Raw genomic sequence first — 570,014 nt, forward strand, 5'->3', positions numbered from 1 at the left:
TGCACCCACATGGGAGGCCCGGAAGCAGCTCCTGATGGGCTCAGCTGTCTACTGAGGCCACTGGGGAGCGATCCAGCCCACAGAAAATCTTTCTCTGTATCTTCTTCTCCCTGTAAATGTACCTTTCCAATTAAAAAATAGATATTTTGGGCCCGGCGGCGTGGCCTAGCGGCTGAAGTCCTCGCCTTGAAAGCCCTGGGATCAGGCCCGGCGGCGTGGCCTAGCGGCTAAAGTCCTCGCCTTGAACGCCCTGGGATCCCATATGGACGCCGGTTCTAATCCCGGCAGCTCCACTTCCCATCCAGCTCCCTGCTTGTGGCCTGGGAAAGCAGTCGAGGACGGCCCAATGCATTGGGACACTGCACCCGCGTGAGAGACCCGGAAGAGGTTCCTGGTCCCGGCATCGGATTGGCGCGTACCAACCCGTTGCGGCTCACTTGGGGAGTGAATCATCGGATGGAAGATCTTCCTCTCTGTCTCTCCTCCTCTCTGTATATCTGGCTGTAATAAAATGAATAAATCTTTAAAAAAAAAAAAAAAAAGAAAGCCCTGGGATCCCATATGGGTGCCGGTTCTAATCCTGGCAGCTCCACTTCCCATCCAGCTCCCTGCTTGTGGCCTGGGAAAGCAGTTGAGGATGGCCCAATGCATTGGGACCCTGCACCCGCGTGGGAGACCTGGAAGAGGTTCCTGGTTCCCGGGTTCGGATCGGCGCGTACTGGCCCGTTGCGGCTCACTTGGGGAGTGAACCATCAGACAGAAGATCTTCCTCTCTGTCTCTCCTCCTCTCTGTGTATCTGACTTTCCAATAAAAATAAATCTTTAAAAATATATATATATTTTATATGTACATATATGTATATACGTATATATGTACATATACACACATGTGTGTATATGTGTATAGAGAATTGGCACTTTAAAATCATGCCTGTGGGAGCAGCATTGCGGCACAGGTTAAGCCAACATCCCATGTGGGTGCCAGTTCAAGTCCTGGCTGCTCTACTTCCAATTCAGCTGCCTGATTGGTGTGCCTGGGAAAGCAGCAGCACGTGGCCCAAGCATTTAGATTGCTGCCACCCTGAGGGGCAACTGGGTGGAGGCCTAACCATCTCATCTAGGGAGTCACTTGTTGGAACTGGAAGGGCTCTCTGCATGTCTCTGCTTTTTTCTCATTCTGCCTTCCAAATAAATCTTTTTTTTTTTTTTTAAGATTTATTTTTATTGGAAAGGCAGATTTAGAGAGGAGGAGAGACAGAGAGGAAGATCTTCCATCCAATGGTTCACTCCCCAAGTGGCTGCAATGTCTGGAGCTGAGCCAATCCGAAGCCAGGAGCCAGGAACTTCTTCCAGGTCTCCCACGCGGGTGCAGAGTCCCAAGGCTTTGGGCTGTCCTTGACTGCATTCCCAGGTCACAGGCAGGGAACTGAATGGGAAATGGGACCACCAAAATACGAACCAGTGCCCGTATGGGATCCCAACGTGTTCAAAGTGAGGACTTTAACCACTATGCTATCGCGCTGGGCCCCCAAATAAATAAAAAAAAAATCCAAAGCCTAGATTTGGGCCTTGTGGATCCTTCCAGAATTAGCATCTATCACATATTCACTTTATCCTTTTGGCAATCTCCACACACAGCGGCGGCGTGAAGGTCAAGGACAGCTGTCTAATTCAGCTCTGCATTGCCAAAGCATTGCACATAGTAGGTGTTGAAGAAATAATTCCATTGATGACTTTGGGTCAAGAGTCCAAGATATCAACAGGCTAAATTAAAGGCACGTGGTGATTTGGCGGCAAGGAAACAGTGACAGGGCAAGCACTTGGTCCCTGAGCCAGCAGAGGCAGCCCCGGCACTCCCAGACCTGCACGCACTTGGCTCAGGCCAGCCCAAAACTGGATGTCAGCAAGACTCCATTTCGGGGGCCTGCAGCCCACTGCTGTGACTGACGAGGGCTTTCACAATGACTGTTGTCAGTCTGCAAAAGCCGGCTTTCCTTCCCACAAACACAGGAGACAACACCATTCTAGAATCCAACCAGACTTTACTTAACAATACAATATGGTCGAAGGAACAACAAATTCAACACAGAAAAGACACAGTTCTATCTAATTTATAATTAAGTAACTAGAGGGCAAGTCATTAAATGAACAACAAAACAATTAAGCTTGATGGAAGAATTCTTTTTCTAGTGCCCATACCTGAAAGACAAAGTAGATCATTTTATTAATTCCACAGCAATTTCCTGTTTGAGATGATAAAACGTGCTTCTACCTATGAGCACCTGAGCGTGAACTCTGCAAAGAATGAGTGATTCCTCGTGTCTCCCAGCCTGGGCGGGACACTGCTCCTCCAGCTCTCCGCACTCTCTCCCCTAACCCTGCCGCAGCTGGGCCCTCCCCTGGCTCAGTCACAGCAGTGGCAGGGTGTCACCGGGAGTCTGTGAGCGAAGAAGTCACAGCTGGTTTGGGGAAAGGGGCTCCGCCTCCCAGCCTGCTGGAGCTTTGGGGTGTCCCTGGCCTGAGGTGTCTGGCAGGGGAGGCTTAAGGCAAGAAAGAAGGACAGTAGTTAGACAGCTAACAAGTTCAAAGTCCACTGTCAGTTCCAAGTAGAGCTGTGGCCGCGGGCAGTACTCCGGGAGTGTGGAGAATCGAGCCAGGAGTTTCACGGGTCCTGAGTCCCCCAGAAGCCAAGGCAGGTGTCACAGTAAACATGCCAGGCCCCGTTTTTTCCATGAGCAGTCCTCAACACAGCATCTCTCTTGCTCTGGCTCTTTCGGGGCAGGGAGCTGCTCATCAAGTGAACCTGACGTGGACGTGGACCTCTGGGTCCTGCCTCCATCATCTGGGAGGATCCTTGGAAGGCTTTTCACAGCAAAATCCCCTGCACATCATCTAAAAAGAGCTGCCCTGCCACTCCCCACACCAGCCAGCGCTGCGGGGGGTGTGAACGGAGCGCAGAGTGGGTCTGACACGGTCTTAGGGAGTGTGCTAGCAGGGCTGCAACTGTGGTGCAGTGCGTAAAGCCACAGTCTGACTGGATATCCCACACGGCTGCTGGCTCAAATCCTGGCTGTTCTACTCCTGTGATCCAGCTGATGGCCTGGGAGTGCAGCAGCAGACGGCCCTAGTACTTGGGACCTGCAGCCCCACGGGACACGGGGATGAGACTCCAGGCTTCGGCCTGGCCACACCCCAACTGCTGCAGCCACCTGGAGGGAACCAGTGGGTGGGAGATCCCTCTCTCTCTCTCAAATAAATAAATACAACTCGAAAACAAACAAAGAATTTCCTCATCCTTGGAGCAGTGTTAGCAGCAGCATCTCAGAACTATCAAAATAACATGAGCAGAACCCTCAGGAAAGGCTCCACAGCAGGGACCCTGGGATGCCAGCAGTGGCAGGCCGCCACCCGGGCAGTGCAGCTGTCTGGGAGGGTGGGCGTGGCTTGTCCTCTGGTATCCTCCTCTCCCCATATATGGGAAGAAGAAAAAGAAAACGAGTAAACAACGGCTCACCCACTGTCCGCTGATCCTCCACCCTTCCCACTCCAATCAACTATGCAAACATCATCAAAAATAAAATTAAAAACAAAAAACCAAAAGCAAATGAACAAAAAAACCAGAGTGCTTTAGATTTTATTCTTTCCCAGGGCAGCGGTGGCACTGCCTGGAAGGGCAGCGTTGAGGCTCACTGGTCTGAAGGGAACCCAAGGCAGGCTCTGGGACCGAAGCCTGCCATGAGCAAATGCTGCTGCCTGATGAGCAGTTCCGTCAGGCCTCAAGGACCGGGAAGCAGGGCCTGAGACATGTTTGCACCGTACGCAAGACTCAGCGCCCACCTCCACGAACGGAGCTCAGGGGTGCACGGCAGAGAGGCCCTGGCAAGTTGGAGAGACACACAGAGAGGTATCAGACATTGACTAGAATGCAATTTTTTTTTTAATCTAAAAAAAAGAAAAAATTCTCATCAACATCCTAATTAAAAATCACCAATAATGGGCACAATACACATGTACACAGAAACATGTAAAAGATTAAAAAAAAAAGTTGCCCAGTCGCTTGTGAAAACTTGCGCCCTGAGCCCCAGCTCTGGCCCCCAGGACAGCAGGGCTGCGGAGTGTGTGGCAGACCCCCGGCAGCGTCCCGAGTGCAGGCTCGTGAACTTCCCTGCGACAGACACACTCGCACATGCACACCACGACGCATGGACTCTTACGTCCATCCTGTACGCTGCTTAACACGGAAAACCAAAAACAGACGCCCATCAATGCAGACGGACTTAAAGTTACGGTAACTGTGGTACCTAAGGACATGCTCTGCCCCACCACAGAGGAGAGAGTCTGATGGCTATGCATATGGACTTTTCTAAAATGTATGCAATAGGAAAGCGAACAAACAAAAAACAGGATAAACTGTTATACACAAGAGACCACCCTAAATGGTTACCGGTTCAAGCCCCAGCTGCTCCACTTCCCTTCCAGCTCCCTACTAATGCACCCAGGGAAAGCAGCAGAGAACGGGCCCAGCACTCGAGTCCCTGCACCCACGTGGGAGATGTTCCTGGCTTTGGCCTGGCCCCGCCCTGGCTGTTTGGGCCACCTGGGGAATGAACTTTCTCTCTCTCTCCTCTTGTCACTTTTTCAGATAACTAAACCTTATTAAGATGTATATGTATACATATACCAGTACCATAAGGTCCTACATGCAAATTTACCTACGGAGACCGAGAAGCATGAAGCTGCTCCCACCAGCAACACTCCAGTGTGGGCCTAATGTGGCAGACTTAGTTTTTGTGGTAAATGCCCTTTCAACCATCTGAAATTTTAACTTTACCATGCCATGATTATGCACATAATACATCAGTCAGGACAGCCCCAAACGTCAGCCCTGTGAGACAGAGCAGTGGAACACGTGGCAGGCGGCTGGTCCGACCCCAAGCACAGGGGCTGCCGCGGTGCGGCCCAGGCCGTGGGAGTGCTCACACTCTGGTATTTCTGCCTCTGCAGCCCCCGGAGGTTGGGAAGCCCCGAGCTGCAGATTCCACACGTGCCGGCCCTTTGTTCCTCCTCCACAGAAATGGTCCTCCGAACATCTAACCACCAGCTCAGCTACGAACAAGGCCTACCCCACTTCTCTGTCCCCTAAGACTGCGCTCCCGTCAGCCCAAGGGGCCCCAAGAACGGCCCGCCTGACATCACCAAATAGCCCGAGACACCTACTTTTGGAACTCCCACTCTCTGTTGTCCAAGGGACACACCTGCCGTGTTTTGAGCCAGCGAGAGATGCAGTGGAAGTGAAAAGCGTGCTGGAAGAAAAGACACATTTGGTTAGCAGGAACTCATCACTGACACGCTTCACAGGAGGGAAGGTGGGGTCCACGTGGTGGGCGGGGAAGGACAGGGGACAACAAGGCAGGTTCAACATCGGAGCACCCTTGGGGTGATGAGGCTGTCTGCAATTAAACACTGGGTAGAAGTGCTGCTAACAGGGCTGGTGCTGTGGTATAGCACATTAAGCTGCCATTTGTGACACCGGCGTCTCACATGGACTTCGCTTCAAGTGCCAGCTGCTCCACTTCCTATCCTGCTCCCTGTTAATGTACCTGGGAAAGCAGAGGATGGCTCTAATCCTGGGGTCCCTGCCACCCACTTGGGACACCTACATGAAGCTCCTGGCTTCAGCTGAGCCCAACCCAGGCTACTGCCATAGTCTGGGGAGTGAACAAGTGGATGGAAGATCTCTGTCCAACTCTGCCTTTCAAATAAACAGATCAGTCTTAAGGAAAAAATGGTTCCACAAAAGGGAGAGATAATGGCGGCAGCACGGGCATGTGAGCCAGCGGAGAGCTCGCTCCGGCTCTCCTCAGAGGACCAGGCAGGCGTGGCTCCCGGGTCCACCTGCCCGTCAGCCTCCTGGTCACAGGCACACTTCCCACTTCCCTATGTGGGGACTGCCAGAGCTCAGGGCTCACAATCCTTAAAAGGGTGAGGCACTCGGTCTTTACAAGGAATGAGGATTTTAAGGCCAGGCTGACAGGAAGTGCTATGAGGGAAAGCCTTAGAGCAGCCGTCAACGAGCAGCCAGGGCTATGTCCACAGTCAGGACCAGGAAGGCACCGCGCTCTCAGATAACTGAGGTAACTGGGGCTGGGAGCCGGCGAGCGTCTGGGAGAGGGCCCTGTGTTCTTCTGGCGAGAGCCAAGCACACGCAGGGACTGAGCCACCTCCGAGGGGCACCCCCAGGTGCCAGGAGCCTGAAGCCCCACCGTGATTGGTGGCTGAGGCAGAGCTGGAAACGCGAAATGACACCCTAACAAATGATGTATGCTTTGTAGGCTTAACATATTCACAACTATGAAATCTGGGCAGGAAGCCAAGACACTTTTCTCTCCCATTGGGTGCTGGGGTCAGGGTCACCTGCGGTGCTTCAGGCCTCTGACCTCCCCATGCCTGTCAAGCACCTTGCAGTAGCAGTACAGGGTCTGTGTCCCCAGGCTCCCCAGGGCGGCCTGCAGCACGGGGCTCGGGGTCCCTGGCTCTCCTGCTCGTGTCCTAGGGTGTGCCTGTGGTTGTACATGGCAGCGCAGGGAGAACTTACACAAGAGACACTTCCAAGACTCAGCAGCTCACAGCAATGTTGACACTTACTACCTTATCTGAGCCTCGCAGCGAGCCGGCAAGCAAGCACAGCCGATACTACTATCTTCACTGTGCAGACAGGAAGCTGAAGCGCAGACAAGTGAGGTGACTTGCTAACTCCAGGAGCTGTGCTGCACAGGACTCAGCACTGGAACCAGGACTGGGCCTGAGGCCCAGGCCCAGGCACATTTAATGAAACTGTAACTACATGTTTCCCACTAGCCCATTCTACACGAGAGCAAGGAAGACGCGGACAGGGAATGGTGGGGATGCCGGATCCTCCTTGTTGTCAGTCATGCTGGGGGCTGCGGGTCCTGTCCCCTCGGCACACAGGAGGCCTGAGCAGGACAGGTCCAGCTCATGCTGACTGTGACCACGTGGCTCTACGGGTGAATTTTTAAACATGTGCTAGAAATAACACGTTTGATGTCTGCTGTCCTCCAAAGCTGTCATGGCCAGGGAAGGCCCTGTGTTCGGCCTCGGGAAGCTGCAGAAAACACTGCCACAAGTCAGGTTTTCAAACTCCCACCACTGTCCACTGGCCACACACAGACCTGAGCACTTTGCTTTCGCACCGGACACACGCCCTTCAAAGCCCGTTTCCATACTTGCAAGGTAAGATTGTGCATATCGATGGGGCCAAAGGAACTAAGGGCAGTTCCTGAAGGTGAAGCCCCAGGACTCTAACACAGGTGGGCTTGCTTATTTCTTCGCACACAGTGGTGCTCTTCGCACCACACAGTTCTATACTGTTACCGACTTTGTAAAGTCTTTTTCTTTTTTATCCATTATACACCTTTTGCGAGAAAGGTGGGCTCGTACTGTCCCCATTTTCAAGACGGGCAAAGCAGGGAGGGTGGCAGTCCGTCTCCCAGTCACGCAGACAGTAAAGGTGTGTCCTTACATTGCAGACGCCCCACGCCACGGTGCACTCTTCCGAGGTAGCAGACGCCTGGTTAGCTTGACACTCGATGCCTGTGGGAACAAGACAACAAGATCACGGGACCTGGGATCAACCAAAAGGGCACAGAAGATGGCACGTTTTCACTGGGTGCCTTCGGACACTTCCCCAAAGTCCCAGGGCCGGCGCGGTGTAGCACGCAGAGCCACCACTGGTGGTGCCAGCATCCCGTAGAGCTGCCAGCTGGTGTCCTGTCTGCTCCACTTCCCTTCCAGCTCCCTACTGATGGCCTGGGAAAAGCAGTGCAAGACATCCTAGTGCTTGGGCTCCTGCCATCCATGTGGGAGACCCAGAGGAAGGACCCAGATCTTGGCTTTGGCCTGGTCCTGGTCATTGTCACTATTTGTGGACTGAACCAGTGGGTGGAATATCTGTCTCTTCCGGGTCCGGCGGTGTGGCCTAGCGGCTAAAGTTCTCACATTGAACACACTGGGATCCCACTTGGGCGCTGGTTTGTGTCCCAGCAGCTCCACTTCCCATCCAGCTCCCTGCTTGTGGCCTGGGAAAGCAGTCGAGGACGGCCCAAAGATTTGGGACCCTGCACCCGCGTGGGAGACCCAGAAGAGGTTCCTGATTCCCGGCTTCGGATCGGGACAGCACCGGCCCGTTGCGGCTCACTTGGGGAGTGAATTATCGGACGGAAGCTCTTCCTCTCTGTCTCTCCTCCTCTCTGTATATCTAACTGTAATAAAAAATAAATAAATCTGTAAAAAAAAAATCTGTCTCTTCCTCTCTGTGACTCTTTCTTTCAAATAAATGAATCTTTAAAAAATGATTAGACTGGTGCTTTTAAAGACTGGGCGTAACCTGGCCTATCAAAATGGAAGTGATTTTCCCTTGGTGAATTTAAGTCTTAAAGTCACCTCCTCACCCTGACTGTTCTCAGAACTGGCATCTCTTTTCTATTCGTGGTCAGCGTTTCCTCTTAGTCCCCAATTGGTCCACAGGCGTGCCTTGCCGGCCAGCATGCTCCAACCCATAAAGGGCTCAGGTGGGAAACTGTGAACTGAGGCGGATAAAAAATAAGAATGAAGACCCCTGACTACGGACAAACCCCCGAACAGGCATCCAAACTCAACACTCTTCAGGACACCATCAAGCAAAGCACGGCCGGGCTGTTAGGGCGATGGTCAGACATCAGGGCTCAACACTGCTATACTCTCGCTCTGGGAAGCCAAGGCCATTATCCAACCACAGCCACCAGCAACTTCACCACAGAGCAAAGGAGGGAGCTTCGATAAAGATCTGCTGAGACTGGGACTGAAGGCAAAACCTCGAGCTAACTATTCAATGGTTAAGGATCATGAAGCAACAATCTGCTTTCTCCAAAGATGGTAACAGAATGGAGACCCTCATCTGAGGACTGGGTGTCAGCCGTAGCGTTAAGGGCGCCAGTTCCCACATACAGCACCAGGGAATCAGGTTCAAGTCCCAGCTCTGGCGCCTTACTCCAGCTTCCTGCTAAAGTGCATGCTGGGAGACGGTGCAACGGTTCAAGGAATCGGGTCCCTGTCATGCACACAGGGAGTCCTGCGCTGAGTTCCTAACCCTGGCCTTGGCCTGGCCTAGTGCTAGGTCTGCGAGAACTTGGGAGGTGAACCAGCAACAGTACAGGACTCTTGTTCTGTCTGTCTCAGATAAACTAATACAAAAAGTTTTCAACTACATAACAGGAAATAATTCAAATCACTGCATGTGGAAACAGTGCATGGGTAAGAAACAAAGATTTTAATAGGTACAGTGGGAGAACGGCATATACCACCCTAACAATAAAAGATTCAAAACCATAGGACTTGATTTTTTCCATTTATTTTTACTGGAAAGGCAGATTTATAGAAAGAAAGAGACAGAAAGATCTTCCATCATTCCCCAAATGGGTGGAAATGAGCCAATCCAAAGCCAGGAGCCAAGACCTTCTTCCAGGTCTTCCATGTGGATGCAGGGTCCCAAGGCTTTGGCCCATCCTCCACTGTTCTTAAGCCACAAATAGGCAGAAGATGGGAAGTTAAGTAGCTGGGCACCCATATCTGACGCTGGTGCTGCAGGCAGAGGATTAGCCTGTTGACCCTCCAAAACTTGATTTTGGCAACCATTTCCCCAATAAAACAGTGTAACTTATGTTTTAATCATCTGATTACAGTGGAGATTGTAGACCACAGCTTGCTGACTTCTGAAGCTGTGAACTCAGTATTCAGAATGGCAGAGAAGTAACAACTGGTAATCTTCAAGTGGGACCCTCGTCCTTAGACTAGGGCCGTGTGTGTGTGTGTGTTGTTTTTTTAAATGTATTTGTATTGGAAAGGCATATCTACAGAGGGAAGGAGACACAGAGGGAAAGCTCTTGTGTCCACTAGTTCACTCTCCCGATGGCCACAATGGCCAGAGCTGAGCCAATCTGAAGCCAGGAGCCGGGAGCCTCTTTCGGGTCTCCCACATGGGGGCAGGGTCTCATGGTTTTGGGCCATCCTCGACTGCTTTCCCAGGCCACAAGCAGGGAATTGGATGGGAAGTGGAGCAGTTAGGACACTAACAAGCACCCAACATGGAATCCTGGTGCATTCAAGGTGAGGATTTATCCACTAGGCTATTGTGTTAGGCCTCAAGGACCATATAGTAAAACCAAAAACTGTTTTGGGGCTGGTGTGATACGGTGGGTAAAGCAGCCACCTGAAATGCCAGGATCCCATATGGACACTACTTCATGTCCTGACTGTTACACTTCTGATCTAGCTAACAGCCTGTGAAAGCAGCAGAGGATGGCCTAAGTGCCTGGACCCTGCTTTGCCCTGGCTCGGCCCTGGCTTCCATGGCCACCTGAGGAGTGAACCAGCGGATCCAACAGAAGACCCATCTCTACTCTGTGACTTTCTGAATCTTTAAAAACAAACAACACAAAACTCCAAACTGTTCGAAGGTCCATCACATTTCAGTTTGTTCTGGATCTTTCTGGCTGTGGCCACGGCACTACTTTGGCTCCCTACACCATGAAGTCTCCACTTGGGCTTGCCTTGGCAGCACACGTACTCATACCAAAACTAGGAAGAAGCCTCGGCCTTGCTCCATGACTTGGCTCCACGCCAGAGCGAGTTCTCTCTCAGGTCCATCTCCCCCTCGGTAACAGCTTACATTCCCATGAGGGCTGAAGCTTCTCCTGACGCCCCACGGCAGTTCTCGCCCTTCCAACTTTCACAATGCATGCTGTAACACTGCCAGGTGACCCTGTGCTCCCTCTGGACACAGTCCCAGTCACAGCTCCAGCAGAGTAGGGACCCTATCTTTCTTTGCTTCTTTACTGCTTTTATTTTTTTAAGGCAGATTTACATGGAAAGACAATATTTTCCATCAGCTGACTCCCTTCCCAAATGGCCGCAATGGCTGGAGCTGAGCACATCAAAGCCAGGAACTTCTGAGTTTCACACGTGGGAACAGAAACCCAAGGACTAGAGCCATCCTCTACTGCTATCCCAGGCCACAAGCAGGGAGCTGCATCAGGGGTGCAGCAGCCAGGACTTGGACTGGTGTTCATATGCGATGCCAGCACTACAAAGGATCAGTGTGTTGAACCACTGTGCCAGCCCCTACCCCGTCTTTCTAAGTGCAGAGCTCAACACTTGAGAAAAGAAAATCGCTTCCATAAACAGAGAAAATAGGGGCCAGGTATATATGTATTCTTTGCCAGAAAAAAAATGTATAAAAGAACAAAAATGAGCATGACAGTTCGTCCTGCCCTTGAGAATGCCAGGTGAGAAGGGCCGTGGCTTGCAGCGCACTAGGAGAGTGCAGCAGGGACTCGCACCTACGCCTCCCAAGCTTCTGCTGCGCTGAGTGCAATGGTTGCCAAGCGAAACCGAGGCAGAAGGGCCTGACATAGTGCAGCGGCTCAAAAGCTAAACCTCCACCTGGGTGGCCAGTTCACGCTCTACTGCTTCCATTGCTGATCCTACTCTCTGCTTATGGCCTGGGAGAGCAGGAGAAGATGGCCCCGTACTTGGGCTCCTGAACCCATGTAACAAAACTGGTTTTAGATGGACTCAGCTCCAGCCACTGTGGCCATTTGGGGAATGAACCAGAGAACGGAAAATCTTTCTCTTTTTTTTTTTCTGTAAATCTGCCTTTCCAATAAAATTAATCTTAGAAAAAGCAGCTTCTCGTCAAATAAAAGATCAGCAAAATTATACTTCAACACAACAAATGGCTAAATACGAAAATGAAATAGACACGCGACAGCTGAATGGTACCTTATAGCCATTTTAAGGTATATAGCAGCCGGTCCTGTATATAAACTAAAATTGAAATGTCAATGAGCTAATCATAGGTTGTGGTTAAGAACTTGCTTTTTTTTTTTTTTTAACATACTGGTTACTCAAAACCATGTCAATTCCATAATGTTGCAAATTGCTGTTGATGTTATATTGGGACTTTTAATTGACTGGGATGATAGTCTACCAGCTCTAACTTCGGACCAGAAATGGTCTCCCCAAGAAACTGTTCAACCCATCTGGACAATAAGTAGCTGGACTCTATGCTTGGTATATGTTTGCAAGAAAAGAATCTTGATTGAATTTGAACTGTAATACTGCATCAAGGTGGAGGAATCCACCAGGGGGGAGGGGCGGGGGGATTCCCAGAGCCTATGAAACTGTCACATAATGCAAAATAATTAATAAAAAAAAAAAAGAAAAAAATTGAATAAAAAATAACAACAACAACAACCCATCTATGACACCAATAACCCATGTAAGTTCTGGTTCAAATCCTGGCTATTCCACTTTCAATTCAGCTGCCTGCTAATGAGCCTGGCAAACCAGAGAATGGCTTGGGTCCTTGGGACTCTTATTCACGAAGAAGACAGATAAAGCTCTAGGCTTCTGCCTTTGGTGTGGCCCAGTCCTAGACACTGCAATTATCTGCGGAGTGAAACAGCAGAAAAATGATAGCTCTTCTTCAATAACCCTACTGTCCAAAAAAAAATCTGAAAAACAAAACATGGGACTGTCACGATAGCATAGTGGTTAAACCCTCTCTTGCATATGCTGGGATCCCATATGGGCACCAGTTCTAATCCCAGCAGCCCCTCTTCCCATCCAGCTCCCTGCCTGTGGCTTGGGAAAGCAGTGGAGGACGGCCCAAAGCCTTGGGACCCTGCACCCAGGTGGGAGACCTGGAGGAAGTTCCTGGCTTCGGATAGGCTCAGTTCTGGCCGTTGTAGCCACTTTGGGACTGAACCAGCAGATGGTATATCCTCTCTGTATCTCCTTCTCTCTCTATATCTGCCTTTCCAATTAAAAAAAATCATTAAAAATAAAAGCAACAACAACAAAAAAAAACAATCTGAGGCAGGCACTCGTCACGGTCAGCCCCGAGCAGACGATAGCACAGCACATAAGATCTTCCACCCTGTGTCTCCTCCTCTCCATATATCTGGCTTGCAACAGAAATAAAAATTAAGAACACCCAGCACATTGTACATTTCAGGAATATTCTAAAACAATCAATAAATGGGAGCACGTAAGGTCAATACTAAGCCCCAGCAAGGGTGCTGGCATCATGGCACAGCGGGTTACGTGGTTACGTCACTGCCTGTGAGGCAGACAACCACATGAGCACCACACGTCCCTCCTACTCCTCTGCTAACACACGTGGCAAAGCAGTGGAAGATGGCTCGAATACTCTGGCCCTTGTCCCCCACATCAGAGTCCTGGATGGAGCTCGAGGTTCCTGGCTTCAGCCTGGCCCCCGCCTGGCCAAGCCCCAATGAAATAGCAGAACCATCTCACAACCTTTCTCTTCGTGACTTTATCTTTCAAATCAAAAAACAAAAAGCAAACAAAAAAATAGCGCAAATGTGGCAGATTCCAAAGGAGAAGTCCCAGACCAGGACTGTCTTGTAGGATCTGACCGGGGCAGCCCTGATCTTTGTGATTCGCCTATAGCTCTGATTGTTAATTATTCACTTAATGCCAGACTGGAGTTACTACAAAAATGGCTGCTGCCGAATCTAGTCATATTTTCACCTTTAACAATTAAAGTCTCTTAACAAACTTGTACATTCTTTTTGTTTTTTTACAGTTGTGACGCAATGGTTTACCACAGCCTGAGACTCTGACATCCCACACTGGCGGCCCACCTGGAATCCAAGCTGTTCTGCTCCCATCCAGCTCCCTGCCGACAGGCCTGGGGAAGCACCCACATGGGAGACCAGGATGAATCTCCTGGCTTTTGCCTTCAGCCTGGCCTAGGCCTGCCTGAGTAACCTTTGCGGAGTAGATGAACTGCTCTCTGCTTTTGCCTTTTACTCAAATATTCTTAATTTTTTGTTACAGGAGTTCTTCTTCATCTGCCATTTACAATATTTTTTAAAATGACATATAAATTGGGCCCGGCAGCGTGGCCTGGCGGCTAAAGTCCTCGCCTTGAAAGCCCCGGGATCCCATATGGGCGCCAGTTCTAATCCCGGCAGCCCCACTTCCCATCCAGCTCCCTGCTTGTGGCCTGGGAAAGCAGTCGAGGACAGCCCAATGCATTGGGACACTGCACCCAGGTGGGAGACCCGGAAGAGGTTCCTGGTCCCGGGTTCGGATTGGCGCGTACCGGCCCGTTGCGGCTCACTTGGGGAGTGAAACATCGGATGGAAGATCTTCCTCTCTATCTCTCCTCCTCTCTGTATATCCGGCTTTCCAATAATAAAAAAATCTTTTAAAAAAAGACATATAAATTGCACACGGGCGCACGCAGACACACACACACACACACACACACACACACAATCTTTCTCTGCTTGTCCGAACTCCACGGCAGGAAGCTGGATTGGAAGTGGAACAGTCAGAATACAAACCAGTATCCATGTGGGATGCCAGAATCATTAAGCAACAGCTTTACCATTATACTGCAACGTTAGCTCACTTAGAAGACATTAGACATTATCTGATAATACAGGTATCTAACCACAGTCGAACTGGATTCCTCAAGTGTTCAATTCTAAGAAAACACAGCATTTGTGTGTTGTAGTCCTTCCAAGAACTATACTCTCACATTAAGTACACAAATACTTAAATACAGAGGCAAAGAAAAGCATTATAAAAACGTATGAGCTACTTTCAGAAAAGAGCCTCTAGCTCCAGGCTGCGAAAAGGCAAGGCAAGCAGCTGGCAGTAGCACATAATCAAAGACCCCACCCAAACACACTGAAAACTGTGCGTGTGGTTTTCGGTGATGGATTCCTGCCGTCTTCAGTAAACACCATGTGAGCTGCTGATTGGATTGTAGTGTGAAAGGAAACGGGGGCCAGTGCTGTGGCGTAGCACATTAAGCCATTGGCTGCACTGCTGGCAATGGGAGTATGAGCACTGGTTCAAACCCTGGCTGCTCCACCCCCAATCCGGCTCCCTGCTAACGCACCTGGGACGGCAGGAGGATGGCCCGAGTGTTTGGGCCCCCAGCACCCACGTACAAGACCTGCATGAAGCTTCTGGCTCCTGGCTCTGGCAGGCCCAACACCAGCTACTGTGGCTGGTAAGTGAACCAGTGGATTGGAGACCTCTCATTCCCTACCTATCTCTCTCTATATATTTTTTAATTTTTCAAATTAAAAAAAATCTTTAAAGAATAAAAGGGAAGCAGCCAAAGTATAAACAAGGCCAGGGAGATTTACCACTGTCACATACTGATCACTCTCCAACACAAAAGATCTGATTTGTGCTTTCCAAGCTGCAATAACTATAGCATACTCTGGTATTTTGTATTTATATTATTCACTCAGCAAGTATCTAGTGAGAACTTTCCTCATGCTACACACCACGCTAACTCCTTGGTATACAGCATTAAATAACATACGACTGGAAGCTAACTCACCTAGATGACTAACACAGCTGCCATGGCCAGTTTATGTATGTGTATGATCCAAATCAACTTCTTTGAGCAAGTTCAATGTGAGATATGAAGATCAAGAATGGATTAGTCTTACACTGCTCAAAACATTAGTTATTCAACACGAGGCACCTGGGCACGTGAGATGTGCTAGCCTGAATGAAGACGCACTGCAAGTGTGCAATGCAGCTCAACTTTGATACAAAAAGAAAACAAAGCAAACATACTTTTTTTTTTACACTGATCACATGCTAAAATGAAAATATTTAACATACAGATTAAGTATCATATTAATTTCACTTCTTTATGCTGGCTTCATTAAGGTGGGCAGCTGATAGTTTAAGACTGTGTATGCGTTGGCATTTTTGGTTTGGACTGGAAAACGCTCGGATAGAAAAAAAGCAGGCCCAAGCCACTGCCCCCTCCTGCCGCACAGCTGTCCAACTGGCCAACCCTCCCCCAAATGCTGGCATCTCACACGGCACCAGTTCGTGTCCCAGATGCTCCACTTCCTGCCCAGCTCCCTGCTTACGGCTCAGGTCATTGGGACCCTGTGCGCATGGGTGACGCAGAAGCTCCTGGTTCCTGACCAGCTCAGCGCAGGCCAATGAGGCAGGAACCAGCAGATAAAAGATCTCTCTGTAAATCTGTTTTTTAAATGAAAGTAAGTAAATCTTAAAAACCAACAAGCCACAAGGCACAAGGGGACGAAGCGGAGAAGCTCTCAGAGGGCTCTGAAGGCGAGCCCAGGTCACAGATCCTTCAGGAATGGCAAGAAGGCCTAGGAGAGCAGCCCAGAAAAGGGCGGTTCACAATGCAACTGCAAAGGCAAGAGCCAGCTACAAAGTGAGAGCCTACAGTTCAAACGTTCAAAAACGCAACAATTTCGCTGCCGCATCCAATTTCAACAACCACTCATTTTAGTACCAGGATGAAACTAGAATCTCAACTTTTCCTGCAGTGGTCAACGTGTGTGTCCCACCCTTATCGGAACACAGCCAGTCCATCAACAGCCATGCTCATACCTACTGTGTGTAAAATGTCTTTTGTGCAGGTAACCGCCTACTAGGACAATGCTAACGTGCCCTCTCTATTGTTTGGTGTTAATATAAAAAAATGTTTTTAGGATTAATTTTTATTGAAAGCAAGATTTACAGAGGAGATACAGAAATATTTTCCATCCACTGGTTCACTCCCCAGGTGGCCACAACGGCCAGAGCTGAGCCAATCCGAAGCCAGGAGCTTCTTCCGGGTCTCCCAAGAAAAAGTCTTTTTCCTTAGGCTTTGCCTTACACAACTGTCCCTTGCCACCTGGGGAGATGTGTTTGCACAGCCCCTTTTCATTAAGCGCCATGGTCCTGGCATACAGCCCACACACATCCTTCCACACCCTTCCGTTCATCTGCAGGACTTGTAACACCCATTCCAACGGGAAGGCCACTAACAGCTGGTAGTATGGGTTAGGGCTTGATGACAAGGCAGAAGGACATATCTATTCAGTGCAAACCTAATTCCTGAAAACAAACAAAGAAACAAAATAAACTTTGGATCCACAGTTGTTTGAAGACACCAGGGATCAGCTGTAAATCCTGCCCAGGAAAAAATGAGAGCAAATACAATGTTTTAGGTCATAATTTACTCTTCATTCAGACTTCTGCCTTTAAGCTCGCATGGGAGACCCAGAGGCAGCACAAACAGCACCTGTGCTCCCAGCGTTCTCCACGTGTCCTTGGCCTCAAGCGGATCCACTCCGAGAGCTGGGCAGGTCGGCAGGGCAGCAGGAAAGATGGCTTGCTTTTGAACACATTAATGCACTAACCATCAGAAACCCGGGCGCCCTGTGTCTCCTCGTGGAGAAGGGAACTGTCACACCGCAATGGCCACGACCTGCCTCCCCTCTCAATGGCTCCTGCCCTGCTCCAGCTACTCACAGAGATCCATGATGTGGTTCCTGCAGATGGCACAGTTGTCCACCACAATATCCCAGGCCCACAGGGCCACTGCATTCCACTGCAAAGAGAAAGACAGGCGCCAATGCACTCTCCTCGCAGTCTCTTTTTCTCTTACACACACTTTGGGGCTCTTTGCTGCAACTGCTGTTGCTACCACCCGGGCCCCAGGGACCCCCAGTACCCCAAGGTTCAGCTGTGACATATTTTTACTCGTTACATTAGAGGACAATTGCGAGCTGTATGTATGCTCACCCACTCTGCAGAGGTTCAGCAGAATACAGAAATGAATGAGTCATCTTTATACTCCCTCCCCTAAAAGGTTTAAAATCACTTAGGCCTATCAATGCAGGCACGTGAGGAACGGTTTAAGTGCTTGTTTGGGGCTTAATAAGCACAAACGTGAATTCCTGTGAAGGGCTTTTCCGGCATCCGCAGGACCCCAGAGGTGCTCAGGGAGCAGTATGCAGGGGAAAGCTGGAACAGAATGAACCGAGACGACCGGATCAAGCAGGTGGGTAATCGCGGGATAAGCCGGATAACCAGCGACCCGGTGCGGGTTTCCGAACAAGGTCATCCCTCCAACCTCACACCGCTATGCCACGCCAATCCGTTCCTAAGAGCTTCCGTTCTTTGCATCAAACGGAGCTGCTCGGCTCTGGGACTGCTCACCCTCCACGGTTAAGACAAGGGGTGAAAAAAACTCCCCTTACACGCGCTAACGTGGCGCCACCGCCACCCCTTCCTCGCCTCCCAGGGCAGTTCTGGGGCTCGCGGAACTTGGTCGGCAGTTTGCCCGCGGCAGCTCCGTCTCTACCAGTGCGCAACATGGCTGCGGGCAGGAGCCACCTGCAGACGCCAAAACGCCCGAGCAGGGCCGGCGCTGTCCGCGGCGGGCCGGACCTCCCAGCACCAAGCTCCCCTGTCTCGTTTTCCAGACTCAGTTCCTCTCTTGGGGAAAGCTCAGACAGGGAGGAGGAAAACTCCCGCAAAGAGCGTCCTCGTTCTCCATGCGTCCTCCCCCACGCCCCCTGGACCGGTCACCCTAACTGGGACGCAGTCCCGCACAAATGCCACCAGATTTGGGGTGTTTTCTTGTAAGAAAAAATCTTTTTTGTTTTTAAATGTCTTTCCCAAGGGAAGATTCTGGATGTCGACAGATCACCACAGAACCGACCCAACGTCTCTCACGGGAGCCCTGCTGTCCACTTGGAGACTCTCTACGGGGTGGGCGTCAGGGACCTAGCGGGGTTTCCTGCTCCGAGCCGGGCTCCTGCGGGGCCCTCTCCGGTGCGGGAAACCCGCGGGCTCCCGGCTTCTCGCCACTCTCGCCCCGCTCCCCCCATCAGCCACTTCAGTGACAGCTCAGGCGCTAGGCTCCCGCAGCCCCGTCGCAGGAGCGCGCCTCTCAACAAGCCCCCGCGTGATTGGCCCGTGCGCCCGCCCGGCGCACCTCGGCCCTGCGCTCGGCATTGGGGCCGCCGGCACGTCCATCAACGCCGAGGCCGCCCCCTCCCCCACCCCCGGGCTTCCCTTCATGGTACCCGCTCCTAGGAACGCCCTGAAAGGAAGCGCCTTTCCTCCGCGCCTCGGTCACCCCAGGGCCTGCCAGCCTGATCCGTGCTTCTCTAAGCTTCCCCGAGGAAGGCGCTGGCGAGACCCAACCTTTTTCACTTCAAAGCGCTTCTTGCCCGCGCCGCTGTTGGTGCCGCTCGGGGTATCCACATCCATCGCTGCCGCCATTTTGGAAACACACGCTGTGTCGTCCGGCCAAGGCGCCTGCGCAGTAGCGCAGGTCTCGCTTCCCACCCGCCCCCGAGGCACGGGCGCCTCCTCCCCTGACTGGAGCGCGAGGGGCGGCTGGGGGCGGAGCATATGGCCACGCCCCTTAAAGGCGCTGGCGCAGGTCTCCCGCCCACCGCAGCCCACCTCCCGTCGGCGGCCGGAGGGGCCGGGGCGGGGCCGGGCGGGGCTGAGGCGACCGCGGCGTTCGCCCGGCTCGCTGTCGCCGCCTTTCCCCCGGGAAGCCCCCGGCCTCTCTTTCGGTTGGGCGGCGGCTGCTTCCTCCACCTCAGCTTGGGCGGCAGCGCTGTTCCTAAGGGCCGATGGCGGGGCGACATGGCGCCCCGCGGTGACCCTTAGCGGACCCTGATCCCACTTAGGGTAGTGACCCTGCGAGGCCCGAGACCGGAGTCTGGCAGGCCCCACACTGGCACTGCCTTGGTTTCCATGATTCCAGTTGAGTAAACGCACTGGGATTCGCGTGGAGATACACACCCCCCATGTCCTCCCCAATGGTGAACCATGTGGGCATCCATCCCAGCCCTACCTTCACCTGCCTAGGAACCTGGGAGATGCCACCTGCCGGCGGCCCTCAGCCGGGAGCCAGCGGTTGGTGAGGGGACGGGAATCCGAGGGCGTGGGTCTGAGGGCACAGGCCCCAGGCACCCTCGTTGCCGGTCCACGTAGGGTCCGGTCTCACTCGAGTCCCTCACTCCTGTGCCTGCGGAGTCTTTGTGAGGCGGCCGACATTGTCGCTGTCACCTGTCGGTGCCCCCCCACCCAAACTTGGCAGTGAGCTGGCTCCGCTGGACCCCTCTCTCGGAAAATCTCCGTTTTAAGAGTCTTAGGAAGATGGTAGGAGTGTGTTAACTCTGATGCTCAACCAGAAGAAAAATTGGAATGGTGTCTGTCTTCATCAAAAACGAATCGCGTGGTAAACACAACTTCAGCTTTGGCAAAGGAAAGCTTGTGAGAGATCTAGGCGTCTGGGAGCCCTCCTAGGGTTCTTAGCCCGAGTGTTGGCACTGATAATGTGTGCCTACAAGACCTCAGACGAGGACCTGAAACCCACAGCAAAACGATTGAGGCCGTGTTTTTTTTTTAAATACATTTTTTTAACTTCCATTTTTTATTATATTTTTGACAATCTTTACATAGTTAATTAGGGTAAAAAGGTCCAAGGGCTACAGGAAAGTGGGTAATACTATTATTTCCATACTGTTTCCTTCATGTACCTGAGGTAAAGGGGAATTTTAAGGGAGAAGCCCCACTCAGTTTCCCACCCATCCCAGGTCCCTGATGTGGGGCATGCTCCAAGGGTCTTGCTCAAGTGGTTTTGATAGTTCAACAGTTATGAATCTCTGCCAGTCTCGCCACTCCAAGCATGATGAGGTCTTTGAAGAATCCATTGATTGACATAGTCCATCATAGAGTCTCCATTTGCCCAGTAGTTCGCTGCCAACATATAGCTGAGGTGGTCGATTAACCTGTTCTGTCTTCTGTCTTTTCTTGGTTAGGGGTCTGAGTCCGGCAGTTTGATTGGGGAGATCCCCAAAGAGACTTTGTCTGAGGTATTCCCATTGTAAGACACATATCATTTGGCTCACCTATTTGTGTGGGTCTCGCATATGGGTGCAGGGTCCCAAGGCTTTGGGCTGTCCTCGACTGCTTTCCCAGACACAAGCAGGGAGCTGGGTGGGAAGCAGGGCCATTGGGATTAGAACCAGCGCCCATATGGGATCCTTGTGCATTCAAGGCAAGAACTTTACCACTAGGACACTGCGCTGAGCCCTAATATGATTATTTTTAAAATGACAGTAACAAATGATTTTCCCTTAGCAGGAAACAATAGCTCTATTTTCAGTGAATAAGTCCATAAAAAGTGACAGCATTTTGTCCCAACTGAATTTATATAAGTGCACAAAAGACATCCAAAGCACTAAGATGCTAACAAATGCTAACAAAGACGGAAGCATTTTTCATTTTTGTGGAGTTCTGTCGGATCAGAACCAGGCTGAGGCTCACTTCAAGGTCAAGGTGCCACGCATGAGGCAACACCAACCAGAAACCCCAGGTGGTTGGTGGCAACCGGATTCTGCTAGATTGCTAGGCTTCAATGATGTACTCACTACTCAAGCAACATGAAAACATTTCAGTTTAAAGAATGTTTGCCCAGGTTCAAAATGTACACTATCCACTTTAAGTTTCACTTCAGGAAAATGAAATTGAAAAGAAAAAAAGACACACCCTAAAAACTTCCTCCCAGCTGGGTCCCTTGTGCTGCCCCTCTACCCATGACCCACTTCCAGTTCGTACAGGTGGACACAAGCAAGCCAGTTACATCAGCAGCGCCTGCCTTGTGGAAGCTGCAGGCTGGGGTCCGGACTCAGGGATCCTGGAACTGTGTAGGACAAGCTCATTGTGTGTTGCTTGATGCCTTGAGGCAAACATAGCCTCAACCTCTGTGGCATTAAGAAACTTGAGGGTTACCCATGGTTCTGAAAAATTGTAACAAAGCTTGGTTTTTCTGTTGTGGTGGGGCCATGACGTGTTTATCTGGAGACTTGCTTGCTGAGTCTCAGTGTCAATGCAGAGCGAACATCTTCACAGGAAAGGTTCTCTGTTAAGCTTGTGGAAGAGGATGCGCGCAGATCACGTTGAAGCTGCCGCCAGAAGCTGCTCCTCAGCCGGGATACTAGCACCACCCAGGTTCCTGCTTATGACAGAGAAACAACAGTGCATCCTGCAATATCTAAGTGACACAGGCCACTCAGAGATGCTTCCTTCCCAAATGTAGGGGTGGAAAACCCCCACGCTAGCTGGGATGTCCTGTCCCAAAGCAGGTTTTCATGTCCGTGTGGTGGTGCAGGTCTTTGGGCTGAAAGACATCTGGGCCACAGCTGAGGCCATGGCGAAGAATGAGTGAAAGCTCACTGCCCTGGGCGTTCTGGTCTGCATGACCAGTTACAGAGGCTCACCGCATCACTGGACAGTTCTGACTCAAGCACTTAGCCGTGCTGGCGGGTCTGGGCCTTGGCTAGGTGAGGATCTGAGTATCTCCAGAACGCTACAGCGGTCACAGGTCACAAGCAACCGCCAGTGACAGCTGCACCAGAACTTGCTTGGGACCCCCTCACAATCTGGACCCTTCCGAGCAGGCTGCTTCACATCAAAGCCCCTGAGGCTTTTGGCGAGAAAGCTGGAGGCCTCTGAGTCAGAGGGAGAAGACAGAAACAACCCAAGGAAAGGGGCAGTGGGGCCCAGAGGCCTGAGGAGTGACAAGTCCGAGCTGCGGATTTCTTTTCCTCCTCTTCTTTTAGAAAGTAACGCAGGCCAGAGAAGTTGGCAGCAGGCGGCAGGGCAGGTGCAGCGCAGATCCTGCTGTGCAGCTGCAAAGTCTGGCAAATCCACGTGTGTGCAGGTGAGCGCTGTCGGAATGTGATGTCCAGCCCACTGGTTCTGATAGTGTGGCCACCGGGCTGCTTTTGGCCCTACGCTCTGCGTTTTCCTGATAGGATGAGCAAACATCTAACACTACAGAAATGTTAGTCCCTCAACTAGTGCCTAATGTCAACATGGAAAAAAACAAAACTAAAACCAAGTCCACCTCAAATATGTGCTCTACTAGTTAGCACATCTTCGGTATTTTGGGCCCATTTCCACGTACAAAGGAGGTGGACACATTGGTTTAGTGCTCCCCTTCACCACAGAGGCCTGGAGTTGGCCATCTGCAGTTATCCAGCCCTGTTTGCTGCAGAAACCTAGCTGTGTATGGCTTTTTATTGCTGCTCTTGTAACATCACGGAAAGATAAGTGATATGATGGGATGCTTACAAATACTTGGTGGTCTCCATATTTTGTTTCCTACCAGCAGTGAAGAGACCAAAGACTGATAAGAGGGGTCTCTGAAAACTGGGTGCCATGACTCTCTTAACAAGGTAAGTGAGGAACTGGACAGAGGCCAGGGCAGAAGCTTCAAGTGTGACCTACCAAAAATCAATGGGGAGGGTGGTATGATGGCTCTGTTGACTAATCCTTTGCCTGCAAGTGCCATCAACCCATATGGGTACTGCTTCATGTCCCGTCTGCTGCATTCCCATCCAGCTCCCAGCAAACACCCTGGGAAAGCAACAGAGGATGGTCTTGGGATCCTGGGCCCATGTGCCCATATGGGAAATTCCTGATCAGCTCTAGCTGTTGCAGCCATTTGGGGAGTGAACTAACCTGATGGAAGATCTCTCTGTCTCTCCTTCTCTCTGTAAATCTGCCTTTCCAATAAAAACACATTTTTTTTTAATAATCTGTAGGATGTCTGGGAAAGGAGCATCTTGAAATTAAAAGGTTTTGTTTGAGAGACAGAGAGGAGGAAAAGAGGAGAGAAAGCCCTCCACTGGTTTATTCCCCAAATGCTGCAACAGCTGGGTCAGGGCTGGGCTACAGCCAGCGGGCATTTCAGCTGGTGGCCGAAGGGACAGGCCCAGTGGCCCTTCAGAAACCATTGTGAAACTGACAAGCACAGACGGCTGCAAGCTGGGGACTGCAGCCGCCACACGAACCTTTCCACTCTTTTGTTTTCTTGCTGAGAATCTAAATGCTTCCTGGGTCTCCGGCAACCAAACAGCATGACAGGCTTGCCATTCCTCGCTTCAGCGCCCACGTCCCTGGAGTTGGGGCTGTGGCTGGACGGTGAGATGGCAGCCCAGCAGGGCCTGGGGGCTCCGGTGGCCGCAGAAGCCACCAGGATCTGCGGCATGTGGGCGGGGGTGGGAGCCTGCCTGCCCACAGCCACGGGCAGCTTAGTTCTGAATCTAACCTCATAGAGACGGCGTGTGACGCAGAGAGCCGGGGCAGCTGAGCAGAGCAGAGCCTTTTCTACATGTTTGTGTCACTGGAATGCATAAACACGTCACCAAGACCTTTTGTAACATTTCAAAACTAACACTCGCTTTGGTCCTTAATTCTACAGAATTAAAGTTACCAAAACCAGCAATGACATACCACTCAAAAATTCATTTTTCTTAAAAAAAAAAAAGCCAAGCAGGTGATGACAGCCACACACACTGCCACGCTCCCAGAGGGAGCACCTGTGCAGCGGTGCCCACACCCCCCCAAGGGGCACAGTGCTGGCAGCCCGCGTCCCCCCCGTGGCCCTGAGGTGCCCGTCATGAGGCCCTGCTGCAGATCTGTTCGATGTCTCTCAGCTCTTTGGGACAATCTGCAGAAAGGACGAGGGGCAAGTCTGGGGTCACCACGACATCATCTTCAATCCGTATGCCGAGGCCTCGGAACTTCTCCGGCGCATGGCGGTCGTCCTCCGGAATATAAATGCCTGAGAAGTAAAACGAGAACGCGCTGATCAGCAACAACAATTGAGTGACCAGGATGCGTGAGTTCACCTCTCCGTGTCAAAATGTCTTCACAGTCCCCGGTAGAGACAGCTGTGAGGGTCAAGCGAGAGACCACATGTCAGCGTGTCTGGTGCATAACAGCCAAGCAATGCTGGCTACAGTTCTTCCTGGTATTTTGTATATTAGACCACAGGCACCACACAAACACAATAGCTTCATTTTGAAAACTTATTTATTTGAAAGGGGGAGTTGAGAGAAGAGAGAGAGAGGAAGAGACAGAGAGATACCTTCCATCCTCTGGTACACCCCACAAGTGGCTCAGCAGCAGGCCCGTGCCCGGCTGCAGCTAGAAGCCAGAGCTCCTCCCACTTCTCCCACACTCGGCTAAGCTCTGCTGCTTTCCCAGGCTCCTCCGTGAGGGGATGGTCAGAGTGGAGTGGCCAGGACATGAGTCAGCACTCAGACGGGATGCTACTGCTGCAGGTGGCAGTCTACCCTGCCAGGACACAATGCCAGTCCCAGGGACAATGGCACTCCATTGAAATAAAGTGTATTTCAAGATATTTTAAATGTGTTAAACATTTACATATTCTCATCCTTAACAACCAGAAACTGCAGTCATTATGTTCTCCCCTCCCCCAAACAGTAAAATAAGAAACAGAAAGTTTTCATGCCCAAGCACGTTCTCTAACCATCAAGTTGTACATATACCAGGTATTATCCTTTAAAAGAAAGTGTGGGGCCCGGCGCGATGGCGTAGTGGTTAAGGTCCTCGCGTTGCACGCGCCGGGATCCCATATGGTCGCTGGTTCTAACCCCTGCAGCCCTGCTTCCCATCCAGCTCCCTGCTTGTGGCCTGGGAAAGCAGTCGAGGACGGCCCAAAGCCTTGGGACCCTGCACCTGCGTGGGAGATCCAGAAGAAGCTCCTGGCTTTGGATTGGCTCAGCTCCAGCCATTGCGGCCGCTTGGGGAGTGAACCATCGGACGGAAGATCTTCCTCTCTGTCTCTCCTCCTCTGTATATCCACCTTTCCAATAAAAATAAGTAAATCTTAAAAAAAAAAGTGTGAATTTCCCTTAGCATGCTCACGAACGGATTTTGTGATAGGAAGAAAGTGATCAGCAAAGAAAAACCTACTTAAGGTCCAACACAGCACTCCCCGCTGACAAGGCTGGGCTAAATGACATCCAAGCAGACAGTAGTGTATGCTTCCCAGAGCTCACAGGCCTATTCCCAGCCCCAGTTTGTAAAATCTACAGGTGAGAACATTGGAAGCCGCAGCGGCAGTCTGTTATGACGATGACGCAGCGTCAGTGCTGGAGAACCAAGCTCAGCAGCCCAGTCTTCACTCAGCTGTGGCCCCAACACAACGGCTATGGAGCTCATGAGAATGGAACACAGCGTCCAGGCCTGGGGCAGCACGGGGTGGTGCAGAGCAGGGTGGACACCGGGCAAACTGCGTCTGTGGCATGCGTGCCCTGGGCTCTGGGGCCCCTGAGCAGCCCCTACACCTAAGTGACTGGGAGACCAGGACAAAGTGGCCCTGGCAGAGGCGGGGGGAAAAAGATACATTTCTTAATATCTAATAATAGAAAGTATTCCCCATGTGCTGTTTATTGGAGGAGTCAAACAAATTGTGCGATGTTAAATAAGACAGCTCAAGATAAATCCAACATAAAGTGACTTTTTACACCCATGAGGCTGCTTTCCTGTTTCTTCAAATTTAATTACATTGCTTTCAGCGAAAACTGACCACGTTCCCCTGCCCTGTTGCTCCACGCTGCTTGGGACCAGGGACCAGGGACGGCCCAGGCCTCCCCTTACCGGGCTCCAGCGTAATCACCATCCCGGGCTGCAGAGGGAGGGATCGGGGCATGTCTGGAGTGTCGTGGACGTCCATGCCAAGGTAGTGGCCAACGTGATGAGGGCAGTATTTTTGAGCAGCCTGGAAATGATAAATGCCACAGAATTACTAGAGCAGTAACTTCGTCAGGTCAAAGATCTAGGAGACATGCGGATACGCCTTCCCCATTGCTCTGTCAGCTTAGTTTTTCAATTTTTATTTATTTGAAAGGGACTGAAAGCAGGCGAGCGAGCGAGAATCAAAGATCTTCCATTGACTCAATGCACATTCACTGCTGGCAGCTGCTGCAGCCCAACGGCAGAAGGCAGAACTCAACTCGGGACTCTGCTGGGGTGGCAGGGATCCAAGTTCATGGGCTGTCACCGGCTGCCTCCCTGCTGCTACAATCACAAGGGGAGCTGGAACTTGACCCCAAGTACTCTGATATGGGATATGGTGTCACCAAATGCCTGCCCCCTGCTGCTTGTGTTTAACCCATCCTTGGCCAAATGCTTAAGAGAGAAACTACTACCTCATCCGCAGTTATGCCGATGGCACTTCTGCTCTCCCTAGTAAGTGTACTGCACACAGCAATGTGTGGATCCCAACAGACTGCGGCGCATGGAGATCTCCTTCGGGAAGTGGGGACAGAGGTGTCTCCAGTGCCCACGGCTGCCCGGGAGGCCTGTTCTGGAGGCTCTCAGTAGCTCACAGCGCCTTGTGGAGAACTTGGCCACTGTGGATATTTTCTTTTTAAGGTTTATCTATTTATTGGACACGCAGAGTTACAGAGAGAACAAGAGCCAGACACAGAGAGAGATCTTCTGTCCATTGGTTCACTTCCCAAATAGTCACAGCAGCTGAAACTGGGCCAGGCCAACGCCAGGAGCCAGGGGCTTCTTCTGTGTGTCTCATGCGAGTGTGGGGACCCCAGCTTCTAAGTCACCTTGTGCTGCTTCCAGGAGCCTTAGCAGGGAGCTGGATGGACAATGCAGCAATTGGGTCTCAAACCGCCTCCATGTGGGATGGCAGCATTGCTGGGGGTAGCTGTACCTGCCATGCCACAACGCCAGCCATCAGCACGGTTATTATCTTTTGTTTTCTAGTTTGCAAAGCACAATTTATTTAGGAAAGGGAAAGAGAGAACTCATGTCATCGTGACAGGAAGGGGCTCCAAGGGAGCAAAGTCCCAGCAGTGTGGAGATGTCTATAAGTTAGCTAGGAGTTTGTTGGTCCAAGCAACAGAAGCGTGGAGCTTCTTGTCCACTGATAACAGAAGTGCCAGCAGCCTAAATCTGGAGGTGGAGGACTATTACTAGTACGCATGACTTAACACCTAGCATTTTAATTTTTATTTTAAAAAAATGTAAAAAACACATTTATTTTTATTTATTTGAAAGGCAAAATTATAGGGAGAAAAAAGGAGAGGGCAAGAGAGAGATATTGGGCCCGGCGGCATGGCCTAGCGACTAAAGTCCTCGCCTTGAACGCACCGGGATCCCATATGGGCGCCACTTCCCATCCAGCTCCCTGCTTGTGGCCTGGGAAAGCAGTCGAGAACAGCCCAAAGCTTTGGGACCCTGCACCCACGTGGGAGACCTGGAAGAGGTTCCAGGTTCCCGGCTTCAGATCGGCGCAGCCTCGGCCGTTGCGCTCACTTGGGGAGTGAAACATAGGATGGAAGATCTTCCTCTCTGTCTCTCCTCCTCTCTGTATATCTGACTTTGTAATAAAATAAATAAAGCTTAAAAAAAAAAAGAGAGAGAGAGATATCTTCATCTTCTGGTTCATTCCCTAGATGACTAATGTCTAGAGCTGGGGCAGACACCAGCCAGGAAACCAGGAGGTTCTTCTGGGTCTCCCACATGGGCACAGGGCCCAAGAACTTGGGTCATCTTCTACTGCTTTCCCAGGCACATTAGCAGGCACTGGGACTCAACCTGGCACCCGTATGGGATGCCAGAATCACAGGAAAAAGCTTTTACTTGCTACTCCTCAATGCTGTCTTCTGGTATTTCAATTCTAAAGGTCAATGTTTAAAGGCTTAAAGATTAATGTAAGATTCTACATTATTATGGAACACCCTCATAATTTGGGTATAGACAAAACTCATTAGAAGACATTGGCCCCTGGGCTCGGCGGCGTGGCCTAGTGGCTAAGTTCCTCGCCTTGATCCCATATGGCCGCTGGTTCTAATCCCGGCAGCTCCACTTCCTCTCTATCTCTCCTCCTCTCAGTATATCTGACTTTGTAATCAAAATAAAATAAATCTTTAAAAAAAAAAAAAAAAAGAAGACATTGGCCCCTGAACATATTGCTAAACTTTCTGTAATATGCAACAAACATTTGACCTTCATAACCTCCACAAAAGGACAGAGTTAAGTTCCAGGGGAGGGCACAGTAGCATAGCGGTAAGCTGGATACACACATCTTGTATCAGAGTTCTGGTTCAAGTCCTGGTTCTTCCACTTCGAAATCCATCCACCTGCTAACGCATCCTGGGAAGCCAGGCACTTGGGTCTCTGTCATCCACATGGGAGATGTGGATGGAGTTCCTGGCTCCTGGCTTCAGCTGGACCAGTGCTGACTGCTGCGGGCCTTTGGAGAGTGGAGGTAAGATCTCTGCTTTTCTTTCTTTCTCTGACACTCTTTCAAATAAATACATGAATAGTTTTTCTTAAAAAACATTTTAAAGAGCTAACTCTTCTTTCTTTTTTTGTTTTCAAATATAGTTTTAAGTCTGTTATTACATTTTATTTAAAGTCAGAGAGAGAGAGAGATGGACAGACAGAAAGGAGGGATTTCCTAGCCCCCGGTTCACTCTACAAATGCCTGTAACAGTCAGAGCTGTGCCAGGTTTAAACCTGGAACTAGGAATTCAATCCTGGTATCCCACAGGGGTGGCAGGGACCAAAGCATCTAAGTCATCACCACTGTCCCCCAGGGTAACCATCAGCAGGAAGCTAGAACTGGGAACAGAGTTGGGATTCGAACTCAGGCACTCTGACTGGGATTTGGTGCACGAACTGGTGGCTTAGCTGCTAGGCCAGAAACAAAACGGAACCCTCTTCCTTTTACTAGCCCCTTCCAGCCTGTCTCTTTCAAATACCAGGCTGGTCCTGCAGCTGGCAATGACTCAGAATGTGCTGCCATCTTCTGGGAGATATGGGAACTGAGTCTCTTTGTTTTAAGTGGAAGCCAAATCCTCACAGAGAAAGAACACCATGACCATTTCTGTCTGATGAGCTTTGTACAATGTGGAAACCAGGGAGCGTGTGAGGTGCTGAGAGCCGGGGCTGCAGCAGGGTACCCGGAAGGCACTGTTGTCCTGGAGGTTCTTCCCGATGCCCAGCTCCTCCAGCTTCTGGCCGGTCAGGGATAGCATCAGGCTGTAGATGTTCTCCAAGCTCGTCCCAGGAGAGCACAGGGCCAGACATTCCTTCTGGATCTCCAGAACAGCTTCGTAGAGTTCTGCCTGAGGTGCGGTGAACCTGAGGGGAGAGAACCGGCCACTGAACTCAGAGGCACCTATGCAAGTGCAGCAAGACAGCTGCTTCAGGCTCAACAGGAAACTCCAGCAGACAGCACACCCACATGCGGTGTCGGGGCTGCAGGTGGAGGACTAACCTACTGAGCCATCCTGTTGGTCCCTGTTCACTTTTTTAAATAGTCTTTCAGTACACAGAAAATTTTATTTTAATGGTCTAATTTATCAATTTCATTTTATGATTTACTCTGAGTTTTTAAACATTTTGAATACTCTCAGGTTTTAAAAATACTTTTTTTTTAATTTATGTATTTTTATTGGAAATGCTGATCAATTTACAGAGAGGAGAGACAGAGAAAGATCTTCCATCTGCTGGTTCACTGCCCAAGTAATCACAATGGCTAGAGGTGAACCAAACCAAAATGAGGAGCCAGAAGCTTCTTCTGGGTCTCCCACTTTGGGTGCAGGGTCCCAAGGCTTTGGGCCGTTCTTCACCGCTTTCCCAGGCCACAAGCAGGGAGCTGGATGGGAAGTGAGTGAAGCAGCCGAGATTAGAACTGGTGCCATTATGTATCCCGGCTAATGCAACACAGACTTTAACCAATAGGCTACTGTGCTGAGCCCAAAAATAAATAAATCTTAAGAGCTTGGCACAATGGCTTCATTGGCTAATCTTCCCCCTTCAAGTGCCAGGATCCCATATGGATGCCAGTTTATGTCCTGGCTGTTCAGCTTCCCATCCAGCTCCCTGCTTGTGACCTGGGAAAGCAGTTGAGGACAGCCCAAAGCCTTGGGACCCTGCACCCACATGGGAGATCCAGAAGAAGCTCCTGGCTTCAGATCAGCTCAGCTCTGGCCATTGCAGCAGCTTGGGGAGTGAATCAGCACACGGAAGATTTTTGTTTCCTGTGTCCTTCTCTCTGTAGATCTGCCTTTCCAGTGAGAATAAATAAATCTACAAATAAATAAATCTTAGAAGAAACAACAAAAGTCGTGAGATGAGATGCGCATTATTCAGTAGAAGCCCTACCTGCCACTGACGGGCCACGTACGGGTGATGTCACTCACATAACAGGAAGTCTCGCAGCCTCCATCCAGCAGCACCATCTCCCCATCCTGGAACAGAGTGAGACAGGCTGAAGCGAGCGGTTCATCAGCAGATGTTATTTCCTGCTCATTTAACCCGGACGTTTTAAACAGCTCTCATCTACAGGAAACTTGGCTCTGCTTCTTTCCCATAAGAAACATACCAGATAATTCTTTCCAATGAATTCAGATAAGTGCAATAAAGGTGGTATAATATACTGGTCAAATACTGCAACCAGGCTCTTTGATTTGAATTATTAGGTATAAATACCAGCATATCACAAAAACCATCATCATCATTCATTGCAAAATTCCTATTTAAGTTGGTACCTTGGTTCTTATATAAGCAAAAAGAACAGCTAACTTTTTTTTTTTTTTCACACTTTAAAGTGTTACAAAGAGAGACATATAGAAACTTCATCTGGGTCTTCCATGTGGTTGCAGGGGCCCAAGTACTCGGACCATCCTGCACTGTTTTCTTGACAGATTAGCAGAAAGTTGGAAGTGGAAAAGCCAGCACACAGACCTGCACCCATACGGGACGCTAGCGTTGTAGGCGGAGTGCCGGGCGTTACGTCACTGCCCGGATCTGTATCTGAGCATGAAGAAATGGATTTAAAGGGATACACATTCTTGTGCATAATCACGTGGGAGTAAAAGTATAAAAAAGTCTGTTTCCTCAGTGACGTTCTGCCTGAAACCAGGTTTCACCCACTGTTGTTGATGTAAGTGCTTAGAGCCATGTGATGGCTGGAAATGAACACACAAGAGGGCACACTTGGCTATGTGCACAGGGCTACTGTGAGGATCAAATGAGCTAATTTCTATAGTTACTTTATAAAAAAGAAAATGCTTTTCAAGTGGTACGCTGTCCTGCCAGGTTACGGCCTTCCCCAGGAGACCTGCCCGAGCGGCAGCAGCACTGTGGCGTGCCTCGTATACCTTGATGAGCTGGTTATTCTTCACGTAGTGCAATGTGTTGGACCGATTACCACCAGCAACCACGGGAGGGTAGGCTAAGATGTCGGCGCCCCGAGCCCGGCATTCAAATTCAAACTGTGGAAACAACACCAACAAGGGTATGACTCCAAGGGTTTCCTCAGGGCTACTCAGTCCAGGCTCTCCCCAACACTGAGCCTCTAGCTAGCGCTGACACCAAGTCACAACTTGAGCACTGGTCATGTCTCAGCAAACTTTCCATGCTGTCACAACAGTCCATTTCTTTTCTTCTTACCTCACCCACTATAATCTATGCTGTAGAGTCCTTTTATTTTTAAGATTTATTTATTTTTATTGCAATGTCACATATACAGAGAGGAGAGACAGAGAGGATGATCTTCTGTCTGATGATTCACTCCCCAAGTGACCACAATGGCTGGTACAAAGCCAGGAGCCAGGAGCCTCCTCTGGGTCTCCCACGCGGGTGCAGTGTCCCAATGCATTGGGCCGTCCTTGACTGCTTTCCCAGGCCACAAGCAGGGAGCTGGATGGGAAGCAGGGCCGCCGGGATTAGAACCGGCGCCCATATAGGATCCCAGCACTTTCAAGATGAGGACTTGGGCCACTAGGCCACGCGCCGGGCCCAAGTCTTTTATTAACCTCATTACTATTATTACTACTTTTAATGTTTATTATGTATTTTCATCTATTTGAAGGTCAGAGTGACTGTTGGGAGGATGGGCAGAGCGAGAAAGAGGGGAGAGACAGGAAAACAGTAAGAGAGAAAGGCAAAGATTGATTCATCTCACTGGCTCACTCGCCAAACATCTGTCAGTAGCTAGGGCTGGTCCAGCAGGAGCCAGAAGTGTGGAACCCTATTATGATTTTCCATGTGGGAGACGGAGCCCCGAGGCTTGGGCCATTCTCTATCGCCTCCCAGAATGCACAGCAGGAACATGGATTGGAAGCACAGGCTCTGGAGTAGAACTGGAACCTGTGGGATGATGGGTCCCAGCGGGCAGGTAAGTGACTGGCCAAACTCTCTCCCCTCATTACTTTTTTTTTTTAAAGATTTATTATTACTGGAAAGCCAGATATACAGAGAGGAGGAGAGACAGAGAGGAAGATCTTCCCTCCGACGATTCACTCCCCAAGTGAGCCGCAACGGGCCGGTGCGCGCTGATCCGAAGCCGGGAACCAGGAACCTCTTCCGGGTCTCCCACGCGGGTGCAGGGTCCCAAAGCTTTGGGCCGTCCTCGACTGCTTTCCCAGGCCATAAGCAGGGAGCTGGATGGGAAGTGGAGCTGCCGGGATTAGAACCGGCGCCCATATGGGATCCCGTGGCATTCAAGGCAAGGACTTTAGTCACTAGGCCATGCCGCCGGGCCCACCCCTCATTACTTTTAAATTTATTTATTTAATTTATTTGAAAGGCAGTGAGCGAGAGACAGAAAGAGAGAGAACAATCTTGTATTCTTTGGTCCACTCCCCAAATGGCCTCAATAGTCAGGATGGGGGCAGCCAAAGCTAGAATGCTGGAACTATTTTATGTTTCCCACATGGCTGGCAGGGACCCAATACTGAGGCCATCAACTGTGCCTGCCAGGTGCAAAGTAGTAGGAAGTTGGGTGGAAAGTGCAGAGAGCTGGGAGTTGAACCAAGCGCTCCATCATGAGATGTCAGTACCCCAAGCAGCACTTAACATGTTTTTAAATTCATTTGAAAGGCAGAGTCAGAGAAAGGAGTAGAGACAGAGACAGGTCTTCCATCTGCCGACTGTCTCCCCATATGGCAGCAATGGCTGGAGCCGGGCCGGGCCAAAGCCAGGAATTTCTTCCACGTCTCCCATGCGGATGCAGGAGCCTGGGTACTCTGGCCACCTTCTGCTGTTTTCCCAGGTGCGTTAGCAGGGAGCTGAAGTGGGGTAGCAGAGTCAAGAACCGGTGTCCATATGGGACACTGGTGACACAGGTAGAGGCTTGAGGGGCTATGGCACAATACTACTACACTCATCCCTCACCTCTAGGAGTAAATCTGCTCCTTTCTGAGTGCTCCCTAAACTTCCTACTATTTCCAAGTGAAGTCTAGAAGACAAGAGAAACTCCACAGACGCTGAGTCCACAGGTATAATCATGTCAGGTTATCACTTGCTTGTTCTTATTTAAACACAGCATAGCTTATATTTTAAACAACAGTGTTTAGTTTCTAAATAGCTACCAATCTAATTATCTGGAAAAGTGAAGGAAAAAAAAAAAAAAAGAAAATGCTGTCGCTCTTCCTGGTTTCATGGATCTAGGATGGAGCGAGCCTAGTGAGCATGCGCCCAGTGCTAGGCGCTGCTGCCCATGGTGCGCCGCCACACTCACCTGAGCAAGTCACCGGAGCTGCTTTGCCAGGGTCTTTACCTGTAGCACTGTAGGTTTTCTAATCATCTAATAAAGGCCCAAAGACCCCTGGGAACCTAATCCTGCCCACAGCACGCAGAGTCCACGGCAGGTTGCTGGCAAGTGTGTGACAGTGTGGCACCCTTGTCTCCACCCTGCCCGGGGCTCACCTTAGCATAGAGAAAGGCCTCATCCACGGGGGCTTTACTGGCGAACATGGTCTCTATGAAAGCCTGCAGAAAGAAAGGAGGATGCAATGAAAACAGCCTCATCCTTACAATGCTATACACCTAAACGTTCCGAACACATCAATAAAAAGCACTCCCCCTCGCCCGGTGCTATCAACCTGAAGCTGTGACCGTGGGTATAATAGCATAGTTTTCTTAGGGGAAAAATCACCACTTTGAGGATGGCTGTGCAGTTGTGTGAGGACACCAGGTAGTGCCTTCCAGGGCCACAGCGTTCCAGATGTAAGCCCGTTAGGTTCTTGATCCTGGACATCCCAGCCTCCAAAATTGGGAGGAAGCACACTCCTACTGTTGTTAAATGACTCGGGCTCAGGGATCCTGATACAGCGGCATAAACAGACCAAGCCAAACACATCAGTCACATCTAGGTAAGGAGATGCTGTGAGCTGTGAGCACAGGCAGATCAGGACCGCAACAGGGCTGTCCCAGCGTGAGCACTGCTGACCAGGGGCCGCACTGCTCTGCCGCAGGGGGCTGGCCTGCTCAGTGCAAGGTGTGAGGGGAACCACTGACCTGTGTCCACTAGGAGACAAAACTCCCCACCGAGAGCCACCTTCCCACAATACAAGTATTTTTATTAGTCTGTCACTGTCATGTCTTGTGTGTATCTTATCTTTTAAAGATTTATTTGCTTAAATATTTATTTTTTATCTGAAAGACAGATTTTACAGAGAGGAGACAGCACTCCCATCCGCTGGTTCAAAACCGGGCGCCAGGAGCTTCTTCCAGGTCTCCCACGTGGGTGCAGGGTTCCAAGCACTGGGGCCCTCCTCAGCTGCTTTCCCGGGCCATAAGCAGGGAGCTGGATGGGAAGTGGAGCAGCTGGGACTTGAACCAGCGCCCATATGGGATGCATAGGTGGAGGATCAGCTGGCTACGTCGCTGCACTGGACCACGGTATCCTATTTTTGTAAAAGTTCATAATTCCCTATGCTGCCCTGTTCTAAGAAAAGGGTTTTGATTAGTTTGCATGGATAATTAAGAATAGTTAAACAAAAGCAAGGCACAGCAAGCATAAAGCTCAACATGACAACGCACCCCTGGACCGTCCTCGCTAGGATGCCAGCATCGGCAGGCCACGGGCGCATCCCTTGGTTTCCTAGCAGCTAATTTGATAGGAAAACTTTGTCAGTGACACAATTCCCAGTGTCAGCAGGACAAAAACAAACCAGAGGTCACTGCGTGACTGAGACGGCTGAGACGGAGCACTGAGGTCTGAGTCCTGGTTCTACTGCCCGCTCCAGCTTCCTGCTAGCCGACCCTGGAAGGCAGCAGCTCATGGCTGGGTCTCGGTACTCCTTGGGACATCCGCACTGCCTCCCCGGCTCTTGGCTGCAGCCTGGTTCAGGCCTGACTCTCGCAGGCATCTGAAGGGATGAGCCAGCGATGGGAGTGCTCTGTCGCTGTCTCTCAAATAAGTTGACACAACAGAAAGAACAGTCTGGGGCAGACTCAGCTCCAGCCACTGCGGCTGTCTGGGGAGTGAACTGTGGGATGGAAGACCTTCTCTCTGTTGCTCCTTCTCTTCGAAAACCTGATTTGCCTTTCCAATAAATATAAATAAATTAAAAAAAAATACATAAAACAGAGGGAGCTACATTTATTTTGTAAGATTTGAGCATGTTAGGCCCGGCACGGTAGCCTAGTGGCTAAAGTCCTCGTCTCGCATGCGCTGGGATCCTATATGGACTCTGGTTCTAACCCCTGCAGCCCCACTTCCCATCCAGCTCCCTGCTTGTGGCCTGGGAAAGCAGTCGAGGACGGCCCAAAGCTTTGGGACCCTGCCCCCATGTGGGAGACTCGGAAGAGGCTCCTGGCTCCTGGCTTTGGATTGGCTCAGCTCTGGGCGTTACAGTTGCTTGGGGAGTGAATCTCAATGGAAGATCTTTCTTCTCTCCTCCTCTCTGTGTATCTGACTTTCCAATAAAAATAAATACATCTTAAAAAAAAAAAGAAAAAGAACTGAGCATGTCTCCAGGTCTGTTAATGAAACCTACAGCGGTAGAAACTGGGTGCTAATCTGCTTGTGAAGCTATCACTGCACTGGGGTCTAGGACCTCAGGGTGCCCACTGAACCCCAAAACTGCGTGACGTTCTTAATGCAGAGAAAAGCTTCCTCAGTAGGAGCCACACCTGTGAGGTCAGCTTCCCGGCGACCTGCATCCGCTCAATTTCTGCAGGAGATTTGACGAGCCGCAGGCGATGCACCAGCTGCCGGACGCGCTGCACCTTGTTCCTGCTCCTGGCCTTGGCCTCCGTCAGCCGCTGCATGTAGTCAGAATGCAGCTGTGCGTGAGAAGGCTTCAGCCAGTCATACCAGACTGTGCTGCTCTCAGCTTAGGGCGAGAAGCCACAAAAGAAGCTTACAAGAAAAGTAACAGCCCGAAGCAAGAGACATCATCGCTTGTAATTACTTCAACAAGAGTCACAAGTACAGCATAAAATCCACAGTGTGGGACTCTGAAGGTTACCCCAAACTTCCAAGTATTTGATGGGTTGATCATAAAAAAATACTGCCAGACCATTTTCTGAAAATGGCAAGATATTCTGGGACTGAATATATTCAATAGAATTTTTGGTCCTAAATTTCAGTATTCTTAATAAATACGATATAGAGAACTACAGTTTCATTTAAGGTTTGCTTTTGCTTATTCCTTGTTAAAGAACAAATATAGAACTAGAAGCACTGCTCCATAACTGTACACAGAAGGAAAACGTGCTGGGGTCACAAGCTATGGCTGAAGAGCCTCACGGCTTCACGGAAGACCTCGCTCCCGCCCGCTTTAGAGCGACCATTCACCGCTGGACAAACACGGCAGCTGATGACAGGCGCTCAGCCGCACTGCACACGCTCTGTCAGATCTGCTGTTGGCAACCGTGCCGGGAATACTCGCAGTTCACTATTTCGCAAAGGAAACGGTTTGCATTTCCTTGAGCTAAGTGGTGAGAAGGCTCGTCATAAAATGATTTGCACTTAACACCAGGCCTACTTTTGTACTTTTTCCTCCTAGTAGATTACGACCAGGATTCCTAACAACTGAAACACTGTGCAGTTCATGTGATTAAAACACCACTCTGAGGGCCCGGTGTGATAGCCTAGTGGCTAAATCCTCGCCTTGTAACTTGCAGGATCCCATACAGGCGAGGGTTCATATCGCGGCTGCTCCATTTCCCATGCAGCTCCCTGCTGGTGGTCTGGGAAAACAGAAGAGGATGGCCTAAGGCCTTGAGACCCTGTACCCTCTTGAGACCCGGAGGAAGCTCCTGGGTTCTGGCTTCAGATCAGCTCAGCTCTGGCCATTGCAGCCAGTTCAGGAGTAAATGAACAGACAGGGGATTTTTCTCTCTGTATCTCCTTGTCTCTGTAGATCTGCCTTCCCAATAAAAACAATAAAACTTTAAAAAAGAAAAAAAGAGCACTTTGAGATAGAAGTGAGAAAATCCAGAAAACTCTGGATGTACATTAGTAAAACTACATCCTAACCACTTAAAAATAAAAATGATTTTACATATATGTTAAACGAAAAGCACTTATTCTACTTATAACAGGTGAAATGTTATAATTAAAGAAAAAAAGTAAAAGAAACCTGTACTCTCAGGGAAGAAATCAAAAGTTAACTTTTTAGAGGCTGATGACGGCTGTCCCATTGTAATGAAACAAGTCAGCAGCTACAGACAGCAATGCTGCGCCCGTCTGTGTGCATGCTGCCCGAGACTGGCCCGTCCTTCTCCTCTGTTTTAACAGAAAGTCTCTCTGGGGTTCCACACTGGGCTATCAGTGGTCACTTGTAATTTGGTGAAGATCTAGCATACAATGAACGCAATCGCTCTAGTGGGTCCATCTCCTGGTGGCAACCTGTCCAGGATGTGGGGGGACATGCCGCCACGGTCACCCTGTCTACCAGGAGGGAAGGTTCCAGTACCAGGCAGGCCTGTGGTCTGCCTTGGGCTCCCACTTGTTACCTTGCAGCTTGGGGACCAGATGCTGAAATTCTTCCAGTGTATAGGCTTCGTCCACTCCGGTTAGGGCGACCGCTCCATCAGGGCCAGATCGGGGTCCGTCCCACAGTTCTCGGCTGGGGTCTCTCGGCGGTACAAACAGCATGGCTTTGTGTGATGGCAGCGGCTTGCCAGGCAGGTTCTGAAGGACCAGGATGCTGTCGGGCTCCTGGAATCCGCACAGGTACAGGAAGTTGTTGTCTTGGTGGAAAGGGTACGGGATGTCGTTGCTCATGTAGTAGGTGGGGTTGGAGAGCAGCACCACGGTCTGGTCTGTCCCACTTTGGCCTTGAATCTCCTTGTGGATCAGTGACATCAGCTTGTGCCTGCGGAGGGCGTACTCCACCTGAGACAGTCCTGGCGTCACCTCCCCTGGGAACGGCAAAGACAAGTTAGCCTTTGCGCTTCTTCAATGCCAGTCCTTAACCCAGCTTACAACTCAATGGACGGAAAAAAGTTCATCTTTCCAGTCTGTGCCAAACCTTCTAGCACATGGAGAAGGAAGCAGAAAAACCAAGTTTCAAATTTCAGCTTATTGCGAGAATTTGGAAAAATGAGTTAAGACGTGGTCCTCTGTGAACACAGGAACATGACCACTTGGAAGCTCTTCAGGTTCTCTCGTTTATTATTTCGCTTCTTCAGCCAAACATCTATTTAACACTATTACACAACAGCTATTGTTAGGCACATAATCAAAGTTACCCTAAAGGGCCAACCTATATGATAACAGACAGGTTACAATATCTGTGTATGACTTCCTTAAGAGATTGTGGGCTCCATGAGGACATAAATTTAAACTAGTTTATCAAATTGTTTTCATTTACTCATTTTAATTTTATTTGTAAGGCAGATGGATAGAAACCCAGAGAGACACGGAGCGAGTTTTTACTTGCTGCTCACTCTCTCAGTTGCTCCAAGGGCCAGGGTGGGGACAGGCTGGAGCCAGCAGCCCGGGACTCCGGAACTCCACCTAAGTCTTCCCTGGGTGATAGGTTCAGGGGCGTAAGGACTTGAGCTGTCTTTGACTGCTTTCACAGGTGCATTAGCCCAGAGGTGGATCGGAAGTGGATCGGGCAGGACTTGAATGGCACTGATATGAAGTGCCAGTATCACAGATGGTGGTGTAACCCGCTATGCCACAATGCCAGTTGCCAAGTACCTGGCAGACTGCCTGGAAGCTAGGACAGTGATTGAATGAGTGAGTGAATGTGTCCTTTATTAAACGGAAATTATGTCTGCGTTTACTTCAGGCTCTAACACGTACAAACACTAAGGCGGGCCTGGCACAGGGGCCTAGCGGCTTAAGTCCTCGCCTTGAACATGCCAGGATCCCGCATGGGCACCAGTTCTAATCCTGGTGCCTCGCTTCCCATCCAGCTCCCTGCTTGTGGCCTGGGAAAGCAGTTGAGGACAGCCCAAAGCCTTGGGACCCTGCACCCATGTGGGAGATCTGGAGGAAGTTCCTGGCTCCTGGCTTCAGATAGGTGCAGCACCGGCCACTGCAGTCACTTCAGGAGTGAATCATTTGATGGAAAATTTTCCTCTGTCTCTCCTCCTCTCTGTATATCTGACTTTCCACTAAAAATAAATACATCTTAATTAAAAACAACAACAACAAAACCTACTAAAGCCAGCATTCACCAAAGCCGAGTCCCCCATTTGGCCTACAACAAGCAGTAATAAAACAACATCGAACGCCGAGTGCTGACTGTGTCCTAGTTACTCCAGTTCTTTAGACACATCAGGTCCCTCCACCATCTTTTTTTTAAGATTTATTTTGTTTATTTATTTTAATTCCAAAGTCAGATATACAGAGAGGAGGAGAGACAGCGAGGAAGATCTTCCGTCTGCTGGTTCATTCCCCAAGTGGTCACATCAGCTGAGTGGAGCTGGTTTGTAGTCAGGAGCCAGGAGCTTCTTCTAGGTCTCCCACTTGTGTGCAGGGTCCCAATGTATTAGGCCGTCCTCGACTGCTTTCCCAGGCCACAAGCAGGGAGCTGGATGGGAAGTGGGGCTGCCATGATTAGAACTGGCGCCCATATGGGATCCCAGCAGATGCAAGGCGAGGAATTAACCACTAGGTTATCATGCTGGGTCCAAGAGATATATCACATGCATTAAAACCAAATAAAATATACATCCAACCTCATAAGGTTATCATCCCTGCAGTAACACCTTCTCTATACTTGTTAGCATTTCTTCAGAAATCAACGTTAAGCTGAGTCACCATATTGTTAATTTTAGAATGTTTTACCAATCCTAAAATCAACTGCAGGTCCAGAAACAGTCACTTTTAATTTCCTCTAGTTGCTGTGGCCCTTGGCCATCTGGTGTATCTTCTATACACGTGCATTTGTCAACTCAGAGACTCCTACAGATGAGGCCACGTATGCACGGTCTTTTATGACACAGCTTGTGTTTCTTCTTGTTATTCTACGGTTAATTCCTTCTTCTGCTTATAAGGTACTCCCTTCCTGAAATATCTCCTCCTTTCACACGGATTCCACTGTAACACCTTGCCTGTTCTCACGCCCCTTATGCTGAAGGCTTTCTACCTTAGCCGCTTTATTGCTGCTTCAGCCCTCCGAATTACGACTTTACTACAGGTGTGTGATAACACAGTGAGTTCTCTCCTTCCTTATTCGTATGGCCTCAGTCCGCTTCCCTCCTCTCAGCCATCTAAGTCCTTGTGCATGTCTGTCATCCAGTATGGATCATTTCCTATTCTCCTTCATACTCATAATCACAAGTACACGTGTTTTTTTAATCACCAGCATTAAAAAAAAAAGTGAAATAGTAACAATGTTAGAAAATTCCACATCATCTGATCAGTTTTGACTCACTTGAGTCTGGAACCCTTTCTGGGAGTGGATGTACTGTAACTTACTCAGTGCTAGCCAGCCTTGCACTCATCTCTTGGCACTTTGATGTCCAATGTACTAGAACTCTCATTTCTATGGCACAGTCCCAGGAGAGAACGTGCTGCGTCAAAGACCTTGGAGTTTTCTTAGTGGTCACGCTTAGTAGAAACAGGTAGCTCAGCTGCTTCAAGCTACCTGGTTATTTTCCCATGTACAGCTAACCTCTCCACTAAATCCTGAAGTCTGCAGTCCATTAACACAAATGTTAGTATTTATTGAATTTGTTACATATCTGCACCTCTGCTGAAGGTGGCAAGACACAAGAGATTGCTCACTGAGGGCCTTCCTGGCCAGTCTGGGTCTGCCAAGCAGCGGAGCGGGGTGAAGATCTCTGCTCACACTCTTCCTCCAGCGAGACTGAGCTTCTTGAGGAGTCTCGAGCAGCGCCCTGACCTTTGTATCAGTTAATGAACAGCTCCACTTGCGGCTAATTACTCATGCTGTGTCTGCCACTGTTGCCCAACACTGGAAATTTCCCAATCCATACAAGCAGTAAAAACTCGTATAAAAGCAGAGGTTGATTATAATTGGTGGGTTATCCAATCTTTCCTTTTTTCTCTTTCTACTCTCTTCTGTAACTGAGCTTTGCTTTATGTTGCAGGAATGAAGTCAGTCATTTTGTGGGGCTGATGTTGTGGTGAAACCGGTAAAGCTGCCTCCTGTAAGGTAAGGCTGGCATCCCACATGGGCACTATTCAAGAGCCCATCGCTCTACTTCCTATCCAGCTCCCTGTTAACGAGCCTGGGAAGGCAACAGAAGCTGGCCCTTGAGCCCCTGCACCCATGTGGGACACCCGGATGCAGCTTCCGGATCCGGCTCTGGCCTGGCCCAGCCCTGGCTGTGAGGACCATTTGCGGAGGGAAGCAGTAGATGGAAGAGTTCCCTAGCTCTCCCTTTCTCTGTAGCTCTGCCTTTTCAAATAAATAAATCTTAAAAAAATTTTGATATTTTAAAATCCCCACAGGAGGTAAAATAATGTATAACTTTTTGCATTGGCTCTCATTTTCACCAGTAAGAGTATACATTAACATATGTCAAGTGACAGCTGAAAAAAGATATTTGAAAATTAAAGAAAACAATCCTTTATGTTCTTCAAACATTTCTTGTTACTGAATCCAATGTCACACAAATGATTACGTGAAGAATTGTAAGAACACTTGGCAGTATTTTCTCCAGCCTAGTTGTAATGATCAACATTGCAAAGTGATCATTAACTAAAAGCTTTCAGACTTCCTGAAATCTTAAAGTAATAAAGAATTCTCCATCACGACAGAAACACTCCAGAGGGTGGCAGGGGCACCTCCTCTCCACTGGGAGGAGGAAAAAGAATGTATGATACAGCAGTGAACTTTGAACCCCGCAATCAGCCTGGCAGTTGTCCTGGCCCTTGATCAAAGACCTCAATCTGGCCTGAATTCCTTCTGCTAAAGCTCTACTTGGACACACGCACTGGCCACTCTGTCAGGCCGGAAAGTATTAGAAAAGCCAGCACTTTATCCTGTGGAACCAGCGGAGGGTGGAAGGCTGTTCTGACAAGTATTTTGGACCCATCAAAATCCTAGTTGTCAGATGGATTCTGCAAACAGCAGTCTCGCAATCGCTTCCCAGAGCTGCGGCCAGGAGACCCAGGTACTGAAGGCTGGGTCTCTCAGGAGAGTGAGGATGCTTTCCACACTACATCACGCAAGCAGAACACCAACAAAGTCTGAAAGTGGACAGAAAAGCGAAGATTTTGCTACAATTTAGGTATGTATGTATTTTAAACTTTAAAAATATTTGTATTTGAAAGGCAGAGGGAAAAACGGAGTGGGAGAGAGTGGTCCCACCCACTGGTTCACTGGCCAAATGCCCCAAGGAAGGCCAGGGCTGGGCTTGAGCATGCTGAGGAATTGGAAATGCTCCCTGGGTCTAAACCCTTGAGCCAGAAGCTAGAATCGGGGCCAGGGCCAGGCCGGAAACCCAGACAATCCAACTCAGGATGCCCGTGCCTCAGCCACGAGGCCAGCAGCTGCTGTTCTTTGTGGGTGCAGTTTAATGAGTTCATCAAACTAAGCAGATTAGCATATTCATATGCTATGATTTTTTAAAAAAGATTTATTCATTTTTTTTTTTTATTACAGCCAGATATACAGAGAGGAGGAGAGACAGAGAGGAAGATCTTCCGTCCGATGATTCACTCCCCAAGTGAGCCGCAAAAGGCCGATGCGTGCCGATCTGAAGCTGGGAACCTGGAACCTCGTCCGGATCTCCCACGTGGGTGCAGGGTCCCAAAGCTTTGGGCCGTCCTCGACTGCTTTCCCAGGCCACAAGCAGGGAGCTGGATGGGAAGTGGAGCTGCCGGGATTAGAACTGGCGCCCATATGGGGTCCTGGGGCGTTCAAGGCGAGGACTCTAGCCGCTAGGCCATCATGTTGGGCCCCATATGCTATGATTTTGAAGAGAATGTTTAAAAAGGTAGTTTTTACTATATATAAGTAAATCATCAACTAATCAGTTATTCTTTAATTGGAAAATGAAGAGAAAGGAAAAGCTAATATTTGCTTTATAATATATAATACAGACCTCCCTGAAAAAAACCAAATTAATAAACCCTATTCCAAATTGGTTTTATTTACAAACATTCGGCAAAACAAGCCAGACACAGAACATGCATACAGACGGCACGGTTCTCACAACTCCACTTGAATGAGAACAAGAACAGGGACACAACCTGCGTGCACAGTGAGCAGAGAACAAGAACAGGGACACAACCTGCGTGCACAGTGAGCAGAGAACAAGAACAGGGACACAACCTGTGTGCACAGTGAGCACAGAACAAGAACAGGGACACAACCTGCGTGCACAGTGAGCACAGAACAAGAACAGGGACACAACCTGTGTGCACAGTGAGCACAGAACAAGAACAGGGAAACAACCTGTGTGCACAGTGAGCACAGAACAAGAACAGGGAAACAACCTGCATGCACAGTGAGCAGAGAACAAGAACAGGGACACAACCTGTGTGCACAGTGAGCACAGAACAAGAACAGGGACACAACCTGTGTGCACAGTGAGCACAGAACAAGAACAGGGACACAACCTGCGTGCACAGTGAGCACAGAACAAGAACAGGGACACAACCTGTGTGCACAGTGAGCACAGAACAAGAACAGGGACACAACCTGCGTGCACAGTGAGCACAGAACAAGAACAGGGACACAACCTGTGTGCACAGTGAGCACAGAACAAGAACAGGGACACAACCTGTGTGCACAGTGAGCACAGAACAAGAACAGGGAAACAACCTGCATGCACAGTGAGCAGAGAACAAGAACAGGGACACAACCTGTGTGCACAGTGAGCACAGAACAAGAACAGGGACACAACCTGCGTGCACAGTGAGCAGAGAACAAGAACAGGGAAACAACCTGCGTGCACAGTGAGCACAGAACAAGAACAGGGAAACAACCTGCGTGCACAGTGAGCAGAGAACAAGAACAGGGACACAACCTGCGTGCACAGTGAGCACAGAACAAGAACAGGGACACAACCTGCGTGCACAGTGAGCACAGAACAAGAACAGGGACACAACCTGTGTGCACAGTGAGCAGAGAACAAGAACAGGGAAACAACCTGCGTGCACAGTGAGCACAGAACAAGAACAGGGAAACAACCTGCGTGCACAGTGAGCAGAGAACAAGAACAGGGAAACAACCTGCGTGCACAGTGAGCACAGAACAAGAACAGGGAAACAACCTGCATGCACAGTGAGCAGAGAACAAGAACAGGGAAACAACCTGCGTGCACAGTGAGCAGAGAACAAGAACAGGGACACAACCTGTGTGCACAGTGAGCAGAGAACAAGAACAGGGACACAACCTGTGTGCACAGTGAGCAGAGAACAAGAACAGGGACACAACCTGTGTGCACAGTGAGCAGAGAACAAGAACAGGGAAACAACCTGCGTGCACAGTGAGCACAGAACAAGAACAGGGACACAACCTGCGTGCACAGTGAGCACAGAACAAGAACAGGGACACAACCTGCGTGCACAGTGAGCAGAGAACAAGAACAGGGACACAACCTGCGTGCACAGTGAGCAGAGAACAAGAACAGGGACACAACCTGTGTGCACAGTGAGCAGAGAACAAGAACAGGGACACAACCTGTGTGCACAGTGAGCACAGAACAAGAACAGGGACACAACCTGCATGCACAGTGAGCACAGAACAAGAACAGGGACACAACCTGTGTGCACAGTGAGCACAGAACAAGAACAGGGACACAACCTGTGTGCACAGTGAGCACAGAACAAGAACAGGGACACAACCTGCGTGCACAGTGAGCAGAGAACAAGAACAGGGAAACAACCTGCGTGCACAGTGAGCACAGAACAAGAACAGGGACACAACCTGCGTGCACAGTGAGCACAGAACAAGAACAGGGACACAACCTGTGTGCACAGTGAGCAGAGAACAAGAACAGGGACACAACCTGTGTGCACAGTGAGCAGAGAACAAGAACAGGGAAACAACCTGCGTGCACAGTGAGCACAGAACAAGAACAGGGAAACAACCTGCGTGCACAGTGAGCAGAGAACAAGAACAGGGACACAACCTGCGTGCACAGTGAGCAGAGAACAAGAACAGGGACACAACCTGTGTGCACAGTGAGCACAGAACAAGAACAGGGACACAACCTGTGTGCACAGTGAGCAGAGAACAAGAACAGGGAAACAACCTGCGTGCACAGTGAGCACAGAACAAGAACAGGGAAACAACCTGCGTGCACAGTGAGCAGAGAACAAGAACAGGGAAACAACCTGTGTGCACAGTGAGCACAGAACAAGAACAGGGAAACAACCTGCATGCACAGTGAGCAGAGAACAAGAACAGGGAAACAACCTGTGTGCACAGTGAGCACAGAACAAGAACAGGGACACAACCTGTGTGCACAGTGAGCACAGAACAAGAACAGGGACACAACCTGCGTGCACAGTGAGCAGAGAACAAGAACAGGGAAACAACCTGTGTGCACAGTGAGCACAGAACAAGAACAGGGACACAACCTGCATGCACAGTGAGCACAGAACAAGAACAGGGACACAACCTGTGTGCACAGTGAGCACAGAACAAGAACAGGGACACAACCTGTGTGCACAGTGAGCACAGAACAAGAACAGGGACACAACCTGCGTGCACAGTGAGCACAGAACAAGAACAGGGACACAACCTGCGTGCACAGTGAGCAGAGAACAAGAACAGGGACACAACCTGTGTGCACAGTGAGCACAGAACAAGAACAGGGACACAACCTGTGTGCACAGTGAGCACAGAACAAGAACAGGGAAACAACCTGCGTGCACAGTGAGCACAGACGCAGTGGCTGTTGGCAGGTGCACCAGGGAACTTTCTGGGGCAAGGAAATATTCCAGTGTTGGCTGAACTGCAGGTTGTACTGGCACAAGTTTTTGTCAGACTCACTGATGTGCAGGTGAAGATCTGTGTGACTCACTGCATATCAATTTTATCTCATTTTAAGAGAGTATGCTACTTTCCAAACTTGAAAGAATTTTGATGCCAACATTTCTCCCATTTGTGTCTCTTCTTATTAATTATAGCAAAACTTAAAAAAATCCCCGGATGAGTCCTCTTTGGCAGGGGTATAAGGTACTGTTCTGTGGGGAGTCAGATTTTGTTGGGTTGTAATTCAGTCTCAGCAACTTACTGAGTGACCTGGAAAGCGTTACCAAGCTTTCTTCTGCCTCAGTTTCCTCATCCCCAGAACGCAGAGCACAGTAACACCTACTTCATGAGGAAGACATCATTTAAACTGGAAAGCAGTAAGACCAATAAAAGTATTTGCAACAATGACCCAGTTAAAGAATTTACTTGGCAAAGAGGTTGCCATCCTAGTCATCTAAAGCCAGGCAGGGCCCAGAAGAGCATGCCCCACATCCGGGACTTGGGGTGGGCGGGAAACTGGGTGGGGCTTCTCCCTCAATATCCCCCTTTACCTCAGATACAAGAAGGAAACAATATGGACATAATAGTCTTACCCACTTCCCTAACCCCTGAACCTTTTTACCATAATTAACTATGTAAAGATTGTCAACAACATAATTTAAAAAAATATATATATATAATTACAAAAAAAATACAATAACAAAAAAAAGCACTTTGTAACACTTCTTCATGTTTTATACATTGTGAATATGTCATAGCTTATATCCAAATGATTTCTATGGCAACTTTCTTTGCTAATGTTAACTATGGTCTCCATGTCATTCAAGTCTTGACAAAATGATTAATGAAATCCAGATTATTCTTTTGTCCCTACATGTTTTCTTCTTTAAAGTCCTTAACATGAAAAGGAAAAGTAATGGAGTTAGTTAAGAAATAAAATTCACTGAAAAACAGCTCAAAGAAAAAAAAAAAGGCAAAGAGATAAAGAAGTGGCTTTACACATGCTATAACATTAATTTTGCTGAGGAATGTAAAATGTGAGAAATACAGGTATTGAAACTAACACGTCATTTGGCAACCCATTGATTCTTCCTATTCATTTTCTGGTAAATTCTGGAGTTTCTTTGAGCTAACCACCTTGCTGTTTTGCTAATAACAACTTTCTCAAGTCAAAGTGTCAGGGAACAATGAAGTGAGTGCCTCTCTGGCACCCAGGAAATGTCACCTGTGGAGGGCTGGGTGTTTGGTCCAGCAGTCCTACCCTGCAGAGCCTGGGTCGGAAGTTTACTGCTAATGTGGATGTTCCAGGAAACAGCTGAGATACATTACACTTGCCATGCCTGCCACCGCATTAGAGACGGACCTGGGCTGAGTCCCTGCTCTCAGCTTTGGCTGGCATGGGCAGTGGATGGGAGCCAGCAGCGTTCTCCCCTCCCTGAGGTCTTCCCCAAACCTCCTGTCCGGTCTCTCAAATAAATTTTAGAAATCAAAAGAAAGTGAAAAGTAGAGTCAGAGTTTACAATTCTTACATTAACTCAGAATGATCATCACCTTGCCACAGGGAATAATTTCTAGGCTACGTAACAAGTGGAGGGCACAATAGCACCCAGGAAGACTGCCCAGTGTATTCTGTCTCCACACAGTTCCCAGCAGGGGGCGACACTGCCACACTGCCATAAGAAGTAGACATGGCATGTAGTGACCAGCTTTCTTTAGGGGCGTCCACAGATTCTGGAAATCATTAGCAGAACTTGGGAGAGCTGGCCTGCTTCCAGCCAAAGCCACAGCAGCTCAGCCAGAACAGGCCTTTCTCTCTGGGGTCATTCCTGCTGTGTATTCTGCAAGCTGTGCTTGCTTCAGGAAAACTGGCTAGATGTGACAAAAACCTAGGAGAAACAGCTCTCCAACAATCAGGAGGTGACCCAGTGATGTATTTTGAAGAATGTAGGTAAATAATTGAAAAACATACAAAGAATTGGGCCCGGCGGCGTGGCCTAGCGGCTAAAGTCCTCGCCTTGAATGCACCAGGATCCCATATGGACGCCGGTTCTAATCCCGGCAGCTCCACTTCCCATCCAGCTCCCTGCCTGTGGCCTGGGAAAGCAGTCAAGGACAGCCCAAAGTTTTGGGACCCTGCACCCATGTGGGAGACCCGGAGGAGGTTCCTGGTTCCCGGCTTCGGATCTGCGCAGCACCGGCCGTTGTGCTCACTTGGGGAGTGAATCATAGGACAGAAGATCTTCCTCTCTGTCTCTCCTCCTCTCTGTATATCTGACTTTGTAATAAAATAAATTTAAAAATCTTAAAAAAATATACAAAGAATGCATACATACCTCTATTGAAGAAGGGAGTCTATAAAGATACACACACCAAAACCTCTACAGTGATGTTCACTGAATGGTCAGATTATGGGAAGTTTTAGGGAAATCTATGCTTATCCGGGCTGGCAATGTAGCAAACTACGTTAAGCCTCTGCTTGCAGTGCTGGCAAACCATCTGGATGCTGGTACAAGTCCAAGCTGTTCCATTTCTGATCTCCCTGCTTATGGCCTAGCAAAGCAGCAGAGAATGGCTCAAATCCTTGGGGCCTCTGGACTGACTCATTTGGAAAGTGGACCAGTGGATGCAAGATCTCTCTGTGTCCACCTCTCCTTCTCTCTGTAAACCTGCTTCTCCAATTAAAAAAAATTGAATTTGGGCCATTCTCCACTGCTTTCTCAGGTCATGGACAGGAAGCTGGATCAGAAGTACGTCTGCTGGAACTTGAATTGGTACCCGTTTGGGATGCCTGTGCTGCAGATGGCAAATTTGCCTGCTAAGCCAACATGCCAGCCGCTCTCGCAAATAAATAAATCTGAAAAACAGATGAAAAAAGGTAGGATTTTATGCCCCAAGTTAGCAAACTGACTTTTTTTCTTAAAGTATTTTAACTTCACTCAGAACTTTGTTTTCCACCTTGCACACATTTTTAACACTTCTACGGGTTTTGCATCTCTGGATAGAGGAAGACACATGATTAACACTTTGGAAAATTTTTTCCTTGCGGAACTGCATACCTAATAGCATGCCTGACGGTTTCTATGAAATTTCAAACAGGGATAATTCTTCTTTTCTATCCTTTTCCACTCACTCTAACGTCCCATGTCCAGGGGCAGAGAAATGAGGACATGTATGTGTGGCTATTGAAACCAGTTAGCATAGTGCATGCAGCAAGCAGCCTGAGTATCAAGGCCATGGTCTGGACAAGACAATCACTAAGTTCAAGGCTGGAGAAACGCAGCTCACCCTGGAGAAAGTCTCTCACCACAAGAAATCAACCCGTTTCAAAGCTGGCAACAACACCAATTCACTTTGGTGGATTTTTTTTTTTTAAATCAAGGTTACAGGTTGGTCGGTTGACAGGATCAATACTTCAAACTAACTGGACTGCTACTAAGCTTACCTTAGAGCTTTGAAAAACTGATTTCTCGTGTGGTTCAGTGGTGAGCTGCCTTCCCAGCAGGAGTCCCACTCTGGTGAAGAACCAACCAAGGTGGCCCTCCCTGGGAGACGCGGAATGAGACAGCGACAGAGCCATGGGTTTCTACGGGTAACCGTCACGCAGCTTCGTCACCGACGTTCACACAGCACATCTTCGATGGAGTCCATCTTCCCGGGGCACAAGGACGACCCCTCTCCTTTGGGAGCCTGACAGCTCGTCTACCAAGCACTTAGCTTTGCCCCACCCAGCTCTCTGCAATGACGTGCATTCCCTAGGACTTCCCCCTTACCTGCCTTTCAAAACAAAACACCTTTAAGGCCTTACTGCGGGCAGGAGTGACAATGCATCCTTAAGCTGCAGCAATACTGAAATTTTACAGTAGGAAAAATGAGTGCCATAAATTTTTTTGTTTATATCAGCTTTATTAAACAAGACACCATTTCTCAAAGTAGTGGGACAAATATGGAAATCTTGCTTAATCTACATAGAAATATTTTTATTAAACAAAATTTTGAAGTGACCAAGTAGCATTTTCAAGAAAACACATTTTCTAAAATATTCTTAATGTAGCAGTCTACACAGAACCAAGGGTTAGAACACTGTTCTAGAAACCATGACCTGAGAGGGTGAGGGTGGCACCGGCCCAGCGATTAAGCCACTGCCGTGCTGGCCTCTCACTCTGGAGTCTAGGTCTGATCCCCGTTACTCGGCTTCCGGTCCAGCTCCCAGCAAATGCGCATCTTGGGAGGCAGTCGGTAGGCTCAGGCTTCTGCATCCCTGCCACCCACACAGGGGCCCAGGACTGAGTTCCTGGCTCTGGCTCTAGCCTGCCCCGCCCTGGCTGTTGTGGGCATTTGGGGAGTCAATGAGCTACTGGATGAGTTCTCCATTTCCCTCTGCCTTTCAGACAAAATGAAAATAAGAAAGAGTTTAAAAAAGCAAACTGTGGCCTAAGAGTACAGTGCAATCTTTCTTTAAAATTATCCTGAAACACAAACTTTTCATCAGTTCATTCAAGTTGCAAGTTTGATAGTGGCTACTGAAGTTTACTTTATTAAAGATGTATCTTATTTATTAGAAAGGCAGTCACGCATAGAGAGGAAGAACTATAACAGCAGAGAGAGAAAGAGAGAGAGAGAGAGAGAGGTATTCTTTCTCTTCATGGTTGCACAGCCAGGTCTTGGCCAGGCTGGGTGTCCCATGTGGGAGGTAGGCATCCTGTCACCTCCCAGCACACACGTGCGCAGGAAGCTGGAGGCAGGATTCAACCCCAGGCACCCCAAGCAGAGGTTTAATCAACTGCAGCACAACGCTCACTCCTGCTTTTAGGGCAGCGACATGTGCCCATGTCACGAGCGCAGCTCTAAGCACCTCCATCCCCGACGAGCACTGTTCCAGACACAGCATGATGAGTAGACAGATGTGAGGCTCCAGCAGCCTTACCTGGTCGGAGGAGATGTGGGTGTGTAAAGGGGCTGGGCTGGCCCAAGTATCGGTGTGGGATCCGCCTCTCTGGGACAGGCTGCAGGGAATACCTCCGCTGAGCACATGACAGGCAACCTGAAGGAAGAGTAAAGGAGGATGAAAGGCCGCAACGGAGACACAGTCTTCGTGGTGTGCAAACCGTTACCTAGCGCCAGCAGTTTGCAGGTGTTAGAAAAGTGCAAACCAACATTTCTTCCTGTCTTGTATATATGACAGATATATTTATATATATCCTAGAGCCCTAGATTAGTTGGCAGTCAACCACACACAGGAACAAGGAGCTTCTTCTGGATCTCCACAGCAGGTGCAGGGTCCCAAGGCTTTGGGCCATCCTCCACTGCTTTCCGAGGCCACAAGCAGGGAGCTGGATGGGAAGTACAGCTGCTGGGACACAAACTGGCGCCCATACGGGATCCTGATGTGTTCAAGGCGAGGACTTTACTAGGCTACTGCGCTGGGTCCAGAAGATCTTTCTATCCTTCTCTCTGTAAATCTGACTTTCCAATAAAAAATAAATTAGGGGGCCCGGCGGCATGGCCTAGCAGTGGCTAAAGTCCTCGCCTTGAAAGCCACGGTATCCCATATGGGTGCCGGTTCTAATCCCGGCAGCTCCACTTCCCATCCAGCTCCCTGCTTGTGGCCTGGGAAAGCAGTCAAGGACGGCCCAGTGCATTGGGACCCTGCACCCGCGTGGGAGACCCGGAAGAGGTTCCTGGTTCCCGGCTTCGGATCAGCGCGCACCGGCCCGTTGCGGCTCACTTGGGGAGTGAATCATCGGATGGAAGATCTTCCTCTCTGTCTCTCCTCCTCTGTGTATATCTGGCTGTAATAAAATGAATAAATCTTTTTAAAAAAATAAATAAAAAATAAATTAGGGCCCAGCATGGTGGCCTAGTGGCTAAAGTCCTCATCTTGAACGCACCAGGATCCCATATGGGTGCCGGTTCCAATCCTGACAGCACCACTTCCCATCCAGCTCCCTGCTTGTGGCCTGGGAAAGCAGTTGAGGATGGTCCATAGCCTTGGGACCCTGTACCCGCATGGGAGACTTGGAGGAAGTTCCAGGCTCCTGGCTTCGGATCGGCGCAGCATCAGTCTTTGTGGTCACTTGGGGAGTGAATCATCGGATGGAAAATCTTCCTCCTTGTATATCTGACTTCGCAATAAAAAAATAGATAAATATTCAAAAAAATAAATAAGGAAAAAGAAAGTGCAGTCAATGCATGGGTAGCCGAGCCGCAGACTCTCAAGCCGCCCACCTTGTGAGGTCTGCATTGCAGGAAGCTGGGGTCAGCAGCCGAGGCAGGAACTGAACCTGGGTCAACTGGCAAGCCGCGCGCACTGGCTGCAGGACTGCACATGCAATATGAGACAGAGACACACAGCAGGGCTGGGACACAGAGTGGGACGAGGATTTAAGCAGCAGGCTGTTTCTAGAACCACAACACTGTGCCGTCTGCATTTCCATTTCAGAAGTAAAATACTGAACACAGAAAAACGGAAGTAACTCCAGCATGTTCAAACCGTGTAGTCTCGGCCACCTCCAAGTTGAGGGGGGATTAAATCCCACAGATTACAATAAAATAAGCAAGGAAACAGGACCTTTTGCCCTAAGTCACGTAGCTGCCAGCCAGGCTGGCACGTCCAGTCCTGCCCTCAGTCACCTGACTGCCACAGCCTGTCCGCATCGCCGCGTTGCGACCCTGTCCCCTAGCCGCCCTTCTGCAGTTCATCCCGCACAGGTTATGCTGTTTCCGAAGAGGTCTCCTGCAGCCCTTCGCTTCGAATTCTTCAGAAACTTTTGTCAAATTGAGCTGAAATTCCAAGATCTGTCCTTAACTTTCAACTCACCTGTACTAATAACATAAATAAGCTCAATTTTCTAACTTTCAGAATAAGCTTTCAACTCTTGAGGTTAACACCACTCAAGATCTTGCATGATGTTCAAACAATCCTGCAGCCACACTCAACTCGTCACGCTACACTTTTACAAGCACATTCTACTGAGCACAATTTTCAAATTTTTCTCCGAATCTTCATTTCTTCCAGACACAAGCTGCTTTACTAGAATGCTGCCAATGAGACACTGCGTACAAATCACTTGGTACAGTGTGGTTCAGGGGGTACTTAAAGAATGTTCGACATTATTTTCTTTATCTTTAAAAAATTTTTACTTGAGGGCCCGGCGGCATGGCCTAGCGGCTAGAGTCCTCGCCTTGAATGCACCAGGATCCCATATGAGCGCCGGTTTTAATCCCGGCAGCTCCACTTCCCATCCAGCTCCCTGCTTGTGGCCTGGGAAAGCAGTCGAGGATGGCCCAATGCATTGGGACACTGCACCCGCGTGGGAGACCCGGAAGAGGTTCCTGGTTCCCGGCTTCGGATCAGTGCAGCACCGGCCTGTTGCGGCTCACTTGGGGAGAGAGTCATCGGACGGAAGATCTTCCTCTCTGTCTCTCCTCCTCTCTGTATATCTGGCTGTAATAAAATGAATAAATCTTTAAAAAAAAAAAATTTTACTTGAAAGAGTTAAAGGGAGATGATGAGGGTGGGGAGAGATCTTCGATCCACTGATTTTCTCCTCAAATGGCCAGAGCTGGGTTGATCTGAAACTGGGACCCAAAAGTTTCTTCCAAGTCTCCCACAAGGATGCAGGGGCCCAAGAACTTGGGCCACCCTTTGCTGTTTTCCCAAGCCACTAGCAGGCAGCTGAAACAAAAGTGGAGCTGCTTTCCCAGGCCACCAGCAGGGAGCCGAATGGGAAGTGGGGCTGCCGGGATTGTAACTGGCGCCCATATCGGATCCTGGTGCGTTCAAGGCGAGGGCTTTAGCCGCTAGGCCACGGCATCGGGCCCCCTTAAAATTATTTTCAGCTGCAGGCAAACACAATTGCAGGTATGCTACCCACAAATACATGGAAGCACATATGTTAGAATTTATTTTGTTTTAACCATTTCACAATATCTTTGGACACTTGTATATCAAAACAGAAATATTCAGACCTGGAAAATGATCTTGAAAACATTGTCTAGAAGCATATATTATAGTTCATTTCAGTAGAGTGCTATTTAATTGAGGGATTTATAAATAGAATGATATATATAATACACATACAAGACAAACAAGGACAGAGCCAGTGGGTTAAGTTGCCACTGCAATGCTGGCGTCCCATATGAGCAGATTTGAATTCTAGCTGCTCCACTTCTGATCCAGCTCCCTGCTAATGTGCCTAGGAAAGCTGCAAAGATGACCAAAGTATTTAGGCCTCTCTCACTCAAGTGGGAGACCTGGAGGGAGTTCTGGGCTCCTGGTGTTAGCCTTGCACAGCCCTGGCTGCTATGGGATAAACCACCGGATGTAAGATCTCCACCTATAGGGGCCAGCATCCCACACAGGCACTGGTGACAGTCCTGGCTGCTCCACTTGCAGATGATGGCTCAAGTCCTTGGACCCCTGCACCCACATGGGAGACCCAGGAGAAGATCCAGGCTCCGGCTTCACTGCTGTTGGCCATCTGTAGAGTGAACCACAATAGATCCATCTCTCCTTCTGATTGTAAAGTTACCTTTGAAATAAAAATAAATTTTTTGAAAGCTCTTTATTTCTCAGAAATTTCTTTCTTTTTCAAGTAAAAAAAAAAAAAAAAAAAGAGAAGTATTTAAAGAAAAAAAAATTGGCCTAAAGGAGGCTGTCATGGTATAGCAAGTTAAGCTTCCACGTGTGGCACTGGTATCCCCTATGGCTGCTAGTTCAAGTCCTGGCTGTTCCACTTCTGATACAGCTATCTGCCAATGTGTCTGGGGAAGCAGTGGAGAACAGTTCAAGTCCTTGGGCCCCTGCTCCCATATGGGAGAAGCAGAAGCACTTCCTGGCTTCAGACAGGCTCAGCGCTGGCTGGGGCAACCATTTGGGGAGTGAACCAGCAGATGGAAGAGCTCTTTGTGTATGTCTGTCACTCCTCTCTCTAGAAAATTTTCTTTTTTTTTAAAGGTTTATTTTTATTACAAAGTCAGATATACAGAGAGGAGGAGAGACAGAGAGGAAGATCTTCCGTCCGATGATTCACTCCCCAAGTGAGCGCAACAGCCAGTGCCACACCAATCCGAAGCTGGGAACCTGGAACCTCTTCCAGGTCTCCCACACGGGAGCAGGGTCCCAAAGCATTGGGCCGTCCTCGACTGCTTTCCCAGGCTACCAGCAGGGAGCTGGATGGGAAGTGGAGCTGCCGGGATGAGAACCTGCGCCCATATGGGATCCCGGGGCGTTCAAGGCGAGGACTTTAGCCACTGTTAGAGTCCAGGCCAAAGCCCCCGGATGTCAGGGTGAGAGCTAGTCAACCCCCAGAGAACGAAAGAGTCTCGCTGGTAATGCAAACAGCAGACAGAGTTCATTGCGCCAGCATGCTGGGGTCAGACCGCACTTGGGGCACACAGGCCAGCCAAGCAGGGCGGTAGGACCCCGAACAAGCCCAAGACAGAAGCTTATACAGGCCCTTTTGGGCTGGGAAATACATCAAAAGTAGCAACCTTAGACATATGGTCTTCAGGCACAGGCAGCCTGTTCCGTTCCCATACCCATTATCTGTATGGCTCATCCCATTCTCACACCCTGATCTTCCTCCTGGTTCCTGGGACCGGAGAACTGTGCCCTTGCCTTCACAATGTTGCAAGGCAGCAAAGAACGGATTTATCGCTAAAGCGGAATCCTCCCAATGTCCAGGCACCTCCTGGCCTAACAAAGTAGCAGTTTTTCAGTACAAAGGAATCTCACACTGCCCAACAATAACATTTTACCCACACTCTAACACTGCTAGGCCACACCTCTGGGCCCATAGAAAATTTTCAAGAACAATAATATGAGCCAGGGATAGAATGTTTTAAATTCAGGACTAGTTTGTTGATGATTTAAATTATCACAAAAGAATATCAGCATTGGTCTAATTTGCTTCTAAAAAAGTACTTTGTTCTATTTTCTCACATACAACTTATTATCCACCCACTAGCCACCATCCATTTAAAATTCAAACCAGATCAGTAAATTCTTATATCCTGTTCAGTGGCTTATCACTGTGCTTGAAATATACACTAGCTTTATTCACACAGCAGCACCAAACTGGTGAAGTGTCCATCAATACAGTTAGCAGCTACCGCACTAGGTCACTACGTGGCTAACTGTCATGAGTTCTCAACTCCAAGGTCATCTCAGAAGCCTTCTTAAACCTAGTTAAACAATACTTCTTTATTTCTTTTACTCGAGAGGTAGGTGGACAGTGCTCCCCAAACGCTCACAAGAGCCTGACTGAAGCCAGAAGCTCTGAAATCAGCCGGGGTGCCCTAGGTGGGTGGCAGGGGTCTAACCACTTGAGCCATCACCTGTGGTATACCAGCACCTCATTAGCAAGAAGCTGGACTGGAGAGCAGCTCCAGGCCTGGCTATGTGATGCAGGCATCCAAGTAGCAACTTCACCAAACACCTGATGCATGGTACCTGAAAAGTTCATGAGCAGTGACTGAAATCGTGCCTAACACCATCTGATAGCTACATGCACACTTTCCAAGATCTTTACAGTCATAAACCTCAGGTTGGAGGTTAGGGGACCAGCCAGTTGAGCTGCTTGCCCTACAGTCCTTATCAACTGATTTTTCCCCCACATAAACATTTATCTGAGTTACATAGACAGGACAAACAGAGAGCTGTCCATCTGCTGGTTCACTCTCGAACTGGCCCCAATAGCCAGAGCTTGGCCAGGCTAAAGCCAGGAGCCAGGAGCTTCATTCGTCTCCCACATGGGTGCCAAGGGGCCAAACACTTGGGCTGCCTTCTACTGCTTTCCCAGGTGTATTAGTAGGGAATGGAATAGGAAATGGAGCAGCTCAGAATAGAAACTGGTGTCTACAGGGGATGTTGATGTCACGGCGACCACAATACCTACCCCAATTCTTTACTTTTCTAAATCAACACATCAAAGAGTCAAGAAGTAATTAAGGCTCAAGGTCATATCATGTCAAAAGAATGAGGTGGCCATTAGAAATACATGTTGTTGGCCTGAGGTTCCCAAGGACACACAGGGGAACAGTGCAGGGGGCTCATGATGGGCTGGTGTGACTCTGGACTGGCTCCATTTGGAAGGTCCAGTTACCACCCCACCCTGCGATGACACAACAATGCAGCCACTTCTGACACAAGCTTGTAACTGCTTGCCACATAATCAGTATCCAAACACCTCTTCGCAGGGGCTCATGGTGCGAATACTGTCCGCAGTTTAAGATGTGCCTATTGGCAGCCACTGCGTCTACCATCGACACCAGCACCCTTATTTCCCATAACCTGTTCAAACATGGTGGATTACTATGAAGTTCTAGGAGTGCACAGAGATGCTTCACCTGAGGACATTAAGAAGGCTTACCACAAAGAAGCCCTTAAATGGCATCCAGATAAAAACCCGGAAAATAAAGAGGAAGCAGAGAAAAAATTCAAAGAAGTGGCGGAGGCCTATGAGGTATTATCGGATGCTGAAAAGCGGGACATTTATGATAAATTTGGCAAAGAAGGATTAAAAGATGAAGGCAGAGGGCAGTTTGACGGTGAATGTGAGCACAGTTTTCTATTTCGTAGGCCAGACGATGTCTTCAATGAAATATTTGGGCAAAGGGACCCGTTTTCATTTAATTTCTTTGAAGACTCACTAGAGGAACTCTTGCAGAACCCCAGAGGCTGCTGTGGGAGCAGGTGCCCGGGGGCCGGGTGCTTTGTCCCTGCCTGCAGTGAATACCCAGCCTGGGAGACATTTCCTTCCTATGACCCAGGATACACATCATTCGGGTCCCTGGGGCAGGAGGGCCTTTCTTCATTCTCCTCGCTGGCCTTCGAGCATGATGGCATGGGCAATCACATATTCCTTTCAGGCAAATTTGCCAATGACAGAAACATGGGTATCTATGCAAAAATTGTTGAGAATGATCTAGAGGGAGAAGCTGAAGATGAAGCGGAGTTGAAATTCTTCCTTGCGGATGGCGTGGTGGATATGGAAGGTTTTCAACAAGAAACCAGCTGGAGGAGCCCACCTTTCCACCACTGTTCACCCAACTCCTACAGCCCCACCCATGCGTGTCAATATGCTTTTATGGACAATGACGTGCAAGGTATACCTTGGGTCAGCAACCACTGGGAGCCCTCTATTTTCTCCACGGGGTTCAAAGAAGGGGGTAAAAGGAAAAAGAAGAAGTACAAAGAGGTGCAGAAGAAGAAGTCCACCAAAAGGAATCATTAAATTGACTCTTTAGACACATTATGTTCATGTAACACTTGAACGTGACTTTTTGTGTGCTTTGGTTCATCACGGGTCTGTGGCTAACATTCAGTACTACACTAAGAGTGTGGTTTGAACAGTTCTAGCAGGACTTTGATTCTATGGTCACCAGTTGCTTGGATGGGATAAGTCAGAGAAAAGAGGAGTTTGTGGGGACAGCTGGTGTCAAGAATTTTAAAACTGCCACTTTTACATTTTGGTTTTGAGTTGTCTGCCAATAGAACTTTTCCTCAGTAGAATTTATATGACCTACTGCATTCCTTTTATCTACTTAAAGCGACTATGTAAGTTTCTTAAATATGTATGGTACCAGAAAATAAAAAAAGCAGTAAGATTACTCATCCATACAATGAAACGCTACAACACGCATGGGCCTTGAGGACACTACATCAGGGAAAGCAGTTATTTAGAGATAAATAATCTATAATTCATGTATAACATCTAAAGCATTCAAATTCACAGAAACAAAAAATAGAATGCTGGTTTCCGGGGACCTGGGAATGGGAGGGAAGGAGGAAAAGTTTAATGGAAACAGAGTTTCAGATTTCAAAGATGAAATTCTAAGGATTGTTCCAATGTGTGTCTATCCAACACTCGTGGGCCTCTGAAAATGGTGAAGATGGCATACTTTAAGAAATGCGAACTCCCCCACCATCTTACAAAGAGGCAGCTTTAGCCAGGGCTTTAGTCTCAGGGCTTGCTGGCTACATCAGGTGTGGTCCACCCTCACTGAATCTTTCCAGACGGGAAGCTTCTGCTTTTGTCAATTGTACAAGAGCTACACACACAGTACTTTTCAGCTAAATGTCTGTATTACTTGTTCCTTTAACACAAATGTGCTATGCTTGTGACACAATGACTTCTCAGTTTGCTGCAATGATTTAATTTTCTGTATAAATGCAATCTCTTACTTTTATTCGTTCTGTCACTTGTTCAACAGTGTTCTTGCAGCACTTACTCTTTGTCAGGCAATGTTCTAGAACCTGAGGTACAGCAGTGAACCAACAAAAACACCAGATGTCACTGTTTACCAACTTGAAATATACATCAACAAATATCAAGTAACAAGTAACATGCAATCTGTTAGTCATAGGAGCTAAGAAAAAAGAAAAAAGAAGAAGGGACTAGAAGCTGTGGAGTGCAGACTGCAGGGAAAGTGGAGTGCGTCACAGGAAGACACCGAGGGGATGGCGGGTTGCATAAGCAGTGAGACAACTGAGCTCACACTGTACTCAGCTGTACATCTGAACTCTCCGGACAGAGTTTCTCAGCTCCTGACATCAGCCACTTCACTCCTCAAATGCCCAGGTCTCTAAGGGCATCGGGGCACACACCTCCCGGGGTAGGCATGAGCAGTGGATTGCAATGAGGAAACGCAACCAGGCATGAGTAGCTGACAGACTGGCTGTCCGGTATGATGGAGCCGGGGTGACAAGGTGGCATCACCAATCAGACCAAAGCAGCTCCTCCGAGAGCACTGCAGCTCTTGAGTTTTGGTAAGGCTGCATCTGAGGATCCTTGCACTGACTTGCATACTGAAAGTGTCTTTTCGTTCAATGCATGTATTCTTCAAACTCTTAGAAATGTGACTACAGGGTCTGATGCAGTAGCTTAGCAGCTAAAGTCCTCGCCTTGCATGCGCCAGGATCCCATATGGGCGCAGGTTCTAATCCTGGCAGCTCCACTTCCCATCCAGCTCCCTGCTTGTGGCCTGGGAAAGCAGTCGAGGATGGCCCAAAGCTTTGGGACCCTGCACCCGCGTGGGAGACCTGAACTGTGTTCCCTAGTGACTGTTTCTGCCTGGCAGGGTTGAACCACTGTAGGCATTCGGGGAATGGACTAGAGGCTCAGGCTTGTGCCTGTGGGGGCTCTTACTATCACTTGCTGAGTTTCTTAAAAAGAAGGGCAACCGAGAGCATCACCGGTACTCAGAGCCCTAGTCATGAGCACCTCGTACCCAAATTCCCACAACATAATCGTCGCACGACGCCTGGCTGTGCGCCTGTGTCACAGGTCCAGGTTTCTACTGTGACTGCTCCAAGATCAACTGTTGCTTGTTCAACTCCCTTGACTGGACTGTGAGCAACTCTTGGGAAGGGACAGTTCATCTCCACAAAGCCACCACAGGCATTCAAGGCTGCCTGCAGCGTTGGCAACCCTGTAATGGGTGCCACTTTATGTCCTAGCTGCTCTACTGCTCATCTAGATTCTGGATACTGGCCTGGGGAAGTAGCGGAGGATGACCCAAGTCCTTGGGCCCTGCACTCATGTTCCACACCTGAGGCAACGGCTGGCTGGCTCCCCACCGTGCCCATTCGGAGGGCTGAAAGAGAAGGTGGAAGATCTCTGTCTCTCCCTTTATCTCTCTGTAATCCTTTCAAGTAAAATAAATAAATCTTTCTTTTTAAAAGTTGCTGAATGAAACTGCATTTCTTCTGTTTCACACAGAGGGTTTCAGAACTCCGTGAAAGTGGGTAGGACCTAGTGGAGGGGCAACAGAACACGAAGCAGGAGCAGCCACGCAGCTGCAGTCCCCACTTGTTCCTTGTGACCCTGGGGTCAGCTCCTTGTAGTAAAGCAAGAGTCTCTGCCCTCACCGACTGGGCTTGTGAAGACTCATGCATCCACGGAGCCCAAAAAGTTGATCTATATCTGATGACCTAAGGGATTATCAAACTCGTCAATCCCACGGACGCCGACGGAATATATGCATTTCAAATACGTCGTTGTCTAGAACCAGTATCCAGTCCTAAGTTTCCAACGAATCAAGTGGTACGCCACGCCTCCTGGAACCCCACGGGGAGAAGCAGCAGACAGCTGCGGCCAGCAGTGGCCTCAGTGTGCGGGACGGAGCACCTGTCTTCCCGCAGGCATATCCGCCTGCAAGGTGGATGATGGCAGTTTTCACGTTAGAACCAAGCAGACTGCCCCTTCTTCCAGGGCTCCTCCGTCTCAACACATTAAGGATTTTCCAGACACATACACACGCCAGCCAGCCGTGGGAGAGACGGTTGTTGAGACACTGGATTTTATAGGGATTAGAGCTTGCGGTGCGTGGGCCGGGACATCCTTGTGAGCATAAGGAAAGCCACCTTTTCTACCCCACACACTTTAACCGGGAGAGGAAACCTATAGCCCACCCTCGCCCGGGCGCAGCCGGTACCCAGAGTTTGGGGTTTAGGAGCGGCAAGGCTCCTCGCACCAGGGTCCGCAGAACCGGGGTATCCCCCCAACAAAGACCTGAATCCCCATCTAAGGCATCTCGGGCGCAGGCGACAGCGAGGGAGGACAAGTCTGACCTGAGAGGCCGCGAGGGCCCGCCATGGCGGGAACCAGCCTGGGAGCTACAAGCAGCCAAGGCATGACGGCCTAGCTCACGCGTCAGGAATTGAAAAAAAGGAGAGATCGCACAGCTTCCAGCGCGGCCGCGTCGCCAGGAATCCAAACGCACCGGACCGTCCCCTTCCGGCGGCGCGGGCTGATGGCGTCACGAGGCCCGCCGGTTCCTTGGCAAAGTCTAAGTCTTATCCCGGGGGAGTTAATCCCTCCGATGCTAGAAGACCACATTCTGAATGTCTCCCTCCCTCCGCCCTCCTTGAAGGCCAGCTCCCAACCCGTAGGAAGTTGGCTGGTTGTGGGAATACTGGTTCGGAAGCGTGTGGGGAGTAGAGGCAGGTAGCGGCACGAACAGCCACCCTTCTAGAAAGTTCGACGCAGTGCGCAGGAGCAGAGGCGGAGCGGAGCCAAGGACCCGGGGTCACGCGACCGTCGGGTGGGCGGAGCCAGCGGCCGGGGAGGTTCTAGGCTGTTCGGCGTCGCGGCAGCCGCCCCCTTGTCCGCGGTCACGTTGAGCCACCGCCCGGGCCTGGAGTCGGTCGTCCAGCCGCCGCCCGCCGCCCGCCCACCATGGATCCCCGCAAAGTGAACGAGCTGCGGGCCTTCGTGAACTTGTGCAAGCAGGATCCGAACGTGCTGCACATGGAGGAAATGCGCTTCCTCAGGGAGTGGGTGGAGAGGTGAGGGCCGGCCGGGCCTGGCCGGGAGGGAGCCGTTGGCGGCGGGAAGAAGGGGGGAACGGGGCCGAGGAGGGGTTCTCCCTCACCGTGTAGGCACCTGAGGCCTCCGGGAGTCGCCAGGGGCGTGTCTTGGGGCGAGCGACGCGTGCAGGCGCTGGCGGCCCATGGACGCGGGTGGCCGGGGGCGGGTGGCCCGCGGCTCCTGGCTCGGCGCGCTCTGCGGAAAACATGGTTCCCCTGAGTCTCCAGCTCGGGAGCCGTGTGCTCGCCGTTGCCGGCCTCGCCGGCGTGGTGAGCTGCAGAAGGACTGCTTCCCGAGACCACCCCCACTGCCCGCTCCGCAGAGCACGTCGGGGGGCTTCTGTCCGGGCCAGGCAGGCAGTCCGCAGCAGCCACGCCGGTGCTCGGGTGCACGGGGAGTCGGAGGGGAGCACCTTCCCGCGGGTTGGAAGAAGCTAAAACAAGCTCCTCGGAAACATTCATCAGTTTCTTCCCACGGGGTTTTAAATAGGGGAAGATGAACTGGTAGTTACCCAGATAATTGGGAGAATTTAAATTTTTCTGTTTAATTTGAAAGCGTTATAGACAGCGAGATCTTTCATCCGCTGCCTCACTGCCCAACTGGCCCCAAGAGCAGCAACTGAGGCGACCCCGAGCCAGGCGCTTCTTGCGGGTCCCCCACGTGGCTGCAGGGGCCCGGGGCTTTGAGCCGATGGGAAGTGGAGCAGCCTGGGCTCAGCCATGCGGAGCCCATAGGCCTGGGCAAGGCTTAATAACTGCTCTGCCGTGGCACCAGCCCCCAAAGAGTATTTTCAACAACTTCGTTCTCTAACGGAGAAAGTTAACAACTCTCAGCGGTGTTTGCTGAAAAACTCTTAGGGTTTTGTGTTTTTTTGTTGCTGTTGTTAGGCTTTTCTCCCCATCAGTTTCCTGTGTACTATTGTGGCCGGGAGTTCGACCCGAAACACTGCCGCAACCTCGTTCTTTGTCTCACATGTGGACGACTCTAGGTTTATTGAGGAAAGGGAGGAAGAGGACTGCTCGCAGTGGCAGGAGGAGGGGGTTCTGGGGAAGGGAAAGTCCTGAGGTAACGTGGACATCGTGCTCCTGGGGGAGGCAGTCAAAGGACAGAAGGAGAAAGCCGTGTCCACGTGAGCGGCGCCGAGCCGAAGGACATCAGGAGAGTGGGCCCGTGACTGCTTCCTGCCATGCTGAGCGTGGCTGGGAACTCGGGCTCTGGGACAGTGACCCGAGATTAGAGTGTGCCGCGGCGCCTCGCTTGGGCAACTCCAGAGACGGGGCTTGATGTGTTGGTCCTCCTGCAAGGGGAGAAGCACGCTGTTAGGTTTCAAAAGGTAACTTCACCAGGGACCTGAAGCCCAGCCTGCCTGTTGCCCCTTTGTCACGGGAAGTGCTAATAGCCTTTGAAACTTACATGGTACTAAACAGCCTTGAGTCGGAATCCTGAACCCAGATCTCTGCCAATTGATGTAACATCACCAGGAATTCAGGGGAGGGTTTTAAACTTACAGTGACACCTTGAGGTAGAAACTTGGTCTCTGTTTCATTTTGGCATTGGTCTTAGCAGTTAAAATGCTCTTGTTCTATATTAGAGTGCTCGGGGTTCGTCTTCACTGCCTTGTCCCACCTTCCTGCTGATCAGATGGCCCCTGGGAGGCAGCCCCCTACATGGGGGGCCGAGCTCCTGAGCCTGTGGCAACCATGTAGGAACCCGAGGGTAGAAGTTCTGTCTCGTGTGTCCTCCCCCTTCCCCCAATCACTTTTTTGGAGATTTTTTTAAATTGGAAAAACATCTGCGGAGAGAAGGCGATACAGAGACAAAGCCTTTCTGTGCACCAGTTCACTCCCTGGTGGCCATGGGGGCCGGAGCTGAGCCGATCTGAAGCCAGGAGCCAGGAGCTTCCTCCAGGTCTCTTGTATGGGTGCAGGCTCCCAAGGCTTTGGGCCGTCCTCTGCTGCTTTCCCAGGCCACAGACGGGGAGATGAATGGGAAGTGGAGCAGCTGGGACATGAACCGTGCCCATACAGGATCCTGGCAAGGATTTAGCCATTAGGCTGTTGTGCCAGGCCCCAAATACAAGTTTAAGTGTATTAAATTTAAATTTTTGTTGACAGATTTTTATTAAGGTTGCCTCAGGATGTGTTTGCCTTTGCGTAACTGAAAACATTCGGAGGCTTCGGCTTCCTGGGTCACTGCAGCCCCCGAGGCCCAGCTGCAGTCCTGGGCTTGATTCCACTGTCGCGCTTGCTGGGGTTGAGACTATTTCAGTGTCTCTGCTTTTCGTATTACAGATATATAACATATTTAGTTAGTCAAATTCATGTGGGTTGCCAGCACTGCAGGTGGGGACTTTTAACCTGCTTAGATCACGGTGCTGGCTCCTTTAGTAGGATTGTTAAATGAAGTGAGCAGTACATTTCTGCCCACCGAAATGTGCGTTTTTGTACTTGCACATGTGTGTAAGTAATTAGCACAAAGCAGAATGAAGGTTTTAATTTTCTAAGAAAATTGGTGATGATGTCTTGAATGTGGGTTAAATGTGTCACAGCCCATGTGATTGTGTGAGAAGAGAGCCTACACTGACCAGTCGAAGTGACAGTTTTTGGATGGAAGCTGGCTTGCTCAGAATCTTATTTCTAAATGCACATTGATGTTTCCTTGCAGTAGTTAACTGAATTTGGAATGTTGAGAAAATCGTAATTTATGAATAAGCCCTCTTGTATCGACATTTTTGTAACTGAAAGAAAATTTTGAAGTGCTGAACAGAGGAGCTTTTCTTCCTCGGCTGCCCACAGGGGCCGCCCACCGCACTGTTTTCCTTAGAGCTTGCTGCAGCCGTCAGACTTGGGCGGCTCGGGTAGGTGACGGCAGGCTGTGTGTCCCTGAGCTACACACTGCGCCCGTTCCCCAGCAGCTCCCTTTACTGGAACAGTTCTTAAGCTGCCTCCAGTGAAGAGCTTGCCAAGTTGACTATTACAGGCTAGGTACATATTTTGTATTTTTCCCTCAACTTAGATGTAAGATAATCTGATTTTTTACAATTAGGTTTAGTGTTAATATATTTCTTTGCCGGAATGTCACTTCCCAAAGTCAGAATGCGGCGGTTCTGTTTGAATGTGACCCTAAGTGCATTCCTGACGATGCATTTTGAAGCAGAACAGTTTAAGAAGCCTTGTGTCTTCATTGATGTTTAACTGCAAAGAGCTAGTGCTTCTGGACTCTTCCCCACAGAGAAGGATTTTGTGGTGTTTATAGGACATGTTACTTTGTGGAATGGCATGTTGAGGTGTGTTGCGCCCATGTTAGGATTGTGCTCCTGTCCCAGAGGAGCCGTTCCGTATGAAGGGTTCTGAGTCCGTGCAGATGGCCTGGTGACTGGGGTGTGTGGTTTTCCTCAGCAAATGGCTTCTGTAAGAAATTGCAGATTTAGTATCTTTTTCCCCCCCTATTTTACTTATTTTTATTCCATTTGCTGCTTTGTATTTATGCACAGTGAAAACCGCAAGATTTGACGAGGTATTTTGAATCACATAAAATTGACACACCCACATACAGTGCCTGATAGAAAGCTGCGTGAAAGTTAGAACTTTACTGAAAGCTGGACAGTGAACATTTGGAAAGTGCTTCAGCTGAAGTGAGATGCTATCGACAGCTACCGACATGCACCTGTCAGCCAACAAGAGCTAAGCACTGGCACTGAGTTCTCACCCACTGCTGAGGAATGGAGCTGGGGAAGAACCACTTCACAAAATGGGAAGCCATTTCAGTTCAGTATAACCATACTGTGTCTGTAAACTGAACAGTTTTGATGAAGGTAAATGTTGTGGCAGCTTACGCTGAAAAAAAAAAATCCCAGCTATTAGAGTGACACTGCAAGCTAGTCTTCCTGTGCTGTGGTGCAGGCGTGTCATGGGTGCCAGTTTGAGTCCCAGCTGCCCTGGTTCTGATCCAGCTCCCTGCCATGTGTTTGGGAAGGGAGAAAGGATGGCCCAAGTCCTGGAGCCCCTGTTCCCGTGTCTTTGACCTGGAAGAAGCTCCCGGTTCCCAGCTGGGAATCCAGCTGGGTCTGGCCATGGCGGCCATTTGGGGAGCGAACCTATGGATGAAAAATCTCACTCTGTCTCCCCCCCCTTTCTGTGATTCTGACTTTCAGGGCATTTTGGAAGAGTCTCTTGTTTCTCAATCAGTGGCTCTTGTTTCACACAAGGGTTGTTGCCTGGGACTTGCAACTTCCGCCATTTTACAGTGTCTGTAAATTCATGATTTAGTTGCTAGATTAGATTTTACACAGCCTGTATGCTGCAAATTCTACACCAGATACAGTGTGTCATGCTAATTTTGTCTTTCTCTTTACTTTTTAGTTATTTGCATATAACTTATGCCATATCCCTGGATTGTATAGAAAGGATAGACTAGTGGGTACACTTCAGGAGGGAGGCAAGCAGTGTGAATAGAAGAAAGAATCCGTTAGATCAATACCAGATGAAACATTTTGACTTAAGATACATAATTATTTCATAAAACTGCTTGTCTGAATTCAATAGACTACTCTTGCTAATTGTTCTGTTTCAAATTTGGATTTGAATATACTAATTAAAATCTAATGATTTTGTAAAAACTTATTTTTATTTGAAAGAGTTAGTAAAAAGATTTCCCTTCTCCTGGCTCACTTCCCAAATGTTGATAATATCCGGAGCGGGCTGATCCTGAGCCAGCAGCTGCTGGATCTCCCGCTGGGGCCTTGGGGCGCAAGCCCTCGCCCTATCCTCTGCTGCCCTTCCAGCGTATGAGGAGCCGGACTGAAGTGGAGCAGCTGGTGCTTGAACTGGTGTCTGCATGGGATGCCGGTGCACAGACGCCTGCTTCGCCATGTGCTGGCCCTGAGAGCTAATGACTTTTATGAGTGGTTCTGTTATTTGTGTTTGGCCTGTGCTCATTTCTCTGGATGGATGGGAACATATCATATATATAATTAGGCTCATTGAGCTAGGTCAAAGGTTTGCTAAGTTTTTTAAAGGTAAGTGTCTCAGTGTCACGACTTTTTAAAGGGCATGAATATTGGTGCTTGGTTTAATGGATTTTAAATTTCTAGATAATTGTTGTTTTTTTCCTTAAGCATGGGCGGTAAAGTGCCACCTGCAACTCATAAAGCTAAATCAGAGGAAAATATCAAGGTAAGCTTTAATTTCATTTGTATATTTAATGATAAAATAGCATTTTAATTACTATTCTTAAGTTACACTCCAGATTTCTTCCAGATTACTTGGAAATAGGATGTTTTAGAGTTGCAGTAGATGGCTCTGTGTCTTATCCTCTGTGGATACTTTGTTAGTATTTTGAGATTGCCCCACCCCTCCCCCAAGGGTTGCTTTAAGCTATGATTCACAGTGATTTAGCATTTTGGAGAAAAGATGTAAAAGATCAGGAGCAGATTGCTAGTAGATGGAATTTAGAGAATGGGGAAAGCATATATATATTTTTAAAATTATTTTATTTTGATAATCTTTACATAGTTGATTAGGGCGCAAAGGGTCAAGGGCTACAGGAAAGTGGGTACAACCCAAAGGGTCAAGGGCTACAGGAAAGTGGGTACAACCCAAAGGGTCAAGGGCTACAGGAAAGTGGGTGTAACCATTGTTTCCACATTATTGCTTTTTTTTTCTGTGTCTGGGGTAAAGAGGGAGATAAAGGGAGAAGCCCCACTCAGCCTCCCACCCATCCCAGGTCCCCAATGTGGGGCATGCTCCGATGGTCCTGCTCAAGTGGTTTTCATAATTCAGCAGTTCTGAATTGCTGCCAGTCTTGCCACTGCAAGCACGATGACATCGCTGCAGGATCCACTGGCTGACACAGTCCACCTCAGAGTCTCTGCCCAGATTTTCACTGCCAGCACTTGGCTGGGGTAGTTGAAATGGGGGTGTGTTGATGATAGAGTAGGGCCATGATGCCTATTGAAGGTATTCCAAAACACGCTGTCTGGATGACAGTAGGTTCTAAAACATTGTTCTGCAAAGTGGTGAGGAAGGGAAAATTAACAATGGGAAGGTAATGTATTGACTGCTTTTGCATAGATTTGTCTGAAATATGACATATTCTGGATATTATTGAATATTGAAAACACTGTTTCATTTCCTTTGCTAGGAAGAAAAAGCAGATGGTAAGAAGGCGGAGGAAAACATCGAGGCGGACGAGCCGTCGAGTGAGGAGAGCGATCTAGGTGAGGAGCCGGTGCTCGGTGTTGGGTGATCCAGGAGCCGGTGCTCTGTGTTGGGTGATCCTGGACGGATCTTTATGAAGTGACTAGATCACTGTCTGATGTGAGCTCCAAATAAAACTTTGTTTTCTTTCTTTCTTTTTAAAGATTTGGTGATTTTTAAATTGGAAAGTTAGATATACACAGAGGAGAGAGACAAAAATCTTCATCTGCTGGTTCAATCCTCAAGTGGCTGCAATAGTCAGACTTGAGCCAATGTGAAGCCAGGAGCCAGGAACATCCTCCAGGTCTCCCAAATGGATGCAGGGTCCCAAGGCTTTGGGTCATCCTCAACTGCTTTCCCAGGCCTCAAGCAGGGAGCTGGATGGGAAGCGGGGCTGCAGGGAGTAGAACCAGCGCCCATATGGGATGCCAGTACTTGCAAGGGGAGGATTAGCCAATTGAGCCATTGCGCTGGACCCTTTCTTTTCTTTTTTTTTTTTTTTTTCCTTTAAAAAAAAATGATCATTTAGGGCCTTGATCGGGCCAGGGACTCAGTTGCACATCATTAATATTTATATTAAGGTTAACTGTTTCCTTAGTATTTTAAAAATGTAAATCATATTAAAGTTATTACTTCATTAAGATATTTTTAGGGCCTGGCATGGTAGGTAGCCTTGTAGCTAAAGTCCTAATCTTGTATGCATCAGGCAGGATTCCATATGGCCGCCAGTTTGTATCCCGGTTCCTCCACTTCCCATTCAGCTCCCTGCTTGTGACCTAGGAAAGCAGTGGAGGGTGGCGCAAAGCCTTGGAACCCTGTGCTTGCCTGGGAGACCCAGAAGAGGCTTCAGGCTCCTGGCTTCCAATTTTCTCAGCCTCAGCTGTTGCGGCCACTTGGGGAGTGAACTGGCTGATGGAGGAGCTTTGTCTCTCTTCTCTGTATATCTGACTTTCCAATAAAAATAAATATGAAGAGAGAATGTCTGAAAAGAAAAGGTTTTAAAAAGATTGTTTATTTGGAAGACAAAGTTATAAAGAGCAAGGAAGAGAGAAGGACATCTTAACTCGTTCACTCTCCAAATAGGCCAGGGTAAAGCGAGGAGCCGCGATCTTCCATGTGGGACAAGACGGCAAGGCCCCAGCTTGGGACCATCTCGCATTGTTTTCCCAGGAGCTGGATGCGTAGTGGGATGCAGGATGGCACGCATATGGGATGGTGACAGCCATGCTGTGGGCAATACCAGCCTTAGATGAAATATTTTATAAAACACATTGCAGTGTATTAGTGTGTAGAAGGTTCCTTAAGTCAAATGGTGGTTTTTACACTGAATCACCAGCTTGTGCTCTGGTAACCACTCTCCAGCGGCTGAGACAGTCTGGTGGTGCTCTGACTGTGATGTTCCAATTAAAAGGGAATGTCCTTATTAAAACAAAACTCTTTATTGGGGAACTACTTTATAATTAATCAGTATTTAAAGTTTTAGTAAGTATTAAGATTGTTAGTTAGCTGGCTGTAGTTCTTCAGTCTTTGCTTCAGGTGGCTGGCGGCTGCTGTCTTGCACAGCCCAGAATTTCCTCTATTTTCTCCTCATGGACAGAAATCGACAACGAAGGTGTGATTGAGCCAGACACTGATGCCCCTCAGGAAATGGGAGATGAAAATGCAGAGGTATTTGCATTTTTACTGATTCATTAAAACGCTTTTGTGTGGTTATTTTATTTACCTACCTAGAATACTTGGGAAAATATTCATGTGTTTAACTGTACTCCAACATTAATCTCCGAGATCCCTCTTGTGTGATGTTTTTTGTTCTTCTGTAAATTTGCATCTCATGTGACTGCTATTCAGTGTCCCCTAAAGTGGAATTGCCTCTAATGTTTTCGTGTTTACCAGGTAGGGAACTCTTTAATGCTTTTTAATACTGCGTTTTGACTCTCCTGTCTTCTATGTCGTCTGAGCCCTGTTTCGGTTTATGTTGGACTGTTTTCACTGTTGAGTTTTATTTCTGTTACTTTATGCTGAATTGTGTCTGATGTGTCCTGTTGATGCTTTAATTGCAAAGGGTTAAGTTTTCATTTCAACACTTTCAGTTTAATTTTTTTTAAAGATTTATTTGTTTTTATTGGAAAGGCAGATATAGAGAGAGGAGAGACCAAGAGGAAGATCTTCCGTCCGATGGTTCACTCCCCAAGTGGCTGCAATGGCTAATGCTGAGCCAGTCCGAAGCGAAGAGCCAGGAGCCTCCTCTGGGTCTCCCATGCGGGCGCAGGAGCCCAAGGCTTTGGGCCGTCCTCGACTGCTTTCCCAGGCCACAGGCAGGGAGCTGGTTGGGAAGAGGGGCTGCCAGAATTAGAATGGATGCCCATATGGGATCCTGGTGCGTTCAAGGCGAGGGCTTTAACCACTACACTCTCATGCCAGGCCCTCAGTTTAATTTTTTAAAAAAGCTATTTATTTGAAAGTCCTGGTATGTGATGCAAGTGCTAAGGTCCCATGTGAGCGCTGGTTTGTGTCCTGACTGATCTATTCACTACCCATCCAGCTCGCTGCTTATGGCCTGGGAATTGAGTGGAAGCTGGTCTAAAGCTTTGGAACCCTGCCTCTATGTGGGAAAGCTGGAGGAGGTCCTGGGTCTTGGCTCCTCTCTAGGGTCAGCTCAACTCCAGCCGTTCGGGGAGTGATCCAGTGGATAGAGGATCTTTCTATCTGTCTCTCCTCGCTGTAAATCTGGTATGCCTTTCCTATAAAAATAATTTTTTTTAAGTGTTGACCAGAAGGAAAGACAGAGAAAGGTATCTTCCATCTGCTGGTTCACTCCCCAGATATCCAGGGCTGGGGAAGGCTAAATCCAGGAGCAGGACCCAGGACTTGGACCAACTGTGTTCCTTTCTGAGGCACTTTAGCAGGGAGCTGGATCGGAAATGGAGCAGCCAGTGGCTCATGGGTTAGTGTATTGCAGGTGGAGGTTTAGCTCGTATACTGCAGCACCGACCTCCACTTCTGTTCTGAGAATTGGGTGTTCAAGCACACTGTGTTCCCTGTGTATTTCCTGGCTCCTGCTCGTTACATTGCCTACAAGCAGGAGCCTGCGCTGTACACGTGGTGTCTTAGCCACAAGTACTTCACCTATGGGGAGTGTTGCTGAGGCCTGACCCTTGTATGCGTTCTGACATCGAGGACTAAGTCTGTCCATCAAAGCTTTGGATTGACACCACCAACTCGAGTATTCAGGCTTAGATATACAGAGAGGAAGAGGGACAGAGAGGAAGCTCTTCCATATGCTGGTTCACTCCCCAAGTGGCCGCAATGGTTGGAGCTAAGCTAATGCAAAGCCAGGAGCCAGGAGCTTCTGGGTCTCTCACATGGGAGCAGGGTCCCAAGGCTTTGGGGCATCCACTACTGCTGTCCCAGGCCACAAGCAGGAAGCTGGATGGAAAGTGGAGCAGACGGGACATGAACTGGCACCCATATGGGATCCCGGCGCGTGCAAGGCGAGGACTATAGCCACTAAGCTACCGGGCCTGACCCTTGTTTTATTTTAACTTTACAATGTACAATTATAGAAGAAGGGCTGACTTGTGATTGAATTACCAGAAGATTTTTTCCACCTCTGTCCTTTGCTGTTCCTTCTGTGGTACAGACTTGTTTTGGGGTCACTGTTTCGCTTGCCTGTCATGGAGATTGGAGCTCCATGCTTGGAAGAGCATCTGATTAGACCACGTATATTCTCCCCGTCTGAGCCTATGTGGTTCTTGTGTGCATTTCCTTCCAAACCAGTGCTGGGCTTGACGCCTGCCACAGGGTGAACACATCCGATGCGCTGAATTCTAACCTTGGTTTACTCTTTGTGGATTTCTGCATTTTAGGGAATTTTAGACTTGTCTGGGGATATCATGTATACTCTCTTGCTCTAAACAGAAGCTATTTAAAACTTTTTTTAATTTAAGGAATTTATTTATTTATTGGAGAGGCAGACAGACATATGAATTCCTGCATGGTTCACTCTCCCAATGCTCACAATAGGCCCTATGCCTCCCCTGTGGTGGCTGGGAGCCAAGTCCCTGACCGGTCACCAGCTGGCCTCCCAGGATACACATGAGCAGGAAACTGGATGGCAGTGGAACTGGGACTAATCCTAGGCACTCTGTTCTGGAATATGGTGAATACGGTGTCTAGTTGACAGCCTGAAACCAAACATCCTGCTTCAATATTTTCGTTAAGAAAAATAGTTCGTTTTTATTTGAAAGACAGAGATGGATCTCACATTCTTTGGTGCAGTCCCCATGTACCTGCCACTGTTGGCCAGGCCAGATGAGGCCAGAAGTCCCCTGGTCAGTCCAGGTTTCCCAAGTTTCCAAGTACTTGAATTGTTGACTGCTGCCTCTCTGGGTGGCAGTTGGGCTGTGACCAAGCAGCACCAAGAGTTGGGCTAATCCAAAGCAGGGGTCATGGGTTTCTTCTGTGTGTCCCGCGTGGGTGCAGTGGCCCTAACATGAGCCATTATCCACTTCCTTCCAAAGTATATTTGCATGGAGTTGTAGTAGAAGTGGAACAGGTGAGACTGAACCAGTGCCCACATGGCGTGCTCGCGGCAGGTGGCAGTTTTACGTGCTACACCACAATGTTATGCAGTTTTTAACTTGGTAATTTTACGTAGCTTGGGAATGATGGAAATATTACAGTGGCCACTGGCAGAAGAAAGAAATCCCTCTATCAGAATTCAGAATGAGAAGAAATAATAGGATGTGAGGGCGATCTGGCTGCGACATCTGTCACCCCATTGATCGCCAGGGTTGAGAAGAAATAATACCTTTTTTGTGAGTCTGTTGGGTTAATTAATGTTTGTGTATAGTTATAAATGAGTTATAAATGAGTTATAAACACATCATTTGGGGTAGAGAGGAGCAAAGGTGTTGTCTGGGCTGTGGTAGTTTCAGGGAGGGAAATTTGTATGAAAGGTTTGAAAGTTCATTGTTTATAGCCTCTCCCTAGTTGGTTATAATGAGTGTTCTCCCTGCTTTCTGGAGATTAGAGATGAATGAATACGGGTTGTGACTGCCTTACCCTGCAAACGCCCTGGTGGCTTCCTCTGCCACCTCTAATTTAGTGCTCAATTTCTCTATGTTAGATAACCGAGGACATGATGGATCAGGCAAATGAGAAGAAGGGGGCTGCCATCGAAGCCCTGAATGATGGTGAGTCCCTGTTTATTTTCCCTTTGTTACGTTCTTGTAGCAGTTTGAATTCTCTCTACTGTAGAAACTATAAAATAGTGGAAAACAGTAGGAGAATTTGCATTCATGGAGTATCTTACACTGGAGAAAAGCGGTGTTCTCTTACTCAGCCATCATCTGTTAATAGAGGCCGAGAGTGTCCGTGGCCATCACGTTGCCTCCAGGCACGTACACACCCTGATCTGACTCAAAGTCTGCTGCCTTAACTCTGTCAAAGTGTGTAAAGTTGTTTTTACTCATATGAAGGCAAAGTGATGGAGGGAAGTGGGGGGTTTGAAAGTTCTACTGGTTCACTTCCTACTTGGCCACAATGGCTGGAGCTACTCTAGGCCAAAGTCGGAGCCCAGAGTTAAATGTCTCCCCGGTGGGTAGCTGGGCCCCAAGTTCTTCAGCTGTATCTTCCACTGTCTTCTCTAGCACCTTAGCCATTAGCAGGGCACCTGAGTGGAAGCAGAGCAGCTGGGACTTCAAACTGGGCCCTGAGATGCCAGTGCTGCTGGCGGCAGGACGGTTACCATGCCAGAATGCAAGTCCCCTGAGTGTGGAAGGAACTCCAGCATATAAGCGGCAATACCCTTGACAGACAATGATCGCAGGCATGGCCCTCTTCTAGTCCCTGCATGTTAGATCTTAATGTTAAGTGTATTTTTAATGTTGTTTGCATAGTTGAGGGTCACACACCCATGTGGGCCTCTGATTAGAATGGGGAGTGTCGAGGGAGGGAGGAGAGTTGAGGGACAGATGTCTCAGGTCTTGTTTTTTCCTTCTGTGTCCTCAGGAGGGGAAGGGTGAGGGGACCCTCCTTGGTTTTGGGGTTTGAGTTCAGTAGTCTTGTTGCATAGTCCCCCAAAAGCCTTGCCTGGGTGACCTTAGACCTGATCCCGTCCTGGCTCTGCGTTTGTCAGAGGATGCTGGGGCTTAGCAGGGGAGTTACTCCACTTGTCCTCCCAGGCCTGCATCTTACGCTCCCAGTGGGTGCTGCGGCCCTGCTTGGCATAGTGCACCCCAACCCCGGCTCCCATGAGTGTCGGTGTGATCTGGGGTCGAGCCTGGTTCAGCTTGTCACCACTCCCAGCTTTTGCACAAACCAATGTGTGCTATAGAATCTGCCCTTAGATCAGGTCTCTCATGTTCCTTCGGGTGCTGGGTCGCAGCCTAATAATGGCCAAACCCTTGCCCTGACACTGGGTGAGTACTGAAGGCTAGCAAAGCCAGGCATATCCCTCAGCCACAGCTTTTGTGATGCTACTCAGCCCAGCCCAGGTCTCCCACATTGGCCTGACACCGATAGGCCCTCCAGTTTCCCTCCTCTAAACCACTCTATATCAGCTCTCTTGTGGACCTGCCAGTGCAGTGAGCTGATCTGTGAAAGTCCCTAGAAGTTATGGCTCACCTTTCACACATCGCTCGGTAGATGGTGCTCAACCCAGCACATCCCCAGAGCCCTTCCCTGGACAGTCTGCATAGGTCTCCCACGCAGGGGCAGGATCCCAAGGCTCTGGGCTGTCCTGCTGCTTTCCCAGACTGCCGGAGTCCAGCTCCAGCTGAGTTCGGAACTCGAGAAGGGTGCATGGAGTAGGCGTAGGAAAGAAATGGACCACTGTGATTTCATGATCATAATGGACAATGCAAGAACGCTGTCCCGTTTATTTATACAGCAGCAGTCACAAGCTCTGGCATAGACTTTTATTTCACAAAAACTCAATAGAAGTTCATACTACAATTCTTATTCTACAGCTCAATCTTGAATTAGTTAAGGTATGAAATGTATCATAAAGAAAAGGCGAACCTAAAGATCAAGGAAAGAATGAAACCCTAAACATAGATCCCTTGATTAGCATAAGGTCCATGGGGACAGCTGAGACAGCAAGCTCACATTGATAGTAAAAAGCAGCAATCAATCCCTGAATGGATTAGGGAGGTCCGGTGTCCTTGCAAAGGAAGGTGGAGGTGCAGTCAGGTGGCTGTAGAGACATCCACCAGGCCCTGCCTTGCAGCGGGAAATTCCTTGCAGCCCTGCCTGCAATGGAACAATCCTCTTCACACCTTCGTGTACCCCATATCCACTGCTCGGACCCCAGCACTAGGCCGTAAGTGGGGAGCTGGATGGGAAGTGGAGCGGCTGGGACACAAACCAGCAGATGCAACGTGAGGATTTAACTACTAGGCTACCACTCTTGGCTCTAACCTAGTTCTAATTTTCGAATTTGTACAATTTTGTGTCCTTTGTAAGGGAGGGAATATTAATGTTTTAAATGAGGGATTATGAGCGTGTCCCACCCAAGGATGACAAAGGCACATCTGTCAGGAACACATTGAAACTGTGCTGGGAGTGTCTTGGTTTGAATCCCCAGACTGGTACTGAACTAGGGCTACATTCGCACCATCAGCATTATGGGTGGCTGTGATGGGTTAGTGTTCTGCAGAGTCCAGGATAATTACTGTGTGATCCTTTCTGAAAGCAAATGGTGTGATAATAGAGACCATTCAATTAGTGAAGGTAGAGTGGGAGTTTGGGTGGATTTTGTACATGATAGGTTTGAGCTGCTTGGTAGACGTTAAATTTAATTATTATAGGTCTCTGTGGTAGCAATTAGAAAGACCTAATATTTTTCTTTATTATTCTCATGAATTCAGATCAGTTTCCCCAAAACATCAAAGCCACTCAAGTAACACCCTTAGAACATTCTTCCTCACATAGATGTTTCTAAGACATCCTCGAATGACTGCTGCCTGTCGGGTGCTGATGTGGTTGGATAACAAGGAGCAGCCCACTCTCCTTCCCCTCTGGGAACAGGAGCATTTATCCCACCCATCTTAGTCCTTGCATTGACCTCTCCCACCCTGATCAAAGACACACATGGGCATACATGTTTCTCAACTATGTAAATGATATTAAAAATAAAATTAAAAACTGGATGTTTCTGTCGTGCCCACATCCTGTATCAGAAGAGTATCTGTCCTGGCTTGACTTATTAACTCCAGGCTCTTGGTAATGGGCACCCCGAGAAGTTAGCAGCACTGGCTCTGGTGTCTGCGTCTCTGCTGTCCATCTGGGAGACTTGGATTGTGTCCCGTACTCCTTGCTTTGGGACAGATCCAACTGCTGCATGAGTTGTTTGGGACATTTGAGGTGCAAGATAATTACATTTTTGTTCAAATAAAATGAAAACTATGAAGACAGAAAGAATGGCAGGCTTTGGGTAATGCTGGATTAAGTTGCTCCTAGGGATACCCACATTTCAGATTGGAGTGCTTGGGATGGGGCCCTGTCCCTGCTTCCAGTCCAGCATGCTCCTGTTTGCCAGGGAGGCAGAATGAGTTCTTTGTAAGGATCTGCTTTAAAGAGCTGACTTTGTATACTACATGAGCAGTTATTTGCTTTTATTTGCAAGGCAGAATTTACAGAGAGAGAATGAGATCTGGGCAAGATTTTCCATCCACTGGTTCAGTAACCACATGCCTCAACAGCCAGAGCTGAGCTGTTCCAAAGCTGAGATCCAGGAGCTTCCTTGGGGTCTCTCACATGGGTGCAGGGTCCCAAGGCTTTGGGCCGTCCTCTACTGCTTTCCCAGGCCATAGGCAGGAAGCTGGAAGGGAAGTGGAGCTGCTGCTGGGACATGAGCCGGTACCCATGTGGATGCTGGTGCCACGGGTTGGAGGATTAATTTGCAGTGCCACAGCACCAGCCTCCTATATATGTTAAGACACTAGTACTTTTTTTTTTCTTTTCACCGTACTGAAAGAATTTAAAAGACCTTAATTGCATAGAAAATAAAAATTTACATAGAGCGAAGGCAATATATAGAGATATTAAATCTACTGGTTCGTTTTCCTTTTAAAGGCCACAACGACCAGTGCTGAACTAGGTCAAAGTCTGAGTTGTGGGGTAGGGGCTAAACAATTGCCAGAAGTGGATGAGAAGTGGAACAGCCAGTAGGCCAACTGGTGCCCATATGGGATGCTGGTATTGCTGCCTTGGTGGCTTCAGCCACTGTGCTGCAAGGCTGGTTCGTGTTTTCCTCTGTGAGATATTGATCAATACTGTTTGTGTCTCTTCAGGGGAATTGCAGAAAGCTATTGATCTGTTCACGGATGCCATCAAGCTGAATCCTCGCTTGGCCATCCTGTATGCCAAGAGAGCAAGGTTAGAACGCCACAGACACACGTGTCTCATTTGTTTATCTAGAATTATTTCTGTGATGATCGCAATGTTACATTGTTTGAAATCAATATTTTTAATGTATTTCTTAGTGTCTTCGTCAAATTACAGAAGCCAAATGCTGCCATCCGAGACTGTGACAGAGCCATTGAAATCAACCCTGACTCGGCCCAGCCTTACAAGTGGCGCGGGAAAGCACACAGGTGAATCCTGGATTTGGTAACGTGGTGTACTGGGCTTTGTTAGACGGAAAATAAGAACCTTGTGTTTTCTTATTTCCTGACTTTTTAAACTTAACATTGAACAACCAATATATTTCAGAATGTGTCAGCTTTAAACTGCTTCAGTCCCTGCAAGTGTGAAAAATCAGGACAATGGGAAAATAAAATGGTGCATTTAAGCATTTAGTTGTTCCTGAAATCAACATGTGATATTTCACAAATGAGTCTAAGATTTGTTTAGTTTATTTAAAAGGCAGATTACCAAGAGAGGAAGTTAGACAGATCTTCCTTCAACTGTTTCACTTCCCAAATGGTTTGCAAATTGCCTCAACAGCCAGAGCCAGGCCAGTATGAAGCCAACAACCCAGGGCTGCTTCGTGGTCTCCCACATGGGTCGGGAGCCCAAGGACTTTGCCAAGACACATCAGCAAGGAGTTGGATCGGATCCGATGCATCCATATTGAATGTTGGCTCCACAGACGGAGGATTAACTTAACACAAATGAGCATTTTTATCTTGCAACTGTAATTCATGAATTTTATTTTATGTGGATTGAGAAAATATTACTGGGAAGGCAGTAGAGAATGGCCCAAAGCTTTGGGACCCTGCACCCATGTGGGAGACCCCCAAGAAGCTCCTGGCTTCAGATTGGCTCAGCTCTGGTCGTTGTGTCCACTTGGGGGGTGACCCAGTCAACAGAAGTTCCTTTTCTCTGTCTCTCCTTCTCTTTGTATATCTGCCTTTCCAATAAAAATAAGTCTTTGTTTTTTTAAGAATTAGGTGTGTATGACATCTGCTTTATTGGGTTAAGCTATGAATAGAATTAAAAAAAAAACAAGGAAATGGAACAGCCAAGACCTGACCTGGCACCTGTATTGGATCTCAGTGCTTGCAAGGCGAGGATTTTAGCCACTGAGCCAAAGCACTGGGCCCTAAAAATATGTTTTTCATTCAACAAAATGTATAATTGGGTTTAACATTAATTTTTTTCCCCCTCAATGTTTGTGTGTGTATATCTTATTTGAAAGGCAATGGACAGATGAATCTTCCCCCACCTGCTGGTTTGTTCCCCAAGCCAAAACTGGGGGCCTATAGCTCCCTTGGACTCTCCCAAGCACCAGGACCATCATCTGTTACTGTGTCAGTCTCATTAGCAGGGTGCTAGGCTGGAAGCAGAGCAGCTCAGAGGCTTCAGGGCAGTGGCTTAACTTGCTGAACCACAGTGCAAGCTTTTCTCGTCCCCCCTTTTTTTAAAAAATATTTATTTATTTATATTACAAAGTCAGATATACAGAGAGGAGAGACAGAGAGGAAGATTTTCCTTCCAATGATTCACTCCCCGAGTGAGCGCAACAGCTGGTTCTGTGCCGATCCGATGCCAGGAGCCAGGAACTTCTTCCAGGTCTTCCACGTGGGTACAGGATCCCAAAGCATTGGTCTGTCCTCAACTGCTTTCCCAGGCCACAAGCAGGGAGCTGGATGGGAAGCGGGACCACCAAGATTAGAACCGGTGCCGGTATGGGATCCCAGCGCGTTCAAGGCGATGACTTTAGCCATTAAGCCATGGTGCCGGGCCTTCCCCCTCTTTTTTGTTTTTAATGATTTCCTTAGGAATACATGTATATGATCGTGTATGCATGTATTTGACAAGCAGAGACAGAGAAATAAAGAGATCTTCCTTCCACTGGTTTAGTCTAACTACCCATAGCATCCAGGAGCCTCCGCTGGGTCTCCCACATGGGTGCAGGGTCCCAAGGCTTTGGACCATCCTGTGCTGCTTTCCCAGGCCACAAATGTATCTGGGTGGGAAGTGGAGCATCTGGGACACAAACCCACACCCATATAGGTTCCTGTTGATTGCAGAAGGAGAATCAGCCAGTGGAGTGGACTTAATGGGCTGCATGCTCATTTTCATTGCTGTCCTTTACCACATTCTTATTGTCCTTGCCAACGTGCAGCTTGTGCCTTTTGTCATCTTTTTGGGTTTGGAGAGGTTTGAAGGGACGGAGAGCTCTATCTACTGATTTTATTTTGTAAAATTCTGGCCCAGTCCTGAAGGTGGCAATGAGAAACTCAAGTGTTTGACCTGGGTGGCAGGAACCCAGTTACTTGAACCATCACCCACAACCCAGTTTCTCTTTAGCAGGAAGCTAGAGTGTGAAACAGAACTGAAAGTTGAATCTAGGCACTCTGAGACTTAGGTGTATTGTGTGTTAGTGTTTATGTTTGGGAGTCAGAGTGATGAAGGTAACTTGCATCTATTGGTTCTCTCCCAAAATGACCATAGTTGCTGTGGCTGCTCTTGTCTGAAACCTGGAGCCCTGAACTGCAGTCGGGGCTCCCACATGGCTGGCAGCCCACGTGCATGTGTTCCTGGAGCTCTGGGATCTCCTGAGAAACACCTACACTCTGTTATGAGAAAACCTTGCTTCCGAGAACACCAGGAGGAAAAACAGGAGATAGGAATGATCTTGGAGTTTTCAGAATTCCTGGAAAGTACAGTTACCTTTCAGGCATGCTGTTTACTGTCTACATTGAAGTGATAGGATTGGAATCCTGAACTTTTGCATTATAAATCTTTATTGAAATAATTGGATCAGAATTCTAAACATTGTGAATTTTTACCTGCTTTCTGCTCTATGTGACAAAATAACCCCTCATTATGTATTTACCCAGTATCATATAGCTATTGATTTTCTCATAGATAATTGCTGTAAAACCCTCCCATTTATTTTGTTCGTGGCAAGGGGTCGCCCTTGGACTGGAAAATAAAATCATTTCACTCTCTTTGGCATCTTGCTCAATTGCTTTAAACCCCAACAGCCCGAGTACTTGGACCATCATAGACACTTGGCATGAATTGGGTTGGAAGCAGAGCAGCTTACAGGTGAACCAGCAGTTTGGTTTGGTTTCGCACACGTTGCAACCTGCAGCTGAACTCCATGTGCCAAAATGCTGACTTCTAAAGTACTATGTTCTAAATACAGTCAAGAGTGTGTGTATGTGTATAAAAAGCTTATTGTATCTTGGAGGAAGTCTGAACGCCTTCAGGTTTTTATTGGGTTAGTTAATGTTGTAATAGTAATTGAGTTGGTTGATGGAAGTTCATACTTAATACTTTTTACTTGTCACAGTCTCTTTTTTATAAGGAAGCAGCACATCAAGCCACATAAATAAATATATTGTTATTTTCTCCAGAAAGTATTTATTGTCATTTTTAAATTCATTTCAGACTTCTGGGCCATTGGGAAGAAGCAGCCCATGATCTGGCCCTTGCCTGTAAACTGGATTATGACGAAGATGCTAGTGCGATGCTGAAAGAAGTTCAGCCAAGGGTATGTGCCAGCAGAGCTAGGGGTGATTGCCACTGCTGTAGCCCACAGTTGTGGCACTTAAACCTGGCAGCCAGAAATTACGTTAAAAAACGTAAAGAAATAGACAAGTTGTGAAGTGAGGTGCGTGTTCAGTCCTTGGAGTGTTTAGGTCTGCATGTTTTCTTACACCATATTGGAGCAGTTGCTGTTACTTTGTTTCTGAGACCACAGTGAAACTGTAACTGGAAAAAGGAGTATCAGGTTTATCAGAAGGAAAGAAAGAATAATGTATAAAATATAAAATGTAACCTCAGTTTGAGTGTGGTATGTCCTTATGTGTTGAAGCTGTATTCAGCTACTTTGGGAGTTAGGCTTCAGCCTTAGTAAAATCCTGAATGCAAAAATTAAAACATTTTGCTTTTTGAAAGCACTAGGCTTATTTATTTGAAAAGCGGAATTAACTGGGAGCAAGAGGGAGTAACAGAACTTGCACCCATTCATCACTCTTAGACGGCCGCCATGGCCAGTGCAAGGAGGACAGAGCTCTGCTCGGGTCTCCCGTGTTGCAGAGGCCCGAGCACGTGGGCCGTCTTCTGTTGCTTTCCCAGGCGTTGGCAGGGAGCTGGCTGACTCGTACAGATTGCCAGCATTGCTTGTGGTGGCTTTCCTGGTGACGCTGCTACGCTGGTCCATGTGTCAAGGTGTTTAAATAAATACGTTCATTTTCAGAATTGTGTGTTGAATGAAGTATGTCTCCTCAAAGAAAAGGAACTTTTAACAGAATTGTTGTCTGTTGACCTTGCGACTTTTGGAGCAGGCCTCACTTTGTGGCTCTTTCTGTCTAGGCCCAGAAAATTGCAGAACATCGGAGGAAGTATGAGCGAAAACGTGAAGAGCGAGAGATCAAAGAGAGAATGGAAAGAGTTAAGAAGGCTCGAGAAGAGCACGAGCGAGCGCAGAGGGTACGTGTGAGGGGGAACAGCGCAGAGGGTACGTGTGAGTGGGAACAGCGCGGGGGGCGAGTCTGCGCAGAGGGTACGTGTGAGTGGGAACAGCGCGGGGGGTTGTGAATAGTCCAGTATCGTGAGTGAAATCTACTAGCATGTCTTACTGCATGGGTGGCTTCAGGATGAACAGTGCGTTGTTGCTGTTGTGTAATTTGTTTTCTTTCTCCTTTTTTTCGTGTTATATGTTAAAGGAGGAAGAAGCCAGACGACAATCAGGAGCTCAGTATGGCTCTTTTCCAGGTATGGATTAAAGAAATCAGTACTGTTCTGCTGCAAATAATTAAGTTGGATTCTGATTTGGGGTTGGAGCGCAAGAAAGTTGAGATACTGATCTCTGTTAAATTTGAATGTATTGAATAATGTTAGTTCCTGGAACATTAATGAGACTTATTCCATTAGAATCTTATGTTAATGGGAATATTTAGTGTGTATTCTTCCCCCTCAACATTTGAATAGTATTACTAACGTTATTTGAGAGATTTTATATCTGGTTATTTATTCCACAAATGCCTACAAGAGCTGGGCAAGTTCAGAGCCATTCTCTGTGTTGTAAATGATAGAACCCTTGAGCCAGGGTTCTGCATTAGAAAGACTTGTAGGGTAGAAGCCTGAGATGGGCTTTCAGTCCACATGGTTGACATGGAATACGGGCTTCTTCCTCAGTCTTTGGATTTTATTTATTTGAAAGGCAGAGTTAAAAGAAGAAGACTTCTGTTCACTAACTCTCACTCTGCATGTGGCCCCAGTGGTAGGACCTTCCTGCGGGTCTTCCCCATGGGTGGCATGGCCTCAAGCATTGGGACATCTTCTGCTGTTTCCCGGGCACATTAGGAGAGAGCTAGTTCCTAAGTGGAACAAGCAGGACGTGAGCTGGCAAAGCAGCGTTGCTGGTAGCAAGTTACCATGTTACCCTCCAACGGCGGTCCACTTACCAGTCTTAACTGCTCGGGTAAATGTGTCTGTGCAGTATACATTTTACCATTTGTGGGAATTTGAACATTATACCTTATTGCAAATAAGTAACCTGTTGTGATTTTAAGTATTTCTGAATTGCTATAGTGGAATTTTGCTTTGTTCTACAGTAATATTCATGAAGTTTCTAGAAACGCTAGATGGAACCGGAATCCACATTTTAAAAATTTTTGTAAATTTAATTTGAGGAGCCAGCATCCAATATGGGTGCCAGTTTGAGACCCAGCTGCTTGGCTTTTGATCCAACTCCCTGCATATGACTTGGATAAGTAGGGGAGGACGGCCCAAGTCCTTGGGTCCCTGTACCTTCTGCAAGATTTATTTTTTTTTATTGCAAAGTCAGATATGCAGAGAGGAGGAAAGACAGAAAGATTTTCCATCCGATGATTCACTCCCCAAGGGAGCGCAGTGGCCAGTGCTGTGCCAATCCGACGCCAGGATCCAGGAACTTCTTCCAGGTCTCCCACGCGGGTGCAGGGTCACAAGGCTTTGGGCCATCCTCAACTGCTTTCCCAGGCCACCAGCAGGGAGCTGGATGGGAAGTGGAGCTGGCGGGATTAGAACCGGCGCCCATATGGGATCCCGGGGCTTTCAAGGCGAGGACTTTAGCCGCTAGGCCACGGCGCCAGGCCCAGTGTCAGTTTATTTTTAAGGGAAAAGCGGAAGCTAGAGCTGAGTGGCTCTTTGGTTCTTCCTGTGTGTGTACCCCCCCAGTGGAGAGTGTGTTGGATGTCTGAGCTGTACAGGTCTTTGATTTGCACTTCAGTTCTTCCTGTGTGTGTCTGAGTGATGTCTGTGCATTTCTGTGATTTGCCGTTACAGGTGGCTTTCCGGGGGGGATGCCTGGTAACTTTCCTGGAGGAATGCCTGGAATGGCAGGGGGTATGCCTGGAATGGCAGGCATGCCTGGACTCAATGAAATTCTTAGTGACCCTGAGGTTCTTGCAGCCATGCAGGTAAGACCTTTGACTTTTATATGATTAGGGCATTTCTTTAATAGTTCTAGATGAAGACAGATTATGCCCAGGCATTGTGTGTTCGGGTTTTTGTTTGTTTGAAGGAGTTACAGAGATCTTTCGTCCACTGCTTTTCCTCGGCCGTGAGCAGGTTGCTGGGAGCTCTTCAAATGCTCTACCACTGTGTCGGCCCGTCGCTGTTGGGTGTTGCTTTTTTTTTCCGTTTTTTCTTTTTTTCTTTTTTCTTTAATGTATTTATCTTGGTTTCCAGAAGGGTACTTTTTCATGTGCAACATTAATTTTAATTTTTTTCAGTTCATAAGTTTTTTTAAGAGATCTATTTTTATTGAAAAGTCAGATTTACAAAGGCAGAAAGATCTATAATTTTTATTGGAAAGTCAGATTTACAGACAGAAGGAGAGATAGAGTAAGATCTGACTGCTGGCTCACTCCCCAAGTGCCTGCAACAGCCTGTACTCAGCCAACCCAAAGCCAGGAGCATCCTCTGCTGCTGTCCCAGGCCACAAGCAGGGAGCTGGAAGAGGAGTGGAGCATCTGGGACATGAACTAGAGCCCATATGGGATCCCAGTGCATGCAAGCTAAGGATATTAGCCACTAGGCCATTGCACAGGGCCGTTACAGTAAGTTAAGTTTTAAAAATTGATTTATGGGAGAATCAAGATGGCGGAATAGGGTAAGGACATGTTTAAACGGACGGAAAAACATTTAATCAGGATGAAGCAGAGAGGACATATTCCAGGAAATGGGAAAGGACAGAACAACAGCAGAGGGATACCTGGAGACTGACAGACACAGGGAAACAGCGGGCACAGCAGTGTGATCTGAACTCCACCAGCAGCCAAAACTCCACCAGCAACCAGGTGGGAAGGGACTTTCACTGGGAGCTTGGGAGGTGAACCCAGACGAAGAACTGTTTGTTCTGCTGGTCCGTTTGATTTGACCAGGAGCAGAGACAGAGCAGCAGATCTCAGACGGGCAGTGCGAGAACAGAGTGGATTTCATAGCCCAGTCAGCCCCCTAGAGCTGAATTGGGCACCACTTTGCGTAAGGAGGAAAGGGCAGGGGAAAGGACTGAGCATGCGCTGAGCTAGGAGTGAGCTTATTTCTGACTCGGTGAACTGCAACGACGTGGCATTCTACGGGTTCCACCTGTGGCATTCTACGGGTTCCACCCGGGGATCCGGGTTCCGCCCTTGGATCTGACGGCCAGCAAATCAAGAACTGTAGTGGTGGTACGTCAGGCGCCATTTTGCGCACTGTGGCAATAGCTTTGGGACTGCAGGGGACAACAGTGAACTGCGCATGTGCTGAGCTCGCAAGAACTCGCTGAGGTCCGGGGTTGCACTGGTCCAGCAGGAAAATAATACCAACTGTTGCATCGTACCAGTCAAAATAGGTCCATGTGGCACCCAGACCTAACGTCCAACAGGTTCCGACAAGATCAGCGCCACCAACAACCTAGCTATATAGGACACCTGGTGTCTCCCTAATCCTGCGACCTGCTCCAACCGTAAGTGGGAGAAAGGTTGCAGAGACAACGATGCAGCCTCACCACAGTATCACAGGGGGTGGAGAGTGGTGAGCCAAGAGCTGGGGCTGTGGAGACCCAGGTGGAAATCTGACATAAGAACCCAAACCTGGAACTCGCTGGAGGTTGTGGCACAAGTGGCTACAAGCAAAAAGTTGTGTACCAACTGCAGTAAGTAAAATCGCATTGTAGACCTGTGGGTGACACAGCTTAGAAACCTGCCCCAAGGAGAAGACTCTGCTAACCAAAAGTGCAATGACGAAGAGCAAAAGAAGAGACAAAGGCACAATGAATAACACTGAAAACTCCCCTGCAAAGGAGCAAATGCCAGCCTCAGAGTTAACTGAGGAAGACATTGAGTAAATGGGGGACACAGAATCCATAAGACTCATTTTTTTTTTTAAAGATTTATTTTTATTACAAAGTCAGATATACAGAGGAGGAGAGACAGAGAGGAAGATCTTCCGTCCGATGATTCACTCCCAAGTGAGCCGCAACGGGCCGGTGCTGTGCTGATCCGAAGCCGGGAACCAGGAACCTCCTCCAGGTCTCCCATGTGGGTGCAGGGTCCCAATGCATTGGGCCGTCCTCGACTGCTTTCCCAGGCCACAAGCAGGGAGCTGGGTGGGAAGTGGAGCTGCCGGGATTAGAACCGGCGCCCATATGGGATCCTGGTGCATTCAAGGCGAGGCCTTTAGCCGCTAGGCCATGCCGCCGGGCCCCATAAGACTCATTTTAAAGATTCTGATCAACAATGAGAAGCTCATGCAAGAGTTCAAAGAATTTAAGGAAGCAATAAAGCAAATCAAGGCTGGTATATCAGAAATTAAGAACACAGTAGAGCAAATTAAAAGTACGGTGGAGAGTCTCCAAAATAGAATGAAGCAAGCAGAAGAAAGAATCTCATAATTGGAAGATATTTCCTGTCATCGGGGAAGCGAACAAAAAAGCTGAAAGCAGAGCTGGATCAGGCCAAAAAAAGTATTCAAGAATTGAAAGACACTATTAAGAGGCCAAATCTAAGAGTTATGGGAGTCCCAGAAGTTGCAGAAAGAGAAGCTGAGTTTGCAAATGTATTTAACGAAATAATAAAGGAAAATTTCCCTAATTTGGAGAAAGAATTGGGAAACAAGATCCAGGAGGGGCACAGAACTCCCAACAGGCTTGATCAAAAGTGATCTTCACCACGACCTGATAATCCAGCTCTCTTCAATTGAACATAAAGAAAAGATCCTTAAATGTGCACCTGAAAAAAAATTGACATGTAAAGAAATGCCAATTAAGCTCACAGGAGATCCATCACAGGAAACTGTACAGGCAAGAAGAGAATGGAGGGACATATTCCAGATTCTAAAAGAAAACGTCGGCCAAGGATAACATATCCAGAAAAACTTACTTTCGCCTTTGAAAATGAAATAAAATTCTTCCACAGTAAAGAAAAGCTAAAAGAAGTTGCCTCTTTCAAACCTCCGCTACAAATGAAAGTTCAAGATATTCTCTTGACAGAGAAGAGGAATAGCACCTACCAAAACCAAAGGCAAACGGGAAGAACATCCCAGTAAAATGACAACAGAAGACTAAACCAATGAACAACCCATTCCTAAAATGACAGGACCAACGTCACACCCATGTATATTAAACCCTGAATGTCAATGGCTTAAGCTCAATGAAACATCATAGATTAGTAGACTGGATTAAAAAACAAAACCCATCTGTTTATTGTCTGGAGGAGACACACTTCAACAAAGATCAGCAGAAACTATATCACATGGGTTTTGTTGTTTTCTGTTGGTTTCATCTCTTCAAAACACCTTTTGATTAAATCATTCAGTGACTGGTAGATCATGCAGTGGCATCATTTTCTTCAAGAAGGTTCTTGATTTTCATTTCTTCAGCTACAGATTAGTCATTTAATAGCATGTTATTTAACTTCTTAGTGTTGTTAATTTTTTTTTTCTCCCTGGTGTTGATTTTGTTTTTTGGCTCTTCATTTACTGTGATATCTAGTAACATGTCATTTAACATCATGGGATTGTAAATTTCTATGTTTCTTTGTATTGTTGATTTTGTATCATGACTTTTCATTTAAGGGGATATACAGTAGCTGTCAAATGGAGACTGACATCCAGATGTGATGATGTAGTGTGGTGTGCATTTCTGCTTCCAGACAAAGATGGACTTACAATGAAACTGTTTAGTTTATCTTGACAATAGGATTCTGGACTCTGCCATTGTCCATGCCCGCAGTGATGGACATATGACTGAGTATGAAGAACTATATGTTAGTAATGATACAGAGGAACTGGGTGGGGGGAAGGAATTGGGGAGGGGATAAAGGAATATGGAACTGTATCATAAAATGATAGGAATAATAATAAAAGGGGGAAAAAACTGAAAAAAAGTTGATTTATGGATAGTGCAGGAGTCACTGGTATTTGTAACCAAGTGTCCTTTTGTTTGTATCAAAATTGCATGTGCTGTTTTTCAATATCTAGTTCAAGGGACATAACTGAGCTTAAGCTTTTGAAGTGCACATTCATAATATTTGTATCTCAGGAACTGTTCTAAACCCTAGCTAACTTACCATGACAAAATATGGGCCTATTAGGCAGTTAGCAATAGGTTAATAAACTTATTCCCCCAACATGATAACTTTAAAAAGTCTAAAAGAACCAACTCCTCCTCTTTTTCAGGATCCAGAAGTTATGGTGGCTTTCCAAGATGTGGCCCAGAACCCAGCAAATATGTCAAAATATCAGAACAACCCTAAGGTTATGAATCTCATCAGTAAATTGTCAGCCAAATTTGGAGGTCAAGCATAATGCCCTTCCAACAAAGCCCTTCTGAAGGATAAGCAGCCTAGTCACCTAATGGATGTCGCAATAATACAAACCAGTGTACCTCCGACCTCGTGGCTGAGAGAGCTGGGTGCTGAGACGACGGCCCCACCCCTCTGCACCAAATGCAACAGAAATGTTTGACAGTGATTTGCCATTAGGGCATTCATCCAGATAATGTTTTACTACTAGGAATTATAAACTTTAAGTTTTTTAAACCTTATAAATATTTAAAACAAATTGAAAGGGTGTTAATTCCTCCATTTTTATTTGCTAATCATTTTGGGATTTTTTCCTTTGACTTACCGGGCAAGGAAAATACACAAGAACAAAAGATTGATTGCTCTAGTGTGAGTGGAATAAAGATTTATTAGTTGGCAGCATATATATCATTTAAATAGATGACAGTTTAGTTGGGTAAATGGTTACTGAAGCATTTTATCTTTTTAAATGCTTTTTTCTTCAAAAATGAAATGATTTATTTCAATAAAGCTATAGGGACCACAAGTGTATCAGTGGGACTTGGGTAGGGACTGGAAGTCCTTGGCAGGGCAGCAGCCTGTCACTGAGTGTTGTGCACCTACACCTCAGGCAGGGCACACTGGAGCCCACACTATGGGAAGGGGTACTGCAACTGCTGGGTTACTCAGCTCTGCTTGTCCAGTGTGTAAGGAAATTCTTTATATCATTTTCATGTAGAGGAGATAAAAGACTTTTTTATATAATTCTGTTTTCTGTTTGTCACATTTTCCCTTCATCTTCTTTTCTACTAGCAGCCTCACAAGTGTTCTCGTGTACAATAGAATTGTACAAGCATAGTTAATGCTGGTTTAATCTCATATATAGTACACGTGGTGATTCTAGGGAAATACCTGTGACAGCCGTGATTTCCTACTGGCACAAGGTTGCAGTTCTGACAACACATTGTTGCAGAAGACGGGAGGAGGGAACCTCCTTGAGTATTGGAAACACCTACTGCAGTTGAGTTCATTTTGTGCTGTTGACCTTCATATTTTTAATAGCATAAGATTTGAATGACTTCACATGTTGAAAGGAGTCTAATTCTTGATTCAATCTTAAATTGTAAAAAAAAAGTTATGAATGAGTTGTTGATACTCAGTGTATCTTCCTATTCATCGTTTCTTAAATAATGCAACCATATCACCACCTCTGCCTTTCTCCCTCCTTCCTCCAAAGATAAGGAAAATGAGGATAAATCCCAGGAAGTGTATTCCTACAATGGCACCCCTCTGAAATCTTCAGGCTCCTACCCTTGGCTCTTCAGAAGCAGACGGAAATGGCATCTGTTATATTAATGAGAAAAAGTGTATGCTAATAGAGCATGGTTTTTATAAATCCGTTAAAACACTAAACTTGCATTTGGGCTTGCCAGCATTCTTTTTGTTAATGTGTGTTCTTTCTCAAAATTTTCAGTGTGTGCTGTGCTTAACTCAAGAAGACCAGTTTAATCTGGATTCCTTACTTGATTTCATTATGTTACCTGAGTATATTCTAGTAATTCCATATTCGCTTAAACAGGCGAAAGTAAACTTGTTTTTCTGGAAATGTGTTCATGTACTTTCAGACTTTTAAATTGTCTTCATTTTCATAAAGATTTAGCATCACTTCTAATCAAACCAGAAACATTCTGTCCTTGTACTGATGCTGAGTCAGGAAGGTGGAGTTTGCTTCTGCTTAAAATTACTGGACATTTCTAGTTATGTCAAAATAAAACACAATTTCAAAACGTGCATGTTTACTTTGCTCCCCCCTTTTCCCACATTGTCTCTCCATGTCTACAGTGCTCAGGGTAGTTGCTAGGTACGGAGAGTAGGCTACAGCTGATTAATTGCTATTAGCAAGGGTGCCTAAAGATACACTAGCTTAAGTTAAAGGGTTTACTTTGTAGCAGGTCGCTGTGTAGAGGTGAACATGTTAGTCGTTCATAAGGTGACTTGAGTTCAAGTCCAAAAGCTGCTCTGGCCCTCTTTAAACCCAAGGGAGCAGGAAGAGATGGCCATCCTGGTAGAATCGGCATTGCTTTTCATTCTTTACTGGTTGCTAGTTCATGTACTGACGTCTTTCTTAGCTGTAGCGCTAAGTAAGTTGGAAAGTATACAGTGCATAGCTGTGTCCCTGTGTCGCCATCTGGAGGTCTGCTTTATCCATTAGTAGTGTGATGGAGTAAAGGTGAGACACCTTTACTGCTGACACCTAAGGTTACACAACACACGAGCGCACAGCCCGCTAGCAAATAAGTAGCAAAGATTCTTAGCCAGGTTTTGTTTGCGGTCTTGTTGAAGCTGTGTTAATGATAAGGTGAGTACCCTTACTGCCACACTCCATTTCACAAGTGAGAACCTTCAGTTGATTGGTACCATATCTGTAGATCTGGGGTTCTCCAGTAGCCAATCTTGTTTCAGAGTTCTAAACTAACGTGTTCTAAGATTGATTCTTGCTCAGCTGAGACCTGACATGCACATTTGAATGGAATGAGTTAGATAGATGTCCCATCCCAGCAACCAGGGGTTTTTGTTTTGTGAACTTTTTTTTTTCTTTTGAAAGGATGAGTGTGAAAAAGATCCACTCACTGACTCTTGAGTTGCAGTGTCCAGTACTGGGGCTGACTGAAGCCAGAATGTATGTGGGCCATCTTGTTGCCTACCCAGGCTCATTAGCGGAAGCTTGATGGAAAGCCAGAGGACCAGAACTCAAAAACGGCATTGCCCCAGGAATGCCAGCATGTTCAATACATGGAGTGTAAATCTGATTTTTCTACACCATTGTCTAGCAATAGGATTTTAATGTCAAGGAATCCTAATTTTGAAATTGGGGTCTTTAAAGAAGTGAAGAAATGAATAGAAATAACATAAGCAAATGCATGATGCTCTGAGGACCTGGGTGTCTGGTAAAAAGAGCCCAGTTTCCAGGACACGTTGAAAGGCAATGAATGCAGTGTAGGCTGACAGGCAACATAGCACAGAATGCCGGTACTAACTAGGCTTGTGTGAGTGCACTGTCAACATGAGTGTGTAGAATGGCCATGAATGTTCTGTACAGTGTCACAGAATTTGAGGCTTATATAATTCTGAGCTGCCTTAAGACACATAATTGTAATATGTGAGAAAGCAATTCTCCAATATCTCAGAAGTCAGAGGGTATTTATGTAGTTGAGATAGATGACTGCCCACGTGGACCACTTATTGGGATGGGGAAAAGTGGGTGAGACGATGGCTTCCAGTTTTTTCTTTTCCTGAAGAGAGGGTCCTTCTCATCAGCTTTTGAGTTCTACTGAACACCTGTACTCTGCAGGATGATTTTTTAGACTGGTTGATAGAGAAAGGTAGGGTGACAGGTGTTCAGCCTGCTAGCTCATTCTGCAAATGGCCACAACAACCCGGGCTGGGTCAGGCTGAGACCAGGAACCAGAAGTTTGATTCAGGCCTCCCTTGAGCCCTCAGCTGCTGGCATCAGAAGCAAAGCCAGGACTCCAACCCAGCACTCCTAGGATGCGAAGTCCCATGCAGCATCTTCACTGGCACCAATACCTCCTTCTAGAATGGTTCTAAGATATTTTCAGTTCAGCCTGTCTTTTCTTGGGCAGTAGTATCTTATAGAAGTTGAGATGGAAGTTAAAGTGTGCTGCTACTTTTTTTTTTTTTTTTTTGCATAATCCTGTGTGCTCTGATTGTACCCAGTTTAAGGGGCCTGTGAGAGGAGACTTCAACTTAAACTTTGCCACCGTCTGAATGACTTCCTGTCCTGTGTGGTCGTGATTTAGCTGCCTGCTGGAAGTGCTACTGAAAGCAAGCACAAGATGTTTTTGACTTCAGTGCAGCTGAGTCCTGACAGTTGTGGCCATTTAGGGAGTCACCCAGCGGGTGGAAATTCTATTTTCTCCGTTTTACTGCGTTTCAAATATATATATATCAATCAATCATTTTTTAAAAAGAGATACCAAACTAAGTATGTCTCGTCCTCTCATATGGCTTGTGCTCACTACAGCTCCAAGTTGTTAAATGCTGAGCGGGGGTCTGTGTGCAGAAATGACCGAGTTGCACATTGCTATTCAGGGTGATGCAAGGCGTTGAAGGACCGAGTGCGGCACGTGGTAAAGTGATCATTGCAAACAAGATGTTGTGAAGCGGCCTGTCTCACAAAGCCGACAGAGTGCAGGTTGGATGCGTTTTCTAGTTTCTCAGAGTGTTTCAGACAGGTCTACGTAAATGGGCTATTTAGTCCGCAAAGCAAGTGGAAGTGCCGATCTTAATGTCGCTGCACAGTGGAGGGAACCCGCGAGGAGAAACGTGGAGACCTGACGCTCCAGGGTCGCTCCGGAGGGAGCACTTCCCCCGGTCACAGTTTCCCTCTTCACCGAGAGAGGCCGCGGTGCCAGAGAACGTGAGGGAACGCCCGCCCCGTCAGGCGCTGCCCGCGCGGGCGGCAGAGGGCGCCCGGCGACCCGGAAGCGGTTGTCCAGGAGGAGGCGGCCCGGCCTGAGGGGGTGGGGCTGGCGGCGATTTGGCCCTGGGCGACGAGGTCTCTTCTCTTTCCCCGCGGGGCCGCACCGGCTGGGAAAGTTTGTCCTGCAGTGCAGGGGAGCCGCTCCGATGGCCTCGGTGCTGTCCTACGAAAGCCTGGTCCACGCCGTGGCCGGAGCCGTGGTGAGGCGGGGGTTTCGCGCCCCGGATCGCAGTGGGGTGCGGGGCCTTTTGGGGGCTCCCCCCAGCGAGAGCCGGGAAAAGGGCGGGGGATGGGCACGGGAGGGCGACCTCGCGGGTGGGGGGCGCCTCCCTGACTGGGTCGCTGAGGAAGGGGCCATGGGGGGAGGTTACCTCGGGGTAGGGCCCCCCTCTGGTGATGGGGTACACAGAGCCCCTCAGGCTGTCGGAGCGGTGACCGGTCCTCCCCATGTCGACCCTAGTGACAGCTCTGCCAATCCCGCCGATAACACCTGGGAAGGAGTCAGAGGGGTGATTTTTTTTTTTTTTTTTTTTAGATCGGGCTTTTTGTCTTTCTCTTGTTAAAATGAGATCAGGGTTGCAGTCCTTGTGAGGACGTGAGCTGTTGGTTCTTGGCCCGTCTGCCTAGGTACCATTTCAAGCCACTTTTCTCTGAAACTTTCCACCCACACTTGGCTTGAACAACTGCCCTCCTCTCCCTCGGTCTGCGCTTCCTGCCGACACGTGCACCTTGCGCCCAGGAACATCACTGTGAGCATAGTATTTGCTCATCTGAGCTGAACCCCAACTCCCTGCAAGCCTCACCCTTCCGCCCATTGGATGACACAATGTTTCACCCCAGTGCCTGATCCGCAAGTCCTGGTTCATTCCCACCAGCTGGCATAAAGGTGCTGGGACGGCCCTGGCACCACATTGCTTGCGGATGGGTCCGGAGCAGCAGACACTAGGGGCGATGGGTTCTCTCAAGTGGACCAAACGGGATCAGCCTCCACCTGAAGGGGAGAGTGTTGAGAGTAAAGGGTAATGGCGGTGACTTGGCCCAGCTTGGTGGCACTGGGGATTGGAGGGAGTCTACAACAGTGCGCTGTGCCAGATGCCTCAGGGAGAAGGGTGTGGGCCCGCTGCTCCAGGAAGGGGAGCACTGAGGGACAAGCCCTGGGTTCATCCTGTTGGTTCGTCCAGGAGGCTGGCTTCAGTAGAGAGATAGGGTGAATTGTCGGAGCACAATTCCCATAGAACGGGGAGAGTGAATTCCTCATGGTGAATGCCCTCCATTCACCACCCTTACTGAAAGAGAGACAGATCTGTCTGCTGGTACCCTGCCAAATGGCTAGAATCGCCAGAGCTGAGCTGAGCTGAAGCAGGGAGGCAAGCACTTCTGGGATTACCACGCGGGTGCCGGTCCCACAGCTTTGGGCCGTAAACAGGGAGCTGGATGAACAGTGGAGCAGCTGAACACAATCCAGTGCCATCATGGAATCCTGTCGCTTGCAAGATAGAGGATTAGCCATATAAGCTGTCATGCCGACCCCTAGGGTTTTTCTTTTTTCTAATGAGGCAGTCAGACGACCTGTGAGTAAGGAGAAACAAAGGCAAATTATTCTCGATAATGTCACAGAGGGTTGCCTAAGGGAGTAGATGGTCCATGCTTGAGCTGCAGACAGCAAGCAAGTGACTGGCTGCAGCTGGGTTGCAGTAAAACCCCATTTGCAGAAACAGGTAGTTGGTTGGGTTTGGGCCAGGACCACAGACAGCTGAGCTTGGTTAGAGAGTGACGCGGGCCAGTGAGGGATAGAGGACGAACAGGGTGTAAATAATGTATTTCTAGTTAATCTACAAAGACGATTCTGGGTTTTTTTGTTTTTCCTCCTCGCTACCTCCTAATTTTTTTTCTCCCCTAAACTATGTCAGGTTATCTAATATATGAACTTCTATAGAGTAGTTTTTTCTTTCTGCTCTCAAGATTTATTTATTTTTATTGCAAAGGAAGATACACAGAGAGAAAGAGAGGTAGAGAGATCTTCTGTCAACTGGTTCATTCCTCAAGTGCTGCAACAGCCAAAGTTGAGCTGATCTAAAGCCAGAAGCCAGGAGCCTCTTCCAATACTCCCACTCAGGTGGAGCAGCTGGGACATGAACCAGTGCCTGTTGTGATCCCAGTGCTTATAAGGCGAGGATTTATCCATTGAGCCATTGACTGGTCTCGACAGTACTGTACCTGGCACATAGCTGAATGAAAAGTTGCTGTGTGTTTTATTATTATTTTAAATTGTCACACTGAAGAGTGGGTCTCACAGGGTTTTTTTTTTTTTTGCACACATGTGTGTTAAGGTTAGTCCACACCACATGGCCCCCACTTTCTTCTTGTGGCTACCAAAATGATAAATTTCACCCCCTAAAACGTGGCAGTTGATAGATGGTTGTTAAGGGACGATTGCATTGGATGGTACAGAATTGTTTTTTTTTTTTTAAAGATTTATTCAGTTTATTACAAAGTCAGATATACAGAGAGGAGGAGAGACAGAGAGGAAGATCTTCTGTCCAATGATTCACTCCCCAAGTGAGCCGCAGCAGCCGGTGCACGCCGATCCGAAGCCAGGAACCTGGAACCTCTTCTGGGTCTCCCACACGGGTGCAGTGTCCCAATGCATTGGGCCGTCCTCAGCTGCTTTTCCAGGCCACAAGCAGGGAGCTGGATGGGAAGTGGAGCTACCGGATTAGAACCGGCGCCCATATGGGATCCCGGCGAGTTCAAGGCGAGGACCTTAACCGTTACGCTATTGTGCCGGGCCCTGGTGATGTCTTTACTGACAGCCTTTTTGAGTTGACATTTCGTGGGTGCTTATTCACTGCCTTCTGACCTTTCCTCTCACGTCAGGTGTAGTGTGAGGAATATATATAGGGGTCTTTTTAAAAAGACAAGAGTGGTGTTTAGCACTTGACATCACACCTTGAGATAACTATCGACAATTTGAGGTTGTCAGAAATGCATTACCTTATGTCAGGAAATGCTGTAGCTCTGTTGGGTGATGATCAGATGATAGAATCAGTGTCTTCAAATATTACTTCCAATTTGAGTTATAATTCTATGATTTTAGCTCTCACTAGATTGGTTTTGAAAGATAGATGTTTAATTCTAGAAGTGTACAATTGTAAATAGGAATGGTTTTCTATTGCCTCTCAGTCTTTTGGCTAAGATCAAGTGAAACGGTTCTTTTGGGCTGGAATTGAAAAACTGGATTGTTGGAATTGCTTAGGGTAGTTTTTACTCCCAAATGGACTTTGGAATTGTCATGTGAATAATTAATCAGTAACTTTCAAAGGACATCTCGTTTTTCCCCTTTTATATTTGCGTAATTCATACTTTAAAAGAATCATTGGATAAACAGTGACTCTTAAGAAATTCAAACGTACTTTGCTGGCATCCCATATCAGACTGCCAGTTTGAGGTCTGGTCTGCTGCTTTGTGTCCAGTTTTCTGCCCAGGAAGGCAGCAAAAGATGGCCTGGTCCAGGGGTCCCCATGTCCATTTGGAAGATCAGGTTGGAGTTTGTGCCTCCTGGTTTCTGCCTTGCCCAGACCTAGACAGTGAGTAGGTAGATATCTCTCTCTCTCTCTCTCTCTCTCTCTCTCTCTCTCTCTCTCTCTCTCTCTCACACACACCCTGCTTTACAAATAAGTAATTTTATTAAAAAACATCAGGGGTCTATTACTGTGGTATAGTAGGTGAAGCTTTCGCCTGCAGCACTGTCATCCTCTATGGATGGCAGTTTGAGTCCCAACTGCTCCACTTCCGATCCAGCTCCCTCTAATGTACCTGGGAAAGCAGCAGAAGATGCTCAAGTCCTTGGGATCCTGCAGCCACATGGGAGACTCAGAAGAAACTCCGGGCTCATGGCTTCAAATCATCCCAACTCTGGCCATTGCAACCATCTGGGGAGGAAGCCAGTGGCTGGTCTTTGTCTCTCCTCTCTCTGTAACTCTGCCTTTCAAACAAAAATAAATAAATCTTTAAAAAATGTTAGGGTCTGCGCAGTGGCTAAAGCCCTCACCTTGCACGCACTGGGATCCCATATAGTCACCGGTTCGTATTCTGGTGGTCCCATTTCCCATCCAGCTCCCTGCTTGTGGCCTGGGAAAGCAGTTGAGGACGACCCAAAGCCTTGGGACCTTGCACCCATGTGGGAGACCCTGAAGAGGCTCCTGGCTCCTGACTTTGTATCAGCTCAGCTCCAGCTGTTGTGACCACTTGAGGAGTGAATCATTGGATGGAAGATCTTCCTCTCTGTCTCTCCTCCTCTCTCTATATCAGACTTTGCGATAAAAATAAATATTTAAGGGGCTTGGCAGCGTGGCCTAGTGGCTAAGGTCCTCGCCTTGATCCCATATGGCCGCTGGTTCTAATCCCGGCAGCTCCACTTCCTCTCTATCTCTCTTCCTCTCAGTATATCTGACTTTGTAATTAAAATAAAATAAATTAAAAAATAAATAAATAAATAAATAAATATTTAAGAGTACATTTTTGGACCCTAAGATGACAGGAGAGTCCTCCTCTGTCCTGTGTTCCATGTGTCACTGCCCATGATCCTGGCAGTGCCCAAGCACACAAGTTTCTAGAACAAGGTAACCAGGTCTGCAGATCGCTTTTCTCCAGACAGTTTCAGAGAAGCAAATCCGGCCTGATTCTCTTGCTCTGAAGCTCATGCAGTTCACGTGTTCAGGACAATTTCCCATGCAGAAATCAAGTAAAAGGACTGGTTGGTTTGCTCTTCAAGGCCTTCTCAATAAAAAGGACAGAGAGCTCCTATCCTCAAAAACTACTCAGTGTGTGGCAGGGCATGAACAAGCCTCTGGTGGGTCCAAGCCAGAAGTGGGGAGCTGTACCCATGGAGATGGCAAGTTGTCAAGGCTCACGTGTTAGAGGAAGAGTGGGAGTTACTAAGCAAAGCTCAGGAGGGGGGACAGAACACCAAGCACCTTCAAGAGCCCTCCTGTCTGAATCCGCATCTGGGGAACGTCGCCTGGTTCAGCTTGACTGGAGTGAAAGGCGGTGCGTCAGTGGAAGGATGTGAAGTGTATGAAACTGTTACGAAAAGGAGTTTGCGCTCAAGTTGATCAGACACAGGGCTGGCGTTTGGCCTCGGTCGCCTGTATCCCGTATTGGAGTGACCAGGTCCCATTCCCAACTCTGCTGCTAATTCCAGCTTCCTGCTGGAACCCACGACCTGAAAGGCAGTGGTCAGTGGGTCAAGTACCCGGGGCCATCCTCATGTCAGACCCAGGTTCAGCGTCTTCTCTCTGTCGCTCGTCGAGTTTCAGATTAGAGACAAGATCCTGTGTTTCCAGATCCAGTTGACTCCTACTCTGATTTGTAAAATGGGATTGTCTACCAGGGTGGTTGTGAACAATAATCAAACCAAGCAGCTTTTCCATTGCCTGACACAAATCGGGGCCCCTGCATGGGAGCTGTTAATAGCTGTGTCCGCTGCTGTGTTGTCTAACTTCTTATGCTGCTTATTTGTGTTACTGTTGAGCTTAATGACACTTAGCACTTAGAATTCCTTAATTTCTCTGCACCTGTTAACATGTATTTTCACATCTCACAACTTCGGCGAGGCAGACAGTGTTAACAAATGACTAAGGGTTTGGACTCTGAAGCCAGACTTGCCTGAGTTCAAGTCCCAGCTTGCCACTACCCGCATGTGTGACTTTGAGCAAGTAACCAACCTGTCTCTGCCTGTTTCCTCAGCTGTAAAGCGAGGGCAGGCACAGCCCTGACCCTGTGAGATGGTCCCTGGGACTCTTGGACAAGAATTTGCATTCCCACCCAGAGAAGAACAGCGGAAAGAGGGACACTGAGTGGCTTGGCCAGGCTGGCCCATGGGCACTTTGGGCACATACCTGCAATGTCGGTGTGATGCACTCCCAAGGCACACAGCTTCTCGCTGTGGACCTGCTCACAAAACAGCCTGAGCCCCCGGAACTGAGACTGCAAGTGATTGCTGTTTACCTGCTTGCCGCTTTTATTTGTCTTCTAGCCCACAAATGTAGATTTTTAAAAGATTTAATTATTTACTTATTGAAAAGACAGATTTACAGACAGAAAGATCTGTCCGCTGCTTCACTCCCCAAGTGGCCGCATTGGCTGGAGCTGAGCTGATCCAAAGCCAGGAGCCAGGAGCCTCCTCCAGGTCTCCCATGCAGGTGCAGGGTCCCAAGGTTTTGGGCCATCCTCGACTGCTGTCCCAGGCCACAGGCAGGGAGCTGGATGGGAAGTGGGGCAGACGGGATGCAAACCAGCACCTATATGGGATCCTGGCACATACAAGGCAAGAATTTAGCCAATGAGTCATTGCACCAATCCCAAAATGTGAATCTTTTTATTCCTTCACTGCTGTGGCTGCTCCCTCAACGTGCTCCCTAACCACTAAATACAGCATGCTGCAGTGATTTCTTCGTGGTCGAATTTTTGTTAAGTATGTGCAATACCATTTCTATCCAGATGGGGGAGTAGCTAGTTCTGCGTCATCGGCTCACGCTGACTTGTGTTGAACGCGGAAGTCATTTCCGAAAGCTAGCTACCTCTGTGACTCTGCTTGTGTCGCTAATGGCTTAGCTTCTCGGCTCTCCCTTCGCCCTTGCTACTGTAGGTAGTGAATGTGCAGATCCTGTGGGTTTTCCTCATCCTTGCTAAAGCAGTGTTTGTGTCTCGCTTTGGTCTTTCAGGTTTAGGTGCTTGAGATTATTTGGATGGCCCCCTCCTAAAACTCTATTGGCCGGCCCTTTTATCAGATGCCTGAGTACGGGAGTGATTTCAGATTGTTCCCCACACCCCCACTTCTCTAATTTTGTCAGTTTCCTAATTGTCATATTCAGGGCAAAACAATAGCTCTTTTATGTTTGTTTTGATTGGCTTTTGTCTAGTACCATTTGCTACTCTACTAAAGCACTTAAAATAAAAGAAATTATTTAAATTTTCTTCCAAAGGTAAGGGAATTAAGTATGGAATTCATTGCTTGCTTATTAAAATCCAAGGAACTTAAAAGTATGGCAGTACTAGGTACAATGGAATAATAAATAAAAAATGTCGGTATGAGGGGGCTAAGCCTCCACCTTGACCCCGGCATCCCATGTGAGATGGTTCAAGTCCCAGCTGCTCTACTTCCTATCCAGCCCTATACTGATGTCGCTGGGAAAAGCAACAGATGTATTTGGGTCCCTGCCACTCATGCAGGAGACCAGATGGGACTCTGGGTTCCTGGCTTGGATCTGGGCTGTCTCCAGCCGTGGCAGGGAAGCAATGGATGCAAGAACTTTCGCTCTGTCCCTGTAACTCTGCCTTTCCAATAAGAATAATTTTTTAAAGTTTACTTAAGAAGATTTTTTTTCAATCTATAGATGATTTTTTTTTTGAAGCTCCCTTGTAGTGGTAGGACTGTGGTGCCTGGCTGCGCAGAGGCCTGGCTCCTCTCGCCTCTGCTCCGATCTGTCGCAGCCCCATGCACAGGTAGCCGCTGGACAGTGTCACTTGGCACTGTGAGAGGAGAATGGAAACAGCAGATCGTGGCTTACTGTTTCATAACTGATACAACAGTCATTTTGATTCTGGACCTCCAGGGGTCTCCAAATTTTACTTTAAAGCTTGCCAGGCTACATTATTCTCTTGTAGTCTGATGTCCTTTTTTTTTTTCCTGTAATTGCTTCTTTCCTCACATCAAAGCTAAAGCTAGTACATGGTGGTTATTTAAAAATCATAGAGGAGCACAGCAAAGGAAATGGAATTCACTTTTTATTTTCTCCCTCAACCTTGATATCACTGTTAAGAATTTCTTGTTTGGCTTTCCTGGAGTGTGTGTGCATGTGTGTGTGTGTGTGTGTGTGTGTGTGTGTGTTGTGTGTACTTTTTAAAGATTTTCTAAAAATTTATTTGAGGGCCCGGCGCTGTGGCCTAGCGGCTGAAGTCCTCGCCTTGAACGTACCAGGATCCCATATGGGCGCTGGTTCTAATCCCGGCAGCTCCACTTCCCATCCAGCTCCCTGCTTGTGGCCTGGGAAGGCAGTTGAGGACAGCCCAAGGCTTTGGGACCCTGCACCCGCGTGGGAGACCCAGAAGAGGTTCCTGGTTCCCGGCTTCGGATCAGCGCACCGGCCATTGCCGTCGCTTGGGGAGTGAAGCAGCGGACGGAAGATCTTCCTCTCTGTCTCTCCTCCTCTCTCTGTATATCCGACTTTGTAATGAAGATGGGTGAATCTTAAAAAAAAAAATTTACTTGAAAGGCAAAGTTACAGAGAGAGGAGAGACAGGGAGAGTTCTTCCTTCTGCTGATTGATTGCCCAGATGGTGGCCATGGCCGAAAGCCAGGAGCCAGGAGCTTCATCTGATCTCCCATGTGGTGGGTGCAGGGACCCAAACTACTTGGGCCATCTTTGTCTGTTTTCCCAGGTGCATCATTGGGGAGCTGGATGAGAAGTGGAGCAGCCATCAGTAGGACCAGCACCTGTACAGGATACTGGCACTGCAAGTCGAGGCTTAAGCTGGTGTGCCACAGTGCTGGCCCCGTGTACGCTTTTAGTAAGAGAAAGAGATGAATATGTAAAATCAAAAGTGATGTGGATAGTAACTGAAGGCGGCTAAGGACTAAGTGGGGTGAGGAGTCTGGTTCTCCCCCTCCGCGCTGACCTCTGATGACCCCACTGCCGGACGGGGCCCCAGAGCTGCCTGTGAGCCGTGGGGGGAGCAGCTTGTTCCCCTGCGCTGGGAGGGGAGCAGTCGGCTGTAACTGGAAGTGGTTTGGTAGATACAAAGGAAAAGTCTTTCTCTGGAAATGGATTCTTTTAAGGATTGTAACTGTTGTTAGCGATAGAATTCCCACTCAGACCGTTACAGAGCTGCGGGACTCAGAATAATAACATTGATTTTGTACCTATTTCGCGCAGTGTTGTCCACTGTGGTTATCTGATTTTGTGTAAGTGAATACAATCCTTAAGGGGGGAAAGAAAACCATGTTAGGATTTTTCTGAAAAATCATCTGCTTGTACAGCTTGGCATGAGCCTCAGTTATATAATAAATATTTTGCCTCAGGTAATAGCTGTGTAGAAAAACAATCATCCTTGTATTTGCTCGGTTAGGAGATAAATATAGCAAGTCACTGATGCACAGAACAGCTGCATTCCAGGTTTAATGCTGGCATTTGAAACGTGTCCCCTTGTAGCTAATCAGGTTAAATTGTAGGGGCACGCATTCAGACAGCCATGAATAAGGTCAGGGTGTGTGCTACGCCAGGCTGTGTGCCGGGTTTGCAGACTAAAGTTCACAAAAACATGTTTGCCATGTAAAATAGGTTTTATGTTAGTATTGAGAAAAGAAAAAACCCCCTAATCTTTATTTCTATGCAATTTAGAAATTTTGTGGAAACTTTGACTGCAGTTGAGATGAAGGGTGAGCTTGAAGCCAGGGTCCCTGTGTTCAGAGTCCAGTCCTGCCGCTTGACCCGGGCGTGCGCTTGATGCAGCCTCCTGGCCTGTGAAGCGGAGGGAAGGCCATCGCCTCCTTAGATTGGTGTGAAGTTTAATATGTCTGTTTTCTTTCTAGTTGAGGTATAGTTCATATAACATAAAGTCACTTTAAAGTGTTCAGTGCTGTAAATATACTTTTACTGGTCTACTTCCAAATAGCTGATTGTAATAAAGTGAATTCCACCTTCATTTTTACAAAAGCCCTCAGTCGCTCAAACTGGAATGAACAATACTAACCTAATCAAAATACAAGAACCTGTGGGTTTCTGCTCTTTTTTTTTTTCTGGCCACAGTGGATTTCCCTTACTTTCTTGAGAACTCAACTAAATATTTCATTGGTATTTGTTATGTTTTATTCAACATTTCTAGGTATTCCGTAGCACAGTATTTAGGCCACTCTAGTGCTAGAAACGGTAGTTCACATTTCAGCCTCCAGTTGGTGATGCTCTTACACATGCTTAGTCTTCTAACAGAGCCGAGAACAGCCCCACACGTGTGTCTCCTCTCCTGTAAGAGGGTGAGACTCTGCGGCTGCTACCCTCCTCCTGCCCCTACCTGTCTGGCCTGCTGCTGCCTGCAAGAGGACGGGCTGGGCCTCTGACCGAGGAGAAAAGCAGTTTCCTTTTGCAGCTGGGCCCTCCAGGTGCCCATTTCCTGGGTTGTTCCCTAGGACTTGGGCACCTCCGTCACGGACTGCAGCTGGTCTAACCTGGAGGTCAGGCCAGGGCTCCCTGTGCTTGCCAGTGTTGGTCCCTGCCACATGCAGCCACCCAGTGTGCTGGTTCCTGCTGCTGTGACACAGGAGCACAGGTGGGAGAGACATTCTCTGAGCCGCACTCTAGGCGCCGGCGGAAGTGCAGTGCCCTGTAGAAGCTGACGGACATCGCTTTCCTTGCCTCTCCCACCCAGAAGGCACACGTGATTCTTTTTTTTTTTTAAAGATTTATTCATTTTATTACAGCCAGATATACACATAGGAGGAGAGACAGAGAGGAAGATCTTCCCTCCGATGATTGACTCCCCAAGTGAGCTGCAACGGGCTGATGCGCGCCAATCCGAAGCCCGGAATCTGGAACCTCTTCTGGGTCTCCCACGTGGGTGCAGTGTCCCAATGCATTGGGCTGTCCTCAACTGCTTTCCCAGGCCACAAGCAGGGAGCTGAATGGGAAGTGGAGCCGCCGGGATTAGAACCTGCGCCCATATGGGATCCCGGTGCGTTCAAGGCGAGGAGTTTAGCCGCTAGGCCACGCCGCTGGGCCCGGCACACGTGATTCTTAGCTATGGCTTCTGCTCCATCTCCAAAGCCAACACTAGCGCTTGAGTCTTGCTCATGTGGCCGTCCATCAGAGGATGACTCTTGTCTCCCTCCGGTCCTTGTGAGGATCCTTAGGGGCCGCGCAGGCAATCGAGAACAGTCTGCCTCATTTGTAGGCAGCTGGTAAACAGCTTGCTCTGTGCTGTGACATGCTCTCCGGTGCAGGGACCAGAATGAGCACACGCGGGGCGCTGCTGTGCCACCGCTCCTGTCTTGTGTGGGTCCTTCTTTCAGAGTCCCCTCCTCTGCTGGCCTTTTAACTCCTCATCCACCTTTTTGTTCTTCTACGTAACGCTTTTATATATGAAACTGTGTTCTCATTGGTGAAGGCGAAGGGGCAATCATGATTTCCAAGTGATAGTCTTGATTCTCTTACTAATACATTAAAAAATATATTTGTTTGGAAGGCAGAGCAACAAAGAGAAAGAGATCTTCCATCCATTGATTCTCTCCCCAAATGACTGCAACAGCTGAGTCTGGGCCAGGTTAAAGCTAGCAGCCAGGAACCCCATCTGGGTCTCACGCCTGGCTGCCAGGGGTCCGACACTTTCAACTTTCCACAGCCTCCCCGGACGCATTAGCAAGAGCCTGGATTAGAAATGGAACAGTCGGCACTAAAACCAGCACTCTGACATGGATGCCAGCATCACAGCTGGTGGCTTAACTCACGGTGCCACAACCCAGGCTCCAGTCACTTACACATTTTAAATAACTAGTATTTCATTTTACTGCGTTTGAGTTTTTATATTGACATATCCTGAACAGGGAATAGACAAATGAGAACTGCAGGTACATTCTCTTAATCTTTGTGTTTCTACATAAGATTTCAAAGTAAGTACAGCATGAGTGTCAGAGCTATCAAATGTCTACTTGAAGCTGGCAGCAAAGAAGGATGGAGGCGATACAGTTATTTGAAAAAACCATTTCCGGGCTGGCCGTTTCTGGGGGAGGCAGCCTTGTCAGGACAGCGCCCTGCATGGACATGTAGTACCTTGTGAGTGGGAGGCGAACTACAGCCACAACAAGCAGAAGGAGTTTTCTAGAACTTACCAGACCCTACCTTCCTTAGGAATGCCTCCAAAGTGTGTTAAGATGCCGGGAGCATCAATTCAAAGGGCCTCTGCGAATCTAGTATTTCTGGAGACATTGAATAGCAGTAACTCCTAACTAGAAAACAAAATTGTGTTGGAATCATTAAAAAAAAAAGCCCCAAATAATTGGAAACTAGAGCAAATGGAACAGTATTTAATTGAGAAACTAGGATCTACAAAGATGTTCTTATCGAAGTTAGATCTCACTGGAGAAGTGCTGAGAGCGAGCAAGTGGCAGGGGACCCTGGAGAAATGAACAGCCGGTTCTAACCTGATGGGTGGAGCGGGGGAAGCGTCTAATCTGAGTTTTGAAGAATACTTGTGTTGTAGCACCATGTTCTTTGTCAAGCTGACCTACTTAAAGCAATAAGAGGCCTTGCAAATGTTTGTACTTATCTTTGAAGCTGACCCAGTTACAAGTTGTCAGGATGATTAAAACATTATATATAAGCATGATAGGTGAGGAGCCTGGAGCTCCGAGAGTACGCCTGAGAGTACACACCAGTGGGCTCGCCTCCGCGCCCTGAACCGCAAGCTGAACCCGGAGCTCCATGCTGATACTTTCCTCAAGATCTTGGGACTGGAAAGACTAGATGGTTTTGGTTTTGCTTCTCCCTCCCGCCCACCCCAATACATATTGTTTGAAAGGCAGAACGTCAGAGAGAGAGCAGAGCAACCTTGCATTTGATGGTTCACACCCCAGGTCTGGGCTAGCCTGGAGGCAGGAACTCTCAGTCTCCCCGTGGATCAAGCTTCCCGACACACCTTCTGTTGCCTTTCCCGGGAACACTAGCAGGGGACTGCACTGAAAGCAGAGCAGCCGGAACTTGAGCCAGTGTTCCAGTATAGGATGCCCATGTCACAAGCAGTTTAACCTATTGCATCTCAACTCCGGCCTCTTCCTTGATATTAGTATTGTTGTGTTACCTTGGGTGAATTTGTAGCATTTTTAGCAAAGAGATTGTCATTGTTTAACTTAAAACATCAGCATGCTTTTTAAAAAAGATTTATTTATTTTTAAGGGAAGGATAGAGAAGAGAGACAGAAAGATCTTCTGTCCACTCCGCTGGTTCACTCCCCAAATGTCCACAATAGCTGGAGCTGAGCCAGTTCAAAGCCAGGAGCTTCTTCCAGGTCTCCCATGTTGGTGTGGGATCCCAAGGCTTTGGGCCGTCCTCGACTGCTTTCCCAGGCCACAAGCAGGGAGCAGCATGGGAAGTGATGCAGCCGGGACACAAACTGGCGTTCATATGGGATGCTGGTGATTGCAAGGTGAGGATTTAGCCACCAAGCTATTGCGCCATCAATACCAGCAAACACTTAAATAACAATATACTTATATGGGCTTTCATGCTTTGCTGCATATTCAGATTAAGTACAGAGAAAAGGGGTGTGTGAGTAATTACTGGTGATTTTGTTTTCAAGGAGTACTGGAGGGCACTAGGAACAGTACATCCCTGTGGGAGGGCCAGACTCATTCACCTGCTGCCTCTGATGTGCAGGTTGCAGCTCATTAGTTTGTCATTTATAGTGACTTGCTACATTTTCTTTTCCAGTATCGGAGATGGGGAAATTTCTTCTAGAAAATTAAATTCTGCTGTTTAAGTATATAACTACAAAAGTTGGAACAACAGATTGAATGTCAATAGATTAAAATATTTCAAGTATTTGTTCACAGTTTTATTTGACCTGTTGTTAATAAATATACTTTTCTTTCATTTGAGAGTTGGGGTTTGGGTTAGGCATTGTAGCTTAATGGGTGAAACCACCACCTGTGACGTCAGCAACCCGTGCAGGTGCTGATTCATGTTCTAGCCGCTCTACTTCCGATCCAGCTACCTGCTAATGGCAGCAGAAGATGGGCTAACTATCCTGACCCCCACCACCCATGTATGCAAACTGAATGAAGCTCTTGGCTTCTGTCTTGCCCAGCCCTGGCCTTGGTGACTCTCTGGGGAGTGAACCAGCAGATGGTTCTGCAGTAGTCAGAGCTGGTCTGGTCCCAAACCAGGACTCAGGATCTTGTTCCAAGTTTCCCATGTGGTTGCAGGGTCATGTTCCAGTGCCCTCCCAGGCCATAAGCAGGACCTGGTTTTAACCTGGCCCAGCTTCTGACTGTTGTGAGCACTGGGGGAAGTAATCAGCAGATGGAAGAACCACCTCTGGCTGTCTTTTCTCTCTCTTTCATTCTCAGTGTCTCTCCCTCTCAAGTAAATACAAACAAAAAGAATAAAAGTTTGCCTGGTTGTGTTGGTGCTGCTGGGGTGACTAAAGCCTCCTCTGACTTTGCAGGGCAGCGTGACAGCAATGACAGTGTTTTTCCCCTTGGATACAGCTAGACTTCGGCTCCAGGGTGAGTATTTGTCGTTTCTTGTCATCTCATTCCTGTTTGCTTGCCATTGGGCAGCATGCAGACTTCCCTAGCAAGCTCCCCATGCCTGCTGGGGTTCTCTGTTCTGGCCCGTTGCCACCAACTTGAGTCTTTGGTCACCACTGCAGGTCACTCAGGGGTGGCCAGACACTTGGCTTTTAGAGAATCTCAGAAAGTCATTGCGACTCTTTCCAGTGAGCTTCAGAATGTCAGTGTTGAGGCGGAAGGTGGGTTTTTGCCCTTCTCTTTTCACTGTTCCCCTTGGGTTGTTGCCACTTTTTTTGGTTATTACAAACAATGATTTAAGAATAGCTCTTTCCATATGTCTCTGTTTGTGGAAGCCTGTGGGAGGCGGGCTACTGGCTCAGAGGACAAGTGTGGGTACTGTTGAGAGTCGCTGCCAACTGCCTTCCCTGGTGGTGAACTAATTGACCATCCCACGAGCTATCCTGATACCGATTTTAATTCTCAGGAAATTGGTTCATCTCCACTTTTCAGTGTTCTCAAGTTATTTTTAAGTCATGGGTAGGAAATTTGAAGTTAATTGAGATGAGGTTTTGTTTTCAGTGAGAATTTCAGCAGTTTCTTACACTTTTGAGACCTTTTATTTTTTTATTCCATGAGGAGATGGAGTGCAGGGATCAAACTTCAGAAACTTGAGGTTGAATCCCGACGGAGTGTCCTTCGCAGCTTGTGTAAACGCAGTCTCTTGTTCAAGGAAGATCGTATATTCTCTATCTTGATGTTGAGGGGCGGAAAAAATGAGACTATTTTAAAATGAGAATGCTGTATCGAATACAAGCATCCCCGCCCCATCTTTTACTTTGGAAATTTTGAACTGAATTAAAATGCTTGGTGGTTCACGAGTAACAAGTGAAACCCAGGGACCCCAGAGTGGGACACTAAACACGTGGTCATGTAACAGGAGCTGAGACAAAGTAGGAAGTGGGAAGAATAGGGTGAGAGATCACTCAGGTAAGGTTAAGTGGGACACTGGGTGGTGCTGGAGAGAGCAAGCCCAAGTTCAAACAGACACTCTTTGGTCTTGTAGTGGATGAGAAAAGGAAGTCCAAAACCACGCACATGGTGCTCCTGGAGATCATCAAGGAAGAAGGCCTGTGAGTACTCCCTCATTCCAGCTCAGTTTCTGCAGCCTGAGCAGTGTGTTGGGCTGCAGCAGCTCCAGCACCTGCACTCGCTTGCTGCTTTCTCCCCTCTCTTACAGCCTTGCAGGACTGTGAATCTGTAAGCTGCCTGGCTTGTTAGCACATAATTGTTTTCAGTTTCTTCAAGGTCCATGCCGATGTCTCAGACAAGAACGCAGGTCTGATTCTTGGCCACTCTGCTTCTGATCTAGCTAATGTTCCCTGGGAAGCAGCCAAAGGTGACTGGAGTATTTGGGCTCCTGCAGCCCTTGTGGGACACCACAAGGAAGCAAACTCCTGGCCCCAGCCTGGCCCAGCTTTGGCTGTTGTGGCCATTTAGGGAGTGAACCTGCAGATGAAAGATATCTCTCTCTCCCTTTCTGCCACTCTGTCTTTCAAAGAATAAACATAGTTTTAAAGACTCTATAGTTAGTGGTCTGCTTCTTGACAATGGGATCTTCCATGAAATCAGTGCTTTGTTTATGTCCAGCAGCCAGAGAAGATCCTAGTTGTTTGTTTTATTCCTTTCGGATGCAGACAGATTACCTGCTTTAAAAACTTTATTACTTGGGCTCAGCACGATGGTGTAGTTGTTAATCCTCACCTTGCATGTGCTGGGATCCCATTTGGGCGCTGGTGTGTGTTCCAGCTGCTCTGCTTCCCATCCACCTCCCGGCTTGTGGCCTGGCAAATTAGTGGAGGACAGCCTGGAGCCTCAGGACCCTGCACCCACGAGGGAAGCCTGGAGCCTCAGGACCCTGCACCCACGAGGGAAGCCTGGAGCCTCAGGACCCTGCACCCAAAAGGGAAGCCTGGAGACGTGGGACCTGCACACATGAGGGAGGCCTGGAGGAGGCTCCTGGCTCCTGGCTTTGGATTGGCTCAGTCTGGCCATTGTGGCATCTTGGGGAGTGAACCAGCAGACAGAAAGTCTTTGTCTCTTTCTCTCTGTAAATCTCCCTTTACAATAAAAATAAATAAATCTTAAAAATAAGAGCAAAAAACTACTATTTGTAAGTAATTTCAGAATTACAAAAAGTTGTGAAGCTCAAATTAGTACGAAGAACACCATTGTCTGCTTCACCTAGATTCACCTGTGAACGTTGTCCCCATTCTCTTACCGTTTGTGCTTTATCCTGTTCCTTCTCCACTCTTTTTTTTTTAAGATTTATTTATTTTTATTACAAAGTCAGATATACAGAGAGGAGGAGAGACAGAGAGGAAGATCTTCCGTCCGATGACTCTCTCCCCAAGTGAGCCGCAACAGGCCGGTGCTGCACTGATCCGAAGCCGGGAACCAGGAACCTCTTCCAGGTCTCCCACGCAGGTGCAGGGTCCCAATGCATTGGACCATCCTCGACTGCTTTCCCAGGCCACAAGCAGGGAGCTGGATGGGAAGTGGAGCTGCCGGGATTAGAACCGGCGCCCATATGGGACCCCGGGGCGTTGAAGGCGAGGACTTCAGCCGCTAGGCCCTCTCCACTCTTTTGTTTTTCATCCTCCACTCTTATCACACACACTCCCACGAAGATTTTTTTGGTAGTTTGAGAATAAATCACATACATCAGATCCTCTTACCCACAATATTTACACTTTCTTACTTATATTCATTTTCTCTGATAGGCAGAGAAAATGCCTGTCTTCCCCTCCACTAGTTCACATCCCAAGTGTCCACAGTGAGGGCTGGGCCAGGCCAAAGCCGGGAACTGTGTATTCCACCTGGGTCTCCCACATGGGTATCAAGGACCCAAGTACCTGCTGTCCCTCCCCAGAGCCCCCCACGGTCTGTGTTAGGAGGGAACTGGATCAGGAGCAGCATGGCCAGGCCTTGAGCCAGGCACTCCAGCATGAAATACTTGCACCCCAAGCAGCAACTCAGCCACTATGCCAAATGCCCTTTGCGGTATTGACTCTGAAAGAAAACAGCCCCCCATGCCCGCACTTATTTATTTATCTTTTGATTACCTGTGAAAGCTGTACATCTTTGTGGATGCTCTGTGATGTTTCGGTACGTGGGTACACAGTAGGGAAAGCATCTAGTCCGAGGAGGCACGGTGATTTCATTATTACCCCTTCCTTGTGCTGAAAACAAGGGAAGAAAGCAACTCCCTGGGCTCCTCACTTCTTGGATCGCCCCGTGTTCTTTCATGATTCAGTTGGGACTGAGGTTCTAGGTTCTTGACCGGAATCATGCATGGGTGATGCTGTCTCTGTGCCGCATCTGGAGTTGCATGTTACCCACTGCCCTGAACTGGCTAGTTGTGCCGTCTTGGGTTCGATGAGGTCACCGTGTAGCTTCCTGCTTCACAACTGTAAGCAAGGTATGTGGGAGACATGGTAACACAGTGCACGTGTCCTCCCTCTTGTCAGAATGTCTCCCCAAGTTGCTGACAGTGCTTTTGGCCCTCTCGGGTCGCACCTCTATTTGCCAATCTCAGCTTGCCTTTCCCGTAAGGAGGAGCCCTGCTCGCCCCTCCCTGCCATTAGCTCAGCTATCATCAATATGCACTTGAAAATTATTTCATTTATTATTTTTAGTGATTGACAGTTGATTGCTGTACTTCACTCTGTGGTCCTCAAATGATCCCAGGTGTAGGCAGCAGGGACCCCAGCAGTCTGGGTCTTGTGCCAGCAGGACGTGCCTTCGCCCATTAGCTCCTCTGAAATGTTCTTGTCCTGTGACAAAACATGGCTGATGCTACCTGTATCCTTATTTGTGACAGCACGGGGAGACTTCCATTACTTTCCTGGCATCCCAGATGCTAAAAAAGAGCTCTTGTGTCAGCGTCCTTCAGAGTGTGAGGAGTGGGTCCACTGCGGAGTCCACCACTGTAGGGATAAACCCTGAGACTTGGGAGTCGAGGGAGTGCGGGGGTGGGGAGTGCGGGGGGGGGGGGAGTGCGGGCGTGGTGGCAGTTCCCAGCGGCCTCTGTGCATGACCTTCACTTGCTTGTTGTGTTTTTCCCATAGCCTGGCTCCATATCGGGGGTTGTTTCCGGTTATTTCCAGTCTCTGCTGCTCCAATTTTGTCTATTTCTACACTTTCAATAGTCTGAAAGCTGTCTGGCTCAAAGGTCATCACTCTACTACTGGAAAAGATCTGGTAGTTGGATTTGTTGCAGGTAACAAGGTTTTCTGAATATAAAGTGTTTTTCTATTTTAATGTTTGTTTTGTGGTCCATGTATCTTCTAAGAGGTTACTCTGGTACGAAGTCACACTCATACAGAGTCCGTCTTCTGATTTGGTGGCTTTTGTTTGCTTTTACTGTGTTAAAAAAAAAAAACATATTTACCATCTTGACCATTTTAAGTGTACCTTTAATGGCTTTAAGTATATGTACATTGTTGTGAAACAGATCTTGTAAAACTGACTTCATACTCCTTAAAATGGTTACTTCCCTTCCCTTCTCGGACAATTTTGTCCCCGAGGATCTAATTGCTCTGATACCTTCTGTCCCCGTAAGTAGAATCGTGCAATATTTTCTCTATGACTGGCCCATGTCACTGAACATGGTATCTCCAGGGTTTATCCACGTGGTAGTGTGTGACACAGTTTTCTTATTTCATGACTGTATTAATATTCCATTGTTTGTGTATGCAAGTCCTTCAGAAGGTTTGTGGAAAGCAGAATTAAAAGAAGTTTAGGGCTTTGCGGTGTGGCCTGGTGGCTAAGGTCCTTGCCTTGATCCCATATGGCCGCTGGTTCTAGTCCCGGCAGCTCCACTTCCTCTCTGTCTCTCCTCCTCTCAGTATATCTGACTTTGTAATAAAAATAAAATAAATCTTTAAAAAAAAAAAAAAAGAAGTTTATTTTGGTCCAAAAAATAGTTGAAACCCTTGCATGAAAGGGTGTTCAAAAAGTGCATGGTAGAATATATTACGAGAAAGCTAAGCAAGGTTTTCTGTGTTTTTTTTTTTAATTCCAAAATACCCTTTATCTTTTAATTTCATTTATCTTTGAATCTTTTAAAGTCCCATTGTATGTTGTGTATCCATTCATCGGCTGATGAATCCTTGGGTTGTCTCCACCTCTTAGCTGTTGTGATCAGTACTGTGAGTGTGGCTCTGCAGCCACATCTTTGAGTACCTGCTTTCACAGCTTCTGGACATACAGGTCAAGTATTCCTTATTCAATAAGGAATAAGGCCCAATGCTTTGGGACCCTGCACCCATGTGGGAGACCAGGAAGAAGCTCCTGGCTTTGGAGTGGCTGAGCTCCGGCCATTGTGGCCACTTGGGGACAGTAGATCTCTTTGCCTCTCCTTTTCTCTGTAGATCTGCCTTGCTAATAAAGATTTTTAAAAAGTCTTTAATAACAGCAATGACCAAAAAAACACCTTAAAGTGAATAATCTGTCAGTGTTTGCATTAGATCAGCTAATACTGATTAAGACCTACAGAGAGCATCTGGCCCTGTCGGGGCCTTTTGTGCTGTCCTACTGACAGTGCTACTGGCATCTGCAGCTAGAGGTCAGGGGTGCTGCTGACCACCACCCACGCGGCACAGTTATCCAGCCCCGAGTGTTCAGAGGCCCTGGATTAAAGAATTAAAAATTAAAAATTTTTTTTTTTTTTAAAGATTTATTCATTTTTATTACAGCCAGATATACACAGAGGAGGAGAGACAGAGAGGAAGATCTTCCATCCGATGATTCACTCCCCAAGTGAGCCGCAACGGGCCGGTACGCGCCAATCCTAACCCGGGAACCAGGAACCTCTTCCGGGTCTCCCACGTGGGTGCAGGGTCCCAATGCATTGGGCCGTCCTCAACTGCTTTCCCAGGCCACCAGCAGGGAGCTGGATGGGAAGTGGAGCTGCCGGGATTAGAACCGGCGCCCATATGGGATCCCGGGGCTTTCAAGGCGAGGACTTTAGCCGCTAGGCCACGCCGCCGGGCCCAAATTAAAAATTTTTTTCTAATCAATTGTAATTCTAAGATTCTCTGATTATAGGTCTCTTCTATGACAGTAGAGAATTTCCTAGAAATTGCTTTTGTGAGTTTTAAACTTCTCAATAACATGTTTTTATACCCTAATACATACACATTCTTTTTTTTAAAAAGATTTTTATTTATTTATTTATTTTTACTTATTTTTATTACAAAGTCAGATATCCAGAGAGGAGGAGAGACAGAGAGGAAGATCTTCCGTCCGATGGTTCACTCCCCAAGTGAGCGCAACGGCTGGTGCTGTGCCGATCCGAAGCCGGGAACCTGGAACCTCTTCTGGGTCTCCCACACACGGGTGCAGGGTCCCAAAGCTTTGGGCCGTCCTCGACTGCTTTCCCAGGCCACAGGCAGGGAGCTGCTGGGATGAGAACCGGCACCCAATTGGGATCCTGGTGCGTTGAAGGCGAGGATCTTAGCCGCTAGGCCACGGCGCTGGGCCCATGTACATATTCTCACAGTAATTAGAGAAGCTCTTGTCATCATCACTGTAGAAATTAGTTTCCTTATCTCCAAGGAGAACAAACATTGTTGTTATTCAAAAAAATTATTTGTTTATATTTTCAACACAAAAGCAACCTATAAAGCTCCATGCCCTGGGGAAGAGTTGGAGAACAGTCTTGCATATAATTTATATGAAGAAGAGACATTGTTTTTTTATGCAGTTGAAAATTTTATCAATAATTCCTGTTGAGCAGTAATGGTATTATCTTTGTTGTGAGGTTTCAAAACGCATATCCCAGCCTTAGGGCTGAAGTTTGGCAGGTAAGTGTCTTCTTGTATGTCAAGGTGGGTTCCTTCCCAGGAAATCAAGTGGTTAGATTTATGACTTGGGTCTGCCGTTTGTTCTCAGTGATCATTAAACTTATTTCCCAGTAGTACACATCCGGTTGGCATTCTGTATTTCTGTATTCTCACTATAACAAAGCAAAATCACTACTGGCAAAACTGCTTGGAAGATTCTGGAAGTGCATTGCCATGTTCTGGTTGCTCCCTGTGCGCTGTTCCCCTTGCAGTTTATTGCAGTGGACTGACAGTATGAGAAGAGGCACCCAAGTTTGCAGAAGGGATTGCCTGCTAAACCAGTGCTGTTTGGGTACTAACACTTAGATAGGATAGAGGGAAGGAAATTTTGAGGGGGAGCAATTATTAGGGAGATCTGATAGCCAATAGGCCCAGAGGCCAGAAAGCTATATTTATTCTTGTTTTGTTTTTGAAGACTTGTTTGTTTGTTTAACAGTATGAGTTATAGAAAGAGGAGAAAGAGAAACAGAGATCTTTCATCCACTGACCACCCTCCCCCCGACCCCCCAGATGGCCGCAAGAGCCAGGCCAAAGCCAGAACCTGGAGCTTTTTCAGGATCTTCCACTGTGGGTGCAAGGTCCCAAGCACTTGAGCCATCCTCCACTGCTTTTCCCAGGCCATTAGCAAGGAATTAGATCAGAAGCAGAGCAGTGAGGGACATCAAATCAGTGTCTGTACCACTCACTACACCACAACGCTGGCTCGCAGCCAGTTGTTTGTAAATGAATGTCTGTGGAAGTGAAGTAGGCCCGGGAGACAGACATCCTTGGGATGGAATTGCACAGGTGCACCTGACTTCCTTCCTGCGAAACCCCAGCAGGGAGGAGACCAAAGGCAGCTTTCTTCCTCCTTGACAGGTCTGACTTTTAAGCAAATAAAGAAACCTTGGGGTAAAGCATTGTTTGGCATGCGTCATCTCCAGGGGCCTCTAATTTTTGTTTTTCTTAAAGGTTTCTTTTAATTTTATTTATTTATTTATTTATTTGTTTGTTTTTAAGTTGGAAATTTAGATACATAGAGAGGAAGAGATTCCATCCATTGATTCACTCCCCAAGCGGATGCACGGCTGGAGCTAAGCCGATCTGAAGCCAGGAGTCCAGAGCCTCTTCTGGGTCTCCCATGCAGGTGCAGGGTCTCACGGCTTTGGGCCGTCCTCCACTGCTTTCCCAGGCCACAAGCAGGGAGCTGGGTGGGAAGCAGGGCCACCGGGGCACGAACTGGCACCCACATGGAATCCTGGTGTGTGCAAGGCGAGGACTTGTAGCTGCTAGGCTACCACACTGGGCCTTAAAGGTTTACTTTTTAATTTAAAAGTCAGAGGGAGTGGCACAGAGAGATCTTCAGTCCACTGGATCACTCCCAGATGGCCACAATATTGTCACACTCAGGAGCTAAGAGCTGCTTCCAGGTCTCCCATGTGGGTGGCAAGGGTACAAGCACTTGGGCCATCTGCCGGTGTTATTCCCAGACCTTCAGCAGGGAGCTGGATTGGAAGTGGAGTAGTCAGGACAGGAACCAGTACCCATATGGGATGTTGGTGCTGCGGACAGTGTCTTCACCTGCTAGGCAACCTTGGGGGGCCTAGATCTTGAGCCCGTAAAGATCATGATTCTTGCAAAGCTGTTGGAGGTGTTCCATGGCATCTTATAACCACTGCCTGCCGCCTGCCTCTCCTAATTCTCTTAGCAAAGAGGAACTGTGAGCTTCTAGTCGCTCTCTGGCCCATTTCATTCCCACTCATGTTAGATAGTAGAGTGTATCTTCTCAGTACGGTCATACATTCAGCATGCTATCACTACGCCACATCCCCTTCCCTAAAGCTGTTAAAATCACCGAAAATGCTCCCTGAGTGCTACAGACAACGAGCAAACACTGGTCTGCTGCCTGCTGCTACACAGGTGAGGACGCACATCACTCTGGTCGTGTGAAGGGCTGCTACTGCTGGCTGTTGGGCTGTGGACAGGACTTCCCAGTTGCTTCTGATCATAGTGGCTTGTGTTGGACTCCAGCCCAGAGGGACACGCCACCTGACATCAGCAGCAAGAGCAGGAGTGGAGTGTCGTGTGTGCAAAGATGAAAGGTTTACATGCTGCTTTCCCTTTTTCTTTCTAAAGGTGTGGTGAATGTATTGCTAACAACTCCACTTTGGGTGGTGAACACCAGACTGAAGTTGCAAGGGGCAAAGTTTAGGAATGAAGACATTGTTCCCACCAACTACAAAGGCACTGCTGGTGAGCACCTCTTGGCCATGCTCCTCTTTGTACCTGGGATTTGATGTCCTGAAAAGCCACATAGCAGTGGCCTCAAACCTCAGCTCTTCAGTAAGCACTTTTTAAAAGAAATATTTATTTATTTCAGAGTCAGAATTACAGAGAGAGAGGGAGGATCTTCCATCTGCTAGTTCACACCCTGGATGAGTGCAATGGCCAGGTCAGGGCTGGTCCAAAGCCAGGAGCTTCATCCAGATCTGCCCCCTGGGGGCAGGGGCCGTCTGCTGCTGCTTTCCCAGGCACATTCATAAGGGGCTGGATCAGAAGCGGAGCAGCCAGGACTTGATCTGACATCCACTTGGGTGGGATGCCAACATGACAAGCGGTGGCTTTGCCTGCTATTCCTTAGGTGTCTGTGGATTGATACATTGTGAATTTGACTCATCTAGGCCAACCTGAGCCTGATGGTCCTGGCACCATGTGTAACAATAGCTTCTGTCCAGGACCGGCCTGATCATATGCTTGTCTTGGCACTGGCAGAGGTGCAAGAGGACACACCCAATTGTAGAAGCATATCTCAAGTGCCTGTTTGCATCTTGCCTGATGGCCAAAGCACATCACATGAGCAAGCCTAAGACAAGGGATTAGAAGAGTGTACTTCTCCCACAGAGTGTAGGTGGTACAGAGCGAATGATTTCAAAGAACGATCAACTTGCTTTTTTTATCCTCTGATGTCATCTTGGGATAAAGAGACCAGATTGGCATGGGATCTCTTTGGGCCTCTGGTTTTTAGCAGCACCACCTTCCCAGGTCTCACCGTCCCATGCCTCTGTTTCTGTAATGAGAACAGTGGTCAGATCCTGTGTGATGGCCCCCAGGAACCCGTCTCATCTTTTGCACTAGACTTCGTTGGGGAACAGTGTTTCGGTTCTATGTAGCACGAGTCCCTGGTGGTGCTTGTACCTGGGAAGTTTGATATTCGCAGTGATTGCGGTTGGTCTCTCAGTACCATGGGCACTGTCAGTGTCTGGTTATGATTGAAGCGTTTGCTGCTGCCCTTGCCCCGGAAATGTCACTGTGAGAACCTGGGACTGTTCCCATGGGGGGATTGTTGTCTTCAGGCTCGCATGCCCTTGGGGGATCGTTGTCACACTTTTCAGAAGTCCCTGGTTTCTTGCTTAGATGCTTTCCATCAGATCATTCGGGATGAAGGCATCTTGGCTCTGTGGAACGGTACATTTCCCTCCTTGCTGCTGGTCTTCAATCCCGCCATCCAGTTCATGTTCTATGAAGGTCTGAAACGGCAGCTTTTAAAGAAACGGACAAAGGTAATCCCCTGAGTGTGGAGGCAGCCGAGCGGTGACCCGTGGCGCTGTCCTGGTGTGGAGGCAGCCGAGCGGTGACCCGTGGCGCTGTCCTGGTGTGGAGGCAGCCGAGCGGTGACCCGTGGCGCTGTCCTGGTGTGGAGGCAGCCGAGCGGTGACCCGTGGCGCTGTCCTGGTGTGGAGGCAGCCGAGCGGTGACCCGTGGCGCTGTCCTGGTGTTGATGGACTTTCTTCCTCCTTTGCTCCCCAGCTTTCTTCCCTGGATGTGTTCATCATCGGCGCAGTAGCCAAAGCGATTGCCACCACACTCACCTACCCCTTGCAGACAGTGCAGTCGATCCTGAGGGTGAGTGCTGGGCCCCTCGCTTCCTGCTGCCGAGCAGCAGTCTGGCTTCTGTCTGAATTGGAGTTTAAAAAAAGAATCACGAGGCATTTCGGATGCCAGAGCACACCCCTTCTAGCACAGATCCGTGTGCTCGCTGTTCTGTGCCCCAGGCTGCCTTCCAATTGGTTTCCTGTTGGGCTTGGAATGACGTTTGTATTGGCAGTTTCCTAGGTAGATAGAAAAGCCCTATGAGAAGAAGGCTCTTTGTTTTTCTTTTTTTTTCTTCCTTTTTCTTTTTGATGTGCATCTCCCAGAGTTGATTTTATTGAACATTTCTACAGAGCTGATTTTTTTTATTATTTGGATTTATTTAATTTTTTGGAAAAGTTACAAAGAGATAGAGGGATCTTTCATACTTTGGTTCACTTCCTAGTGGCTGCAATGGCCAGGGCTGAGCTGGGCTGAAGCCAGGAGTCAGGAGCTTCTTTAGGTCTCCCGCGTGGGTGTCAGGGTCCCTGGTACTTGGGCCACCTTTTCTGAGACCATTAACAGGGAACTGGGTCAGAAGCGGACAGGCCTGGCGTGATGGCTCAATGGCTAAATCATCACCTTGCAAGAGCCGGGATCCCATATGGGTGCCGGTTCTAATCCCGGCAGCCCTGCTTCCCATCCAGCTCCCTGCCTGTGGCCTGGGAAAGCAGTCGAGGACGGCCCAAAGCCTTGGGACCCTGCACCCGCGTGGGAGACCTGGAAGAAGCTCCTGGCTCCTGGCTACCAATTGACTCAGCTCCAGCTGTTGTGATCATTTGGGGAGTGAACTGAAAGACAGAGATCTTTCTGTCTCTCTTTTCCATAAATCTGATCTGCCTTTCCAATAAAAATAAATTAATGTTAAAAAAAGAAGTATAGCAACCAAGACAGGTATTGGTGCATAGAAGGAATCTAGCTGTCAGCAGCTTTACCCACTCTGCCACGTCACGGCCCCAATGGAGGCTCTTCCATTACCTGCGGGAAGCGGGGTCTGCGTCCTCCTCTTCAGGCTGGTGCGCACGTGCCCCTGACACGGTCGCAGGTTGGTGCCTTCACTGCACGCAGGACGCATGGTGATTGCCTTTCCACAGCGCTTTCTTGTTTCTGTGTTTTCATTCGTTCAGTCCTTTGTCCATTCAGCTACTTACACTAAGCACCCACTCAGTGTGAAGAGCTGGGCGGGAGGCAGTCTCGGAGCTGGTGGGAAGCAGTGGGACCAGGTCGGTCAGAAGGAAGAGAGCTGCGGAGGCAGCATGGACAGCATGCCGTGAGAGCCGCGGAGCGTGCCTGGCCTTGTGGCTGTGGGTCCTCTGAGGAGTCTGCTCAAGTTCAGGATCAAAGGAGTGCCAGGACTCGGCCGTGACAGGCATGGTGGGCTAAGCCCCCACTTGTAAGCACCAGCATTCCATAGCATTCCATAGCATTCCATAGCGGAGGGCTAGCCCACATCCCAGCGCCTTTGCTTCCAGTCCAGTTTCCTGCTAATGCACCTGGGAAGACAGAGGAAGGTGACCCTCCCACTCTTCCTGTCTCTCCTGCCTTTCAAATAAATAAATCCAATTATATGAAAGACAGCAGGACAAAGAGATCTTTCATCTGCTGGTTTACTCCCAACAGTTGAAATAGCCACGGACAGGCCAGACTGAAACTCGGAACCCGGAACTTCACCCGAGTCTCCCACTTGGGTGCCATCTTCTGCCGCTTTGCTAGACACATTAGCAGGGAACTAGATCAGTAATGGAGCAGCCAAAACCCAAACCAGCACTCTGGGATACCAGCATTGCAAAGTGCAGCTTAACCCTCCATGCTACAGCACTGGCCCCAGTGAATACATGTCTCTAAAAAAATTCTAAATCAGCATGCTGGGCATTTTTTAACAGGTAAAATGTACCCCATAATTCTATGTAAAATCAAGATTCTCATGCTCACAACATTGAAAGCGTATGTTTTTATTTATTTCTGCCAAATATTTCATTATTTAGTTGAAAAATAGGGAATGATTCTGTGATATTAATTGGATTTTTAATTATATGCTGTAAATCAGTGTTCGTCTGACCTTATTTCCTCTTCAGATAGACTACAAGGAAGCAGTAATAACTGATCGCTCTTTTTATTCCTTCTTCATCAGTTTGGACGTCACAGGCTAAACCCTGACAACAGAATGCTGGGGAGCCTGCGGAACGTGCTCTGCCTGCTTCACCAGCGAGTGAGGTGAGCTCCGCGAGCACTCGGGCAGCGGGGGTGCCAGCCAGGGAGCAGTCCCGCACTGTCATCCTCGGGATGCGGTGCTGCATGGCGAGATGGTTTGGGGAGATGTGCGTGGACCCTGTTCTTAGGAGTGGATGGAGACAACTTCAGAAGGGGAATCTTCCCAAATCTGGTACAGAGACTGTTGTGCCTGAGGGATGCCTCCATGGACCTCCTGTGTCCTTTCTTAGGAAGATAAAATTTGCAGAGAGGAGTTCGTGGACAGGGATGGGGAGTGGGTGAAGTGGTGACAATTAGCCTGAGGGCAGGGAGAGGAGGAGCAGTAAGTGCTGTCCTGATGATGTTGATGGTGGCAGCGGAGGTGTTGCCTGAGCAGTCAACCCTGGGTGGTGTCATTTTTTTTAAAATTTTTTTTTTAAAAGATTTATTTATTATTATTGGAAAGCTGGATATGAAGAGAGGAGGAGAGACAGAGAGGAAGATCTTCCATCTGATGATTCACTCCCCAAGTGAGCCACAGCAGCCGGTGCTGTGCCGATCCGAAGCCGGGAACCTGGAACCTCTTCCAGGTCTCCCACGCGGGTGCAGGGTCTCAATGCATTGGGCCGTCCTCAACTGCTTTCCCAGGCCACAAGCAGGGAGCTGGATGGGAAGTGGAGCTGCCGGGATTAGAACCGGCGCCCATATAGGATCCTGGTGCGTTCAAGGTGAGGACTTTAGCCGCTAGGCCACGCCGCCAGGCCCTTTTTCATTTTTTTTTTTTGACAATCTTTACTTAGTTAATTAGGGCACAAAGGGTCAGGGGCTACAGGAAAGTGGGTAAGACTATCATTTCCACATCTTATTTACCCATATCTGGGGTCAAGGGGGAGGTAAAGGGAGAAGCCCCACCCAGTCTCTCCCACCCATCCCAGGTCTCCGATGTGGGGCATGCTCCGAGGGTCTTGCTCAAGTGGTTTTGATAGTTTGACAGTTGTGAATTGCTGCCAATCTCGCCATTCCAAGCATGGTGAGGTCACTGAGGAATCCTCTGATTAACATAGTCCATCTTAGAGTCTCCATTTGCCCTGTTTTTCACTGCCAACATATGGCTGGGATAGTTGATTGATTTGTTCTGTCCTCTGTCTTTTCATGGTTAGGGATCTGAGTCCAGCAGTTCGATTGGGGAGATCCCTAAAGAAACTTTGTCTGAGGTGATTCCAGACCAGGTTCTTGTGTGTACTTGCAAGTACGGGGCCCGGTACAGTCCATCGCCCCAATCAGCTGGTGGCTGCAATTGCTGGGTTGGTTCTCTGTTTCCAGCCCTGTCTTCCACTGGAACCAGTGGGTGTTGCAGTCCAGCCTGATTCTGTCTACCACACTCTTGGCCCTCACATAAACCAGTGGGAGCTGCAGCCTAGTTGGAGTGACCCGCAATAACCCCCACCAGGCCTTCCCCCTGCCCTGGTTCCCTTGCTTGCCAGTATGTGTAGCAGACTAGTCCAGTCTGACGCTTGGTGCGTCCAGTCCCAGGCCTGGGTGGTGTCCTCGATCGGCCGGCTCTGTGAGGTAGGCAGAGCCTCTGTGAACGCCCTCTTCCATGTCCAGGTACGGACACCTAGGCGAGTCAAGTAAGCCAGGGACTATCTTGGAAGCATTGGCTGCTGTGTATAACTTTATTCTGATATAGGGCACTTTGAAAATAAGTTTATTATACATATAGAACAAATGTGTGTGTTAGCTTTTCATGACTTCATCCAAAGGTGCTAGTTTGCAAATGAGCAAGTTTTTTTTTTAAAGATACATTTTATTATTATTGGAAAGCCGGATATACAGAGAGGAGGAGAGACAGAGAGGAAGATCTTCCGTCTGATGATTCACTCCCCAACTTAGCTGCAACGGCCGGTGCTGCGCCGATCTGAAGCCAAGAGAGCCAGGAACCTCTTCCAGGTCTCCCACACGGGTGCAGGGTCCCAAAGCTTTGGGCCATCCTCGACTGCTTTCCCAGGCCACAGGCAGGGAGCTGGATGGGAAATGGAGCTGCCGGGATTAGAACCGGAGCCCAGATCCCGGTGCGTTCAAGGCAAGGACTTAAGCCGCTAGGCCACGCCACGGGACCCGAGCAAGTTTTGTTTTCAGCTGATGATTTTAGATGTTCCTGGCCCAAGACAATCCCCGCTGGAGTTCCTGTTGTTTTAGGACTCTCATAGGGTGGCTGAAAGCTGCAGGGAGAATACGACTGGGAGATTTGGGGAGCTGAGCTGGCTGGGGAGCCTGCTCTCCTCTGCCCTCCACATGGGCTCACCCTGAGCAAGCTATTGACATTCAATCCCAGGGCCCTGCTCCCGGCAGCCTAATGCAGCCCGTAGGTGGAGCCCACCTGTAGATGCTTTCTCCCTAATCCATTAACCATCAAGCCATTAGCCCTTAACACAAAGACTTCGGGGTTTAAATGTCTGCATGAGTTTGGGGAGTTGAATCCTCTTCCAATTGTAGCAGCATGGGATAAAAAAAATAAAATCAGACAAAAAGTTTGTGTAAGATAAAAAGGAAACACTTACCATATCGACTGCTGGCAAGGCTGTGGGCTGCCAGACCTTTCCTGGGCTCCTGGTGGGAAGGTAAGCAGTACCACTGCTTTGGAAAGTGGCATTTTCCTTCAACAGAGAAGCAGCTCCTCCTGGGACGCAGCCATTCTGCTGGAGAATGCGATGGCTTTGTGTGTCCGGCGCTCCCGGTCACACTCTGCAGTGCTGTGCTTTTGGGAGCAGAGAGGGCCTACAAGGAGGCAGGAAACATGGCTCGGCTGTGCCCCACAGCCCAAACCTGTGCTAAGGAGGAAAATGCCTGGCAAAGTGGGATCCACTGGGCAGGGTCCAGCCTGGTGAGATGGGCACCTTTCTGTTCTGAAAAGGCTCCAGCACGCTCCCATGCAGTCACGCCTGCCAGTTCCACAGTGCCCACGGTGCGTGACATGCTGGGTTCTGCTCTGGTTCCTTCTGCACACAGGCAGCCATGTCCTAAAAAGCAGGAGCTTAATGAGTAGAAACACGCTAGAGGTTTTTCCAAGAATCAAAAACAGGACAACCCAAGTCTCCATCATTGGGTGGATAGACAGAGAAGTTGTATTATATTCATACAAATAGAAAACTATTCTTAAAAAAAAAAAGGAGGAATTACTTGGGGGGGGGGTGTCAGCACCATGGTGTAGAAGGTTAAGCTTCCGTCTGTGGTTCCAGCATCCCTTTTGGGCGTCAGTTTGGGTCCTGGCTGCTCCACTTCCCATCCAGCTCATTGCTGTGGCCTGGGAAAGCAGTGAAGGATGGCTCAAGTCCTTGGACTCCTGCACGCACGTGGGAGATCCGGAAGAAGCTCCAGGCTCCTACCTTCAGCGTGGCACAGCCATGACTGTTTCAGCCTTTTGTGGAGTGAACTGGCAGATGAAAAATCTGTCTCTCCTTCTCTCTGTAACTCTGCCTTTCAAATAAAAATTAAAAAAACAATTCTGATACATGCAACAGCATGGAAGGATCTCAGTAATTACACTGAGTGAAAGAAGTGAGACAAGCAGGAAGCCGGACGAGGTGATTGCTGTTGTGTAAAATTCCAGGAAATACAAACTAACCTTGAGGGTCAGAAAGCAGATTAGTGGTTCGCTGTGGCCAGGGTGGACGGCAAGGATGATCGTGGGGAGGAGTGAGGGCGCTCCTGCAGGTGCCAGCCGTGTCCCCTGGTCTGGAGGAGTGATCCATCGGCGCAGCGGTTGCACGTGTTTGTCGCATAATATGCCCGGATCCATTTGCCGCTGTACTTGCTGCTGGGTATTTATTTCCATGTTTCTGCCTTTGCAGACATTGCTGAATAAGCAGCCCATACATTTAGCTTTGCTCACCTGGGTGCTTACAGTAGAGAAGGTTCCTGTATGTGAAGTTACCTGGCCAAAGAGTCTGAACATGGCAAAGCTTGAAGTTTTATAACTTTAAAAATTAGGTGTTGCCAAATTGTGGCCCAAGAAAAGTGATACCAGTCTCTGTTTTTGCCAGCACTGAGAGAGCTTAGAAAGATGTAGTTGTCTGAAGGTTTAGAAAGTCGCATCAACTGTGAAGATATACAGTTCAGAGATGTGTTTGCGTGTCACTCAGTAGATACAGAAGAGGGGTGTGGTTCCCACTGTGCTGATCTCTGAACAGATTTAGAGAAAGAGAGGGGCTTGTCCAACATAGAGGCAGACCAGATGTTCAAACATTGCACAGCTGAAGAGCTTCTGTGCCGCCTGTTGGAATGTTCTGCAATGATGGACGTGTCTGTACTGTCCGGTAGGGTGGCCACTATCTGCATGCCGCTGTTAAACCTGTGAGCTATGCTGGGACTGGCATTGTGGCATATCTGGTAAAGCCACAATATGCACCACTGGCATTCCCTGGCAGTGATTCAAGCAGGTCCTCCACTTCCAATCCAGCGCCCCACTAGTGGCTCGGGCAAAGCAGTGGAAGTGTTTGGGCCCCTGTGCCCACGTGGGAGACTCAGGTGAGGGAAGCTGCAGGTTCCTGGCTTTGGCCTGGCCCAGCTCTGACCATGCACTCACCTCGGGAGTGAGTCAGCGGATGGCAGCTCTTCCTCTCTGCCTCTCCTCTTCTCTGTACATCTGGCTTTCCAATAAAAATAGGTAAATCTTAAAAACAAATGCAATTTCTTACTCCCCCTCTGAGGTGGGGCTCAGTGATCTACATTTCCACGCAAACCCCAGTGCTTCAGATGTGGGTGGACCTCACTGTGAGAAGCATTGAAGTGGAATTTCTTGGGTTAACCTAAACTCAAATTTGTCAGTGAATGGGAACTTCCTCTCCTAATCGGTTCTCAAATGCGTAGTGTGGTGCATAGCTTTAAAAGGAGCACCTGACTAATGCCCCAATCTGCAGGCTGTGTTTTGCTTAAACAAAAGGTTTATTTGTTTTTATTGGAAAGGCAGAGAAAAGGAGAGACAAAAAGAAAGATCTTCTATCCACTGGCTTACTTCCTAAATGGCTGCGACAGGCAAAGCTGAGTCGATCTGAAGCCAGGAGCCAGATGTTTCCTCTGGGTCTCCCACGTGGATGCAGGGGCCCAAGGGCTTGAGCCGTCCTTTACTGCTTTCCCAGGCCACAAGCAGGGAGCTGGATGGGAAGTGGCACAGCAGGACAGGAACCAGCACCCATATGTGATGCCAGTGCTTGCAGGTGGAGGGCTAGCCTATTGAGCCACTGCATCAGTCCTCTGCATGCTGCTTTATAAACCTGGAGCTGCTGACGGACTGAGATATGACATTAACTCTGAATAAGCAGCATTGGAGGGAGAGATCATTTCTTCGGAGCTTCAGTCTCACCCAAAGTATTCATCTCCCAGCACAGAGGAGTGGATACTCTAAGGGATGGTCCCCAAGCTGCCTCATCATCTTCATCACCTAGAAGATTTTTGCTAATGCAAATTCTTTTTTTTAAGATTTATTTATTTGAAAAGCAGAGTTAGATAAAGAAAAGGAGAAAGAGAGAAGGAGAGCTTCTATCTGCCACAAGGACCAGACAAAAGCCCACAGCCAGGAGTTTCTTCCAGATTCCCCCATGGGCAGCTCTTGGGTCAGCCTCCACTGCTTTCCTGGATGTGTAAGTGAGGAGCTGGAGCAGCATGGAGCAGCTGGGACCCAAACTGGCATTTAATGGAATGCTAGCACCGCAGGCCACACCAAGGCACCAGCCCCTGGAAATGCAAATTGTAGTTCTCATCCCAAACTTTGTGAGCCACAATCTCTGGGATTAGTCTTTTGAGTGGGATATTGTACTGAATTTAAAAAATCCAGGACTAGGGCCCGACAAGGTAGCCTAGTGGCTGAAGTCCTCGCCTAGAACGTGTCGGGATCCCATATGAGCACCAGTTCGTGTCCAGGCAGCCCCACTTCCCATCCAGCTCTCTGCTTGTAACCTGGGAAAGTAGTTGAGGACGGCCCAAAGCCTTGGGACCCTGTACCCACATGGGAGACCTGGAAGAGGCTCCTGGCTCCTGGCTTTGGATGGGCTCAGCTCCGGCCATTGTGGCCACTTGGGGAGTGAATCATTGGATGGAAGATCTTCCTCTTTGCAATAAAAATAAATAAATTGTAAAAAATAATAAGAAAAGAGAAAGCAATGCAGGGCTAGAGTGTCAAATGTCTGGAAAGCCGGTGCCTGTCCCGCGGGCCCTGCACCCACATAGGACATCCGGGAGAAGCTCCTGCTTCGCACCAGCTCTTTGAGGAGTGAGTCAGTGGGTGCAAGGGCTCTCTCTGGCTCTCTCCCTCTTGCTCTTCCTCCTCAGTAACTGATTTTCAAATAAAACTAGCTTTTTTTATTTAAGAAAAAAGTGTCAGAATCAGAAATCTTTCGTTTCTTTTCATAGTTGTGTGTGTGTGTGTGTGTGTGTTTTTAAGATGTATTTATTTGTTTGAATGGCAGAGTTACAGAGAGACAGAGGAGGAGACATTGTCCATGCAGTCGCTCACTCCGCAGATGGTAGCATCAGCCAGGGCTGGGCCAGGCTGCAGCCAGGAGCCTGGAGCTCCCTTCCCAGTCCCACGCGGGTGCAGAGACACAAGCGCTGGGCCCGTCATGTGTTGCTCTGCCAGCCACACTGGCAGGGAGCTGGATCAGAAGTGGAGCAGCTGGGGTTTGAACTGGTTTTCTCCTGGGGAAGCTGACATTGCAGGCAGCTTAACGCACCACGTCATGCCGGTACTTTTCCCAGGTTCTTCCAAGGTTAAAGATGATCAAATGCATTTGGCAGTTCTCTTACCACTGTTAAACTGAAATAACCAAATTGGGAAATCATTAAAGTTGAGAAGTTTTAATATCTCAGATTCTGGCACTAATATGTCCGTAGGAGAGTTCAGGGCCTGTGTCTTCTCAGTGGGATTTTGTCAACTTTCTGCTAATTCTTGGGGGATAAAAAGATAATGCAGATGACTCATGCCTAACTTTTATCAGTCCCCAAATACCTTTTAAAATAAATGCTCTGTATGTTGGAGTGTACAACCGCATTGCTTGCTTTGGGAAGTAGCCATCAGGGTCGGGTGTTTCGTGTTTGGACGCAGGAGCTGGCTTTCCTAGAGAAAAGCTTTAACCTTTACAATCCTGCCTGTCCTTCCAGGCGATTTGGGCTCTTCGGACTCTACAAAGGCCTGGAAGCCAAACTGCTACACACGGTCCTCACGGCTGCCCTCATGTTCCTGGTCTACGAGAAGCTGACGGCTGCCACCTTCGCCGTCATGGGACTCAAGGGTGTGCGCAGGTCCTGAGCCGCTGTCCAGCCAAGGGCAGCCAGGGCCTTGCGGGATGGCAGAGAGGTACCACCTCTTTCCCTTGGGCTGCTTCCACTGCGCGTCTTGCTGCGTTGGCTTGGAAAGCGTCCAGGACAGCAGGGAGCCCAGCCAGCTGGTCTGACTGCCAGCTCGGTTTTTATGATGTCTGGTTGGATCCTGGGGTGGAGGTTGGACTAATATGGAAAGAAGACTTTTTGAGAGCCTAAAAGTGAAAGTCTGTTGGGGTTTTCATTGGTTTTCTGCGTAAGTGATCTTCCCCATCTGAAGTTTTTCTGAAGTTTGCCAGCTCTTGTTTCTCCCTGAATTGTCTCCCAGATTCTAGGACCAACTTCATAACACATCATTCTTGTCTGATGCCTTTGTACGCCTTCATCGTGGCATTTTTCTCCCCTAAAAGAATATTGTGAGTGTGCCACGAGCTTAGCTTTATTTTTATTAGGCTTTTTCCCTCTCCTGCTTAGGGAGAGGTATCTTTCTTGGGACATGAAGTATTTATTTTCAGGGACGGCAATGAAAATTGCTAATCCCAAAGGATTCTCTTATAAACTCTTTTTAAACATGCTTATTCGTTAGTGTTTCACGTAATTTTTAAAGTATTTATTGAAATCCATTGTTTGATCACATTACAAAAGACTTGAGATTTATGCCCCAAATAAATTGTCAGCACAAAAGACAGTCCTGAAGATTGCTGTAATTGGTGTTAACGCTGGGGTTTGCAACCAAGTAATTAAAAAAAAAATCACAAAATAGGCCGGACGAGCAGAAGCCCTGTTCAGGCTCTGCAATGTTATCTCCTTTCAGAAGCTTTTGGTGGAGGCTGTTGGAGAGCGCCCATCTGTGTCAGATTATGTCTGTGAGTGTCCCTGAGGCCCCATTAGCAGCTGCCCTGAGGGCTGGGGGCCTGAGACAGCCCAGACCCTCTCAGACCTGTGGGCATTCTCACAAGATTGGAAGGTGATGCAGACTGGGCCAGGTTTTCCATACTTCCGAGAGCAGTGCCTGGGATTAAGTCCTGCCTCCACTCCCTTATCCAGCTCCCTGCTGGCCGCTGCCTTCCCTCAGGTAGACGCAGTAGAGTTCCTGGGCCCAGTCTTTGGCCTGGCCCCACCTCCTCCATCATGGACTTCTGGGAAGTAAACCAACAGCGGGAGGGTGTCTCTGTCTCTCTCTCTCTCCTCCCCCCTCCCGTGTGTGTGTTTTGGGTTGGGGGGAGCTCTGCCTTACAAATATAGAAAGAGACTTCAAGGCTCTTGAAACAACAGAAAATGTGTTTGACTTGTTATAGAAAAAAAAAAGTACACATTTTTCTCAAAGGCAGATAGACAAATGAATTAAAATCATCTATCAGAAATCCAAGTTGTATGTCATCATTTGCTTTCACCCCCAAGCTTGAAAGTGCAAGTGTATTTAAATACCTGGAGCCTCTCTCTGGATTCCTGTGATTCAGAAGTCTGTCATTGAATCAGAGGGAGTATTAATGAAGCTTTTTTTAGCTATTTATTTAAAAGATAGAGTTACAGAGAAACGGAGAGGGGAAAGAGTTCACTCCTCAGGGTCGCAGCAAGTAGTGCTGGGCAAGTCCAAAGTCAGGTGCCAAGCAGCCAGGTGCCAAGCAGCCAGGTCATCTTCCACTGCTTTCTCAGCCACATTGGCAGGGAGGTAGAATGCAAATAAAGCAGCCAGGATTCAAACGAGCAGTCGTGAGGGATCCCAGCATTGCAGGCGGCAGCTCTACATGCTGTACCACAATGCTGGCCTTGGGATATTTCAATTTTAATTTTTCTTTTTTTTTAATTTAGAGGCCCTGCACAGTGGCTCAGTGGCTAAATCCTCGCTTTGTACACAACAGATCCCATGTGGGCGCTGGTTCCTGTCCCATCCAGCTCCTTGCTTGTGGCCTGGGAAAGCAGTAGAGGATGGCCCAAAGCCTTGGGACCCTGCACCCGCGTGGGAGACCTGGAAGGAGCTCCTGGCTCCTGGTTTTGGATCGGCTTAGTTTTTTCCATTGCAGCCACTTGGGGAATGAACCAGTGGGCAGAAGATCCTTCTCTCTGTCTCTCTATAAATGTGCCTTTCCAATAAAAAGAAATAAATCTTTTAAAAATTCTTATTTATTTGAGAGATAGACATAGGCCCATTTGCTGACTTACTGCCTGTAAGGGTCAGGCATGGACCAGTGCTAAAGCTGCGATCTAGGAACTCAAGCTAGGTCTCCCACATGGATGGCGGGAACCTTGTTCTTGGGACCATTGCAGCTGCCGCCTAGGGTCTGCAGTAGCCAGAAGGTAGAGTCAGGACCAGAGCTAGACATGGAGCCCAGCTGTCCCGACGGGGATCGTGGACATCTAAAAAATAATAATAAATTTATTTTTAGTGATTTGTATGTAGTTGAGATGGATACATGCCCATGTGGACCATTAATTAGAGTGGGAAGGATTGAGGAATGGGGAAAGTGGATGAAACAATTGCTTTCAATTTATCTTTCTTCTTGTATCTGAGGGAAGTAGTTAGAGAAGGGGTGAGGACCACTCCCGGCAACCTAACCATGTCCGTACCCTGGGACGGGGACGAACACTCAGTCTCATTCCAGGGTCCCTGATGTGGAGCATGTTCCGAGGGTACTGATTAAGTGGTTTCAATACTTCTAAGATGCTATTGATTTTGTTGTTCCAAGGTTGAGGAAACCCTTCCAAGATCCATTGGCTGAGATAGCCCACCTAAGAATCTGTACTCACCCAGACGCTTGCTGTCAAAGCTTGGCCAGGAGAATTGGGCAATTTGTTCTGCCTTCTATCCTCTGCCATGGCATTGGATGTGCTCTGCAGGCCTCAATGATCTTGCATGTCCCCCATGTACATCTGGGCATGCTGTTCACTGCTTAGGCTTCAGCAACCACAGAGGCCCAGTTCTGACCCATGTACTCAATGGTCAGACCACAGATCCTGTGATTTTTCCCCATGGTTGGAGTTTTGAGCCCAGTGCGATAGCATAGTGGTTAAAGTCCTCTCCTTGCATGCACCAGGATCCCATATGGTCGCTGGTTCTAATCCCAGTGGCCCTGCTTCCCATCCAGCTCCCTGCTTGTGGCCTGGGACAGCAAGTCGAGGATGGCCCAAATCCTTGGGACCCTGCACCCGTGTGTGGGAGACCCAGAAGAAATTCCTGGCTCCTGGCTTCAGATTGGCTCAGTTCCAGCCGTAGCACTCACTTGGGGAGTGAACCATCGGATGGAAGATCTTCCTCTCTGTTCCTCCTCCTCTCTGTATATCTGACTTTGCAATAAAAATAAATAAATCTTACCAAAAAAAGAGAAACCTCCCTTGAGGTAAACCCAGACCTGACTCCTGTATGGTCAGCCAGTGCAAGGTCTGGCTCAATGCATCACCCACATCAGCCTACACACACATACACTGGTAGTTACAGTTGCTGGGTTAGTTTTGTCCCCAGCCACATCTCGTATGCAAACCATATGGATGCTGCAGCCCAGCCTAACCCTGCCCACCACACACTCGGCCCTCCGGCACACCAGTGGGAACAGCTGCCTAGTAAGGGCGAGCCCAATACCCCCCATCTCTGGTTCCTACATATGCGGTATGTGCCGCAGATGGGTCTGGTCTGTCCTGCATCCCACGCAGCTTTTTGTATACACCAGTGGGTACTGCAGCCTAACAGCCCAACCAAGCCCACCACCCAGCCCACAGTTACTCCAGTAGATGCTACCACCTGTCCAGCAAAGCCCACCCCTGTCCTGGTTCTCATGCTCACCTGTGGGAGCTGCAGCCCACCAGAGGGGTGCCTATAGTTTCCTTACCAGGCCCACTTTCAGCCCCAGGTCTTGCACTTTCCAGCTGGTACTGTAATCTAGCCTGAGAGGATTTGCCCATAGCCCTGGCACTTGCCAGTTGATGGTATCTTAACTAGCATTTTAACCACAGAGTGAACACCTGCCTCGATTTTGATTTTGAGGATAGAAATTTCATTTTTTTGTTTTCTCGCCTTAGTCCCTGTGGTAATTTCAATATATGTGATTATTGAACTAGTGATCATTGGAAGATCCTTATGTTGTTTTAGAAAACAAAAAATCAGAAGGAACTCCACAGAACACTCCTTGACCTCAGAGGACAGAAGGCAGACTTCAGCCCCATTGCTTTATGTTACCTTGAAGTTCGTGTGCGTCTGGAGCAGGTCTTGGGTAGTTCAAAACTGTTCCTATTTTCTGTTCAGGAGAGGAATGCTAGAAATCTACTACTTCTTTTATTGTTGCAATGTTACACTGTTCACCTTGGACTTGACTGTTGAGCTCAAGGTGTTGTGGCTGGTATAGCAGAATGGCGCCCAGAGCCACAAGAAACAGCTACATTAGGCACGTGCAATGCAAATGCGTTTAATGCTTTTTTCAGTCTCATGAAGGAACAGCTTGATGCTGCAGTTCTCTATTCCTTGTGGGTGCTTATAGACTCACTAATTGAAACTAATAGCTCATCCGGCTTTGTGACCATTAATTAATGATTAATTAATTAATCTCAGTTGATGGAAATGACTAAGCTGAAAACTAGAGAAATGGAATTTTTTTCTTCCTCCCCTCATCCCAGAAAGATTCATTTCTTTATTTAGACAGTGACACAGAGAGCGCGAAAGAGAGGTCTTTTGTTTGCTGATTTAGCCCTTGAACGCCTCAGCAACCGGCACTGAGGCGGGAGCCAAGAACTCCGTCGGGGTCTCCCACGTTGGGCAGAACCCAGAAACACGGGCTGTCGTCCGCTGCCCCCCGTGACACAGGAGCAGGAGCCTGGATTAGAGGTGGAGCTGGGCTTGACCTCAGCTGCTCCTGGACGGGATAGAAGAGTCCCAAGCGACAGGCCCAACCTGCCATGCTGTGACACCTACCCCGTGACATCATTCTCTGTGTTTCACAATGTTTTATCATACTTGAAAGAGAAATGTTCCACCTATTCATTCACTCTCCAAATACTGGTAGTTGCCAGGGCTGGCCCAAGCTGAAACCAGGAGCCAGGAGCGTCATCCAGGGACCCAAGCACTTCAGCTACCATCTGCTGCCTCTCCAGTAAATTAGTGAGGAGATGCATGCGAAGTGGAGCAGCTGGGACTTGAACCCACACACTGATGGGGGGTGTAGGCATCGCAGGCAATGTCTTAAGCCACTGCACCACAACCCCTGCCTTAACATTTTTAAAATTTTGATTCTTTGTAAAATTTCTCTAGAATACCACGATTAATAACCTAGCTATTACACTAGTGTCATTGTAGTAAAAAATGTCTCTTTAAAAATTTATTTTTACTGGAAAGTCAGATATACAGAGAGGAGAAGAGGGAGAAAGATCTTCCGTCCACTGATTCACTCCCCAAGCAGCTGCAGCCGCTGGAGCTGAGCCGATCTGAAGCCAAGAGTTTCATCCAGGTCTCCCACACAGGTGCAGGGTCCCAAAGTCCTGGGCCATCGTTGACTGCTTTCCCAGGCCACAAGCAGGAACTGGATGGGAATCAGGACGGCCGGGACACGAACTGGCGCCAATATGGGATTCTGGTGCATGCAAAGCAAGAACTTTAGCTGCTAGGCTACCATGCTGGGCCCAAAATGTGTCTCTTTTTAATCCTTTTTTCCCTTTATTTTTGACAATCTTTACATAGTTAATTAGGGCGCAAAGGGTCAAGGGCTACAGGAAAGTGGGTACGACCATTGTTTCCACATTATTGCCTTTTTTTCCTGTATCTGAGGTAAAGGGGGATATTAAGGGAGAAGCCCCACCCAGCCTCCCACCCATCCCAGGTCCCCGATGTGGGGCATGCTCCGATGGTCCTGCTCAAGTGGTTTTCATAATTCAGCAGTTCTGAATTGCTGCCAGTCTTGCCACTGCAAGCACAATGACATTGCTGCAGGATCCACTGGCTGACACAGTCCACCTCAGAGTCTCTGTTTGCCCAGATTTTCACTGCCAGCACTTGGCTGGGGTAGTTGATTGAATTGTTCTGTCTCTGTCCTCTGTTGTGGTACCAGGTGTCCTCTGCAGGTTCCGATGGACCGCCATACCCTCCATGTCCACCTGGCTATGCTGTCCACCGCTCCGTCTGAGCCTGTGAGAGGGCCCAGCTCTTACACTTGCACTCCATGGCAGACCATGGAACCTGCACTCCTCTTCATGGTTAGGTTTCTGAGTCTGGCAGTACAACTGGGGAGATCCCCAAAGAAACTTTGTCTGAGGCAATCCCAGACCAGGTTCTTGTGTGTACTTGCCAGTACAGGGCCAGTCTGTCCCACATCCCACTCGGCTCTTCCACATGTCAATGGGCGTTGAAGCCTAGTTCAACCCATCCGGGCCCACTATCCAGCCCACGTACATGCTGGAGAGTGCCTTTCTCTCCAGCCAGGTCTGCCCCAGTCTGCAGTGGGAGTGGTAGTCCAAGAAGGAGGGGCCCACTATTTCCCTCCTAGGTTACTCCTGGATTATGCACTCTCCAGGTTCTGCAGTTTAACTTGACAGAATTAGCCCCCAGCGCCAGCATCTGCCAGCTGATGCTATGGCAAAGCCCAACCAACCCTCATTCATTTTGATTTTTTTTTAAAGATTTTTTTAAAATTTTTATTGGAAAGGCAAATATACAGAGAGGAGGAGAGACAGAGAGGAAGATCTTCCGGCCAGTCGTTCACTTCCCAAGTGGCCGCAACGACTGGAGCTGAGCCAATCTGAAGCCAGGAGCTTCTTCCAGGTCTCCCACACAGGTACAGGGTCCCAAAGCTTTGGGCCATCCTCAACTGCTTTCCCAGGCCACAAGCAGGGAGCTGGATGGGAAGTGGAGCTGCCGGGATCAGAACCGGCGACCATATGGGATCCCGGGGCGTTCAGGGCGAGGACTTTTACTGCGATGGACCAGCTCGGCCGGGAGCAATCAGTCCGACGGGAACAGGACCCCGGGAACGGTGGGCAAGGATTCGGCGAGTGACAAACAGACATGACAACTCAAGGCAGTTGTATCTGAGTGCATTTTGCAAAAGCAAGGCATCAGCTTGTATACAATAGATTATTGCAAAATGACATTTTCTTTGTTTATTCATGTGGTTACATTTCTACAATTAATTATTCCAGGGAGGTAAGCGGGTCTGTCGAGAAAAGATTGTTCTCTAGTAGCCTGGTGACAGACTGCAGTTGCTATTTCTTGTGGACAGTTTGGCACCAGCTGCAGTTTTAATCATTAAGCGGTTAGCTCTCATTGTGTTTTGTGCCTTACATGGGTTTTAATATTAACTTGTCTATTTTTCTTAGTTTTTCTTCCTGTATGGCTTTTGAAGCTATAGATTTTTACTATAATCTTCTTTTTAGGAATTCTCAAAAATAGTCCTAGGTAGATTTATTAAAGCTAGTGACTTAATAGTTTTTATCCCATACTGCTTGCTATTCTTGTCCAGTCTCCTGTCAGAAGGCTTCATAGAACTATAAAGGAACATTGAGCCTTTGCCGCACATAAATAGCATAATTCCAGCCACAAAGATAAGAGTAAAGAGAGTACAGCCAGGAATGCCAAGACCACCAGAGATGCAGCCAAATCCAGGAGGCATCCTTCCTTGAAGCTTCCGCCTCGGCCTGGCGATTTCTCACGCAGGCTCCACTGGAGGTGGCGTGACATTTAACCACTATGCTATCGTGCCGGGCCCCACCCATTCTGATTTATGCTTGCACCAGGAGGGACAGTCAACCAAGCCTGGCTCTTACCTGATCTGGCTCACGTGAGGCCCATAGGTATTGTAGCCCTGCCCGATCTGGTCTGCCCCCATACCAACTCATGCTCTCCATTGGGCAAGGTGTTCCAGCAGGAGGCCCCTCCACATTCCCCCTCCCAGCTTTATCCCCTCCCTCCCTGGTTCCTACGTGTGCTGGTTGGGCACTGTGGTCCAGTCTGGCATGGCCTCACCTCTGCATTTGCCGGTGGGTGCTGTAACCTGGCCCAGCCCGGTCCACCCCCGATTCCAGCTGATGAGGGTTGCAGTCTAGCCCAGCCCAGCATGTACCCTATCCCAGCTCTAATGTGTGCTGGCATGTGCTGCGACCATACCTGGCTCGACCCACTGTTCTGGTGCTCAGATTCGTCGGCAGCGGCTGATGTGAACTGGTTCAGCCTGGTCCTCCCCTGACCTGTGCCAGTGTATACCAGTGGGTACCGTTCCCTGGCCTGGTCTGGGCTGCTCCTTATCGTGGTTCTTGTGTTCACCTGCAGGGACTGTGTCCTGCCAGAGGAGTTGCCCAGGCTCCTCCATCAGAACCTCTCCCAATGCCAGATCTCACGCATACCAGTGGCCCACGAACCAGCTCTACTTGGTCCACCTACGGTCTGTTCCAGCAGGAACAGTGGCCTTTCCTGACTGGCCTCCAACACATTCTGTTTCTTACTGTTGGATGTTTCAGCCCAGCCTAGGCTTAATCCATGCTTTGAAGCAGATACTGAACAAAGATGTTCTTAAAAATTTATAAAAATGGAATTAAAAGATAAATTCTATTTTTTGCAAAAAAAGAGATTTTTTGAATTCCATCAAGTTTTTCATAGTTCACATTTTTCATGAACTTACTGCAGACCACTGATGTGCCTGCAGTCAATTTGAGATGTGGAAAATATTTTTACCCTAGGAACGTAGGCAGTGGAAATGAAAAATTTGAGGTGTTATTCTCTTTATCACTAACCAGCAGATGACGCATTGATGCATGGTGAAGATGCCAGCCCCCTTGAGTGGGTGTCACCGGCTGATAACACCTGAGAGCCTTGGTGACCACAGGACAAGGAAGACCTTGAAACTTGGGACAGTGTCTACCTTTACTTAGCAATTTCCCTTCTTAAAGCTTGTGTGTGTCCTCACTGTAGAATCCCAGTGAATCACCTCAGAAGAGATGTCCCCATCTCTCGATAGGGACAGAGAAGCACATCCCAGCCAGCCAGGAAGGCCATGGAGACAGAGCCTCAGCTAGCGTGCCTGCTGAGAGCTGGGACCGGAGTTGCATTTCCTGCAGTCAAGAGCAGTGATTGGGAGAGTAGGTTGTTTGAGGCTGGTGCTATGGCTGCTGGTTCAAGTCCTGGCTGCTTCACTTCCCATCCTGCACCCTGAAAACACTCCTGGGAAAGCAGCAGAAGATGGTTCCAGTGCTTAGGCCCCTGCCATCCATGTGGGAGACCCACCTGTTGGAGCCTCGGGCAGAAGCCCCTGGCCTTCACCCAGCCCTGGGCGTTGCAGCCATCTGGGGAGTGAACCAGTGGATGGAAGATCTTTCTCTCCCTCTCATCATTATCTGCTTTTCAAATCACACAGTCTTTTCAAAACAGAGAGGATGGATTTTGGAATCGGATCAGACTGGCCCTGCTTCTCACCAGCTGTGAGAGACGAAGCAATGACCGAGAACTCGGATGTCACCGCTTGCTCAGCTGCGAGCGTCGGCACAGAGCCGCGGGAGGGTCCACGGAGGGCTCAGCCCGGTGCTTGCCCCGTGAGAGGAGCCAGGTCAGCGTTAGCAGGGCTCTGACTAGTGTCCCCTGACGCTTACTGGTGGCAGATGCCACCGTTTAACTGGCTGAACTGTGGTCTAGTCGAGGACACTCTGGATTTTGCTGCAGACCTTTTGTCGCTTAATCAATTAGAGCTGCAGACAAGTAGTTCTTCTGAGTGATCCTGCGTCCTCCTCCGCCAACCAGGACTCTAACGCTGCTCGGAGGATCAACCCAGGGTGTGCGCGTGCGCGAGGGCGTCCAGCATAGCATGTGGCTTATACCAGGGTCTTCAGAAGGTGTAAGGAATGTGCAATATGGGAAAACAAGGAATTTCCATGTTTTTTTTTTTTTTTTTCCGTCAGAATGAACTAATTCGCCTGCCCACGAACTCTGTGCAGACCTCTCGCGTCTGCTAATCAATGTTGATGGAACCGAAAAGGCCATTTGCTTTTACTTCAAGCAGCATTTCCTCTTTTCATTTGCTGGAATTCTGAACATTTATGTTCCCAGAGCCTTGCAGTGGATGTCTCAAACCAGAGATCAAATGCCCTAATTTTATGTTTTAGTCAGTGTTCAGTGAAATCCTCAAAGCACTTCCCGGTTGATCAGCGCAAATATGAATCACTTTGGTAACAAAAGGTCACTCGCCGACTGAGCCGGTGAGTCACAGTGGCTTTTTTGAAAAGCTGGAGAGCCGTGGCATCACAGAGCCAAGTGCCACGTGTCTGGGAGAGCCCTCTGTCTGAACAGGTGAATCGTTGCTGGTCGTCTTGAATGTCATCAGAATACCAAATACACAGGAAGACTCATTTGTTGGATATTTATGTACTCAGATAATGTAGCCGATGGGGACCCGGAGGGTTTTTCCACGTTCAGCACAGCATTCATGATGCTGCCTCAGACACCTGCACCCCACGTCCCTGCCTGGGCTCGGGCTCGGCTCCCTACCTGTGCTGCCGACTTCCGACTTCCGGTTAATGTATACCCAGGAGGCAGCAACGCTGAGTTACCTGCTTGGCACCTGGTGCCTGCCTGGGAGACCCTCCACCTTCTGACCTACTCTGCCTAGTCCTGGTTGTTGGGGACAATTAGGGCTTGAACCAGGAGAAGGGAGATTTTCTCAGCTGCTTGAGGAATGAGTCAGCAAACAGAAGATCTCCCCGTCTCTCCTCCTCTCGTATATCTGACTTTGCAATAAAAATAAATAAATACTTTTAAAAAAGAGAGAGAAGGAGAGACCGAGAGAGAATGTCTTCCATTTGCTCTTTTACTCCCCAAATGGCTGCAATGGCTGTGACTGAGCTGATCTGAAGCCAGGAACCAGGAGCTTCTTTCTGGTCTGCCATATGGGTGCAGGAACCCAAAAACTTAAGCCATCCTCCTCTGCTTTCCCAGGCCACAAGCAGGGAGCTGGACGGGAAGTGGAGCTGCCGGGACATGAACCCACACCCATGTGGGATCCCGGCGCGTGCAAGGCAAGAACTTCGGCCGCTGAGCTACTGCGCCCGGCCCACGAACTTACTTTTTCAATTAGACGGTGAAAAGGAAGGCAAAAGATGACATGAGGGTCGGGGGAAGGGAGGCCCGGGGTCCAGAAGCTTCTCATCCAGTACCTCGGGCTTGAACCAGCGTTCAAATGGAATTGGAAGAGCCTCAGGCTACTGCACTGTTGTGCCACTGGCCTGGCTGAGCTGCCCGAGTTAGACTTGCTTGGGTCTGAAGAAAGACGACGAGGGCCCTATATACCCAGAGTTTAAAATCTAAACATCAGCGGGCTGCTAGAGAGCAGGATTGCAACAGGTGTCATTGTGTTTTCAGCAAAGGTGCACCTGCGAGAGCTGTGTGGGCTCCTGTGGGGACCTGAGCGTGTGAGCACACACTTCAGCTTGGTCATTACAGAAAGGTGGAATCGGGGAGCGTTCAGTGCCTTGAAAGTTTCTCTCTGGGGTTTTGCTTTGTGTGTGTGTGTGTTAGTAAAATATATACCATCTTAGCTATTTTTTTGTGTGCAGTTCAGTGGTTATTAAATACCTTCATTTTTTTTGCAACCATTACTACTAGCCATATTGAAATGTGGCACCGCCGTTAAGTGGGAAGCCTGCCGGGTCCCGGCCACCACCCTTCTGCTTGCTTTCCAAGAGCTGCAAGTGTGGCACGATCTTTGTCTTTTTGTGATTGGCTGGTTTCACTCAGCGTAACGTCCTCAGGGGTAATCCCTGGTGGTCTGTGTCACAGTCACCTTCCTTTTTAGGTGCGAATAGCACGTCACCAGCTGAACGGGCCTGTCCGCTTGTTGACGCATAGTTAACTTTCTTCCACAGCTGTTGTGAATACAGAGGTGCAGGTATCTCGCAGACCCTGCTCTCAGTCGCTGTGGGCACACCTCCAGGAAGGGCAATGCTCCATCGCAGGAGGATTTATTTTTAGTTTTTGTTTTTTGTTTTTGTTTTTGTGGGAGCCACCGTTTTGTTTTCCAAGATGACTTTACCGTTTTAACTTTTCTACTGACAGCACAGGAGATCAGTTAATCCCTATTCTTGTCGTTGTTTGTTATGTGTTGGTTTTTGATAATGGCCATGGTAACGAGGATGCGGCAGGCTCTCACTGTCATTTTGACCTGCACTTCCCTAATGACGTGTGATGCTGAACATCTTGAGGTGCTTACTGGCAATGTGTGTGTCTTCCTTAGAACAATGAATGCAGGTAGCATTTTTTGTGGTTGAATTTTAGGAATTGTCTATATTCTAGATGTGAAGCCTTTATCAGGTATAGGATTTGCACATAACCTCCTCGTTCTGTAGATTGCCTCTTAAAATTTTTCTTGGGGCCCAGGATGGTAGCCTAGTAGCTGAAGTCCTCACCTTGAACATGCCAGGATTCCATAGGGGTGTCAGTTCACGTCCTGGTGGCCCCACTTCCCACCCAGCTCCCTGCCTGTGGTCTGGGAGAGCAATCAAGGACGGACCAAAGACCTTGGGACCCTGCACCCGTGTGTGGGAGACCCAGAAGAAGCTCCTGGCTCCTGGCTTCAGATCAGTTCAGCCTTGGCCATTGCAGCCACTTGGGGAGTGAATCAGCAGAGGGAAGATCTTCCTCTCTGTTTCTCCTCCTCTCTGAAAATCTGATTTTCCAATAGAAATAAATAAATCTTAAAAAAATTTTTTTTGAGGTAGGTCTCAGGATGGGGTGTCTCATGCCTGGATCCCAGATGCCAGCCACCATGTGCACGTGGTGAGCTGTCCCCGGGCGGCCAATGCACCATTTGGTGTCAGGCTCCGCCTGCTGGCCGCCCGGCCAGGCAGCTTGGGGTTTTGGTTCTTTGAATCGCTGCTGAGGTAGCTCCAGGTTGAACCCACTGCGCTTCTAGGATGTGAACCAATTGTAAGGACTCCCAGTGACAGTAACTCTTTCTTTGAAAAACTTGTAATCACTGAACAATGCTGACCGCCAAATACCAGTCCATGCAAAAGCTATGGCTCAGGGCTTGTCCAGCAGAATCATATCCCGTTACCTGACATGATGATGGATCAGGAGAAGGGTCACATTAAGCAGGGCCATTACATTAACTAGCACTCGAGAATCATATCTGGGGGTAGATTCTGTGAGTCCAAACCCTGTGGAATTTCTAGCCCCACTGGTTAGTTCGAGAGTTGAAGGGGTGATGGACTAAACTAGGTGTGACCAAGGAGCCTGCCATCAATCACAGGTAAAGGAACCAACAACAGTTTGGACTGCTCAAGGCAGCAGCACCCAAATGTGCATCTTGAATAGGGTGTGGGGTGGGCTGGGCTGCAACGTTCACCAGCTCATACAAGGTCAAATGGAAGGCCAGACTAAGCCGGACCCTGGCCTAAACCCAATGGCATGTATGAGAACTGGGTCTGGGAGTGGATTAAGTGGAGGATCTTGAGAAACTCCCTTGGCAAATCATCGCTCCCGCTGGTGAACATGTGGTCCAGACCTGGGGGTCGAACAAGCTGGGCAAAGTAGCTCCAATGGCTGGCAAATGTGTGGATTGGTAATGGAACGGGGTGGACCAGGCAGGACTGAGCAAACCTTAGCCCACAAACAAAATTAGAAATCAGGATGGAGCACAGGTCATGCCGAGCTAGGCTCTTGCACCAACTGGTCTGCGTGAGCCAGGAACGCTAAGCCACAGTGTCTAAGGCAGAGGTTGGGGCAGGTGAGGGGCTGAGCCAAGCTAGTCAGAGCAACCACTGGCATGCACAGGATCTATGGCTGGGAACAGGCCTGGCTGGGGAGCTAAGGGAACAACCCTAGCTGGGTTGAGGTTCCCACCAACAGGCATGTGGGCTGGAATGGGGCTGCATTCTGATCAGGAAACGGTTGTAGCCTCCTTTGGAACAAGTGTGAACTGGGATTGGTTGCACTGAACCGGGTCAGACTCCAACACCCTCTGGTGTCCTGGAGAACCAGGGTAGATGTGGGATGGACTAGGCTAGGTCTCAACCCCTACTGAGTCATGTGTGAGCCATATGTGGGTATAGACGAGCCGTGGCTGGGCTGAAACATCCAACAGCAAGGACCAGTTTGGGTTGAAGGCCAGTCAGGAAAAGCCACTGTTCCTGCTAGGACAGGAGGTGAACTGAGTAGGGCTGGCTCATGGACCCACTGGTATGCGTGAGATCTGGCATTGGGAGAGGTTCTGATGGAGGAGCCTGGGCAACTCCTCTGGCAGGACACAGACCCTGCACGTAAGCGCAAGAAGCATGATAGGAAACAGCCCAGATCAGGTCATGGAAAGTTACCCACTGGCATATATTTGGCATGGGTCGGGGGCAGACTAGGCTGAACCAGTTCACATCATCCACTGGCAAATCCAAGCACCAGAACAGTGTGGGTCGAGCCGGGTTCGGTCGCAACAAAAACTAGTGCACAATACGGAATGCCAAGGTGAGGTTGCCTGTACCGGATGTGACTGCAGCGCCCAACATCACGCGTGAGAACCAGGAAGGGAGAGGGCAGAGCCGGCAGGGGAATAAGGGGTGGTTCCCTTGCCGGACAGCTACTCCCACTGGAGAGCGTGAGCTGGGATGGGGGCAGACCAGACTAAGCAGGGCTACAACACCTGTGTGTCTCATGTGGACCAGGCTGGGCGGATTATTCCTACTGGTGCAAACAAAATTAGAGTGGGTGAGGGTTGGTTGGGCTTAGCCGCAGCATCAGCTGGCAGAAGCTGGCACTGGGGTCTAATTCTGTCAAGTCAAACCACAGAACTACCTGGAGAGTGCACAATCTGGGAGTGGGAGAGGCCTGGAGGGAAACAGTGGGCTCCTCCCTGTTGGGTTACCACCCCCACTGGAGGGCGTGAAAACTAGGACAGGGGCTGGGGTGGCTAGACAGAGAGGCACTCAGCAATATCCGTGAGGGCTTGATTGTTGAGCTGGTTAGATGGAATAAGCTTCAAAACCCATTGACAAGTACAAGAGCCAAATGGGATGTGGGACAGACTGGACTACTGCTGCACACACTGGCAAACCAGGGTAGGATGCGGGCCTGGTGGGGGTTATTGTGGGTCACTCCGACTAGGCTGCAGCTCTCACTGGTTTATGTGAGGGCCAAGTATGTGCTGGGCAGAACCAGGCTGGACTGCAACACCCATTGGTTCCAGTGGAAGTCGGGGTTGAAAACAGAACCAACCCAGCAATTGCAGCTACCAGCTGATCGGGGCGAAGGACTGAGCCAGGCCCTGTACTTGCTAATACATACAGATTCTGGCCCTGGAACACCTGAGACAAAGTTTCTTTGGAGATCTCCCCAAATGAAATGCTGGACTCAGAACCCTAACCAAGAAAAGACAGAGGACAGAACAGGTTAATCAAGCATCTCAGCTATATGTCGGCAGCGAAATACTGGGCAAATGGAGACTCTATGATGGACTATGTCAATCAGTGGATTCTTCAAAGACCTCATCAACCTTGGAGTGGCAAGATTGGTAGCGATTCATAATTGGTGGACCATCAAAACCACTTGAGCAAGAACCTCGGAGCATGCCCTACATCCGGGACCTGGGGAGGTTGAGAAATTGGGTGGGCCTTCTCCCTTAATACCCACCTTTAAACATGAAGGAAACAATATGGAAATAATAATCTTACCCAATTTCCTATAGCCCTTGAACCTTTTTTACCCTAATTAACTATGGAAAGATTGTTAAAAATATAAATAAAAAAAGTAAAAAAAAAATTTTGGAAGTCTGATTTGTCTATTTTTCATTGTGTGTGTCTTTAGTGTCATGCCAAGTTCAATGTCATAAAGCTTTTGCTCTATATTTTCTTCTAAAATTTTTATGGTTTTAGGTTTTAACATTTCAATCTGATTCATTTTTGAGTTAGTTTCGCATAGCGTGGTAGGGTAGGTCCCAACACTCTTTCGAATGTGGTACCGAATACCCTTTGTTGAAAACTAGTTTTTCTCTGGCTGCTTTTCTTGTGTTTGTTAGTGTATCAAAAATTAGTGTATCAATGAGGGAGAATTTTGCTTAAAATTTTTTTTTTTGATATTGTTTACATTGTTGACATGGGCTTGTGCTAAGGTGGGGAGGGCCGGATATGAAGGAAGCTGGGTGGGACATTCTTTCTCCTGCATCCGCAGTGGGAGCCGAGGAAGTGGCTGCTCTTTGCTGTGGGACTGCATCAGCATCCGGAGATAAGGAACATCACCTGACGGCCTCTTGGAGACCCCGGTGTGGGGAACAATGTTCCAAGGGTTTACTTGAAGGTCTTGATAGTTCTGAGACGTCGTCAGCTTTGTTGCAACAGGGTGGAGAAAATCCTTCCAAGGTCTGTTGGCTGAACAAGTCAACCTTAGAGCCTCCACAGACCGAAACATGTGGTAAAGTAGGGCCAGAGGAGTTATCAGACCTGTTCTGTGTCCATCCTCTACCGAGGCACTCGATGTCCTCTGCTAGTCCGGATGAGCTGCCTGTCATGTTATCCTTGTGCATTTGGGTATGCTGCCCACTGCACAGACATCAGCAGCTGAGGAGACCCAGTCCTGATGTACGCAAGGTTGGGCCACGTAGCTTTTGTTTTTAGGATTTGAGTCCAACAATCTAGCTGGGAAATCCTCCAAGAAACCTAGCCTGAGGTGACCCCAGACTTGACTCTTGTGTGTGCCAGCTAGTGTAAGGTCAGGTTCAGTCCATTACCTGTGCCAGCCAATGCACATATTAATGGATGCCGCAGCCTGGTCAGTTCTGCCTCTAGCCTCATCTCGCATGAACCAGCGGGTGCTACAGCCTAGCAGAGCCCAGCCCACCACACCACTGCTCCATTCTCACACACACCAGCAGGTGCCTTGGTCCAGGTGAGCAACCCCCAATAAACTCCACAAGGCCCGCTTCTAGCTCCAGTTTTTGTGCGTGCTGGCATGTGCTGTGTGACCTAGCTCAACCTGTCTCACATCCCAACCAGCTCTCAGGTATACCCATGGATGCTGTGACTTAGCTCACCACCCCTAGTCTACACATATGCCAGCGGGTACTACTGCTCTGTCCAGCCTGACCCACCCCCAGCCCTGACTCTCATGCTCACCCGTGGGACCTGCAGCCTAGCAGGGAGTACCCACAATTCCCCTACAAAGCCCATACCCATCACTGGATCTTGCACTTGCTAGGGGATACTGCAGTCCAGCCTGACATGATTTGCACTCGGTCCTGGCATTTGCCAGCTAGTGCTGTAGTCTAGCATGGCCCAGCCTGCCCCTCCCCTAGTTCAAACCCACATGCCAGCTGACAGGTGCTGCAGCCCTGCTTGGACCAGGCTGCTGCCAGTCCCAGTTTTCACACTTATCAGTGGAAGCAGGGCCCAGCAGGGGAGTCTCTGAAGTTCTCTTACAGGTCTGCTCCCAAACTTGGGTCTTGCATGTGTCGGCAGGTGCTGTGGCCTAGTCTGACACGGCCTGCCCCCATTTTTGGCATTTTGTGGCAGATGCACCAGCCTAGCCCAGCCTGGCCTATCCCCAGCCTCAACCCTCATGTGTTACAGCCCAAACCTGCTGTGACCTGCACCCTGTCCTGACTCTCACTCATGCCAGCATGTACTACAGAGTGGCCCAGCATGGCCTGCCCCCAGACCTAGTCCACACAGATGCTATAACCCTGCCTGATCTGGCCTGCCCCCATCCCCGACTCTTGTGTTCACTAGCTGGATCTGCAGCCTAGCGGGGAAGTTTCCCAAGTTCCCCTACAAGACCTGCTTCCAGGCCTGGATCTCACAGGTGCTGGCAGGTGCCACAGTCATGCTTGGCATAATCTGTGTTCAGTCCCAGCCTTTGCGTGTGCTGGCGGGTGCTGCAGCCTGGCCCAGCCCAGCCTTCTTCCAGCCCTGGGTCCCACCAATGTCACTCAGTTCCGTGGTCCATTCTGGCTTGGCCCATCACTACCCCAGCACTCCTTATAAACTAACAGGTGCTGCAGTCCAGCAGAGGCAAGCCCACAAATACCCTAAAGAATTTGCCCTCAGATCCAGTCCTCTCACATTCTGGTGGGTGCCCAGCCTGACGTGGCCCACCCCTGCTCTGACATTCAAAGGAGGGTACTGAGGTCTAGCCCAGCCAGGCATGTCCTCTAGCCCCAGACTCTATGTGCGCCATCAGCCCACTACTCAGCCCAGCCCAGATCTGTCATGTGGGCATGCGCTTTGACCTGACCCAGACATGCCCTGCAGGTCCCCACACACCTAAATCACTCCATCTTAGCTCCCTCACCCAGCTGTAAGTGCAGTCCATGGAAGCCCCAAAAGTTATTCCTCCCCTGTCAAACATGTCCTCAGAGGACGCCACTCCAACATGTCCCAGACCTCCTTTCCTGGGCCAATCTGCAGTTCTCCTAATCCTCACCCCTGCACCCCAGCCCCAACCCTGCAGCACAGCTTGGCCTGTCTAGGGACTGGGGTGGCGTATCTCTGCCTAGTACCTCCTGCTTTCTTATCTTTTTCTTAAAAAAAAATATATGTATATATATATATATATATATATATATATATATATATATATATATAGAGAGAGAGAGAGAGAGAGAGAGAGAGAGAGAGAGAGAGAAAGAGAGAGAGAGAGAGAATAGGCAACCATGCTGGCATACTGATATAGTTAACATGAGTTTGGCATGAAGCAGGCCCAGAATGCCCGCCAGCTCCTGGCTGCTTCTCTCCCAGCAGTTTAACACTTGCCTAGGTACAAGGCAACCTAGGCAGTTGCCTACAGCTGGGGTAAGAATTTTTAAATTGAGAAAAACCCTCTTTTTAAATTTGCAGATAGTTTATAGAAGTCACATTTACATATTTTTTTTTTTAATTTGGGGGATGTTCTCATTCTCTCTTGTGAAATTTATTTTAATTGCGTTTCTACACTTTAGGTGGGAGTTGAGACACAAGCCTGGCTCTTATCACACGGGGGAAGATTAGCAGTCTCGAAGAGGAGTCCAGACTTCCTGAGGTTACCCGACAATCTCGCACTGATTCATGCCTCTTGCAGATTAGTACTTTCTATTTTGGTTTCAGATTTTTGTTTTTGCTCTAGACTTTTTTTTTTCCCCTTGCAGACGTGATACATAGTTGTTACAAAAATGTGGAGAATGTAGAAAATGACGAAATTTCCCAAGTGGAATTACTACTAATATTTCCAGATATTTATTTTCAGTCTTATTTAAATGTATATTACACATGCAGGTACATTACTGATAAGAATTATCTTGTGAAAGATTTATTTTTATTGAAAAAGCAGATTACAGAGAGAGAGAGACCAAGAGAGAATGTCTTTCAGTTGTTGTTTCACTCCCCAAATGGTCGCAATGGCTGGAGCTGAGCCGGTCCAGAACCAGGAACCTCTTCCAGGTCTCCCACGCGGGTGCAGGGTCCCAAGGCTTTGGGCTGTCCTCAACTGCTTTCCCAGGCCACAGGCAGGGAGCTGGATGGGAAGTGGAGCTGCCGGGATTAGAACCAGTGCCCACATGGGACGCTGGTGCTTGAAGAAGATTAGTCGTTTGATCCATTGTGCCAATTATTTTTTTTCAGATGGTATCAAAACATGTCAAAATCCATAACTATCTCACCTCAGTAGCATTTATTGCCGACAAGAGCCTGTGGGATAGAGTTTGTTGCTGCATAAAATCATGTTGTACATATCTGTCCTTGTTTAGTTAGACATTCTTTTTTTGTTTTGTTTTTAAGATTTATTTATTTTTATTACAAAGTCAGATATACAGAGGGAGGAGAAACAGAGAGAAAGATCTCCCGTCCGATGATTCACTCCCCAAGTGAGCGCAACAGGCCGGTGCTGTGCCGATCCAAAGCCGGGAACCAGGAACTTCCTCTGGGTCTCTCACACGGGTGCAGGGTCCCAAAGTCCTGGGCTGTCCTCGACTGCTTTCCCAGGCTATAGGCAGGGAGCTGGATGCGAAATGGAGCTGCCAGGATTAAAACCAGTGCCCATATGGGATCCCAGTGAGTTCAAGGCAAGGACTTTAGCCGCTAGGCCACGGCGCCGGACCCTAGTTAGACATTCTTGATTGGCTGGTGGGCTAGGTCATTTTCAACTTTGGGATGTTATAAATAACAAGGCAACAAAAATCCTTTGTAGTCACATATGCACATTTTGACACTTTTTGGATTATTTCTCTAAGAAGGCCTTCCAGGAATTCAGCTCCTTAGCTGAAGGGTTTGCCTACCGTAACACGAGGTGACTACGTGGTGTGTCTTGGTCACATTCATTGTCACAGTGGACACATGTGTCTCTTCTGCATTCTGATGTGACAGGAAGAAAGGCAGTCCTTGCAGGCTTTGTCCTCTCCCCACCCTCCCACACTCTGTTCCCCTGTGAGGTGCAGGGCCCTGACGCAAACCCTCAGTACACAGGAAGCCAGTTCCCCATCCCCACAAGTAGCTAGGACCCCAGGGCATCCTCTGGGGAGCATGGTCTGTGTGCAGCTGGCATACCCACTTCCGAGCCTGCCCTTCCCACGGTTCTGTCCCCTCAGCGTCCTAGTTCTTGGGCCCTTATTGGGTTGCACTTTGCAACCAGAAGGCACTCCCTGGTGACCGTGACCCTAGCATGATCCCAGGCACACTGCCTCTGTAGAAACACCTTATGACAGTTGTGGAAATTAAACGACAATGTATCTTTGTAGACTGTCAAATTCAATAAACTCCTATTTGGTAGAAAATGGTTGCTTTTATTATTATTATTACTAAGATTTATTTATTTATTTGGAAGTTAGAGCGAGGAGAGACTGAGATCACCCATGTGCTGGTTGACTTTCCAGGTGGCTACACTGGCCAAGGCTGGGCCAGCCCAAACCCGACCACGTCTTCCACAGTGGGTGGCCGAGGCCTAAGCACTTGAGTCATTGGTTGCTGCCTTCCCCGGCGCATTAACAGCAAGCTGGATCCAAAGTGGACCTATGGGATATCAACCAGGATCCATAGGGCAATGCGGTGTGGCCGACAGTGGCTTATTCCTCTGCGACATGACACCCACCGGTGCTTTGTTTTTTATTTTGCAATTGCGGATTTGAGGAAATCTTTGAACCACAAGAGGGCATCGCGGCCAACCGTCCTGTCTCCTCTGCCTTATAAGTCGCTGTGGTCTGGGATGTTTCTTGAAACATGTTTCCAGTTAAACAACCTGGTGGACCGCTACCGAATGCACTCTATCCAAGAAAGCACAGCATGGAGGAGGCAGTGTGTTGCTGAAACTGTGTTCTTTCGCCTTTGCTTTCCTCAAGGAAATACCGAAACGTTGGCTTGTCTGTTGTAATATTTCTAGCGCAGAGAATAAAGCCAGCACCTCGTATAGGTCCAAAGACACACCTGTGGCAGGCTCACCCCGCAGCGCCATCTCCTTAGGGCCTTGCCAACCCCGCGGATCCGCAGCCTGCGAAGCTCCCGCCTGTCTGCCCCGTGGTGAAAGTGACAATAGGCAGAAAGCGACAGAGCAGGAAGGGAGAGAATCGCCACGAGGCGTTTGGACAGCCGCAAACTGAAAAATCAATTCTTCTTCCTAAACAAGTGCCGTCGCCGCGCACCATGGAATCTTGGCACGTCTTTTGGAAGGAATGTTTCACTGTGGAGGCTTCCAGACTGCGGCTGACCGCAGCGCTCATCGATCCGGATTCCTGAGACATCGGAGATGCCAATTTGTTTCAAAAACATCCTCTGAGGACGTCTGTGACCAGGGCTGGCTGAGCCCTGCCAGGCTGGGGGGATTATGGTGATTCATATGTCCTCTGTTGCTTGGCAGGTTGTGGAAGGCTCTGCTTTGCACTGTCTTTTCTGGCACCCACTTCAGACCTCTGAGAGGGACTCAGCCAGGGAAGATGGGTTCATTTACGACCACACCATCCTGTGTCAGGAAGTCTGTCAAGACCCAAAGGCTTTGCAGAGCTGTCAGACAGCATGGTGGGGCCCGGCAGGTGGCACAGCCGGAGAGGGCGAGGAATCCCTGAGCCCCCCCCATCCACCTTGTCGCCAGGCGTCCCTCCACGTGCTTGCTCACCTGCCTTTCTGTAATGGCCTTGAGACTCAGTGCACACAGGTATGTAGCACCTGCTCTGTGAGCTGGTCTAGTGCCCTGACTGAGCCCAAGGAGAAGGTCGTGGGAACCCGGACTGACAGCCCAATGATGCATTACATCCCATGCTTGCCTGGGCACTGGAAGGAGGGGCTGGCCTCGGGAGCTGAGCCCTCTGTCTGCAGGATTGGAGTTGAATTAGATGTCACTCAACTGGTGTCTACCCAAGAACCTGGTGTCAGGGTCCAGAATGGTAGCCCAGCAGCTAAAGTTCTCATCTTGCATGCACCGGGATCCCATAGGTACACTGGTTCTAATCCCAGCTGCCCCGCTTCCCATCCAGTTCCCTGCTTGTGGCCTGAAAAAGCAGTGGAAGATGGCCCAAAGCCTTGGGACCCTGCACCCACGTGGGAGACCCGGGACAGACTCCAGGCTCATGGTTTCATATCGGCATGGCTCCGGCCATTGTATTTGCTTGGGAAGTAAATTATCGGACAGCAGATCTTCTTCTCCGTCTCTCCTCTTTTCTGTATATCTGACTTTCAAATTTAAAAAAAAAAAAAAAAAAAAAAAAAAGAACCAGCCAGAGAACTGCTTGGTTGTTTGAGGGGCAAAATCTCCAGACACAAGTTGGTGACCAGAGTTAAAACATTCGTTTTAAGAGACAGTCTTGGGTTGCATAAAACAGGACCACCCTCTGCTTCCCCACCACTAGGACATTTTCTTTTCTTTTTAGGATGCATTTATTTACTTGAAAGGCAGAGTGACAGAGAAAGACGAAAGGGCAGAGACAAAGTTCTTCCATCTGCTGGTTCACTCCCAAAGTGGCTGCACCGATCAGAACTGAGCCAAGAGCCCAGAGCCATGTGCATATTTCCCACGTGGGCGGCAGAGGCTCTGGCACCTGGGCCATCCCCTGCTGCTTTCCCAGGCTGAGCAGCAGCGAGCTGGATTAGAAGTGAAGCAGCCTGCATTCAGATCAACACTCATATAGATGTTGGCAACACAGGTGGCAGTTTAACTAATTGTGCCAACAACCCCAGCCCCCAAGACAGATTTTCTCATTGCACATTTAGTGCATTCACAACAGCTCGCCATCACATATTGACCTGGAATTGGGCTCTTGAGGTCTCTGTCTTCTGGTCCCACTTCTGTCCATTGGAGCCACAGAAACATGTTACTTTTCCCTGGCAACGCTTTCAGTTATGTCGGTTCCATTTTAGTCTTATGGATCAATTTCACTTAATATTAGAGAGCTCTTTCATCTGCTGGTTTCAACCCCAAGCACCTGCAACCACCAGGGCTGGGCCAGGCCAAAGCCAGGGGCCAGGAACTCCATCCAAGTCTGCCACGTGGGTGGCAGAGACCCGAGTGGTTGAGCCATAACCTGCTGTCCCTCAGGGTGCACATTAGCAGGAAGTCGGAGCAGAGAGGAGAATGAAACCCAGCGATGCCCCTATGCAGCGGGCATTCCAGTGGGCACTCATGGTCCACCCCTCCTCCGATCCCTTAGAGACAGAGCAGCAAGCACAGCGAGGCTGTTGAAAATCTCACTGTGGCTCACTGTGGCGTGGGGAAGGGGTTACTCAGCTCTGGCCCCTCTGACAGCCAACCAGGCTACTTCTCTGCCAAGGAGACTTTGTCCTGTTCCCGGGAGGGTGTTTAACTGCACCTCACGTTCACCCCACTGCTTGGCAGGTGTACCCCAAGTGACAATCATAACTATCTCCATGTCAACTGCCAACCAGCATCTGGGGCTGGGCGGGGAAGAGGGGCTTGGAAACTGGGAGCTTAGTTCAGATCTCCCACAGGGGCAGTGGGAACCATTGCTACAACTCGTCACCCGGGCTTTGGAAGCCAGAATCAGGAAACTAAAGGGGGAATTGAATGTAGGCGCTTGGCTGAGGCATGCGGGCATGTCAACCCACATCCTACTGCAGACTAAATGCCCACCCCTCCACCAACTTTGCTATGTGTGTTTATATATTCCCTAACCATGCTTTCCTTCCAAGATCCACCTCATGCTGTAGGACCCACCCTAAGACAGAAACCTGTCCTTCATTCCTCCCAGGCTAAGGCTGGCCTAAATGACTTAAAACGGCACATTCTCCTGCTATCGATTTCTTCCCTAAGCAAAGCGTGAGGCAATGAGATACACGCTTGAATAACAGCAGGATCAGCACAAGTTCTTCTGTGTCTAGGATGCCGTTGTTGGTACTGAGCTTGCTGCTTAGCTGTTGGGGTGCAGCGGGGCGGGAACTGGAAGTCTTGGGCCAAGCTTCACCCAGAGGGAGAAGGGTCAAAGTCATCTATGGCGCCCCTGGCTGCGCAGGTCCTGCCTTGGCCCCACCGCTCCCTGTGCAGCCTCAGGCCAGCGGCTGGGCCGAGGGTTTGCCACCCATAAATTCCTCCCTGGCTTTCGAGCTAAGCTATATACCAAGCGTGAAGCCACACGCGCAAATCCAGGGCTTGGCAGCCTGGGAGTTTGCTTTGTGGCTTTCATTGTTATTAAACATGTGTGACACCCTTAGCTAGGCGTGCCCCTCCCCCACCCCAAGGCTTGGCGTAAGCCCTAAACTTTAATTCAGAAGGGAGAGATAATAGTCTTGGGTGGAGGGAGACCCCTTTCCTAAACTTGGCATGTGGGTAATTATTTTTATCCTCAGAGATGCCAGGAGCCCAATTCCCTTGGGATATCCGCACAGTTGGAGAGCTTTCCGGGGTGCTCTGGAGCACACTGAGCCCAACGGCGTCTGGCAAGAGCTTGCTGATCCTTCTTCCTGATCTTGGCTTACCTGGAAATCATTTTCTCTAAATTGCCCTCCCGAGAATTCTGACAGCAAAGAGAGCTCTTTTGTTAAGTTGTCCCTGGGTAGACGGCCAGGCAATCTGAGTCGTGTTCTAGAGGCTTCCTTGTTTCCTCTACCGATCAGGTCATGTTGCATCTTGGAAGCTTCATTTTTCTCTTCCAAAGAGCAGGTGCTTCAGGGCCCAACCCCAGCAAGCTGTTCAAGGATTAGATGAAATACAGCAAGAGAACGTCTAGAAGCAATAAAGATATTTGGTGCGGCTCCATGCCACTTCCAACTCTGTCACCCACAGGTCACATAAACCCATTGCCCCGATGCCCGGCATGCAGGGTGGTGGGTGTTTGGCTTTTTTGTTCTGCAGCATGCCTCCTCCGAGCTGGCAGCACGCCTTGTCCACCCGCGGACGAGCCATCACAATGATCAGATAATTGCAGGGTCAGGCCCCACGCTTGCCATTGGCTCCCGCAGCAGTTGGCTTGTTTACTTGGGTCTGACAGAAGCGGAGCCATTGTCTGCCTCGGGTCCTGCGCTGCCACATCCCCCCTGCGGCCTGAGGGAACAGACATCTCCGTCTCTGCAGAGATGGAACCTCTGATCTCTGCAGGGAGACGATGCCCACCGTGTGGCGCCTCTCCTGAGAGCAGAGTTTGTAGCTATGGAAACTGCAGCCTCAGCCAAGCGGGTGGCGGCAGGGAGAAGGCAGGGGCAGGGCCGCTTGCTGACCTGTGTAGCTCAGAGCCTCTGGGGCTATGGCTGGGGTCACGGGGCATGCCAACCTCCCTCTCCTACGCTGCAAACAATGTCTTTTGCCCTTTTAGGTGCAAAGCTAAGAAACTAGTCTGTGAAGTACGGTATGTCTTACTATCTCTAGTGATGCCAAAATGACCTGCAGAGTTTGCACGCAGTGGAAACAGAGGCGGAGAGTCTGCACCTCTGTCCATTGCTTCACTCCCTGCGTGTTCACAACAGCCCAGAGTGAGCCAGGCAGAAACCAGAAACACAATCTACGCCTCCCATTTGGGTGGCAGGCACGGCAGGCAGCAACGTAACTCAGTGTGCCACAATGCTAACCCAAGCCTCTGGCCTTTCGTATGTCACAAGAACTTCAGGAAACTGTACCCTGTCCTGACCCCAAGTCTTGGTTTTAGGGTGTTATCATTAATAAATATCCTTCCAGGGTCTGATTTTTTAAAAAACATAAAAACATCTTTCTGGTTCTAATCTGGAGAAAAACAGGGTCTGGTGCACTAGCCTAGTTGGTAAAGTCCGCACCTTGCATGTGCCAGGATCCCGTATGGTCGCCAGTTCTAGTCCTGGCAGCCCCACTTCCCATCCAGCTCCCTGCCTGTGGCCTGGGAAAGCAGTTGAGGACGGCCCAAAGCCTTGGGACCCTGTACCTGTGTGTGGGAGACCCGGAAGAGGCTCTGGGCTCCTGGCTTCAAATTGGCACAGTTCCAGCCATGGTGGCCACTTGGCGAGTGAATCAATGGATGAAAGTTCTTCCTCTCTATCTCTCCTCCTCTCTATATATCTGACTTTCCAATTAAAAATAAAATAAAATAAATCTTACAAAAAAAAAGAATGTTCGATGTGTGGGTGTTGTAGAAGTGGAGGGCTTAGGGCCCGGCGGCGTGGCCTAGCGGCTAAAGTCCTCGCCTTGAAAGCCCCGGGATCCCATATGGGCGCCGGTTCTAATCCTGGCAGCTCCATTTCCCATCCAGCTTCCTGCATGTGGCCTGGGAAAGCAGTTGAGGACGGCCCAAAGCCTTGGGACCCTGCACCCGCGTGGGAGACCCGGAAGAGGTTCCTGGTCCCGGCATCGGATCAGCGCGCACCGGCCCGTTGCGGCTCACTTGGGGAGTGAAACATCGGATGGAAGATCTTCCTCTCTGTCTCTCTTCCTCTCTGTATATCTGACTTTCCAATAATAATAAAATCTTAAAAAAAAAAAAAAAGAGGTGGAGGGCTTACCTAAGAACAGGCTCAGAAAGCAAAGGGCATTGTAAGTGCCAGATGTGACCTTGCTGTGCATGCTGAAGGACCCCTGTACGCTCCACATGCCATGCTGGCTTCCCCAAGTAACTGTGAGAGCCACCTTTCTCTTATTGTCAAAGTGTGTGAGCTTGTGGAACACCTCAGGCCCCCATGCTACCCAGCATGCACCTGCAAGGCTGGAGAGGGGGTGTGTGGCAGCCATGGGCCCTGAGGGCCACGGGCAGGACATCTCCTGTTGGCGGCTGTTACCATCTGAAACCCACTCGTGAGCAGCTGAATCCACGCTGCGTTTCGTTCCAGACCAGGTGTTTGCTAAGCACCTCTGTGCCCCAGACGGGCAGGAGGCGGTGGGAATAGGGAAATGAGTAAGATGAATTCCTAACCTCACAGAGCTCCCAGCCTCAAAGCATGAGGGGATGGCACACAGTCAGGAGGGTTTGGAGAAAGCTGCACTGCGGGGGGCCTGCACCTGGACACGCCCCCTTCCGGCTGGGATATGGCTGCCTGAATCTGGAGTCTGGGGCCTGGGGGGATTTGACTGGCAGGCTCCTGTTCTGTAATGCTAGCGTCCTAGCCTCCACCAAAGATAATGACCACTTACATCTCCATTGCTTACGCTTTGCAAAAACAATAGTACCACTTCTCTTAAAGATTGGTTTATTGGAAAGGGAAGAGTGTTAAACCCTTCCACTCACTGGTTCACTCTCCAGTCATATGACCACTATGCCCTGGATAAAAGCCAGGAATTTCATCTGGTTTTCCCATTTGGGTGGCAGGAATTCAAGCACTTGGGCCAGACTCCACTGCCTTCCCAGGCAAATTAGCTGGAAGCTGGGTCAGGGCAGCAGGACAGCCGGCTCTCGAACCCATACTCTGAAATGGGACACTGGCGTCGTGTGGTGGCTTAGCCCACTGCACCACAATGCCAGCCCCACAATATTGCTTTGTTTGTTTGTTGTTGTTTTTTAAACATAGACTGTAACAGGTCCACTAAGGCTGTCACCACAGGGAGAATGAATTTCTCAAAGCTTTCTTTCATTTGTATGTTTGTGTGTGTGTTTAACAAAGATGTCTATATTGATCATCTACAGTATAATTTTTTTGAAGTAGAACGAGCTAGATCAAGCTCATGGACGTGTGTGTTGCTTCCCACAGCTGTGACTGCGGACAGGAAGAAACTCAAAATCCATTCTCGCCACGTTTCTCCAAATCATCACCTTGCGATGATGAGGGACGGAGATGCTGTGCTGGCCAGGGAGAGGGTGAGGACATGAGGACCCAAGGCGGTGGGCCGAGGCAGGTATTTCCATGTTCCCTTGGCAGCCCTCAACTGCTTCCATGCAGCTCTCCCTGGAAGACCCAGCAAGCTGGCAAGGCCTTGGCACCTTCAGGCCAGCCAAGGCATTACTAAAGGAATGAGCCCGGAGCCCTCCCCTGGGAACCTACCCTCTCCCAACCAAAGCAGAGGCCGTCACCATGACAGGAGCCTTGTTGGGAAGAGAGAGCGAAGTTCTCCTTGGGGAGGTTGGGAAGAAGGACTCATCCCTCCCACCCTCCCCAGACCATTTGCACTTTAGAGAAAGGGCAGCCTAGAAGGAATTCAGCAAGGTGGACGCCAAGCCTGGTGGGCAGAACAGCACTGGTGGTCTCCCCGCAGGAGGCAGGCACCATCCCCAGCGTGTTTGAGAGCTTACTATGGACCAGATGCTATCTGTACAGTACCAGGAAAGGCAGGCTCTATCCTCGCCTTTCACATCCGAGCAGAGAAGAGTGGCGGGGGACATGTCACCGCAGGAGCCCCAGACCCAGGTGCCTCCTGTTCTGCTATCCCCCACCCCTGCCCCATCCCCCAGGCTGGCGCCCTACTTTCTCCAGCAGGTATGTACGAGTTTGGTTTGTGAGCGTTCATTAGGGCACTCTGACAGTTCAGTCCCTGAGAACCCGACCTCATTGTGTAGGCAGCAGAAAGGGCACCTGCTCATCCATCCACTCAGTTGGTGGGCAGTAACTGGACAGCTGTGCAGCGGCCAGCCCCTGGGCGATGCTCAACACCCAGCGGAGTAGGGCTCAACCAACTGCCCCTGCCTTGGAGGGCTCACAGTGGAGGGAAAGCTGATTTTTATTTCAGGATGAATTTATTTATTTATTTGGAAGACAGAGTTACAGAGAAAGAAAAATCTTTCATCTGCTGGGTCACTCTCCAAGTGAGAGTAACAGCCAGGGCTGGACCAGCCTGAAGCCTGGAGATTGGAGCTTCAGCCAAGTCTCCTTCACAGGTGGGAGGGAGCAAGTACTTGGGTCATTCTCTAGTGCTTTCCCAGGTGTACCAGCAGGAAGCTGGATTAGAAGTGGAGCAATGGGGATTTGGACTGGGATGCTTGTCACAGGTGGTGGCTTAGCTGGCTGTGCCACAACACCAGCACCTGGAGGGAATTGTTATCCTAAATGAAGATCACAAAGTGAGGCTGTCAAGTGAGAGAAACAGCCAGATGTTTGTTCAGGCAAGTTGGCACCCCTGTGCTCCTGCAAAGTAATCCTGCCTTCCCAGGATGTACTTGTCCCATCCAGGACCAGGGTACAAGCTAAGACCCCCTCCCAACCTATTTGCATATTAACTTGAGATACCACTCCCCCTATAAAAAAAGGTAGCAGGTGGGAGAGAGCTCTTGCCCCCACAGCCCTGTGTAGGTGTCCTGCTTTAATTTTCTCACCACCAGGAGGCGCACTGGGATGAGCCCCTTGTTGGCACAGCTTTCTGCCAAGGACTGGTGTTCGACTCTTGGATGAATCCTCTCAATTATAGGTGCCATTTTCCGTTTCTTTCTTTCCTGGGCCACATGTAGGTCCACTCATGCTGCATGCTGGCTGCTGGACAAGGCTGCTGGCAGAAGCACAGCTTCCACGTCACGGAACCTGGAGGGTTGGGCCCTGCTTCCTCCAGTAGGTGGGGATTTTGACCAACATCGTCTTCCTGGACCCGTGTCGCTGCAGAATGAGCACAGCTGTGGCCACCTGAGAGGGCCAGAGAAGGGACCAACTGGCCAGCCCCATTTGTACCTGCACGCCTGCTTCCTGGTTGGCTTTAGGCTAGCAGTCCTCCCCGCAGCCCCTACCCTTCAGGCTTCCCAGCTCCCTGGTTAGTCACAGGATCATGCCACTGAGCAGCTGAGCCAGGGATGGGCAAAGAAACGCGAGCCAAGGGATTCCGGGAAGGAACAGCTTCTCTTGTCCACGTGGACTTGAATGAGGGAACAAGGACACCCAGATCTGCTGGCCGACTGTTCAGGCCACGGCAGAAGAGCCGGCCTGGGAGTGGTGCCCTTGTACAGCGTGTCCTCATCGCGTTTCTGCCCTTGGATCAAGGATGGCCGGAAGTTGACCGCCCAGGACTGTTAAGCGGTCTTAGCTTATTATTACAGACAGTTCTAGATGAATGTTCTGGTTTTTTTCTTTTTCATTTCATTTTCAACTTTTTTTTTTTTTTTTTGAAAGGCAAAGTTACAGAGAAAGGGAGAGGAAGATCTTGCATATCCTGGTTAACTCCCCAGGTGACTGCAATGGCCAGAGCTGGGACCATCTGAAGGCAGGAGACAGGAGCTTCTTCCAGGTCGCCCATGTGGATGAACCAACTTCCAGTGCTTTCCCAGACACACTAGCAGGGAACTGGATCAGAAGTGGAGCAGCTGGGACTTGAATCAGCACCCATATGGGATGCTGGTACTACAGTGGTGGCTTAATCCAGTAACTCGCATTGTCCACCCATTTATTTGATTTTATAAGGTTTACTTATTTGAATGGGACAGTCACACACACACACACACACACACACACACAGAGGAATGGAGAAAATAAAAAAAGAGATCTTCCATCACTGGTTCAACTCTAAACGGCCACAACAGCAAGGGCTGGTTCAGGCTAAACTCAGAAGTTGCCAAACTCCATCCGGTCTCCCGTGTGGGAGGCAGGGCCCAAGTGCTGGCACACCCCTCTCTGTCGTTTTCCCAGCTCTGTGAGCAGGGAGCTGGATCGGAAGTGGAGCAGCCAGGACTTGAATTGATGCTCCGACGTGGCATGCCGGCTCCGCGAATGGCAGCAGTTGGCTGGCTGCAACGCTGGTCCCAGCCTCCCTCTCGTCTGCCTCTGCCTTACCCCGTTCCCGAGGGACTTCCACTCCTCCCCAGAGTGCTGCTTCTTTATGGTAATGAGCCCACTTCTGTTTCTATCTCGTTTTTCTTTTTTATCATTATGGCTTGTGATTCATCACTTCATTATGTGTTTGAGGTCATTAAAGTGGAAGAGAATGTCTCAGACTGGCATGAACACGCCGAACCCAGTGGGGTCTCCCTTGATGACCAAGGCTAATGATCAGAAAAGTCAAAAGTTCTGGCATAAGCCTACTAGGACGACCAAGAGCTTGATTGAGCTAATAAGCCGTTCAACCCCGCGGTTTCCAGCTGTACCCTCCAGAGATTCCTTTGAAATGCTCGTTTCAAAGAGCGTGAGTTTAGACCATGTTCGAAATCAGATACTTGTTTACAACAGGCGGGTGTGTGCTTGGTGTGTGGTGAGGATGTATCAGCTGGGAGAAGGAAGGATTCCTAGACTTAAGAGACCCTCCAACTATCTTATCTTTCAGACAGCTTTTGTTGGTTCTTCATTTGATTTTGTTTGAGGGCAGGCACACAGAGATCTTCTGTCTACTGGTTCACTCCGCAAACGCCCATCAATAGCTGGAGCTGGGTCAAGCTGAAACCAAAAGCCCAGAGAGCAAGTTGGGTCTCCCTTGCGGGCGACAGGGAGCTAGCCACTGCTGCCTCCCGGGCACGCATGAGCAGGAAGCTGGAACCCGAAGCAGAGCCGAGGCACAAACCCAGGCACTCCTACAGGGGTGTATAAGTTCCCTGCCCAGTCTTAATTGCTAAGCCAAATGCCCATCCCAGCTTTTTTTTTCTTATTATTTTATTACCTAAAGATCTCTCATCCATTGGTTCATTCCTCAAATGGCAGCAATGGCCAGAGCCAAGCTAATCTGAAGCCAGGGACCAGAAGCCTTTTCCAGGTCTCTACACGGGTGCAGGATTCCAAGAAGTTGGGCCATCCTCTACTGCATTCCCAGGCCACAAGTACAGAGCCATAAAGGAAGTGGAGCGGCTGGGACACGAACCAGTGTTCATATGAGGATGCCAGCTCTTGCAAGTGGTGCATTAGCCTGTTGAGCCATTGCTCCGGCCCCCAGCATTTTTTTTAAACGATCAAATGAAAAGCTGTTTAATTTCACTCATAGACAGATTTTAACAGTCACAAAATCATTAAAAGGATGCTAGCATATAAGTTAAATCAAGAGATTTAAAGTGAAGTTTGACAAAACACTATATTTGCAGCAAGATTGATATGGCTGTTAGATAAAAACCATACCAAAACAGCAGGACACCTGAGACCAGAATGATGCTAAATTCAGGTTTTACTGAGGTGTGCTCCCAGGTGCAGTTCCCTGGTCCACAAGGTAGTGGGCCAGGGAAGTCGCCCGGTTTTTCCTTTTAACAATCCCTATCTCCCTTTCTTCTAAGACATTTTTTAAAAATCTTATTTATTTGAAAGACAGAGTTAGAGAGATCTTCTTCCACATTGCTGTGTCTGGAAGGCCAGCTCCTCACGCACCTGACCGTCCTGCCGGTCTCTCAGGTCTTCCTCCCCGAAGCAGGGTAAGGTGGCCGTCCTCGGCTTCCCATGCACCTACAACATCAAGTGTCCAGGGCACGTCTTGGTGACCTGGGGTGGGGAGATCATGATTAACACACGTTAGCTGGTCGAGAGGGGGACCCATCTGTGGTCCTCTAAGACTAAGAGCTTCCTGGCAAATCTTGATACCAGCATGAATAAAAAGCCTGCTTCCACTGCGCACAGACAAAAAGAGGACAACCTTGTAGACAGGAACAAAGACCTAGTGGCAGGTGTGAGAGAGCAGATGCTGGAGGGAGGCCCAAATCCCGCAGCTGCTGGTGCCCGAGTCCACGCTCATGCCCAGCTCCCCCACGGCGTTGTGATATGCGGACTTGGCTGCTGCTTGCGATGCCAGTTTGGAGTTGTGCTGCGGTACACAGCCGGGAGGGTGCTTTCCCAAGAGGCCATGAGTGTTTAAAGCTCCCGTTTGGCATTTTTCTCCCTTGGGCTAAGAGTGACAGTAGATGCTGTGGGTGCTATGGCCAGCCAGACGGGTGCACACAGCTTCTCTCAAGAGAACGTCTATGTGGACTGCCCGGCTCCTCGCTGCCGGTCCCTGGCCTGCAGGCTGCGTGGTGCCTCGGGTGGAAGGAAAGAAGGAAGGCCGGGGGAAGCTGTATGTAGGAGAAACCCAACCACAGTGGTGTCAACGCAGGGGGAACTGAGTTCCTTCCGCAGCAGCTCCAGAGAAGGCGAGTCCCCTGCTGATCCCAGGCCCACCTGTCTTCTCACGGAGCTGCCTTAGCCCGAGCATCTGTCCACATGGTCCTGACTGGCTGGGTGAGGGCAGGCAGGTGCAAGAAACACATGGGCTGAGTCTCGCTCTTTTCCAAAAGGACTTTGGAATTGTCATGTGGCCATCTCAGGCCATCTCAGTCCTGGGCGGGACTGTGTCATTTAAGGCAGAGGAGGGGAGCTGGATGCAGACAGGCAGCTAGCTGGCAGCTGTGTGTGTCACTCAGGGATCCAGGGAGACACGGGCCGTAGCCATGGGAACAGACGCCTGTGTGCCAGTTCCTCTCCATTCTCAGCCACTTTATCTTCAAATGTGCCTGCCCCCGGTAGCAGGTCAACACTTGACCTCACACATGGCAGATTACTCCCTGAGGTTCCCACGCACCCCTTCCCTTGAGGAACACGCTGCACCAACCTTGCACCTGCCTCTATTCACCCATCGCCAATTCTATCCACAAGGCGATCTTTATTCTTAAAAGTTGTACTTTTCAAAAATTACCTGGCTATTATTTATTCAGTCAACTCTTGTTTTTAAATTATAGGACTGGGGCCGGGGTGGGGCCACCACGGTGGCATAGCAAGCTAATCCTCCACTTGAGGTCTGCCATCCCATATAGGCACTAATTTGAATCCCAGCTGTTCCACTTCTGATACAGCGCTCTGCATATGGCTCAAGTCCTTGGGCTCCTTTACCCACATTGGAGACCCGGAGGAAGCACCTGGCTCCTGGCTTCAGATTAGGCTCAACTCTGGCCATTGCAGCCATTTGGAGAGTGAGCCAGTGGATGGAAGATCCCTGTCTCTCTCCCCTCTGTAAATCTCTTTCAAATAAAAAATAAATTCTTAAAAAAATAATAAAATGTAGGGCTAGGGTCCAGTGTGTGACTCTGTGGATAATTGTACTATTTGGTGGCCAGGATGAGGATTCTGGCGGTGCCATTTTCTGGCTGTCATTTAATCTCCTGGTACCTCATTGTCCTCACACCTGCTCCAAGACGTTTATTTTAAACTTTGAAAATTCTTTGCTGTCAGGACAGGCACTGGTCTAGCAGCCAAGGCTGGACCTGGGTTCAATTCCCAGCCCTGACTCCTCTTCTAGCTTCCTGCTACCACAGGCCAAGGCAGGCAGTAGTGGTGGCCGATTGATACCTGGGTTCCTGCTGCCCATAGGGAAGCCCTGGGTTGAGTCCCCAGCTCCTGACCTCACGCCTAGCCCATGGCAGTTGCTGCTGTTTGGTGAGTTTTCTCTCTCTGCCTCAACTTCTTAGACAAATCTATGATCTTCCACGGGCCAAACAGGAACTCCTGATAGATGGGAACGGCATTTAGACCACCTGGTAAGGAGCTGATGAGATGCCACGGCAGAGAGGAAGGAGGAGAGGGAGTGAAAAGCAGACAGCCTGAGCGCCAGGAACATCCCTGCGGCTGCCGCCGGGCGGTCCCAGCACCCATCTGGCTGCCGCCGGGCGGTCCCAGCACCCATCTGGCTGCCGCCGGGCGGTCCCAGCACCCATCTGGCTGCCGCTGGGCGGTCCCAGCACCTATCTGTCCACTGCTGACTGCTGCCCTCCTGCTACAAGTGACCAAGCCCGGCTTTGTGGACTCCTTACTCCCCCTGGTGCTCCCCCACTTCTTTCCCACCTGAACCTTCTTGTTAGACCTCCCTACTGCAAGAGAGCAAACCCTGCCATGTACAGGCAGGACCCTGTCCACCCCGACAGGCCAAAGGGTCTCTGCCTGCCCTTCAGCAAAGGGAATTCACCCACTTGAGGGACAGGTGCAGCTGGCCCTTTGAGGTTCCTATTCCCAGACTCCAAATGCTGTTTGCTGCCCCAGTGGACCCACCCTGGATGCAGGGACTGCCCAGAGGTGGGTGTGTGCCAATCAAAGGAAGGTCACGCGCACCAAGGACCAATCAGGTCACGTGCTTTGCAGCCACAATTAAGATTTATTTAATGAAAGGCGGAATTACAGAGATGGAAGGAGAGAGAGAAAGAATGGGAGACCCTCCATCTTCTGGTTCACTCCCCCAAATCCACAGCAGTGGGGGGCTAGGAAGCCAGGAACCAGGGGCTCTGCTTTCCTGGGGGCATTAGGGTTTGCTTTCGGGGTTAGGCAGCCTCACCCCACCACCTCACTTGCAGATTCGTCATTTGCATGTGACGAGCTCCCTGGTGATTCACCTTGCACAGTGAGCCGCTCACACAGTCCAGCAGAGGCGGGGGTGGAAGAGCTCTCAGAGTTCAGGTTGTTCAGGAGCAGTTACTGTCGAGGGAGCTGGGAGCGGGCCAGGGAGGGCCGGGGACGCTGGGCAGGGACCTGGCAGAACGAGACGCCTGTGTTGCAGACCTGCTCCGTGGGCTCGGCCCTGTCTGGAAATGGTGGGAGTGTGGTCCTGCTAGCCCTACAGTGACAGCTGCAGTGGCTGGACCTGGTTTGGGGCCGCCCCCTAGCTAGCAGATGGAGGCAGTGGCTGAATTCTAATCCAGGAGGACGTGGTTGTGTGATGGGGGTGGGGGGTGGGGCGGGCAGAGCTGGAGTGACTGCCACCAGCCCCCATGTGACGGTGGAAGCTGGGAGCTTCAAACAAATGCTCTTCCTCACAGCTGGCCTCATGACCCATGCAACACCTTGATTTTGGCCTTCTGCCTCTGGAAGTGGGAGGCAAAAAAAAAAAAAAAAAAATTATAAAGATTGGCTTATGTATCATAGCAAGTTAAGCCACTGCCATGCTAGCCTTATATATCTTTTTTTTTTTTAAGATCTGTTTTATTTTTATTGGAAAGGAAGATATACAGAGAGCAGAAGAGACAGAGAGGAAGATCCTCCGGCCAATGGGTCACTCCCCAAGCGGCCGCAACAGCTGGAGCCGAGCCATTTCAAAGCCATGAGCCCAAAGCTTCTTCCAGGTCTCCCACGTGGGTGCAGGGTCCCAAAGCTTCGGGCCGTCTGGGCCGTCCGCAACTGCTTTCCTAAGCCACAATCGGGGAGCTGGATGGGAAGCGGGGCCGCCAGGATTAGAACCGGTGCCCGTATGGGATCCCGGTGCATGCAAGGCAAGGACTTAACTGCTACGCCATTGTGCCGGACCCCCACGTGGGTTTAAGTCCTGTTTACTTGTCTTCCAATCCAGCTCCCTGCTAGCATGCCTGGGAAAGAAGATGGCCGAGTGTTTGAGTCCCTGCACCCGCATAGGAGGCCTGGAAGATACTCCACACTCCTGGCTTCTAGCTGGCCCAGCCTCTGCCATTGGGAACCAGAAGACAGAAGATTTATTTGCTTTTGTGTTTGTTTTTAATTTGAACAGCAGAGTGACCACAGAAAAGGAAAGATACAGGGAGAAAGAGATCTTCCATCTTCTGGTCCATTCCACAAACTGTGTAACAGCCAGGAAGGGCGGGACGAGGCGGAGCCAGGAGCCTGGAACCACCTCTTCTCCCCTTGCCTTTCCAAATAAACAACATTAAAAACAAACAAACAAACAAACAAACAAATAAATAAAAGGAACATTTCAGGGCATCTGCTGCTGGCGAGGCCCTTACATCTCAAAAGGCCTCAGCAGGGATGAGGGCAGGAGACAAATGGGGAGATTTTTATTGTTTTTTTTTTTAATTATTATTATTTTTATCATGGTGAACTCTACACAGTATAAAATTTACCATTTTTGAACACAAGCTTCCTGAAAGCCCTTTTACACGGCGATTCCGCCATCACCTCCACCCGTCTCTCCGAACCACGTCCGCACGAAGCAGGCCTCTCCAGCAACCTCCTCCACCCAGCAGCCTCTCTGGACTGGACTGCCCTGAGCACCTGGGCAGGGCCAGTCACTCAATCCTGCTAGAACTGGTAGTGAGGTGACTGGATATGAGCAGAGTGCACTCTGCTGGCCTTTGTGACCTTGCCAGCCAATCTGTGTACTTTCTTTGGAACGCATCACTTCAAGTCTTTAGCCTAGTCTTTCGTTGGGTCGCCTCTTTCATCATTGTTGAGTTTTCATCATTATCTGGTTTGGGTTTTGACCCCTTACCAGATTTCCAGATATTTTCTTCCATCTCATGGGTTGCCTTTTGACTGTATTGATTATATTGGGTTTTTTTTTTCTTGGTTTTATCTATTTATTTGAAAGACAGAGATCATTCATCTACTGGTTCACTCCTCCAATGAGCTAGTCTAGGCAGAAGCCAGGAGCTCCATTCAGGTCTCCCAAGTAAGTGGCAGGGCCTTCTAGGACTTGGATCAACAAGCAATGAATGCTGATCAGCCATGGAGATCTGCTGGCTAGGGTCTCATCAGAGAGCACGCTGGGTCGATAGTTGTCACCAAACATGTCACCAGCTCCCATCCCCTGTGATAATGGACATGTGGTCATCAAGCTTGGCCGTAGACGGTCCATGTCCCACTGCGGTTGTTTGTATCATGTTACTTACACATTAATTATTCTGAATATGAAATACACTTCTGTGATGCACAGTACTCACGGGACAATGACTGCAGCCGAACATCAGCCTCTTGCTGCTGGCTCCCACCCCGACCCCGCTCGGTTTCTCATGATTTCATCTAGAAATGACCTAGAGTTTTCATGTGCTTAAGGACATAGATCCTTGCTTTCTGATTTGCCTAAATGGTTACAAGCTAGTGACATTGTTTGCCCTTGATTTTCTAACTTTTCTAGAAAATTCTACCAAGTGACAGCTGTATATTAGTCCACTTGTGCTTGGTGGGCGTTCCAGTGAATTTCAATTTCTCTATTACAAATGATGCAGAATGTGTGTTGCGATTATTCTTTTTAAATTTTTTGTTTTCTTATTGGCGAGGCAGAGAGAGAGGCCCCGTGTGCTGGTTCAGTCCCCCAATGTGCACAATGACTGGGACTAAGCCAGAGAGTAGTCATGAACTGGAACTCTGAGGGGTGTCAGGGGTTCTGCTTGGTCTAACACCTGCTTCCTTCCCATGGACCGCACTGGCTGGAGGTTGGGCATCAAATCCAAATACTGGAAATCAGCCTCTCGGCTGGTGTCTGAATTGCAGGGCCAACGGCCCACCCTTGGGGTTGTTCCAGAGTGGTTTTTGCAGCGCCACAGCCCACATGCAGGCACCTGCTGTTGAGGGGAACCACTGGTGCCCAGCTCCACAGCCTTGCACGGTCATCTTCAGATGGGCCCTGGAGGGGTTCCTCCCTTGCTTTCATGCCAGGGTAAGGCAGAGCTTCCCCCTAAAGCGATTCCTGTCCTCCATGGGTGCTCCCACTTTTCTTTGGCCGCTAGGCTCTCAGAGGCAAGTTTGTGGACCGCGTTGGCAGGGAAGGCTCACCTCACACTCTCTGCTCTGCGTCTTTCCTTCTCATTTCCCTCTCCTTTCAATGTTCCGTGGGATTTGCTTTGTTCCCGGACACTGCACTGCAAGCGCTCCATGTGGTAGTGAGTGTGAGCGAGCAGGCATGCGTGCACACACAAGGTGGCAATGCAAATGGAGTGCCCAGGGGCTGGTCAGCCTGCTCACCCTCATGCTGCCACAGGGGTCACTCAGTGCACTGAGGGTCTTGTAGGAGGCCCTGGCCCCTGCCCCAGGCCGCCCCTGGGGGCACTCCTGCTGGAATCCCTCCAGAGCCTCTTGCTTACAGCAAGGCCAGGAAGATTTCCCCACTCTGTAAGACCTCCCCCAGCCCCACCCAGGGGCAGAGATGGGACGGAAGGCGGGAGTTCTTTGGGACTGGAGGAAAGGATTCTTGCAGCCACACCTACCCCCCTTTGCCATCCCTCCCTCAGGAGTGGGGGTGGCCCTGGAGTCCTGTCCCTGTAGCCGCCCTCACATGCACAGTCATCACACAGTGTGTGCCCACGGGCTTCGTCCCACCCACCCGTGTTCCTTCGCCTCAGTGTTCGAGAAAGCAATTTGCATTCAGTCAGCAGGATGAAGTAAGGAAGATGGATAGCAGCAGCCGGCTCTCTCACGGCGCAAACCTTTCATCTCGCGGAAGCTGCTGGGCCGGAGGCGGCGGAGCGGTTTTGCGTTAAGTGTTGGCCTCTGCAGGCTGCGCGTCAGCCTTCAGGATGTGGGTGAGCGGACAGCTGGGAGTGCTGCAGTTTGACGATCAAGCACACTTGAACCCTGCCCCGCGTGCCCTCCAGCTGCTGCTGGGCTCTGCAGCAGATGGAGGGAGAGGCCGGTCAGTAGGTCTGTTTGCAGTCCTCTGGTGGGTAGGGGTCCCTCCCACCCAGGCCTTGGCCTGACCCATGCTGTGTAAATGGGATACTGAGCTCCCCACTGGGCGTCTCCCTGGGGAAGGAAAGCTATGGGGGTGGAAAAGCAGAGTGAGGTTCTTTTGCAAAGCTGAGTGAGACCTGGCCAATCCTTAGCATCTCAAATGAGCATGCAGCAGCGCTGGGTTCACGGAGTTGTTACAAAAACCCAGCAACAGGGGTTGGCGTTGTGGCACAGTGGATGAAGCTGCCAACTGTGACCCTGACATTCCAGATAAACACCGGATCAGGTCCTGGCTGCTCCGCTTCAGCACCCTGGTAATGCACCTGGGAAGGCAGTAGAATGTTGTCCAAGTGCGTGGACCCCTGCCACCACGTGGGAGACCTGATGGGGTTCCAGGTTCCTGGTTTCAGCCTAGCCTGGCCCTAGCCATTGCAACCATTTTAGGGGAGTGAACCAGAGGATGGAAGAACTCCATCTCTCTCAGATAGTAATAACCTGATTTTTCAGAGAAGACAGAAACTCCAGGAATATAGGTAAGGCTTGCTTGGCTGGTGAATAACGAAGCTGGGGCTTGAACCTCAGTCATCTGGTCCAAGTCTTTGTCCTGAAGCTTCAGGACAGGGGTCCAGCGTGCCTGACACTCAGAGGCCGAGGCTCAATGGCAGATCCTTATTTCTGCTGCCCAGGCCACTGACTCTGGCAGCCCCGGGGCTGATGCCTGGAGCACCTGGGCCTGAGTGCCCATGCTGCCACTTCCCCGTGGAGCTTGCCAGGCTCCTCCTTCCTGAAGACCTGGTTCTTGACATCAGACACGTTCTGGATGAGTGTTTTTCTTCTAGCCCAGAGCCACGCCGGAGGTACCCCTGGAAGGGGTGACACCCTGGCTAGGTGACCACTTCTCCAGGTGACCTGGGCTGGAGACAGCACTTTCTAGTCTCCTGTTTTCTGTTTCCTGTCTCAATTGCAATCTCTCAGAGTCCATTGATCTTCCATGAAGGTGTCAAGAACACACGACGGGGGGCAAGACAACCTCTTGGATAAATGGCGTGCGTGGGAGAAAGTGCCACCTTCAGAGAAATGAAATTGAATCTTTATCTTATACCACATACAAAATCCAACTCGAAGACTGCGGGGTAAGACCTGCAACAGCAGAACTCGCAGGGAAGAAACCAACAGCCTCCTTGTCCTTAGTCTGGCAATTGGATCAGACCCCAAGCGCACATGCGAACATAGACAAACAAGATTCCCATCAAACGGAAAAGCTCTGGCTAGCAAAGGAAACACAAAGCAGGCGGACGAGACAAGCTCGGGGACGGGAAACAGCAGTTGTGAATCGTCTGATCCGAGGTGAGTGCCTGAAACCTCTGGGACCCATACCTGCTGGAATGGCTGGCATCCAAGCCACAGGAGGTAGCAAGTGTGGGCGGAGGATGCAGAGAAAGGCATCTGTGCACCCTGTTAGTCGCAAGGCAACTTGGTATGAACAGACGGAAAAACAGTATGGAGTTTCCTCAAACACTCCATACTGTAAGTGTTGTGGTGCACTGGGTTAAGCAGCTGCTTGGGACACCTCCACCTGGGTTGGAGTGTCCAGTTTGAGTCCCAGCTATGTCCATCCTGGGAGGAGCAGAAAATGGCTCGAGGGCTTGGGCTTCTGCTGACCATGTGAGAGATCTGAATCAAGTTCCTGGCCTGACCCTGGCTGTTACAGGCATCTGTCTTTCCATTACGCTCTTTTAATGAGATGAAAATAGAAACCAGGTGGGTGCGGTGGCTCAATAGGCTAATCCTCTACCTGCAAGCCATCCCATATGGGCACCGATTTGTGTCCCAGCTGCTCCACTTCCCATCCAGCTCCCTTCTTGTGGCCTGGGAAAGTAGTTGAAGGCGGCTCAAAGCCTTGGGACCCTGCACCCGTGCGTGAGACCTGGAAGCAGTTCCTGGCTCCTGGCTTCGGATCAGCTCAGTTCCAGCTGTTGTGGCCAGTTAGAGAGTGAACCAATAGGTGGAAGATCTTTCTCTCTGTAAATCTGCCTTTCAAATAAAACAAACAAAAAATTATTCTTTTAAAATGGCAGAACTGTGACAATGTGAATAAACCTAGCAGGATTCTACTGAGTGAGGTGAGCCGTGCACAGGAAGACGGCGGGCTGATGTAGACACGCGGAGGAGGTCAGCACAGATGGCCGCCAGGGGGCTGGGGGAGGCCAGGTGGGAACTGCTGGTGAAAGGTGGGCCAGTTCTGCAGCTGAGGGGGTTCTGGGGCGCTCTGCGCAGTATGCATGCGAGAGGATCCCTGGAGTGTTTTCATACCTGCACGAGACAGCAGGAGGAGGGGGGGGTCTGGTGTCCTCATTTCAGAATACCACCTCATATCCTGAAAAAATACAAATCCCATTTTCATTTGTCAGTTACATCCCAATAAAAAGACGATGTCTCCATAATAGTTTTTCCCCCAGCATCAAAGCACATTACATTGTAAAATAAGGAATGGGAACAGGACAAAACATTGCAAACGAAGACCCTCATGAATCCTCTATTCTGAAGATGTTCTATGGACAAGCAGCTGGTACCTGTGCCCCGGTGGGCCAGGCAGAGGGTCAGTCCAGCCCCGAGCCCTGCTGGCCACGTTCCCCTGTTCCTGAAGTTGGCTTGAGGGAAGAACTGGCCTTGGCTCCCTAGCTGCTGAGAGACCCAGTGTCACCTGTTTTGCCTGTGTTTGAAGCCTCTTTTTACAAAAGAATCACTCTGTAATTACCTGAACTTTTCTAACCTTGTCTACACTTGTTGTCACTTAGCAGGAAGCTTATTAAAGAGGTCATTATCCAGGCTGCCCTCGCCTCCAGCTCGGTGCCTCCTCATTGTCCTGGGGGAGATCCCTGCCCGACCTTGGCCACCCCTCCTCTTCCTGTCCCATTCACTGGCTGCATCTGGCTGCTGTCCTTCCCACTGCAGGCTGAGCTCGTGTCCTGAGCCCCAGCTGCCTTGTCCGCTCTCTCCCCCTGGCTGACTCATGCCCATCTTGCAGGTCTCAGCTCAAACATCACTTCTCCAGATCTGAGTGGCGACATGAGCTGCCGGAAGGAATACACGCCGCTGCCCAGCAAGGTCCCGGCCCTCCAGGGTTCGTCTGGCCGGCCACGGTCATCGCTTGCTTCTTTGTCCAGAGCAGAATGAGAGCTCCGAGAGGCATGCTCCCTCCTGGCCCCTTGCCCTTGGGTGCCCAGCACTGACGAGTCTGGCGCCTGGACGCAGCAGGCTGACATGCAGTAATACCTCTGAATGAGCGCCTGCTTCCATATATCAGACGCATTCAGTTCATCTCCCTGTTTTACTGCCTTTTGTTGAAATCATAGAAATAATAGATGCTAATTATGTTTTCCAGAAAGCTCTTCAGAGGGAAATAAGATGAAAAGTAACCTCTCCTCCTCAGTTCCTTCCAACTACAAAAGTAACCATCGACAACAGCTTATTCAGTCTCCTTCCAAAACTAGCTAGCCCTTTAAAAACCCCGCAAATAAAATCATGCTATAAGAACTTTTTAAGGGTTCGTGTTGTGATACCATGAGTTAAGCCACAGCCTGAGCCATCAACATCCCTTTTCAAATATTTATTTTTTATTTGAAAGGCAGAGTGGCAGAGAGAAGGGCAGAGAGAAAAGTCTTCCACCTTCTGGTTCACTCCTCAAATGATCACAATGACTGAGCAGATCCGAAGCTGGGAGTCCAGAGCTTCTTTTGGGTCTCGCACATGGGTGTAGGAGCCCAAGGGCTAGAGCCATCCTCCACTGTTTTCCCAGGCCACAAGCACAGAGCTGTATCAGAAGTAGAGCAGCCTGGACTCGAACCAGCACCTATATAGGATGCCAGTGCTGCAAGGCAGAAGGTTAGCCAGCCCTAACATCAACATTCTACAATGGGTGTTGGTTTGAGACTTGGCTGCTCCACTCCTGCTGCAGCTGCCTACTAATGCTCCTGGGAAAGCACAGAAAGATGGTCCAAAGATGGTGGATGTGTCACCCACGTGGGAGACCTGGATGGAGTTCCAGACACCTGGCTTTGGCATGGCCCAATCCTGTCCATTGCAACCATTTGTGAAGGTCAAGCCGTGTATGGAAGGTCTGTCTCTTTCTCCTTCTCTCTCTCTCTCTGCCTTTCAAGTAAATAAGTAATTTAAAATGTTATTTATTATTTGGGAGACAAAGTGATGTGGAGAAAGACACACACACACACACACACACACACACACACACACACACAGAGTCTTCCACTTGATAGTCCACTCTCCAAATGCCTGCAATAGCTGAAGCCAGGAGCTTCTTCTGGCCTCCCACGTGGCTGGCAGGGACCCAGATGCTTGGGTCATCCTGGGCAGCCTCCCGGGATTAGCAGGGAGCTGGATGGGAAGCAGAGGCAGCAGCGGCTTGCGGGTATTCCTGTATGGGATGTGAGCATGGGTGTCCCAGACGATGACTCAACCTGCCGGGCCTCAATGCCCAGCCCAAAACTTCTCTCTCTCTTTTTTTTTTATTTTATTGTATTGTTGTTGACAATCTTTACATAGTTAATTGCGGTTAAAAAAAAAGGTTCAGGGGGATAGGGAAGTGGGTAATACTATTATGTCCATATTGTTTCCATCATGTATCTGAGGTAAAGGGGGATATTGAGGGAGAAGCCCCACCCAGTTTCCCGTCCACCCCAAGTCCCGGATGTGGGGCATGCTATGAGATATTTGCTCAAGTGGTTTTAATAGTTCTCCAGTTATGAATCGCTGCCAGTTTCGCTCGATGAGGTCGTCCACTGATTGATATGGTCCACCACAAAGACTCCGTTTGCCCCATATTTTGCTGCCAACATATAGCTGAGATGAATGATTGACCTGCTCTGTCTTCTGTCTTTTCTTGGTTAGAGTTCTGAGTCCAGCAGTTCGACTGGGGAGATCTTTAAAGAAACCTTGAGGTATTCCCAGACCAGATTCTTGTATGTTCTAGCAAGCACAGGGCCCGGCACAGTCCATCACCCCAATCAGCTGGTGGTTTCATTTGCTGGATTGGTTCTGTTCTCAGTCCCGAGTTGCACTGGAATCAATGGGTGTTGCAGTCCAGTCTGGTTCTGCCCAGCACATACTTGGTCCTTACATCAACCAGTGGGAGCTGCAGCCTAGTCGGGGTGACCCACAATAACCCCCATCAGGCCCACCCCCTACCCTGGTTTGCCAGTATGTGTAGCAGTAGACCAGTCTGTCCCCCATCCCATTTGGCTCTTGTACTTGTCAATGGGTATTAAAGCTTAGTTCCATCTAACCAACTCAACCATCCAGCCCTCACAGATGTTGTTCAGTGCCTCTCTGTCTAGCCACCCCAGCCCCCGTCCTAGTTTTCATGCCCTCCTGCAGGACTAGTGACCCAGGAAGGGGGAACCCACTATTTCCCTCCCAGGTCTCTCTCAGTCCCGGTTTATGCACTCTTTAGGTGGTTCTGTGATTTGACTTGACAGAATTAGTCCCCAGTGCCAGCTTCTCTTTTAATCCCATCTTTCCATGAATTTCTAGAAGCACGTCCTGCCGTGTAACACTTGCCATCAGTACCATGTTGAAGCCAAAGCTGAGTCACACACTGCCCACACTGATGCATTATCCGGAACCTTTCCATCGTGCAAAGCTGAAACTCCCTAAACGATGCCCCGTCTGTGTCCTCCCGCACATGGCAACTGCCCTTCCAGGTGACTTGAGCCACCTGCTTGGTCTGTTGTGACACTCCATGTCTCCCTATGTGCACGGGAGGGTCTGGCTCGCTTCCCCCTCAGCTGAGTGCCCCTCGGGCTGCGGCTGACGTGTGCACATCTGTCAGTGACACGAAGGTTGTTTTCCGGTTTGAGGAGACGGCACCCTGTGCTGCCCCAGCACACTGAAACGCCAAGAGCTGCAAGGTCACAGGGCATACACCTGCATTTGGCCAAACCGCTGCCACTGGAGGAGGTGGAACTGGCTGATGCCACCTGCTGAGGATTGGGGCTCTTCAGTCCCCCATGCCAGTGTAGACCAGCAATGTCAGGCCAGCCCAGGACCCAGCCTGGAAAGGAGAAGTCTGCAGTGACCTCCCCGAGGTGGGGAGAGACAGCTTGCAAAATGAGCTGGTGGGAGGTGCAGGGCACAGTGCAGGGGAGGGATCAGAGACACTGGCTGGGGGTGGGGGTGGGGTTGGGGGAGGGAGGCTGATTCCACAGCCCCACGGTGAGTGGACTTGGGAAGAATCTGGTTGCTCTGGCAACCCGGTTTCCCTAATGCCAAGAGCCTGTTCGTTCTTTCTTCTGCACCTGGCAGGAGCCGTTTTCTCTGCCTGTTACTTGAGGAAGAAAGGCAGGGCATGGCAGGCCTCTGTTCAGGTCAGGGCACAGGTGCCATCCTGGTCAACTCCCATCCGTGAGCCTCTGGCTCTCGGATGCCCTGGTCAGGTATGCTGTGGGCAGGGCCCCGTGCCTGCCACCGATGGCACACACTTGGGCAATCTGCACTGAAAAGCTGAGGTCCTGGGACCACACTGACCCTGTGACACCCAGAGGTGCCAAGCGGCCCGAATCTACAGGGTTTGCTTGTGGTAAAATCTGTTCCAGAATGTCAGAGGTCAGGGGCCTTGTTGACTTGCTGGAAAAGGCCCCTCAAACCACACCTCTACTTGTTCAATTTCCTGGGGGTTGATGCGCCCTGGACGTGCTGGTTGGAAAAAGGCGGGGGGCGGGGGGATGGGGAGGAACAACAGACACAATTTCATTTTCTAACCTGCTTGCTGCACCAGGCTTTGTTGGGCACACAATTAGGCTTTTCCTCCTAATCCTTTCAACAAACAGAGGGAGATGGAGAGAGAGGAGAGAGAGAGATCTTGCACACGCCATTTCATTCTCCAAATGCCTGTATAACCCAGGCCTGGCCAGGCAGAAGCCAGGACCCAGCCAGAACTGCATCTGGGTCTCCCATGTGGGTGCAGAGACCCAAGCACTGAAGCCACCACCTGCTGCCTCCCCAGGGTGCATCTTAGCAGGGAGCTGGACAGAAGTAGGAAGTAGGACTCACACCAGGCATTCCCAAATGACATCTGAATCTCTGGGATGGGGACTGTACCCCAATTCTCTGAGGATCCGCTCCACAGGCCAGAGTGATTTTGTTTGTTTGTTCCCAGAATCTCAGTCCCACCTGGGTCTCAAGGTCATGCCTTTCCACCAGTTAGAGGGGAGGTTCTCCCTTGTCCCAGACCCAATCTCAGCCCATCATTGAGCTTCTCTCCAAGCAAGAAGCACCCCTGAGCTGCTTCTCCCCTGGAACTCCCCCTCGCTCCCTCCCTTAATCAGGCCATAGGCCACAGACTCGGAGTTCAACTCCACCCCAGCTGTGGACTCCTGCACCTGTCTGAACTCTAGTCTCACAGCAGGACTCTGAAGACACCGTGCACCGTTATTGTGTTGTGGGAAGGCTGGTGGGGGTGTGGGTGGATTAGGTGGGTCCAGGAGAGTTCCATGACTTTTCTCTGAGACTCCAACAGTCCTGGTCTCCACCCAGCCACATGTGAGGCTTTTCCCCTCTTTGAACTCTCTGGCCAATCGGATCCAAGGGTCTAAATCCACACCAGCTCTCAAGAGCATTTCTAAAAGCAGATGGAAAATAGGATGGAAAGATTTGAATGCAAAGAAAGTGCTGAAATCCATCCAAAAAAGGCATCTTCAAAAAGTTGACCAAGAATGTCTATTTTGGGGAAAAAATATGCTTAGATTTCAAGAACAAACAGATTTACCTTTTCATGGCGTTTTGGGGGACAGGTATTTGGCACCATGGTTAGGACTGGCATCCTGTATCACAATGCCTGGTTTGAGTCCACTTCAGATCCAGCCTCCTACCAGTACACCCTGGGAGGCAGCAGGCAATGGCATGGAGACTTGGGTCCCTGCCGCCCATGGGGCAGATCTGGGTGGAGCTCCTGCGGCAGCCCTGGCTGCTGCAGACTGACAGTAAGCTGGAGTCAGGAGAGATCTAAACCTGCTGGGCAGATGGGCCTTCCAAGCTGTGACTTCACTGGCCCCCGATACTCGGTTTCCTCTTTGTCCCGCTGCCACTATGCATGGTGAGGATGGCCAGGTCTGCCACGTGGTCACCTGTGGGCCTTTTGGAGTGTCCCGTGGGCACCCATAGCTCTGTGTGTGTTCCTGACCCAGGCCTAGGTCTATGGTTCCCACATCCACTGGCCTCTGAGGGCCTCGATCCGCTGTCAGAAGTCAGGTGCATTTAGTCTGCTGAGGTGGAGGGAGCCAGACCCACTGCCAGCTTTGTTTCTCTCGTCCTTGCTCTACCCTGGGCTGGTCCCATGGGACTTCTTCTGGGGTTCCCAGTTGGAGAGAGGGCCAGTGTCCCAGACGCCCTGTGTAGCTGTCCCCTCAGTCTCTCTGCCCCACCCCTCCTCAGGTCCCTGGCTCACAGGAAGGTTTCCTGTGTCCCTGCCTCTGCCTTCCCCACGGCCATCCTGGGGCCACCTCCACAGCATTGTGTGCAGGTTTCTTTCCACTCCAGGCCCAATTGGCTCGGTTATGGGCGTGTGCACTTCCAATGATTCAGCATTGTTCTCTGTCAGTAGTGATTGGCTTTGGAGCACGCAGGGAAGCGTGCACTGATATGGACAGCTGAGCATCTTCCCACTGCCCTAGGCGCTCCCAGCCCTCCCCAACACACAGATGCTCTGGGAGGAGAGGAGGGTGGGGCACGCAGGGAGCAGAGTGAGCCGATAGCAGGTGTCTCAGAACAGAGACAGGTCCCCCAACCTGTGCCTGTGGCTGGTCCATGCCTGAGGCTGCGGCTTCCAGCCCCACATTCTCAATATGGCCGGCCCAAGAACATTTTTTATATTTTTGTTCTTAAAAAAAAGTCGGGGGAGGGCAGTACCACGAGTAGAAGTACCAGCACCCCATGTGGGCACCAGTCCCAGTCCTGACTTCCCATCCAGTTCCCTGCTAATGTGCCTGGGACGTCCGCAGAGGGTGGCTCAGGTCACTGAGCCCTGAACCTACGTGGAAGATACAAAGGACCTCCTGGCTCCAGACCTGGCTTGGAACTTTCTCAGCTCCAGCCTTCGTGGCCATTTGAGGAGTGAATCAATGAATGGAAGATCTTTATCTCTCCTTGTCTCTCTGTAAATCATCCTTTCAAATAAAAATAAAGCTTTATTTATTTATGTATTTATTTTTTGGAAAGCATTATTTACTTGAAAGCAGAGAAAGAGAGGGAGGGACGGAGCTAGCTTCCATCCATTGGTTTACCCATCAAATGACCACAATAGCCCAGGGCTGGGTCAGGCCGAAGGAGCCCAGAACTCCTGGGAGAGACCCGTGTGCCGGAGCCGTCCTCTGCTGCCTTTCTTGGCGCATGAGTAGAAAGCTGGATGGGAAGTAGAGCAGCCGCTGTTCAAACCAGTGCTCAGACATGGGATGTTGGGTTTTCAAGTTGGGGCCTAACCCACTTGCCACCCCCTTCTTTTATGCACTTATGAGACCCAAAACAACACAAATGCCAGGGAAAGAATTGCTATAGTTTGTTGCTTAGAAAAAAAAAAGAAAGAAAAACCCTGCAAAACTCAATACAGAAATAAGTTTGTTATCTGATACGTCTGCCATTGGCCGAATGCAGACGTGAGATGGAGAGCCAATATCATTTCTTCATCTGTGCTTTCCCGTGCCGGGTGTGATGGCTTACGTGCTTGGGTCCCTGCTATCCAGATGGGGGATGCGGATGGAGCTCCAAGCTGCTGGCTCTGGCCCGACCCATCCTGGCTGTTGAAGGCACTTGGGGAGTGAACCGATGGATGCGTGATCTCTGTCTCTTTACTTGTTGAATTAAAAACCCAGTGTAGTTTTGTCTGATGTGTCAGAGCTTGTCTGGCACTGATAAAGTTGCTGGCATTTGGCTCAAAGGTCTTTTTTGTTTTGTTTCATTTTATTTTTTTAGTGAGTTCCAGGAGAGACCAAGATGGAGAAGCTGTATAACCTCAATGTATCAAACTCGATGTTTGTTTCCACTCGCAAGGAGCGGGTTTGCCCCAGGCTGCTGTTGCAACTGTGTCGCTCTGTGTCATTGCCAGCCCAGTACAGTCTCGTTCTGTGCTGGGAGATGACCTCAGGGGTGGAGAGGAGATGGAGGGTATCCAACTGAGACGTCCCCTTGGTGTCCTCTTGGTTATTCTGCGTCCGGGCGCCCACCACCCTTTCCTTGAACCGCCCCCTACCCAAGCTCAGATGCATGTGTGCGGCCAGGAGGGTAAGCAGGTGCTTTGAGCTCTCCTCTGGGAAGTGCCCCCTCCCAATCCCTCAGATGCAATGCAATGGGGCAAGTGGATCCCTCTCTCACTGCTTCTCTCTCTCTTTCACTCTTATACACATACATCTCTCCTTAGAGCTAGCTCATTGGAACTGTGCACTTGTTTGTGGGGTGAGCTGGTAAAGGTTTTGCCCCTCCACCGAGAGCTGCGGGGTGGGGGGAGTCCTCTGTCAGACCACTGTCAGATCTCCAGGTCCCAAGTGAAGCGGCTCTGTGACCATGTCAGGGCATCTGGGAGGAAGCTACAAGCCTCCAACCCTGTTATTGTCATATTTTAAATTATTGAAATATGTATTTTTTTGAAAGGCAGAACAACAGAGGGAGAGAGAGAGATCTTCCAATTTGCTGCTCCATTCCCCATGCGAATACAGCAGTCAGGACTGGGCCAGGCCAAAGCCAGCGGCCCTGAGCATCGCCTGAGTGTCCCACACAGGGATCCAAGCACTTGGCCCACCTACCGCTACTTTCCCAGACAGGTTAGCAAGGATGAGTTTGGAAGGCTAGCAGCCTGGAGACTTCAGCCTGTGCTAGGCAGTGGGATGCTGGCGTGGCAGGCAGCAGCTTCATCAGCAATGCTACAATGTTGGCCTGTATTTGTTTATTTGTTGTATATAAAAAAATGTGGGGGCCCAGCGTGGTGGCCTAGCAGCTAAAGTCCTCACCTTGGACACGCCAGGATCCCATATGGACACTGATTCTAATCCCAGCTGCCCCGCTTCCCATCCAGCTCCCTGCTTGTGGCCTGGGAAAGCAGTCGAGGATGGACCAAAGCCTTGGGACCCTGCGCCCATGTGGGAGGCCTAGAGGAAGTTCCTGGCTCCTAGCTTTGGATCGGCATAGCTCTGGCCATTGAGGTCACTTGGGAGTGAATCATCAGACGGAAGATCTTCCTCTCTGTCTCTTCTCTTCTCTGTGTATCTGACTTTGCAATAAAAATAAATAAATCTTTTTTTTTTAAAAAAAACAATAGACTAAAAGAAAAAAGAAAAGAAATGTGCTTCTGGGGGCAAGGAGAGGCCGGAGTGTTGGTCAGTTCTTCCTGGGTTGAAGCCTCCATGGCGATCAGCACGCTCCCCTGTGTCTTCTGAATTCCCAGCTCTGCCTGTTTGCTTCTGGCCCACTTCCTGTTTCCTGCCTTCCCAGCTCTAGTTACGGAAATACCAGCTGGCAGGAGCTGGCATTCTCTCTGCTTTGGCAACATGAGTTTCCCTTTTAGGACCTACATGCCCCAGTTTGCCACCACCCCCTCTGCCACACACACACACACACACACACAGTAGGGCCACAGGTAAAATGGGTCTATTAAGTGCAGACATGCAACCTATGCCATTCAGAAAGAGAGTCTCTGCCCTGGTTCCCCGTTTCCGGTGGGTGGGGCTGGGGAGGTCTGTAACTAACTCAGGAACCCCGAGGCTTGGGCAGGGTCTCAGATGTTGGGGTGGGGAGAAGTGGCCAGGAGTTGGCAGGTGGCAAGCAGGAAGTCTTAACTGATTGCTGGAGCTGCTTGCCACCTGCCACGTGGGAGGACAGCCCCAGATGAAGGATGCCAGCAGAGAAAAATGGATACCAGGGACGGAGAGTTGGTGAGCGAGAAGGGCTGCCCTGGGGGAGGGCTGCAAGCCTTGGGGGAGCCAGGTACTACTGCACGCCAGACCTAGCCCAGAACTTTCTTACGTGATAAGCCAGTACACTCTTCCCTGCTCTTTTCTGTGGAACAAGAAGCTGGGCTGGGTTAGACCAAAGCCAGGAGGCAGGAAGTCCATCTGGGCAGCCGGAAGTCCTTCACCTGGGTGGCTAGAACCCAAGCTCATGGAGCCGTCACCTCCTAGGCTATGCATTGTTAGCAAGAAGCCGAGTCCTGAAGTCCAGCATGTTGATACAGGATGTGGACTGCCCAAGAAGCCTCTTCACGGCTGGGCCGCACACTCGCTCTCATCCCCCTTTTCTGTTCAAATCCTTTGAGTTGGATTCCTGGTGTTTGTGACACAAAAAAGAGCTCTTCCCAGTTGTCTCAGCTAGTTCTGGCTGCTGTCACAGAATCCCAGCTGCACATGAGCACTGTTTCCCTCCCAGCACCTTCTTGCCGTGTCCTCCCATGGCCTCCCCTAGGTGTGTGTGAGCGGGAAGGAAGAGAGAACAAGCTCTCAGCCACTTACAAGGACACAACCGAGGGCCACATCCTTGTGACTCTAAAGGCCTGCATCTCTGAATACCATCACGTTCGAGATGAGGGCTCCCGACATTGCCAACTTTATCTTTAAAATGTCTCTTTGGGGGGCTGATGCTGTGATATGGCAAATAAAGCCTCTATAATGCCAGTATCACATATTGGCACTAGTTCCAGCCCTGGCTGCTCCACTTCCAATCCAACTCTCTTTCTAATGTGCCTGAGAAAGCAGCGGAAGATGGCCCAAGTGCTTGGAATCCTGCACCCATATAGGAGACAAAAATGAAGCTCCTGGCTCCTGGTTTAGAGCTCTGGTTTTTGTAGCCATTTGGGGAGTGAACCAGTGGATTGAAGACCTCTTTCTGCTGCTTCCTGTCTGTCATTCTGCCTTCCAAACAAACATATCTATTTTTTAAAATGTCATTTAGGGATTGCTCACTGTAAATAATTGAACAACCAGACTGAATAGTTTTTTTAAGTAAAGGGAAATTATTGACTTCTTTTTTTAAAAAGATTTATATATTTTTATTGGAAAGTCAGGTTTACAGAGAGCAGGAGAGACAGAGAGGAAGCTCTTCTGTCTGATGATTCACTCCCCATGTGGCTGCAATAGACAGAGCTGAGCTAAGCTGAGGCCAGGAACTTCTTCTGGGTCTCTCTGCACGGGTGCAGAGTCCCACTGCTTTCCCAGGCCACAAGCAGGGAGCTGGATGGGAAGTGGAGCAGCCGGGATTAGAACTAATGCCATATGGGATCCAGGCGCATGCAAGGCAAGGACTTTAGGCACTAAGCTACCACGCTTCTATGGTAAATTAAACCAAGAGTAGCCCCAGTTTCAGGTAAACTTGATCAAGCCCCAAACTGTGTTTCCCAACTCTCTCCCTCTCTCTGCTCTGATTCTTCTCGGCTGGCCTTACTCAGGAAGACTTTACCCCAGAAATCCCAAAGTTACTGCCTGCAGTCCGAGGGGCTATGTGCTTCCTCAGGCAAGTCTTAAGGAAATGAGAAAGGCTCCTTGTGGACAAAAAGTAGACTTCCCTTTTCAGAAACCCCAGCTGGAACTTTTTAAAAGACTTATTTATTTGAAGAGAAGAGATACAGCGAGAGACAGAGGGGTCTTCCTTTCACTTAGTGGCCAGAGCTGGGCCAAACTGAAGACAGGAGCTTCACCTGGCTCTCCCCTGCAGGAGCAGGACCCCAGCACTTGGACTGTCTTCTGCCACTTCCCCAGGGAGGGAGAAGCCAGGAGGCAGGAAGCTGGATGGGAAGTGGAGCAGCCCGTCTGCAGTGCAGCATCGTTGGAGGTGCTCTAACGTGCAGGGCCATCACACCGGCCCCTAGGCTGAGATCTTAGATCCCCTTTGGTTACTGTCGCAACCCTGGATAAGCCTACACTGCCGGGAAGACGGGGCACCGGTTGGCTAAAGCCAGTCAGGGCTAGTCCCTATAGCAGATGATGGGAGCAGGGGTTTGGTCAAAACATCCAAACCACAAGGCCGGAAGTTCAGGATGGTGTCAGGAGGCGGTCACAGTGAAGACAGACAAAACTGCAGCCCTGTCACGCTGCTTGCTGTCATGTACTCCACCTTGGCGAGTGCGTCTTGCGGAGTAGCTAAAGGGAGAAGACACGCGCATACTGCTCTCCAGCCAAACACATTCAGGTACTTATTAGCTTCGCATCACTGAGGCGTGAAACAAACAGGGAAGAGGCCTGACCGGGTGGACTTTTTCTGCCAGGAGGACATCAGTGGGGCCCTTGGGGATGCACGCTGTTTGTCCATTCCTTAGGCGTCCAAGGCAGGGCATACAGCTCCAGACAACGCACCTGCGAGGACAAAGGAGGGAGAGCCCAGACAACACTGCCATGGTCCATGTGTCCCCCTGGACCCAGGGTTTGAGGCCCCAAAGTCCGTGTTGATGGGAGGAGAGAGCTGGAGACCCTCCCTGGGGCCTGGAGCCCCAGACAGACTGGGGCTTCCTCCAGCATCCCAGTTCTTTTGTGGAGCCCCACCCTCAGGCTTGCATTAGTGCTGGCTGCCTCGGGATGAAGCCACCTGCAGACCCAGCTTCATCAGGTCACAGGAGGACCTGCCTCTGACCACTCACAGAGATACTGAGAAAGTCTTGGTCTGTCCCAAGGCCCTCAGGAAGAGGCTTCTGCCAGCTCTTAAGGTGACCCAGGAATTTCATTCAGCCATCCCAACCACCACACCACATGGTTGTCATTACTCCCATTTTACAGATGGGTGAACAAGCTCCAGACAGGAAGTCACAGGCCAAGTTCATGGGGCTAGCAGGTTCAGGAGCCACATCTGAAGATTTGCCTGCTCTGCCCTCTGGGAGAGAGGGCAGGCGGTTGCAAAGAGAAGCCTTGCAGGATAGAGAGATGTCCCGCTGGCTTTGGCACGCCTCTGGGATGTGGGCATATGCCTGCTCCTGGCCAGTGTCTATGATTTGACCATGGCCTTGGGTGGTGCATTCATGAGGAGCTATGGTTCAATGCTGAAGGACCCTGAGAGAGGCCCAGGAGCCAAGCCAGTAAGACCAGCTCCTCCCTGAGTGGCGGGGAGGCCATGGGTGGAAACACTGGGGAATGGGGTGTCTGAACACGAGGCAGCCATGGGAACCAAGTGGAAGTGCTGGCTTCTACGATTTCTCCCTGCATGCTGGCAAACGCACGTGACATGGGCCCCGTAGGGGTCTCGGCTCCTCAGGGCTCCATGAGAGAGGAGCTGCAGTCTTTGCTGCCATCTGCGGAGTGACCCAGCGATGGAAGACCGAGAGTGAGCAAGTGACAGAAAGATGGCCGCAAGCCGCCAGGACTGTGCAAGGCCAAAGGCTGGAAACTGGAAGTCCACCAGGGTTTCCCCATGAGAGCAGCTCGGGCCCAACCACTTGGAGGCATCTTCCACAGCTTTCTTAGGTGCATTAGCAAGGAGTCAGATCGGAAGTGGAACAGCCAGGACTTGAACCAGTTCTGATATGGGATCCCAGCCTCACAGGCAGCAGCTTCACTGGCTGTTGCATTGCACCAGTCCCAAGCAAGAGCTGGAACCGAGCCATGTGACCGGTGGGTGGGCCGGTGCCGAATTTCTGAGGGTTAGGGCTGACTGAAAGGGCCGCAGTGGCATCTCTGTGTCAGGGTACAAATGAAGCTGTATGGGCCCGGGACTTGGTGCCTGCCATCTGGCGCTGAGATAATAACCCCCACTTGACACACACACATTGGAACTTCACTCCACCAGCATTGCCGGGGTTGGCAGAGTCCCGCTGTGGACTTGACCGCGCCCCGCAAGGGCGGATCTGCTGGCCTCTTGGACACTGCCCTAAGGGACAGCCGCACCGGGCTTGGCTTGTCACTGGTGATTCGTGTGCAAGGAATTTCCTTTGGTCTATTTTTTTTTCTCTATACGTTATATACCCCTTTTGCTTATTTTTGCTTTTTCTCCTGTTTTTATTGGAACAGACGATGAATCCTGGAACCCCCTTTGCCGTACCTGGCTTTGTCATTTGACTGAGGGATAAAAGCTCCTGTCTGCCTCTTGGAAGCATTGTTAAGTTTTTGAAGGATTGAAACAGTCGCTAGAGTCAGGAGCAGGCTAGCCTCCCTGGTCCAGGGGGATGGCTTTTCAAGCTCGGTTGGCCCTTTTGCTGGGGGGTTTGAGGAGTGGGAGTCGGAGAGGAGAGGTTTATGGGGAGCCACAAAGGAGGCGCTTGCTGGACTGGGGGGGTTCCCTGGAGGAGACCAGCTTATTAGACACAAGAAGATTAAAGATGAGGACACCTCTTCCCAGCCTTTCCTGGTGTCCCCTGCTCTTCCCAGCGGGCTCCCACAGCACCCCACAGCCTTGGCCTAGAAGGGGGTGGGGAAGGAATGTGCTACCCATCCCACAGACCCTCTCTCCTCCCTCATCCAACCAGCAACACACCTCAGGAGATTTCAAGAGACAAATCCCACAGCTCTCCCAGCCTCAGCCGCCTCCTCTTCCCTCCCCCAGGGCCTGACTTCTCCATCCAAGCCTTCTGTTGACATCACCACCCACTCCCTCTCCCTCTCACCTCACTTAGCCTTCCACCTTAGCTGAGAGCTCAAAGCAGGAGAGGCGCTCTCTTCCCTGGGAGCAGGTGGGGCCCCCAGTGGGCCTTGAACAGCCCAGCTACCCTTTTCCCCCTGCTCACAGGCGCTTGGCTTGGTCATTTGCATCCCAGGGAGAGTCCACCTCACCTCCTTCCTCTCCCAGATTGCAGCTGGGAGAGCTGGGAGGAGAGACAGACCAAGCAAGGAAGTGGAGGGAGACGCTCGGGGAGCCCCCTCCCCCTCCCCATAAGGCCAGGAAGAGGTGGGCTCCATTAGGGAGCAGCAGCTGCAACCACATGCACCCTGCACACTCCCAGCTCTCCCAGCCCGTGGCTGGCAGGGACGCAGAGCCACAGCAGCTGGCCTGCCTCTCAGTGACCCTAGCTCTCATCTTCTGTCGATGAAGCAGCAAGTGGGGACACAGGCTCAGGGTGCCCCAAGAGCAAGCTTTACAGTAGGTGACTCAACAACAGGGAGGTGGCACTGGGGGTGGAACTTAGGGCCTAAGGCGGCCAGTACCCATGACAGCCAAAGTCCCTGGGCTTCTGGTCAGAAGAGAGAAATCTGAGGCGGGAGAAACAGCCCAGCAGCTGGACTGCAATCTGATGAATTTTCAGTAATGCCATTTGTGTCACTGAATCCTCCTTGTGGGTTTAGGAAAACACACTCCCTTACTTGGAGCTGAGGTATGAATTCCACAGCCCAGGTTAACTCCTGCTTCTCCTTGTCTGCGACTCCTGGCCACCCCTGCGCCCAGGCTCCCGCAGTGACACCACAGGAGCTTCCAGCGAGACTTGGGTGCAGATTTTTCTTTTATTCATCTTTGTTTGGGAGGGGAACAGCTACAGCGGAGAGATGCTGCCGACAGAGTGGCCACATGCGCAGCACACAGGCAGCTGCTCCAGGTTACAGCAAGAACTCCAGGGAAGACAAGGGGCTGGCAGCTGCAGGGCCCCTCCCCCACAAATAGACATACACACACCCACCCCAGGTCGACCAATGGTGCATCTCCCAGCGAACTGAGGGCTAAGAGCCCCCCTTCCCCCAAAAATAAGCATGCACCCTCCCCCCTGAGATGAAGGATGCTGAAATGGAGCCACCACGCTGGAGATTAAGGCTTGCCTTCCCTCCCTCCAATCAGACACAGGGGAGAGCCTTGTGCTCCCCTGGGGCACCCCAGTTACTTTAAACAAGACCAATCCGGAGCCTTCTACATCTTCTGTTTGTGTGTGTGTGTGTGTGTGTGGAGGGGAACATTTGGAAACTAACAGGTGTAGGGTTCATCTGACACGCTTGCTCAGCTTCTGTTCCACTCACAGATCCCATCCTGTTACCTGCAGGAGATTCCTGGTGTCTGAGGTTGACCCTCACCCCACGCTGCAGTCCATCTGCACTCCCCAGGGTGGTCTCCCCACCCGCACCCACGCGTGCTGTCCCAGCTCGGAGGTGTCCGGGTGGCAGGAGGAAAGGGTCAGTTGCCTTTGCTCTCTGTCCTCTCATCCTCCCCAGTATGAGCATTGCTGACTGTGCGGAGCTGCCCCTGGGCCGCCGGCTTCACCGACAGCACCAGGCGCTTGCGGAATGTCTCACAGAGCACGATGTACACGAAGGGGTTAAGGCAGCTGTTGGCATAGCCCAAGCTGATGGCCGCATTGTACAGGTAGACAAAAGTGAGCGTCGGGCGGCTGATGGACAGCTGGGTCAGCTGCAGCACGTAGTAGGGCGCCCAGCACACGAAGAAGACCAGGCAGATGGCAATGGCCGTGCGGGTCACCCGCTTGGTCCGCAGCCGGATGCTGCGTTGAGAGGCGGGGGCCACTGAGGATGTCATGCGCTGCAGGATCCTCACGTAGGCCGCCGTGATGACCACGAAGGGCAGGGCGAAGGCCAAGAAGAACTGGTACAGGGTGAACCAGTAGAGGTCTGTGTCTGGGTTGGGCAGGCGGATGCCACAGCCCACAGCTCCGCCGGGGAACGGGATGAGCCTGGCATAGAGCCACACCGGGGTGATGCTGATGAGGGAGAGGATCCATAGCAGGCAGATCACCAGGGTGGCCACAGAGGGCTTGCGGAACTTGGTGGAGGAGATGGGGTGCACTGTGGCAAGGTAGCGGTCGATGGCCATGGCCGTGAGGATGTAGGTGCTGGTGAACTGGCTGTTGGCGTCCATGGCTGTGATAAGCGTGCACATGGTCTCGCCGAAGTGCCAGACGCCGTTGCCCATGAGCTGGTGGATCATGAAGGGCATGCCCAGGAGGAAGAGGAGGTCCACCACCGAGAGGTTGATGATGAAGATGTCAGGGACATTGCTGCACCAGTGCAGTTTGGACCGCTTCACCACCGCGAAGATGACCGTGGAGTTGCCCACGATGCCCAGCAGGCAGATGGTGCCGAACACTGAAGGCATGATGATGTTGATGTAGGCCACGCTCCCAGGACGCCGCGGCGAGCCTGGGGACAGAGCAGCCGCTACCTCCGAAGCCTGGGCCTCTTGCTTCCCTCCCACCCTCGCAGCTGCTTGCACACCTCACCATTCCCAGCCCTCCCCACCACTGGTGCTCAGTCCGTGTTCTTAGCCCTCCTCCCCTCAGGGTCTCCTGAGCACCTGTGGGGTGCGGGACCCCAACCTTGGCCTCCTGCATCCTTTCTGAAGGCAGGGGCTCAGGTGCCATGGTGGGTGGTCTCTGGGGATCCTTGGGCTTCCCCTGGAGCCCTCAAGAGGAAAGCACAGGTGTGTGTGTATGCACACACATGTGTATCAGTGTATACATACGTGACTGTGTGAGGCCTAAGTTCATTTTTGTATGTGTGTGTACATGCGTGTGAGTGTGCCTGAGTGTGCACGTGGGACCATCTGGGCGTGCGTGCGTTTGCGCGTGTTTTGTGACGTGTACCCGTGCATGCTGTGTTAGTGTGTGTTCTCCCACTGGCAAGCTCTGCTGGTTCCTTTCAGAAGCAGACGCTGGCCAGGGCCTCAGGGGTGGCTCTGCTGCGACTGCTGGGGGGGGGGGGGGGAGGGCCAAGCCCACCACAGCAGGGCGGGGGTGGGGGTGAGGGGAAGCCCAGCCGGGCCCTCTGCCTCCCTCTGCCCTCCGGACTGTGAGCCCGCCTAGCAGGGGTTTCCTGCTGGCCGTCTCTGGACGCTGGGATTCCAGTGTGCAGCAGAGACGGGGCTGTGCGTGGCAGCCCAGCAGCACGAACATTCCTGCCCACCAAACCTCTCTGTTCTTTGCCTCCCTTCTGTTTCTCTTGCAGAGCCGGAATCCCAGGGCACTGCAGGCAGCTTTGGAAAGATCGGGAAGCTTAATTCACCGGAAAAGTTAATCCCCTCTGGGCCGTGGAATCTCTGCTTCCCCTCATCCTCCCCCGACCTCCGGACCGGGTGTGAAGGAGCCTGGGCGGCGGTCACCGGCGTACCTTCGGAGGCCTCCTCCGCTCCCTCCCCAGCTCCGACACTCAGGGGAAAGCCTTCCTCTGCCACGTCTGACCGTCCCCCCTGCCCGGGCGCTGCCCCCTATTCCTCCAGCACCTCCTCCCTGCCCCCTTCCCCTCCGGGGAACAGCAGACTGCAGACCAGGTCCCCAAGAACTCAAATAAAGTTTCCCAAGCACTCGGACCGGCCAGCTCCGGGGATGAAATTCTCCTCCCACTTCCCACCCCCTGCCCGGTGGGATGGGAGGGCAGGCTCCCCTCCTCCCCGAGTACTCACCGACCAAGGTAAGGTTCTCCGGGCCCTCGGAGGCGTTACTGGCATTGGGTCCGGTGGACAGCCGCAGGGCTTGCAGGTCCATCCAGCCAGTGCAGGTGCCTGTCCCCGGTCGCCTGCGCCCCAGAGTTGCGCGCCCGTCCACCCACGCAGGGCTGCGGCAGCCTCTGGCGCCTGCCGGGCTGCCTTGTCCCGGACCCAAGCCCCGCAGTCAGGAAGGGGGTCCTGGTTCCTTGTCAGCCTGGGAGCCTCAGCCGCCTCCAAGCCCAACTGCTCGCCCCACTCCCTCCTTCCCGGCTCCCACTGACATCACCTAGACACATTAACATTCGGAGGCAGATGCACATTAACCTCTTCTATGCCGGCTGCTGCGGGCGCCCACTTGTGACAGCCTGCAGAGCCCAAGGGCTGGGCTGGGCTGGGGCAGCCCCAGATGGGTGGGGACTTCCTTCCCGTCACCGTTGGGGGCCCCTCTGGGTGCTCACGGGGCCTGCTGCTCACGTTCCTTGCTGTCTGGAAGGACAAAAGGGTGAGTCCTTGGGCTTGCCTTGCTTTGAAGTGGGGATGTGTGTGTGGGGAGGAGGGGAGGACGTTTCAGCCCCTGGTCGCTGGGGGCTTGCCCCACACACGCTAGAGGTGAAAGTCGTCCAGGGCTCCATTGCAGTGCACCTCTAGGTACTGGGCATTTCGCCAGCTGCACCACCAGGGACACCCTAGGAGGCCAGGGAATGGAGCCCAGGTGGGAGGGTAGGGTGTCTTGGGTCTCTCCCTGCTGCCCATGGCCAGGGCCTCAGGGAGCAGAAAGGGTTAAGCTCCCACCTGTACGGGATCAGCCTGCAGTGGGTGTGCAGAGGTCTGGGCTGTTGTACTCAATGATCTGAAGTCCCAGAAGGAGCAGACTAGGACCCGAGCAAACAGCCCGTGCCTCATCAGTCGCTCTGGGAGAGGCAAACGACTCCACCTTTGGGCTGCGGTCCACCTACCCACGGAGCCCAAAATAAAAACCAGACAGCGTTGGCTCACCTTCAGCCTCAGTGGACCTTTGCTGGTCTCCCTGTGTTATCGTGTGTATGCGTGCGTGTGCGCGCGTGCGCAGGACCTCCTGGAGCACCTGATCTGCCAGTGGGCTCCAGGCTTACATAATTAAACCCACTCCAGCATTCCTGCTTCCATGAGGCATCTGACCTCGTTCTCAGAACTTCGGCCAGAATGAGGGGCGAGGGCTAGAGAGACTGAGAAAATACTGTTAAATGGGTGCTGAATTTGTTTGGGATGATAGAAAAGTTCTACAAGTGGACCGTGGCATTCAGTTACACAGAACTACAAATGTCTCTTATTGTCATTGGAATTGGCACTTAAAGGTGCTATGGTGGCATGTCAGGCTAGTGCTTCTGCCTCGCATGTGCCAGCATCTCATATGGATGCCGGTTCATGTCCTGGATGTTTCATTTCTGATCCAGCTCCCTAATTCTGGCCTGGGAAGACAGAGGCGAACGGCTCAAGTCTATGGACCCTGCACCCATGTGGGAAACCCATAAGAAGCTCCTAGTTCCTGGCTTCAGATTGGCTCAGTTTTGGCTGTTGCAGCCACTTGGAGAATGAACCAGCAGATGGAAGATCTCTTCTTTCCTTTCCTTGTAGCTGTCCGGACTGGGCCCATCTCAAACCAAGAGCCAGGAGTTTCTTCCGGGTCTCCCACATGAACAACATGGGCCTAAGCACCTGGACCATGCTCCATTGCTTTCCCTAACACATAGCAGGGAGTTGGGTTGGAAGCAGAGCAGTCTGGGCACAAACTGGAGCCCATTTAAGAATGCCAGCCATTGCAGGCAGCAGCCACAATGCCGGCCCTACACTGGGGTGTGCGCGTGTGTATATGTGTGTGTGTGGCAGTTCTGCCACTCTTACAGTTAGATTTGGGGTCTCATCTGCAGCAAGTCTGCCCCAACACCAAGGTTATCTTGACCCAGTGCATGGGAAGCCTGCTGGCTCCCACGGTGTGTCCTGAGTTGGGTCTGCTCCCCCCAGGCTCTCCTAGCAGCTCACACACCCTCTAGCATTCTGAGTACCTGCACTGCAGGTGCCTGGGACTGGGAGAGATGCTACCTTTCCCACTTGTACCTTATGCCCACGGCCCCAGGAGAGGGGCCCCATCACTGCGATGCCTCCAGCGGGCATGCCAGGCCAGGCTGTGCAGTTTGTTTAACATTGGCATTGGGATCTTCATCTTGGCGGGGGAAAGTGGTATTTGCTTTCTGCCGTCCTTCCAGAGACTGATTTTGGTTTCCTTCTCCTCCAAAAACAGGCTGACACAAAGACGTACGCATGGGACTGCGTTTTAGGTGTGAGTCTAGGGAGCTGGAAAAGGGCAGCAGGTCAAGGAGGGGGTGAAAAGCAAAGACGTTACTGGGGTCAGTGCCATGGTGCAGTAGGTTAAGCCTCTGCCTAAAGTGCTGTATCCCATATGGGTGCAGGTTTGAGTCCTAGCTGCTCCATTTTTTTATCTGACTCCCTGTTTGCGGTCTGGGAAAGCAGTGGAAGATGGTCCAAGTCCTTGGGACCCTGATGCTCCCGCATGGGAGACAGAAGAAGATCCTGGCTCCTGGCTTGGACCAACTCAGCTGTGGCTGTTGTGGCCATCGGGGGAGCAAACCAGCAAATGAAAGATCTCTCTTTCTGTCTCTCCTCTCTTTGCAAATCTGCCTTTCAAATATACATAGTTTAAAAAGAAATAAATCTTTTAAGATGTATTACTGAGCTTGTTGCAACAGGAGTAGGGGCACAGTTTATCCAGGCCTTTCTAGAAAGTGTAAGGCTAACTGAATGCTGCTACTACCACTAGTAATGGCAGGGGCTGGCATTTGGTCCAGCAGTTAGGATTGCACTTGAGATTCTAAGACTTCTTCTCAGCGTGCCAGGGTTAGAGTCCTGCTCTGCTTCCAATCCCCACCGCCTGCCGGTGCCCTCCTGGGAGGCAGAAGCTGGCAAGTCAAGGACTTGCAACCACGCCACACATGAGGGAGATCTGCACAGAGTTCCAGGCCCCTGGCTTCAACCTGGCCCTGCCCTGGTTATTGTAGGTGTTTGCAGGGAGTAAACCACTGGATGGAAGATGACGCTTGTCTGTCTGCCCCTATGTTGTCTGTTTCTGCAAATCTGTCCTTGAAATAAATAAACAGATTTTTTTTTTTAAGATTTATTTTTATTACAAAGTCAGATATACAGAGAGAGGAGGAGAGACAGAGAGGAAGATCTTCCGTCCGATGTTTCACTCCCCAAGTGAGCCGCAACGGGCCGGTACACGCCGATCCGAAGCCGGGAACCAGGAACTTCCTCCAGGTCTCCCACGTGGGCCGTCCTCGACTGCTTTCCCAGGCCACAAGCAGGGAGCTGGATGGGAAGTGGAGCTGCCGGGATTAGAACCGGCACCCATATGGGATCCCGGTGCGTTGAAGGCGAGGACTTTTAGCCGCTAGGCCACGCCGCCGGGCCCAATAAACAGATATTTTTAAAAGACAAAGACACGTTTCAGAATTATGCATGTGGAGGACAGTTTTTGATCTACTGGCTCCTGTCCCTGTTGGCTGGAGCGTCTCCTCCTGACATGTACACCCGCGTTTCGGATCCCAACAGGTCAGTTCCAGTTTTGGAGATGTCCAGGGAGGAAACCAGAGAGACACAAGACAAGGCGAGTTCACAACTGTCTGCTGCAGCCTGGGTTGAAATCAGTGCTGGCCAAGGCCAATGGGATGTGGGTTCCGGAAGCTTCTGACAGGAAGGTCTACTACAAAAATCCAGATAAAAGATGGTGGGAGATGAGGACGGTGAGCTGGCGAGGAACAGTGGGTGTCGGCACATTCTGGAGAGCCCCGGGGATGCTTGGAGAGCTGGATGGAAAACACGAGAGTCAGAGGCACCAGGGATGACGCTTGGGTTCTTGGCACAAGTTCCTGCAGGAATGGCATTGTCCTTTACTTAAATAGGGACGTGGGTGGGAAGAGAAGATTTGGGGATTTGAAATTAAGAGTTCTGTTTTGCACACATTCCATCCGAGATGCCTAGTCACATCTGAGTGGGGGCGGGGGTGTAGCAGGGGTGGGGGTGGGATCCCTGAGGCAGCAGTTTCTAGGGGTTGGTCATGTCATTAAGTGGGGAGATGGGGTGTTTTTTTCCCTTGGAGTGAGTGTGAGCAGAGAGTGGTCAGGAGGTCTGGGCTTGGTCCCTGCAGCTCTTCTGACCATGGTCTTCCTCTCTGGCTGCTGCATCCGTGCTGAGCTGTCCCAGTGCCCCAGGCACTGTGTGAGGCCTTGTGGCTGCCATGAAGGAGAGAACCAAGCAAGTGTCTGGTACCAAAGGAGCTCAAAATAGAGAAAGACGGATGACGACAAGCGAGCTAATCAGTGAATCAGATGCTCTGTTCAGAGTTCAAGTCCATGTACCATCATTGCGGAGGGGTATAGGCGGTCACAAGATCCGGCTCTGGAATTATCCTCCACGGGGCCATCCACACAGGTTGATGACTGCGTGCCAGGTCGCCAACGATGTGAACAGGGTGAAGGCAGTGACAGGGAGGTGAAGGAGTCCTTTAGAGAGGGATCCTAGGGCATCTTCTTTGGCGAGGGGGTCAGGTCACATCCTCCACATGTGTTCCACAGCTGTGGTGGTCCCCGTGTACCCCTTCAGATGCCCTGGCCACACCCCAGTCACGTGCCTTCTGAGCTACCTGCTCGGAATGCTCCCAGACCAAGCACAGTTTGGCAAATGAAAGAGCTCTCTTTATTTCTCTCTGCCTTTCAGATCCATATAAATAAATACACTTAAAAAGAGATCTCGGGTCTGGTGTTGTGGCCTAGTGGAAAAGTTCCCACCTGCAGTGCCAACATCCTATATTGGCACCAGTTCAAGTCCTGGCTGTTCCATTTTTTTAAAGGCAGATTTACAGAGAGAAGGAGAGACAAAGAAAAAGATCTTCCATGTGCTGGTTCACTCCCCAAGTGGCTGCAATGACTGGACCTGAGCCAAGCTGAAGCCAGGAGCCAGGAACTTCTTCCAGGTCTCCCACATGGGTGCATGATCCCAAGACTTTGGACCATCCTCAACTGCTTTCCCAGGCCACAAGCCGGGAGTTGGGTGGGAAGTGGAGCAGCCACGAACCAATACCCACACAGAATCCTGGTACTTGCAAGGCACAGAATTTAACCACTGAACCATCACGCCAGGTCTATGACCGCTTGGCTTTTGGTCAAGCTCCCTGCTAATGGCCTGGGGAAAGCAGAAGAGGATGTTCCATGTACGTGGGTCCCTACCACCCAAGTGGGAGAACCAGAGGAAGGTCCTAAAGCCTGGCCCAGCGGACTGGCGGTTGTCACATCCAACTGGGCAATGAATCAGTGAATGAAACATCTATCCCCCCACTCTGTCATGCTACCCTTTGAATAAGCAAAGCAAGCTCCTCGGCGTGACTGCAGTCCTGTGGCGGGATGGTGAGAAGCGTGCTCACACAGCCGATGGACGAGAACAGGCTGCTCATTGTGTCTGCTTCTTGGAACACAGACACTGTCGCCAGCCCAGGGACTGCCTCTCAGGTGTCAGGGGCTATATTGATGTTCCCCAGCCATGAGACATTTAAAATAGCAGCTGCAAGTGGAGTCACCACATAATTAAGTTTATGGAAATCCACTGTCCTTCTCCAGGGCCCATCTGCCCATCCTTCCTGGCCAAACTGCAGAATAAAATAATAAACTAGGAAATGTGACAAAATCCCTTCCTGGATCCTCCAGCGCGTGGTGGTGCTGTTAATCTCTTTGGGGCCCCAGGGGGAAGTGACACTGCTTTTGCTATGTCACTTTGGTTAGATGGGAATTTCCTTTTGACATTTCCCATCACTACAGCGCTTGTTCCGTCCATCTGAGAGCCAGGACAGTGGCTGGGGATATCTTTTCCTGGTTTAGAAGTAGGGGTGTGGAAATGGACAGCCTCGAACATCCATAGGGCTTTTTGTGAGCTCATTCTAGTCCATTTGATTCATCTTTTTAAAAATCAACTTATTTGTTTGGAAGGGAGAAAGAGAGAGAAAGTGAGATTTTCCACCCGCTGAATGGCCATGATGGCCAGGGCTGGACTAGGCTGAAGCCAGAAGCCAGGAGCTTCCCCTGAGTCTCTCGCAAGATTGGCAGGAGCCCAAACACGTGGACCATCCTCCGCTGCTGTCCCAGCACATTAGCAAGGAGCTGGACCAGAAGTGGAGTAGCCAGGGAACTCAAATTGGTGCTCAGAAGGAGTGCCAACTTCACAAATGGCAGCCAGTCTGATCTCCTGTCACAATGGCAGCTCCCACTTGATTTCTTTCTCTCTGATTTATTTATGTAAAAAGCAGAGCCACAGACACAGAGGGGGATAGAAAGAGAGATCTTCCACCTGCTGTTTCCCTCCCCAAGTAGCCACAAGGGCCAGGGCTGAGCCAGGTCAAAGCAAGGAACTAGGATTGTCTTGCAGGTCTCCTAGGTGAGTGTGGGGGCCCAAGGTCCTGGGTCATGTTCTGCTGCTTTTCCCAAGTACCGTTACCAGCCACGCCACAACACCAGCCCATACTCACTGCCTCTTCATCTCCACTCTAACCAGTTGGCCCTGGAGGAGTTCTGAATTCCCAGGAATCACTATGGATCCGGAATCGTGGCTGGCTTATCACCAGCAGGGCTGATACTCGCCTTGTCTTGGTGAACGGTTACCCTGGGAGACGGTTTCAGATGCCCCTGGAGGAGGGGGGCAGAGGCACAGCACCAATGCCCTTTGAGATCTGCAGGGGCGGGAGGGGCTGACTCTAGCTTGGGAACTGGGTAAGCGGCTGTGGCTGAAGTCAGCTCTCTGTTGGCCAGACCAGAGGGCTCCTTCCACAGGCAGTTCAGGCAGCAGCACAAGTGAGCTGTTCACACACTAGAACTCTGGAGACCCCCAGCTCCCTGGGATGAATTAGCCTGCATGCCCTCCTTCTCCATCCTGCCCTCCACAGGCCCTGCCTATTGTAATAACCACACTCATTTCCTGGAGAAGCCCATGGAAAGAACGTGCCCTTCTTGATCAACCGCGACCATTCCCACCGGCAGTGCCCACTCCCTCCCTGACCCTGTCGCCAGGCTGCTTGGGTGCTGGTGCCACTCCCCCACACACCATGGGATTTCTCCGGACTTTGGTTTCCTAGGGGATCAACTTCTAGGCAACCGAGAGAAATGTCCACTGCATTCTGTGAGGGGTTAATTTTATTTTGAAAAGCCACCGGGAGAGGGACAGGATTTATCTTCTTATAAGACAGCAGCCAAGATGAGTCCTGGACAGCAACAGCAGGTGTAGCAGGGGGTCCCCGGGTGCAGGGGGTACGAGTGGCAGGCACATGGATCATGGGTGATGGGAAAGGGAGTTTTTTGCTGCCAGCCAGCTGGCTCTGCCTGGCATTACTGGACAGAACTGAGGATGGGGTCAGATGGTTTGGGAGGAGAGTGGGTCTGCAGTTTTGTTTTCAGCAGGAGTTCACAGGCGGAGGGGGCCTTGTCCAGCGGTTTGATGCTGTTGTCTAGGTCACTCGGAATCCACATACCTGCCCAATGGAATCGGCCTGGACAGCTGTTTTTCACCATCTCAACAAGCAGGGCCAAGGAGAATTCAAAGCCAGGGACAGTGACGGGGAGGAGGTTGCACACGGCTCCTGAAGGGTCCTTTGCAAAGCCAGGAACACGCTGTCACTTTGCGTCTTTGCACAACCACCCAAACCCTTGAGCTGTGTTATGAGTCCTTTGTGTAGGTGAAGAAGGTGGAACAGGAGCTGCCAGCCCCGACTCTGCCACACAATGGCAGGGATGGAGCTAAACGGCTAGAGTACTCCCGTGGCCCTCCAGGTGTGCACTGGCAGCCCACGTGGCCGTCTACTGGCACCCCTCCCTCTCCCATCCTCCACTCTGCTTCTGGCACGTTCCTGCTGCCTCCCAGCATCCCATCCAAGCCTTCCAGAAGAAGCGAGTGAGCCACTGTCTTTGGAGCTAAGCCAGATTTCAAGTAATTGATCTGTCACTGAGTGTTAGGGAACACCCTGTGGTTTCGCGGATTCATCATGACACCACATCAACCGAGATGCCTCCTTCTGTGTCCGTGACGGGTTTACCCTTTGTTCCTTCCAATCCGCTCTCCTGCCTGCTCTGTGCTGTGCAGGTGTATGCTTTGGGGAAACCTCCACAGGCTGAGATTCCAGAGAGGAAGGGGAATGTGGCTGGTAACTTGGCCCTGGGGTCCCTTCCAAGCCAGCTTGCTGCTGGCTGCCCTCCCCCCACTCCCCTGTTCTTTCTGGACTCTTTCTGGCACAGGCAGACTGGCAAAGACTCCTGGCTGCTGCTGCTGCTAGCGTCTGGGCCCTACTGCAGCCCCCTTACTGGCACCTCTGTACTTCAGCTCTCCCCACTGCCCCACTGACCCTGGGTACTCTGATCCCCAGCCAAGGAGGGCACCTACCCTTGCTGTGCTTGTTCATGGCACCCCTCCAGACGTCACAATGCTCAGGAGGGACCGCAGAGACCATCTCCCCCTCACTGCCTTCATAAGAGCTAAGTCATCTTTGCCAGACACCACCTACCCTAACTCCCCTCCCCTCCCCTGTTAACAGGAATGAGTCACATGGTGCCCTGGCTCAGATTTGCAGAAAACGGCAGGGGAGTGTGACCTTGGCTGTCAGGAATAGAGGAGCAAGGCAGAGTTGGGGCAATCGCACAAGGATTTCCAGCTGGTCACTCCTCCAAGGGGCCTGCACCTTACCCCACAAGACCACTGAGAAGCCATATGGAATGTGTCTCCCGTTTGTCCTGGGGGACCAAGAACAAAGCATCAGCCCAAAGCTTTTGCCTCACATCGGCCGATGCTGGCCCTAAGGAGGTAACTTCTGGATTGGTCACATCCTGAGTTCCGGGGATTCCTGTGTCGTGCCTTGTGGTAGCCACAGGAAAGACGTCTTCCAATGTAAAAGATACATCATTCCCCTTGAGGGGCAGTTGTAATCGCATCTAGATGCCCATAACAGTCATGGCTATGCCAGAACCAAGCCAGAAGCTGGAAACTACATCCGGGCTTTCCACATGGGTGGAAGGGACCCCGGTAATAGTTGGACCTTCATCTGCCACCTTCCTCAGTACATCAGCAGGAAGAAGCTGACTCAGAAGGGCTTAAGTGAGTGCTCTCCTACAGGACACAGGCGTCCCAAGTAGCAGAGGGCCCTGGGCACCACAACTCACACCCCCTCCATGCTGGACAGCTTTCAGACTTGACCACTCCATGGTTGCATAGGCAAATGCCTGTCCCACCAGATTGATGATACCATACTGTTGGAACCTAGAGCAGAGAAAGAACAGAAACCCTGGATGGAATAGAAATATCGTGACCACCCCAAGACCAGTAAAGGTTTGGGGGAGGGGGACATGATTTTTCCTCCTAAGGGAATCAACAGCCCCTCCCCTTACACCCTCCACCCAACAAGAGACATGATCCTGTGTGAGCCTCTTTGCATCTTAGAGTCACCACACACCTCTTTCAAGTCCATGGTACTAACCCTTTTCCTTGACTGATCTCCAGCTACCAGCTTAGAGTGGAGCCCTGAACTCGGCAGCTGAGCCATGTTGTTGTCCAAGCTGTGCCACTTGGCCCCCCACTTCCCTGTCCCAGGCCTGGCAGGTCCAACGAGGAGCTGGGTTTCTGTGGCAGAGATAGGCTACAGAAAACTGTAACAAATCTCACCCTAAGGGCGTCTAGGATCTGGAGCAGAGACATGCCTTCATCAACCAATTGCCTGCTTTCTCCTTTCCAGAAATTTCTACCTCATAGTAAACAGGTGGTCCAGCCATAGGGCAGCGTAAGATCCCATGCTCTGAGCCACTTGTCCCCACCTAACGCCCCACATCTCCTGGGGTGCTCGTCGTCCAGATGTGCTTGCTATGGGCTTAGTCCTGGGAAGTGCAGGTGTGTGAGCAGGCCACACCTCATCCTTGCAGTCCCTAATGGTCACTCGCATTCCTTTCTGGAGCCAGTGCCCAAAAGGGGCCCTGGCACTGCAGGCTGTGCCCAACTCACTATACCACAGCACTGGCCCCTCATAAACAATGTTAACAGTACAGTACATTCTGTACTGTCCAGGAAATAATGGTAAGGGGGAAGAGTCCATACAGGTGCAATTAAAAAATTTTAAGATAAAAATATTTTGGATCTGCAGAGCCCACTACAGAGCTGGCCACGCACTTAAGAGAAATGAAATTAAACATCTTACAACAACAACTGGTACCAAAAGATGTGTGGTGACATCCTTCGTAACAACCTGAAGATGGAAGCAATCTAAACATCCACCTGCTGAGGCCACAGAAAGATGCAGCACAGGGGCTGGCATTGTGGTATGGCAGGGAAAGCTGCTCCCACAAGGCCAGCATCCCATATGGACACCAGCTTGTGTCCTGGCTGCTCCACTTCTGATCCAGTTAATGGCCTGGGAAGGCAGCAGCAGAAGACAGTCCAGTGCTTGGGCTCTTGCTCGCACGTGAAAGCTCCTGGCTTCTGACCTCACCCTTGTCATTGCAGCCATCTGGGGAGTGAGCCAACGAATGCAAGATCTCTTGCACTCCGTCTCTCCTCCTCTCTAGATAACCCTTTCAAATAAATAAGTACATCTTTTCCAAAAAAAAAAAAAAAAAAAAAAGGATGTGGTGTATTTGTACAATGGAATAGTATTGAGCCGTTAAAAACAACGCAACACTGGTGCATGTTTTAGTACAGGTGAATCTTTTAGTTTTTATTCTGCAACAGTTACTCACAGGGGCCAGTGCTGTGCTATTGTAGGCTAAACTCCAGCTTCCCATATGGGTGCCAGTTCGAGTCCCAGCTGCTCCACTTCTGGTCCAGCTCCCTGCTTGTGTCCTGGGAAAGCAGCAGCAGGGACTGACTCAAGTCCTTGGCTCCCTGCGCTCACATAGGAGAGCCAAAGAAAGTGTCTCACTCTTGGCTTTGGATCAGCTCAGCTCTGGCAATTGTGACCATTTGGGGAGTGAGCCAGGACATGGAAGATCTCTCTCTGTTTTTCCTTCTCTCTATAATTCTTCCTTCCTAAGAAAAAAAAATATTTGAAAAAGAGCCGCAGAGTCCGACAGTAAATGAACGGACGCCAAGGGCTGGAGAGAGCGGTGGAGAAAGACAATGGCTGCTTTGGGCAAGATCTACTGGTGGTGGGCCTGTCACGGTGATGTTGTATCACTCTGTGAACACACTTTCAGGCCATTAACACATTGAAAGAATGCACTTTATCGCCTGTGAACTTCAGCTCAACCAATCTGCTTTTAAAAGGTGGGAGAAAGAAGGATGGGTGTGGTGGTGCAGGGTGTTAGGCCACCACACGGGGTGCCCGCATCGCACGTCAGAGTGCCTGGGAAGCTGCACAGAATGGCCCGGGCACTTGAGAGACCCAGACAGCATCACTGGCTCCTGGCTTTGGCCTTTTCCAACCCTGGCTATGACAGGCATTTGGGGAGTGAATCAGAGAATAAAGATCTCTCTCTCTCCCTCTTTCGCTGCCATTTTGCCTTTCATATAAATACTGAGATAAAACCAATGTAAATAAAGGACGATCGACAGAGCTGTGGATGGAGGCAGCACTTCAGTCCTCAGGGAAGGTGACCAACCTGGCCCTCAACCAGCTGCTCCGGGTCTCCCAGGTCACTGCCTCCTGGGAACCTCCTGTTGTGTCCTGCCAACCCCCGGGGGCTCTTGGGGCCATCTCTTGGGAAGCACCTCTGCTGGAATGCATGTCCCTGAAACCTGTGAGCTGACTGTGATGGGTTTCGCCGGTTCCCATGATACCCTGGGGAGACCTGCACTCTGTTGGTTTGTCAAGGGTAAGCTTGGGGGGAAAAGACAGCAGGTACAGCTAGCCAGTCTTTTACCTGTGTGCCCATCCTGCTTCTTGCAGGTTGGGGAAAAAAAGCAGAGTTGGAGGAAGGCCTGGAAAACAAAGGGAAGCATAATGGGTGTGGGAGACACACAGCAGGTGGGCACAGGGTGGCATCTCCGAGCACCCTGGGGTCTGGACAGCAGGAGTCCTCACAGCTTCCTCCCTGGCTGCTCCTGAAGGCTGCCTCGCTCTCACGGTACATCTTAACCTTGTAAATGCTCGGGTACCTTCCCAGTTTTCCATTCCTTCCCTCCCTCCCACTCACGGCCCCAGCCCACGTCACAGGAGGCATGACTCGCCTCACAAGCTTATTAACTTGCTCGGCAGCATCCAGCTCACGCAGGCGCTGAGTCAGCGCCATCCCAGCCGGCTGTCCAGGAGGGAGGCCCTGCGGCTGACTCCTGTGCACGTCTGGGACACAAGGGAGACCTCCAGCTTGCCAAGACAGCTGAGGGGTGGGGTAGGGCTCAGCCTCACCCCATGGGCGCGTGCCCTCTGCCTGACACCTGCTGAGGGCTTCTTGCTGGATCGCAGGGGTCAGAAGGAACAGGGTGGTGATCGGGTCTCCTCTCTTAGGTAGCCACTAAGGCCATCACAGAGCACCTCATTGTGGCCCCACTGTTACCCTCTGTACCTTAAAGCATTATTGATATAGGAATTGGGCATTAAGGAGTTGAGGATTAGGTTTTCAACCCCTGACATTGGAAGGGATAAGCAATCACACTCATAAGTTCATGGCCACACAGATTTGGCAATTGGTCCAGGACTTGGGTATGTGGCCGGAGTCAAAAAGAAGCATTGTGATTCAGGCTCAAAAGTCTGGGACAGACACACCCTTCTCACTGACCTTGAACTCTTGAAGGACATAAGGACCAGGGTTGCTTCTGACCAGCTCCAGTTTGCTGCCATGTGAAACCCAAGGCCAAAAAATGTCAGAGAACTGTGTCCTCATGGTACCCTGCAGTCCTGAGTCTAGCATGCCCAAAGCTGGACTAATACAGGGACTCAGGGGCATCCATGGCTCAGGGTACTTCTTTTATTTTAAAAAAGATTTATTTTGAAATTCAAAGTTACAGAGAAAGAGGGACAGACACAGAGAAAGGGATCTCACTCACCAGATGGCCACAGCGGCTAGCATCGGGTCAGTCCAAAGCTAGGAGCCAGGAGCTTCTTCCAGACCGTCCACGTGGGTGCCAGGTGCCCAAGCACTTGAGCCATCTTCTGCTGCTTCTCCCAGGCCGTTAGCGGGGAGCTGGATCAGAAGTGGAGCATCTGGGGCACAAACCAGCGTTCAGCCTTCACCGGAACACCGGCAGCAGAGGTCGCAGCTTCACTGCAAGGCTACAACACCAGTTCCATCACACTTCTTAAATCAATCCGGCTTCAATTTTCTGTCACTTGCATTTGGAAGAATATCGGTCTTTACATTTTTTAAAATGGTTTATTTTTATTTGAAAAGCAGATTTTACAGAGAGAGAGGAGAGACACACAAGAGAGGTCTCTTATCCACTGACTCACTCCCCAAATGGCCAAAAATGAACCAACCCAAAGCTGGCAGCCAGGCTCTCCTTTGGGCTCTCCCACATGGGTGCAGCAGCCCAAGGCTTTGAGCCATGGTCCACTGCCTTCCCAGGCCATAAGCAGGGAGCTGGATGGCAGGTGGGGCAGCGGGCACATAAACTAGCACCCATGTGGGGTCCTGGAGCCTTAGGCAGAGGATTAGCTTGCTATATGGCTATGCCAGCCCTCTAGAATTTACATTTAACTAATCTTAAAGTGTGCAGTTTTCTCCCCTTGAACATCTCCGCAGTGAGGAGTGCACTTCACCATCAAGGCCCCCTCGCGAGGCAGCCGGCACTGTTGGCCAACGTTATTATCTTCCTCTGCAGTGCCCTGGTGGCCCGCGTGGGCTGCATTTGGCGCGAGGTCTAACTCTTTCCCAGGACTGGACCCATGCTTTGCCGTTTGGGTGCAAAGCCAGTGTGATGAGAGGATGGCATAACAAACGTTTCCTTTTGAAGGCTCACTCCCTGCAAAGCCACGGGCAAGGGCTTGGTACAAGCTACGCTAAGAAGACACCCACTAGCAGCTGTGTTTTAGTTTGTTCCCAAAACATGGGTGAAAAGATTGCCACTTTTTCTCCACGAAGCAGTACTGCTGAAGGCAGGAGAAATTGCAGAATCTCCCAGGAGAGAGGAGAGGAATTTCAAAGCCACCGGAGCTGCACTCACTGCTCACGACTTGTGCTGGGCTGTTGCTAAGACACTGCGCTCACCAGGGCGCAATTGCCAATGCTTTCTTAGTGGTGCGTCTTGGAACCAGCGAGCAGACTACATTACCACTGCCATCTGCCAGAAGCACCGGGAAGCTCATTCGCTCAGGGGCACAGGCTGAGTCTAAACACTGAGTCTAACCATTACACCCCACTTGATCCCTCTGCTGGCTTCCTACTGCTCCATCTGCCTGCCCTGCCCTGCGGTTTGGCCTCACTGGCCTCATTGCCTCGTTGAGGGAAGCCTCAAGTAGGGACTGGGACCTGGTCCGCAGGAATATGTGTCCACTGGGCTTGGTCCTAAGGAAGCATCCTTTGCCCCACCCCCACCCCACGAATTTTTAGGACAGCCAGTGCGCTGTGCCTTGCTTTGTAGCTCTTCCTCCTTCGAGCATTTGAAAACATCTTTGGGTGATAAGACCCTATTCTACACACAAAGTGACAATAATAGTCCTATTAGAGTGATCTTTCTAGTAACGCAGATAGAAAAATAACAGGTCCTGGGACCAGCACGATGGCCAGCAGAAAAAGTCAGCACCTACAATACTGGTATCCCCTATGGCCACTGGTTTGAATCCCAGCAGCTCCACTTCCAATCCCGCTCCCTGCTTATGAGCCTGGGAGAACATTAGAAGATGGCCCAAGTGCTTGGGTCCCAGTACCCACGTGGAAGACTCGAAAGATGCTCCTGGTTTTAAACTGGACCAGCTCTGGCCTTTGCAATCATTTGGGGAGTGAACCAGCGAGTGTAAGATCTCTCTCTATATAATCCCACCTTTCAAATAAATAAATAATCTTTGAGAAAACTAACAGGTGCCATTGACCAAGATGTAACATGGATGGTGGTTGAACACGTAGTCCTGGTCTCAGAGCAGGTTCGAAGCCTGGCTGCGCCATTTGGGAGAGCTCTTGCTTAGCTGCATGGCCTTGAGAAAGTCATAGAAAGTCTGTCAATTCATTGCAACATTAGAATAATAACAGTGAAGGCGGAAGCTGCTTCAAGCAGTGTCGGGAGGCCCAAATGCACCAAACGGACAGCGTCTCCGAGGCTGACATGCTAACAGGTCACACACACTGCAGCAGCACCAACGCTTTCCCTGTGCTGTGCAAGGTCAGGTCAACCAGCATTTGTCCAGCAAGCAAACACCTCTCCTGGATGCAGGCACCACCCTGTCTGCTTTGCTTTCCAGAACGTTTCTAAGAAGATGGAATGTAGATTTTGTTCTGTCGTTAAAGCTGTTTTCAGTGGGTATCCTGCTATGCTTTTCCTAATTCGCCACAATCAGAAGTAGAATGCGAATTACTTATTTATTTAGATGTATTTATTTGAAAGGCAAAGTTACCAAAAGAGGGCAGGGAGACAGAGAGTGAAATCTTCCACCCACTGGTTCACTTTCCAAGTAGTAGCAACTGCTGGGGCTGGATCAGGTTAAAGCTGGGAGCCAGGAGCTTCATCTGGGTGCCCTATGTGGGAGCAGGGTCCCAAGCCTCTGGCCATCCTCCCAGGCCACAAGCAGGGAGCTGGATTGGAAGTGGACATTGAGGACTATAATATAGAATGTTGGCACCACTTTGGGTGGCAGCTTAACCCACTCTGCCACAAAGCCATCCCTGGTAGGCCCCATGAGGAATTTTTGTCTTTTGTTCACCGATGAAACCCAAGTCCCTAGACCTCTACCTGGCATATAACAGGTGTTTCTTAAAGACTTGTTGGGGAGGGAGCAGCTTTGTGATACAGAAAACGAGGCAGCCACTTTTGATGGCCGGTTCATTTTGTCCTGGCAGCTCTGCTTCTGATCCAGCCTCTTGTTCATGTGCCTGGGCAGGCAACAGAAGAGTGCCCAGGGCCCTGCCAGCCACGTGAGACCCAGATGGAATTCCAGGCTCCTAGCTTCAGCCCTTTGGAGAGTGAACGAGCAGATGTGGAGATCTTTCTGCTGCTCTTTCAACTAAATAAATCTTTAAATTGTATCAGAAAAATACATGTGATGAAGAGCTGTGAATGGGCTCTCTCTGTGGCCTGGGAACTCTGCACTGTGCTTCATCTGATGTAAGCTGATTTCCTGTGAAGCAGCTTCCGTAGAAGATTCTAGAACATTCTCATACTCTCGCCCACCTCCCCTCTCCCCCCAGGACTGAGGCTGAGCAAGGAAAGTTAAGCTCTTTTCCTTCCGGATCATGGGTTTATTTTTCATTAATGTGACACAATGCAGACTGTACTTGGAACGTCTTCTGAGAAAGGGAGTTTGGGGGCTCTGCCCTACTGGGGGACATGGGGGCGCTGCTTTCTGTCAGTTGTGTTCCCAAAATGCCAATAAACACCAATCATGCATCCAGCTCACACACCCTCCTTCTCAGCACTGGGGGACAGCAGCCTTCTGTGGTCCACGTATCCACTGGTGTGTGTGAGAGAGAGAAAGAGAGAGAGAGAGAGAACCAGCTGGCCTCGACGGGGGAGCGGGGGGCAACAAACCAAGGAAGGGAACAGGAGGCCAGAAGGGGTCCCCACCTGCCCTGGGCCCCACTCGCAGCTCCTCTGCACTGTGGCATTCTGCAGGGTGCAGGAGTTGGGTAGTTCACTGAGGGGCACTCCCGGGTGGAGTGGGGCGGGCACAGCTGTGTGCTCAGCAGCTGGGACTAGAGGCAGCAGCCAGAACTGCACCTGCAGATGGCCTTCCGGGGCATCATCCCCCTGGGGCCTCCACCCGGGCTTGGCCCTGCAGCCCCGGCAGGGAGCACTAAGCAGCTGGGACAGATAACTAGCCTGCCCAGATACAAGGAAGCAGCTGGTGATGGCTTACCCTGCTCCTGGCTCAGGCCCCAGTCCAGCCTTCAGCATGGTGAGCATTCTGGGAGGGACCCAATGGGTGGGAGCTCTCTCTGTCTGCATCTCACATAATAATAATAATAATAATAACAACAACAATAATAATAACGTGTTTTTAAATACAGAACATTAAATTACCCAAGAACACCTTGCTGCCGGGGCTGGAGGACGGGACAGGGCGGAGAGCCAGATTTGCATGTCAACTACTGGGCTCTGGGCTCCGGGTCTCTTGTTGTGTCCGCCTGCAGGGCGTGTGTGGCATTAATCTAACACCAATGTTAGCTTGGCTCCTGTTGGCTTTATCCACACTCCAGCTTGCTAAGAGTCTGGAGCGTGGGGACCTGGAGGGTGCTGCCCATTAAGACAAAAAAACAAAATAACAGCTTCAGAATACGTAGGAAGGCAGCTCCGATGGGCGGGTTAAACATTGCTCCTGAACAGGTGGATCTTGGGTAAGGAGGAACACCTATTCTACTTCACAGCTGGAGTCCCTCCACCTGCCCCCGACAGGGTGAGGGCTTCAGGCATGGCTGCATCCGCAGTTTCGCTCTTCGCTGGTAGGACTGCTGATGGCTCGTGCCCCTGCCACCTGGGTGGGAGACCCCGATGGAGTTCCAGGCTTCCCCAAGCTCAGCCAGGCCCAGTCCTAGCCATTGTAGACATCTGCAGAGAAACAGCAGATGCAAGATCCCACTTTCTCTCCTGTTCCTGTTGTAATTTGGGCTTCCAGAATTTGATCACGAGGGTGCAGGGGAGAGAGACTTCTAGGGAACAATAAGGCACTTGATCTTGGCAGGTCCCCCAGGCCTTGGCCTAATCAGGTCACACCCTGGTAATAAGGACCCTTGGACCACTGCTGTAAGGACCGTTAGTTTCAAGTGCCCACTAGCGGGAGTTCCTGGAAGATTCCTATTATCAGAAAATGATTTCAAAAACTGATGTTCAAAGAAACTTCTTTTTGAATCCTGCTTTCTATAAACTTCCTAAAGTATGCTCCTACCATGGCATACAACTGAAAACCCCAAACCTGGGGGACATGCCGCAGGCTGGCACAGTCAGCCACTTGAAGATGCCTGCCAAGCGCTCAGAGGTTGCCGTCTCCTCTGCCTGTCTCCTTGTGACTTTTAAGACTGGCTGCCCTCTGGGTCACAAGATGGCTGCAGCTGCTCTGGACATCACACATGCCCTCTGTCTCTTGGGAAGCTTTTTTCCTGAATGTTCCTTATCCACGTGAAGGCCTATTGTGTCTCATTTCCATGTTGATGGGTGGCGGCAATGATGGCATGAGGAGTTGGCTTCCAGCATCTCACAGGAGAGGGCTGGATAGGGGTCGATTCCATCCATCGGTTGGTGTTGGTAGCAGCTCTGGACTTCTGCCCTCAAACCATCCCAGGCATCCGGCAAATGTCCCAGTGGACGGGATCTTCTTTCTCCCACCATCAAACTAGAGAAGATATTTGAGCAATAAAACAGTAAGGAAACACAAAGGAAAGATTGTGAAAAAGCCAGGCAGGTGCTTCCTTGTGGGGAGGGGAGCGCTGGGAGGGGCTGGGGCGACCAGGGAGTCACTGCGTGTTGACCTGGAAGTTTCCAAGGTGGTTTCCAGGACATCCGTCTTTCACACTTGCCACTTGCTTTAGGTGCTTTCCAGTTTTGCTTAACGATCATCAAAGAGGTTGAGAGTGAAGTGAAAGTTGCACACTGCCCAGCTCACCCGGCATCCTTAAAATGTTGCGTGGCTCCTCAGAACCCACAAGATAGAGTTCAGGCCTTTGGCTAAGGCTTGTAAGGTTTGGCCCAACTCGGTCTGCTATCATTTTGGGGCTCAGGGACATGGGGCAGAGGCCCCAGGAAGAAGGATGGAGTTAGGAGAGGCCCTTACGGCCCAGAAAGCCTCCAGGAAGCAGCGGTCTGAGCCCAGCTGTGGGGCTGCCCCGCCTCACCATGTCCTTGTGGGTGCTGGCGGGCCAGTAGGGGAATGGGGGCACTCTCCAGACACAACCGCCACCCTGAAAACTTCTAGCACTTCCGTGCATGCCCAGCCGACTGGCTCCCTGACCTCAGTATTAATTTCTTGAGGGGCTGGCACTGTGGCATAGTGAGTTAAGCCTACACCTGCAGTGCCGGCATCCCATTTGGGCACTGGTTCAAGTCCCAGCTGCAGGGCTGACAATCCATGCTAAGTTATAAGTATCTAATTCTAGCTGCAGCTGCTTCTCTTCAGATCCAGCTACCTGTGAATGCGCTGGGAAAGCAGCAGAAGGTGACCCATGGGCCCCGTGCACCCATGTGGGAGACCCAGAAGAGGTGCTTAGCTTTGGCCTGACCTAGCCCTGGCTCATGAGCCCATTTGCGGAGTGAACCAGTGGATGCAAGACCTCTCCGTCTTTTTTTCTTTTTTACTTCAAAGGTAAGGTGACAGAGATGGAGAGACAGAGATCTTGCATTTGCTGGTTCCTTCCCCAAATGGCTCCATCAGCCGCGGCTGGGCCAGGCCAGAGGCAGGAGCCAGAATTCCATGTGGGTCTCTCCCATGGGTGACAGGAGCCCAGGAACCCGAGCTGTCCTCCGCTGCCTTGCCAGCAGGTTCAGGGAGCTGGGTCAGAGCGGAACAGCCAGGAGTTCACCTTCCCTCCGATGCAGTGGGCAGCGGCTTAGTCCACGGTGCCACACGCTGGCCCCTTCAGTTGCTCCTTTCCCTTCTGCCATGGAAAGCACACAAAGATCATCTAATTTTTGGAGAACAACTTTCTTTTTTCTCGTTAAAAATTGTTCTTGGCATATTTATAGTGTGTGCTCTCTCCCCTAACATAATAAGCTTTTAAATAAAATCTTTCGTTTTATTGTAGTAATTTCAGAAACCGTAGAGCATAGATATGATTCAAAAATTGTTCTTTTTCCTCCCTTCTGCTAACAGACACCAAAACACAGATAGATAGGAAAAAAAAGTGCTGGTGTTCTGTGGCGCAGCGGGCCGGACGCAGTGTACAGTGATTTGGTATAATATGTATATTAAAGATTTTTCGGTCAGTTACAGAGAGAAACAGATCTTTTGTTTTCTGGTTTATTCCCCAAATGGTCACAATGGCCAGAGCTGGGCTGATCCAAAGCCAGGACCCAGGAGCCTCCTCCAGGTCTCCCACGCAGGTGCAGGGTCCCAAGGCTTTGGTACGTCTTCCATCACATTCCCAGGCCATTAGCAGGGAGCTGGATGGGAAGTGGAGCTGCCAGAACTCGAACCGAGACCCATACAGCCTGCTGCTGTGTCACTGCACCGGTCCCTATATACGTATAAATTAAAAGGTCTGGGCCCTGCACAATAGCCTAGTGGCTAAAGTCCTCACCTTGCACAAGCCGGGACCCCATGTGGGTGCCGGTTCTAATCCCGGCAGCTCCACTTCCCATCCAGCTCCCTGCTTGTGGCCTGGAAAAGCAGTCAAGGATGACCCAAAGCCTTGGGACCCTGCAGCCTGTGTGGGAGACCCGGGGGAGGCTCCAGACTCCTGGCTCCGGAATGGCTCAGTTCCAGCCATTGGTGCTGCTTGGGGAGTGAATCAACAGATGGAGAATCTTCTCTGTCTCACCTCCTCTCTGTATATCTGACTTTCCAATAAATATTAAGTCTTCAAAATAAAAAGATGGCTGAATCCGTGGACTCAGCATTCTAAAGGCTGTGCACCCCACAGCTCAAGGATAGCTCATCTGCGCTATCAGACACACCCGGCAGGGGGCGCCAGAGGGACTTATGGATGCTGGAACGTTCTCTGTGATTAGGGTGCTGGTCATGCAGGTGCGGGGCAATTGTGAAAAACTTGTTGCACTTTATGATTATGACATCCGTAGGTTTCTGAGCACCTCAGAAGCATTTGTGTTCCAATGAAAAGCAACAGGGCAAATAGACGGGGAATGAATGAATTCAAGTTCGCTATGTCCCTGATGGGGCAGGCATTTGGGGCAATGTTTGAGACGCTGCTTGGGACACCCACATGCCACCGGGATGCCTGGGTTCGAGTCCCGCCGTCCTGCGGTTGTGCCTCTGTGGGAGGCAGAAGGTCACGGCCTAAGTGCTTGGATTCTTGCCACCCACGTGACTCAGATTGAGTTCCAGGCTTAAGGCTTCGGCCTGGCCCAGGCCTGGCTTTTGTGGAGAGGGAACTAGCGGGTGGAAAAAGGCGAGGGGGGGTCAGTGCTTCTTGCACAAGCAGACCCCAGGAGCAGCCAGCGATGGCTCGATGACTTGGGACCCTGCCATCCCAGTGGGTGACCCTGAAGGAGTTCCCGGCTCCTGGCTTCAGCCTCGCCTTCACCTGTTGCAGGCATGCTCAACATGAACCACTGCCTGCCTATCCATCTCTCCAGTCAATTAAAAACAAGAGAATCTGGGCCCAGCATGGTAGCCTAGTGGCTTAAGTCCTCACCTTGAATGTGCCAAGATCCCATATGGTCGCCAGTTCTGAATCTAAGAAGCTCCACTTCCCACCCAGCTCCCTGCTTGTGGCCTGGGAAAGCAGTCAAGGACGGGCCAAAGCCTTGGGACCCTGCACCCGCGTGGGAGACCTGGAGGAGGAAGCTCCTGGCTCCTGGCTTTTGGATTGGCTCAGCTCTGGCCATTGTGGTCGCTTGGGCAGTGAATTAATGGATGGAAAATTTTCCTCTCCGTCTCTCCTCTTCTCTTTATATCTGCCTTTCCAATAAAAATAAATAAATCTTTGAAAAGAGAGAGTTCTTGGTTTCTGGTGTCTTTTTCCCAATATTATCTAGCTCAGGCGGCCAAAGAGTTATTGCAGTCGCTAACCTCCAGGGGGCGGCAAAGAACAGCGTATGCGGCGAATTCTTGGGTCACTGTGGTGTTTCTGTGTCTCTCCAGGCCCCAAAGACAGGACCAGCGTTAGTAAAGGCCAGTAAAGGCATTCATCCAGCCTGTCCTCCCCAACAGACATCAGAAAGCCTAAATGAAAGTGCGGGGAGGCTGGGGAGGGTCAGGTTTGTGGAACGTGTGCTTTGTGTCCCCTTGCCAGGGAACGAACCATGCCCTGCCCCGCCCTCTCACTCCCTGCCCACCCTGGCTTGACCCTCTGCGTCTCTGCTCTGTGGGATGGAGACAAGCGTTAGAACCAAGGCTCCAGTGTTGAGGGGTGACCGGGATGAGATGAGGGGGTACTCTGAGTGAGCAGTCCTCTGGGGTACCTTTGACGTCATTCAGAGAGCTGGAAGGCTTCTATCAGGGGCACAGGCATCCAGCCCAGTTCCAGCAATGTCTGCCTACCCACAGGCTGTGGACAATTTAGAGAACCAGGGACATGTACATTTTAAAAAATATTTATTTATTTTTATTGCAAAGTCAGATATACAGACAGGAGGAAAGACAGAGAGGAAGATTTTCCATCCACTGACTCACTCCCAAAGCGGCCACAATGGCCGGAGCTGTGCCGATCCAAAGCCAGGAGCCAGGAGCTTCCTCTGGGTCCCAAGGCTATGTATTTTTAAGAATGCTACATATCAGGATATATATATATGTATATGTTTATTTATTTACTTATTTGAAGGGCACAACATCAGAAAGGGGAAAAAGAGAGCTCTGTCATCCACTGGTTTTCTTTCCCCAATGGCCACAGCAGCTAGGACCGAGCTAAGCTGAAGCCAGGATCCAGGAGCCCCATTCTGGTCTCCTCCAGGAGTTGAACTGGGATGAGGGACAGGGTATTTGAGCCATCAGCTTTACCTTCCCGGACACTTGAGCAAGAATGCTGGGTTGGAGGCGGAGCTGCTGGAACTTGAACTGACACCCTAGTTTGGGATGCTGGTGTTGCAAGCCAGGGCTTGATTTGTGTGTGTGTGTGTGTGTGTGTGTGTGTGTGTGTCTAATAAATAAATGACATTTAAACATTTCCTTGTCAGTCAGTCTTTACTTCTTTGGGGCTGGATAACAGCAACGATTTCTGAATTCCCGCCCCACCCCATTTCGGAATCCTGCCAACAAACTCCGAGTACACGCTCAGACCCGAACACAGGGGCCCCTCGGCCCGGGCATTCTCTGCTCTCCAGGTCAGGGCCTCCTGACACAAGCCACTGAGCCTTCCCTCAGTGCCCCGCGCTGTCCTTCCTGCACACGCTAACGGTGTTTTCCAGGCCGGGATGCCCCGCCCTGTGCCTGTCCGCCCAGCTCAGCTCCCCCCAGGGTCCTTGCCAAGTGCCCAGTAGTGACCAGCTCTGCCTTCTCTCACTGCTTTCTCTTCATCCCTCAGGGACCTGCTCTTGACAGTGGCCGACTGTCTCACTTTTCCGTCTTCTCTCATCCCCTGTACAGCCATGGCGTACAGGTTTCGTAGTTTTGAGCCTACAGCCTGGCTTGGCTGTGCGATAAGGGGCAAATCCGCAACGGGCTTCTCTAAGCCTCGATTTCCCTGGATGAAGAGTGGGGAATATTGGAACACCTTCCCCAAGACCAGCACAATGTCAAAGCAAGACAAAGTACCCGGAGTGTTTCAGAGTGCACCTGGGAACCCTTGGAGGCAGATGAGATTTGTGGAGGCCAAGCGAATGGTGCATGGCTTCCTGGAGGACCAGCTTGAGCGAATACTGGAGAAGAAGCAGAAGGGCACGGGAGGTGTGGAGGACAGGGCTGGGCCAGGCCTAGGGGGTGTCCATCTGTGGGGAGACCCTCCGGGACGAGGCACAGGAAGGGCAAAGCACAGAGCCTGCCTCTCCGGAACTCCGGACTGCTGGTTGGAAGGAGGACACATCGGCCTCTGGTGTTTTCTGGAAGGTTCCTGCCATTTGGGCTCACCCCTCTCTGCTAGGGCAGGCAGCAGAATTAGCCATGGCTGCTGGTGAGATCACTGGGCAAGGTCACACCTACAGAACCGGCACGTGTCCTCGGGAGGTCGCCGCCGTGTGGATGGGCAGCGACAGAATGGCCATGAGCTGCTGACTGTATGGCTGGGGTCAGGCTTCAATTCTGGGCACTCATGAAGGCCTTTCAGGAATGAGTGAGTTGGGTACAGGGTCCCTCCACAGTGGAAAGGGGTTGGTTGTGAGGTAAGACTGAGTTGGGGTCAGTGCAGAGGTGCAAGGCGCAGCTCAGTGGCAGATGGATGGACAAACGGGGCAGTCGGAGCTGGGCGTCCTGGTCGCAGGGGCTCTGCTGCCACTGGGCCCCGTGGGAGCACTTTTAAGTCGAGGCCGTTTGGGTCTAAGCAACGGAAGCCTCCCTTGCGAGGGGGTGGATGGGACTACAATCCCAAAGAGGGAGAGAGGACCTCCAGGGACCTCAGGCAGACAGCTGTTGGGGTTCAGGAGCCTGCCCCTGCGCAATAAGTCTCCAGGGCTTCCCTGCTGTAGGTGAGACCAGAGTAGTCCTCCACGGCTCTTGGTCAACTTCCTCCCTTACAGATCCCCAGCTCCTCCCTCCACCGACAGTGCTGTCTGTCCATCTCTCTCACAGGCTCGGTCTGGAAGGACCATGGCCAAGATGCCAAGGGAATCGAGTGGCCAGACAGGGAGGGGACCCTGGTTCTCTGAGTCCTGTCCCTAGCTGAGTCGTCGCCTGGCTCTCCATCTGCTCCGCCTCCCCGTTTCTCTTACTGGCTTTATTTTTCCCGTGGGCCTCCCTGTGAGCTCTGGGTGAACGGTCAGACAGTTAAGCAGCCATCCAGAACTTACCCATCCCAATCTTTTGTTTTACTTTGTTTTATTTATGACAGAGAGAAGCAATTGTCCATTTGCTGGTTCGCTTCCCAAATGCCTTCCACAGCCAGGCTTGGGTTGGGCCAAACCGAGGACCCAGGAGCTCCATCTGGCTCTTCCAAGTACTTGAGCCATCAGCTGCCTCTTGTTGTATACACACTGGAAGCTGAATTGGGAGTGGAGGCCCCACCGCAGACCCTCAGATGTGGGATGCTCTGTGGCGGGCTGCCTGTTACCCCCTGTGCTGCCACACCCACCTAGCCGTATTAGCGTTAACAGAAGTTCACAGACAGGTGGAAAAGGGCAGCGGTGGGACTGGCCGGGACTAGACCTTAAGGACTGATGTCATTGCCACGATAGCCTTTGAGTAAGGAGGAGCAGTTTGCAAGGGGAAGGTTGGGGTTCTACTATGGGGGAGAGAATTCATCCCTATTGTTTCAGGGGGAACGGGGCCTGGGACAAGATGGGGTGGAGGAAGCAGAGTTGGACATGCTCTGTGAGGCTCAGGAAGATAACGCTAGAACCTAGGTCAGCCATTGGAGGAAGGCAGGTCGTGTGGAAGACGCATGTACAGACCGTTGAGACAACATACATGGATTGCTCAGGGGACCCACACAGAGTTCAGTGGAAAAGGCTGTAACGGACAAACTGATGAATTCCAATCCTATAAGCTCATGCATGTACTTACTGGAAAGGCAGGTGCTGGCTGCTGGGGATGCAATGCAGGCCCCACACATCGGTGAAAGAATCCAACCTCTTTCTTTAGCCTCACTGCTGTCCTCTGCAAGGGTGTGTGTGGGGGTGCCTGTGGGTTTATTTATTTATTTATTGCATTAAAATCTTGTTTTCATTTTTTCCCACCCATGGACATTTTCAAGTTTCTTTCGTTCACGAAGCACACCCAATTTGTGTTGCAGGAGCCCAGGCCTGTTGGGGAGATGGGCTTGCATGGCATGGTGCAGGTAACACTTGGTCTCTGCTGAGACAAAGGATCCAGGCTTCCTCCTGGTCCAGTGCTTTTCCAAGGCTGGGGGGCCGCACACACCCAACCATTCCAGGATTCCAGGGGCGGCACCTTCTCCTAGCTGGGGCCCCTGCCTCTCTTGGGTCACCTGTGACGCAGTCACTGGGGGAACTGGCCCAGGGAGCTGCCAGGTACACCCTGGGAGGGGCAGGGCAGTGAGGGCCGCTGGGGTCTCCCACCTGGACAGTCGTTGGTCACTTATTCAGAACTATGTTCCATCAAGCGGTTCTGTCAGGAGTCTTGTTTGTGGAGGGAAGTGAATGACCCACAGGGCCTAACGCCATGATTCTGGGACCAGCACGTGGCACTGACCCTGATCTGGGATCTGCCGGCCACCAGCACGTGGCACTGACCCTGATCTGGGATCTGCCGGCCTCTGCAGATGCCCTCCTGCCCAGCAAAGACACGCGACAACCAGCAGTCTAGACATCTCTGCTGTAGGATGGGGGGCCCTCCTAAGGGTGTTCTCTGGAGCCCAAGTCAAGCGCCCCTTTTGTGTCTCTGGGCCTTACCTCCAAGAAGCCCTCGCGTTAGCCCTTCCCCCTCTGCCACCCCTCCAAGCCGGAGTTCTTCTCTCCCTCTTTGGGTTCCCTCTCCTCGCTGCAGGGTGGGCAGGTGAGGTGCGGGAGGGAGGGACTTCACCTGACTGACTTTCTGCCTTCAGGTACTGTTCCTGCTGCCTGTGGAACTCAGGGACCTGGGCCTTCCCGCTCCGCCGCCAACCTCGGGAAGCGATGTCGGAAAAGGGCGGGGATCAGTATCTTAGGGGTGCACCGTCTTAGGGGTGCACGGGGCGGCAGCCCTCACCCCCCTAGGTGCTCCTCCCGGATCTAGGTTCTGCCCCTCTTTCCTTTTCCCCCGAACCCAAGGCGCCTTGCCTGGTTGAGCTCAGCACTCCCGCCGCGCGCGCGTGCGTGTGTGTGTGTGTGTGTGTGTGTGTGGTGGGGTGGGGTCGGTAGGTGTCCAGAGGAGCCGCCCTTGGATATCAGGGATAACTGATTCCAGCCAGTTGGAAGCCCTGCGCCGGGGGCGGCAGCCTCTATTGGGAGGTCGGCGGATCGGGATGGAGGCTTAGGGCGGAAAGAGCTCTTGGCAAGGGCGCTGCCCCCCAGTCCACTGGCGGGTCCCGCCGGGTCCGCCGCCCTTCCCGGGACAGGGTGGCTCAGGGCTGCGGCCTCTTTAAAGCGCCACGCCTCCGCCTCCGGCTCCGCCCTCCTCCTGGCCAACGCTCCGCCAGTTCCAGACTTCCCTCCGCGATGAGGTCATCTCCCCGTCGCCCATTGGTTGCGCTGAGCTGTCAGTCACGGGGAGTCGCGCCCTAGTTCCCCTGCTTTCTCCGAACGGCCGCGCCGAGCGCTACCTCTGATTGGCCAAAGGCGCTGCCACTCCTTCAGCGGGCTGGCTGGGAGGCGGGAGGCGGCTCTGGTGGGCGGGCCCGAGGCTTCCGTGGCTAAGAGGAGCCGGCGGCGGCCGCGTCCGTGTGGTGGACCCGGCGGCGGCGAGCGGCGAGAGGCGAGCGGCGAGTGGCGCGAGCGACCGGCCTTTCCACCCCGCCACGCGCGCCTCGACGGTGAGCCTCGGGAGGAGAGACGCGAGCGGCCAGAGCCTCGAGCCGGGGCCAGCCGGGGCCAGCCGGGGCCAGCAGGAGAGCGCGCGGCGGCGGCCGGGAGTGGGGCGTCCGGGCCGGGGACCCCTCCCCCACCGCGCCCCGCCTCGCCTCGCCCGCCTCGCCCCGCGCATCCTTTCTCCTGGCGTCCCAGGGCGGGGGGACCCTCGGGGCGCCGCCGTTTGCACCTGTGCGGCCGCCGGGGTAGGCAGGGCCACGGGCTCCGGGTGGGTGGGGAGGCACGGGGGTCCCGCCCTCGCCGGGGTGGGTGTGGGGGCTGCAGGCGGCCGGGGCGCGTTCCCCGGGGCTGGGATGCCCGCTGTGGCCATCTGGGGGCCGCCAGGTGGACAGGGTCCTGTGGAGGTTTGTAACTTGACTGTGCAGGGAAGCTTGGGTGAGCGCCCCCCACGCGCGCTCGTGGGCGTTTGCCCTGTGCCTGACCCTGCACAAGGGCTGTGGTGGTGCTAACGAACACCTGCGTCCCCGCCTCGTCCATGCACGGGGGTCCCTTGAAGGTAGTCATGAAATGACATCCACGCTGTCTGTGTGTCCCCCCCCCCCCACCACCACGGTTTTAAACCCAGAAGATGTGTGGAATGCCCCCAGGTTGCCAGCTATGGAGATCTTACTGAGGCTCCTGAAGACCTGGCTCACAACAGAAACTGCCATTTTCAGGTAGATGTTCACTGCCACGGGGTTTGGCTGAGAGGAACCCCCGAACCCCTGAACCCCTGATTCATCTTAGGCAGTTTCATTGCTGGAAGCAGCCGCCTCCCCGAGGGAGGTGGCATGTCCCGCTGGCCTACAGCCCCGGGTCTGCAGGGTGGGGAGCCTTTGAAAAAGTTAGGAAACCGTGTTCTGCCAGAACGTCCTTTGTGTGTGTGTGTCACAGCTGGTCCTAGGGCGTTGGGAGACTTTCTTAATGAAATGATTGTTTTCACACCCTGCAGGGGCGTGTGTGGAGGGTAGCGCTGTGGTGCTCTTGCCTGTAGCTGTTAGAAGCCCCTCTTGGGAAAGGCTCAGACAAGTCTCTTGCACTGGGATGTTCAGCAGCCAGGCGTGTCCCGTCCTGCACAGATGTCCCTGAACTTGCTGCGTCCTCAGGTCTGTGCCTGGTGCTGTGAGGCCAGCAGTCGGGGCCGTGTCCACCATGGACGGCAGAACCGCCAAGTTGGGATCACCTGGTAGTAACCGTGGGTCTTCATTTTGCAAACTTAAAAAAAATTATTTGAAAAACAGTTTTCAACCCAGAGAGAGAGAGACAGACACAGATCTTCCACCTGTTGGTTCACTCACCAAATGGCTGTAGTGGTTGGGGCTGAGCTGATCTGAAGCCAGGAGCCAGAAGCTTCTTCCAGGTCTCCCACATGGATGCAGGGTCTCAAGCCCTTAGGCCGTCCTCGACTGCCTTCCCAGGTCACAGGCAGGGAAGTGGAGTAGCTGGATGGGAAGTGGAGTAGCTGGGACTCAAATCAGGAGGTGGGCATTGCAGGCAGTGACTTACCCTGTGCCACCATGCGGGCCCTCACCCGGCAGATGTTTTCCTAAGAGCTGGGGTCTTCAGGATAACAACATAGGGTTTCTGCTGTGAGTAGCTTGTGGTGGGAGGGGCAGGTGCCCTGGAGCTGTAGAGCCAGGACTGAAGGGGGGGATGAGTGTGGGAAGGCTTTCCAGGGAAGACACTGATGGAGCTGGATCCTTAGAACTCAGCTGGGGGTGAGGAGGGAAGTGGGGGAGACGGTTCTGGCATCTTTGGACCGGTCGTCAGGAGCCCCAGGGAGGAGGAAGGGACTGCCAGCATTCCTCATGCCCACTGTGTGCCAGGCACTTAGCTCTGCTTGGCACACATTGCTTAATATTCTACCAAACCTCCAACTTCACAAGAGGGAAACCGAGGTTCAAGGCAGACAACTCCTACAGGGTCACATGGCGAGGGTCCGCAGACGTGGGTCTCTGCAAGCAAGGTGGTACTTTCTGAAGTCAGTGTCGGGAGTTTAGAAAGCTCCATTTGTACTAGTTTCTACATATGTTACAGGTTTTTTTTCTTTTTCTGAAGGCTTATTTATGTATTTTCCCTTCTATTTTATTTTTAATTTTATGGTACAATTCCTAAGGCTCTGGGATATTCCCAACCCCCTTCCTAGAATCCCTCCCCCAGCTTATTTCCTCAATATTATTGTAATAGTATAGTCCTTCATAAGCAGTCATAAGTCCATCATTCTGCTATTTAAGTGTGTCCTGACATTGCTGGTACAGACAGTGACAGACAGCCCAGCATCCTATTGTCAAGATTCATTCAGCAGTGCATTGGGAATCCGTCTTTGATTTGGAAGTAGAGATGCAAGCTTTATTTATGTATGCATTTGAGAATCGGAGTTACAGGGAAAGAGGGATGGACAGAGGAGTGGGCTTCCTTCGGCTGCTTCACTCTCCCAGAGGGCTGCAGCACCTGGGACCAGGCCTGTTTGAAGTCAGCAGCCTCTTCCAGGTCTGTATGGGTGCAGGGGCCCAAGCACATGGGCCGTCTTCTGCTTTCTCGGGGATTAGCAGGGAGCTGGGTGGGAAGTGGAGTGGCCGGGACTCCAACCAGTATCCAATGGGATGCTGACACCACAGGCGGCTTTTTACGCACTGTGCCACAGTGTTGGCCCCTATTAACAGATGCCTTACTGTGAAATAAATGTTTCATATTCAACTGAATCACTTGTGGTTATATAGTCAATAAGTTATTTTTGTCAGATAGTGTTTATTTTACACAATATTGCAGTGATGTTTCCTGGAAAGTGTGGCTGGGGGAGCATCCTGGAACAATGAAGGATATCGGCATGCAGTCAGTATAGAACTTGGTAAACAGATGGAGACTTTCTTGAGGTTGGTGTGTAAGTATTTAACAAAGTGTACAAAGAAGGAATTTATGACATATGGCCAGTTAATGTACAAAGGAGAAGTCGAGATTTTGAGACTGTATTAACAATGATAACGTTTGATGTGCACAGGTAGATAAGAGTGTGACTGAAGTTCCCTCAAAGGCCGGGGCTGTTGGTTTTGTTGTTGGTGTAAGGAGCAGTTCTTGGACACAGTGGATACTTGGTACCTTTCACATAAAAGGTGAATATAAACAAATACATATTTGTGTGCGCATGTATATGTATTGCTGTATATGCAAAGGTTGATAGTTGAAACTCCAGCCGGGTCTCCCACTGGCGTAGCACAGGCCCAGGCACTTGGGCAGCTCACTAGTTGCTTTTCCAGCCTCGTTGGCAGGAGGCTGGATCAGCTGGGGAGCATCCTGGAAGTGAAGTGGTGCCTATTGGGATGCTGGCATGACAAGCAGAAGCTTAACTTAGGAAGCCACAACACCACCCTCATAAGGACATTTATCATTTCTGTGGAGGAAAAACCTTAGCCATAAGATTTTTTCAGAAGGTTGTTGTAAACAGAAAAACACTGCTCTATTGTGGATGGATGTGTAGGCTTGGGAAACGGTATGTAAGTGGGTACACCTTTGAAGAGAAGGGACATCAAGCAAAGGGAATGACCCACTGACGCAGCTCAGCAAATGCAGGCATTTTTATGTTTGAGAAGGAAATCAAACGGGTGTGTTCTTTGTTGGTACACAACTGGTTACTTCAGAAGTTAGTGTTGAGTGGGGGCTGGAGCCATCGTTTAGTAGGCAAATCCTCTGCCTACAGTGCCGGCATCCGTCATGGGTGTTGGTTCATGTCATGGCCCGTCTGCTCTACTGCCCATCCAGTTCCCTGCTGATGTGCTTGGGAAGGCAGTGGGAGACGGCCCAAGTCCTTGAGGCCCTGCACCCATGTGAGATATCGGGGTGGAGTTCCTGGCTCCTGGCTTCGGGTTGGCTTAGGGCTGGCCTTTGTGGCCATTTGGGGAATGAGCCAGCAGATGGAAGATCCTGGTCTCTCTCTTTTTTCTCTGTAAGCCTGCCTGTCAGATAAAAATAAGTAAATTTTAAACAGGCAAAAAGCTAGTGTTGGAGTGCAGCCTGTGTTGAGACCTGGCTCCTCTGCTTGTGACCCGGCTTCCTGCCAGGTGCTCCCGGGAGGTGACAGAGGCTGTAGGCCTGGGCCCGCCGCCCTCCTGAGGGCCACGAGCAGCTGCCGGCTGCTGGCTTGTCAGGCCCAGCCCTGCCTGTCGTGCTTTGGAGACGGAGCCAGTGTATGGACGATGCGGTGCCTTGCAAGTTTGGAAATAAACTTAAAAAAATTATTATATAAGACTGATGAATATTCTCCCTCTCTCTTTGTGCTTTAGGAATTTGGGAGAAGCCCACCTGAGGGGTGTAGCCTCAGGGCCTCCCGGGAGATTGCAGTGCTATCCCAAGGCCTGAGTGAAGAGGCTGCAGACCCTCATCCAAGGTGGCCCCTCACAGGGCTGGCAGGCTGGGCAGGCTGTGGGGACAGTTCTGGGTCCCTCTCCCTGTGGGGCTGTCCTCATGGCCATTTGAAAGTGGCATGGCAGCTGGCGTGCCCCGCCCGTGCGGTGGACCTGAGAGACAAAGCTACGTTACCTGCTGCGACCTGGCGTCAGAGGTCACCTACTGTGCTGTCTCCAGTTTTCTTTTGGCCTCATGTGGTAGGGAGGGAAACTGTAGCCACTACTGTGGGTGAAGTACTAAGAGAGTGTTGCAGGACAGTGCTGGGCTAGGTGGGGGAGGAATCCTAACGAGAGAATTGGAGATGCCTTGATTTTATTTATTTTATTTTACTTATATATATATATATATATTTTAAAGATTTATTTTATTTTTATTACAAAGTCAGATATACTGAGAGGAGGAGAGACAGAGAGGAAGTGGAGCTGCCGGGACTAGAACCAGCGGCCACATGGGATCAAGGCGAGGACCTTAGCCACCAGGCCATGCTGCCGAGCCCTTACTTATATATTTTTAAAAATTTATTTATTTTATTACAAAGTCAGATATACAGAGAGGAGAAGAGACAGAGAGGAAGATCTTCCATCCGATGATTCACTCCTCAAGTGAGCCGCAACGGGCCGGTGCGCCCCGATCTGATGCCGGGAACCAGGAACCTCTTCCAGGTCTCCCATGCGGGTGCAGGGTCCCCATGCATTGGGCCGTCCTCAAGTGCTTTCCCAGGCCACAAGCAGGGAGCTGGATGGGAAGTAGAGCAGCCGGGATTAGAACCGGCACCCATATGGGATCCTGGGGCATTCAAGGCAAGGACTTTAGCCGCTAGGCCACACTGCCGGGCCGATTTTATTTATTTTATTTTTTTTATGATTTATTCACTTTCATTGGAGAGGCAGGGAAACTGATCTTCCATCTGCTGGTTCACCCCATGCCCCATGACCGCAAAGGCTGGAGCTGGGCTGGCCCAAAGCCAGGAGCTTCTTCTGAGTTTTCTACACGGGTGGAGGGTCCCAGGAACTTGAGCCATTGTCCATTGCTTTCCCAGGCCACAAGTAAGGAGCTGGATGGGAAACGGAGCAACTTGGACATGAACAAGTACCTATACAGGATTCTGGCACTTACAGGCTGAGGGCTAGCCAACTGAATCATCACACTGTTCCTGAGACTTAATTCGTTTAACAGATATTTTTAAGTATTGCGAAGTGTTCACTGTGTGTCCAACACATGGAAAGCTAAGATGTAGAAGTGGACACTGGTTTAGGATCACATGAAATGTTTAAGTCATATAGGTCAACAGTGACATTAAGGATAATTATTTGATTCCTGTATGTAAAATGAAGGTGGAGTCTTTTTTGTTGTACTTATCAGTGGTAGAGAAGCAACGGAGGTAAGCAGGTAAGAGCAAAAAAAGAGAGGCTGCCTGGGCTGGACTCCTGGTCTCATTGGCTGTGTGTGTGTGTGTAGCTATGTTTATGTATGGGTATGCATGTATGTATATAAGCACATATATGTGGATGTGTGTTAGTATGTGTGCATTACACGCCTTAGGCCCTGTGGCTAGGATACTCCTGCAGCTTGATGTCTTGTGCGATTCACTAGCTGTAACGTGGGGATAGTAGTGGTGTCTGCTTTATGTTACTATTGTGGGGAGTACATTGTAAAAAATGAGGTGCTCAGGCAGCTTGTGCACACCGCCAGGAGTCCCTCGCTGCTGGCCCGGGTGCAGAGCTGGCAGTGGCTGGAGGAGGTTGGCCGTAGAGGAACGAAGGCAGGACAGGGAGTGTCCGGAAGGGGCACTCAGGGCTAGCCCTGGCCACCTCAGCATCAGCTTTTCCACTCCGAGTGTCCGTGCCTAGAGGGTTGTTTGTTTCATAACAGAGTGAGCCAGTTAAGACCCGGGGAGGTGGCTGGGCGCTCTCCTGTGTGTGTGGCGTGACTGGGCCCTCTGGGCAGGGTAAAAGCATGTTCCTTCAGCCCGGAGAGCTGCATGGGCTTTCACGGAGCACTGGGAAAAGCACCTACAGCGGGGACGTGTGGCTGAGGGACAGCTAATCCGTATCAAGTTCTTTTTTTTTTTAAAGACTTATTTTTATTGCAAAGTCAGATATACAGAGAGGAGGAGAGACAGAGAGGAAGATCTTCCATCCGATGATTCACTCCCCAAGTGACCACAATGGCCCTGCATCAAGTTCTAAAAGTACAGAAAGTTAAGATACAATAAACTGCTAAATGTGGGTGTAGGGGCAGATGTGTGGCACAGTGGTTAAGTAGCTGCTCAGCGTGCCTGCAGTTCGTGGTGCAGATTGCCTGGTTCTAGTCCTCACTCTTTCCTATCCAGCCTGCTGCTACTGTGCACCTTGGGAGGCAGAGCATGGCTCAGGTAACTGGGTCTCTGCCCGCCAGGTGACGACCTGATGGAATCTGGGCTCCTGGCTGTTGCAGGCATTTGGGGGATGAACAGGCAGTTGGAAGATCTCTCTCTGCCTTTCAAATAAAAAAGAATAAATACATAGCAATAAATCTGGACTACAAAGGTTTGGAAATTGAAAGGGCAAATTGCATGAAACCCTGTTAGTTTGGACAAACTCTTGAGAGGCATTAGTCATGTTCCTGGCTAAGTGGGTTGGTTCCCTTAGGATGCAAGGAGATGGCAGTGGACCTAGAACTGGATTAAGCTTGGCACAGCTTTGCAGCCTCAGATTTCTGATTTCATTAACAGAAAAGGATTCCATTTTCTTAAAAACTACAGTTTTAGAAAATACTTTACTTTGACCACCTCATTGACAGTTCAATTTTAGTTTATTGTGGCAGCTCCCCAAATATTTTTTGCAATTTTCCTCGTACGTGTGTATGTGTGTATCTTGGTGCCGTTCCTGAGATGCAAACCAGTGATAGTGATACGTACCTTACTGTGCCTGATGAGTGTGCTGAACTAGGCATACAAGCATGTCTGAAGTTTTAGGATTTTTTTTTCTGTTTTAAAGATCTTTTACAGTTTTTATTTATCTGAGAGGTAGAAAGTGTGTGTGTGTGTGTGTGTGTGAGAGAGAGAAAGAGAGAGAGAGAAAGAAAGCACACTCCCTCCCTTTCATCTGCTAGTTCATTTCCCGAAGGCCTGCAACGTCCAGGGCTGGGCCAGGCCTGAGGCCACAGGAGCATAGGTGCAGGTGGACCCTGCAGCAGGAGCCCTGCTTGTGGAGCCCTCACTGGCACCCTCTGTGGCCTCCCACACGGGCAGGAGGCAAGTGGGGATCACCCCGTGGTGCTCCTGTGTGGAGTATGGATATTCTGATTGCTCTGTTACGGATTTGCTTCCTCAGTAGCTTGTTTTAAGATTATTTATTTTAATTTCAAAGTCAGATTTAGAGAGAGGAAGAGACGGAGTTGTTTGATGTGCTGGTTCACTCCTCAGCTGGCTGTATCAGCCAGAGCTGGGCTGGTCTGGTTCAAAGCCAGGTGTTCATTGCAGTCTCCTACATGGATGCAGAGACCCAACGACTTGGGCCATTCTCCACTGCTTTCCCAGGTGCATTGGCAGGAAGCGGGACTGGAAGTGGAACAACAGGGCCTTAAATTGGCCCTCTGATGTAGGATACCAAAATCTCAGGTGGTAGGTTAACAGGCTGTGCTACAATGTCATCTCCCTTTTTAAAAATAAATTTATCTTATTTATTTATTTCTTAAAGATTTATTTATTTTTATTGGAAAGGCAGATATACAGAAAGGAGGAGAGACAGAGAGAAAGATCTTCCATTTAATGGTTCACTCCCCAAGCAGCCGCAGTGGCTGGAGCTGAGCCAATCTAAAGCCAGGAGCTCTTCCGGGTCTCCCACGCCGGTGCAGAGTCCGAAAGCTTTGGACCGTCCTCGAATGCTTTCCCAGGCCACAAGCAGGGAGTTGGATGAGAAGCGGAGCTGCCAGGACTGGAACCGGTGCCCACATGGGATCCCAGGGGCGTTCAAAGCGAGTACCCTAACTGCTATGCTATCACGCCGGGACCCTTTCATTTTGTTTGAAAGGCGTAGAGACAACAGCTGTGTTTCATCTTCTGTGTCATTCCCTGAATGCCTGCAACAACCAGGGCTGGACCAAACTGAAACCAGATTTCAATTGAGGTACTCCCAAGTAGTGGCTGGGCCAGTTTTTGCTGCCTTAAGGGTACAGATTTGTTTGTTTGTTTGTTTGTTGTTAAAGATTTATTTTATTTTCATTATAAAGTCAGATATACAGAGAGGAGGAGAGACAGGAAGATCTTCCATCCGATGATTCACTTCCCAAGTGACCACAAAGGCCAGTGCTGCGCTGATCTGAAGCCAGGAGCCAGGAACTTCTTCCAGGTCTCCCATGTGGGTGCAGGGTCCCAAGGCTTTGGGCCGTCCTCGACTGCTTTCCCAGGCTACAAGCAGGGAGCTGGATGGGAAGTGGTGCTTCTGGTATTAGAACCGGCACCCATATATGGGATCCAGGCGTGCAAGGCGAGGACTTTAGCCACTAGGCCACGCCGCCGGGCCCAAGAGTACAGATTTGAAGGAAGTCGAAATTGCAAGTGAAGTTGGGACTTGAACCTCAGTACAAGATGTCTCAGTACAGATGTCTCAAGTGACGTTTTAACTGCTGTGCTACATGCCCATTGATTTTCTTTAAAAAATTGTTTATTTTTACTTAATTTGAGAAAAAAAAATCAGAGCCTGTCTTTCCCTGGTTCACTCCCCAGATGCCCGCAGCAGCTGAGGGTGGCTTGAAGTCAGACATTCTGACCAGGGCGGCATGTCTCCCCAGGGCCTGCTGGCCTCTGTGCCCAGTGCTGGGGCCCAGGAGTGTGTCGTTCATTAACATGCCAGCTTCATGCGCCCGGGTCATGGCTTGCGACAAGGATGTTGTGCTGCTTTATTCTAGTTTATATTTTCAATGAACTATTTTTCTTTATCTTGTTCAAGTGTTTCCTTTCTCCATGTTTTTTTATTTTTTTATTTTTGGAGGGGGAAAGTGAGCCCCAGAATGGGGACAGGGAATCAAAAACATAACGAAATCATGCACTAATGAGTAAAGATTTCCTTTGCTCCTAGAAGCGTATTTGTAAATATCCAACATGCATCTTGTATCTTGAATCAGATTGCTGTGTAATCATTTTCCGAAGTCACACTCTAGTGGGCTTGGCTACCCCCGCTCGCCTTCACCTGAAAGCTGGTTCTGAGAGGGAGCGTGGCAGCATCAGTGTGCATGGAAACTGGGTGTGTCCTGTGCCGCTTGGACACGTTCTTCATGACATTTTGTTTTCAACATGTCTAATAACCTGTTCGGTACCTAAATAAAACCAAGTTAATTATAGTGTAACCTTTTGTTCTATTTCGAGAGTGTTAAGGGAATTTTGAATACCCTCCAAAATTCACCTTCATCAAATAAGCTTAGAAAGCTGTTTCTGGAGTAAGATTCTCAAAATGTAAACTGCATGGACCACTCTGCTCTTGGGGTAGTTGTTTGTTTTGTTTTTCAAAAAGACTGGAAGGTTTCCTTACTGTGTGGCGCTGGAGGGGGATGGCGGTTCTGAGCCGAGTATACCTGTTCTGGGTTTTGGCTTGCTGGCTCTGTGATCTTGAACAAAGAAATTAATCTTCTGAATCTCTTCTTTCCTGATGGCAGAGATGGGAGAGGTAAATAAATTTTCCTTTCCAGTCCTTACTAGCACATAATGAGTACTTAACACCTGTTCATTTTCATAGCACACAGAAATTCTGCTTTGTAGCAGCAGCCATGATTATAATTAAATAATTGTGAAATTGGTCATGTTTTCCCTCATAGGAGCTGCCTGCAGACAAGCACAGCTCTGCCGCCTGCTCTGCTGCCTGCTCTGCCGCCTGCTCTGCCGCCTGCCTCCAGCATCATGACTGCTGGATACGGCACCCTCGCCTGTCCTCCCTTTGCTTAAAAGGCAGTGTCCTGCACACACTTCCTTTGGCCCATTTGGGAATTCACTTGTCACTTAAACTTTGTTCTGTAAAAGGTTGGGACAGAGTGAAAGGGAAGGTATTGAAGAGAATGGGTAACATAACCAGAAAAAGAGATCAGAGAAACATTGCAGCATCTTAAGGACATGTGATTTTCTCACACACTGCAAGCGGGTATGTGGCTCTAGGTTCTGCCGCAGCACTTTCCTGTGGTCAACACTGGTTGGCATGTTGCTGAGCCGGTGACTTTTCCACGGCTTAGTGAAATGGTGGCCTCTGGTCAATTGGGGACCTTGGATTGATCTGTGCTGCTTCACAGAATCCAGTCTCTGGGCCAAATTGTGGAAGTCTGTGCTCATAACCTGACCACTGCACTGCACTTCCATATCCCCCATGTCTACATCATCTGTATTAGCTTAGTTTCCTGTCGTTGCTGTAAAAATCTGTACAGAATTGGTGGCCTGAGATGATGTGTGCTTGTTCTCTGACAGTTCTGGAAGTCATGCATCTGAAAGCGGTTGAACAGAATTGAAGAGTAAGTGTTTGCAAGCTGTATTTTTTCTAGAAGCTTCAGGGGCGAGAGTTTCCTCTCTTTTCCAGCTGTTGCGTTCCTTGGTCGTGGTAGCATCACTTCTTGGGTATTACATTCAAATCTTTCTCTGTGGCTCTTTTCCAGTTTCTCTCTGCTTCCCTTTTTTCTTGCAAGAACAAGTGATTGCATGTAGGGTCCATGCAGATAATCCAGGGTAGACCCAGCCCCAAAGCTTGAGCCTAAATCGCATGTGTGAAGACTCCTTTCTTCTTTTCCCACTGTAAAAGGTAACCTTCAGGATTCCAGGGACTTGGGAGGACATTGCTCAGCGTTCTGTGGTCTGGCTTGCCTGCCCCCAGGTTCATATCTGTTTCATATGCAAATGATGACCATCATTCCAACAGCTCCATCGCAGGGTTAGCTCAAGTCTGAGATTTCATCTTAAGATCAGCTCAAATCTTGAAAATCTCATTGTCTAAAATCATCTGCTCTCTGCGCATGGAACCTTTTCGCTGGAAAAATATAGTATAATAGTTACAGACTTTCTCATTCCAGAAACTAAATGCGGGTGTCTCTTCCTCTCCTTTCGAGAGGTTCCCAACCTCCTGGCTTTCTTTTGGAAGTGCTTTCCCCTTCCCTCTTCTTACCCCAATCTCTGCTCCCTTCGCAAATAAACTTTTCTGTCTGAAAAAAAAAATTAAATGTGAGGAAAAAATGGGTTTCTTGTCCTGTCCTGTGCAATTTCAAATTCCAGCGGGGAATTTTTTTTTTTTTAAGATTCATCCTTTCTTTAAAAAAAAAAAAAGATTGATTTATTTTTATTGGCAAGGCAGATATATAGAGAGGGGGAGAGAAAGGAAGATCTTCCTTCTGATGATTCACTCCCCAGGTGGCCACAATTACCAGAGCTGTGCTGATCCAAACCCAGGAGCAGCTTCTGGGTCTCCCATGCAGGTGCCGGGTCCCCAGGCTTTGGGCCGTGCTCGACTGCTTTCCCACGCATGCAGGGTGAGGACTTCAGCTGCTAGACCACTGCACCGAGTCCCAAGATTCGTCCTCTTTTTTATTGGAAAGGCAGATTTGCAGAGAGAAGGAGAGACAGAAGGATCTTCCATTGTTGGTTCACTCTCCAAGTGGCTGCAGTGACTGAAGCTGAGCTGATGATGAGCCAGGATCCAGGAGTCTGTCCAGGTCTTCCATGCGGACACAGGGTCCTAAGACTTTGGGCCGTCCTCGACTGCTTTCCCAGGCCACAAGCAGGGAGCTGGATGGGAAGTGGGGCCGCTGGGATTAGAACTGGTGCCTATATGGGATCCTGGCGCATTCAAGGTGAGAACTTGAGCCGCTAGGCTACCACACTGGGCCCCTTCCTTTTTTTTTTTTTTTAGGTAGTATGTTTTCAGTTGAGTATGTCCCCCTCTCCAGCCTTGCCCTTAACTGCCGTTTTTGGAATTGTGGTAAAACATACGTACTTGTAAAAAATTCACCTTAAATTATACTGGCCTGTTGTATCCAGTGTTCTGGTTGTGCAGGCGTCATTGCTGTGCCTCATGTCTGTACCCTCTCATGTCTGAAAATGAAATACTGTATCCATTAAACAAAGTCTGTGTCTGTCAGTCAGTTACCTGCCATTCTTGATGTGTTTGACTTTGGGCCTTTGAACACCTTGTGTAAGTGGAGCCCTTCAGTATCTTCTGTGACAGACTTATTCACGTCGCAAGGGTAAACATCAGGGTTTATCTTTGTGGTGGTGGCTGTCATGATTTCCCACTGCTTTGTCGGAGAGTAGTTTCATTGTTCTGCTTCCTGCGTGTAGAGTTTTGGTGGTCCCCTGGTGTTGCTTTGGTCCAGGGTGGCAGTGCTGCTGCTCATAGACAGTTCTCAGAAGCCTTTTGGGTTTCCTGTGGGTAGCTCAGGAACTCCTGTTTTCCCTGGAGTTTTCCTGTGTAATCCTGTCTCTGTCCCCGGCTTCCTCTCAGGATTACTGGGAGAATCTAAGTGTGCCCACTGTCCTCAGCACTGCTGGAGGCTTGTCCAGCCCCACCTTGGTTTTCTCTGGGCAGGTGTGTCTTAACAGTTAATCGCCTAATTTTAGCATCTTATGATCTGGATAAAGTGAATTCTCCAAAGCGTGGAGTCAGGGGTTGGGGGCCTGGAGGGAGGGCTCTTCCTGTTTTCTGTTTCTTGTATCGGTTAGTTTTTCCTCTAGCATTTTACTGTCAGCAGCAAAAAAAAAAAAAAAACAACGGCTGCACCTTCAGTCTGCGGCTCAGAAACCCCCCGGGTCTGAGTCTGCAGCTGAGATGCGCCGCTCCCAGCCTGCTCTAAGGCACTCTGCAGCGTGTCTCCTGCCACTGTCTGCTCAGGAGCCACATTCCTGTACTTTCTTCCAATGTTTCTCATTTCCTCCTGTGCCTTCACCGCAAGTGTCTTTAGCATTTGTGTTTTTACCAACATCCTGATTACGAAGACATAGGTGTTCTGTGAGTAAAGTAGGACTTTTCCACTGTGCTTTATATTCCCTTGTAACACAAGGAATGCTTCAGTGTTCACAGCATGTGCCGGCAGGGTGGGGAGTGTCTGCCTGTGGGACATACAAGGCACATGACATCATTTAGTCTGGCCCTGAAATTCAGTAACTCTATAGCAGTTTTTTTTTTTTTTTTTAAAGATTTATTCATTTTATTACAGCCAGATATACAGAGAGGAGAGGCAGAGAGGAAGATCTTCCGTCCGATGATTCACTCCCCAAGTGAGCCGCAACGGGCCGATGCGCGCCGATCTGAAGCCGGGAACCAGGAACCTCTTCCGGGTCTCCCACGTGGGTGCAGTGTCCCAATGCATTGGGCCGTCCTCGACTGCTTTCCCAGGCCACAAGCAGGGAGCTGGATGGGAAGTGGAGCTGCCGTGATTAGAACCGGCACCCATATGGGATCCCGGGGCTTTCAAGGCGAGGACTTCAGCCGCTAGGCCACGCCGCTGGGCCCAACTCTATAGCAGTTTTAAAAAAATTAAACATTTTTGTTTATTTGTTTGAAAGATCTTCCATTTGCTAGTTTACTCTGTAGATGGTTATAATAGCTGGGAATGGGCCAGACCCGAGCCAGGAGCCAGAGCCAGGAGCCAGGAGCTTCTTCTGGGTCTCCCGTGGTGTCAGGGGCCTAGGTCCTTGGGCTGTTTCACTCTGCTTTTACCTGGTCATTGCCAGGGAGCTGCTCTGCAGTGGAGCCTCTGAGATGTCAGCCGCTGTCCACGTGTGATGCCGGCTTTACAGCTGGCGGCTTTATTTGCTGTGCTATTATTCAGCCCCAAAACATGCTTTTCTTTTTTTAAAAAAGAGATGTATTTATTTTTATTGCAAAGTCAGAGATACACAGAGAGGAGGAGAGAGAGAGAAAGATCTTCTGTCTGTTGATTCACTCCCCAAAAGACTGTAACGGCCGGAGTTGAACCAATCCGAACCCAGGAGCCAGGATCTTCCGGGTCTCCCACGTGGGTGCAGGGTCCCAAGGCCTTGGGCCATCCTCGACTGCCTTCCCAGGCCACAAGCAGGGAGCTGGATGGGAAGTGGAGCTGCCAGGATTAGAACCGGAGCCCATATGGGATCCTGCACGTTCAAGGTGAGGATTTTAATCTCTGTGCTATCACGCTGGGCCCAGAACAATTTTTTAAGTTGATTATTTTGTGTGCCTTGTTAATGCTGTTATAAATATCCAAATGATATCGACAGAAGAATTCTTCTACTCCTAGTTTAAGGCAGTTGAGGCTTTTTGTTTCAGTTATGCGTCTTACGAATTCTTCTGGCCTCTATCCATTTCTCATTTCAAAGCTACATCCCCATTTTAGGTGTGTGTCACAGCAGCATTTCACTTTCAGGTGCCAGCATCTGTATCAGTTAGGATTCAGGCAGAAACACAGAGCCAGCTGGAGACGCATATTAAGAGATGTATTGCAAGACATGGGTTTACATGATTGTGGGAACTGACTGAACAGGCTGATGTCCGTGAGCTGGGTTGTTAGCACAGGCTGTGGGCCTGGTTGTGCGGTGCACCAGGTGAAGTGGCTGCTTAGGACACCCGATCCCGTACTTGAGTGCCAGTGAGAGTCTCGGCTACTCTACTTCCCATCCAGTTCCTTGCTGTTGCACCTGGGAGGGTGGGGATGCTGGCTCAAGTACTCAGGTGGAAGACCTGTCCCAGACGTGGCTGTTGTTTTAGTTTGAGAAGTGAACCTGCAGGTGGAAGATTCTCTTTGTCTCTCTGTCTCCCTGCCCCCTCCTCCCTATCTTTGTCACTTTACTCATATATATATATATATATATATTTACAAGGAAGGACAGACAGCGACTCTCAGTAGGACTAAAGTGGTCATCCACTTGAATTCTCCAGAGAAACCTCAATTCTGTTCTTTTTGTTTCAAAAAATTTTATTTCAAAAACGGAGGAAGGGAGAGAGAGCGAGACAGATGTTCACAGATTCACTCCCGCAGTAGCCAAGATAGTGACTGAACTCACTTTGATGGAGTAGTGCCCCTGCTAGAATCTTCTTCCTTTGCTGTTTTAAATCCATCTCCTTAGTGGAAAGGTGACCATGGATAAAAAAGTGACCTTGCTCCTGAGAGTGTACCACCTTGCTTCCCAACCCTGCCTTCTGCATAGGCGTACAGCTGCCTGACGTCCTGTTTTGTCTGTCTCTCGAAGGGCAGGGGCTTTTCTGCTGTACCACCACCAGCATTTGGCATGTAGTAGGTTGTCTCATATTTCCTGAATGAATGAATGACACTTACTGTAATTAATTGCTTGCTGTGGTGCTACACCTTCTGAGTTCATGCCTGCCTGACCTCTGTGGAGAGTTTTCTCAAGGCTCAGTGTTAACTTTTTTTTTTTTTTAGTGGTGGGAGATTCTGTCTGGTCCTCCAACTGTGGATAAGACGTGCAGAGTGGTTCCTAAGTGTGTCATCCCTCTCTCTCGAATGCTGAGCACTTTGCCATCCCTGCCTGGGTGTCTCAGACATCTCAGATTCCAAACTCAACTTTGAGTCTTTGTTTTTGCCAAAGTTACTGTGGCTATAGCAATCCCATTTCTGCAACTCTCCCCACCCACCCTCTTTAGAGATTTGTTTTGTTTGAAAGGCACAGAGAAAGACAAAAAGATCTCCCATCTGCTTCTTCACTCCTCAGATGGTTGTAATGGCTAGGACTGGGCCAGGGGCCTGGAACGCCATCTCAGTCTTCCCTGTGGTCAGCAGGGACACAGTCTCTAGCACCGTCTTGCATCGCTTTCCCAGGCGCACCAGCAGGGAGCTGGATGGGTAGTGCAGCAGCCAGGACTCAGATCAGCACTCCTATGTGATGGTGGCATTGCAAGTGGCAGCTTAATACACTATGTCAGAACGCCAGCCCACTCCCCCATTGTTGGTCGTTCTATAAGCCAGAAATATGAAGGGTCATTTTTGATATTTCCCTCTCTCTCTCTTTGTATGCATTCCATTATAAATTTTGTTGAGAATTAGTCTGTAAATATTATATAATTTGTCAACTTCTCATCTCTTCTACTAAAACTCCTATAGCTACCCGAGGCCATGTCCTTTCCAGTGTCCAGTACCACTTGAAGAAGCAGTTTTACTGCTTTTGCCTTTTCCTACCCAGCTGTCTGCACTGAAGCAAGATTTAGAATACAATAATGCTTCTCCAAGCCTTTCCTTGTCCTGGGTATCTTTTTTTTTTTTTTAAAGATTTATTTATTTTATTACAAAGTCAGATATACAGAGAGGAGGAGAGACAGAGAGGAAGATCTTCCGTTTGATGATTCACTCCCCAAGTGAGCTGCAACGGTTGGTGCTATGCCGATCCGAAGCCAGGAGCCAGGAACTTCCTCCAGGTCTCCCACATGGGTGCAGGGTCCCAAGGCTTTGGGCCATCCTCGACTGCTTTCCCAGGCCACAACAGGGAGCTGGAGGGGAAGTGGAGCTGCCGGGATTAGAACCAGTGCCCATATGGGATCTGGGCGCATTCGAGGCGAGGACTTCAGCCGCTAGGCCACGGCGCCGGGCCCCAAGGACTTTAGCCGCTAGGTCACACCACTGGGCCCCGTCCTGGGTATCTTAAACACAGAATTGGATGGGTCCGAGATTTTAATAAGGAGTGATAGAATTTGGGAGAATTGGAGTGTCCTGTTTAAAGAGGGTGTTTACTTGACTTCATGCATGGTTGGCATGTGGGACTTCAACCCAAAATTATTTTATTTATTTATTTATTTTTTGCCATGCCCAAGCATTTCTTTCTTTCTTTTTTTTTAATAATATATTTTATTGTGTTGTTGTTGACAATCTTTTCATAGTTAATTACAGTTAAAGAAAGAAAAAGAAAAAAAAGGTTCAGGGGGATAGGGAAGTGGGCAACACTATTATGTCCATATTGTTTCCATCTTGTATCTGAGGTAAAGGAGGATATTGAGGGAGAAGCCCCACCCGGTTTCCCGCCCACCCCGAGCAACCCAAAATTATAATCTTAGTTTTTTTTTTCCAAGCCAAGCCAGAAATTTGGAATTTTAAAATTATGAACTTAAGGACTAATTTAAATTAAAATTTATGCACTTAGGAGTAAGTTTAATAAAATTAATAAAATAAATAATGGGAATATATGGCCTTTTATCCTGAGAGTCACAAAGCTTTGCTAAGTTAAATAAGACCAAACTAAGTGGGCACATGTCGTATTTATGACTGAAAGACCAGTGCTATTTGACTGTCTCCTGTTGCCCGGGCAGACTAAAGGTGCAGTGTGTTCCCAGTTATGATACCAACATGCCTTTCTTGGCAGTAGGCATTGGCATTGGCATTTAACACAGCAGTCACAGCGTCACTTGGGATGCCTGTGTTCCATGTTGGAGTACCCAGATTCAAGGTTCAAGTCCAAGCTCCGCTTCTGTTGGTGGGCACCTTTAGAGGTAAGGGAGATGGCGGCTTCAGTACTTAGGTCCGTGCTGTGCTCGTGGAAGATCCGGACTGGCTGGACCCCTTCTCAGCTGCTGCTGCTGCATTTAGGGAGTGAGACAGTGCTTGGAAGATCTCTGTGTCTCTGTCTTTCAGATAAATAGAAATTATCTGGAAACTCTCTGAAACTGAAGTTTACTTGCAGTTATGAAAGGTCTAGAATAACCAAAATAATTTAGAATGGAAAGAACTGTTGGGAAGGATTGAATTACCTAATTTGAAAACTTATCATAAACTTAGAGTAATGAAGACATTATGGTGTTTGTGCAAAAATAGGTATATGGATAATTGGAATGTGGTAGAGAATTCAGAAATAGATAAGTGCATTTGTGGTCAGTTGATTTCTAGCAACAGCTTACATGTAATTCATAGAAGAAAGGAGCTCTTCCTAACACAGTGTTGTTGGAACAACTGGGTGTTTTGTGAAGAACTGACTCTCAGTCGGTATCTTATACTGCATACAAAAATTCACCTTAAGTGATTTCCAGACCTACATACACAAACTAAAGCTGCAAAGCATATTGAAGAAATTGTAGAAGAAAGTCAGTGAACTTGGAATAGGAAAAGTTACTTAACACACAAGAAGCACTGACCATAGAAGTAAAAATTGATCAGTTGGACTTGGTTAATACTAAAACTTTCCATTTTCCAATTGAAATGGTAAGAAACAGAAAAGGCAAACCACAGACTGGGAGGAAATATTTGTGGTATTTCTATGTACCTCCAGAATATATAAAAGCTTGATAATACACTGAATGTCCCCATTAGAAAATGAACAAAAGGGTCGAGTAGACATTTTACAGAAGTATGTCTGAGTGTCCAAAGCACAGGGTGAGATCCTGCACTTCACCGGGAAGGTCACACAGTGTAATTCCCCACCACCTCGTCCCCAGGCTGGTGACAGGGCAAAAGCATGGACAGACCCAAGCACTTGCAGCTGCAGTTCTTGGTCTTTTCCTTTTAAAAAATTTATATATTTATTTGAAAGTCAGAGTTACAGAGACAGAGGGATTTTCCATCCACTGATTCACTTCCCAGATGGCTGCGCGAACTGGAGCTCAGGCAAGTCAGCCAGGAGTTTCTTCCTTGTCTCCCGCACAGTGCAGGGGCTCACGTAGTAGGCCATCCTGTATTGCTTTTCCAGGTCATCAGCAGGAGGCTGGACGGGAGGTAGAGCAGCCTGGACTTGAACTGGTATCCACAGGGAGTGCTGAGGTCTGCTTTACATGCTATGCCATGGTTGCAGCCCCAGGTGGAGTAGTTATGTATTGTTGGTAGGAGTGTGAAATGGAGCAGGTGCTTTGGAAAACAATCCTTCTGTTTATCAGTTCAGAAGTTACTACTCCTAGGAAATGGAAGCATACATTCACAAAGGACAATGCACGTGTTCATAGCAGCATTATCCCTAATAGCTCCCAAATTGAGGACAATCGAGATTCCATCAACCGGTGACATGGTTAAACAGGTGACAGATCTAAGAAAGCAGGAATGAATGACCAGAACCTGCATTGGTGTGGATGAATCTCAGAGGCACGTTGAGTGGAAGGAAGGCCCAAAGAGAGTTTATGATTTATGTGAATTTCTAGAGTAGACAAAGCCAGTCTGTGGTGAAGGAAGTTAGCTCAGTGCTTGCTGAGGCTGGGGTGGAGCAACCACTGCAGAAGCGCAGAGGGGCAGTGGGAGTGTTGTTTCTTGGCTGACACTGACGGTGACATGAGAGTGTGTGACAAAACCCAGTGAGCGGGTGTTCTCCCGCTTGCAGTGTGGGCATCCCAGGTGAGTACCTGTTTGAGCGCTGGCTGCTCTGCTTCTGGTCCAGCTTCGAGCAGATGCATCTGGGAAGGTAGCTGAGAGTGGCCCGAGTGTTTGGGCCCCTGCCTCCATGTTGGGGACCTAGGTGGAGTTTCTGCCTCTGGCTTTCATTGGGGTCAGACCAAACCATTTGGGGAAATGAACCAGCAAATGAAACGTATTCGTCTATCAGATTTTTTTCGTTTTCACTCTGCTTTCCAAATACATAAAATATGCCGTTATAGAAAAGCCTGATTGAATCTGTACACACTTAAAATACATAATTTTGCTGTATTTAAGTTACACATCCATGCTATTTTACAAAACCCTGTACAGGTCCGCACTCTGTGGATGAAAACAATACCAGCAGATTTGTCTGAGATCCCACGCAGTGTAACAACAGACCCACCCCCCCGTGTGTGTGGGTGCTCCAGGAATCCTGGCTGCTAACTGGTGCTCAGCTTTCTCGGGAATGAGTGAATAGTGTGCCGCCTTGTAAGTTAGCCCACCCTCAGTTATCCTGCATTTCTTTTCTTTTTGTCTAATTATTTTTTTTATTTGAATGATAGAACTAGAGAGAGAGCAGTACTTCTTACATTTGCTGGCTCACTCCCCAGGTTCCTGGAACAGCTAGGGCTGAGCTAGGCTGGAGCCAGGAACTGCACTAAAGTTGTGTGTGTGGCAGGGAGCCGGGAAGCTGGAGCTGGGAGCAAAGGTGGGACTTGAACATGGGATGCAGGCATCCCTGGTAGTGACAGCCAGGTGCAGGCAGTGTTCCCTCGTTGCAGTTTTTAACCTCAAGTTAATCTGTGGTCTCCTGGCAGCGTTCCTTCAGTACACACGAGGTCCTTCCTTTGGGCGTGTTTACCCTGCCTGATGGAGGGATGTGCTGAGGGCTGATACACAGTCGGCTGTGGATTGTGTGTATGGAATTTGCATTTGACTTGGAAAAGTCAGTGCTGGGTGAATTGTTGCCTAGAAATTGTTCAGTGACTATGTCTTCGTCTTGTGCATTCATGCTCTGCTGTCTAGGAGGTAACAGGCTTGATAACACACTCTGTATGTCTCAGAATGTCTTTTGGTATCAAGAAAAGGCAGGTCTTGGGATGAATGTACTGACTGAATTCATTTGCTGGAACAAATTGCTGGTTGCTCTTGTAGCTAGCGTATGCTTGTTTGCTGTCTCAGTCAGCTTTTGGTAAGACAAATGTGAACTGTGATAGGTTGCCAAGCAGAATTGATGCGTGTCTCTCTGACCCAGAATGTTAGGAAGCCCTGGTTACCGTGCCCTATTGATACCTGTCGCTCTTCTTGCTCTTGAGTTGTTGAAACAGCTTTCCTTCCTGTTCAAACATTATAAAGAGACCATCTGGTAAACTAGTTTCAGATTCACCTCTCCCTTTGGTGCCTCATGTAACGTCTCCCTGCCTTTTAAAAATCATGTCACTTTTGGGCTGGTATGATTGCTGTTTGGCTAAATACTCACCTTACATGTGATGGGATCCCACATGGGCACCGGATCCTGTCCCGGCTGTTCCACTTCAAATCGAGCTCTCTGCCCGTGACCTGGGAAAGCAGTGAAGGACGGCTCAAAGCTTTGGGACCCTGTGTCTACGTGGGAGACCCAGAAGAAGCTCCTGGCTTCAGATTGGCTCAGACTTGGCCGTTGCAGCCACTGGGGAGAGAAAATCTTTGTCTCTCCTCCTCTTTCTATAAATCTGCCTTTCCAATAAAAATAAATCTTAAAAAAGTCATGTCACTTCTTTCTAGATCCTTGCTGTTGATGTTGTAGTGCTGCTGGGGGTGTGACTCCTCCAAGCTTAGGTTTTTTCCTTTTTTTTTTTTTTGAAGATTTATTTATTTATTTTTTTATTGGAAAGGCGGATATACAGAGAGGAGGAGAGAGAGAGGAAGATCTTCCGTCCGATGATTCACTCCCCAAGTGAGTGCAATGGCCAGTGCTGTGCCAGTCCAAAGCCGGGAACCAGGAAACTCTTCCGGGTCTCCCACATGGGTGCAGGGTCCTAAAGCTTTGGGCCGTCCTCGACTGCTTTCCCAGGCCACAACAGGGAGCTGGATGGGAAGTGGAGCTGCCGGGATTAGAACCGGCGCCCATATGGGATCCCAGGGCGTTCAAGGCGAGGACTTTAGCTGCTAGGCCACGGTGCCTGGCCCAGGTTTCTTCCTTTTTGTACAAATAACTCGTAGTGGAGAGTGGAAGGAATGAACTCGTTGAGCGTTTGCTTCACGGTAAGTGCTGTGGGTGCCTCCATGGCTCCTCTGTTACTTGATTTTGCCTGATGACAGAATAGTTGCTTTTGCATGGAGGTGTTGCCCAGTGTTACCACCCTGTATCATGTGCAGAAACTTCTGGACTTGAGAGTAGGCTTTATTCATTAGCTTCTACAGCTTTGTAAGGGAGTCCTTGCTGCTCACCCAGAAAGTGAGTGTGACCTCAGGAAGGAGAAAGTAACTCCAAGAGCGTTCGCCACTACACCTCCTTGTTGCTTCGGAGCTTCTTTCTGGTGGTCTGTTATCTCCAAGAAGGAATCCTGAACGCTTTTCCCATGAGAACATATAATTGGTGATGAGGCCTGTAGCTGAAACATACGTGTTAGATGTGTATGTAGCACAGATGCGCATACACGCAGTATGTGTACAGTGTGTATTGACTCGCAGTACGTCTGTGTATATGCAGTATGCATGCACAGTATGGTAGAATGATATGTAGCACACATGTAATTACACAGTATGTGTGTGTAACAAGGCACTCACACATGTATGTGTATACCACATAAGCACTCTCACAATATTATATAACATGTATGCACTCACAGCATGTATATAATTCCATGCATGTACCCACACACAGTAAGTAAGTATGTAACATGTAGTTATACACATGGTATGACCATGTATGCCCCTGGTGTGATTACAGATAGCATGATCGTGTATACATGTAGTATGATTACACAGATAGTATGATTGTGTGTAGTTGTTGAGGGGCTGAAGCCAGGAGCAGGGAGCTTGGTTGAGGGTTCTATCACAGGAACCCAGTCACTGGAGTTGCCACCATGACCCGAGTTCTGTCAGTTGCAAGCTGGAGTCAGGTGCCAGAGCCAGGGCTGGAACTCGTGTGCTCCAAAGCAGAACACAGGCTTGTAAGTGTCCTCTCTGCTCTGAATATTTTGAGGCCTTCTTGTGTTTATTCTCTAGGGGTGCTGCCAGGACCAAGTGAAATACACTGTGAAGGTCACGGATGTTCAGCAACTGTTTACTGTTCCCTGTTCCAACACCTGTGTTTTTCACATCACATTTAGTAAAATCTCTAACATTTTTAGTGTCTTTATTAAGGTTGTTTAATCACACGCCCCATTGACAATGGAATTTATTTTGCTTTTCTTATCAATTACAAAAATTTTTTTTCTTGTTCAGACTTTGGAATGAGGAGACTTTTATTTGGGCAGAACTGAATGAATGTGCTTTAGGCAGGTTTCTAAGATTTGGCAGATCTAGACAGGAAAATGAGAATTGCTTTCTTAGTTGAGTCGGTACCTGGAACATAGTTGGCGGGAAGGAAGGTTATGCAATTACATTCCTCACCGGGTGTTCAGTGAAGTTATTGTCTTCTGAAGCACTCGAGGAGGTTCCCTGCGCCCTTCCTTTCCGTCAGGAAGCTGTTTGTGGAATAGGAGATGAGTAAATGAACATTTACCTGACTCCTGGCAACTGGAGAATGAGAAGAATGCTAACCTCTGGGCATGCGGGCTTGCTTCAGGGCCCAGAGATCTCCTTAGCTGTCAGGACCTATCGGCTCTCGGCACTGACAACAACTGCTGTGGATGTAGGCTGCCTGGGCCTGGCAATTTAAAAGGTTTTAGATTGACAATGGAATGCACAAATGTTTCCAGTGGTCACAACCACTTGTGGTGTTTTGTTTTTACTCTCTGTGAAAAAGCATTTTCGACCAATTGCTTCCAAAGTAGCCACAGTGATCCTTTTTTATTGATTTATTTTCAAGTCTTTCTTTATTGAAAGGCAAAGTTAGAGAGGGAGAGACATGGGAGATCTTTCATCCACTGGTTCACTCCCAAAATGTCTGCAAAGGCTAGGGCTGTGCCAGACCAGGGCCAGGAGCCAAGAGCCAGAAGCAGCTTTTTGGTCTTTTCATCCTCTACTGCTTTCCCAGGCCACAGGCAGGGAGCTAGATGGAAAGTGGAGCAGCCAGGACATGAACTGGTGCCCATCTGGGGTGCTGGCACTTGCAGGCAGAGGATTATCCAGTTGAACTGTTGCTCAGATCCCACAATGACTTTAAACATGTAAACGGAATCACCACTTCTCTGTGTAACTCCTTCCCCCACAATGGGTTCCTCGTTGACTCAGGGTGACACCCAGATTTCTCCCATGACCTCCCAGGTGCTTGCATGCTCTTCCTTGAGCTCTAGTCAGGGCCCTTTCCCCGCCAGTTGGCCCACATTCATCCATGGGTCTCACTTTCTGTCCATTCCTTCCTGCCTTTCCCTCATAGCTTGGAGAGATTTGTCTTTCATTTTTTACTTGGCGACTTGCCTGCCTGCTCCCGTTCCTGTGTTTCTGAAGGACGCAGGCTGCATCTTTCCCATAGGACGTCCTGGCATGTGGTGTAGATATTTAATAAATATCTGTAGAGTGATTCACAGCTTAGTAAATTCTGCTCTATTTAGAAAAAGGCAGTTCACATATTTTAAAAGATTTCATTTTACTCATTTGAAAGGCAGAGTGATGGAGGGACAGAGATCTTTTATCTGCTGGTTCATTCTGTACATGACTGCAGCAGCCAGTACAGGCCAGGTTGAAGCCAGGAGTTCATCCGAGTCTCTGTGTGGGTGGCAGGAGCCTGAGCACTGACTGGGACCACCTTCTGCTTCCTTCCCAGGGTGTTAGCAGGAAACTGGAGTGGAAGTGGAGCAGCCAGCACTCAGACACACACTCTGATACAGAATCTTGGGAGTGGCATACCTTAAGTTGATAGAGGAGCAGGTGTTTGCTTGCTGATTTGATACTGCAAGATAATGAAAGGTCATTGTAGGACATAAAGAAATGCTGTGTTTTTGGAGTATTTCAGAATTCAGCTTAGATGGTACCTCCTCTGGGGAGGTTTTTCCTGGCTGGGTCTGTAACATTATGTGCTTGTAGAACTGATAGCCTGTCTCGCTGCCTTGGAGGGAGAAAGGATGTACTCAGGTCCTTAGTGCTTGGCTTGGTCGTTGTGCTCAGTAACTGGTGGGTGAAGAACACGTGGTATACTCTAGGTGTGTTTGAAGAAACTCAGTTTGTGGAGCTCATTGCTCCCAGGGGTCGCTTAGTTCTTTATCTGTTTTTCAAGCTCACTGGGTTGTGATCATTTTTAAATTTTTATTATGGAAAATTTCAACCACAGGAAAAGAGGAGTGTAGTGAGGCCACACTGTGGGCCCCCGCCAGCCTCGCAGATCCCAGGAGATGGCCGGTCTGGCTTAGCCTCGTTGCCGCTTTCTTTTAGTATTTTAAAGTGAGGCTCATATATTATGTCATTTCATCTGTACATATTTTGGAAAGGAATAACCAGTTAAAAAACTAGTTAGCTCTTGGAAAAACTTGATACAGAAGTTTTCCTTTGTTTTCTGGAATCTCTGTAGATGCCAGCTGGTGGATTTCCATGTGTGAAGCCACTCCTACTGCCTGACTCCCTACGAAAAGCATGTACTCCATTGTAACGGCTCACAGGCTCACACAGCAGCAGTTTGCTGGAATAGTTTCTAGTGGTTAAGTATATTTCCATGCCTTGAGAGGTTACCAGTGAGAAAAATTTGTTTGTCAAAGTTAAGTTTTTCCTTTTGGAGATGTGTAAAGACAGATTAGACTTTTGACATTGTATGTGACATGAGATGGAAAAGTGACAATTCTGAAATGTGGTTTGTGTATTAGTAAATTTGCGTAGTTCTTCTGGAGTGAATTTCTTAGAGTCGTGGTTAGCATTAAAATGAGAAGTCCAAAGCCGGAAGGCTCAGAGCAGGAACCTGCTAAGGTTGGAGGCTGGAGGGTTGAGACCTGGGCTGGAGGAAGTTCAGCACTGGGGGAGGCTGTGGTTCAGTGTATCTTCCGAGTTGAACCTAGACCTCCCTGGTGAATAGTCTAGCTTGCAAAGAAGATTGTTCTTCAGAAAGGGAGCAGAGGACACTTTTGTTTGAGCTGGTGTTTTAAAGGATTATCTTGTAAAAGGTAGAGATTGGCACTCAGTGAATGGCTGAATTAGAACTGTGGTTTCTGCTGAACCCAGGTTCTCTGTGAAGAAATGAAGTGTAACGGAAATGGTGAGGATAATGTTTGACTTTTTTTTTTTTTTTTTGTAACCAAGGCAGCCTGACCCTGGTGATAAGAAGCTACAAGTGCCAGCCCTGCAGGGCCTGTGGCCTTGCTTGCTTCCAGCTTGAATCACTACAGGATTCTCCTGCCTGTGACATGGGTGGAAGGTGTTGGGTATAATTACCCTGAATGCCTTCTCAGCTGTTGATTTTGGAAATCTACTTTTTAATTCTACTTCTTTTTTTAAAAAATTATTTATTTGAAATACAGAATATGAGAGAGAGAGAACTTCCATCTGTGATTCACTCCCCAAAAGGGCACCGTGGCTGGGACTGGACCAGGCTGAAGCCAGGAGCTTGGAGGTCCATCTTGGTCTCCCATGTGGGTGCGGGGAGCCCATGTTCCATTGCGTTTTCAGGCCCATTAGCAGAAGGTTGGCTTGGAAGCCGCAGTGATAGACCAGCGCTCTGATACGAGATGGCAGCATCACCAGCAGTGACTTAACCGGCTACCCCACAGCATCGGATTTTTATTCCGTCTTCTATACTCCCATAACCCTTAGTTCGGTCCTCTACCAAAGATTCAGTACCTGGTGCCTTGAGTAGGGGTTGTATCATGATCATCTGTGTATCCTTAGCCTGTAGCACGTGGTCACTTGGAAAAAAATTGGTGACACATGATGATACCTTCCCAGTGTGATTCCTCCAGAGGCCTTCACGAAACTTGATCGTCTTGTGAGGCTCCTCGCCTTTTTCCTCTTCCTAGATGCTTTGTTCGTGGAATCATTTTTCCCTTGTACTATCCAGGGAGCTGGGAAGGAACACTTATGTCTGGAACAGGAAGAGTTATCAGACTACAGTGGATCGTGGGGAGCATCTCCAGAAACCCCCAGTTGCTATCAGAAAGGATTCTGTGCTGCGGGTGCAGGCTGCATTCCGTGTTACTATTCTTATCGACTGAGGTTAGGCTCCTTAGTGATGACATTGAGGAAGTGGGTTCCAGTCTTGGTGTTTTTGACATATATGTATGTGAAAGGCAGGATTACAGGGAGGGAGGGAAAGGGAGAGAAGGAAGAGGGGGAAGGATGACTTGTATTGGTGACTTACTCCCCAAATATCTAGAATTATAGGGTGGTCGGGGCTGGGCCAAGCCGAAGCCTGGAGCCTGTAAGTGTGCAGGTCTCCCTCGTGAGTGGCAGGGGCCCACATACTTGGGCCAGCCTCTGTTGCCTTCCCAAGTGTGTTAGCAGGGAGCTGGTTTGGAGGTGGAGCAGCTGGGACTGGAGCCAGCCAAAGGTCACTTGAATGTTGACATCACAGCTGGTAGCTTAACCCACTGCAGCAATCTTTAATTAATCACCATCATACTACATGATTTTTTAAAAATTTTTTTTTAAAGACTTATTTATTTTTATTGAAAAGGCGGATATACAAAGAGGAGAAGAGACAGAGAGGAAGATCTTCTGACCGATGGTTCACCCCCCAAGTGGCTGCAATGGCCGGAGCTGAGCCAATCCGAAGCCAAGAGCCAGGAGCCAGGAGCTCTTCCGGGTCTCCCATGCGGGTGCAGGGTCCCAAGGCTTTAGGCCATCCTCCACTGCTTTCCCAGGCCACAAGCAGGGAGCTGGATGGGAAGCGGGGCCGCTGGAACCAGAACCAGTGCCCACATGGGATCCCAGCACACGCAAGGCGAGGATCTTAACCACCACGCTATCGTGCTCGGCCCTACATGATGTTATCAAACTGTAGAGGCTGAACTAAACTGAGTCTGTGCTTTATCTATGCAAGATAATAAAATGAAATGTTAAATATGATTTCACTGACCTGACCCTATTTATGTATTGGAAAAACTGGAAAGTCAGTTGTCTCAGCTTCAACGTATGAAGAGCTTAAAATGATTTAAAATTTTCTTCTTCTAAATTTTTTTCCTCATGATGAAACTTACCACGTTATTTAATGTTAAAAAAATTGCTTTCATTTTAAAGGTGGAGAGAGAGATGGAATATTTTCCATTTGGTGGTTTGCTTCCCAGTTCCCGCAACTGCTTGATCTTGACCAGGTGGAAACCAGGAGCCTGGGCTCACATGTGGGTGGCAGGGACCCAGTTAGCTATGTCATCACCTACCACTTGCCAGGGTACATATTAATGGCAAGGGCCCGGCGGCGTGGCCTAGCAGCTAAAGTCCTCGCCTTGAACGCACCGGGATCCCATATATGGGTGCCGGTTCTAATCCCGGCAGCTCCACTTCCCATCCAGCTCCCTGCTTGTGGCCTGGGAAAGCAGTCAAGGGCGGCCCAATGCATTGGGACACTGCACCTGCGTGGGAGACCCGGAGGAGGTTCCTGGCTTCGGATTGGCACAGCACCGGCCGTTGCACTCACTTGGGGAGTGAATCATCGGACGGAAGGTCTTCCTCTCTGTCTCTCCTCCTCTCTGTATATCTGACTTTGTAATAAAATGAATAAATCTTTAAAAAAAACCATATTAATGGCAAGCTGGATTGCACGTGGGGTAGTTGGGACTTGAACTAGTCACTGAGCTGTGGCCTGGAGCTCGCTGTCTCGAGTGGCGGCTTCATGCTCCCCCAGATGCCTGCCTCTTGTGTCAGAAGTGATGGCAACTCCATTCTTCACGTTAGTCTGCTCTGAACTGTCTTTTTCTTATTCCGTCTCCACTATGGTAGGAAAACTGTATCCCAAATAAACCATTTCTGTCTCCACTGCCGTGACTCTGTCCTCTCCTGCTTGGATTATTGTGGTACCTTCTAACTGTTCTCTCAGCTTCTATCCTTTGCTTTATTCTCAACACAATCTTCTGAATCACTTTGTCTATGTAAGTCAAGCTGTGTCACCCCTCTGCTCATGCTACTCTGAGTAGCAGCCCACACGCCCACCGTCCTCTCCTCCGATTGCTGGGTTGCAGGCTCCTGACTCCGCTGCAGCCATGCGTTCTCTTTCAGGCTGTTTGCAGAGAGTCATCTCCTCCTTGGCTGTGGTTTACTTCCTGGATTATTCCCTTTGGAATACTTTTCCATCCTTCTGCTTTTAATAATACTTTCTCAGTGATGTCTATCTGATCATTTTATTTAAACTTGTAATTTAGGTGGTGTCTGGTTAGGGCCTTGCTTGGAACTCCCACATTTCCCATGTAAGTGCCTGGTTTTGAATACTGACTCTGCTTCTTATCCCTTAAAAATAGTGACACTAACTTCACTGTTCTCAGTGTGTGTGTATATATATATGTGTGTGTGTATATACACACACACACATATATATTAAAGATTTATTTATTTTTATTGGGAAGGCAGATATATAGAAAAAGACAGGAACCGAGGTCTTCTCTCTGCTGGTTGATTCCCGAAATGGCTACAATGGCCAGAGCTGAACTGATCTGAACTGAAGCCAGGAGCTTCTTCCAAACCTCCCACCTGGGTTCAGGGGCTCAAGGACCTGAGCCATCTTCCTCTGCTTTCCCAGGCCATCAGCAGGGAGCTGGGTGGGAAGTGGAGCAGCTGAAACACAAACTGGTGCATTTATGGGATGTGTGTGCGTGCAGGCAGAGCATGAGCCAATTGAGCCATCATGCTGTCCCCTCAGCACTTGTTATTATCCGTTTCCTGACCTACCTTTTCCAAAGCATCATTTCATTTCAAGACCCATATATTTTACTTACTATGTTTATTAATTTATTATGTGTTAAAATAGAAGTTTCTTGCAAGAACTTGAATCCCTCTTGATCACTGAAGTGTGGATTAAAATGCCTGGCACATAGCAGGGACTTAGTAAGTGATTGTCCAATAGACAGATAAATGAGGAGTCGTTGAACTGTTTCTTTTGTTTGAATCAGTGCCTGCATTATACCCAGAGCCAGTAAAATAGAGCAGTTGTTATATTTGAATATAGTACCCATAATAATCTTTTGAACCCTCATAGGTATTGTGCAAGATAGGTGGCATTATTTACCATTTTTTTAAGAGGTGCATTTATGTACTTGAAAGCGTAACAGAGAGAAAGGTAGTTTTCATTCCTCTATCTCCCAGGCACGTTAATATGAAGCTGGGTCAGAAGTGCAGAGTAGCTGGGATTCCAACCAGGGGCTCATCAGTATGGGATGCTGGGCGTCCCAAATAGGTTAACTTGCTGCACTACAACACCTGCCCTTCTGCCTGTTATTTTTGTATATATTTTTTAGATGAGGAAATAGACTCAGAGAAGCTGAGTAGTTTAATTCAATGTCCTATGGCTTAATAAGGGTAAGAGCCAAGATAAAAATCTATATGACTACAAAAAAATCCCCTGCTACCGTATTATCTCCTTAAATCAGTAGTAAAGCCAACATTTATTGAATGTGTACACCATGTCCCAGACAATATTATTGACAGTTGAATAGCAGTTTATTGTGAATTATTAATAAAAGCAGTTCTGATTTTGTCATGATGGTGGCATAGTTTTGGAGAAGTAGCACTTTTTATTTACTTGAGTTACATAGATAAAGCTCTCCATCTCCTGGCTCACTGTTAAAATAGCACAAGTGTATTTACGGATGGGCAGAGTGAAGCCAGGAGCCATGAACTCGGGTCCAGATCGCCATGTGGGCAGCAGGCCCACTTCGGCTGCCCCTGCCAGGCTTATCCGGAGAAGCCGCCAGATCAGGAGGAGCTGGGGTTTGAACCCAGACACTCTGAAATGGGCTGTAGGTATCCCAAACAGCATGCTGGCCACAAGGTCAAGCTCCCACCCCAAGTGGGAATTGGAATGCATTTTTAAAATTTATATGCAAGCTTTGAATAATTTAAGGTAAATTTGGACATGAAAATGACAATGGTGAAAGTTTCATTAGTCACAGATCAACTTGTGTTGTTTTCAGGCATTCAAAGGAGTGCTATATCGAAAATCAAGAAAAGAGAAGAAAATGCCTTAGATAGTCAGGAAGGAACTTTGAACATTGTTGACAATTCCTGAGAAGATGCTAAAGTGCCAAAACTGCTGTGAGGAGTTGATTCTTCCACTGCAAGTTGGAATGTGTTGATTAAACTGACGCTGTGTGTTTAAAAATAGGACAGCTCTTTTTGAGAAGAAAGCCAAAGCTCATAGGTGAGAGCAGCAGAGAAGGGAGAGTGCAGTGGGTGAGATGGGAAGAGACAGGAGTTCCCCAGCGAGCCCCAGACGGGCCTGGAAGAGAACACCCTGCGTTGGGAGGCTGCGGGAGCAGTGCTGCCCGAAAACCTCCCTTACAATGGCCTGGAAGCCTAAGAACTGTCTCCTTTGAATGCCAAGTAAAACCATGGTGAGGGCTGGTGCTTGGCCTGCCACGTGGCAGTTCTGAGTTTAGTACCTGCTCCAACTGCTTGCCAACACAGCCCCAGAGAGGCAAGGGTGATGGCTCTGTAGATTGGATCCTGTCCCCACACCCCTTGTCTCAGATGCCTCGATTGAGTCCCCAGCTCCTGGCTTCAGCTGTCCAGCCTTTGTGCACATTTGAAAAAGAACCTGCAGGTGAGAGAGTGTGCTGCTTCTCAAAAGGTGTTTTTTTTTTTTTTTTTTTTTTTTTTTAAACAAGACAGTATTTTTTTAAACAAGCCATTTCACCTTACTAGGATGGCTATTGCTTTAAAAAAAAAAAGATTGATTTTAGATTATTGGAAAGTCAGATTTACAGAGAAGGAGAGACGGAGAGAAAGATCTTCCATTTGCTGGTTCACTCCCCACCTCCTGGAACGGCTAGAAATATGCCAATCCAAAGCCAGGAGCTTCTTATGTGCAGGGTTCCCAGGTTTTGGGCTGTCCTTGACTGCTTTCCCAGACCACAGGCAGGAAACTGGATGGGAAGTGGAGTGGTGCCCATATAGGATCCTGGCGCATGCAGGGTGAGGACTTTAGCCACTAGGCTACTGTGTGCTGGGCCTGGCGGCTAAAGTCCTTGCCTTGCACGCACCAGGATCTCTTATGGACGCCTGTTCTAATCCCACCGGCCCCACTGTATATCTGCCTTTTCAGTAAAAATAAATAAATCTTTTTTTTTAAAGATTTATTTATTTTTATTACAAAGTCAGATATACAGAGAGGAGGAGAGACAGAGAGGAAGATCTTTCGTCTGATGATTCACTCCCCAAGTGAGCGCAACAGCCAGTGCTGCGCCAGTCCGAAGCCGGGAGCCAGGAACTTCTTCCGGGTCTCCCACGTGGGTGCAGGGTCCCAAGGCTTTGGGCCGTCCTCGACTGCTTTCCCAGGCCACAAGCAGGGAGCTGGATAGGAAGTGGAGCTGCCGGGATTAGAACCGGCACCCATATGGGATCCCAGTGCATTCAAGGTGAGGACTTTAGCCACTAGGCCATCGCACGGGGCCCAAATAAATAAATCTTTTAAAAAAGAAAGTATTGAGAAATAGGAGAATTGTATGTTATGTAAAATGGTGCTGTGGCTGTTGGGAAAAATTTGGTGGTTCTTTAAGTCCTTGAAGCTGGAATTGCCATCCTGCCTGCATTTCTGCTTGCTGTAAACCCAGGAGAATCGAAAGCAGGGACTGAATGCTGCTTATGATTCACAGTGGCCAAAAGGTGACAGCCAGCCCAACGTCCATCAGACTGACGCACAGGCCAAGTGGGCCCCTGCAGGCCATGAGTGTTACTCAGCCTTAAAAAGACACTGGAATGGGGGCTGTGATGTGGCTGGAATGTTGAAAATGTGCTGGTAAAATAAGCTAATCGTGAAAGGACAAATACCATTTCAGCTAATGAATTACATATGAATTACATGTGAATAAGCAATTTCCCGGAGACAGATATGTAGGGTGGGGAATGATTGTCTAATGGGTACAGAATTTCTGTTTGGGATGTTGAAAGGTTTTTTTTATATCAGATAGTGATGGTGGCATGGCATTGTAAATCTGCTTAATGGCATTGAATTGTACACTTAAAATTGATTTAAGTGGTAAATTGTATGTTTTGTATTTTATCACACTCACAAAAGAAGCCTTTCTTTTGGGTGCGGGTGCTTTTGTGTGTGAGCAAGAGTGCCATCCTGGAGCTAGGCCTACTGCAGTGAGTCCTGGGTGCCAGGGCTGTGCCATCCTGGAGCTAGGCCTACTGCAGTGAGTCCTGGGTGCCAGGGCTGTGCCATCCTGGAGCTAGGCCTACTGCAGTGAGTCCTGGGTGCCAGGGCTGAGGCTGAGCCTCTGTGCAGGAGCTGGCTGGGTCATTCTGTACTCCTCCTGCAGCTGCACAGTGATTTGATCATCCAGAAATGCTACGTTGCAGGAAACTTGAAATTGTTTCTGGCAAGGGGTACCAGATGGCCAGGTTGGGAGAGAAAGCTCTTTACTACATAACTCACTGTACTTTGAATTTTTTTGAAGACACATATTTGTGCATTTTATGAAAAATTAATTTACTACGGGCCCAGCGCCGTGGCCTAGTAGCTGAAGTCTTCACCTCGAATGTGCCCGGATCCCATATGGTCACCGGTTCTAATCCCGGCAGCTCTACTTCCCATCCAGGTCCCTGCTTGTCGCCTGGGAAAGCAGTCAAGGACAGCTGAAAGCCTTGGAACCCTGCACCCATGTGGGAGACCCAGAAGAAGTTCCTGGCTCCTGGCTTCGGATTGGCACAGTACCAGCCGTTGCGCTCACTTGGGGAGTGAATCATTGGATGGAAGATCTTCCTCTCTGTCTCTCCTCTCTGTATATCTGACTTTGTAATAAAAATAAATACATCAAAAAATTAATTTACTATGGAGAAAAAAAAAGTCAGTGGAAGAACTCAGTTTTATTCTGTTTAGAAAACCAGGAGTCGGCCTGTTTATGCCAAAGCAGCTGTGAATATGTTCACATCAGGTGTGAGGCAGAGTTCCCTCCCTGAGCCGGAACACCAATGGACTTTCCCACCCTGTGATTCCAGTTTCCATAGAGGCTTTGCTGTGGTTTTCTCTCTCCACCTCATTTTTGCAAATAACCACTTTACAGGTTAGGAGCCTGGCACAGAAGAGTAGCTATCCAAATACTTGAAAATTAGAGTGTGGGTTTGGCTTTGCAGTTTGAAAAAGCCAGGAGCCATCCCCGCATGTCTGGTATTGTAGCTGTCCCTTGGTATCTGCACAGAGCCAGGGAGCTGGTTCTGTGACTTTGTCCCCCTCCGCTTAGCTGATGGAAATGGTGTACACTGTGTCCAGCCTTGTGGCATTGTGGTGCTGTGGGTTCAGCTGCTGGTGGGCGATACCTGCATCTCCTGTTGGAGTGCTTGCTGCTGGTTCAGGTTTTCTGCTACCCTGTGTCCCATCCAGCTCCCAGCTAGCGCACTTGAAAGGCAGCTGAATATGGCCCAGTGGTTAGGCCTCTGCCGGCCATATGGAAGCCTGGGATGGAATTCCTGGTTGCTGGCTTTGGTCTGAACCATTGCTGGCCATGATGGTCATTTGAGGAGTAAACCAGCAGATGGAAGATTGATCGTTGGGTCAGTCTGTCTGCCGCTTCTGCCTTTCCTGTTCTCCCTCTGCCTGTCCAATCAATATAAAAGCAATTCTTTCTTAAATGATAAAGATATATAATGTTTTCATATAAATCATGAGGACAATCTGTTTAATACTTTAAATAGCTGTAGATTCCTTGTAATACCTAATACAATGTAAATGGTGTGTATTATTGGCAATAATAAGACATCTATATGTGTTAATTATAGATGAAATAATGTATTATTATAGACTATTTTACTTCTTTTTAAAAAGGATTTATTTGAAAGAATTAGGGATAAGAGATGTAGAGAGAGATCCTCCATCTGCTGGTTTACTCCCCAAATGCCCGCAATGGCCAAGGTGAAACCAGGCCAAAGCCAGGAGCTTCTTCCAGGTTTCCTGAGTGGGTGGCAGGGACCCAAACAGTTGGGCCGTCTTTCACTGCTTTTCCTAGGCCGTTAGTAGGCCGCTGGATTCTGATGACGACATCCAGGACTTGCACCGGTGTGGCGTATATAGGATGCTAAGTCACAGGCAGCCACATTGCCAACTGTGCCATGATGCTGGCCCCAGTTACAGACTAGTTTCAATTCACAGATGGATCTGTGGCTGTGGACCACGGGGTGCAGAGGACTGGCTGCACCGTGTCTGTTTTGGTTCACAGCAAAGTAGGGAGCTTCTGGAGAGCTTGAAGTGCTTGGAAGTAGGAAGCTTCGTTTTTATTTTATCAGGTATTGTGTGTTGAAAGCTGCCCTGGGTTGACCGGCAGGGTTGTTCCTCCTCCCTCTGTAGGACGTACTGAATACCCCTCCCATTTTCCCGTGCCACCTTCATCAGCTGCCGTTAACCTGCCGTCTCCCGCTGCCTTCCGGTGCACAAGGGCAGCAGCTGGGGCTTCACCTGATGCTGAAATGAGATGCTAGCGTCACAAGTGGCAGCTTGATTTACTGTGCCACAAGCTGACCCCTGTATGGCCCAAGCTTTTAAGGGACTTTCAAATCTTGGAGGCACAGACATCTGATTTTTAAGTTCTTCCCAATCAGGGAATGCATATTTTTCTGTGGTAATTTCTTAGATGTCTTCCCTTAGTAAAGCTTTGTGTTTATAACTACAGAATAGAGTAAATACTTTGGATTCATAGATTGTGATCCCAGTTTTCTGGTTAAGTCACTGAACTCTGTACTCTGATTTCTACAACTTAAAAATGAAGGGATTGGATGTGTTAGTTTCTGGAGGTTCTGGTTATGAAAGTTTAATCATGCCAAGTTTTATTGGCATTTTTCTAACGCTGATAAAAGATGAAAAGAACTTTGCTTTTAATACTGTTCATATAAAAATAGAATTCATTTCAATATTAAAGTGAATTAGCCTTGGATTTTGAAGGAGCTTAGTCAGTTGCTGACTAAACAAACCTCTATATAAGATGGTCTCATGTGGGAATTAGTTTCAGGGTACATTTTCTAACAACTGTGAAATAAGATCCAGATCTCATTTAGATGTTAGTGTAAGAAGTCTGCCATTACCTTGTATCTTACCTCTGCTGAGATATTTTTCAAAAGTAATTAATCATCGGCAGGAGCTGATTTTCCCATTGCAGCCCTCACTGAAATGCTGTTGTTTCAGTCATTCTCCCCAAGTTCCTTTTCCTGAGAATAAAATAGTGAGCCCGTACTTCTGCATGGGGATCTGGGGAGTATTTTAAGCTTGGCATGTTCAAACCTGGCTGGCTTGGTGAATAATGTGGACACGAGAGCATTTTTTAAGTTCCAAGGCACAGACTTTTTCAAGTGAACCTGGGATTGGTGAGAGTAATACTTCAGCCGGAGCAGCAGAGGTGTCCAGGTTTCCATTGCCTGGGGCGGGGGCTGCGGCGAGGCCCCTGCCTGCCCTGCACATTTCTTCCTGGCCGTGAGCAGTGCCAGGAGCGGCCGGGGAGAGTTTGCTCCTTGAGCTCTGCTACCCTCTGTTTTCAGCAGGGAAAAGGGCTGCTGTTTTACTTCTTAGAATCCTAGCATATGGAAAGTTTCTAAAAATAAATGTCAGATTTGTTATTGGACTTCTAAATTTGTAACCTCCACTATGCATGACTAAAGGCGATCTAAATGCCTATGGTTCTTCCCCGTGCAGAGTTGTGGCACTGTTTCAGTGGGGAAGGCTGCAAAGCACAGGCTTGTTAGCAATTTTTGTTTCAGTGCTCGTGAATGAAGATCAAGTTTTGTTGTCAGGCAAGCATTATTTGGTTGTATTTAGTGAATCCAATTTAGCTTTTTGTTCATCAATTATTAATATGTAGCAGACATTCACGAAAATGTGGAAGTGCATTGAATTTTGACGAATGTACTAAGGAAGCTGACTTGTAAGAAGAATTCTGTTGTTGCTCATTTGTAGTAAATTTGGGTCAGCTGGACATGCAGTTCGCAAGGATATAATGAGCAACTTAAAAATTTTTTTGTGAAAAATTTATTTGAAACAGAGTTACAGAGGGGCAGAGAGGACACACGCACACACAGAGCGAGCAAACAAGAGTGCATCTGCTGCTTGGCTCCGCAGATGGCCTCAGTGGCCGGGCGGACCCTGGACGGAACCAGGAGCTTCCAGATCTCCCTCGTGGGTACAGGATCCCAAACACTTGGCCATCCCAGGCACATGAACAGGGGTCTGGATTGGATCTGAAGCAGTCAGGACTTAGATGTGCTTATATTACAGGATGCTGACACTGTAGGCAGTGGCTTACCACCTGTGCCACAGTGCTGGCCCCGGTTTTTCTTAATATTTTTACTTTATTTGAAGACAAAGCTCTGCAACAGCCTGGGCTCTGCCTCTAGGGTGCACATTGTTAGTAAGAAGCCATAATCGGGGCAGGGCTTAAACCCAAGTGTTCTGATATAGGATGCCATCTTAACCACTGTGCCAGATGCTTGCCCCTGGGGCGTACCTGTTGTATGTTAGGCACTGTTAGGTCTTGAGGGACACCGAGTTAAAGGATAGATGACTCCTGTTCAGGCAAGTAAGAGAGAAAGAAAAAAGGAAACCTGGGACCAATTAACTGTTTTAAATGCTGTAAGAAAAAAATAGTTAAATGCTATGAAATTGGGTCAAGCTTTATAGAACTATTTCAGTTGGCTTGTCAGTAAAAAAAAGTTGTTTACAATGAGGGGTATGTTTCATTGAGGGCCGACTGTGTGCCAGCATTGGTGTTACCCACTAGGGAAAGGGGAGAACATTGCAGGCCGTGGGAGAAACAGTAGAGCCAAGAAGGAAGAGTGGTGATGACCAGGGCAGAGGGGGAGGGGCTGCTGGAGCACAGTGAGGTCCCTGTGGCCACCCCTGCTCCCCTGTCCTCATTCTCTTCTCTCCCTCTAGGCAAACCTAGCTTCCAAGTAAAGGGCCAGCGTTAGGGCATGTGTTATGTGAATGTTTCTTACCCATTTTCCTAAATCTTACTGATTGTTGACTTATTTTTTACTGAATGATTGCACAGCCTGTACCCTCACAGGGAGCCATACTGTTTCTTGAACTATTTCTTTGTGTTGCTTGTTCTGAACTGCCCAGCTTGTTTCTCAACTCCCAGAGGGCAGAGTCCAGCCTCTCCAGCACGTGGTGTGATGCTCGGTGCTGTGGGGACTCTGCCACAGAATGGGTGGGTGAGCATGGAGGCTTTCCAGTTGAACTGTTGGAAAGCTCAGCTGCAGTGATTGAAAGTGTCCATGTTGGGGCTGGTGTGTTGCTCCAAGGGCAGGCATTCCATGTGAGCGCTGGTTTGTGTCCCACCTGCTCTGCTCCCCATCCACCTCCCTGCTTGTGGCCTGGGAAGGTAGTGGAGGATGGCCCAAAGCCTTGGGGCCCTATACATGGAAAACGGAGGTAAGGGTGGGGGGTGGTGTGGCTCCCGGCTTCAGATCCACTTAGCTCGGGCCATTGTGTCCACTGGGGCACTGAATCAGCAGATGTTAAGATCTTTCTGTCTCTTCTCTCTGTAAAATCTGCCTTTCTAATGAAAAAAAAAATTTTTTTTAAAGAACAAAACTGTTAAAGGCATCCTTTAACAGTTTCCAAAGAAATGATCAGTTGTCACTTGGATGTGAGATGGGTTAATAACAATGCCTGTCTCAGAAGAGCTGTTGTGAAGATTGACTAGAACACATGAGCACGCTGAACGGTGTCTGGGATGTTGTCGGTGCGCAGTTAGCATTAGCTGTTGTTTGCCTCTGCCTCTGTGGACCTGCTTGCCAGTGAGAACTCGGTCACTGTTGTGAGTGTGGAGAGGGTAAAAAGAAGGTATGTAACAGCCTCTTGGCTTGGAAGCCAGACGCCCTTCTGGAACGGGAAGAACATGAACTTTTATTTTTCTGTTTGTGTTTTAGTGACTGAAGCGTGTGGTTGGCATGGAATTGAGTTTCATCTGTCTGTGAGAATTGTAAAAGCAAGGTAGGTGCCAGGTTTATTTACTCTTCTCTGTGTTGTGTGTGTGTGTGTGTGTGTGTGTGTGTGTGTGTGTGTGTACTTTCAAGTATACTGACCCATCATGGGTAAGGTTTGATTACTGTTTAGGGAAAACATTATTTTTCAGTCTCTCTCATGGCCCCCAATGGTCTTTCACCATGGTTGATCTAAGGCTGTGGGCTGTCTGGTAGCTTGCTAGGATGTCTTGAATGTGGAGGAGCAGCTTGACCATAATTGGGGTAGTCATGAAACATGAGTGTAATGTTCCACTTACCCCGGCCTCTCTGATCTCCTGAAGGGCGGAAGGCTGGTGAGCAGTCCCTGTGTGTGCTGGACACGGTGCAGCAGAGAGCCGCACATCTTGTCGCGGATGACAGGACCTCTCTGTTAACCCCAGGGTTTTGATGTGATGTAGTGTGCTGGTGTTCCTGTCTTCTGCTCTAGACTGGAGCAGAGTGCACCAGGACGGCTCTGGCTCACATGCCACTGTGTGTTCATCAGGTACCACCAAGAGAGCTGGGAACGGCAGCTTTGCGTAGCCCTGCAAACCTGTTTCTGTCAGAACATGATCCGTTAGTAAGTCCTAGTGCTAGTTCACACAGTTCTAGTTTTCTGCTGTCCTGAATATGTTGAAACCCCTTTGCTGATTGGCACAGGAAATTTCCCTCCAGTGTACACTTGATAGCTAAACTAGCAAATCTCACAATGAATTGTGAGCTCCCATGTCAGTGTTTAGACTCTGGCTTCATCTGTACTGTAACAGTGCAGATTCCGGAGGTTTCCTGAGAAGCAGGGAACAGAAGCCTTTCATACTGGACTACAGGGAGAGCACTGGAGCCACGTTGTGTGGCTGCAGGAACCCCTGGGGTCGGCCCTTCGACCTGGAAGGGAGGAGGGAAGATTAATTCTCTGCAGTTGAGTCATCATCTGGTTGCCTGACATTTTAGAGTCAAATCTCAGTGATCACTCAGGACTTTATCTTTTGCTTCTATTGGGGGTAATAATAGACTACAGTTCTTCATGGAAATACCACAAACATGCTGGGAAGGAGAGAGGAGAACACTGAGTTAATGCTTACTTAGGGTTAGACATGGTACCATAAATTTTATGTGTGTTCTTTTACTGAAATATGACAAGTTCATAGATAGTTTTGAAATCTAGGTGCATAATCTTAACTATCATTATCTTGAACTCTTGTGACCTTTATGATAGCCATTTAGAGGAAATAGAACTGTATGCTGATTGATGTTACGTCATTTGTATCTTTCTGAACGTTATGGAGAAAAAAAAGAATATCTACATGTGTTAGTATTTTGTTTTTATTTTCAGGGTTTTTTACTGATTTATCCAAGGGCAGTGAGGCAATAGTGGGTCTGAAATGAGAGACATTTTCTGTCTTGGGAAGTTGAGACTGTTGACCTAGGGTTTGGTGAAGTTGGTGCAGGGGAGGTCCGAGTAGGTTGGTATTCTCAGGACCCAAAGCAGGTGCCTATTGGAGTTGTTTAAAGGTAGTTTTGCTTGATCTTTGTATCTACAAATGACATGAACAAGATCCAGAAATGTTTGGGGAAACTTCTGTGAAAGTCCCTGATCCAATGCAAATGAATCTCCAAAAATACCACAAAATTTCCCCATTTGGCTGTTTTGTCTAGCTGGGGGAATAAACTGTCGTTATGCTTGTAAAGAAATTGCCATGCATTCTTTTAAACCAACTGTAACTTTGATTTTCTACAGTTGAGTTTTCTCCGGGAGTTCTCATTGGAGGTGTCATTTCTGTGTGTCTGTCATACGCAATTGTAGGATCAGAGTGAATTGTTCCATTCTCTTCGGTGACATGACATTGAGTTGTCATGGTCCCCCTACTTTTTCCATACTAAGGGTTCCCCACTCTGTTGTCTCTACTGCTAAGATAGTGACTGTCTGTTGTGGTTTGAACACGAGCCACAGAAAGTAACCTAGAGTCACAGTGCAGTCCTTTCAGGGCCTGAAAGTACATGCTAATACTTCATTCTCATTCTTTTTAGCACAATTTTTTTCCTTTTTAATTTTTGCTTATCCAAGGCAGAAAGAGAAACACACATATGTAGGGGGTGGGGTGGTTGGGGCACTTCCCACCCACCTGTTCGCTTCCCAGCTGTTTACATCGGCTGGATCTGCCGGTCTGAAGCTGGTAGCCGGGAACATGCTTCAAGTCTCGCGTGTTGGGAGCGGGAACCCACGTGCTTGAACCACAAGCAGCTTGCTCCCAGGCTGCACATGAGCAGAAAGCTGGAGTTGTGAGTTGATGCAGACTGCAGCCCAGACACTTGGACATGGGGTGTGGATATCCCAAGTGCATCTTTTCTCTCTCTCTCTTTTTAAAATGTATTTACTTTTTGGGAACAGGTATTGTGGCACAGTGGTTTAAGCGACTGCTTGGAATGCCTGCATCCCATGTCAGAGGACTGGTTTGCATTCTGGCCACTGTGGTTCTGAGCCAGTCTCTGTGAATGCACTTGGGAGGCCACGAATGATGGCCCTAATACTTGTGGGCTGGCCGCCAGGTTGAAGACCCTGATGAAGCTCCTGGCTTCTGGCTTCAGCCATGTGCATCTCTGGGTGTCATGACCATTAGAGGGAGTGAATCAGCAGATGGAAGATCTCTCTGTTTCTTTCTTTCTACTACGCTTTCAATAAATAAATAAATAAATAAATAAATATTTTAAAATGTTTTGAGCTCAGGCACCCCAGCATGGGTTGCAGGTGTGCCAAGCAATCTTCCCTGCAGTGGCAAATGCCCACCCCTCCAGCAGCACCTTGACCTTTACACCATGCCCTTGTCCCAGCGCTTCTGAACTCCCGTAATTTCAGACTCCAGCTGCTGTGCACCCTGGAGGGCAGAGGGTGATGGCTCAAGTAGTTGAATCCCTGCCATCCGCCCGCAGGATGCAGGTTGAGTTCCTAGGTTTGACCTGCCCCGGTTCTGGCCTTTATGGCCATTTGGGAAGTAAACCAGCACATGGCAGATCTCTTTCAAATGAGTAAAATTAAGAAATGAATTTAAAAAGACCTATTGTTACTGTTTCTTTATTGACTTCATTTGATATATACGTGTGTGTGTGTGTTTCATTTATTTGAAAGGCAGAGTGACAGAGGAAGAGAAAAATTGATCCTCCACTTGCTGGTTCTTCTTTTGTTTTCAAAAGAGATATTTTGTCCGATTGCTTTTCTTTTTGTATGCAGACTAGGTGTAAGTCAGAATTTAGAAGTTCAGATAGAGGATTGTTCAGGATTGTTTAAAGTCTCATGGTGTAGGTTTGTCCCACCAATGGTGATGCTGAATTTCATCATTGTGTAGAATTCCTGTCTGTCACATTTACCCACTACAAAATTGTTTGTTTCTTTTTTAAATTCATAATCTGCAGAATGATACTGAGTTTTTAAAATCTCTTTGCGGTAGTGTCATCTAGTTGTCACAGTGAAAATACCCGTTTTTAAAAAACAGCAACAGATTAAACTGGTTAATGCTTTATAAAAGTTGTTGCAAGGAAGGTGCTATGTAAAAAGTGGTGTTCAGAGTCGGTTTAATTTGAGCTTCCTTGTTGTGTGAACTTTTAAGCATGGAGTTTAAATACAGTTGCTTAAGAGCCTTGGGAAACAAATCTGGTTTTGCTCAATGGTAAGGAATTTTTGCTGATAACCTTTTCATGGTTGTATTTAAGTGGCCTGTTAACATTCCTCATAGTTTTCAGACAAGTTCTTTCCTGTCCTTCCCCCCAGTGTCGTCCCTGTGCCCTGGAGTCTGGAGTTACCTGACTCAGCATTTAGCTGACCTCTCAGGAGAGCAGCATTAGCGCAGGAGCTCCCAGTGTTAGGCAAGGGTCTGCGCCCTGTGTGGGCACAGCATTGGGGAGAGTTAGGGATTCTGAGCCTGGTAAAACTTGTCATACAATAGTCTCTTGAATCTGTGCGTGTTTACATAAACACGTAAACATGCCTGAAGGAAATCATCTTAGGTATTTCTTCTGTAGATCTTCTCCGTTTCATTCTTTGTGAAACTTGGAGATGTGGATTTTGTTTTAATTCAGGATACTTGTAGAGTCTATATGTTAACTATTTTCTTTGAATGTCTGCATATCCCTTTGATAATAACCTCTGGCACTTGCTCAGTGCTACAAAAAAGCAAGTGAATCCTTCTTGCTGGCGTATACAAGGTGAGGATTTCGCTGCTAAGCTATCAACCAGGCATGAGTGAATCCTTTTTTCTACTAGACTGTATGACCACGACACACTGTGTTAAGCTGTGATAGCTGTCTTTTACCTCCCTGTCCTGAGTTGGAGGCTGCTAAGTCATTATGTTTGCTAGTTTCTCTAAGGAGAGTATCTGCTGAACTTGCAAGTAGTTCTAGAAGATTCCATATTTCCACAGGGTATGTGGAAAAGGATGGGAGCATTTTTGGTTGCAAAATGATTGTGAATGGGAGATGTACCACTGGTAATTAGTGGTCAGGGACCCGGGATGACAGTCCACAGTCAGTGGTCAGAAATTTAGCTAAGGACTTGGTGAGTTGGTAGAAAATGTTTTTTTCTTATTTATTAAAAGAAATTATTGCTTATGACAGGAAGGTTTTTGGAAGAATCTTTCAGAGCTTCTGTGAATGCTTCTAGGAGAACCAGGAGAGTTAAGGTATTTCCCTGAAGATGTGTTGTTAACGATTGTGTTTTGGTTATGTCTAATCCCTGAAATTACAAGTAGGTAGGAGCAGGAGTGTCGTGGCCCAGTGGTCATCAGCCCTCGGGGGCCCGTGAGCAGGGGTGTCGTGGCCCTGTGGTCAGTCAGCCCTTGGAGTGCCCGTGAGCAGGGGTGTTGTGGCCCTGTGATCATTAGCCCTCGGGGGCCCGTGAGCAGGGGTGTCGTGGCCCTGTGGTCATCAGCCCTCGGGGGCCCGTGAGCAGGGGTGTAGTGGCCCTGTGATAATCAGCCCTCGGGGGCCCGTGACAGGGATGTTGTGGCCCTGTGATCACTCAGTCCTTTGAGGTACCCACGAGCGGGGTGTCTTGGCTCTGTGGTCAGTCAACTGTTGGGGTGCCTATGAGCAGGGGTGTCATGGCCCTGTGGTCAGTCAGCCCTCGGGGTGCCTGTGTCCCATGTCAGGGTGCCTGGCTTTGAAGCCTGGCTCTGCTTTCTTTCTTTCTTTTTTTTTTCTTCCTTTTGTTTTATCTTGGTATATATATATTTTAATTTGAATTTATAATTTTTCAAGTTTTTGGTGATGCTTACGTGTTTGATCAGTGTGGGAAGAATGAAGTGTTAGGGAAAAGTGTGTATGATCATTGTTTCCAAATTTCCTATTTCTTCTTCCTGTATCTGGGGGAAGGAAGAACATAAGGGGAGAAACCATACCCAGCCTCCTGACTGCACCAGTATTCTGATGTGGGATGGCCACCTGATACCAAACCAGGGTCCCTGAGGAGTTTGTTCCAAGGCTTCTGCCCAGTTTCACTAGTTTTGAAACACTGTCAATCTCTCAGATCCAAGATGAGGAACTCCTTCCAATGTCCATTTGTTGACATAGTCAAACTGAAGAGTCTCTACTCGCCCAGATGTTTGCTGCCATTGTTTGGCTGGGGTAGTTGTCCAACTTGCCTGTCTTCCTCTTGTATCTCTGTATGGTACCAGATGTCCTCTGCAGGCCCTAGTGGGCTGCCACATCTTCTGATCCACCTCCCACTGCTCTGTCTTTTCTACTGGGGAGCTCTGATACGTGACATGATTGGACCACAAATCCTGTATGTGAGACCCCAGTTCCCTGCATGCCCCCACCTGTGCCTTTGCCAGAGCCCTGCAAGACTACACACCAAGTCTCCATGGCCAGTGAGCTTCTCCTGGGGCTGCCTGAGCAGGGCCCCCCAGGGCCCTCTACCCCTGGGCCTCATGAACCCGGCACCGATCACACAGACAAGTTCCAGGTCACACAGGTGACCTGGACCCTGATGGACTCCTCCCACTCTCCCACCCTCTTTGCGGGGCTCATGGACCCAGCACCAACTGTGCAGGCAAGGTCCAAGGACCCCCCGAGCCACCCCCGAGCCATGCGACCTGGGCCCTGGTAACTGGCATTCTGTTTTTCTTTCTGTGAATCTGAGGCATTCTAAGGATCTCATGTAAGTGAAATGATGCTATACTCCTGTTTACTGCTCTTGGTTAGAAGTTTAGCCCATGTGATAAAAAAAGCTAACGTTTTCATACATGAATTTAATGTAAGTTAATAAAATTCTTGTTCTCACTGTACGGCCACTTCACCCTGCATTCCAGTACACTGCCTGGCCCATTTTATTAATCCTCCTCTTTCAGACTGGCAAAAGTGAAAGCTGCTGAGGATTTTATCTTTTGTTTTTTGTTGGTAGCTATGAGTAGAGGTACCTACTCAAAGCAGAGGGGACTTAGAAGGACCCAGTTTTGTGTTTCATTATTTGTACGAAAGGTAATCTGATGGAGTGAGAGGCCCCCTTAGCAGTGAGGAGGCCTGGTTTCTATTTCTGGTTTTTGCTGCCAATTCACCAGGTGACCAAAACAAATCGTTTACAAACTGTGCTTCAGTTTCCTCTCTCAGATCACTGAATCGTGAGGCTCTCTTTAACCCTTCGAATCCAGTGTCCATCCTCTGGCCAGGTTTGAGTCAGTGGATGAGGTCTGTGTGTCTCCTCTGCCATCCTGAGTTTCTCTCATCTGAATGCTCAAGAGGAAGGTATGTTTTAATCTCTCATACTCAGTGGCTGTGATGGAATCATTCTGAAACTGTGGTTGAAAAATAATCTGTACATAGAAGGTGCTGTACAGATTAGAAATAATACGTACGTTATGACCCTGGTGAAAAATGGAGCGAAACACTGTCTTCTCATGTCCTCCATGGCCTGCTGTGTGGCCGCCGTGGTGCACCGTCCCCTGTGCAGAGAGCATTGTTCAGGCTCTGCCTTGATCATGCCCTCCTGGAGCTGCAAGGTGGAGTCCTTGCAGCTTTCTCTTTGCATTAAGTTGTGTGCCTTGAGTTCCTTGACTCAGCCAGAGGTGAAACTGGGGAATTCACTGCTTGGAGGGCTGGAAATCAAGGTAGTTTTGCTGGGAAATTGAGCAACAGATCAGCAAGTTGAGAGTCCTGTTTGTGAGCTGGACCCTGGTGCAAGGCAGGGAGCTGTGGCTGCATGGCTGCGCATCTTGTTCTCCACTAAGCATTGTAGCCTGGTCGCTGAGATGCCGGTGAGCTCTCCTGGGACAACATCTGCTTTCAGCTGATTGGGAGAGTCCATGGACATCTGTGCAAGTCGTGTGAAAATAGGTAAACTACCGCTCTGGTTTTTTAAATCAGGATTTTAAATCAGAAGTAGAGCTCTTTGGTGGGACCCAGACTTGCCAGCCCTTTACATAGCCCTGTTTTAGATTTTTAAAAACTCTTGTTTGTTAGAAGGAAAGAGAACTTTCTGGGGAAGACCTTAAGGACTGTGAACAGCTTCAGCACAGTGAGGCCCTTTGCATCACAGTGCCTTAGGATGCTGTGTTCTGCGAGTGCAGCCCGGGGAGCCACGGCCACATCACCATCAGCTCCTTTTCCATTGTGCAGACTCTCAGACTGCAAACTTAGTACGCAGAATTCTGTCTGCACACAGTTGTAATCTCAAAGGAGCTAATGGTATTGATCTGTTGTCTGGTAGATTTGCAAATAAACCGTGCCTTTTCTCAAAGAACCAAAGTTATACTGCTTTCCATGTTAGAAAAAAGAAGGGTGTGTGTGTGTGATAGGGGTAAGAGCTTTATTCTATGACCTATGGAAGTAGATACGTTAGATATCCATAAAGCTAAAATTCACTTAGCTATATGATATTGCAGTTACCAAGTGACTTAGCAGATCTTCTTTTGGTTGTACCCAGGAGAATGTCAATATGAAAGCTTGTACATGAATGTTCATAATTTCATTTTAGAAAAGATTTACGGGAGAGACAGAAATCTGTCCTCCATAACTGGTGCTGTGGCATGGTAGGCCCAATAGGAGTGAAATAGTGGGTGGAAGGGGTTCTGTGTGTGTGTGTGTGCGCACACGCGTGCACACCTGTGTAACTCCTTCTCTCTGTAACTGTGACTTTCAAACAAAACAAAACAAAAAACCAACCAAACAAAAGAAAATCTTCCATCTGCTCGTTCACTCTCCAAATGGCTGCTATGGCTGGAGCCAGGCCTGTCCAAAGCCAGGAGGCAAGAGCTTCTTCCAGGTCTTTCATGTGGGTGCAGGGGCACTAGCGGTTGGTCTATGCTGTGGCTGCTTTCCTAGGCACATTGGCAAGGAGTTAGAGCGGAAGTAGAGCATCCGGGACGTGAACTGGGGTCTGTATGGAATGCTGGCTCTGTAGGCAGTGGCTTAACTCAGTAAGCCACAGATCCAGCGCTAGAGATGCCTTGATCAGACATGCCCTATATAATCAGTTTCCTAGAAAATTACAATGGTAAAAGCACTTCTTTTTAGTAAAATAGTTAAAGGGAAATCTAAAATTTTACGGCATCTACATCCATGGAGGAGCGCAGAAAGGAACACGTTGTGCTTCTCATACGTAGTGCTCTGGAACTAGAGCTGTCATGTGCGTGTAATAAAAAGTGGTTCATTCTCAACATGGATGCTGTCTTACACACTTATATTTTGCAAATATGAGGCCCAGCATGGTAGCCTAGTGGCTGAAGTCCTCGCCTCCCTGCCTGGGATCCCATATGGGCACCGGTTTGTATTCTGGTTGCTCCACTTCCCATCCAGCTCCCTGCCTGTGGCCTGGGAAAGCAGTCGAGGACGGCCCAAAGCCTTGGGACCCTGCACCCGCGTGGGAGACCCAGAAGAAACTACTGGCTCCTGGCTTCAGATCAGCTTAGCTCTGTCTGTTGTGGCTACTTGGGGAATCAGTGGATAGAAGATCTTTTTTGTCTCTCCTTCTCTGTGTAAATCTAACCTTCAAATAAAAAAAAATCTTGAAAAATTTTGCCAATATTATAATGTTTATTACTGCCAGTTGTTAACAAGCCTGTGAGAAAAGACAAACCATGACGCACTGATGCACGTCAAAGTTAAAATTCTCTGGGAAGTGTGGCAGGATTGTGTAAAGTTAAGATGAGTGTATCCTTGGAACCAACGGTTCAGGGTACACAGCCTCTAGGGCAAATCGGAGTTTTGTGCAAGAAGTACATGTATAAGCATTTTTTAAAATAAAGATTTATTTATTTTTTTATTGTTACGTCAGATACACAGAGAGGAGGAGAGACAGAGAGGAAGATCCTCTGTCTGATAATTCACTCCCCAAGTGAGCGCAATGGCGGTGCTGCGCTGCTCTGAAGCCAGGAGCCAGGAGCCAGGAGCTTCCTCCAGGTCTCCCACGTGGGTGCAGGATCCCAAGGCTTTGGGTCTTCCTCGACTGCTTTCCCAGGCCACAAGCAGAGAGCTGGATGGGAAGTGGAGCTGCCGGGATTAGAACCGGCACCCATATGGGATCCCAGGGCGTTCAAGGCAAGGACTTTAGCCGCTAGGCCACGCTGCCGGGCCCAACAAATAACTTTTTATAACTTGCTTTCTTTTGCTCTTTACATATGCTTAAAGGATTTATCTATTTCAATCCATGTAGACAGGCTTACTCTGTGTAAAGTAATAAATTTATCAATTCCAATAAAAAAAATCTATAAATAGGGCCCAGCGCAGTAGCCTGGTGGCTAAAGTCCTTGCCTTGCACAGGCCGGGATCCCATATGGGTGCCAGTTCTAATCCCGGAAGCTCCACTTCCCATCCAGCTCTCTGCTTGTGGCCTGGGAAAGCAGTCGAGGACGGCCCAAAGCTTTGGGACCCTGCGCCCGCGTGGGAGACCCGGAAGAGGTTCCTGGTTCCCGGCATCGGATCGGACTGGCGCATCGGCCCGTTGCGGCTCACTTGGGGAGTGAATCATCGGACAGAAGATCTTCCTCTCTGTCTCTCCTCCTCTCTCTGTATATCTGACTTTGCAATAAAAACAAATAAAATCTTTAAAAAAAATTATTTGTTAAAAACACTAAGTGTTCGCTATTTAGCCTGCTATTGTTAGCCCAGTGCCACATGTTACATTCTTTCTGGTACAGCATCCTGTGCCTGGTACCACATTCTGCTTTGGAATTGTGTTCAATGACTTGAAACCCAAAACTGCAATGTAATAATGGGTTTTTGACATTCTTTTTTCTTACTTAAAAGAAGGCCAAGAATAACCAGTTGAGGGCTGGTGGTGCTCCACATTGTCAAGGAACCAGTTGGCTTCGGTGTTAGTTGCTTTGCCGTTCTCAGCACGTTGCGTCCTCCCTACAGTGCAGGATCGCCTGTTCTCCAGCCGCCTCGTCTGTATTCTAGTCAGGAGGAAGAAGAGTGTCTAAGAACCAGTGTGTCTAATCCCCCTAAGTTCAGTTCCTGGAAATCACTGCTGATTCTTGCATGGGTGTCGCTTGGCTTGAGCTCAGTCACATAGAGCTGCAGGAAAGGCTGGGAGCTGTAACTTCGTTCTGGCTTTGTTCGCCCAGTCTAGGTGCTGTTCCGGTGGAGGGAGAGTGGATGCCGGGCTGCTGCCCCGGCCCCGGCTGGGTTCTCCACTCCCGGCTTCTTTGGTCCTGCCTGACCTTGACAGTGCTCCTCAGCCTGTGTCCACTGTGTCCTTTTCTCACATCGTTGAACACGTCCGGATGGTTCTTGTAGATACAGATCACCAGAGTGCCACTCTTGTTTGAAGATAGGCCCCCTGAATGGGGCTTGAAAATTTTCATGCTAGTGTCTGTTTACTTTTTTTTTTTCAGTTTAAGATTTGCTTATTTATTTGAAAGTCGGCGAGAGAGAGAATATAAGAGAATGAAAATATCTCCCATTTGTTGGCTCACTCCTCAAATGGCTGCAACAGCCAAGGCTAGACCAAGCTGAAGCCAGGAGCCAGGAGCCTCATCCTAGTCTCCCACGTGGGTCATCGATTGTTGCTTTCCCAGGCACATTAATGGGGGCAGCATCAGAAGTGGAGTAGCTGGCCCTTGAATTGGTGCCTGTGTGGGATGCTTGCACCATAGCCGTGGCTTCACCCGCCAGGGCCAGTGCCAGCCCCACCTATTTCGTTTGTTGTCTGCAGCCTGCTTGTTGCTTACACAGGTGTCTTCAGGGACCAGTGCCATGTTGCTGGCTTCTTAGAGCAGTTGTGGAAAGTCCAGTTGCTCTGAGAGAGCACTTTGGTTGTGTTGCAGTCAGGTGGCACTTGACAATGAACATGTGTTCTGAGAAATAAATCATTAGGTGGTTTCATCGTTTTGCAGGTGTGATGGAGTGGACTTGCACAACCCGAGATGGCTGTAATGCCGCCGGACCGTGTTGTCTTCTGGCCCCACCATTGCATAGGACTTGACATGCAGTGCAGAACTTTGGATTTGCTTTGGAAAATTTGTGTCTTCTACCCCCTCTTCTGTTTTAAAACTGTAAATATAAAAGCATATTATTCATGAGAAATTCTCAGCTCATTTTTGAGAATATTAATTAGCTGAGAATAATACTCTTTGAAACAGGAAGCTGTCAGAAGAACCAGTGATGAGCTACAGCCTCAGAGCAGTTTTTTTTTTTTTTTTTTAAAGATTTACTCATTTTATTACAGCCAGATATACACAGAGGAGGAGAGACAGAGAGGAAGATCTTCCGTCCGATGATTCACTCCCCAAGTGAGCCGCAACGGGCCGATGCGCGCCGATCCGATGCTCAGAACCAGGAACCTCCTCCGGGTCTCCCACACGGGTACAGTGTCCCAAAGCTTTGGGCCGTCCTCGACTGCTTTCCCAGGCCACAAGCAGAGAGCTGGATGGGAAGTGGAGCTGCCAGGATTAGAACTGGCACCCATATGGGATCCCGGGGCTTTCAAGGCGAGGACTTTAGCCACTAGGCCACGCCGCCGGGCCCCCAGAGCAGTTTTTGTGTAGATGATCCGGGTTGGTTAGATTTTCAGAGGTTCGCCTTGACTGAAGACTTAGCAGCTGTGAGAAGCTCAAGTGTAGTTCCATGATGACGCCGTGGAGAACCGTTGCTTTTAAGTCATAACTCGTCTTACTTATTCTAGTACGTTTCCTAGTAAGCTGATTTTCACACTTAAAGAGGGTAACTCCTGGATGTGGTGCTGCAGTGTGAATGCTGCAGGGTGCAGGGGCCTGCACCAGGGGGCTGCGTGGGGAGCTGCGTGGGGAGCTGCGGGCCTGGCCTCTCCAGGGGGCCCGCTGCTGTGTGCGGTTGCTCCTGCAGGAGCAGCAGTTTCTTTTTGTTTTGTAATGTTGGTGTTTAAAGACTTACTTTGAGAGGTAGAGTTAGAGAAGGAAAGACACAGAGATGGTCCATCTGTTGGCTCACTTGCACATGGCTGCTGAAACCAGGGCTGGATCAGGCCTAAGCCAGGAGCTTCATCCGGGTCCTGGGAGCTGGACTGGAAGTGGGACAACTGGGTCTCCAGTCACTGTCCACAGGGAGTGCCAGCATCGTGGGTCGTGACTCAGCCTGCTGTGAGACAACACTGGCCCCTTAATGTCATTGTCTAAAAATAATGTCATGAATAATGTAGACAGCTACTCGTGCTCCTGTGGTAAAATAGGAGCTTACCCTTGGCCCAGCAGGGGAGAACACACCGGGAACTCCGAAGTTTTGACTTGTTGGCACTGGAGCGTAGGGCTTCCCTTCAGACCTCGCCCTGGAGTGTGGAAACAAAGGACAGTACTCTAAGTGTTTTCCTGCCCAACCACTGTCTGCCTGAGTCGCAGGGGAGATTTGTTTCAACAGGTTTATCATTCCAAAGTTAATATGTTAAAGAGCTGGTCTTTTTTGTATTTTTCATGCCTTAATAAGATCTACATGACAGGTTCTCTACATGGTGGAATTTTTTCTTTCTTCTTTTTTTTTTTTTTGGCGCAGCCTGGTGGCATTTCCTGGCTTATTAGTGCACGGATTTTGATGTAACAGTGGAAGTGTAAAGAATTCCTAACCTGAAAATAGCCTCAGTGGATTACATATTTTTGCAGATGAATAGACAAAGTATGCGCAGATTGTATCTGAAGTTTTTCAGGTATGAAACAAGTAGTTTTACAGATTTTACAGATTGGGATGTTGCTCAGAGTCTTACTGAATGCAGTGAAGGATAAACACCAGAGGCCAGCACTGTAGTACAGAGTATCAAGCCGCTGCTTGGGACACCGGCCGCCCTAGTTGGATTGGATAGCTCATTTGAGCCTCAGCTTCTCTGCTTCCTGTGCAGCTCCTACTGCCTCGCCTGAAACAACAGGTGATGGCCCGCCACCCAGGCCAGACCAAGATTGAGTTCTTGACTCCTGGCTTCAGCCTGGCCCAGACCTGGCTGTTGGTCATTTGGAAAGTGAACTAGTGAATAGAAGATCTGTGTGTGTGTGTGTGTGTGTGTGTACGTGCTAACTTACTTTCTCTCTGTAGCTCCACCTTTCAAAGAAATCATTAAAAATACACATCAGGTGCTTCAAAAAGTTTGCCCAAGAAAGGAATTAAAAGATAAATTAATATTGGAAAATATGAAATCCATGCTGTTTTCCATAAAATGTGTGTCCTATGAACTTACTGAAAACACTTCATTGTTTGGTTTTCAAACTCAGTGGCACCAAAATAAACTTAACGTTTATTTCCATTTCCTGTGACACTTTGAAGAACCCTTGTAGAATTCCTTGTTTAAAAGTTGGAACAGATTTGAATACCGTAGAAATGGGATTGGGAAAAGCATACCTGCAGTGTTTGTGGATGTGAACAAAGTCCCAGGAATGAAATGAAGTCATCTTTCAAAATAGTGCTTTAAGTCAAGCAGCCTTTTTAGGAAAGGGGGTTGTCAAGTTTCTGTTAAATGTCTGTCACAGAATACTGTATTGTAGTTAATAATTTTTCTCTGTTTAGTGAGGAAATCCTTAATGACGGCAGGGTAGGTGACCATCAACTTAGTGGCAAGATACTGTATTTGGGCAGAGTAGTCGTTTTCATTAGGGGGCCAGGGCACAGCGGTCAGACCAAAGGTAGAGTCAGCCGGGAGGCTGAGGCGGCCCAACAAAGGGTTTTTTTAAAAAGAAGATGTAAATCACCTTATGTCAGTCACCTCTAGGTACATACGCACCAGCCCTCTCTCCCTTCCTTCAGTTCGGTGGCAGCGCCAAGTGTGTTCCTGCCTCACTGCCCTTGACCTTGTGCTATCAGACTCAGGCAGCATCACACGGTGGGAGGTAGACGCACACTCTAAGGCCTGACCGCCGGGGGTCTGAGGCTCTCACATCTCAGCACTGAGTGTCTTCTGCCACAGGAGTAGATAGAGTGCATGCTTCTCATTGTCGGGAGGATGGGTACATGCACAGAAAGGGCCTCCGTTAGCCAGCTGTCGGCTGTCCACGTCTCAGTTCAAACATAACTTCCTCAATGAGATTTCTGTTGCCCATTTAGTCTAAATTAGCCACCCAGCCACAAGGCACATAATACTTACAAATCTGAAACTATTTAATTGAATGTCTTGTTTAAAAAAGATTTATTTATTTTTATTGAAAAAGCAGATCAGATTTATGGAGCAAAGGAGAGAAAGTTCTTCCATCTGTTGGTTCACTCCCCAAATGGTTGCAACAGCCAGAGCTAAGCTGTTCTGAAGCCAGAAGCTTTTTCCGGGTCTCCCACGTGGGTGCAGGGTCCCACAGCCGTGGACTAGCCTCTGCTGCTTTCCCAGGCTGGATGGGAAATAGAGCACCTGGAACACTAACCAGCTCCCATATGGAATGCTGGCGATACTAGCAGAGAATTAATCTGTTAATGCCACTGCACTGGCCCCATATTTATTTTTTCCCTCTTTCAATGTAATGTAAAGTACATGGAAGCATGGATATTTTTCTGTTGTACTCGCAGCATGCAAAACAATTGCCAGTCAATGTATGTTGAATGAACTAGTGGAGGTTGGGTCTGTCCCAGAAGGGATACTCTAGGCAGCTTGACTAACAGGTAGTTAAAGTGGTGGCATCCCAAAGGGTGCTGAGGAGGACCAGGTTGTGCTCTGCACTGTGGGTATCTGGCAGGGCCTCCTTGGGACAGAGTAGTTGGTATAAAAGATGTTGAGCCTGAGGACGAGATGTGTGTTACACTTTTCTTCAAGGTTTTTTATTTCTGTTGCTTCCAGCTGCTGAGTTCATGTCCCTTTCTATCAGCCATGGAGCTTAGTTGTGTCTTTAAGGTTGGGGACAGCTGGTTACCCAACAGCGTTATAAAGTTACAGCTTTGTTGAGCTTCTAAAATGGTCAGTAGAAAGCACTGATGCGTAATCAAATGCTAAGCCACGTGTGATCATGTTGGAAGTCGAGGGGGTGGTTGAGCATCCTAAGTAGGTGATTGGAGACCAGGAATTCTAGGTTTTCAGCCAAATCAAGCTTGCTCACAGTTACCATTCCTTGATATCTGTGCCATTACTTCTTATATTCTTTCAACGTTTTTCTACCATCCCTGCCTATCCTAACATGTGTTAACTGTTTTTCTTGCAGTTACTCTAGCTGTATTTCCGTGTTTTCCTTCTCAGTTCTTTAATGGAATCACAGGTGACATTTCTATTACTTGGATTTGGGTACAACTTGTGAAATCCAGCCCAGATTCCCTCAGATAAAGTTCTTTCTCTTTTCTTTTTCTGTTGGCAAGCACCATTCCTGCAGTCACTCTGCCTTGAAGCCTTGCAGTCATCTCATGTTTTTCTGGCTGTCTTTCTCCCACAACCCAAACCAGAAACATCCCTTGCCAGGTAAACTGCCTCGGCTCAGTCAGCGTTATTTCTTGTTCTTTAGGTTCATTGTGTGGCAGTTCCCTTCTTTCTGCATTCATTTACCTGGATTCAGGATCTCAACATGTTCTACAGTTTGCCTAGTGAAACAGATTCATAACTAACCTTTCCCCCACTTTGTGGTCCTCTTTGCCATATGAATTGTCCAGGACACTAGTTGACCCTGTTCCGTTCTGCTTCTGAGAGCGGCCTCGACTTTGTATGGCAGGAACTTCTCACCTAACTTTGGTGTTCTGACCTACTCACACTTGTTTTAGTTGACGGAGGAGGAGAAGCTGCTCGAAGGCAGGAGCTTTGTCTCGTTGGCTGTAGTCCCCAGCACCCAGTGTACCCTGCGTGTAGTGTGTACTTACTAGCACTTATTGAAAAGAATGAGTGAAAAATGCAGGACTTTATCAGTCCTGTCCATTTTTAGAAGACTTTCAGAGTATTTCCTTTTTCAGGAGTCTTTGATCTTCCGTGTATTTCTGTCTAAAGGCAGGCACCCACCTGTAACAGAATCTTTCTCTTTCCTCTATTTTGCTGCACATATGCTGACTTTGTATATGTAATGTCGTTGCTGTGAAGGTAACAGTGGCTCATTTTAAATAAAGGTGTGTTTATTTAGCTCCTGGTTCTGGGGACTGGAAGTTCAAGAGAGTGGCATCCGGTGAGGGCCCACTTGCTGCCCTGTGATGTGGCAGGGATGTCCGGGGCAGGGCAGGGCCAGCACGTATCTCTACTCAGCAAACCACTGGCACCTGACCCTTGTGACCCTGTCTGTAGCTACCTCCCACCGGCCCTGCCTGCAGTGTTCACCCATGACATATGAAGTGTGGCCCACGCTCGGTCTCCACACGTCCCTAGAGCTTTTCCTCCTGCAGCTCTTCTTTCTGGTCTGGTCGGTATCCGTGTTCTTGGTCTTGTTGCCCTAGCATTTGCCTTCACTTCCCTGGTGGTGTTGCATTGTTTCCTGGGTTAGGATCTTGACTGCCTAGATTCCATGTGTTTTTCTTTCTTTCTTCCTCAGAATTGGTAGAACATATCATGGGAAGCTTTTTCTTTAGAACTTGAAGGCAGTTACTCCACTGTCATTTAGTCAGTGTTGCTCTTGAGAAGTCTGTTGCCATTTGTTCAATCTCATAGTTTTGTCGGGAGGACTTCAGGCAGGGCCTCCTGTGTTCGTGTGGTATCGTACTGGGTCCACGAGCGTGAATGGGGGTCATTAGTGACATTCAGCAGGTGCCCAGAGTACCCAGGGTCGTTGCCTTCTGTTGCTTGTCTGTGTTGTCTTGACATGTCTTACTGTTGTCCAGCAGGGAGTGGAGTTTCTTTTGTGGGGAGCAGGGCTCCAGAAGGCCAAGGTGGCGGCTGCCAGTCCTCATGAAATCTAGTCTTGGAACTAGCACAGCATCACTTTGACTGTGTTCCACGGTCAAGGCAGAGCTAAGCTTCAAGGGGAAAGGAAGTAGATCCCAGCTATCTGTGCAAAGGGAAAGTATCAGAACTTGCAGCCATCTTTCATCTGCCACTCCGCTCTTTGTTTTTGAGATAGATGATGTGTTTTTCTGTTTTTTGTATCCCTTGGTTTTAGATGATTTGTAAGATGAAGAGGGAGGAAGAAGGCCTTTGCCCTTCCCAGAAGTCTTGTGTAGTTTCTAAGACATGTGAAGATGATGGAGGTTCTAGGGACTGAGATGGGGCAGTACGTTGGCAAAACCTGTTAAAGCTGCTCCTCTGTTACCCTTGGACCTAGCGCAGTGCCTTGTATCTGTATAGTGAGCTCTCAGTTGGTTTGTAAGTCAGATCTTACCCACACCTGTTCAGTCACAGTGTGATTTGGCTGGGTGTGACATTGAAATGAATCAAGAGTGGAATGCATTTAACCTTGCAACTAGGATACAGGGTGCCTGGCTCCAGCACCCAGCTCCGGCTCCTGGCTTTAGCGTCCTGCTAATGTGGATCCTGAGAGGCAGGGTTGATGGCTCAAGAAATTAGGTTCCTGCTGCCTAAGTGAGAGACCTGGAAGAAGTTCCTGTGACCTGACTTCAGTGTAGTCCAGCTTTGGCTCATTGCTGGCATTTGGGGAGTGGAGCAGTGGATGGGGTCCTTCTTTGTGTGTCTCAAATAAATACTTTAAGAAGTAAGAATCTTTCCAATGGAAAATGCATTCATTGATTGAAACTAACTTTATACAGAAAGATTTTTTCCCAAAGAACCATAGTATGTACTTGTGTGGAACTCGTTAGTCATGGGTTCATACCAGAGAATCCTGTTGATACTTAGTTTACAGTTATGAGCTGCCAGAGCTCTTCATTTCTGTAACACATTATCTGCCTTTCCGTTACATGTGTCGCTCGGTACAGCTGAAGGCGTGCAGCCCCGAAAGGGGTGGGGCGCTGTGGAGAGAAGACAAGACGGGATACGGCTGGCAGCAGAGGGAAACAGATGGGTTGTGGGGGATGACCCTGCCCCCATGTTGTTTTATTCCAGCTGCTTCTGCTCAGGGGTGAATCAGCAGTCCAGAAATTGGAGTTAGTGAGCCTGTGTTGAAAAGGAAAGTTTTATCTTGGGTTGAGTAGAATTAGGAATTTGCAACACTAAAGCATGCAAATTTTAAGTCATTAAATTATTAAGAATATTCAGGAATTGGTAGGTAGGATTTTATTCACTATGGCTGTATCAGCAATTTTTGGATCTTATGTGTAGGTGGGTGTAGTTTATTGGGATTTTCCTCGGCGAGTTATTTCATAATGAATAGAATAGGTGTTTGCCAGAAGAGTTAGCTTTTCCTCCAGTGTATATTTGTTATTCTGTTTCCTTTTTGATGTTTACTTACTCATTTTCATCTGCTTGAAAGGAAGGAAGAGCGACGGAGAGAGTGGATGTCCATCTTTTGTGTGCTGGATCACTGTCCACATGCCTGTGGCAGTCCTGTGTGGGGCAGCATTCACAAGGACGGCTGGGCCAAGTACAGGCCGTGACCTGCTTCACAGCAGGCAGGATTGCAAGTGAAGTAGCAGGGACTCAAACTGGCAGCTGGTAGGAGTTGATATGTAGTCATGATATATCCTGCGCAGTGGTTTAACCCCCTGGCGTCACGACGTGCACTCCTGTTCTCTCTTTTCTTCGACTGTGCTTGGACTTGGCTTCTGGTCTATTTTCTAAAATCAAGGTTAAGGAAATCTTGCATAATGTTTCCATTAGTTCTTCCCTTTGCTGTGAAAGAGTCTTAATTTTTGAAAATACAAAATTATCAGGGGTCTGATGCAGTAGCATAGTAGGTTAAAGTGCCTGCCTTGCACACGCCAGGATCCCCATCTTGGTGCCAGTTCATATCCTGGCTGCCCCACTTCCCATCCAGCTCCCTGCTTGTGACCTGGGAAAGCAGTGGAGGACGGCCCAAAGCCTTGGGACCCTGTACCCGCGTGGGAGACCTGGAAGAAGCTCCTGGCTCCTGGCTTTGGATTGTCTCATCTCAAGCCATTGTGGCCACTTGAGGAGTGAAACAGCAGATGGGAGATCTTTGTCTCTCCTTTTTCTTTTCTGTAAATATGCCTTTCTAATAAAAATAAATTTTAAAAATAAGATTATCAAATATATAAATTTACGGGGGAATAATATAATACATTTTTATCTCTTCATTACCAATTTCAAAAGTTGTCTGTGTTCTGTGCCACATTAGTTTTCTTTATATACTTCTTCTCAATAGTTTCAGAATACATGCCTTTTTCTTAAAGAAAAATTTTTATTTCTTTACTAAAAGGTAAAGTCAGAGGGAGAGGTCTTCGTCTGCTGGCTCACTCCCCAAACACCTGCAGTGATTATAGCTGGGCCTGTCTGAAACCAGGAGCTTCTGGGTCTCCTGTGTGCATGCAGGGCCTAAACCCGTGGGCCATCTTCTGCTTTCCAGTACACAGTGCAGGTAGGAAGCTGGATGGGAAGTGGAACAGGCAGGACTTGACCGGGCACATCTGGGGTGCTGGTGCCACAGTTGGCAGCTTTACCCCCTGTGGCACATTACCAGACCCAGAAGAATTTGATTTTAATATGGCTTAATATTAAAAACAGATATTTTAAACAGATATATTAAACAGATATATATGAAATTTTAAACAGATATATATATTTTAAACATGTATGAAATTTTCAAAATCACTAAATTAACAGATACAAACATAACATAATTTACTCAGTAAAACATGTGAGATATATATATATATATATAAATAAATAAATAAATTGAGCTCTTCAAGCCCTTAGTGATGCTGCAGTTACCGGAGTTGGGATGCACATTTGGCCTAATAGTTAAGGTGTTTGCATGTGCTGGCGGAGTACCTGGTCCAGCACCTGCTCCCGACCTGCTTCCTGCTGATGTGCTCTCTGATAGTTGACAGTGATGGCTCAGGCACCTGCATGGAGACCCAGATGGAACTGCTGGCTCCTGACCTTGGCCCCAGGCTGTTATGGGCATTTGGAGTGAGAACCAGCAAGCAGCTGGGAGCTTATTTTCTCTCTTCCTCTAAATTAGGTAAATGAAAACTTAAGTAATATAGGGAATTTAATTACTAAACCGTTAAAATACACCCTAGGGCTGGCACTGTGATGTAGAAGGCAAAGCTTCGTGTGCAGTGCTGGCATCCCATGTGGATGCTGGTTCAAGTCCCAACTGCTCCTCTGCTAGTCTAGCTTCCTACTGATGTGTCTGGGAAAGCAGCAGATGACTGAAGTGCTTGGGCACCTGTGCCCACACGGGAAACCCAGATGGAGCTCGAGTCAGGGGCCAGAGATGTGCTTCAAATCCAGTTACTCTGATATGGGGCACGGGCCTCCTCACCAGGGTTTAGAATGCTAAGCTGGATGTCTGCCACCCTGTAGTTGAAGCTTTCTCCCAAGATTTATTTATTTTTACTTGAAGTCAAAGCTAGAGAGGAAGAAACAGAGAGGTCTTCTACCCACTGGCTCACTCCCAGTATGGCTGCAGTGGTCAGAGCTGAGCTGATCTGCAGCCAGGAGCTTCCTCTGGATCTTCCACACGGGTGCAGGGGTCCAAGGGCTTGGGTCATCCTCCGTTGCTTTCCCAGGCCATCACAGAGAGCTGGACTGGAAGTGGAGCAGCGGGGACTAGAACCCGTGCCACAAGGGGTGCTGGCACTATGCTGGCTCCTGTGGCTGGAGTTTTGATACCATCCTCCTGCTTTCCTTTAGTTTTTGTTCCTTTTCAGAAACTCCCCTTCTGGCATGGGCTTGTGGCATAGCTGTGGATGTCTGTGCTCTCTGTTGGAGTGCCTGCTCCAGGACCCAGCTCTTCCGCCTCGGATCCCATTTCCCGCTAGTGCATGCCCAGAGAGGCAGCAGATGGTGGCAGAAGACCTGGGTGGAGTTCCAAGTTCCTGACCTCCGCCTAGCCCAGTGCTGGTTGTTGTAAGCATTGGGAGATTGAACAAGGAATGGAGGATCTCTCTCTGTTTCTTTCTTTCTTTTTTTTTTTTTTCTTACAAATTTATTTATCTTTACTTGAAAGAGAGAGGAGAGGCAGAGAGCGTGATCTTCCCTGTGCTGGATCACTCCCCAAATGATCATGGTGGCTAGAGCTGGGTGGGTGCGAAGCTAGGAGCCAGAAGCTTTCTTTGGGTCTCCCACGTGGGTACAGGGGCTCCTCATCTGCTGCCTTCCCAGGCTGCAAGCAGGGAGCTGGATCACAAGTGTGTGGGATTGCTGATGCTTGCAGCTGGAGGATCAGTCAGCTGAGCCATTGCTGCAGCCCCCCCCTCCTTCCTTTTGTTTTTTGAATAAAAATGAATATAAATAAAAATTGCATAAAACATGTTCCAGGGCCCGGCGGCGTGGCCTAGCGGCTAAAGTCCTCGCCTTGAAAGCCCCGGGATCCCATATGGGCGCCGGTTCTAATCCCGGCAGCTCCACTTCCCATCCAGCTCCCTGCTTGTGGCCTGGGAAAGCAGTCGAGGACGGCCCAATGCATTGGGACCCTGCACCCGCGTGGGAGACCCGGAAGAGGTTCCAGGTTCCCGGCTTCGGATCGGCGCGCATCGGCCCGTTGCGGCTCACTTGGGGAGTGAATCATCGGACGGAAGATCTTCCTCTCTGTCTCTCCTCTGTGTATATCTGGCTGTAATAAAATGAATAAATCTTTAAAAAAAAAAAAAAAAAAAAAAAAAACATGTTCCAAGCCATCATTTATCTGTGTGTGTGTGAGAGAGAGAGAGAGAGAATGAGACAGACAGACAGACACACAAAGAGATGGTGGAGAGAAATTTTGAGGACTGCTGTCCTAAGAAGTGCTTGAGTGTCATAAAATCGAAGTCCTTTTTGTCTGAAGTGGCTGTTGTTAAAAGAAACACATGTTTCGTGGTCAGTGGCAAGTACTGAGCCGTGTAGAGGAATTCTGTATAGCAGTTTTTTCTAGTGCATATGAATATATGGTTGCAATGATAAAAATCATAAGCAAGATTAAAAACAAAATTATGTAGGTTATATTATGATTTTTTTTTAAATAAAAGTGTATGTATTTATTTGAAAGGCAGAGGGGTCAAGATAGAAGAAGATCTCTTTCATTTGCTGGTTCCCTCCTCAGATGACTGGCACGGCCAGGTGGAAAGCTAGCTTGGACTCCTGTGGGGTCACCAGAGTGGGTTCAGGTGCCCAAGCTCTCCAGCCTTCTGCTCTCTTTCCCAAGTGCGCTGTTGAGGAGCTGGATTGGAAGTGGCGTGTTGGGAGCTTGAGCTGGCACCATATGGTTTGCTGGCACTGCAGTGTGTTGCTGAATCCGCCGTGTCACAGTGTGAGCCTCAGATTTTGCATTTTTTTAAATCAACATTTGTTGCTTCAGAATCCCTAGAAATGTTCAAACCTTTAGGAAACTTTTTTTTTCCAGTGTAGGTGCCTGCTGACTTTTAGAACATTGAGTTCTTCATGTTTGATTATTCTGAACTTGTCTTGAGTCTTCCAGCCCATTTAGAGCAGAGATGCCTTGTTGATGTCATCGTTTCACAGTGTCCTCTCACCTGGGGATGCCAGCCAGGCTGGGCAGTGGTGTTGCCCTGCATCAGGGCAGATGGGGTGGGCATCTTGATTTTCAGTGCTTTTCTTCATTTCATGGCTGTCCTGTGTTTTGTTGATTTCTTCATTTGATGTGAATCAGAATGAAAATCTCACTAAAAATTACTGCAAAGAATTCCCAGAAATACTCCCTTCTAGTTCAAGAGTGTAATTCTTTTTGCTATGAAGTCAGTATAAAGATACGTATTTTAGAGAAAATTTGGAAATTAGGAAAGCAAAGGAAAAATTGTGATAGTCCAGGAAAACAAAATCCTTTTCTTTCTAGGACATTTTTTCCTTTGCAGTATTTTTATATTTGATCACTTCCTGAAAATTTTTTTATTAATTTGGGCCCGGTGTGGTAACCTAGTAGATAAAGTCCTTGCCTTGCATATGCTGGGATTCCGTATGGGTGCCAGTTTGTGTCACTGCTGCTCCACTTCCCATCCAGTTCCCTACCTGCAGCCTGGGAAAGCTGCAGAAAGCCTTGGGATCCTCATCTGCATGGGAGACCTGGAAGAAGGTCTATGCTCCTGGCTTCAGATCAGCTCAGCTCTGGCCATTGCAGCCACTTTGGGAGGCAGACAGAAGATCTTTATCTCTCCTTCTCTGTAAATCAGCCTTTCCAATAAAATAAATAAATCTTAATTTAAAAAAAATTAATTTGAAAGGCAGAGATGAACAGAGCTCTTCCGTCTGCTGCTTTTTTCCCCAAGTGCCTGCGAGACCCATATGGGTGCAAGTTTGTATTTTGGCGTTGATGTTCCCGGGAGAGAAGCAGAAGGGGGCCTTGTGCCCCTGCGTGCACTTGGGAGACCCAGGTGACGCTCCTGGCCCAGCCCCCATGGTTGAATTCGTTTGGGAAGTGAGCCCAGCAAATCACAATTACTCTCCATCTCTTTCTCCTGCCTCCTCATTTACTCCTTTCTCTATAATTCTACCTTTCAAATAAATAGTTTTTAAAAAGTTTATTTAATTTGTGTTTATTTGAAAGAGAGGGAAAAAGATAAATGATCTTCAATCCTCTGATTCCATCTCTTTATGCCCCCTGAGCTAGACCAAGAGGAGCCCCTAATTCCATTGGACTTGCCCCGTGGATGGCAGTGACCAAGGTACTGCAGCTAATCTCTGCTGTCTCCCATCATAGGGACCCACCCATAGCCTCATTGGATCCCAATAACCTCTCCCAAACCCCAGCTATAAGTACTATTAGCATGTAAATTAGGGGATTAAGTTTTTAACACACGAACTTCAGACCACAACACGTGTTCTTTCCTTTAATTGCACTGTGTGTGCCGCTCTTACTGCGTTTCTGTTGTCTTCCTTGAGTGGTCTAATTGAGAACAGTTTCAGACTGGAAATCTCATCTGTCCTGTGAACATGCTTGGTTGATGATACTTGCCTATGTGTTTCTTCGTGGCGCCACCTGAACGTTTTTCACCTTGTTGTCCATTTCCAGGTTGTCATCACGAAAGCCAAAGTGGATTTCTCCAGTGTGGTGTGCCTCCCCCCTTCCGTCATTGCTGTGAATGGGCTGGACGGAGGAGGGGCTGGCGAGAATGAGGACGAACCTGTGCTCGTGTCGTTGTCCGCGGCCCCCAGCCCCCAGAGCGAAGCTGTTGCCAATGAATTGCAGGAGCTGTCCCTGCAGCCCGAGCTGACCCTAGGCCTGCACCCTGGCAAGAACCCCAACTTGCCTCCACTCAGTGAGCGGAAGAATGGTGAGTCCGGAGGGTGAGAATGCGGTCATTGCCCTGTCTGACTTGAATCAGGACCAACATTATTATTTTATTTTATTTCATGTCACTGAAGAATTGTACCGTTTCTTATCAGGTCTGCACAGAGAAATGATGGTAAATGTAGGTGCTCATTGTAAGCCCAACATTTCCTCCCTGGAATATTATAACTGCTTTCTAATTTGTCTTCCTGCTTCTTTGCTTCTTCCACCCCGTTCCTTCCATTATTTTGATACCTATTTGGCATCAATACGTAATTAGCTGCTAAAGATTTAGAATTAAGGGATGGACTTTTGGCACAGTGGCTAAAAGTTGCCGTTTGGAATGCTTGCATGCTCTGTGAGTGCCAGTTCAAGTCCCAGGTACTCTGCTTCCCATGTAGCGCTCTGGGAGACAGCAGATGAGCACTCGGCTGCTTGCCATCCCTGTGGGAGACGGGCTAGAGATGAGGACTCCTGGCTGTGTCTCGGCCCAGCCCTGGCTGTTGTGGGCGTTTGGGGATGAAGCAGCAGCCTGGGTCTGGGGAAGGGAGCAGCATTGCTGTGGCGCTGGAGGAATGTCTGTGGGAGTGAGGGGAGACAGCGAAACACTGGTTTGTGGACGGTGGGTTCAAGTGAGGGCAGCCATTGCTGTCGGGCAGAGAGGCCTTGCGCATCCTCACCTTCCTCTCTTGTGTAAGTGTCTCCTTCTGTATCGGAAGTCCTGAGAGAAGTTTCTAATCCTTGTCTCTAATGTACTTCGGTGCTCTCTGGCTTCTGTTATTACCTTTCACAGTTACTGCCATTGGCAGGGTCCTTTGTGTGCGTTTGTTGTGGATCCTGTAGCCAGGCTTAGGTCTTAATCCAGCTGTGACGTGCATGACCCCACCCCCTTCACTGCCATGGTGACACTACTCTCTCCTGGCCTTTTTTTTTTTTTTTAACTTTCTGGTACAGTTCCATAGGGTCTGTGATTTCCCTCCCCCTGACTGATTTTCCCCATATTATTAAATGGTATGGTCATAAGTTCATCATTCTGTTTCCTGGCCTCCCATCTTTCTAGCCATTTCTTTTCCTACTTAGATTGTTTTCTTTCTCTCTATACACCTCAAAATTTGCTACTCCCCAGCAGTCAGCCGTGGGAGAAGAGGCCATATGAACTAGTGAGAAAGTCATCGTTATATTTTATACTGGGTCTTTTCCTGTTCATATGTGGGGAGGTAAGGGTAGAGCAGAAATGGAATACCCTGAAAAATTGTGGGATTGGAAAATGTGTCATTCTATTAGAGAATAAATTCTGACATTGGAGCGAGTGCTCTGTTGTGAAAGGATGTGCTGCATGAGGAGAGAAATTTGCTTCCTAGATATGTTCCACCTAGATACATCTTGTATAGAAATCCAAGGGACTAGAGCTGTGGTGCAGTGGGTCAGATTGCCTCCTGTGATGTCAGCATCCTGCATGGTGCCAGTTCAAGTCCTGACTGCTCCACTTTCTGCAGCTCCCTGTTAATGAACCTGGGAAAGAAGCAGACATGGCCGTTGCAGCCATTTGAGAGGTAAACTAGCAGATGAAAGATTCCCTCTCTCTTTCTCAAACTCTCAAACTCTGATTTTCAAATAAATAGGAATTTAATGAATTAGCAGTGGTCCTAGGCAGTAGGCACTCAAGGTCGTGACACCCCAATTTGTTAAGCAGAGAAGATGCCCTCAGTTTAAGTGCACCTTTATTGTCCCAATTCCTCTTGTCTTCTGGGCTAAGTACTTGGGTCTACATGGGTCCTGTGCAGCCTAGGCCTGGGAGCCTGGAGAAACCCTCTAGTGAGCTCTTTGACTCCAGCTCAGGGGGCGCTGTTGAGTGATTGTGTCATGGTGGAGAACAGGTTTTTTTATGAAACGTATTGGTTCCTAAACAGTATGGATTAGTTGAAGTTTACATGACTGGAATGATTATGCAGTCTTCTTTGGCTCAGCATCGATGAGAATAGATATGGGTCCTTAGTAGTTAATGAATTTTGTAGTTTGCTTTTCTAGAAATAATTTTTTAAATGAGGATGCATGTTTTTCTGTGTTTACCATTTGATTTCATTGGTCCATCTTAAGCTCGTAGAAAGGCCTCGCAATTTTAATTGTTAAAATTTAAGTATAACTGTAATAAACTCTTGTATACAGAAATAGTAATTCTTTCTACTGTGTTCTTTTTAAAGAATGTTTGTCCTGGCTATTCTTAGTCTTTTCTATTTCCATATGAATTTTGAAGTCGTTAGGGGAGGTAGTGAGTATCTGACATAGTTGTTAGGGTACACGTTAAGGTTCCCACATTCTGTGTTGAAGTGATTGCACAAGTCCCAGCCCCTCTACTTCTGACCCAGCTTCCTGATGACGGTGCCCTGTGAGGCAGCAGGTACAGGCTGATGTGCTTGGATCCGTGCCACTCCAGGGAGGTTTGGATTGAGTCTCGGTCGCCTGGCTTCTGTCTTGCCCAGCCCTCACTGTTGTGAGTGTTTGAGGAGTGAACCAGCAGACAGAAAATCTACCTTTCAAATAAAATATTAAAAAAAATTGAAATTGTGAAAAAAAATCATTACAGAGATTTGATTGGGATTATGTTAAATTATCAATCAATTTGGGGCAAATTGATAACTTCAGAGTTTTGTACCTGAATATAGTATATTTTCCCCACTTATATCTTTTTGTATGTTTACCCAAGAGGTTTTTTTTTTTAAAGATTTATTATTATTGGAAAGTCGGATATACAGAGAGGAGGAGAGACAGAGAGGAAGATCCTCCATCCGATGTTTCACTCCCCAAGTGAGCCGCAATGGCCGGTGCTGCGCCGATCCAAAGCCAGGAACCAGGAACTTCCTCCGGGTCTCCCACACGGGTGCAGGGTCCCAAAGCTTTGGGCCGTCCTCGACTGCTTTCCCAGGCCACAAGCAGGGAGCTGGATGGGAAGTGGAGCTTCCGGGATAAGAACCAGCGCCCATATGGGATCCCGGGGCGTTCAAGGCGAGGACTTTAGCCGCTAGGCCACGCCGCCAGGCCCCTACCCAAGAGGTTTTAAAATTTTCTCAGTAGTGAAACTTTCTCTTGTTAAATTTGCTTTTAGCCACTTGATAGATTTGAAAAATGTTGCAAATGTTACTTTTTAAATTTTTTTTCTGATTGTTTTGCTGATGGTGAGTTTTGTTCTGAGAAAGGTAACAGATCCCGACTGCCTGTGTCTGCTCTCGGGGATGCTGAGCAGGGTGGGCAATTAAGAAAGAAGGAAGCAGCGACTTGGGGCGTGAAAGTGCTTGCTGTGGCCCTCCGTGCGGCTCCTCCCGTGTGAGATGTGCGCGGTGTTCAGTTTGCATGCTTGTGGAGGGAAGGGTAGATGATGGATTATTTCTGTAAGAGAACGGGCTGTATGCTGCATGTTGTAGTGTTGCACAGGAGGTACCAAAATTGTTGGAAGAAGTAAAAATCCTGAGTGGGCAGCTTGTGATGCGCATTACCACATCCTCAGGAAAAGCAGAGATGTGTTGATTATGTCCCTCAAAGCCTTACGGATTTCCCAGGTTAGCTCTCCCAATTGAAAATTCCCAGTTCTTAAGAGTGTCAGCTTACTCACTATGGCATAACCCACTTCATTCCAGAACTGGTAAGATAACCAAGTTCCCATTTTTATGTTTTCATCAAATGTTCTGCTGTGTCCCTTCGGAACAGATCAACGCATAGAATCCAAGCTTAAAACAAACAAACAAGAAACGAGAAAACAACAAAACAAAACCCACACTCAGATGTTTCCTTCCCTCAGAGAAATTATTGCTGACATGTGGTCGATTTCCATCCACTGCTGTTCCAGATGTGTGCTCTTACCCCTGATCTGGTACTGTGGCCCAGTTACAGGCTCCTCTGTGGTCATTGAGTGTACAGTGTGAGCCTGGTTGCTGGTCACTGGTCACTGGTCACTTCCTGGGAACCTCTTTAAGGAGTGTGTAGCATAGCATTCTGTTCTATGCCGCTGTTTATTTCATTCCCGCCCAGTTGGATGTTTGAATCGTGTTCTGTGTTCTACGCTTCTGTTACTGTTTGGTTCAGCATCTTCTAAAGCTTCCTGTGCTTGGGAACCCTGGCACAGAAGTTAGGCATTTGATTGTTGACCATTTATTCAGTGACTGTTACATTCCAGCTGTGAGCTCATGAGTAAGACAAGGCAGGGAATTTACATGGAGCTTAGAGACCCATAAGAGAGAGAATACTGCAGTTACATAAGCCAGTGCATAGTTTCAAACTTTGGGAGTTGTCTTTTAAAAACACAAGATGTGGCAGCAGGACCACAGTGATCTGACGGCAAGGGTTCTGCGCAGGGCAGGAGGCTCATCAGGAAAGGCTTTGGAAAGAAAGAGCTGTTTAAGCTGGGCAGCAAAGATTATGTAGTAATTTGCTGAACAAAATGAGGAGGGAATAGCATGCGTGCAGGGTAATGTATGCTGGTTAAGCTCTGTAGCTCATATCCAGATGCGTGGTTTGGAGTCCTGGCCCCTCTGCTTGTGCCCCAATTCCTGCTAACTCCTCCCTCCGAGAAGCAGCTCACATGCTTGGTCCCTCCCACCCACGGGGAAGACCCCGCTGGCGTCAGTCCTGCCCTGCGTCTGTGTGTGTGTGTGTGTGTGTGTGTGCGCCTTTCGATAGATGGAGGGGAAAAGAATTGAGGTTTTTGGGAAATATGCTAATTATATTCCAGATTAGCCTATCAGTTTAGACTTCTGTCAGGTGTGAGTGGTTGGTTTGCTTGTTAACAATTATGGTCTCATTTGTATGACTTCGATAGTGTGATAGGTGAAGTATTTTTATTTCAACTTGCATATTTTTGTTTACTAATTGGAAAGAACCTTATCCAAATGTTTGTGGCCCACATTTCTCACACATGTTTCTGGTCATTTGGTTCTTTTTCTTCGGTCACTATAACATTATTTTATTTTATTTATTTATTTTTTTTAAAGATTTGTTTATTTTTATTACAAAGTCAGATATGCAGAGAGGAGGAGAAACAGAGAGGAAGATCTTCCATCCGATGATTCACTCCCCAAGTGAGCCGCAACGGGCCGGTGCGCGCCGATCCGAAGCCGGGAACCAGGAACCCCTTCCAGGTCTCCCACGTGGGTGCAGGGTCCCAAGGCTTTGGGCCGTCCTCAACTGCTTTCCCAGGCCACAAGCAGGGAGCTGGATGGGAAGTGGAGCTGCCGGGACTAGAACTGGCGCCCATATGGGATCCCAGGGCGTTCAAGGCGAGGACCTTAGCCGCTAGGCCACGCCTCCGGGCCCTATAACATTATTTTTAAGCTTTTTTGGTAGGTGCTCTGCTAAAAGGCTGGGAAGCCCTTGTTGGGAATTGGTAGACAGAATTCTCAGGTGTGCCTCACTGTCGGCATTTTGGATAAAAGACTAAGGTCCCGTTTCTTTTGACTCTTAGAGTTTGTGGGTAGACAGTTCTGTGGAGCCGGGAATCTGGAAAGAAAGAGATCAATTCTGGGGTGCTTCCTTTTTGTCTTGTTTTCTAAAAGCTAGCTCAGACCAGCCTGCCTGGAAGGAGTGATCCAACTTTGTTATCAATCAGAACGAATTGCTTGTCTTTTACACTTATTTAGCTCCTGGTTTAGACTCTTAGCCCTTGATTTTTAATTGTTGGATGGGGATGTTTGTATTCCACTTTCCTCTGAGCGTCCTGCCTGTGACAGTCCCTGCCTGATTGTTGTCTTCGGACCCTTCTTCGACACGGACACCGGAATCATTGCAGCATTTCAGACACACTGTGTGAACGAGTGGCTGCTGATATCCATGGCCTCTGTACTCCTTAACAGTTGTATCTTGGAAAGGGAGCTGAAAGCACAGCCATTATCTTGGTGAGGGATGCGTGGTCCTCCCAGGTTTGCAGAGCCTCACTGAGTTCTTCAGGTGTGGTTGAGGTCACAGAACGTGGGGAGCCCAGGATCTGCTGCAGCTTGCCTGGTGCTGGGTGGGGTTACCTTTTGGTGTTTTCACTTTGCCTGACACCAGGTGTCTGGGGGAAGAGTCTTAACTGGCTGGAGTCTGAAAATTTCGACACACGGTTAGGTTTTTGTAGAGCCACAGCTCAGTAAACTCCATGCGTGTGCTCTGAGACCTGCAGGCAGGAGAGGATCCAGCGTGGGGTCGTGTTCCAGTGTCCAACACAACAGAGCTCCTGAGAAGGCGTGTTTTCCTCCATTGTAGGCCAGCCTGTGGTACACAGTGTGGTAGAAACCTCTATCAGTGGTTAGTGAAGTTGATGGTTTACTGTGATTACAGGTTATTTTGTAAGTGAGCAAGACTCTGTTTTTTTGGCTTCTCTTTATCTTGTACAACTTCAGCCTTTTATGAGGACTTTAATACTCCTGACGGTGGATTGTGGATGTTAGCTTCACACTTCAGCGCTTTTCATGTAGTTGTATTCAGCATGTGTTCTAATGAGTATTTCACCAAAAACCTGCTCTGCCTGGGTGGGTGGTAATCCTTTTGTTAGGAACTTCTTCAAGCTTTTTGGACTCTCTGTGCTGAAGGGACTTTTCATTTCTCTTGACACGTGTTTATGAATGCTGTTGTGCTTCCCTGCGCTGGATGTGGGAATACAGAGGAATTAAGCCAGGTGGGGAACAGCAGTGCCGAGGCGTGTCCAGGTGCAGGGAGAACGTTCTGAGAGGTGTGCAGCACCCAAGGAAGAGAACAGGTGGGGAAAGGCTTTCTGTGGAAGGCAAGCATTCAACTTTCTTTTCAAGATTAATTTATTTTTCTTGGAAAGTCAGATATACAGAAAGAAGGAGATACAGAGGGAAAGATCTTCTATCCACTGGTTCTATCCCCAAATGGCTGCAATGACCAGAACTGAACCAATCCAAAGCTGGAGGCTTCTCCCAGGTCTCCCACATGGGTGTAGGGTCCTAAGGCTTTGGGCTATCCTAGACTGCTTTCCCAGGCCACAAGCAGGGAGCTGGATGGCAAGTGGGGCTGCCGGGATTAGAACTGGCGCCCACATGGGATCCCGGCCTGTTCAAGGCAAAGACTTTAGCCACTAGGCTACTGCGCTGCACCCATAGTTGCTCCACTTCTGATTCAGCTTCCTTCTAATGCAGCTGGGGAGGCAGTGGAAGATAGTCCAAGTATTTGGGCCCGTGTAACCCATGTGGGAAACTTTTGATGACGTTCCGAACTCCTGGGCTGGGGTGGCCTAGCCCAACCTGCCCGCTCTCCCACCTTGACTTATTTAATTTTATTGGGAAGGCAGATTTTACAGAGAGAAGGAGATTAGAGAAAGATCATCCATCCACTGGTTCAGTCCCCAAGTGATTGCAATGCTGGTGCTGAGCCAATCTGAAACCAGGAGCCAAGAGCTGCTTCAGGGCCTTCCACATGGGTGCAGGGTCCCAAGGCTTTGGGCCATCCTCTACTGGTTTCCCAGGCCACAAGCAGGGAGCTGGAAGGGGAGTGGAGCAGTCAGGAAACAAACTGGTGCCCGTATGGGATCCTGATGCATGCAAGGCGAGAATTTAGCCACATAGCTATTGCTCTGGGTCCCGAACCCAGCCTCAGTGGCAATATTATGGAGTGAACTGTGGATGGAAAATACCTTTCAGTTTCTGTCACTCTGTTCTTCAAATGAATAAATAAGCAAATCTTTTTAATAAAAGCACCGGCTGTAGGCAGTCTTGGAATAAAAGCAATGGATTTGAAGAAAATGAGGTGGTAACATTTGGTTGGTAATCTAATAAGTATGGTTACTCAAGGTGTAGGGATAAGGATGTAATATAACTTGAGGGGGCGGTGTAGAGTGGTACTGTTCAACGTTTGCTCTTGGACATGTAATCTTGAGATGACCAGTTTTTAAGACTTATTTATCTTAAAAAAATTTTTATTGCAAAGTCAGATATACAGAGAGAAGGAGAGACAGAAAGGAACATCTTCCGTCCGTTGAGTCACTCCTCTAGCGGCCGCAGTGCCGGAGCTGAGCCAATCCAAAGCCAGAGGCCTGGAGCCTCTTGCGGATCTCCCACGTGGTGCAGGGTCCCAAGGCTTTAGGCTGTCCTCGACTGCTTTCCCACGTCACACGCAGGGATTTGGATGGGAAGTGGAGCAGCCGGGAGATTAACTGGCGCTCATATGGAATCCCAACACTTGCAAGATAAGAATGGAGCCATTGAGCCAGTGTGCCAGGCCCTGAAGGCACTGTTAACCAAGTCCCCAGTGTTAGCCCTGTAAGAAAACTAACTTTATAAATGAAAAAGGCAATTAGATCTTTGTAACCTTAGCTGTCTTTTTGACATGGGTCAAGTTACTAGTTAAGAATGGAAATGCATAGGCTAATAAACTTGAAGTAATCCTTACTCTTAATATGGAATGAAATTTTTTAATTTTAGTTTTTAAGTATTTATTTTATTTGAATGCCAGATCTTTCCAGAGGGAGAGGGAGAAAGATCCTCCGTTGGCTGGTTCACTTCCCACATGACTGCAGTGGCCCGAGCTGAGCCAATTCAAAGCTGGAAACTGGAGCTTCTTCCCAGACTCCCACGCAGGTGCAGGGCCAAGGACACAAGCCAAGGGCACAGGCCATCCTCTGCGGCTTGGCCAGTCCATAAGCGGGGAACTAATGGGAAGTGGAGCATTTGGAACGTGAACTGGCACTTAAATGGCATGCCAGCATTCCAAGCAGAGAGTCACAGGGTTCACTGGCTGTGCCACCATGCTGACCCCAGAGTGAAGCACTCTTGACTTCTTCCATAAGTAGTTCAGATAGCTCAGAAACAACAAACGACACACATGGCCAAACATGTTACCTGCACCGTGCAGGTTTGATGGGAACTGCAGGTGTGTCAGTGTCAGTGTTGACTTTGAGGTTGTGTTTATCATGCCTGGTGGACCAGCATGTGATGGAAGTTGAAGTTGGAAGGAAGGACGAAGTTCCTGGGGTAGAACCACAGGTAGCTAAGGGGTCTGCCTTGGGGAGGCAGAGAAGGAGGAGCCACTCAGGGCACTAAGAGGGGTTAGGCGAGGAGGGAAAGTGGGATTTTAAAGAAAATCTAGGGACTAGGAACATGTAGGAATATGGAGACTAACAAAATCCGTAGGAAGACTTGCTGGGATAAAAACCAGGGAGATGCCTTCTCATGAACACTGAAGGCGGCTTTGGGTTGTCTAGTGGACTCAAGGTTCAGAAGACTATTCCCAAAGTTACATTAACAATAACTGTGAAGTACGGTGACAGTGACTTAAACATTGGAAAAATACATTGATACTCTGCAGCATCTTGATCTTTCAGAGTAAATTCATAGAAACTGTAGATGTTGGTCTGGTGCAGCAGCCTAGCAGCTAACGTCCTCGCCTTGCACAGGCCGGATCCCAGATGGGTGCCATTTCTAGTCCCAGTAGCTCCACTTCCCATCCAGCTCCCTGCTTGTGGCCTGGGAAAGCAGTCTAGGACAGCCCGAAGCTTTGGGACCCTGCACCCGCATGGGAAACCTGGAAGAGGAACCTGGCTCTTGGCTTTGGATTGTCTCAGCTCCGGCCATTGCGACCGCTTGGGCAGTGAAATATTGAATGGAAGATATTTCTCTCTGTCTCTCCTCCACTCTGCATATCTGACTTTCCAAGAAAAATAAATAAATCTTAAAAAGAAAGAAATTGTAGATATTAAATTTGTGTTGATTAGCTGGAAAAGTTTGATTAGAAGCAAAGCTTTTATTGGAAATTAAGATCATTGTCCTATATTACCTCGGTGCCATTTGCTTTAACATCACTTACACTTGTGCAAAGGCAACGTTAATGTGTGCTTTACTTCTATGAAATGCTACCATTTTGCCCAAAAACTAGTGGCTTGGAGCTGAAGCTGTCCCCGGGGTTCTGCCTCTTAAACCAGTGGGCTGCGTTTGGAGCCTGTTCTGGTGACCCTACTGCGTGCGACGCTCTCTGCAAAGTAAACGCACAATGGGAAAATAGAGATTATATTGCTCTTTTCAGTCTTTTAAGATTTTTAGATTTTTGGTTTCACAGTTTGTCTTTTCACAACTGCTATCATTCCAGAGTGCACATGTGTGTGAAATGTCGGTGAGACAGTGACACCAGCTGACCGGGGTGCGTCTTGTCCCTCCTGTCCACATCTCCTGGGGGTTGCTGGCCCTGCCAGCTGGTCCCATGGCTCTCCTCTGCTCCTGCCATCTCCTGTACAGGAATCTTAAACAGTGTCTGTTCAGTTTCCTCTAAGTACAGGCCTGAGAAGGAAGTTGTTTCATTTAAAAAATCCTCACACAGCAAGTTGTACGGCCCACGCAGGGACCAAGGAATGACTCAACCTTTCAGGGATGCGTTTCTCTCCGTTGCTAACCCCTGACCACACTCTAGTAGCCTGGGAGTGTAGTTTTACCCATGTTCCCTCCAGCAGTTGGAGAGCTTGCCTGCCTGCAGGGGGGCGGGGAGGAAGCTTCTGCTCCCAGGGCAGCAGCATGTAAACCCCCCCTCCCACGGCAGCACTGCCTGGGGCGTCACTCACACAGTGCTACAGAGAGCTCCTGTGTGTTAACATGATATTCTTGGAGAAAGAAAGGGAGCTTAGTTCTTCTGTTCAGAATCTCCCCCACCTCAAATCCACATTGCCTTTTTTATTCCTGTGATGCTGCCCTCCACCACTCCAGGACTGTTTGCTAAGGCCCCCTCCAGCTTCATTTATCACCTGTTTGGCTGTGTTCGCGGCTGTGCATGGAACCTGAGTTACAGGCCACCATGTAAGCAGCAGGATTGAGGATTCTGGTGAACAGACCAGTTGTCTGTGGTCTAAAAGGCAAGCCAGTGTGCAAAAGCACCTCTGTATCATTATTAAGAGTAATAGTAGTGTGTGGAAAAGTCTGTCGGGGAGTGGAGGATGTTTGAGTCTTGGGTAGGCTAAGAAGTTGCTGTTCGGGGAAGGGCTGGTGTTGTGTGGCACACTAAGTCACTGCTGGTGACACCGGCACTTTGTGACACTGTGTGGAGTCCAGCTACTTTGCGTCCGGTTTAGCTCCCTGTTCAACAGAAGATGTCCCAAGTGCTCGGACCCCTGAACCCTAGTGAGAGACCAGGAAGAAACATCTGGCTTCCGCCTGGCCCAGACCCAGCCATGTGGCTGTTCGGAAGTGGACTAGTAAATGGAAATTCTCCCTCTCTGTGTCCCTCTCAAATCAATAAATGTTAGATAAAACAAGACTTCTTCATAAATTTGGGGAAAAAAGTTGCTATACATTTAATTTAGGAGGGTCTTAATTTTTGTCTTGTCAAGGTCAGGTGCCTGTGTTCATTATTGTTCAGAACATCTGCTCTGTGCTAGTGGGAAAAGTCGGGAACTTCTTTGTTAGGGAAAGGAGGTCTTACATAGTTTCCCATGTGTAGAAATTGGATATGATGACAGTATGATCATAAAGCATTTTTGGAAAACCATCGTGGGAACAGTTTGGTGCAGTGATAAAGCCACTGGTTGGGATGTCCTCCCTGCTGTCCGAGTGCCTAGATCCAAGTGCTGGCTCTGCTGTTTCAACTTCCTGCAATGTATTCCCTGGGCAGCAGCAGGGGCGACTCAAGCAGCGGGGTCTCTACCACCTACACAGGATAGTGGGCTTGAGTACCTTGTCCCTTGCTTTGGCCAGCATTTGGCAAGTGAATTAGTGCACCAGCTGATAGGAGTTCTTCTCTTAGCCTCTCGACCACTCCTCCTGAAAACAAAACAAAACAAAACAAAGAAAAACCTCTACATAACTCTGTCACACACACAAGCCAGCATCAGTAATCTGTTCACAGATCACTTGTCTCACATAGGCACAAGTAAGGGGCTGTTTAAGGGACTGCAGATCTGAAAGACAGATTACAGCTCCGGAATGTATTCAGATGACTTTTTGAAACAGATATTTTAATTGGAGTGGGGGTGGAGAAATAGTTGAGCTTCTGCAGTGAAATATTCAACTTCCGTAGCCTGTTATCTATAAATAACACAGATAAAGAAGCTAGTGGAATTCTTTTTCAAAAAATGTGCTCAGCTCACATACATGTGTTTGTTTATATATGTCTAATCCTCGCCCCTGCCTCCCGTCAGTGGCTCAGGGATGCGGTGTTTGTTTCAGGCGATTGAGTTGGATTGTGTTTAATTTGTCGCTCTTAGCTGCACGAATGGCAGAGTCCCTTATGGTAGGGCTTTGAATAAAACCTCATCTTCTCTTTTTTCAAACAAGAGGAAAAAAAGTATTTGATCTGCTTTCTGAAAGTCTTTCTGTATGTCTCGCCCCTCCCCCCCCCAGACAACTAGCAAGGGGAGGAGCTCTCGCGGTTCTTACCACACTTCATATGTCTTAAGGCGAGCACTTTTTGGTTTCCTGTCGGCAGTAATTCCACTCTGTGCCATCTTGACTTGCTTGAAGGGTGGATGAGTTGGTGACTGTGTTGCGGAGGGGAGTGAGTTCTCACAGTCTGGTTGGAGCGTCAGGCATGAGCCTGGATTCGGGAGCGTCTCTGAGCCCTGAACACAGCGTCTTTGCCCTGTGACTTTGACTTGGCTCCTTGTGCTTGGGCTGCTGCTCCTGAGAAGAGCTGTCATGACTCTGCTGGAGCCCGAGATGCTAATGATGGCCGTGCAGTCAGGTAATCTCTGTGCTGCTGCAAACCTGCTTGCTGTAGGCTTTGTAAAAAAGGTTGGACATGTTTGTTGTAGGATTGGACAGAAATGGGGAGGAAAATGAAACAAATTGTCTAGGAAATGTACTACATTTTTAGGTTTTGGTTATTTGTAAAAAAGGAATATTTCTCTAATCCATTAAATAAATGCCTCCTGTTCAGAACAAATACTTATTTGTGGAAAGGAAATATGCGTTTTCTTTATGCTAACCAAGCTTTTGACTCTTGTCTGTGGAGTTTTTAGTGAAGGGGAATTACGTTGCTTTGGCTGTTTTCGTCTGTTATTGTCCAGTCCGTCCTCTCTGTCTTTGAGAAGGTGTCTGGTACGTTCTTCCCTAGCTGTTCCCTTTGGCCTGTTGTAGCTGTGCCTCACTTTTTGGTTCTGTCGCGATCTCTTGGTAACACGCAGAATGGGGGACTAAAATGGGCAGATGGGGACGTTTGAGCTGTGGACAGTAAACAGAAAGGACTTGTCTAAAACTAGTCTTCCAGTTCACAAGTATCTTTTAGAACATTTTGAAATTCCAGTTAGTTTTTGCTACTTTCTTCTACTTTTAGTGTTTTTAAACTTGTTAAAGCAATTATCTAAAAATAAGGAATGTTCTTTCGTTATTTTTAGGCTTCTACTCAAATGTAATCTGTCGTGTTTTCCAGAATGTATCAGAAGGTTCATACGAGTGGCATTTGGGGACCTCACCCCGTGCACCGGCCTCCGCTCTGAGGAGGATGAGCCCGTTGGTTCTGGCAGCCGGGCTTGCAGAGCTGGTCTCGCCCTGCTCCTTGGGGAGCGCTTAGGTAGTCTGTGGAAGGCACAGATAGCGATCAGCCCAAGACAGGAGCAGATGCTTTCAGCCTGCCGGGCAGGGAGGGGCCGAAGGCGGAGATCCTGCTGCCATTTTGTTCTGCCTTCACAGCCGGAGACAGGCATTAGGAGCTGAAGTTCCCATGTGCTGTGCATTCCAGGTTCCCTTTCCCTGTCCTCCCACACATCTGCTGAGCTTAGTTATGCTTATCTGGATGTTTCCCATCTGTCTCTGATGAAATGGTTCCCAGTTAAACGCACTCAGATCTTTGTTTCCTGCCTGTGTTCCAGTCCTCTGCTATGTGTAGGCAAGTGCATATTTTATCTGGAGGAGTAGATTTGAACTCTTCTGCCTTCTTTAATTACCTTGTTACTTATGGCTTGTGGAAGTCGAAAGACTGTTGGCTTCTCCTTGTGGTGGCCCCAGTGTTCCCAGTGCGCGTCCTGCTGGAGAGCTGTTTTTCCTATGACATGTGTTGGGCAGGGCAGCCACCCAGCTGTTGGACCAGCTACTTCATAGAACTTTCAGAGGACAATAGTATGTAAGACAAGTATGGACGAAACTGACAAGGATGACGCGGTGGAAGGCAAGGCCTGCCAGGAATGGACTGTGCTGCTGGGGGACTCCGGTCTCTGTTAGCCTTATGTTTGTGAAAGAGGAGAATTTGTGGTTTTTAGGAAAGAACCACACCAAACTAATTCCTCCAGGACCTTTCTCTCCTTTAATGATGTGTTGGTTTTATAAAATTATTACCATTTTACTCTGAGGTGCTGTGACCCTTAGCTGGGAGACTGAATAACATATTGTGACATTTCTGATAGAATTTTAGTACACTAAAACCAAGTGATTCTACTGAAAAGTTTAGATAGTTTATTTAGACTTTATCTAAGTGAGCTGTAGGTTTTCTGGCAAGAGAATGTTTTAGGTAGCTTGTTCGGTGGTGACATTGGAGGCTGAGGGCTAAGCTGAGGCACGAATGGGATCCGGCTGGTAGTCGGTAGGCATAGCTTTGTGTTATTCTTGGAAAATTTCGCACCACTTGTGAATTCCTTGAACCTGGGCATTGCAAATCCACTTCTTTTGGGCCCATCTCCTTTGCACTTTGCTCAGATTAAGACTCAGTTGGCTCTTCAGCAGCTGAATGCCGTTGCCTCACATGGTTCAGTACCACCTTACACTTTATTAAATCAGGCTTTCTTGAAAATAGCCATGTCGAGACCCAGGTTTAATCCTCAAGAAAACTTTCCACTTCCAAGGCCACGAGCACCGAACCCTTCTGCGATGAGGCCTCCAGGACCATTTATGAGGCCTGGATCTATGGGTCTCCCAAGATTTTACCCAGCAGGGAGAGCCTGTGGAATTCCACACAGATTTGTTACTCATGAATCTTATCAGAACATGGGACCACAGAGAATGAATGTTCAGGTAACTCAGCACCGAACTGATTCAAGATTGACCAAAGAAAAATTGGATTTTCATGAAGCACAGCGAAAGAGAATGTTTTATACTTCCATGAAAATATAATTATGGGTGATGCTGCTGTTTAATATTCTTACTTTTTAAATTTTTACTGAAGATTTGTTTATTTTTGTTGGATTGGTAGATTTACACAGAGAAGAAGGGACAGAAAGATCGTGCATTCACAGGTTCACTCCCCAAATGACCACAATGGCTAGATCCGAAGCCAGGAGCCAGGAGCTTCTTCTGGGTCTCCCACGTGAGGGCAGGGTCCCGAGGCTTTGGTCCGTCCTCGGCTGCTTTCCCAGGCCACAAGCAGGGAGCTGGATGGGAAGTGGAGCTTCCAGGATATAAACTGGTGCCCATATAGGATGCTGGTACTTGCAGATGGAGGATTAGTGTGTTGAGCCACCTCATTGGCCCTGATTTAAATATTTTTTAAAGAAAAATTTCTTTGAGAAGCAAAGCAGCAGTGATCTCATCCGCTGGTTCACTCCTCAAATGCCCGGAACGATCAGGGCTGGGCCAGGTCAAAGCCAGGAGCTGGCACCATACTCCAGATTTTCCATGTGGCTGCTGCCTGTGTAGATTTGCATTGAAGGAAGCTGTAGGCAGCACAGGAGCTGAGGCTGCAGCCCAGGCGCTCTGGGGGGTGTGGGTGTCCTAACCCGGGCTGAATGCCTGCGCCAGCCCTAGATAGATGTAAGTGGGGAGTTTTCACCTTCGATCAAGACTTTAGGTAACTGACTGTTGTAACAGAGTTACAGAATTCCTCATGTACCAAGTTTTCCTTCAGTCTTGGGTACTTGGAGATTTTGGTTCTGCACGCTCAAGTGCATGTAGAATTTGAGCTTTGGATCAGGTCTCGTGCTGCCCTGCTGTGGAAGGTGATTGTCATCTCTCTTGTCTTGCTAATAGGATTATTAGCGTCTCCAGGGCAGGGTGTTGGCCCCTCACATTGGCACATGGCAGGCAGCATCTTTGAAAGTGATGTAAATTGATTTGGCATTATTCCCCCAGATAAACAGACATAAGCCTTTCAGACAACATTTTACTAGAGCTATTTTGAGAGCTGTTCTTACATTAGGAGATGAGTCCTCTAGCCACTGTCTTGTATTTTAGTCTATCAAAGCAGATGCTGTTGAAAGCACGACTTTCAGCGTTGAAATTCTTCTGTTTTGCAGACCGTGCAGGGTGCCCTACCTGCCTGCCTGCCTCCTGTTAAACAACTGCTCTGATGAAGCCACAGTTAAAGTCCCTGTCAGTTCTATGAAAGCCTGTCCCTGTGATTAGGAAATGTGTGATCTGAGCTGACCTTGTGTTATCAGGACTGGCTCTGTTCTGGTCTAGAATGGAGAAACACTGCGGCTCAGCTCTTGACAGCCAAAGTTAGCCGTCACGGTACTCAGAAATGTTATTTATAATTAAGGAACATCTCTTCCGTCCATTTCCTGTCAGTTCTTGACATATGTGTGCTTGTCCCCACCTACTGCTTCACTGTCCCTGATCGTTGATCGTTAGTGCCAGAGGGAGAGGGGAGTGTCGAGCTGAGGGAAGATGGTGCTGTGGCAGGGCAGCTGCATGTGCCTTTTTAGGGTGCTGTGGCCCAGAGGTCTGAGGAGCTGGTGGAAAGCTCCAGACCCTTCAGCAGCACCTTCTGGATGCCTTAAATCTGTGAATATTAATGTTGGGTTTAAAATGAATGCACTTGGCAGGAGGGCTGGGGAGGGAGAATGCGGTTTTGTTTATATTTAAGGGATTTTTGCATCTTGAAGGACACCTTAGATATTTCCTGCTCTTTCCTGTATTTGAGGTGAGGAATTGGGCCTGTAAGGTTCCCACGTGTCCCGCAGTGCAGAGAAGCAGGAACAGTCACTTCCTTACTCTCATGCCAGTGTTTTTCAGAGAGGGCTGGTCAGAACCCTCTCCTGGTGAGGTCGTTGAACCTTTTTCCCATCTTGGTTTTCCTGGGAATTTTCCATGTAAATGTTACCATTCAGGCTGGAGCCCACCTCCACCCTCTGGGTAGCATGGTCCCAGTGCCATAGCCCCCATCTCTGTGTGGCCCCCATCTTGCCCTCCTCCTGGCCTGGGCGATGAGCTCAGTGTCGTAGCCCCCATCTCTGCGTGGCCCGTCTTGCCCTCCTTCTGGCCTGGGCGATGGGCTCGGGGCCAGGTCAGCAGATGGACAGCTGCTGTCATCGGTTTCTGGCTTCCTTCTGACTGCCCAGTCTCTGACTCATTGATTTATCTGGTGTCTCCTCAGAGTTAGGAGCCAGATCAAAGGCATTTGAGATCATCTGTGTGTCTCCATCATCTTCTCCGCCCGTCCCCTTTGTTTCCTTCTGGATGAGGCAAACTGGCAAAACCATGAACCACAGTTCTAGCTCAGGTCAGTGCCAGAGGAAATACAGATGAGACTCAGTCTTTTTGGCCGGGGGAGGGGGTCCTTCACCTCTATGATTACCGCACGCATTGTTTCTGACAATACTAAAGAACGCTGCTCTGCTATCCGCAACATAAAAACTAAGGTGCTTTGCCTCATATTTGTTGGGCTGAAGCAGATGGAGCTCTTGGCTGAATCCCCTGAGTGGCAGTGGCAGTGTTAGGGCGAACCCAGGGGCTGCAAGAGAGGAAAGTGTGAGTTACATTGTGGAAGAGAACTGGGGAGTGTCACACCTTTATAGTGTTTGTCTTAATGTTTTCCAACACTTTACAATATCCATGTTTTTATATTTTAGGGATGTTCCCATGCTTACAGGTTCATAGTAACAGATGGGAAAGATTGAGATTCTTTTTTCTTTTTAATTTAAGATTTATATATTTTTATTGGAAAGACAGATTTTCCATGTACTGGTTCACTCCCCAAGTGGCAGCAATAGCCTGAACTGAGCTGATCTGAAGCCAGGAGCCAGGAGCTTCCTTTTGGTCCTCGACATGGGCACAGGGTCCAAGGCTTTTGGGCTGTCCTCTACCACTTTCCCATCGACATGGGCACAGGGTCCAAGGCTTTGGGCCGTCCTCTACTGCTTTCCCAGGCTACAAGTGGGGAGCTGGATGCGAAGTGGAGCAGCCAGTACACGAACCTGCGCCCATATGGGATCGTGCCTCATGTGAGGCGAGGACTTTAGCTGCTAGGCTACCATACCAGGCTTAGATTGGGGTTCTTTGAAAACCACTTACAAGATCCATTGTAAGTTAAAGTCATGTTTTATCTCGCCTCACTGAGAGCCTGTGTTCCGGGCACAAGATTGCACTGTGCCAGGTCCCACATGCCCTGCCTACAGGCCTGTCACCCTCTGGTTCTTCTCCTCCTCTCCCTTTCTGTTGCCCCAACTGTGTTGCCATCTTTGCTGCTCCGCACGCTCTGATCCTGTGTCAGGCCCTTTGTATTGGCTGTTCCTTCAGTCAGTGTGGAACCTTCTAGCTTGCCACTCCACGCTGCAGCTCTTTGTTGAAGTGTTACTTTCTGAATTGGATCTTCTCTTTTGTCTTCATACTGCTTGTCATTTGACAAAGCACATGGCTTAGATATTTGTTGGTTATCTCTCCCTGCTAGAATGGGAATGACTTGTTTTCTGTTTGTGTAGAAGTACCTGACACACATCAAGCCCTTAGCAACTCTTGAAAAAATTGTTGATCCTGAACTTTGCAGTACGCTGTAGGTGCTCGCGCTCCCAGTTGTACGGTGTGCCCTCACTGACAGGGCTCTGTAGTGCGCTGGGGCCTGCGAATGTGGTCTGAGATCTCCGTGGCTGCAGAGTAGAACTCCCCGGGCCTGCCCTAGAATGTTCGCACTGCTGTCATCTCATCATGTGCAGTAACACTGCAGCAGAATGCGGAGTTAGTATGAAAATGCACCTGCATGTATTTAACATATTTTCAGTTTTAAATTGCCTTGTGACTGTAGGGGCTAGTCCTCAGCAGAACGTGTGAGGCTTGTGTGTGCATTACTTAAGGGAATGGGTTTTGGAACCCCAGTTTCCTCGACCTGCCATTAAGCAGCTTGTGACTGGGTGAATTATTTTACTTCTCTGTGTTACTGGTTTATTCTTAAAATGATGATAACAGATCGTACCCACCTGAAGGATGTGTTGCAGATTGGCATGTGTGTTTTTCGTCATCATTGTTGGAAGTTTTAATACTGTTAGATGAAGAGTTTTTTAATTGCTTCCTGGGTATTCTGACATCTCGTCACAATCATTTTGAAGTATGACAACTCATAAAACTTTAAAAAAATGTATTTTCTGTAATGTTGAAATGCTTCTGGGAATTTGTTCTAAGAAAGCCGTAAGAGATAAACTTTTCATGTAGAGATGTCCAAAGCCGCGTGATTTGTAATGGTAAAGACAGAAACAAATGGGAAGAGCCTGAATTTTAAAGCTGTGTGTTTGACTTTCATCTGCTTACGTACAGGCAGAGTGACACACACACACACTACACCTGGCTGCTGGCGCATCCCTCACAGGGCCCCAGCCGGGCGCCTGCTACTCATCCAGGTCTCGGGGTGGCAGGGGCTCAAGCACCGGAGCCATCATCTGTTGCCTCCCAGGAGTACGCTAGCAGGAAGCTGGGTCAGAAGTGGGGTAGCTTGCACTTAACCCAGGCACCCCAAGCTGTAATGCAAGTGTCCCAGGTAGCAGCTCAGCATGTTGGACTACAACAGGTGTCCCTCAACCAGAATTGTGAAAAAAAGATTTATTTATTTTTATTGGAAAAACAGATTTACAGAGACAAGGAGAAACAGAAAAATCTTCCATGTGCTGATTAATTTCCCAAGTGGCTGCAAAACGGTTGTAGCTGAGCCAATCCAAAGCCCGGAGCTTCTTCTGAGTCTCCCACGTGTGTGCAGGATCCCAAGGACTTGGGGCATTCTCTGCTGCTTTTCCAGGCCACAAACAGAGAAGTGGAGCATCTAGGACATGAACCAGGTGTTCATATGGGATCCTGGCGCTTGGAAGTGGAGGATTAGCCTGTTGAGCCACTGTACCAGCCCCTCAGCCTGAATTTTAATAAAGTAAGAATTCAAAAACAAATAAAGATTGGCGGGGGATGGGGTACTTGGTGGCATAGTAGATCATGTAGATCATGTTGCCACTTCTGATCTAGCTCTCTGCTTATGGCTTGGGAAAGCAGTGAAAGATTGGCCAAGTGTCTGGATGCTTGGCACCCATGTAGGAGACCAGAAGGAGGTCCTGGCTCCTGGCTTCAGTATGGCCTAGCTCTGGCCATTGTAGCCATTTGGGAAGTGATCCAGTGGATGGAAGATCCCTCTCTCTTTCTCTGTATCTTCTCTCTCCTCTCTATACATAGTTCTGCTTTTCAGGTAAAAATAACTTTTTAGAAGATTGACTGAATAGAATGTCCTCATGTGACTGAATGCTAGTTATGTTATAGATTATGGAAGAATGTTTTCTGTTTATCCATATAATTTTAGGAGAATGGCTCTCAAGCTACATGCCAGGATATTCATAGCTATCTAGATAATGAAGAATCATAGGGAAGTATTTTTTCCTTTGGATTTCCTGTGTCTTTTATTTTACTGATGAGCATGCTCACATGGTGTATGTGTACACACTTGTGTTCTAGAGTTAAAGGGGAGAAAATGTTGAGGCCCAGCAACTTGGGTGAGGGGTTTGAGTGATGACTGGGGACCCCTGCAGTCAGAGCCCATGCTTCCCCCCTCCCCACCCCAGACAGGCAGTGCGCAGTAAGGAGGCACGCCCTCTGACTCCTCGTGCTGGTGTAAATCCCTTTTACATTTCTGCCTTTGTTTCTGTTTTGTAAGATTTATTGAAATTTATCTTTGCAGTGTTTGTGTTGGGCCGTGTTCTTGGCAGAGCTGTAGCTGCTGCCTATGGACACTTACTCTCAGTGTGTGGAATCTTCCAGAAGTTTTTATAGAAGAAAACAGATACTTTTTTTTTGCTTTTGGTGGAAAAGAATGATCTGACCTCTCTCAGGCACAAAATGGTTACACTAGTGAAAAAAAATCTGAATTATTTGGACGTGCATGTCTGTAATAGGTTTTGGTCTGTGGCTCTAGGTAAGTGTGCAAGGCCTGTGAGGAATCCACGCTCATTAGCAGAAAGCTGACACTCATGTTGCCAACCTTTGCCTAATTAATAGGCCCTTGGCACTCATGTTAATTAAGTTAGCCTTCATTTTCTGAATTGTTATCTTAGTATATTTTCTTGAGAATCAATTGGATTGTATTCAAATCAGTGCCTTAAAACTAGTGTGTGAAATGGTTGTGTGAGGTGTCGAAGAGTTGCTATATATATATATATATATATATGTATGTATATATATATCATATGTCTGTGTATATATGTGACATATATATACGACACACATGCATATATGTGTGTGTGAGAGAGAGAGTTCCCATTGCTGATCTCTCCCCAGATGCCCAGCACAGCCAGGGCTAGGCCAGGCCATCACTGGGTGTCTGAAGCTCAAATCGGGGTGTCCCAGATGGGTGGTAAGGACCCAACCACTGCAGCCATCACCAGCTGCCTCTCCAGGTCAGTGCTAACAGGAGTGGGAGTCTGGAGCAGAACCAGAACTTGGTCCGGGCATCCCAAAGGCTGTCCTATCCATTGTGCCGAACAACTGCCCTGAGGCTTATTCTTGACATTCTAGAATGCTTAATTAAGAAGACCATCTTAGACACAACCTGATGTAAAGCCTTCGGTTTACAGATGAGCAAACATGGGATAAGGTTGTTCAGTGTAGTTCACCCAAGATGTTGTAGTGTGCACACCTCGTGACTTGGTTTTCAAGCTGTTTGTCCTTGTATTTCCTCGCTGCCCCTCGGAGTCCCTGAAGGCCAGGCATTGTTTATTGCTTCTCTTGATGTTGGTTGAAGCCGCACTCAGCAGTTAGGAGTGGGAATAAATTTGACACATCTCACAGCATCTTGGGAAGACGAGAGGACTCTCTTCCTCCTGTATGAACACTTGTGTTAGCTTCAGAAAAAGACCTCTGCCTGTTGTCCGAAGTTGCATTTCTTCTTTTAGGCACTGGAGGAGCTTGCTACTCAGTCCTGCACCTCTGTGTTTGCAAGGAGTTGGGATGAGAGGCAGTGGGGCTTGTCTGTGCTGCTTAGATGGCAAGGTTATTGTGGTAGTGGTTTAGAGTTACTTAGTGCCAGCATTATTTTGTTTTTCTTCATAATCCTGATTGACATAGCAGTTTATGAATCAGGAAAGGCCTGGCTATCCTGGGAAATATTGACCCTTTGCTCACACTAAACACATAAGGATATTCATTAGAAATGACTCTTAGACCTAAAAGCTAAGAGACAAGAAAGTATGGACCATGACACAGATAGTCTTGTGTTTTTGTTTTTGTTTTTTTTTTGTGGCGGGATCATTTTTAACTGAATTTTGTTGAGTTTAAACACATTTTTCTTTTTTGTTCAAGATGGAAGTCATTGAGAAAATGAAAAAACAGACTATAGATGGGAGGCAGTATTTTCAGTATTATATTTATCTTTAACAGTTCTGTGTAAAATTTATAAATAACTTACAGTACATGATAAAATAACCTAGTTCAAAATGGAGAACAGACTTTATTATACACTTGTAAAATATATGAATGTCCAATAATCTCACACGAAAAGCTGCCAAACATTATTCATCATCAAAGAAATGCACCTTAAACCACAGCGGGGCAGTCCTTGTCGTCTCTGAAGACAGTGCCGACAACGTTGGGGAGCAGTGGGAACCCAAGTTTGGCAGCTGGAGTATGAAATCACATAGATTCTCTAGAGGAAACACTTTGGGGGCTGGCATTGTGGCATAGGGGGTGAAGCCTGCAATGCCTGCCTTCCACTTGGGCGCCAGTTCATGTCCTGGCTGCTCCACTTCCAGTAAGGCTCCTTGCGGGTGGCCCAGGAAATCAACAGAAGATGACCCAGGTGCTTGGTCCCTTGCAGCCAGCGGGGAGCCCAGGATGAAGCTCCTTGCTCCCCGCTGGCTGTTGTGGTCACTTGAGAAGTGATCAGAGGGATGGAAGATCTCTCTGTCACTCCCTCTGTGTCTGTAACTGACTTCCAAATAAGCAGTAAGTCAAAAAAAATTTTTTAAGAGAATAATTTAGGAGTGTCTTATAAAGTTAAACATATTTGCTATATAACCTAGCAGTCCTGTTTCTGAGTCTTTAGCCAGAAGTGAGGAAGGTCCGTAGGAACTTAGTTCCTAATAACCCCAAACTAGAAGACACCCAGATGTTTATTACCAGCTGAATGAGTGAACTGTGATACCTGCGTAAATTAGAATACTACTGGCAATTAAAACGAAGACTGCTGACTGATTGACTCATGATTTTTTTTTGTGTGTGTTTTTTTAAAGATTTATTAATTTTTTTTTACAAAGTCAGATATACAGAGAGAAGGAGAGACAGAGAGGAACATTTTCCGTCCGCTGATTCACTCCCCAAGTGACCGCAATGGCCAGTGCTGCGCCAGTCCAAAGCCAGGAACCAGGAACCTCTTCCTGGTCTCCTGTGTGGGTGCAGGGTCCCAAGGCTTTGGGCCGTCCTCGACTGCTTTCCCAGGCTACAAGCAGGGAGCTGGATGGGAAGTGGAGCTGCCGGGATTAGAACCGGCGCCCATATGGGGTCCTGGTGCGTGCAAGGTGAGGACTTTAGCCGCTAGACCGCGCCGCTGGGCCCTGGACTCATGTTTTGATGGATTTCAAAAGCAATTTCCTGAGTGCAAGAAGCCACATTCAAAAGAATACACTCTTAACAATACTACTTATGTGACACTCTTGGAAACATGGTGTGCGGGCAAGTGGTAGGAAACCCACATATGCTAGTGCTTAGGTTTGAGTCTGCTCTGGTCCCCATTGCAGCTTCTTGCTCCTGTCCACCCCAGGAGGAAGAAGTGATGGGGGGATGGTGGAGTCCTTGCCACCCACGCACACGGGAGACATGGTTTGCGTCTGCAGCACCTTGCTCCCTCCCTGGCTCAGACACAGCTGGTGTGGCGGCGTGTGCAGTCAGCCTGCAGTAGGAGCCCTCTGTTTCTGCCTCAGCAAGTTACTATGCCACCTGCAATATCAGCATCCATGTGGGCTCCAGTTCACGTCCTGGCTGCTCCAGTTCTGATCTGGTTCCCTGCAAGGCAGTGGAAAATGGCCCTGTTTATTGGATGCCTGCCACCTGTTTGGGAGACACAGGAAACTCCAAGGTTTGGCCTGGCCCCTGCCTGGTCATTGTGGTAGTTACCTACATCTCTCTGTAACTGCCTTTCGACTAAATGTGTGTATGTATGTATGTGTGTGTGTATATATATATATAATGTAGGCTCTGGGATACTTCTCATCTTAAAAAAGATGGTGAACTATTGGTAAATAAAACACTTGGGATGACTCTCCAGATGATTATGCTGAGTGAAAAAAGTTAATGCTAAAAGATCCTATCCTGTGTGACTCTGTATTTTAACATTTTTTACAAGGCAAAACAAAGTGTATGGAGCACAGGCTGGTGATTGTCAGAGGCTAAACATGGTGCAGGGCCAGAAGTGAAGGGTGCGTGGCTATAGAAGGGCAATGGAGATGGAATTGATTATTTTTTAAAATCCATTTGGTTAAAGTTAAAGAAAGAGGGCCCGGCGTGATAGTGTAGCAGTTAAAGTCCTCGCCTTGAATGCGCCGGGATCCCATGTGGGCGCCAGTTCTAATCCCGGCATCTCCACTTCCTGTCCAGCTCCCTGCTTGTGGCCTGGGAAAGCAGTAGGGAACAGCCCAAGGCTTTGGGACCCTGCACCCATGTGGGAAAGCTGGAGGGAGCTCCTGGCTCTTGGCTTCGAATTGGCTCGGCTCCAGCCATTGCTTCTGCTTGGGGAGTGAACCATCATCAGACGGAAGAGCTTCCTCTCTGTCTCCCCTCCTCTCTGTATATCTGCCTTTCCAATAAAAATAAATAAATCTTTAAAAAATAATTAAGTTAGAGAGTTAGGGAGAGAGAGAAAGAGATCTCTTTGATTTGCTGGTTCGCTACCTCAAATGGCTGCAGCAGTCAGGGCTGGGCCCTGCTAGCCAGGAGCTGCATCTGGGTCTCTGATGTGGGTGGCAGTGGTCCAGGCATTTGGGTCGTCTCGCACTGCTTTCACTGGAGCGTTAACAGGGAAATAGAGCAGCTGGGACTTGAACTAATGCCCATGGGGGGTGCTGACATCACACACAGCTTAACGTGCTGTGCCACAACAGTAGCCCAGATGGAAATGTTGTTCATCTTGACTGTGTCAATGTCAGCGAGCGTATTGAATTTTGGCTTTGCAAGATATTGGGTAAAGACTACATGGGACTGTGTTCTTTTTTGCATTTTACCATAAACCAGAACCTGATTCTATTTCAATATATGACTTCTATGCTCACTGTCTTATTTCTTACAGTTGCATGTGAATTTATATCTAAAGATTCAAAGTTTAATATGAAAAATGCAGATTATTTGCTTTTCAGAAAGTTAGTATAGACAATATAACCTAATAGTTTGACTACTAGCTGTGTAACCCCCAAAATGGAAACATTTGCCTACTTAAACATTCCCATGTGAGTGTTTGTCGCAGCATCGCTCATGATGACACAAACGTGGAAATAGTCCAGTGTCCATCAGTTGATGCAGTTGGTGAATAGATGAACAACATGTGACATAGCAATACAGTGGAATATTATTCAGTCACGAAGAGGGATGGATTACTGGTTCTGGTGTAAAGTAGATGAATCTTAAAACACTATATCAGTGAAAGAAGACAGAGCCAATGGCCACATACTTTGGAATTCCATTGTTGTGAAACATCCAGAATGAACAAATCATTAGAGACCGAAGGTAGGTGTGTAGTTGTCTCGGCCAAGTGGAAACGGGGTTTGTGGTGGAAGTGGGGTGTGACTGCTTGCAGGGTTTCTGTTTGGAGTGATAAACAATGCTCTGGGGACGGGCACTGTGCTGCAGGTTAAGCCGCTGCCTGTGCTGCTGACGTCACATGCTTGTTAGAGCCTTGGCTGCTCCACTTCGACTCAGGTTCCTGCTGATGTGCCTGGGGAAGGAGCAGGTGGTGGTCCAAGTACTCTGGTCCTTGCCACCCACGTGGGAGAACTAGGTGAAGTTCCTGGCTGCTAGCTTTGGACTGACTCAGCCCTGGCTGATGTGGCCATTTGGGAAGTGATCCAGCAGGTAGATCTCTTTGTCTGTTTCTGTCTGTCACTCTGCCTGTTGAATGGACAAATAAGTAAATAAATCTTGAAAGAACTTCACTTGAATGTTTGGAAACAAGTATTTTGGAATTACATTGTGATTATTGTATAACTTGAGAATATAGGAAAATCTGAATTATTCACTGTGGATAAATTGAACTGCATGATGTGTGCATTCTGTCTCAATTTGAAAGGATTGTATAGGGACTGGCACTGTGGAATATTGCCAGGCTGCTGCGTGCAATCCAGCATCCTATTACAGATGTCTGTTTGTGTCCTGGCTGCTTCACTTCTCTTTTTTTTTAATGGGAAATTGTTTTTACATATTCTTTATTTTTGATGATTTTTACATAGTTGATTAGGGCGATGAGGGTCAAGGGCTACAGGAAGGTGGGTGAGATCACCATTTCCACATTATTTTTTTTCTTCCTGTATCTGGGGAAGAGACAAGCAGAGAAGCCACACCCAACCTCCCAAACACCTCTGCACCCTGGGATGGAGAACAGCTACCCGACCCCATCCCCGGGTCCCCAGTGTGGGGCATGCTCTGAGGGTCCTGCTCAGAGTTTTCAGTAGTTCAACAGTTCTGAATTACTGCTGATCTCGCCACTCCAAGCACGATGAAATCTCTCCAGAATTCATTGGTTGACATAGTCCACCTTAGAGGCTTTGCCCAGATATTCACTGCCAGCTCTTGGCTGGGAGAGTTGATTGATTTGTTCTGTCCTCTGTTCTCTGTTGTGGTACCAGGTGTCCTCTGCAGGCTCAAGTATACTGCCATATCTTGCATGTGCATCTGGGTATGCTCTCCACTGCTCCATCTGAGCCACCAAGGAGGCCCAGCTCTGATACATGCACTCCATGGTTAGACCATGGAACCTGCAATTCTCTCCATGGTTGGGGTTCTGAGTCCAGTGATTCAGTTGGGGGATCCCCAAAGAAACTTCATTTGAGGTGATCCCAGACCAGATTCTTGTGTGTTCTTGCCAGTACAGGGCCTGGCACAGTCCGTCACCCCAATCAGGTAGTGGTTGCAATTGCTGGGTCAGTTCTGTTTCCAGCCCTGTCTTGCACACAGACCAATGGATGTTACAGTCCACTGGCTGCTCCATGTCTAATACAATAGCTCGCTGCTGTTGGCTTGGGAAAAACCATGGAAGATGGCCCAAGTGTTTGGGCTCCTGCCACCCTTGTAAGATATCTGGAAGAAGCTCCTGGCTTTGGCCTGACCGAGCCCTGGCCATTGTAGCCATCTGGGGAGGGAACCAGCAGATAGAAGATTTCTCTGTAAGCCTGTTAGCCCTCTTCTGTGAGTCTGAATTTCAAAATAAAGCTTTTTTTTCTTTTTTGAAATGAATCTTTAAAACTACACACACACAACTGAAGGACAGGTGTTGAGTGCCACAGGCTATGCCTTCTCCTGGACCTCTGTGTTCCGTATCAGCACGCTGCTTCAGCTTCTGGCCGCTGCATCCTGGGTGACTGCAGACAGTACCCCTGTTGGACACTCCCTTGGGTTGGGCTCCTGGCTCCTACCTGACTCCCAGACCTGGCGGCTGTGGGCGTTTGGGGGGTGAACCAGTGGATGGAAGGTCACCATTTCTCTGACTTTGCTGTTGCTGCATTGCATTCAAGTCAGTGAAAATAACTGAATTAAACAGGTAAGATAGTATGAGAAAGCAATTTCATTTTTCTCTGAGGTGACAGATGGAAGGCTCATGGTTTGCCTGGGTTTGTAAGGAGGAGGAGAAATTGAATACAAAGAAGTGTAAGAATTTCAGGGCGAGGAGTTGCCTCTCGATTGTTGCATGTTATAAAGGCATGCTCACGTCTGGATGCCTTGACCTCACTCAGTGAGGCTTGTTGCATCTAAAGCTCAGTAAAGTTGATTTTTATAAACTTGTAAAATTATGTTTAATTGTTGTAAGCCCAAAGTGATCTTTAATTCAGAACTCGTCTCCTTAATATAAGGCTGACAACTACTACAGCTATTAGCTTGGGTCTTTCATTCTTAATTCCTGTCCCCCTTTTCTGTCTGCTCAGTTTTCAAAGAGAAACAAGATCAATTAATTTCAGTCAAACCATGTTCTTAGACCTTTGAACTGGCACCATTTTACTGCTGTGCTTTTCAAAGCCCATGAGTGGGTGTATTAAGTTTATGGAACATTCTATGGTTCTTTTCCTTTTATGTGCAACAGAAAAATGCCCCATTGGGTGTAACAAATCAGAATAGTTGCCTTTCACCTCCACACTGAAGCACTGAGCTAATTTGGGCTCCAGGAGGTTGGAGTCCAGCTGACTCCGAAGGAAGTAAGCAGAAGGGGAGGCAGTTCTGTGCCTGATGTGGACAAAACAGCCCACGAGGGAGGCCTCTTCCTCCCACCTTTATCTCAGAGCCTGGGAGGCTTGAGAAGAGTTCTAGAAGTCTTCTTTCTACATGAGGATGCCCTCTAGGCTCCTTCCCTGAGGCTCCCTTCTCCTCTGCCCACCCTGACTCATGCCCAGGGTCCTGCCATGGCTAAACCGAGAGATTGAGTGTTTGCTTTTCAAAGTTCTGCCCCACAGGTGGAGCTCTCTCTGTGTGTCTGCCCGCCCCGTCCCCCTTTTTTAACGTTTCTCTTAATCGTAGGTAAGGCAGCTTTATATTTTAACCTCATTGAAAGAGATTAAGTAGGAAAATGCAAACAACCCCCCCAACACACACACACACACACACACACACACACACCCCTACCTCGAATAGAATGGCACATTTCCAGATTCTGGAATTCGGTTTGGATTTTGTAAGCATTCCAGCGAAAGTGTAAAAGTATTCAATAGGAAATGGTAATAACCACCTTAAGTAGGTCAGTAGGGCTTATAGTATGTGGAGAAAGAGCTGCTACTTTCCTTCTTTCACACCTGACCTCAGATGTGTGGTTCAGCTCTTGCAGAGCCCTGAGTAGTGTCCTACCATTTTATTTGGTTTTGTAGCTGCCTGGAATTAGCATGGGCCGTACACACTGAGGACAGTCTCACCAGCCTGCCACAGCCTCACGTGCCAGTCCCCATTGGTGGCCCCTCTGGTTACTCACAGTCTGTGGTCTTAGTTCCCATAGCCCCCACCTCAGGGTAAATAATTTTCTAGAACAGCTCATAGAACTTGGGAGAGCATTTTAAATACATTTATTGGTTTAGTATCTAGGCTTCAACTTAGGAGCAGAGGGAGAGGCTGGATATGGTTTGGATGGTTTCCCAACCTTCTCCCCAGGACCCAGTACCATCCCGGAGCCTGCACGTGCTCACCAGCCTGAACGCTGAGCAAGCCTGTCCTTTTGGGTTCTTGTGCGGGCTTTGTCATGTCAGTACAGTTGATTAGGTCATTGGGTGCTGGTTAATTAGGTTGTGAAGTCAGGGAGTAGGGCTGAGTGTGGTTACTCCTCCCCTAACAGCCCTACTGTTCTTGGGACTTTCCAAAGGTTTGAATTAAAGTAGCTTGTTAAGAGTAATAGACATGGGCCTGACGTGGTGGCCTAGTGGCTAAAGTCCTCACCTTGAACATGCCAGGATCCCATATGGGCGCCGGTTCTAATCCCGGTAACTCCACCCAAAGACTTGGGACCCTGCACCCGCATGAGAGACCTGGAGGAAGTTCCTGGTTCCTGGCTTTGGATGGACGCAGCTCGGGCGTTTGGGGTCACTTGGGGATTGAATCATCGGACAAAAGATCTTCCTCTCTGTCTCTCCTCCTCTCTGTATATCTGACTTTGCAAGAAAAATAAATATAAATCTTTTTTTAAAAAAGTAATAGATATGAATAACAAATGATCCTTTTACCTTGATTGCCCTTATTATTTGGGAATTCCAAGGCTCCACCTGCAGGGGCTCTGTTGTCTATATGCAGGCAAAGACTGATTGTATAATTTCATTTTTAAAAATTGGAGAGGCACAGAAAAACATGCGTGCTCACCACACACACACACACACACACGCACGCACACACACACGCACACAATCACAACAGAAAGGGAGAGCTCTCATGCACTGCTTTACTCCCTAAATGTGGAGATTGAGTGGTGGGGCAGGTGAGGACAGGAGAGGAACAAGTAATTTGGGTGCGGTCCAGGTCGGCCACATGGGTGGTGGGAACCCAGCTGCTTGAGCCAACAGCCCCGCCTTGCAGGTCTGTGTTAGTGGGAAGCTGGAGTCAGGAGCCAGAGCACCCAGGTATTAGACCCAGGTTCTAACAAGTGAGATGAACACGTCCTAACTGCCATGCCTTATGCTGGCCTGAAATGTTTCCTGTTGTAAATTATAGTATCACATTATACCAGACAGTTCCAATCTCTTTAACTCTCTTAATTCCTGCAACAACTCTGTGAGATATCCTTCCGTTTTACAGATGAGGAAATTGAAAGAGTGGATATGAACCTTGTCCAGTGGCGCAAATCTGGCTGGCGGTGGGGCTGACGTTGCACACGGTGCTCCCTTCAGGCCCCGGGCCCTTCACTGCTGCGCCTGCTCCTCAGGTGATCCTCGTACTGTGTAGCCCAGAGCAGTTACTTGGTTGTTCTTGATAGGTCACTACGATTTGTGTAGGTTCCTTTATTCAACTTTACAGTGTAGTATTTTTTTGTTTTATTATTTATTATATTCCAGAGACAGAGCTATTCCATCTGCTGGTTGACTTCCCAAATGCCAGCAGTACCAGGACTGGATTAAGCGAAAGCCTGGAGCCTAGAAGTCACTGCAGGAATCTTCTGTGGGCGGCAGGGGGACTCAAAGCCTGAACCTCTCAGGATGTGCACTAGCGGGAAGCTGCCTTAGAAGCAGAGGTTGGGCTTGAGTCCTGGCACTCTTTTTTTTTTTTAAATTTATTTATTTATTGAAAAGTCAGATTTACAGAGAGAAGGAGAGACAGAGAAAGATCTTCCATCTGCTGGTTCACTCCCTAAGTGGCCGCAACGGCCGGAGCTATGCCAATCCAGAACCAGGATCCTCTTCCGGGTCTCCCACGCGGGTGCAGGTCCCAAGGCTTTGGGCCGTCTTCTACTGCTTTCCCAGGCCAGAAGCAGGGAGCTGAATGGGAAGTGGAGCTGCCTGGAATACGAACTGCCGCCCATATGGGATCCTTTCATGTGCAAGGTGAGGACGTTAGCCACTAGGCTACCACGCTTGGCCCAAATCGTGGCACTCTTGTATGGGGTGCATGAGAACCAAGCAGTGTTTAGCCATTGTGTTAAACACTCTGTGAAGTATAGTCTGTTTTGATCCCTCCCTGTTGTTTCATGCTCTAACTTCCAGGACCCAGTAATACAGAAAGTTAAACAGAAAGTATTTCTAACTTTTTCTTCTTCTAGAATACCCATTATTAAGTTCTACTGCTCCAGGCCTCCTTTTGTGCCTAGGGATGACCTTCCTTTGAAAGACTTTGTTCACTGTGCCCTAACCTTCTTGCGGAGCTGCTTTGTTTTTAGCAGTGACCCCTGTACCTATTCACAAGGATTACAAGGGATGCTATTTTTGAATTACAATGTAGTAAGATTTCTGACTCTACATCTGGCTAGAGCCAACGTCATGTTTGAAATGAAGCAAAGCCTCTTGAGTGTCCTGCCATAAACGTGCATTAGAAATTTTTTCCGATGTAGCAAACAGTTTCTGTGGGGTTGGAATTAAATTTAAACCTGTGTATCTTTGGGACTATGTGCTGTGTAAAGGTTCCTGTTGGCTCGGTAAGATAAATGCCTTGTTCCCTCCCGTTTTCTCTCGAGGAAGCTCCGAGAAACTCCTCAACAGCCGAGGTCTGTGTCTGCGAAGTCACTCCATGAGATAACTTGCACATAGTCTTCCGTTAGCTTTATCCTGAAGATTTGCTTGCATTTAGATAGTTGGTCAGCTGACTTAATGTTCCCAGATTTATGTTTAATCCCAACTGAGGTAGTTTGTATGGATGTTTTTAGAAATATCTTTATAAATTTGGAGGAAGAGGGGCTTTTCATAAGTTACTAATAGAATTTGCTGTGTCTAGATCTGACGTAAAAGGGAAAATGTGACCCTTGCCTGTGCTGAGGTCACAGTCTGAAATAGGTTTAGAATAAGAGCTTAGCTAAAGCCTGGTCCTGAGGTCGGAACTGCTCCTGGTGTTCTGTTAGAAAAGCAGGTAGTTGCTGATGCGCATGGCCCCGCCTGTGTGGCCCCGCCTGTGTGCTCTCACCTGCCTGCGTAGCAGCCCCTTCTAAGTTCCAGCAGGCTTGATTTCTTGTTTACTCTTCGGTTTTCAGATCTTATCATTCCCTCTGCCTTCTTGTACCTAACAATTTGAAATGGTGCTTAGAGAATTTTTCAGTTGTTTCTCCAAAATGCAGTTGTCTTGCTGAATTATAAGCTCTATAAAGGCAGGCATCCCACCTGTTGTTTTATAATTTTATATCCAGCATTGATACATGGTGGGTGCTGAGTGCTGTATGGTGATGAATGAAGGCAGTGAACAGAGAGGCTGCAGACACCACGACTGCACTGCGCGCAGGTCTCTCACCCACAGCTCAACCTGGGAAGTAGTCCGCAGAAGAGCAGTGGCTTACTGTGCTAAGTGGAGGTTCGTGCTTGCCGTTTTTTGTTTGTATGTTTGTTGAACAATTTAGACTCCATTCATTTTTGTGAAATTGTGAAGATATATCATAACTACAGAGCCTCTGTATCCATGTCACTAAGCACTCTTAAACCTCTGCCCAGAGTTGAACCAAAAGTTGTTCCTCGAGTCATGCTGGGTAATGCTGTGTATGAATTAGGGATTTACATTCTTTTCTTTATGATGTACTTAGTTTTGTTCAGGTTCTGAGAGCTCATTATGGCATATTAAATTCAAGGATTTACCATTTTTTTAAACAAGATTTCTCTTTTAAAGATTGACTGATTAAGAGGAAAGGTTACAGAGCAGAAGGGACACACGCTGAGATTTCCTGTTGCTGGTTCGCTTCCCACATGGTTGCAATGGCTGTGCCTGGGCCAGGCTAAAGCCAAGAGACTGGAACTCTGTCTGGGTTTCCTGTGTGGGCGGCAGGGGCCCGGGCACTCATCTCATCTTTCACTGCTTTCCCAGGCGAGGATCTTACTACCAGGATATAGGCTGTTGGCGTCATAGGCAGTGGCTTAACACACTGTGCCGCAATGCTAGTCCCAATTAAATAATTTAAGTTTATTTGAAAGATACACAGAGAAGCATCTCCCTCCTGCTGGTTTGCTCCCTAAATGCCTGCAACAGCTGCGGCTGGGCCAGGCCAAAGCCAGGAGCTCAACACTTGGTCTGCATCCCCCGTGTGGGTGGCAGGAGCCCGCCCTCAGGAGTCAGGAGTGTGTCTGGGACAGGGGCTCAGACTCCCGGGTGTGGAACATGGACAGTCCAAGCAACATCTTTCATGCCGGACACCTGCTCCAATTCTACCGATTTTTGTTACAATGACGCGTTTTTCTTTGGAGTTTAAAAGGCATATACTCAAACCAAGGCTGTCAATGTCTTCTGCTGCTTTTTCACTGACTCCTCTCATGCATCTCCAGAGTTTTTCCAAAGTAAAGGTTGATAACTTTTGTGAGATATGTGGGCTCCAGAAAGCTTTTGGCTTACTGTACTCAGTTTCAAAAATTGTTTTCATAAGGACGTCAAACAGCTTTAAATTTGGTGTGCTGGTCGTGGGATTAAAGTGCCCCATACGTCACTCCTTGGAGAGCCTCCCTTTCTTCTGATCCTCTCTTTTGTTACATTAAGCTTTCTGAATTGTCGTTATTGTTTGGAGATGCTTAGAAATTTCTTTTCATAGCAGAGGAGTTATATAAAATAAGATTTAGCAGATTTATAGTTTAACAAATGCTTTTGTAAACTACACATGATAAAGATGGATCATTTAAAGTTTACAAATTACTTGGGAGATGCAGATGGTAAGTGGTGGTGGTATGAATTTCTTGGCTTTTCAGGATGTCATCCTTTTTAGCCCTGGAGCTGAGTACCAAGAGGCTACATGTTCAGCCATAAAACATTAGCCTCTGCCAACATTACATCAGCTACACAAAACCGCATTGGCTAATTATCCCCCGGGACTAGGACATGGATTTGGCAGCTTGTGAAAGCTGCTTTTTCCAATTTCTCTCTTCCTGGCTGTGACAGATCCCAAAGGAATGAAGTTGAGAAATCTTCACCATCTTTTGAAAGTGTTCGACTTCTCATTCCCACAGTGTTCCCAGGGCCAGGCAGAGAAGATCCTGTCTTCACTGGAGAGTCCGTCTCAGCTAATGCCTTCTCCAAGTAGTAACCCAAGGGCCCTGGCTGAGCCGTGGAAGAGTGGTGGTGGCCTCCTTAGGTGTGGCTGGCTGGCCAGCCCCAAGGATTCTAATGAATACTCTGTGTAGTAGCAAAATTGAAGAAGCTGGAGTATCAGGAGGGGAATGGTGCTTGGTTGTGTCAGTTGACGTTTGGTGTAAGAATTAATGTAGTCGGGGCCCAGCGGCGTGGCCTAGCGGCTAAAGTCCTCGCCTTGAATGCCCCGGGATCCCATATGGGCGCCAGTTCTAATCCCGGCAGCTCCACTTCCCATCCAGCTCCCTGCTTGTGGCCTGGGAAAGCAGTTGAGGACGGCCCAATGCATTGGGACACTGCACCCGCATGGGAGACCTGGAAGAGGTTCCAGGTTCCCGGCATCGGATCGGTGCACACCGGCTGTTGCGGCTCACTTGGGGAGTGAATCATCAGACGGAAGATCTTCTTCTCTGTCCTCCTCTGTGTATATCTGACTTTGTAATAATAATAAATCTTTAAAAAAAAAAAAGAATTAATGTAGTCATCCAGTATTTCCTTGAGGGCTGCTTTAAGAGGTAAAGGGAACTAGATGACTTAGTCCTTTTAATTTCTGTTAGCCTCAGGGATTTTTTTTTTTTTCAATCTTTGAAATAAAACTGGAGTACTTGTCTTATCTTCCTTGCAAGAATGGAATGAGATAACACATGAACTGTTTCATCACTACCGCCAGCCACCTACTCGTGACTTTTAAAAAATCTATCCATTTATCTCTCTACTTAGAAAAATTTCAGAATCAGAGGAAGAGACACGCAGAGAAGGATGTCCATCCGTGGATTTACTCCCCAGATGACTACAATAGAGAGGGCAGGGCCAAGGAGCTTTACCTGGGTCTCTTACCTGAGAACAGGATCCCAAACATTTGAGCCACCTTAATGTGTTTTTTCCCAGGCCATTAGTAGGAAACTGGATCAGGAATGGAGCAGCCAGCCTAATGGCTAAAGTCCTCACCTTGAAAATACCAGGATGCTCTATGAGTGCTGGTTCTATCCCGGTGGACCAACTTCCCATCCAGCTCCCTGCTTGTGGCCTGGGAAAGCAGTCGAGGACAACCCAAAGCCTTGGGACCCTGCACCCGTGTGGGAGACCTGGAAGAGGCTTCTGGCTCCAGATTGGTTCAGTTCTGGCTGTAGCAGCCGCTTGGGGAGTGAATCAATGGACAGAAAATGTTCCTCTCTGTCTCTCCTTCTCTCTGTATATCTGACTTTGCAATAAAAATAAATCTTAAAAAAAAAAAAAAAAGAAGAAAAAGAAGTAGAGCAGCCAGGACATGAGTGGTACCCGTATGGAGTGCTGGGTCACAGGCTTTACCTGTGTTAGCACGGTGCCTGGCCCCATTTCATCAGCCTCACAGTAGGCCTCTCTCTAGCTGATCACTTTCTCCAAGTTGTTTGAAAAGCAGAGTAGTAACAGGGAAAGGTGGAGATCTCCTTTCCTCTGGTTCATTCTGCAAATGGCACCAGCAGCTCTGGGGTGTGGAGAAATGACAGGCCAGGAGCCTGGAACACCTTCTGGGCCTTCCATGTCGGTGGCAGGGGCTGTCCTCTGCTGCTCTCCCAGCCACATTTGCCGGGAGCTTGATGGGAAGCAGAGCAGCTAGGTCTGGAACTGGTGCTCTGGTATGGGATGCTGGCATCCCAGACGGCAGCTCAACCAGCCACTCTGTGTCAGCACCAGCCCAAGCTGGTCCTTCTTTACCATTTGACCCTATTCACTGCTCTGTCGTCCTTCTGTGTCTCTCCGGTTCCTTGAGGAACTTCGGTTAACCTAAGCATCAGATGAATTCATTGGAAGAGCACTGGGCAGAGCAGCCTTAGGAGAAAGACTGAATGACACGGTTCAGGAAGTGAGACACAGTTCAAGCCACATCACAGGACCAGAGAATAGCGGTGCTCGCAGTGCTTCCTGGGCCGTCTGCCACTGCTGCTGGCCTCGCCGCCACCAACACCTGGTGCAGGTGGCATTGCCACTAGACACCTGCCATAGTGCCAGGAGTAATTGCTGAGTGTGCTTTCCATCTCTGTGTCTTTCCCTCAGTAATCCAAGTCCTAGACAGGAGGATCTGATTATTGTGTATTTGTGAGCTGGATGCCAGGAAGCTGTTGCTCTCCAGTTTCTGAGCAGGAAGGGACCTTTCCTTCCCCCTCTCTTGGAATGTCCCCCAGTGGGAAAGGCATTCAGATGATGGACACCCTTCTGCCTACAGCCTGCTCTCCACCCCCCCGGCCAGGTGTCTGTCTGCTTCGCAGTATTTCCCATGCCTGGTCCTTGACCTGTGTTTTCCTCCCCATTTAACACGTTCTCCTTGATAGTCTCATCCCAGTCTGTGGGTGCAGCTATGCCCTACTGAGTGACGCGTTCATCTGTATCTATAACCCCACCGGTTTCCTGAGCTGGATTTACTCAGTCCACTTACTCTTCCCACTTGCACATCTTGATGACTCATGTACATTTGGAGATGAGGTCACTGTTTCTGGCAGCTACCCCTAGGCCTCATCCCTAAGGCAGTGCCGGTTGCTCTAACCAGAAAGCTCGGAATCCCTTCGGATTTCCTCTTTTCCTGTGCTCCTCACATCAATTTGACTCCTGCGTTCTGTAGAACCTGCCTCTACTTTGATCTGTCCAGGACCCCATTCCCATTTCTCTCTGTCGTTTCAGTGGCTGTCTTGTGGATATGGGGACCCAGAGCCAGTCACTGAACCCTGAGTCTGGGCTGCAGGCGTCTTCCCTGGCGTCTTGGTGATCAGGCCAGGCCCTCTCCTCTCGAGCCTTGCTGACTTCAGAGCTCTGTGGTTAAATGGCTCCATTCTCAACCCACAGCCACTGTTGAGTCATTTTGCTTTGGTTGTTCTGAAGTTAGTGGCTGGAAACTTAGATGCACTGAGGTTCTCCAGCCCAGAGAATCTTCATGTATCAACAGATATAACTGAACTGCTTTCTGTAGCTGCCCTTCCCACATCCCATGCCTCTCTTCCGAGTCTGTTTCCACTGGGGACTGTGGCACAGCAAACTGTGTGGTTTAACTTCACTTTTTTTTAAATAGCTAAAGTCTCTTTCTCTTGATTTATTGCACTGGGAAGAATAATTTTTTTTTTTTTTTCTTGTTCCTCGCTCTGAGGGAGCATGGGTCATTGAGAAGTTTTAACCTCGCGGCCTTGCTCCGGGGCTGGAAATTTGCCTAAGGGAACTTGAGGCTGGCAGTGTTTTTACTCAAATTCCCCCTTATGGGGAGGAGGACTTCAGCAGGACCTGCCAAAACAGGAAGATGGTTGGGAAACTTTAGTAGGAACGCTGCTGCCATTAGGTTGCTGCAAAATATGAAAACTTTCATGAAGTTTTCTGGAGATGAGCTTAAGCGTTTTGAACTGCTTCTGAGAGAAAGCTGTCGCTTTTACCAGGTTTAAGCAAAGCTGGGGCTGAGGAACCTAGCTTTCCTAGCTTTTCCGTTGTGTGGTGTGTTGTTGTAACAAGACTTCACCAGCTGGATGACAGAGAGAAGCTATCCAGATAAAGTTTGAGGAGTTCAGGAACTCCGTGCTGCTTAAAGAAAGCAGGCCGGGGCTGAGACAAATCTCTTTGGACTGTGGGAAGAATTTGGCTTTGTATCAAGTCTGGATTATCCCAACAGTAAGATCATAGCATTGTTTCAGGACAAATATTTCTCTCAAATTCTTATTGATACGGTCACTGTATTCAGTTTACAAAAGCACTTTGTTGACACAAACACAATACTTGCCCAGTGAGACTTAGAATGGCTGATCTTTTGTATCCAAACAATGATCTCCCTAATAGGGGAAGGTGTGAACCAGCAAATGTTTGCAATATGACTACCTCTGCTTATTTTTATCTTGTGTTACAGAAGAGGAAAGTTGTGCAGTTGCTTGCCTGTGCGGAATGATAAGCGGAGTGGGCTCTGGCCCCTGGTGAGGGCAGCTTTGAAATAATGCAAGTGACCACAGAGTATGAAGCGCAGAGGCGCCCCTGCCTGCTCTGAGGGACAGGGGTGCCTTCCTGCCGTGTCTGCCTTTCTGCGCACGCGGATAAGTGAGGCTTGGTGGGAGACTCTTGTTTCACCCAGACAAATACTTAATCATTACTAATGTTTATGTCTCCCTGTTAGTCCAGGGCACTGCTAAGTAGAAACTGATTGTGGAGCCGAAGAAATACATGTTCTTTTCAGAGACTCGGGACCCGCTCAGGGAAGAGTGGAGGCTTATGAAGGAAAAGATCCCTGAGATCAGGAGAGTGTGTGGGCGCAAGATGAGCAAGCCAGACTTAGGAGGGACCTGAGGTGAACGGAGAGTCAGATGGTGTTCACACACACGTTTCCCAGGGAAAGATCTGAAAACTAGACTAACTATGGTGCTTGAGGAAGAGAAAAGGAGGGTTCACCTGGTTAGCATGGGGTGTGTGCATGTGATGGGAGCCTGGGGTGAGCAGGTACCAAGGAGCCCGCTCCTGAGGGAGATGGCTTATAACACAGGGTCATTTTAAGCTCTTGGATAATTATTTAATGTTGAGAATTCTGAAACTACATGCAGTTGTAAAATGTAATACAGAGGGCCCGGCGTCGTGGCCCAGCGGCTAAAGTCCTTGCCTTGAAAGCCCCGGTATCCCATATGGGCGCCGGTTCTAATCCCGGCTGCTCCACTTCCCATCCAGCTCCCTGCTTGTGGCCTGGGAAAGCAGTCGAGGATGGCCCAAAGCCTTGGGACCCAGCACCCGCGTGGGAGACCTGGAGGAGGTTCCTGGTTCCCGGCATCGGATTGGCACAGCACTGGCCGTTGCGGTCACTTGGGGAGTGAATCATCAGACAGAAAGATCTTCCTCTCTGTCTCTCCTCCTCTCTGTATATCTGACTTTGTAATTAAAAATAAATAAATAAAAATCTTTAGAAAAAAAAAAAAGGATATAATACAGAGGACCCGGCACGATAGCGTATTGGTTAAAGTCCTTGCCTTGAAAGCCCCGGGATCCCATATGGTCGCCGGTTCTAATCCCAGCAGCTCCACTTCCCATCCAGCTCCCTGCTTGTGATCTGGGAAAGCAGTCGAGGACAGCCCAAGGCCCTGGGATGCTGCACCCACATGGGAGACCTGGAAAGAAGTTCCTGGCTCCTGGCTTCAGATCGGCGCAGCACCGGCCCGTTGCGGCTCACTTGGGGAGTGAATCATCAGACGAAATATCTTCGACTCTGTCTCCTTCTCGCTGTACATCTGCCTTTCCAATAAAATAAATAAATCTTAAATATATATATATAATACAGAGAGATCTCCAGTATGTCTCGCTGTACATCTGCCTTTCCAATAAAATAAATAAATCTTAAAAATATATATATAATACAGAGAGATCTCCAGCATGAAATAAAGTTTTTATTTAATGTGTTTGTAACGCAGAGAAAGGGTAAGAGAAACTTCCATCTACTGGTTCACTCCCCCAAAACCTGCAACGTAGCTAGGCCAGGTCAAAGCCAGGACCTCCACAGTCAGTGCAGGTCTCCCAGGTGCAAGGATACCCCTCAAGGCGTGTGTCAGCTGGAAGCTAGACTGGGGAGCAGAGCCGGGAGTCCAAATCCAGCACTGCTGTGGCAGTGCATCATGGCAGACCTGCCCTCATAGTGACTTTGTAAGCACCGAGTTTGTGAATGTCATTTCAGAGGTGACAAGAGTATAGAAAATGTTATGTCTCCTTTTTGCAATCATGCAGTTGTTACATATAATCTACTTAAATGCTTACTGTACATTGCTGTGCTTACTGGAAGCTAGTGGATTGGTTAGCTGGCAGATAATACACTGCTCTGGGTCTTAACTGCTTATGCTGTGAAGGTTTTAATGAGACATGATACAGAAAACAGCAGTTGACAAATTCAGCACTCAGATAATTGAATAACCTCTGTAACTGATTTTCATTATGTAAGTCTTTTTTTTTTTTAAAGATTTATTCATTTTATTACAGCCAGATATACACAGAGGAGGAGAGACAGAGAGGAAGATCTTTCCGTCTGATGATTCACTCCCCAAGTGAGCCGCAACGGGCCGGTGCTGCGCCGATCCGATGCCGGGAACCAGGAACCTCCTCCAGGTCTCCCACGCGGGTGCAGTGTCCCAATGCATTGGGCCATCCTCGACTGCTTTCCCAGGCCACAAGCAGGGAGCTGGATGGGAAGTGGAGCTGCCAGGATTAGAACCGGCGCCCATATGGGATCCCGGGGCTTTCAAGGCGAGGACTTTAGCCGCTGGGCCATGCCACTGAGCCCAAAAATAAATGAGTCGTAAAGAAAGATTATTTTGACAATTTGAGCCATAAGAAATATGAGAAAACTAGGTTTTGTTTTTAAATATTTACTTATTTTTATTGGAAAATCAAGTATACAGAGAGAAGGAGAGAGACATAGTCATAAGATATTCTGTCTGATGATTCACTCCCCAAGTGACCACAGTGGCCAAGCTGCGCCCATCTTGAAGCTAGGAGCCTGAAGCTTCTTCTGGGTCTCCCACGTGGGTGCAGGGTCCCAAGGCTTTGGGCCGTCCTCGACTGCTTTCCCAGGGCGCAAGCAGGGAGCTGGATGTGAAGTGGAGCTGCCGGGATTAGAACTGGCGCTCATATGGGATCCCGGGCGTGTTCAAGGCAAAGACTTTAGCTGCTAGGCTACCATGCTGGACCCAAAACTAGCCTTTTCTTTTTCTTTTTTTGAACCCAGAAAAGCAATTAGGTTTCCAATTTTTAGTTTCTGAAATTAATTTTCATTTAAGAAGTAATTTCGTTGTTTTTTTTTTTTTAAGTATTTAGCTTTGCAGAGAAGGCTGCTTATTCCCAGTCTGCACTATTTGCATTACAGCTGTGATAATCATGCTTCCATCCAATAGTTTATTTACAAGATGCTCCTAGGAAATGTTGACATCCTTTTGCAGCAGTCTTGATAAAGATGTTCCCTTAGGTGGGGTGGCACCCTGCTAGGAGTGCAGCACCTGGGGAGGGGTGCTTGAGGCAGCTCATGCTCTTACAGGGCCAGAACTTCTCTCAGATTCCCAGATTAGTCACCCGCGGATGTCCTGCAGGCTGGCAGGCAGATGTCTGTGCGTGAGACACGTGACTGGGAGGTGCATGGTGTCTGCACCCCAGCCTCCAAGGAGGTGGGTCGCACTGCAGAATTCCTCCCCAGTGTCTGGGCTTCAGAGGCAGTGGACAAGTGCGGTGGCATTCAGCATTGAAAGAGGAAGGAGAGGGAGCCAGCAAGGTGGGGTGACGAAGCCTATGTGCTTCTGGTTTTGTTGACAGGTTGTAATGTGGAGACCCTCATTGATGGTGACATCTCGACCACTGACAGAGAGTAGCTGGCAGTGCCCATCTGGGGGCAGTCACAGTCCGTAGGTGAAGCATAACGGGTGGGATTTCTGGCCACGTTTGTCCCACCCAGCAGTATCCTGTCTTCATGATACGCTCGTCTCTTCTGCTACTGCACCATGCAGCCTGAGGGGGGCAGGATGGAGCAGAGCAGGTGCATAGGCTGTCCAAACACTTGCCTGTGTGGGGTGAGGGGGCGAGGGACGGTGAAGAGGCGGGTATTATAGGATGGGTGTCCTGCTGGGCAGGAAGTAGCAGACGGAGACTTTTTTTGCAGATGTCTGTCTCTGGAAAGGAGATTGAAATTTCTTCACCAATGGAGAAAACAGTGTAGAAGTATGGTGTTCTCTGTGCTCTGTAGGTGTAGACACTTAGCTAACTGGAATGTAACAAATTACAGTCTACTTGAAAATCACAGGTTCTGCTCTGCTTCTGAAGCTCTTGTGTTTGGGCTGCATATCCCATGCCTGTTTTCAGTACCGCAGGAACTCTGTGGGAGAAATTTGAGAAGAATCATTTTGTCCCTTGTCAGGACTGCGTTCTGTTGCTCTAATGAAATCCTTGAGATAGGCACCTGGAAAGAAAGGTAATGCAGCTTGCCCACAGTTCTGCTGGTCCGAAGGCGGCGTCACGGCATGGCAGATGGTGTCCCGTGGGAGCGCCTCTGCAAGGGAGCAGCACGTGGCTGAAATCGGTGAGAGGGGCTCACAAGTGGCTCACCGTTTAGGGCAGCCCACTCCTGAGGGCTGCGTTCATTCCTTTTGCGGATCATTCCCCCCATGACCAAACCACCTTGTACTCTAGGCGCACTTCTCTATCTTCTTTTTTATTTTTAAAGATTTGTTTATTTTTATTGGAAAGGCAGATTTACAGAGAGAAGAGATAGAAAGATCTTCTGACCCTGGTTCATTCCCCAGTGCCACAGTGGCTGTAGCTGAGCTGGTCCGAAGCCAGGAGCTGCTTCTGGGTCTCCCACACAGGCACAGGGTCCCCATCCTCAATTGCTTTCCCAGATCACAAGCAGGGAGCTGGATGGGAAGTGGAGCAACTGGGACACGAACCCACACCCATATGGGATCCCAGCACATGTGCAAGGTGAGAATTTAGCCACTGAGCCAAAACGCTGGACCCCTTCTGTCTTATGTTTCATGATGTATTCATTTTTGTTTGAAAGAAAGAATGACAGAGAGCAAACTTGCACATGCAAGGCCTTGTATCCGTTGTTCACTCCAAGGGACAGGCCAGGCGCTTGGAGCCGCGTCCCGAGCACTTGGGGACCCTCAGCTGCGTTCCCAGGTGCAGCGCCATGGATTAGTTTGCCAGTGGAGCAAACAGAGGCTGGTGTCGTAGGCTGTGGCACCCGTAGGTCCCAAGGCCTCACCTCTTAGAGGCTCTGCCACCGGGTCCATGTTTCCAGCACGTGAGTCTCTCAGGGATGCACTTGAACCTTTAGCTCCAGGGTCACAGCAGGACAGCTTCTTCTGGTGTGGTGTACCCTGCCTTCAACATCGTTAGGACACTCATGCTTTTAAAGTCAGTTGTAAGTAATCTATTAAGAAGATGAAATGTTGGGCCCGGCGCAATAGTGTAGTGGTTAAAGTCCTCACCTTGCACACCTGGGATCCCATATGGGCACCAGTTCTAATCCCGGCAGCTCCACTTCCCATCCAGCTCCCTGCTGTGGCCTGGGAAAGCAGTGGAAGATGGCCCAAGGCTTTGGGACCCTGCACCTGTGTGGGAGACCCAGAAGAAGCTCCTGGCTCCTGGCATCGGATTGGCACAGCTCCAGCCGTTGGGGAGTGAATCAATGGACAGAAAATGTTCCTCTCTATCTCTCCTTCTCTCTGTATATCTGACTTTCCAATAAAAATAAATAAATCTTTTTTTAAAAAAATGAAGTGTTTTTCAGTGTGTGCCTTTGGGATGGGAGCAGCAGGCTTTGAGAAGCCATGTGAATTGCTGGGAAACATGATGGCTCAAAGGCTCAGCCAGCCGAGAAGTCTGCTTACGCCTTGGCTGTGCCCAGTGTGGTGTGCAGACTCCTTATCGTGCTCTGAGTCAGCCTTAGTCAGAGTCGGAGCAGGGGATCCTGGGAGGGATTGTGACTGCCTCCCTATTTGGGTAATGGTTTTGATTTAATGTACTAGGTCACGTAGAAGACGTTAACAGTTTGAGAAACCCTAAAGGAATGTGAGTCCCAGTCGTGATCATCTTTATGAGAGGGGTTTGTGAAGTCACTAGAATGTGAATTTAGACATCTCACTCCCCTCTTTTCTACCCTGTTCGATCGTCTATGCCTTTGGTCATTAGGCGTTATTCCAAAGGTGGGAAGTTAAACAATAATAAATAGAAGGGTTAAGTTGATTTACATTTTCTGTGCAGTCAACACACTGATTATTGTCTCATTAACCATCTTAAAGTCATAGGAATCTGCTGAGGACATTAGCTCTTTCAGGGGAGGGAATGACACTTTAAGGGATGGGTCCAAACCCAGGTTGGCAGGGACAGTAGCTACTGTTCCCAGGTTCTGCCTTTAGGGTCAGAAGGCCCAGTGGGCCTCGGGTAGAGGAGAAAGGGACCTGGCTCTCTGACTACCTTTCTCTCTCTCTCTCTCTCTCTCTCTCTCTCTCTCTCTCTCTCTCTCTTTCACACACACACACACACACACACACACACTTTTTAAAAGATTTATTTATTTTTCTTGAAAACACAGATTTACAGGAAGACTGAGATACAGTCTTATGGTTCACTTATGGTTCAGATACATCTTATGGTTCACTCCCGAATGGCCACAGTAGCCAGAGCTGAGCTGATCTGAAGCCAGGAGCCAGGAGCTTCTTCTGAGTCTCCCACACAGGTGCAGGGTCCCAAGGCTTTGGGCCATGCTCTACTGCCTTCCCAGGCCACAATCAGGGAGCTGGATGGGAAGTGGAGCAGCCAGGACTGGCGCCCACATGGGATCCTGGCACATGCGAGGCGAGGACTTAGCCACTAGGCCACCACACCAGGCCAGTGCTTCGCCTTTGACCTCCGACGTGCCCTCCTCCTGCAGCACCTAGCATGTGCATGGCACACACTCAGTAAATATTCAAATGAACAAGTGTATACAGTTAACCGTGGGAAATAGAAGTGTTCTGACATTTTTGTTTGTAAAATTTTCTAAGTCTATGCTATATTGTAAATGCAGTAGAGTACATCTTAAACTAATATTTATGTGGTTGCTTTGTGGTGTGTGTTGCCTTTTAGATAAGAAGACCTGTGCCCGCTATGGTTTCTGTCCATGGCCAGCATCCTGACCGCCCATTTCCGTCTTCCTCTCTGCAGTGCTGTTACATGACCTTGTGTCCCTTACTCCCTAATGTCATGTTTCACATCTTAGCTTATGTACCTTTTTCTCACTGGGATTACAAGGCACTTCTCACCTTTTTGACTTGCCTTATAAATACTTCTGGACTTGTCTCAGATGTCTTCTCCTGGAGGCCTCCTCTGACTCCCCCAGATGAATCCTGCCCCGTCTTCCGTGTTCCTGTCTCGGTGCTTGGGTCAAGGATCGTTTCAGGCAGTTTAGGCTTACCTCTGTTTCTGAGCAGCCCACACCCACTCCCCACGGACAGGCCCTGGGGTGTTTCATCCGCCTGAATCCACGGTGCAGGTCGTAAATACCTGAAGGAGAGGAACCAAAGCAAAGGGCAGAGCCTGTCCAGTTGAACCCCAGGTCGTAGAAACAGGGGACACCCCGTCTGCATCGTAGAGGAGGGGACACCCTGTCTGCATCGTAGAAACAGGGGACGCCCCGTCTGCATCGTAGAGGAGGGGACACCCCGTCTGCATCGTAGAGGAGGGGACACCCCGTCTGCATCGTAGAGGAGGGGACACCCCGTCTGCATCGTAGAGGAGGGGACACCCCGTCTGCATCGTAGAGGAGGGGACAGCAGGACGTGGTGGGCCTGTGTTGTGCAGTGGAGTGGCTGAAGTGCCTCTTGTAATGTTGATGGTTCGAATCTTTGCCTCTGACCCAGCTCCCTGCTGCTGTGCCTGGGAGAGCAGCAGAGGATGGCTCGGGAAGGAGGCAGTTGTGGGCTCCTGACTTCAGTCTGACCCAGCTATGGCTGTAACAGCTATTTGGGGAGTGAGCCAGTACTAATATTTCTCTTCTCTCTGTGTCTGTCTCTAATTTATGAGAAAACAAACTCGTACTGAAGATGGCAGGAGGCATGTTGTGAGTGTGTGTACGTGAACTCTGCTGGTCACATACTGGTGGCTCCACTTTACAGATGAGGAAATAGAGGCAGAGAGGTAGGAAGTGTCTCAGGGTCACACGGCCAGAGAACTATTAGAAGCAAGTGTTAAACTCGGACAACCTTGTTCCAGAGCTATATTCTCAACTACTGTTCTTTTCTGGGTGTACAATATTTTGTAATATTTAAAGATTTTTTGAGGTCAGTTTATTTGCAGTTACGGTCACCCTTTTGTAGGCAGACAGTCCAGTGGGTCTCGACTAAGCAGAAGCCACAGCACTATAGGAAAGCACCTGAGGACGTCTGCACACAGCCCCTTGCACCGTCCCAGTCGCTGGCAGCCACTGAGCCCATTTCTGCCCCCGTAGTTTTGTCTTTTCCTAAGTTTCACAGAGTGCCTGTTCTGTGCTGTGTGTACCTGGCTCCTCTTTAACTTAACATGATGCTTTTGGGGTCAACAGCATTGCAGCCTGTTGAAGCAGTGTGAATAGTGTGTGTGTTTAAACTGCTGAAAGTGATGTTTCATTGTGTGTATGTATCACGGTTGTTTCTGTTCGATCCAGAGGCTGACAGGCATTTGTGTTGATTCTGGTTTTTGAGAATTGCAACTGAAGCTGCTCTGTGCAGCCATATGTTTAGGTGGACGTGTGTTTTCATTTTTCTCGGGTAGGTACACAGTGTGGAATCACTGTGTAAAGCAGCCGTCACCGCTCCTCCGCATGGCATGACGCGTGGGTGACACGTGTGTCTGGCATGAACCAGATTACCTCCACACGGTGTTGTGGGGGGAAGTCGTTGATGAGATCATTGGCTTCCCCTGGAAGTTTATTTATGTATTTTTATTTCCACATTACAGGTACTCATTGAGCAATATGCAGGGACAAATATGGATGAGCCACTCTGTTCTCAAAACTGTGTACGTGGCCCTGTGCACTAGGGCCATGGCTGGCAATTGTGGCACATTTTTTAGCTTTCCTACTGGCTAAGAGGACTTGGCGTGGAGGTCCCCACTTCTGCCCCCCTAAAGCTGTGCACCTTGCTCGGCATCGAGTGTGGAGGAGCCCTGTGGGGGACGGGTGTGGTGCCACGATGGCCGCCGGCCTTGGGTGGAAAAGCTCAGGAGTGTTGCGGCGGCAGTTTCGGTTCAGTCTCCTGGTGGAGTGTCCTGGCTGCCCACCAGAGCGTGGGCTCAGATGGTGCGGCGAGCCCGGCTGTGTGTCTCCGAGCTCTGGCGACCCCCACTGCTCTCCCAGTGCGTGGTCTTGGACACTTGTCAGCGCCTTCACAACTCTTCTTGTTTGGTTTTTTCTTTTTCCTATTTGAAAAAGCCAAATATGTATTAGGTTACATCCTTTTCTTTTTGGTAATATTTATCAGCAAAGTTTTTGCAGATTGCGAAGAGTTTTCGTTTGTTCATTCATTGAACACTTTGCCATTTCAACTGTTATTTTTATGGTTGCCATCTCAGTGCTGTGAATACACGATGCTTTTTTTTTCTTCAATGTTAATGATTCTTCCTGAATTTTTCCTTTGGTACCTCCTTCTCCCCACCCCTATTTTGAGGATGTGTGTGATGTGTTTGATTTATAAACATTTTAAAAACAAATGTCAAATTAAAATAGTGCTGTGCTGCAGCTCCTGGTTCCACTTCAGGCTTTGCAGAGGAGGGAGGGAGCCTGCTCATGTGATGCTGTGCGTCTGACAGAAGCCTTTTGGTTCTGAGCAGAGAAACCAACTGTTTACTATTTTGGGTGAATGAGGTTGGTTGGTTGCTACGAGCATTTTCTCTGAGGGAACCCTCTCCTCTTCCAGCTCTGCACGTTGAAATCATCCTGGTCCTGCCTTCTGGCATCTGGATGGAAGAGGGAGGTGTCTGTGTCAAGGCCCAGTGCTGACAGGAAAAAAATGTTTTGCCAGGAGTCTTACTGATTCTGACCTTCTGCTGGCACTGCGTGTAGTTCCCCACTCCCAAGTCAGCTTGGGATCTAGCTGTTCTGAGAAGCCTTGCCGCTGCAGGAATGAAGTGTCCACTTTAACCTAAAGAGCAGGGCTTGTCAGATCTGCAGCAGATAATGAATGGCCACTCTAAGGAGCGAGGGGAGGAAGACCGGCTTCTTGCAACAGTGGCTGTTAGAGTCACCTATCTTCAGCATGCTGGAGGAGCCCAGGACGTGCCAGCCCACCTGCAGGATCCTGCCTCTCTCTTGGGTTGTCTTGCAGCCTGGAAAGGATAGCTACCCCGCAGTAGCTATCACCCCTTCTCATGGTTTGCGGGAAGGTTAGCCTGTTCACCTCTGCATATGCATGCTTTGTGTTCTCCTGCACTTGCTGCTCTCGTTTATGTCCTCCTATCTCTCTGTGACTTACTGTCCCAGGGCCTCTGTGAGTGTCAGAGCTTCCTCAGCACTTGACAGGCGACTAGGTGCAGAATCTTCCGGCATGCTTCCTAACCTGATGGGGTGGTGTTAGGGTGTTCCTCCTTTTTACTCCTTTCCTTCCCTGCACACAGAGCTCAGATAGCCAAACCTAGATTGCAAAGGAAGGGAAGAAAAACATAGCTTTAGTAAAGTTGACTCTCCTTTTTATGTAGATCAAATGCAGTGATCTATTGGTAAAACAAATTCTGACCGTGAACCAGGGAGCTAAGTTGAGGTCTTGGGACACGAAGACTTCAAAAGAACCCTTGAAGGCATGTCCCTCGCATTGCATCTTAGTTTTGTTTAAGGTGAGTGGTGTGGACTGACCTTGCTCTTCTGGGAGGGGTCTTTCTTGTAGCAGAGCTTTCCTCTACAGTCTGAAGCTGGAGGGAGGAGGGAATACTCTGTAGAAGTGGGATGGCTACCTTGAGTTCCTGCTGAAAAGTTCAGGGGAGGAGAGAGAGGGAGAGGGCGGAAGATAAGGAGGAAAGGAGAGAGAGCTTTGATTTGTTTACAGAAAGGGAAAGAGAGACAAAGATCTTTCATGCCCTGGTTCACTCTCCAGGCTGAAGCCAGGAGCCAGAAGCTTCATCCAGGTCTCTTGAGGGTGGCAGGGATCCAAACCCTTGAGCCATCCTACCATGGTTCCTCCAGGCCATTGGCAGGGAATCGGATCAAAAGTGGAGCGGCCAGGAGCTGCCGCAGCACCCACGTGGGATGCTGGCATCGTAGTTAGTGGCTTTCTCTGCGTGCCACAACAGCAGCCCAGAAGCTTTACATTGAAGCAGCTCTGAATCAGGGAGAAGAGGCTGTTAGCCAATGTGAGTAGAAAAGGATCATCAACACTTCTGTCTTAGCTTGGAAACCCTGGTCATGTGCTGCCAGAATTTATAATTAGTCCTATTAATGATACAAAGTTGAGCATTTTGTTCCAGTTTTTGAGGTCTTGGAGCTTTATGCTGCCTTTGGCAGGATGGCTGGAGCACGTGGCGTCTCCAGGAGAGGAGGCTTGGTGGTGCTGAGTGCCAGGGTGCACCGACAGTCATCCTCTCAGAACTGACAGTTGGGTTTTCTGTGCCTAACTACAAGTGTTGTGATGTCAAAGAAAGACACTCTTCTCATTAGAGGAAAGATGCTTGTGTGGCCAAGAGATAAGGTGGCTCAGGACTTGGGTCTTGCCTTTCTGGAACCTGGAGGATTGTAAGGCTTTAAATTTCCACTCTTACCATTGATAATATTTTTATGTGAAGTACAGAAACCTATACGAAGCAGAAATGCTGATGTATTGTTGTAAGTAGGACCAGAATGGAGTTTTAGAAAATGGCCATACACAGTTCTACAGGGTTTTTGTTTTCTTTTCTAGCATGCATAGAACCTGTATTTAGAATTCTGTGTATTGACTGCATCTTAAGAGCACTCAAATTGTATTCTCTGTAAATAAATACTTCAATTTTATTATTTTTATTTTTTTTAAAGATTTATTCATTTTATTACAGCCAGATATACACAGAGGAGGAGAGACAGAGAAGAAGATCTTCCGTCTGATGATTCACTCCCCAAGTGAGCCGCAACGGGCCAGTGCTGTGCCAATCCAATGCCAGGAACCTGGAACCTCTTCCGGGTCTCCCACACGGGTGCAGGGTCCCAATGCATTGGGACGTCCTCGACTGCTTTCCCAGGCCACAAGCAGGGAGCTAGAAGGGAAGTGGAGCTGCCGGGATTAGAATCGGCGCCCATATGGGATCCCGGGGCTTTCAAGGCGAGGACTTTAGCCGCTAGGCCACGCCGCTGGGCCCAATACTTCAATTTTTAAAAGCCATCATTTTGGGAACTACACAAAAAAGATTGTGCATGAGATGTGAAAGTGGAAAGGGCATCTGGTGTCAGTGGTCTGGACTAAGGCAGCTGTTCCAGAGAGAGCGACACTTCTCTCCTGGTGCCCCAGAGGTACCCAGTGGAGGTGATCCTGCTTAGCCTGGGTTTTATTGTGCTAAATGCACCATCATCTATATTTGTTTCTTTATTAGTAGATTTTAGCAAGGACCAGATCTGCGTGACAGTTTTCTAAGGGAAGTGGACAGTGTTGAGCCATCAGTGGGTTTATATACCTTCTGTACTGTCCAGTATGATGGCTACTAGACAGAGGTGGTTCTTGAAACTTAAAAGCGACTCGGAAAGTCACTGAATTCCAAATCTTGTTTGGTTGTAACGAAGTGTACATGGTATATATGGCTAGCAGGTGCTGAATGGAAAGCATAGTTATAGACCCTTCACAGCCTGACCTTAGCCGGCCTCCCTTTCACAGACCACATGTCCAGCTGAACTGGCATGTGCTGCCTGTGTTCTTGACCTTGTGGTGTTCCTGCCTCCAGTCCTGCCTCGTCATGTTCACTCCCAGCGTAGGAACCTTCCAAGGTTGCTGGTGAGCTGCTGCATGTGGGAAGCAGACCTGCTCCTCCTTATGCTGCAGAACCAACACACTTGTAACACTGTCTGGTTACAGTGACCGGCCTACATTTCCTACTTGCTTGATTACATCTATACAGTCCTCAGGGCTCAAGTTGCGGTTACATGTGTGACAGATTCCTTTCCTGCGATTTTGTGTTGGCTTTTGCTACTGAGGCTGCTACTGGTTACTGTGCTTCAGTGGCACTAGGGGGCAGTGTCATGCCCACAAGGAGGGAGTGTTGATCCCAAAGCGACACAGATTTTGAGCATTCTTTCCTAATTCACTGTTCAGTCTCATGTTAATAATTGTACCCTTCAGAAGGAACTCACACCTGCTTATTGTCACTGACACTAATAAATACTATAATTATCTTTATAATTATCTTGAATTGGACTCTAGAATATGAAACTGGATCAGGAGACGGCTGAGAGTCTGGGAGGAAACCTGGCCTTGTGAGGCACCAGCCAGGGCCATCCGTGTCAGAGGTTCGGTTCTGGAGGGCAGCCAAAGCTTCGCGGTGGGCAGTTGGTGTCCCAGCACTGACCCGGTGGTCAAGAACTGAAGTTCTTGGTTTGATCTTGCCAGTAGTGAACTTGGCAAAACAATTCTGTGTACGGGGTATAACGTTCATTGTCCCAACCAAAGGGTCAGATAAAACCGTATGTGTGCAGTGGTAGCTTGTAAAAAAGCATGTAAATAAACTTCTTTTTCCTCCCTGATTCTTATCATACCTGGCACCAAGCATGTAGTAAGTGGTTAACTAAATATTTATCATATTAATTTTTAAGTGGAAAGGATTTACTACATACAAGGTCAGTGAAAGAAGTATTCATGCAATTACATTCACCTAGACTACACACATCAAGGGGTGATTATCGTCATAGGGATGTGGCTAATGTATATACTGTCCTTTCGTGGTATGTATAAGTCTCAAGGGGGACTGTATATAATATGCATTTAAAAATGTCAACAGTATTTATAGTCTCTTATCTAGCAGATTTATTTTTGTTTACCTTTGTTAATGCTAAAAATAATCAGAATAAGCCAAAACATTACGCAGGGTATTTTTTTTTATTTCATTGTAGAAAATCAGAGGGTTGTGTGTGTGTGTGTGTGTGTGTGTGTGTGTGTGCAAAGTCAGATATACAGAGAGGAGAGACATAGAGGATCTTGTGTCCAATGATTCACTCTCCAAGTGACCGCAGTGGCCAGAACTGTGCTGATCCAAAACCAGGAGCCTCTTCCAGGTCTCCCACATGGGTCCCAAGGTACAGGGTCCCAAGGCTTTGTGCCATCCCTGACTGCTTTCCCAGGCCACAAGCAGGGAGCTGGATGGGAAGTAGGGCTGCTGAGATTAGAACTGGGATCCAGACGTGTCGGGCCCAAAAACCAGGTTTTAATACAGTTATTTATGCCAAGCAGATGTAATTTGGAAATACGTGTTTTCCAAACCAGATTTGTGGTTAACAAAAAAACGAGCTGTTCTAGAAAAAGGTAGTAGTGGCTGCTTACTGAGAACAGCCATCAGCCTAGAGCCTTCTCTAGTCAGTCATTAGATTTGTCAACTAAGATGTTCAGCTGAAGGTCATGCAATTTCACACTTACAAAACACTCTTGCCAAAGATAATTGCAAACCCACTATCTGCAATCGAATCATTTCCTGCTCAGGCTTGCAGTGGGGAACTATTTGAAACTACGATCTTGTAAGGTTAGTTATGAAAAATGCCTTGTTGGGAGAGGTGCCAGTGACAGACCTAGCAAGTGTAGGGAGAATATGTACCCCGGGGTCCTGGGACTGACCAGACGGAAAGCACGGTTCTGGTTCTGGCCTACAGTCCATTCCCTGGGGGTGGGATTGTTCAGTTTCGTGTTGAACACACTCCGACAGTGTGCCAGACGGATGGCACATTCCTGCTCCGACCTTCCTGACACGTGGGAAGTGTGGCTGTGCTCTGGTGAGAATAGCTCCAGGAACTGCGCTTCACCTAGCCTTTGGTCCTCCCAGCTGAGCCGTGCCGTGGCACTCAGGCTGGGCTGGGCACTGACTTGGCCTGTGTCCTCGCAGCCCTCGAACCCATCTTACCTTGGAGCTGATTTTGCTGTCAGGGTGCCCCAGAACTAACTCACCCTCTCTGACTAGGAATGACCTGGTATTAGCCTTTGAAAGGCCACAACTCCCTTGCCTTCCCACCCCAGCTGTCTTTATTCATATCTACGTTTTTGGTTTAAGTCTTCCCTCTGAAAATAGGTGGGAGCTAGGCAATTTAGGCAGCAGTTAGCTGCCCCTTTGCTTCACTGCATCCCTTTGGCTGGGTGCAAGAAATCTTTGGACATCAAGCCTCATGGTGTCCCCGTCCCATCTTGCCCCCCCATTTCACATTGCCCTTTGATTTTTAAAAATCTGATACTCAGACTTTCCTTCCCCCACTGACACACCAGTGGAGTCTCCTAGGCTATTTCTGTCGGCTTAATGATCCACAGCTGTTGCTGGAGTTCTGCCTGTTTTCGTGCTCAGGAGAGGTGGATAAGCCAGAGGAACCATGGGTCTTTTTGTGGGTCACTCAGTGTGTCAACCAAATCTAATTCTTTTGGGGTGGGGGGACTGGGAAGCACTGAGGTAAGGCTTAAGAAAGGGTGTTTGAAAACACAGGAGGGAAAAATGCAAGCTCGTATTGTGGATACTTTAAAAATAAGCATTCTGTTGGTAGATATGACCGTCTGTCACTTAAAGCTATGCTGGAAAATTGTGCATGGAGGAACTGGGTAACCACTGCATTCTCTTAGATTTTGGCCTGGAATGTCGCTCCGCCCATGTTGTGTGTTGGAGGAGCCAAATAGTTAAATAAAAAGGAGAATTCTGCGGTGGGAAAGATGGAAGTCCTCCTGAAGTGGCCACGACAGGCATTGATTTCAGTTCTGCCCAAGGGTAGGTTTCTTGAAGCCCTGTGCAAGCCTGCAGGAAGGAAATGTTCCACTTACAAATGTGACACAAACTGAAGGAAATGCGAAGTTGCAGTTTTTTTTAAACAGGGCCGGCTCCCCTGCAGTCACACTTACCTTTACTCCTGGAGATGTCTAGCAGCCTGGCAGGTGGGGAGTGGGAAGACCCCTTCAGGTGTGCCCTGTGTGCCCTGTGTGCCCTGTGTGCTGAGCTGCACCAGCCAGTTGGCCTTTGCAGTGTGCGCCTGAGCATTTTAACCCTTCCCGACAGTTTTAACTGATAGACCTGCACCTTTTAACCCCGTGCTCTGCATGAAGTTTAACTTCATTTTTTTCAAAGAAAAGACAAATCTTTAAATCTTCCTTCAATTTCTTGAGTCAGATAGCTAAAATGCTATGTAATATTTAAGGGGGTGAACTTTTTTTTCTTTGAATCCCCCCCAGAGAGCTTTACAGCTAAATGCATGAAGACCGTTCAGATTGCACACACATTTTAGGGTTGGAGTCTGTTCACCTGTCACCGACCAGCAGCAGAGCTGTGTGTCAGGTGTCTGAGGTTTTCTGGGTGAACGTGCAGACCTTCAGATGGCTCTGCCTAAATGTGCTGAAAGAGACACGTCCCAGTCACGTGCTCCCCACTCAGGTGTCTAGGGTGCACGCTGTGCCCAGATCTTGTACTGGGGTGTTGCATGTCGCTGTGGAGATCCGCCTGCCACCGTTAGGGAGGAGCAGCCACGCAGAGTGGAATGGGGGCCCCAGAGTTTTGAAGATGTGTGGAAGGGCCGGATTTAGTTACTTGTTTATGTATAATTATTAATGCTTTTACTGTGACTCTGGCATTGAATGCAGTACAGAAAAATCACAGCTCTGCTGCCCGGCCAGCCCCCGCTAGAACCCTGCTTCTACATCTTACGAGCTCTATGTCCAGTTATTGAACCTCCTTGAACCTGTTTCTTTATCTGTGAAATAGACAATATAGGCTTCAGATGGCTGTTAAGATCAGAGTTCCTGGGTGGTACACCCAAGCTGGGACCTGTGTAGCGTAGCTCAGCGCGAACTTCGGACCCTGCCAAATTCATCCTCTTCTCATGACGAGCCGTTTCTCAGGGCCCTTGCGTCTGCCATTCTTCTGCCCAGGACATTTTTTTTTTTTAAGATCTTCAGGGTTTGTCATGATGCCTCAGTTCAGTGTGAGAGTCACGTATCCCCTCAGAAGCACCTTCTCTGTGCCTCCTGACTGAACCCAGCCCCTCCCGAGTTGTTGTTTGCTTATTTGATAGTTCACTTCATGCAGTGAAATCTGCCCCCCCTGAAGTCATAATACATACGTAGAAGTGTTTATGACATTTGTCTGTGGCCCCCACCACACATGTTCTGTGAGTGCAGGCACCTTATTGTCCCTGTGACTGTTTGATCACCTGGCATGGTGACAGGCCGTGAATGAGTGAACCAAGCAAGAATTTCTCTAGTTCCAGGAGAAAGCTTGTAGATAATTCTTTGTTCCATGTAATGTTGATAGTGCTGTTAACGTAATAGTTTAGAAAATACTTGAGAGGACTGGTTATGTGGCCAGCAAAACCATTATCTGTCACACTGGCATCCCGTACAGGCACCAGTTCACATCCTGGCTGCTCCACTTTCGCTTTAGTTCTCTGTTAATGACCTGGAAGAATGGAAGATGACCTAAGCACCTAGGCTCCTGTCACCCATGTGGAAGATTTGGAAGGAAGCCACTGGCTTCTTACTTCCTCCTGGCCCAGCCCTGGCCATTGCTGCTATCTGGGGAGTGGAGCAGCAGATGAAGATCTCTGTCTCTCCTCCTTTGTGTAACCTTTTCAAATAAATAAATCTTTTTTAAAAAATGATTTGAGAGAGATGCAATGAGCAAACCATCCCATTTGCTGCTTCACTCTCAGAATATCTGTAATGACCCTGGTTGGGATTGAAACCAAGGGTCAGGAATGCAGTCCAGGTCTCCCCTTGTGTGACAGAGACCTGATCAGTCACTTGACGATCACTGCTGCCTACGAAGTCTGCATTAAGAAGAAGGTGGATATAGAACCCAGGCGTTGCAGTATGGGATACTGGCATCTTAAATGCAAACCAACATGAAGGGACAGACTTTCTTTTTCTTTTTCTTTTTTCTTTTTTTATTTGAAGGGCAGAGTTGCAGAAAGAATAAGAGAGAGAGAGAGATTTGTTTTTAAAGATTTATTTTATTTTCATTATAAAGTCAGATATATAGAGAGGAGGAGAGACAGAGAGGAAGATCTTCCGTCCGATGATTCACTCCCCAAGTGAGTGCAACGGCTGGTGCTGTGCTGATCCAAAGCCAGGAGCCAGGAACTTCTTCTAGGTCTCTCACGTGGATGCAAGGTCCCAAGGCTTTGGGCCATCCTCGATTGCTTTCCCAGGCCACAAGCAGGGAGCTGGATGGGAAGTGGAGCTGCCAGGTTTAGAACCGGCGCCCATATGGGATCCTGGGGTGTTCAAGGCGAGGACTTTAGCCGCTAGGCCACGGCGCCGGGCCCCATCTTGTATCCACTGGTTCACTCTCCAAATGGCTGCAGTGAGTGGAGCTGAGCTGATCCGAAGCCAGGAGCTTCTTGCAGGTCTCCCATGTGGGTATGCAGGGGCCCAATCTCTTGGAACCTTCTCCACTGCCTTTTCAGGTCATTAGCAGGGAGCTGAATCAGAAGTGGAACTTCCAGGGCTCAAATCAGCACCCATATGGGAAGCTGGTGCTGCAGGCAGAGGCTTAGTGTGCTGGGCCATGGCACTTGGCCCCAGAGATAGATATTTTAAACATAAAAGACTGCCATGTTGCGTGGAAGAGAGGTGTGCAGTGTGGTCATGGCTAAGAGCTGAGTCCAGTGCAGACATAGCTGGATTCCGGTGTGTATCAGCCCTGTGAGCACTCTGTGGCCTGGGGCAGCTTGCTCCATCTCTCTAGACCCAGATTTCCTTGTCTGTGGAACAGTGCTTAGTGTCTTCCATATGCATAGCTCTTGTTTTGCAAATTAAAGATCATACATGTTTTTACCATTACATAAGGATCAGAAAATGCAAGCTTTTTTCTGCATATTTTAACAGGTTAAGGTCAATTTTCATCAGCTTGTCCTATGTAAGGTAGCAGGGTAGAGGTGTAAATAGCTCAGACTTATCAGCCAGGAAGGTGTTTCATCTACTGCTCTACCTTTATTCCCAGCAGTATTCAAATCAAATAGAAAAGATTTATGATTTTTGATATTTGTTTTCTAAAATATGATTTGAAAAGTCAATTTAGTTTCTATTTCCACACCATATTATACAGCGATGAAAAGTATTTATGAAGCTGAGCAGTGATTGAATGATTGAGCGTATCATACAGGTTAATCACATTTGAAGTCTCTTTCAGAATAGATGTTTTTGCAATAAGTGATTTTAAATAAAGTTAGTGATTCTTCTCTTCCAGCCTTTATTTACAGCGATGCAATATAATTAATTGTATGAAGATGCTTGAAAAAATTCATTGACCTGATGCTGGTTGGCATGCCTGCATCACTTACTGGAATGCCTGGTTCCCAGTCCTGGCTCCACTTCCCATCTCAGCTTCCTGTTGATGTGCCCCTGGGAGGCGGCAGGTGAAGGGTCCCTGCTCCCCAACTGTGGGGACGCACACTGAGCTCTCAGCTGCTGGCTTCGGCTTGGCCCAGACCCAGCTGTTGCAGGCATTGGGGTAGGACCCACCAGCAGTGGGAGCTCCATCCGTCTGTCTGCTTCCCCCTCAACTTTTTAGAAAGTATTTATGTATGCCACCAGTCACCTTATAATATGAATATTTGGGTCATTATTGTTTACTCATAATTAATTAATTATAACAAGTAGTCATTGATTTTTTTTCACTCCAAGAGAGGGCAGCATTTCTATTTTGAAAAACCAGACCCTTGATCCATTTCTGTAATTTATTCATAAATCTGTGTGAAGAGTCAAATCCATGGGGTCCTGAAATTTGTGATTTCTAAAAATATTTACTTACTTGCCATCAAGTCAGAAAGTGTACTTGCATTGCTAATTCAGTTCCCAAATGGCTGTAATAGCCAGTTCTGGGCCAGTTGAAGCAAATCAGCCAGATCTCATGAAATGACACCATCTGGCCCTAAAACTGTTTGTAAGGCAGAGTTAGAGGTCAGGGTTGCAGGTGAACCCCCCACCTGTGGTACCATCATTCCATATGGGTGCCATTTTGAATGCTGGCTGTTCGAAACTTCTGGCCTGTCTGGGAAAGCAGTAGGGGATTACCCAAGTGCTTAGGTTCTGTGCTTCCATAGGAGACCTGGAGCAGCCTCCTGGCAGGACTGGTCCAGTTCTGGCCTTTTGAGGCCATTTGGAGAATGGACCAGTGGATGGAAGAGATCTCTCTTTCCCGCTTTGCTTTCCAAATAAATAAATAAATATTTTTTTTAAAAAGTTGCAGGCAGCTGTGTAGGGGCCATTGCCAAGGTATAGTAGGGTAAGCCTCTGTGGTGCTGGTATCCCGCATGCGTGCCAGTTGGAGGCCCAGCTGCTCCACCTCCCATCCAGCTCCCTGCTAGTGTGCCTAGGACTGCAGTGAAAGATGGCCAAGTCCATCCAAGTCCAGGTGCACCCGCATAGGACACCCCAGATAGAAACTCCAGATTCCTGGTGTCAGATCAACCCAGTTCTAGCTGCTATGGCCATTTGGGAAGTGAACCAGTAGATAAAAAATTTCTATCTTCCTTTCTCCCTCTGCAAATCTGTCCTTCATAAATAAATAGATACATACATACATAAATACATACATACATACAGTAGTTAGCTATATTTTAAAAAAAAAGACACAGAAAAGAGAGATTGGTCCTCCATCTACTGCTTCACTTGCTAAATGGCATAAAGCCAGGAGCCAGGAACTCCATCTGGGTCTGTGATGTATTTCAGGTGTATTAGCAGGGAGCTAGATCAAAAATGGAACAGTGGGGATTTGAACTGGTGCTAATAGGGAATGCCAACGTTACAGGCAGCAGTTTAATTCATTGAGTCTTAGCAGGCTCTCCCCCTAAATTATTTTATTTTGGAATGATTTTAGACTTAAAAAACAGTTGCAGTGATGGTATTAAGAGTTCCCATACATCCTTAACCTAGCTTCCTATAATATTAGCATCTTATTAAAATAATGCATTTTCAAAACTAAGAAATTAGTTGTGATACCTTACTGTAATGTCAACGCCAAGCCTTCCTTGGATGCCTCTCCGTTCACACCAGTGGCCCTCCTTAGGTCCCACGGTCTATTGCAGATCCAACATTGCCTCATCCGTGTGATTTTTAGATGGTGGATTAGTAGGATCCTGCCAAGGACTGACTTCCCTGTGTCTCCCTGCCCGCATCCCCAACCCCAGCATTCTGTTGTAACTCTGTTTCTGACAAATGGTTGGTGGATCTTCCTGGTCTCTCCAACCACTACATCCGTGACGCCAGCTTAGAGCTCCAGGGTCGTGCTTTCAAAACACCCAGTGTGTTTAGTTTTATGATGAGTCGGTCCCCTTTGATCTGCCTCTCTCTCTTGGTCTAGCCCGTTCTTCTCACATGTCTGGAAACAGCAGGTTTGCAGCCTACAGACTCCTGAGGTATCTTTGGAAGGGAACATTCCTCTTCCCTCGCTTTTCCTACCTCACATGCTCCCAACTCCAGCAAGAGCAGCTCAGAACACGGTCTTTAGTAGAGATGTTTAGACACCAGGCCCTTGGACTTTGCAGAAGCTAAGTCCCTCAGCTGATATCATGCCAGATTCTTCTCAGCTCTCATTTCTGCCCCAGAAAAAATGTATCTGATGTAACAGTGTCCAGGGAAATATTTGTAATCTGTTATACTTCTACAAAGCTTTTTTATGTACTTTGTACATTTTTTAGTTTGAGAGGTAGGGGTCGGGGTGGGCATTGTTGTTCAGCAGGTGAAGCCCCTGTTTTGGTTGCCCACATCTCTTACCAGAGCACGTCAGTTCCCGTTGGCCTCTGCTTCCAGGAAGCCTCCTGTGAGTGCATAGCCGGCAGCAGGTGATGGCCCACGTCAGCTCCCTACCAGCTGTGTGCAAGACCCGAGTGGAGGTCCATGCTCCTGGCTTCAGCTGTTGTAGGAGTTTGGGGAGTGATCCAGCAAATGGAAGATCTCTCTGGGTCACTGGACTGGAATCCATGTCTTGTAATCCTTTCTTGGATGCCTGTTGGTCTCTCCTTAAAGGGCAGTTCTGCAGATGCATGGCCTGCACTTGGAACTTATTCACGTAACTAACCTTGTATGCAGTGCTGCCCCTTTCTCCAGAAGGCAGACTTGAGTTAACGGTAAACCCTTTCTGCTTATGGGTAGGGCTAATTATAGAATACACTGGGTCAGTAAAATGCTGTTGTTTATATTAAAAATAAGCCAGAAATACATTTCTGGTACAGTGTATCCTGAGTTAACCCCTTCAGGCTGGCTTCCCAAGGAAAGGACTAGAAACACTGGCACGAGAGAGCCCCAAGAGTTCCACAGAAGCTGGCGAGGAAGCCACCCTGTGGCTGCCAGAGGACAGGGTCCAGGGTGGAGACCTCTCCCTTTTCCACCATCTTCCTAGGCTGTGCCAGGAAAGACTCGTGGGAGGAGGGGATGGGTCAGGGCCCAGAGCAATGTTGCTTTTTGGGGAATGATGTCAGGAAGTTGCTTGAAACTTTAGTACAAATTGATAAAGAAGATAAAATATTTTCAGGCTCCATTTATATGTTCACTGCATTGGGAGGATGTAGCTGTTTTCCTCTCTGGTATATAGTGCTGGAGGTGATCATGTTTGTCTCTTATAACATGGTAGAAAAAATAACTTAATTTTTATTGTTTACAAACAGTACTTCTTAGTATTTTTCTACAAATGTATATCACACGTCAGGCCAGAAAAAGGTTGAATTTGCCGAGGACCCACAGGAATGGGGCAAGCCCACTTTTGACATCTGTGTCAGCCAAAGTTGCTATCTCTTAAGTAAAAAATCTTACTGGTGTTAAGATCGCTTTCAGTAAGTCTGGAAGTTATTCTTGTGGAGTCCCTTTTTCCCACTGGGCTAACACCCGGGCCCACCTGTGAGTGCAGGGTATGTTTGAATGGCTGCGTTGACTCACAGGGATAGCAGAGCTTCTCGCTTGGGGTGCTGTGTGTATCCCCTTGGCCGCCAGCCTTCACACTGCAGGACTTGGCTCTGTTTGCTCCCCCGTGAACTGTTACCTCCCCTGAAAGCAGATTGTGTGTGTCAGGTCATGACTGCATCCCCAGCAACACACGGGGTGTCTGATCAGTAGTGGACCTCGTGGCTTGCAAGGGAACTCAGGGAAGGTGAAGCTTTGACAAGGAGCCAGGGAGTGCAGTGTGGCCTGAGCCGTGAGGTGAGGGACATGCCGGCCGACCAGCACACAGGTCCTGGGGAGTAGCACGAGTAAGTGAATACTCAGCGTGCCTCGACTTCCTGATTCTAAGTTTGTTTCTCCGAGTGTTTCAGTATTACGACCAGTTGTGATCTTAAAGAGAAAGTGTGAAAAGGAGGTTATCACTGAACGTGAGGGGAGGAAGAACTACGGATTCTAGGATATGGTTTTCCTTACATTCTTTATTCCTTCTTTGTAAAATACAGTATCACAAATTGCACTTTTTTGGGTGTGTGTGTGTGTGAGAGAGAGAGATCTTGACCTGAAGTCTTTTTCCCCCCACTAGAATGAAAAGCTTTATGTGAGTAGAGACCATGAGGGTATCTGGCACCCACCACAAGTTGTTTAGTGGACGTTGCTAGGTGAGTGAATGCAGGAGAGCTTTGTCTTCCCCTGAACTCCTGGTCCATGCCGTGGAGGTGGTCATGGGAAGTGGCCTGGGCAGCTTGAGGAGCAGTGTTGGCTCGGAGCACCTTCCCCTGTGTGTAGCCACATGCTGTAAGAACGAAATGACTCTGTGGCTTCATGACGTGGATGCCACTGGCAGATTCTTCAGGCAGATAGAAGAATAAGGTACACAAAAATGTAGCTGTAGTTTGCTGCTACAAGGATGAATGTTTTCATTATCAGCATGCTGAGCTGCAGGTGAGGCTAGAACTCAACTAGCTCTCACCTTCCCAGTACAATGTGTTCTCCAGTTGGAATTCAGAGATAGTAATGGTGTCTGTTGGCTGACTTAGGTTTCATTTGCCTGTCTGGGATTGGTGCCTGACAATTAATGAGGGGAGAAATACACAAATGATCAGCATATCAAGCTTTGGGGATTTTATACAGGGAATAGAATTTAGAGTAATTAAGTTCTACTTGAAATCGGATTCCACAATTAATGTTTATTAGATTACTGCTCTGGGCATTGATTTCCCAAGATTTTTCAGATGGCTGTCGTCACCGTTGTTCAAGGCAGGTGGAAATTGTATCTCCGTGGAGCGTGGAGGACATAGAGTGTCTGTCTTTGTGGCGTCTTTTCTGTTTGTTCCAACCCTCTGACAGGCACTCGCTAGTGGCACCATCCATCAGCTGTAAAGACATCTGCTCATCTATATATAGGCTGCTCACGCAGACCCATTTAGAAACAGATGATCCATTAGATTTGTGGAGTCCAGTAACAGCAAAGGCATAAAGACACATGCTTGTGTGCAGTGAAGCATTTAGTTTGTACCAATTCAAGAGGTAGTGAGGAACTCTGCACAGTGCAGTGCCATGCAGTCGGTTCCCTCAGATTCCACCTCCCAGATTCTCCCCAGGCAGCACGGTGAACATGACATGAGCCCATGTGGGGGCAGGCACTGAGTGTATGGACTCTAAAATCGCTCCTGATGTGGGTACATACAGCTCTGTGCTATTTCCCGAAACGATTTTTTTCTAACATGCTCAGTTTAAGGTCTGGAAAGGTAAACAGTGAGGGAAATTAAGACAGATTAAAGAAGAGGAAAACTTACATAAACAATTGTTTCTTTGCAGTTGGACGTCTGAGAAGAACTGTCGTGAAGTCTGGACAGCCAAGCAGAAATTATAAAATTAGATGAAGTACAGGTTAGCTGCAGTAATGCTGAGTTTTCTGTTTTGCCCCTTTCCTTCTGCTGATACAGGGTTAGTGGGAGAGCGTTCTGCAGTCCATGAAAGGTTGTGGTGGTACCTAAGACCAGACTGACAGAGAGTAGACTGCATCGGACCCTGGGTCGGATTGTGGACACCTAACTTCTGGGAGGAGCAAGATGGAGTTTCCAGGTTTCTGAATTTTGATTTCAGGTAGTTTAGAGATGAAAAATGTTTACCAGATAAACTCCTCTTTGAACTAAAGCTCTGGGTGTTCACACACATATCTGCACATACACATGTGTGTTTATTCAGGGACACTTCAAAAAGCTCATGAAAATGGAATTAAAAGATGAATTTGTTTTGGTGTTGAAATCCATTTATGGGGGTCTTCAAATATTTATGAAAAATATGTATTATTAAAAAGCTATGCATGGAGTTCATACTTTTTGCATCAAAATAAATTTACATTTCTCTTTCTACCAGAGTTTTTGGAGTGCACATACATATGCATGTAAGTGGATTGAGCCTTTATTATCTTGCAATACTTGGATCACAAGTTTTGCTTTGCCTTTTTTATTTTGGATCAGAAATTTATTAAGGAATAAATTTAGCTTCCATAGTATTGTTTTCATGAAGTCAGAAATTTTTCTATTAAGAAGTTTGGCCCTTTTTGTTTAGGAGAGCTACTGTTTGGTATTTCAAAATTAGTTTTGTGTAGTAGTCATTGATTTCATTAATCATTGTCTCTTTGGAGTGTTTGGGCTTACTGGGTTATGTTATTTCCCTATTCTCTGAAATCAGATTGGTCTTTTGAGTTTCCTTGTTTGCTAGTTGCTTGTCTGGGCCGCAGAAATGCTGTAAAAGTGACCAGCTTGGCCTTGCGCCCACAGAGGGTGACCACAGTGCCCTTTTGCTTCCCCATGGAGACTTGCTCTGCACGTGGAAGACTCCCCAAAACCTGAGTGAATCCCAGCTCGTAACCATGAGACATTTGCTATGTTGAAAGGTCTGAGTTTTAATATCTTGATTTCTGAAATTGAGATAATAACCATGCCGTTCTCACCGGGTTGTTTGGGAGTAAAGAGGGTTAAATAAATTAAAACATAGAAACATAGGGCCTTCTCTCCACTCCCTCCCCGCCCCACCCCATGGACTCCTGGGTTTGACACCGACCTGGGCTCCTGATGCCAGCTTCCTGGTACTGGAGCTCTGGGAACGCAGTAGTGATGACTCAAGTAGTTGGGTCCTTGCCACCCGGTGAGAGCTGGATGCTGTCCCTGTCTCCTGGCCCTGGCCTGCCTTGGCCCTGGCCCTGGGAGGCGTTTGAGGAGTCGATTAGTGGATGGGCATGCTCATTCTGTGTCTGTGTGTCTTGTCTCCTTCTACCGCTCAATTAAATAGAAATTAAAGTAAATGAACAAAAGCGTGTCAGTCACTTACATAAGACCTGACACATACATAGGAACAGACCCAGTGACTTGTGTTTTAGTTGTGGGACATTAAAAAAAGAAGAGGAAAACATTAAAATTTAATAGGGCCAACACGATAGCCCAATTGACTGATTTTCCACCTGCAAGCCCTGGTATCCCATAAGAGTGCCAGTTCATGTCCTGGCTGCTCCACTTCTGATCCAGGTCACTGCTGATGGCGTGGGAAAAGCTGTAGACGACGGCCCGAAGCCTTGGGACCCTGTGCCCAAGTGGGAAATCTGGAGAAGCTCCTAACTTCACGTCAGCTCGGCTCCAGCTGTTGTGGTCGTTTGGGGAGTGAACCAGAAGGAAGATCTTTCCCTTTGTCTCTCCTTTTCTCTATCAATCTACCTTTCCAAAAAAAAAAATTTTTTTTTTAAATCTTTTAAAAATTAAGATTGTTTTAAAAATTTGTTTCACAAGTCAGAGGGAGAGGCAAAGAGAGCTTCCATCTGCTGAATCACTCCCTAGATAGCCATGATGGTCAGCACTTGGCCAGGCTGAAGCAAAGAGCCCAAGGCGTTCATCTGGGTCTCCCACGTGGGTGGCAGGGGCCCAAACACTTGAGCCATCCTCTTCTGCTTTTTGCCATTAGCAGGGAGCTGGATTAGAAGTGGAGCAGCTGGGACTTGAGCCAGTGTCCATAGGAGAGCCTAGTGCATGCAAGGCAAGAATTTAGCCACTAGGCTATTGTGCCAGTCCCTCTAGATCAGTTCATGTTTTGCTGAAGTTGATTGCCTGAACTCCTTGGACTGTGGTCTGAACCATCCTCTTCCTCCGCCTGTTATCCACCTTGCCAGAAAATAAATGCAGTGATCACACCCAGGTCCTAGAATATGAGTCAAATCCAGTCTCACTTCTTCTTACTGATACACATTTAGGTAAATCACAGATCTCTTTGGGCCTCACTTGCTCACTTATAAAGTGGAACTAATACCTGTCTCCATGGAGATGTTATGAAAGTTGAATGAGTTAAAATGCGAAAGTATAAGAGTGCATCAGCAAGAGGAAATACATATTTGGGTCAAAAAAAATTTAAGTCCGTGCACAGGAGAAAGTCTCCAAAAAGTTCATGGAAAGTGTGTAATAAGGAAAATACAGGAGTTTTTGGAATCTTTGTTTGCAGAACTGGCTGTCTGGTGCACAGCACATCCTCAGTAAATGTCCATCACTTCTAGGAGGCTATTGCTGTTTTTCTATTTAATTTTCCAAGGTTTTGCTTTCAAAAAAACAAAAAAGCAATGTTTGTAAGAGAATATCCCTTAGTTAAACCTTTCAGATTATATCATCTTTTTGAGATCTAGTAGAATTAGAAAAACTGTGAAATGCCCCCTGTGTATGAAGAATTGAGAGGCAGGCATATGTCGGTGAGCTCTGTTCCATGCTGTATGGGAATTTGTACTGGAAAGAATGGTTGGTTCTGTTCAGGGGGTGGCCATTACATGGGGCTTAATGTTGTTACTCATAGAGCATCTGAAAGGCAGCGCACAGGAGGCCCAGAGTCATTTGTGAATGTGGGGGAGTGAGACAGGAAGTTCAGATGCAGTTTCCGGGAGGTGTTTCTAGGTGACGTGAGTAAGAGAGGTGGGGAAAGTTCATGGTCCTTGAAAAGGAGTAACTGGACAGCCTTGATGAGGATGACTTGGAGAGGCAGACACAGCCGGCTGCACTGCAGCATGGGGGAGCATGGTGGGGTACAGTTGGTAAGAGGAGTGTGAGGTGGTGGAGGGTTGAAACTGGCACAGGTATTGACCGTTAGTACCAGGCCAAGGGTCGGCGAGGAGGGTGGATGGGGAGGTGGCACCACTCGAGAAGGATAGGAGGCGGATTAGCTTTCGAGGAGAAAGATGGGTTCTGCTTTGAATTTGAAGTGCATGTAGGAGCTGGTCAGGGTCCTGCTGCCCTGGGAGGCCTGCCTCAGCACTGCTGCTGGGTATGCTGGACATCAGGACAATGATTGCCAGTGGAAGCAGGGTCCCCCAAGTGCCCAGCGGGTTGCACTCACCTGAAACAGGTTTACTTGGAGAGGGGGCAGATCTTCCTAGGTTCTCTTCTCTGAGCACTTCCTAACTTTGTGATTCTGCAGTGTGGAGGTATAACACCCTTTAGATGTCAGTGACTTTGGAAACAGAGATCATTGAGCTTTAAGTTAAACAAAAAATTAAAAAGGAGAGGGGGGAGAAGCCTGTGGAGTACAGGCGCGCCCATGGTTCCCTCAGCCCGGATGTGCTTGGTTTTTCAACCTCAACAGAAAAGGCTCCAAGTGAAGAGGAAGAGGAAGAAATGAGATATAAAACAATGAAATATTTTCTAGTCTGGAGAAATGCGTTGCCTGGTGACAATAGTTGTAATTTTCAGATGCAGGAGATCTGGCAAGGGCCCGGTACTTGCTCGTGTGTGCGAGTAGGTTCATCAGTCACTCTTGCTGCGGAAGTACAGAGCCTTCTGAAAGATCTTCCTGCTGGGTGGGGCTCCTTGTTATAATGTTTTCTTTGAGCTCAGAGTTGGTGTTTCTAAGTCTCAGTGGGTCGAGGTGTTGTAGGAGGTTTTGAGCAAGAGATGGGTCCTCTGGCATTTTGTGGATTGTTATCGCCCTGCAAGACCCTTCGCAACTTCCTCTTGCCGCCCACAGCAGAATACGGAAACTCTGCTGTATCAGGCCACTTCTGCAATTACAGGCGGCCTCGGTGCAAGGGCTGCCGCTGCCATACGACCCCTTCCTGGTTGTAGATTGTCCTTGCATTTGAAGATGTGTTCTCTAAGGTGGGATGCTCTGCTGACCCTCCCTCTCCACTCTCTCTCTGCCGCCCCACAGTGCTTCAGTTGAAGCTCCAACAGCGCCGGACCCGTGAGGAGCTGGTGAGCCAAGGGATCATGCCACGTAAGTGTCCCCTCCACCCTTTCTCACCCTCGGCTCCTCCCAGAGCGACCTCTGGTTGTGACTGTATGTGGACCCCGTGCCATGGGAAGTGTTGGAACCAAAGCGTGGAGACGGGCTTTAGTCTCCATCTTTCCTTCCTTGTGATGTCCCAAGTCCTGACACTCTGAATCACAGAGTTTAAATAATGAACCTTGCTAGGCAGGTTGAATGAAACCAACAGCGTCTAGGTTTAGGAGTTTCGTGCAATCAGCCTTAGCAAGGGTCTCTCCACCCTGTCCCACTTCCCTTTCTGGTGGGCAGCTGTTGTCCTGGGTTGTCGGGAGGGGGTGCCCACTTCTCACATAGGTTTTGCTTTGGGTTCAGATGTTTGGGAAGAGAAGCCTCTTTTCTACCTGGTATTTTGGATGTGCCTGGCAGGGGTGCCAGCATGCCAAGGGCATTGCCACCAGGTGGGCTCAGGGACTGCAGAACCTGACCTCTTGGGGGAGAAGTGAGACCAACTTTGGACTCTGCCGAATCTAGCAGTACTGTGGACTGGAAGCTGGAACCAGCAGGTTTTCACATGGAGCATAGATTCTCCCGGTCTCCATCTGTGTGCTGTCACCACTTGAGTGCACCTAGTGAAATAAATCACTCCTGCCTGCCTTCTGGGGGAAGGGATGTTTCCCTCTGCCCCCGTGCCCTACGATCCATGGCCTTTCTGCTTTCTGGAAATGGTTCCACTATCTCTTACATGCAGTCAGTGTAGCAAGATGAAGCTCGGTTTAGAGGGGCAAGCAGGGCGATGCATGGATCAGGTAGTTTCAAAGCATGGTCAGTGACAGGAAGTAAGGTACTGGCTGATGCGTTAATGAGTGATAGGAGTGGCATGGATCACGTTGAACGGGATGGTCAGGAAAGGCTTCCCTGGAGAGCTCAGATCTGAAGGGTGTGATGGCGTCAGCCGCTGAGAAAGCAAGAAAAGGGCCGAGGCAGTGGGAAGAGCGAGTGCAGGGCCTGGGTGAAGCCAGGGGTCAGTGTGTTTGAAAACCACCATGGAAGCCAGCGTGGCTGGAAGGACACACGAAGCTGAGCAGCGGAGGGCCGGAGCCGAGCATGCCGGTCACATGGGGGGAGCAGCTGAGGGGCACAGTGTGGTAATTTGAAGTTAGAGCCCTCAGCAGGTGGAGGGCAACTGAAGCCTGTTTTTCACTTGAGCATCCGCTGGTGAGCTCTTTTTGTTTCCTTCAGTCAGTGGCCTTCCACGGCTTGTCTTGAAGTGCTGGTGGCTTCAAGCAGTGTGACCAGGCAGGGCACTCAGATGGAGCACTCAGATCTGTCCCTGTACGAGCCTTGCAGAGGAGCGACTTGCCCAGCACTGCATCCGCTTGTCCCTTCCGCCAAGACATCACGTGGTTAGTGCCTAATGTGGACCTGAACGTTACAGGGACCAAGGAATGGGAGACATGGTCGCTGCCTTCAAGATGCTGAATGACCAGCTTTCCTACATGTAAAATAAGGAGCGAGTCAGTGCCGGTGTGTGAGGTGGGGACCGTGATTACAGCAGCTCAGAGGGCGTAGTCTACTTCCAAGGCTCTCTGAGTTTTTGCACTAAAAGCTGTGCAGAGAGTGAGTGCTGTGCTACTGGAGGTCATTGTTAATAGAGTTGATCGATTATGATCTCTTAGCATTCTTTTATTTTTTTTAAGATTAATTTTATTTTTATTGGAAAGTCAGATATACAGAGAGGAGGAGAGACAGAGAGGAAGATCTTTTGTCCATTGATTCACTCCCCAAGCGGCCGCAACACCAGAGCTGCGCCAGTCCAAAGCCAGGAGCCAGGAGCCTCTTACAGGTCTCCCATGTGGGTCCAGGGCCCAAAGCTTTGGGCCATTTTTGACTGCTTTCCCAGGGCACAAGCAGGGAGCTGGATGGGAAGCAGGGCTGCTGGGATTAGAACTGGTGCCCATATAGGATCCAGGTATGTGCAAGGCAGGGACTTGAGCCAATAGGCTACTGCCTTGGACCCAATCTCTTAGCATTTCTGGCAGTTCTCTATGTTGCTAGGCTGCTTGATGCTGAAGTTCCTGCATTGGTCTCCTTATGTGCTTGTGTCTACTACCAGAGCTCCCTGAGAAAGTGTTGCTTTTCCCCCACCAAGATTTATTTATTTAAAAGGCAGAGTTAGAGAAATGGGGGGACAGAGAGAGATCTTCTGTCTGTTGGTTTGTTCACTCTGCTAATGGCCACAATGACCAGGACTGGGCCAGGCCAAAGCCAGAAGCCTAGAATTGTGTCTGAGTTTCCCACATCGGTGTCAGGGCCCCAGCAGTTAGGCCTTCTTCTGCAATATCAGGTGCATTGTCAGGCACCTGAATCAAAGTTGATGAGCAGGTCCTCAGACCAGCGCTCATGTGGGATGCCATGAGTCCTAGGCGGCAGCTTGACTCTCTGCGCCCTAACACCAGGCTTGAGAAAGCATTTCATTTATATTTCTGACTGCAGTGCCTGGCCCTGCATGGCAGTGAAGACAGCCAGTTGTGGATGAGGTGTGTGAGAGATGCCCGCCAGCCAGAAACCTGGGATTCTGGGTGTGGAATGTGGGCAGCACTTCCCCTTTTTCAGGAGCCCAGTCTGTGCAATAGTTTGTACAATATCTAATTATACACTTGAACTGTCCTCTGGGTTTGAGAAGTGGAAGAAAAGGCCTTTCTGATAGGAGAAGAAATGACCCGCCCTGCTGAGAGTCCTTTGTCTTCCAGAGAGCCGCCTCAGCTGTGGACCCAGTGGTACCCAGCTCTGCCGGTGGAGGGAGGAGGTAGCAGAGACTTAGAGGAGAAGAGGGGATAGGCTCAGGTGGGACATTCACTGCTCACCTAGGCACCTGCTAAGACACAGACAGGATCCTGAGTTCCTGTGGGTGAGGATTGGCGTTGTGGCCAGCCTTCACCTGTGAGTAAACCCTAGCCCACTGCCACCCACATCCCTAACCCCTGCTATCATCTCCCACATCCCCTGCCTCCCTAACGTCCCTCCACCTCGTCATCCCCCACTAACCCCACATTTCCCCCCCCACCGTGTGTTGTTTAAGGAAAACATGAGCAGCGCGTGGAGTAAATTACGAATGGGCAGCAAGCTGTCAGTATTGGAGACATGGTGTCTGCCCACTTGCATCCCTGTTTTCCTGAGCTGAAGAATTCTGGAAAGAGCCCTGTGTTGAGATGTGGTCGAGCCTTCCAGCTAAGGACAGGGGCCTGGTCATCATCTCTGGTTTACACCTTGCATCAGGTTCCCCTCATTCCAGTCTCCTTTCTAGAGTTGGAGGAAAGTAAACCCCCTATGTGTCCATTGTCCAGAACATCACACAGAGCTCCCATGTGGCGCTGGCTTGAGGTCTGCCATCCTGTCTGTGGGACACACTGCTTCCATGGCTCAGGGTTCCTTCAGGTTGTCATTCAGGGTTGGGATGTGGCCTTTCTGTGGTCTTGGAGGAGTCGAGGTCCCTCAAATACCATAGACTCCTGTCCAGTGCGCTAGTCATAATGTCCACCATGGAATGGAGAAGTTCATATCTGATCCTCTACAGGACCCTTTGTTATTCTCATCATGTAAATGTTTCCTTTAACACCACCTCAACCAGAGTGTGGCAGAGCAGAGGCTCCATGGCCTAGACCCTCAACCCTGGCTCTTGGGGCCTGGAGCTCTGAAAGTCTTGGGGCAAGATGGGCTTACATTCCCAAGGTGGCGTGTGCAATACATGTTCTTTCTCTTTTTAAAATGTATCTATTTGATAATCAGAGTTACATAGAGAGCTTCTGTCCTTTGCTCATTCCCCAGGTGGCTGCAAGAGCCGGGGCTGGGCCAGACAGAGGCCAGGAGGTTCCTCCGGGTCTCCCACTTGGGTGCAGAAGTCTGAGCACTGGGGCCATCTGCTGCTGCTTTCCCAGGCCGGTTGATAGGGAGCTGGATAGGAAATGAAGCCAGGACTTGGACCGACGCCCATATGGGACAGCAGTGCTGCAGGTGTTGGCTTAACGTGTAGGACCACACTGCTGGTCTTTAGCTGTTGTTCTCAAGTAGTTTCCCCAAAGCCTTTCTCTTGGATGATTAGGGGTGTGTGCAGTCGTAGGAGCAAGGTGAAAATTAAGGATATCCGTGAGGCTGTAGCAGGGGCATAGTCTATTAAAGGAAGACAGGGAAGTTCTCCAGAGCAGTGGAGACGAGTCTCCTGCTACTTTTCTGGAAGGAGAGAAGAACCCCGTGCATCTCTTCCTTCTCAGGCTCTGTTGAGAATCCCTGAGAAAGACGGAGTGCTGGGTCTGCAGTCCTGCAGTGGATGTCCCAGAGGGCAGTCCCTGTGTCCTTCAGGTTTTCTAGCGACCTTCCAGGCTCTGGCTTCTTCTTCTTTTTTTTCTTTTTTTGAAGATTTATTCATTTTATTACAGCCATATATACAGAGAGGAGGAGAGACAGAGAGGAAGATCTTCCGTCCGATGATTCAATCCCCAAGTGAGCCGCAACGGCCGGTGCGCGCCGATCCGAAGCCGGGAACCAGGAACCTCTTCCGGGTCTCCCATGCGGGTGCAGTGTCCCAATGCATTGGGCCATCCTCAACTGCTTTCCCAGGCCACAAGCAGGGAGCTGGATGGGAAGTGGAGCTGCCGGGATTAGAACTGGCACCCATATGGGATCCCGGGGCTTTCAAGGCGAGGACTTTAGCCGCTAGGCCACGCCGCCGGGCCCACAGGCTCTGGCTTCTTGAGTGAATTCATTTTTTTTTTTTTTAAGGACTTACTTATTTTTATTCCAAAGTCAGATATCCAGAGGCAGAGAGACAGTGAGAAAGATCTTCTGTCCGCTGATTCACTCCCTAAGTGACCGCAACGGCCGGTGCTGCACCGATCCAAAGCCAGGAGCCAGGAAACTCCTCCAGGTCTCCCACATGGGTGCAGAGTCCCAAGGCTTTGGCCCGTCCTTGACTGCTTTCCCAGGCCACAATCAGGGAGCTGGATGGGAAATGGAGCTGCCGGGATTAGAACTGGCATCCATATGGAATCCCGGTGCGCGTAAGGCAAGGACTTTTAGCCACTAGGCCACGGCACCAGGCCCTGAACTCAGTTTTAATTTTGGTTTTTTTTGTGTGTCTTAAGTGGCTTTTCTGTGTGCCTAGGCAGTGCCACTGGCGACAGTTTGGTTAGCAGAATCTAAGGGTGTGAAGGCAGACATCTTAGGCAGTTGCACTTCATAGGCTGCCTTGCCCTTGAGAAGTACCCAGACACAATGCTACATGTGAACACGGACAAACCAGCCCGCTAGCTGGTGCTGAGCAGTTTGTGGGTCAACAGGCAGGGCCCGTGGGTCCCACATAGGAGCAGGCAGATCGGCTGTAAGCGTTGCTGCATCTGCACAGCATGAGCCCTTCAGCTGTCAGTGGAGCCACATGTGTTGGGGGATTCAGTGACTGGTGATCTGCTCATCTGACTGTAGCACCAAGGAACTTGTGAATTCTGACAAAGATGGTTGAATGCCCGGAAGTAACAGGAATGCTTGCTAGATCACTTTTCCTCTGGAGATAAGAATCTGAAGTGTTCCGTTCCTTGTGACTTGGGCTCATTGCTGACGCTGTTTTACTGGCTGTGCAGTCTCCCTTCCAGACTCCCTTTCCTGAGTCCATTTCAGTCAAATCCGGGAACTGCGGGTCTCCCGTGTGGCCCAAAGGCTTGGGCCATCTTCTGCTGCTTTCCCAGATACGATAGCAGGGAGCTAGATTGGAAGTGGAGCAGCTGGGTCTCAAAATGGCACCCATATGGGATGCTGGCACTACAGGCAGAGCCTTAATCTAAAAAACCATGACACCCACCCATATATTTAGTTGAAAGGCAGATTCTCACACACACACTTATACACACACGCACACACACACACAGATTGGTCTTCCATCTGGTTGTTCTCTGCCTAAATGACTACAGCAAGAGCCTGGAGCTCCATCCAGGCCTGGCACAAGGTGGTAGAGGCCCAGATGTTTAGGCCATTCCCCTCTGTTTTCCCAGATCGGATGTGAAACAATCACATCTCCAAGCAGCATTACAAGGGATGGCTTAACCCCAGCACCCCAGTGTTGGGCCCAAGATGTGTAGGGCTTAGTAACCAGCGTGTGCAGAGCTGCTAACAGAAATCCAGGAATGTGGAATGCAGTTCCCTCTGGGGCAGGCCCGGCCAGGTACATTAACAGCAGTGACTGATAAAAAACAAACACCCTAAATCTGTTAACACGTACTTTATTACTGCTGTTTTTTAGAGCAGTTTTAGTTTCACAGCAAACTTGAGCAGAGGGTACTGAAATGTTTTAGCTTTTTAGTTTTTGTGCCTTTTTGAAAAGATAAGCCAACCTCTTGAAAGCTCCAGAGGCCCTTGTGTAAGGTGGGGTCACACACAGACATCTGACCTTGCAGTATGGGCCTGCACCCCACAGCAGAGTCTCTGCTCCCTATCCCAGCCTCCTGTGTGCTCACTCGGGAGGCAGCCGACGGTGGCTGAAGGCCTTGGATCCCTGCCGCCCCTTGGAGGATCTGGATTGAGCTCCCACCTCCCTCTCACATTTGGCCTGGCTCAGCTGCTGCTGTTGTGGGCATTTGTGGAGTAAATCAGTGGATAGAAACTGTCCGCATGCCTCTGTGTCTCAAATAAAAATAATAGTAACTTTTACAAAGACAGAGGCTTATGGATTCATGTGGTCACTGTCATGCCATCTTTATTCAGTGCTGTGGACTCTTCTCCCCAAGAGCCACTGGCCCGTCCCACCCATGGCCCTTTGCGTAACACTGACCCAGGCACTGTCACTGTTGAGCACTTGAAAGGTGTTATGTAGCCTAAATGAAGACCTAAATTTTTAACCTAATTTAAATGTTAATATTAAACAAAGGAGTTTTATACCTTACAGTAGTATTTATGAGTTAAGGTACCTTGTCTGAACTCAGTTTTCATTTGGTAAAATCAGGGTAGCACATTTTTTTAAAAGATTTATTTTATTTTTACCGCAAAGTCAGATATTGAGAGGAGGAGAGACAGAAAGGAAGATCTTCCATCTGATCATTCACTCCCCAAGTGACCACACGGTGCTGCACTGATCCAAGGCCAGGAGCCAGGAACTTCTTCCCGGTCTCCCACACAGGTGCAGGGTCCCAAGGCTTTGGGCCGTCCTCGACTGCTTTCCCAGGCCACAAGCAGGGAGCTGGATCGGAAGTGTGACTGCTGGGACTAGAACCAGCGCCCATATGGGACCCCGGCGCTTTCAAGGCGAGAACTTTAGCTGCTAGGCTACCACACCGGGCCCAGGGTAGCACGTCTTAAGAACTGTTCTCCAGGCAAGTACCCACACAGGTAGTTGGTGACCCTGTGTGGTTCATGCTCTGGGCATGTGGGCAGTATCATGCTCATTGGACAGTAAGACGGGCATTATCCTGCATCTACCATCTTGAGGCTCTGAAAGCTGCTTTCAACATATATCTAATTAAGTTCTCTCAAAACTAAGAGTTTTAGGAACAGGAATTACTTTTTAAGAAATAAAACTTTTGGTATTTTCACTTTTCCTTCCTACTGATGGATTGAAAACATATGCTGTTTAGTTGCCAGCAGTCAGAGCCGTTAGCCAGCTTAGTCCTGCGAAGGCCACTTCCCTTGTGGCTGCATAGTAATGGGACCATCATTTCATTAGCTTGCCCTCTCCATGCTGGCGGATGTTTCTTTGTAGCCTCTTTTTCTTAAACCAGCGAGTGGCCATATTGGAGATCATGTTTTCTGCTCTGGGTCCCTTTCCAAGAGACAGAAGTATGGGCCGGGGCAATGCCATGGGGACTCCAGAGAAGTCAAGGGTGTGGGCCAAGGGTCACCTGCCCCCATCCCTTGACAGAGATTTTTGTTTTTTTGAAAGGCACAGATGGGGGAGCAGAGAGAGGGAGATCTCCATCACTGGGTCATTCCAACAGTGGCTGCTTCCTCAGGTGCGTTAGCAGGAAGCTGTATTGCAAGTGCAGCACTCGTACGGGGTGCCAGCATCACAGGGTGTTCCTGAAGCTTCCTCGCCACAAAGACACCTCCTGTCTTTTTAAACTTGTGAAGACTCAAGATGGCAAAACTATAGTTTCAAGGAAATGCCATTTTTTTCAGTGAAGTTGTATTTATAGGTTAGTGGGTTTGGGTAAAAGGCAAGGGCTGGTTCCTGGTCTCTCTGGGCCTTGATCTGTCCCAGTTTGCTCCAGTCCATATTGGAGCTGCTGGCAGCCATGCATCTGATAGTCTCTGACCTGCTGCCCCTGTGAGCCAAAGACGCCTGGCCAAAACCCCACCGTTCTCTTCCAGGATCCCACCCAGTTGGATCAGGCCCTGGGCCTCTTGCTGGTTCACCTACCCTCTGTGGGGCGTGTTGCCATAACCATTTCTCTTCCAGATACAGACAGTGTCCTGTCCTTGTCTTCGCTTCTCCCTAGCAAAGAGCCTTGGCTTGAAGTGAGGCTCCCCATAGGAAGGGACTGTGTGGCTCACCTGGTTCCTACATTTTTAGCTGAGAGAAAATTCTGCTGGACTCAGGGATTCCCCCCTTTTGTGTCTGGAAGAAGCTGCTGGGCCATCCCTCAGGTGCCTGTTAGTTGGTGACAGATGGCAGCAGCCTTGCCTCCCTCCCTGCTATGGGAGGGGGTGTTTTTTTGCCTTGATGGGGGAGAACAGAGAGCCCCTCCATGAGCTGGCAAATCCTAAGATAGGACCATGTCCTGAGTTTTGTGTTCATGGTGGGAGAAGATTGGTTGTTGAATCCAAAGAGAAATTCAGCAGGAAGCTCTGTTGAAGAGGCCACAGGGAGGAGTGGGCTCCGTGAAGCAGAACAGCCTACGCTCGCAGCTCATCGAGGTGGGATGTGTCAGGATGTGTCGGCGCGGCTCTGCTGCCCACTGGCTTTGCCTCTCATAGAAGTCCTCAAGGCGTGCACGCTCAGGGCCGCCACGGGTGGTGGCTGACAATTCCTCAGCCAGGAGGGTATGGGGGCATCCTGTACCAGAGTGCCAGTTCAAGTCCCAGCTACTCCATTCCATTCCAGCTTCTCACTATGCACTGGGAAGGCCTTGAAAGACGGCCCACATCTTTTTGTTACTCGCCGTGTCCGTGGATACTGCTTCTGTGCAGGACTGGATCTTGAGCCTTCTTGATGTTCAGCTCTCATTCATGCTTTCCTGATGCCTGGGACGGGAGTAGCAACCCTGTTGCTTCAAGGAACCTCAGGCCCCCAGCAAACCTCCTCACCCTGGTCACCTCTCTGCTCCTGGTTCCTTCCTCAACCCACTGGGCTGGCCCATGAGGCTGCTCTGGAAGCCCTGTGGGCTGAGCTGTGGGTCTGCCGCGTGGCACCCTCTGTGTTAAAGGTGACTCCTGACAGCAGCTTGGCCGTGTCTGCCACAGCCGGGATCGTCCTCAGACTTCTCTGCTGGTCTCGGTCTCTCCTGTCTTTGGATTCTGAGATTCTCCTAAGGTTCAGCCTTTGAAGTATTTTCTTCTGTTTACACCTGCCACAACACATTATCCCTAGATGACATCATCTTTAGGAGATTGTCTCTCCTACACACTCACAGGCAGGTGCACACACACACACACACACACTCCGTCACACAGACATGCTCACTGCCGTACTCACACATGTTCATCACACACACACCCTCACACACTCAGTGACATACTCAGACACACATGTCCACTCAGTCACACACACGCCTTCACAGACTCACAGGAATGCACACTCAGTTACCCACACACATCTCACAGTATGGAAAATTAGCATACAGTTCGAAACTTTTGCACCAGGGTACATTTGTCTTTTAGTTGTATTTCCTACAAGCTTTCAGGTAATAACTTACTTTCTGTTAGTTGAAAGACTTTTCCCTACATTGGTTGTCCACTTAAATGTCCGCCAAAGCCAGCAAGGAGTGAAGCCAAGGCTGGATGCCAAGAACTCTGGGTCTCCCCCAGCCGTGGTGTGGGCTCAGGCGCTGGAGCCATCACCCATCACTCCCCAGGAGAGCTAGCACGGAGCTGGGTCAGAGCAGGGTGAAGACTCAGTCCCGGGCATCCAGTGTGGGCTGCAGGTGTCCTGAGTGATAATGCAACCCGCTGGACCTCAGAGCCCACCCTGCCACAGGCTTCAAGTACTCTCGTGTAGTGTAGTATTGGGTTTCCACCACACCCAAGGACGTCTCTTAACAGGGGGTCTCATGATTACCTGATTGCCCAGAGCTTACTACCTTTATACCCCTGCCTGGGATGTGACTCCACTCTCCTCTTCTTATTTCCTTATTTATTGGAAAGGCAAGTTACAGAGGAGAGTCGGCAGAAAGGAGAGAGAACGACCCTTTTCTTGCATCTGCTGTTCTACTGCCCCAGTGACTGCAGTGTTGAGGGCTGGGTCGGGCAAAAGCCGCAAGCCTGGAACCCCAGGCAGGTCCTGGCGGGGGCCAGCCCAAGGACTTGAGCGTCTTCTGCTGCTTTCCCATCACATTAGCTGGGAACTGGGTTGGAAGTGGATCAGCTGAAACTTGAACCAACACCCATGTTGGATGTTGATATTGTGGGAAGCAGCTTAACTTATACTGGCTTCTGAATGGTCTCATGGCCATTACGGGGTGACCTTGTAAAAATGCTGTTTGACATGTTAGAATTCCAGTTACAGTGCTGAAGTTTGTGGTGATTGATTTGAGGCAAAGATCACTAATAGGTGCATTAGGTAGGTGGTTGTTGAGGAGCACGATTTTCCTGTGGCCTCAGAGTGTCACCAAAGGAAAATACCAACACAGGTCCAGTGTCACCTTTCAGACCTGGCACCATCAACGTCAAGAAGCACATGTCAGCTGGATGGTCTTCTTGCCAGGAAATGTCCAGCCTGGGTCTCACTGTGGGGAAATCAGTTCAGAATATAGACCATTCCACACGGTGGCTGGCTCAGATTGAAACAAACGGGGAGCCATTGACAAAACTGGCAGATTGGGATGGAAGAGACACAGACAGCACGTGGTGCTTAATTGAAGCCTGGAATGGGGAGTGGAACTCAGAGAACTGGAAACGATATTCTGAGGGGCATTTGAGGCTCTGCAGTGAGGACCGCATCTGTGTTGCCGGCATTAGTGCTCCGAGTTACGTAGATGATCCCCATAGCATTAGCAAGTGCACGCCAAAAGATTTGGGGTGAATGTGGTATGAGTGGTAAGTGCAGCTTGCTCCCAGGTGAGCCTCAGTGTGTGTGTGTGTGTGTGTGTGTGTGTGTGTGTGTGTGTGTGTGTGTGAGAGAGAGAGAGAGAGAGAGAGAGAGAGAGAGAGAGGGAGAGGGAGAGAGGGTGGGTACAGGTCAGCGCTGCAGGTTATAGGTTTGTCCCATTGATAGTTCGAAGAAGGGCTGAGTTGCAGACACAGGCGACGGTTGAGAGTGGTTGGTTGCCTGGCTGTAAGTGGACGTGTTCTGCTCATTTTAGTGTTGGGTTGGTAACTCAGAAACCACTCCCTGTGCCTGGGCCGCTCGTGGCCCCTCGCTCCCTTGCTCAGGTGCCGGCTGCTGGGTGGACTGCTTTACTTCATGTGCCTTTAAGATGGTCCCTTCATCTTTAACTTTCATTTTGGTTAGGCTTGGCCCAAATGTGTTTACGTTTGCTCTTAGGGTTCACTCCACTTGTTCATGTAGTCAGCTTCTGGCCAGCTTTGGGAAGTTGTCATCCGTTACTTCTTCAAGAAATTTTCAGCCACACCTTTTTTGTCATACTTCCTCCGGGTAGAGTCTCAAGTCCCTGCAAAGCCATTACCTCCCCCACTGTCTCATATCCTGGTCTTTTTTCTTCCCTAAGCCCAGGAAGACCACCAGATCCTCGGCCTCAGTGACCCACAGAGGAGCTTGCCTATTGGTTGTGGGATATATGGCTGGTTCACACATTTCACGCCCTGGCACACACAGCCCTTGCTGCCCCTGCACGTGCCCCCTGCTTCCACAGTGGAAAAGAAAGGCCCATGCTGGCCTGTGGCCCTCCCGCCGTCTGTCCGCCGTGTTCTTACAGCCTGTGGTAGCTCAGAACTGTTGCTGAGCTTCTGGTGTGCTTCATCAAGGATGGTCGTGAAGAACCAAGGCTGGTAGGCTCCGTGGCTGACTGGCCTTCCTGGCCTGCTGGGTGGATCCTGGAAACTGACGGGCCTCGTGGCTGTGTCCAGCTGGAGTTTGGGACCCTCGGATGGAGGGGCCAGGTGGTTCGTCCGGGCCTGCACCCCGCACGGAAGGGTTAACAGAGGGGGCCCTCTCTCACTGTGCCTTTAAATGGGAAGTAGCCCCATTGAGTGCAGCAGAAAAGAGGCCTGGTGCTGGTGAGCAGGCCCAGCTAACTGGGCGGTCCCTCAGAACTGAAACCGTGCATTCCCTGGGCAGCCAGAACAGGCGAGGGTCCCTGGGGATGCGGCTCCAGGGTGGGAGGACGGAGACTGCCCTCTGAGACTGTGGCGTGTGTCCCTAGCAGCTCTTGTGCTTGGTTGGTCTCTCCAGAGGCTGCCTTCTAGGAGTTTCTGGGAAATCAGAGTGGGTGAGTGATGCCCCTGATGGAGCCATGGAGGCGACAAGGCCAGCGCAGCCCTCAAGTGGACACATGTTTCTGGACTTGGTCTCTTTCGAATGTTCTACAACGGGCAGAGGCCTTAGCTTGAGTGTTACTTGGGAAGCAGAAGGAGAGCTTGTCTGCTGGTTTGCTCTTTAGATGCCCACGACAGCCAGGACTGGGCCAGCCAAAGCCAGGGGCCTGGAGCTCAACCCAGGTCTACCCCATGGGTGCTGGGGGCCAGGTACATGAGCTGTCACTTGCCCAAGCAGCTGGAATGGGAAGCAGAGCAAGGCCTTGGACCCTGTCACCCTGTGTGGGATGTGACCGCCCCAGACAGCCTGTTGGCCACCGTGCCAGACACCTGTGCTGAGCGTGCTGGGGCAGGTATTGTAGTGCAGTGTGTTAAGCTTCTGCTTGGTTTAAGTCCAGCTCCCTGCTGGTGGGCCTGGGAGGCCGGGGGTGGTGGACCAAGTACGTGGGTCCCTGTCTTTCTGTTGGAAACCTTGGCTTTGGCCTCACATAGCCCTGCCTGTTAGGGCATTTGGACTAGTGAACCTGCTCGTGGAAAATCTTGATCTTTCTCTCCGCTCCTCAGATAAAGTGAACAAATGTTTTTCTGCTTTGGCCTTGAGATGATTGTGACTCCCCCAGCTGGCTGCACATGAAGGAGGCACCTGTGTCCCTCACACCCCCGGCTGCCCTGCAGGGTGTGACTGCTGTCAGCTGGCCGAGCACCAGGGCTAAGCACAGGTACTCCCAGAGGAACAAGGAGGCGCCATCAGTCAGTTGCTGTCACTTGTCGCCTCTGTTCTACAGAAGTGGCTTCTGAAGTTGCTGAACCTGCCTGTCGGAGTAGGTTTGAGAACAGGAAGGAGCAGCCCAGGCTGAGCCAGGCTCCTTGGGGCCCATCCACAGGCCTGGCCAGGGAGAGGGTTTGAGGGTGCTGGACGGGGATGGGGCCCGCCTGGCAGCTGCCTGCATCTCAGCTCTGTCAGATTCCCCATGTGTGACGTTGGAATGGTGATTCTAGGTTATGTGTTACAAGTGAAACCATCCTTTGGAACTGGTTCTTGCTCTATTGAATTTTTTTTTTCTTTGTCTTCATTTCTGGTTCTCCTGACCAGGCCCTGTGACTGCTACATTCCCCTGGCTTTCTTGCCAGGCTGGCTACCTGCTGGTAGCACCACCAAAGGCAGCTGCTGTACCCTGAGCCCCAGCTGTGGCTCTTGCACCCACAGCCCTGGGGCCCCTCAGGCCCTAAGGGCTCCTGAGCCTTCATCCCACGTCTTGTGCTTGGGCCTGCTAACTGACCTCCACGGTGTGTGTGGGCTCCCACTGGCACCTGGCTGCATGTGTTGGTGAAGCCTCTCATACCCTCCCTCCCCCGTGTGGCAGATTTTTCCTGTTCTGAAAAAGGAACTGCCCAGCGTAGAAAACTCTGTGGACTGAGGGCAAGGCAAGGCAGGCTGCGATCTGGAGCTGCTGTCGGCCAGTGTGTCCCAGCCTCACGCAGCTGCAAGCAATCGCCTGGGGCACAGAGGCTGCTGCCCATTTTTGGGGCCCAGGGCAGGGCACCTTCTTGCTGCCACCTGAAACTTTTCTTAGCTCAGTGGGGCCAAACAGCAGCTGTTTAACCTGTCACTCAATTCCCTAACGGCTGCACCAGGCCAGGCGCAGACTGGGTTCCTGTAAGCTGCAGCCATTTACATGGCACTCTAATGCAGCGTCCCCAGCATTGCCCTTCCTGAGTTGTGGGCATGTGTGCTGCCTCTCAGTGTAGGACTTGTCTCCTACCCCTTGTGGCCACCGTGGAGATTGTCACAGGAAGTTGTTGCAACCAACAGGGGTGCCTGCCTGTCTGGGGCTGTGCTGAGAGGAGCTGGCCTGCAGGACAGAGGCACTAGCGAGTCTGTCCAGTGAGGGCAGTTCTGACCAGGTGCCTACTCCATACAGCCAGGGACCCTTATTTATTTGATTTTTCCCAGTCTTTTTTTTTTAAATGAACTTTTATTTTTGATAACTTCTACATAGTCGATCAGGGTGGGAAGGATCTAGAGTTAGGAAAAATTGGGTGTGATCATTGTTTCCAAATTTTCTCTTCCTGTATCTGGGGAAGGCGGGTCATAAAGGGAAAAGTCACACCCAGGCTCCCAACCACCATAGTATCCAGTGATGGGGAACAGCTGCCCAGCATCAACCCAGACTCCCCAATGGCGCATGCTCTGAGGGGTCTGCCCAAGTGTTTTCACTGATTTTGAAATGCCGTCAGTCTTGCCGATCCAAGGGTGAGGAACCCCTTCCAGTATCCCTTGGTTGACACAGTCAAACTTAAGAGTCTCCAGTCACCGAGATATTTGCTGTCATTGTTTGGCTGGGGTAGTTGTCCAATTTGTTCTGTCCTCCTTCGTCTGATAGCAGATGTCCTCTGCAGGCCCCAGTGGGCTGCCACATCTTCTGGGCCAGCCGTCCACTGCTCTGTCTTTTCCTCTGGGGAGGCCCAGCTCTGATACATGAACTCTACGGTCGGACCACCAGTCCTGGATGTGAGGGGCCACCAATCCTGGATGTGTTTGGGCCTCACAGGGTTGTGGCCACACCCCTGCCATGACAGCAGGGCCAGGTGGCCCAGTGCTGCAGCACCCATGCCTGCGCGCCACCCAGGGCTGCGTGAAGTCTGGGCCGGATGAGAGGTGGGTTTCTGGCTGGATCCCAGTGTAAGGTCGGACGCCTCAACTCTTCACTCTGAATTTCTTAACAGGAAGTCGTTATTCACAGAATGAGTCATTAGCAGGATGTGCTGGGTGTCCCCGGCAAACAAGACCCCTGCTGGACAGTGGGTCGTTTGGTGTGGTGGGGACCCCAGGTGGGCAGGACGCACAGCGTCTGAATGTCCAGACCATGACAGCTGCTGTGGACAAAGCACAGGCAGGCGGGGCCCACGCTGCACGACTCCCAGGCTCTGTGCTTCCCTGGGTTGCCTGTGCACTCCCCCTGGCCACCGTGCCCGCTGCAGCAGGGCTCTGTGCAGTCGGGAGTTGAACCAGCTTCACACAGTGAGTCTGCATACCCTCTAAGCTCTGCAGGGCAGGGGAGGCCGAGGGAGGCGAGGCCTGGCTGCTCTCTAATCATTTGTTGAGTCTGGAGCTCCCCCTGCTGTTGGAAGGTGGGAAGGGATCTCTACGGCACTTTGAAGACTATAGTTTACATCCTGAGATTTTTATAAATTATGTTAAAAATAAGAACTGTGGTGACGTTTGGCACTGCCTTCCGGGACCACTGATGCTGAGGTCCAGCGCTGGGGCCCGAAGAGCAGGCAGGATAGGCTCCTATCTACACTCCTGCTACTTTTAGCCCCTGCTGACCCTGCTCTCCCACCACAAGAGCTTATCTCCCGCAGCAGGGGCAGCCTCACAGCTGCTCTGAAACTGGGGAGTGGCACAAGTGAAACTGACCGCACTCTTGTCGATTTCTCTTTCATTGCCATTGTCCCTGCCAGAGTGAGTCAGGCCTTTCCCCGCCTGCCAGGGCAAGCTGTCATCTGTCCTGAGAGCCCAACATGTGATGATGTTAGGAGAGGGGCTGGGTCAGCCTCCCCGGCCAAGTGCTGGAGTTGATAGCTGTGGTCTGTGTGCTGGCATCCCGATAGAGCTGGGCCCGCGTCCACTGCTGCCTGTGAACTCAGCCAGACGATGGCTGTGAAGAGCTTTGAGTCCTTAAAGATGAAATTCAGGCCAATGTTAGCAGCGCTCCTAATACCAGCCCAAGTGAAGAAGGAACCAGCATCGAGAGGGCGTGGGGCTTTTTGGCTTAACTATCCACTGGGACCGCTCGGCCTCTTGGCAGTCCTGTGAGGCTGAAAGAGTAAGGTAGACCCAGCCGGCAGGCCTCTCTGCCTCTCTGCCTGCAGGTCCAGAGTGACTGAGTCCCAGCTGGTGTCCTGGGAGGCCACACGGCCACAGCCCAGCGTCTCTCTGAAAGTGACAGCCCCTTGGGCACCTTCCTAGAGCTTGGAGCAGTCGGGCCATGGCCAGTGCTGCCCTGCTGGGCCAGCCATGCCCTGAAGAGCCATGCACACCCCGGGGTCAGGATCACCTGTCCCCAGACGGGGACTGCTACTGTTGTGGACAGCCTGGGTTTACGCTGCTGTCTCCCCGGAAACTGGGGTGGTGACATGGCGCTTCCTTGTGACATGATCTTTTTGCTGGTTCTTCTCTCAACAGCTCTGAAGAGTCCAGCTGCATTTCATGAGCAGAGAAGGAGCCTGGAGCGGGCCAGGGTAAGGTTTCTTTCCTCCCAGCAGCCTGCACTGTGCCCTCCCAGAGTGCAGGCCATTGCTGGCCACACGACTCAGGGCTCGGAGCCTAGACAGAGTCTGGTCTCCTGCTTGGCCCTGCCCAGCCCTGCCCAGCCGCCTCCTGTAGTGATCACGTGGTATGGGATCAGAAGAGGTTTTCTCTCGGCCTCCCTTCTCCAACCTTGCCTTGGGGACCACCAGTGTCTCTCCATCCCAACCCCACAAAGCCTTCTGCAGACATCAAGACTTGGAAAAGCTTCCTGAGACATGGGCTGGGCAGGGAGCCTTGTGGGTCCCCGGAGCGGCCAGCATCCACTTGCAGCCTGCAGGGAGCAGCAGGGCCATGTGCCAAGCGAGGTCTCCAGCTGTGGCCCCTCACCTGTGCCCCATCCCTCAGTTTCAGTTCCCCGGGGCCCTGAGGAATGTTCTGCCCAGTGTGGGCGAGGATGGGGAAGTTACCAGAACCTGCTTCCTCTCCCACCCTTTGGCTTTGCGTGAGGCCAGGGAGAAGCTTCCCAGCCTTGGCTCCCGGTTGCTGTCGAACGTGTAGTGAGGTCGGGGTTGCTGGGAGCACAGCGGCTACACACAGTGCAGTGGGCAGCCGGGAGCCCTGCCCCATCTCTGCCCCTCAGGTGGGCAAGGGTGGAGAATCGATTAGAGCAGCTTCCAGGTCACTGAGGAGGGGCTGGGGCTCGGCACTTCCTCGGGGGTTCCTGGTTATTGTAAGCACCATCCCGTTTGCTCATCCACTGTGAGCTTGTCTGGCACCCGTGACTCCAGACCATGACGGTGCTTCTGTGTGGAAGCGTGTGTTCACACTGTCAGCTGAGGTGAAAGATGAATATTAGTTACGGAGAATGTAACTTCTATTCTAAAAATTTAGGGGAGGGCACTCTCTGGCTTGTAGGCGAGTAGTGTACAGCAGCGTCCTCCTGCAGTCAAGACACTGGTCGCGTGTCACTGAGGTGGCTCTGCTTGCCCTCCTGGCTGGCGTGGGTCAGTGACTGGGACTTTCAGACACCACTCATATGCTGGATGGCATTACTCACGGTTCTGTTGTTGGTGGCACAGCTCAGCCACAGGCCACAGGCAGAGGTGCATGAGACACGGGATGGGGCATGGACCTCATGTGCCCTCACCAGCCCTGGAGCCAACGGGGGTTTCTTAGTGCTCACTTGGCCCTGACGCGTGAGCGGTTCCGAGCCTCCCCTCCGATGGTTCCGATGGTTTAGGAAGCAGGTTTCCCTTCCATGTCTCCGAGGCCCACAGTGTCAACCCTTGCTGAGCCGTCCTGGGGAGCAGGCGGCCATCTGGGTCTGAGGCCCACCATGCTTGAAGCCATCTTCCCGCCAGGCAGCCCAGAGGGAAGACTCGTCCATGCCTTGCTGTGAGAGACGTGCTCCTCTGCCCTGCCCCCTCCACGCAGCTCCTGGTGTGCGGGTGCGCAGGTCAAGAGCCCAGGCCCTGGGAGAGACAGACGCGTGCACTGTGACCAGGCCTGGGCAGCGGGTGGGCTTTAGCCTGCCCAGGCACCAAGAAACACAGGAACGAGGCATTGAGTTCTGAGGAGCGAGAGCTGTGACGACAGGCACCAGGATCAGTTCAGGACAGTGAAGTTCGCCCGAGAGCACGCCTCGCTTCCGTGTGGCAGGACGGAGGACGGGAGGCAGTGCTGAGGCTCAGGCAGCAGTGCGGGATCCCTTTCCCGCATGGTGGAGGCGTAGCTAGAAGCAGGTGCGCCAGAAGGCAGTTGTGTTGCTGTTTGATTTCTAATGTTCCCTGAGGAACACAGCACTTTCATGATAACACAAACAACAGTTAACTAAGGCACAAAGGGTACTTGAAAAGGGGAAATGGAAATAAGATGGTTTCGGTCCAGTTGCATTTGCAGTATGTTCAGTTTTTCCACACTGCAGCCTTTCCATCACGTTTTCAGATGCTGGCTTCATGGGGACAGGCATTCCTGAAGGGCCTGTCCTTAGCGGGTGCAGTGGAAAGTTGCTATGACCTCCCTGGCCTCCCCTCACCTCAGAAACCTGCAGTTGCCACTTGAGGTCACGGGGCCCCTGAGGTGACTGGCCGGTGACGGCCACCATGACCCAGTCTGCTTGCGTGGGCTGCTGACCGAGGCCTGAGGTTCCGGGTGTGTGTTCACAGACCGAGGACTATCTCAAGCGGAAGATTCGCTCCCGGCCGGAGAGATCAGAGCTCGTCAGGATGCACATTCTGGAAGGTGCGTGAGGTTGACGAGGCACGCTCGCCCAGCCTTGCCCTCACCCCGCGTGCCACGGTGCCCTGCCTCCCGTGTCCTCTCCCCTTTCTCCTGTGGCCATTGCTGCTGGCTGGGGAATGTCCTCGGGGTCGGGGGTCTTTTCCCACCCCGCAGCCTGAAGTCGCTTCTCTCTGCCCCCCCGGCTCCCGGAAGTGGACTCTTGTCTGTGTTGTCCCCCTCATCTGCTCGCGGTGGTCTTGCAGTTGCTCGAGCATGAGGTCCAAGGCGGCCGCCCCAGTCGCACCCCACCTTCTGCACTGCCAGCGAAGGAAAGTTTGTGGCTCCCTGCAACAATATACAGACCAACCGCCCATCTAGTTGGAGCCAAAGCTGGAAGGAAACTTTCTTGTCTAAACCCCAGATTGCAGTAGTGTCATGCTGAGCGAGGGGGACTGTCCCCTGGCACAAGAGCTGCAGGCAGGACAGAGGACACCCCCCTCCAGTGTCTTCAGGGGTGCCTGGGCTTGGCTACAGTCCTGTGACAGGGCGGCCCCTTGTCCTTGTGAGCCTGCAAGCCAGGCCGCCCCTCTGCACCCCACCCCACAGGTGTCGTGTGCTGCCCTGGGCCTTCTGGGGCAGACAGGTGGGCCGGCCTCACATTCTATGCCCCTCTCTCCCACGGGCAGAGACCTCGGCCGAGCCTTCCCTCCAGGCCAAGCAGCTGAAGCTGAAGCGAGCCAGGCTGGCCGACGACCTTAACGAGAAGATCGCGCAGCGGCCAGGCCCCATGGAGCTGGTGGAGAAGAACATCCTGCCCGTGGAGTCCAGCCTGAAGGAGGCCATCATCGGTGAGCTGTGCTGGCAGCCAGTGGGCGGGGCCGGAGCCCAAGTGACAGGCCTCGGCCCTCCCACCTCCACCCACGCGGGCTGGGGGCTTGTTCCTCTTTCACGGTCTGGGAGGTGTTGGCCCTCGGTGTACGAGCGGGACAGCTATCAGCAGTCGGCTCTACACTTTTTTTTAAAAGATTTATTTATTTTTATTACAAAGTCAGATATACAGAGGAGGAGAGACAGAGAGGAAGATCTTCCGTCCGATGATTCACTGCCCAAGTAACCACAATGGCCGGTGCTGAGCCGATCTGAAGCCGGGAACCAGGAACCTCTTCCGGGTCTCCCATGTGGGTGCAGGGTCCCAAGGCTTTGGGCCGTCCTCGACTGCTTTCCCAGGCCACAAGCAGGGAGCTGGATGGGAAGTGGAGCTGCTGGGATTAGACCCGGCGCCCATATGGGATCCCAGCACATTCAAGGCGAGGACTTTAGCTAGGCCACACCACCGGGCCCAGCTCTACACTTTTTACTTTTTTTTTTTTTTCATCTTTTCCTGGATCTTGGCCTACTCTGCAGAAATTTCAAGCAACAACTGGTAGTTGCAAGCAAGGAAGGGCTCTGGGACAGAACCCCAGGCCCAGGCTGGCTGGGAGCAGAGGCCCTGAGTCCACACACAAGAGGTCACTAGCTTCCTGCATAGGTCATAGGGATCAGCCAAGTGCAGGGCTCGGTTGGGAGACACGGAGAGCTGGAGGAGAGCTGCATGTCAGAGGTCAGAGGTGAACAGAGGCCACGATGTGCAGAATTCCAGGCTGCAGCCAGGGAGCACCTGCTTTGGCTGCCTGTCCCGGCTCCTCCAGAGGACGACCCACACCACAGCCACTGTGCCGCTTCCCACGCCGGCTGCGACACAACAGAGCCACGGTTGAGGCCTCCTCCCACAGGCTGTCCCAGGCCTTCACCGTGGGCCAGCTGGCTGTAAATTGGCACTCTGCCCAGCCAGCCTTGGTTGCTGTAGTTTGCCGGAGGAGCTCACATTTCACGCCCACGTTCTGTGGCTTATTATACCATACTGTTGGAGAGGACGCAGCCGAGCGCCCGTGGAAAGGACAAGGTGTGACGTGGCCCCACAACTGCCTGCACCTCCTCCCTCACCATGTCACTGTCCCGAGTTGTGCGGTGCTGTTCTGCCCACTCCTGTCCCCCATGGCCTCATCCCTTGGTGATCAGCGACCCCTTCTCTCATTTACAAACCCTGGGTGTGGTGTGTGCTTGTGGGAAGGGTGTCTGGGGGCACTGGCCCTGGGCAGGAGACCAAGTGCTGGCATATTGCTCAGACTGGGGAGGGAGGCTTGAAGGCCACAGGTCAGTGTCAGACCTGCACGCAGGTGGCCTTGGAAGCCTCTGGCTGGACAGTCTTGGGGACCTGGTGATGATTTGCCAGTGTGCTACCAGGCTGCTGTCCACCGACAAGCCTGGCTTTGTGCTCCCTGGCCCCGGGCAGAGGCGCTCATGCCAGTCTTGGTTGCAGTGGGCCAGGTGAACTACCCGAAGGTGGCAGACAGCTCCTCCTTCGACGAGGACAGCAGCGATGCCTTATCCCCGGAGCAGCCTGGCAGCCACGAGTCCCAGAGCTCTGTGCCATCACCCCTGGAGGCCCGAACCAGTGAACCACTGCCCAGTGCCACCTCCATGTCTCCCACTCAGGTGAGTCTGCTGTGGCTATCTGGCTACTGGGTTTTGGGTGGCGGGGGAACGTGGGCGGAGCCGACTCCCACAGCACACACTGCCTGGAGCCCTTGCAGCATTCCTGCCCAGTCCCTTTCCCCACCTTGTGGTGAGGGTGTCTGGGGGCACTGGCCCTGGCAGGTCTCCTAACTGCCCTGCCCTCCCAGGTCCTGTCTCAGCTCCCCGTGGGCCAGGACTCCACGGAACTGCTCTTCCCCGCCGAGCAGCCGCCTCCGCCTCCCCCACCCCTGCTGCCTTCCAGCCTTCCTAACGGGAACGCCGGCCCCACTGCCAAGCCAACCCCCACACTCATTAAGGTATGGTTGCTCCTGCGTGTGGCCCTCCCTTGGGCCTGCCAGGACCTCAGGCAGCCCCGGGCTGGGTGCACCTTTCCTCCAGTGGTCAGGAACCCAGAGCCACCAAGGTGACCTGCAAGTGCAGCCTGGCTCAGGGCTACCTGCTTTGGGACCTCACCCTATTGCTGGCTCCCTGATGCTAGGGCACCAGTACCTGACCAGAGAGGTGCTGTGGTTCTGAATTGGGGCCCAGACAGCCTCACTCTCCCTGCTCGGTCCTGCTCCCTCCACCCGCTGGGCCCCCGGGGGCTCCTGGCCACCCTGGGCTTGCTGTGCAGCTCAGGAAACCCTCAGGCCTTGGGCTGCCCCAGCATCTGCGGTCTCCTGCTGCACCTGTGGTACTCCCAGGTGGGGTCTGTGTGGCTGAGCTGCGCACACCCTGCTCACTGCATGTCAGAAAGTAGCCACTGTGGCCTCCCCCAAGGCTCTCCGAGTCTTGTCCCAGGCTTGGTCTGTCCCACTCCGTCCTGTCGCCCGTCCTTGGGCACTGCAAGTTCGGAAGAGCACAGCTGGGTGTCCTCAGCCTGTCCTGAGTTAGTTCCTAGCCATCCCCAGGCTACTCCCCACAACCAGGACCCTCCAGGTTTGTCCTTGCCACTGCTGTATGCCCTCCCTCCAGGCCTGTGACAGTTCCTGGTCCGTCCATGTGGTATTCTGCAGCACTGTGGCCCCTGACCCTGAGGTGTCTGCTGCTTCTGTGGGGGCTTCCATTTGGTCCCCTCTGCACCCAGCCAAGACCCTGGCTGCGTCTCCCACCCCTCTGCTTTTCTCTGTTCACCAAGTTCGAGGTTCCTCGTGGCCTTCTCTAACACTCCCCTGCCAACTTTTTTGCTCTTCATCCAGCTCTGCCGTCCTGCTGGGGACAGGCCCCTTCAGCATGTACTCTGGCCTTTCTTGGTCAGCCTGGGTCCTCTGAGCCACTCGGGAGCTGTTGGGGCAGCTCGGGGCAGGTGACTGCTCCAAGGCTGTTTCTGCATTTTGAAGCCCACATTCCTACTAGGACAGTGTTGTGTTTAAGATTTACTTATGTGAAGGGCAGGGGACAGAAATCTTCTCGAGCCCCATCTGGTCTGCTGTGTGGGTGCAGGGCCCTAGCGCCTCGCCATCCTCTGCTGCCTTCCCAGGCGCGTTAGCAGGGAGCTGGGGCAGCCAGCGCTTGGACTGGTGCTCCCTGTATGGGGCTCCCACACTGCAAGCCGTGGCTTAACCTGTAGCTTCTCCCTGCCAACTTCCTGCCCTGGCATTCCCACAAGGCTTGATGGTGTGCTCCTCAGCCAGTCACGTACCTTCCTCTTGGCACAAGGACAGGGAGAGGCTGTGTGTGGAGGGTGCTCTTCCCCAGCCAGAGGCCCTTTGAGGACAGAGAATGGGCACAGCCCACTCTGGCCGCCCCGCCCCACCCCTCCCTTCCGCAGGAGGCCTCGGGGGGGGTAGCACTGGGCCACCACTTGCACCCCCTGCCCCAGCCTCTCCCGTGACTGCGCCACCCCTGTGCCACAGCAAAGCCAAGCCAAGTCTGCCGGCGAGAGGCCACCGCGCACCAAGAAGGCCAAGGAGCCCAAGGCCAAGGTGAAGAAGCTCAAGTACCACCAGTACGTGCCCCCAGACCACCGGCGGGACCGCGGCGCGCCACCCATGGACTCGGCCTACGCCAGGATCCTGCAGCAGCAGCAGCTCTTCCTGCAGCTGCAGATCCTCACCCAGCAGCAGCAGCACTACAACTACCAGACCATCCTGCCCGCGCCGCCCAAGTACGCACAGGGCGCTGGGTGCTGGGTGCCGGGCGCTGGGCCAGCAGGCCACCAGCAGAGGCCGAGCCCTGCCTCACCGGAGCTGCCTTCCCCACAGGCCAGCCGGAGAGGCTCCAGGGAATGCTGGGTCGCCCCCGCTGCGTGGTGTCTCCTCCGCCAGCAGTGGCTCCAGCCCCGGTGTCCCAGGGCCCAGTGGACTGCCGAGGCCGAGCAGCAGCACCCCGCTGACCAACAAGCCTGGAGCCCTGCCAGCCAACCTGGATGACATGAAGGTAGGGTCACCCTGCCCACTGGAAGACCCGCGCTGTGCCCACCTTGCCCCTCCCCCGGGTACTGTCTGGAGTTGGCTTTTTGGCAGGGAAGACAGCTGGCCTAGGCCCTGCCAGTCATGGGTGACAGTGACCCTGAGATGCTGGCAGATCCAGGGCCTTGGGAGTGACCCAGCAGTGTGTTGGGGTTGGGGAGGACGGGTGGTGAGAAACAGGCCGTCTGCTCCGAGGCGGCTGTGGCAAGGGGTGTAGCCACTTGCCCACCCTGGGTGGAATGCGCTGACCTGGAGCCTGGCCTGTTGGTTACATCATTCTTGCAGTGAGCATATCCCACATGGCCTAGATGCCGCTGGCGCCAGCTCGGGGTCCCTCCTTGGCTTGGTGACCCTGTTATAAAAGCCGGTGCACCCGATCAGCATGAGCACAGGTGCTTGGCGGCCAGGCCACATGTGAGGAGGCAGGGTGGGACAAAGGCAGCAACTGGCCCTTCAGGCCCGCGGGGGTCAGGGACTTGATGCACATGGAGTGGCCAATGAGGCTCGGGCCCACGGGCCGAACTTAGAGCATGCTGGCCCTGCACCTCCTTCCCTGGCGAGCCCACGGCTTCCCCCAGCTCCCAGCCACCCTCACACCCGGCCTCCCTGCAGGTGGCAGAACTGAAGCAGGAGCTGAAGCTGCGGTCACTGCCCGTGTCGGGCACCAAAACAGAGCTCATAGAGCGCCTGCGCACCCACCATGACCAGACCAGCGCGGTCCCTGGGGGCCCCAAGGCGCCTGCCTCCTCGCTCCTCTCCAAGGCCGGCGAAGTGGTTGTGGCCTTCCCGGCTGCCCGGCTGAGTACAGGTCCAGCCCTGGTGGCAGCAGGCCTGGCCCCGGCCGAGGTGGTGGTGGCCACAGTGACAAGCGGTGGAGTGGTGAAGTTTGGCAGCACGGGCTCTACACCTCCCGTGTCCCCCACACCCTCCGAGCGGTCACTGCTCAGCACAGGCGACGAGAATTCCACGCCTGGGGACACCTTCGGTGAGATGGTGACGTCGCCGCTGACGCAGCTCACACTGCAGGCCTCACCACTGCAGGTCCTGGTGAAGGAGGAGGGGCCACAGGCCACGTCGTGCTGCCTGAGCCCGGGGGCACGTGCTGAGCAGGAGGGCCGCGACAAGGACCAGATGCTGCAGGAGAAGGACAAGCAGATCCAGGAGCTGACCCGCATGCTGCGGCAGAAGCAGCAGCTGGTGGAGCTGCTCCGACTGCAGCTGGAGCAGGAGAAGCGGGCCCAGCAGCTGGCCCCTGGCGCGCTCGGGGGCCCCGTGAAGCAGGAGGGCAGCTTCTCCAGCTGCCCGCTGAGCTGCCCACACCCCAGGCCCACCCCCTCCTTCAGCCCCAGCCCTGCAGCCTCGACGGCCGACCCTGGAGACACTCAGGCCGCAGCCCTGGAGCCCCCCGCCGTGGCAGTGAAGCAGGAGGCCCTGGAGTCCCCCACTGTGGTGGTGAAGCAAGAGGCCCTGGGGCCCGAGCCCAAGCAGGTGCCTGCCTCACAGCTGGTCCTGGGCGCCCAGGGCTCCGGCCTCCTCAAGGGGGTCACGCCTCCCACCCTCATCACGGACTCCACAGGGACCCACCTTGTCCTCACCGTGACCAATAAGAACACAGACAGCCCGGGTCGGCCCGCTGGGAGCCCCCCACAGGTACTTGGGGAGGGTGGGCGGGTGGTTCAGGCACATGCAGTTTCCTTCCCCTCCCACCAAGGACACTGGGCCTTCTGGGTGAGGGTCTGCTTGGGACCCCATAGACAGCAGGAGCCACCTTCCCCTCTGGCCAGGGACGGCAGGACAGTTCTGTGCTTGGGTTGCCCTGTCTAGGTCCAGACCCTCATATCATGGCCTTCTGGCAGGGAGAGGGGTGTGAGCAAACTGTGACCCCCCCACTACAGTGCCAGCAGCTGCCACTGGGCCCTGTAGAGCTTGGGGGAGTAGAGGTCAGTAACAAAGTGGGCGCTTTAGGATGGCACAAGGGCCCCCTGCAGAGCAAGTATGCAGACATCTGGGGGTGGGTCAGGCCTAGGCTGGGTCACATCTGCCTGTGGCTTCCTGGCTGGATCAGGAAGGCAGGGCCTGACCCTCCCTTGGCCCACTCATTGCTGTCTCCTGTCTGTCCAGCCCTCCTCCCAGCCCAGCTCTCCTGCCCCTGGCGCCCCTGCCCACATGGACCTGGAGCAACCCTTCCAGCCCCTGTTTGGGACAGCCTCAGCCCTGAAGACAGAGCCGCCAGGCTACGAGGAAGCTGTGAACCAGCAGCCCAAACAGCAGGTGACTGGTGCTGGGCCTGGCCAGGGCACGTGACAGCCAAGCCCACAGGGAGGGGTGCTCTGGGAGGAGGGCCTCGGGACCCACACTGGGCTGGGAGTTTCTGCTGGGAATTCTCATGGTTTCCTGTTTTGGTTTCCCAGGAGAACGGCTCCTCAAGCCAGCAGATGGACGACCTGTTTGACATCCTCATCCAGAGTGGAGGTAACGCCCTGCGCTGGCTGTGGCCGTGGCGGGTGGGTCCTGGGAACTGAGCGCTTGCGTGTCTGCTGCAGGGCCCAAGCCCCAGTGCCCCCATGTGTGGCGAGAAGCACACAGGCCTGGGACTGACAAGGGGGCAGAATGCTTGCCTGGTGGGGAGGTGGACCCATGTGGAAGGAGGCCATCAGGACGAGTGGCAGAAAGCAACAGTGGGCCAGAGCAGGGGCCTCCTGGACTGCGGGGAGGGGGCTGCGGGGACCCTGGCCAGGCAGGAGCCAGCGTCGCACGTCCTTTGGGGAGAACCAGTCTGGGTGAGGACACAGTGGCAAGGCCAGGGCTGGGGGCAAGTGCGGGGCACGAGGGGGACTTGTGCAGGCAATCAGATGTGTAAGTGGCATTTGGACAGGGACTTGGGAACCCTGGGCATCTAGACTTCTGGGTCATGAGCAAGGCTGGAGCCCAGGCTAGCAAGGCAGTAAGGCCTTAGTAGGGACCACAGAGTTCCTGCTGGGGTACACACTGGGACACCATGGCAGATGCAAGGGGGAGACCCCTTTAGTGTAGAGGGGAAACCCTCACCCCCTCAAAAGGCCCAGGGCTGTCCTTGGCAGCCACAGCAGGGAGGCCTGCTGAGGGCTGTGGTGTGTCAGCTGCAGGACCACCCTTGGGTGGTGGCTGTGCTGTTAACACCGTTCACAGCCTGTTGCCCATGGCTCTGAGGATGTGCCGGGCCAGGCTGGCTCCAGGAGCTCCACCTGCGTCTCCCGTAGGGTGACAGGAACCTGTTAAATGCTGCTTCCAGAGGAACACTGACCTAGTACTCTGGCCTGGGGTATGGCGTCCTACACGAACACCAGCTCCGAGTGACTTCTGAGAGCTGAGTCACTTCTCTTGACCGGAGCCCCAAGCTTCTTCCCACGCCTGTGCGTCCCAGCCTCAGGTGTGCCAAGGCAGTAGTCCTGGGCTTAGCAGGCTAGAACTTGAGCACGTAACCTGACAGAGAAAGGGTTTGCTGGCAGGGAGCGTGTGAGCCAGTGGGGCAGGCAGTGGCTAGGGGGTTGGCCAGGGCCTTGGCAGGAGCAGCTTCAGAAGATGCCATGTTCAGTTGGGATAGGAAGAGAGTAGGGGTGAAACCTGGATTCTTTGTTCTTTAAGATCTAGATCAAAGTTTGCCACTCTAGCTATTTTTTAGTTTAGTGGCGTAAGTACATGCATAATGCTAACCATCACCACTGTCATTTCTAGACCTTTCCATCCTCCCAAACTAAAACTAGTGCCACCTGCCAGGTACTCCGCACTTCTCCCATTCCTAGGTGGCCACTATCCTTCCTGTGTGTCACCCGGGGATCGCCCTGTTTGTCCTTGGTGGCTGGCGGCTGCCCCCACAGGCCTCCAGCTCCACCTTCTTGCTGTGGACCTGACGCACGGCACTCTTGTTGTCAGGTCCCTGAGGAAGTGCCCTGCGTGGTCAGGGGCTCCCAGCCTGGCTGTCCTGTCAGCCTGTACCTTCCCCCGAGCAGAGCCCAGGGCCGTTGTCTCCATTGTCTACCTTTGGGTTTTGAGGGAGGCCATCCTAATGAGTGCCATGGCATGCCAGGTTAACCATATCACGCTGGTTGGTGCACTTCCGAACCAGCTCTCTGACGAAGCAGTGCAAAGTGACCCCGACATTTAGATGCACTGCACCTGGGGGAAGAATGGGAAGACATTCCTGGCTTCAGCCTGGCCCGCTCTTGCAGCCGTTTGGGGAGTGAACCAACAGGGTGAAGGCAGTCCTCTCTGTGTAACTGCCTTTCAGTTAATGGGCCAGTGCCTTGACCTCGTATGCTAAGCTTCTGCTTGTGACGCTGACATCATAGGGGCCCCAGTTCCAAGTTGTGGGCTCAAGGCCTTGAGAGCTGTGGCAACACACTGGCCCACGTCCAGCTGTGGCGACTTCAGGAGTGCAACAGTAGGTGAAAGACCTCTAACTGGCTTTGCCTTTTTTTTTTTTAAAAGCTCCCCACTCTCCACCCCTCTGCCTTTAAAGCAGGCGGAGTTGTGGCCGGCATGATGGCTCAATAGTTAAATCCTCACGTTTCAACCACCAGGATATCCCATGTGGGCACCGTTTCATGCCTTTGCTGCTGCACTGCCCATCCAACTCCCTGCGTGCGGCCTGGGTTGGAAAGGCAGTCAAGGACAGCCCAAAGCTTTAGGATCCTGCAGCCATGTGGGAGACCCAGAGGAAGAGCCTGTCTTCAGATCAGCTCAGCTCCAGCTGTGTGGCAACTTGGGGAGTGGGCCAGTGGATGGAAGATCTGTCTGACCTTCCCTCTGTAAAATCTGATGTGCATTTCCAACACCAAACAGGCAGTGTTAGCCCACCATCACTTCTGGGCCTTTTGGCTAAGATCAAGTGTAAATAGCCAGTCCATCTTCCATGTGCTGGTTCACTCCCCAAAGCTGGTCTGGAGCCAGGAACCTCCTCCAGTCTCCCATGGGTGCAGGGCCCAGGCCACAAAGCAGGGAGTTGGATGGAAAGTGGAGTAGCCAGGGCTGTACTGGCTCTGTAATCTGGGATTATGAAGATGTGCTCCGTTTGCTTCTCAGCTGTCAGTCAAGGCTTCGATGCATTTACTTAGATGGAGTCGGTCGGTTGTGAGTGGTTTGGCCTGCTTCCTGATGCCCACTCCCTGTGTTGATTGGCAGAAATTTCAGCAGATTTCAAGGACCCGCTGTCCCTGGCTGGGAAAGAGAAGCCACCCTCAACAGCAGTCTGCGGGTCACCATTGGTCCCCCAGCCTTTGCCCTCCACTGAGCTCTCCCAGGCCACCCCACCACCACCGGGCTCACCTGCACTCCCCGGGCGCCTGGAGGACTTCCTGGAGACCAGCACTGGGCTGCCCCTGCTGGCGGGTGGGCAGGAAGGGCCGGAGCCCCTGTCGCTGATTGACGACCTCCACAGTCAGCTGCTCAGCAGCTCTGCCGTCCTGGACCACCCCCCGTCCCCAATGGACACCTCAGACCTGCACTTTGCTCCTGAGCCCAGCAGCAGCCTGGGCCTGGCTGACGGCCACCTCGACAGCATGGACTGGCTGGAGCTGTCGGGAGGCCCTGTGCTCAGCCTGGCCCCGCTCAGCACTGCTTCCCCCAGCCTCTTCTCCACAGACTTCCTTGATGGCCACGACCTGCAGCTGCACTGGGATTCCTGCCTATAGCTCGGACCTGCAGCCGCAGGGCTCCCCGCGCGTATGGAGTCTTGACAATCAGGCCCCTCTGCCTTGCCTGTGGGCCGGGCCCTGGCTCCAGCTCCCCAGGGCAGGGGCAGGAGGAGTTGGCGAGGAGTGACCCATGCCAGGGCCCGGACTGTATCCATTTGACCTCCTTTTGTGAGGTCGGAGGTGCGCTGCCTGGCTGACGTGCGGCTGGGCGTCCAGCCACGCTCCCCACGCCAGCCACGCTGAGCCGCAGCATGGCCGCTGTACATACCTCTCGTCTGTATCCACACACGCCGACACGCCCGTGGGAGCTGTGCCGGCTCCCCCACCCTCCTCCCAGGCCCTGCGGCAGGGACACCTTAGGGTGTGCCCCGTGGGGTACAGCTGCCCAGGCCTGCTCATCACAAGTGCTGGACGTACAGAGCCCATCACGGCCTCCGCCACCCGTCAGTGCCACGTGGGCAGAGGTGCTCTCCCCCGGCCCACATTCCATCCCCATCACCTCACTGCAGCCAACAAGAAGCTGGGACAGGGGGTGCCTTTTGCCCCACCCTGCCTGCCATGGGCTATGAGGTGGTCCTCCTGGTGCCCAGAGCCACTGACCTCGCATTCTCTGGGGGGCGGGGGGAGCTGTGTGAACTTTGAAATAAAAGTGAGACCACTACCGTGTCTGTCTCATCGTGGGCCATGTGCTGTGTTCTGGGGCGCCACAGTGGCGTCCTTCCACCCAGGCTGACCTGCAAGCATCCAGGATTCTAGAGCTGTCCCCAGAACAGGACCAACCCGCGTCCGCAGCGTGGCTGTGGCTGGACAGAGACGGGAGTCGGTGCTTGCAGCTGGTTTATTCAGAAGCCTCAGCGGCCGGAAGCCCGCCGCCACCCTCCCGCCTTGCCGAGCAGAGTGCGCCCACAGCGCGTCAGGTCAGTGCCGGACACCAGCTGTCGCTGGGCTGCCCTAAGGGCGCTGGTGGCAAGCACTGAGCCAGTCACCTGCGGCCCCTCAGCTGCTGTCCCACGACAAGTTCGCAGCTGGTCAGCCTCAACTTCCTGTTGCGGGCGGGACCCCAAGGGCAGCAGGTGGCGGCCTCAGCCGTCTATGTCCCAGCTGAACAGGTGGTGCTTCACCAGCATGTCCTGGACGCCCTCCTTCAGGGGCCGCTTCTCCTCCTGTGCACACAGCAGCCAGGTCACCAGGGCAGGCTCAGGCAGCGGGGCTGGCACACAGGTCCCCGCTGGGCCCCCTCAGCCGCCCCACCCACCTCTCTCTTGGCAGGGAGCTCCCAGTCCTGAGACAGGCTGAAGGCAAAACAGCAGAGGACACTGGAGAGAGAAAGGGGGACGCCGTCACCCCAGGGTCGGCCCTGCTGCCCCAGCCCCAGGCTGCCATCACCCGGGGTCGGCCCTGTCTGCCCTGCGCTGCTGCCAGGTCCTCACCGGAGCTCACACTTGATCTGAACCCAGCCAGGGCTGCGCAGGAAGGACCAGGGCTGGTACCACTTCTCCACGGTGGGCAGGCTGGAGCAAAGCACCTCCAGCCACAGGTGCAGCACCTGCTCACTGGGGATGGAGGAGCCGAGTAGGGGCCAGGCCTCAGGCAGGCCGGCAGTCCCCGAGGGTCCTGCTGTCTCCCCCAGCCCCATTCCCACTATGGCATCTACTCACTTGAGCCCCACGCAGATGAGCGAGCGGAGCTTGACATCCATCTGCACATGCGCTGCATCGTGGGTCACGTTCACGGACTGCACGGCCTGCAGGGGCACAGTGGTCACGTGGCAGGCCCCTTGGGACCGCCTGGGGTGTCCGGGCTGGCAGGGCAGGCCACTCACCCGGTACAGCAGTTCCTCAGGGGTCAGGACTTTGCCATCTTCATCCAGCCTGAAAAAGGGGCCGAGCTCAGCGCCCCTCGGGGTCGGGGGGCCTGGACAGCCCCACCCTCCCGCCAGCCCCGACTACCTGTAGGTCTTACAGAGCACGAGGCGGGAGTACACCGAGTCAAAGTCTCTCTCCACCTCCCGGCCTGCCGCCTGGGGACACAGGACACCTTCAGTGCGGCCCAGCCGCCGCCCGCCAGGCCCCAGCCTCTCCCACTGCAGGGCTCAGGGTGAAGGTGCAGTGACCACTCACCTCCTCAATGAAGAGCCAAGGGTGGCATGCCCCCCCAAGCAGGGACGGCTTCTTCAGTCCATGCTCAAACAGGGCCTTGAGGGCCGGGCACAGGGTCCCTCGCACAAGGTCTGTGACCCCCTCTGTCACAGAGTCATCCCCCGCAATGGAGTACTGTAGGGGAACAGGTTGAAGGCCGCCTGCGGCGGGGAGCCTTGCTGGGCGGGGCCCCTCAGGGGCTTGCCTTCTCTCACCTCCTTGCTGCGCTCGTCCAGGACTTCCACAAACTTGGCCGGAAACCAGCCTGTGGGAGGAGCGGCAGGTCACCCGTGGACCTTTCCTGGGAGAACACCCCATCTCCCTCCGGTCTCCCCGAGGCCCCTGCGGGCCCTTACCTCGCAGGCCGTTCAGCTCCCCGACCCAGCAGTGCTCGTCCTTCTGAGAAACAATCTGCAGGAGGAAGACCAGAGCCCGGTTCCCTGGGGCCAGGGCCTCACCCCTCCCACCCTCACCCTAGACCCCACATGCCGGGGACAGGGGAGGGTGGCCAGGGCGGGAAGGGCTCCCTGGTGCCCACCACACCGCACTGCACCACACCGTGATGATGTCATTCTTGCGGAAGCCCAGCTCGTCGTCATCATGCCGCTCGAAGTCCAGCAGGGCCTTGGCGCGGCGCCGGTGGCTGCGGGAACAGGCCACGTAGTTCTCGTGGTCCCGCTGGTGGCTCTCCATGCTGTAATCTGGAGTCAGCTCCTGCCCGGATGGACAGAGGCGTTGTAGGCGAGGGGACTGATGGGGAGGGACAGGCCCTGCCTGAGGAGCCTGCGACTCACCACGCTGCAGTTCTTGGGATCCGTGCACTGGAAGTGGCGAGCCACGCGCAGGACGGCCTCCCGGAGGTCAGCCACCAGCTCCGTCTGCTTGATGTTCTTGGCTTTGAGTGCCTCCAGGTCATCCTCCCCTACGGGACAATACAGGGCTGTGGCCACCTCACCTACCCTAGGGGACAACACGGGGCTGTGGCCGCCTCCCCTCCCAAGGCCCTCAGAGGGGCCCTGCCATGTGCCCGCTCACCAAACAGCAGGGAGCTGATGGCGGACTTCCTGCGCTGCGTCCTGCGCCGCACAACCTGTGGGTGGGAAGGGGGTGGGTCAGCGGCCACACCACGCGCCCAGGAGGACGCTGGCTGGGGCTCGGTCTCACACCCACCCAAGCCAAGATCAGGACGCTGGGATTCACTGCACCCGAGGACAGGCTCACCCCACGGCGGGGGGAGCCCCCGAGAAAGCCCGTGCTGTGGGCCGACCTGGGAGAGGTTGCTGGTGGCGCCGGTCCCCAGCAGCTGGCCCTGGTCTGCAATGAGGTAGGCCAGATGTTTGCGGCGCTGGGTCTCCACAGCCACAGCCGTGAGGGAGCCGGCCAGCCGCATGGCCTCCCCCAGCAGCAGCTCGGCGTCGTCCATCTGCGATGGGATGTCCGACAGAGTGTTGAAGATGGAGGCTGAGTTCTCTGACTGGATCAGCTCCTCCTCCTGGGCGGGGCAGGGGACAGGGTTGGCACTGCATGGGCCTGGCCAGGAGTGGATCCATGCCCCCTCATGCTGCACCACCCTCCCGCGGGCACCTGGAGGCGCAGCATGCCCAGTGTGGTCTGGAACAGCACCAGGGAGCCCTCGTAGAAGAACAAGTCCCAGATGCGCAGCAGCAGCCGGATGTGCACGACGCTGGCGAAGGCCGTGAGGAACCAGTGCAGCGTGATGAGGGACAGTTCTGAGGACAGCATGCAGCAGTGATGGGCGCACGCAAGCCTGCAGCCTCGGGCCTCTGCCAGCTGCGTCCTCTGACCCCCGCCAGCCCTCACCAATGTCATGCTCCTGCAGCAGCTTGTCCAGGCGGGGCAGGTACTGCACGATGAGCTGGCGCAGCACCCGCTGGTCTGTCTGGACACCCAGCAGGGTGGTGCTGAAGTAGGAGGCGGGCAGCAGGTCCTCGATGACAGCCCCCATCATCCAGAAGGCATCCTCCTCCTCCAGGAAGAGCAGGAGGCAGGCCGCCACCTGGCCAGGCGTGGGGACAGGGACCTGTAGCCAGGACTTCAAAGGTGCCCTCCCCGAGGGTGACCACCCCTCACCAGGGAGCCCAGTGATGCCCCTGCCTGCCCAAGGCCATGCTCACCATGCCAGTACCCTGGCAATAGCCAATCTCAGGGTAGAGCCAGGCCAGGGCCCGGAGGACCCTGCGCAAGCGGGGCACCCCGACGCTGTCTATGCTGGCAAAGCAGGCGTTGCTGGGCATGGTGCGGAGCAGGTCCTTCTCAATCTGCCAGAAACCCAGACCCCCGATCAGACCTGAGAGATGGCGGGCCCCAGGCCCCCTTCCCTATGGGTCAGACCCCAACACTACTGTGGAGCTGGCCAGCAGGCAACTGCAGGCCAGGCTGGTATCCTCACCTGTTTGGCAGCGATGGTGTCATCACTGGAGCTGTTCCTGACCATGTCGCGGTAGGACAGCTCTGAGCTCCTCTTCCTCTGCAGAGCCCCAGAGAGCCGCATCCATAGCTGAGGAAGGAGTGTAGTCTTCCTCAGATGCCATCAGGGCAGTCCCTGTGGGCCCCCGGGATAGCCCCAGGGCTGTCTCACCTGCGGCCTCATGCCATGTGGGATGCCGGCCAGCACCAGGGAGCGCAGCTTCTCGGAGCGGGGCAGGGAGTCGGCAATCTTGTCCCAGGTGAGATCCCCTACGTCGTGATTGTGGGTGAACTCCAGGTGGGCCTGCCACCGCAGCCTCTGCGCAGGGTCCTCCACCAGGGATGCACTTGGCAGTGGACTGCAGCTGGGCTCAGCACCTTCTGCCAGGAGATGGGTGCAGCAGTGGGCAGTAGGCCAAGTCTCCCGAGGCCCTGAGCTCTGCCTCTAGGGCCAGCTCTCCACCCTGAGAGCCTCCTATACACTCAGCAACACGTCCACCAGGCAGCCCAAAGACCAGCAGGCTTGGGCTCTTCCTGCTTCGTCAACACTGCCCTTCCACAGCAAGAGACCCCACAATGACACGCCGTTCTCAGGCTCGGGTCTGAGCACGGAACACAGTGGGTCGCAGCAGTGGGCCTGCTGGCCCCCGCTTCCTCCACGGTGGACACAGTGGTCCTTCCAGGAGTAGACAGCATGCCTCAGCACCTGCTTGCCTAGTGCCCCGCCACCTGCCTGCTCTTCCACAGCACATCGCCACCCACTCAGCACCGCCAACCTGTTGTTCCCAGCTGCCCTCCCCTCTGAGAATCCTCCCTGCCCAGGAATGCTGTCCAGGTGTCTTCCCTGCCCCCCGCAAGTCATTTGGGTGCGTACAGTCTGTGCTTTCCGCACCCACAGGGGGTTTCTTCAAATATTTACTCAATGAGTAAGGATGAAGTGCTCTGGCCTCACAAGAAAGCCAAGCCCTTAGCTCTGCTTCTGGAAACACCCACTTAAGTGCCTTCCCTTACACAGTAAGATGTGGGAACGCTACCTCAGCAGGGCCTGAATCCCAGGGGCACCTGCTCCCATCACACAAGGAGTCTTCAAAAAGCTCATGATAAACAGACTGGTCTGAAATTGTTTGCAACATAAATTTATCTTTTAATTCGAGAGACAGAGACACACAGGGAGGGCACAAGTGTCCAGCAATGATTTACCCCCAAAGCCTGCCGAGGGCACGGGCTGGCCTCCAGCTGCCGACTGGAAACTCAATTCAGGTCCCCCTTGCTGGGGCCAGAAGTGTTAGCTGAGTTGTTGGCTCCTAGGGCCTGCCATCGGCCTGGAGGCAGGGGCCATCCCCTCCCAGGGCCTCCTTCCAGGCCTTCCTCAGCCCTCCTCCCATGCGCTCCCAATAGGGACGTGACATTCCAGGCATCCTTTTTCACTTTGATTCATTTGTTTGAAAGGCAGAGTGACAGAGGAGAGCGGTCTTCTACCCTGATTCATTCCAAAATGTCCACAACAACCAGGAACTCCACCTGGGTCTCCCATAATCCAAGCCACTGGTCAGTGCCTGCCGCCTCTCAGGCACGTTAGCAGGGAGCTGGACTGGCAGCAGAGGACAGCTGTACCTCAAACCAGGCCTTCTGACAGGGTGGCAGGCATCCCGAGTATCAGCTGAGCTTGCTGTACCAGCAGGTGCCCCTCCCCAGGTATGCTCACTGCTGGCCCAGACACCTGCTCCTTTGCGAACGTCTTCAAGTCCACCTGTACTCAAAGAGTTCCCTGACTCCATCTCAATCTTGGCTTTTTAATCTCCAAAATCTGCTGCAAATAAGCAGCCCAGAGAACTTACACCAGAAACAGAAATGGGAGGGCCGAAAGTTTTACACCTGCACCTTAGGCCTTGTGACAAGAGGCCCCGGGTTCAGGTACAAGGCCTTCCTGACAGCCCGCAGGGCACTAACAGGTCTGTTCACAGCAGAAAACAATGCAAATGGCTTACAGGTCCACTTTAACAAAAAAAAAAATCAAATATTATAAATCCACATTAGGATATTCTACAGCCACTGAAAAAGAGTGTTTATCTTTGAAAGTGTATTGACTGACCCTGAAAACACTCATGGAGTAATGTTAAAACATAACAGATATGTGATCTAACCTTAGTCACGGAAAGTATATATGAATACACACAAAGCCAGGAAAGGAATACATTTAAAATGTTCGCAGTTACAGAATTTTGAGTTAATTCTGTTTTATCCTTATACCTCTCTGCATTTTCTGTTAAAGATTTTTTTTTTTTATTAGAAAGTCATATTTACAGAGAGGAGAGACAGAGAGAAAGATCTTCTGTCTGTTGGTTCACTCTCCAAGTGGCCACAACAGCTGGAACTGAACTGATCCGAAGCCAGGAGCCTGGGGCCATGAGCTTCTGCTGGGTCGTCCACATGCATGCGGGGTCCCAAGGCTTTGGGTCATCCTCCACTGCCCTCCCAGACTATAAGCAGGGAGCTGGATGGGAAGTAGAGCAGTCGGGATTAGAACCAGCAGCCATATGGGAACCTGGTTGTATGCAAGGGGAGGACTTTAGCCTCTAGCTGTCGTGGCCCCCTCTCTGTATTTTTTAACTTTGTTCCTGTTTTTAGTTATTAGGTGAAGATCAATAAGGGTGCCACTGTGGTGTAGCACGCTAAGCCTCTGTGATGCCAGTATCCAAATGGGTGCCAGTTCAAGTCCGAGTGTATCCATGTCAGGACTGGAAGGCAGCAGATGAGGGGTAGATTCCATGGGGCCGTTCGCCCATGTGGGAGACCCGGAAGAAGTTCCTGGCTCCTGGCTTCAGACAGATCCAGCTCCAGCCACTGTGACCATTTGGGGAATAAACCAACAGATGGAAGATCTGTCTCTCCTCCTCTCCATGAAATTCTGCCTTACAAATACAAATAAAAAATAAGAATCAATAGAAAGCTCTACATATTTGTAACAGCATCACCCTCAGATCTGCCTGTCTGGGCCAGAGATCATGTGACGCAGAATGCAAGCCTTGGGAGCTGGCATCCCCCAGGACAGCGACAGACGAGGGACTCAGTTTTACCTTCTTTGTCCACGCGGAAACCAAACTCATCATAGTAGGCCTCGGGCTGCTCCGCAGACTCCTCCTTCTGGAAGCAGGGTGAGGAAGAAGTCAATTGTCCAGCTCCCAGTGTGGGGCCACCGTGATGGCTGCCTTCCAAAACCCCCTGGACCAAAGGTCACCCTCCACAAAGGCTCCTCCGGTGACCCCTCACGGACAGGGGCCCTTGCCTCTCCCGTGCCTGTCCATGATGCTGAGACCGCGGCGAGAAGCGTGCCCTACGTATTTCCGTGTCTGTGATCCTGAGGGCACGAGGCCAGCATGCCTTCATCCAGCTGTGGCACTCAGGGCACCTGGTGACCCTGTGTGCTCACCCAGTCCCGGGGCAGGGCGCTGCTACGCGTACCTGCTTGCACCGAGCCAGGATCTCCTGGGGCCACATGCTTGGTGTCAGCGCTGAGAAGGGGCCGCCGGCGGAAGGGGTGTGGCTTCCTGGAAGCAAACAGAACGAGAGAACATAGGAACCCCAAGTCCAGATGCCCTCCTGTGAGGGGGAGTATGGAGGGGCACACTTCTGAAGGAGGCCCGAGCATGGCGCCTGTGGCAGAGGCCTCGGGAGCACAGAACGGGGAACCGCACTCACCCAATGTCCCACTCACTCCGCTCCCCCACCTCTTCTATCTGGACTATAAGTTTATGAAATCTCTGCTCTCAGCAAGCCCCCCACTCCAGCACCCAGGCCCCAGCTTCTACCTGACATGGCGCAGCGGGCAGGGGGAGGCCCTGCGGGGCCTCAGGAGCGGTCCTGTCCCAGTCTGTGGGGGTTGGAAGGCTCCCCCAGCCTCATCCGGTCCATCTGTTTATCTGCCCTGTGGAAGAGCGGTGTGCAGGTCACTCCAGCACCCCAGGTTAATGAAGTGCCCCTCCAAGCCTCCCCCGTGCAGCTGCCTTTACCAGCCAGGAGCAGCTGGGAGAGAAGCCCTACCACCGTGCCACAAAGAAAGGAGAAATTTACACTTCACCCTTCTCAAAGTGGGCACAGAAATGCCAATTTTTCACCTGCTAGTTCACTTCCCAAATGCCTTCAACAGCCATGACCGGCTCAGGCCTGACCCAGCAGCTTAGAACTTCGTGCGGGTCTCCCAGCGGAGTGGCAGGAGTCTAGGCACTTGGCTCACTGTCACGTGCGCTGGGAGAGGTGCCAGGACTCAGCCTGGCACTCTGACGTGGAAATGCTATCTCAAGCAGAAGCTTAACTCACTACACCACCTTGCCTGCCCCACTCCTTTAGAACATTTTACTAGCCTTCAGGGGAAACCAAATAGAAACTACAATCTAATTTAAATCTCTCCTGTCCCTATGTAACCATGTCCCCTCCTTCACGTCTCATCCCCTTAATGAGGACTCAGCGGTGTTTGGTCTAGTGAGTGAGCCACCTGCCCCCACGCCCATATCCCACACCAGAGTGACTGGCTGTCCTCCTGGAGGGGCCTCAGGCTCCAGCTTCCTGCCAAAGCAACACCAGCCCAAGTCTGCAGATCTCCGGGCACACTGGAGGCGCAGACTGAGCCCACAGCTCCCGGCGTTGCCCCGGGATGCCAGCTGCTGGCAGCTGCAGGCTTTTAGGAATGAACCAGCAAATGATGGCACACGCTCTTAAGACAAATACAAGAACTCAGCAACAAAGTAACAAATAGTCTAATTAAAAACTGGGCAAAACATTTGAATATCCATTGCTCCAAAGAAAGGTGGCCAATTAGCAGGCAGAAGTTCATCACTGGGCCCGGCGCGGTAGCCTAGTGCCTAAAGTCCTCGCCTTGCAAGCACTGGGATCCCATATGGTCGCCAGTTCACATCCTGGCGGCCCCACTTCCCATCCAACCACGTGCCTGTGGCCTGGGGAAGCAGTCGGGGATGTCCCAAAGCCGTGGGAGAGCCGGAGGAGGCGCCTGGCTCCTGCTTTGGATCAGCTCAGGTTCAGGGATTATGGCTGCTTAGAAAGTGAACCAGTGGATGGAAGATCTTTGTCCTCTGTAAATCTGCCTTTCCAATAAATAAATAAGTTTTAAAAAACAAATTCTAAAAAAAATTTACAAAAACCCGTAAGGTGATACCAACTCAGAGAGACCAGACTGGCTCCGATCAGACAAGGCGACACTGTGAAGCTGTGGAGCCCCCATGGAACCTGCCAGCTGCCGGGCACAGCGTTCTGACCACCGCCCACAGCCCCCAGGTGACCAGCCGCACGCTACCTAGGTACCAGGGTGCTCCCAAAGTTCATGCACATGCAAATTACCTGTGCAAATTTCCCCACAACTTTTTTTTACTCTTTTTAAAAATTATCTGATGATGTTTACATAGTCCAGCAGGGTGGGAAGGGTCAGGGTTAGGGAGAAGAGGGTGTGATCACTGTTTCCCAATTCTGAGGGGAGGAGGGAGGGAGAGACGGGGGAGAGGCCATACCCAGCCTCCCAACCACCCCGGTACCCGAGAATGGGGAACGGCCACCGATATCAGGCCAGGGTCCCAGTGTGACACATGCTCCGAGGGCTCTGTCCAGGTGGGCGGGACAGTTCTGAAATGCTGTCCATCTCACTGATCTAAGGATGTGTCCCACAACTTTCTGAAGGATACTCACCCATCTCCCCCACAAAAATAAAACCATGTGCCCACTGAAAAAACACACATTACTGCTCAGGGTAGCATCACAGTCAGTAAGTAACTCAGATGTCCACCAAGTGATGAACAGATATACAGAATGTACCCACACCATGAATACTGGTCAGCCATAGACAGGAATAAACCCCCGACGCACACTAAGCCATGGAAGAGTCTAGAAACAACAAAGTGAAAGAAGCCCGACACCAAAGTGTGGTCACTGTACAGACCTTACTGAAAGGCATGTCCAGAAGGGGCGGAGTCACAGGCAGGCAGCTCAGGGGCTGCAGCGGTGGGGGCGGGGGACAACTAACAGCATGTCTCCCTTGGGGATAAAAACACCCCAGGAGGCAGGCAGTGGCAGGAGTGGTCCAATGAGGTGATTCTGCTAAAACCACCTAAGTGTGCACTTAACACATGAATTATACATCAATCAAAGGAAGCATCAGCCAGGCATTAGCGTCAGGCCTTACTCTAACTTTGTAACTTCTCACCGATGACTTCCTTCCCCACTGGAGAGGATCCCTAACTAGCTACCTGAGCTTCAACGGAGATGCAATTCCGTTATTATTATTATTACTATCATCTCTTCTCTGCTTTTTTCGTGTCATTAAGCCTTCACTATGGAAGGACAGGCTCTACTTCTTGGAGATGAATGACAGTGACAGTGAGACGTGGGGAAATACGACAGGCCAGCAGCCTTCCCAGTTTGCAGTCAGGCTTGGCGACAGGGAGGGGCTTCCTGCCACGCAGAGGGCCAGGCCAGACCCCGCTTCCCCAACAGGTCACCACCCTTTGTTTTGAATGAAGAGTATGGAATGCTGGGAAAACGGAATATCCACTGTAACCGTCACGCAGCACCTGTTCTGACTCAGCATTCTATCCTGACCTGGGTGAGCATTTTACATTTCTGCATTAAAAGAAACTGAACTACAAGTGCAATACTTATGTCATCAGCTTTTCCGACATCTTTTTTTTTTTTTTTTAAGAAAAAAGACTTATTTATTTTTATTGCAAAGTAGAGAGGAGGAGAGACAGAGAGGAAGATCTTCCATCCAATGATTCACTCCCCAAGTGACTGCAACGGCCAGTGCTGCGCCGATCCAAAGCCAGGAGCCAGGAATTTCCTCTGGGTCTCCCTCACGGGGTGCAGGTCCCAAGGCTTTGGGCCGTCCTCAACTGCTTTCCCAGGCCACAAGCAGGGAGCTGGATGGGAAGTGGAGCTGCTGGGATTAGAACCGGCAACCAAATGGGATCCAGGCGCGTTCAAGGTGAGGACCTCAGCTGCTAGGCCACGGCGCCAGGCCCATCTCCCAACATGTTAAAGTAGATGAACACCTCTGCTCCAGATACAAGAGAGGCAAGCCTGTGAGAGCCTGTCTGGGAGTGTCTGTGTGTGTCTGCCACACCAGTGACACGAGGTGCCGTGATGGGACGCAGGGCCAGGGCCAGGGCCCGGGCCCTCCGGGGCGAGTGACCACGTGTCCATCTCAGCGGGGCGACTTAGTGTGCTCCCCCGGGCAGGGGTGAGAAGTGGCCACCAGCCACAGCAGACGGACCTCAGGCAGACGGACCTCAGCAGACGGACCGCAGGCAGACGGACCTCAGCAGACGGACCGCAGGCAGACGGACCTCAGGCAGACGGACCTCAGGCAGACAGACCTCAGGCAGACGGACCTCAGCAGACGGACCGCAGGCAGACGGACCTCAGCAGACGGACCTCAGGCAGACGGACCTCAGGCAGACGGACCTCAGGCAGACGGAGCTCAGCAGACAGAGCTCAGCAGAAGGACCTCAGGCAGACGGACCTCAGGCAGACGGACCTCAGGCAGACGGACCGCAGGCAGACGGAGCTCAGCAGACGGACCTCAGGCAGACGGACCTCAGGCTGACAGAGCTCAGCAGACGGACCTCAGGCAGACGGACCTCAGGCAGACGGACCTCAGGCAGACGGACCTCAGGCAGACGGACCTCAGGCAGACGGAGCTCAGCAGACGGACCGCAGGCAGACGGACCTCAGGCAGACGGAGCTCAGCAGACGGACCTCAGGCAGACGGACCTCAGGCAGACGGAGCTCAGCAGACAGAGCTCAGCAGACGGACCTCAGGCAGACGGACCTCAGGCAGACGGAGCTCAGGCAGACGGAGCTCAGCAGACGGAGCTCAGCAGACGGACCTCAGGCAGACGGACCTCAGGCAGACGGAGCTCAGCAGACGGAGCTCAGCAGACGGAGCTCAGGCAGACGGACCGCGCTGCTTTGAATCTGTGCTTGTGCTGGGTTTCTTTTTTTGTAATATTTATTTATGTATTTTTTTTGTAATATTTATGTATTTGAAAGAGTTACAATGAGTCAAAGAGGGAGGGAGAGAGGGAGAAAGAGAGAGAGAGAGAATCTTAAATCCACTGAGTCCTTCCCCAGATGGCCACATGGTCGGGGCTGAGCGAGGCCCAAGCCAGCAGCTCCATCCAGGTCCTCTCTGGGCCTGCAGGGGTCAGGCACTGGCGCCATCCTGGGCTGTCCTTCCTGTACATTAGCAGGGAGCTGGGCAGGAAGTGCAACAGCACTACAAATGGCGACTTCACCTGCAATTCTGGCCCCTGAAACTGTTTCTTCATCCATAAAATGGAATAAAGCAAGCTAGGAAGCTGTGCCTCTCTGTGGTTAGGAGGCCCGCGGGCGAGCGTGTATGCCCAGCTCTCAGCACCCTGACACGCAGCAAGCAGCGGGCAGCACCGACTCCTAACAATTCCTAACAGTTATTAATGAGACACTAAAATGAGACACTAAAAGCCTTACACTGCACCACGTCAAACTGCTGACACTGCAGCACTACAACCAAAAATGACGGTGTTCGTCACACCTCACTTGAGATTGTGCTAAAGCCACCTCAGCAATGCCCACCGCACTGCCGCTTCTAGAACACGGTGTGAAGACAACAGGGAGATCTGGCTGTGGGGCCCACTCTCCTGACCTTGGCTGGCCTCCCACTGACTCATTTATTCAGCAATGACTGAATCAGACCTGGGTCTAATGACCAGAACACCGCAGGGAAAAATCTTGGAGCCTAAAAAAAGAGACTGTGGGTTGTCAAGTGGCTCAACAGGCTAATCATCTGCCTGCAATGCCGGCAGCCCATGTGGTGCTGGTTTGTGTCCTGGCTGCTCCACTTCCAATCCAGTTCCTGCTTAGGACCAGGGAAAGCAGTGGAGGACAGCTCAAGTGCTTGGGCCCCGGAAACCCATGTGGAGACCCAGAAGAGGCTCCTGGCTCCGAGCTTTGGATCAGCCCAATTTTGGCTATTGTGATCATTTAAGAAGTAAAACTATAACTGCTTTACAAATAAAAATAAATATGTCTTAAAAAGAGACAAGGATCTTCCGTCGCAAGATGGCCGACATAGGAGGAAGACTGTGAGAGAGCTCACAGACAGAGAGGGCTAGAACGCGACAAAAGCGTAAGTGGAGCAGCATAGAACTACAGGGAGAAGAACGTGAAGTTCCCTGGACAGTGTGGAACCAAAAAAATCCACACAACTCGGAAGAGCAACCAGGGAAAAACAAAACAAAACAAAGGGCAGGGAAGACGACTTTCCGCTCCTGACCTGCTGAGTCACCTTTGAGTGCAGACGCTGAAAGCCGCAGACTGACCCGCAGACCGATCCACAGACCGACCCGCAGACGCTGTGGCCGTGAGGACCGGAGGTGATTGGGACCTGCTGGCATCTGCTCACCCTGGTCACCAGGACCCGCCAGGACCTGCGCCCGCTGCGGACACCAGGACCCTGAGTCATCGGGAAGCGCCGGCAGCCGCCCACCCTGGTCGCCAAGCCCCACCGGGACCTGCACCAGCCGCAGCCTCCAGGTTCCAGCCGCAGCCTCCAGGTTCCAGCCGCCTGCATCCGCCGGGACCAGCAACGGATGCAGTAGCCGGGAGACGCACCCGCGGCTAGGGTTCCCACCAGAGGAAGAGGCAGACTGCAAGAACCTGAGGTTTGAGTGAGTTGGGTGGGGACAGTGGTGGGTTGGAGGCTTCGGGAGTTGGCCCCCCAGGGGCATGCACAGAGCCTGAACACAATTGGTGCTCGTCTCCCCACCCCTCCCCCCCCAGACTTCAGTGTCTAGAGACACCGGGCGAGTGCCTTGAAACTGCCAAAACTGTGTCTGGGAGAAAGGCAAAAGGCACACTGAATACTCCCCCATGCCTTTGCGGTCTGGCACTCAGCTGGGCGGTGCTATCCCACAGGAACCCAAGCACGCCTCTGGGCTGGGCAGTCCCGTGCTAGCGCTGGGGCAGTCGGTCCCCTGCAAGTGCTGGGGTGGGCGGACCTGCGCAGGAGGCGCTTCCAGAGAGCACCTGGAACACCCAATGCCCTATAGTCCCGTGCTTGGGAGACGAACCAGGAGAGCACTGCGGACCCGCGTGCAGGAGGCGTTCCCAGAGAGCACCTGGAACCTCCACGCCCTGCAGTCCCTGGCACTGGGGACACACCGAGAAAGCACCTAGAATCCTCCGAGCCCTGTGATCCCGCGCACAGGGGGCGCGCACAGAGAGTGCCTTCACTCCCCCACGCCCTGTGGTAGCATACCTGTAGGGGACGAGCTGAGAGTGCGCTTTGAATCCGCTGGGCCCTGGAAGTGGCGCCCTGAGGTCCAGTGTTCTGGAGACGCACCAAAAGTGCCTTGAAAATTCCCACACCCTGCTACTCCATGCCTGCAGACTCCGATCTCTACAGGATAGTGCTTGGAGACCCCTCAGCACACTGGTGCCTAGGTCTCTCAAAAAAGAAACACTAACACAATGGGAAGAAATACCAGAAAAGGTAATGATCCAGATGAGAGTGCCAACACCCTACCAATAAAGGATCAAAAGCCAATGTCTATTTCGGAGATGCGAGATGAAGACATAGAAGATCTACCAGACAAGGAATTCAAAAAAATAATGTTAAAATATGTCAGAGACAATGAGAAGAATTGGGAGGACTTCAAGGAATTCAAGAACCACATAGCCTCAGAAATACAGCAAATGAAAAGTAAAATCCTTGACTTAGAGCACAAAATTGAGAGCCTAACCAACAGAACAAATACAGCAGAAGAGAGGATCTCTGAAACGGAAGACACACAAAACGAACATACCCAGTTCATGAAACAGCTGGAGACAAGTCTGAACAAAGCCAATAAGACCATACAAGAAATGAAAGACAACCTCAGAAAATCGAATATTAGGATTATTGGCCTTCCTGAAGGAGCGGAAAAAGAGTCAGGAATGCAAATGGTGCTCGACGAAATTATACAGGAAAACTTTCAAAACACTTGGAACATGAACCCAGCCCAAATCCAGGATGGTCAGAGGACTCCCAGCAGATATGACCCAAAGCGATCTTCACCCAGACATATGGTGCTCAAGTTCCACTCCAACGAAGACAAAGAAAGAATCCTAAGACAAGTACGAAGCAGAGAAAAGATCACATACCGGGGAAAACCGATCAGGATCACTGCTGACTTCTCTGAAGAGACTTTACAAGCAAGAAGAGAATGGACAAAGATCTTCCAAATCCTGAATCAGAACAACTGTCAACCAAGAATATTGTACCCAGCAAAGATCTCATTCGTATTTGAGAACGAAATCAAATACTTTCACAGCAAAGAGAAATTAGAAGAATATGCCAGCACAAAACCAGCCCTACAAAATCTCCTTAGAAGTGCACTAAATCCAGAAAAAAAGGAGGTGAATCATAAGCAAAGATGGCAAACAGGAAGATCTCCCCACTAAAGTCCACACAAGGAAGGGCAATTACACAGATATCAACACCCACAAAAACAAGTATGGCAGGGCAAAATCACAACCTCTCAATTTTAACCCTTAACACAAATGGCCTGAACTCACCAATCAAAAGGCATAGATTAACAGAATGGATTATCAAACAGCACCCAACTATCTGTTGCCTACAAGAGACACATCTAACCAGAAGAGATTCGAAGAAGCTGAAAGTGAAAGGTTGGAAACAGATATTTCATGCCAATGGATGAGAAAAAAAGGCTGGGGTAGCTGTCTTAATTTCAGATGATGTGGACTTCAATCTGACACACATCAAAAAGGACAGGGAAGGACATTATATATTGGTGAAGGGACTGATCCATCAGGAAGTAATTACCATTGTGAACATATATGCACCAAATTCAAACGCACCTAGCTACGTGAAGCAATTACTCACGGACTTAAGGGGAGACATAGATATGCACACAATAATAGTGGGTGATCTTAACACCCCACTAACAACAATAGACAGATCAACAAAACAAAAACTCAACAAAGAAACAACAGAGCTCATACAAACAATAGAACAACTGGACTTGGTTGACATTTATAGAATTTTTTACCCTAAGGCCACAGATTATACATTTTTTTCAGCAGTGCATGGCACCTTCTCCAGGATCGACCACATGATAGGACACAAAGCAAACCTAAATAACTTCAAAAAGATAGGAATCATACCATGTACCCTCTCAGACCACCACGGAATGAAGCTGGAAATCAGCAATTCAAAATGCCCCAGGAAATACAGAAACTCTTGGAGGCTGAACAATATGCTATTAAACGAACAATGGATCAGAGAAGAAATTAAAGATGAGATCAAAATATTTATGGAAACAAATGAAAACTCTGACACAATATTCCAAAATTTGTGGGACACTGCCAAAGCAGTGCTACGGGGTAAACTCATCGCAATTGGAGCTCATGTCAAGGCCCAAGAGAGGCGCCAAATACAGGAACTAAACACACACCTCCAGGAATTGGAAAAACAACAGCAGAAGAGCCCCACACACAATAGGAAACAAGAAATCATCAAAACAAGGGAGGAAATCAACCAGATAGAAGTAAAAAAAAACCATACACAAAATCAATGAATCAAAAAGCTGGTTTTTTGAGAAGATAAACAAGATAGACACCCCACTGGCCCGACTGACAAAGAAAAAACAAGAGAAGGCAAGAATTAACAGCATCAAAGATGAAAAAGGCAACATAACAACAGACACCGCATCCATTAAGGCCATAATTAGAAATTACTACAAAGCACTGTACTCCAACAAATCAGAAGATCACCAAGAAATGGAAAAGTTCTTAGACTTCTACCACCTGCCAAAACTTAGCCCAGAGGCAACAAACGACCTGAACAAACCCGTAACTGAAGTAGAGATTGAATCAGTGATTAAAGACCTCCCAACAAAGAAAAGCCCAGGCCCAGACGGCTTCACTCCAGAATTCTACAAAACATTCCGAATAGAACTGACCCCAATCCTCTACAAACTCTTCAAAACAATAGAAAAAGAGGCAACCCTTCCAAACTCATTCTATGAAGCCAACATTACCTTAATCCCAAAACCAGACAGAGAACTAACAGAGAAGGAAAACTACAGACCTATCTCTTTGATGAACATTGATGCTAAGATTCTCAACAAAATCCTAGCCAACAGAATTCAAAAACACATCAGACAGATCGTTCATCCAGATCAAGTAGGATTCATCCCTGGAATGCAGGGATGGTTCAACATTCGGAAATCCATACATGTGATACACCACATCCAAAAACTGAAAAACAAGAATCACATGATAGTATCAATAGATGCAGAAAAAGCTTTCGACAAAATCCAACACCACTTCCTACTAAAAACCCTAACCAAGGTAGGCATAGATGGAAAAATCCACAACATAATTAAAGCCATATATGAAAAACCCAACACCAGCATCATACTGAATGGAGAAAAGCTGGAACCCTTCCCACTGAGATCTGCAACAAGACAGGGATGCCCACTTTCTCCACTACTATTCAACATAGTCCTAGAGGTACTCGCTGAGGCCATAAGACAAGAAAAAGAAATCAGAGGAATCCAAATGGGAAACGAAGAAGTCAAACTCTCACTATATGCAGATGATATGATTCTTTATGTAGAAGAGCCAAGAGACTCAATACAGAGACTGCTAGAACTTGTACGAGAGTTTGGTAGAGTGGCAGGGTACAAAATTAATGAACAAAAATCAACAGCCATAGTGTATGCGAACAGCCCCAAGATGGAAAAAGACTTAACCAGCAAGATACCATTCAAAATAACAGAGAAAAGCATGAAATATCTGGGAATAAATCTAACCAAAAATGTAGGAGACTTATTTGAAGAAAACTACAAACTACTTAAAAAAGAAATTGAACAAGACCTCAAAAGATGGAGTAACATCCCATGCTCCTGGATAGGTAAAATCAATATCATTAAAATGTCTATACTGCCAAAAGCAATATATACATTCAACGCAATCCCAATCAAATTGCCCAAAACATTCTTCATGGAACTGGAAACAATGATCCAAAGGTTCATCTGGAAGCACAAAAAACCACGGATAGCTAGAACCATCCTGAAGAACAGGAAGTTAGCAGGGGGAATCACAGTTCCGGACCTCTGGACATACTATAGGGCAGTGGTTATCAAAACAGCGTGGCACAAAGATAGAGAGGAAGATCAATGGAGCAGAATAGAAACACCAGAAGGAAACCCACACAGATACAGCCAAATAATCTTTGACAAAAAGACAAACGACAATCCAGGCAAATGGGAAGGTCTGTTCAATAAATGCTGTTGGGACAACTGGTTAATAGCCTGCAGAAACAAAAAAATAGATCCACATCTCTCACCATACACTAAGATCAGATCTAAATGGATAACAGATCTAAACCTACATCCAGAAACCTTCAAACTTTTGGAAGAAAATGTTGGAAACACACTGGAACACTTAGGGGTAGGCCCTCACTTCCTAAAAAAGACTCCAAATGCAGTAGAAATCGAGACCAAAATAAACAATTGGGACCTCATCAAACTAAGAAGCTTCTGTACAGCTAGAGAAACAATCAACAAAGTAAAAAGGCAACCCACAGAATGGGAGAAGATCTTTGCACACGACATAGGTGATAGAGGGCTGATCTCCAGAATATACAAAGAGCTACAAAACAACCAAAATGTCAAAACAAACAAGCCACTCAAGAAATGGGCACGGGAAATGGGCAAACACTTCACAAAGGAACAAACCCAAATGGCAAATAAACATATGAAAAAATGCTCAAGTTCCCTGGCAATAAGGGAAATCCAAATTAAAACATCAATGAGGTACCACCTAACGCCAGTAAGACTGGCCCACATGAATAAAAGCACCAACAACACTTGTTGGTGAGGTTGCGGGGAAAAGGGATCCCTACTCCACTGCTGGTGGGGCTGCAGGCTGGTACAGCCTCTATGGAAATCAGTATGGAGAACATTCAAACAACTCAAATTCAACATACCGTATGATCCAGCAATAGCACTCCTAGGAATATATCCAGAACAATTGTTTTATGAGAAATCAACATGCACTCCTATGCTCATAGCAGCACAATCAGTAATTGCAAAAACATGGAAGCAACCAAAATGCCCATCAACAGAGGATTGGATAAGAAAGCTATGGTTCATCTACTCCATGGAATACTACTCAGCTATTAAAAAAAACAAAATGCAGTTCTTTGTGGCCAAATGGGCCAAACTGGAAACCATAATGCTAAGGGAAATGAGCCAATCCCAAAAGGTTAAATACCACATGTTTGCCTTAATTTAAGATGATATGATGTTATGTATAACATGTTATGTTTTGAATGTTATATGTTGTATATAAACTAAAATTGAAGTATAGGTGAGGTGGTCACAGAAGGTGGTTAAGAACTTGCATTTATCTTTAACATATTGGTTACTCATTACTATGTCAATTAATTCCATAATGATGTAAATTTTTGCTGATGGTATGTTGGAGCTTTCAATTGACTGGGATGATACTCTGCTGGCTCTGTCATCAGACCAGAGAGGGTCTACCTAAGAAGCCGTTGAACTTCACTGGACAATAAGATGCTGGACTCTAGGTTTGGTATACGCTTGCAATGGGGGAATCTCAACTGAACTTGAGCTGTGGTTATGCAACAAGGTGGAGGAATCCACCATGTTGGGAGGGTTTGGGGAGGGGTGGGAGAACCCAAGTATCTATGTAACTGTGTCACATAATACAATGTAATTAATGAAGTTAAATAATAAATAATTAAAAAAAGGAGTAGTAATCAGATGTAAAAAAAAAAAAGACAAGGCTATTATCTTTAAAAAGAGAGATTGTGATGACAACAGTAGCGTGAACAAAAAACAAAGCAATTGAAACATCTAGCACGTCAGAAGAGAGGTGATTAGCAAAAGCTCTGAAGACACGCTGGTATGTGGGCAAAGCCCAAAAGGAAGTGAGGATCAAGTGTGGGGCTAGCTGCGCTGAGAGGGACGCAGGCGCGAGGAGCAGCACCTGCAGGGCCTTGCTGTCAGGCAGCCGGCAGGTGGAGCACCGAGGGGCTGGAGGTGGAGGCGGCCAGCAGCGGGCTGGAGGGCTGGAGGGCCGGGAGGGAGCGGGGGGCTCTGACGCCCTGCTGCCCACGCTCTCTCCAGCTGCTCTGCAGGACTGCAGGGCAGGAAGCCACGGCCCCAGAGGAGGCCAGCACAGCTGCCACAGTGGGAGCCCCGAGAGATGGGCAGACACTGAACAGACTGCAAATGGCCTGCAGCAAAATACACGATCCTATTTACCTAGAGCACACACACACTGCATACGTGTACAGACACGTGCGTACAGGCACACCTCTCCCAAGGTGCCTCACCCCCTCCAGCCCACAGCAGGAGCCGGATGTGACACAGCTAAGCTGGGCAGGCAGGTTTGTCCTGCCTCTGGTCACCACGGAAATCTTCCTGACAACAGCCATCTGGAGCCAGCAGAAGCTGTCAGAAGCAGCCACTTCACCAGGGTTGCCCTCCAACTGTCATGGCAGTTCTAAGCAGCAGAAACTTTTTTTTAAAGACGTATTTATTTTTATTGGAAAGTCAGATATACATGGAGCAGGAGAGACAGAGAAATATTTTCCATCTGCTGGTTCACCCCCCAAGTGTAGGGCAACAGCTGGTGCTGAGCCAAGCTGAAACCAGGAGCCAGGAACTTCTTCCGGGTCTCCCACATGGGTGCAGGGTCCTAGGACTTTGGGCCATCCTCTACTGCTTTCCCAGGGCACAAGCAGGGAGCCGGATGGGAAGTAGGACTGCTGGTACATGAACCGGTGCCCATATGGGATCCTGGTGTATGCAAGGCAAGGTCCTTTGGCAATTAGGCTATCGTGCCAGGCCCAGCAGAAACTTAAAAAACCGGTTCTAATCCCAGCGATCCTGCTTCCCATCCAGCTCCCTGCTTGTGGCCTGGGAGGGCAGTTGAGGACGGCCCAAAGCCCTAGGACCCTGCAACCATGTGAGAGACCTGGAAGAAGCTCCTGGCTCCTGGCTTCGGATCAGCTCAGCTCCAGTCGTTGCGGTCACTTGGGGAGTGAATCATCGGACAGAAGATCTTTCTCTCTGTGTCTCCTCCTCTCTGTATGTCTGACTTTCCAATAAAAATAGATAAATCCTTTAAAAAAGGGATTGAATTGATTAGAGAAGGAGGAATCTTTACCTCGCACGTGTTTATAGGTGCCACTCCTCAGACCCTGCCTCGAGGGGCAGGCCGTTTGCCAGCCGTAACAATTTCCTGCAAGACACACTGCTCACACACAGAAGCAAAGGTGGCTGTGCTGCACAGAAGCACAGAGGGGGCACCGCGCGTCCCCTGCGGCCTCGCTCCCTGCTTCCAGACCACAGGGCGCAGCTGCTGCTACAGCAGGGGTGGTCCTCCGCAGCTTCGGACAGGCTCAGCTCCAGCCTCGGCAGCCACTGGGGCATGAACCAGCAGATGGTTTACTTTCAAGAAAAATAAATATCTTTTTATAAAGTAACACCAGATAATAGCTATTTAGTGGAATATTAACTTTTTTCGGAAACAGGAAAAAGGATAAACATTATTTTTCAAGGTAATTGTATGACACTGCTGATTTTTTTTTTCTCTAGGCCTCCACCCTTCAGCCCTTGCTCTCCTCAGCTGGGGCTCTCCTGGGCAACCTCCCCTGCCGGGGCCTCCCTGACCACCTGAACAGCCTCACCCCTGCCGGGGCCTCCCTGACCACCTGAACAGCCTCACCCCTGCCGGGGCCTCCCTGACCACCTGAACAGCCTCACCCCTGCCGGGGCCTCCCTGACCACCTGAACAGCCTCACCCCTGCCGGGGCCTCCCTGACCACCTACTCACTCCTTCCCTCTCATTTGCAGTTTCTTCCTACTGTCAATTATAGCTTTCTGCAATGCCAATCTAATCCCAGTCTCTCCTGCTCGATGCTGAAGCCCCTGCCACCAGCCCCAGCACACAGGTCCCCTGAGGCGCGCTGTGTTCTGTGTCCTGGCACTGCCCCTTCCGTCTTTCTCACGGTGGGTCACACTGGCCCACTCAGATCAGCTGCCACTGTACTCTCCCCACTTCTCTGTCTCCAAAAGCCTCCTTAACCTGCCAGACAGAGCCCGCACTAAGATCTCACTCAAATGTCAGCCCGTCATGGAAAAAGCCTTCGGCGGTAGCAGCCTCCAGATGGCCCCAACCAAGCCTGCCACCTGAACAGATGCACTTCCCCTCACTCCCATTGAACGTCAGGCATGCCAAGACACGGCGGCAGTGCCCGCACGGAAGTTCCACGGCCAGACTCTAGGTGAGTGGCATGGCAGCTTCCCTCTTGGTTTCCTGTATCTCTTGCCCCAGGAGCAGTCGCTGCCCCGTCCTGGGCAACAGGGGAGCCCTGTGAAGAGGCACCAACTTCCCAGCCAACAGTCCCAAACTTGCAGGTAACCTCAGCCCTAGAGAATCACGGGAGGGAATCTGACGCCCACCACAAAGCGCAACCCCCCAGCCCACGTGTTCCCGAGTTCCTGCTCAATGGAAGCCATCGGATGACAGATGTTTTTCATCTTAATTCATTATGTTTTATTACAAAGTCAGATATACAGTAAGGAGGAGAGACAGAGAGGAAGATCTTCCCTCCGATGATTCATTCCCCAAGTGACCGCAACGGCCAGTGCTGCGCCAATCCGAAGCCAGGAACCAGGAGCTTCTTCCAGGTCTCCCACGTGGGTGCAGGGTCCCAAGGCTTTGGGCCGTCCTCGGCTGCTTTCCCAGGCCACAAGCAGGGAGCTGGATGGGAAGTGGAGCTGCCGGGATTAGAACCGGCGTCCATATGGGATCCCAGGGCGTTCAAGGCGAGGACTTTAGCCGCTAGGCCACGCCGCCGGGCCCTTAATTCCTTATGTTTTGAGGAGATCTATCACACATCAGTAGATACCTATTACACCAAGTCCTCAAAAAGCTCACCCAAATGCACATTTGGGAAAAACTGCATGGATTTAAACTTTTTTTTGCATCCAATCTCAGCCTTTCATTCTATTTTCTGTGCACTTTTTCTTAGATGATTTAGATGAATGAACAGCATTTAAAAAAGGAAAGTGATTATGGCCTGGGAAAGCAACAGATGGTGGCTCAAGTCTTTAGGCCCTGCCCCCACGTGGAAGACCACAGGAGGCTCCTGGCTCTTGGCTTTGGATCAGCTCAGCTCTGGCCACTGCAGTCACTTAAGAAACAATCAGTGGATGGAAGATCAATCTCTCCCTCTCTGTAACTTTTTCTTTCAAATAAAAATAAATACTGAAAAAAACTTTTGATCAGTTTGAATAGGAAAAAATAACCAAACCAACACAAACACAAAGGAATATTCTACAAATCCTGCAGATCTCAGAGGTCTTAAAAGGATAAGACAATATTTTGAACTTTGTGACAATAAACTCCACAATATAGGGAAAATAATTGCATTGTGACCACAACATATTAATCAATCCATGCTTAGCACACCCACAAATTAAAGAGAAAATGAGCATCTCAACAGAAACAGAGAAAGCATTTCACAGAATTCAGTATCTTCTGGGCCCGGCGGCGTGGCCTAGCGGCTGAAGTCCTCACCTTGAACGCCCCGGGATCCCATATGGGCACCAGTTCTAATCCCGGCAGCTCCACTTCCCTTCTAGCTCCCTGCTTGTAGCCTGGGAAAGCAGTTGAGGACGGCCCAAAGCCTTGGGACCCTGCACCCGTGTGGGAGACCTGGAAGAAGTTCCTGGTTCCCGGCTTCGGATCGGCGCAGCACCCGCCCGTTGCAGTCACTTGGGGAGTGAATCATCGGACGGAAGATCTTCCTCTCTGTCTCTCCTCCTCTCTGTATATCTGACTTTGTAATAAAAATAAATAGATCTTAAAAAAAAAAAATTCAGTATCTTCTGATAATAAAAATAAAAACTTCCAATAATAGGAATCTTCCTCAGCCAAAGTAAGGACAGCCACAAAACCCCCACGTTACTCTCACACCACCTGACTGAGAGGCGAGGGTGACCCTGACAAAGGTCAGACACCCAGGGTGGCACAGCACACAGATGGTCAACACCCTACGGCCTCCACACGGGGTCTCATTTGGAGATGGAACCAGTATGGATTAATTCATTCAAGAGGATGTCCTTGGGGTCTCTAATCTCCTTATGAAAAGAGAACACTTTGCAGTCTGAGCAGGACGTGGTCCCGCACCTCACACTGGTGCTTAAGTTCCAAGGTCAGGGACTGCTGACATGCACAGGATGGAAGGAACACATTGCAACAGTGTCTAAAGGTGGGGCAGGACCTGTACTGACAGGCATGATGGGAAACAATACAACCTAGAGCTACCACAGGCCCCAGCAACCCGACTGCTGGGGACTCATCCAAAGGAAACAAAATCAGAATCTTAAAGATCCATCTGCCTGCCAACATCACAGCAGCACTGCTCCCACCCACACAGGGGAACAAACTCCCTGCCTGTGGGCAGGCGAATGGGTGGGGAATGCTGCTTTGAAGGTTTTCCGAAGTCACTGAGCATTCACCGTGGTGTTTTTGACACCAGCATGGCGCACTGGAGTGCTGGTCTGCACAGCGGCCCTGACTCCTGGCCCAGCTTGGCCCAAGCGCCTTTGTGGCCACAGGGGGAGTAAACCAGCAGAAACTCTGCCTTTAAAGCTGTGTAATGGAGCCTGTCATATCTAGTAACACGTCATTTAACTACATGGCATTGTAAATTTCTTATTTTTCTTTCTATTGTTGATTTTGCATTATGACTATTCATTTAAGGGGATGTACAATAGTTGTGAAATGGAGACTAACATCCAGATGTGAGGAAAACAATGTAGTATGCATTTCTACTTCCAGACAAAGATGAACTTACAATGAAACTGTTCACTATGTCTTGACAATAGGATGCTGGACTCTCTGCCATTGGCCATGCACACAATGATGGACATATGACAGTGTATGAAGCACTATATTTTAGTAATGACATAGAGGAACTAGGTGGTGGGGAGGGAATTGGGGAGAGGATAAGGGAAATGCCAGGAGCCTATGGAACTGCATCATAAAAATAATAATAATAATACAATGTTAAAAAAAAAAATAAGGAAAAAAAAAGATGGCAAGGGACAATCACGTCCCACATTAGGCCGTGGGTTTGAGTCTCTGCGTCTAGGCACCTCGGGCACCTGAGACAGCACATGATGGCCCAAGCCTGGGCTTAGGTTCCTGCCACCCCCACGCGAGACTGGCTTTGAGTCTTGGACTTCTGGCTTTGCCAGGGTCAGTCCTGGCTGTTGTGGGCATTTGAAGGTGAAACAAAACATGGAAGATCTGTCTTTTCCTGCTCTCACTGCCTTTTAGATAAGTAAAAATGAACTTTAACAAAGCTCAGAGAAAGGGCATATTACCACTTTGGGTGTTTTGCACTAAAATACTTACTGCATTTCCACAAACCTCCTCAAGACCCACATATACAATCAACAGAGTACAATTTTAGCAGAGTCTGGGAGTGAGTAAAGAAAACGGGGAGACACTGACACAGCACAAAGGGGACTAGGTCCAAGCAGGGAGGCTAGCACCAAGCCCAGGAATACCCGCTGTTCAAAGAAAAACAGAAAAAAAGCAGAAGCTAAAATCTGAGGAGGGGTCCATGAAACAGAAGGAACAGGGTCAGATGGTGTGTGAGCACTAGGGCCAGACGGTGTCCTCTCCAAGACCTAGGTGCTGCTAATGTGACAATACGAAGAGGTGGAGCCTGTCTGGGTGACTGGGCCAATAGGTCCCCCCATCAAGGGAGCTGGCAAAGGGAAGTGGCTCTCTGGTCTCTCTCCTGCCACTCCAGACGCAGTAAGGAGGCCATCAGCACACCAAATGCCAGGGCCTTCATCCTGGTCTCCCTCGGCTCCAGAATTATGATTAAAAACATCCCCCAGTCTGTGATACCCTGTGACGGTGGCATGTCAGTCACACGTGTTTTTCAGAGATTGAACAAAGGAAGACAGAAAATGGTCCTTGGGCCTGGCAGGATAGTGGCTACGCCCTCTCCTTATACACGTTGGGATCTCTTATGAGCTCCGGTTCGCATTCCAGCTGCTCCTACTTCCCATCCAGCTCCCTGCTCGTGGCCTGGGAAAGCAGCAGAGGATGGCTCAAAGCCTTGGGACCCTGCACCTGTGTGGGAGACCCGGAAGAAGCTCCTGGATCTTGATCGGCTCAGCTCCTGCGCTGCAGTCACCTGAGGAGCGAACCAGCAGATGGAAGATCTTTTTCCTCTGTAAATCTGCCTTTCCAATATAAATAAATAAATCTAAAAGAGGAAGGAAGGAAAGAAGGGAGGGAGGGAAGCGACCCTCAGTTTGGTAAGTTGCAGCTTGTTAGTGCTCTTAACGAAATCTTGTAGTTTTTATTTACAAGAAACATGAGAACTCTCTGCCGGGGCACTTCCCTAATGCCCGCAAGAATTAGGGTTGGGGACTGGTCAGCAGGAACTCAACCACCTGAGCCACCACCTGCTGCCTCCAGGTTTACATCAGCAACAAGCTGGACAGGAGCCAGAGCTGGGACTGAGTCCAGGCACTTGGATATCCTAACGTGTAGTTAGCCACCATCCCAAACTCATGCCCCAAGAGCTGATCAGAACGGCAAAGGTGAGGTCTACCAGCAGCTGGCAGAAGAAAAGCCACCCTCAACAAGGAAACACTCCATGATCTCAACCACCTAGAAAAAAACACATGTTACAGTGACAGGAAAAAAGAATCTGGCTTAATTAGATGGCAGAACTATGCAGTATGTTTGTCTTGAATTTTTATTAAAAGATCTGTTTATTTTTGAAACAAAGACAGGAGAGACAGAGAGATCTTCCATGTGCTGGTTCACGCCCCACATGGCTGCCACAGCTGGAGCTGAGCCGATCCAAAGCCAGGAGCCAGGAGCTTCTTCCAGGCTGCACACAGACACAGGGCCCAAGGACTTGGGCCAATCTCCACTGCTTTCCCAGACCACAACAGGGGGCTGGATCAGAAATGGAACAGTCAGGATGTAAGTGGACACCCACAAAAGATGCCAGTGCCGTAGACAAGAGGATTAGCCTGTTAAGCCACCATGCTGGCCCATTTTTGTTTTGATGTGTAATGTTATCTTTTTTGAAAAATACTAATAGCATATTTAAAAAACAATAATGCTATCTAAAAATGTGTACATAAATTTTACAGCAGTACACGTAGTAAACAATGGAAACAATCCAACGTGCCATCAGTGAATGGGTAAACAACATGTGGCATATCCACACAATGGAATACTATTCAGCTGTGAAAAGGAATGGAGCACTGATGCGTGCCTGATGACCTCTGACCATTATGCTATGTGAAAGACAGCCATAAGAAGCCACACATTTGGGCCCAGTGCCATGGCCTCGCAGCTAAAGTCCTCACCTTGAACGCACTGGGATCCCACATGGGCCCTGGTTCTAATCCCAGCAGCTCCACTTCCCGTCCAGCTCCCTGCATGTGGCCTGGGAAAGCAGTCGAGACGGCCCAAAGCCCTAGGACCCTGCACCCGTGTGGGAGACCCGGAAGAGTTCCTGGCTTCTGACTTTGGCCATTGTGGTCACTTGGGGAGTGAATCATCGGACGGAAAATCTTCCTCTCTGTTTCTCCTCCTCTCTGTATATCTGACTTTGTGATTAAAAATAAATAAATAATTTTTTTTTTAAAGCTTCACATTTACATGGAATGTTCAGAAGAGTCAATTCCCTACAGTAAGAAAACATCAGTGCCGCCAGGACTGGGGAGCGCAACGGGGAGTGCTCACAGGTGTAATTCTTCAGGGTTGATAGGAATGTTCTGGAATCAGTAGCAATGAACAATGCAACTACTGGCCTGGATACTTGTACATGTGACTTTCGCAGCACATTAACTCTATGTTTTCTAAATGTAAAGTTTAGAGCAGCAGAGACAGTTCTCCTGCAGCGCGGCTTCTCCTAGTCTCTCCTCGGGCCTCCTCTGACAGAGCCCCTGCTCACCAGGCCTCCCCACGGGGATCTGATGTTTATACAAAACCAAGCAGGCAAAAGTGACAACAGTGCAAACTGCGAAAAGGATTCCTCTCTCAAGTAGAACACTTGATTAGCACAGCCCTGCGGGAATTAACATCTCAGCAGCCTGTGAGATGCCAGCCTTTTCCTTGCTAACCTACTGGAAGGTAGTCTGCCATTTTCCAAGTGACTTTAACAAGTGTCCCATTTCCCCCAACAAAAATTTAAGAAATCACTGAAAATAATACTTTGTAACTCAAAGGTCAAGTCACTTTTTCTTGTTTTAAACAAACCCTGCAGGAGTCTGACTTCACACAGCATTCACTGCTTATTAAACTTACATATTTTTTAAGAGCAACAGCCACTAAAAGCAATTTAAAGGAAACAAACAAGATGAGAAACACAGAGCAATTTGCAAACAGCCTTGAAAGAGGAAACACTGTTTCTGAATTTGCTTTTGCAAAAACGCCTGCAAGTCCCCTAGGTGTGCTTCCAGCCCAGGCACTTGGCCCCCAGACCTGGCCCCAGGGGCTTCAGGAGGGGTGTGGCCTGCCAGAGCTGGCCCCGCAGCTTCCTTCCAGCACTTTAGGGCAGAGAAAGCAAATGCCCACGGCGCCAGCCAACTTCACCACTGAACATCAGGCATGACATACAAATGACCGAGTTTTCAATTCCATGTATCGCTCAACAACATAGTATCTATTTCAAAATTACCTTACGTGATACATTTATTGGTCAACTTCAGTCTATAGGAATCCTACACACAAGGTAATGAGACATTAATGGGTTAAGGTGTAGCAGGATTAATTTAAGTACTTGCAAATCTCTAGATTATAAACAGTTACTGGAATTACCATAGAAAAGGAAGTTACAGACGCTTTTCTGAATTTTGTAATTAAAGTAAAAATTTAACATGAGGCTGACACAGTATCGCAGCAAGCTAATCCTCTACCTGCAGGGTCGCCATCCCACATGAGCACCGGTTCATGTCCCGACTGCTCCACTTCTGTCCAGGGTCTGCCTGTGGCCTGGGAGAACAGTGGAGGACGGCTCAGGTCTTTAGGACCCTGCACCCTAGTAGCAGGAGACCAGAAGCAGTTCCTGGCCTCAGATCAGATCAGCTTCAGCTACTGAGGCCATGTGGGGAGAGGACCAGCGAATCTGGAAGCTCTCTCTCTACTCCTGTTTGGATTCTGCCGTTCAAATGAAAATAATGCAAATCAAAACAAACATCTGGTCACAATTTTGACATCCCAATGAATTTTCTTCTCATGTATTTTTTTAATTTGGTTCTACAGATGTAGTTCTTTTTTCTTTTTTTTAAAGATTTATTTTTATTTTTATTACAAAGTCAGATATACTGAGAGGAGGAGAGACAGAGAGGAAGTGGAGCTGCCGGGATTAGAACCAGCAGCCATATGGGATCAAGGCGAGGACCTTAGCCACTAGGCCACGCTGCCGAGCCCCTACAGATGTAGTTCTTATCATAAATTAACTTTTCCTCTATCAAACATTGTCAATATTTTTCCCAATAACAACGCAATCTTTTTTTAATGATGTATTTATTTTTACTGGAAAGGCAGATTTACAGCGAGGAAAGACAGAAGATCTTCCACCCATTGGTTCACTCCCCAAACAGCCGCTACAGCTGATCCGAAGCCAGGAGCCAGGAGCTTCTTCTGGGTCTCCCACGCGGGTGCAGTGTCCCAGATTTGGGCCATCCTTGACTGCTTTCTTTCTTTTCTTTTTTTTTTTTTTAAGATTTATTTATTTTATTACAAAGTCAGATATACAGAGAGGAGGAGAGACAGAGAGGAAGATCTTCCGTCCGATGATTCACTCCCCAAGTGAGTGCAACGGCCGGTGCTGTGCCGATCCGATGCCGGGAACCTGGAACCTCTTCCGGGTCTCCCACGCGGGTGCAGTGTCCCAAAGGATTGGGCCATCCTCGACTGCTTTCCCAGGCCACATGCAGGGAGCTGGACGGGAAGTGGAGCTGCCGGGATTAGATCCCATATGGGATCCCAGGGCGTTCAAGGTGAGGACTTTAGCTGCTAGGCCATGCCGCCGGGCCCTTGACTGCTTTCTCAGGCCACAAGCAGGGAGCTGGATGGGAAGCGGGGCAGCTGGGACATGAACCGGCACCTATATGGGATTCTTGCAAGCAAGGTAAGGACTTTAGCTACTAGGCCACTGCGCCAGGCCCAACTATGTGATCTCTAAAGCCACATTCTTTAATTTACCAATCTATTCATCTGGTGATAGTTAAGTATCCAACAGATATTTTTTCAATAAAAACTACATTATGAGAAGCTCTTCGAAATTTTGAAAAATAAAATCAACACATCTGTCTTGTTTTGGACAGATTTTAAAATTTGCTCTTCTGGTTTACTGGTGTCAGTTTCATAAAGAGGCATTTTTCTAAGTACAAAGTTTATAACAAATTATTGGCACCAGTTTAGCATGCTGCCAGCTGAAGCAATTAATCTAAACTTAAAACATATTTATAATTATCACACAATTAAAAACAGCATTTTAATAGAATTAACTCCAGAAAAACTCCCAGAGTGGATATCTTTGGGAAAATATAAAGCTTTTTTTTTTTTCAGAAGATGAATTTCATCTGTTTGAGAGACAGGGAGAGACAGAGGGCAGGCCCCTCGCTCACTAGTTCACTCGTGACCCCACCACAGCCAGGACCAGGGCAGGTGGGGAGCCTAGGGCAGCTCTAAGGTCCTACATGAGTGGCAGTGGGCCTGGCACGAGGGGCAGCTGCTGCAACCCTCACAAGCACACCAACGGGAAGCTCACCAGGTGGGACTCTCAACCCTATCAAAGTGCTGACTTCACCCACTGCGCCCAGCACCCCACCATCAACCCTATCAAAGTGCTGACTTAGCCCACTGTGCCCAGCACCCCAACATCAACCCTATCAAAGTGCTGACTTAGCCCACTGCACCCAGCACCCCAACATCAACCCTATCAAAGTGCTGACTTAGCCCACTGCGCCCAGCACCCCAACATCAACCCTATCAAAGTGCTGACTTCATCCTAGTCTCTGCCACAGTGCTTTATGGCTCCCTATCTAATATCTCTCCTCCTCCCTCAGGATCTTGACCTGCAGTTCTCCAACTGCTGTGTCCATCCAAATCCCCAGACTTTCTGACTCAGTTGGTCTGAGCAGGATCAGAGAAGTCGCCAGTCCTACAGGTTCCTCAGGGACGCAGTTGGTCCAGAGAAAACACTTGGAGAAGCAGGGAATTCCTTCGCTCACACTCCCTTCCAGCGAGGCCCGGCTGGACCTGCCCAATAAGGCCTTCCTTCCAATTTCCATATCCCCAGCTCCTTTCCCAGGGAAGTGATCACCGCACAGGCTCCTGCTGCTTCCTAAGTCACATGACATGCAGGTGTGCCAATGTCCATCTGCCCTGCTCAGGGCTGACCAACCTCTCCTGACAGTCCCACCTTGTGCTCTTCCCCAGCACTGTGAGGTGGCACTCAGGAAGGACCCTGTGCCCTGCCTGGCAATGCCTTCCACATCACCTGACCTCTTCTAGGCGCAGCTCAGCTGCTGACTCCCCCAGGAGCCCCTCCCCTGTCTGCACTTTGTGTCTGATGGCCCTGCTCTGCAGGGGTACACACGGAATAACACTAGAACAGGGTACAGATGTCTAAGGAGAACGGGGCAGCTCCCTGCGTTCTGCGGAGTGACCTCCAGGCAACACCAAGCCAAAGGCGAGAAGACTGTGAAAACCTATGCACAAAACGGCAGAAAACTGTACATCAAATACACAAGCCTTCATGTGAGCTTCGTGGACCGGGAGGCACAGAGACTTTTTTAAAACTTTATTTATTTATTTTATTGGAAAGGCAGATTTGCAGAGAAAGATCTTCCATTCGCTGGTACACTACGGAAGTGGCTGCAGTGGCCAGAGCCATGCCTATCTAAAGCCAGAAGCCAGCAGCTTCCTCTGGGTCTCCACGTGAGCGCAGGGTCCCAAGGCTTTGGGCTGTCCTTGACTGCTTTCCCAGGCCACAGGCAGGGAGCGGGATGGGAAGCGGGGCAGCTGGGACACGGTGCCCATACGGCAGTCCAAAGGATGCGAGGTGAGAATTTAACCTCCAGCTCATCACACTGGGCCCAGCAGGGAGACTTTTAATTTGAATATTCCTTTATATTTTTTGAATTCTAAACCATGCTAATAATATCTCACCAATTCAAGCAAAGTTAAACAAAAAAATTAAAGATCTTTAGACAACCATAAAATATGTTAGGATGTATATTTAGTTCAACACAAAACAAAGTAAGTATGAAGTTTGGGATTTTTTTCACAGATGACTTGGCAACGTTCTATAAAATGACCAATGTCAGGTTCTAGTTGTCCTTTTCATTTCTTGCCTCCATTTTATTAGTGGCCTTAACTCTTGCCTGGTTGTTGAAAGTTACCGCAGCATCCAGCAGCTCATCAGCCCCAGTTCAGCCCTCAGCAGCCTTTCTCCGTAATCGCTTCCTCCCCTCTCTGGCCAGCCAGCGGCCAGGCCACCCTCCTTTGGTTTTCCTCCGCGTTTCTGAGGGGTTCTACCTGGCCTCCCTTCTATTCACGGACTGCATGCACTCCCCGTCCCTGACGCACACCTAGACCTTCCGACTCCGCTGGAGCTTCCTGAACCCCGGGCCGACCATCACCTCTGCCTCAGTAGCTCCCCGCCTCCAAGGAACCCAGCAACTTCCTCCCACGCCTGGCCCTCCTCCAGGTGTGCCTCTCTCAGGAAGGAGCTGGGGCTGGCCTGCTGGCTGGGCCAGCAAAGCTGCTTTCCCTTCCCTGAGTCAATATTTTACTTGTGATGAGAGATAGTGTTCCTTCAGGCAAGGCTTAGGCACGACTGCAAAGACAGAACACAGCCCAGGGAAACCCGTCCTCACCCTGGCACTCAGCAGCCAAGTACCAGCCCTGCCTCCGCAGAGACCCTGTGTATGGGCTCCAGATGCTAGTCGAGGGTCCAGCCCCTATGGGGCCCCTATGGGTCCTCAGGTAAAACCATTACTCACCCATGGCGATCTAATAACCTGTGTACCCCTCCACCCCCCACCGTTCATTTCGCTGACATTTACAGCTTGGCAGTTTCCGGAAGGTGACAGCAGCGGGGTGGGGCTGGTGCTGTGGCACAGTGGCTCAGCTGCCACTTGAGATCACAGTGTCAGCTGGAGTGCTGGCTGCTCTGCTTCCCACCCAGCTCCCTGCTAATGCTTCTGGGAAGGCAGCAGAAGATGGTCCAAGTTCCTGAGCCCCTGCAACTAACTGGGGAGTCACCCTGACCTAGCCCTGACTGCTGTGGCTGTTTAGGGAGTCAACCAGCACACAGAAGCTCTCCCATCCTCCTCCTTCCCTCTGCCTTTCAAATAAAGGAAGCAAAAGCCCAGTAACTGCAGGAACCCTTTGTCACTCCTGCTGCCAGCGTTGAAGGGGGACACCATGCCCCTTGGGCATAAAAACAAAACAGGTAATAGCAAACTGCAACTCACCATTCAGGTAGAAAAATAGCAGGTGAGAGGTTTTGAGGAAAACGTTAACTCCCAGAGGACCAAACAAAGGCCACAAGCAATCTGGACATGCAGTTTTATAATAACACAAAAATATAGGCCTTAGAAGCACCTAATAATAAATACTACCAACAGAGTTCCTATTTCTCAAATCATAGAGGAGCCAAGTCGGGAAAGCTGAGCCTCCCACATGGGTGGCAGGGACCAGGTACTGGGCCATGCATCAGCAGGGAGCGGGACCACCGTCAGGACTTGAACTGGCACCCACAGAGGATGCTGGCTTTCCTGTTGTACCGCAACACTGACTGGCCCCTGACTGTGAGTGACCAAGTTAAGGCAGTTTCCGCTGGAAGCCACAAAAACGGACCTCCAGTTCCTTGATTCTTGGAAAATGGGAATGTAATTGCAAGGCTATGAGCTGGGAAATGAAAACCACCAAAGAGCTGCTCCAATGTCCAGGTACTGGGAACTGAGACACGATCGTGATGAAGGGGCTGTGAGCGTCATCATGTCATCCAACCTAAGATTCAAGTTCAAGGGGAAGAAATGTGACTATCTGAGGAGCACACACTACCAGACATGGGTCATATGCCCATGACCTCCTTGGTCAGAGAGACCAACTCCCTGAGCAAGATGAGGCTGTTGTTTCCAGAAGAGCCTCGTCTGGGTCCTGGGCAGGACAACGCAACTTCCGTCCTCTCAACTCTCTCAAAATGTGACATAATCCAGAGCTGGCAGGGAGCAGAGCCAAAGCATCGCATATACACTTGCTCTACAGCTTTGGGGAAGTGTCCAGATTTGTGCCTCGGTCTCCTGTCCCTAAATGATGACAGTCACAGCAACACTTAGCTGCTTCTGCAACAACCAAGTGATAAAATGTGCACAAGATGATGTACGAACGCGAAGTTCACTCTAGTAGCTAAACACTCACTGAACGTGTGTCATAGCCTTGACACACTTAGTTGAGTTGTCAGCACAGGGTCTACAGTCAGTGTGAGTTCAAATTCCGACTGCCCTATTCACTGTGGGCACCGGAGCAAGGCCCCTGGCGAGGTGGCAGAAGGATGACCAACCGGCATCTTAACCACGGAGACAGAGTTACAATGGAGAATGACAGCCTGGTACTGTGGCCACAGAACACGGTGACAACCATCAAATTACACTAAATAAATAGATAAATAAAATGATGACATGCCAAATATTTCAAAAAGCTATAAGGAAAGATAGTCAATGTTTTCACCACTGAGAAATATCAAAGACATGGGTATGTTTACCCTGGTTGGAATATCACACATGCACACATGTACTGAAACACCACATGGCACCCAATAAACATATATAATTTTATCAATTCAAAAGAAAAGAAGTAAGAGGGCTGGTGATGGGTTAAGCTCTGCCTGCGACCCCCAGCATTCCGGATCAGAGCACAGGTTCATGCTTTCTGCTTTTGGCCCAGCTCCCTGCCAGCACACATGGCAAGGCAGAGGAAGGGGGCCCGAGTGCCCTGCCACCCATCTGGCATACCTGGGTGGAGTTCCAGGCTCCAGTTCTGGCCTGGCCCAGCTTATGGCATTTGGGGAGCGAACCAGCAGATGGAACATTTCTCTCAGCTCTTTCAAATCAATCAAACTTTTAGAAAAGATAATTTAAAAAGTACCTACTATAAAAAATATGTGAAAAGTACATTCATCAATAAAAAAAAAGAAGTTATGCAATTTGTGCTGGGTTCTCAAAGGTTAAAGTGATAGAGTCAGAACTTGAATTTCATCACTGGTGCTCCCAATTGTTAAATTGTTTTCAGAAGGAAATTTAAAAAAGAGTAGTATTTGGACTTTAACCCTATCTTCATGTCAAACAAAGTAAGAATATTTACAAAAGAAACTCAAACAAGAGAAGAGGGAAATGATTTGCTGCTTCCTGTCTTTACATTGCTGGGTAGAAGGCTAACAAGCCACCTGGGGAAAACAGTCATGAAGGAAAAAACACCAAACCCCAATTCTCCCAGACATCCCGGAACACCACGCCCCCTTCCAGGAGCAGTCCCTTCCTAAGTGACCTGGTACAGCTCACCGCCAATGCTGCCCTCACTGACATGGCCACGGAGTGACGGATTCAGACGAGTCAGCCTCCAGACACGAAGACAAACACACAAACTCCTAACAGATCAGGAGACACACAACTAAGCCTGCCCACTGAGAAGACATGAACAACCTCACTTATGGTGATTACAATTAGCCTAAATCTGTGAAACAGGGGAAGTGATTCTACGTGTAACATCCCAAACATGGTGCTACAAAGGCCAGCCCACGGCCCACTGTCACACTAAGCCTGGTTATTCGGCCCCATGCTACATTGACAGTACTAAGCCGTACCATGTGGTAGACACAATGCTGAGAAGTTGTCATGCAGCAAATATGTGCTGATGGCCTGTCCTTGATCCAGGACACACGGGTGAGTCCGGGCAGAGCGGCGTGCACCCTGCAGGCAGATCTTACAAAGGGACCGTCAAGCATGTGCAGGTGGGTCAGCTCCGCACGGTACTCAGCACCTGTCCCAGCAGACAGCTCCTCTCGGAAGCACACACACCACCACGCCATGCTACCACGACTGTCCAGCACAGTCAAAGGTGTCTCTACTGGCAGCCCAGGGTACCCTGCTCAACATGCTCCTCCCTCCGCCCAACACAGCCCCTTCAGCACCAGGTCGCACATCAAGTTACGAACTTACTCCTCGTCCTCGTTAGTCCTTGACCTCCTAGATGACAACTATCACAGCTTGGCCATCTTCTATGTCTAGAGATGGCACACACACACACACACACACAGGAGATAACTCATAAATGGCTGACTGGGGCTGGCACGATGGCTCAACTGCCTAGTCCTCCACCTGCAAATGGCAGCATCCCAAATGAGTGCAGGTTCGCATCCCGGCTGCTCCACTTCCCATCCTGCTCCCTGCTTGTGGTCTAGGGAAGCAGCAGAGGACAGCCCAAGGCCTTGGGACCCTGCACCCATGTGGGAGATCCAGAAGAAGCTCCTGGCTTCAAATCAGCTGAGCCCTAGCTATTGTGGCCACCTGGGGAGTGAACCAGCAGATGGAAGATCTTTCTCTCTCTCCTTTACGTAAATCTGTCTTTCCAATAAGAATAAATAAACCTTAAAACAATAAATGGCTGGGCCCAGCACAATAGCCTAATGGCTAAATCTTTGCGTTGCATGCACTGGGATCCCATAAGGGCATCAGTTCGTGCCCCAGCTGTTCCACTTCCCATCCAGCTCCCTGCTTGTGGCCTGGGAAAGCAGCAGAGGATGGCTCAAAGCCTTGGGACTTGGAAAAAGCTCCTGGCTTCAACTCAGCTCAGCTCCGGCTGTTGTGGCCTCCTCGGGAGTGAACCAACAGATGGAAAAATCTCTCTATCTCCTTTCTGTAAATCTGCCTTTCCAATATTAACAATAATACAAATCTTATTAAAAAAAAAAAAACAAACGGCTGACTGGAGTTCACGAAAGCAATTTCAATTAGAATTAAGGGTAGATTCCAGGCTTCACTGAACTACAAAACACGTGGTAGCAAAGAGCATAATTTGCTTTCTGAGGGAAAGTAGAAATGGCAATCATTCAAAGGAGAAATTTAACGGGAAAGGGGTCAACTTACACAGTGCAGGCTGTAACAGTTACTGTGACACTCACAGGATACACTGTGTGACTGGTGTCCCTGTTACGGGAAAGCCAGGCAGACCCTGGTCTTCCAACTCCTCCCACATTCTGAGCCAACCCAGACTGCCTGAGTCTGCGTGCAGCTGGAGATGTGTGTGTGCCACCCTCCGGGCCAGCCCGCCCGAGCTCATGAATGGCTGTCGTGGAAAATTACTGATGTTGCCATCTGGACAACAGACAGCCCGGAGGTTCAAGAGTCCCCAGACAGATGGCCCTGGGAGCGGCAGTGACCACGTCTCAGGAGTCCCCCAACAGCAGGGTCCTTTCCTATCAACCTGGCCGGCGCAGGTGTGCTGCAAGACCCTTCCCAGTTCAGTCCGGCCACGGGGTCAGGTCCCACTACTGCCCAGCCCCTGCAACAGAGCCAACGGGCCACTCCTCTCGCAGGTCACTCCACACCTACCGCCTGAGGGAGGGGGTTCCGTGATGAAAACCTTCCCCTAGGGGTTACCCCAGACAGGGAAGTTCTCCTTCACTCAGAGTGGACCCCGTCTTGAGATGTCAGAGAACAGACATGAACACGCAACACGGAGGGAAGAGCAGAGCACACCACATTGGATGGAGAGGGGATGAACACGAAAAGTAGGAGATTCAATCACCCGCGTCATCATCACTACGCTGCCAGCACCCAAACCCTAAATTTAGCTTTTGTGAATCAGTTTGATTAGAACTTTTGTGTCACAAGAACGGAGGACTAAGAATATTCCAGAACATCTCTAAATAGCTCCCCCGGCCACGAGGAAACAGCCCGCGCGACCCGCTGCAGGTGTTCCACGGAGCGGGGCTGGAAGACACAGCTGCAGCCACTCACCGTCACCGAAAACGAAGCTGAAGACGCCTCCGGCTCTTCCTCAAAGCAGAAGCCGGCTACCTACCCAGCAACCCGGGAGACCTTGCGTTTCCCCAGCGGGGTTCCCGGCTCTCCGCACTCCCGGGGGGCGGCAGCTTCGGAACGGCCGCTCCCCGCTGCGGGCTCGGGCCCACCTCGGCCCCCTCAGGCGGCGGCCGCCCCATCCCGCCAGGCCGCCCCATCCCGCCTGCCGCGTCCTGCCCGCCGGGCCCGCACTCACCGGCCACCTCGGCTGCCACCTCAGCGCCAGTCCCGCGTTCAGCCCGCGGACGCCCGGCCAGCGCCGTCAGCGGCGCCTCTGCGCACGCGCGCAGGGGAGAGGAGCCCGCGAGGCATGCCGGGGATTGTAGGCGCCGGCCCCACCGCGCTCACCGCGCAGGACACTGCGGAGAGCCGGCATGATTGATTCCCGCTTAGCACCACCCTGGAGCCATGCCCGAGAGCCTCTGATGTAGCCGTGACGTCAACGCCTGTGATGCCGCCGTGACGTCAGAGCCTGTCGACTTCACAACACTCCCAAACTGCCTGCACCTTACAGAGGACCTGGGCCAACCACAGCATGGCCTGCAATTCCTACTCTAGAAAATAAGGCTGCCTGAGGGCCACGAATTTCCTCTTTTTCTCAAGTATGACAGCTTGCAGGAATTACCTTTTTAAGTTTGCCTCTGTGACTACCATATCCAGATGTGGGGATACAATGAAATATGCATCCTTGCTTTCAAATCAAAGATGGACCCCCCAATGAAACTACTGGGCATGTGTAGACAATGCGAAGCTGGACTGTCTGACATTGTACCAGCAATGTCGGGGCACACTTAAATAACAGACTAATGGATCAAGACTCCTTATAAAGGACTATACTGTTATAACAATGTGGGGGAAATCAGTCGGGGGGTGGGATATTGGGGGTAGAGAAATCCCAGACTCCACGAAATTGTACCATAAAATTCAAAAATTCAAAATTAAAATTAAAAAGTTTGCCTCTGTGGAAAAACACAGTGAATTCAGGTGTCAATTCGGCGGCCAAATCACGGTGATTTTTGCAAGGCTCCCCCAAAGGTCTTTGCAATAAGCTGCTACACTTTATGTTTGCCCAAACGCCAGCAGGAAGCTGGAGGTGTCGTTCTACGGCTTCCAGACCTTCCGAGGCAAGGCAGGAGACTCACCAAAGACTCAGACTGCGTACCTCGCAATCTCCTCTTTAAAGTGGGGCACACCTGCAAGCCTGCGTCCCAGTGCCTAGGAAGCAGCCCCTGCTCCCCACTCCCCATCAGCTTGCTAAGAGTGAGCCTGGAAAGAAACACACAAGGGTGGCCTGAGTTCTTGAATGCTGCCACCCATGCGGGACACATGCATGGCGGCTCTGGCTCCCACTGTTTCTTTTCTAAGATTTACTCACTTTTATTGGAAAGGGAGATTTACAGAGAAGAGATACACAAAGATCATCCATCCGCTGGTTCACTCCCCAAGTGGCTATAATGACCAGAGTCGAGCTGATCCAAAGCCAGGGACCAGGTGCTTTCCCTAGTTTCCCATGCAGGTGCAGAGCCATCCTTGACTGCTTTCCCAGGCCACAAGCAGGGAGCTGGGAGGGAAGTGGAGCAGCAGGACCATGAACCAGCACCAGCAAGGAGGGGACCAGCCAACCGAGCCATCGCGCACTGACCCAGCCCCAGCTCTGGCGGCCATTTGGGAAGTGAACCAGCAGCTTTCCCTCCTCCCTGAGACTTTGCCTTTCAGATAAATAAGACTCAATTATACGAAACTTTCTTTGTAAATGCTGTGTAAAAACATACACATGTAAAGGGCCAGTGTTGTGGTACAGCTAATTCAGCTGTAATTAAGCTGCTAATTAAACAGCTAATTAAGCTATGTGCAGCACCTGTATCCCACATGGGTGCTAGTTCAAATGACCCAGCTCCCTGCTAACTGTGCCTAAAAAAGCAGCAAGGGATGGCCCAAGTGCTTGGGGCTCTGCCCCCCATGGGAGACACGAAAGAAGCTACTGGCTTTAGGTCAGCTCAGCTCTGGTTGTTGCAGCCATTTAGGACGTGAGCCAGCAGATGGAAGAGCTTTCGCTCTGTGACTCTTCTAAATAAATATAGATCTTTCTTTAAAGGAGCCAGAATATACATCCTCAGCCTGCATTCATAATAAAAGTGAGAAAAGGCCAGATTCTTAGAAGCTTCCTAGGACAGCACCCAAGGAGTCCCAATTCTGACACTGCCAAATGGTTGTGGATGGAGTCAAGTGCACTGGCATGACTCAGCCGTGCCCCCGGCGCATTCAAGGCGAGGACTTTAGCCACTAGGCCACCACGCTGGGCCCCTTTTTGTTCCATTTTCCCAGGAACATTTTTTGTTAACTGGAGTGGGGCCAATACTTGAGCCTACGAACTCAGATACAGAAAGCAGGAATCAAACACTAAGCCAGATGCCTGTCCCCCCGTGACTGTGATGTAACCTGTCCTTAGGTTTGTCTTCATCCACAAAAACCCATTTACCATGTGACCTTTCATGCCAGTACTCACACAGCATCTTGTCCTCCAAGTGATGACCTTGAGATTGTGGCCCAAAGTCAGCTAAATGTTGCAAGCCTAGACTTTCCATGAAAGCAAACTGCCATCTGTACAAACCACTTTAACCTTTTTTCCCCCAAAATTCTGCCCCCTTTCTCCCTTAGACAACAATCTTAAGAATATGAAGACATGTCCAGAGTAGAGAAACCAAATACCATTCTTTGTAAGTACAACCAAAACTAGCTGAACTTACACGCGAAATTCCATGCCTACCAAGCCTCATTATCTAAGAATGGTTTATTTGAAAGGAAGAGTTAGAGAGGGAGATTTTTCAGTTCACTGTTTCATTTCCCAAATAACGGCAATGACTGGTATTGGGTTAGTATGAAACCAGGGCCTTCATTTTTCCATGGGGGTGTAGAGGTACAAACACTTGGGCCAACCTGGTCTTCTCTCCCAGGCCATTAACAGGGAGTACAACAGCTGAAACTCCAACCGAGCTTAGGCGGCAGCTTTTCCTGATATATAACACCAGCCCCCAAATTGTATTTTATAAGGTATATAATTTTCAGTGAATTTTAAACATAATATGTCTGGGTGCCGCAGGTTATCCCGCAGCTGTAATGAAGGCATTCCATACTGAAGTGCCAGTTTCTACTTCGGATCCAACTTCCCAAAATACTTGCAACCCTACTCCAAATCTCTGGAAGTCTGCCACGCATGGAGCTGCCAGGCTGGAGCTGCTGGCTCCTGGTGTTTGGCCTGGTCCAAACCTGGATGCCGTAGCCAGGAGAGTGAAACACAGGATGAAGATACTGCTCCCTGTCTCTGATGCTGCTGCTTTCAAGTAAGTAAGAAAGTTAAGTAAATAAATAATCTTTCTGATGATGAGTAAAAGCATTTCTGTTCCAGATAAGATCCTGGAACATAAAAAGGACAACAGTTACAAGCTAAAGCCCCGGCACGATGGCTCAAGGACTAAATCCTCACCTTGTCTGCGCCAGGATCCCATATTGGTGCTGGTTCGTGCTCGGCTGTTCCACTTCCCATCCAGCTCTCTGCTTGTGGCCTGGGAAAGCACTGGAGGATGGCCCAAAGCCTTGGGCCCTGCACCCGCGTGGGAGACTCAGATTCTTCTCTTGGCTCCTACCTTCAGATCAGCTCCAGCCTTTGCAGTCACTTGGGGAGTGAACCAGCAGAGAAAAGATCTTTGTCTCCCCTTCTCTCTATAAATCTTTCTAAAAATACAATTTTTTTAAAAAATCAGAATTGCTAAAAACAGAAAAAAAGTCACCTTAAATCCATATCAGTGGAGTCACACTTAGTATTTTATTACACAGCTTCCTAGTCTTGTCTGATTTTTATGCTGACTTATCCCTTGTTCCCTAAGCCTCACAGTGACCTAGGCTCCCTGTCATTGTGGGGTCCCAACCCCTGGGCATGAAACATCAGGTCCTAAATAAAAGCTACTGGCCACGGAGTGGGATGGGGCGGGAGAAGTGGAGTAAGTGCCAAGCACACGAACAGAAAGCAGGTTGATTGCCCACCCCCACCCTAATGTCTGCATGACTCTGATCCCACAGTTGGAGCAGCTAGCTAACTGTGAGGTTAATTTTTTTTTTTTTAAAGATTTATTCATTTTATTACAGCCAGATATACAGAGAGGAGGAGAGACAGAGAGGAAGATCCTCCGTCCGATGATTCACTCCCCAAGTGAGCCGCAACGGGCCGATGCGCGCCGATCCGAAGCCGGGAACCTGGAACCTCGTCCAGGTCTCCCACGCGGGTGCAGTGTCCCAATGCATTGGGCCGTCCTCAACCGCTTTCCCAGGCCACAAGCAGGGAGCTGGATGGGAAGCGGAGCTGCCGGGACTAGAACCGGCGCCCATACGGGATCCCGGGGCCTTCAAGGCGAGGACTTTAGCCGCCAGGCCACGCCGCCGGGCCCATGTGAGGTTAATTTTTAAAAAGCACAAATGCTCTAGCCAACCTGCAGGTCAGCTGAATACCCCTACTTAAAATGCTACAATGGAAAATACGATTAGATCACAAACAGGCACTGAGACATGCAATCACAAGTGTGTAAATATAAAAACAAGAGAATGGAAAGGGACATAAGACACATGTGCAAACGTGTGCACTCCAACAGGCTGAGCCGCCAGCCACAGGGGTCGGGGTCCAGCAGGACTGCCCCGACGAGAGCGCTGCCTGGTGCCTTGTGCATTTGTTTCCTATGAGGAAATTAAGCAACGGAAACCCCGTGGCATCTGCTGTCTCCCATGCGGTCTGCCATTGCGGAACGCCCTGATTCAAGACAGCCTGCCAGCAGCTATTTGCTCCCACAGTGGAGAGGCAAGTACAGAGACCTCATTTCCTAGCAGATGCAAACATCCCCTCTCCCAGCCCCTGGTCCACGGCTCAAGGCTCGGAGCCCCTGACAGACCTGGGAGGCCACCCGCAGCAAGAGCTGCCTGCCAGCACCCTCACCTCTACTACAAAGCACGCAGGAGACTGAGCTATACCACACCAGCGTTCTCCTGCCCTGTGGGCACTCACAGCTCTGCCGCGTCTGGTTCCAGCTGTACGTCCAGGGAACACGGAATAAAGACTGCTAGATGCCCTAAGGAAATCAATATGACCAGTTAGTGTTTCCTGGACTACAACGCTTACCAAAAGATGCCAGGCGCACAACCTGAGCTGGCTAAGCCTGATGATCACAGCAGGTTTTTGGAGTATTGTGGCAGATGTAAATGAAACAGACCCTACAGAGTCACTGGATCTAGGATGGTCTGTTACAAGTAAATCAAATCTACCTTCTGACAGGGTCAGGAATCGGTTACTTCACTGCACAGCCGGCATGGTGGCAGAGCTGATAAAACTGCCACCTGTGGTGCTAGGAGGTGAGTTTGTGTCCTAGCTGCTCCACCTGTGATCCAGCTCCCAGCCACTGGCCTGCGAAGGGCATTCAGAGATGGCCCCTGTGTTTGGGCCCCAGCAGCCATGTGGGACACCAGGAAGACCTTGGTTTCAGCCTGCTGCAGATTCAGCTACTGTGGCCAACTGGGGAATGAACTGGTGGCCCTGACTTCCAAATAAAACACACACACACAACTGAACATGTGAATGGATCATGGATGGTCCCAGACGTACATGGTTTGACTTCTCAGTTTTACATTGGTGTGACAGCATACCCAAGTAGCCATTCTGCTTTTTACCCTCAGTACAGGATATCATTAACAACATGAGCTACTGGATACTTCAACACAGGTTTTGTGTTGCATGATTTTTTTTCCCCGATCATAAGCCAACTTAAGTGTTTGGAGCATATTTATTATGCAAGTTGGTACTGCTGTAACAAGGAGTTGAATGCAATACACTGTCTCCTACTATCAACTTTGAGAAACACAAACACCATGGGAAAGTACTGGATTAATTTAATAGTTCTTGAAGTAAAATAAGGCACTGCATAACACTTTTCATGTCTCAGCAATGAAGTTAACAAAACCGATAATGACTTCTCCTCGATCTACAGCGACAACTCTGCTTTCACTTGCATCACACTTTGATACGGCTTTAACAGGGGGCACACCTCCTCCTCCAAGAATCTCTGCACCTGCAAGAGACAGGAAGGCAAGACCACGGGGAATGTGAGCGCTATACCTTTAACAGTGTCAACGGTCAACAGACTCGACTCCAGCACTGACTTGCGGTCATCCTCCACTGTCTATCACAAACCTCTCCCCGACACGGACAGGCCAGCCTGCCATGCCCACACGCACCTTCTCCCCCACAGCCCCATCCGGCTGCCACAGCTGTCCCCCACACGGACAGGCCAGCCTGCCATGCCCACACGCACCTTCTCCCCCACAGCCCCATCCGGCTGCCACAGCCCAGTTCTCACCACTTCTACCCGGTCACTCCCATTTCCCAGCCCCACAACACCTACCAAGCACTCATCCTGCTCTCCCGTTGCCTGCCGTGTCACCCACAGCCTGGCCATCGGTACCAGCCTCCTTATTGGTTTCCCTACCTTTCCAGTGTAATCAGACTGTTACCATTAATGGGAAAGTGACCTGTATGATAAATAAACTTTACCTGCCTTCACCTTCAGCCCCCTTTAGCTACTCTGGCATACTCAACACTCAGGGGTCTTGGTTACTTCCACATGTCAGAGGGCTACAGATCCACTAGCTCCTCTCTGCCTGGCGTTCCCAAGCCAACTCCTTATAAGCTCACAAGACGTCTCTGTGAAGCTTTTTCTCACTACCTCCTTGGCCTTGACAAGGATGTCTGTCCCCTATTTTGTGACTCCCAACAGGCGCACTTCCGTCAACTCCTGCATATACTATAACCACCTATTAATACTTTTAAATACTTCACCACTAAGACAAGGATTTTCTCGTCATCTTTAAGTCTCCAAAACCAAACACATATTGAGACCTCGTATGTATTTAGTACATGTGTTTGAATTAATTCCTCTAGACTTTTTGAAAGATCAAAAGGAACAATGACAAAGCTTAGGTCCCAAGGATTACTGTAAGCGTTTCAGACCCTACACCAGTACTATGTTTCCCTCCATCTTGAACACAGATCCACATGACAGTAAAACCCAGTTATTTGTCTGCTTTGCCACGTCATTTTTTTTTTTTAATTAGGGCAGGCATCATGCTCCAGCAGGCTTGAGATACCTGTTTCCTGTATCAGAGTGCCAGCTCAAGTCCTGGCTCCTCCGTCTCCAATCCAGCTTCCTGCTAAGGCATCCTGGAAGGCAGCAGGTTACTGGTCCAACTAGCTGGATCCTTGCCACCATGTGGGAGACTCAGACTACGTTCAGGGCTCCTGAGTTGACTAGCCCAGCCCAGGTTATCTGGCAGTGAACAACTGACTCTGAATAAAATATATCACCATCTTTCAAATAAAGAAGCTTCTTTTTAACTGGAAAAGCAGATATACAGAGAGAATGAGACAGAGAGAAAGATTCTTCATTCACTAGTTCACCCCCTAAGTGGCTGTAACAGCCAGGGCTGAGCCGATCCAAAGCCAGGAGCCAAGAACCTTTTCTGGGTTTCCCACGTCAGTGCAGGGGCCCCTGCTTTTTCAGGCCGTAAGCAGGGAGCTGGATAGCAAGTCAAGTAGCTGGGACATGAACGGGTGCCCCACATGGGATCCCAGTTCATGCAAGGTGAGGATTTAGGCACTAAGCCATCACGCCCTGTCCAATAAATATTTCTAAAAATTTTTATTCGGGGGGAATGTCTGGTGCAGTGGCATAAGCAGGTAATCTTGCGCCTGGGTGCCAGCATTCCATATGGTACTAGTTGGAATCCTGGATGCTCCATTTCTAATACACTCCCCTGCTAATGCCCTAGGAAGGCAGCAGAGGATGGCTCAAGTTCTTGGGTCCCTGCACCCACACGGGAGAACTGGAATTGGCTCCTGGCTTTGAACCAACCCAGCTCTGGCCATTATGCCCATTAAAGAGAGTGAGCCAGCAGATGGAAGATTTGTCTCTCTTGTTCTCTTTAACTCTTTCAAGTAAAAATAAAATAAACCTTACACAAAAAAATCATATGCAACAGCAGTTCATCCTTAAGAAAAATACGTAACCGGGCCTGGCGGCGTGGCCTAGCGGTTTAAGTCCTCGCCTTGAAAGCCCCAGGATCCCATATGGGCGCCGGTTCTAGTCCTGGCAGCTCCACTTCCCATCCAGCTCCCTGCTTGTGGCCTGGGAAAGCAGTTGAGGACGGCCCAATGCATTGGGACACTGCACCCGCGTGGGAGACCCGGAGGAGGTTCCTGGTTCCCGGCATCAGATCGGCGCGCACCGGCCCGTTGCGGCTCACTTGGGGAGTGAATCATCGGATGGAAGATCTTCCTCTCTGTCTCTCCTCCTCTGTGTATATCTGGCTGTAATAAAAATAAATCTTTAAAAAAGAAAAAAAAGAAAAATACGTAACCTGAAAGAGAGAGGAGTCTCCTATCTGCTGTTTCTCCAAGTGCCCAGGGAAGCCAGGGCTGGGCCAGACGGCAGCCAGATGCAGGAACTGCACTCAGGCTTCCCGCATGCCACCAGCTGAACCCCAGCTGCTGCCCCCCAGGCCCCAGGCCCTAGCAGCACCTTCACTGCTGCTTCTAACACCTGCCCCCATTTTATCACACTGACACCAAATAAAACCTCTGAGGAATCCACAGGGAAACAGTGAAGTAGCTCTCGAAATCACCCAATCTTTCCACTTTTCCCAGTAACTATGTTTGTTTTTAATTAGCTTCGTTTGCACCCCACCTCTCCTTACAAGAGGAGCATTCCAGAAAGTGCCTGAGTTTTTCTGGCCAGGCGGTGTAGACAGACGACACCTGGGGGAGACCCCGTGGACGTGTCCGATGTCACTTACCTGCTGGGCAGCGCGACCGGTGAAGGAAGACGGGTCTAGCAGGCGGTCGAGCTGGGCGTGGATGGGGCTGAAGTAGGCGTCGGCGCGCACCCGGTCCATCAGGTCGTTGTCACCGCCTTCCTGCTTCACCACAGCAGCTGCCTGCTGCGACAGCACGCGGATTCTCTCATGGCAATCCTGGGAACACAGCAAAGTAGTGTCACTCCGTGGTGGCGTCACCAGGCACTGCACAGCTGGCTCACAAAACCCTCCAGACTGAGGCATCCCCTCAGCCTGCCTCCACCCTGTCACTGTGGCTCTTCCTCAAAACCTCGTCAGCCATGTGAGCCCGCACCCTGCCTACCTCCCATCACCTGCTATGAAAATGCAAATAATTCCTTCACTAAGAGTGAACATTTTCCTCAGTGAATGAGTGGGTCACATTTAACAAGCTGAGTTCACCACACTGACCCCTGGCAATGGCAGAGGATGGGCTCTGCACGAGCTGGCTACTGAAATGCCTTCTTTCACGCATGTGCCAGGGGATGGCAGCACTGCAGGTGACCCTCAGCGTATGTGGGGGCCTGGGTTACATACCTGGGGTGACCCTCAGTGCATGCAGGGGCCTGGGTTACACACCTGGAATGACCCTCAGCGTATGTAGGGGCCTGGGTTACACACCTGGGGTGACCCTCAGCATATGTGGGGGCCTGGGTTACACACCTGGAGTGACCCTCAGCGTATGTAGGGGCCTGGGTTACACACCTGGGGTGACCCTCACTGCATGCGGGGGCCTGGGTTACACACCTGGCGGTGACCCTCAGCGCATGCGGGGGCCTGGGTTACACACCTGGGGTGACCCTCAGTGCATGCGGGGGCCTGGGTTACACACCTGGGGTGACCCTCAGTGCATGCGGGGGCCTGGGTTACACACCTGGGGTGACTCAGTGTATGTGGGGGCCTGGGTTACACACCTGGAGTGACCCTCAGTGCATGCGGGGGCCTGGGTTACACACCTGGAGTGACCCTCAGTGCATGCGGGGGCCTGGGTTACACACCTGGGGTGACCCTCAGTGCATGCGGGGGCTGGGTTACACACCTGGGGTGACCCTCAGCGTATGTGGGGGCCTGGGTTACACACCTGGGGTGACCCTCAGTGCATGCGGGGGCTGGGTTACACACCTGGGGTGACCCTCAGTGCATGCGGGGCCTGGGTTACACACCTGGCGGTTACCCCCAGCTTTGACCATGGCCATGATGATGTTCTCTGTGGCCATGAAAGGCAACTCCTGCCGAACGCGCCGTTCAATCACCTAGGAGGAGAGCCAAGAAGGATGCCTGTGAAGTCGCACAGCCCAACAGACAGCTGAGGCTGCCTATGTCTGTGGGCGCTATCACAATCACGGAGAAAGGTAATGGGGTGTTTCACGCTATGTATTCTTACTAATCCAGATTCACTTTTATTAAAAATAAATATATAAGGAATATTAAACTTTTAGAAGCAGCTTCCTAGAAATGATTCTTAAGATCTGCAATTTGCTCAGTTTTAGAGCCTGGCTTCCGGAGCTGGGAACGAAGGAAAAGAACCTGCTTGCTCCAGGCTCTAGCAGGCAAGTGCAGCCAGCTCTGCTGCCTCATCACACCAGAGCCGTGACGCATGCTGACTGACAGCTCAGGGCAATGTCCTCTCCTCGTGTCTGTGACGCTCCAGAGCCAGATCCCGGGGGCTCATGCCATAAACGTCAGGAGGGGCTCCAGCTGGGAAGACACACCCCAACAGTCTCCAGCACACACCCCGATGATACTTCATTTTAATTGTGGCCTCTTACTTTGGGGTACACCACCAATCCTTCGGAAACGTTCTGCAGAGTATTCAGCAGAGTGTCTGCAGTGAGAAAGGCCTCAGCCAAACAGATCCGCCTGCAAAACAGCCGCCAGTCATTCACTCAGCAGGCACCGCCAGGGGGCCGCACGGTGTGGACTAAGCTCCCTGCACATATCTCAGGAATGCGACTGACCGAAGTCCTCCCAGCCCCTCACCTTCACTTCTAGTTAGGTCACTTGCCCAAGTGCCAGGCCTTCCCTGGCTGACCCATAGGCACTCCCAAGTGAATCGAGCCGCTTCCTCGGTGCCTCCTACTCAGCCCGATGCAAACCGCTCCATGCTCGCCGATGATGCATGCTGCCTCAGTCCCAAGCCGGCCCCACAGTCCCCGTACTTGCTGCTCTCGGGCCCGAGGGCTGACTAATGTGCCTTCCATCCACTTGTCATCACACTCTTCCTCTCCATTCTCAAGGCTGCTGTGCCCACACGGACAGGGGTTTCAAGGTGAACTCCTAAGGGGTTCTGACCAGGTCCACGCCCCTCACAAGGGAGTCTTCACATTGTTCCAGTATTTCAGCAGCTCAGTGGAGGAGGTCACGCCCTGCCAGGAGGCACAGCGGCTCCTGCACGTGAGGATTTATCATGCATGACCTCAACCCATATGTGCGGAACAGCCACAGATTTTTTTCTGGTCATGATTCCCTAAACGATAAAACTTTACATTGCATTTAGTTACACTGTTGAAGCACTGTGACATACTGCTGGTTATATGTGAGGGACTGACTCCACCCCTAACAATCCTGGCCCTCCTGGAAACAGCCCCCAAAGGTAACGGGAATGGCTGACTTCTGCAGGAGCTCATGTGACTTGTTTCCATGGCCAAATCCTGGACTAGGCAGAGATCCCAGAAAACCAGCTTAACTTTATATCTGTTTCACTCAAGAAATCCCAATGTAAGACAAGCAACTAAGTGAGCTGACTCCGCAGTGAAGGAGTGTAAACTGGGAAGCCAGGCACACAGTGGGGCCTCACCAGCAGCCGTAGCTGACTGCCCGCCTGTCTCGGAGTAACGTCTATACTTTCACAATGGCCAGGCCACACGGCCTGCACTCCACCGCTCACTCAGAGCCTTCTGCCTCCCTACCCGGCCCACACGGGACACAACTCCTTCCCTCCTGTCCCACAGCACCCTGAGTGCACTCGGGTCCCAACACTGGCCACTCTCTGCTAGAGCCCAGGCTCACTGAGCTGCCCAGCACTCCTCCCGCCTCCTGGCACCTCCATCAGCCTCCCTTCCACCCTGCACCACACGATGCCCCCATTCACTGACCGGTTGGCGCTGTCATCCAGCGTGCGCTCAAACCACTGCACGGAGGCCGTCTGCAGCGGGTCCATCACAAGGGTCATCAGGTGCCGGGCAAGGCTGCAGCAACGCTCTGACCGCATGGGGTTCCGTTTGTACGGCATCGCGCTGGAGCCTGCCCACGGAGAGGACGGGGAGCATGGGACGCACGGGCAGAGAACAGGCTGCAATGGGCACACGGGCATGCATGCTGCCAGGTGAACGGTCAGCACCACCCGCAGCCGCTCCAGGCCACACTCACCAATCTGTTGCTTCTCAAAGGGCTCTTCCATTTCCTTGAGGTTTGCCAGGAGACGTATGTCGGTGCAAATCTGGGGGAAACAGGGAACGGGCATCATCCCATGTTCCAGGCGGGTAGATGGGTCAGGGACAAGGCCCCAGCTACAGATGGAGACAGCTCTTCCTCAGGCACACAGCCACTGGGCCATCCTCCCGAGGGGCGCCCAGCAAGGGGCCAGCCCAGCCCTGTGTGCTCCTGAAGAGCTGGGGTGACAGGTTCCAAAGACACGGAAGTGCTCGTGAGACTCCGCAAAGGTGTCACGGGAAGGCAGCAGCGAGAAGGACATGTGCCTGACAGAGGGGCTACCTTGCAATCCCTGGGGTAGCTTCAAAGAGAATGTCTAAACACATCTTAATGTAAGGGCTCCATGTCCAAACCCCAGATTATGGGAAAAAACATGCAGTTACCCCTTGAGACACACAAACACAAAAGCCAAGACGGAAGGAGAGTGCCTGTGGCGCTGCCAGCTCCGCCCCTCACCTTGTGCACTGAGGCCCCCAAGCTAGCCAGCACGGACAGCACCTCGATGTCCACTTTGCGTGTGTAAGTCTGACCGGTGATGATGAAAGCCCTGAAAACACCCAGGAAAGGGGACTTGGGGAAAGCCATGACAAAACTCGGCTGTCACAAACACTGCTGATCCTCGCTCTTCCTGGTATGGTGAGGTCATAGTAGGCATGGAGGCTCTTAGAACAACCACCTGCCTCTGCCCGTGCCTTTGCCTTGTGCTAGGGGACAAGGCCTGCTCCAAAAAGGAAAGGCCACAGCCCAGTGGAACAGCCTGGAAGGGGTTCTGGGGAAGCCTGGGGGTCCTCCACGGAATGCCGCAGGCAGGAGTCCAATAAAGCAACAAAAATAGTTTCCTTTGGGCCCGGCGCCGTTTCCTAGCAGCTAAAGCCCTCACCTTGAGTGCACCAGGATCCCATATGAGTGCCAGTTCTAATCCTGGCGGCCCCGCTTCCCATCCAGCTCCCTGCTTGTGGCCTGGGAAAGTAATCAAGGACGGCCCAAAGCCTTGGGACCCTGCGCCTGCATGGGAGACCCAGCAGAGGCTTCTGCCTCCTGGCTTCAGATCGGCTCAGTTCTGGCTGATGAGGCCACTTGGGGAGTGAATCAACAGATGGAAGATCTTCCTGTCTGTCTCCCCCTCTCTGTATATCTGACTTTCCAATAAAAATAAATATATCCCCCCCTCAAAAAAAGTTTCCATTTTTCTTACTAATTGAGAACTTGGAACTGAGAGGAAACGGGCAGAAGCTTGATGAAGAAAATGCCCAAAAGTCAGGTTCAAACCTGGAGGTTGAATGAATACAGATGCGTGAGCACCGCAGGAGGGAGGCCACGCGTGGCCAGCCACCTACCTCTTAAAGCCCGCCTTCTCAGTCACCATCCGGTCCAGCTGTTCCACCTTGGAGAGAAAGGACATATTCCAGGACAACACACCCCAAGCTGCGTTCCTATCCGGACCTCAGCCCCTGCTGACCTCTGTCCAAAAACCCCACACCCCACCTCCAAGTGAGCACCTGCCACAGTCCCGGGGATCAGCCTGGGTCTTAGGGTCCCCCTGGGGAGTTTCATGGCATGATACCTTCTGGTGATCCCCCTCAAAGAGCTGCAGGAAGCTGGCCTGCGTGCCGGTCGTACCCTTCACCCCGCGGAAGCGCAGGTCCTCTCGGACGCGGCTCAGATTCTGCAGATCCATGCAGAGGTCTTGGATCCAAAGACAGCAGCGTTTTCCAACCGTCGTCAGCTGGGCGGGCCTAGAACAGCCCAGAGAGAACACAGGGTGGTCTCAAACCGCAACCTCACTGCGAAAAGCCCACTGCTTTTCCCAACAGCCATTGCTACCCCTTGGAGGGGCAACAACCAGAGAAACAAGACAAGAGATAAGAAATTCTAAAAAATAACAGTTAAGAGGAGTAAATATCATTTATAATCATCCAAGGATTATAAAAACCAAAGGCTACTGGAGTGGTTTAAGGACCAGTACTGTGGCAAACCAGCTAAAACCACTCACTGTAGAGTCGGGATCCCAGAAGGGCACCGCTCTGAATCTTGGCTGCTCTACTTTTGACCTAGCCCCGTGGCTTACGCACCCGAGAAAATAGTGGAAGTTGGCTCAACTGCTTGAGCCCCTGGCTTTGGCCTGTCCAGCAGATGAAAAATCTCTTTCCCCCGTCCCCACTCCACAACGCTGCCTTTTTTTTTTAAAAGATTTATTTTGTTTTTATTGCAAAGTTAGATATATATATATAAAGGAGGCGAGAAAAAAAGAACGATATTCTGTCTGATGATTCACTTCCCAGGTGACCGCAATGGCCGGTGCTGCAACAGCTGACCTGAAGCCAGGAGCCAGGAGCTCTTCCGGGTCTCCCACGCAGGTGCAGGGTCCCAAGGTTTTGGACCGTCCTTGACTGCTTTCCCAGGCCACAGGCAGGGAACTGGATGGCAAGTAGAGCTGCTGGGATTAGAACCAGAGGCCATATGGGATCCCGGTGTGTTCAAGGTGAGGACTTAAGCTGCTAGGAAACGGTGCCGGGCCCAACTCTGCCTTTTAAATAAATAAATCTTTAAAAAAAATTCATGAAAGGGCCTGGCACAGTAGCCTAGCAGCTAAAGTCCTTACCTTGCACATGCTGGGATGCCATGTGGGCACTGGTTCTAATCCCGGAGGCCCCGCCTCCCATCCAGCTTCCTGTTTGTGGCCTGGGAAAGCAGTCAAGGACGGCCCAAAGCCTTGGGACCCTGCATCTACTTGGGAGACCCAGAAAAGGCTCCGGGACCCTGGCTTTGGATCAGCTCAGCTCTGGCTGTTGCAGCCACTTGGGGAGTGAACCATCAGACGGAAGATCTTCCTCTCTGTATATGTGCCTTTCCAATAAAAATCAATCTTTTAAAAAAAATTCATGAAAAATGCAATTAAAAGATGAGTTTATTTTTACAAAAAGAAGCTATTCAACATAGGGGCAGGAATGACTCTAGTTTGTTCAACCTATCTTCAGCCGTTGGCAAGAAATATTAAGTAAGCTTCCCCTCCAACAGAGCTTACACTGCAGTATAAACAACAACAAAACACAACATAAGCGTTGTGACATCCCAAGCTACAAGAGTGAGACAAGGATAAGAGGCCTGGAGAGGGCTTCCTCGGCTTGGCAGCAGGGGGAGGCTTCTATGCCGAGGCCAGCTCTAACAAAGAGCTGTCCTGCCACGGACAGCCCTAAACCCCACGGCACCAAAGTAGCCCAGTGTACCAGTAAATGGCTTTGTTCAGTCTGAAGTCCAAATTAAGCCACGAGGTCTGTTTCTGAGCATAAACCCTAACTATGAACAAGAACATACAAGTTCTGATGGGCAACTTAGCCCATCCCAAGTAGCGTGTCTCCGCGTGGCTAACAGCATGGACAGTTCATAACATGAAGGCACACCACTAAAAATGCCCAAGCTTGGCACTCCACAAGCTATACAGCACACCTCATTAACCTCCTGGAAGGGATCCCAGACGAGAGTCAAGCAACAAATCCCGCAGCCGGCCCGGTTCCCAGCAGCATTACTCCAAGCAGTTCCAAGCGCCTCTCAGTGATCCTCCTCACCAGGGGATGCACACACACTGGGACGCTCTTCAGTCATGGCCAGGAGTGAAGCTCCGACACGCACCACCACATGGACAAGGTCCGAGCCTGAAGTGGGGGCTGACTAGTGCATGACCAGCTCACATATGGGCTCCTGGTTGGTATAAAAGCGCAGGTGTGTGCTGGGGTCCGTGCAGTGGGTGTGGAGGGCACGAAAGTGTGAGGAGAGCCGTTCCCCAGCTGGCAAGGCCACGAGGAGTTCCCTGCTGCAAGACAAGGCCTGGTGATGTCTCTGCAAGCACCTCAAGGCAGTTCCATCCCGCACGGACACCCAGCCACCCTGCTGAGAAATCTGTAATCTACTTAAGTTTTCACTATCAATGTGAGCTTGGAAGTTGATGTTGCTGGCCTTTTATAATTCATGCTGTCTCGACTGCCCCCACTGACTATCCTTGATCTGCGGTCTCTCCTTCTGTGATGCGTTTCCTCCCTTAACTGACCCAAGATTTAACTGTAGGAATGTGTTACTGATTGATATGAGCCATTTACTGAGAACTTCCTGACCACAGGGTCAGGATGGATAATACCCTGCTTTAAGGTGAAGCAGAATTATCCTTGGAAACATCCCTTGACCAGGAGGTAAAATCTGTGCCAGTTTGCGAATGCTTCTGTATAAATAAAGGCAACAGCTTTTTCGCATGCTCCATTATGATCATGAAATTGTAGTGGTCCATCTTTTCTTTTTTTTTTTTTAAAGATTTATTCATTTTTATTGGAAAGTCAGATATACCAAGAGGAAGATCTTCTGTCTGATGATTCACTCCCTAAGCGGCCGCAATGGCTGGAACTGAGCCAATCTGAAGCCAGGAGCTAGGAGCTTCTTCCAGGTCTCCCACGTGGGTGCAGGATCCAAAGGCTTTGGGCCATCTTCGACTTCTTTCCCAGGCCACAAGCAGGGAACTGGATGGCAAGTAGAGCTGCTGGGATTAGAACCAGTGCCCATATGGGATCCCGGGTGTGCAAGGTGAGGACTTTAACCACTACGCTATCACTTAGGGCCCCATCTTTTCTTTTTACACCTACTCCACACACCCTTCTAGAGCTCTGAACTCCAGCCGGAACTCTGGACTCCAGCAAGTGTGACTGTCCCTTGACTGGTCAACTGAAGGGCCCACTTGGCGACGGCAAAGTTCTAGCGGTAAACTGCTGCTGGCCAATGCCTGTGGGTTTCTGTGAAGCTCTCGGAATACAGGCTACACAGCAAGGTAGCCTAGAGCCTAAAGTCCTTGCCTTGTATGCGCCGGGATCCCATACGGATGCTGGTTTGTGTCCCGGCCACCCCGCTGCCCAATTCCTGCTTGTGGCCTAGGAAAGCAGTCAAGGACAGCACAAAACCTTGAGACCCTGCACCCATAAGAAGTTCCCAGCTCCTGGCTTCGGATCAGCTCAGCTCCAGCCATTGCGGCCACCTGAGTAGTGAACCAGCAGATGAAGGATCTTTCTCTATCTCCTGACTTTCTAATAATAATAATAAGAAGAAGAAGAAGAAGAATATATTCCCAAAATATTATCTAATTAAAAGGCAGAGTTAGAGAGAGAGAGAGAGATCTTCCATTTGATGGTTTGTTTGCCAAATGGCTACAATGGCTGAAGCTGGGCCGGGGGGCAAAGCTAGGAGCCTGGACACCATCTGGGACTCCCACATGGGATCCAAGTCCTTGGGCTATCTTCCAGTGTTCTCCCAGGCCAATAGCAAGGTGCTGGATGGGAAGAGCAGCTGGGACTTGAATCAGTGCCTTCATGGAATGTCAGCATCATGGTGGCAGCTTAACCCACTGCACAACATCGGCTTCTGATGGCATACTTTGATAAAATCTCGGTGCAATTTTTAACTTATCCATTAAGAAAGACGGGAAGGAAGGAAAAAAGAAGGAAGAAGAAAAGGAAGGAAGGAAGGAGGCCCCAAGGCCAGAGCTGGGCTGATGTGAAGCCAGGAGCAGCTTCTGTGTACCCCACACGGGTGCAAGGTCCCAAGGGCTTGGGCCATTTTCTGCTGCTCCCAGGAACATTAGCAGGAAGCAAGATTGGAAGTGGAGCACTAGGACTTGAACTGGCACCCATACTTGATCCTGGCACCAGACAGCAACTTTACTGCTATACCACAGTGCTGGGTCCTATGAGCCATCTTCTCAAAACACTGCCTAAGTACATTTTCGTGTTATTTATTAAGTTTTATGAACATCATCTTAATGGTTACCTATTTTTCCAGCCAGTGAATTTCCTAGACCTAATTTAAGTACTGTCACATTATCAGACATTTGAACTGTCTTCAGCAGTCACCATCAGAAACACTACGCTAACACAGACTGTGCAGCAGGTTGCTCCTATAACTTAGATTCTTCCTTGGGTTAGATCCTGCAGAAGAGAATTACAAAGTCAAGCTGCAGGAATATCACTGACGCTCCGGACGCACACGACACCCACGTAAACTGCTGGCCTCTCACCAGCTTATTCCAAGTGACCAACCTACACCATGCTGACAATCTTCAGCTCAAGTTTACCAAGCAAGGGAGTACTTCCAGGTCACAGATACAAAACCAAGTCCAGCCCCCGAGGAGGCATTTCTGACTTACTGGAAATGTGTGAAGCCTAAGGTGGGGAGATCAGCTCGTTCCTTGGCGAAGTCAGCAAGCCGAGAGACCACTCTGGCAAGCTGCAAGAAAGACCACGGGGGGGGGGGGGGAAGGGTCAGATTTAGGTTTGAGCTCATTATGTCACTGGAGACTGAAAGATTTTCTGTAAAAGTAGCTTCCTAAAGCTCTGGGCAGGAAGCTGCCAGCTCTGTCTTGGCTATGTGTGGCCGCACCTGGCAGCGTTCTCGGCACCCACTGACAGCGGAGCTGTCTGAGCCCTCACGGACAGCTAAGGGCAGAGCAAACAGGACAGAGCCAGAATCCTGGCCACCAGAGTCCAGCAGCAGGTCTCGGACTGCCCTTCCTTCCTGCAGAAGACTCTGCTTTCTGCTCACAGTGCTCTGACCAGTTAATCCTAGAGATGAGAGAATGACAACCCAGGCACATCTACACTGCTGTTGCCACACCTGGCATCCAGCTCTGCCCCGCGAGCTGGTGGGAAACCGACACCTTCTTACCTTTGGCAAGAGCAGATCCAATGCATGTCTGAGAATCATCAGGTCCTGAAAAGGAAAGACAACGGGCTCAATGCTCAAGCAGAACTCCTACCTAACACTTTGCGGCCAGCACAGCCAGGGTTGTCAGCTGGCAGCCGACCTCAGCACTGGGAACCCACCATTAGCAACCAGGAGATGACCACATGAGTTCTTTTCTGTATACTGTTTTAAAACGCACCAACTCAAAGAGCCATACCACTGGCATCGGCAAGAACCAAAACTTTGACATTCGCTAGCTGAACGTACTTGCTATCTGCAGTGAGCGGAAAATGTGCAAGTCCACAGGCGTCTGTTTTCCTGGAGCGCCTGCCTCTCTGAGCAGCTCCCAGTCGGCCCATTCCCTGCTGTCCTCCCCCCTGCTACTCTACAGCTGCTGAACGAGACAGGCAGCCCCAGAACCCCACGGCAACTCCGGCCATGTTCGCTCGGGACCGCGGCAGCTGAGCCCGGCTGTGCTCTGGCTACTTGTCACCAGGATTGTCCAAGCCAGAGGATGTTCTTCTCCCATTATCTGACTCTCCAAACACACGCTCCCTTGGGTACCTTAAATTATGTGCTATTTTAGACTTCAAAAGCACTTAGAGTGATGTTAAAAATGACTGACTGTCTTCGTGAACTGGAGGGTGACTGGGACCGACCACTGTGACATCCATAAAATCCTAGTGTAACTGTCGCCGGCCGGGAGCTGTCTTGCTGGAGTCCTGGGCCAATTTGTCAACCTCGCTCCCAAGTCTGTTCACTTACACAAACAGGGATCAGCAGAGTAAGCCCGAGATGACTGCTTGTCCCTATTCCAAACCTAAGAAATCTGTTCAACAGGTAAACCCACACAGACAGCATGCTGCTGACTGCCGTCAGAGACCTGCTCGGGGTGAAGGGTGCATCTGGGAACTGGAATGTGCTGACGGGAGAACAGCTGCACATTTACTAAACTCCCCAAACGTGAACACCTCAAACGGGTAGACTTCACTGAGCAAAACACTCACTAAAGTTTCCAAAGGCTCAGGAAGTTGCCGACCAGCTAGTCACCTCTCAGGGAAGTAAGTGTTGTTTCTCCATGCTGACATGCTAAGACAGGTTTGCTCACTTCCCCTCATCAACCACAATGTAATTCCTTCTCAAACAAAAATCACCTATTTTGGAAAGACAAGCTTTCTAGAACATTATCCAGGCCACCACACTGGAAGGCCCCGGCTTAGGCCCAGGGCATGGTGACCTTACTTGATGGAGAGAACTAGGTGTGTAGAGTTGGACAGCAAAAAAATTTCAAACAAAAAACTTTCAGCAACCACATGCCTAGTATTAAAACTTGATGTAGGAAAAAAAAAGCTTGATGGAGGGCCCGGAGCAGTAGGCTAGCAGTACAAGTCCCCACCTTGAACACGCCAGGATCCCATACAGAAGCCTGTTTGTGTACTGGCCACCCTGTTTCCCATCCAGCTCCCTGCTTGTGGCCTGGGAAAGTAGTCGAGGACGGCCCCAAAGCCTTGGGACCCTGCACCCGTGTGGGAAACCAGGAGGAGGCTCCTGGCTTCACCTCAGCTCAGTTCTGACAGTTGTGGCCACTTGGGGAATGAATCAACGGATGCAAGATCTTCCTGTCTGTCTCCCCCTCTCTGTATATCTGACTTTCCAATTAAAAAAAAATAACTAAATCTTAAAAAACTTCATGGAGCTCTGTTGTGAAACTGGACAAAAGCAAAGCAAATTGCTAAGTGTGTGATGCAGGAGCCAGTGCCTGTGCACAAGCGTAAGTGCCTGCCCACCGTATTGTCGCCCACGTAACAGGAGGTGGCGCCCAGGTGAATGATGCCAGCTGCTTTCGGACAGCAGTGGCCAAACGTGTGCACGTGAGCCATGACGTCGTGGCGTAAGCGCTTCTCTTCCTCGGCTGCCATCTTAAAGTCGATGTTGTCCAGGTTCGACTTCATCTCCTGGATCTGTTCATCTGAGATGGGCAAACCCAACGCCTACAGGACGAAGAAAGAAAATTAAACCCAGAACAATCCCTGGGCATCAGTTATTTGAAGTGACACCAAGAACCATGCGTTCAAGTGAGCATATACTCCCGGCCTCCCAATCCTCCAATGGAAGCAGCGAGCAAGCTCCGAGTCCACAGTTCAGGGAGGAAGCTTCTAAGACAACAAGGAAAAACTACATACTCTGAGTAAACTGCAAGACATCAGACAGCAACAGACTCCTGCCTCTGTGCCCCCCACACCTGGCTCACTGCCTCACCCATTCCGGGATCTGATGCCCGCCCTTCGGCCAGCTCTCCCCTGCCTCCACTGGTCAGTCCAGTTAGTGCTGACTCCTTAGGGCCAGGCGTGTTGTACACTAGACGTAGAGATAGTTGCTCAGAGAAATCAAAAGGAACAATTCCTTACGAGTTGTTCTGCCAACAAATGATGCAACTGAAAGAAATGATGGAAGGGACTGGGGAGAAGGAAACCCACCAGCGCCTCACCCTCCTCCAGCCGAAACCAGCTGGTTGGTCACAGGCAGCTCAGAGTCAGGCGAAACTGTGGCGAAACCATGTCCTACTGCACTCAAAACTCACAAAGCGGGCCTCCGGGCAACATCCTGCAGCTTAGAACTGTCCCAGGTCCGGCGTGGTAGCCTAGCAGTGAAAGTCCTCGCCTTGCACGCGCTGCGATCCCATATGGGCACCAGTTTGTGTCCCAGGCCCTGCTTCCCATCCAGCTCCCTGCTTGTGGCCTAGGAAAGCAGCTAAGGTCAGCCCAAAGCCTTGGGACCCCATGTGCACGTGGGAAATCTGGAAGAAGCTCCTGACTCCGGCTTCAGTGGCTCAGCTCCAGCTGTCCCAGCTACTTGGGGAATGACACTGGACAGAAGATCTTGCTCTCTGCCTCTCCTCCTCTCTGTATATCTTACTTTCCAATAAAAATAAATAAATCTTGGGGGGGAAAAAAAGAAGAACCCCACTGTCCCACAAGAGACAGATTGTCCCATTGTTGCCAGAATGGGGCAGCCACACCCACACCCTAGATCCGAGTGTCTGCACTGGAATCTCACCCTCCACTCCCAGTTCGGGAGTCCTGCTAACCCGTACCCTGGGAGTGCTCAAAGCACTTGGGTCCCTGTCGCCCACGTGGGAGGCCCTGAGGGCAGTTCTGGCCTGTGGTTCAGCCCTGGCTGCTGCAGGCACTTGGAGAGTGAACCAGCAAATTAGAGATCTGTTTCTTTCTTACAAATTAGTAATTTTTTTAAATAAATCAATGGATTCCCTGAACCATCAACCTGAGCAGCAGAGCCCCTTGGGCCCTCTCTGGTTGGGAGACCCTAAGCCTCAGGGCTCAACTGCAAAGCAGCAGTAACAGGGCAGCTGTACCGCTAGCTTCCTCCAAGCTACCCCACTCTCTACATTCCCTGAAACTTCATGAAATGCTGCCAAAAGCCAGGGGCTGGGCCAGGCTAAAGCCACGCATCACTGGGTCAGCTTCCCATGACAGTGGGGCGTAGCTGCTGCCTCCCGGGTCATCAAATTAATAAGAGGCTCCATTAGCAGCACGGGCAGTACCTGACCCCAGACCTCCAGGCATCCCCAAGCGGAGCCAGATTTACAGAGTAGAAGATCTTCCATCTGCTGGTTCACTCTGCAAGTGGCCTCAACAGCCAGACCTGAGCTGATCCGAAGCCAGGAGCTAGGAGCTTCTTCCGGGTCTCCCACGTGGGTGCAGGGTCCCAAGGCTTTGGGCCATCCTCCACTGCTTTCCCAGGCCACAAATGGAGCTGGATGGGAAGTGGAGCATCTGGGACTCGAATGGGTGCCAATATGGGATGCTGGCTACATTGCAGTCAGAGAAGTAGCCTGCAAAGCCACGGCGCCCATCCTTTTGTCTTAAAAAAAAAAAGGTTCCTTCTTGCCCTGCAGTTAATTGTCAGCATTCCTTCTGACTACTCGGAGAATCACACTGCTCGTTTTGACAGCCTGGAGCCGCTTGCCTTTGGCATCCTGTACTTGCAGAAAGTGCCACCCCGTAAAACTGCCATGATGGGCCGCCACGAACCTGGTCCTTCCCTGAAGCCGAGGGCGCAGGGGGGCACGCACTGACCACACAGGGGCATGCGGGGGCAGAGACGCGATTTAAGCCCCCCAGCCTTGACGGTGGGGTGTCCGGGGCAGTCACCCCACGGAACGGCCGCTCAGCGGAGCCCTGACGGCAAGTCCCCGAGGCGGACAGGCCTCCCGCCCACACCGGGCGCCCGGCCCGACCCGGCAGGTGCGCTGGCCCAGGCCACCAGAGGATCCGTTACCTGCTCCGCCTCCGCCAGCCACAGCCAGAGCTGCCGCCAGGTGCGGAACTTGTAGCGGTCACTAAACACGAAGCACATCTCCGGGCTGGCATAGCGGGAGGCGAGCGGCGAGCGGTAGCTGTCCGGCCCGCCACAGTCCCCGGCCCCGGCCATGCCGAACGCGCCACACGGAGGGTCAGCCCACAGGGTCAGCGCGGGCGGAAGCGGAAGTCGGAGGCCAAGGCCCGGAGGCGGGACTTCCCACGCCTAGGGGCGGGACTTCTTCCTTTGGGCCGGTGGGGGAGGGGTGCAGCCTGAGCTCTGCAGGGCGGCGACTGGCTGGGCTTCCTGGGGCCGGAGGTTGATGTATCTTCGTTTGTGGAGCTGTTCAGAAGTTACTTAGCCATTTTTCGCCTTTATTCTTTTCCACGTAGGGAGATAAAAAGAGCACATTGAAACCTGCCTTTAAGATGACTGCGTAGTATGGGAGCTTGTGTGTTTGCCGCCACTGTTGTCGCCTCACACCCACACCACAGCGCGATCCTGAGGAGAAAATGACCCTGCTCTTGCTCCTCCACACAAACGGACAGTAACTGCGTCCCAAGGGCGTTGCTCGGTGGGTCTCAGCCAGCGCTGGCGGATGAGGGCGCCGACGGCGACTTGCCGGGGGGCCCCCCAGCCCAGGGAGGGACTTGGGTCCTGGTCCTCGACTCTTCCCAAGCGGGCAGCTCCCTGGATCCGGAACACCGACCTGCTGCTCACCCAGCCTGGGAAATGTGCCTCCCCCCCAGCCTTGGCCAGCTGGGCTCTGACTTCACGTGATCGCCCTTATAGCCACCCTGGGTTTGCTGAGGTGTTACTCAATGAAAGGCCATAGGAAAAGCTCTTGGCACAGTGCACAAATATGCTCAATAAAGAACGTTGCGGTCACCATTTCACAGAGGCCTGCACTGTGGTGCTATGGGTTAGGCTGGCACCTGCAAGGCTGGCATCCCAGTGGGCTCCAGCTTGAGTTCCCTGCTAACATGCCTTGGAAAGCAGCAGCAGAGTACAGCTTCCTTGGGGGTTGCCTGTGACCCCCAAGCCTGTGTGCTGAGCTGAAAGCCTCACCCGGTAGCCTCGTTGTTCAGATGACACAGCAAAGTGTTACCCCCTTGTGACAGTAACTGCCTTCCCTCTTCACTCACAGCCTCCTCCCCCCTGGCCTTCTCAGAAAATGAATAACCACCTGGCCTTCTCAGAATCCTCACCAACGCAGAGCTCTTTCCTACTGATGGCAGAGGGTGGGATTGCTGCCTCAATCTCCCATGGCCCTGGCTCCCAGCCCCACCCGGCATGGCATGGAAGTCCAGTGTTTCCTGCAGTGGCTGGCCTTGTGGTGTAGGGGGTTAAGCTGTTGTGCCCGATGTTGAGATCCCCAGAAAATCATCAAGTCTGAAGTCGGTGCTAACGCATAAAGGGCGGTATATTCAGGTTAATTAGGTCTCCCGGCCATCCCGCGCCCCCAGCAGGGCCGGGCAGAGGAGGGGCAACTGCAGCCAAGGCTGCAGCAGGAACAGCAGGGCAGAAAAAAGAAAGCAAGGTTGAATAGCATAGGGTTCTTATACATTTCAGGCTAATAATTATAGAGTCATGATTGGTCAGTTTAACTGTTAACTTTCAAAAAGAGCAAAGTTGGCAGGCTTCTATTGGTGGGTTTGAAGCAAGCAACTTTCAAAAGGTACAAACTGATGAGCTATAGGGCAGTGGGTCTTACCTAACACCAGGGACCTCCTTCCTGAGGCGTGGTCCGCCTACGTGACCTGCCAGGTGGCCTGCCGGGGTGTCACATAGACTATCAGGCCTGGAGTTCACACAGCCCCCAGCCAAGCAAGTAAGGCAGAAATCACAAAAGCAGAAAACACCTAGGTTCTTGTAAGCCTGCCTGTGATTCCAGCGCTGGCTACAGCCCCAGTTGCTCCAATTCTTTCTTTCTAATGGCACCTGGGAAAGCAGTTGAGCATGGACCAAATGCTTGCGACTCTGCACACATATAGGAGATCTGCAAGAAGCTCCTGGCTTCTAGCTTCAGATCAGCCCAGCTCTGGCTATTGCAGCCATTTGGGGGGGTGAACCAATGGATAGATCTTTGTCTCCATCTCTGTGTGAAATTTTGCCTTTCAAACCATTGGGGGGGCGCAGCACAATAGCAGCTAAAGTCCTCACCTTGCACACCAGGATCCCATAATGGCACTGCTTCTAATCCTGGCGACCCCACTTCCCATTCAGCTCCCTGCTTGTGGCCTGGGAAAGCAGTTGAGGATGACCCAAAGCCTTAGGACCCTGTACCCGCATGGGAGACCTGGAAGAGACTCCTGGCTCCTGGCTTTGAATCAGCTCAGCTCTGGCTGTTGAGGCCACTTGTGGAGTGAATCAATGGATGGAAGATTTTCCTCTCTGTATATCTGACTTTCCAATAAAAATAAATACTTTTTAAAAATAAGAAATAAGATTATCTTAAAATAAATTTTAAAGAAAACTGTTGGGTGAATGAATGCTGGCCCAAGGGAGCGTAGCATATCAAAGGGACACATGGGTTCTGATTGTGCTTTGCTGTCCACCCAGGCACTCACCTCCTCGGTGTCCTCTTCCATGCTGCTCGTCTCCACCTGGGATCCAGAATTAGAACAGACCGCAGTGCCAATTCCAGCCCTGGCCACCAGAGCAGCCTATCAGTTACCTGGGCTCATGACCAAGTCGAGCTGCAGAGGGATTTTTGTTGTTAGGGGGAGGGGGAGAACAGTCTGGAAAACTCAAGTTGTTCCCTGGGCTGCCCACTCCGCAGAGGGCTTGGCACTGTGACCAGCTGGGTGCACACCGTGGCATGTTTATGGTTCTCACTTCCCACCGTGACTCCCACAGACTTCTCAGTTCTGCCCCCTCTCCTGCCTCTACGTCATCCTGCTGCTACTTCTTCCCCTCCAAGCACGGGTGCCCGCCTCCAGCCTTCCACCTACGCAACCTGGGTGTGATGGTCTCCTTCCCTTGTTTTACCCAGTGTCTTCAGGATCTTTGGTTCTGCTGCCCTTCTCCCCTGGTACTTCCTAAGCAAGGCTCCTCTTTCCCTGCCTCCTCACCAGTCAATCCTGGCATTGCCACTGATTATCTGTGCTACCTGGGCAAGCTGTGTATGTTTTGGGAGTTAGGGCCTAGCACCTGTGAAATGTGGCTGACATGGTGCTGTGGTGTAGCAGTGAAAGGCACCACCTGGGGTGCCAACATCTAGTACGGGTACCAGTTCAAGACCTGGCTACTCCCCTTCTGACCCAGCTCCTGGAGAATGTGCCTGGTAAGCCGCGGAGGAGAGTCCAAGTGCTTGATCCCTGGCATCCACAGAAAGGAGCTCCAGGCTCGTTCCACCCGGGTGTTGCAGACATTTGGGAAGTGAACCAGTAGACGGAAGACTATCCCTCCTCATGCTCTCAGATAAGTAAGATAAAAACACAAATCTCAAAATGTGGCTGACAATCCCAGGAGTATTGCAGGGTGCAAAGGAAGACCAGGAGCCGACTCTTCAAGTCATACACTAAGACCCCTCCCTTTCCTACTTGATTCTTCGCAGAGCCAATTTCCACCCCGCCCCTGCACCTCACATCGCACTGTCACCAGTACCTGCCTCGCTCCGTTCTCTGCTTTCCTGTATTTGCCTTAGAGAAACTAAGCGTGTGTGGGAAGGGGTTGCACGGGCAATGGAACAGCCAGAACTGGACGCAGACTTTCTCAATGCACAATTTTGTGCCATTTTCATCTTTGAGTCAGAGTTCCTTCCCTGCACTTCTCCCTATCTGGTCTACGGCTGTTCTTTAACACATCTGACCCTTCTTCTTTCTGCCTAGATATCCAAATTGCCCTTCCTTCCTCCTCTTCCTGCTGCTTTTGACCCGCTTTTACTGATCCTGTATCCTCTGGCTCCTGGAAAAAGAGGCGCAGGGGGGGGAAGTCTGTTTATGATTTAATCTTATCCCCAGCTGTAGGCATCTGCGTGGGTTGCCTTGTACCTAGACAAGTGTTACACTGCTGGGACAAAATACCCAATAGCTGGCAATGCCAATTTGTGTTAACTATATCAGTGAACCAACATAGTAGCATAGTTGCTTATTCTTCCCCTCTCTGCCCCCCCCCACTTTTGTTTTTAAAGAAGGTGGGAAATACCAGGCTAGGACACACCACCTTGGCTCCCAGGAGCGGGGCTGCAGACTGCCTGGGGAAGAGGGTCTGGGGACATGTTGGAGTGTGAGCAGGGGACATTTGACAGGAAAGGAATGACTCCTGGAGTCTTCCATGGACCAGGCCATTGCACTCACAGGTAGACAAGAAAGCTGAGATGGGGTGGTTTACAGGGGGACAGGAGGCCTGTCTGGGTCAGGCCAAGGCACCTGCCCATGTGGGAGGTCTGGGCTGGACTAAACAGCATCACCTACTACCCGCTGGCACATGCGAAAGCTGGGGCTGGGGGCATGCCTGGCTGGGCTAGTCATACTAATCAACCACGAGTGTCAGAATATCAAAGCAGGGGCTGGATCACATTAGGTTGGGCCACAGCAACCTCCAGAATGCAAGAGAACTGGATCTGGGGGCAGATTCTGTATGTCATTTGTGGGTTTGTCTCTATAGGACTGCTGCACTAGCCAGTTTACATTCAAAGCTGAGGGTGGTGATGGGTCAAGCCAGGCGGCACCAAAGAAATCACCTGACAAGAACGCACCTGACACTTGCAGGAGCTGGAGCTAGGAGAAGGCCGGGCAGTCAGGCTGGAGCATCTGGTGGCACATGCAAAGCCACCATGCCAAGCAGGGCTGCTGCACCTGCTGGCACAGGTGGGGTGTGGGACTAGGAGCAGGTGGGGTGTGGGACTAGGAACAGGTGGGGTGTGGGACTAGAAGCAGGCCTGGAGAACTTCCCTACAAGGCTCCAGATGTTGCTGAGGAGCACAGAGGCAGGGCTGGGGGTTGGCCAGGCCAGATAAGGCTGTTGGTGCTCACAAAAAGACAGAATGAGGGCCCGGCGGCGTGGCCTAGCGACTAAAGTCCTCGCCTTGAAAGCCCCAGGATCCCATATGGGCACCGGTTCTAATCCCGGCAGCTCCACTTCCCATCCAGCTCCCTGCTTGTGGCCTGGGAAAGCAGTTGAGGACGGCCCAATGCATTGGGACCCTGCACCTGCGAGGGAGACCTGGAAGAGGTTCCAGGTTCCCGGCTTCGGATTGGCGCGCACCGGCCCGTTGCAGCTCACTTGGGGAGTGAATCATCAGACAGAAGATCTTCCTCTCTGTCTCTCCTCCTCTGTGTATATCTGGCTGTAATAAAATGAATACATCTTTAAAAAAAAAAAAAGACAGAATGAGCCAGACCTGTTCACAAGAGCCAGGTCTGGGGGTAGGCCAGGCTCTGTTAGGCTGTAGCACCATCCCTGAGAGCTGGAATGGGTGTAGGACAAATTAGGCCACAGTACCCGCTCGTGAGTGCCAGGACTGGGATTTAGCCGTGTCAGTCTGGGCAGTAGCAGCTGTAAGCATTGCAAGACCTAGGGCTTGCAGTGAGCTTGGTAGGGGGACTTGGGGCATTCCCCCGCTAGGCCAGGCCAGGCTGGGCTGTAGCACCTGGGCATACATATTGAGCTGAGTCTGGGGGCAGGCCAGGTAGGGTCGGCCACAGCATACACTGGCACAAGTGAAAGCCAGAATGGGGTACAGGTTGGGCCAGAACACCCACCAGTTCACATGAGGGCTGGGAGTGGGCGAAGCTGGGCTAAGCCACTGTACCCACTGGCGAGAGATGGACTAGGGTGGGGTGGGCTGAGCCAGCCTACAGCATCTGCTGCTGAATCCCAACACTGGGGGCGGGGGAGGGGTGGACCAGCGCAGATGGCTGCAGCATCGACTGGCATGTTTAAGACCCGGGGCTGGGAGCAGGCCTACTAGGGAGCCTCTGGGACTCCCTTGCTGGACTGCTGCTTCCATAAGTAAGCATGAGAACTGGGACTGGGGGTAGGCCAGGCTGGGCTAATCTGTAGCACCAACCAGCTGGCAATGCCAGGAATGGGTGGGAATCATTTTAGGCTGGACCACAGTACTCCCTGGCAGGCTAAAGATCTGGAGCTAGGAGTATGTCTGGCAGGGTGAGGACACTCCCCTGCTAGGCTGTACCTATTGCTTGTGGCCACACAAGCTAAGGCTAGCAGTGGGCCAGGCTGAACTGGGCAGTGGAATTGATTGGCACACATGAATGAAAGTCAGGTCTAGGGGCAGGACGGGTTGAACTAGGCCACAGCACCCATGGTGTGCACAAGATCCAAATGGGATGTGGGCTGTGCTGGACTAAGCCACAGTAGAGGCTGGCATGTGCAAAAACTGGGGTTGAGCCTGGTAAGGATTGCTGGGAGTCACCCCTACTAGGCTGTGGTAACCACTGGTATGAGGACTGTGTTGGGCTGGAGCACCTGTTAATTCCCATGTTACAGGGTGGAGGTGGAACTGACCAGCTTGTATCCACTGGTATGTGCACCGGCTCGTACAGAAGATAGATCGAATCTGACCCTGCGCTGGCTAGTGCACACAAGAATAAGGTCTGAGATCACCCGAAGTTTCTTGGGGGAACCCCCCCCCCCCCCGGCAACTGCAACTAGGCTGCTGGACTCAGACCCTGGCCCCAGGGAAAATCACAGGATGTGTGGCCTAACCTGGAGGTGCATGTGTCAGGACTAGGTCTCCTCAGTTGCTGATGCCTGTGCAGTGGACAGCACAACCAGACACACATGGGGGACAAGACAGCCTGCTCATGTAGGTGAGCAGCAGTGTTGACTGCCTCGTCAGAGGATGGAAAGCACAACAGGTTGGGCAGTTCAAGCTCTGTGATATGTAGCTAGATCCGTGTGTTTACTAAGGTGGATTCTGCCAATCAGTAGACCGTAAATTTTTCTCAACCCCAGAGCCACAAAAATGACAACATCTCAAGGCTATCAAAAACTTCTAAGTAATGTCCTTGGAACACTCTTCCCCACATTGGGGTTTCTAAGGTGTCATCACATGACTGTCCTCCATTCCCAAGTGCTAATGTAGTTTGACAGCATGGAGTGCTCCTCCTGCAGGTCCCCTCCACCCCCCGCAGATGCAGGAGGGAAAAAAAAGGAAGCTGAAACATTTGTCCCACCCCACCCTAGCTGGGGGCCCACATGACGTCCCCGCCCTAGCTGGGGGGCCCACATGTGCATACATCCCTCTCAACTGTGTAGGCAATACTGAAAAGAGAATAAAAATAATTAATCCCCCACTCAGAAAATACATGCTCATCTGCGAGGCTTACCTGTTGAATCAGTAAGTCTCAATGTTGTGAGCTCTGAAGGTCACCTGAACACGTGCATATGGTTGTTCGGAACTTAAAGCAGCAATTCCACTTGGGTAATTGACTCCTGTTTAACATCTCCTTTGGACTTACCACTGAAAGTCTAGTTCCTCTTTTGTACCTGCTGGCTTGGATGTCAGGTTGTAAAACACCTGATCTGTGGATGAAAAACCTTGTTATTCATCAGGAGCTTTGCTCCACATGGGACAGACCACCCGCCAGGCTCACCACGGGCACAGAGATCAAAGAGGCCAGAGTGATGACTCCAGGGACAGCAGAGGGGGCCGAGCTTGGAGAAACAGGTGGAACCAGGCAGAACCTGTCGGCAGTGAGTACTGCACATGTTACTCTGAGTAACAGAAATCCACGAGAGGGTTCCAGGCTGGAGAATGCCTTCTGTAGATCTGTGAAGATCCTGGCTCTGCTGTACCGCATGGATCGGGGCATAACTGGAAGGAATGCCTGGCAGGCAACCAGGTGGACAAATGTAGTCCATCAGATAAGGCCAAGAGCTGTAGGTGCTTTAGAAAGGCAAGAGAACATGTGAAAGGCACAGTCGAGCCAGTCTGGGCAGTCTGTGAAGGAGGAGACAGTAGGGCTCCGTGTTTTGCTATGGGATGCACAGTGACGCCAGTGGTCATGGGGTGGCAGGCCAGGGAGCAGAGCAGGGAGGATCAACTTGCTTTGGATGTATTCAGTTGGCAGCATCATGGTCTGAAATGCTGAGTACACAATTATGGACCGAGGGCTGCAGCTCAACCGTCACAGCTAGGAAATAAATTGAAGACACATCAAGTGCACAGATGGTGACTTAAAGCTCTAGGGGCTTCAGCCCTTGGACTTGGGGAACAACACAGACTTCTGTTTTGGTGCTTACTCTAGCAAGAGAGATGGATGATAAACGTAAGAGTGAGCGAGTGAGCAGCTCTGTGAAGGAAGCATGACAGGACAAGAGCACAGAGAAAGCACAGAACCTCCAGGGGCCTGCGACAGTAGGGAGGTGGCAGCCACTTCCATCAGCAGGTGGGAGAGCAGCAGGAACACACCAGGCCCAGGATACAAGCTTAAGGGCCCTCAGGGGGGCACAAGCTGAGGGTGAAAGCAGGTAAAAGCCACCATTGGTGCTGGATGGTATCCCACAGGGGCAGCAGTTTGAACTCTAGCTGCTGTCTTCTGATCCAGTTCCTTGCTAATGGGCTTGAGGAAAGCAGCAGAGGATGTACCAGGTACTTGGGCCCCTGCACCCACATGGAAAACTGGGAAGAAGCTCTGGGCTCCTAGCTCCAAGGCTGTGCAGCTCCAGCCACTGCAGACAGACAGAATCAGCTCTTTGTCTCTCCCTTTCCCTTTTGGCAACTCTGACTTGTAATTATGGAAAATTTTAAAAAAGGGATAAGAAAAATGAAAGCTGAGAGGACCAGTTTTGACTTCATGTGACTTAAGAGATCACCTTTGTGGAGTTTATGGACAAATACTGTGGGGTCTGCATTTTAAGTGTTAAGGCGAAACCACCATGTAGGGGTGTGTGACATGAGCGCATCACAGCCACTGAGATGAAAGCAGTGGGGAATAAGGGCAGACGAGGGGACTACCAGCAAACCAGAAGGGTGGGAGGTTATTGAGAAGTGACTGCTTGTGGATCACAAGGAGCACACGAGTGTGGACTCCCTGAGAGCAGCCACGTGGAACAGCCAGGTGAATAATGAGGTGGCTGAACTGGGAAACAGTGGGGGCAGAAGCAGACCAGATGAGGGTGAAGGGACCCACAGGGTGCCTGGGATAGCGAACAGAAGGCTGGGGCTGGACACCACAGAGGCAGGCAGGCCTACGGGTTCTATGTGAAAAGTTAGGTCACCCCAGGCAACCAACATGACTAGAAGACAGAAGCTGCAGGACAGTCTAGGGGCAGCCCAAACTTCACAGTTCAATCTGAGAGAAAAAGTACAAGGTCCACGAGGGGAAAGACACGGCCAAGGCTTTAAGCAGAAAGAACAGAAGGGTCTGGGGCTGGGCCATTTGCAGCCAGGACAAAGAGGAGGACCTCACAAGTGGCAGGAACACAATGCAGCAAGGCCAGCTAGGGTCCTGTGGCCACTGGACCCAGGGAGATTCCTGGCGACCTGCAAGGTTGTGCAGTGGGCTTACGGCAGCAAGAATGGACTGAGGGGAAGAGGGAAACTCCTGGAGAGGAAAAATGGTACAGGAGCTCGTGAGGCGGGGTGGAACGTGATCCATGAGGGGATTTCACCACTGAGCATGCTGATTGTCAAGAAGTCCGCTACAGGTGCACAGAGCAGAGGATGGAAGATTCGGCATCCCAGGGGCAGGAGGGGAGGGGTCCAGAGCACCCGAGGATGAGTAACCCCGAGGAGGGAAACTGACCCCCTCTGCTCCAGATTTGGAAAGAACCTCAGGGAATTTTTCTGAATCTTTCATTTTCTCTTGGATGTTGGTGGGCAAGATCCTCAACTGAGGGAGGGCGAAGGAGTGATGTGAAGTCAGTGGAAATGGCAGGGAGGGGTAGGGGGAGCTGATCAGAGCAGCACAGGCTGGCTGACAGGTCCTGTGGACAGCTGGTTAATAGGGTACATTTCAGGGAGTCCTTCCCTTGTCCTCTCCCTGGCACTGCTGGGCTGCCTTGCAGTGCAGGTGGGAGCTCCCGATGAGGGCATTGGGTACTGGAAAGAACAGCTATGGAGGCAGTGGGATGGACAGGTTTTCTGGGTGGGGTCACATGCCTTAGAATCCACCTTCCATCTGCATTCTGCCCTCCCGCTGCATCCCAAAACCATCTCAGATTTTGATGCAGCCCCTGGGAACGGAGGTCCTCGTCGCTGCAGGGATCTCTCGTCTTCTCAGGGCACAGCAGCCTGCAACAGGCAGGCCCTCAGGGCTGTTTCCCAAGTCCGCTGCTGTCTTCTCACGCCTCAGTCGCCAGGGTTGGCTGAACTGGATGGCACAGGGCCTGCCACTCACACAGCTGTCCTCCTTGGAGTACGTGGTGGGAAGTGCCCAGGGTGGTAATTAGCATGGTTTTACCAGGGACAGAGATGACTTTCACGCACACGAGTGGAGTGTTATCAGCTGACAGCTCTGGGGGGCGTCCTAATGACTGTCACCTCTTCTCGGTTGATGAGATGATGCTAAGCCTTGGGTGCCTAACCCGATGGAGCTTGTCGCTGTCCATCTGATGTCCCCAGGAACGAGGCAAACCCTCCCTAATCTAGCTGTGTTTTGTGAGCACATTTCTAACATGTCTCTATTTCAGCAGGTGGCAATCAACTGTGGAGATGGGGATACACAGCCCGTGTATTCCAACCGACACCTCCTGGGTGGCACAAGGCGTGGCTCCTGGTGCGAGTCCCTGGGGTGCAGGAACCCTAGGGGTGCATTTTCTGTCTTCTCTCTTCTACCCCCGTGTCCTCACTGTGGATGTAAGTCAGGATTAAGCCAGAAGACAGCCATAGGTTGCAAGGGCCAGGCCCCACTTAGTATGGGCCAGGCAGTGGGCAGCACAGAGGGGCTTGGCAGGACAGAGGAGGCTGAGGTCCTGGCTCCAGGGCTGGATTTCTGACAGCCGAAGTGTGTGGAGCAGCGAGAGAGACAGCAGAGCAGGGAAAACAATGCAAACACCAAGCAGACAAGCAGAGTCAATGGTCAGAATAAAACAGGAAACCACAACAGTAAATGCTTAGCAGCCAAACACATTTATTAGTCTTTTTTCTTTTTTTTTTTTTCCAGGAACCCAAAAAATATTCTGTAGTTATAATGTAAGCAACTGAGTTGCACATAATACAATCATATCTTTCCAAAATAAAATAAAATAAAAAACTAAACAAAAAACAAAAATAAGCTGTTTAAAAGCCCAAAAAAAAAACCCTTCAGAAAACTCTGACATATGCATGACATCATCGCTCAGTTTAATGAAATGACGACGACTTAATTCCTTATTACTCAACCTGTCACAATCCAATAAAACACCACCCTTCAGGTTTTTTTTTTTTTGTTGTTTTTGATTTTTTTTTAATCCAGCATGAGAAATACAGTACCTGCTATGGCAAAAAAATACACATAAAATGCAACTTTTCAGCTTATTTGTACATTAGTAGAGTTTAACATTTTATTGTTTGTTTAAGTGAACCAGTGATTTTAAGTACCACTATACTAAAAAAAAAAAAAAAAAAAAAAGTAAAATAAAATATAGAAAAGGGGGCCCAGCCTGCCGTGCAAGCGCACCTGTAAAGTGCCTAGTTTCTGTGTCCATGTAAAACCGGTTACTATGAGGAGCCGCTTCAACACAAGGCGAGTTTGATTAAGCCTCTAGGTTAAAAAGAGACAATGTCATGTCCAGCTTCCCTTTTCTCCCCCAAAGCGTACTCAGTTCCCATCATCCACCGTCTCTATTGCCCGTCACAAGAGAGAAAAGAAAGCCACCAAAAATGATATTGTAAAAGCTATTTCAAGTATAAGAAAACACAACACTTATGGGTAACTTGCAGAGAGCATCAATATGCGCAGCTATGTTGTCATGTTGATAAGTTTTGTTTCTGCTGACAGTGACAGTGTTTCAGGTGAGAGTTTTTTTTTTTTTTTTTGCTGTACCTTCCTGTGACCTGTTGGTGTGCAAAGTTGGAAAAGCTGCCTTGAAAAAAATCCAGCCTGTTTGATGCCTTCTCTGCACCTTCTGCTTATAGCGGGCGAGGGAGGGAAGCAGTTCTTCGCCAGTCACAACAGGCACCTCCCTACCTGCCTCCTCTGCTCTGCCCGCCCCTCCCCCAGGGCCTTGCCCACCCCCTGCCCGCCCGTGTCTGCTTTACCAGCAGGGACCTCTCACTGAAGTGACTCCCATATTCAGTTTCCTGATTTGGTAGGATGTATTTTTACTATGTAAACATAGCCCCCTAGGATTATGGAACTCAAAGCAGCATTTATAGCTCCATCTAGATGGAGATCGATAAAATAGTCCAGAAACCTTTCCTCAGGTCGCTTTTCTTGTCTGTTTTTTTTCTTTTTTTGGTTTTGCAAAGCAGGATGGGGGTGGGGTGGGCACAGAAGTGTTGGGTGGGCAGTGGGGAGCTAGGAATGGGCACAGCTGAGCTGTTACATCTGCTTTCTTTTTTTTTTCCCCCCTCCCAGAAGGGTTGCTTTTTATTTTTTATTTTTTAAAACCTGTTAAAAATGTTCCTGCACCTTAAGTCATTCTGAGATTAAGGCCAAGGGTGCAGAATCTTGGGCACGTGTCTCTGTGAGCACATTCACGGGGCATTGCACCATGTTGGAAGTCTTCTGTGAGATCACTGCATACACTTTGGTCACTGGTGTGTGCAAAGGGTGGTAGTTGGGGGAGGGTTGTCCCAGGAAAGAAGTGCAGAGATCAGCAAAGCCCTTTGGGAGCATCCCAGAAGGAAGTAAAGGGCAGGCAGAACCCAGGAGGGGACAGAGCAAGGAGACCCACAGAAAAAGGGTCCCTGGATAGACAAGAGAAACAACAAATAACACCCCCAAGCCAACAGCAGGCCCGGGCAGCAGGTGGGTGGATAACACGTGCACTGAGAAGCACTTCCTCCCTCTCGGGAAGTCGTCACTGTACAAGGTCCAAGAGATCAAACAGAAAGGGAGGGTCTACCTTGGGTGGGGTTGTGGAGGGTGAAGATCCGGGAAGAAGAGATGCCAACAACCCATTCCTGCCCGCTTTACGAGTGCCCAAACCCAGGAGAGCAGTGGCTGGCAGAACCCTGACAAGCAGCATTTCATCAACCCATTTCCCACGACTTGATGTGGGAGGAAGGTCGAGGGTCCAGGCAGCTCACAGGGCTGTCTGTGCGTCTCCCCGATGGGTTCCCCTCCCCATAAGGAGGAAGCAATGAGCGGCAAGGCTGTGAGGTCTAGAGTGCCAATTGTGAACGACAGAGTGGGAGTTACCAAAGCAGGGGTGTGTGTGTACCTGTGCAAAGAGAAGCTCAAGGTGTTGGTCTTGTGTAGAAAACATTCTGGATTCCCTACAGAAGATGGATCTGCTGGAAGAGATTCGGACACTGCCCCGGGACGCTGGTCTAGAGGGCATCACTTAAGACAGGGTTTAAGATACTGGTCTGCAGTCGCCACACGGCAGGCGATCAGGATACTCACAATTTGCAAAACCTCTCTGCTAACCTGCTCTGCTTTTTCTTGGACATGAAGGAGGAGATAGGAAACTTCTATGGCTTAAAACAAGATCAAGAAAATCATATTTTAGGGTCACTTTTCACAGCAAAAGAAATGTTTTCAAAGATATCGTGCTATTTACACGTCCGTATTTTAAAAGGGATAAGCCACTGGTGTCAGGAAGGAGTGAGGAGTTAGGGGTTCACACTGCAGGGGGAAATGGGACCTCGAGGTATTGTTTTGTATTAGATAGTTGAAACATCAGGATTTTTTTTTTATTTTTTTGTTTTTGTTTAAAGGCAATCTAACAGATTGGAACCCTGATAAGATCATGCCAGTGCAGCCTTGCACAGGCACGAGGAGACTGTGTCAAGTCTGTTACTTGTTACAGTACTGTGAATGGCTGCGTGGAGAACACTGAATGCAGGCAGAACAACCCCTCTCTCTCCCGATGTTCTGCCTAGGCCAGAGTGAGGCAGGTGTCATGATTCACCACAGGCAAGATCAACAGAAAGGGATGCTGCTTCAGGCTCGCTGGCCTCCCACACCTGCCAGTGTGCAGCCTCGCCAACACATCAACACTAGGGAAGTGGAGACCTTGCACCAGGCCGATGGACAGCCCACGGGGAGGAGAATCCTTGTTTTGATGTCACGTGATGGCCCTCTCTCCCATGAAGGACAGCTTCCTCACCAGGAAAGAGTAAATTCACTTTTAAATGACTAGGAAGGAAGGAAGAAAAGATGAAGAAGGAGAGGAAGAGGAGTTTGTACAACTGCTACAAAGATGAACCAGGTCGGCACGAGGGAGGTATGGTTTCCTGAGCTTGAAAGGGTGTGAAATTCAGGAAAGAATGAGTCCTCTCTTCCACAGAATGGTGGGGGCTTTGGGATCCCTCTGTGCACTGGGGTAACACTGCATGGCCAGGACCAAGAGCCCTGCATTGTCCTGGTGGCCAGGGACTACAGGCCCCGGGAAGCTGCCATGCCAGCCAAGGCCTTAGAGGCCTCTTTCTACCTCACTGTATCTTTTTCCACTCCCTGCCCCCCCCAGGACACGGGGATACCACGGACACAGGAACTGGAGAAAAGGGGTGCAAAGCCATTTGCCTTCCTCTCTCTGCCCACTCCTCCCCACCCTCTTGCAGGATGCATAGTCACAAATTCACCTTACAAAATAAAGCGATGATGACCACCACGTAAGAGATCTTTTTTTTTTGTTTTGCTTTTTGGAAAAAGAAAAAAAAAATCAAACAACCTCTTCTTAAACTTCAGTATCAAAATTCACATTTGCATAATAATACATTTCAAGGCCATTAGAGAGGAATGAGAGTGAGGCACAGCCAGTGGCTTCTCTCCTCCCTTCAAACCTGGCGGGAACCAGCAGCTCCTTTTTGGGGGCGTTCTGGGGAAGACAGGGAGGGGGAGAAGAGGCAGGACCACCGAGAAGGAACAGTGGTGCAGCCCTTGCCTCACACGCAACACCCTGCATTTCCTCATGTGCCTTCCTCATGGGGCACACGTGCTACTTGCTTGACACAGCACACGCTAAGAATGCCTTCTTCACACGCTTGCCTGGGTCACAGCTGCTGCGTCATCCCCTTCTGTAGTACTTACAGGGAAACAAAGAAATGCAGATGCCCATGCTGAGCCCGCACTCTTAATGGAGCCTGGGTCTCTGTCACTTGCCCACGGTCTCCTCTCCCATGTCCCAGGATCCTTTCCACAATGGCCTTACAGTGTTCCCCCACACTCCAGCTGGACTCCCGAGAGAAACGAAATTCCATCAAGACGAAGCTGTCTGCCTTTTTGCTTTTAGCTCAACAGCTAGCCTCTTTCTGTAACAGATGTTTTCTGGACTCGCCAAGGCACATTCAGAAATACTAATACGTAAGTCATTTTGTGAACCAAATTTAAAAAGGGGGTGGGGCTGGTGGTGGTTCAGACACATCATTTCTATCTCATCCCTAAATTTCTGGCAGGAAGTATCTTGCTTAAACACATCCCATGGTAAGACTATCACCACCTTCACAAGGTGTGTCACTTCTTGAAGGGTTCCAAAGATCTTGGCTTTGTTTGGCAGCACCCCCTCCCTTTTTCCTTTGGGTAAGCACGTGGGGGGCAGTCAGGGCCTCCTCCTTGGCTCCCCCCAGTCACCCTTCACATTACATGCCCTGAAGGGTTGTGCACTGAGCTCCAGGAGGAGGGCCGGGGGGCAGAAGAGCCAAGTGTGTGCCACGGCTGCCTCGGCCAAGCTGGCTTTCTCTGCTGCTGTGAACAGCAGCTCTCGTTTTATGATTGAGAATAGAAATGAGTCTGTTGCGGCTTGGGCATTTTCAGAGCTTGAAAACCAAGCGCAGGTGCAAAGTGCTCTTTCCTTCTTACTTCAAACAAATTTTGTCACAATGAAGAACCCATTTTTCCTAGTGAGGGGTTTCTACAGGAAAACATACAGGTGTATAGTGAGGTGACAAGGGAGCTACGTAACTTGTCTGAGGTGGAACCTGGCAGCCCCAGTCACTGCTGCTGCTTCTAAGGGTGCAGGTGGGAAGTCGCAACAGTCCTCAGCATCTGGTCTGAGTGACTCATTTGCTCGCACGTGCGCTCTCTCTCTCTCTCTCTCACACACACGCGCACACTCTCTCTCATGGTGTGGATGTGGGAACAGCTTCCAGCTCCTGACCTGTGTTCACCCTTTGCCATCATGGAGATGTTCACGGACTCTCTCCTTGGCAGCATGGGGATAGGGGTGGGGCAGTGTAACAGTCAGGTTAGGGAGGGTTGATGCCAATTTTTATAAAGGTTTTACTATGTTCGTTGATTTCAGACAATTATCTCAGATCTGTTGTGTGTGATACTAGCCCCCTCGGTCAAATTAAGGCTAAGGGAAACCCGCTTCTACTGACAAACCAGCCCTTCTTTGTCATTGGCCACAGCCCAGACTGCATCACAGGGCATGTGCAAGCGCTGGGAATACAGCTAGTACTCTCCATTTTCTTACAGAGTGGTGATTTCCAGCACTTTGTGTGACTGTGCGGTCAGACACTGCCTGGTGTCTCTTTCACCAGGCAGTGTGCTATGCAGCAGGGACTGGGGCCTTTTATTTTCTGAATGACTGCGGAGGTCTTTAGGGCTTTACTGTACACACACAGGCGACAAAGTCTTCACCTGCACTATCCTAGTGCACAGGAAGAAAAAAAAACCCACAAAGAACATTTTTTTTTCCAGTAACACTAAGAAGTGTAGTTAATGCATAGACACAAAATGTGAAGAACCTTGGCAAAAAACAAAAAAACAAAAAACACTGGATAAGAAAGCCTGGTGTTTTTGTAACCAGTTAAACACGTTATCTCTGCTCCTAGCTGAAGAGCTCAGATGTGGAAGAATGGGGCCTTTCTGATGGAAGAACTCAACTGTTCCTACAGACTTCCATCTTGCTTTCACAAAACAGCTGTGGCTGGAGTAGTTTGCTTTACACATGGACATTTTGTTTCTGGCTAAGAGTCAAGATGGCAGAATGTACGTATAAAGTACACAGCATCTGAGGTCAAATGGAACCTAGCAAACTTGTCACCTTCCCCAGCAGAGGGGGCGAGGGTTGAGTATTTGCAACAAGTTCAGAGACAACCCACTTTTAGTTCCTCACAGACAGATACATTTTTAAAAGGCTCTCCCAAATTCTTAGGCAGAATTTTTTTTCCTTCCTTTTTTTTGTCCCCTTGCATACCTTACATTCCAAATTCAACCCACAGGAGTGTGAACCAACTGCTAACGGATGCTACATTCATGTCAGAAAATGTGGAAAAATGCTTACAACAGGAGTTATAGTAACAGAAAATCAAGCTGCTTATCAATAAAACCAACTGACTGGCAAAATTAATGGATAATATTGATTTGCTGAAGGTGGGAGGGACAGCAATGAATGAAAGAAATCTGGTCTGGTACTTGCAGCACGGCTAAGTCAACTCCTGTGAAGGCTGTGCGTGAGAGCACGAGGGTTAAGGACGGAGGAGTCGGGGCTGTCTTCCGGGTCCTCCGGGTGCGTCACAGTGTCTTGGGTTATCTGAATGCCTCTACACACCTACATGAGGTCATGGCACTGGATCTACCCCTCAACAGAGGTCCTCCATCTGAAGGCAGACACCACCTCTCCTGCTACCGCATCTCATCTTTTGGCTTACTCATCTGGTGGACAGAATGTAATGTTTAAGAGATGTACACACCTCTTGCCACTAGGAATCAAGTATTGTTTTTCATAACAAGTCAAAAACGGAAAGCTCAAATTTACATGCTCAAGATGTCTGTGAAGTCAGTCTAGGCCGTGAGGGTGACTACCAAGCTCCTGTACGTGTGCCAGAGGGAAGACACTCCCACTGACCTTCACAAGTACACTGGAGCCACCTAACTTCTCAGTGGACTTGGCTCTTGCCACAGTGTACTATGCAAAGAAAGCAGCTTCTCTCATCTCCCTTCTCCTATCCTGTTCTTAGAACCAGTACAGCACAGCTTCCAGAGGGGTGGGGAGAGATGGAGGAGCCCAAGGAGGCAAGAGGCAGAAACCAGGAACCTCTCTCGTTGGCTCTCCCAGAGCCGTCCTAATCCCAGAGGCTGCCTCCATGACACGCTGGGGAAGCCCCGCACAGGGCACACAGGGCACACAGGGCACACAGGGCACACAACACCAAGAAGGGATGTGGCATTCTGTCTTGTGCTGACACGAAAGCATACTGAACTTTCCGGATTTCTATTTGCTTCTTTTTAGCTTAGCCCGCTACCTCTGGGGGGGGAGGATGGGGACGGAACCACCCCACCTTCCTTGTGGAGAAGCATCTCAACGTGTGTGGAGCGGCTGGGTCACAGGCACATACACGTGAGCTCCCTGTGCAGGATGTCTGGGTGTATGTACGAAGGCACTAAAGCGGTTCTAGAGAAATCCCACCTGCTCCCTTCACCTGTCGAGCTGGCGCTTCCTTTCCCACTGGGAAGCTGCGGTCATGCCCAGGAATTCTGACCCCTGGCTCCAGCGGGGAATACCAAAGGAGAATCTGACATCATCAAAAACCGAAAGGAAATACTCCTCATCTCTGGTTGAGGGATGGGGTCAGTTCAGCAGCAGATCCTCATGACAGCAATGACAATGAGCACAGGAGTTGGGAGCTAAGAAAGCAAAATCACTTGTTCCTTATTAGATTCTTTTCTATTGTCTCCTCCTCCAGTAACAGGTGGAGGAAGACAGACATTCTTCATTAATAGAACAGTCCATAGATAATGTTCCTCTAGTAATGCCTATAATTAAAATTTGTTCCAAAAATTATTTACCTATCATTTCTTAACTCTTTACATATTCTCAGCAATCCAACTATACTAGTCTTACAGTTTTTTTTTTTTAAGTGGTTGTTTCTTTCTTTTGTTGCTGGGGCTTGACAGGAGAAGAGGGAGAAGGGCCTCTTCAAAGAAAATAAAAATTACTAGAGGAGTCCGAGTTCAGTCTTAAATGGGAAGGAACACGATGACAATGACATTCCCATCTAACGGCACCAAACGTTCTCCTGTTCAATCACGTAATTTCAAACGAGTCCAAGACGCAGCTCTTAGAAAGTATAATCCTTCTCCCATATTTTTTTAAGATAATGAATTTAACCTGTTGCTGCTAAATTGATAAGTTTAAAAAATATTTCTATGTGTTTTAAAATGTGTGATCCCCAGTATGACAATAACATTTGGAGACTTTTCTTTTTACATTTTTAAAAGTAAAAATTATTTAAACTTTCTGAAGTTTCAGGAACTTGTAAAAGTTTATTAACAGGAAAGAAACAGCCATCTATCTAGGATAAGATACGGTTAAATAAACCATCTTCAAAAAACTGGCTTCCTACCCTAGAATTCCTGAGAATGCTTGCAAATTTTAAAGCAGGAAAATAAATGTTAAAAACAAAAACAGAAACAAAAAAACACTGTTAAATGCTCCCAGAGTTAGTCTTCACCTAAAATATATATTTATATGTATATATATGTGTGTGTGAATGTGTATATATATATATATATATGTATATATATATATATACACACGCACTTTTTGGTCTTTTTTTTTTAAGTTTTTACTTTTTTTCCCTTTAAGCTTATGATGGAAGAACATTTTAGCTTCTCATGTTTATTTTTACATGTTTCAAATCCCTCATTATGTCTTGTAAACAAGAGGGGCTCTAGCACCCGGCGTTCACCGTAGTATCGTAAGGAACTCAACTAACTCATAGTGCAGGTCAAGGGACCAGCAGGCGGAAGGAGACGAAGGGGGGGGCAGGACACAGCAAGGAACCAAGAGCATCAGCGGAAGTCACCTAAGGCAGTGGGAGCCTCAGGATGTGCTCCTGGCCCTGGGACGCTAAAGTTCAGCCTTCTGCAAGTGTCTCAACAGAAGCTGTGCTTCTCCTGGAGGCCTCCACACATACAGAGCAACTAGCAGGGCTGGCTGGAAGGAGACTTTCTGTGTGGGGCAGAGGTGCAAGAAGCGTGGTGGTGACAAGAACTGGCAAGCAGGAGGAGGGCATGCTCAGTGTTCAACAAGGCATCTATGGGACCAACACAATGCTGCAAACTCGAGTCTGGCCACCAACGCACACAGGGCTCACGCAGACTCGGACACGCGCATGCTTACTTGAATCACACCTGTCAATCTATTTCTAGGCTAGGTTTATAATCAACAGGTTTAAGTAAGCCAAGGAATACAGACCTTCCCATTCTTTGTCTCGCAGAATTACTAAAATGCAAATAATGCCTTTCTTGCCTTTTCCTATTCGCACCCACCCACCCACCCACCCACTTACACAGAGACGCAAGCGAGAGGTCAAATACATTAGGCATCGTTGTATCCTTCACTGAAAATGCTAAGAAACGAGAACTCCCTTGTCCTCACTAGCAGCAGGGTGTGGAGGACAGGAGATGTGCTCCCACCAAGGGCTGGAATGGGCAGGTGTTTGCTGGTACAGAATGTGGGCACTTGATGTCACACAGGATGACGCAGACCGGGACGTCCACGTGAGTGCTTGCAGGTCGCCAGCACCCAGCCCCCAACCCTGCCAGCCATCTGCTTGTCTAAAAGGGGGACCCCTTTAGATCTGTTGTCACTCTCTTCACCATAAGCAGTCTGATACATTTGGATTTCAACATAAATACATACATGTTGGTTGGTGGTAACTGTGGATTAAACGCCCCCTGTTCGGCCCAGAGTACTACTACATTGATGCTTAAAACAACAACAACAATAACAACAACAAAACCTTTAAATACCAAAATTAACAACAAAAAAAAGCAACATTACAAGGGCAGGGGAAAGAAAGGTCAAAAAAAAAAAAGGTGCAATACTTAGAAAGTCTCTGCTAAGTTATACCTGCCTAAGCAAAACCACATATACAGGAAATACAGAGAGACGAAAGGAATCGCACGGAGTATACACTGGCTTAGGGACATTCGTTAGGTAAACATCTCTGTTAGCAGTGGCCTGTAACACGGTGAGGCCCTGGGGCCGGGCTGCGGGGAGCCTTCCGGAGGCTGTCCACTACTTAGTGTTTCCTGTTTCCGTCAAATGAAAAGAGAACCAAGACGGCCATTCAGCTCTGCATTCCACCTGATTCTTGGCTGGATTCCTCATCCTTGACCCACAGGTTTCCCCTCTGGAGACATGGCGTACTTTAAAGGGTCCCGGCATGGCGCTCAACAGGTATTCAGAGGTGCGTCCCGGCCGCTCAGTTCGCAAAACAGAAAGAGGCGCCTCCTGCTCTCCTAGTTTTGTGGACTTGGCAGTGCTCCGCTCTACCGCTAGGTCAAAGAAAAGCCACAGAAAGCTCACACTTGGGCCGATTTGCAAGCGGAAAGGAGCTCTCTGCTTTAGTTATTAAAAAAGCACTCTGTCCATCTCAATGCAGCCCCACGGAGTGGCTTTAGTCGCAGTGGCTCCCGGTGCTTGTGTGTTCTCAAGAGTTTCAAAAAGAAAACAAAAATCCAAAGCAGATGGCCGGCCAGCCAGCCCGCAGCCACGGTCAGCGACGCAGCTTTCTGGGAGATCAGGGTGGGGACACAGGCACACACAGAGACAGGAAGATGCCCGCGATGCACATGAACACACGTGCACACACATACCGGGACAAGCATGCCTGGGCAGTTACATGTGCCAGAATATACTGGTGTTTATCAACCAGCCAATCACAAATTTTTTCCTTTTTTTTTTTTTTAGGTTTTTTGTGTTTTTTGTTTTTAAAGTGAGGCTCCGTCAAGTCTTCCCTCCCCCCTCCCCCAACAATTCTTTAGAATTTCCCTCCCTCCCAAACATGGTAGACCTAAGGACGGAAACACACCCAGTGCAAACAAAGTTAAAAAGCTATTTTTTTCAGTATATATGTTTCTTAGCAACAACTTCCATATAACATGAAAAAAGTGAAAAACTAGAAACTAATTTTTTTAATTTTTTTTGTGTTTAAATTTAAATGGTATGTGTACTTGCTTCACATTGTCTTTCTAGGTTGGCGTTCATGATTCAAGTATTTCAAGAGTGATATGTTCTCTTTTTGGATTCATTTTCCAAACGAAAAACTGAAGTTATAAGGGAGGCAACTATGTGCTCAGACAGTCTGTCAATGACCCACCTTTTTTTCTCTCTCCGTTTTCTTTTTTCCTTTTAAAAATGTATTTATTGCAAGTTGAAAAAAAAAACGAAAAGGTCAAGTTAGTGCTGCTGCTGTTCCAAAAAGGTCACGAGGTCAGAGTTGAAAGTTCTAAGTTCAGATTGAATCAGACCCTCCTCCCAGAAGGTCACCAGGTAGTAAAGGAGCAGGGCTGCCCATCCTATGGGGATCTTCCACAGCCGGGACTCCCCATAAGCTAGAAGAATAGTTTGGGGGTCCCCACAACGAAGCGCCAGCCAGATCGGCCCCGCTGCCGCCACCAGCACTGCTGCTCCACTGCCCGAGCCCAGTGGACCCACCGAAAAGATTCAGAGCAGGTCCACCGGGGTCTGACTGGTTCTGGCCCGTCTCCAGCGACTGCCACCCTGCGGCAGGTGCACTTGGGGTTGCTGCAGGCGTAGGAGGCTGAGCTTGTGCCAGAAAGCGGCTAACTTCATCATCGGTGGCAAACTCGGCCAGGATGGTAGTGTTTCCTAACACACACCTGGGCAAGGGAAGGAAAGAGAGTAATGGGTCCGAGGAAGTTGTAATGTGCGCATGCACAGGCTTTTTGTCCCGACCATCACGCCACAGTCCGCTGATGTGCTGTGGTCACAGGGCCCATCCTATGGCCTGGAACCTGCCTTTCCACTGACCCAAAGTAACAAAGCATCATTAACTCAAGCCAGGCAAAGTCTACTGCAGGAATTTATACATTCCAGATCACTCAACTAGTGAGAACACAGCATCTGCGGTGAGGGAGGAGAGACAGGGCAGTGAAATGCCTCTGTCTACGTACCCTACAGCAAGGGACCAATGTCCACATAGCTCTTGTGTAAATTGTGGGCTTAGGACAACAATGATGAGGTTGCCATTTGTGTCAGTGTTGAATTCTATGGGAGAGACAGGCAGGGGACGGGGAAGACACGGGGGACATTTTGCTGTGAATCTGAAACTACTACAAGCAAATGCTGGAAGAAGACTGTTGTCTCTTTCCAAGCAAGATGAAAGACCCTGTCCCAAAGCACCAGGTTGCAGCGAGGAGGCTGTTGCTGCTGGGTCTCCATTCCAAGGCAGTCAGCTCTCTTCTGTCCAGTAGTGCGACAGGGGCCAAAATCTGACCCCGTCTCACCTCCTCGGAGCAGACACCCTGCTACCTAGCAAGACCATTATATTCACCATTATTTGTAAACTAAGGTCCTATGAGTATGGTTCCTTTTAATTAGTATTAGCTTTGGTGTTCAGTACTTAAACTTCACAAAAGTTACTTACATTTGGAATTCTTCCCTCCACTAACAACCTGCCATCCCCACACTCAAGGTTTGCCCATGCACGTGTGCAAGTTGCTGAGCCTCTTCGTCTCGCAGGAGCCAGAACACTCACGGTGCGTCCTCCTCCTCCGTGTGTCTCGGTGGGGGCAGGGCACAGTACTTACATGTGCAGTGCTGTCTGCGCCTTGGCCGCCTCCTGTTTGGTGCTGTATCGGATCAGGGCGGTGCCCTGGGTCAGGTTCAGGTGGAACGTCAGCAGCGGGCCGTGCTGCATGCAGATCGTCCTCAAGGTCGACCCGTCAATCTGAGGGGGAATGACATGCGTGAGACGCCAGCTGGACGTGCGGTGAAAGGCACACGTGCAGTACAATCCAATCACTGATCCGACAAGTTCCGTCCATACAAACCCAGTTCTGGACAAAAGCAGGTACATATGGTTCAACTTGTGGTCTTGCCTTAATGTAAACAAGTAACACTGTTTTAACCCGTAATTAGCAGTTCAATCTAATATAGTCCTAAAAAAGGAGAGATGAAATGGTGTCAAAAGAAAAACCTCTCCGAGTTTTCAGCAGGTCTTCTGCTTTTCCAGTCAGCAATCTGGAGAAGGCTCAAAAGAAAGTCTCGGAGAAGAACTGACAAACATCTGGCTGTTCGAATGCTGGTGGCGGACACACTCAGTTCCAGCACTGCCTTCCTCCTGAGACCAACTCCAGGCAACATCGTCTGCACTTGTCTCCCTGTCTCCTTTGTGGCAAAGGTCACACTGTGGTCACATTGGGGATTCAGTGTGGAGAGACAGCATGCTAAGAGGTGAAGGAACACACTGGCTCACTCTGTTTATTCCGCACCAATGTCTTAAATGTGTTTGTTGCAGTCACTCAACTACACATTTCGGTGCACTTATTTTGAAAAACAGATTTCTGCTGGAATTGCCTTAAGAAGTCGTGATACTGGGGGTTGGCAGTGGCGGAAACATCACAGGATGAAAACCAGCAGTGTGACAATCAGAAACTGTTCTGAGTACTGCTTAAAAAGTGACAATTTACCACAGAAGCAGGTTAGTTCGCATATACCACAACTGACTTTCCAAGACACACACACAGATCTTCTATAAACAAATTTAGGTGAGCTAAAATAAATTTATAAGGACCAGCATTATGGTGCCATGCGATGCCAGCAGCACCACAGTCTGAAGCACAGTCTGGCTGCTCTCCTCCCAAGCCTGCTTCCTGCTAACACGCCTGGGGAGGCAGCAGATGGTGGCCTCAGGACTTGGGTCCCTGAGGCAGAACAGGATGGAACTCCTGGCTCCCGACTTCAGCAGGTCCAGAGCTGGTTATTCTGGCCATTTGGAAGTAAACCAGCAGATGGAAAAAATATCTGTCCATTTTTTTCCCTCTGATGCTCTTTCAAGTAAATAAATATTTTTCTTCTTTTTTTTTTAAATTAAACTTACGTGGTAGGCATTTGCAGCAGTACTTAAGATACCTCTTGGTGCACTCAGAGTGACTGGTCTGAGTGGTGTCTCTTGTGCGCGTATTTAGATTTATTCATCTGAACTTATGTCCTTCAGTGTTAGCACAATGAAGGGCCTAAGAAACCTGACAATGGATAAACTTGCTTAGTTTTGTTTAAAAAAGGGTATATTTCAAATGAATTAGGCCAGACACCTACCAGTATCTCATGAGGACACATTGGCAAGTGCTGGTGTAGCAGAGCGTATCAATGGACGAAGTCAATCCCAGACAGAGCATTCAATGTCAAAAAGCGAGAGTCGTAACTGACTCCTTTCAGCAAGATGTTAGAAATCCAGGTGGTCAGTGCCTAAGCTGTCATGAGTTCATTAACTGCATCAAGTATTTAACCTAATCCTGCCACCAACGCATCACTTATGAAGCGACCAAGGCAGAGGGGTGGGTGGTCAGTGCGAGGCTACCCCTCACTGACAAGCCGACCCAGAGGCATGTTTTGATGGGAGCGAGTCAGCAGCTCTGCCCACATCCCAGCCCCGTGAGGGCTTTTATGCAGTGAAACTGACAACTACCTTCTGCTGTAGGGACCATTGATTCATCAGTCAGGAAAGACAAAAAAGGTTATTACTGAGTCTCAGGTCTTATTGGTAAAAAAACAGACGACTTTTTGCAGAGTACTTAAAAACACCACTGGGTTCCAGGTTTCGACAGGCATGTTTATATGGTAAATGATCTCCAATCCACAGAAATCACAGCAATACTGTCCACCGCGCTCTCATGCTCTGGGAACTGCACGTGTTACTACTATCTCTCAGGCAGGCGTGAAGCTGGGAAGGGCCAACACCCTTTCCAGAAGGTGGTGTCCCTCGGTGGGGGACACCAGCTCTGAGCCCTGCTGCCCTTCCCTCCCTCTAACTCTAATTCAGTTCCATCTAGGAAACCACAGGAAGGTGCGATTACCTGAGGAGTGAGATTGTGAAGAACCAGCCAGTAACTAGGACGGACCGAGCCACCGTCACTCCAGGCAGAGGCTGTGAGCAACCACAAGCGATTAGAGGCAGCCAGACACACACAGGACAGCCCTGTCATGCCCAGCCCACAATCCCCTGCTTGTGCCAGCTCCCTCTGCACCTGACATTTCTACTGGCTCTGGACTCCTGTTCACTTGCCTTGTGTCTTACTCGCAACACACTATTCTGCCAATGTGCCCAGTCCCCTAGGTCTCATTTTCATCCACATGAGCTTGGCAGTTGTTGGGTCCCTCTAATTCACAGCAGCTGGCATCTACCCTTTTCCTCTACCAGAAAACCACGATTTCCTGCTGTGAAGCCCTCTTGATGTCTGCACGTTTGCATGAACACAAGCCCTTTGTGGAGGATGGATGCTCTTTTGGGTAGCCCCTCCTCACCCGAGGCAAGCCGGGAGTCCTGTGTCCCCCACCCCCTGACTGATCGGGGTGCTGTGCTGCTCCAGGGAGATGATGGTTTGGGGTTAGTCAGACCGGGAGGCGGGCGGGGCAGCGGTGTAGTGTTCCTGGAGGAAATATGGTTTTTCCACATCTTGTTGGAGAGATGAGTGGGGTTGTGTCCTATGGGGTCTGGGGACCATGTTGATTTGTAATCAGGGAACTTGGCTGTAAGAGAAAATTCAGGAAAAAATAAGATTAGATGATGGCTTTTTGTTGACATGTATACTTAGATTCTGATGGTACATAAACACATAAAACCTTTATATCCTCTCTTTTAACTTTTCCTAAAAATTTATTTACTTATGTTCAAAATAGCTCTGACCAGGCCTGGCTGGAGCCAGGATCCAGGAATTTGGGCCAGGTCTCTTTTGTGGGTAGCACATTAGCAGGGAGCTGGAGCCAGGAGCCTGTCAGCTCAACAGCCATTCCACACACATTTGTATTGTATAAAGTAACCGGAATGACCTCTCCTGAGAAATACAAAATAACATTCTTCCTCAAAGTTTACTGAATGCAATACTTTCAAACTGACAAGATTGTTCTCTAAGATTTTTTTTAAAAAGGATTCATTTATTTTTATTTGAAAGGCAGCTTTTACAGAGAGAAGACAGATGGAAAGAGGTCTTCCATCTGCTGATTCACTCCCCAAATGGCCACAAAGGTCAGAGCTGATCTGATCTGAAGCTGGGAGCCAGGAGCTTCTTATAGGTCTCCCACATGGGTACAGGTCCTAATGATTTGGGGCCACCCTCTTCTGATTTCCCTGGCTATAAGCACAGAGCTGGATCAGAATCAGAGCAGCTGGGACACAAACTGGTACCTGTGAGGCATGCCGGGGCCAAAGGGTGGGCGACCTTTGTGAGGCACCACTGCACTGGTCCCTGAACTACAAGATTTAACAATAATCATTCCTACTGCTTTCGAGTTGGCCAAACACTGGAAAGGAAGAACAAGATCAAGGGAAAACCACGCCTAGCGCCATCAGACTCACAGATGTGGACAGGATGTGAACTCCAGCAGCACTTAAGTATTCTTGGTTCTAAACACTTATTAACTGATGACAAGTACACTATAGAGCTATATTTTTCAGGTACCTTAATCCAGCATATTAGATATTAACACTTTCACGTTTTTTTTTAAAACAAGGAATATTCACTAAATACTCCATGCTCATAGCACTAAATCAATGCCATACCCAAGGCAGTTACACTGAAGAAACTCAAGTTCAAATGGGAGGGAAAGGCAGATGAATGACACAACTAGTAACCCTAGCAACATTACAAAGATTTAACACAGACAGGAGAAAGAAAACGCTGTGCTGCAAAGAAAGGTCCCTGGACAATGTTCCTAAATGGGTAAGCTCAAACAGGCAAACCAAGCTTCAGTGTGAAGTCCCTGTGTTGGATACATCCCCCTGATCTTGATGGACAGCCTACTGAGGGGCAGAGGACCGGAAGTCCCAAGCTGGGGTGGGGTCAGCCACGGTACTCTCAGGCTTTTATGCAGTAGGCATAGCATGGGGCAATTAAAGTAGGACAAGGGCCCAGCGGCGTGGCCTAGCTGCTAAAGTCCTCGCTTTGCAGGGGCCAGGATTCCATATGGGCGCTGGTTCTAATCCCAGAAACTACACTTCCCATCCAGCTCCCTGCTCATGGCCTGGGAAAGCAGTCAAGGATGGCCCAAAGCTTTGGGATCCTGCACCCGATCGGAGACCCGGAAGAGGCTCCAGGTTCCTGGCTACAGATCAGCTCAGCTCCGGCTGTTGAGGCTGCTTGGGAGGTAAATCATTGAACAGAAAATCCTCCTCTCTGTATATCTAACTTTCCAATAAAAAACAAAAAATAAATCTTAAAAAAAAAAAAAAGCAGGGTGAAAAAAATTTCTCAGCCATGGGACCCAAGCCTCAAGCAGGAGAAACTAAGAGCAAAATAAAGCCCCTGGAGGTGTCAGCATCACACATATCCACACGGCGCCGGAGCGGGGAGGAAACCGGGCTTCTGCAGCTAAGTGCTGCACAGGAAGGAAAAGCCGCACTTGGGAGGAAGCACTTCCACGGCAGACGATCCAAGCACACCAACATTCAGCAGGATCCAGTCTGCAATCTGGACATTCACAGACATACAGACTTGGGTGAAAACGAGTCTCTCCACAGAACAGAAGTTGGAAGAAGGCAAATTATGTGAGCTCTGGAACCTCAGCTTCATTATCCACAAATGGGATAACAACAGGTTCTACTCATGGCAGAGTAGTGGAGGGAAAATTGAGAACCGATGCTGAGGGCCCAGAATGGTAGCCTAGTGGCTAAAGTCCTCGCCTTGCATGTGCGGGGATCCAACACCGGTGCCAGTTTGTGTCTCGGCTGCTCCACTTCCCATCCAGCTCCCTGCTTGTGGCCTGGGAAAGCCGTAGATGTAGATGGCTCAAAGCCTCGGGACCCTGCACCCACGTGGGAGAACCAGAAGCTCCGGGCTTCTGGCTTCACACTGGCTCAGCTCCAGCCATTCAGGCCACTGGAGGAGTGAATCAGAAGACAGAAGATCTTCCTCTCTGCATATCTGACTTTCCAATACAAAATAAATAAATCTTAAAAACAAAACCAAAACACCTCTTGATGAAGGTCTCCCATGTGCCTGCCCTGGACTGAAGCACAGTTGGTGACAGGTGAGCGAGAAAGGGGGATGAACAGTTATGTCTCTGCAGAGAGCAAAGGATTTGCTTTCCTTGCCTTTCCTGACAAAGCCAGGAAGGCCTCATGACTCTAATGGCATAAGATTCACCTTTTGTGGGTCCAGCACAATGGCTCAGTGGCTAAACCGTGACCTTGCATGTGCCGGGATCCCATGTGGGCGCCAGTTCTAATACTGGCAGCCCTGCTCCCCATTCAGCTTCGTGCTTGTGGGCTGGAAAAGCAGCAGAGGATGGCCCGATCCCTGCGACCCTGCACCTGTGTGGGAGACCTGGAAGAAGCTCCTGGCTCTTGGCTTTGGATCAGTGCAGCTTTGGTCACTGTGGGCATTTGTAGTTTGAGCCAGCAGATGGAAGATGTTTCTCTGTCTCTACTTCTCTCTGTCAATCTGCCTTTCAAATAAAAATAAATAAATTTTGAAAAAAAAAATCCACCTTTCACAAAGCCAAGGTGCCAGTTACTAACGACTTTTCTAGCAATCTGTGAGGCACATGTGAATGGCTTCAACGCCTGAGTTATATCTGTTAGCTTTTTCATTCCCTGGTGTCTTTCCAAAACATAAGGAATTCAACAAATGTTGTTGCTGCCGTTGATGGGGCCTTCTTTCCTTCTGTGACCGTCCAGCTAGGGCTGTGTCTGCTGGGTTGACCACTGCTGTCTTGGAGGTTCAGGTTCATTTTGTGGCCCTTCATCCCTAGGCATGCTGGCTGAACAAGCACTGGTGTCACTCAGATGTGGCCTCTGCCTTCTAGACGTGCCCCAGCTCCCCAACACGACGTCACCTTAAGCCCTGTCCTGAAGCTACATGAGGGCACTTTGGAAAGTTTGTGGGTAACCGGTGCTAGGGCACAGCAGATGAGGCTGTGGCCTGCAGTGCCAGGATCTCAAGTGGGCAATAGTTTGTGGGTAGCCGATGCTAGGGCACAGCAGATGGGGCTGTGGCCTGCAGTGCCAGGATCTCAAGTGGGCAATAGTTTGGGTCCTGGCTACTCTACTTCCGATCCAACTTTTTGCTAACATGCCTAGGAAAGTAGTAGAGGATGGCCCAGTTCATCTCCCTGCACCTACATGGGAGACCCAGAAGAAGCTCCTGGCTCCTGACTTCGGCCTGGCCCAGCCCTGGTTCTAGCAGTCACTTGGGGAGTTAACCAGCAGATCCCTCTCTAACTCTTCCTTTCAAATAAACAAACAAGTCCTTAACAGAAGGAAGGGGGGAAGAAAAGGTTTGTGCGATGTGGGATAAAAAGAGTATTCTAATGCAAACTGTTTTGAAATTGTTCTTTTGGGGGGAAATAGGGGAGATTAATTTTTCTTGAGCTTTTTGAAGCATTCTCACTGATGTGAATTTAAAAACTTTTCACATCTAAATACATTGATCTCTTCATCCCAGGTTCCCTAACTTCCGAAAGCATGCCTGTATTTGCTGTGTGTCCCTCAGGACATGGCAAGCACAACGTGTGCTTCCATCAAGCTGACTTCCGACAAAGGTTTCCTCGAGAAATGCACTCCAGATTCCTTCGTGAAGGGGACCCTGCTAGGAAAGTGCAGACCAAAGAGAACCAAGAGGCTGGTCCAGGTACCTGAAGTGCTATGAACGTTGGTAAAGGAGTTGTCAGAGGCACTGTAGGGCCAGGCACCAGGTGAAGGCAGCGAGGTGTTGAGGGAAGAATTAGACCCTTGGGGTGAGAAAGGAAGAATGTTAAGATGAATGTCAACATAACAAGCCAAACTTCGCAGAGTATTTTCTTTAAACCACAATAGGAGAACAAAATGTATCCAAAGCAATATTCTAAATCTTCAGGTTAAACCATGAGGTACTGGCAAGCACAAAGCCACCGACGGACGACTACGGAGACGCTGCCTGCCCCCGCGCTCACCTGTGGTGTTATCCCGCAGCAGCTGATGGTCAGTATCTACAATGGGAGATGTGGCTGTGCCCCCCAGCACACTTCCTGGGGTGACATAGGGGTCAGACTCAGGGTCAATGTTTTGGATACCTTTCCATGGCACTCCTGGTTGGAATTCTGAGGTAAGAACAACAAACGTCAGAGGCAGAAAAACGTTCAAAATATAAAACCATTTTTTAAATATAAGAAATAGTTCTATGAAAAGTCCAGATGCTTGGATGTATTGTGTCTCAGCCTGAACACATCCTCTTCCTAGGAGCTCCCCAGAATAAAATGTCTGTCTAGCGAACCGTATGCCGAGCTCCTGGATCCCTGCCTGGCCCTGCAACCCGACTCTCCTGTTCCCAGGGGAGTTTAGGCCTGAAGGAGAAGCAGGGCTAAATACTATGGTGCTTAAAGAACTGTCCAGGCACCAAGGCCAAGAAGTATGAGAAAGATCTGGGCTTAAGGTCGGTGATCTTTCCCATTTCTTGCAAAAGAAAGCCACATCAGCCCAACAGACACATCCCAAGAGGCCACATTACAAGGCATCCTGTGCACGGGAAAAGCGCCAAGACCCAGACACAGCGCCAGCATTCTTTCACGCTGAGTCCCTGACGTCAATTTTCTACCTTCCCACAGTATGTATCTCATAGCACATGCCCTGATTCTATCAGATGATTATTCCTAACTGAAGAGAGAGAGTGGATGCTTCAGGAAAATGGTGCCCAGAAACAAGCTCTTCAGTCCTGAGACGGGTCTCGAGGAATCACTTCCCACACATACCTGGAGGCCAACTGGCATTGCTGGATTTACTTCCGAGTTTATTGGTTGGTGGAGATTTGGCAGGTAACCAGCTATCACCAGCAGGACCCGTATGGCCACCCAGCGTGTCACCTGGGATGATGTCAAACTGGTTGTAGGGTGACCCTCCTCGGGTCTTACCCGGGGCTACTATAGCGCCTGAGAAATGAGAAAGGAAACCAATACACTCAGATGTAGCACTCTACTTGCCTATTTTTCCTTTTGGAGAAACATAAACAAACTGAGGCTTTGGAAGCTTGTGGAGCAGAGAGTCCTGGAAGAAGAGGCTGCCCTGGAGCCCGGTGCAGAGTGAACACACACCAGAACAGGGGGAATCGTCAGGACCTCTCGCTGTCTCAGGGGTACGTACGGGATGGTCCCCATTCTTGAGTACTCCTTTTGGTTTTAAAACCCCATCATTTTACGAAATTCAGAAAATGTTCACAATTTGAAAATCATATCACTAGCCTCACAATGTCTGTGCTAACAATTTGAGAGTGGGAAAAGTACTGAACAAATGAAGCACCTAGGAGGGCTTTTAGCTGCTCTCCACCCACGTTCTTCAGCACGGGCTAGGCCTTGGCTGAGCTGGAAGCAGCAGCATAAACACAGAGTCCGCTGGAGAGCAAAGCACCTGCGATTGCTTTCAATCCCAAGGCAATGAGACAGAATCCCCGCCTAGTGCTTCTGCCAGCACAAGATGAGCAGGGAGCTCTGAGCTCGGCCGCCTCGCACGCCAACCACAGCAGACCCTTTGTAACTGCCTCCTGGGAGCTTTTCAGAGGGCTTCGTGGTGCCCTTTTCATACATTTTATATGCTTACAGGGAAGAGGGGGAGAGATAAGAGCTTAAAGTTCTCTTAAACTAATAAGAAACAGGAGTGCTTTGCCTTAGAGAAAACTGTGGGATGTCTATGGGATACTACTCTCACTGTTTTCTCAAATGAATTTCATGTACTGCACTGTGTCACTTGATCTACTCTTAGGATGCTGCTTCAGAACAGATAAAATTGTTCCCAGGGTAACAGCTTAAAATATTTGTGCAACTACTGATTAAAGTAATCAGTTTGGTTTGGCCTAACAAGGAGTATGATCAAAACCATCTCCGTGCTCAGCTAAGATGACATTTGCTTTTCTGGAGTCCCTGAGAGAAATTTGGCTCAGGGGTACGTTGGAGTGAAGTAGTGGAAAATGAGTAACTCAGTTTCCTTGGGGATTGCTAAGGAAATGGGGAACACATCACCGATAAGCTCTAAGAAAGGCCAAGTGAAGATTTTCACCTTCAAGACGGTCTCTCGTACGCCACTGTTTTATTATCACGCACCTGCCATGTCACTGGGGATGAGGATTTGGTGACTCAACAGCCAAAAGCAGGGAAAGTATCCACAGCTACAGATGACACTGGACTCAACGCCCGACTTGGGAACAGACTTCGTAATTTCAGTAAGCTATTCTTAATTTGGGGCCACAAAATTAAACACCAGTGCTTATGCAGAGGAGACGGAAGGTGCCACAGAGCTCCAGCAGCCCTTGATTGGTTTACTGGAATGAAGAAACCTGGAAGCCCTCAGACTGACAGGCTCGGCTGGGCTGAGGGTCAGGCAGGGCGCTGTGGCAGAACAGCCCAGACACTGTTTCACGCTTGGTTCTCATGGATACGGAGGTGTCCAAGCGAATGACTGTCAGATGAAACACACAGAAACAAAGGCTGGAGGAAGATTCTGAGGCCTTTCATCTCTTTTGTAGGGAAATGGAGATGCCATCACAGAGTTATGGAGAGGAAGAGTCAGCTCACATTTGCAAGCAAGTCTGCAATGGCCTCAGATGCCGTCAGGAAGATACCACAAGTCAAAAAGAACAAGGAAGCTCTGGGTTAAGTTCAAATCTCACATACTCTGACATATCACCTTTTGGAGATTAAAGGGTAGAATTTTGCTTTAAAGCTGATGAGTCTAATAATCCAATCTCTCTCTCTAGTGATGTCTTATTCAAAGAAAAAGAAAAGAAAAGAAAAAGAAACAAAGAACTGATTCTATTCTCTTGGCCAATTTACTGAGCTTTTACCCTGATGGATGCTCCAGTCTCACCGCAGATGGGAACTTTCACTCTCCATGATTAGAGCCAGTGGCATGTTACATTTCTTACAACCTGGAGTAATGCCTCAGTCTTCCTGTCCAAAGTGATTCTGAGGTTGGGAGTGGGAGAGTGGGGACCTGTGCTACAAGCCCAAGCCCAGCACAGGCCAACTCCCATGTGTCTGGCGCTCACCATTTTTGTGCATATTGGCTTCCTGCGTGGCCACAGAGGGCAGTCCTTCCATCATGGAGGTCCACTGTTTAAAGCGAGACTCAGTCCCAGCCTCCTTTCCGCCAACCATGCCATAGTCCATGCCACCAGAGCTGAAGCCTGCAACGGAGAACATGTCTCATGCCTTTCTACACACTGTGGTGCCAGAATCCATCAGCTCTCAGGCACAAACCATAGATGATTCCATTTGTCAACTCAAAGGCCAATTTACAAAACCTGTCCATAAACACAAACACACAGCGTTGCAAATCTCTGATGTTAGCTTTTGTTTGGTAACAAAGCGATGGCTTTGGAGCAGGTGTTTAACCCAGTGGTTGAGATGTAGATTACACAGCAGAGTGCCTGAGTTCAGCGCCAGGTTCTGGCTCCTGACTTCAGCTTCCTGCTTATGCAGATCCTGGGAAGCAGTAGCGCTGGCTCTAAGAGCTGAATTCCGGATACATGTGAAACCTGGATTGAGTTTCTGGCTTGGGTTTTGGGCCAGCCTGGAGGAGCAGCTGCAAGCACCCAGGGATGGGCCAGTGGATGGGAGCTCTCTCCCTTTTGTGATCAGCCTCTCCACGCCTTTCAAATAAAAATGACGGCTGTTTGCTAATGTAGGGAAGTGTGTGAGATTGCCCCTGAATTAGATTCAGGTGAGGACACTTGTGCACGTGTGTGTTCACTCAGCAATGTGTGTGTCAGACAGTAAGCTGGGGTTAGCCACCTGCCTGAGCTGGAGAAGACACAGGACACCCACATGCAAGGAAAGCAGAGACAGGGTTAGGTTCAGGCTGTCTGGGATTTGGGGAGGAAAGGTTTTGCAGGACACAAGATCCAGGGCCCAGGAAACTGAGGACAGAACTCTAACTCATGACACTTAGGGTGTTTAGGGAACACTGAGAGGCTCAACGTGACTCCAGAGTTTAGCAGACAGGGGATGAAGTGAGGCAGAGGATGGTGAGAAATGAAAGGTCCCGTCAAGAAGGTTCTTGGTTTATCAGGCTAAAAAGTTGGTACTTTTTTCTCTAAGGTAGAAGTTTTTAAGCGAGAGAGACAGAAAGACTAAAAGGTTTATGCTTTAGAAAGAGAACTTGGCAGGGGCTGACAGTATGGTGTGAGAGGTAAAAGCCAAGGTCAGTGTCACTGGCAGCCCCTTTCAGAGTTCAAGGCCCGACTACTCCACTTCTGACCTAGTTCCCTGCTCATGTGCCTGGGAAGGCAGAAGATGGCCCAGGTGCGTGGGTCCCTGACACCCATGTGGGAGAACTGGGTGGAATTCCAGACTCCTGGCTTCTATTTGGCCCAGACCTGGCTACTGTAGCCATTTGGGAGGTGAAACGGCAGGCAGAAGATCGTTCTGTTGCTTGCCTTTCAAATGAAAAGTAAATTTGAAAATTTCTAAAGCTGAAGTATCACTATTTATATAAAGAAATTGGTTTCCTTATACTGCAACCCCAGAGATGTTCCTTGGAGAAATCATGTTTCTGCTTGTGTGAGAGAGTGAAAACTAGGCTAAGTACCTGGACAGCGGGCCACCTGAAAGGTCAGCTCCAACCAGTGTGAAAGAGCTTTTTTTTTTTTTTTTTAAAGTATTTATTTTGATTGGAAAGGCAGATAAAAAGAGAGGAGCAGAGACAGAGAAGATGACCTTCCATCTGTTGATTCACTCTCCAAGAGGCTGCAATGGCTAGAGCTGTGCCAATCTGAAGCCAGGAGCCTCCTCCAGGTCTCCCACATGGGTGCAGGGTCCCAAGGCTTTGGGCCGTCCTCCACTGCTTTCCCAGGCCACAAGCAGGGAGCTGGATGGGAAGTGGGGCCGCCGGCACACGAACTGGTGCCCATATAGGATCCTGGTGCATTCAAGTCGAGGACTTTAGCCACTAGGCTACTGCGCCAGGTTGATGAAAGACCTTTTGAAAGCAACGCAGGACTCCAGGGACTAGCACTGTGAATAGCATGTGCTGCCAGCATCTAAGATGAGCATTGTTTCAAGTCACAGCCGCTCTGCTCCTGATCCACTTCCCTGCCAATTCATCTGCAAATGTAGTAGCAGATGCCCCTATTACTCACAGGGGAGATCTGGGTAAAGTCCCAGGCTGATGGCTTCAGCCTTGTCCAGCCTCAGCAATTGTAGCTGCTGGGAAGTGAACCCTCAGAACTCTCATTTTTCGTCCTTCCTTCTCTCTGTAACTCTTGCAGAAACAAACAAATCCTGGGTGTGCGTGTGTGCGTGTGTGTTCCAGTGCCACAAGCAGAAGAGATGGGTGGACTACTTCCAAGCCATGCTGTTCTTCGCACCTGGAACACTGGCTGTTTCGTGCTCAGAGTAAGTTCAGCTCAATGGACATTTGTCGACAGCAGTCTGCCAGGATGAGTATTAGCTGAGGTGCAGGCAGAGGGAAGAAGAATTCCCCTGCCTTCCTGGGGACCCCCTTTAAGCAGGACTTCCCTTTATTTTGGATCATTCCTGCCAGCACCAGCCTTGCTGTTTATGAAACAGGCACTTTCTCCAGCCTTCACACATCCTATTTCACTGTGCAGCCAGCACTAGCTGCCATGTCTTACAATCTTGAACAAACACTGGAATCAGTGTGTCCTTACCATGATCACTCACGGAACCAGCACTGTGTTGCAGTAGCCTAATTCCTCCCCCATGACACTGAGTACCCCAAATGAGTGCTGGTTCATGACCTGGCTGTTATACTTCTGATCCAGCTCCTCACTTATGGCTAGAAAACCAGTGGAGGGCAGCTCAAGCTCTTGGGCTCCTATACCCACAATGGAGCCTCAGAAGCAGCACCTGGGTCTTGACCCAGCTCTGATCACTGAGGCCATTTGGGGAGTGAGCCAGAGGATGGAAGAATTCTGTTCCTTTTCTCTCTGTAACTCTGTCTTTCAAATAAAAATAAGTAAATGTAAAACAAACAAACCCTACTGTTTTTGTAATGATAAAACAGTAAGACATAAAAGAAAAAAACTCTATTCACAATTATACACCCTAACATAACTAGGTCATGACACAATTTAACATAGATACAAATTTCTCCTATTATAATCAAAAATGCTTCTACACTTCTCACTGGGTAGTCCACATAAATATTACTAATTTTTTTAAAAAAAGATTTATTTTATTTTTATTATAAAGTCAGATATACAAAGAGGAGGAGAGACAGAGAAGAAGATCTTCCGTTCACTGATTCACTCCCCAAGTGGCCACAACGGCTAGAGTTGCACCAATCTCAAGTCAGGAGCCCAAAGCCTCTTCCGAGTTGGCCACGCGGGTTCAGAGTCCCAAGGCTGTGGGCTGTCCTCGACTGCTTTCCCAGGCCACAAGCAGAAAGCTCGATGAGAAGCAGGGCTGCTGAGATTAGAACCGGTGCCCATATGGGATCCCAGTATGTGCAAGGTGAGGACCTTAGCCACTAGGCTACTGTGCCAAGCCAGTATTATTAATTTTGATGATTTCTTAATTAAAAGTAAAATTTTATTGGAAAAGCATGCTCTTGCAAGATGATTTTGTTTTCCAATTACTCCATACATCCATGGAAAATGAATACCACTGTGAAATGAAAGTGCTCACCTAAGTCCTATTTAAAAAATATTCATGACAATGTATGACAAAATCTTATCCACGGAGGTACTTATAGAAGGGAAAAGAGGGGATCCTGGTACAGATCACTCAGTTCTCTCCATTCCTGTGTTGAGTGTATATTTTTCTCCCTAACTCAATGAAACAAAAACAGAATTTTTGGATAGGTAATGACCTGACCAGACGGTTAGGTACAGTTTCAATTTTGCTAAAAGCAGAGAATCACAGGCCATATATCTTTACAACAGAGTTTTAGTAAAGGATTAGCTAAGCATTCAAATTTTTATTTATTTATTTTTAATTTAATTTAAGGCAGATTTACAGAGAGAAAGGAGGAACAGAAAGATCATCCATCCACTGGTTCATTCCCAGGCAGCAACAGCTAGAGCTGAGCCGACTGAAGCCAGGAGCCAGGAGCCTCCTCCAGTTTTCACATGTGGGTTTAGGTCCCAAGACTTTGGGCCATCCTTGACTGCTTTCCCAGGCCACAAACAGGCAGCTGGATGGGAAGTGGGACTGTCGGGATACAAACTGGCACCCATATGGGATCTTGGAGCATGCAAGGTGAGGATTTAACCACTGAGCCATCATGCTGGGCCTTTGTGTATATTTCAATAGACCATGACAGCCACATGGAACACTCACAGCATGTACCAAAGTTCAGGCTGGTTTTCAGTAAATTCTGATAGCTGCAGAACAGGTTGCTTTTTACAAACATGTGAAGTCAATGTCTGCTAAGTTGGAAGCTTGGCTCTACTATGTACTGTGTGGTGGGAGCTTTGGACGGCATCGAAACTGGAAGCGCCTTGAATATCTTGCCTGTACACCAGGAACACGAACATCTACCCACCTTGTGCAGACTTGGCACACCAGCGCTATCACGTAGCTTCTGTCCCTGTCGTGGGTTTAGACAGGGAGTTTCTAAAAGGTAGTTTTCAGGACAAGCAACTTACCTGAACCATATCCAGGTATTGGCCCTTTGGTTTGAAGGTCAGGGAGCCCCACATTCAGTGCATTGGGTACCATGTTGTCCAGATGTGGCTTGGGCCCAACAGGGTGGGACGGCGAGTGCTTCATGCTGGGCTGCCTCTGCTGTTGCTGCTGCAGCGCACTCACCATCCGGGCCAGCTGCAGGGGCAGGGCCAGCACCAGGAGGAGAGGACAAGGAGTGAGTCAATTATCCCAGCTTGGAGGTTAGGGGAGAAGGGTGCTCAAGCACCAAGACGCACTCCTCACCCAGGGCACCGGGGGCATCCTCCCTGCGCCACATACCTGCTGCTCTTGCTGCTGGCGCACAGCTTGAGAAATCTTTCTCTGGTTCTGCAACAACTGCTGCTGCTGCTGCTGCTGCTGCAGAAGAAGCTGACAGGCCTACAAAATATGGAAGGGAAAGGACCTTCCTGAGGGGCTGCACGGCGAGGACGGAAGTGCGCACAGGGCACACAGAACTGAAGGGACCTCTCTTGGCTACATTTCCCTTCCAGCTGGGCCGACTTACCAACCCTTGATCATACTCAGTGCTTTGTAAAGTGTGAACCAGTGGCCCTTCAAGGCATTCAAGGCAGCAAAGACAGATGAAGGAAATAAAAAATAAAGAAATAAAAAAAGCGAGCCTTAGCGATCACAGGAAAATCTGCTACTTACCAACTGGAACTGGGGGATCTGTGGAAGCTGGCTCAGCATGGCAATCTGCTGCGGGGACAACTGGGGCCCCACGTTGAAAAGACCTGCATTCAGGCCACTGTTAGGAAACTGCTTAAGCATTGAGGCAGAAACCTGGCCAAAAAATGAAAATTAAAAAAAAAATTAAGGAATCCTTAGAATTGAGTAAAATATTTTCCTCCTGTGAATGATGAATCTAAAACAAAATGTTAATTTTTTCCCTTGAAAATTACTTAATGGCGTAGTTCATACCGTGGTCATCTCTCAGCACAGTATAACAGCTTTTAATTCTCAGACTGTATTTCCACAATGAGAACGACTAATTTTACAATCAGGAAAAAAAAACCTCCAAGAAAAAAACTCTGATGACAATATGGTTTGAGAAATTATTGTTGGAAATGTGCCATAAAACAAAATACACAAAGCTAAATGAACATGTGCTCTTAAAGCAATACAATACTTGTTATGCAAATAGGAAAAACTGACTGGTAAATAGTTTCCACACCTCACACTTCAGTCTCAGAGTCCACAAAAAAAGCCAGGAAGGTCAGTTGTCTGCCTGGTTCTTGGCAGCCAGGTGCCAGGAAGCCCGGGGAATGGTGGAAGGGTTCCCTCCCTCCCCACCCTGGACTCCCAGCTGCAGCCAGTGGAGTGTTCTCCGCACCACAGCGCCATGGAGAGCAAACTCAGCACCTCTTCTGGGAGCCACAGCAGCATGCAGGCGGACTCCACTGCAGAGGCTGGCTGACCGCTGGGCCGGGCGCCCGCCCTGCCATTCCTAAGCATGTGACTCACAGCTCATAACTCAGTTTACTCTTTGGGTCTCCATAAACAGAATGATGAGCATGTGAACCTCAGAGGGTCGGTGGAGAATTGTGAGCCAATCCATGTCAAAGGTGTTGATGTGCATTCCGCAAGTGTTGTTATTTCACAGCCTGGCTCTTCGGACACCTAGTGACAGTGACCAAACTTCCCTAGCGCCTCTCTTTAGGACAGACACTGCCTTGCCGGGTGCATTAGCAGGGATGCGGAGCAGCATGTGCTTAAACCGGCGCTCAGATGGGATGCAAGCCCTGCAGTCAGTTGGCTTTGAACCTGCTGCGTAACAATGTTGGCCCCTTACTCAACTGCTTCAGCATTTTCTGATTCATTGAAATAAAAAGGATGGCTTGTCAAAAGGCCTATTAACGATGAGATACAACTGTATTGTTCTTCCTGTAATTAGCATTTCTGCCAATCAATGAAGGGAATGGGCCGAAACTTGTTAGCAAACTAAAACCATCAATGACTTTCATAGGTGATCATAAGCCATCTTCACGATGAGCTAGTCTAGAATTTTATCTCCACAGTCCTTGCTTCTCCTTTTCAGAAATGACTCCAGGGAGCAGGCAGTCGGCCCAGCAGGTAAGACGCCCAAGTCTCCTATGTGAGTGCTCAGTCTGACTTCTGGCTCTGACTCCAGGTTTCCACCAAGGCTGACCCTGCAAGGCAGCAGCGATGGCATCCACATGGGAACCTGCCAAACCCCAGGAACTGATCACAAGTATATGGCAGCTCTGTCTTCAAAGTAAAATGATTTCTTTGTATATCTATTATCTATATCTATATCTATATTTAAAGGCTTATCTGAAAGAGTTATAGATTAAGAGCAAGAGAAGGGGAGATCCAAATATTGCTTCACTTCCCAGATGGCCAAGGCTGCGCCAGACTGAAACCAGGAATTTCTTCTGGGTCTCCAACATGAATGGCAGGGGACCCAGTATTTGGACTATCTTCCACTGCTTCTCCCAGACCATTGTTAGCGAGCTGGATCAGAGGTGCAGCAGCCAAGACTCAAGGCAGCACCCAGTGTGGGATGCTGGTATCACAAGCAATGGCTTTTCCTCCTATACAGCAACACAAGTCCCAATAAATTTCTTAAAAATCAGTGTTTTAACTGTTGAAAACTTCCCTCATTCCCCTCACTTGCAGAGGAGGGGTTCGTTCCTCCTATTTCGGACTTGAGGCTCGGCTCACGGGGACACCTGCCTTGAGCACACCTCGCCCACATTTGTCCTTGCTGTTGCTGTGTTTTCCATCTTCTGAAGATGGCCCTCCAAGAACTGAGGCTCTCAGAAAGCTTCCCCACTGACTCCTGTCACTGCACTTTTCTTTAGCATCACGGCCAGAGTCCAACTCCTCGGCTTCCTTTCACGTCGGGGACATCCTTAACAACACATGCGCCTTTCTTCTGAATGTATGTGGCTCACCAGCTCATTTTCTTTTTTTAAAGATTTATCTACGTATTTATTTATTTATTTTGGAAAAGCAGATCCAGAGAGAAGAGGCAGGAAGATGTTCCAACTGCTTATTCACTTGCCAAATGGCAGTAACGACCGGAGGTGAGCCAATCTGAATCCAGGAGCCAGGGAACTTCTGGATTTCCCATGTGGGCACAGGATCCCAAGGACTTGGGGCTTCCTCCATTGTCTTCCCATGCCATAAGCAGGGAGCTGGAGAAGAAGTAGAAGAGTGGGACATGAACTGGTGCCCACTTGAGATACTGGCGCTTTGTAAGAGGAGGATTAGTCAATTGAGCCATTTTGCGGGGCCCAAAATAAGTAAATCTTTAAAAAAAGAAAAAAGTAATGTCTTCCCCAGCTGCTTCCTGACTATCCTCAAAGAGATACCCTGTTTGATTTTTCATTTACATTCCCGACTACTAGCAGATGAGAACACAACAGGGACATGTATAAAACATCTACTTTATGTTCAGCATGAGAAACATGCCCTCCACAGCATCCACAAAGATGTTTACTTTTACTTGAAAGTCAGAGTTACACAGAGAAAGCGAGACACACAGAGTTTTCCCTTTTCCTGGTTCACTCCCCAAGTGGTACAACAGACAGAGTTGGGAGCCAGAAGTTTCCCCTAGATCACCCAAGTAAGTCAAAGGTCTTGGACCATCCTTCCGTACTTTCCCAGACCATTAACAGGGAGCTGGACCAGAAGTGGAATAGGCAGGATTTGAACCTTTGCCTATATGGGAGGCCAGCAAAGCAGGTGGAGGGTTAGTCTGATAGACCATTCTCCTGGCCCCATCACAGTATTCCCAAATAATAATCCCTGCCCACTTGGAATTTACCCCAGTGGTCATTGGTGTGAGCTAACACATTGTCCCTGATATAACAACTGTAAACTCATCATAGTAAGAGTTGAGTTTAAGGGTGTAATGAGGATCTATCCTGTGCTATCAGAATAATTTTCCAAAATAGAGCCCTGGGCCCAGTGCAATGGCCTAGCCTGGCGGCTAAAGTCCTCGCCTTGAACGCCCCAGGATCCCATACTGGTGCCGGTTCTAATCCCGGCAGCTCCAGTTCCCATCCAGCTCCCTGCTTGTGGCCTGGGAAAGCAGTCGAGGACGGCCTAAAGCCTTGGGACCCTGCACCCGTGTGGGACACCTGGAAGAGGTTCCTGGCTCCTGGCTTTGGATAGGCACAGCACCAGCCGTTGCGGTCCCTTCGGGAGTGAATCATTGGACAGAAGACCTTCTCTGTCTTTCCTCCTCTCTGCATATTTGACTTTGCAATAAGAAATTAAAATCTTAAAAAACAAAAAACAAAACTAGAGCCCTATCCCAGCCAATCCATGAAATCATACACCTCACCCTCAGGGAAACTCTCAGCTTTCATTTATTTGTTCATTTTAAATATTTACTTTCATTTTTTTTTGAGAGGCATGGAGACAGGGACAGAAAGAAAGGACTCTTACAAATGCTGGCTTACTCTCCCAATGCTGACAATAGCTACAGCTGGATTGGGTTAAAGGCACGAGCCTGGAACGCAACCTGGTTTCCCATGCAGGGTTTCAGGGGCGCAAACACTCGAGCCCGTCAGGGTACATGTTAGCAGGAAGCTAAATGAGGAGCCAGCCTAGGATGTGAACCAAGGTGCTGTGATATTGGATGGGAGCGACCTCTGAGCAAATGCCTTGTGACTGTGACACAGGCGCACATGTGACTGCTTGGGATCTGGATGAAGCTTCTAGTTCCTAGCTGAAATGGGGTCCAGTCCCAGAGGAAAGGAATTTTATCTCTCATGCTTTTTTACAGGGGGAAAAAAAAAAAAAAGAAAGGAAAAGAAAAGAAAAAAGAAAGGAAAAAAGCTCCAATAAATCAATCAGCTGCTCTCTGGTCAACTGGCTGTTCTTCAGTTTTGGGAATGGCTGTCATCCCTTTCTAAGCACCCATACTCTTCATAACCCCGCTCCACCCCCACTCGTAGTACTCAAAATGAGCTTACAAAACTACTGTTCAAAGTAAACCATGTGTATGATGTAACAGTACCCCTATTGAAACTCTCTATGGAAGATACACAGAAATATTCATATACTAATAGCAAAAGTGTAGAATCAATCCAAACGTCTTAGTGGTAGACCAGGTGAATTATGGATTATGGTATAATCCTACATGGAAGTCTATGAATGTAACAGCCCAAACCGACATGGGAAAATCTTACTCATTATGTCCAGCTATAAAAGGGGTGGGAGGTATTATTTATGCACGATACAGGAAGTGCAAAAGGGAAACCTGGGACTCCCTGTTTGAAAGACCGTGCCAACACCGTGGCGCAGTGGGGTAAGCTGCCACCTGCGATGCTGGCATCTCACACTGTAGCATCAACTCAAGCCCCAGAAGCTCTGCTTCTGATCCAGCTCCTGCATACGTACTTGAGAAAGCAACCTGAGGGCCTGGACCCTGCCCTCTCTGTGGAGGGTGTGCACGGAGCTTGTGGCTCCAGGTTTTGGATCAGGACAGCAACTGAATCAGCGGGTGACAAATTTCTTTCTTTCTGTCTCTCTTTGACTCTGCCTTTCAAATGATTTTTTAAAAATGTTTATGCCTAACTTGGTAGAGAAGTTTGCCAGTGGGTGGGATAGGACAGCAAATCTCAAAGACAGACTGAGACAAGAACAGGAGTGCTTACAGCGAGGTATTCCCAGTGTCTAAATGGCATCATCTCTTCTGTTCCATAGACTGACCGCTGAGGAGACCGTGGAAGTCATATAGAGGAGGACTTTCTAACTAGCCTTGCTCAGCCTCTCCCCTCCTCAGCTCAGTTACGCTGTCTTTCTCCTGAGAACGAGACCCAAGAGAAGCACCAGGAGACTCCCGGCAAATGGCTTTGCACACTGAGATACACAGAAACTAAAGTGCAGGTTTTGCACATTCCTGTTGCAGGGAGTTAATTATTCTGGCTGAAAAGCCCTCCAGTCTCCAGCTGAGTTACAGAAAAGTGAAGGTCTTGTTGCAATCACTATGGCATTCAAAGAAGCGCTGCAGGTGCACCACGACAGGAAGCTGAAGGCAAGACAACAGCCTGACAGAAACTACTACTTTCTGAATCTCTTGAGTAGCTAGCGGAAAAAGACAACTGCACAAAACCAAGGCCTGGGGCACTTTTTAAAAAAACCCTTAAAGGTAAGTTTCTCAGTCTTCTTTCTCTGTTGATATTAAATAACAACTGCCCCTCTAAAGCAGTTAAAACATATAAAATTTGAGGTTGGTGTTGTGATGCAGTGGGTGAAGCCACTGCTTGTGACACCAGTATCCTACATCCGAGTGCCAGCTTGAGTCCCAGTTGCTCCATTTCCAATCCACCTTCTTGCTAATGTGCCTAAGAAGGCAGGTGATAGCTCAAATACATGGTGCCTTGCCATTCAAGCGGGATGCCTGGATGGAGGTTCCTGGCTCCTGCCTGGTCCAACTTTAATTATTGTGGCCATTTGGTGAGTAAATGGATAGAACATCATTCTGTCTGTTATTTGCCATTTAAATAAACCTAATTTAAAAAAATGGATGGGGGCTTGGCACAGTGGCCTAGCGGCTAAAGTCCTCGCCTTGCACGCCCAGGGATCCCATATGGCCACCGGTTCTAATCCCGGCAGCTCCACTTCCCATCCAGCTCCCTGCTTGTGGCCTGGGAAAGCAGTTGAGGACGGCCCAAAGCCTTGGGACCCTGCACCCGTGTGGGAGACCCAGAAGATGATCCTGGCTCTTGGTTTTGGATTGGCTCAATTCCAGCTGTTGTGGCCACTTGGGAAGTCAATCAGTGAACAGAGGATCTTTCTGTCTCCTTCTCTCAGTAAACCTGACTTTCCAATTAAAAAATAAACACATCTTTTTTTTAATTTTTATTTTTATTGGAAAGTCAGATATACAGAGAGGAAGAGAGACAGTGAGAAAGATCTTCTGTCTGATGATTCACTCCCCAAGTGATCGCAACGGCCGATGCTATGCCAATCCAAAGCCAGGAGCCAGGAACTTCTTCCAGGTGTCCCACATGGGTGCAGAGTCCCAAGGCTTTGGGCCGTCCTCGACTGCTTTCCCAGGCCACAAGCAGGGAGCTGGATGGGAAGTGGAGCTGCCGGGATTAGCACCAGAGCCCATATGGGATCCCGGCACATTCAAGGGGAGGACTTTAGCCGCCAGGCTAGGCCACGCCGCCGGGCCCAAAATAAACACACCTTTAAGTAAATAAATAAGGATGTAGATTTGGTATTTATCAACATTTCATTTTTAAAGACTGATTTATTTATAAATAAATAAAAAAATATTTGGGTGGGTGATTTCTAGAAGAATTTTTTCTTCTTTATCTCAATTTTCATAGTACTTATCATGTCCTTTCTGTTTTTTCTTTTTCTTTTTTTTTAATTCATTAATTACATTGTATTATGTGACACAGTTTCATAGGTACTTGGGTTCTCCCCACCCCTCCCCTGTTTTATCTTTTTCTAAACACCAGAAATGCCAAGGAGGAAAATACAACCTAAAAATTCAAGATTTAATATTCTCTTCCCATGATGCACTAAATGTTAATCATCTTTTTGCTAAATCAGCGGGTTTCATAAATAGAAGGAATACAAGTGCTTGTCATTCATAAAGCAGAGCAGATGTTGTACTGTAAAAAGATCCACAGCACTAAAGTCTCCCAAAATTCACTGTGTTTTCCTAAAAATCGTACTCTCAAAATCCTTCTGGGTATAGGTATCAGTGCTTAAGATGCCTGCCTCTCGCACAGGAGCATCACGGTTCCAGTCCCAGCATTCCTTCCAAGTCCAGTTTCCTTCTAATTCCTCCAGCACACCATAGGAGGCAGGGAGTGATGGCTCAGGTACGTGGGTCCCTGCCTTGCATGTGGGAGTCCCAAACTGAGCTCCCAGCTCTGAGGGATCTAGAATCTGAAAACTCCCCTCTTGAGCTGCGTGGCAAGTCCTCCAGTGCAGTCTACTTCTGACATGGTCACATCAGAATACGTAAAACAGTTTTAATTCCATGCAATTAAATCAATGTGAAAATAGAAAAATAGGAGATCTAAAAATAAAATCACCAGAAGTTTTCCAGGTAAAAACATCTACTTTTTTATATACAAAATGAAATAAAAAATTTTTTCAATAAAAAATGAAATTCGGTATTTTGTTCTACAAATCTTGCCGAGAAACTAACACGCTTTGCACGTGCACAAAGCCCGTCAGCTGACAACTGCTAACCACCTGCACCACCCTTCGTTCTGAGCTTGAACACGCGAGCAGCTTACCTGGGGAGAGATAAACTGGGGAGGCACTTGCGCCCGGAGACCAGGAGAACTCAGCGGCTGCACAGGGGTGTGCAGGCCTCTCGATTGTGCTGTGCTGTTTCCAAACAAGCCATGATTACCGCCCTGCAAACACAACAGCGACAGTGAGGGCTCCAGTCGATGTCAGAAAAGGCAAGTAAGAAACAGTCCTGGCTTCTAGCTCTCAGCAGGGTCATGCACTGTGTCTCATGGGACCACAGGACGACTTTCTCCCTGGGAGTGCACATCCTGCCGCGCTGGGGGCAACTACCGGACCACCAACACCATCTGTGCAGCCCGAGGAACTCTACAAACCAGAAGGATGAAATGCAACCAACATCAGAAGCAGCACTAACATTCAGGTAATGTAACACTGATTTAACTACTCCCCACTGTTCTTAAGACTGAATTTACAAACTTGATTCTCAAATATCATTTGGTATCCCACCTAAAAGACACCTGAATAAAAAAATGTGGCTCAAGAACAGGATGATTGTAAAAGCCACAACACTCCATCACAGAATCACTGAATCCAGCAATGAGCTTTGCCATGGGAGCCTCCTCCAGGTCTGCACCCCCCTTCCTGTGTGGGATCCGCTTGACCCCTTCTTTTGCTAGATAAGGAAATATGAATCACTCACAGGGGAGATCAAAAGGATAAAAGAAAGAAATCATCACAGGGATACAAAAACAAACATGACTCACCTGTAACTTCACATTCAATCCTATGAACATCAATCTAGCTAACAAATTTTCTTCTCTTATTTCCGGGGGGGACCACCTCACTGGAACACATTCTCACTGCACCACTCCCAGCTGTAGAAAGCTGTGTCCATGCCAAGATCTCCTTTCTGACTTGCTTCCAGCCATGACAAATCCTCCAGCAGAGAAATCCCATGGGCTAACCTGCTGGTGCGCTCCCCTGCCTGAGGGCCCTTCCCGCACAGCTGTAAGGCCCAGGCCACAGGCCATCCTCATCAACGACGTCTTTCTTGGAAAATTTCTTCCTCATTTCACACTTAAATTTTTAATTGAGCCATATGTATGCTATCAAAATACCGAAATGGTAACGGGACCCATCATCAAACTGTGCCAAAGCATCTCCTTCTCTTGCCTGCCTAGAAGTTCTCTGCATTCCCAAAACTCAGCGAAGCCCTGGTCTGCAGGAAGTACATCATTTGCAAATGTCGATCATGCACCAATTTCACACACTGGAAAGCACGTCAGTGGCAGCGGCTGCACCCTCCCCGTGACAAGGACGAGTACTCCACATCGAAGCCACCACCTTTGTCTTATTCCTGGAACCATGGGCACTGAGGTAGTTTTTAAACAATTTTGTAACGGTATCATTAAGTTCTAGAACACTAAGCATACTTCATGATGCTTCATGATTCAAAAATACACTCTAAGGGACTGCTATAGGAAAATTAATAAACACTGAAAATAAGAATGATTATAAACATAAAGCAGAAATGGCAATTAAAATTTGTGTATTTTACAAAAGAAAAAGATCCACTATGAATTTTATGTCACTCAAAGGGTTGTTTCGACAGAAGAAAGCCTTTAAGTGTAGAAACCCTACTCTCTACGGGTTCAGTTGTAGTAAACTGTCACTCCATGTAAAACTGCCTAACTCTGATGGTTCTCAGACATGGTAGCCAGCAGCAGCTTGGCTACTAATCAAGCCCAGAAGAAGAGGAAACATTCATTTCATAAAAGAAATATTACACGAGGTTCTTTCTCACACTAATAGAGGGATGACCTTGTTGTTAAATGTCAGCTATTCACAACTGGTCCTTGAATATTGGGGTAAAGTCCTTGCCAGAATCAATGTTTTGGCAAATACGAAACTGTATTAAACCTTCAATCTCTCCTCTGACAAAGAATTACTTCAGAGAATTTCCCTTTTTAAAAAATTTTTGTAAAACCAAGACCTATTTTCTCTTCCCAGCAGGCAGAATCCACTCTGCCCTGCCAAAGATTTGAGGGTTTCCGTTATCCAGTGTCTCAAAAGCCACAGAAAGCGTTTTGCTAGATCTGAGTGGGTGACAGTTCAGGCAAGGCAACAGCAGTCCATCAGACGATGTCTTTTCCATACTCCACAACAGGACACAAGCTGTTGGTTTTCTTAGCTCAAACTACAAAGCCGACTGGAGAACTCCAAAGAATAAAAGTTGAGCACTTTGTTTTTAATGAAGCTATGAAGTATACTGTGTGTGGAAACAGTCTAATAAAATGTATGTCTATATTTGTGTTGGACATGTACAGCCCTAGCAATGATCTTCACAACAACCCACAGATCAAAGCGGGCTGTGGTCCAGCTCAGCGCCTAAGCCGGTGTGAGTGTCTGCGTCGTCAAGTCTGTACCGACAGCATTTGCTGATCACGTGATCTCAGAGCCACAGCAGTGTTAAGCCTGTATTTTCTATACCTCACCCCCAAATAAAACAGCCCCCGGAAGACAGATGTCATAGTTCCTTTAGTTTCTTTCCTGTTTATGTAAGTAATACACATCCATGTCCTTTATGGAAGCATTAAGAAAAACGGTCAAATATAAAGGAAGAAAGCAACAAATCACCAGAAGCTCCCAATTCAGAGTTAACCATTTGGAACACAGGGTTGCATGAAAGCTGCTTCTCGCAATGTGCTCGAGAACAGCGGGAGAGCCCAGGACAGGCCTGTGTGCACCCTGCCTGTGGGCGCAGCGGGGCCGGCCATCACCCTCATAGGGAGACATGGACACAGCTCGCGCTTGCCAGTGGTGTGACTCCCGTCTGCCCACGAGATCTTTAGGTGAAGGTCATGGGGACAAACAAGTGGTCAAGTGTGAGTGGGAAAGTCACTGCTGTCCCCAGCAACCCCACGCGGACTGGGGGTGCCCGACAGCGCCCTGCACTGCCCCCTCGGGCCCGAAAGCGAGCAGGCCTCATCAGCCCTCCAGCTGTGCTGGTTTTGCTTCTATGGCACAACCTTTCCTTAGAGTCTCACCAGCTATTAAAGTCACCCCTCTCTAGGTAATTGTGGTATTCTATATCTAAATACCAGATTTTAAGATGTAGTAATTCTCAAATGTTTAATCTCATCAGTTTTGGCTGATTTTCAAGTACTTAGTAGGTTCATGAAATTGAAAAGATTTCCAACGTGTGTATCTATCATCCAGGCTGCTGTTAACACGCGTGGATGTGCTGCTAAATCACAGTTTCTCAGGCACCTCTGAGGCCTTTTAAGCATTTTCCCAAGTCAGTTATTAGCTAGTTTAGTAATGTGAACTTATGACCAAAAATGAGAAGACAAAAGAAACAGGATTAAAATAAAATCCATGTCAGGAAACATGAAGAGAGATGGATCCATGGGCTGAATGATCTAAAACCTAGACTTGATTATCACCCTGTGCAATCAGTAATCAACAGATTTTCCAAGACAGACAAATGATGCAATCAACTGCAGACCAGGGCCAAGACGAGGCCAGAGCCAAGCAGCCACAGATTCCAGAGGCCTCCTTACTTGTCTAGCAGCGAAGTTTTGGGGGTTGGGCCCTGTGCCGATTGCTCCAAGGCTGACGTTGGGCAGTGTGGAACCCGAGGGAGACAGCTTGTAGCTGGGAGAAGGGGAGAAGGGAGAGCAGGGAGCCTCATCCCCAAGGCACCCATCTTGATTGGAGAAAGGCAAAGTCAGCTGAAAAGCAGTAGGAGTGAGCCAATCACAACGAGTGTTGGTTAGTGAGGCAACAGAACGCAAGAGGAGAAAGGGAGAAACACGAGGAATAAACAAAGTTAGAGTGCATTAGCAATCCCCCAGGCTGGAGCTGGGCGTTGGTGACTGTTTCACTTGGCCCAACAGACACCATCTGCCATCCCTTCGAAGTAGTTTTCTGATCCTGGAAGTTATTCACACAGTCTGTCCATAGCAACAACACAAAAACTGCCAGACACTGGACTTTTATGCCTGTAACAGTGAGTGCTTCGCAGAAACCAGGGCACCTTCTGAGTTCTACTGCGGTCTGGGCCAGCAGCAACACTGCGACACTGTTAACGTTGTGCCAGATGAAAGATTCTTGAGTTTAAGACCAGGAGTATCGGGAACTGGTATTCTGAATCAAGGAATAAACTCTTCCTTAGAAATAATTAAAAAAAAAAAATCAAAATAGCAGGTATAAATTACTTGTTAAATCATGTAGTTATGAAGTAGAACAATACACTATAACTAAAAACAGACTTCTAGGGAAACGGGGAAAGATGAACCAGTTTTCTCAAATCTGGAAGGCAAGGCCTTAGAAGACCTGGACTATCTGCACAGAACTCGTTTAATCAGCAGCTTCATAGCAGCAGAGAAAACAACACAAATTAAATTGCTCCCTAAAATTTCCTTTGCATTTTCTGAGAATGCATTTCCCCTGCTACGAAATGTTAAGTCATTTCCCCACTCCAAACATGACAGATCTTTCAAAACCAAGATTACCTTCACAATATTCACATGCTATGACAAGCAGATGATTCTAACCATTTAATCACGTACAACATCAATTACTTTCATAATTTTAAATGTAGGAAATACTTGTGTTTTGTTCATTTACCTCAGCAATTCTGCACTTTTTCCAGAATCAGTGATATCAAAATACAAATGAAACCAACCAGTTCTCATGAATGATTATCTTAAATAAAAGATGCAACTCACCTTCTCAAAATAAGGCCCACTCTCTGTGGTTCCCATGTCTTTGGAATTAGGTGGACGGAACCCAGATCGGTCTTTCCTCATGATATCATTAAAATCCCCGAGATTCATTGTTCGCTTGTCCACGTCAAATTTTTTATCTGAAAGGCTTCCTGAAAAGTAGCATAAACACGCTGAAAAATTCAAGATCAATGTCCGCTTCATGAAGCAAGAGTGACCTGCCTCACCACACGGTGCGATCTAACAATCTGCTCTCTGGGGACAAGAGCAGAAGCTCTCGCTGTGGCTCAGGCTGATGGGCATTTTGTCCCTAGAACATGTTGAGTACTATTAAACAAACAAAACAGTAACCTATTGTAGCTTGTTTCCTTGGAAGAGTGAAGTTGACTCTTAGAGGGCCAACATGCTGCAAATCTGGCCGAGAAGACTTTCAAATGGGTTACTGATGTGTTTGAGGAACACATCTTGCTCATAAATTTTAACGTTCCCAGAGAAGTGCCTATCTTGGTTATTTTCCATCTGCTAGATACATGAGATTGTAAAGCACAGTTATGGCAAATAAACAGATCAAGGAGGCACAGTTGTCACTCCAGAACTTAGACCATGAGAGCTGAGCAGAGAAGATGACTCGTTCCCATCACCTGTACACCATCATGTCCAGGCTCAGTGACTGTCCCCTACCTTCCCAGGCTGCCAGCAGCAGTGTCCCAGGAGCTTAGGTTTTACATTTTCTTGTGTTAAAAAGTATAGAACAAAGACTGCCCAACCTCTTTCTCTCACTGCCCTGGACTGCTTTTTCTTTTCTCCTTAATTGGGGTTTTTAAAGACAACTATGGGAATCGTACCCATCCCAACTCCAGCTGGGCAGGGGATCCTCACAAGGGTATTGTTTACACCCAAAAGAGTCTCATTTACACTCAAGAGAGGGATACACACCTACAGACAAATCCATTTTGCTGCTTGGATTATCTTCAGTTTGACTCTGAAAAATAAAGCACAGGTGGGAGAGAATTAAAGGCGCAGGTATCTGAATCAGAGAGCCACAGCCTACATGGGGCCCTATGCAAGGTCCTCTAAGGAAATGTCAACCAGGAATGAGGACCCTTAATGCTCCATGTCCATGTACAATTTGCCTCTGTAAATCTGTGCACAGAAAAGGACCTACACAGTTGCCTGGAAAAATTAACCAGTCCTCAAGCTCCAGCCGGCCCAGGATCTAATTCCCTGACCGGCTGCCAAATGATGACAACTTCTTCTCGTGACTTGTCAAGTTGTCAAGCCTTGAAATGTGCAGCCAAGTCAAGTCACTTGTCTTTTGGCAATCAGGGACAGGGTGTCCCTACACGTTCCCAAGTGATATGGAAATCAGCAATTCTGTGAGAATTCCCTTTCCTGGTTCTACATTGCTGCTGTCTACAACTGACAATGTGACAATGGTCTAAGACCTGCAGGGTCCGACTCCTCCTTCCCTGATCTTCTAAGCAAAAGGACGCAAAGACCACACACTTCAGAGAGGCTGACCTGCTTTCTAGACAAGAGCAGAGAAACAGTACTGCTTACCCCAAAAAGTGAGGAACATGGCCTTACCAGTTTTAAATCTGTAACCCTACTGTACATGCAAAGGTCCTAAACTGTATATTGAAGCTAAGAGTTAGGAGCATAAGAAAAAACAGCATAACCACGAAACTTACCAGCAATCCCATGTTTGAAAACTGTTTGGCAAGAGGATTCATCCAGGAATCGTTGTTACCTCCTTTTAGTGAGCACTACAGAAACAAAACGTGGAACCTCAGAGGCAAAGAATTTATCTCAACCTCTTCTATGTGCTGCAAAAAGGCAGACTGAAAGTGGACAACTGAGAGTTTATCTTCCAGAATCTTAACTTTTTCTAACTACAGTTGCTTTGATGCTTTGTGTTTAAATGAATAAGGCCAAGCTGGATCTTTGTTTTCATTCTCAATTGACTCAATACACTGAACTGGAATTAACTAGAAAACCACATGGTTGACTGCTGTTTCTTTTTAAATAGGAGGAAGTGGGATTTCACTTCTGCTCTGCTCTCCTGGTAACCTATCTGGTTTCTATCCTGAGAAAAGGTAGTCTGGTGCCAGTGCACAAGATGGACAGAATCCTACTCGAAGGCCAAGTGGGAGACACGATTCCCCACCCTCCGGGATGAGGCAGGCAGAGGTGGGTTCTGGCTTCGAATGAAACAAGCTGGTTTCTTCACTGAAACAAGGCACCAAACACCACTGGCCTTATTAGGGCAGCTGATGGACCCACGAGTGACATTTGGTGAGGATGGAGATATCTGTGCACCTTGCATATCCTTCGGGCAAAAATTCCACATATCGTGATGCTATCAAGTCAATATTGCTATTCTTGAAACTGAGGAGTTATTTATTTAAGTTTAGTGGCAGGTTCTAAGGTTAAAAAAAATCCTCAATGAAGGGAAGGGGATAGGGAGTCATTACTAACAGGCACAAAGTTATAAACTTTGGAAATGATGCAAAGAGCTCCTTAGAGAGAGGGCGGTGATGGTAGCCTGCCAACATGAATAAACTTCATGCCACTGCACTCTACACATTGAAATAGTTAAGGCGACCAATTCAACGGTGAGTGCATTTTATCACAATTTTGTTAAGGTCCTTTGTATGAAAGGTCAGAATGACTGGGCTGGAGCTACAACCCTTAGTTCCCAATTAATTAAATTGTGGGCGTCACCTCAGTGGGTGATTTACAAGTGCCTCTCATTCAGTTAATTTCGTTTCATTCCTAATTTGTAAATAAGCCAAAGAAAGTCAAAAAAGCAGACCAGATGACTCAGAGTACTAAGAATGCTGAGAAGTTTACTGAATAATTCCTTTTGTGAACAAAGCAACAAAACAAAAGCTGTTCAAAGAGGGAAAACCATAAATGGCTTCTGAAACAAAACGTCTCTAATGGAAAACAAACTGTATTCTTATGCTAGAACAGAAAGCCGGGGCCTTCAGCTAATTGAATATCCTTTAGGTCAAAGGGACGATGGCACCTCCCCAGGCACCGGAGACCATCAAAGATGGCATGTGGAATTTGAAATGTAGACGTCTCAGCTGCGAAGGGCTTCCTCGCAGAGCAGGCTGCTGGGCTGAGACCAACTCCATGCATGCCTGCATCTTATTTCTACCATTTTATTTGTGGATTGGGGGAAAAAAAAAACAACAGAGAGAGTGTGTCTCTGCCAAGTTAGTGGTTCTGGTTTTAAAAAAGAAACTACTGGGGCCCGAAGTGGTAGCCTAGTGGTTAAAGTCCTTGCCTTGAATGCACCGGGATCCCACATGGGCGCCAGTTTATATCCCGGTGACCCTGTTTCCCATTCAGCTCCTGCTTGTGGCCCGGGAAAGCTGTCAAGGATGGTTCAAACCCTTGGGACCTTGCATCTTCATGGGAGACCTGGAGGAAGCTCCTGGCTCCTGGCTTTGGACCGGCTCAGCTCCAGCCGTTGCAGCCACTTGGGGAGTGAAATCAGCAGACAGAAGATCTTCCTCTCTGTCTCTCCTCCCCTCTGTATGTCTTTCTAAAGAAAATAAATAAATATTAAAAAAGAGAGACTACTGTTCTAGATTAAAACCAAAGTCCTCATCCAATTATTCAAGTCCAGGGGGAAGTGAACTACGGCAAGGCGCGGAAGATGGCATGAACTCACAGGCCGCCGCGGGAGGGACAGCACTGCTCAGCTGCACGGCAGGGCTGCGCGCGGGAGAAGCGCTCTGTGCTCTGCAATTCCCCAGATCAAAGAAAACCAAGTCGTGCTGGTCATGAGGAAGCCAGCATCATTCCTTTGGCTTTCTGTCTACACACTCACGGGAGTGACTCTCAGGGCGGCTGTGCTCTGAGACTTCAACAAATTACCAGAATGTAGAAATTAGAAAACATCCCACGTATGTATTAAAAAAAAAAAGATCTCATTTTACCTACAGCTTCACAGTCAGGGAATGCAAGGTTTCTAGGTCATGGGAAAGGGAGATGTGAGATGAAAGGCAAGCAATTATTGGTCTGTAAGGAAATACTTTCCTCCTTAATGACCCCAGCCAGATGCCTCCCTCCTTCCAGGACTCAGCTGTCCCTACTGGCTTCTAAGAACGAACGCGCAGGCACAGAACCCCCAGCCTGTTACCTTCATTTGCTTCTTTCCTCCTTGTCCCCAGCTGGCTGAGCTGTGGGAGGAAGTGCTTCCCTGAGAGCCGGTGGTGTTCCAGACTCCTCCATCCTCCTCCTCTTCCCAGCTGGGATGGCGAGTTCCTGCCACTGGCCCGTCACTCTCCCCCCAGCCGTCTTGCATAGATTTGGAATCTTTAAGAAGAGAAATGTATCAAAGCTTTGCAGCAGCCAACAAACGTATATAAATGCAACAATAACCAGAATGTCCACTCCCTGCAGACTGAGCCTGCGTGCATCTCAGTAAGGCTGCCTGGCCTTCCCACAGGGAGAGACTCTAGTGAGCAGGGAACACAGACAGTGAGCAGGGACAGAGAGCCAGAACCCCCACATTCTGGTCCAACATTGTTCCTCTTGTAACAAGTTAACCGGAAATGCAAAATTGATTATGCTTATGAGAAACTTTACATCCAAATTACGAGAAATCTGCTCCCCTTAACAAGCACAGCTTACTGTGGTCCTAATCTCACTCTCCTAAGTTACTTCTTACTCTTCTACATAATGGTCCCTGTAAATAAGAGGCATCACTGAAAACAAAGAAATTTCATTTGGGGTGAGTCACTTACAAAAGAAAGTAATATGAAAAGGGGAAGAAAAAAAAAAGAAAAATTTGTAAGATAACTTGAAATACCAACACTGGTTAAAGAAGAGGAATTCACGGCTGGCACAGTGGCATAGCACACTAAGCCTCACCCTGTGGCACCAGCATCCCATATGGGTGGTGGTTCAAGTCTCGGCTGTACCACTTCTCATTCAGCTTGGGAAAGCAGTTGAGGCTGGCCAAGTCCTTGGGTCCCTGAATTCATGTGAAGACCTGAAGAAGTTTCTGGCTCCTGGCTTTGAATGGGCCCAGCACCAGCCATTGTGGCCACTTGGGGAGTGACCTAGTGGATGGAAGCTCTCTCTCTCTCTATCTCTCCTGATTTCTCTGTAAATCTGTCTTTCCAACAACAATAAATAAATCTTCAAAACAAAAGATGCAATGATTTTACCTAACAGAATCATCTCTAAAAAATACTAATAAAAAATAACACATAATATTAAAGCTGCATAAAATGATGAAGGATAATGAATTAATGTTCTTTGCCTACAGCCTGTCCACACCTTCTCTTTACCTAGTGACAGGAAGTTCATGGAAGTCATTCAATTTTGACAGCTTCGTATCAAGAGTCTGGAGTCCAGGAATCTCTCCAGGCTGCACCTTGGGCCGGACCAGTGACAGCCACGAAGGAAACTCCAAGAATATCAGGCACAGGGCAACTGTCACTTCTTCTTTTTTAAAATTTTTTTAAAAAAATTTTATTGGAAAGGTAGATGTACAAAGATGAGGAAAGACAAAGAGGAAGATCTTCTGTCTGATGATTCACTCCCCAAGTGGCTGCAACAGCTGGAGTTGTGCAGATTCGAAGCCAGAATACTGGAGCCTTTTCCGGGTCTCCCACATGGGTGCAGCGTCGCAAAGCTTTGGGCTGTCCTCCTCTGTTTTCTCAGGCCACAAGCAGGGAGCTTGATGGAAAGTGGGGCTGCCAGCATTAGAAGCAGTGCCCATCTGGGAACGGTGCTTGCCAAGGTGAGGACTTTAGCCACTAGGCTACTGTGTCAGGCCTAGCAGCTGTCTCTTTTAACATGGCCCTCCAGCCCAACAAGGCCAGGGCCACATGGGGCTCATCCCAGAATGGAGGGCAAGGTTGTTATGCTCTCTGCCACAGGACTGTTTCCTCTTGCTAACAGGACTATAAATCTATATAGTCACATTTTATGTGTATAGGATAATTTACATTATATAATCCTACACCTTAAAGCATATACTTGTTAACCAATAAGAATTAAAAGCCCAATAATGGGCCTGGCGTGATGGCCTTCTGACTAAATCATTGCCTTGCACACATGGGGAGCCCAAATGGGCACCGATTTGCGTCCTAGCTGCTCCACTTCCTCTAGCTTCCTGCTTGTGGCCTGGGAAAGCAGTACAGGATGGCCCAGAGTATTCATGACCTTTTGGGGAGTGAACCAGTGGATGGAAGACTTTGTTTCTTCTTTCTGTAAATCTGCCTTTCCAGTAAAAATAAATATATATAAAAAATAAATGCACTGACCCATTCATAAGGTCACCTGATGACCTTTCATAATGACCCAACTGACTTCACAATAAAAACCATAATGGAACTAACACCTTCATAATGAGCTGCTTTGTTTTTTCCTTCAAAGAAATTCATTATTTTCAGTCAAGTCTGAGTTAATTTGTTTAGCACATAGAAATCACACATTAATCTGTTGAAAGATTACTGTATAATAAAAATCAATTAAAATTTTTAAAATTTATTTGAAACAGTTATAGAAAGAGAGGGAAGGGAACGACAGACAGAAAAAGATCTTCCAGTTGCTGGTTCACTCCCTAAATGGCCACAATGGCCAGAGCTAAGCCAGGAAGAAGTCAGGAGCCAGGAGCTTCTTCCAGGTCTCCCATGCAGGCATGGAGCCCCAAGTGCTTCAACCACCCTCCACTGCTTTTCCAGGCACATTAGCAGGGAGCTGGATTTGAAGTGGAACAGCTGGGACTTGAACACTGGCACTGCAGGTTGTGGCTTTCCTGCTATGCCACACTAGTGGCTTCTAGGCAGGCAGCACTGCATTTTTTTCTTTAAAAAAAAAAAAATCACTGAAAAGGCGAATTCTGTATAAACTGCTGAAAGTTAGTTCGTTTGTTGACCTATAAACTTCGATTTCACTGTAGAAAAATAATATAATCCAAAGACAGCAAAATGAGTTGCTCATACAGAACAGTGTTATTTTTTATGATTTAAAGCTTTCTAAATGGATGGGTTTAGGCATGAAGTAATTGTAAGATTACTTAGGGGCCAGCTATTGGCAAGTGGTCACGTGACCATTCCGCAACACCGGCATTCTATATGAGTAGCAGTTTGAGTCTAGACTATTCCACTTCCAATACAACTCCTTGTTAATGGCCTGGAAAAGCAGCTCAGTGCTTGGGCCCCTGCAGCTATATGGGAGACTCAGATGAAGCTCCTGGCTCCTGGTTCCTGGCTCTGGCTCAGCCCATCTCAGGCTGTTGTGGCCTTTTGGGAGTGAACCAGTGAACTGAAGGTGAGTAGCAGATGGAAGATCTCTCATTCTCTTTTTCTCTTTTTCTCCCTCTCTCTTTGACCCTGCCTTTTAAAGAAAATAAACAAACCCAAAACAAAACAAAGCACTGTATACCCACACAAGAATCAAGGAGTAGACAATGGAGCTATATAGATAAAGGGGAGGAATTCATGTTTTTGAAATGCAGTTCTGTTACACAGGTCTGAGTGTGAATTTCTAGAATAAGTTGTCACTCACTTCCCTTTACGTGGCTCTGTTAAGGGGTCTAAGTATTATGAGAAGAGAAGAGAAGAGAAGAGAAGAGAAGAGAAGAGAAGAGAAGAGACGAGACGAGACGAGACGAGACGAAATGAAAAAACGAAAAAGAAAAAAGAAAAGAAAAGGAGATTCGGGGGTTGGTGCTGTGAAGTTGCAGCTTGTGAGGCCAACACCAGTCCATGCCTGAGCGGCTCTACTTTCTCTTCTTCTTCTTTTTAACAGATTTGCTTATTTTTATTGGAAAGTAGACATACAGAGAGGAGGAGGAGAAACAGAGAGGAAGATCTTCCATGTGATGATTCACTCCCCAAGTGGCCACAACGGCCGGAGCTGAGCCAATCCGAAGCCAGGAACCCTGAGCCTCTTCCAGGTCTCCCTCATGGGTGCAGTGTCCCAAAGGATTGGGCCATCCTCGACTGCTTTCCCAGGCCACAAGCAGGGAGCTGGATGGGAAGTGGGGCTGCTGGGATTAGAACCAGCACCCAAATGGGATCCCGGTGTGTGCAAGGCAAAGATTTTAGCTGCTAGGCTACTGGGCCGGGCCCATGGCTGTTCCACTTTCAATCCAGCTTCTTCACAATGGCCTGGGAAAAGCAGTGGAAGATGGTCCAAGTGTCTGGGCACCTGCCTCCTAAGCAGGAGACTTGGCTGAGACTCGCAGTTCCTGGTTTTATGCTTGTCCAGCTCTGGCTGTTGCAGCCATTTGGAGAGCAAATCAGTGAATGGAAGATCTCTGACTCTCTCATCTTTCCCTCTCTGGTAATTCTTTCAAAATAAACAAAGAGGGCCCGGTGCGATAGCCTAGCAGCTAAAGTCTTTGCCTTGCACACACCGGGATCTCATATGGGCTCTGGTGCTAATCCCGGCAGCCCCACTTCCCATCCAGCTCCCTGCTTGTGGCCTGGAAAAGCAGTCGAGGACGGCCCAATGCATTGGGACCCTGCACCCGTGTGGGAGACCCGGAAGAGCTCCTGGCTCCTGGCTTTGGATTGGCTCAGCTCCAGTCGTTGCGGCCACTTGGGGAGTGAATTATCAGATGGAAGATCTTTCTCTCTCTCTCTCCTCTTTGCATATATGCCTTTCCAATAAAAATAAATAAATCCTTAAAAAAATAAACAAAGAAACCTTAAACACACATACACACTTATCCAAACATTTTCTCTTGCTCAAATTTTAAGCATTTCATTATATAACCAAAAGATAATGCCTTAAATACATTATATGGCAGAAAAGAGATGTTAGAACACTCTAAGGACAGTTAAAGCCAAGTGGAAATGGGCACTTGGCATTGTATTTTTCAGTTTAGGGACTCACAATGAGACATTCCCTAGCACGATTCTTCAAAGACTTGAAAACAACCACACTACACAGAGCCAGCCAAATGAAGGGCAGCTTCGACTCTCACTGATTATGAATGAGTGCCATGTTCTTCATTTGAAAAACTGAAACGAGGGAATCTTTGTGAAGGTCAACAACTTGGGAGAGTTAAGTGAATGGGTCTGAGAAGAGGCCCCAAGGCACAAGGCAGGTCTGCAGCGAGGAAGGCAGAGCAAGGCGAGGCTCACAGTGCACGTTCAAAACTCTGACTTCAGACACAAAAGGGTAAAAACGTAAAACGGACATGGGAGCATGCTTAAATTTACTGGGCTAAAAATCAACCACATCAAAGTCATAATTCTGGCTAGGTACCAGGCCTAATTTAAAACAAAATCAACAACATGTACTTCTGACTTTTAGTTCATTATAAACATTGCAGTATATGCCAGCCCAAGCAAGCACCACTGCTATTAACTATTTAATGTTAGAGGCCCATAACCTCATTGAATCAAATTGAACATCAAATAGTCCTCATCAAAATGTCTTACTCCCGAATTGACGAAGACCCCCCTCCCACCCTTTCAAAAAGTGAAAGTGTGTGCACTCACTGGGTTTCGTGGCGTTGGGAGCGCTGGTGGGTGCGTGTCCCCAGCCCGTGGCTGCAGCTCCTGTGTCATCCACCTCGCCCCACCCAGGACTGCTCTCGCTGGGCTCACCCCAGGCTGATGTGCCGTTATCTGGAGCAGGGGCTGTGCTTTTGCTCCAGACTGTAAGGAAAGGAAAAGCATCGCTAGGGATGTTTGAGGAAACACTGCAAGACGCTAGGGGTGACGGGCAGCGTGGCCACAAGCTCATCCCTGCTCTGTTGGCTACAGTGCAAATGCCTTCCACCCCCAGAGAGGGCACGTGCAATATCACTTTTGAAAAGTCAAATGCATGAAGTTTGACTCTGTAGCTCTGTGAGGAGAATTTCAGCATGGACAGACTTGTTACAATGTATGGAATGACAGTACAGCAGGATTCACCGTCTCACTGTTAGGACAAACTAGGTGGCTGCCTAACCACCTATCAAAAAACTGAAACAAAACAAAATAGCAATGGTTATACCAATGGCTGATCACCATAAAGAGAATTACAAGGCAGAGCTGTAAAAGTCAATGTGGAAAACTTGCAATCAGAATGAAACCTGCCTATAGAAAGTCTGCACCTTCTCTGAGTCTTACAGGACATGGGTTTTGCTGTAGGCAGGAACAAAATTTCTGAGAGCAACATAAACTTCTGAGAGATTTTCTATGGGGAGAGACCCTAGGGAATCAGATTCTTTGCTTTTTTTGAATAGCAGGAAGGTTTTAACTACATGAACGTAACCTTGCTTCAACGTTAGTGGGTTTCGTTCTGCACAGAGTTAAGGAACAGTCTTCACTCCCTTCCTCACTCTTCTCAACACTAGAAAAAACGAACTACACCCTGTTTAAAGACAATCATTTTCTACGTGGCCTTAAGCAAATTCATTGAACACTAGGCTCACTTTAAGGAGTGGAAAACTGATCATTAATGTTTCAAATAACTTCAATTACAAATGACTCAGAAGGGGCATCACCTTGATTTGTTGCTCTTTCTGTGGACACTCAAGTCAAGGATAATTCACCCCAAACTAAGAATGGCTTTCCTATTGCCGTGCTTAACTCACAGGATACGATCCTGCCTGCTGAATCTGAGCATCCGATTACACAACAAAGCTAATGATGTTCCCTCCTCCCGCACCAATCTGAAAGCAGATTAAAACCTTCTGAGCCCAGCCTAGTCACAGCACTGCAATGGTGATGGCAGCTGCCTTTGCTGGGGAGAGAAACACAGCTAAAGCGCCCATGGGGTGAATTCAGCTGGAAATCCCAATCAGCCACACAGACTAGGCGCTGCTTTAACTCTTGATTCTAAAACCTACAGCACAGTTTGTTTAGCAAGATGCAGGATAATACAACCTGGGGGATTAACACGAGATTGCCACCTTTTTGTTTGGCCAGGCAACAGCACGAGTGTTTGACACAGGTTCTGTTGGCAACACTGAGTAACTGCACCTTTATAAAGACTCCTGGGTCTAGGATTTCTTTCCTTCATCAAAACCTGTTGAGAACACGCCACTGCTTACCTGATGCTGATTTATTGGTCATCGGGGTGGGCAGGTTTGGCTCGCGAGGTGCAGGGCCCCCCTGGGAATTCTTATCCCACAGATTCACATTCTTGTAGTTGTAACTGTTGGGGTCGCCCCAGGCAGAGGTGCCATCATCAATGTCCATCTTCCGACTGATGGACTGTGGGGAGGGCTCTTCCCAACCGCTGGGCTCCTCATCCTTGGGGGTTGTGGGCTGCGGCCCACTGCTCCAGCTCGAGCTGGAGGGTCGGATGTTGCCTGGAGGTGGTGGGGGTGGGCCTCCCCAGGAGCCCGAGGCCTCTGGCTGTGGTGGTGGCGGCTGCTGCTGTGGTTGCTGCTGCTGTTGGTGCTGTTTATTCCAGGAATTGGGCTGCCTGCCGCTCTCACTCCACGCCGGTGACCTTTTGCAATCCTCCCAGCCACCTTTGGAAGCAAGGCTTGCGTTCCCACCATTACCCCATGTTCCGATTTCATTCTGCCCTCCTTCGCCCCACCCGGACACAGGCTTACTTGCGGAACTTTCCCAATTGCTGTTTTTTGCTTGATCAGCTTCCTCTCCCCAGCCATTCTTTCCTGAGGCCCATCCTTGATTAGGCTGGCGCCCTGCTCCCCACCCCTGATCCTTGCTGGAGTTGTCATTCCAGGAGGACGGTGTCTTCTCATCCGGTCGGCCTCCTCCCCAGCTGGAAGAGTTGTTGTTCTTGTAGTCATTCCAGCCTCCTGTGTTCTTGGGGTCTTTCCACTCTGCAGGGCCTGAGAGCTCCCCCCATCCAGACTTCATTTGATTGCTTTGGCTGGGTGCGTCTCCCCAGCCCCCTGAGTTCTTGGTCTGTGTGGCAGCGCTCTCCCACCCCTCAGTTCCTTTGTCAGATTTCCCCTCGGGCCTTGGCACCTCTTCAATATCCCACACTGTGTCCTGCTTAATTTGAGTTTGGCCCCAGCCAGTGTTTGAGAGCACCCTGGGGTCCAAATCAGTTCGGCTCAAAAGAGTCTGCAAGACAGCCTGACAATCAGGATGTGTGGGCCGGTACGACCGACGGCCAGAGTTATGACTGTCACCACTTCCTGCTCTGTGGTTGCTTCCAGTGCTCTGACCTCCAACTTCACTTCCCGTGGAGCTGGAAGATCTTCCCCAACAGGGAGCCTGGGCATTGCCTTGGTTTTCAGGGAGGGGGTGGCCCTTTTGATTGTCCCATGCTCCAGTGCTAGAATTTGGTTGGTTTGGACCACTCCATTCTCCAATTTTCAATTCCTCAGACCCAGTCGGCTGTTTCCATTCTCCCTGAGAGACCCCGGATGCCATTTTGTTCCCTTCACCCCACTTGTTGTCATTAGAGTCCTGAGGGCCAAAGTTCCAGGACCCACCCGTAGACCTGTTATTGTTGTCCCAGGAGTCATTTTTTGACCCAGATGATTTCTGAACAGGAGCTCCTTTCCAGGAGTCCTCTCTATCTTTTCCATTGTTCCCATTGTTTCCAGAATTGCTTTGTCCAGAGACTGTGTCAGTTCCAGAAGGCCCCCTAGCTGCACCCCAGGATCCAACACTCCCAGCCTTTCGCTCTCCAGTGCTTTGTGAAGGGGCATCAGTGCTCCTGGAGGTGTTCCCCAAGCCCATTCCAAAGGACATTCCCTTACTCTCCATGGGGTTTGGTGAACTTAAGTTCAAGGAGTTAGTGTTTCCATTTTTTGGTCCATCAGTGTTATGAATTTGAGCCTGTTCTCTGCCAGAGACAACAAAGTTAACACCCGCATTTTCCATCTTTGACTGCTGTTCCCTGGATGCCTGACCTACTGTGCTAACCTGTGCACTGGAATTACTTGTGTCCGTTTCCAATGCCCCTTTCCTAGAAGTTCCTTCTTGGACCAGTGCTGGCCAGGCAGATGGGTTGCTATTTGGGTTAAAGTTGCTGAAACCAGAGCCAGGTCCAATTCTATCCTGACCACTTGCATTCCTCCAATTCCCTAGCCCACCATTGCTCTCCGCAGTAGAGGTGGACGGTTGAGCAGATTTAGCCTTGGGGTCAGATTTCCAGACCCCAAGGTTACATTCGTTTCCGGAACTTGCAGACTGGCACTGGCTCCCTTTGCCTTTGTTACTAGTGGTGCTTCCTGGCAGAGTGCTCTTCTCAGAGCCAGGGTTCGAGGCACTGTTGTTATCGGTGGTATTTTCGGAAGAAGATTCAGTGTCTTTGCTGGCAATACAAGGCCACTCTTCCATGTTAGACCCGTCTACAATCACCTTGTCCCAGGCGTGAATTGGGTTGGGGGAGGCGCCGTTGTTGGAGGAGGCTCCAGGGCCCCAAGTGGGATTTGCATAATTTGAAGCAGCAGCACCTCCAAGGGTTGACTCTGGGAAAGAGATCACCTCATCAGTCACGGCTTCACGTGCATTTCTCATTAATACCTGGAGTTCACACTGTGCCAAGGAGAGCTCGTCCCCTATCCCTGTACTTGACTGCCCGTCTTGACCAACTGTGTCAGTATCACAACTGTCTAGGTCATGTCCTTTCTGGCATCTGTCCAGTCTCCTAGCTGTTAAGGTAGCCTCGGACAGCTCTCAGAGCAGACTCCTTGCCATTCCTTGGGGGCAGGGAAGGGCCTTCTTGTGTCTACCCAGATTTAGTCCTCATCTATAGTCTGAGTACTTGTGGCTGAGTACCACTGCTGCATGGAGAGCCTTCAACAGTTTCTTAGAACAGAATTCACACCTTGGCCTGGAGCTTCGTCAACACGACCCGCAACATGGGCCAACCAACCTTTCTAGTCTCGTCATCCCTGACTTTACATGGAGGCTCATGGTCCATGTCACTTGTCATTCCACAGCTTGGGCCTTTTCACCCTGACACCATCCTGTGCTGGCATTTACTTTCTCCTCCTGAATTCACACAGTGACACTGATTCATCTCTCTTGAGTTATTTTTCCCTAAGAGGCTGTTTTTGAGCTCAGCATCTGAAAATAATCTCTCCCTGCCCTGAATGATTGTGCTTAATGCACTGTATCCACATCTTTCCTTTCCTACTTCAGCTGCCTTTTCGGCAGAGACTCTGTTTTGCTAGTGTTTAAAGTGCACAGAGTAGTCAGTGTGATGTGTCCCGGAAACACCTGCTGTGTGCTCACTGAGTGAGATGCAGGAGACACATGGGCACGAATCTGACAGGGCTCCTAACCCCTGGGAACTTAATCAGATAAATTAACCTAACTCAGCAGCTGCTCTGCTGTTTACTATATGTGGTGGGAAGAAAGAACATTTTAAACTTATTGTAGCTTCTTACTCAAGCAGCTTCACATCAGTGTGAAGCTGAAAAAGCATCACACAGAGTTGTATGAAGGCAAGGAAACGCAGATTTCCGTACTCTTGGGATGCAGAGGTGTCCTTTGCTTTTAGCAATGTCAATAAGCAACTGAGTGGTTCCATCCTACGTCTTCATCAAGGCCTGGCTACACCAGGCTGCGGAAGTGCCCAACAAGACTGCTCTCCACACGAGGGGTCAGCACAGAAAGGCTACTTGCCAGGCCCTCCTCCACCTGCTCTGGCCAACCTCAGCAGCATGCCTGTGTCATCACAAGGTTCCCCTCCATCCTTACTCTGCACACAATCAAAAACTGACAGAACTGTCTATGCAATTCTTTGTTCAAACTCAGTGTGTTCTTTGTTCAAATTCAGGCCATTAATAAATTGTCCTTGCCAATGCTTGATTGTGTTCAAGCTCTCAATTTTAATATAGCTTTCAAAGACACCTTAAGAGATAAGCTGTTATCTGTTAATAACCCTAAAAAGGGAAGAGAGACTTGAAGTTCTTGGATGTGGGTTGACACTTACCCAAGCCCTCAAAACTACTCACAGAGCATTGTGGGAAAAGATTGCTCAGAGCTACACAACAGTGCCTAACGGAGCTCAAAATCCAGGGCTTTTGAAAGAAGAACATTTAAAAAATGTAATAAAAACTGCAGAAGGGTACATGATTTGTTACTTAGGCCTGCACTATAACCCAACAAGTCATGCTCTCCTCACTCAGAGCTGGAATGTTACTCCATGCAAGTCCCTGAACACACGCTCGCGTTGCGAACAGAACAGTGGGAGCTCGGACTGTGAATGCCTTGTCCAGAAGAGGAAGGGGCATCTGTGGAGTGAGGGCCAGCAGCAGCTGTGCCAGCCTCTTGCATCCAGGGTACAGGACTCTACGGCTCACACTCTGAAAGCCGCCCTCCCTGACTCTAACAGGCACCCTCCGTCAACTTCTCATGTGCAGAGGCAAAGAAGCCCCCGCTTCCTCCAAAGGCCCAGAACTGGGGGCCACAAGGCTGCCTTACCTGACGCAGTCCCACTCTCGCTCTGCAGCAGCGTCCCTGTCACTTGTGCGTTGTTTGGGTTTGCTCCAGGTGCTGTGCAGGGAGGAGGCCCTGCCCCGCCCCCCAGGAGCATGCAGGACGGCGGAGGGGGCTGTCCACGCTTCAGTAACACTTTGTGGTCCTGCTGGCAACGGAATCGCGGCGGCACCTCCCGAGGCATGTAGCGGGCGGCGCTTGGCGGTTGTCCGTTCGGCACTGCCACCCTTTTGGCATTGTTGCCACCACTGACTGGTGGCGATGGGGAGCTGCCAATCGGGCTGGCGGCCGTTGGTTGGCTTAGACTTGGTTTCGTCACTTCGGGCACTGAAAGAAAGAGGATGGGAAATGAGACCCAGTTTTCTCAAGATCATCTTTAAGAAAAGTTACATGAGATCCATTCTAAGGAGACTCCATGCTCCAGGGATATTGTTGGCTCAATTCCTGTAGCACCTGCAGCCGACTGAAGGCTGGGGTGGAGGTGACAGAGGCTCAGAGCCAGCATGACTAGGACTGCATCCCACTCTTGAGCGGAGGGAAGCAGCTCCAACAGCTCCCACCAACAGCAAGCGGCAGGGTCAGGAAGGCTGCCTGGGCGCACAAACCTCTACGGCAAAGCCCTTCCTGACCAGGCCAGGCCCCTAGGCCAACGGCCCCTTCCCTCAACTGCATTCTGAGAGAAGCTAACTCAGTGACCCCTTTCCTGCAGTCCTCGAACCTGCCATCCATCTCAGCCCACCACAAACTTTCACACTGTAGTTCTCTGCCAACAGCCCTCCCCGCCTCTTCCCACTGTTTCTCAGGGGCAGGAATCCACTCTCCATCCTCTTTATTCCCAGGGTTCAGACAAGGCCACTCTAACAATAGTGCAGGCCTATAGAATCTCAGAGCTCTACCTGGTTTCAGATTTTAAAGCTACTCTCAGACTTCATTGCCCCACTGTCTATCAGAAACATTTGCATATCTTTTTTGCCTTTATTTAATCATTTATTCATTCATTTCTAAAGAAAAGGTGTTTGGCCCCGGTGCGGTAGCCTAGCAGCTGAAGTCCTTGCCTGGCACGTGCTGGGATCCAATATGAGTGCCGGTTCTAATTCCGGCAGCTCCATTTTCCATCCATCTGCTTGTGGCCTGGAAAAGCAGTCAAGGATAGCCCAAAGCCTTGGAACCTTGCACCCACGTGGGAGACCTGGAAGCAGCTCTGGGCTCCTGGCTTCAGATTGGCTCAGCTCTGCCTGTTGTGGCTGCTTGGGGAGTGAATCAATGGACAGAAGATCTTCCTCTCTGTCTCTTCTCCTATCTACATATCTGAATTTCCAATAAAAATATAATAAATCTTAAAAGAAAAAAAAAAGAAAAAGGGTTTATCAGAATCGGCAATAATGGTGCAGCACGCTTATTCTCTGCCCTGCAGCACTGGCATACTCACATGGACACTAGTTCATGTCCTGGCTGCTCCACTTCCCATCCAGCTCCCTGTTTATAGCTTGGGAAAGCAGCAGAGGATGATCCAAGTCCTTGGGACCCTGTACTCATGTGGGAGACCCGGAAAAAACTTGTACTTCCCGGCTCTGAAACAACTCTGCTCTGGCCTTCATGGCCATTTGGAGAATGAACCAGTGAATGGAAGATCTCTCTTCCTACCTCTCCTTCTCTCTATATAAGATCTTCCAAATAATAATAATAAGTATCTTTTTAAGAAAGGAGAGGGAGGCTGTTGGCTCTTTATTTAAAACAAATCTAGACATCTTTCTTATCTACTTTAACTAATTTATTTTTTAATCTTGAGACCTGACCAGTGTTTCTGAGAAAATCTGCCAGAAGAAACTTTACAGATTCAACCCGTGAGCCTGATGACTCCCAAGTCCACTCCTACTATCCAGGGCCAGGGCGGCTTTGGGTTCAAGGGGGGCTGTACCTGCACGCCGCCCGTTTGAGGGATGTGACATGAGGAACCAGGGTTCACTGAACATCAGTGAGTACTGTGTGTTCCAGGAGGGAAGCACAGGTGCCTAAGTGATTCCCAGGAAGCCCCAGGTCCCGCCTCAGCCAGTGTGCAGAGGGTCCATCATGTGATGCGCACTAATATCAGCTACCGATGGAAAGTCCTGTAGTGTCCTCTGCATGACTTATAACAGCCAATGGAAAAAAATAACTGTGTCTGATCCTAGAAGAGCTAACAGCACACAGCATCTCCAATCTCCTTCTCTCGAGTCCTTTCCTTGTTTTTCTGAAGCCCAAACAGCCTTCCAGGCTGGAGGCTGACTGCACAGCATTCCTGGCACTTCTGCAACCAAGGGAAGCAGGTGGTCATCAGCCATGATGTAATGTTCCTTGCCAAATCTCCTCAGGGCACTCTCATTATCCCATCAGGGTTGCAGATTATGAAGTCATTAAAAGACGGGAACACATCTCCACTGCTTCCTTCCTTCCAATATGGAGCTCACTCTGCAGACAGGTCATTCAAAATTCCAGGGAATAGTCACAAGAGGTCTGAGACCAGGTCGGCTTTAAGCAGATGGTGCTTCTGAACCTGAGTGAATCCTTATCCCATCCTTTATTTATTTTTTTTTAAGATTTTTTTATTTTATTACAAAGTCAGATATACAGAGAGGAGGAGAGACAGAGAGGAAGATCTTCCATCCGATGATTCACTCCCCAAGTGAGCTGCAACGGCCGATGCTGTGCCAGTCCGAAGCCGGGAACCAGGAACCTCTTCCGGGTCTCCCACGCGGGTGCAGTGTCCCAAAGCTTTGGGCCGTCCTCAACTGCTTTCCCAGGCCACAAGCAGGGAGCTGGATGGGAAGTGGAGCTGCCAGGACTAGAACCGGTGCTCATATGGGATCCCGGGGTGTTCAAGGCGAGGACTTTAGCCGCTAGGCCACGGTGCCGGGCCAATCCTATCCTTTATGATGTCTTTCTGTGAAGCCAAGAACTGGAAGCATTTAAAGTCCAGCCAGAATCCTAGACACCAACTGGAGAGCCACCCATTTGTTGGGATGGAGGCGTAACACAACCTGATTCCCAAGGTTAATCATGAACTCTCAGAATCAGGCTACGGCCTCTTCAGGCTCCAGAATGGAAGATAACAAGAGAGAGAGATGACTGTTCAAGCTGAATACGTTACTTTTCAACCTCTCTCTTTTCTGAATGTGAACACCGGAGGTTATGGTGTAGATACTGCTAAACACAAGCTGCTTAGCTCTGGTTTTCCAGAGCAAAAGTTGGTGGCTTGGAGCAGGCACTGTAGCATACAAAGTAGGTGCTGCTCCACTTGATCTAGCTCCCTGCTGGCTATCTCAGGAAAGCAGCGAAGAGTGGCCCAAGTCCTTGGACCATGGCCACCCACGTGGGAGACCCCAAAGCAGCTCCCGGCTGCTGGCTGTGGCCTGATCCAGTTATGGCCATTCCAGTTATCTGGAGGGGGGTGACAGCTCTCTCTATGAAACTCTCACTTTCAAATAATAAATGAATCTTAAAAAAAAAAGTGTGGCTTAACCATGGTCTCAGTTATCATAGGGAAAAAAAAACACCTCAAAAACACTAGTATCCTATTTCTAATTTCCATTCATTTGCTTTTGAAATGAATTACATTCTCCATAATGTACTTTTAATGACCAAATTATCTCTCCCTCCCTGCTTCCTTTACCTTACAGCATTCTCACACTGTGGGGGCATTTCTGAAAATCATCAATAAGATGCTACATTTTCAGATAAAAGTATTCTTCAACTTCTGAAACAGGGAGGCTTCCAGTTTTTTGTGTGTACTTGCACAGCAACCCCAACAACTGCACTGGACTACTACAAACTATTTCCTGTGACTACTGCAACGATATTAAACATTTAAAAAATTAGAAATTCAGTGTTTCATTTTCATTTACTTATTTGAGAGTGTTGTGTGTGTGGAGAGGCAGATGGGGAGCCTACCAGCACAAGCTCTTCCATCCACTGACCTAAATGACACAATGAATGGGGCTAAGCAGGCCAAAGCCAGAGCCAGGAGCTCAATCCAGGTCTCCCCGCTGGGAGGCAAGAGCCCAAGCACTTGAGCCATCACTGCTGGCTGCCAGGACCTGGACAGCAGTACTGCACCACCCAGGCACTCTGACATGAGACATGGGCGTCCTCGCTAGCATCTGAACTGCTCTTAGAAACGCTTGTAAAGCAGCAGCTAAAATCAAACAAGGCCAGATGGAAAACCTTTAATTTCAGACTGATGACAAAGTGGTTGATGTGTATCCCACTACTTACAGTGACTCAAGCACGGTCTCACTCCCTCACTCCCAGTGACTCCTCACATAGCTCCATGGATTCTGCCCTGAACACCTTACCGCAGGCTTCTCTCATCAGAGCTGCCCGTCCAGGCGCACTCATTGCGCCTCTCCTGCGGCCTTGGACACTGCTAGGTACTCCTGCTGACGCCAGCTCCACCAGTGACCTCTTCAGCTCTTCCTGTCTCCCTATGTGGTGTCTCACACTCACAGTCTGAGATAAGCAAACCTTTTCTGCAAAGAGCCAGCTGGTAAATACTGTAGGTTTAACTAGCTGTAAGATCTTTGTCACCATTCAACTCAGTATCTGTAGGGCAAAAGCAGCCACAGACATTGTATGAACAAATGCCCGTGGCTGTGCTTCAGACAAGGAAACAGCAATTGCACGCTACTTCCACATGCAACTAAACATTCTGCCTCCCATCTTCTCCAGTGACTAGAAGACGCATGGATGGGATTCAGCCAGTGGGCCAGCTGCTGGTTAAGACGCTGCGTCCTTAGCTGGAGCTCTTGGGTTCACTTCTTGTCTCTGGCTCCACTAACTGGGCTCTTGTCCTCCCTGTGGAAGACCTGGACTGAGTTCCCACTGATGGATTTTGGACCAGCCCAACCCACTGCAGATATCTGAGGAGTGAACCACCAGGTGGGAATGCTCTCCCTCTCAAGTAAGCAAATAAAAAACAAAACAAAACAAAGCCATTCTTATTGATGGGCGAGTGGTGATCTGGCCCTTGGTCACAGTCAGCCACCTCTGCTTTTTTGACTATTCCTTTGGTCACAACTGAAAACTGCAATTTTGCATATTCCACAGCTGAATTTGGCTATGCAGCATGTCTTTTAAGCACACATCAATGTCAAAGTGGAACTGCAGCTTCACCGCTGGTTACTGGAGTACTGTTCTCATGCCTGGGCGTAAGTTCCTAAATCATTATCTCCTTCTCAGACCTCTTTTACCCTTTTTAATCTTGTTCTCTAGCCCAGAAATCCCATGTTCTTTCATCCCAATGAATGGAAATTGTGATTCAACCAGCAGTTTGAGTCAGAATTTTTCTCAATGTCTACTACCACACCATTATTCAATTAGCAATATGTTGAACTAATGCAGGTTTCCGATGTATTCCTGCCTATGTACCACCACTGCTTCGGACCAGGTTCAAGTCCCCCTTACCTCCCATGTGTAGTATTATTTTGTCCACTTATCTGAGCTACAAATTTTGCGATAACTCATAGTCACTCATTCTTAGAGGCAGCCAGTTCCCATGCAAACAAGTGGTTCTCCACCAATGTTACAACATACAGTTGTTGCTACAGGGTGTGAGGAATGTTACAAATAACGTTGTTTTAAGTTACTTGATTGGGAAAATATCTAGTATCCTTAAACTGGAGTACACTGAAAGTATCCCAACCATAACAACTCTCTTGCTGCAATATTCCTTTAGGAATAGGCTCCAAAGAAAAAGCTGGGGCCAGTGTTGTAGCCTTACAAATCAAGCCTCCATCTGAGATGCTGTTATGCCATGTAAGAATCAGCTTGTGTCCTGGCTGCTCTGTTTCCAACCCAGCTGCCTGCTATAGTCTGGAAAAAGCAAATGAAGATGTGCCTTGGCCACATGGAAGACCTGGGTGAAATTCTAGGCTCTTGGTTCCAGTGTGCCTTAGACATAGCCATTGCAACCACCTAGGGGGTAAATCAGCAGATGGAAGATCTTTCTCTCTGTCTCTTCTTCTCTCTGTAAATCTGCCTTTCCAATAACACACAATTTTTAAAAAACAAAACAGTTGAAAGACTCTGGTGCCCTGGGCTTACTGACCCCTTGGTAAAGTCTGTGTGTGTTCTGTTCAGTGATGCCTTCTATGACCCCAGAAAGACAAATGAGCCAAATGGCCACAACAACCAGCGCCGAGCTGATCTGAAGCCAGAAGCCAGAGGCCTCTTCCGAGTCACCCTGTGGGTGCAGGGTCCCAAGGCTTGGGCCATCCTTATTACCTTCCCAATCCATAAGCAGGGAAGTGGATGTGAAATACAGCAGCCTGAACACAAATCAGCACCCACGTTGGAAGCTGACGCTTGCAGATGGGGGATTAGCCAGTTGAACCATTGCAACTGTTAAACAGTTGAAAATTTCCTAAGATCTCTCAAGTGGGAAGCCCTTTCCCTTGGAACTAATCATCAAGTATTTAAGCCTTTCTGAGGCAACAAATTCCTTGACCAATGTGGCCCAGACACCACATGGTCTGAGGAGGTTAATCTCTGCTCCTTGGTACAGTGGGGTGCCTGTTGCAGGAACTATTCTCTTCCAGGTACTGCATCTCTGCTAGTGCCGGTTAAAATCATGTTAGTTTTTTATAAATCTGTCATTTCATATTGGTAATTCTCACCAAGACAACATCACTCTACCATAGCCAGGCACACTCTACCATCTTTTTAAGCAAGTATAATAACCTGCTTGTACAAATTCTGTCAAGCAATTTTTTCAATCCTAGCTGTTATCCTTTAACCTTGTTGCACTGGTCCTGCTACATCTTACATCAACTCATCACTTTTGATTTTAACATTCAACATAACAGGACACGAGCTTCTGCCTTAAGTGCTTTTTGTGCTCAGTGATCCGGGCAGCAAGGCCCGCTCTCACCCATGTCTTCATGTGATCTCTACTTGAAACCCCGCTTCAGTCTCTCCAAAGTCCTCACTCTTGGGGCTGGCGCTGCGGCACAGCAAGTTAAGTTTTTCCCATATAGGTGCTGGTTTGAGCTCCGGCTGCTCCACCTTCCACTCAGCTCCCTGATAATGGACGGAGGAGGCAATGAAGGATGGCCCAAATCCTTGGGCTCCTGTACCCACATGGGAGACCAAGTGAGAACTCCTGAGTTTCTGGCTTCAGCCTTGTCCAGCCCTGGCCATGGTGGCTACCTGGGGAATGAATCAGCAGATCTGCCTTTCAAATAAGTAAAACAAACCTGTAACAACAATAACAAAATCTTCTATTTTTTTAAGTAACAGAAGACAAAGAAAGAAAACACAATGAATCTGCTTTTTTTCCCCTGAAATACAGAAAATTCTTACCCCAGGTTTCTGTATACTCAAAGATTTATCTTCCCTTGCATCAATTATGGGGAAAACAGGGACAAGCAGGAGTTCAGGAGAGACTGCCTGAGGAAGACATCACCCTAGGAACAGGACCCAGACAAGCCACTGAGGACGAACATGGCACAGGGCCCCAGCAGGCCGCTGCCCTCCACGGACAGTCCGACAGGTAGCAGGGACAACTTTTATTTTTACTTCGTGCCTACTGCCAGGGGCTAACAATTCAAACCCATGAAGATTCAAAATAGGCTCTCTGCACACTTGAAGAATTTCTTGACTGGGGCTGAGGAGAGAGACTGTGAAGCTGCAACCTGTGCCATGGGATATGGGAAAGAGTGATGAGAAGGAAAATTCAGTAGTGAGTAAAAGGCAAGTCTTACATGAAGACTTTGGCAGAAAAAACAGCAATGCATCTAGGAATACACCAGGTTTAAAATAATTGAGCGAGAGAATAGAACGAAGGTCTAATGGGTTCTCAGCTTCCTGACAGACATCACATCTCAGACAGGGCGGCCTGAGTGCAGCATGCCAGGGCTTGGCCTCAGCAGCACTCAGCCTGAGGCAGGGCCTAGGGCCCCTCCCACCACGGTGCTGCAGCCTCAGAGCCAGAGACGCCCAGGCAAAGGCCAGCTTCTCATCTGCTGTTCCATAACCCATCAGCGTCCCGGCAACATAAATCCTCATGTGCCTGCCCTCTTCCTGGTGGTAGGTCTAGAAGGCATGGAAGCTGCAGCACTATGGCTAATGCCATGGTAAAGAGTAATTTGTACTTCAGACAAGTAATTTACAAAGGTGCTTTCAAAATGAAGGCCATCGCTAACTCGGGAACCAGCTGAATGTGTAAAGGGGAGACAACATTCTTCTCACTAGCCAATCAAACTCATGTAACCTAATCAGATCCCGAGCCTCCCAGCCGCCTCTGACGGGGTACTGATCCTCTTCCAGGATTCCCACATACAAGGGTCACCTGTATAGTTTTTCATCAGCCAAGGCCATGGCAGGAGGGAGGACTGGCTTTCTGGGTTCTGACAACTCTAATGCACACCTGACTAAGAAGCACGTATTTAGCTAGGTAAGCATAGAAGCACTTAAGAAACTGAGACGAACTGACTAAAAGCATGACCACCACCACACAAAACCATGTCACCAAAATGTATCAGGAGGCAAAGAATCAAAAAAGATATCTACTACGATGTTAACAATGACCTTGGAGGCACTAGTTTCTGTTTCCAACATTATCCCTGTTTTGTAACAAAATCAACTGATTCAAATTGTAGAATCTTACAAAAAAAAAAGGGGGGGTGCATGGCATGGTAGCCTATGACTAAAGTCCTGGCCCCGTACCCACCTGGAATCCCACAGGGGCGCCGGTTCGAGCCCCAGCAGCCCCACTTCCCATCCCTCTCCCTGCTTGTGGCCTGGGAAAGCAGTCGAGGACAGCCCAAAGTCTTGGGACCCTGTACCCGCGTGGGAGACCCAGAGGAAGAAGCTCCTGCCTTCGATCAACTCAGCTCCAGTTGTTGCGGTCAACTGGGGAGTGAGTCAGCAGATGGAAGATCTTTCTGTCTCTCCTCCTCTCTGTATATCTGACTTTCCAATAAAAATAAATCTTAACAAAATAAAAAAGCTATCTGGGCTCCAAACAATACATTCCAAATGTCACATTCCACTTTTACTTTCAAAACACGTAGGGTCCCAGGTGGCCTAAAGCCCTCTGCAGGTCCCATCCATAACTCTGAGACTGGCATCCTGGCTCTGTTACTGTTTTTAAGACGAGGCCCCAGAAGGTTCAGTTCAAAATCATGGTACAATACACTTTAAAAAGGAAGTGCTTTTCTCCTGTCTTCTAAAAAAGTCACAGCCAACTAGAAAACACTAATTCAAGTACTTGGGTCACTACAGCTCTTCAGCAATTGCAAACAACCCAGCTTCACTACTCCACAGCCACTCCAGTCCAGTGGGCTCAGGGCTGAGCCAGCAACAGTATCAAACCTAAACACAAAAGAGTCTAGGGAGTTGTAAAGGTGGAGAAAAATTTACCTTTGGTTTTTTGTTCCGTGACCTGCAAAATAAACAGACACAGGTAAATGAGATGTTCTCTGTATATAGTACCTACATTCGAAAACTCTGATAAACGATCGAAGCTGTCAGATACGCAGGCATAGGAAAATCCAGAAAACGTAGCAAGGAGTCAGACATGCTTGTCAGGAGTGTAGCCAAGTCAGGCACAACTTACATGATTACTGTTGGGGAGAAGTGTAACAACAAAAAGCGTTTTAAAGCATTTTACGCTCCTTTAAGCGATGAAGTCCTACACTGGGAATGGTGCTCACCAGTTGATTCTTTGAATAGAAAAAATCAAGTGGATGTGGTTCAGAAACCAAATTAACCACTGAAATAAACAGGCCAAAAAAAAAAAAAAAATCCCCTGTAAGTACAGACTCAAACCCATGACCTAAAAATTAAAAGCAAAACCTCAGGGGCCCATCCCAAAACCTCAGGGGCCCATCCCAAGAGGCGTGCGAGGCCTTGGCAGGAAGGTCTCTTCCCGACGGTGTGGCCTCAGTTTTCTGGCATCTGCTGACTGGCCAAAGCAACATCATGGGCTGCAAGGTAGTGTTAAGAACTAAACCACACGCTGCCTGCTAAGGCTCAATACACGTTACTGCTGTTGTCAAAGTTAATGTAAACTAGATGAGGAACAGCACCAACATGAACATAGGTAAATCTCAGGCAGACTGCTTTGCTAAGAGCTCGTTCCATGGCACATAACATGTCTACATGACATTTAACAGGCTGTCAGGCTGAATACAAAAAATGGACTTTCAGAATTTGGAAAGTGAGTTCGGGAGCCACTTGGAGGAAGGGAACACATACCCTGTAACTTACACACAAACCTGAGAGGGCAGACAGGAAAACATCCAAGAACAAACATGCCAGAATGCCGGCAGCAACTGCATGTCATTATTGAGATGTGGATGACTTTGACCCACTTTTCCCAGTTGTTAATCATCCGAACCAGTTTTTAGATTAGTAATCTGACTTGTGGGCCTGGCACTATGGCCTAGCGGCTAAAGTCCTCGCCTTGAACGCCCAGGATCCCATATCGGCGCCGGTGCTAATCCCAGCAGCTCCACTTCCCATCCAGCTCCCTGCTTGTGGCCTGGGAAAGCAGTTGAGGACGGCCCAATGCATTGGGACCCTGAACCCGTGTGGGAGACCCGGAAGAGGTTCCTGGTTCCCGACTTCGGATCGGTGTAGCACCAGCCGTTGCAGCTCACTTGGGGAGTGAATCATAGGACGCAAGATCTTCCTCTCGGTCTCTCCTCCTCGCTGTATATCTGGCTTCGTAATGAAAATAAATGAATCTTAAAAAAAAAAAAAAGTAATCTGACTTGTACATAAATGTTCTAAGTTTTAAAATGAATAGCACAAGCCTCTTCAAAAGAAGTGACCTGGTTGCCTGGGGCTGGCAGTCAGGGCGTGTTAGTTAGTGGTCATTTGGAGGCCATATCCTATAGTCCACCAGCCTGCCTTGCTAAGGATTCCAGCACAGCACTGCAGCGATCTGAAACTGAGTTCACAATCCGCTTGTAGGACCTTCTGGAGTGCCCGTCACTTCTGGTACTAAAGACTGTGCTTGAATTTGTGGAACTCATTATCTCAAAATGAACATGTTTCCTGGTACTAATTGCTACCAGTTGTGATCCTACCAAAATACTCAAGGATGTGTATCATTCTTCTAGAACCCCACTTGGCAAAGAATGAAATGTGTTTGTGTTCACACCCTAGTTCCACAAGGTAATTCAAGTTTTGTCCCACTGCTAACGTTTTTAGAATGCCATTTTGAAGGGCAGCTACATGGAAGTCATTGCCTCTCCTCCCTGTAAGCAATGAACCCAAATCACATCAAGTATGTTCTAGGGGCCAAGTGCGACAGGCTAGTGGCTAAAGTCCTTGCCTTGCATGCGCAGAGATCCTATATGTGCACAGGTTCTAATCCCAATTGCTCCACTTCCCTTTCCATCCAGCTCCCTGCTTGTGGCCTGGAAAAACAGCTGAGGACAGCCCAAAGCTGGGACCCTGCACCCACGTGGAAGACCAGGAAGAGGCTCCTGGCTTTGCATTGGCTCAGCTCGGGCCGTTGTGGCCACTGGGGAGTGAACTAACGGATAAAAGATCTTTCTCTGTGTATCTGCTGCTCTCCGCAAATCTAACTTTCCAATAAAATAAATAAGTAAATAAATCTTTAAGAAAATGTTTTACAGTGTGGGCTCTTTACAGTGTCTCCTGGATGGTCACAGCTGACATCAAGCAATGCTTCCGTGGCAGCGCCAGCCCCTGGAGGTGAAGGAATCTTGCGCTGACACCTTTTCTCAGGAATGGAAAGCTGACAATCGACTTAAGGATGGTTCTAGAGCAAACCACCGTCACCATGGACACAGCAGGAAAAGTGCATGCTTAATTTCTGTGTGAAAGTAATTTAATTTTAGCTTTAAATAACACTCCACTCTTCCAGAAAGCTGCATCATCATCCTTTACTCTTCATTATTCAGTTATTAAACAAGCATTTTTTGACTGCTTGGTACCAGGCACTTCCCAAGTTACTGGCAACATACATATGATTAAAACCTTGAGAAACTTGCACTCTTTGAGGAAGCCAGCCGGTTATGAAGTGACAGGGTAAGCAGTGCAGAAGACGCGGCAGCACCCAGAAGGGACCTCAGAAACGTCTGCTGACTGACGGAACGACCGTATAATAGAACATCTGGCACATTCCCGGCATTTCTTTGCATGACAGTACACTCCGTGCCTCTGAGCTGAAGCACTGTCTCCACAATAAGGCTGGCAACCACTGAGATAATCACATGGCAAGCTTTCTGCTTGCTCCTTAAAACTGCTCAATTGAAATTTAATTCTGAAATCCGGCAATGATTCAGTATAAAGAAAAAGGATATCAAAGGTCATGCTTCAGCCTAGACTATGTCAGCTGATGTAGAACATTTCTGAGCAAAAACCGGCTGATTTTGTTTGCTTATAATGATTTTACTTATGGCAACTTTTTTCTGATTTAATCAGTGTTTCATGCAGATGCCGAGCTGCATAAGCCACTCTCCCCACAAAGCAGCTCTCCCTCACTCCTGAATACAGGCACATCATCCTTCACTTCAAATCACTTTTCTATCAGAAGAGTCTACAGTAAGTTTACAGATATGTATATGTCTCTCTGTGCGTATATAAATACATCTATAATGTTTGTTTAGCTGAAAGGAAGCGAGATAGAGAGGGAGAGAGAGGCAGAATGAGAAAGATCTCCCATCTCCTGCTTCACTTCCCAAATAACTCCAGCAGTTGGGGACGGGCCAAGCCAAAGACAGGAGCAGGGAACTCCTTCCAGGTCAACCACATGGGTGGCAGGGACCCATTGGGCCTCTTCCCCTGCGTTGTAGACACATCAGCAAGGAGCTGGACCAGAAGCTGAGCAGCTAAACTTGAAACAGCTCTCCACTCTGCGACTTCAGCACTGCAGACAACGGCCTAATGTACCACAACAACAGCCACTACAGATACATATTTTATTTTATTTTTTTTAAGGATTTATTTATTTTTATTACAAAGTCAGATATACAGAGAGGAGGAGAGACAGAGAGGAAGATCTTCCGTCTGATGATTCACTCCCCAAGTGAGCCGCAACGGCCGGTGCTACACCGATCCGAAGCCAGGAACCAGGAATCTCCTCCGAGTCTCCCACGTGGGTGCAGGGTCCCAAAGCTTTGGGCCGTCCTCGACTGCTTTCCCAGGCCACAAGCAGGGAGCTGGATGGGAAGTGGAGCTGCTGGGATTAGAACCGGCGCTTATATGGGATCCTGGGGCGTTCAAGGCGAGGACTTTAGCCGCTAGGCCATGGTGCCAGGCCCAAGATACATATTTTATTAACTATTTCCAGATATTGATATTTTTAGTTGAAGAAAAAAAACAACATGTGGGGCAGGGGCTTGGCACAGTGATGCATCCTGGAAGACCCACATGCAGAACACAGTGTCTGGGTCTGAGTCCTGGCCCTGCTCTCCAGTCCCATACCCACTAATGCACCCTGGAGGCAGCAGATCACTGCTCCAGATGGAGTCAAGCCGCTCTTCCCATGCACACAGCACACCTCGACAGAGTGCAGGGATCCTGGCTGTAGCCTGGTTCACCTGGGCTTTGGTGGGCACTGGGGGGAGCGAGGGAATCAATCAGGGCACAGAAGAGCTCTCCTGTTTCTCCTTTATATAGATGCTTAAACATTTTTTTCAATTTAAAAGAAACCACTGCTATCTAATTAAAGTGAAGGTGGAATCTACAGGGTCTGCAACAACCACTCCATTCCTCACCCTCGTCACAGCCTTAGCTACCACCCTACTCCAGACTGCAAAATCCGGTCTTTGTGCTAACCTAATAGATGAATCTGAGTGCCCTGAGGAAATAAAGTTTTCACTGAGGTTCAATCTCAGGCCACTCCACGTGAGGAATTCAGAGCACGTAGGGCACAAGGGTGGGAATTCAGAGGTCACAGTGCAAGGCCACCAATGCTCCACGGCTGGCGGACCTGCATAGTGCAGCCTTGAAGACAAAGAACTTGGCTGTGAAACCTCAAGAAGTAAAACAAAGTAAAATAAAACTTGCAGGTTGTATCTGGCTTCTAAAAAACTGCAGGTGGGTGAGGAACAGGGACAGCCTGAGATATGCTGAGGAGCACGCCACCATTACCACAAACAGAAACACAAGGGAAAACGGACAACCTAACAGAACAGCACCAAATGATAATGAATGTCCCTTTTAATTAAGTCATGAAGAAAAGGTAAAATTGTGTTCTGTGTTTAAGACGGCAGGGTGGGCCCGGCACCATGGCCTAGCAGCTAAAGTCCTCGCCTTGAACGCCCCAGGATCCCATATAAGCGCCGGTTCTAATCCCAGCAGCTCCACTTCCCATCCAGCTCCCTGCTTGTGGCCTGGGAAAGCAGTCGAGGACGGCCCAAAGCTTTGGGACCCTGCACCTGCGTGGGAGACTCGGAGGAGGTTCCTGGTTCCTGGCACCGGATCAGCGCAGCACTGGCCGTTGCGGCTCACTTGGGGAGTGAATCATCGCATGGAAGATCTTCCTCTCTGTCTCTCCTCCTCTCTGTATATCTAACTGTAATAAAATAAATAAATCTTTAAAAAAAAAAAGATGGCAGGGTAATGCTTATTACAATTTAGATTATATTTCCAGGATTTTTCTTATGCTGGTATTAATGTATGTTCTATTTCGGTTTTTCTAATTAAAAACTGGAGTATGGGAGATGCTACAATAGGAATGCTTCCAGGGTCCCTGTATCACCTCATCTCATGGTCAGTTGCACCACTCTAGATCTAGACTTCTGTCTGAGCTCCTGGCACCATCCGAGGGACCCTCCAACTGCCCCTAGGGAGGCAGCCCTGCTGCCCAAGTGGTTTGGGCAGTGGGAACAACCAACAGCCAAGGCTTGAGGCAAACTCTCTGCCTTCAGAAAAGGTTCAAAGGCAGCCCTGCTGAGCCAGAATCCTCATCAGCCCACAGCGAAGGGAAGCGAAGCCAGAGCGCAACCTCTAATTCCTCTCCAGGCTCAGACAGCTGAACAAAGCACCTCGGTGGATACCTGATTACTGACAGCTGTCAGCACTCTGGTGTTTTTTTTTTTCCTTTCAATCTCTCTCCATTTTCCCTAAGCAGTGCCACAGTTCTGAAAACACTTTATGGTACATCAAACTCCTTCTGAGGGGGCTTCTGCATGTAATCACCAAAAGGTGGGTGCACACAACCAACGATGCTAGGTCAAAACAAACAACAAGAAGATATTCAGCTTTGTGAAGCTATTTATACACTTGCTTAAGGAAATGAAAAAAAAAAAACTGCATAAAGATTTTTATCAAGAAATCTTAAAACTTAAAACTCAGAAGAACCACTTATATTTTTTTTTCCCTAAAGATCTATTTTTATTTGAGAGGCAGATCTGCAGAAAGAAGGGACAGAGAGGAGCTGGCATTGCAGCACAGCAGGATAAGAGTGCTGGTTGACATCTTGCTCTGTTTCTGATCTAGCGGGGATGGCCCAAGTGTTTAGACCCCTATACCCACGTGGGCTCCTAGAAGCTCCTGGCTTCGCTCTGGCCCAGTCTTTGCTTCTGCAGTCATTTGGGGAGCGAACCAATAGACAGAAGATCTCTCTCGCTCTGTCTTGCCATTTTTCACTGTGACTCTGTCTTCCAAATTAAATAAACAAAACTCAAAAAAAAAAAAAACCAAAACCATGAAATGGAGATTGACTGTGAGGCATTTGGTACACTGGTTAAGATGCCATTTGGGAAGCCCACACCCCATATGGGAGTTCCAGCTCCTCGCAATGTTTATCCTGGGAGGCAGCAGGCAAGGACTCAAGTACTTGGGGCTCAGCTGCCCAGCTGGGAGACTGAGCTCCTGGTGCCTCACTTTAGCCTAGCCCAATTCTGGCTGCTGTGGGCATTTGGAGCAAACCGGCCAGTGAGGAACCTCTCTCTTAGTCTAAAAAAGAGGAAATGAGGGGACAGAAAGAAGGCGGAAGAGGAGGTAACAGAGAGGAAGGGAGTGATAACCAATGGATGGAAGGGAGCGAAGGAGGAATAGAAGATGGAGTGGAGGAAGAGGAAAAGAAAATGGAGATTCAATTATGATACAAATACGGAAATAAAACAGGAGAGTTAGGTAACTGCCTTTTTTTTTTTTTAAAGAGTTATTTATCTTCATCAGAAATGCAGATTTAGAGAGGAGAGGCAGAGAGACAAAGATATCCCATCCACTGATTCACTCCCTAAGCAGCACTGCAAGAGCAGAGCTGAGACGACCCAAAGCCGGGAACCAGGAGCTTTCTCTGGGTCTCTTTCACAGGTGCAGGGTTCCAGGGCTTTGGGTTACCATCCACTGCTTTCCCAGGCCATCAGAGACCTGGACGGGAGGTGGAGCAGCTGGTATATAAACCAGCACCCATATGGGATGCCTGTACTCAGAGGTGAACACTAACCAGTTGAGCCAATGCAACAGTCCACAATGCTGTTTACTCTGATCGTAGCTGTCTGTTAGTACACTGTAACAAATGCAGACCTTGAACTTTCTCCCATTTTGAATCTTAGAACTCTTAAACAACGTCTCAAGTAGTTCTACTGAGAGGCTAGGTATCCAAACCAAGACACCTACTCATACTGAATGCAAAGACAGAGTTGATGGGTTAAAACTCACCTTCGGGGCCCGGCGGCGTGGCCTAGCGCCAAAGCCCTCGCCTTGAAAGCTCCGGGATCCCATGTGGGCGCCGGTTCTAATCCTGGCAGCTCCACTTCCCATCCAGCTCACTGATTGTGGCCTGGGAAAGCAGTTGAGGACGGCCCAAAGCCTTGGGACCCTGCACCCACGTGGGAGACCCGGAGGAGGTTCCTGGTTCCCGGCTTGGGATCGGCACAGCACCGGCTGTTGCGGCTCACTTGGGCAGTGAATCATTGGACAGAAGATCTCTATATATCTGACTTTGTAATAAAATAAATCTTAAAAAAAAAACTCACCTTCTGAGTGGCTTCTTTTTTCTTTTTATCCTCTTTCTTCCTTTTCTTGTCTTCCATTAACTGTTCTTCCCTTTCTTGCTCCTTCTCTCTGTTAAAGCAATGTTAAACCAGAAGGTTAGACGGGGGCTCCACAGGCCGTTTCTGTAGCCACGGACACACCTGGAAGGTGGTGTGTGGTGTGCGAGGCAACAATTCCTCTCTGTGACTCAACAGAACACAGAACAAAAACTCACATCTAGTAAATCTCACACCTTCGTTTACTACCCCGTGGGAAAATTTGACATTCAGGTAGTCTCCAAGTTGCTGAACAAAATGTGCTGTTGTAATACTCAAGTAATACACGCGCGCGCACACACACGTATCTCCACATAGCAAAAGACCTGATTTGCACATGACAATATCCATTGGCTACCGGCAATATTTCTTTTTTTTGTCTTATTTTTTTAATTTTTTAATACATTTTATTATTGTTGTTATTATTTTATACTAAAGTTTCATATTCCCTTATCCCCTCCCCAGTTCCCTCCCCCCCAGTTCCTCTATATCATTACTAACATATAGTTCTTCATACTCAGTCATATGTCCATCACTGCAGGCATAGACACTGGCAGAGAGTCCAGAATCCTATTGTCAAGATATAGTAAACAGTTTCATTGTAAGTTCATCTTTGTCTGGAAGTAGAAACACATACCACACTATATCCTCACACCTGAATGTTAGTCTCAATTTCGCAGCTACTGTACATCTCCTTAAATGAAAAGTCATGATACAAAATCAACAATAGAAAGAAGAAATTTACAATGCCATGAAGTTAAATGACATGTTACTAGATATGAGAGTTTCCATTACACAGCTACTAAACATGCCCTTAAATGAAAAGTCATGATACAAAATCAACAATAAAAAGAAAAATAGAAATCCGGCAATATTTCTTAACAGCGTTGTTAGGCCAACACACAATTTAGGTGTCCCCAGGACACCATCAGGGTACTGACCATGAACCTCTTGGTTTTCCTATGCGTTTGTTAGTATAACTGAGAAATCTGACCGACTTTCCTCCTTGTGCTTTTTTTTTTTTAAAAGATTTATTCACTTTATTACAAAGTCAGATATACAGAGAGGAGGAGAGACAGAGAGGAAGATCTTCCGTCTGATAATTCACTCCCCAAGTGAGCCGCAATGGGCCGGTGCTGTGCCGATCCGATGCCAGGAACCTGGAACCTCCTCCGGGTCTCCCACGCAAGTGCAGGGTCCCAAGGCTTTGGGCTGTCCTTGACTGCTTTCCCAGGCCACAAGCAGGGAGCTGGATGGGAAGTGGAGCTGCCAGGATTAGAACCGGTGCCCATATGGGATCCCGGGGTGTTCAAGGAGAGGACTTTAGCTGCTAGGCCACGGTGCCGGGCCCCCTCCTTACGCTTTTTAGGGAGGTGCTGGAAGGAGCAGGTTTTAGCATCATAATAAATACTTCAACTGAAGAAATGCGCTTGGAATCCTAAGAAACTTAGATGATATCATCTATTTGAAAAGTAACTATAAGTGTAATATTCACTTTAATGCTGCCAACTGCTAGTCTTGGTCTCAACTGGGGAAAGAGCTTAGCAGGTTACCCCAGAAAGTCTGTGGAAAACAGAATTAAAAGAATAAGTCAGGGGCTGGCATTACGTACTGCACTAGCATCCCACATGGGCACTGCTTCAATACCCGGCCGCTCTGCTTCCAATCCAGCTCCCAAAAGATGACCAAGTACTCACCCGGGCCCTGCATCCCTGTGGGAGACCAGTAAGAAGGTTCTGCTCCTGCTTGGCCTGGCCCAGTGCCAGTCATTGTGGTCATTTGGAGAGTAAAAGCAGTAGATGGACAGAAAATCTCTTTCTCCCTTTCTCTCACAAAAAAAAGATAAAACGAATCTTGAAATCCATGCACATTTTTTTCTGTAATACATATTTCTCATGAACATTTCTGATGACAATCATATGCATGGATTTCAAAAAGGTTCTGCAAACAAATAAACTTACCCTTAAACCAATTTCCACGCTGTCTGGAATACCCTCTTATAAGGAACCACTCGGTGTCAACCACTGAGCTCCTTTTCCCACAGTGCCCACAGAGACTGCCTGTAGTCCTTATTCCTTTTTCTTTCAATGTTTATCTAATTAATTAATTGTTTATTTTAAAAGATTTATTTATTTTTATTGGAAAGGCAGATATACAGAGAGGAGGAGGAGAGACAGAGAGGAAGATCTTCCGTCCGATGGTTCACTCCCCAAGTGACCGCTAAGCCAATCCGAAGCCAGGAGCCTGGAGCCTGGAGCCTCTTCCAGGTCTCCCATACGGGTGCAGGGTCCCAAGACGTTGGGCCATTCTTGACTGCGTTCCCAGGCCACAGGCAGAGAACTGGATGGGAAGCGGGGCCACCGGGATTAAAACCAGTGCCCATACAGGATCCCAGTGCGTTCAAGGCAAGGACTTCAGCCGCTAGGTTATCGCGCTGGGCCCAAGATTTATTTTATTTTTATTGGAACGTGAGATATACAGAGAGGAAGCCAGAAAGAAAGAAAAATCTTCCATGCAATGATTCACCCCTCAAGTGGCTGCAACGGCCAGAGCTGTGCCGATCCAAAGCTAGGAGCCAGAAGCCTCTTTCATGTCTCCCACACGGGTGCAGGGGCCCAAGGCTTTGGGCTGTCCTCCACTGCTTTCCCAGGCCACAAACAGGGAGCTGGATGGGAAGCGGGGCTACTGGGATTAGTACCGGCGCCCACATGGGATCCTTGCATGTGCAAGGCGAAGACTTCAGCCACCAGGCTTACTGCCCTGGGTCTTTAAAAGTTTATGGGGCCCGGCGGCGTGGCCTAGCGGCTAAAGTCCTCGCCTTGAAAGCCCCGGAATCCCATATGGGCACCGGTTCTAATCCCGGCAGCTCCACTTCCCATCCAGCTCCCTGCTTGTGGCCTGGGAAAGCAGCTGAGGATGGCCCAAGGCTTTGGGACACTGCACCCACGTGGGAGACCCAGAAGAGGTTCCAGGTTCCCAGCATCGGATCGGCGCGCACCGGCCCATTGCGGCTCACTTGGGGAGTGAATGATCGGACGGAAGATCTTCCTCTCTGTCTCTCCTCCTCTCTGTATATCTGACTTTGTAATAAAAATAAATCTTTTTTTTTTTAAAAAAAAGTTTATTTATGTACTTGAAAGGCAGAGTTACAGGGAGAGGCAGAGAGGGAGAAAAGGAGAGAGGTGGGGCAGGGGGTGGGAAAGAAAAAGAGAGAGAGAGAGAATTGATCTTCCACCCACCTGTCCACTCCCCAATTGGCAATAGGCAGGAATGGACCAAGTCAAGCACATGAATTCCATTATCCTAGTCTCCCATTAGGGTGGCAGGGAGCTAGGTACTTGGGGTCATCATCAGTGTGTCTCAGGCACGTCAGTAGGAAGCCAGATCAGAAGCACAGAGTAACCAGGAATCCAGTCAGACTCTGATACGGACTGTACAATGTCCCAAGCCGCAGTTTAACCCACTACCTGCAGTATCTGTCCCTGTTTTAGGAGATCCAGCGCATCACAGTATGAGTCTACAGACACGACCTGAAATAAAGTCAAGCTAACGTAGCTAAAAAAACAATGTTATGTAAATAACAGATATGCAAACATGGCAAAAATTACCAACATGGTTCTTCAAGGAGATAAATCTGGCAAGTGAAGATGTTTTTCAAAACCTTCAGCTTGAAAAAAAAAAAAAGGAACTGATGACCAAAACTTAGTTGGGATTTCAGATACGTGCTCTTCATGTATTTATAGAAATTAAGATTCATGGGCCCAGTGTGGTAGCCTGTGGCTAACGTCCTTGCTGGGATCCTACATGGGTGCCAGTTTGTATCCCGACAGTCCACTTCCCATCCAGCTCCCTGCTTGTGGCCTGGGAAAGCAGTCGAGGACGGCCCAAAGCCTTGGGACCCTGCACCCGCGTGGGAGACTCACAGCAGACTCCTGGTTCCTAGCTTTGGATCAGCTCTGCCCTTGGCTGCTTGGGTATTGAGTCAGATCACAGAAGATCTATCTCTTTCTTTCTCCCTGTAAATCTGACTTTCCAATAAAAATAAATAAATCTTAAAAAAAGAAAGACTTATTTAATTATTTTAGCTACATGCTAAATGTCAACTGACTTTGTCCATACTCACAAATATTAACCTTTCTCCTGGTGCATTTCTGGGCATAAATATACAAAAGTGCAATATGCAAAATTCATACCCTTGAAGTAACTTGCATGAACAGTTTATAAATACAATCAATGGGAAGCATTTCCTTAACATCTGACGCTGGGTCTCCTGGAGCCGGACTACGTGTGTGCACTGAAGTGTGAAAGCTCCCGGACAACGCGCATCACTTTCAGAAAATGACCGTAGAAACGCGGCTCGCCGCAGATCCCGTTATATTCAGCTGCGAGAGCTTCTTTTCTTCCTCCAGCTTCAGGAGGAAAGAGAGGCCAAGGTTCCTCATGCCCGGTGCTGGAACTTGGCATCCACATTTTCCAGTGAAATCAACTACAGAGAAGAACAACCACAGCCTGAACCTCCTCCTTAAATGGTGATGCATCGGAAAAGCATTAGGTTGCCATTTTCCCACAATCTAATGTTATTCTAAAATCAAAGTTCATTTAAAAAAGACAATTAGAATAAAAAAGTTAGTCTTTCTTGCACTCATTTTTAAAAAATAATTAACCCATTTAAACGTTTTTTTCTATAAACAGGTAATTCAGGAAAAGCGACTGAAATTTATGCTCACTAGAAGGGGATTTAATTCCAAAACAAATATTTTCCAAAGCTTTCCAGGAGACAGCCTGTGCTTTCACCCTGTTCTCTCTCTCTCTCTCCCCCTCTTTTTGCCAAACACCTTCGTACAGTTCAGCCTTTTCTTCAAATTTCACCTCCTTAGAAAGAATGTATTTTGCCAACCCAACCTAAAAACCTGCCATGAGGGCCCGGCGGCGTGGCTTAGTGGCTAAAGTCCTTGCCTTGAACACACCAGGATCCCATATCGTCGCTGATTCTAATCCCGGCAGCTCCACTTCCCATCCAGCTCCCTGCTTGTGGCCTGGGAAAACAGTGGAGGACAGCCCCAAACTAGATCGATAAAATATGACAATATCAGTCTATGCACAGAGCAGCAAGTCAATGGATCAACTGAAAGCGATGAGCAATAGATATTCATGACTTCAAAAGTAGCTCTGATCAAATGCTTATCATAAAGGAAAAAACCAAATGATACAAGCAAGTTGAGCAGATACTACCGTAATCATAACCACATGACCTCTGCTACGCATGGCAAACTGAAACTGAGTTACCTGGCAGGATGTGGTGGCCCTTCTTCTGCCACATTCCTTCCAGACACGTCTAACCTGACTACCATCCCCACGAGGAAACAGTGCGCAGAGTTCTGCTGGGAGCACTCAAGCCAGCCGTCAGCAGTCTGCGAGCCCTGCAACCTTCAGGGCGGCACACAGGTCAAGTGGAGACTGAGACACTGACCCACACAGAAATGAGACCAGAGACTTGATCAAGCTCACTTTCACCATAATGATCAGTGCCACCCGTGAGGGGCTCAGAGCAAGTGGCAGCAGTGGCTCAGTGCTGCCACCAACCCCTTCCAGGGCAGGAGGCCCTCCAGTTCCACAGGAATGTTCTTCTTTGTTAGAAAGACATTATACTAGGTTGTGGGAAGGGCTGCAGGTGAAGGGCAGTGGGTCAGCAGTTTATTCTCAAATGACTCTGACACTTTTTAAAATCATCCAAATTCAAACTCTGTAAATTCGAGATCATTTTCCAAAAACAAAACAAAATCCAAACAAAAACCACAAAACGACTGCTCTGGCAGCACCCCAGATCAATTGCACAGAACTCTCCAGGGATTCCACCACAAAGCTGAAGCTCTGCTAATTGAAAACCACTGCCTGGAGTTCCTGTTTAAATCTACACTGTATAACACGATCACTTGCTTTCCACCTCAAAAAATACAACCTCCCATACAGCAGCCAAACTTAAACACCAGAACATTCCATCCCACCATCAACCACTTCTGAGCCTGAAGGGCACGTCTGAATCGCCATGTAATTTACCCAACACATCCAGTTAGCATTCACGGAGGATTTACCTGGTGGCAGGCAACACTACAGGCAACTCTCCTTCCTCAGCTGTGACGGCTTCCACGCGCGCAACCTGCAGGCATGTGTGGGATACAGAGCCCCTCCTCCAGGACCTCCCAGCTACACCCTAGGGCTGCTGGTTCAAGCCCACCTAATCTACTGAGTGGGGCATGCCATACGACTGTTTCCGGTGTGGGAAGGTTAGGAAGAACTTGCCCAGGCGCCAACATCTGCCTATGCAAAGCATAGGTCTGTGTCACTTCCACTTAACTCTTGTCAGTCCTGGGAGAACATACACTGCATGGGTGAGCAAAGGATACATAAAGCAAGTGCAAACACAGCAATCTAAAATAAACCAGGATGGTAGAACGCCAAACTACTCTCAAAAACCTCTAAGTGAGGAAAGAACACAATGGCATTTTCTTCTTTGCTTTTTTACAATACTTAATAGTTGAGAGACGCAGAAGTAGTCACCTGTTAAGATGGGCAGCATTTCAGAGGAAAGGGAAAGTGCCTGCAATGAGTGCAGGCTCATATATGGTAATATCACATGGTGCATACGAGTATGTCAAAACTCTTACATGTGATTTAAAACTGCCTTAACAAATTTTTTTTTTTACAAACAATTTGTCTGTTTTTATTGGAAAGGTTACAGAGAGGAAAAATTTTTCAACTGTTGGTTAACTTCCCAAGTGGCTGCAACGGCCAGAGCTAAGCCAATCCAAAGCCAAAAGCCAGGAGCTTTTTCCGGGTCTGCCATGCAGGTGCAGGTGCCAGTAGGCCATACTCTACTGCTTTCTTAGGCCACAAGCAGGGAGGTGGACGGGAAGTGTAACAGCCTGGATATGAACCGGTACCCAAATGGGATCCCGATGTGTGCAAGGTGAGGATTTAGCCACTAAGCCATCATGCTAGCAATTTAAGAGTGGAGACAGTGTTGTGGCTTAGTGCGCAACATCACCACCTGTGACACTGGCATTCCACATGGGAGCTGGTTTCCTGGTTCATGTTTCAGCTGCTCCACTTCTGATCCAGCTCCCTGCTAATGGCCCTGGAAAAGCAGTAGAAGATGGCCCAAGTACCAAAGCCACTACCACACGTGTGGGAGACCCAGAAGACATTTCTAGCTCCTGGCATTGGCCTACTCTGACTGTTATGGCCATGTAGGGAGTGAATTAACAGATGGAAATCTTTCCTCTTTGCAACTCTGATTTTCAAATAAATAATTTTTTTAAAGATTTATTTATTTTTATTGGGAAGTGAGATTTACAGAGAAGGAGAGACAGAAACCTGCAGATTGTACCCACGCCCCAACCCCAGTGGTACTGTCCTCCACAGTTACACAGAAAGTGACCACTGAGGAAGCTGGGGAATGGACATGCAGGCCCTCTCTATTATCTCTTACAGTTGAGTATGACTCCACGATTATCTCAAAAATTCCAACTAAAAGAGATTTAAGCCCATTTTTTGGTCAATGCTTAAAAACTATTTCAAAGACTTCCACCTGACATCATTTTGTTAGTAACTCTTTAAAAAAAATATTTATTTATTTTTATTGGAAAAACAGATATACAGAGAGGAGGAGACAGTGAGGAGGATCTTCCATCTGATTTACTTCCCAAGTGGCTGCAAAGGCCGGAGCTGAGCTGACCCAAAGCTAGGAGCCAGGATCATCTTTTGGGTCTCCCACGTGGGTGCAGGGTCCCAACGCTTTGGGTCGTCCTCGACTGCTCTTCCAGGCCACAAGCAGGGAGCTGGATGGGAAGCGGGGCAGACAGGACACGAACCAGTGCCCACTGGATCCCAGTGTGTGCAAGGCGAGGCCTTTAGCCATTAGGCTACCCTTGTTAGTAGCTCTTTATGGGAACCATATCAAATCCCAGAGGCATTTAAGAAATTGCTTAGCTCTGTTGTTGACAGAAATGCATTTTCTAAAATATTCTATAAACTACAATTCACTGTTAACACACTCCAACTGTCACATTTTATTGATCAAGTATTGCTTGCCTTACGCACTTTAAGTGTGGACACCCAGGAGAGTTTTTAAACTGCTTCCCTGGGGCAGGGGCGCTGAGGGGGCCTGTCCACTGGCTCTGGACCCTGTGCCTGCTTCCCACATCCCCACAGGTGCTGCTCTTACTTAGGTTCTGCCAACAAGGTGCACCTGCATGTGGCTTTAACACGGAACACACAAGGAGCAGGGCAGGGAGGGCAGTGTCCTATGATCCACATCCCTGGCAAAAGCTTCTTGAATGCACAGGAAGAAAAAAGTCCACCCCCCCCCCCGACCACCCCTGCCCAGTCCCAGCTCTGAGGGGGCTGCTGGGATGAACCTGAGCTCTGGCCACTGAAGGCCCCCTGGGGGCCTCAGCATAGACTGGGAGAGGCCTTGGTGCCGGCACACTGAGAGCGCTGCCCCATGAGCTGTGGCAGGGCTTTTCAAAGCACGCTGAATGTTTCTGACTTGCACAGGCACGTATTTCCTTAAAAGACAAAAGGTAATCTTGGCAATTCATAAAACAGTGAGAAAATAACTAGGTACACACCATTACCAATCATAACCAATTAAGAATTAATGCTACCACATGCCTATTTGCGGTGAGAAAAATTAACAAAAGGAGCACAACAAAAGGAGCTAAGCAAAGTGCTTCAAGTATCCATTTAGAGTGTTTTTAATTAGAAATGCACACACACACACACACACACGCAAAAGAGAGCATGTTGGAATACATCCACTCAGGCGAAGAAATTACATAGTAGAGTCCTCCAAGTATCTGTATTGGATTCGCTCTTAACAGTTTTTTGCTTAAAAAAAAATTTTTTTTTGCTTTTGACTTTGTACCAGCAATGTTGAGGTACGCTTAAATAAGAGACTGATGGAATTATAATTCCTTATGAAGGATTACATCACTGTAGTAAAATGGGGAAAATTCGTCTGGGGGTGGGAGTTTGGGGGGAAATTTCAGTCTATACAAAACTGTAGCACATAATTCAAAAATTCAAAATAAAAAATATATATGTTAAAAAAACAATTTTGCTTTTGCTGGATCTCACCGAGGGAATTTAATGGGATGCTAACGTAATTTGCACATGATATTAAATTACAAAACAAGGACAGAGCTGGGGCGTAAAAATCATTCAGTCCGAGTGACTAACAGAAGCAAAGAGTAACACCACCCCTAAAGCACTAAGCTGACTGCCTTTTTCATTCATCCAGAATCACAGCAACTTCTCCTGCCTTCAGTTGCATCATGTGACAGTCAGTGGTAACACGTGGCATACGCCCTTCTCTGCATCTGGGCTGCCTTCCTTTCAGAAGCTGTGCACAGCGTAAAATGCAGCTTCTTCCTCAGCAGCAGCGGGGCGGGCCTGCACCTCTACTCCAGCAACCTCACTTTGGGCTGTACCGGTGTAACACACTGTGGCTGTTTCTTTCCAAGAAAATACAGAACTGCAGTCATCCCTCTTTGAGTCATAACTGCATCACCAGCAAGCTTAGGCCTTGCTATTCCAATCTGTGTTTGAATGCTGAGGTAGTAGTATTTTTATGAAGGTAGTTTAAAGGTTGATTTTATTATGTATTTGAAAGGCAGAGTTCCACAGTCAGACAGAGAGAGAGAGAAATCCTATTTGCCAAATTCATTCCCTATGGCTGCAATAGCCAAGACCTGGAACTCTCATCTTGGACTCCCATACGCGTGGCAGGGGTCCCCACACTCGGGCCATCTTCCATTGCTTTCCCAGACACACCAGCAGGGATCTGGATTAGAAATGGAATAGCTATACTTGAACTGGTGCTCATATAGGATGCCAGTGTCACAGGAGGTAACGTAACCACCACTGTGGTACCAATGGTGGGCCACTGTGAAGGTGTTAAAAGACAATTCGAGGGCTGACACTGGAGTATATAAGGTTAAGCCTTCACCTGCAATGCCGGCATCCAAAATTCAAATCTCAGGGCTCCACTTTCAACCCAGCCACCTGCTAATGCACTGGAAAAGCAGCAGAGGACAGCTCCAGTGCTCTGGTCCCTGTACCATAGCAGACAGCCAGAAGAAGCTCCTGCTTTCCGTCTGACCCAGCCCCCAGTCGTTGTGGCCATTTGGGGAGTGAACCAGTGCATGAAAGACCTCTCTCCCTGTCTGTAACACCATCTTTCAAATCCCCTGGAGTGTGAGCTTCAGCCTACTGTTTCCAATCCAGCTTCCTGCGAATGCACACCCTGGGACACAGCACATGATGGCTCAAGTACGTGGGTCCCTGTCATCCATATGGGATACTCAGACTGAGTTCAAGACTGCGGCCTCCAGCATGGCCCAGTCTTGAATGTATGTCACAAGCACTGGGGAAAGAGCCACAGGATAGAAGATTTCTTTCTCTGCCTTTTAAATAAACTACAAATGAATAAATAAGTTTTTTTTAAAATTCTAGAATATCAACCATGCATGAAATTCCATCTCAATAGTGACAGTAGAAAAGGCTATGACTAAGTCAATGCCTGTTTAACCAAGGATAGCGGGCACTTGGGTAACTAAGGCACCCACATCCCAGAATACCATCAGCTGTAGAGAAAATGCTGATTTCAGATATGTCAAGCACAACTCAGAATCAATGGCATAGGCATGAAGAGCTCACAGACACGGCCCCTGACACTAAGCTTTTGACCAATGTCCCAATTTCCATATTTTGAGATACATGCAAGGGACTGGCTTATCTGAAATTACTCAAACCAAATAAAGACAACCAGCCTATTTAAAAGAATTTGCTTTCACTTTAGAAATTCCACATGGTTAAAGTTATGACTGGGATTGGCTGGGATTCTTCCTTGCAAAATGGTGCCTGAAAAACATCTGACTTGAATGTACTCCTCTGATGCACCACAAACTCTGGGAAGGAAAGGCCTGCAATTGCCAATGGAGAGACATGGCTCTCTACTGAGTCTTGGAGCAGCCATACCGATGTTCTGAACACTGCCATGGGAATACCTCAAGACAGCTTCCGCCTGCTCGTCCCGGGCCTTACTTCCACGTCCCGAAGGACAAACCTAAACATCTGCAGTCAGCCATCATGCATCTCAATGGCATTGATAGTTTCTTTTCCTTCCTCCTCCCCTCCTTTTTCTTTTTCTTTCAAATACATTCATTTCCTTCTGATGTTGTCGACATAGTTGAGAAGGATACACACACGTGGGCCACAGATTAGGAGCATCCTTAGTTTTTTCAAACATTCCACATGTGACCTGGTTTTGCATCCCCAACATTGACATCATTACTCCTAAACATGTTCCAGGTTGTCTATACTCATTCAATCACTCAGTAATGTGGCCCCTTGTCCCAGATGATATAGCACTGTCAATCTTGCCAATGGGACCATGTCTTTTCTTAGAAATGACATCCAATGATTTGCAATACCTAGCACTCCTGTTTCATAGTATTGAGTCACTTTTCCACACCTTGTACAGGAACTCATCTAGCATCTACCCTAACTCCTGGAGTTCGAGCCAGCCCCATCCCTGGGGCAGAAACTACAACTCCTAGAATACCCTTCCCCATATGCCTCTCGGTTAGTTCTCAACAATGAGAAGTACCCCACTTAAGATCTGGAAAGGAAAAAGAAGTACTATTCTCAGCCCAGCAGCCTGACGGCTAGAGTCCTAACCCTGCATGTGCTCGGGTCCCATATGGGCGCTGATTCTAATCCCGGAAGCCCCGGTCCCACCCAGCTTCCTGATTGTGGCCTGGGAAAGCAGTTAGGATGGCCTAAAGCCTTGGGACACTGCACCCGCGTGGGAGAACTGGGAGAGGTTCCTGGCTCCTGGTTTCAGATCGGCGCAGCACCAGCCATTGTGGCCACTTGGGAGTGAATCAGCGGACGGAAGATCTTCCTCTCTGTCTCTCCTCCTCTCTGTATATCTGACTTTACAACACAATAAATAAATAAATAAATAAATCTTTTTTTAAAAAGTGCTATTCTCTAGAACAGCTGCAAGCAGAAATAAAGACAGTGGCAGACAGGAACTCTATGATTTAGAGCCATACAGTGGCTGCAAGTCACATGAGCTGACAGTGATTGTGGCGACCAGCACCCAACTGCACCCACAGTAAGCAGCCCTCCTAAAGTCTTCCCCCTAGGATCCAACATAACCATGCAAACTTCGGATAGTTATGTAAGCCTTGACTCTCCTACTTCGGAAAGTCTGATGAATACTACAAATTCCTACTAAAATTCATTCTTCAGGATGAAAATATTATATATATATTCAATGTATATAAAAATCAACTCCTCTATTTTCTACATGCCAGCAACAATCAGAAATTGAAATTTCAGAAGAAGATTTTCCATTTGTTGTAGTGTCAAAACATATAAAATACTTAGAAATCAAGTAGACAAAAACATGAGCTCTCTATGGCTGGCACTGTGGCACAGCAAGTTAAGCCATTGTCTGCAGTGCCACTATCCCATAAAAGTGCTGGTTCACAATCATGAAGGGACTATGTCAGCCAGTAGATTCTGAATAGATTTCATCGCGATTGGACCGGTGAGATTGGCAGCAATTCAGAACTGCTGAACTATCAAAACTGCTTAAGCAGCACCCCCAGAGCACGCCTCACATTGGGGACCTGGGATGGGAGGGAGTTTGGGTGGCGCTTTTCCCTTTATTTCTCCCCTGACCCCAGATACAGGGGAAAAATGATGATATTAGTGTGGAAACAATGGTCTTACCCACTTTTCTGTAGCCCTTAACCTTTTGTACCCTAAGTAACTAAGTAAGATTATAAAATAAATAAATAAAGTAAAATGGAAAAAAAAAGTGCTGCTTCAAATCCTGGTCACTCCATTTTCAATCCAGTTCCCTCTTAATGTTCCTGGGAAAACAACTGAAGATGGCCTAATTCCAACCTCCCTCTGCTTTTCAAATAAATAAATAAAAACTAAGGAAGAATGCACAATCCTTTTATATTGAAATTATAAAATATTGCTAAAAGCCTGAACGATCAGAGAGGTATAATGTTCATGGACTGGAAGACAGTATTTTAAAACCATGAATTCTCTTCCAAATTAATTTGAAGAATCAACACACTCTCCATAATAATTCCAACAGATTTTGTATAAATTGACAAATTCCTTCTAAAATTCACATGGAAATGTTAAGAACACAGAACAATCAATGATTTTTAAAAAAAAAAAAAGCTGAAGGACACTTCACCTGACACCAAAACATGCACCACTGAAGTAATCCACACCAAGAGGGACAGAACAAGGTGGAGCTAATCCAGTGCCCACTGCCACAGCGCTGGGCACACTCCCGCTGCTAATCCAGGGCCCACTGCCACAGCGCTGGGCACACTCCCGCTGCTAATCCAGTGCCCACTGCCACAGCGCTGGGCACACTCCCGCTGCTAATCCAGTGCCCACTGCCACAGCGTTGGGCACACTCCCGCTGCTAATCCAGTGCCCACTGCCACAGTGCTGGGCACACTCCTACTGCTAATCCAGTGCCCATTACCACAGCACTAGCACACTCCCACTGCTCTGCCCATTACCACAGCGCTGGCATACTCCCGCTGCTCTGCTTCCCAACCATCGTCCTGCGAATGCGCCTGGGAAGGCAACAGATGACCCACTGGTGGGAGAATGACAGAGTTCTGGCTTCTGGGCAGCAATGAACAAGTGCACAGAGGCTCTCTCTCTCGTTACTCTTTCAAATAAACACATCTTTATGAAATAAGAAAGCAAGCAAAGAAAGAACAGTGTCCAGGACAACTGATTTTCAAAAAAAAGTACAAATCTAAGTCTACAGGGCAAGGAGCTTTTCCAACAAGTGGTGGCAGAAAACCTGGTAAACACATGTGAAAAAAATGAACCTCAATCCATACCTTACACTATACTAAAGTTAAATGGAACACAGAACTAAATGTCAAACCAAAAATATAAACTTCTAGAACACAAGAGAAAATTTCTATGACTTTGGGTTAGGCAAACAGTTTCTTAAACACAGCCACTGTGGGGAAAATAAATCCATAGGAAAAAAAAAAGAGAGAAGCTTGACTCACCAAAATTGAGGACTGCTCTTTACAAGATACTGTGTGTTGGGGGGTGTCAGCATGGTGGCTAGAAGGCTAATCTTCTACCTATAACACCAGCAACCGAAGTGAGTCCCCGTTTGAGTCTCAGCTGCTCTACTTCCAATCCAGTTGCCTGCTGATGGCCTGGGCATGCATGGGCCCCTGAAACCACACGAGAACCTGAAAAAAGCGCCTGGCTCCTGGCTTTGGATCGGTTTAGCTCTGGCCACTGTGGCAATTTGTGGAGTGAACATGCTGATGGAATATCTCTCTCTGCAAAATACATCTTTCAAACAAAAATTTTAAAATCTTTCAAAAACAAAGGACACTGTTGGGAAAAATGGAGAATAAGCCACAAATAGGGCAAAGTATTTGCCGTTTGCTTGTCTGATAATTTGTATGAACACACAAAGAACTCAATCACCGTATTTTACGGATGGGAGAAAAATTTAGACAAGTATTTTCACCAAAGAATATTTATACTGATATGAAACAAGTACACAAGAATTTCACCATTATTAGTTATTAAGAAAAAAACTAAAGCAATCAGATGCCAGTACAGACTTTCTTACTGAATGTTCCTCTAAACTTTTTTTTAAAATAAAAAGTTAACTTACTTATTTTAAAGGCAAGCGTGAAAGAGGCAATCAGAAGGTAGGGGGTTCTTCCATCTGCTGCTTCTCTTTCCAAATGCCCACAACAGCCAGCTCTGGATCAGGAACCAGGAACTTCATTCAGGTGGCAAGGACCCTTGGGTAGCCAGCTTCTGCCTTCCAGGCACGTTAGCAGGAAGCTGGACTGCAAGTGGAGGAGCCAAGGCTTGATGCCAGGCACTCCTGATGAGACATGGGTGTTCAAAGTGGTAGCTTAACCCACCATACCAAAATAGCTGTCCCTGAATGTCCAAAAGTTTTGAAGCCTGATCATTTAGCATTGGTAACTGGAAATCTCACAGTGGGAATAAAAATGGTGCAGTCACTTAAAAAAAAAGAAGCCACTTTCTTAAGAAGTCAGACAAGTGTTGGTGCTGTGGTGCAGCACATTAGCATCTGTGTGCAACATCTACCACCCACAACAGATGTGGCTTTGAGTCCCAGTTCTCTGTTCCTGATCCAGCTTTCTGCCAATGCCACCAGAGAAGAAACAAATTTGAACAAGGATTTCTTGATCAATGTTAATAATATCTGTAATAGCGAAAGCTAGCAAATACATAAGCATACATGCAGAGGTGAATGGATACAGAGGAGAAATAGCACATGGTGGAATGCAGCAAAAGGCACCAGCAACAAATGCATAGGACATGAAAAACCTTCAAGCTAATCATGCCAAGGAGAAGGCAAGCTAGAAGGCAAGCCCTGCCACCACCTACGGTGACACTGAGCAGACCAATGGTACAGGGGGACTGTGAGGAGGGCAAGGAAGGGGGAGGGGGAGGAATGACAAATGGGGTACGGAAAATACTCTCTTGCCCACATAGTTTAATAAACTTCATTAAGTTCATTAGGTGTCAATTTTGTTCAATAAAAAGCTACAGAGGGCGAAGGAAAGAACCCTTACACAGACTAGCTCTCACATTTCTGCTGCTTCCTGGGCAAACTCCACCCTCTATGTGAGAGCTCTGTGCCAGCTCAAGTTTCAGCCGAGGTACGCATTGTTCCCTACAACTGCAAATCTTAAAGTGGAAGTGTGTGTGTGTATGAAGTGGGAGCAGCACTTTTCCACGCAATGCAGAGGCAGCAAACAGCAGAGGTGTTGTATTCACAGACAGCTCCCTCACACCCCACAGCCCTCCCTATGGCCGCCGTAAACCACTGCATCTTCACTGGATTTTTTCCCTGAACTTTCCTTTAATCAGTAGTACGCATCTGGTGTGTCCATGCAGTAACTCAGTCAAAGCTTTTAAATTTTCAACCATTCTGTGGTCTTGCTTGAATAAGACTCAACATGTTCTGGTGTAAAATCAGATTCTTAGCACTTAAGGTATCCACTATGTTGTTTTGTTTATCTTTTTAAAAAAATATTTATTTATTTTTATTGGAAAGGCAGATATACAGAGAGGAGGAGAGGCAGAGGAAGATCCTTCATCCGATGTTTCACCCTGCAAGCGGCTGCATCGGCCAGAGCTGAGCCAATCCGAAGCCAGGAGCCTCCTACAGGTCTCTGGTCTCCCACGTAGGTGCAGGGTCCCAAGGCTTTGGGCCGTCTTCCATTGCTCTCCCAGGCCACAAGCAGGGAGCTGGATGGAAAGCGGGGCTGCTAGGATTAGAATCCCATATGGGATTCCAGCGAGTTCAAGGCTAAGATCCTAGCCACTACACTGTATCACCAGGTCCTTGTTTATCTTTTTACCACTATGTTTTAATATAGGATTTGGTGAGGGGCCAGCACTGCGGCCTAGTGAGCTAATCTTCTGCCTGTGGTGCTAGCATTCCATATGGGCACTGGTCTGAGTTTCAACTGTCCTACTTCCAATCCAGCATCCTGCTTATGACCTGGGAAAGCAGCAGAAGTATGGCTAAAATCCTTGGGTCCTTGTACCCTTCTTCTGGATGTGGGAGATCCAGAAGCAGCTCCTGGCTCCTGACTTTGGTATGGCTTGGCTTAGCTCTAGCTATTGTTTTTTTTTTTAATTACATTGCATTATGTGACACAGTTTTATAGGTACTGGGATTCCTCCCACCCCTCCCCAACAGCTACTGTTGTCATCTGGGGAGTGAACTAGTGGATGAAGATCTCTGTGTCTGTGCCTCCTCTCAGTAACTCTCTTTCAAACTTAAAAAAAAAAAAAAAAAAAAGATTTGGTGAATAAATCTTTGCCACTTCCCACTGTATTCTTGAAATTAACTTTCCCTGCACTACAGCTGCTACACAGCAGGCTCCCAAGGCTAGCCTGGCATTAGAGCAGTGGCATCATGCGGACGGCAACTCTGCCCGCTCCAGCCTTCACAATGCAGTCCACCAGTGGTTGTTTAAGGCCTGGGCCACACCCACCCCACAAGCCAGGGCAGCCCTCCACCTGCAGCGGTAGAGAGCTAGGAAACTGGAATCAGGGCACAGCACCTAGGCCTTTGCCCCGGAGCCACTCCCTGCAGAAGGCTGACAGAACAAGGCTCCTCAACTGGAAAGCAAAGCAGCTCATCCGTGAGAACTGCCACTCAGCGGCACATACTGCTTGGGAGAAGAGCGGAGGACTTCAGAACAGCAGAGCACGGTTATTCTCCAGAAACCCAGGACTTCCACATCCAGGTCTGTCTTCATCTTCGCTGCCTCCACTTAAACTCCAAAACAATTGTTTTTCTATATTACAGGAGCCAATAACATAACTGACTTTTGAAATCAGCAGGACTGTTAGTCACTCAACACCAACATCACAGTAAGTTGGAACTCAGCTACAGAGAGATTTTAAAATAACTGGAGCAACATCTGACTGTCACAGCACCTGGCATCCAAAGGCTATTCCAGTGGTGACGCAGGGCTGGAACATCAATAGGACCCAGAGCACTTTTCATGCAGCACACACAATCAGGCCTCGCTGCTGAAGAAACTGACTCCGAGCTGTGGTCGGAACATTTCCAGCTGATAGTCCAGAGGTTCAGGAAGTGGCCCACACAAGAGCTGGGAGCTGGGTGAGGGGAGCTGGGAGCCTTGCACAGGGAGCCCGACCCTCCTCAGGCCACTGACCCTCAACGACTTCCTTTTTTACGGCTGTTGCCCACAGAAGAGAGGTGCTCCACCATGTACATGAAGATCTTTGAAAGTGTTACTGGAACTCAAGGAATGAAAGCAGGCAGCAAATTCCTGCGTCAGTGAGGCCAGCTCTCCCTGTGGAACAGACAGGAAGACACCTGTCTTGGACTGAGGTCCTCCAAAGAAAGCGATCACTTCCTAGATCTGTACCTTTAGCAAAACCTAACATTTTGTCAGAAATGTAATGGGGTGGGGAGAGAAGGGGAGGCTGGACTTTCCTTAGGGATTCCAAAGGGCCTCCCACAAACCAGACAGCGTATATTGGCTTCCTGACTTCACTGCATCAAGACCATTGTGTTAAGTTTGTTACTCTAATTTTGGAAATCTCTGAGAAAGGGTGTGATTTGTGACACCTGTCTTACTACCGGAAAAAAAAAAAAAAGAGCCGAGATGAGTATCGACTCAGAGTTCTGGATTCCACAGGTGACAGTCATCCTACTTCTCAATGCTTTTTGAATCTCTGCTCTATTTTCAGAAAAGTGCCAGCAGTTGTTGTCTAAATTTAGAAAGCCAAATAATCATTGAATCACCTTGAGGGAAATGTATATGTCTGAAAGATAAGCATCTTTAATGGTAATAAGTAGTAAACTACAGAGTAAAGCTGACTTGTGACCTGACATGACTGACATCTTCAACTAAAATTATCCACTAGTGGGTATACAAAAATCTAAGACATGATATATACACAACCTCTGGTAACACAGCTGCCAACACTCACTCGTGCTTAACTCTGCAAGCTCACAGGATATCAAACTCCATTCAAAATGATGGCCAAGTCCCTGCAGGCACATGCAGCACAGCACCTAACTGCTGCTCGGTAACCTGGGGAGAAGTCTGCTGAACATCCAGCATTGTAATCCTCAACCATGTCGGTAGCAGCTGCGTGTAAAGAACAGGTTCCCTGAGAGGACACTTGAGTTCTCTTAGACAAGGCGGCAGGAGGGCTGTTGTCCCTCTTCCACTTGACAAGTGGGCTTCCCACATATCCCAGCGGGATGGGGTCTCAAATAATGACTGCCTTCAGGCTTCTGTATTTCTGTTTCGGGACCCTCAGCTTCCAGCCACTTTAATGCCCTTCTGAGTGCACCCCACAAGCCTCTACCAAAGCTTGGTCCACCACCATATGCTGTATTGCGGTCTCCCAGTTTTCCCTGCAGTCAGGCAGGCAGAGAGGAACCCTGAAATGCCTGAGTTTTTGCTGGGAGATGGGTAAGGTGGAGTAGATGGAGTGGCATGAATCTGTACCTCAGACATGAATGGCAGGAAGTTGGGCAAATGACCTGGTCTCCGCTTCACATCTGGGGCCTTGAGAAGCTGTGCTGATCACAGAATGCACTCCCGGGCTGCCGCAGAACCCTCCCTCCCAGGGAATCAGGCAAGGGGCTACAGGTATCCAGAGGCCAGCCACGCAGCCCACTCCTCAACTCCATGAAATCTGCTCCTCCCAGTTCACATTCAAGTAAGCTCCAGACACAGTAGACTTCTATGTCAAGAAGGAAAGGAAACCATGAAAGCACTCAAAGAAACTGTGACTAATTTTCCTTTCAGTAACTACAGAGTGGGAGCAAAAATCTGGTCTGGTAGTTCAGGGTAGTAGTTCAGAGGTAGTTAACTAATAGTTACAACACCGTGCCAGCATCTCCTACCCGAGCATCTGGGCTGGATTCGTGGCTCCTGACCTTAGCTTCTGCTGGTGGAGACCTGGGAGGCACGATGGCTCGTTAGTGGGTCCCTGCGCAGGGGAGAGCTGGAGTGAGTTAGCAGACAGGCTTTTTCTATCTCACTCCTCGCCCTCCTCTGCCAAATGCAGCATGAACAGATTCTCTAGTGCAATACAAGCTCAGAAACTATAAACACATGATGGCTGAATGTGAGTATATAAAAACTCTAGGTCATTATAGTAAAATCCACCATAAAAGTCAGTACTGCTGGGAAAAATATCAGGTTTCATAACACATAAAAATCCCCTAAAATTAACGAGAAACAATCCAATAGCAAATGGGTGAAGGAAATCAAGAGTTTGCAAGTAGAGTAAGTAAGTTCTAAAACACATGAAGACGACAATGACTCTGTTTGCCAAGAGGGAACCATGTCAGCTTTGCCCCTCCACTCCTCTTGTCACTCACCACACTAATGAAGCTAACCCCAGTGGGATATGTGTATGGGCTGCTGCCAGCGAACATACAGATTAGCAGGACGACAAGCTGGAGTGATCCATCTAAATGACAGTGTGATCTGTGGCCCAGCCACCTCACTTCCAGGAAACCCAGGCATTCTGATTTGGGATGCAAAGGAGCCAGTTGCACAGACTCCTGGGAAGAAAAATAAAAGGCCAACATTACCAGTGCACACAAGAAGGGAAAGCTGGTAGCTGTAAGACAGTTGTGTACCTTTAAAACTAAAAAGACACAGCTAGGTGTTACCAATAGGGGAAACAGGATACGAGGTACAGAATATTATTTCTTTTTAAGAAATATTTAAAAGTCAGTGTCAGAGGGCCCAGCATGGAGCCTAGTAGCTAAAGTCCTTGCCTTGCATGCACCGGGATCCCATATGGGTGCCGGTTGTAACCCTGGCAGCCCTGCTTCCCATCCAGCTCCTTGCTTGTGGCCTGGGAAAGCAGCCTAGGATGGCCCAAAGCCTTGGAACTGTGCACTCAACATGGGAGACCTGGAAGAAGTTCCTGGCTCCTGGCTTTGGATCAGCTCAGCTCCAGCCGCTAGGGCCACTTGGGGAGTGAATCATCAGATGGAAGAGCTTTCTCTCTGCCTCTTCTTTTCTCTGTAAACTTGACTTTGCTAAATTAAAAAAATTAATAATAAATAAATCTAAAAAAAATAGTGTCAGAGAGAGAGAGAAAGAGAATCTTCAATCAACTGGGTCACTCTCCAGATGGTCACAACAGCCAGAATTGGTTCAGACCTAAACAAGGAGCCAGGAGCTTCTTCCAGGTCTCCCATAGGGAGAGCAGGTGCCCAAGCACTTGAACATTTTTCTGTTGCTTTTCTCAAGCCATTAGTAAACAGATGGGAAGTGGAGCAGCCAGGACACAAACCAGCACCCATATGGGATGCTATGCCACAATGCCAACCCTATGAGATTACTTCTTACACTTACAACTGAGAATACAATTACTGCATAGCAAAACATATTAAGGAACCGCTGCAATGGTTCAACTAGCTAATCCTCCACCTGCAAGCATCAGCACCCCATATGGGCATCGGTTCATGTGCTAGCTGTTCCCTTCCAGCTCCCTGCTTATGGCCTCAGGAAACAGTGGAGGATGGCCCAAAGCCTTGGGATCCTGCACGTGTGTGCAAGACCTGGAAGAAGTTCCTGGCTCCTGTCTGGATCTACCCAGCTCTGGCAGTTGTAGCCATTTGGCGAGTGAATCAGTGGATGGAAGACCTTTCTGTCTTTCCTTCTCTCTGAATATGTCTTTCCAATAAAAAAAATTATCGTCTTTAAAAAGTAAGTGGCTGGCACTGTGGAGCAATAGGCAAGTCATCACATGCAACATCAGCATCCCACTCCGGCACCAGCTCCAGGTCCCACTGCTCAACTCCCACTCCAGCTCCTAGCTGGTAAGCTTGGGAAAGCAGTGGAAGATGACCCAGGTGTTTGGGGCACTACCTCCCTTGTGGGAGACCCAGGTGGGTTTCCTGGCTCCTGACTTCAGTCTGGCCCGTACCTGATCACTGTGGCCATCTGGAGAGCGAATCAGCAGATGGAAGATACTCTCTCCCTGCAACTCTGCCTTTCAAATAAACAAACCTGTTAACAATATTTGATTGAGTTATATAAAATGGATATGGGAGTCCAAGAAATAGTTCAAATAACCCACACTGAGTTCGGGAGAGACCACCACAGGCGACCACAGCTCCTCCAGGAGGACTGCATTTCTCAGTCAGGCGCCACTGCTCCCTGGGGCTCACATACCTCCCTGCTTAGAGTGCATTCCTCCTCTCTTCTGATCCCAACTGAAGCCTTTCAAGAATAAAGTTCCCCCGTGTCTACTCATTCCCCTTAAATCTCTAACCTCTGACACCTCAGCACTGCGTAAGGCACATAGAGGTATAGTAAGGGACCCCACCACTACCCCGGATGCAGCCAGCAGTTGGCTATAAACAGGTAACTGGAAAGTTCTAGGGACTCCCTGTGTCTACTCACGGGGGAGGCAGGAGGTGTAAGAAAACCCTGTGCAAACGAGAAGTAGGAGCCGTCTCTGGAGGGTAAAATTTCCTTGGTATCTCCACTGTGCCTGGAGCAGGAAGAGTCTACTAAGAACCATGAGCCGTTCCGCCTCCTGGCTAACCTTGTACCTTAAACTCGAGGACACCAGCCATGAACATCCTTCCTTAAATGCCCACAGATAGATGGCCTCCTTGTTCTCAAAGCAGCCATCTGATTCTACATAGAGCACCAGGAGTAAGGACAGGTGTGGGCAGGGCCTTCAGAGGGAGCCTAGGAGCAAGGGACAGCAGGGAAGTAAAGCAGGAGTAAAGCAACACTCTCCCCCATTGGCACCACGGCCAGACCCAACAACTGAACAGCAAGCACGCACTGAGCTGCTGAGCACTCAATGGCTTAGGGACACTGCTCAGGGGCCTGAGTTACAACGCCACTTTGCATCTCCCTCTTCATCCCAAGTCTGCCTTGCCAAGCTTTCCCTCCTTCATTCATGTACCTGATGGCTCAGGGCCCTAATCCAGTTAGACCAGCAAGCCCAAGCTTGAATTGCTAACTGCTTATCAAACACACTAATTTCCTTCCCTCCGAAACAAAGGCTTTAAAAAGGAAGGAAAAGTGAAGAAAACTAGCATATTTCCCAAGCTTGCCAATTCTGCTGGCCAGCTCTGGGGGAGGCTTTCACATGTGCATCATTTGCTAAAAAAAAAAAAAAAAAAAAAAAAGATTAGGCACAGTGTGGTAGTCTGGCGGCTAAAGTCCCGCCTTGCCTGCGCCAGGATCTCATATGAACGCCGGTTCTAATTCCAGCCAGCCCATTTCCCATCCAGCTCTCCAGCTCCCTGCTTGTGGCCTGGGAAAGCAATCCAGGACGGCCTTGGGATCCTGAACCTGTGTGAGAGACCTGGAAGAAGCTTAGGCTCATGCCTTCGGATTAGCTCAGCTGCAGCTGTTGTGGCCACTTGGGGAGTGAACTAACGGATGGAAGATCTTTGTCTCTCTTCTCCGTGTATCTGGCTTTGCAAATAAAAAGACTAAACGGGATGGGAAATTTAACACCTAGTACCAAAACTAAACCAGAAAGGCATTAGCCAAAAGAGGTTTGAACAAACACCAAAAACCTTTCAAGACAACAGAATTTTAGCAAACACGTGAACAGAGCATACACGTATTTACAACACATTAACAACAGAATGCGCAGATTAAATACCAATCTCTTTACTGCCACCAGCAGGGTGAATTCAAGCCACTCTGAGGCTGCCAGTGACATAAGAGCCCAACCTTTGAACGTCTACCTCATAGTGATCCATTGCTGGGCGTCAGACCCTGGCTCCAAGACCACTGTGGAATTCTGGTACCAGACCCAAGATCACAGCCTGTCTGTGGCTATTAAGGGCTTGGGGAATCCTTCAACAATAACTTCCTGCTGCATGTTCTAGAAACTGCTAGTGAACATTACAGATGCAGAACTCAGGAGAGCAGAGTGATGGAGCCAGGCCAAGCCCAACTGCTATTCTCAAAGGCCAGCTCTGAACTGTCTGCTTGTTGTAAGCCACATCCCCGAGTTTACAGAACTCTGGTTCCCCACCCCCAGCCCACACCCCAGAGTCACTAGGTGCCCTTGTAGGGCACTCCTTTCCTTCAGGTACTCAGGGCAGACAGAAATCCTGTTCCCATTCCTACAGGAGCAAAACAGACTCTGAGTGGTGATCAATACTACAAGAAAGGGCAACAGGGCTGGGTGTAGAGGGCGGGGAGTGGACTTTACAGGACAAGGGGCAGGGAAGACATCTGAGGGGACATTTGGCTGAGGGGCAGGGAGGGGAGCAACTGGATGCGCAGGACATGGAAGGACCTGCTGGATTAGGTGCTGACACAGGAAGCAGGTCTGGGTGGCCACAGGACACTGTTTACTGAGCCTAAGTCTGCAGGGGAGACCAAGCTGGGAGCAGGCACGCCGTGGGCTGGGAAGAAGGCAGCCCCTGCTGTGGCTGTCCTGCTGTTTCCTTTGTGGGCAGTGAAGAATCTCCTGCTTTCCTCATTGACACGCCAGACCTCCGCGTGGGAAACCTTCTCCACAGTTGGTATTCTTGAAAGCCTAGATCCCGTAACTTCCTTTTCAAGCAATTGTGTACTGCTCACCTACTAAATTACACAAAACCTGTCTACCAGGGGTCCCGCCTGGTCACCCAGAGAGAGGAGCTCATAAGCAGATCTATTCCACACGAGGGAGTGATCCTGACAATACATGTCCATTTGACTTTGCATCAGCTAAGTGTGTCTTGTAGCTGTGACTGACACCAGCGGTCCAGCTCAGTCTGAAGCTGCAGCTAATGGCAAAGAAGCTCTTGTTAACACCTTTTGCTCCTCAAGCGGTATCCCTGGGGCAAGCAAGAACCTCACCCTCCCTTCAGGATCAAGCTCCGCTCCTAGGCGTGGCTCCTGGAAGCCTCGACTTACACCCCTTCTCTACCACGTCTCCCTGACAGGCCTTTACCTGCTGTTACCAGGGCTCACTGGTACTTTGCCCCCTGCCTTCCTCTGGTTCCCCAGGAAAGCCACCAAATGAATGCTTGCTAACACAAGGAATGCAAGGGGCCTGCCACACAGTGGGACCAGGAGCTCACTTCTGTCTTTTCCTGCAGAACCAAATTTGTGTGTTCAGCATCCCTCATCCTCACCAGCACATACACAAGGAGGTGTCATCTAAGAGGATTTTAGAAACTACTTCCTGTATTATTAAATTAGGTCAGCGTCTCCAAGAATATCGCCAGCACCCTGCAAACAGTAGTAACCTTGTTCTATGGATTCCTACCAGAGAGAGAAGCCTGAGATTTTAACAGTCCTGCTAGAATTTACTGAGCCAAGTCAGTGCCTTTCAAAGCCATGACTCTAGAGGGTTCCGTTGGTTTTCCAGTGATGTGTCTTTTTCTGAGCCAGCACTAGCACACCTTTTCAGTATCTGCATGGTTTGCTTTTTACAAGTAACACTGATTCAGTTTCGTAAGTTCTAGAAAGCACTGAAATCTGCAGAGTCACTGTGTGTGGTCCATCCTGACACAGTCTCACATGCTGGCTGGGAATGCCAGGCTGGGTGCTGAGCACACTGGCCCCGCCTCCGGCAGCCTAGGGGGCCGGGGCACACCACTTTCCAGCCCTAACATTTTATGGTGCTTGTATGGGAATATAAATTGTAACTTAAGAACATCTCCAGGAAACAAGTGTTAAGAAACACGGTCTTTTCTTCGCTATTAGTAACCTCTAAAAGTTTGCTGCCCACGATGCAGTGACAGAAGACAAGGAGGCATAAGGAAATGTTTCCAAGGCAGCAAGACGTCCCCAGCATCCAGTGCCGGTCACCACTAAGGACAGGTGGTCCGCCTAACGAGTGCACAGGCTGTGTCCTGGAGAGGATAGTGTGGGGGGGTGGGGGAAAGGCAGGCACCCAAAACGGACTAGAGAGCCAAGTGACTGGGCTTTGTGGGTCTGGGATGCTGCAAAGCCTCCAGTGTGGAACTAACGGTGTAACTTCAAGATGATGAACAGAGAAATGACACCTGACAGCTTCCAACAGTTTTTATATCTTCTTTTTGCCTATTTTAAGAAAAGATTGGGCCAGGCACAATATAGTGGTTAAGTCCTCACCTTGCACGCCTGGGATCCCATATGGGCGCCGGTTCTAATCCCGGCAGCCCCACTTCCCATCCAGCTCCCTGCTTGTGGCCTGGGAAAGCAGTAGAGGACGGCCCAATCCCTTGGGCCCCTGCATCCATATGGGAGACCTGGAAGAAGCTCCTGGCTCCTGGCTCCTGGCTTCGGATTGGCTCAGCTCCAGCCGTTGTGGTCACTTGGGGAGTGAATCATCGGACAGAAGATCTTCCTCTCTGTCTCTCCTCCTCTCTGTATATCTGACTTTCCAATTAAAAAAATTTTTTAATTTAGCTTAGAAGGCAGATTTACAGAGAGAAGGAAAATTGGAAAAAGATCTCCATCTGCTGATTCACTCCCTAAAATGGTTGCGGGAACTGAGTCGATCTGAAGCCAGGAGCCAGGAGCTTCTTCCGGGTCTCCCACATGGGTGCAGGGTCCCAAGGCTTTGGGCCGTCCTCGACTGCTTTCCCAGGCCACAAGCAAGGAGCTGGATGAGAAGTGGAGCAGCTGGAACACTAACCAGTGCCCATGAGATCCCAACACTTGCAAGGCGAGGATTTAGCCACTGAGCCATTGTGCTGGGACCTTTTCACCTAAGTATTAAGGAAGGCAGCACTCCAGCCTGTTAGGATTTCCAGTTTAATAAGTGATTTATTCCTTACAGTCTGACATGTTGTTAGTATTTTCAATGAAGTAATTGCACAAAAACTTTCAGATACTTTCAGCTACTAATTTAAACTGACTCACCATCAAGATATCAAACAGTCTCTTTCCACTGTTCATTCTACAACATTTGCAGGAAATGAAGACACAGTCATAAAAAACAAGACACCAGAGAGGGCCCAGCATGGTAGTCTAGTGGGTAAATCCTCACCTTGCATGCACCGGGATCCCATACAGGTACCAATTCATGTTCTGGCTGCCCTACTTCCCATCCAGTAACTTGACTGTGGTCTGGGAAGCAGCCCAAAGCCTTGGAACCCTACATCCATATGGGAGACCCAAAAGAAGCTCCTGGCTACTGGCTTTGGATAGGCTCAGCTCTGGCCATTGTGATCACTTGAGGAGTTAACCAGTGGATGGGATATATTTCTGTCTCTCCTTTTGTCTGTAACTCATCTTTTCCAATAGAAAAAAAATCTTTAAAAATGAACAAACAAAATACGAAACATGGAGCTACTTCCTGTCCATGTGTTACAGAATGACACACAAATGGACACTCACAGTTGTCCCTTACTAACCACGGGAGGAATGGTTCCACGACTCTGACACACACCAGAGTCTGTGGGTGTGAGTCCCCTCTGTGAAGGCCCTGGTATTTGCATGTAACCTGTGCACCTCCTCCTGGGTCCCTCCCGTCACTTCCTGACGGTTTTCAGCACTTAAAACAAGGTCTAGGCAGCTGCCTCTTTTTCCAGTGCAGTTCTCAGTGTACGGCAAATTCAAGTTCACTTTTAAGAATTTGTAGGAACTTTTCACCTCAAGTATTCTCAATACATGGCTGGTGCTTTTGAACATGAGGCACCAAGAATCTAGATGGCAAGAGGGTATAGGTGCGCACTCAAGACTGTGCTTCCTGCTGCACGGTTAGTGCAGGGGGCTGGGGAGAGCCTCACCAGGGACATCGGAAGAACATTCCCGTGGAAGTTACAGTAAGCAGAGACTAAGGAGGAACGAGTTACCTGGGTAAGAGACAAGGGGTGTGAGGGAAGGGAAGGAACGGCATGGGCCAAGGCAGTGCAGCAGGAGGAAACCTGGCTGCTGGGAAGTGCTGACTCGTGGCTGCAGCACACAGAGGCCGCGTGAGCCCAGACGGACGGCACCAGCCGGCGGGACAGAGCTCTCCCCGCCTGGGAGACCCACCAGGGATTTTCTTCTTTTCCTGAACAGCACAGGAATCCATTCATGTGTTTTTATTTTTAAATATTTATTTGCTGGAAAAGCAAAGTTACACAGAGAGGACGAGGAGGAAGGGAGAGGGGTGGAGAAGGAGAAAGGGAGTAAAGGAGGGAAGGAGAGAGGGAGAGAGAGGGGAGAGGAGTGGGCAGGATAGAAAGAGAGAGAGCACACTTTCACCTGCTAGTTGATTCTCCAACTGGCTGCCATGGCTGGGGCTGGCCAGGAGAGCAGCCAGGAACTTCATCTGGTCTCCCATGTGGATGGCAGAGGACCAAGGAATTGGGCCACTTTCCATCGCTCTCCCGGGGTATTATCCCGGGGATTGGAAGTGGATCAGTGAGGACAAAATCCAGTGCTCATATGGAATGCTGGCATTGCAGCTGGCACTACAAGAGGTGGCCTAACCCACAAAGCCTCAGTACGAGCCCCTCACTGAGGTGTAAAGTTGGGGTACATCAGGTTTACTTTTCAAAAGGTCACTGGGTGGCCCGGGGTGGTAGCCTGGCGGCTGAAGTCCTCGCCTTGAACACTCCGGGATCCCATATGGTTGCCGGTTCTAATCCCGGCAGCTCCACTTCCCATCCAGCTCCCTGCTTGTGGCCTGGGAAAGCAGTCGAGGACAATCCAAAGCCTTGGGATCCGGCACCATGTGGGAAACTTGGAGAAAGCTTCTGCTCCTGGCTTCGGATTGGCACAGCTCTGGCCACTGCAGTCACTTGGGGAGTGAATCATCGGACGGAAGATCTTCCTCTCGGTCTCTCCTCCTCTCTGCATATCTGACTTTGCAATAAAAAAAAAAAATAAATCTTTTTCTTTTTTCTTTTTAAGGTTACTGGGTGCATGAAACAGTACACAATGAGAAAGATGTTAAGGTGCAGCCCATATTCAAACTGGGGCCTTTGTTGATTAAGTCACAGTCAAGGTCCACTCAGAAGGGGATGGAAAGTATTCTCACAGAAAAGCTAACTTTTCTAACAGAAAAGTTAAAAAAAATTTCTTTAATTTGTATTTTTAAGGGAGATGAGGAAGAGAAAATTCCGGCCTGTTGGTTTACTTCCCAAAGGCCTTCAACAGTTAAAGTTGGGCCAGGCCAAAGCCAGGAGCCGTATCCAGGTCTCACGTGTGGGCAGAAAGGACCCAGGCACTCTCAGTACACACTGGCAGGAAGGAGGTTGGAAGCAGAGCAGGAAACCTAGGCACCTGCTAAGGGATGCAGCTGTGGGAGAGAGGACAGTGTGAACGCAGACTGCAGTTGAGAAAGGACAGCGCACACAAGTGCACAGAGGTAGCACCTGCCAGGGCTGGGGGCAAAAAGGGAAGGGCCTCGAGGAAAGCCCCGGAGTCTAGGTGGCGGCAATGCCTCAGGCCTCTCACCAAGTTAGCCTGCAGGTCCTCGGAAGCCTAGAGAAAGGATGCAGCTGTTGCTATGGGAAGGCACTGCTGCAGCTGCCGGCTGTCCTCAAGTGCGCGCAGTACTCAAGTGTCCTCCCAGGGACAGGAAGCAAATCGGAGGGCAAGTTCCTCCTTCCTTCTCCAGGCCTGCAGCTGCCCTCCTGCACCCCTGTTGGTCCTACCCAACAAAGAGTCGGCAGCACTGAAACTCGGCTTTAACATACTATTACACAGCAGAGAAAGAGGGGCTAGTGGCTGAGAAACACACACATAATAATTTCTAGGTCACACACACACACACACACACACACACACAAATGTGCCTGAAAAGTTTTCATCCCCTATTGCTCTTTTCCAATATGGCTATGATTAAATCTAAGACAACAATAATTGTTAAAGCATCAATATTTTTCGTTCGGTAGGAAAAACTTGCTGCCAAGGAAACTGACTCAGTGTGAAGGTCTCACAAACTGCAAGGTAAAAGAACAAAACAAAGCAAAAACCTAGCTAAGTACTGTTCGGTGAAGCGTTGAATTTAACCAAACACATTATTTCCAGAAAAGATCTTTGTTAAAGAAACAACCATGTAAGAGAAAAATACTGGGAACTAGGAGTTTCAAAGGAGACACACTTTATTCATTTTTTTTTTTGGCTAAACTTTTTGTCAAACATATATTTATTTGAAAGAGTTACACAGAGAGGGAGAGACAAAGAGAGATCTTCCATCTTCTGGTTCACTCCCCCAACGGCTGCAATGGCCAGCGATGGGTTAGTCAGAAGCCTGGAGCTTCTTCCCGTTTCCCATGTGGGTGCATGGGCCTAAGTACATGGCCCATCCTTTACTGCTTTCCTAGGCACATTTAGCACGGAGCTGGATTGGAAATTGATCAGTCAGGACTCAAACTGGCATCCCTATGGGATGTGTATGTCACAGGTGGCAGTTTAACCAACTTTGTCACATAACTTCTTGAGGTAAGTTTAGGGCGCCTGTGCGGTTACAAGAAACACTGAATGGAAAGCCAGTTCCCTCCAATTAACATCTTAGCTAACAGGTACACTGTCACAACAGGAAACTGATGCTGATAAAAGCCACGAACCTTACTCAGAATTCAAGATGTTTACATGTGTTTGAATGTGAGTGTGTGCGTGCATGCATACGGTTCTAGATTTTCCATGTGAAGACTGGCACAGTAGCACAGTCAATGCACAACAGCTCCTCCACAAGGACCCTTCAATCCGCTCTTTCACCTCTTTCCTACGTGGCTTTTAAGAGGAAAAGCTTATTTATTATTCTCATCTGTCATATCAGTTCCAGAATTTTCAATATGTAAAAAGTGATTAATTTTATAAGTACTATATGTTAGTATCAAATGCTTTTTTTTAAGACTTATTTTTATTGCAAAGTCAAATATACAGAGAAGAAGATCTTCCATCCGATGAGTTACTCCCCAAGTGACCACAACGGCCGGTGCTGCGCCGATCCGAAGCCAGGAGCCAGGAGCTTCTTCTGGGTCACCCACGTGGGTACAGGATCCCAAGGCTTTGGGCCGTCCTCTACTGCTTCCCCAGGCTACAAGCAGGGAGCTGGATGGGAAGTGGGGCTGCTGGGATTACAACCGGTGCTCGTATGGAATCCTGGGGCGTTCAAGGTGAGGACTTTAGCCACCAGACTAACATGCTGGGCCCATCAAATGTTTTTTTAAACGTCACAAAAGTAACAAGGCTACTTTATAAAACATCAGAGTTTTGTAAAACATTGATGATGTCTGTGTTGGTTCTTTGTCAGCAGATCAAATGCAGCAGTGCACCACAGCATGGCTGGAGACTTCCACACCTTGCCACTCCAAGTCGCACACAGCACCAGCACACTCAGAACGCTAGCAGCTGTACTATCCCTGCCATTGCATAAGCCAACTGCCACTGCGCTGCATTTCCCACAAAGCAGTCAAGAGAGATGCTTGCAAAAAAGGAAATCTGAACATGTCACCTACTTGCTTACAGCCCCCTCCATGACTGTCCATGGCGGTTAGGATCACGCCTCTTCTGCTGAGCCTGCCACACCCAGCTCTTCACAGCATGGCAGCCGCCTGCTCCCTGCCATCAGATCCAAAGCAGGAAGGCCCCTCACCTGCTCAGGACCACTGCCGACACCTGTCCAAGGGAGGAAGGCCCCTCGCCTGCCTAGACCATTGCCAACACCTGTCTAAGGCAGCAAGGCCCCTCGCCTGCCCGGGACCACTGCCGACACCTGTTCAAGGGAGGAAGACCCCTCGCCTGCCCGGAATCATTGCTAATACCTGTCCAAGGGAGGAAGACCCCTCGCCTGCCCGGAATCATTGCTAACACCTGTCAGGCTCAGGACGTTGCCTCCTCAGTGAAAAGCAGCTTTTCACTGCACGTTCTATATCCCTTCTCTATGTTCAATCTCTCTCAATATCTCTCTTCTCACTGCTGATAAATGTAACATGGTATTGGCCACTTGAGTTATTTTTAGGTGTACAGTTGGGCAGCATTCATGGTTTCCCTTTGGCTTTCAGTGGGGTATTAGTTCTAGGACCCCTTGTGGATACCAGAACCTATGGCTGCTCAAGTCCTTTACATAAAGCACTTTGTGTTGCCTGTAGCCCAGACACATCCTCCGTTATGCTCTCAAACCATCCCCAGATGACTCACAACACCTGACAGCCAATGCTGTGTGAACAGTTATCACACTACATCATCTAGAGAAGAAAGATTTAAAAAGTCCCTATACGTTCAGTACAAATACAAGTTTTTCTTGTAGACTATTTCCAGCCCACGGTTGGCTGAATTAATGGATGTGGAAAGTATAAATGAGGACACGGGGACAGGCTGTACTTTATGCCACTTTACTACAAGTTCACTGCTCTGCATGACACAAGCATCTAAGTACATGGCTATTATCCATAAAAGCAGCAAGTCACACATTTGAGAAGATCTGAAATCTCATTTAACAGGAAGTGTTGAGCTATCACTAACATCGGGACCTAAGCATCCACAGCATGGTGGTACAGCGGTCATTTTACTTACATTTCAAAATGAGTTTCTCTCTCCAGTCACATGCTAAAAACTCTGAGGCCACGTGTGGCTGCAGGCCACCGTGCTCCACAGCTCAGATGCAGAACATGTCCAGCACCTGAAGCCATCTAGCAGTCCTGGAAATGCCCAGCTCTCCCAGGGAAATGTACACAGGGAGTAGATCCAGCTCAGAGGAAAGCACCTACACCGGAAGCAGGCATGTGGTCTCTCAGATGGGAGACCACAACCCTGGCCTGTGCCCGTACCCAAGTGCTACAAAAATTCCAAACTAATTGGTTCCCCAAAGCAAGCATTTAAAATTGATAAAGGCTGGGCTTGGAGCCGTAGCCTAGCGGCTAAAAGCCCTGGCCTTGCATGTGTTTACTTGGGATCCCAGCGCTGGTTCTAATTCCAGTGGCCCAGCTTTATACCCAGCTCTCTGTGGCCTTGGAAAGCAGTGGAAGATGACCCAAAGTCTTGAGACCCTGCACCCATGTGGAGTACGCAGCAGAAGCTCCTGGCTTCAGACCGGCTCAGCTCTGGCCATTGTAGCCACTTGGAAGGTGAAATCACCAGACAGAAGATCTTTGTCTCTCCTCCTCTCTGTAAATTTGACCTTCCAATTAAAAAAAAAAAAGTCTTAAAAAGAAAATACTACTAAAGGCTGGCACTGATGAAACCGCTAACAGGCATGTGTATACAGAGGTTAAGAATGGAATGGGGCTCGGCGGCGTGGCCTGGTGGCTAAGGTCCTTGCCTTGATCCCATATGGCTGCTGGTTCTAATCCCGGCAGCTCCACTTTCTCTCTGTCTCTCCTCCTCTCAGTATATCTGACTTTGTAATAAAAATAAAATAAATCTTTAAAAAAAAAAAAAGAATGGGGGTACCAGCTTGTGCCCCAGCTGGCCCACTTCTGATCCAATTCCCCCACTATGGCCTGGGAAAGCAGCAGAGGATGGCCCAAGTGTGTGGGCCTCTGTGCACACACGGGAGACCAGAAGCAGCTCCTGGCTCCTGATCATCTCAGCTCCAGCCACTGTGGCCATGTGGGGAGTGAACCAGTGGATGGACGGTACTTTCCTCTCCACCTCCCCTTCCATCTGTAAGTCTACCTTTCAAATAAAAATAAACCTTTAAAAAATGGATTAAGAAGCTCAAGGTAGAAAGAGGCCAACAAGGCAACTCCAGGGTCTCCACCAACACAAACAAAGGTCAAACGCAGGACATGGTAGGCAGGATATCCCACATAAGGTCCAAGGTCACAGAGTTAGCAGGAGATACGGCCAGGATTCAAATACAGACCTATCTGTCTGTTTTTCAGGGACCATGAAGCTTGACCAGTCCATGAGGCTAAGAAAACTGCAGAAGCAACAATGTCAAGCTCTGAAGCTGAGCAGGCTGTCAGAGGTAAATGACAGGACACAAGTCTCTCCTGGTAAGATAAGCAGGACTGAAACACAAAGGCACTTATCTTCCATGCTAAACTTAGACTTTATCTCTCAGAGGAACCACAGAAGGAATCCACTCAGTAAACAAGGCAACTCGCACTTTAGAAAGTGAACATTTGTACCTGGCAGCAGGTAGTCGGTGAGGCACTTTGGCAAAATCAGCCCAGCTCCACTGGGGTTGAACTCTTTGATTACTTACTGGTCAATGGGAAACACCTCTCCACACACTGGTGTTGGAGATGGCCCCTTTAAAAGACTCCTACAGACCAATAGGAAAGCTTGGAGTAACTTATAAGGGAACTCCATCTGCCGGCTGCAGAGGTGAGAAGTTGGGAAGGTAAGTATAAAATCTATGCCCTCAGGTTAGGCAGCACACAAAGTGTCTTCCTGGTCCGAGTCAGTCATCTCTGCAAGTTGAAAAGAGCACCTACCAAACTGTATCAATCTCCAAATACAACTTTCTGGCTTATCACTATTTTGAAACTGTGAAAATTTACATTTATAGAGGAGACCTGCTTAAACGTTCCTGCAACAGGAGGAGAGAGAGCATGGTTTCAGTTAAGTCTCCTCTTCAATCATCTTGTCACAACCGCATTTCCTACCCAGTCCTTGCTGTGCCTTCAAGATACGAATTTTCTAGGCAATTTTACCTAAGAGTCCTTCCTTCTAGAACGCAGATTTAGGGTTGCATGGTCAGCAACTGCTAAGGTGATAGAGCAGGTGATTCAGAAATGCTATGTGAGAACGGGCAAATCAAGATTCTTAAAGCTGTGAATTCTATCAGTCTCAATTTGAATGTATGCAGTTGTCTACATGGTATAAAGTTCCTTAAAGGAGTCCCATTCAAACCATGTTAGAGATGAATGAGTACTCAGAAATTACTACCACAGTGGTGGGCACTTGGCACGGTGGGACCTCTGCCTCCCACGATCTGAGGTCTCGGTCCAAATCCAGCCTCCAGCTAAAGCACACCTTGAGAAACTGATGGCTCAAGTTACACGGTCCCCTGCCACCCACATGGGAGACCGGATGGAGTTCCAAGGTCCTGGCTTCCATCTGACTCTCTCCAGCCCTGGAGACTGCAAGCTTTCAGGGAGGGAACCAGCATGATGAAAATCTGAGTCTATCTTTCAAATTAATAAGTAAATAAAAAAATAATTAAAATGTGGAAAGCAAAATAAAAAATAATGCATATTTCAAATAAAAGTATAGCTAGAAACATAATAAATGTCCCAAAGGTTTTTTAAGTTCAGATGATTTAAGTAAGTCTCAGTAAATAAGAATAATGTAATATTGTGGGTTTAATGAAAAATAACTGTTGGGGCAGGCCTGGTGGCTTAGCAAGCTAATTCTACACTTGTGCCACTGGCACCCCATATGAATGTCAGTTTGAGTCATAGCAGCTCCACTTGCCATCCACTCCCTGCTCATATGCCAGGGAAATCAGTGCAAGATGGCTCAAGCCCTTGGGCCCCAGTTCTCATGTGAAGACTTGAAAGAAGCTCCTGGCTCCTAGCTTTGGTCTAGCAGACACAGCTGTTATGGCCATTTGGAAAGTGAACCAGTGGACAGACGATCTCTCTCCTTCAAGCAAAAGTAAATAAAACTTTAAAACAACAACAACTGTGTCTTCTGAGTTAGCAGAAACAAAACAACAAAACCAACTAAAACCCAACAATAGTTTTAACTTACAGTAATAACCACCTGATATGCACGTCAGTAAAATTAATTAAGAGGAAAATAATTTGAGATGAGAGCTGGTTTCATCTCATGTCCCATGAAATTTTCATGAGTAATCTAATCATAATTGTTCACAAGTAAATTAAATAGATGCTAACCAATAAAAGTTATGCTTTACATTTGTTTAAAAGGCTTCCTAAATCTCTTTAGTAACTTTACCCTTAAGAATTATCCCAAGTTAAAATTAAACTTTAAATATTCCTTAAATATCTAGATCGTCTCCAAACATGACAAAATACTGAACTGTGATTTGTCGGACCTGATTTAACTATCTGTGGCTTCTCACTACAAACTGAATCCATTACTGAACACGAAGACATAATCTCATGAGGAAGAAAATATTCTAAAAAATCATTAAATGAATACAACAGTTTAACACTGTTCACCTCCTGGTTTTTCACTAGAATTAAGGCCACTAAGTGAAAAAAATTTTTATCAATATGATCATTAAAATCAGAATCTAAAAAACAAATCAATTCTTAGAAAATAAGATACATTTTCAGGTTTTCTAAAACTGTACATTAATACTAAAAGGGCTTCAACATAAAACTGGAATTGGGGGACAGGTGCTTGGCTCAGTGGCTAAGACACCTGCACCCACAGCAGAGTGCCGAGTCCAGTACTTGCCTCTGCCTACAGACTTGAATTTGCTGTGGACCCTGGGATACAGGTGACGCAACTGACTAGCCTGTTTTCCCCTTGGAGAACTGAATTGAGTTCTTGGCGCCCAGCTTTGGCCACAGCTCAGTCACAATGACTGGAGACAGGCTGGTCTGAAGCCTCAAGAGCCCGAAGCTTCCTCTGGGTCTTTCACATGGATGCAGGGGCCAAGCACAATGCGCAGCCTCCACTGTTTTCCCAGGCACATTAGCAGGTAGCTGGATCAAAAGTGGACTAGCTGGGACTCAAACCGACACCCAAGTGGGATGTCAGCATCACAGGCAGGCAGTTTTACCCAGCCTACCACATGCTTACTGGCCCCATCACCCCATTTGTAAGTGAGGAAACTGAGGTGCAGAGATGTTAACAACAGTTTTTACATACACTAAGAGAACCTGCTAAGGCCTAAACCTAGACTTCCATTTATCTATTTATTTGAAAGGGTTACAGAGAGGGAGAAAGAGCGAGAATCTTTCATCCACTGCACCCCACCCCGCCGGCTCCAGATGTTAATAATAGCCATAGTTGGGTCAGGCCAAAGACTTCTTCCAGCTCTCCTACCTAAACAGTAGGGGCCCAAACATTTGGCCTGTCTTCTGCTGCTTTTCCCAGGCCATTAGCAAGGAGATGGATCAGAAGTGAAGCAGCCCAAACACACACCAGAGCCTATACAGCATGCTGGTGTATCAGGTGGTGGCTTTACGCACAATCCATGACACCAGCCCCCAGACCTGTATCTTATCGTTTCTGCTTAACAGTACATTTTCCACCTTGCTTTGGTAAGATAAAGTTGTGGGGTTTTTCAATTGCTCTAATGATAACTGCAACTTCAGTCAGGCCTTGAAGAAATGATAGCTCAGTTCCTTGCTATCTGTTAACTGGTCTTGATAGCAAAGGGCAGGTGTAAATCCAGGCACTAAAAACTTCTGCACGGCAGAAATGAGTGGAAAAGCAAAGGCTTCAAGGCTGCCCCCAGAGCAGCTGCTACCAGCTCGGAGAAACAAACTGAACTTGCTCAGTAAACTTCTCACATTTTGAAGTCTTACCAATAGGAGATTAGGGGCAGTAAATCAAATGGCTGACACAATGGAAGAAAACCAAAGGTGGGAAACATTTTCCACCTCACTCAATTGCTAAGATGCCAAGAAAAGAATGAGCAGGAGAGCAGCACACTTTTGGCTTCCTAAACACACACAGCGACACAGCCCTTCTCCTTGGACAAGCAAGGGTCTACAGTCTCTCCCTTCCCCATCACAAACATCTCCCACCTACAAAGGATTCAAAATACATTTAAAAATAAGCATACATGGGAATGCCGGCTAGTGCAGCCACCACAGAAGTCAGTATGGAGAGTATTCAGACAACTGAACATTGATCTACCTTATGACCCAGCTATCCCATTCCTGGCAAGGTATCCAAAATGAAGTAAAATCTACAAAGGAAAAAGCAACCTGCAACCCTGTATTTATAGTAGCACAATCTAAAACAGCAAAGACAAGGAAACAACCCAAATGCCCATCAAAAGAGGAATGAATGAAGAAACTGTGGTATATCTATCCCATGGAATACTACATGACCATAAAGATGAAAAAATAATTTTATCATTTACAACAAAATGGTCCCAACTGTAGACCATTAGCTCAGTGAAGTAAGCCAGTCCCAAAAGGACAAATATCATACATTCTAAAACAACCCTCATGTAAAATGCAAAATAAACAGATATACAGGTAAGCAAGTCCATACATATATTTTCCTAAACTAGATAATGGAGACTAGCATATCAGGAAGTGAAGACAGGCTTCAGTATACACCTCTACTCCTGAATAACAGGACGACTCCCAATCAAACAGTTACATGAAATGTGACAGGATTATACTATTTTTCTACCTTCCCTATACCTACAATGCCATGATAAACTTACACCACAGAATGCTAAACTTGGTAACTATTACTAAAAGATTATAGTACTAAGATAGCACAGGGGGAAAGACGGTGGGGGGGAAACATGAAGGGAGGAAGGAGAGGGGGAGGAAGGAAACTTCTGGGGGTATTTTTAAAGCATCTTTATCATTGAAATCCCTGATGCACATAGAACTTTCCCGAGCCCACCATTCAGCTGAAGGATGAAGTCTCCTGCTCCCAGAATCTGCTGTGCACCACCGCCTTTGCCAAGCCCACAGGGTCAGCCATGCTGTAACTGAAGGCTTAGCATCCTCTGGATCACCACACTTTGGGGGTGACCTGAAGAGTATCTGAGATGTCTACATGTCCCTGGATTTCATGAATGGGATGACACGACTATTCTCCTGTCAACCCTGGGATCCTGACGGTCACTTACGTCCATGGGTTAGCTACAGTTCATTCACAACAGTGCTGGGAAGAATCCCATTAGGTTCTTGTGGCCATTTAGTGTTCCAATTCTGACCACTGGGCTTCTGTGCTGATGGAGCCACTGCTGTACACGGGTACGCAGATGCATCTGACGTCCCAATGACCCACTGTTGCAGGACACACCTCATGTCAAAAAAAAAATGCAACTGAGACCCCTAACTTACCTGTTCCTCTCATTCTCTCCTCCCACAGGAATTTTTAACAGGCTCACCAAGGATCAGATAAAAATGATCAGAACTTTTTGGGCTCACTATGAATTTATATACTAATTCAAGGAGAACTAACATATTTAAACCTTTTAGCAGTCTTTTTAGGTAAGATAATAGAGCTCTGTGTCTATTTAGGTCTAATTTTAAAGTCTCCTTACAAAATTTTATACTTTGTTTTATGAAAATAGATCCTAATAGGTTTAATACAAAGTTTCATGCAGTTTTTTCTTGCTACTGCAGTGATATTTTCAATTTTAAATTTAAAAACACTGAGCAGCCTGCCCAAACACTGGGGATCGGAGTAGGGATGGGGAGTTACAGGGGGTCACCCTGACTAGGTTGTAGCACAAGCTGATTACAAGAGAGCCAGAGACAGTCCTACTTGAAGGACCAGGCAACTGTACTTACTGATTCGTGAATTGCCTGATGCAGGGGACAGGCTAAGCATAGCTTTCCAAAGGTGAAAACCTCCCAGGGAAATTTCTCAGAACCACTGCATTTGATACTTGACCTCAGGGAAAATCACCTGGATCTAGGGTTCGGTCCGGGAGCACATGTTGCAGGAGGGGGGCCACCTCAGCTGCTGACCCTTATGCAAGAATGGAAAGCATACCCAGTTGAACCTGAAAGACAGTGAGCCAGCTCATCTAAGCCAACAGAAGACTCTGAGTACCTCATCCAAAGAGGGAAGGCAGGACAGATTGAACAACACTCCAGGCCAGGCTCTACAATCGGTACCTAGGTCTGTGGGCACACTGAAGCAAACAAGGACAACCAACAGGCCTGAAACAAAACTGACAGCTTCTCAGAACAATCAAACCCACCCAAGGAACGCCCTTGGAACATTTCTTCCCACATCTGGGTCTCCAAGGCAATACCAAAGCACCCATCCCATCTCCGTCTCTGTCCCCAGGCAATGATGCAGCTGACAGAAGCAGAGATATATTCCTCCCACTCCCCCCACCTCACCCCACCAACCTAACACAGTAGGAAAAATGGAAACATTTATCTCACTCACCTTCCCCTTATCCCCCACCCTATAGCACAGCACACTAATCCTCTACCTGCAGAATCTCCATCCCATGTGGGGTGCCAGTTCAAGTCCAAGCTGCTCCACGAATCCTATCCAGCTTGCTGCTAATGGCATAGGAAGACAGCAGAGGATGACCCAAGGCCTTGGGCCAAGGCATCCAGGTTGGAGACACAGAAGTTCCTGGGTCCTAGCTTTGGCCATTTCAGCCTTTTGGGGAGTGAATCAGAGGATGGAAGACCTCTATGTTGCTCCCTCTGTAACTTTGAAGTCAAATAAATAGATCTTAGAAACAAGAACACAAAGCTCTGCTAATACTTAGAAGTTTCTAATCATATAATTAAGCCTTATAGCCTCTTGAGTAACATGCTTTATAGAATTCAGACATTTCAACAGCCACATTAATATCTAGTATTTCAGGATCCATTAAATGTTTGACATCACCCCAAACACGTAAATCCCATCCTATAGTTGGGGAAATTGAGGATTTAAGACCCAAGGAAACCAAGCACTACACAGAAACCAGTACTTGGCTCCACTACATCATTTCTTAACACAAGAATAAAATCCACCTTAACCTCATAACCCAAAAAGACTTTCCAATAATCAAAGTCCTTTTAGGGTGTCCAAGCCCACTTTGGAGTTTCCTATCAAAACAGCATTAGGCACTCAAAAACCATTTTCTGATTAACTTAGGATAGAGTTACCTTAATGATAAACATTCAACACTTTCAATAATTACATTTTCAAACAATTTGATAGCATAGTACATGAAGAACATCACCAGTATTTTTGTTTGCTACAGTGGTAATTTCTGGGTAATTTTTCGATTACTTAAAAAAAAATGCTTGATGCTCAACTGTCAATTTCCAAAGCAATGACTCACATTTAAGGCTCAGTAATGGGCCTCACTCTGATCCCAAAGTTTCTAGGTTGATGATTATTAACCACTTCTGTGGGAAAACCAGTGTTATGTGCACTTGTCTAGTGATTTCCAGCGAGTACACTGATATAGCATGCCATGTGGCTGAATTCTTAACAGGTAAACCACAGCAGGAGCCATACAAAGAACTCCTGGAATCAGCTGACCTCTGTGTGGTCACACAGAATCTTGTTCTTCTCTTTTTTCTTTGTATCCATCTACTGACATTACAGAATTTGTCATGAGGCAACAAGCATTTATCAAACCTCTACTAAGTATGGGGACTACACAAGCGAACAAAACAAAGAAATGGCCTTGAGAACGTGCTGAGAACAAGCTAGCCAATGGGAAAAATGGAGGTTTGCTCTACAGAGTGGTCAGAACAATCGACTGCCTCATCAGATCACTGTAGAATACACCGGAAATAAACATCACCGTCAACACTGAAATATGCACTGAAATATGCAAAGCGCTCTTAGCTACATGGTTACTGGTTATGTGCCACTTTCAAAACCATGAAATGGAACAATGCTATTTAGTAACTTAAGAACCCAATACAGCTTCAAAATAATGACAGAGGAGAGTCCTTGATATTGTTACTGTCACCAGATGAAGGACAAAGAAGGTGAGAAACCAACAACAGTTGGTTTCAGTGAACTATTTCAGTGAACTGGTAACATCCCTACAGAAACCAAGTAATTGTCAACTTATTCAAAATAGAAGTAGCAGCCGGGCCACTGGGGAAAGGCCACCACAGCAGGTGGTGTTGAGCACAGTAAGGCACCTCCACAGCTGGGAGAGTCTGCTGTTGCCACAGAAGAGCACCACTGATGCCACAGCCGACTGGGGTGCTCACCCTTGTATCATGTGGAGACACCATGCTTATGGGGTGCAGGGGCACACAGACGCTCAGTTCCACAAACTGTTCTGCAACACAGACGATTTCCCCTGTGTAGTCATTTGCTAGCACTGACTGGGCACAGCAGTACAACTGGAGCAGCAGCACAGGTGAACAGCCCAGGCAAAGTCTGTACCACCTAGGCTTTGCTGGTCCCTGGTAACCAGAGACAGTGGATGGTCTGGAACAAGTGGCCCTGACCTTTGGCCACAGCAGCCCGAGAGGGGAAAAACTGAACCTGCATGCCAAGGTTACCTCGATGATCTACGAATAAATGCTAGACTCTGGTAGGACTAACCAAAATCCCCAGGCATGCACATCAAGAGTTCCTGCCTCCGTATGTCTTCTCATAATTGAACAAAGAACACAGAGTTTAAACAGTGAGGATGATTTCTAAAGTAAAAAAGGCAAAGTGTTCATACCCTCTAAAAATTTAAAGGAATGTGGCAATACAGACAGAGCTGAGTATTTCGCTCAAAACTTTGCCTTGCAAATGCTTAACACAAAGTGCAATAAAAATAAGCTAAAAGCCCTTAATAGACTAGCCATTGTTGTCCCACCCTGTCGCTGCAACCTCAGTGGATTCTAGGTCACCAAACTCTTAGTGGGAGGAGGCTAGACTTTCCAGCAGTTTCTGAAAGCTCTTCTCAGCTGCACCTGGCATGCAGCAGGAAATGAAACCAAAACAAAACAAAATTAGCTGAAGCAAAGGCCTCACTTCATGAGACCATCCTGACTCATCGCTGGCTGTAGGACGACACTGAGCCTCAGGTTTTCATCTTAAATATACATCTTGTAACTGTCAAGAGCTACCATCACTCTCTCAAAACATGTAATAATGCAACAATGTCTTCCAGGCTGTGCTTCAGCACACAACTGTCCATGAATTGTCCATGTCTGCGTCCTGGGGACATACCTGAAGAGCTTCAAGCAGAAGCCCCGGGTATTCTGTCATGGGGGGGCAGACGGTGAGAGCAAGGAGGCCCCGCAGCCAGAAGCAGCCCTGAGCAGAGGTTGGCAGTGGGCCACCAGGCAGGCTGTGACGTGGGAGGTCTTTGTGATGCACTCAAACGTCCTCACTCACTGGGAAGCACCAGCAGCCTGAGACCAAAGGTGTGCTCACAAGCTCTCAGCAGCCACCGGTGGCTCTTACTCCCCCCACCAGGCCAGTGATGGTCAGTGGCCAGCACTGTTGGGAACTTCTGAGTGAACAGAGGCCCATTCAACACAGAACTTAACCTTCTCACTGGTGGAGCCAACAGGGTTACAAGGCAAAGTGTGTGGGTGCGGGGCAGGTGGCAGATCCATTCTCAGGGGCCCCCCAAACTGCACTTATCCCTCCATTCAGTTCCTTTCCGTCCTGTTCCAGCAGCCCCCCCAACACGTCTTCCAGAACTAGGCCTCTATGTGGGCCAGTAACACAAAGCAATGCCCTGGTCTTCCTGAAGCCACCAGGGCTGCCATCCAACACTGGTGTGCCAAGTAGCTCCAAACTGAGAAGCAGAAGTGAGATTCCTCACCTTGAGGCCAGGCCTAGAGCTAATGCCCCTTAAAGGAACAGGCCTTCTCTCTTTAAAGACTCCCTCACAACTTTTCTAGCACATCTCTTGTGAGTTTTTATACACTCACAGTGTCAACAGTTTATTTCTATTTATCCATTCACTGCAGGAAAAGCAGGATCAATTTGTAACCGTGATACCGTAAAATGAGTTATTTTAATTCTTTAAAATAAAAGGCAGTACGTAGCAACATTCTTCTTTAAAAGTCCAAAATGGGAAACAGGAAGTTGGTCATTTATGAAAATAGGTCTGCCAAAAAAAAAAGAAAAAGAAAAAAGAAGCCTCATTTAGAGGCTTTAAGAACCTGTTGTGATTTTTTAAGCAGGACATATAGGAATATAAACATCAAATTAAACAAACTTAAGTAAAGTAGGACAAGTAAGAATTAATAGCCACTCCCTTCTCTGGCATTCAACATCCACCAGGGAAAGTGCTCCAAGCCTCATACAGTGTTCTCTTAGATTATTCCACTGGAGACAGCTGGCATTTCACACTTCCTAGTAATTAGCATTACATTATCATTTCAAGCTTGAACAAAATTACCTAACAATTTTAAAGTTGCATTGTTTGAAAATGGGGCGACTGCTACAAAGAAACATTAACATGGGTCAGGCATGGTGGTCTACCGGCTTAAGTCCTCACCTTGAACATGTGGGGATCCTATATGGGCACCGGTTCTAATCCTGGCGGCTCCACTTTCCATCCAGCTCCCTGCTTGTGGCCTGGGGAAGCAGTTGAGGATGGTCCAAAGCCTTGTGACCCTGCACCCGTGTGGCAGACCTGAAAGAGGATCTGGGCTCCTGGCTTTGGATCAGCGCAGCACCGGCTGTTGCGGTCACTTGGGGAGTGAATCATCGGAAGGAAGATTTTCCTCTCTGTCTCTCCTCCGCTCTGTACATATCTCCAGCACCCTAACCCAATGGCGAAAATCCTGTCTCTCACGGCCCTGGAGATCCCACTGCTGCTACCACTCCGACGGGGAGGCCCACCTCACCCCGCAGGCTCTGGATACTCCACACCCAACACTCCCTTGACCGGAAGCATCCTCACCTTTACTCAGCTCTGACACTGCTGGCCGGAGAAATGACCTTGCTTTGCCTACTCAACAGTCTTTAGAATTTAATTGTTCAGTAGGCAAAAAAGGAAAAGAAGAATAATACTTTGAAATAAAAGGGAAGTTTTAGAAAGGGCATTTATTAAATTAGAGTTAAGATAATTCAGAGCCAAGCAACAGCTCACCTTTACAACATCTATGAAGAACAGGTTTGCTAAGTAAATTAATGGTGTAAACAAGCTTGTAACCCAGATGTTTAACCTACTTAAGAAAACTAATTGTTTTCAAGCACTTTAAAATCACTAAGCATGCACTTACCTTTAATTATTGTCTAATTACAAATGATTTCCATTTTCTTCATTATAGCTCTGATAAGCCCTATTTGATTACACATAAAAAACTTATAACTTAAACTTGACGTTTTAAGTTTCTACACTGAAGATCCTTTTTAAAAATGCCCCTTTACTAATCAGTTTGGTTTTTCAATTAATTACCTGAAATAAAGCTTTTAGACAATCAGTGATTTTTCCTTTTTAGTGGATCTGTCACGCAGTTCAGAAAGAAAAATGCCTTTCGGGGTCTTTCCAGGGCTGTTCTTGAAGACTTTCCACTCCACATGCCATAAGCCGGCCTCGCTGCTACTACAGAGCGGGGCTCAGGAGACCCAGAAAGCTGTCTGACTCCAGAACATATATCTGTATTTTATGGAGGACACGCACTTGACAAAACAGGGAGTCACCCTGTGTCAAGAAACCAGCTATCCTGTGTTGGAGTCACCTGCAGAGCCACAGGGCCTCAGCGGGGTCAAGCTGCAGGCCATCTCTGTCAGGGAGACGGGCCTGCTCTGTTGGGTGGGTTGCCGGGAGGACTAGATGAGGCCACGGGAAGCTGTGCAGTAGGCATGTGATGAGCACCATTCACGTCCTCTCCCCAGCAGAACCCCATGGAAAACCTTAGGATTCAGAGCAAGGTTTGAAAACGTGGTCAGAGAGCATCTCAGAAGAACCTGTTGGAAAACCGGGTGAGAAGTTCCAGTGTGTGGTGTATGTGCAAGCCCGCGGCGCCGCGCCGACCAAACCCAGGCGGACCAGCAATGTCTGGCAGGAGGCATTCTCTAACTGAGCATCTAACTAACCCTCACTCAAGAGCAAAGTTCCAGCATTCTAGAGGAAAAGAAATGAAGAAGCCATAGGATTTATTTTGTACCTCAACTTAAAATTAGGGTGCTAAGTGGCCCTAGAGATCTCAACGAACCCAGACCTGAGGGCTCTGGTGTGACTGACAGCACTGTCGCACCAGTGGAGGGTGGGGAGGAAGAGAATGAAAGAGAGTGAACTAACTTACCCAGCTCTACTGCCAGAAGTCTGGCAGTTCACAGCTGATGTAAGATCATATTATTAGAACTCCATCAAACTGCCCTGATGGAATTCTAACTTGTTATGAAGGCCTATACTACTGTAACAATATGGGGAAAAATCAGTCAGGGGGGAGAACCTCAGACCATACATAATTGTACCCATAAAATTAAAAATAAATTTTAAAAATACTTTAATAAAAGAAAACAAATAAACAACAACAAAACTAAAGCTGCCAAGGTGGGTGTTGTGGTACAGTGAGTTAAGCCACTGCTTAGGAAACCCACACCCCATATTGGAGGGCTGGGGTTCAAGTCAGACTATTCTACTTCCAATCTAATTTCCACTAATATGCTTGGGAGGACACAGTACTTGAGCCCCTGCCACCCATGTGGGAGACCCACCTGAAGTTCTGGACTCCTCACTTGGCCTGGCCCAGCCCTGGCTGCTGCAGCCCTTCAGGGTGTCAACTAGCAACTGGAAGATCTCTATGTTATGTCTGTCTCTCCCTCTGGAGACCGTGTTAATGACATCATAAACTGTGGCCATGCTAGCAGTCAGAAACAGGAAGGAAAAAAAGGCAAGAAACAGCATTGTGGTGCAGGGAGGTTAAGCTGCAGCTTGGGCTGCCCATGCCCCACATCGGAGCACCTGGGATCAAGCTCCAATTCAATCCTCCAATCTGCTAACGCAAGGAGGCACTGGATGACAGTGCAGGTACCTGGGTCCTTGACCCCCATGTTAGACTGGTCAGTTTCTGACTTCAGCAAGGGAGTAAACCAATAGAAATGAAAGGTACCACTCACGCTCGTTCTGCCTTTCAAACAGGGAAAACTAAATCATCTTTAAAAAGAAAAGGATGAGGAAAAAAAGCTAGTCCTAAGTAACAAACCAAGCAGAAGAAAGGTGCCAGCAGGTCAAGCATTTCCAACTCAAGGCATCAACTGAGAACACCAGGATCATGGGGGATTCTCAATGTTGCCTGCAAATAATGCCAAGTGATCTATTTGCTTCTACGGTCAACATTAGAAATGTCTAAGCTTGGTTGGCAAGTGAGATTGTGTGGTTTTATTAGTATGTTGTTTCTTTCAAAACCATGAAAATTTATTTATGTTAGAGAAATGGAAGACAGAACAACATTCTTCCCCCAGTGATGCAAGGGCCAAGCCAGAGAGTAAAAGCAAGCAAGCAAATGCTGAGACGTGATCTCAGCATGCCGGGCTCCGTCCATGCAGAAGAAAGTCAACAATACACTCCATTTGCAAAGTGTCTGTGTTCATCAGCCTCTGAAGAAAGTTTACATAAGGCCTCTTCTGGAATTACCACGGGCCTGAGCCCCAGCTGATGCCTCTCAGATGAAGGGTACAGGTCCAGGGACTCCAATCCACACCCAGCAGAAGTCCAACTGGTCTATGTAATTAAGACATGATTAGTTTTTGCCATCTACAACACAACTCACCTACACAATCTAAAACAACTAGTCTGTAATCTAAGACACAGCAGTTGATGCAATCTAAGACACAGGTGAACTCTGCCCAGGAAGGAGATACATCCCTGTGTTTGTCAAACTAGGAACTGCATCCACCTCTCTCTGCCACACACCCTGCAGATGCCTCCAGCTCTTCAGCAACAGGCACCACAAATTCCCTCCTTTGCAGCACACATACAAGCTTCCGTTTAACCCCTCCATCCCTCAAACTGTGGAAAGCCTCTGGCTTTTCTCCTCTATTTGGTGCAAAGAACGGGTGGGTAGGGAAGGTACTGGGGCTCTGAGAACTCAGACTGATTTGCATTTAAACTCTTTCCTAACTGTGAAATGTTATGCAGCCTTTGTATAAAGCTGTTCACTGATGAGCAAAGCAGGTGGGGAAAATTTAGCATTCTATATAAAGTACAGCCTTCCTGGGGTCATCCCAGACTTCCCGCTTGCCCAACAGCCGCCCCTCAATACCAACATCCACAGATACCCAGTCTCCCACATGAAATGGCACATCCTCCCATACACTTTTTTTTAAAAAAAGATTTATTTTTATTACAAAGTCAGATATACAGAGAGAGGAGGAGAGACAGAGAGGAAGATCTTCTGTCCGATGATTCACTCCCCAAGTGAGCCACAACAGGCCGATGCGCACCGATCCGAAGCCGGGAACCTGGAACCTCTTCCAGGTCTCCCACGCGGGTGCAGGGTCCCAATGCATTGGGCCGTCCTCGACTGCTTTCCCAGGCCACAAGCAGGGAGCTGGATGGGAAGTGGAGCTGCCGGGATCAGAACCAGTGCCCATATGGGATTCCGGGGAGTTCAAGGCGAG

At 49.2% G+C, this 570,014-nt stretch overlaps 10 protein-coding genes and 2 long non-coding RNA genes across 22 annotated transcripts in view; 6 read left to right on the forward strand and 6 right to left on the reverse strand.

The window, feature by feature from the left end:
* Positions 1–2,022: 2,022 nt before the first annotated feature.
* RBX1 (ring-box 1) lies at positions 2,023–19,235 on the reverse strand. Its single transcript, XM_004589477.3, has 5 exons — positions 19,078–19,235; positions 17,395–17,473; positions 7,541–7,611; positions 5,218–5,303; positions 2,023–2,199 (listed from the first exon to the last, which is right to left on the reverse strand). The coding sequence occupies exons 1-5, from the start codon at positions 19,153–19,155 to the stop codon at positions 2,187–2,189; spliced, it is 327 nt and encodes a 108-aa protein (XP_004589534.1). The 5' UTR covers positions 19,156–19,235; the 3' UTR covers positions 2,023–2,186.
* An 823-nt stretch (positions 19,236–20,058) lies between these two features.
* Positions 20,059–24,297, forward strand: LOC131482049 (uncharacterized). Its single transcript, XR_009246732.1, has 3 exons — positions 20,059–20,286; positions 23,069–23,132; positions 24,161–24,297. It is a non-coding gene; the product is annotated as an uncharacterized LOC131482049 (long non-coding RNA).
* Positions 24,298–24,339: 42 nt separating this feature from the next.
* Positions 24,340–62,902, reverse strand: XPNPEP3 (X-prolyl aminopeptidase 3). The gene is made up of 10 exons (XM_058673405.1): positions 62,470–62,902; positions 51,820–51,936; positions 38,494–38,901; positions 36,664–36,866; positions 34,453–34,515; positions 31,902–32,015; positions 30,904–30,989; positions 29,697–29,877; positions 26,368–26,488; positions 24,340–24,523 (listed from the first exon to the last, which is right to left on the reverse strand). The coding sequence occupies exons 1-10, from the start codon at positions 62,531–62,533 to the stop codon at positions 24,357–24,359; spliced, it is 1,524 nt and encodes a 507-aa protein (XP_058529388.1). The 5' UTR covers positions 62,534–62,902; the 3' UTR covers positions 24,340–24,356.
* On the forward strand, positions 58,199–59,152 carry DNAJB7 (DnaJ heat shock protein family (Hsp40) member B7). Its single transcript, XM_004589478.4, has one exon. The coding sequence runs from the start codon at positions 58,199–58,201 to the stop codon at positions 59,129–59,131; it is 933 nt and encodes a 310-aa protein (XP_004589535.2). The 3' UTR covers positions 59,132–59,152.
* Positions 62,903–62,910: 8 nt separating the features above from the next.
* ST13 (ST13 Hsp70 interacting protein) lies at positions 62,911–90,047 on the forward strand. The gene is made up of 12 exons (XM_004589480.3): positions 62,911–63,186; positions 68,325–68,382; positions 69,350–69,425; positions 71,003–71,073; positions 74,534–74,600; positions 78,702–78,786; positions 78,894–79,004; positions 82,255–82,357; positions 83,182–83,298; positions 83,535–83,583; positions 85,138–85,271; positions 89,515–90,047. Exons 1-12 carry the CDS (start codon positions 63,077–63,079, stop codon positions 89,641–89,643), a joined length of 1,110 nt encoding a protein of 369 aa, XP_004589537.1. The 5' UTR covers positions 62,911–63,076; the 3' UTR covers positions 89,644–90,047.
* A 4,037-nt stretch (positions 90,048–94,084) lies between these two features.
* SLC25A17 (solute carrier family 25 member 17) lies at positions 94,085–129,067 on the forward strand. 2 transcript variants are annotated; one of them, XM_058673406.1, is made up of 9 exons: positions 94,089–94,322; positions 108,337–108,397; positions 109,467–109,533; positions 112,531–112,682; positions 117,424–117,540; positions 118,702–118,847; positions 119,095–119,190; positions 121,328–121,410; positions 128,542–129,067. In XM_058673406.1, the coding sequence occupies exons 1-9, from the start codon at positions 94,269–94,271 to the stop codon at positions 128,687–128,689; spliced, it is 924 nt and encodes a 307-aa protein (XP_058529389.1). In that variant the 5' UTR covers positions 94,089–94,268; the 3' UTR covers positions 128,690–129,067. The 2 variants fall into 2 exon arrangements, with proteins under 2 accessions (XP_058529390.1, XP_058529389.1); XM_058673407.1 differs by lacking the exons at positions 109,467–109,533; positions 112,531–112,682 and having other exon boundaries at positions 94,085–94,322.
* A 57,144-nt stretch (positions 129,068–186,211) lies between these two features.
* Positions 186,212–188,879, reverse strand: MCHR1 (melanin concentrating hormone receptor 1). Its single transcript, XM_004589482.4, has 2 exons — positions 188,494–188,879; positions 186,212–187,235 (listed from the first exon to the last, which is right to left on the reverse strand). Exons 1-2 carry the CDS (start codon positions 188,573–188,575, stop codon positions 186,256–186,258), a joined length of 1,062 nt encoding a protein of 353 aa, XP_004589539.2. The 5' UTR covers positions 188,576–188,879; the 3' UTR covers positions 186,212–186,255.
* Positions 188,880–215,506: 26,627 nt separating this feature from the next.
* LOC131482048 (uncharacterized) lies at positions 215,507–279,210 on the forward strand. 2 transcript variants are annotated; one of them, XR_009246730.1, is made up of 3 exons: positions 215,507–215,831; positions 254,653–254,716; positions 279,072–279,210. It is a non-coding gene; the product is annotated as an uncharacterized LOC131482048 (long non-coding RNA). The 2 variants fall into 2 exon arrangements; XR_009246731.1 differs by lacking the exon at positions 215,507–215,831 and adding an exon at positions 215,963–216,071.
* A 12,103-nt stretch (positions 279,211–291,313) lies between these two features.
* MRTFA (myocardin related transcription factor A) lies at positions 291,314–376,956 on the forward strand. 2 transcript variants are annotated; one of them, XM_058673403.1, is made up of 13 exons: positions 291,314–291,974; positions 346,507–346,572; positions 363,380–363,435; positions 365,611–365,686; positions 366,352–366,513; positions 368,025–368,200; positions 368,389–368,538; positions 370,078–370,328; positions 370,426–370,600; positions 371,245–372,282; positions 372,754–372,903; positions 373,044–373,104; positions 375,793–376,956. In XM_058673403.1, the coding sequence occupies exons 1-13, from the start codon at positions 291,929–291,931 to the stop codon at positions 376,299–376,301; spliced, it is 2,916 nt and encodes a 971-aa protein (XP_058529386.1). In that variant the 5' UTR covers positions 291,314–291,928; the 3' UTR covers positions 376,302–376,956. The 2 variants fall into 2 exon arrangements, with proteins under 2 accessions (XP_058529386.1, XP_058529387.1); XM_058673404.1 differs by lacking the exon at positions 291,314–291,974 and adding an exon at positions 345,298–345,394 and having other exon boundaries at positions 375,793–376,955.
* A 170-nt stretch (positions 376,957–377,126) lies between these two features.
* Positions 377,127–415,433, reverse strand: SGSM3 (small G protein signaling modulator 3). The gene is made up of 22 exons (XM_058673408.1): positions 415,304–415,433; positions 384,679–384,794; positions 384,332–384,417; positions 383,947–384,013; positions 381,042–381,250; positions 380,853–380,960; positions 380,578–380,721; positions 380,264–380,459; positions 380,027–380,172; positions 379,710–379,934; positions 379,478–379,532; positions 379,237–379,364; positions 379,001–379,156; positions 378,799–378,853; positions 378,658–378,707; positions 378,425–378,577; positions 378,254–378,324; positions 378,127–378,175; positions 377,963–378,048; positions 377,735–377,857; positions 377,560–377,620; positions 377,127–377,467 (listed from the first exon to the last, which is right to left on the reverse strand). The coding sequence occupies exons 2-22, from the start codon at positions 384,683–384,685 to the stop codon at positions 377,387–377,389; spliced, it is 2,256 nt and encodes a 751-aa protein (XP_058529391.1). The 5' UTR covers positions 384,686–384,794; positions 415,304–415,433; the 3' UTR covers positions 377,127–377,386.
* Positions 415,434–421,018: 5,585 nt separating this feature from the next.
* On the reverse strand, positions 421,019–438,680 carry ADSL (adenylosuccinate lyase). The gene is made up of 13 exons (XM_004589483.2): positions 438,478–438,680; positions 435,966–436,169; positions 434,161–434,205; positions 433,643–433,722; positions 429,029–429,200; positions 428,802–428,848; positions 427,921–428,011; positions 427,402–427,471; positions 427,128–427,275; positions 425,802–425,892; positions 425,196–425,285; positions 423,994–424,170; positions 421,019–421,214 (listed from the first exon to the last, which is right to left on the reverse strand). Exons 1-13 carry the CDS (start codon positions 438,628–438,630, stop codon positions 421,128–421,130), a joined length of 1,455 nt encoding a protein of 484 aa, XP_004589540.1. The 5' UTR covers positions 438,631–438,680; the 3' UTR covers positions 421,019–421,127.
* A 21,732-nt stretch (positions 438,681–460,412) lies between these two features.
* TNRC6B (trinucleotide repeat containing adaptor 6B) overlaps positions 460,413–570,014 on the reverse strand; it is a 230,652-nt gene continuing 121,050 nt past the window's right edge. For 3 of the 8 annotated variants that reach the window (XM_058673240.1, XM_058673242.1, XM_058673241.1), the window contains 21 exons: positions 522,322–522,409; positions 514,775–514,796; positions 505,364–505,705; positions 501,049–503,400; positions 499,508–499,666; positions 494,179–494,354; positions 491,714–491,788; positions 490,959–491,004; positions 490,026–490,174; positions 485,334–485,456; positions 477,742–477,873; positions 477,370–477,468; positions 477,051–477,225; positions 472,488–472,625; positions 470,203–470,379; positions 469,408–469,554; positions 469,111–469,206; positions 464,785–465,009; positions 464,337–464,407; positions 462,069–462,208; positions 460,413–461,138 (listed from right to left, as the gene is read on the reverse strand). In XM_058673240.1, the coding sequence (XP_058529223.1) occupies positions 460,751–461,138; positions 462,069–462,208; positions 464,337–464,407; positions 464,785–465,009; positions 469,111–469,206; positions 469,408–469,554; positions 470,203–470,379; positions 472,488–472,625; positions 477,051–477,225; positions 477,370–477,468; positions 477,742–477,873; positions 485,334–485,456; positions 490,026–490,174; positions 490,959–491,004; positions 491,714–491,788; positions 494,179–494,354; positions 499,508–499,666; positions 501,049–503,400; positions 505,364–505,705; positions 514,775–514,796; positions 522,322–522,409 (5,320 nt within the window). In that variant the 3' untranslated portion in view covers positions 460,413–460,750. Of the gene's footprint in view, positions 461,139–462,068; positions 462,209–464,336; positions 464,408–464,784; positions 465,010–469,110; positions 469,207–469,407; positions 469,555–470,202; positions 470,380–472,487; positions 472,626–477,050; positions 477,226–477,369; positions 477,469–477,741; positions 477,874–485,333; positions 485,457–488,855; positions 489,027–490,025; positions 490,175–490,958; positions 491,005–491,713; positions 491,789–494,178; positions 494,355–499,507; positions 499,667–501,048; positions 503,401–505,363; positions 505,706–514,774; positions 514,797–522,321; positions 522,410–528,467; positions 528,584–541,918; positions 542,005–570,014 lie in introns of those variants that run through there. The other 5 variants (XM_058673243.1, XM_058673244.1, XM_058673247.1 and 2 more) reach the window with 4 other exon arrangements.

Source organism: Ochotona princeps, chromosome 15 (genome assembly GCF_030435755.1).
Source record: "Ochotona princeps isolate mOchPri1 chromosome 15, mOchPri1.hap1, whole genome shotgun sequence".
Taxonomy (NCBI): Eukaryota; Metazoa; Chordata; class Mammalia; order Lagomorpha; family Ochotonidae; genus Ochotona; species Ochotona princeps.

Excerpts from the sequence above, each read along its gene's own strand:
- SGSM3 (XM_058673408.1), bottom strand. Across the intron at positions 384,014-384,331 it reads TCCTGGCTCGGTGCAAGCAG|AAGGAGGAGTCTGCGGAGCA; the intron begins GTACGCGTAGCA and ends CCCTGCTTCCAG. Across the intron at positions 379,365-379,477 it reads CATCAGCTCCCTGCTGTTTG|GGGAGGATGACCTGGAGGCA; the intron begins GTGAGCGGGCAC and ends ATTGTCCCGTAG.
- MCHR1 (XM_004589482.4), bottom strand. The coding sequence starts at position 188,575 with ATGGACCTGCAAGCCCTGCGGCTGTCCACCGGACCCAATGCCAGTAAC. Across the intron at positions 187,236-188,493 it reads GGAGAACCTTACCTTGGTCG|GCTCGCCGCGGCGTCCTGGG; the intron begins GTGAGTACTCGG and ends CTCTGTCCCCAG.
- ADSL (XM_004589483.2), bottom strand. The coding sequence starts at position 438,630 with ATGGCCGGGGCCGGGGACTGTGGCGGGCCGGACAGCTACCGCTCGCCG. Across the intron at positions 433,723-434,160 it reads TGGATCTGCTCTTGCCAAAG|CTTGCCAGAGTGGTCTCTCG; the intron begins GTAAGAAGGTGT and ends TCTTTCTTGCAG. Across the intron at positions 428,849-429,028 it reads TTGAGGGGGATCACCAGAAG|GTGGAACAGCTGGACCGGAT; the intron begins GTATCATGCCAT and ends TTTCTCTCCAAG.
- ST13 (XM_004589480.3), top strand. The coding sequence starts at position 63,077 with ATGGATCCCCGCAAAGTGAACGAGCTGCGGGCCTTCGTGAACTTGTGC. Across the intron at positions 74,601-78,701 it reads CATCGAAGCCCTGAATGATG|GGGAATTGCAGAAAGCTATT; the intron begins GTGAGTCCCTGT and ends GTGTCTCTTCAG. Across the intron at positions 82,358-83,181 it reads TGAAAGAAGTTCAGCCAAGG|GCCCAGAAAATTGCAGAACA; the intron begins GTATGTGCCAGC and ends CTTTCTGTCTAG.
- RBX1 (XM_004589477.3), bottom strand. The coding sequence starts at position 19,155 with ATGGCGGCAGCGATGGATGTGGATACCCCGAGCGGCACCAACAGCGGC. Across the intron at positions 17,474-19,077 it reads AGCGCTTTGAAGTGAAAAAG|TGGAATGCAGTGGCCCTGTG; the intron begins GTTGGGTCTCGC and ends TTCTCTTTGCAG. Across the intron at positions 5,304-7,540 it reads TGGCGTGGGGCGTCTGCAAT|CACGCTTTTCACTTCCACTG; the intron begins GTAAGGACACAC and ends CTTTTCTTCCAG.
- DNAJB7 (XM_004589478.4), top strand. The coding sequence starts at position 58,199 with ATGGTGGATTACTATGAAGTTCTAGGAGTGCACAGAGATGCTTCACCT.
- XPNPEP3 (XM_058673405.1), bottom strand. The coding sequence starts at position 62,533 with ATGCCTTGGCTGCTTGTAGCTCCCAGGCTGGTTCCCGCCATGGCGGGC. Across the intron at positions 32,016-34,452 it reads AGGCCTTTCTCTATGCTAAG|TTTGAATTTGAATGCCGGGC; the intron begins GTGAGCCCCGGG and ends TTGTTTCCACAG. Across the intron at positions 30,990-31,901 it reads AGAATAACCAGCTCATCAAG|GATGGGGAGATGGTGCTGCT; the intron begins GTATACGAGGCA and ends ACTCTGTTCCAG.
- MRTFA (XM_058673403.1), top strand. The coding sequence starts at position 291,929 with ATGACTCTGCTGGAGCCCGAGATGCTAATGATGGCCGTGCAGTCAG. Across the intron at positions 365,687-366,351 it reads CAGGATGCACATTCTGGAAG|AGACCTCGGCCGAGCCTTCC; the intron begins GTGCGTGAGGTT and ends TCCCACGGGCAG. Across the intron at positions 372,283-372,753 it reads CCGCTGGGAGCCCCCCACAG|CCCTCCTCCCAGCCCAGCTC; the intron begins GTACTTGGGGAG and ends CTGTCTGTCCAG.
- SLC25A17 (XM_058673406.1), top strand. The coding sequence starts at position 94,269 with ATGGCCTCGGTGCTGTCCTACGAAAGCCTGGTCCACGCCGTGGCCGGA. Across the intron at positions 94,323-108,336 it reads ACGCCGTGGCCGGAGCCGTG|GGCAGCGTGACAGCAATGAC; the intron begins GTGAGGCGGGGG and ends CTGACTTTGCAG. Across the intron at positions 112,683-117,423 it reads GGTAGTTGGATTTGTTGCAG|GTGTGGTGAATGTATTGCTA; the intron begins GTAACAAGGTTT and ends TTCTTTCTAAAG.